The sequence below is a fragment of the Diprion similis genome, chromosome 8 (assembly GCF_021155765.1).
Source record: "Diprion similis isolate iyDipSimi1 chromosome 8, iyDipSimi1.1, whole genome shotgun sequence".
NCBI lineage: Eukaryota > Metazoa > Arthropoda > Insecta > Hymenoptera > Diprionidae > Diprion > Diprion similis.
Window position 1 is genome coordinate 20,639,872 of NC_060112.1, and position 477,600 is coordinate 21,117,471.

General features: G+C 39.8%; 25 protein-coding genes across 61 annotated transcripts; 16 read left to right on the forward strand and 9 right to left on the reverse strand.

Annotated features, from left to right (window-relative positions):
* Nucleotides 1-11,016: 11,016 nt before the first annotated feature.
* Nucleotides 11,017-38,800, forward strand: LOC124409382 (serine/threonine-protein kinase BRSK2). 3 transcript variants are annotated; one of them, XM_046886964.1, is made up of 13 exons: nucleotides 11,017-11,257; nucleotides 25,525-25,705; nucleotides 26,084-26,224; nucleotides 28,550-28,700; nucleotides 29,808-30,023; nucleotides 30,110-30,309; nucleotides 30,577-30,807; nucleotides 31,376-31,665; nucleotides 34,594-34,745; nucleotides 34,826-34,978; nucleotides 36,170-36,344; nucleotides 37,371-37,600; nucleotides 38,003-38,800. In XM_046886964.1, the coding sequence occupies exons 1-13, from the start codon at nucleotides 11,158-11,160 to the stop codon at nucleotides 38,225-38,227; spliced, it is 2,445 nt and encodes an 814-aa protein (XP_046742920.1). In that variant the 5' UTR covers nucleotides 11,017-11,157; the 3' UTR covers nucleotides 38,228-38,800. The 3 variants fall into 3 exon arrangements, with proteins under 3 accessions (XP_046742920.1, XP_046742922.1, XP_046742921.1); XM_046886966.1 differs by having other exon boundaries at nucleotides 37,371-37,582; XM_046886965.1 differs by having other exon boundaries at nucleotides 31,379-31,665.
* Nucleotides 38,801-43,128: 4,328 nt separating this feature from the next.
* Nucleotides 43,129-44,614, forward strand: LOC124410107 (apoptosis regulatory protein Siva-like). Of its 2 annotated transcripts, none has more exons than XM_046888269.1 (4): nucleotides 43,129-43,412; nucleotides 43,752-43,918; nucleotides 43,994-44,145; nucleotides 44,377-44,614. In XM_046888269.1, the coding sequence occupies exons 1-4, from the start codon at nucleotides 43,295-43,297 to the stop codon at nucleotides 44,420-44,422; spliced, it is 483 nt and encodes a 160-aa protein (XP_046744225.1). In that variant the 5' UTR covers nucleotides 43,129-43,294; the 3' UTR covers nucleotides 44,423-44,614. The 2 variants fall into 2 exon arrangements, with proteins under 2 accessions (XP_046744225.1, XP_046744224.1); XM_046888268.1 differs by having other exon boundaries at nucleotides 43,187-43,412; nucleotides 43,725-43,918; nucleotides 44,377-44,610.
* Nucleotides 44,615-46,790: 2,176 nt separating this feature from the next.
* Nucleotides 46,791-50,003, forward strand: LOC124410106 (putative uncharacterized protein DDB_G0282133). The gene is given in 3 exon segments (XM_046888267.1): nucleotides 46,791-49,824; nucleotides 49,911-49,945; nucleotides 49,947-50,003. Coding segments are annotated over 3 exon segments (2,895 nt in total). The 5' UTR covers nucleotides 46,791-47,021.
* A 2,922-nt stretch (nucleotides 50,004-52,925) lies between these two features.
* On the reverse strand, nucleotides 52,926-73,115 carry LOC124410105 (copper-transporting ATPase 1). 10 transcript variants are annotated; one of them, XM_046888260.1, is made up of 15 exons: nucleotides 72,968-73,115; nucleotides 71,605-71,677; nucleotides 70,740-70,791; nucleotides 59,298-59,704; nucleotides 58,767-59,059; nucleotides 58,446-58,667; nucleotides 58,028-58,257; nucleotides 57,742-57,931; nucleotides 57,381-57,614; nucleotides 56,428-57,298; nucleotides 55,734-56,320; nucleotides 55,423-55,626; nucleotides 55,083-55,303; nucleotides 54,745-54,909; nucleotides 52,926-53,282 (listed from the first exon to the last, which is right to left on the reverse strand). In XM_046888260.1, the coding sequence occupies exons 2-15, from the start codon at nucleotides 71,669-71,671 to the stop codon at nucleotides 53,153-53,155; spliced, it is 3,873 nt and encodes a 1,290-aa protein (XP_046744216.1). In that variant the 5' UTR covers nucleotides 71,672-71,677; nucleotides 72,968-73,115; the 3' UTR covers nucleotides 52,926-53,152. The 10 variants fall into 10 exon arrangements, 9 of the variants coding, with proteins under 9 accessions (XP_046744216.1, XP_046744215.1, XP_046744214.1 ...); XM_046888259.1 differs by having other exon boundaries at nucleotides 70,740-70,794; XM_046888258.1 differs by lacking the exons at nucleotides 70,740-70,791; nucleotides 71,605-71,677; nucleotides 72,968-73,115 and adding an exon at nucleotides 65,007-65,308 and having other exon boundaries at nucleotides 52,926-53,027; nucleotides 53,148-53,282.
* Nucleotides 73,116-73,902: 787 nt separating this feature from the next.
* LOC124409020 (GDP-Man:Man(3)GlcNAc(2)-PP-Dol alpha-1,2-mannosyltransferase) lies at nucleotides 73,903-76,598 on the forward strand. The gene is made up of 8 exons (XM_046886406.1): nucleotides 73,903-74,129; nucleotides 74,286-74,516; nucleotides 74,648-74,880; nucleotides 75,017-75,234; nucleotides 75,318-75,602; nucleotides 75,679-75,938; nucleotides 76,119-76,253; nucleotides 76,405-76,598. The coding sequence occupies exons 1-8, from the start codon at nucleotides 74,107-74,109 to the stop codon at nucleotides 76,490-76,492; spliced, it is 1,473 nt and encodes a 490-aa protein (XP_046742362.1). The 5' UTR covers nucleotides 73,903-74,106; the 3' UTR covers nucleotides 76,493-76,598.
* A 48-nt stretch (nucleotides 76,599-76,646) lies between these two features.
* LOC124409021 (RNA 3'-terminal phosphate cyclase) lies at nucleotides 76,647-79,611 on the reverse strand. 2 transcript variants are annotated; one of them, XM_046886407.1, is made up of 7 exons: nucleotides 79,224-79,611; nucleotides 78,787-78,904; nucleotides 78,339-78,660; nucleotides 77,899-78,040; nucleotides 77,605-77,744; nucleotides 77,214-77,361; nucleotides 76,647-77,143 (listed from the first exon to the last, which is right to left on the reverse strand). In XM_046886407.1, the coding sequence occupies exons 1-7, from the start codon at nucleotides 79,284-79,286 to the stop codon at nucleotides 76,913-76,915; spliced, it is 1,164 nt and encodes a 387-aa protein (XP_046742363.1). In that variant the 5' UTR covers nucleotides 79,287-79,611; the 3' UTR covers nucleotides 76,647-76,912. The 2 variants fall into 2 exon arrangements, with proteins under 2 accessions (XP_046742363.1, XP_046742364.1); XM_046886408.1 differs by having other exon boundaries at nucleotides 79,220-79,611.
* A 28,857-nt stretch (nucleotides 79,612-108,468) lies between these two features.
* On the forward strand, nucleotides 108,469-125,673 carry LOC124408751. The gene is made up of 4 exons (XM_046885911.1): nucleotides 108,469-109,436; nucleotides 113,048-113,266; nucleotides 114,505-114,800; nucleotides 125,346-125,673. Exons 1-4 carry the CDS (start codon nucleotides 108,653-108,655, stop codon nucleotides 125,586-125,588), a joined length of 1,542 nt encoding a protein of 513 aa, XP_046741867.1. The 5' UTR covers nucleotides 108,469-108,652; the 3' UTR covers nucleotides 125,589-125,673.
* Nucleotides 125,674-127,148: 1,475 nt separating this feature from the next.
* Nucleotides 127,149-134,278, reverse strand: LOC124408744. 2 transcript variants are annotated; one of them, XM_046885898.1, is made up of 5 exons: nucleotides 134,242-134,278; nucleotides 129,202-129,282; nucleotides 128,307-128,434; nucleotides 127,815-127,976; nucleotides 127,149-127,482 (listed from the first exon to the last, which is right to left on the reverse strand). In XM_046885898.1, exons 1-5 carry the CDS (start codon nucleotides 134,249-134,251, stop codon nucleotides 127,258-127,260), a joined length of 606 nt encoding a protein of 201 aa, XP_046741854.1. In that variant the 5' UTR covers nucleotides 134,252-134,278; the 3' UTR covers nucleotides 127,149-127,257. The 2 variants fall into 2 exon arrangements, with proteins under 2 accessions (XP_046741854.1, XP_046741853.1); XM_046885897.1 differs by lacking the exon at nucleotides 134,242-134,278 and adding an exon at nucleotides 129,789-130,274.
* LOC124408742 (synaptotagmin-1-like) lies at nucleotides 131,942-138,583 on the forward strand. 6 transcript variants are annotated; one of them, XM_046885893.1, is made up of 10 exons: nucleotides 131,942-131,967; nucleotides 134,965-135,109; nucleotides 135,861-135,971; nucleotides 136,134-136,225; nucleotides 136,539-136,670; nucleotides 136,755-136,952; nucleotides 137,213-137,365; nucleotides 137,764-137,884; nucleotides 137,998-138,170; nucleotides 138,339-138,583. In XM_046885893.1, exons 2-10 carry the CDS (start codon nucleotides 134,968-134,970, stop codon nucleotides 138,537-138,539), a joined length of 1,323 nt encoding a protein of 440 aa, XP_046741849.1. In that variant the 5' UTR covers nucleotides 131,942-131,967; nucleotides 134,965-134,967; the 3' UTR covers nucleotides 138,540-138,583. The 6 variants fall into 6 exon arrangements, with proteins under 6 accessions (XP_046741849.1, XP_046741852.1, XP_046741850.1 ...); XM_046885894.1 differs by lacking the exon at nucleotides 131,942-131,967 and adding an exon at nucleotides 133,023-133,539 and having other exon boundaries at nucleotides 136,563-136,670; XM_046885891.1 differs by lacking the exon at nucleotides 131,942-131,967 and adding an exon at nucleotides 133,025-133,539.
* Nucleotides 138,584-139,638: 1,055 nt separating this feature from the next.
* On the forward strand, nucleotides 139,639-223,298 carry LOC124409957 (mitogen-activated protein kinase-binding protein 1). 9 transcript variants are annotated; one of them, XM_046887957.1, is made up of 27 exons: nucleotides 139,639-139,818; nucleotides 157,080-157,117; nucleotides 173,124-173,315; nucleotides 198,644-198,735; nucleotides 206,746-206,968; nucleotides 208,858-209,073; nucleotides 209,170-209,352; nucleotides 209,470-209,630; nucleotides 209,724-210,060; nucleotides 210,161-210,327; nucleotides 210,435-210,762; nucleotides 210,861-211,071; nucleotides 211,183-211,432; nucleotides 211,523-211,988; nucleotides 212,268-212,336; nucleotides 212,667-212,780; nucleotides 213,137-213,312; nucleotides 213,414-213,704; nucleotides 213,826-213,976; nucleotides 214,188-214,287; nucleotides 217,525-217,659; nucleotides 217,917-218,062; nucleotides 218,256-218,463; nucleotides 218,551-218,677; nucleotides 218,785-218,975; nucleotides 219,221-219,315; nucleotides 220,246-220,355. In XM_046887957.1, the coding sequence occupies exons 3-26, from the start codon at nucleotides 173,232-173,234 to the stop codon at nucleotides 219,277-219,279; spliced, it is 4,485 nt and encodes a 1,494-aa protein (XP_046743913.1). In that variant the 5' UTR covers nucleotides 139,639-139,818; nucleotides 157,080-157,117; nucleotides 173,124-173,231; the 3' UTR covers nucleotides 219,280-219,315; nucleotides 220,246-220,355. The 9 variants fall into 9 exon arrangements, with proteins under 9 accessions (XP_046743913.1, XP_046743910.1, XP_046743909.1 ...); XM_046887949.1 differs by having other exon boundaries at nucleotides 139,640-139,818; nucleotides 219,221-219,241; nucleotides 220,246-223,298; XM_046887954.1 differs by lacking the exon at nucleotides 217,525-217,659 and having other exon boundaries at nucleotides 219,221-219,241; nucleotides 220,246-223,298.
* A 494-nt stretch (nucleotides 223,299-223,792) lies between these two features.
* LOC124408854 (exosome complex component RRP42) lies at nucleotides 223,793-225,705 on the forward strand. Of its 2 annotated transcripts, none has more exons than XM_046886103.1 (7): nucleotides 223,793-223,993; nucleotides 224,183-224,379; nucleotides 224,452-224,617; nucleotides 224,735-224,929; nucleotides 225,254-225,409; nucleotides 225,491-225,644; nucleotides 225,677-225,705. In XM_046886103.1, exons 1-6 carry the CDS (start codon nucleotides 223,937-223,939, stop codon nucleotides 225,593-225,595), a joined length of 876 nt encoding a protein of 291 aa, XP_046742059.1. In that variant the 5' UTR covers nucleotides 223,793-223,936; the 3' UTR covers nucleotides 225,596-225,644; nucleotides 225,677-225,705. The 2 variants fall into 2 exon arrangements, with proteins under 2 accessions (XP_046742059.1, XP_046742060.1); XM_046886104.1 differs by having other exon boundaries at nucleotides 223,965-224,081.
* LOC124408853 (GON-4-like protein) lies at nucleotides 225,692-231,922 on the reverse strand. The gene is made up of 9 exons (XM_046886102.1): nucleotides 231,565-231,922; nucleotides 230,998-231,464; nucleotides 228,406-230,833; nucleotides 228,143-228,290; nucleotides 227,403-228,024; nucleotides 227,093-227,321; nucleotides 226,383-226,986; nucleotides 226,090-226,310; nucleotides 225,692-226,007 (listed from the first exon to the last, which is right to left on the reverse strand). The coding sequence occupies exons 2-9, from the start codon at nucleotides 231,432-231,434 to the stop codon at nucleotides 225,957-225,959; spliced, it is 4,740 nt and encodes a 1,579-aa protein (XP_046742058.1). The 5' UTR covers nucleotides 231,435-231,464; nucleotides 231,565-231,922; the 3' UTR covers nucleotides 225,692-225,956.
* Nucleotides 231,923-250,622: 18,700 nt separating this feature from the next.
* On the reverse strand, nucleotides 250,623-304,875 carry LOC124409312 (transcription factor SUM-1). 2 transcript variants are annotated; one of them, XM_046886852.1, is made up of 5 exons: nucleotides 304,128-304,874; nucleotides 298,567-298,840; nucleotides 297,967-298,137; nucleotides 279,389-279,467; nucleotides 250,623-252,000 (listed from the first exon to the last, which is right to left on the reverse strand). In XM_046886852.1, the coding sequence occupies exons 1-5, from the start codon at nucleotides 304,367-304,369 to the stop codon at nucleotides 251,870-251,872; spliced, it is 897 nt and encodes a 298-aa protein (XP_046742808.1). In that variant the 5' UTR covers nucleotides 304,370-304,874; the 3' UTR covers nucleotides 250,623-251,869. The 2 variants fall into 2 exon arrangements, with proteins under 2 accessions (XP_046742808.1, XP_046742809.1); XM_046886853.1 differs by lacking the exon at nucleotides 250,623-252,000 and adding an exon at nucleotides 279,062-279,258 and having other exon boundaries at nucleotides 304,128-304,875.
* Nucleotides 304,876-311,766: 6,891 nt separating this feature from the next.
* LOC124409439 (43 kDa receptor-associated protein of the synapse homolog) lies at nucleotides 311,767-351,213 on the forward strand. The gene is made up of 10 exons (XM_046887042.1): nucleotides 311,767-312,077; nucleotides 328,107-328,317; nucleotides 338,242-338,393; nucleotides 347,363-347,509; nucleotides 348,046-348,205; nucleotides 349,291-349,491; nucleotides 349,602-349,700; nucleotides 349,929-350,120; nucleotides 350,609-350,808; nucleotides 350,889-351,213. Exons 1-10 carry the CDS (start codon nucleotides 312,040-312,042, stop codon nucleotides 351,085-351,087), a joined length of 1,599 nt encoding a protein of 532 aa, XP_046742998.1. The 5' UTR covers nucleotides 311,767-312,039; the 3' UTR covers nucleotides 351,088-351,213.
* A 3,936-nt stretch (nucleotides 351,214-355,149) lies between these two features.
* Nucleotides 355,150-359,873, forward strand: LOC124409956 (protein PAT1 homolog 1). Its single transcript, XM_046887948.1, has 9 exons — nucleotides 355,150-355,303; nucleotides 356,054-356,251; nucleotides 356,493-357,084; nucleotides 357,296-357,399; nucleotides 357,659-358,170; nucleotides 358,275-358,488; nucleotides 358,561-358,776; nucleotides 358,879-359,142; nucleotides 359,231-359,873. Exons 1-9 carry the CDS (start codon nucleotides 355,265-355,267, stop codon nucleotides 359,486-359,488), a joined length of 2,397 nt encoding a protein of 798 aa, XP_046743904.1. The 5' UTR covers nucleotides 355,150-355,264; the 3' UTR covers nucleotides 359,489-359,873.
* Nucleotides 359,874-363,990: 4,117 nt separating this feature from the next.
* LOC124409955 (protein diaphanous) lies at nucleotides 363,991-405,304 on the forward strand. Of its 6 annotated transcripts, none has more exons than XM_046887946.1 (17): nucleotides 363,991-364,356; nucleotides 365,200-365,298; nucleotides 395,806-395,988; nucleotides 396,086-396,384; nucleotides 396,645-396,665; nucleotides 396,942-397,251; nucleotides 397,343-397,689; nucleotides 397,803-398,091; nucleotides 398,196-398,543; nucleotides 398,646-398,788; nucleotides 398,906-399,173; nucleotides 399,294-399,533; nucleotides 399,631-399,885; nucleotides 400,077-400,241; nucleotides 400,333-400,576; nucleotides 404,640-404,706; nucleotides 405,033-405,304. In XM_046887946.1, exons 2-17 carry the CDS (start codon nucleotides 365,263-365,265, stop codon nucleotides 405,052-405,054), a joined length of 3,237 nt encoding a protein of 1,078 aa, XP_046743902.1. In that variant the 5' UTR covers nucleotides 363,991-364,356; nucleotides 365,200-365,262; the 3' UTR covers nucleotides 405,055-405,304. The 6 variants fall into 6 exon arrangements, with proteins under 6 accessions (XP_046743902.1, XP_046743899.1, XP_046743897.1 ...); XM_046887941.1 differs by lacking the exons at nucleotides 363,991-364,356; nucleotides 365,200-365,298 and adding exons at nucleotides 388,332-388,371; nucleotides 389,187-389,277; XM_046887943.1 differs by lacking the exons at nucleotides 363,991-364,356; nucleotides 365,200-365,298 and adding an exon at nucleotides 375,335-375,636.
* Nucleotides 405,305-407,281: 1,977 nt separating this feature from the next.
* On the forward strand, nucleotides 407,282-412,766 carry LOC124409470 (polyadenylate-binding protein-interacting protein 1). Its single transcript, XM_046887084.1, has 9 exons — nucleotides 407,282-408,120; nucleotides 408,325-408,443; nucleotides 408,840-409,094; nucleotides 409,225-409,434; nucleotides 409,494-409,606; nucleotides 409,690-409,921; nucleotides 409,989-410,225; nucleotides 410,370-410,479; nucleotides 410,614-412,766. Exons 1-9 carry the CDS (start codon nucleotides 407,976-407,978, stop codon nucleotides 410,753-410,755), a joined length of 1,563 nt encoding a protein of 520 aa, XP_046743040.1. The 5' UTR covers nucleotides 407,282-407,975; the 3' UTR covers nucleotides 410,756-412,766.
* Nucleotides 410,623-417,528, forward strand: LOC124409471 (MYG1 exonuclease). Of its 2 annotated transcripts, none has more exons than XM_046887086.1 (7): nucleotides 410,623-410,738; nucleotides 415,090-415,257; nucleotides 415,385-415,480; nucleotides 415,771-416,007; nucleotides 416,080-416,281; nucleotides 416,443-416,615; nucleotides 416,883-417,528. In XM_046887086.1, the coding sequence occupies exons 2-7, from the start codon at nucleotides 415,142-415,144 to the stop codon at nucleotides 417,082-417,084; spliced, it is 1,026 nt and encodes a 341-aa protein (XP_046743042.1). In that variant the 5' UTR covers nucleotides 410,623-410,738; nucleotides 415,090-415,141; the 3' UTR covers nucleotides 417,085-417,528. The 2 variants fall into 2 exon arrangements, with proteins under 2 accessions (XP_046743042.1, XP_046743041.1); XM_046887085.1 differs by lacking the exon at nucleotides 410,623-410,738 and adding an exon at nucleotides 414,883-414,950.
* Nucleotides 417,468-426,352, reverse strand: LOC124409124. The gene is made up of 15 exons (XM_046886544.1): nucleotides 426,274-426,352; nucleotides 425,004-425,700; nucleotides 424,328-424,436; nucleotides 423,899-424,041; nucleotides 423,725-423,830; nucleotides 422,924-423,149; nucleotides 422,703-422,856; nucleotides 422,182-422,292; nucleotides 420,586-420,638; nucleotides 420,296-420,386; nucleotides 420,100-420,186; nucleotides 419,860-419,932; nucleotides 419,552-419,657; nucleotides 419,423-419,473; nucleotides 417,468-418,539 (listed from the first exon to the last, which is right to left on the reverse strand). The coding sequence occupies exons 1-15, from the start codon at nucleotides 426,283-426,285 to the stop codon at nucleotides 417,901-417,903; spliced, it is 2,658 nt and encodes an 885-aa protein (XP_046742500.1). The 5' UTR covers nucleotides 426,286-426,352; the 3' UTR covers nucleotides 417,468-417,900.
* Nucleotides 426,353-427,434: 1,082 nt separating this feature from the next.
* Nucleotides 427,435-431,302, forward strand: LOC124409125. The gene is made up of 10 exons (XM_046886545.1): nucleotides 427,435-427,573; nucleotides 427,767-428,225; nucleotides 428,327-428,457; nucleotides 428,704-428,862; nucleotides 428,990-429,093; nucleotides 429,177-429,206; nucleotides 429,290-429,363; nucleotides 429,529-429,798; nucleotides 430,250-430,626; nucleotides 430,710-431,302. Exons 1-10 carry the CDS (start codon nucleotides 427,562-427,564, stop codon nucleotides 430,912-430,914), a joined length of 1,821 nt encoding a protein of 606 aa, XP_046742501.1. The 5' UTR covers nucleotides 427,435-427,561; the 3' UTR covers nucleotides 430,915-431,302.
* Nucleotides 431,303-432,672: 1,370 nt separating this feature from the next.
* On the reverse strand, nucleotides 432,673-444,664 carry LOC124409126. The gene is made up of 12 exons (XM_046886546.1): nucleotides 444,482-444,664; nucleotides 442,440-443,040; nucleotides 441,540-441,887; nucleotides 440,434-440,494; nucleotides 440,211-440,236; nucleotides 439,156-439,297; nucleotides 438,892-438,999; nucleotides 437,736-437,831; nucleotides 437,031-437,084; nucleotides 436,432-436,558; nucleotides 435,272-435,622; nucleotides 432,673-433,844 (listed from the first exon to the last, which is right to left on the reverse strand). The coding sequence occupies exons 1-12, from the start codon at nucleotides 444,647-444,649 to the stop codon at nucleotides 433,470-433,472; spliced, it is 2,457 nt and encodes an 818-aa protein (XP_046742502.1). The 5' UTR covers nucleotides 444,650-444,664; the 3' UTR covers nucleotides 432,673-433,469.
* A 5,046-nt stretch (nucleotides 444,665-449,710) lies between these two features.
* On the reverse strand, nucleotides 449,711-450,909 carry LOC124409473 (cuticle protein 18.7-like). Of its 2 annotated transcripts, XM_046887089.1 has the most exons (3): nucleotides 450,753-450,909; nucleotides 450,126-450,491; nucleotides 449,711-449,990 (listed from the first exon to the last, which is right to left on the reverse strand). In XM_046887089.1, exons 1-3 carry the CDS (start codon nucleotides 450,762-450,764, stop codon nucleotides 449,823-449,825), a joined length of 546 nt encoding a protein of 181 aa, XP_046743045.1. In that variant the 5' UTR covers nucleotides 450,765-450,909; the 3' UTR covers nucleotides 449,711-449,822. The 2 variants fall into 2 exon arrangements, with proteins under 2 accessions (XP_046743045.1, XP_046743044.1); XM_046887088.1 differs by having other exon boundaries at nucleotides 449,711-450,491.
* A 2,926-nt stretch (nucleotides 450,910-453,835) lies between these two features.
* On the reverse strand, nucleotides 453,836-455,133 carry LOC124409472 (cuticle protein 18.7-like). Its single transcript, XM_046887087.1, has 2 exons — nucleotides 454,898-455,133; nucleotides 453,836-454,436 (listed from the first exon to the last, which is right to left on the reverse strand). The coding sequence occupies exons 1-2, from the start codon at nucleotides 455,099-455,101 to the stop codon at nucleotides 453,912-453,914; spliced, it is 729 nt and encodes a 242-aa protein (XP_046743043.1). The 5' UTR covers nucleotides 455,102-455,133; the 3' UTR covers nucleotides 453,836-453,911.
* A 1,125-nt stretch (nucleotides 455,134-456,258) lies between these two features.
* LOC124409476 (cuticle protein 18.7-like) lies at nucleotides 456,259-456,825 on the forward strand. Its single transcript, XM_046887092.1, has one exon. The coding sequence runs from the start codon at nucleotides 456,260-456,262 to the stop codon at nucleotides 456,794-456,796; it is 537 nt and encodes a 178-aa protein (XP_046743048.1). The 5' UTR covers nucleotide 456,259; the 3' UTR covers nucleotides 456,797-456,825.
* Nucleotides 456,826-457,908: 1,083 nt separating this feature from the next.
* On the forward strand, nucleotides 457,909-465,399 carry LOC124409127. The gene is made up of 25 exons (XM_046886547.1): nucleotides 457,909-458,128; nucleotides 458,851-459,006; nucleotides 459,126-459,319; nucleotides 459,431-459,439; nucleotides 459,534-459,648; nucleotides 459,780-460,106; nucleotides 460,405-460,539; nucleotides 460,617-460,751; nucleotides 460,975-461,084; nucleotides 461,217-461,373; nucleotides 461,460-461,686; nucleotides 461,765-462,000; nucleotides 462,103-462,295; nucleotides 462,476-462,563; nucleotides 462,694-462,770; nucleotides 462,858-462,992; nucleotides 463,062-463,208; nucleotides 463,284-463,481; nucleotides 463,556-463,752; nucleotides 463,809-463,915; nucleotides 464,019-464,233; nucleotides 464,315-464,449; nucleotides 464,550-464,704; nucleotides 464,876-465,009; nucleotides 465,313-465,399. Exons 1-25 carry the CDS (start codon nucleotides 457,909-457,911, stop codon nucleotides 465,387-465,389), a joined length of 3,879 nt encoding a protein of 1,292 aa, XP_046742503.1. The 3' UTR covers nucleotides 465,390-465,399.
* The last annotated feature ends 12,201 nt before the right edge of the window (nucleotides 465,400-477,600 follow it).

Genomic DNA, 477,600 nt, shown 5'->3' on the forward strand with positions numbered 1-477,600 from the left:
TGATGGGGCATGAATAGATATTTCCGTTTACATATACACGGACGGAGTGTAAATGCCCAACTTTGTTTATGTACATACATGTGCGCATTGTGCGAAGGTACAATGTTGGTCTGTACGAAGTCGAGGCTCGGGCATATATTCCCTAGTCGGCCCTCCGCCATTCAATAAATCGAGATTTCCGTAGAAAGCTCGGCTCGATAGTGTGAATTGAAATGTCTGCAGTGCACTTATGCAATGAGCGAACCTACACGTATAGATAGTACATTCGTGCAAATGTTTATGAACCGTAAAGCCAATGACCCTTAAGGATCCACCCGGCGTAGAGTCGGGAGTGAATATTAACCCAAGAATATTAAGAAAAAAAGCGACTAAAAACGATGAAGATAGAAACTTGTGAAGTCAAACTTTAACAGATTATTGCAAACGTTTTTGCTCTCGTAAAATTACGTTTATATGAAATAAGTGATTTTTAAGAGTTTCTCGCAATTTTTTAAATACCGAAAGGCTGAGATTGTTTTTTTTTTTTTTTGTCACCATGAACTTTTGTCTTTGAATTGATTTTCAGTCGTCTTTTTCGCATAATTTCGACCTCAGGGATTCAAAAAACGTACTGAAAATATCCTGGGATTAACCGCGGAGAAAATTCGACAAGATTTCTCAGTTTTCCGGCTGTATTTTTTTGAATGAGCTTGGAATTTACATTCCGTTGCATTTACTTCACCGTAGGACATAATTAATTACATCGTAACGATAATTTCTTCAAAAACAATACACGAAAAATCATTTCTCGTGTATCATAAATCGAGTATTTTTCTGAGTATCTATCGAAGAAATCTATCCGATTTGAATTCCGAGAAAAGTGTGTAACTGCGAAATCTATAAATTAGAGAAAGTTCATCTCTTGCGGGGAGAAATATACAACAAAGGCAGTTGTTGCGTTATAAAAAGCGTATTACAAATCTTTTCTCTGGAATTATACAATCCGTTACGTTTCTAGATCAAAGAAATTATCAGACATTTTCAGACATTTCAGGGAGCTTTCTCTCAGAAATTTTAGATCGTTTTTCGCTGAACATACGGCGGGTATCGTATACAAATCTAGATCAAGTATTTTGAGCGTGGTGCTCTCCGAAGAAACCATTCAACGTTGCAAATACCTACCTTATTTTTGGTTTTCACACCGATGAATTATACTCGATTTTGAGCGAAAGGCACGCGAGTGTCGAGGATGATTTGTGTTCCGGCTGTTTCGACGGAGGAAAATATCGCAAAACTCCCAGTTTGCAAGTACCGCAAAAAGATGCGCACCTGCCGGGCTTGGTTTTTTGCTTGGTAGTCCATTCGCAATTTCGCACGTTCGTTGGAAACGCCGGGAATTTCGGGTCGCTTAAACCCGGCAACGGCTCGGATTCGCAAATTGCTGCACGTGTGTACGTGGAACTTTTCGCCCGCACACGCACCCTCAAAGCCGGGGTTTCACGGGGCGGCGAAAGCCGGAGCTCAGTGTTTGCATGCGGTTTCTGTTATTTGTTCGAACTATCCAATCGCCCCGGGCGTCCCACGTTCTCCCCTAACATATTTCCACCCCTTGTACGCATGCCGACGACTTGCGGAGCTTTCGCTCACCGCTCGAAATCACCCGTGGATTTTCATTGGTCTAATTTTTAACCAAAACTGTGGCGAGGGTTGCGATTCAAGGGCGCACACGTATGTATGTATGAGTACAACAAGACGGGTGAACAAGTGGGTGAATTTTGGAAATTTATACCCGGAGGGAACGGATTATTTGAGTCAAGCGATACGTGTTTGATTCAGTTAAATTTTCTTAGACCAACGTAAGTATTTTATTGAGTTGAGTAAATATATTGTGTTCGCCGCATTGAGTTGAATCAAACGAATATCACTTGACTCAAATAATCCTTTCCCTTGATGTAGCTCGACAAGCAGTTATTAGATTCGATGGGGTTTATTGTATTCAAAAGTAATAGTATGTAAGTCTGTTTCATTGACTTTTTTTCTACGAGGACTAATTAATAGAAAGATTTTTTATTCACAAGAACATCATTCGTTCTGCTCGCTAACACGTTTGACGATGCCTATGATATATCGAAAGCGGACCAACCAATTTACTTAGAATTTCGTGAGAGGATTCTTGGTTAGTTTAAATCCACATTCCCAGGAACGAGATTTTCTCCCCCAACAAAGTGGCGATCGTTTGAAATTGAAATTTGATTCTTTGTAAAAAATTTGAAACTTCTTTAATTCAATAATCGTACAAACCTATGATAATTGCAAAAATAGAATAATGGCAAGGCGACTATATTGTCCAAGACTACGGCCTCCAACCTCTAAGCAAATTGTCTGATTGTTTCACCGGTTTTGAAGTAACGTTGGATGTAATTTGCCAAAATGTATCCATTTTCTAGGCCATCTACTCATATATGTAAATTCCCTTAAGCTTCATCTGCGTTTGCGTTTCGTCAATTTTGCAAAGTCGTATTTTTCGCAGTCCAATCATCGCCGCACGAATCTCGAGAGAGATTCTAAACGTCTTCATCAGGGAAAACCAAGGTGAGCAACGCGGACGAACAATACCTGCTGGAATTAATAAGCGGCAATCAAGTCAAGGGAGAACAATTCGTTGAAATGGCAGGCTCATCTCCTTCTTACTACAGGATCATCCCTCTTCAACTTAGAATTCCCTTCCTTCCTCTCTAAAGGCTCTGCCCTAGTTCCAAATTCTTGCAGGATTCAAGGGCGCGGTTTTCGACATCAACACTGCAACGGACTGTCATGGCAAAGACTTTTTTGCCAAACAACGTTCACGAGATTTCAGTCTTTTTCAATCAACCCTTTGCACAGTCACGCGACCATTCGAGGTATCGAGGTTGTGTTCTCATCCGATACCTGCTGATACAGTTGTTTTGTCCCACTTTTTTTTCAATTCTATCCACAGACTTGCTCCGTTTTCAGATCCATTCGACCGTTTTCCGGATATTGAAACGGGCTTCATCCTGATTGTCATTACATATATCCTCGGTCCAGTTGATCGGTATTTCCCTCTAGGTTGCGGCTTTCGAGGTCCAACCCTGAACCTTCGATTTTGACCGGCTGTTTTTTTCTCCTATAAATAAAAGATTGCGAAAAAAGTTTATCTTCTTAGTTTTTCTCGTTCTTTCTTACCTTTGTTTTTCCTTCAGGGGATTCTACTGTTCTTTCTGTGTACCGGAAAACCACCACCGAATCCTGAGCTTCTTAGAAATCTGCCTAAGAAGTAAGAATCGAGGTCTCGCGGCATTAGAAAGTCGCCGCGCCGTTTCGACTAGGGATGAATAATTTACTCTCTTGCAAGTTCTCGCGGTGGAGCTAGTTTAACTCGTCAAAGGGGGGACAAAGTCTGGTTTCGGTACCCGCCCGACGTCAAACTCTTGCATTATTACAGATCGGAGACGAAAAAAATTGCCACCCTTTTTTTATACACCCCCTATATGTACGGGCGTCCGCACCCTTTATACGGTTATTCGTTTCTTAGTTTTATTTCCGTTGAAATTCGGGGCTTTCAAATCTTCTTTCGTGTTATATAGGATCTCGTTTTAATCACACATTGAACTAGACTGTCTCTGGCCACAGCCCTTGCACCTTTGTTACGCCATTTTTGTTTTTTTTTATCCATTTTTTATTTTTTTTTATTTTGCGCACGCTACTTCCTTCACAATGGCTCTTGACCGTGCTCCTCTCCAATGAGAGCACCTTCCTCGATGGGGTGGAAGGCTGCAGAGCAGGGGGGCAGCTATATCGTAGGAATCGCATCGTCCTTCCCTCCTTTCGACGAAAGGACTCTTTGAGCTCCTCCCGGGGCAGGAAAACTTATTTCTCCCGTAGCTTTTCCACCGCGTCTGACTTCCTGCAACTCGCGGCTTTCCATATCCGCCTCACCCCCCGACCTTCGCTCGGCTTCTTATATTTCTTTGGCCCCCGTTCGTTTTATTCGCATCTTGTCATTTCACTTGGCTAACTTTGTTATACAATTAATTTAATGAATTCTCAACGCGAATAGCACACGCCTGCATATATACCGTATCAGCGAACCCTCGCTCAAACTTTCGGGCGAATATATCGTCGAGATTAAATTACGAGAAGGTGGAAAATCGGGCCCGTTGAGGAAAAGGGAAACCGGGAGATGCCGGAAGGTTCCAGGCCGCTGAATTTCCAAGATCGAGCCAGGCGAGCTGGTAACAATTCCGAAAACGATTCGTGAGGTTCCTTTGCATTTCTATGTTGCCAAAAGTCCCGACCAACGAACGAGTCAAACGCCCCCCCCCCCCCCCCCCCTCAACCGAACACCTCGTCGACCTTATTCATGCGACCTCTGACATTCTTCCCCGGTTGAATTCTTGAACGATACGAGAAGGCGAACGATTCTCACGTTTTCACTTGTCGTTCCTTGAGTAATTCGATTCCAATACTCGTGCGACACGAGCAGCTCGTCTTTCACGGTGTCTAAATTTTTTGTTTGTTGTCTTACAAGAAAACATTCAAGATAGAGGAGTTCGACATTTTTATTCACTACGGTGTCTGTCAAGCACGGAACATCGTTTTTCTCAAACGAGTTAAAGTTTAAACGCGGAGAAATATGAGGACCACCTATTTGCTCGTGGAGAAAAAAAAGGCTCGATATTATAGTTCATAGCGTTATTTGATAGACATTTTTGCGCAAGCTTGCGTTTCAGTTTAGCTCAATTTTACTTTCTCAATTCGCAATAACTGCGATGAATTTCCAAGATCTTGGTGGTCACCGTGGAATCTGTCTCCCAGGCCGGAAGAGGAATGACCTACGTATTCGGGACGCGAATTTATCTCGAGTGACGTTTCCATGGGTATACATACCACATACAGCCTTTTGACTGACCAAGCACGTATATGCTTGCCTCAACGCCAGAGACTCTATCAAGTTAAGTTAAAATGATCAAATCATTTATCAGAATAATTTTCAACGATACGTGATGACCATACGTATGATAATTATTATCCAATTTCTCAAAAAACTTCACCTTAAAACCTATCTCTGATCAAGTTGAATATTATTTAGAGTCAAAGAGGGTAAAATCAACTTCTAACGACTTCACTTTGAGTTAGACGCGAGAATCCCATGAACAGAAGAAGGAGAAAAAACTGTTCCTAAGATCAATGATTAAGAGCCAGATAATCAGATTATCCCGAATTAGTACACCGAATGATGATGAAGTCAAGCTTTCTCGTTCAAGCCGCCCTCGAGGGACGGGACGTGAAGGCAAAAATAATGACTACGTATGAGGACCTTGATAGCATGCACACAGAAGGACGTAGGTGTGCTAGGATATTTGCATAGCTGCCTCCTTACGCCTCGGCAAGGTGAGGGTGTATATTCAAGCGGAGCACACAGAGGCTGTAAGAAGCCTCCCTAAGGAGCCGTCTTTTGTCGGACGCTTCTTGTGTTCCTTTCGCCCCCGTATATCGATCCCTTATTCCCTGCTTCTTCCTCGGCTCTACTATAAGCTCGTGCCCGACAATCCCCTCCTTCTTCAGCCGACTGCCGTTTGGCTCGAGTCTCTCCCTCCCTCGGCATTGCATCCGCGACCCAACAACGGGTGTTCCCAATGTAGCGTCCCAGAAATGACGGTGGAAATTGAAAAATGATAGAAGGAATTGGCAGGTCCGAAATGTTTGAGAATATTTGTACCGATCATGACTGATATTGCGACGTCACGGGAGGTCAGGAATCAAGTTAGGCCAAGTTGGGCTTCATGCACGGATTTTAGAGTCGAGGTTGACTCAACGGCGAGTAAATAGTTAATTATTATTAATGGTCAATTATTTTAGAAGTCTGAAGTCTTCGTTGAGTGGTAAGTGGAACCAGAGGCTTGTTTTATCGGGATTTTCACTTCCACGCTTCGTGCTCTTCCGGTGTTTTTCATAAGCCCCGAAAAGGCTTATCCGGGGACTGTACGTAGCAGCGGAGAACAAAGTTTCAAGATATAATAATAAGAAAAAGTCAGTCCGACCGGGGCAAGCTTTAATAATAACAGTTCGAAACTCAGTTTCTCCATAAGCTTCGAAAACGCGATGATATCGAGTCGACGGACCTGCAGGGTCGCAGGATTTCGCAATATTGAATCGCGTTTACACCTAGGGCTCAACTTTATTTCGCTCCCTAACTGATAGGTGAGAAGTCTATATATATATATGTATATATATTATATATATATATATATATCCAGCGAAACGTTGCTTTGTGAACCGCTGCTAGAAGAACCGTTTAAAACTTTTAGCTCGAGGCGAAATTAAAAGACGCCCAACGCGAACAGTTTCAGACTGTTACAGAGAGTTCCTCTCATCGCGGGACAGAATCTCGAGAAGCTTTACAGGGTTTAAAAGTTGAATGAATCTGCTCGCAAGACTCTCCGCTTTAAGTCGTCCTAGCCTGTTTCAGGGAGGCTGAGATCCGATCTTTCTCAACTCTGTAATTACCGATGTTACCAATGGAGATGACCACGTTGAAGACGAAAATTAGTCCTCGGTTACTTCTGTCGCGATGATAATTCACCGGGAAATCGACTGACTGGTTTCCGTCCGCACGCACGCACAAGCGTACAGTCTTTTTAAACTCATCATTGTGCCAGTCGTCAGCGTGTAATGTACACACATACGGCGAAGGTGCACTTTATGGCATTAATAATGAAATGCGCTGAATACTAAATGGTTAAGTCACATCTCAGCCCCTCTGACGCTCCAGGGTTCACTCGGATTCCATCCTGAATAATACATGGACACCCTGCCATGCACCGCTGCACCCCTTCCCAACAGTCATGATCGAAAGTGACTTACTCTGTTACCGACAGAGTAAGTCACTGTCCGATTTCACGGATCCATGGCGGTGCAAGTTTCCTTGCCAATTACTTATTTGAATTTTCCTCGTTCGCTGTGCGGTTGACTTAAAATTGACGAGAATATCGCCGGAGGATCAACGTTCCTTTTACGGCATGAGAGAATTACCAGAATACTGTATCTAACGATGGTATAATCGTGGAAAAAGGATACTTTATCTGCTTTAACGAAAGGGGGGGTCGTGAGTGAAACGTTCCAACGATTCGTGAAACTCGAAGCGGTTCGGAAGGAAGAAGCGAAAACGCGTCAAGTTCCAAATTCAACACTTGGACGACATCGCGATGCGTGTATAACAAAAAGGTATTTCGAAGGTATTACAACTAGCTACAGAGAAGGCTGGAGAGTAATCGTACCCCGCTTCCGGCGATTCTTGCCCATCTCTCTTCAGGCTCCTTGTATTTTCGTAAAACGTTACGATGTCGTCGTCAGTTGGTCGTCACGGGAAAAACGGCTGTTGGAAAAGGTAACGGTTTACCGTCGGGAATTTTTCAACGAAAAATTTTTCCTCGAAATTCTCTCGTTAAAGTTTAAGCACTTCGGTTTCTCCAATGGTCTCACCCTCCTTTCTAACCACACTTGCTCTCAATTGCCGAAAAAAATCGTCCAGTTTTTTGTCTCTGAGGACAATTCTCTTTTTCAAAACATGCTTCATTCGAGTCCAAGCGAAGTTGACGACGAGAATGGTTTCATGGCTGTGGAAATGTGATAGATTCTCCTTAAAGGAGAACTCTCGCAAGTCGAGTCTGCGGCACGGAGGTCCAATCTAATCTTTCGGCTTTTTTACCTCCCCGTTTTTCAACCTCTGATGATGGATAAATGGAGTTTGGATGAAGACCCAACTTGTAAAATTTGCTTTATATTTCTTACCTAAAAACAGTTACAAAATAAATTCAGGTGATGTCAAATGTACCTGAGTATAAAGAAAGGTACATACTTTTACCCAGGCACCAGCTATTTTGGAGAGTCGACGCTGAACCTCGCAAACCGTAATGGTTTCCCTAATAAGACACTGTTGTGAGGCTGACATGATTTCTCCCCTGTGTGGTGTTCTTGTTTACCTATTTGTCAGCAGGTTCTCGTCGCGGGGAAGAGACGAGCAGCTAAGATGTATAGAAACAGTTTCAGAAGCGGATTGCAAACAGCCCGAGGATCAGTTATAAGTCGAGATATGATCACTGGTACAAATGAGTACACGGATACATGAGTACGTCAGATATGCGCGTACAATATTGGACTGATTGTGAAGCAAAACTATTTCCTCAGGAACTGGTTCACACAGCCTGAGTAACGACTTGAGCATATTCTATTCCCGACCGGAAAACCTCTCGCAAGTTAATTGCCAATTACCGATACCTTGCCCGGGGGATGGAAAGTGTGTCAAACGTCAAAGGTACGTCGGGCGCAATCTCCCGACGATTCATCATCGCGTCTCAAGCAGCTTTATCATAGAGCGATAGGCGTTCTGTTGACACATTCGCGACAAAGACCATCCTCGTCTACTTTCTTATGCAGAAACGTCCTCAAACTTCCACCCTGGGTATATATAAACCTTCACATGTCAGATGCAGGCGACGGTAGATTGACGCAGTAACCTTTGACCCCCAGCTGGGTCGGGAAAAAGCGTAATCTCTGCACAAGCTGCTGAATATGATATGAGAAGAAAATCGACGAGATCGCGTCAAGAGTGTGTGAAAGACCTGAAACCAGCTGCAGTAGTTAGGAACTCTCGGTTTTTTCAATTGTTGACGTTTTTGTTTTGCAATATTACGACACTTAATACCCGACCTGTGATTCTTGGCGACACTGTAGAGGCACGATTCGAGTATCCTCGCTTCGGCGAGAGGGCTGAAATGTGCAGGGAGTATATTTTTTTTCCATCATTTCTTTGAGCGTTCTTTGAGTGCAACGTAATGCAGGGAGCGACGGGGGTTGTTTTGAAACCATCGTAAATAATGGTTTTATACACGACGAGACGCAAGCTTTTCTCTCTCTCGCTCTCTCTCTCTGTCATAGATATTCACCTCAGACTACGCGGATTCTGCATGGGTTTCCATGAAACTTTTTGCAATCAAATGTAAATTGAACATATTTATTTGTGAAATTTTTTTTATTCCGAAAAAAAGTAGGTCTTCTCAGGTGGTAAACCGTATTTGTATTTCTATTACAAAGTGATTCCGACAGATCTTATTCAATTACTTTTGGGATCAACGTATTCCGACATCTCGACGTTACCTATATCGTCTGCCGCCCTGGACTACCTGTATTTCTCTTCCTCTGGGGGTTGAGGGAAGACTCGAGGAAGCTCGCGATGATTAGGAGCGATTAATAGAAGGTACCTGCAGACCCAGGCGCGCCCTCATCAATAGCTGAATGACCGAACCCGGAGAACATCGGAGATTACACGATAAGAAGGAAATATTGAAGCTATTTTCGATCTCATGAATAATCATTCGGATTGCCTGAGGTTTTCTTTTTCTTTCTCTTTCGATTTTATTTTTCCTTTCTTTTGTAGAAGATGAGAAATCTTCAATTAACGTCCGCTTCGTATTCCCTGACCTCCTTGCCCCTGGGGGATGACTTGAAAAAGGGCTGAATCTTTTATGTTTCTGCAGGTTTTATAAATATTGAGAGAATTTCATTAGGAATCAATTGCGGTAAACGCGGGACAAAACGGACTTGTTTTGTTATGCAAAAAGCTGTTTTAATTCGACTTTGGGTGCTATTGCACTTTATACAGTTGAACCGAAAACTTGAAAAAGCCTTCATTCCTCGTCTCCGATGTAATATTTAGCTGGCATTTGTGCTGAAGAGAAGAAATTACTGATTTCAAGGCGAGAATTATGACGTTGTTGAATCCTCATGGTTATACGTGATAAGTTTCTAAAACATTCCTGAACAGAATTCTGAAAGCATGGTCTCTACATAAAACGAGACGAAAAAGTATTTACCCGTTGAACGATTAAAGCCTTAAAAAAATGGAAAATGAAAAATGAAAAACCTAATTATTCAAACACCCAGAATCATGACGTGCGTATTATCTTTATACAAAAAAGATTGAAACAAAACTCTCGAATGGGATGAAAATCGTAGAGTTTCACTCGGAATTGGCGGATTTTTTGGCAGAACAATTCGTGCCGCGTGCAGTTTCGCGACGCTTAGCACGGAGTCGAACCCTGACGGGGGTTCCGGGGTTTTACCCACCGGACTCGGCGCGCCGCCACCCTCGACACCAAGACACCCTAAGGGCCCGCAGGGGGGTTGATACTGCGAGGGGTTGTTGCGTGCGCACCCCGACGGCCACATAATCGAACGGGGAGCGCCGCTGGCCGTGTCAGCTCCGCTTCGAGTCGCGAGTGCCTCGACGGAAACGCGAACGTGAAATATTCGTCTCGAGGAGCATGCAGGATAAAACATACGGCAAATAAATTGGTGTGAATAAAAAAAATAATGATAATTAATCCCGCGCCCCGCGACTAGAGGGTGCCGACAACCCCAACCCGGCCACGTCAGAGATGATTCCGTTTTATTTCGCTAATGTTGTTCCAAGTTATTGTTTTACAATGGCGTCGGAGCGTGGAGATCGCGGCTCGAGTGTCTCTGATCAACGAGGTGTGCATGTAGTGCTGTTTAGTGCCCTCGGAAATTAATGCAGCAGACGAGGTTGCATCCTGGTGTGGCGGGTTGAATTCGCGACCGATTAGCTAAGCCTGCACGGACTGTCCCAGTGCCGGGATTTTTTGGTGCTAATTTCCCGGGGGAAATTTCAGTCACTGTACGCCAGGTACTCGTTACGCGGTTTTTCGTTTTTATTTACATTTTTTCAACACACCGTTCACACGCGCAGGTGAAAAATCAAGTCCTATAGAGCCTGCAATATGAAAATAAAGAAAAGACACTCCATGAAGAAGAAGGATAGATTAAAATTGGCGAAAAATGAATTGTGACTCGGGCGCGAATCTTCGCTCCAACAGAAACCGACTTTCGACCTACGTGACATCCGAAGTCCGTTATTACTACCAGTGTAACAAATCAAGGCAGTAAATTTCGCGAAAGTGATAAATTTACTTTGACAAATTACAAAATCTGAAAAGAAGAGGAAAAAAGGGACGAAGCAGAAGCGGAAAAGTAGTTGAAGGCGACGGGAAACGTGTCCGAGCGATGGAAGTGAGGAAAGAATACTGAGTTACACCGAGTCGTGGTTTCGATTTGTGGTTTAGCAGTGCTGCATCCGACATGCAGGGCAAGGAGAGTCCTGTTGGGCCCAACACCCAGGAGGCCCAGCAGTACGTTGGGCCTTACCGCCTGGAAAAAACGCTGGGAAAGGGACAGACGGGTTGGTATATTTCAGCGCGATAAAAATCGTATCAAACGGTTCGTCAAAACCGAGTTGAGCCAGTTTTTCTTTCCAAATGTCCTCTCTATTTGAAGCTAAGGATCTCGGAACGCCCTTTCGAAATTTCACCGTAACTAGGACCTTTCAAATCGGACTAGAGACCGATTTGGCGGGGTTAGTAAGTAATTGGCTTCGTCAAGGTCGCTCGACCGGCGAACACCGTTCAATTACCACTGAGTGACCCTGCGGCGACGCCAGTAGAAACGGTCCGACTCGGATCCGGCGTTTGTGCCGCCCCCGATTTTCCCAAAAGTTTTTCTTATCTTCGCTGACAGCGTTTCGAACAAGTTCTGGCCATTAGAAACGCCAATGAAAATAGAATAGAACTACTTAGACAGCTGCGTCAGCAAAAAGTCTGGTTTATGAGGTTGATGCTCGGTCTCTGAACTCAGATTTTTTACCAATTCAAGAGTCTTTCTGTATTTTCCTCGTTTTTTAAGAAGAGTGATGAGTCCTTTGGTTTTGCCATATTTGTGTATAATTTCTGGGCTTGAAAATATTGCCGTAAAGATTTTCGCCTATGTAATAAGTGAAAACACATACGTAGGTATATAAACATATAATAAATATAATATATTATATAAGCGGTAAATCATTCTCTTTGTAAAATTTTTTGCTTTCCACCACACCGAGGGTGCTTGCAAACGCGACGCGGTGGAGTTGAAGACTGAATAACTTATCACTGATGAGTAGAAAAAAGAAAACGATATTTCACAGTAGCGGGCGTTAAAGATTCATCTCGATTCACGCTTTACAACGGTTCCAAAGAATAGAAGATTGATTGAGTTCGCGTCGAAGAAACTTACCAGAATTGACCTTGGGATCTCAGAAAGATGATCGAAGAAAAAATGTGAGAAAAACGGAAATACGACTGTTCACGCATTTACTCGTATGCCCGTATAAATTCACCTGTCCATAATTTTTATTTAGATTAGATGATTTCCACTCATTTTCAGCAGCGTATATAAGAGTTTCAAGTAGTTAATCTCGATTAAAACGCCCTGTTTATAAATTACTTAATTTTTCGAGGGCGTGCTGCAATTTCCGGGCGGGAGAACAAACGACCTTCAAATTTCGCCCTCTCTGAGTACCTACCGCCAAGGTGTTCCCTAACACGAGGTGTTAGGATTATAATTGTGAAAAATGTCTCTTACTCTTCGCCTTCGCCATCAACAATAATCACAGGTCGACGACAAAAAAAAAAGTAACAATTCTCTGAGCGTATATTTAAATGAATTAATTTTAATTCTATCCATCGAAATAATAACCGCAATCTTTATTTATTACTTACAAAAGTTTGCTTTTGTCTTCTTTACGTTGATAAATAAGTCCAGAAGTTTTTTCTTGATAGTATAAGCAGCAGGTAGCAGCACGTCGAAATAAACAGCAAACTTTATCAGGTCAAAGTTTTTATTTTTTTTTTACTACACAAGTGAAATAAATCAAAATTTCACATCTATATCCCAGACTCGAAATTCGTGTTGACCGATGTAATTGTTCAAACAGTAATTTACTCGACATGATATGAAGCGCATATTCAGAATGTAGAGGAGTCTCAACTATGCAAGCACGACCATTTTCCACTTGATGGATCGAAAGAATGCAGAGCTCATGATTTAAATCATTCCTCGTAAATTCTCACCGATAAATAGGACCGGAATTTCCACCATGTAGTACCACCACAAAGAATTAATCACATTAAGGACGACGAAGCCGAGCCGTGCAAAATGGATGGTCTATAGATAATATATTTTCAAGAAATTCCACTACACCCACTTAATTTTATGCCCTATCATACCATCCAGGACGATTCGCGTTGTTCGATATAACAATCATGTCACTCGGCGTCTTGTTACGTTTATTGGACCGCGAAGACGCGGCCATAAAGCACGCCGAGAGTCCAAAAAGGAAAAAGAACTCCTCTCCGTCTTAGCGAGTGAAACAAGTCCATCGTGAAAAGTGGTACGAGACTCGTCAATTCCATCGGTCCAAGCTGCCACGGCAGCCGGAACACTCTGCAAACTCCATAAAACTCTTCCCGTCGAAAGAGCGTCAACTCGGTCATGGGATAAAGACGTCAAGTTCCTTGGTATTAAATGGGGGAGGTTACTATCAGTGTTCGGTAGAAATTTATTGGAGTACTTGTTTCGGGTTTGGTAACCTCAGTTCCAGTTGTGGCCACATTCATTAGATATAATATAAACACTAATTTTTAAACAACAGATTGTGGTCAGTGTTGAAAACTCGTGCTCAAAACTCGCTCGGAGACGTACAAGTGATCGAAGAGATTAACTGCAGTTGGATTATTAAATACAGCGTTTTACGAAGGTGGCCAGAAACGGTGCCATAGCCACAAATGTTGCATGCACCCTTCAACTATTTCGCGTATCCTGCGCATCCGGACGCTCGTATTACACAGGAAATCGGACCATTAAACTGAACCGGCTTTAGCAACGGGTGGAAATGGCAAATCTCGGCTTGAGATGGGCACGTTAAGGGATGCGAACGAAACTCCGTATATGGCCGGGCGCAAATTGGCCTTTTAAACTGCCACTCGCTTGGAATAGATCGCGAAACCTTCTGGCCACGAAAAATAGTTCCTGCCGAATTAGAGTCCTGGAGGAACGACAACCATGAGTGGTTTCAGAGTATGAACACGTGTAACGGTGCGACGTTTGAAATCGGTGAATTTCCTGGTAAGATTTGACGATTTTCAATGTCACCTCAAGCCCCGAACACCGACTGCCATTAAAGTATGAAAATAATTGAACATCCCGAGGTACGTGAGGCGAAGGGAAACATAGTCGAGGGTTTGAAACTTGGAGAGATGAGGGAAGATAAAGCAAGTAAAAACAAATTACCTTCGGGGAAGAAACACGAGTTGTGCCTTTGAGGCCATGTTTGAGACGGATATCTTGAGGGCAAACGGGGATGCTTGTCAAGGGTGTAACAGATGTCGGCATTCCGGGCTGCTGGATCGACGCAGCTGTGGAAAAGTGGATGAAGGATGAAGTTGCCCCTTTTCCGGAGAATACGCGACAGTACAATTCCTGCGTACCCCTGGAAGTGCGCGATGTTTTCCAATTCCAGACTCCGATCATACAGGTCACTCTGAATCCGAATCCACGTTTCACGAATCACAGCAGTTGTTGGTGCGACGTCACGCGTGATGCGGGTTTAAAATGGATCAGCCAGTGGAAATACGCGTTTTCCTAGGGTTTCGTACGCCTCTTCAATTTCTCGAACAGTGGCCCACGCTCTTCGGGTAATACGCGCGATACCGATGCTAATGCCTTTCGATACGGACGACTTACCGATTAACCCTTCGTCCTTACTTCGCGTACGACACCCTGTACGTGAGTTGCCGAAGCCCCGCGATGTTCTCTTCCGCCTCTGATCAACTTGCTCTCACCCTGTACAACCGCTTGTCAGCATTGTATTTTTGCAGTGCAGTTACTGCTGCAGAACTGGCAGAAGTTATCCGTGTTACAGAACTGTGTCAATCTCAGGATTTACGCAATATCGAGCCTGATCCACTCAGCCGTACAAACGAATTTGTGACCCGCGATCGGTGTGTAAAGTTTGAAAATTCGTTTCCCAACTTGGAGGAGGAGGACTGGAGTTTGTCGTTCGAGCACTTGGCTCTAGCCTGTGACTGTAAAATCACTGAAAGTGCTAGATTTACGAGATTAGTTTGGCAATAATTTTTTTTAGATCTACTGCATGAGAAATTGAGGACGAAGAAACCACAGTTCTTCTCGCCAACTGGTTACTTTCAACAAAGGACGAAACACGCAGTGTTCCGTTTATTGTACATAAGTATTTCTAATTATTCCGTAATTAAAGGGTAATCCAGGCTCCTCTGAGCGCCCATTGGTAATTCAATTTGTGATTTATTAATTTTTTTCACCAGGGTATATTCTTTGAAACTTGTTAGTCGATTAGCGTAAATTGCAGCTATAACTTGCAAGGCTATTCACCTCGATGTGAGAATCACGCCAAGTACCCATTACGTCGAATATACTTCGTTAATTTTACCTCTGCAAACTCGATAGCATCAGCTGTTTAAACATGTATACGAGAGGTCCATTTAAACTCGACCAACACCTGATGCCCACCGCGTGAAATCTCCGGTAAAGGAAAGAGAGAGAGAGAGAGAGAGAGAGAGAGAGGAATTCCACTCTCGTAAGAAGAAATAAAAATCTGCGTGCGTTTTAACGTTGAGATATTGGTCAGGGTTAGGTGTTATATAGCCGCCTTGGCATCAATGCGGAAATGACAATGATGCCAGGAAAATAGGATATCGCCTGCGGCAGCAGTTGTATTTTTATTACTATATGAACACACGAAAGTTGTCTGCTACATAGCCAACCTGCGTCACCACGGTTGGAACGATTCATCAACATTTCGCGAAATTTGAAAACGCCGCAATGTCGCCTCGCGAGACAGACGCAGAGTAATGGATACGCTGGTCCTTTTCCCAGCCTTTACCAACCCTCGTATCCTTTCATTTTAAACCCCGTTGTGACGTTAAAACAGGTATCAGATTAAAGATTTCTCATACAAATCCGCAGGTATTCGTGATGTGCAAAAACGATATAATCAGCCGTTTGCAAGTCAGACATTCAGACATCTATGGTGATTCGAACACGCGTTTGAAAATTTGCCAGAGAGCGCTTGTCTTTTTCTTACCTTATATTCTAGAAATTTTTTTCAAAAAATCTATGATTAATTTTGGATTCGGATTTTTCTGGTCAATAATATAGAATTCGAATCATCTTCTGGAAAATTTTGATTACAAATTATTATGAAATCACGTCTGTAGAGATAGTGGCGTAGAAAATGTGTTTTTTGTTGTTTGACGTGAATTTTGAAGGTCCAATTGTCCTGAATACAAGATTCAAAAAGATTATTAAAACATGTGAGTATGGCTATGGTACAAACTACAATCAAGTCGATATTGCAAAAATTCCCAAATTTGCATAACCTTAAACTTGAACCATCATTTCACGTCTTTTTGGCTACATTATTGTTCCTTAAATAATTTCTAACGAACCAAATGAAATGACTGTAGTTCGGGCCATAGCCGAACTCATGTATTTTAATAATCTTTTTTAATTTACTCTTTAGGAAAACTAAAATCGTAAAAATCACATTTTTTATGCTATACATCTACAGACACCATTTTCTAATATTGTGCAATAATAATTTTTCGAAAAATAGTTCAAATTCTGTATGATTGATATGAAAAAAAAACCGGTACCACAAAATTCCTTATAGATTTTTAGCAAAAAATTCTAGAAAATGAGGTAAAAAGACAAGCGCCTGCACAAGAACCTACTCTCAAACGAATCAAAAGAAATGAAAATAAAATAACGTCTCAAGGAATTTTTTCGGGAAGAAAAGCTCTCGAATTTTGGAGATTATCGTGGATATCCCGGAATCCCGACGCATCCGGGTATATTAAACCGCGTTTTTGTCATCCCCTGCTATTCACATCGTCAGGAATGTCTACTTCCCGATTCGTATTCCCGGCTTATTCGCCGGGCAGGCAGAGACAGGAAATCAATGGACAGCCTCGGAGAAACGCCATGATTCTGGCCCGCAGGAGTTCGTCGTCGTTGTGTTTGCCTGTTTATATTAAACTGCGCTAATTTCGCTCGCGGGTATAACGTCACGGAATTGAACGCGTGGCGTTAAATCGCCAGGATCTCGCACTTTCGGTCTACTAGCAGAAACAGGACTAATCAGGAATAATTTCTCCGAAAATCGATGAACCCAATTTCAAACCGATGATCTAGTTCACCTCTGCAGGGATCGTATACACCTACATCTATGCCTAGATATTACGTCCGTGTAGGTATGTGTGTGTACATTCCGGCTGTGTTTACCGAAGGACGTTTTTCCCCGCGGGAATTCAGGTCAGGAACGTGGGTATGCCTATATTTCGATTCTCCACATGTCCGTATATTCACCCCAGATCCATCGTATACATCCACAGCCATTCGTAATCGGACATTCTACCGGAGAGGTGAAATTAATGAACAGAGTAGAAAACGAGTTCCTTAATTCATTCTTCAATTATATCCAATCTGCGTACTTACATATTCCGATATTATCCCACAACTTTTCCTTAATTGTAATGATTTTACAAAATAATCCTCTGGATCCAAGGAATTGATTTTTTCAAATTTCAACTGTACCATAGTCGAAAAAGGTCGAACGTTAAACCGTCAATTGATCGATTAAACTACATTCTTGGGCTCGAAATTGTAATCGTTGACAAAAAATATCCTTTTCAAATTTCACTATAATTTCACAAATAGAATCATAGATACAGATCTTCGATCTTTTGTGCAGGTGAAAAAATCATTCACCATACCAAGAGAAGAATAGTAATTTGTCAAAATATTTTTTAAGACGTTCGGATGATATTTGCTTGCATTTGATGTTTATTGGCATATGTAAAATATTCACGTAGGAATATGATGCACCTACATGTCGCATCTGTTGGTACGAGTGAGAAATCGATGGAGGAGAAACGCGTTCATCCCGTCAATTCGAATATCGGAGTGGAATATTCGCGACTGCGAATGGCAAATGATGTAGGAAGGCATTTGGCCTTACAGGAAAAGCGGAAGGTGGTCTCGGCACTCGATATCCCTTTCGCATACGTCACGGCGTTGCACTTGCACTACCTCAAATCGCGGTGGATGCTGGCGAATTTCGAGAATCAGAGGCTAAAACCGCGACGATTTCAACGAGGCCAATCACTTTACCCGGACGAATTTCGGGCCCGGTTAATCTTTTTTCTTAACGTAGACTGCACGGAATTATGGGAAATCCGCCTCGTTCACGGTCTGAATTACCCGCGTATACGCTTCGAGCGGATTCGCCGCTCGGAGAATATTCTAGAGGTAAAATTGCAGCGAGCCTGCAATCCACTGTAAAGCTTCTCTCCCAGTTTATACCTCATACTCTGAAAATTCCATGAATTTCCGCTCTATGATCGAGGCTCTCCATCGAACCGAGCAAAGTCTGCCAAGTCGACACTAAGATTAGAGTCTGAGTGTGGCCTGGCACTGCGATATAATTTTTCTCTGCAAACTGCCGCGTTCCTAATATCGTGGGTCTTGAACGTGCAGCAGAAAGCGTCTTGAATCATTGCATCTGACATTTTGAATGCTTTTTTTATATGAATCAATGGGCGATTGAATTCAAAGCGAAAATGAAAAATGGGTGAATGTTTATAGTCGCCGGTTCTTCGCAACATTATTATAGGAATGGGTGAGGCAAAGTGGGCCCCTTAAGAAAATAATGCCTGAAATCAGAATAAAATGTTTAGTTTTTATTATTTAGCTTTCTCGAGAAAAAGTAATCATAAATTCAAGTTGAGAAAATTATTTGACTTTGACGATTTGAGATTAAAGCACAATTTGAAACGTTTCGCGTTTATTTAATAAAAATTTGAGGGGGTCCAAATTTTTTCCCCAATTTTTTTGAGACATCAAGAATTTTAAGGTGCCCACTTTGACCCCAGGGGCCCACTTTGCCCCACCCTTTCCTATGCATAATGCAGAACGGACGTAATTTTCAGTCTCGGTGTCGAAGACATCGCATGGTTCAACCCGCTACGTTCAAGAGTTGCGAATTTGCCGCGTGATGCAAATATATTTATGAAATTCCTTCCCCCTCATTTTTGCGTCCTCGCTTCGTTTCGCGCTGCTCTGGAGCCACCCGCCCTTCGCTTAGGTGTAGGCGTACATCGTCGACCTGTTAGGTACCGTCGGTCGTTAGAGTAACGACATCGCTTTCAAATATCCTTGAGATCTCGAGTTTCACTGGCGATACACGTCCCTCAAATTTTTCTCATTCTCTTCACCCCCAGCCGTCACTCCTGACGGGGAGATAGAATGTAATTTTCGGAATAAAAATGAAGGTTGGATCGTTCTCACATCTCTTTGACACTCGCCTTTTCGACTCTCTCGTTAAACCACAGAGGCACTTGCCCTCGTTGCTATGTCATGCATAACGAGTAGTTCCTTACACAAAAGAAGACATGAGATATGACATGATTCTAAGGAGAGGAGTAAACAAAGTACAGCGATTTCGATACGGTTGCGAAAAGTTGAGATAAAAATAAAAACGTCTCAAACAGTTTTCCTTTCGTTTTTCTAACTTCCAATCCAGACAGTCTAGGGCCGATTAAACTTCAAACGCACCCCCAGAATGTGGGGCGCCTCCCCATTTTTACGCATGGATATTAGGTCCTACGTTTTCATTGTCTGGCTTGTACGTCGCTGAAGGTAACCGGAGGAGGGTTTTAAGCGGATGAAGACGATGCCAACGGCGACGCGGACGTCGCCTATCTTAGACTTCAGAGGTCGTCTTAAGCCAATTTCCCCGAGCCAATGAGCTTACCTTTGCTTCGAACTATTTTTTCTCGTTCCCTCCATTTTCCTCATCGCGATTCTTCCCGCCACCCGCTTGTTCCGCGCTTAGCGCCCGACTCGCCTCTTACAAACTTCGTAATTTCTCGTCATTAATTCCGTCAGCGAAGGCGAAGGCAAGGACGAGACGCCTGCAAGGTCCTTCGTGACGTAACTGCGAATCTCGAGCGAAATACCCTTTTTATTTTTATTTTTTTTTACATTCTTTTCGCACCATCCTGAATAATGCCCGTCCTATTCTTCTTCTCAAATCCCTTTATATCGTTTCAAATTATTCCGTCTTCCACCGACTTCTTCCAGGCGAAAAAAGAAAAAATCATCTCCGCTACCTAAGTGCAAGCTCTTATTATACTCATCGCGAACGCTAAGCCTGAAATATCGTTGCAGAGATCGAAATTACGCCCGTGCCACTTTTTCTTTGCATTACTACATTACGTCTTCAGACTTGATTAAGGGCATTCAGCGCCAATTTCGCCCCCATTATACCTACCTATGTAGGTAGTACGTATGCGAGTATATCAAGAGAGCCGAGTGGAAATAAAATCTAGTCTTAATCCGCTGGAAAATCTGCATTTTAATCTGAACCTGGAGGAGAAAAAAAGTCGATGCAGGTTTAGAATCGGTGTGAATTTCGCGTAACAATTTCGAATTCCACATTCATCAACGTACCCGTTCTACCACTCACCTAACTTGGTAGGAACACCAAAGTCTGTAACTTGAGTTCTGCAGAACGGAATTCCCTACCCAGTAAACAAGAACGGCCAACTCCCAGTTGCATATCTTCTTGCGTAATATCATTTGGAATTGTTTTGCTAGAGTAAACGTGCTACTAAATAATACGTGCCTACCAAGCTCGGCGAATTTGCATCAGTGAACAAATCTATCTACAACTTGAACAGGCAGGTAAATATGTATATACCGACTCAAGTATTGTGCGTGCAAAAGGCGACGGGTGAAGAGGTATTTCCTGATTCAACCGGAAAGACAAACTAATCCCATGCAAGAAGAGTTTGCAACGGCTGATAAAATATTCCAAGATTAAAACATGCCACGGAATTAAAACAAAGTCTCAGAGACCAAGTTGAGTTTCTCCGTCAAGTTGCTTTTGCATTATTATTATTATACTTGTATAATAAATAAGGAAATTACAACTTAAAGCACGATTCAACCGGATGTCTAATTACGAAAACGATACTATGAAAATGGATAGAGAAACGACAACGGCAGTTATTTAAGCCTGTATTTTTTCCTTGCGGAAAACGCGCGGCGTGAAACTCGCCGTTAAATCTGTGCGAGTCGAAGTTTAGGGGATCGATCGACGCTACATATTTTCCACCGCGGGCGTATATGTATAGATATATATTGCTTCACTGGCAAACCTTATAAGAACTGAGAATAACAAATACACCGTCAGGTATGAAAATTCATCAGACGTTCGCTGGAACATTCTGAATAGTAATTTTTTTTCTTTTAAATACTGTTTTAACCGTCAATCTGGGTGACAAATTTGATCAGGTATAAGATTTTTAGGCCTCTCTTTGCAATAAGAAGAATTTATCGATTTATTAGCATTTAGATTTTCAAGCTTGGAAGTATAATCTCCGTGTTTTTCATCTTTGGAAAAAATCGTGACGTAAGTTACGTCGTATTGGCTTTAACCCTTTGAGTTACACATTAATGCGCTGAGTCAACCTTAATAAGAAGATACTATTCTGTGGTTTTTAGGCTCACTGATTAAGAATCTGAGATCAAATTTAAAAACTTCAATGTCACGGACGAAAGTTTCAAATTCGATCGAATACGATGAAAAAATTCTATGCGAGGGTTTCCGGGGTCGCTGATTACGATTCTGAAATCAGATCTTGAAAATTCAAAATTGCGAGTCTAATATGGTGGACGAAAATTTCAAATTTCATTAAATACAGTCGAAAAAACGTCACAAAAAGCTCTATCCAAGGTTTTTTCCGATCAATTTCTTTCTAACAATAACAATTCACATTATATCGCAATAATTAATTTCAAGTATTGAAAACCAATCAACATACTATCGGAAATATGCAAAAAACCGCAAAGAAATATGTTTAAAAGTTCTCCAAATATAAAAAAAAAACTTTATTATAAAATATCTAGTAAAAATACTTACCACCATGACTAATTTAAGGGTATCGAATATGCTTAGGTATATAGATCCATAATTTTCTAACCGGCATGGCCGACTACCTCGGATAAATCGAATTCGTAACGCAGCGGGATAATTCAGATGGAATTGATACGTCGATACACGTATAGCTGCGCTCTAGAGGATGCTGCGACAGAGTCTGACCGGGCACTCGACTGTATTCACTGCAGCGAGTGGCGTCAAACAGTTCCAACCAACCGACCACCGCTGGAGTGCAATGTCTATTATACCGAATGTCTATTATACCGGATCTCCCGAGGTTTGTTACCTACGACGCGTGTCTAATCTAATTCAAATCGGAGGCTCTGTGGTCCATCGCTTCTGTTTGTGCAGGGTCGCCCAGATTTCGATCGACGAATTGTGCGGTGAAAATTAATCCTCGCCGATAGGTTAATTCGATTTTCGGAGTAAATCCCCCGTCGGTTTATCGACTTTTGAGGCGAATTTTGAACCGGATTGAACAGCCTTCATGGAGTTGAGAATGATTAATAATGTAGGGGAGGGTGGGGCAAAATGGGCCCGTTAAACAAATAATGCCTAAAATGAGATTGAAATGTTTAGAGTAATTATGATTTGCTAATAATTCATATTTGATAAAAAGTTCAGGTGGTTAATTTTATTCCTTGTTATTTAAGAATTTTTAGGTGCTCACTTTCCCCCACCCTCCCCTATTCTGGACACAAATATAGGGGTTATAAAAATAAAGAACGGAATAAGATGTCTCCAGTTTATTTTATAGTCATGTCCTCTAATGACATTCTAGAAAATCGGTTTCGCCGAAAAATTGGGCCACAAATTTTGTAAGAAAAGTATGAAAATGAATTTTTTTTTCATGGAATCTGTAAATACAGAATATCTACGAGAAGAAGTCTATCTTTACAGGTAAAAATCAGGCCCGCCGAAAAGGTTTGAAATATAATTCAACACAGTTCAAACCACTTCGTATTACATAAAAATAAAGAGTAATTTTTCTCTCAAAGTCCGATAGGGTTACGGGACTAATATTTTACAGATCGTCAAATCTTATCGCTCAAAATAAACCTAGCCGGACAACTAAAATTTCTCATGCCAAATTACTGTATAGGCAAGAATTGAAGAGAAGAATTTAAAAAGGCTGTAAATGCCGCTTGAGAGGAAAAGAGATAATAATAAAAAAAATAATTTCTAACACAATATTGTCCTTGGAAAATATTTACTTTCCGAAGAATTTTTTTCCTCGAACGGCACGTAGCTGTAGGCAGTCTTTTTTAATTCTCCTTTTAAATCGGTGGGCAGCGCGAGACGCAGAATTCATTCCTGCAGGACGTTGGAGAATTTCAGGAGCTCTTCGTGATCGGGCATATTAAACGGGGGTGATTCTATAATGAATTCCTAAACGTCAGAGGCATCGGTTTCTCGGCAGGATGTCTGCCTGGCAGCCGGGGAATGATTTACTCTCGGTATAGGGTCGGCATAATGTGATCGATCAGCGAGGCTCTGTCCCCGGCTGATAAACTCGGCCACCCTTCCCCGAAATGGCGGGCTAATAGAACTCTCGTTAATTTCAATTAATCTGCAGAAATGCAGTCGGTGCTTCTGGCACCCGCGTCATCGCCGTCCGTCTGTCCGTCCATCCTGGCGACTGCAGGGAACGAATCTATGTACCTACGTTCCAGTTCGCCGTCGAGCGACGACGGGGAAATCAATATCCCTCCTCTACGTACTCCTACGTGTTACCGAGATATTCGAAAACCCGTCTGCATGCATCTCGGCGATTGAGAAGCTGGAATTCGTCTGCTTTGTAGGTCGGGTTTAAGTTAAAACTTTTTTCCGAGCAGATATGCCTACGTAATGTAGCGGTGATCAAAAAATTTAGCTTTTACAATTTTATTACGATCGCACACCGAACGGTTACTTTTACCACATTTTTTGACTAGTCCAACGATATCACTGTTCAGCAAGAAAATCCTTCTTCAAACAAAAATATGATAGAAATGAAGGTATTAAAGTGCCGAATCTGGATCAGTTTTCTATTTTATGCAGTCATGGAGATTTTTTTTTTTTTTTTTTTTTTTAAGAAAATGATAACTCTTAAGGCAATTCGAGCTCGAGGGCTTTATCATTTATAACTTCAGGAAGATTTTCAAAAACATTTCATTAAAATTAATGACAAAATGACGGCATAAGGCATATAAGTAGCAAACGATATGTGCCATGCGGCCATTTTGTTTTTAATTTCGATGAAAAAAATTCTAAAATGTGCTTGAAACTATAAATAATAAAGCCTTCAATCTAAAATTGATCCAAGTCTTTTCGTTTTCTTAAAAAAAAAAAAAAAAAAACTCCTGGTACATACTTTTTCTTACTCTATTTTGATTCAGGACCATCAAACTACGATAATTATACATAATAATAAGAAAGAGAAGAAAAAAGTTTTTTTTTTTTTCATAACAGTGTATTTTGTGGTAACTATTATAAGACATAAAAAAATATCTCACCGTTCTTAACGGAAATTTAACATTTTCGAAAATCCAATTAGCGTACGTTGAACGCATTTTGATAGTACAAATTATACTTGCTTTCGTTCAATTTCTCAAATTTTTAATTTTTTTTTTTTGAGAAATTATTCAATTTTCATACGCGATCAACGAAAGTTTGAAGCCCGTTTTTCATGCTCAGGTGGCGGCACTGTTAATACTTAATGGAATCCCCCATAGGCATAACAGCTAGATACATATACACTCAGGCTTGAAATAGTAATCGAATAAACGCGGTGGCAGCAGAGCAGAGCAGAGCAGAGCATCGGTAATCGGCTGGTCCTCCCTTCCCTCCGGTAATTAACGAATTATAAGGTTTGGCGGTTGGCTAATCGTCCCAGACGCGACGTCACAAGCCTGCAGGACTCCTTTCTCGGTACATAATGGCCGTTTTTCTTTCAACCCTCATTCTTCAGCGCGCGATTCCCGGGCGCCGAATTGATTCTGGTGTAAACGGAGGAAAAGTAAGAAGGGTGTAGAGAAAAAATGGGACGGAAGGAAAGGATCACGCGGTTCCCGAGGCAAGAAACAAAGACGTTCGTCTGCATATTTTACCTGCGCACTGATCGTTCGCGCTGCTTCGATTTTTCACTCAATGCATCACGCGCAAATTCCGCTGGGAAAAACTGTGCGAGTTATGGGGGATCCGATGATAGAATCGTAAAAAGGAAAATGTAGAAGCTTGCTCCGATTCCCCGCGAACTATTCTTTCGGGCCGTCCAATAAACCACGTAAGACTATTTTTCACCCTGTTAGACGCGAGTATATTGGCTCGAGGAACGAGGGCGGAGGCCGTTCACCTTCAAAGCTGCAATTTATTGCCGGAAAAGTTCAAACAAGCGTTTTAGCCTCTCGGTAAGAGTGCGATCAGCTCTTGTCTGAAAATCCGGAATTATTTGGAGTGGTTAAATTTGTTGTGCGAATGTTTCTCCTTGTGGTGAAAATTTTCATCCAAACAACGAGCGAGTTAAACGAGTGGTTTCGAGTGTATATATCTTATGCCCATTCATTTCATCGTCCGAGTTGAACGGGGACGGTTTTTATCGCACGTTGATGTTCCAGGTCTGGTGAAACTCGCGGTTCATTGCGTCCTCGGCAAGAAGGTGGCCATCAAGATCATCAACCGTGAAAAACTCTCGGAGACGGTCCTGATGAAGGTGGAACGAGAAATCGCCATTATGAAGCTGATCGATCATCCCCACGTTTTAGGGCTCTCCGACGTCTACGAGAACAAGAAGTATTTGTAAGTGTCGAAAAGTTCGCCGTTCAGGCAGCCCTTCTGTGGCGGCGGGCTTTTTCGTGATTAAAAATCCCTTGAACCCGCGGTGATCCCTTCGCTTATTACCCTGCGAACCTCTCGAGCCCTTATCCCTCTCCGACAGAGAGTGAAAAGGAATGATCGGCAAAAAATTGATCGGTGATAAAGCCTTTTCCTTTGCTCGAAACATGCTGTTTGGATCACTTTTTATCGACGTTCAACAACCATGTAGAAAAAGAATCATAAGAGAGCTTGAGACGGATAGAAGCCAGATTTGTTTACCCACAGCTCTGGTCGTTACGTAATAAAAGTCTGCTGCACGTACGAAGCACCCATTCATTCATTTCTTATCCGCACCTGCAGGTATCTCGTTCTCGAGCACGTCTCGGGGGGCGAGCTTTTCGACTACCTCGTCAAGAAGGGAAGGCTGACGCCGAAGGAGGGAAGGAGATTTTTTCGACAAATCATTTCCGCCCTAGATTTCTGCCACAGTCATAGTATATGGTAAGTCGGACTTCTCAATTTCCTTAACTCTCTCCTTAATTCTCTCCATCTTTGTTTATGCCAAATATCCGAGGGTTACGGATCCGGATCACACCGATTGGCTTCTGAAGTGATCCTTGCCAAAATAAAGAGTTTGTTCCGTCATTTTTAAAGCTCTGAGTTCAAATCTTTGACGCTACTGCCGCTAATTATCCCCGAGGATCGATGAGCCCGTTTTTTATCTCGCCTATAGCGCCTGGTGCAAAGTTGCAAAAAGTGCATCCCCTACGTGACGCGATATTTGGTGTATAGATTCAATCGCTCCCTCGAAACTTTAAGGAGTAGGAAAGAAACACGTGCCTTGACCCGCTTCTCAAAGTTACATAGTTTCAAAAAATTAAGATAATTGCGTTAGAACGGTATACCGTTGGCGAACTAGGCTTCATCAGGAGTGGGCAAATAAGACTGAATCAATAGATCGTAAATGGCAAAGTGTGCGAGGAATTGTGCCGAGCCCAACTCCGCCAGCTCCGGATAGATACAGGATAAATGGGTTAAGGTCCGCTCTGCCATTCGCCGTCGTCACTCTTCTGACCGAGACGGTAAAACAATAGCGAGGCGATAAGGGGTGCAAGAAAGAGTGAGAGGGTGCGGGGGCAGGTGGCCAAGGCCTAGTTGGCAAACGGATCGAGAGGATTGGATAAATACGGAAGTAGATTCGATTTGCCAGACGAAATAACCTTTCCAGAGATGCTCTTCTTCTTCCTCCTCTGCATCGGCTATCGACGATACTGCAGCTGCGCCGACCATTCCTTATTTTTCAATTCCAATCTGCAGCCAGAGATTACTTTCATCCAACTGACGGGAGCAAGATAAAACCGTTTAAGAAATGTACAGTGAAACAAACATTCGTAACTAAGTGGTAAAGATGATTCTGATCATTCAATAATTTGAGAAAAGGTTTTAAGATTAGAACGTTCTAAGTGGTGGAAATGATTCGAATGTTTTTCAGTTTGTTTTAATTGTTGGCCATATGTCGAGAAAATTATTTGAAAGATATTCAAGAAATTTCACATTATAGTACAGTTAAAACGCACAAAAATCGATTTTCATTCACACTGTAGTCAACTTTGGTGAAAGAAAAGTTCAGTTAATTCCTGGTGATCTCTGTGAACAATATGAAGCAAAAAACATTAGAATTGGATCAAAAAGACTAGAGTTTTAAGCATTTTGATCGTTTCGGCCATGAAATCTTTTCTCAAATTGTCGATATGTCAATATCTAGTGCGATTCAAAATTCCTCAAATTCGTTCTTAACACATAATAGAAATGCTGTTTCATTCCTGTTTACAATTATTGGCGAAAATAACTTTGTTAAAAATTTTTCAAACTGTGTTTTGTCATTTTCCTACTCTTGACTAACTTAAATTGTCTTCGTGACTTCGTCGGCACATGTAGTATCCCCAGAACCGCATTCACGATTATGGTACAGTTATGGCGTACAACGACTTATACGCGACGACGTATCGATTGGCGCTGATTGCCTCGTTGCGAAAGTGAACCGCAGGGTATCCAAGGCTAGGAAATTGATTTTTGCCAACTTTCAGTGAAGCCTTGGTTCATGTTGCCCGAGATATTCGATATCCGGAAAAATAAACAAATTACAGTGTGAATTGTACAAGGGAAGGCTTGTTTTCTCAAAAAACACTTATGGCGTGAGGTGACCGCGGCTATTCTCAAACCACTCAAACGTATACACGGCCGGTAGTGGATATCAATGCGAGATGGCGTGTTATGATATATATATAAGAGGGATTTTCTATGTGCAGCCATCATACACCTGTTTTCACTGGAGATTCTCCCTCTGGGAAATCAGCCTCCGTTTGTTTGATTTTATCCTTTGAAACTCAGTCTCACGATGCGAGGATGATTTTTACGCGATATTCAAGCACCTCGACATTTTCTGTGCATTTATATTCCTCGTTCGCTTTGAATGAATAACATTTATTCGTAACCATCGAGCGTTTAATATTTCCGTAAATCGAGCGTGGAAATTTTCCAGATACATTAAATCCAACATTCATATCCCCAACACCCCACGAGGGCAGAGTGGAATTGATAATGACATTGGCCGTACTTGAGTTACGGATATTGCACAGGGTTGATCAATACGTTTCACCCTTTTGAAATCTTGCGAGGCCTCGCATCGTGATTAAAGCTCTGTCAGCGGCCACATTTAATCCCTTTTTTCGAACCATTTTAATTAACTTGACTGCAACGCGAGTCTGTATAAAAAATGAAAAGCAATTGTTAAATAATTCTTCTCCTTTTCTCTGCTCCTCGCAGTCATAGAGATTTAAAGCCTGAGAACCTACTTCTGGACGAAAAGAATAACATAAAAATAGCGGATTTTGGAATGGCATCGCTTCAGCCGGCGGGTTCGTTACTGGAAACGAGCTGTGGATCGCCGCACTACGCTTGTCCCGAAGTAATTAGGGTAAGTCATACGATTAGCCGCATGCCTTTCGATGTGTAACTAATTCACGATCAGCCAAGAAGCCGGGAGCCGTGAACTGGATTAACATCATTCCTGATCGAAGGGTTGTCTATTAATCGATGAGGGTTGAAAGCCCTCCTGTTACATACATATATACACAATTCCAACCAGAATTAAAAACGAACGTTTGCAGACCGCCGCTCCAATCAACCTATTTATCGTTCATCTATTTATAACCCAATAATTTATTCCACCATTACCCAATTCGTGCGGTTTTAACGAACACTTAATCGACGACGATGACGTCTTTCCGTAATTGTGAGGGTAATCGAAAAAACTAATCCACTTCAAGTCCTGACTGTTGTTCCTTCGTTTCATGTCGTACGTTCTTGAAGTAATCCTCGAAAAAATCATCGAAGGTCAATTTCTGATGAATAGAGGTAGACAGAGCTTGTAAAGGTCTGCGGCACTTTAACGACCCAATGAAATATAACGTCAGGTTTAATATTAATGCCGAGAATACGTTACTAATTGCAAAATATGGCGATGCCTGAGCAAATCGAGAGGTTCGCGTCCTTGGGTAGCAGCGCTAAGAGTTAAAATAAGCAATTTCGGAAACAATCTCTACAATCCTACAGTATAGCTGTATCCAGGTCTTCGTATCATCGACGGGTGGTGGTAGAATCTCTAATGAAATTTCTCAACAGGAAATTGTTGCCAGTGTAAGGGTGCTGAGCTAAATCATATCGGTAACAGAGATATAGGTGTATATGTATATGTATGTATATATATATATATATGTTATGTATTATCCGACGTTCCCTCGCGTAACGCGTTTACGGCAAATTTATGGCTGCAACACTCTTGAAACCTCGTAAATTCTCTAACACAGTTACCGTTTGTATAGTTTCTAGCAGCTGCAGCGTTAAAAGACTTTAGGGACCAGGAACACGGATTGTGACGTGCGATTATTAAGCTTTTCAGTTGCAATTGACACTAATTCGCAATCCAAAAGCGCTTGCACGGCTGAAGATTTGACAAATTGACTATCCAAGTCGATGAATGACCGGCCGAGTATATAAATATATTTTGCACAAACACCCTCAGGGAGAAAAATACGACGGAAGAAAGGCCGACGTCTGGTCGTGCGGAGTCATTCTGTACGCCCTTTTAATCGGCGCCCTGCCTTTCGACGACGACAACCTGAGGCAACTCCTGGAGAAGGTGAAACGCGGAGTGTTTCACATACCGCATTTTGTCCCGCCCGACTGCCAGAACCTTCTGCGTGGAATGCTAGAAGTCAACCCCGATAAGAGACTGACTGTGAGTTTCCTGGTCGTTTTATTCACGCTTCGTTCTCACCCCGTCGCGACGATCGCCAGAAATGTACTCGAATGCCTCGTTTTTAGCTCGCCGAAATAAACAGGCACATATGGGTGACGGCCGCAGGGAAGGGCGAACTTGAGTTGGAGCTTTCCATGATGGATGTTGTTCAAACTCACGTCATTCCGTCCGTGGATGCGATAGATCCAGACGTCCTTCAGGCGATCGCGAGCCTTGGCTGCTTTAAGGAGAGAGATAAATTGATACAGGAACTGCTTAGCCCCAAGTGAGTTCTCCCCATGATCGTAAAGAACACTGCGTAAGATTTTCAAAGAATAATGTATATATATCTGTACAAACGGAATTCCGCATTCGTGAAAATTAATGCTATAATCAATGCTGGATTCAAAGGCTGCCAGCCATTAGTTATTTATACGCAAACTCAAACTCGCAGCCGGGGAAAATCTCCTCGTTAATCAACTGGCTCTGGCCATTTTTTAACATTGATGTCCAGCTGAAGTCCAACTTTGGTTCACCGGCGTTCATTTTATAGCCACAACACGGAGAAGGTTATATACTTTTTACTACTTGAACGAAAGCGGAGAAGACCGGCGTGTGAGGACGAGCTCGAGGTGATAAGGAGTGGAATGAGAAGCTCGACCGGACAATTGGAAGCTGATCCACCGAGGAAACGAGTAGACACTTGTAGAGTTAATGGCAGCACGGCTCTGAACTTAGGGCAAATCAGTCACGGGTCACCATTGACGCCGAGAAGACAAACCAGGTAAGAATTACCCGATGAAAAATGCTTGCGTTTTTTATACCTAACTCCATGTTATTTCCGTGACCACGTAAAAGACACATCTCCGGATGAGAAAATTGTAAAATAATTACCGATTTCGGTTATACCTAGTGTATTAAATAAAAGAAAATCCAACGTCTGCATATTTATCGCAACACTCGAAACGGTGGCGTATTTTTCATCTCCGCACTGACTGATCCTGCGAAATTTGCATGGTATGATTTACTTCTCAGTTTAATCGATCGCCTCCAAGTCCAGAGTATGAAGAATTTAACGCGTTATTGTAATTAATCGTAACTTGAAACGCGAGACTCGGGTGAGCGATAAGCTCTCTCTACATGGTCGTTATATTTCCACGCGCCTCCCCTTTTCACCTTGAAGTTCATACTTGTTGTAGGTATACTCAAGTACGCAATTACTTCAAATCGTTACGGAACGGCAGTGCAACGCAGCAGCTCTACTGCGGAGCTGCCGAGCTTTGTTCCACTGCACGAACCCCCCGAAGCAACGTCACACATGTTTTCTTTCCACTTTTCCTCCCTTGTTCCAGCGGGAGTGCGAGACACCATGCGCGGCGTTCTCCAAGCACTGGTTCGCACTCGTATGCCTCTCATTCTCACGCTTCGACGCCGGGTGGTTCGCCACTTCACGTACCAACGGTTGCCGGTTTCCTCAGTCCTCACAGAGCGGTGCCGAGTTCTCATCTTGCCCAAAGTGGCAGTCCTTACAGGTTATCCGTCGTCGGTGCATCAAGCGGAAACAGCAGCCAGACCCAGGTGATGCCACCTCCTATTCCACCGCCGGCCAGCGTTGGGATTGAGCTGAACGAGGTCCAACCTGGTAAGCACCACGTCCGGTTCGTCGATCTACTTGTGGAGGATAGAGGTAAGGAGGACTATCTCCGTGCATAGAAAGTGTCCATAAAATGGAGTGAATTAAGGTGGCCTTGTTGTAGCAAAAGATCCATATTTAAAAGAAGACGCCATTCTGGTAACTTGTTGAATTTGTCGCTCTTTGGTGGACACTTTTTCAGTTAAAAACCCATATGAGATACTTCTCCTTACCTTTACCCTCTATAGTTTTACTTTAGGTGATAATTCCTTGGGAGTGGGAAGCCTGTTTTTGCGTTTCATATTCCGAATGTCTGGTACAGAAGCTGCGATACCATTGAAGCCACCATTCTTTACAAACTATATGTATACCTTCTCTGACAGACGAATACGAGTAATTGGTATCTGCACTCGACAAGCATCGGGCAGATAAAATTAGGCAAACCTTTGAGGGGTGAATTAAAATAGCAGTTCATTGTGGTTGGGGTTTCAATAAACAAAGCACGTTTAAACAACACCGTTTGGATTAGCACTTGGGTCGATGCACCTGTTCGTTCTATCGTAAGCCGTGAATTCCAATTAATTTCCAAATTTATATTATATTCCCCGTGACCGCAATATGCCGCCACAGTATGGATGCCATGCAAACATGCAGGCTGGCCGAATAGAAGCGCGTCGATTAATATTACGTGTAAATAAATTCACACGGTGTACAGGCACGATGAAATCTAGCGCAAACTCAGTACGTATCAATCATACCGCAGGGATAGAAGGTATCTATCTGGCGTGTCTATCGAACGAGAAAAGCAGCTGAGCTCGCTGAGCCTCGAATTCGAGGTGATCGTCGTCGTAACGTGTCGTTATATAATGCATTTAATTAAGATAGTGATCTCCAGTTTCTGTGTACATTCAAAACACACACAGTCGAGCTACTTGATACGGATAACAAAGTACAACGCATCAGCGCAAGGCGGAACGTGCACTAGACAGCGGACCCCATGGATCAACTATACTCATTGCGGGGTTAACTTCCCCCATCGTTCACCGTCGTCGTATCCGATTACACTAAGTGTTTCAACGTTTGCCAATGGACTGAGTTGCTCAGCTGCTATTAATACGGGCACTTGCGCCTTTCCCCCGCCTTTCAGTTTTCTCATTTCTTCGCCATTGTGCTCCGCCTCTGCTTCTACGTTTTTCACTTTCCATATCGTATAATCTATACGACGCACTTCTACCTGCCCCTCGCCCCAGGTTCTCGTTTTAATGGTAAAGAACACGAGCCAGTGAAACGCAGCGCGAGTAGAACCTCCTTGTCACGCCAACCGCAGTTTAGCTGCAGACTTCAGTGCTTGTACACGCTTGAGTTTTGCTTCAGTACCCATTTAGTATCTGTGTGTGTGTGTGTGTGTGTGTGTGTGTGTGTATGCAGGCATACATTCAACTTCGCCAGAGGTGAAAATTGTGGGTTCGGTACCGATGGAGAAAAACTTGAATATATCCACACCGATTAGTTTTTGCCAAATTAGCGGGATTTTTTTGTAAGCTTAGCAAAATTAGGGCTTAGCTTAATTGAGTTTCAAGCCTGTTGCTCAACTCGTATGTATACATCGTATGTCAAGGAGTTTTACTCTACGGGAATGTCGGAAGTCTTTCCAACTTGGAAAGCATTCTTCGTTATTTTTACTGCACCGACTTTTTCACCAGAAAAAGTACCGAACCTCACCGCGACATACCCAAGTACGAGATGTTTTAAAAAACCGCAGAATGGTGTCTTTCTTGCCAGCTCTGCATGCGGTGACTATGCATCTGCAGCAACTGTGTCACGGTGAACAATGCTCTTAAAATGAGCGTGGCATCAGCCCATCCATTCACAACGGACGGTTGATATTCTGAGTTGTCATCTTGTCAAAATCCAGACCAGCTTTCTCGTGCATTCGAGGAAAATATCTTTTTCTTTCGTTTCTATTTCGTAAATGGAGAACCCCGATTCATTTCGTCACGAAGCTGAAACGTCTTTCGTATAGATTTACTTGTGTACGACGACTGAGCACTGTGATATCTGTATCACGAGCATGTTCACAACGCAGTGATCGATACTCCGTAAAATAGACGTTAGACACTTGCGTTGAAGTGAATTCACAGGCGAAATATTTGGACAATTTGTCCGATCCAAAGGTATAAGGTGTAAAACTTGACGACAAGTTGCTACTTGTGCCGAGGTCCGCGAGACTGGCCCATAACGACTTTATAGTCCACTCCACATTTCTTTCTTCTCCACCTTCTCCTCTCCTGCAAGTAACCACATCTTCCCTTGGATCCTAGTGCACGTGGCATTCGAAACGAGCCACAACTATTCGCCCTGAGATCGTAAAACAGTCGATAAGCTTTGCTTCATCGTGTCCAGAGATCGAATTCCCACTATAAGATCGTTCTTGCAGCCTGCAGGTGTTGCCGTGGCATGTTTACAACGAGCGCTGGTAATGAATACGTGACTTGGTACTAGACCCCAGTGTAAACGTGTACGTTACTCATTACTCACTGGACGTTCAATGTGCTTGACCCAGATGCTTGATCGTTCTACAACTCGCCGACGTTTCACTGTCCGGTCGGCCAGCAATTTCGCCCTGCAGGACCGAACCCACCAGAGGATGACCCTTGCAGGATCGACATCGCGGCACAAACATGTTATATTATGCAGTAACCAGACATCCGTTGTTGAATGGCCAACTCAGCTCTCGACACTGTGGAGTACTCCAGTTACTCACCCCGGTTACAATGTCTAATGAGAAGCTCAACTCTGCTTGTGCAGTTTTTGCATTTCCTTAGAGACGTCTGAGGATGATCCTTTTTCTCGTGGTCGAATTTCCTGCTTGCTGTGCGAGCGGTTCGCCTGATTCTACGTAATGTTTCAATTCGTTTCTTCTCATTTCATGCGCAGTTCTTCCTGTCGGTATGACGCCGCCAGGATCTCCTCACACCGGTGCAGGATCTGGGTCTCATCACTGGAGGTCACGACTCACTACACTTAAAAACTCCTTCCTTGGCAGCCCGAGGTTTCATCGGCGTAAATTGCTCACCAGTTCCGAAGAGGTAATGCTCGCCACGACCATTGTTCAAAGCTTATTTATTCTACGAGATAATAATTAAATAATTTGTACCGATTATCCTAGGTGCAACTAACACCGGACTCGTCACCTGAACTGACGAAGAAATCATGGTTCGGCAGTCTAATGGCGACCGAAAAAGATGAAACCATCACGATCCTGGTTAAGGAAAAACCCCTGGCTAGCATCAAGGCGGATTTGATACACGCGTTTCTCTCGGTAAGTTGACTGTTTATTTCTTGTCACATGACGCAGTGAAAATAATTAACTCATATCTCACCGTTCGATTTTCGCGCCTGCTCTTTTCAATTACTCATAAGTGAAATGAGGGTGAAATGGTTAATACTTGAATCGAATTCACGATAGTATTATTATTATTATTGTTGTTGTTAATAATAATAATATGACTCGTCAATAACTGATACATAATTAAACTGGTAAACGCGGTGAAAAGGCTTAACTACAGCCGACTACAGATATATACTATAGTTATATGTATATACTCCTTGATTTTCTAGCATTTCCAATTTCCGTTAACACAGCCCGTTATCGGAAAAGTCGAGATTCTATTTCATGCAGGTCTGGAATTATTTCTGTGCTTCACTTCCCGCGGAGATTTTAAAAAGCAGGGTTACAATCGAATAATTTCTTGGTTGAATTTTCCAGAAGCGTTTTCCTGTCTCAGTAAAACGTCCGCGTAAGAATTACCCAAATGACCGGAATACTCGTCTGCGTGTCAATTGCGAAACGAATGGACTGTAACTAAATTTAAATGGCTTTCACTTCTACATGAATAATTCATTATCTAGGAAAGAAACGGTCGCTGAAAATAACACTGGAGGAATACCTCTGGGATTCAGGAGCGCTCTGTAAGCTGCGTTGAACTTCGATTCACTCGTATAGAACTATTGTCGGATAGTTTTAAAATCGATGTAAAACGACGAAAAAGTCGAACGAATCGAGAGCGAGTGGATGTATGAATAGTGTCAAATAAATTAAGCATAACGAGAAAGTCCTTTTTATTTTTATCTATACTACGGAGTGATAAACAATTTATGTGATAGATGCGACGAACTGCAATGAAAACCAGTTAACCAATTCGATTTTTTTATACACTACTATAGCGTACAATCTTGATTTTCATATTTTTTTACGATATTCTCGCGACACACCATATATTCAATAATCGTCAAGTATGTGAAATAGGGGGAAAATTTTCTGACAAATCTATTAGCGTAATTTATTTTTCAGAATTATACTCACATTGCGAGAAAATGTAAATTTTTTATAAAAACTTAATTTCTGAAACGTGTCCAAAACATCCCGAAATCGTCCAAGAAGTGTTTGGAGTGAATATTTTCACTTTAAAGTCAACGGATTAACAGAAATTATTCACTTCCATGTCCTCAGATAGCGGAATTGTCCCACAGCGTAAGTTCGCCAATGTCATTCAGGGTGGAATACAAAAGGGGAAGCACCGCGCCAGCCATGTTCCAGCGGCAGGTGCGGTTTCAAGTCGACATAAGTGCTATTTCAAAACAGCCAAGTGAAAATCTTTTCGCCGTCACCTTTACGCTACTCAGTGGTAAGCCTTACTCTAATATACCAGAAAAAAAAAATAAAGAATAATTCGTATCGGTGTAACCGTGTATAGAAAATTATGAAAGAAAAGAAATTATGTGTATTATTATGATTACGTCCTGAACTCGAAAACTCGTAATGATCCAAGATCCCTGAAATTGTAAAACAGGCTCTTGTCTTGTCCCCATGTGCCAGGGAATTGTGTAAGCTCAACGAGTATCGGTGGAACTTCGTGTTATAACTCTGCAAGTACATATACATTATTTATTACATATATATGTAAACAGTCTTAGCTACGTTTGCATAATACATTGCATATCCGTGTGTTAGAATTCGCATTAGATTAAAGATTTCGACGACTCCTTTATGCAGACTTATAATGGCATTATCGTTCGCTCGTATTTTTCGTGTATAAAATTGAGCTTTTGGTTGCGGGTGGAACAAGTTTAGAGGAAGCCAGGAAGCAGGGGGTACGAAAGGCTGTTTGGCATTCGCCGTTCCTCGACTTTGGCTTTCTTCCAAGCGCAACTAGATCGATTTTACGTTTATACGCGCATAGCGCTCTCATATTTTTAGAACCAAAAATTTCACCCTCGGTTAAATTACGGTCAATGCACCCTGGCGTTCGTTCTGCGTGTGAACCTCGCCGGATGTTCAATCCCGACAATATTACTTTCAAACAAATTTTTTCAAGTCGTTCGCAGATCTTCGTGAGAAAAATAATTTTGTGCAAAAAATGCAGAGAATGCTATGAAAGAAAAATATTGCGGATCTCTTCGTGGCCATAAAAATTGTCGAACCTATTTTATCTCGAGTAGGTCAAACGCTCAAACAAGGTTGAGACTCCAAGCGACAATTTTCCTCTCTGGCAATCAGTTCAGGTACATACATTAGAACCACGTCTAGTTAAGGAATCATTGTACCGAGGAGTTTGACAATCAGTTCTTCCGTTTTGGAGTCAGAATAAATTGAGCGTTGTCCTGCACCCCGGGTGACCTGAAAATTGAAGAGATATTCGTGTGATTAACAGGTAACATACGGAGATTCCGGAGGGTTTGCGAGCACATACAATCCCAAATCTGCGGACGAGGAATCGGGCTGGGAATTGGTGGTCAGAGCAGAGCAGGTCCACCGAGTCCGAGAACGTCGCGGAAATTCACTCAGGAAATGAGCGAAAGTTCGAGCTGCGGAAGTGATACCAGTGAAAGATTGTCCCTGAGCCCTCATCCAGCTACCAGACAGGTAGTGTGTTTCAGCAAGGTAACACGTCATCCATCATCATCACCGGCGTCCTTGGGTCCATTAACGATAACTTTGAGAGAGCAAAAGATATGAACAACGAGAGAAAATTATAAATATTTCGCCAAATTTACGGAAAAAACAAATGATAAAAAATTCTTAAATCTTAATGAAAAAACCACAAAGTCCCTTTCGCGTACGTAAAACGAGGTAAATTCTGCGCCGTGTTGGGTTGGGGGGAAAAAGGGAATCGCCTTGATTTCGTTAATCGAGTTTTTTCTCACTCATCATCATCGACGAGCTGTTTCCGTCATCGTATTTTGTAACGGAGACCGCGACAGCTCTGAAAATTTATCAGTAAAATTGAATTCCTGTGAGATGTCGGGTGTGTGGAATTTAAAGATGAATTTCTGACTGATTTAGATCGATTCAGACATCGAATCGGACACGTCGGTGTTCGACGTGAAATTGCCAACGCGTGAAAACGGTCGGAGAAGCTCTACATCGACGAACAACAACAACGCGTTACCGGGGGAAGTGACAACTTCTCCTGGAAGTCCACCAAAGGCGGTAAGGAGTACCTCGGAGAGTCAGAACGCGGCGGAGAAAAAATGTGTGACTACGATGAGTGGTAGCAACATAGCGTGATACTACCAGAACTTCCAATTCCGGTTCGACCTTAGATCCAGTCTTAGAAATCTGTGGAACAGCAGACAGCGATTTTGGTGAAGGCGAAACGGCGACAGAAGGGTCATCGGGAACCAGAAACCAGAGGAAAGGGGCGATCAGGATGCTCGAGATGCGTTAGAAAAAGTCTAAGAAACTTTCAAACTCGTGACTAGGTGCCTGTTGTAAACGATGTATAGGTATATCCAATTCGGCAATTATTAATAGCTTACAATTAATGTATGTATGTACACGTAGTGTATAAAAGTCAGGCACTGTTCGACAATTGTTTCTTTGAATGAATACATTTTACTGTCTCACTACCTCTCACTCGACATATCAATGCATGTGCAGTGTAGGTACGATAAGGGGTACAAAACTGCACGAAACCGACGACGCGATCGAGTAGATCTTTGTTGCGCGTTATGCGCATTGAGGATCAGCAGAGATGCATTTATTTGATGATGATAGTTACTAACGGTGCTTTGCCGGATGTGTTATATTTGAGGAAAGGAAACGGCATCCTTGTGAAATTTTCTTGTCAAATCTGTGAAACAAACACCAAATACATAGGTATAATAATGAACAACGCTTTTTTCGAAGGAATAGAAAAAAGTAGAGAGAAAGAAACCACCTGTACTATGATCGATATTGGCGGGACACCTCGTCTAACGACTCGACGTGCGTGCATCGATCGATAGAGATTACATTCGATAAAATTATATGAAAAAACACACACGAGAGGATGAAAAATATGAGAAAATAATAAAACATGTAAAAACGAAAACTTTACTGCCAACATAGATGCGAGTGTTTATCCGCAGCGTGTTTTTAAAAATTGTATAGATGATCTAAAGGGTCGTATTATACTTTTAGGATAGTTATTGCAAATGATAGCTAATAGTTCGTTTCGTTTATTTTGTGCGGTTACTTCAAGCTCAACCTAATACGAAAAACAACCGTGAATGAAATTTACACGCACCTGTAATAAAAACGGTAAATTAACAAACGATTAAAACGATTCACGCGGCGAAAGCAGGTTGATTAAAAAATGGTAAGGACTGATCTCAATTGGTATACATATAATGCAACTAACATGATGCGCAGCTGGTGTATGAAATGAGTCAAAGTAAGCGTTTTTGTGCAATAGTCAAACTTTTTTTCGTTCTCCCCTCGCCAATCGTTAGAAAATGGAAAAAAAAAAAATTATTAAAAATTGAACAGAAACGATACAAATATACGTTCAATATACGGCTTTTCTCATCCGGCTTTGCATAAGCGTTGTGCAAAAAATACAGTCATTATTACTAATCACCAATTAGTATTTATATAATTACTATAAATACATAAGTAGTATTTATATACTTAAGATATATTTTCTCAATAAACATATCTTATAAAAAAAAAATAATTAATTAATTAATTAATTAATTGATAAATTAATTAATCAAAACAAAGAAGTGAATGCGAAAAGAGAAAGGAAAATTAACCCCGTTTCATATAATATAGGTGTAAAAATAAACAATAAAATCAACCGTCGTGATAATTTGTAAAAAAAATTTATGTCGCCGATGAAATCGCGGATAATAGTTCAGAAGATTTTATTCCCAGAAAATCAAAGTGAAGACACTTCAAGTATAAAATGGTCGAAAGCCAAGCGACATAGTATATCCTATATAAATAACTTCTTCCTGAATTTCTTCTGCACAATCACTCGTCCGCGATAATTCATAGGTTAGCGTGTATGTACGACAGAATGCAGCAAAAAGCAAAAAATATCGAAACAATCTCATTGCAAGATTATATTTGATAGCATTTCGTTTTATCGCTCAGGTTAGAATGCATATAGACGGCGTCTCGTTCCTATATAATAAAAACCAAAAATAAAACGAAATTTAAAATTATCATTAACAGTATAAAAGCTAAATCAGTTTTAGCGATCACGGAAAAGTGTAGCACCGCGTTCAATTGTAATTGTCAAAAGAGTAGAAAAAAGAGAGAAAAAAAAAAAAAAAAAACGATGGCAATGAAATTATCAGTTTCCGCAGACCTAATTTTCTCGCGATTGCACTTGCGATACAATTTTTTTCGATTCTAATTTTTCACTAATAGATATATTTACGGATTCGACAAACGGCTCCTACACAATAAACGTGCGGCACTTTTCCCGTATGAAAATAATCGTATATAGACTAAACTAATAACCGTAATTTAACAATAATCGTGTAAGATTATGTATAAATAACAAGTTGTGCTGAAGTATCTCGGGTTTTGCAATTACACGTTCACTAATGTACTACTGATCGTGAATGAAGGAAGCGAAACAAGATTATGTAAAGGATCGAATAAGTAGTTGAGAAATAAATGAATCGGAATTAGCGTGACGGTCGCGTATGGTATATGTATACATATATATATATATACATGACAACATAATAACAATTCATGAGACTAGGCATAAGCTTGCGGCTATCTACTTATGCTAGCGAATAATTATAAAAATACATTGTATAAGTATAATAAGTATATAATAATAATAATAATATTAATAACAATAATAATAATAATAAAGCAAATTACCGGCCATGTTAAACTAGGATTTTATATCAAGCAAAAGAAAAAAAAAACCTAAGGTATGAGGAGTAAACATTTCCAAAATTTTAAGATCGATTTAATTTTGTCTGATAAGTAGGTATCTATTTATATTTCAGAGCGTAGCTATACATATTTATATTATCGTCCTCATAAGGTCTAGTCGTATGTTTGATATTATACATGATGCATATTTGAAAAAATATTTATTTATGATATTAGTAACGTGATTCGATTTTTGTTTTTTTTGTTGTTGTTATTTATTATTGTCGTTCAATTATCGATCTATCTTTACCTTGCAATCTCTATACAACGCCATTCGTAGTTGTTGAACAAATTTTTTTCGCCCAACTTTTTGTGTTGCAAAGGTTCGTGACTTTATCGCGCGTATAATGTGTATTTTATAATTTGAAATTGATTTATTATCTGGATATATCATTGAGGCATTAAGCTATAGGTAGTAGACAATTTTTATACAATTCTTAAACAATTTTACAACAATTTGTTCAGCGCGCGTTCTTGTTGACGTTTTGTTATTGGCGATTAATATTTCACAAATATTATATAGCCATTGTCTATATATAATATAAAGAATCTGGTAACATATACGTGATAAATTTTCGAGGAAAAAAGGATATGTTAGTTATTGTGAAAGATCTCTTGTATCGCTTGATGTTTAAATAATTTATTATTGTGCTTCTAATATATTTATTAATTGATTGATAATAATTAAATTACTCTGCGCGTATATATGTATACACACACCTTATATACATTATATTATACAAATATAAACGTTCGGATCGAGATAAAATATTCAACAATGTAATATAAATTTGTTTAGATGATATTTTATCTTAATCCTCGCGGCGAGTCTCACGGTAATTTTAATTATATAAACATGTAATGATAGGTAGTCAAGATTTTGTAAGCGTGTTTTGTGAACTATTACGTTGGTCGTTATATAGGTAAATAAATTAGGTACACCATATGATTATTCAATTATTATTGACGAAGAAAAAGAAATACTTATACGTTTCCTTTCCACTAGGTCTGATGTTTACGTCGCGTTATTTCGTTTCACACGATACGTACACAAATAAGTTGCAAAGTAGAATAAAAATCATAAATAATTACACTAACAGTACATGAAAGTCGGATTAATTTCCTTCGCCCCAATAACCTGTAATGTATAATTTTTTCACTCAACAAGAGTTCAAGCAGGCAAATTAACCGAATTCGAATTGTTTGGATTTATGAGCCTTGGCAGCAAACTAATATTACTCATTAATTCAACCAATTTATCCGAAGAATTCTTCATGCAACCCTAATAAATGATACCTACATTCTCCATTATTTTCTGTAATTATAGTTTTAGTGTAACTGATGCGAGAATTAGTTAGTTAATTCTTGCATATTGTTATCGCATTTGTGCTGCTGTTACAAAAATTTTGTGATACAAGCTTGAGCTTTGTACCATACTAACCGCTGCTAAATTTTCTCGTAGGTACGTTCTACGATGTTGTTTTCGAAATTAAGGTAATATCTATCAAGCGACGTTACGGTTTCGCGCTCCGTCCCTCTGGCAAGCCGATAAGCAGAAAATTTAACATTCTCGAGGAAACGTTTATCCACAAGTACAGAGCTTTCTACTCGATTATCGGCAACGGCGCATGAAAATCTTGTAATCTTTTAGAGACTGCTTACATAGAAAAAAAAATAAAATAAATAATAAAAACGATTGCGGACGAAATGAAATTGAGAGTGTTGAATATACATAATAGAGTAATCCTCTCAACTGCGGGTAGTTTTGTATTGATTTCATATCTATAAGGCCATAACATTTTTTATCGTTTCACAATAAGTTGTTATTAACGTTCAATTTATGTGTCGAAGTGAGGGTCGATATGCAGTGAACAGTTAATGCATCGCGAATTCAAAATTCACGACCACCGATAACCTCTAGGTAGTGAATATTAATAATTAATATATATATATACATTATATATACGTATACATAAATAGTATACATATGTATGTATATGTATATTCTCAGTTTTCATGAAAACAGTTACAGGTGTAAGGGATTAAAACTGTAACATATTTGTTGATGGCCAATATCAAATATGTATAAAAAATAATGATATTAATAATAATAATAATAATAATAATGCGACATTAATAATTAAAAAATCTGTCTATTGATTAATTACAACCGATCTTATTTATCGTTAGCAGAATTTTTTCTAGCGTTAACGTCTTCGCGACAAATTTTGAGTTTGAAAATTCGATTATCGATAGTCAAGAGCGCCACAACTATCGATATACTGCATTTCGAGATTTAAATAGCGATCGAATCGCTCGTTCGAATTTCGAACATTTCTCAATGATTTTTCAATTGTAGGCTGACGCGATTGACTTTTACGTGTGAAAATAGGAATAAGTTTGAAAGGAAAAATGCCAAAAAGGATGTGTGAATTCGACGACGATTTAGCCCCGCAGTCGAAAGTTCACGTAGGGCAAAGGGAAGTCGACAATGGAGTGCAAAGAGAAACTCAGATGAAACAAGTCTATGGTAAGGAGGTTATGTTCGTCATTTGTTTATACTCAACCTTAACGACCAACAGATGCGGTTTTTCGTTCAACTTGAGTACGTTAGAGACACAAGAACGTGGGTTCACGGCTCTCCAAATGTTGATGAAAAGTTAACTAGCACTGTGATAAAGTCTACGGATCATTGCTGTCTCATTGTTCAGTTAAAATCTGCTTTATTTTTTTCACAGTCAAGGCCCAAGAACAAATCAATTTTTAATCGTTACACCGTTTGGATTAATTTTTTTCCACATTTAGTGGCTAGTCACGTTTTTCTAAATTTGTTTCTTTTTAGACCGAACTTTGGGTTTGTTAATGACAGGAGCCAAGGAATTATCGCAGAAAATGAATAAATCTATCGACTTGGACCTGACAGATCCTGTCCCATCATCAATTGTGCCAGAAGCTAAACCAACCCCGCAGCAAAACTTTAAACAGATGTTTCTCAACAATAAATTACAACTAGAGTCTAAGGGCGAATGTGTAAAGGTATGTAACAGAATAAAGAGAGGAAGCTTAAATCGAAAAGTGGAATAACGAGTCATTAATGTTTCTTTTTTGCAGACCGTCCCAATCGGCCTCTGTGGCTGCTGTCGAGTCATCGATGATTACGGATCGCACAACTGTTACTACTGCGAAAAAGTGTTATGCTCCTCTTGTCTAGCCCAGTGCGTGAAATGCTTGGAAAGCTTTTGTCACAATTGCTCAATAATTGCGTACGTGTTTGTTTTTTTGTGAATACATATTTTGATTTTTATGTAACCATGAAAGTAACAGAAGTAATTGTAATCAAATTCAACATGGATAACTCCAGTTGTATTTTGAAAATATTTATTTCATTATTCTTACATATAGATAAGTGTCATTTGCATATTTCCTCACTAGTTTCATCAAATTAGTGAATCCAAAGTTTCACACATACCTACATTCGCTGGCTTTCTTTCCAGATATGACACCCGAGAGTACAACATCTGCTTGAGCTGCTATCAATGATCCAGCATCATAAAGCTTGTGAAAAAATGCACTTATTTGAAATTCTTGTCAGTGTTAATTCTAATTATTTATGATGAATTATTGTTTTGTACGTATTTTAATGGTTTTGTATATTTGTACATAAAGTTTGAATGACGTTTTTAATAAGTGTAAACCACTATTCAACAAAATGTTATCATGTTAAATATAATGTGCTCAATTTTTTATCAACTATGTTGTACTTGGGAATTCTCCTCCCTTCTCACGGCGATAAATAATTGTACAATTGTAAGCAGGCTAGTTGAAAATAAAACTGAAAAAGTTATAAAGAAATAAAAGTATTCGGCCTTTAATGAAAATCGCGCGGCTCGATCGAAAATTCGGAAACGTTAATTACGAATACCTTGAAACATATACCATTGGAGGTAGCTACCCATTCCGTCAATCGCGAAAACTGCAGCCGAAGTGATAAGAGAGAGATATAAATATTTGAGTTACTCCGTCTCACTCATTCAATCAAGAGTAGAGCGAGAAAGATTATAACTGCCATGTAACTCTCTCTCTCACTCTTCCGCTACACTTTCTGTAGACGTGAATCTACCTCCAGTAGTATATGCTTTAAGCAAATACAGATAAGCTTTATATTCGTGATACTGATGGATTCGAAGGTTTGTTTTGTAGAATTACTGATTGCTTTTATTTTTCGTGTGACCGCTTGATCGATATTATGAAAACATGTCTTTCCGCCAACTCCGTATGATCAACTGATAATAATATCGATCAACAGAATCTGCACGATCCACTTATAGATATTAATATTAATTTGAATTTTCTTAACTTGCATCGACATCGAGCAATAGTGAGGTTTGGTATCTACTTTCAATCGCCTACGCTAGTTTGTTTGTAATTTTGAATCGTGTGATGAAAAACAGTATTTACGTTCGATACAAACTGTGTCCTACATATTCAACGATTCGGAGGTAAATGACAACGCCACGATGCGGAACTATCTCTAGAAGGCGATATTGTTCAATAGAAATCGGACATAATTAACATATCAAATGGCCAAGGGTGAATAACTCGAATGATGGCGACGGGATTGGGAACTAGTTCACAAATCCAGCGATATTTCCTGAGATATTTCAAAATATCCTCTCGCAATTCCGAGCGCTTCCCGAATGCCGCATTGTCCATGAACGCGGAAGTAATATCGCCGATATTTTTCTGCTTTCTGCCGCACGCTTCAGAACGAATGATTAATACATCTAGGGACATGAAACATTTTTGACGAGTCCCTAGCTTAGAGCATTGCCTCATAAGTTAGCATCACGGACTTATTAAAATCTGTTCGAAAATCGTCGCCATCTACTTTTCGACTTGTCTTATAAAGTTGGCGCAAAGTCATCGCAATGAGAAGTTCGGAAGTAAGTGGGATCAATTCTTTCTTATCCTTATATTTTTTTACATCGGTCAAATATGTACCAACTAAATATATTAAGATTATTATGAAAAGTATTCTTTCCAGATTAAATCGACGCGATCATCAAAATCATCGAAAAGAATTCTGGGCGATGCAAAGCCGACCATGACAGACAGACTTGATATGAAACTGAAAACTACTTCGAAAGTTCAGAAGATCGCATTGCAGAAAGTTCTGGCAGTAAAGAAAATCGAGTCAGCTCCTTGGAATGGAAAACGCGTTTTGCCAAGAGCGAGCAGAGGTACAGTCGCAGCAAGTGTTACTAGATCCAATTTGTTGAAATCAAGTATACTTTCATCTGTTGGAAATAAAATCAAGACGAGGAGAAGAACGATAAATCATGGTCTTGCGATGAAAAATGTTCCAAAAGTATCGATTCAGAATTCCGATCAAGCGACGACACTTCAACATAGTATTGAAGAAGGAAAAGGAATAATTATTAAGGCTGATGAAACCATTTCAGAAACTTTGATTAAAAGCGAACAAATTTTCAATGATAATTCTGAAGATAAAGAAAACACACAAGATCCAATTGAACTGCCACACGAAATTAAGGGAGAATTTAGTACGGTGTCTGAAGTTATGAGGAATGTGGTAATTCCAGGGAAAAGTTATCACAGAAAAAGACGTTGCAAACCATACAAAAATGAGCATCTTGAAACGTGTCAGTCACAGGCTATGACATCGCCGCAAAGTGAAAGCGAATTAAATTTTTTTCCCCAAGGTCCACAGACTGAAAAACACACCGAAGCTAAACAAGATGAAGCATTAGAAAAAGAATTAACTAGCAAAAACTGCACGATAATATGTACACCAGATATCATCATAGATCGTTGCTTGGATAATGAAGTTGCTGAGGAGACTGAACAACCTGTCCCTACTTTCATTGATGAAAAAATTGGAGATAAATTTGATACTATTAAAGATCAACGTGCAGCTGATTTTCCTCAAGATGGTCCATCTCCGAAAAATGATGTGTGGCAAAAAAATTTTACTGAATTTAAATGTTTGAATAACTTAAAAGATGACGCTAGCGGTCTGAAATCGGAGACCCAATGCCATGTAGTACAAAAAAAGGGTGAGCAAGAAGCTAGTAAAGGATGTCTTCAGAGGAGATTAACACACATCAGTACACAAACAATGCCTGTTTACACAAGTAAAATAGCTGTAGCAAAAAATGAGCATCGACAAAAAAAACAGGGTACAGAAATTATATCTGCGTCATGGAAAGGATGTGAAGATGATAATTTGGGCGATAAAAATTCCAAAAATACTGATACAAAAGAACAAAGTCCCGTACCGGTAACACAGGTAACACCAAATTTGCCCAGTAACACTTCTCCTGTTAATGAAAAGGATAAAATTGCACCACCTCCCCGTAAGTACTTCATTACAGTAAATAGTGACTCCGATGAAACTTTGAGTAATATTGAATCAGTTCCCAATAGTCCAGGGCAAGACAATTGGCAAATTTCAGCTCAAAGGTATTCCAGTTTAACTAATAACCATCAAAAGAATAATCATCCTCAAAGCAAATCACCTAAAAGAGATAGAAGCCCGGTGGCTTGTGAAATTTCTAGATGCATGAATATTGAGAACACAAAGGGTGATCAAAATACTGAATCGGAATCTGGCAGCATCATTAAACGCCAGAGACTAATGATCGGTGGTACCTTAATTTGTAGTGACGAAAAAACAAAACTTCAACCTCAGTATCACACGGAAGCCTCCTCAACTGAAAACCCTTCTGTACTAGCTAAAGGCAGTGAAAAAAATACAGGAGATATTACGCATCACAACATTCTTAAGAGTCCAGAAGAGGTGTCATGGCTCAGACATTACGAAAGACCACGTGCAACTTATCTGAACTCAGACAAGAATATTAGCAAGTTTGAAAATAACGGCAAGGAAAATTTACAAAAAAATGAAATCTTATCCTGTGCACCCAAGAAAAACGATGAGACAATTAAGAAGCCTATCAATGTAACAATCGCAAGCGATCCAGCCCAGCCTAATTCTCATGCTGCAGGATACTTGTTGGGAGGTCGACATGACAAACGACCAAAACCAGTTACCCAGAAGCTTGGCAAACGGGGCAGGCCTCGAAAACAGGATTACCAAAAGTCTGGTCCAAATTCAGAAATGAAAAAAAAACCGCAGGGAAAAACTTCCGATACTCGATTTACTTCTGAACAGACATCAGCAGCTACTGGTGGTGAACCAGGAGTGAACAACAGCACAAGTAGACCATCTGGCAATGGATTAACGCTAAATGGTCATGCTCTGAGTTTATGGGAATTGCAGACTCTATTTTTTAAATTCTTGCAACATGGGCATTTTAGAGTTGATCCGGAGCAACCGCTGATTTTTACCTTCAATAATGATGACAATAAAAGTTTTGCTGCAGGAATGCAATGTTACGATCCCAAAGGGTATCACACACAACCTGGTAACACAGATATGACTAATAATTGTGATAGTAAAAAAAATCCACATTCACAACGACGTTTCTCAACTAACAATGATGATAGCAGACATCATTCGATGCATAATGCTTGGCCAAATGACACAAGCCATTGGAATTGTAATAGTGAACTCCCTATTTATACGAATCCAATATCGAATTACATGCAACCTCAACACTCTTCACCTTCGCATTACCACCAAAACATATACAATAACAATGCAAACTTAATGGGAAACAACATTAACAGTGACCGTGGATATATGAATTCCAATAGCCCGATGAATGATGCTTCGAATTTTTCAGCAACTACCAGCAACACTAACATTAATTTTAACCAGAATATTCAACGTCGATATGAGAACTCAGTAAATAGCAGAGAGATTGATTTGTCAATGACAAATAAAAATGCAATGCCAAATAACTCCATGAACCCGGTGCCTAATATCTCTGCAAATAATCTGAGTCCCAGTTGGAGATCCGATAACACCAATGGAGTTATAACAAATGCAAACTCAATGAACTGTTTGAATGAGTTTAGCCAGACACTAGAAGGTAGCACAAGCGTGAACAATTTCATACACAGTCAAAATTCGCCGATCAGTGTATCAGATTCTTGGATAAATAGGACAAATAATGCATTCAATATTAATAGATATTCAACATTTCCTCCATGGCAAGGATCATTTCCAATGTACAGCTCATGCTTGAATAATGCTGACCCTTATTACAAGAATATGTTCAATCCATGCAACACTCTAATGGCACTTGATCTCCCAAATTATCCTTACCAATATACTATGGAGAATAATTCAAATCAATGGATGCAAAATATTACTCCAGGTGATACTGGCATTTCTGCATTCAATGCTCCAGGTTCGCAATATCCTCGTACGAACTATGGTTTTTCGGAAGAACATCCGATGAATCAAGGAATAAACTTGTCACTGTCAAGTGAAGCCGCAGTTAACACCATAGTTCCTGAAACGAGTTTTATAGATCCTGATGAGGCCAACTCAGGAATGGAATACAGAAGTGCATTGAAGCGTAACAGTGTGGAATCTAAGAAAAATGCGTATCAAAAAGTTGTGTCAGGTGTTAATAACGAGATGCAAACAAATGCCAGAAGCTATTCCGATCCTATTTGTGTGCCGTATTCAAAAGGATACAAAAACGATATACAAACTCGTGACATTGATGATATTGATGTAATAAATGTTGTCGATGATGACATTGATATCTTGGAAGAACAAAATCTACCTCATATCCAGGATTATGTCAACCGAACACTGGATAGTTTTGAAGGCTGCTTTAATCATGCTTACAAAGCCAGCAATTCTTCGAACTTTAGAACTGTCACAGACCTATCGAATAATACAGAAACAGAATTGACCAAGTTACGACAAGAGTTGGCTGATTTTACCAAGCAATATTCTGAAAATCAGACAAGTTCTGAATCATCAATTCTACATGATGACGGTGAGTATTAATGTGGCATTGTTACTTTTGTGCAAAAACTAATTTTTCAACAGTTTACATTCAAAAAATTAATTTTCTCATTTCAGTTTATAATTACATGATGACGCAAAACCTGGATGTCGATAGAAACTCAACGTGACTCAACTAAGACAAGTACAAAAAATAGTTATAGCCATTAGTTATTTTCATATTTTTCTATTAAGAACAACTTTTTAAAATTGTTCTATCATATGTTCAATCATCGTATGCTAATCGTACCTTCGTGACACAGAAAAAGCCTGTGGGTTTTATGGTTTATGTTAAGAGTCGTTAAAGTGTCTGAAAAGCTTGAGCACATATCAATTTTCCTCGTTTCAACATGCAGTGAATATTTTGATATCCGATTGGGTAATTGTTTTATTATACAGATATTGCTTTGTATATTTTATCGTACCATGTAATGATGAAATTGTGCACTCAAATGCGATGTACATTAAATGCAGTAATAATGTTATCAAACGGAAGCCCGTCGGACGAATCTTGATAATATTCATTGAGTATTCAATGTACACACAAATGAAGCACAATAATCTCATGAATTATAAAGTGATTAGTTAGGAATAATAATCAGCCACTAATTGGAAAATTTGCTAAGCTGTTCAATTATTCTTCTGTTAATTTAAAAATTAATGTCGATGTTACCCAGTTGGATTTTGTGAACTTTAATTTTGGTCTGAATTACGTAAATTCAGAAACAGTAAAATGTTGATAGTATTATTACTATTATGGTTAAAATTTTGCGATTCGAATAAAGTGTTAATTTAGAATCACGCATAATTTAAAGACACGGTTCCTACTTTTAATTTAATTTTGTATTTAGACCAGATGTTACTCAACTCGTTGGAAATATGTATGTGTAGTGTTCGTAATTAATTATTATTTTTTAAGTATGCGGCATCTAGTAGCCAAAGAATATTTATCATATGCAAAAATTTTATTCAATAGAGAAGAAAGCTAATATTTATTCTGTTATAATAAAAAATACTTTCAAAAATGTTTGAGAAATAGTCGACTATTATGTACAACAAAAATTAAAGATGTCAATGTACTTGCTTTCAAATGTTATTCAAATTTGAACCATTTTATATCGTGTTATATTCAGAAAGCTCATCATTACACCAATGCTCAGCTCGATAAAAATTTAAAAAAAGTTTTATCATTTTTTGTTATAATTCTATATTTGTTTAAATATTTTTATATAATATATACTGATATTTTTTTCTTAGTATTAACAATCTTAATATTCGTTTTTATGTTCGTTGTTTGTTACCATTAGATATTAAATGTACTGCTACACTTGAGTAAAATATACGTATTTTGCATTGTTAAATTTTTGTATCGCTTATACATTAAAAAAATAAAGTTTAACACAAAGTTGAATCTATAACAACTTCACATTTATGACATCATCTACCTCTGTCAACTGACCATGGAAGGTAGACATTTTTTTAGACATTGATTCAGTTGCAGCTACAGAATTCGTCTTTTATAATAAAACATATCATCCTGGATGTGACATTTCATATTAAAAAATTGAGTAGTGGACACGCGTTTGGGATTAAACAATGACTAAAAATATTTCTTTTTATTTTCAATAAAAAATTATATGTTTATAAAATATTTGGAAGTACAGATACTGTAATAACTTAAAAATAGCCAATGGTCAACGTTGAATATAAACAAACAGGAAATCTATTATCAGTAATCTGTGAATCTATATATTTCGGATTCCGCGCTGGTACAGTAACTAAAAAGTACAACGATGTTAAACAATGAAGATAAAAATACCTTAAAACAGTTTTATTGTCACAGGTCAATGATTGACGCTAAAGTTTTGGCAAGTGACAAGACAAAATTTTAAATTTCATCCAGTAATCTATGAGATGAGCTTTACCTACAAAATAATGAAGTGGTAAATAGCCAAAAAAAAGTGTAATTGATTATCTACAGTTATAAGCATGACTTGGAAAGTTTTTTAATTGATGCTTAATTTGGTCAGGGCACTTAATACTAGACCAAGTCACTGACGGGGGGTTTCTGGTGATACGAGTCAGAACTATAATATAATTCAATAATAATAATAATGTATATGAACTATGAAAAATTACGCGGATTATTTTGATGACGCGAATGATTAGAACATAAAATTTTTACAGTTTGTCATAATAGATGTATAATAGATACTTTTTCATGGACAGTTTTTTATAGTATTGAATAGTTCATTGTAAGAAATCATTAAAATTTAGCATTATTGTAATACTTGGTAATGCTTTAAATTTAAAAACTTTAAAATTTTTGGCAGTCAAGATAGAATCAGTCGCGAAATAATAGAAAAATTTGTACCAAAAAGTAATTCACTTAAAGACAGTTGTCAATGAAGTAAGAAAACTGCTATGCTGCTTTATGCCAAAAATATCCTATTCAATTTTACAGTATTTCTCTGATAATTCATGTGCGTAATTTTTTACTATTGATAAAATAATATCCCGACTAAATTATGGCAGTCAATATTTATACAAAATATCTCAATATTTACATAATTACAAAAGATCGTATATGCTAAATGTAGTCTTGCTACAAGATAACATGCTATAATGCAGTGTAAAACACGCCTTACTCCATTCTGCACATCTACATCTATTTATAGTTAGAATCAAACCATATGTGCATATTTTGCACATTGTGTCACTAAGCTTTTGTTACGGTACATAGGCGTGATTGTGGCCACGCACCTTATTTCAACCAATCATTATGAGTCAGGATATCTATGTTGTTTTAAAATCGTTACTGTTTATCACAAAAAGAAAATCAATTAAGTACTAAGTAAAATGTTTTTGTCAAGTGAACAAAGTTAGCAAAACTGGTCTTACAATATTTTTGTAATTACACTTTAAGTGCGCTCCCCAAGAAATATGGTTCACACAAAAATTCTTATCCATACTTAATTCGCACTGGGTCTCTCATTTCCAGCTATCTATAGGGATTGCATGTATTTCGTCACAATTTGTTTCTAGCTAGTTATAGTCATGAACTTATCCAATTATTCAAGCGTTCAAGTTTTAACATTACTTAGAATGAGTCCGAATGGTAGTAATAACTAGACATACCATGATCACATATAGCTTCTGCTTTTATCAGCTGACGATCAGATCATTGATATAAGGCTATAAAAAGTTGTAAATGTTATTTCTTGCATGAAAAATTGTATATCTGTTCAACTTGAGAATAAATATTGAATAAAATTATGGTCACGTTAGCACGAGCTTTACAGCAACAACATTTACCTCGTTTATAATGGAGTCATTTCTGTAGCATTTTTTCTATCTTTCTTACTCCCAGTAAAACTTATGGCGAGATCAGCATCTTCGTTGTCATCCCCGAGAAGTCTACCTTCTGCATTTTTTGTTCTTCCAAACAACCTGTAGAACAAGATATTAGATTTTTAATGTGAGTATTAATGGTGTTAAATGTATTATTAGTAATAAAATATTTGTAATTCTATATCACATTGTCACTAGTTCATGGTTTGTTATACGTTTATTTATTATCTTCAGAAAACTCCTTATCAGTACGAGTTGAATAAAAACCGTGCATCCAACAATATTATCTAATGGCGTAATTTATTTTAGGGTAAAAATCAGTGTGCAAGGGTTAAAGGTCAACCTTGGGATGATGATTTATTTACAAATGGAGATAAGAGGAAAAAAAAAAAACAAATAAAACAGTGAAAACGTCACACTAAGTCCAATAGAAATAGCGTCATTCATTGCGACACAATTTAGTTGGCTATTAACCACTTTCGGATTTTTTTGTTCTGTTGGAAGTAACGAGTCATTGTGGCTTATGCGACAGGAGACCAGACTAAATCATGATTTGATTCGTAAACGAGTTCTAAATTCTATTTCAAATTCATATCAAATCAAAAATCTTATACAATTCACTTTCGACATAAACATGAAAAGTCACGGCAGATTTTCGGTGATTGAAAACAAAATGAAATCATGAGAAATACCACAAATTATAGAACTAGTGATAAAAACGGACGTGACAAAATTATTTGATCGAATCCTGAATGTACTGTCGGAAAGAAATTCCACGATTTTATGTAAGTGTAAACACAAAACTACAAATCAAACGTATTAACCAAACAGTATTGCAGATGATTTTTATTAACAATAAGAATAAAAATTTTAGTTTACACACGTCTCTTTCGGTCTAATAACCGTATGAAACATATACAAGAGGCTCCAACAACAGCGAAATTCTTGTTATATCAATATTTCAATCATTTAACTGGAACAGTATTAGGTATTCACGACAAACCTATTCTAGAAATTAAACTTACAAAACTCTTAAATATGTAGCTCAATCTCCGAATCAGGAAGCTTTCCCAGCCTACATAATAACTCATATTAATATATGTACATATTTGCAACATTTTCATATACAAAACATTACAAGATAAAAAAAATTAAAATAATAAACAATCGATAAAAAAAAATCCATAGTAGAATCCAAGAGAACTGCTCTTCATGACCTAAAATTTGCTTGAAGACTAGCTATAGATTAACATAATATATAATTGAATAGAATGGTTCACCGTTTCTATGTTTATTATACCTCTAATAAAAAAAAATAATAGTAATCACAAGTCGAAAAGAAATCTAACATCAGTCGATGCTTCAGCTACATAGTGTTACCTAAGTAATTTAATTAAAAATACGTGATGGATGGCAGTGAAATATAGGAACCTATAGTGCATAGCTTCCCAAACTTGAATGCTTTTATTCTTCAAGAAGTAGGTAAGACGTTTGAGGCTATACGTTTTGGTGGTTTGCATTTTCTGGGAAAATCGGAACTGAATGGCTCAATTGAGCATACCTTGATAACGTGGAAGATGATCTCAGTAATGCGGGTATTGTTTCGTCATCTCCACCACGATGTATAGATATTGTGTCCAGGTCCATACTTCTTGCAGCAAAGTAAGCTTGCATTGCCGAAATGTATTCCGGCGTTTCCAATTCTGTTCTCGTTGGCTTACGATATCTGAATAATGATAGGCACAAAGCTATAAGTAACACGTTTGAAAAAAAGTATCCGATTCTCTTGACTTACTGCTGGCTAGCTCAATATTACTTTCGACATATTCCTATTGAGGTGAGCTCGATGACTAATATATGCTGATTCTGGTGTTTGAGATATGTTTTTCAATTACTTACAATTTTAGCATAAGTGAGCTTCCAACAACGGATACCGAACTGAGAGCCATAGCTGCTGAAGCCATCCAAGGTTGGAGAGTAAATCCTAGAGGACTGAACATTCCAGCCGCAATTGGAATGCCCAACAAATTATATATACTAGCAAACAAAAAGTTTAATCGTATTCTGCGAACTGTTTTTCGTGAGAGATCCAGGCAAGCAATAACGTCGAGTAAATCATTCTGTAACATATTTCATTTACTTAAATATCCATTTCCAAGTTGCAGTCAAGCATTACTGTGAAATAAATAATGACTCAATTATCTTTTAAACATGTTCTAGCTAACAAAATAAAACTTACTCTCATCAACACAACATCAGCTGCCTCTACGGCAACATCAGTTCCAGATGCGATCGCAATACCAACATCTGATTGAGCGAGAGCTGGACTATCGTTTACACCATCCCCAACCATTGCTACTCTCAGCCCTTGTTCTTGCAATCGTTGAATTTTTGCCACTTTGTGTGACGGTAATACTTCTGCAAAAACTCTACTGATACCGACCTAAAAAAGTGTTATTCACGGTTCCGTTAGTAAATTTTGGGGTATGATGGTATTGAGTGGAGCATGAACCACATGGCTACCATAATTTGATTATAAAATTTTATTACCTGCCTAGCGATAGATGCGGCAGTTTTTCTGTTATCACCAGTCAACAGAATGACTTCGAGACCCATTTTTTTTAGGGTATAGACTGTTAAATGTGCTTCTGACTTCACAGTATCAGCCACGCTGATCATAGAAACTAAGGTTCCATTTATAGCTGCTAAAACAGCAGTATGACCTAAGTCTTCTTCGTCGGACATTCTCAAGTCAACATCTGTTGGTACATTAATTACATTCCTTTTCATCCATTCTCTATTTCCTATCACAACTTCATACACATCGTTAGAATCAGTTTGATCTCCGTGAGTATCTGGACTCAATAATAATTGTAAATCCAAGTTCTGTCTCTCCTGAACGGATCCAGCTGATAGCACAATATCCACAGGTACACCGTTCAGATTAAATGTCCCAGTAGTTGCGTTTCTGGCTTGGTTTGTATAATTAACAACCTTCTCTGATTTTACGGCGTGTGACATCATGACAGAAAGATGAGACACTTTACACTTCAGACCACATCCAGGGACTGCTTGAAAATTTGAACATTGCCCATTCACTTCCGTTCCAATTGTCTGTTTCACGTACCTTTCAATAGCTGGATCATACAAGTATAGACAATTAGAGAAAAAGACTTGTAAATCAGTAAACATTACGTCACTCTTTAGCTTTCACAAAACTACAAGTTTTGTACATTAAATTTACCTGACGCAATTGGATGTTCACTGTTGACTTCCGCAGTTCCAACTAAAGAGAGGAGTTTCGCGATGGAGCAAACTTTGTCATCAACAAACAGGCCAATTCTAGTTACGACAGGTACACCGTGTGTGACAGTTCCGGTCTTATCAAATACAATGCACTTAACTTTGTGTGCATTTTCAAGTGGCTCTGCTCCTTTGATCAAAATACCATTCAATGCTCCAACTCCAGTGCCAACCATTACGGCAGTTGGGGTGGCCAGTCCCAATGCACAAGGGCACGCAATGGCAAGCACTGATAAGGCGCACCGAAATGCGTACTGGAAAATTAGTTCCTCTCTGTTCCCGCCATTTTTCTTTATGTAGTCATCATCAGGTATTGGCAATTTGCTTCTGTCAACGTAGCCAACAACCGTCCAAGCAATCAAAGTTATTGTTGAGACAGCAATAACGAAAGGTACAAAATATCCGGCTATTTTATCAGCTAATTGTTGGATAGGTGCCTTGCTTGTTTGGGCTTCTTCAACCAAACGGACAATCTGTGCTAAAGTCGTATGCTCTCCAGTGTGAGTGGCCGTAATTATTAGTGGCCCATTTTGATTGATTGACCCTCCAATAACAGAAGATCCAGTCTTTTTTGGCACTGGCATGCTTTCACCAGTTATTAAACTTTCATCGCATGTCGAATGACCTGAGATGACTTTACCGTCAACTGGGACTTTGGCACCTTGAACTACCTTTAGTGTATCCCCACGTTGCACTAAATCAATGCTTATCAAACGCTCTGAAAGTATTTCATTATTGGTTCCTAATGTGACGAGGGTTGCTTCTGTTGCTTTCAAAGATAATAACTTGGACAGGGCTTCAGACGTCTTTCCCTAAAAATTCAAAACTCATTATTTTCTTTCATACTTTTAAACTACTTTTAAACTCAAACATGCGAAATTTTAAAAGTAATACCTTAGCAACATGCTCCAACCATCTTCCTAAACTAATGAACACTAACAACATTGGCGGGGTGTCAAAGAAAGTTTGCGGACTAGTTTGCTGCTGCATTGCTATCGCCGCAGTTAGAACGGCAACTGAGTAAACATACGATATGGTTGTGGTCATTGAGATGAGAACATCCATGTTAGTGGAGCCATGTCTGAGCGCCCTATAGGCTTGGACGTAGAAATGCCAGCCACCAAAAAACTGTAAAAGTGATTGTATTATGCATGGTGGTCAATTATTCAAGATGCTCCCAAAGGTGTAGAAGAAAAATATTATTCTTAGTGTATTAAACAAAGTAATCGAAGATTATGATGTAGTTATGTAGTACCTGGACGGGAGTTGAGAAGACAAATAGAATCAGATTTTCCCATGAAAGACCAGGTATTATGCAACACATATCGTGGTGAGTTTTCTCACCTAAAGACATAACTAACATGAAGTACGTCATTGCTATCATGCATGGCACACCAAATATCAGAGATATCAAAAATGCAACACGCCATTTCTGAATCTCTTCCCTGAAACAGAAAAGTTGATAGATTCATGAATTGCATTAAGATCATTTGTGTGAATAAGGGTGCAGGATATGTGAGAAAACGAATATGAGAACCTACTTGTGGTCCAGATAGCCTCTATTTTCTTTATCTTTATTGCTAAATAAACTAGCAGTGAAACCTAATTTGTTGATACTTTCGACAATGTCTCTAACACCAGTTTGCTCTGGATCATATTTGAATTTTCCACGCTGAGTTGTGAGAGCAACCGCTGCAGAGTTTACACCAGGTAACTTCTTTACAGAAGACTCTATTTTATTCACACATGAGGCACAGGTCATTCCTGCAATCTGAGAAATTTGTGAAATAACAATCGTATCATTCACATGTAATAATAAACCAGGCTTATTTCCTCAATTTATTTAGCAAACGTAAAATCATTAATTGACATTTGAATTTTCGATTTTCCATTTGATATTTTCTTATTAAACAAAGTACCCTGATTCACTAGGATTGTACCTAAATATGAGTTTTGTACCTTCAGCTCAACTTCTCCTTCTCCAGAACCAGGTTCATTGATCAAAGATGTTGGAAAGCCAAGATCCGAGATACTGGAAGCAATATCAGCTGGTGCTATTTTCTCTGGATCATATTTGACCTCAGCTTTTGCAGCTAATAGGGCGACTAAGATACTGTCTACCCCATATAATTTTTTACAATGTTTTTCAATAGCAGCAACACAAGACGCGCACGTCATTCCCTGTCACATGGAAGTAAATAATTACTCGATTAGATGTTTTCGGTAATCAGGTGAATTTTAAAGAAGCTAAATGAATAAAAATGAGACTCATGTAAGTACCTTGATGTGCAAAAAACATTTGGATAAGTGTACAGCGTCAATTACAATGTCACCTCCGCCGTTCAATTGCACAATTACATCTCCGTTTTTCAAGTTATTATTAGTTCCAGTGTCCGCATGAGGTTTCTTCAACCGTCCATTAACTTCCTTAACGAATGCATCAAACCCCATCTCTTCAATATAAGTTGCTATTTGATCAGCAGTTATATCACCACTGCTGAAGGATACTTTTGCCTCTTTCGCGTCTAGGCTGACATCGATTTCTTTCACTCCTACCTTTTCTGAGATTACACCTACATACAGACAGTTGAATTTATGGCTAAATTAAGTGAACAATCATTAAAAATGTATAGTAGTTACAAGACATTTTCATATGAATATAGTGCGGAGCAGTTTTAGAATATTTAGAACTATGGATAGATTTGAGGAGGGGCCAGATCAGTTGCTTGAAAGCTCAATCTTTGTTTGTTTCTTATTTTATTCTTATCTCACTAAGAACAATACATTGGAGAGTTTTCAGATGAAACTTACTTGTTATACTTTTAACGCAAGACCCACAAGTCATCCCGTCAATGTGTATACTGCACGTACTTATTGCAGGTTTTAAAACATCATCACTTGCAGTATCGTTTGTTAGTAAAGGTAGAGATGCGCCAAAGCCCATATCTTCAATTGCGTCTGCTAATTCTTGTGCCGAAGTTTTAAGATTTTTGTATTCAATATAACCGGCCTTCTCTTCTAGGACTACTCTAATATTTACAACGTCATTTCGGGCACCAATAGTTCCTTCAATATTTCTAACACAACTCTGACAGCTCATCCCTTCAATAATAATTTTGATTTTAGACGTGCTCGGTGTACAGTTATTAGCATCTGGTATCCGAGGGACCCGCACCATTTGCGTTGTGTTTTCAAAATCAGCATCATCTTCCACATCCCTGCAAACAAATGTAACAAGAAAATTTTTAATATTCCTCTCACTCTCATAAACTTTTCACTGGTTTTTCTATTATATAAAAGAAAATTGTAGATGAGTCATTATTCACATACGAAAAAGTGCAAAAGATCAGTTTTCGAAACGTGATCATGAGATATTTTTACTTTTTTGTACCTCATATTTTACGGTAGGGAATTTCCTGACAATCATTGAGACGTCACAGCCAATTATTGCATATATTAAGTTCATTGTGATAGAAACTTATATAAATTGGACGACCCATAGCAAAATGGTAAAAATATGATGCAAAAGAGATAAACTTCATAGAATCAAAAATTAATAACACGATGGGCTTTTACCACGTACGCTTTCGCATTTGGCTTATTGATTGATACAGTTATCCCTCATTGAACTAAACGCGAACAACTTTTAGCTCTTTTGTAAATAGTGAACGATTGCGAGCAACTGTCTTACGCTTACCACACAATATCTGAGATACCATAAGCTGAGGTCAATAATGGATTTTTATCATCACTCATGGTTAATGCAGTCAACTCTGTGTACTAATTTAGCAAAGACGTCCAACGCACTGATAAGTTGATCAAGATGGAACTTCAAGTAGTTTAAAAATATGAAATTAAATTAAATGTCTTGTTTGATATTTTTCTTTTCTCTAACATAAATTTGCTGCACTTATGGTGCGATTGATAAGTCACCTTTCATTATCTGTATTGTATTTGTATATGTTAGCTCATTGTGTCTACACAAGTATCACAAGTTCTGTTTTTTAGCAAATGATATACAGTCTGAGCTTATCTAATTGTAGAATGAAAATTATGTCGACTCCAGTCATCATCAACAGAAATCAATAGAATAGCCACGAAGCGATTATGCACTGTGTTTGAAACTGATACGAAAGTTGTACGATAATCATCTCATGCATAAACTGTAAAACAAAGGCTGTGGAATATCTGTGATCCTGTCAAGTTACACCTACTAGCCAATATTATTAGATTCTTTCAACAATATTTAAGAAAGAAATGATGACGTGAATAATTACTATTACGTTGCAGGAAATTGTATTCAATATTTGTTAGAGGAACTTAAGAGTTTATTGAACAATGATAAAAGCAACAGTATCTATAAGCGCAAACAGTATTTGATGATTTTTAGTTCACGTCGTGAGCCACTACAACTCATCGTTAGTTCATAAAGTATTCATGACTCCTTCTCCTTCCCTACTACTGAGGTATAAATTGCACACGGCACTGATATCTTACAAGATAAGTGTAGATGTGATGAAATGTAGTACAGATGAAAAAAAAAGTATGAAAAAAGTAAAATTGCTTCCGCAGAGTGTTGCCAGAGTCTTGAGATTTGTGTATCATAAAACGAGGCAAAGCACAACGAGATAAGCTACTTTTTTACAACAAACATTATCAGCTTCAACCGCTGCAGGGTCAAAGATTATAAGTCTTGAAACTATTGGTTGATTCATTCCTATAGCTTTAACATTCCTTTTTCACTTGAAAAATGTCAAATCCTGATTGAAATTCACTCAAAGTATTTGTTTGTTCCTTTGCTTCGTTTCCAATTTTCTTCACACCTTTATCTCTTTCACTGCCACGAGCTCATGCAGGATACATTAATTGCAGGCATATGGGTGCAATGAACACACTTCAATTTTAACAAGAAAAATTCTCCAAAAGTTTAACGGATAGTAATGAATTCGAAAGAAAGTTTTTTTGCACGTAATTTCTTTGAATTTTTTATTTACATCGGTGAATTAAAAATGCGTTTTCTATGAAAATATTAATTTTTCATATTACATTGATTGAGAAAAGTGTTCAGCAGTTGAAGAAACTCTGTTTATCTCAACTAGAAAGTATACACATATGTAAATTAAAATGGATCGTTTCGCTAGAAGTACGGCAATTTTTGTTTTTAGTCATTATTGCTCTGGCAATTTGATCATAAAATTCCAGGTTTTTCAAGTGATTGCAACTCATTATTAGACAACTTGTGATTCAGTGAAAATAAATTCCACGATTAATAACTATGAAACGATTTCTGTATTTCAAATAGTGCACAACAATAGAACGACGTCATTAATATGTCACGGAATTTTGATAAATTGGCTCGATAAAATTATTCTGTTTTGAATTACCTATTGGATTAAGAAATAAACGGTGCGATAAAGATTGTTGTGGTAGCATGATATTGATTGTGTTACATAAATTAGTTTAGTGATTTCACAGTAATATTTTTGTACGTACGTGACGCGAATTAAATAAAAAAAATTACAACAAGATTAAGTTTGAAAAAGGCTAGGGAATTCCAGTGGTTCCCAACGTTTTTTGTACGTGAATTTGTCTTTGCCGATGTTATAGACATGGGTAAAGTAAAGAATATATAGAAATAAACAAATGCAAGTCGGCGTTTAATTATTTAAACAAGAGTTATCATAACTTAAATAAGTGATGACGGACAAGGTGAAGGTGAAAAAAATATGTTTTGTACCTGACTGCATTTGAAATAATCAAGAAATGCCAATGAAACGTTTTATTTACTATCTCAAGATGCGAGCGCACCAAACAAATGGACAGAAGCTGCTAGACGTCCAGGTGTAAAAACAGTTATCAATAAAAATTCCACGAGTATTTCTCGTTGCTAAATTAATTTCTGTTTTCCAATTTCATCAAATTTTTTCACTTCTTATACGAAATCTTTATAACAAGTACAGCAAATCAAGCAAGGCAAGATTAGAGAACTCAATCATGAGTTTCGTTAAAACTGCTATGCAACAATAATTTCTCCTCTCACTTGAACAGCTATCAATATTCTCAATACTATCTTCGCGTCGATGTTACTATTGTTATTATTATTATTATTTTTGTTTTTGTTTTTGGTTGCATACAAAAATAAGTTTTATGTATGCAGTTGTATGGAGAAGAAACCTGGACACTTGAGACGTTACACAAAGTTGTCGGTTATTACTTGTTGTTACATCTGGCAATACTCTGTCAAGAAGGTATATCTGTTATTCATAACTAGGCCAACGCACTCTTACACATGAGAGCCAAAGCGACGGCGATTTGAAGTTTCGGACAAACGTCTACTTGTACTTTGCCTGAGCTCAGTTAATCTATTTAGACGCAAGTGGAAATGCAAAGTTGAGCGTGTCTGTTAGATGGATTATTGTGCAAGACTTTAAGCCTTGGAGTGTTAAAAAATGAATAACTTGTGCAATTTTGAGAGCCCAAACCTACTTCGTCCAATCCGTCGCAGTTGCAAAAACAAGTTGATCATCTACAATGTATTTTGCATCAACATCGCTTCGGTTTCTTGGTGTATCAATTGTAAGTTAGATCGACTTTTTACCACCCGTTGTGTACAGTTTACAAATTTAAAACGATATTGCATGTATAAAATCCGCTAAGCGAAGGTATTCCTAGGGTAATTATTTCACGAGAAAAAAAACAGTAGTACTTTAGTAAAAGAGAACATTTATTAGTAAGTATAACGTGCTTTTTCAAGTAGTAACAACAATGAAATAAGACCGTGTGTGCAGTAATGGATTATCCAGTGGCATTGAGTGCACACATATAGTACGAAACGCGCGTAACAGTATAATAACTAACAAAAATATTTGGAATTCTCAAAGCTGCAGGTATTAACATGTGTTCAAATACCGAAGTATTGTTTGAAACGAGTGTAGACAAGTATACAATTAAAATGCTTGCGATAAACAATACTTTTCACGCACAAGTAGCTGTCATCGGGTTGTGTAATCTGAATTGACAGTAATATATCGGGCATTCCGTGTCAATTCGACCAGTTCCTTGTCCTCACTTTTTTGTTTGTAATGAAACTTTTTTTTGGGTACAGCAGGACCTTCAAGAAATTATAAAAAGCGCTGTAATTCTAAGATCTTGAAAAAATATCAAAAATGCTACATTCCATTCTAGTCGTTTTAGCTAGTGACCCATGACGGCGAAGATCTCTTCTTAAGTATTCAGGCACCAAGAACATTTTTTACTAATCGAATTATGTGAAGTTACTAGTTTTTTGACTTTTTAAAACAGTTGAAAAGTCGATGAACTTGTTGTTGACATAGAATGTCCCGTATATTTTCTCATTTGATCTGATTAGGAATACACGGAGTTTGTCTACCACTACTATTCGCTGATAGATCATATAAGATGTCCTTAAATTTCTTTCACCTTTTCTGTCACTGTCATAAATGAAATTTATTGTTTATAGAGTAAATAGCGTACATATTTATGTACTATACAGGGCTGCATGACTAGGTACTGATTATGGATGATCAAAATTAAAATTCCGAATCTCCGATCACGACGATAGCACAATGTTAATCTAAATACTCTAAAACCCGATCAGTAGAAAGGATTAAGTGAAATATGATACATTTAAATAATATGATACGTCTGTGCAGCGAGCGAAGTCCTATTTTTTTTACGGCTATCGTAACGTGCTGTCACGTCGCATTAGAAAGTTATGCGGAACTTAAGTCGGTGGACTTGTTCGCAATAGAAGAAAAGAAAAACAGAAAAAAAAACATGATCGGTACCTTATCCAAGGCTTCTCAATAATTTTAACCATTCCATGATACGTATTTCTCGCGAGATAATGAGTTTATCGAAAACGTGACTTTCGAATAGACACCTCGTGCGATGCGTTAATGCGTAGGTATAAATTTGCGGATAGCATATAGATTAGCGCGTCAAAGTGAAGCCGTAAATTATTCCTCGGTCACCATTCGTGCGCAATAATCATATTTAAGTTATTAACGTTACGGTAAAGATAAATGTAGAGAAAAACTCGGTTTTTCACGATTTGAAAACTGTTTGAAATTCAGTAAATCGTAACAAAACAAAACATACTCATATTCTGCTATCTGAGTTCCTTAAAAATCATTCTCAAAATAAGAATATAGTCACGTTTTCTCAAAGTTTCTTTACGATAACGTTACTAACTTCAACCTCGTGCCCAATAAAAAATATTGCCAGTCGATGGATAGAAATCGATTTTCAAATCACGCATAACATGTTGGTGAAAAAAAGGGAAAATTTGTCCTCTCCTCGCTTTCTTCACACCGACAGTAATATCCATAATTCAATATTTTTACATACAAGATGCAAGTCGGTACAATCGCTTCAGTAAACACGGTATGCCTTCGCTATAATTACGCATAGTGCATAATAAACGGGAAGTTAGCATTGTAACAATGCACTTGCAACACGTGTACTTTTATATCTATACAACACGATGTAAATACTGACCCAAGGAGTCTCATATTTTCGCAATCTCGCTGATATTCGCAGGTTTTATTGTCGGCTTTGCTGGATGTCTTGGTTGACGCGATATCCGTTAAGTTCTGGTAAACCAGTTTAGCGCCATGCACCAGAGGCCCAGTAAACTTCGTCATTTCGACACGCTTTCACGGAACTTGTTGTTTCACTTTGTCAAAGTCTCGATTGATTTCATTCTGCAGTAGAAGATCGGAATAGTTGGCAACAACTATTTCCCAACCGCATATGGATTGATTTTTCTAACCGAATAAAATTTCACCGGAATATTTTCACAGTACGCTTAAAGAACAATGCAGGATCCATTATATTCCAAGAAAACAATCACAACTCTATTGTTGATCAATTGTTTAGGTCAGGAGAGATGAACGCAGGTTTGTTCGATCGAGAACTTGTCAAGCATTTAATTCGACGCATTGTGTTTTAGCATAACTACATCTCGCTTAGCTAAAAACAACCATTTTACACCACACGCACAAATTTGAGTAATTTATTACAGCTAGTTCAAGGTGAGATGAACCGAGGATAGAAAGCAAAGAGTCTTGGTCAATTCGAGATCAAGACTATGCCTGGAATGAAATTATGGTTTAAGGAACGGCCGGTTGACGGTGGTTAATAGCATGGGAAAGGGAAAAATAAAAATACCTTGAAAGAGCTAGAGTAGGAGAAAGAAAGAGAGAGGATAAAGATAGTGGGGATAATGGTGGATATCTGCCAGCAGGATAGTGTGATTTGGCGTTGGTAGACGGAGAGGAAATTAGAGCGACGACGACTCTGCGAGTATGCATAAGATTTCCTTTGTTGCTTATCGCGTTGCAAAACACTTGCAGTAATTGTTTCTAATCAATGATTTGGTTTATTAAACGCAGCGATAACGTACCTCTGACTTCTTTACAACGCAGCTCTTATGATTCATTGGAAATTTTTTATTTCGTCTCGAGGATTTACTTTTACACACATGTTTACGTGTAACACGTATTCTCAGAGGAAAAGTGGTTATTTCGTCAATCACTCGATTGCTTTGGCCTGCGTGATGAGGTTCTCTCAGCTTACCTGAAAACACCGATACAACTCGCCGTCTGTAGTTTTTTTTTTCTTTCTTTCTTTTTTTTCCTTGTCAACTGTCGGATCGAAAAACCACAAAGTCTTTACACATTCGCTTCTATTAGCATGAATTAAACTACGTATTTACCGCAAACCGATGAGTTTCATTACTGTGATATTCTAAATGCATATAACAACGTCTCTCTAGCTGCAGATGGTCTAGAGCTAAGAGTAAAATAAATTTGTGTTGTTGTATTATGCATACCTAATGTATAAACGAGACTGAAGCTAGCAGTGAGAATTAGCAGGAATCGTTCTAATGTTCATTCGAATAAGGTAGTGAAGTCCGAAAATAAAAAATTTCGTGAAATACCTTAAATCCTCAATGCTTTTATATTTGTTTGTTTAACTTGAGCTGCCATCTTCAGCTTTATATGTATAAGATACTTACGATAATCAAAGATGCTTACGATAACGTCTGGCAAGATTATTCGTCTACATATGAAAGAGTACCGTCGTATCGCTGCATCAAATTTCTTTTTCTAACAACGGCAATTAGGAGGGTGATAAGATCGAACAATTATCAAATCGACTTTGCCAATTAAGTGTGAATACACGTACAATACACATTTCACACAATTAAATGACTTGTTTGCCGCTTATATTGCCACCTGTGGCAATGACACGAATAATTAACTCAACCTTTACTTAATTTTTTCCATTGACATCGTGTTCTTTTGAAAAAATATCAATGGAAACGCTCCATTTTGTGCGTTATATTTACTCCACGTGTCTGAACAACCGTAGCGTTGCTCTAAATCGCGAGGAAAATTAAAGGGGGACAGACGTATGTAGGTACGTGTCCCAGATTCTAATAGGTGTTAGTAGTCATGGTTTGTGAAATTAACTGCACCTTATAGTGCAGCGAGTATATCGTGGAATGTATACCGATTCGACTTCGTTATAGCAGCAGGTGAAGGAAGATGAAATATGTGCTCATGCAGACAAATATTTGATTCGTTGATCTTCAGTTTCGTCAAACCGGTTTTAAAATCATAATTTTAAACCTGTTATACGTCATCGGTATTTCAATAAATACAAAACGGTTCAAACACATTATACATACAAAAAAATATATATATTATAGGCGAATGGTTTTGTAAATAAAACAAATTTACGTCTTGTATTATTCTGAGTATAATAGATAAAGCATGATTTTGTGTGCTTTTCGAAAAACTGAAAAATCTGTTTTTACTTCTATATGTTTAAACTATATATCTACTGCAGTGTTACATGGTTGTATTTCTTATACGCAAACATATAGGATATGTCTCAAATAAATTCTACAGGACAAAAATTTATTTCGATGGAAAACTCGTGCGATTAAAATATCGGCTGCATTTCGAGACTAAAATGATTCTCGCGATCATTGTAAAATATGGTTGTATGGAAACCTGATGGTTATCTTTCAATTTACAAAGATTTACGCCGCGGAGAAACCAGCAACTGCTTAGCGATTTACAGTATTACGCAAGAGCAATTAATCAGGAATTCTGCTTAGTAGTTGTAGCCGACATTATCGTACAATCTCCTTAAAATACAGTTTAATACGTATTTTATAATTATCGCGAGCATTTCTTCTACACATAGTATACGCGTGTGCATCGTTTTTTCCCTCATTGTCAGAAACAGCTGTTTAAGCAATAAAGAAGAAACAGATATATGTAAACCCAGACACAGTGGTATGTTTTTACATAGTATAACGTATACGGAGATTATTTACGTCAAAACACTGCATAATAAAAGCGTAATAAAATTTTTTAACAATTATCGCCGGAGACTTTTGCCCAAATTACAGTCCTTGAAAAGTATGATGTCTGTAATAACTGAATGCATTTTTCAGGATATATTCCAGTGTAGGCATATAACTGGTTCTTGTTATTAAAACCCTCATTAAATTAACTCAGACATATGCAAATATTATGCAATTTTACGACAACGATATTGGATTGTTTCCAGCGAGTGACTCGCAGGCCGGAAGCAAAGCTCGGAGAATCGGAAGCCTCAACTTTTTTTTCAACGTACAAGCGCCATTGTGATATCAGGACAAAACAAAAACATCCTTTCATTCATGCGAATGAAAGTTTATCGGAGTAACGACTCATTGACTGGTAGTAAGAAAGACAATTGCCCATAAGGGTATTTTATTTCACTTATTTCATCATATAATACCTACGTATGTTGTATATATTTATGTTATTTCATTTTTTTTTTCTCTTGTAAATTTACTTACCACAGACTGTCGTCTTTCAGCTGGTGATACCGAAAACCATGCGCAATGCTCTTCATTTTAGATTAGTTATAAAATAATACTAATTTACTTAGAGGAGGATTAGATATTAGAAACGCGCACAGCTAGTCAGTCACTCACTGTTGTTCAATTCACATACAGCCACGGTCATAGTTTAGCTTTTTTGTTTCACACGGCCCATATGTTTAAACTATGATTATACAGTGTATATATCGCGTTCGTCATTTACGATTAAAGGTACATAAATACGTTTAAACACGACCGAGAAAATCGTTAAGTCGCGTTGAAAATTAACACCTGAAACAACACTTGAATATTACGTTTGTAAAATAAAAAAGCTTGCTTATTTTCCCAAAAGGCGATGTGGACGATAATTCGACGATGGGTTCTCTCACTGTCGCACGAATCGAAAGAAAGATCACATTAGAAAAAGATTAAAAACAGATTCTTCCTATTATTATGTTTTTTCCTTTTCAACATTAACCGATATTTATAATTTTCGAATTTCCATTGCGGTTAGCTGATATAGATGCGTTCGGTATAATACCCATTCGGTGACTGATAAGGCAGATCCGACGACTGTCGCGGTTGTCCACACAGTACTCGAGGTGTATCCACACCTTGTCGGCGCGACTTATCTGTTGTTACTACCGGCGAAGAATAAACCGAATGTTGCACCAGGAAGAGTGAGGGAGCACTGAGCGCGGTGTTTGCGTCGTGAAATTATCGCTAATCCGCAGATGTTTTCCACACTCCGATTGACCGTCTAATCCGACAATAAGTGATAACTGAAGCTATTGAAATGCGAATTCCAAATTAGTGGGATGTTGGAAGAGAAAAGTGATGAAAATTCAAATTACTTCACCGTGAGAAAGGTTGGACGAGAATTTAAGTGCATGGGAGGTACTTCGGAACCGTCAAAAATAGATAACGATTAAACGCTCAATCTCCGATAGAGCCGAGTGCAATCGTCACAACAATTCCAACTCTGGTATTTTACGAGACGTTTCACGCCTGCAAGTCGGAGTCGTGTGCAATGTCAATATAAGAAAACACGCCGGACTGTGAGAACGGATTGTAATCTATGACATGAAATCTTACACGTGCGGACCGATAGTTACGTTACCCGATGTGCTCGACGTAGGCGTCGATCGAATGGGAATCGCATGGTGAAATATTGAGGATAATTTTAAGGAGGCTTCTGTTTCCGGCCAAAACTAAATTGGGAAGAAGCTACAGGTTTCACTGTGTTTGCGTACCACGTGCGCCCGGAAGTTTATGATTTTAACTCCACACTCATATAAGTGAGTAAGTAAGAAATTACAAAATGTACGTACGTACGTCCAAGTGTCGCGGTTGAAATAATCGTTGCCAAAAAAAATCGGCATGCCATGCATTTAGCGAAATTGAGTAGCACGAACGGATGCACTACCTAAAAAAAAATGTCTTCTCAACTTTAGAAGAGGCAGTTATACAAGCGAGTTGAAGAAACCGCTCTCAATCGCTTACAATAGCGTTCACAGATCCTGATGTTGATTCACGTGGAAAGTTAATTTACGCAGACAGTTTTTCCCTCGATCTTAGACCGTATTCGAAAAAAAACGCGCTATCTGAATTTTCATTACGGTAAAGGTTCGACACGATATTTTAATATTTATCAAGCACTTCGTTAGTTGGCGGGGCGATACGTCGACGGTGAAACGAAAGATTTGAACGAACATTATTTTACTAGTAGTTTTCATAATTTTTTCACGAACGTTCTCACGTAACGACTAGCGAATAATATCTAGACGATATGTGACGTCTTGTAACGCGTTAGAAAGCACGTAGATCCCGCAGACACCGTATATTGTACACCGTATCACTGTAAACACAGCTGTATGAACGCGATCGAAAAGTTATGAAAATATGGGTGTTTGTTATAAATGCGTATGAACTGTTACCACTTGTTGATTACCTTGATTACCAACCGGAGGTAATCGACACTTCTTTGTTTTATATCAACTTTCAATATTAAGATCTCGTTAACTGTTTCCGGTAAGGATATTAACAGCCTCGATCTTAACGGTGAATGGATCAGAACTGGATTGCTCACGATACTTCGAATAACGTCGAACCATACCGCGAGTAGTTTTTAGGAGATTTTTTTTCACACGTAACTCGTGGGCATTAGAGAAAGGGAAATCTCGGTCCATGGTCAGGGATTGTTCCGTTGGTCGGGACCTAATTTTCTATCAGGTATTGAAACGTTATACTAATCCAGTTCACGTTTTCACGTTATATAAAGTCGGGTCGGTTAATTCTCAATTAGGAAGTAAATTTTGATTGAGTGAAAAGTTATAATAACTTACCCAGTCCTCGATACGTTGGTTTTCATTTGTTGGACCTGAGGTTGACTGGTTTCTTCTGAAACAGACGAGATCCAGGGATGATGCATGTATCCGGACTGCTACTGAGTGATTAACGATTGCAATGAGCGCGATACGAATCAGCACGAGAGTTAACAAAGGCTTCTCTCTCGTGGTGGTATTCTGATAGAAGATTAGCGACATCAACCACCTCACAAATATGAACTACTTTCGGGAAAAAAAAGAGAAAATGAGTAGGAGAAGATTACCGATAAACCAACGCGTTACGCTGCCCGATAAGGTATAACCATTGATTCTATTGTACGGAAGGTTGCGTTGAACGGGATACTTTGTTAGATCCTCTGTTTTCCGACGACGTTAATCATGACGCAGTTTGTCGAGAATGGTAACGCCGGATGAGTAATTCCCGCAACTCATATGCGACTTGTTTAATTGCTGGGAAAAATAGATTTGTACCAAATTTCAACGTCCATCGCAATTTTTTTAATTCTACTTCAATTTCATTTGCAGGATAACAGGTGAATATACATTCGATACTCAATCTCGTATAGCACAGCCAAAAAAAAAAACTTGTTTTTAGAGAAAGCCTGCTTGTCGCGAGTTATGTGAATTAAACTTTTGTTGGTAAAAAATACTTGGGTGTCTTTATTACAATGTGTACCGAACTTCAAGGAGCATTTCGAAAATCTCCTGATGGATCAAAGTACGCGGTTAGAACCGAAATTTCGATGGCGGATCTTGTAGTTACACCTACCTTTCAGTACGGTAGGTAAATCGAATAATAAAACGTTGCATATTGAGACGGATAATATTAATACAGATCTGACTTGATTTCACAATCACATACCTAGCTCATGATCGTTCTTGGCAACTGATGTTTTTTCTTCTCTACTGCCATTGATTTGCCACTCCATCTTCGCCTGAAATGAAGCACTGTGTAAATATGCGCATTCAACCTGCAACAACGTTTATTGAAGAAGGGAACTATATTCTATGTGGATACAAATATTTCATCGAGGGGAATGATCGGGTGCATCAGCTCTAGCGTTGTTATCAGCAATGAGATACTGTTCTAATTGAAGAGAACACAAACAAAAATGAGAAATCAATATTTTAATTACAATTATTATGATTTATACTGACGCGGGTTTTAAAACATTGGATTTTTGCGAAAACGTCATAATTCGAGTTACATGGATAGTAATCGTCTAATAAAGTTTTCATCAGAATATCTGGAATTATACACTTTTTGTTAATCGGACGAGTGAAGCGTGCAGTTAAATTTCCGATTAAATTACACTCAAGTGCAGATTTATCATAAATGTGAAGTGCCGATTCATGAAATCCGTTAAAAAAAACATCAAGAGGCTATGAAAGTGGTATTGAATATGCGGCCGTTTAAAAATTAGCGCCAAATTAGCCGCGCAATCGGTCGCATTGACGTCATATAGCTGCAGCCAATCGAGACGGTTTTTAGGAATGCATATAACGATAACGTTAGTTGTTCGAGAAAGAATGATAACGCTTCTAAACGGCATTTTGGAACTTTCTGTTGATCTTTAAACGATTGATAATTATCCGACCGTGGTAAGATAGCGTTTAAAGTAAGAAATTGCAATCAACTTATAAAAATACAATGTAATCAATATGGTAGCGATAGCGTCCCGATCCATTGTCTGAAGCTTAGTCAGGTAATAAGTCGACGTCTCTTATCTCAGTTATACAATAACTGAGATTTGAAAAATGCTATAAGCAATTTAATATATCCCGGCACAGAGCATAAACGCAAGTGCAACGCGATTATAGCTTCTAAAAAATAAAATTGTCCCGACATGCGGAAGCAATGACCGTGTTATAGTGGAAAACAATCAAAACATCACGATTAGCTCAGTTTGCCCAAACATAATTCGAGTATAACCTTAAATCGTTGCGAATGATCCCCGACGTTATTTATCACGCAAAATCTGTCCACCAACGAAACTCAGAAGGAAGACGAGTCTAACCTCCGCCTCATGGTGTTATTATTCGCACATAAATCTACATATTATGAATAAAAGTAAATCATATCTTGCAGGAAAACTGAAGGGTTACGCAGGCTGTCAGAAGGCTACATGAACCGTGATGCGTGGGACGGGTTAAAGGAAACACCTTCGCGTTGAAACTGGAGTTTTGATAAAAAGCAGCTCTGCCAGTAAAACTGTGATACTTACTTCTAATTAAATAACCTCGTGCATTTCCTCCGCAATGATATGAATAACCGTCATAAATAGCTATTGCTGTGTTCAAAGTAAGCACAAAACACACATTCACGAGACAGCTGATTCGCACTGATCGATTAACTGTTTCGACTTCAAATCGACTGGCCAGTCTCGATTCGAAAATAAATATACAGTGTTACCAGGTTAGGCGATTATCTCTAGATCTAGTAGTATTTTACATTGGTCAGGGGAGGAACCGGGGTAAAAAAGTTTATATGATGAAAGCAGATGAAAGGAATACTGTGGGATTATTCTCATAATCTTACTGATGTTCGTCATTGGATGCCCGTTATTTTAGGGTTTATATGGACACTATTTTCGTTATCTTGAGTTTTGTATATTTAGGCTATCTTGCTCACTCGCCTGTTTTCGTTATTTTGAGTTTGGTATTTGCACTTATACTTTCCATTATATTTCCGTACGATACTTTTATTGTAGCGCTGCAATATCTCAAATCAAGTATAGAGATCGATCAGTGTGTTGGATGTTAGATATATCGAAACAGTGTGTGGTAAACAGCCACGAAGGAAAGATAAATACAAATAGTTATTGCTTGCACGACAACCTGAACGTGTATGGTGTAAATCAGCTCGGTTATCGGGGGAGTAATTTTTTTTACGAGCATACATGTCACCTGCCACAAATCTGCTGCAAGCTTCTTTACGTCCGCACTTGACGTCATTTCCATTTAACTATAATTGTTGTGACGTCACGAGCGGGGTATCACGTGGCTTTGCTACTGCCCTATCCTCTTTGCAAATAGCAACACTATATTCGATTCGTTTGGGTGTCGTTCTGAATTAGCTAATTGTTTTAGAACACATTGACGAATAGATATTGCGTATAATGTGAGACTTGTGAGACGATGAATCGTATAAGTTGTTTGTGCGATGAATTATCATTGTTACACGTGTTCTGATCCAGCAAAAAATTTTACGCATGGATACACACAGTTGACGTTTGTGTTTGAGGTTAGGTTGCCGGCGCTAGTTCACCCTATGAAAGACCGACACCGAGATCCACGACGCATGCAACACGTCGACAAACTATATAGACTGAGAAAAAATAGTTAGATATCGTTCACAATAGAAATGATGGGGCTTCTCTGCATAACGTAAGTCAGCTGCTGTGTGTTATTATTTGTTTCAACCGTAACACGTTACCAATTAACTCTGCAGCTTTATGAAAACATTTTTAAATATTCCTTATATCCATTTTTCGACATATCTTAGATGGTTAGATTTTGTACTCAATTTATACTTCGTTACAGATCCTCGATAATATCAACACTGAAAGTGTTGCTGTTCATTGGCGTTGCAACACTTACGAGCAGCCTCATTGTTTTACCAATTTTAATAATTTACGCCAGAAGACACTTTGCCAAAAAGCGAGCAGGAAGACTGAGAAAAGAAACCGTTGTTGGATTTTTTCACCCGTATTGCAATGCTGGCGGTGGAGGTGAACGAGTCTTATGGGCTGCCATCAAGTCTATTCAAACAAAGTAAAGATTATTATTTACCGAACATTGTTGCTGACAGTTTTTGCAGACAGCTTTTAAATTGTATATTTCAGGATTTACATCTGCATCTGAGGAACCAGAAAGTTTTCTTAGAGCATTTTTGTCATTTTCAGATATCCCAATGTACACATAGCTGTATACACTGGTGACCTGGATGCCGAAGCAGAGCAGATTGTGAAAAAGGCTGAGAAGGGATTCAACATTCAGTTGAAGCCAGGAATCGAATTTATATACTTACACAAGAGAAAATGGGTAGAAGCTTCTCCATATCCTTACTTCACGTTGCTAGGACAAAGTCTTGGGTCAGTCTGGTTGGGTCTTGAAGCATTGAACAGCTTACAGCCAGGTGTGAAAAATTCTGAAATTATCTCTCTATCTATTGTATGACTCACTAATAAGCTAAAAATTATATTAGGACGGAAGGAATAATCAAGAAAGATTCATTAATTCCTAGAGATATTTTCAAATTTACATTATTTCAGACATTTACATGGACACGATGGGATATGCATTCACATATCCCTTGTTCAAGTATATCGGTGGCTGCCAAGTTGGATGTTACACGCATTATCCTACAATCTCTACAGACATGTTGAAACATGTCTATCGCAGGGTCGTATCTCACAATAACAGACGTATCATAGCAAGAAATCCGTTTTTATCAGCTGCTAAAATAGCGTATTATAAATTATTTGCTGCTGTAAGTCCCGAAGTTATATTTACTATGCGGATGCGGTGAATGACTCCGATTTTCTTCAACAAGGTTCTATTATTCTTCCACAGATATATGGGTTAGCAGGTGGATGCGCCGAAACTGTAATGGTGAATTCTACGTGGACAGAAGAGCACATTAATGCAATATGGAATTGTCCTTTCAAGACTCACAGGGTCTATCCTCCTTGTGATGTCGAGCATTTGACGAAACTACCTTTACTTACCATGGAAGAGAAGAATGGGATAATCAAAATTGTGTCTGTGGGTCAGTTTAGGCCTGAAAAAGATCATCCCTTACAATTGAGAGCCTTGTATGAACTCAGGTCTATCGTCAGTGAAGAATTATGGGAAAGGGTAATATCGGTCAGCAGTAAAAGTAAATGGTGTCAAATTAACGCACCTCCGAGACATGAACATTGTTCCTTTATAGATTCGTTTGGTATTCATTGGATCATGTCGCAATTCTGACGACGAGGCCAGAGTGAAAGACATGCAAGATTTAGCAAAGCATCTGGCACTAGATGAAAACGTGGAATTCAAATTGAATGTTCCATATTCTGAGTTAGTGAGAGAGCTACAAGAAGGCACAATTGGAATCCATGCCATGTGGAATGAACACTTTGGTATCGGAGTAGTTGAGTGTATGGCTGCTGGACTAATCATGGTCGCTCATGCTTCTGGAGGCCCCAAGTTTGTATTATGTCATACTACTTTCCTCATTCTGAGCTTCATTACAATAGTGGCTAAGTGAATGTTGAAATTGTGTTAATTTTTTTGCCATCTTAAGTTCTTAATGTTAATTAAAGTTTTACACCAATGACAAGTCTTTACAGTTTTGATTTATGAAAATTGCTGTATTTTTCATTACAGAGCTGATATAATAGAAACCCAGCGAGGAAGCCAAACTGGTTTCTTAGCGGAGAACGAGAAAGAGTACGCTAAAGTAATGGCCTATATTATGAGCATGCACGCAAAGGACAGGGATCAAATTAGAACTGCAGCAAGGTAAAAGAATTTTATCTGAGTGCAATCAAGGATTGGCTTGTACAAGATAAATTGATTTTTCATTTACTAGATTGAATTGACGAAAAAATGTATTATATAAATTTATATAAGCTTACTATTGTACCAGTAACTAACTACGATTTCATTTCAGAGCATCTGTCAATCGATTCTCAGGAGAAAATTTTGAGAAAGAATTTTTGCGAGCAGTGGAACCTTTTTTCCGATCAAAACAAGAGTAAATACTGGTGCACTTATTTTTTCTGAGATGAAATATCGATTAAAATTCATTACCCTATTTATAACTCTACTGTACATAGTCAAATAAAGTATGCAGTGAATTTTACAAATGGGCGCAAAAAAAATTATTGGGTAGAGTTTAGAAGCAAGAACTTTATTCGTTCATTATCGAGTTTATTTAATTCAACGTGTAAAAATAGGTAAATGCAAAATGACTAGGCGGCCTTCATCCAGTCGCGTCAATTTTAAAAAATTATTCTATTGTACTTATCAGCTACCTATTTTCTTTATCTCTTCAACTGTAGCTATTTGAATACAACAGTTTTACATTCAAAGTCTGTTATAGACTACTAGCCTAAATCCTGATCCAAATAGATTTGTGAATGTGTGTACGATTTGAATTAATGATCGATGATCAACGATTAAGAGGCATTTGATGAGTCGTCATTAGTCAATCCAAGTCCTACACACTCCAATGTACACGATGGAGAATCTTCCTCCTTGTTATGTTCTTTCGAGAACTGAAAGCGAAGTCCTCGGTCACCAAGCATCAATTCGGCAACTTGAATAGCCGTTTGAGTATGGCATGTCAGTTCTCTGGCTCCTGTTCTAACTTTAGATCTTCCAGAGGCCAGTGCCATCAGAATAATCATCTGGTGACAATGGTTATATTATACCCATGTGTATAACAATGGCATAATCTTATTTCGATTGGATCCTTACCTGATCTTGTGTATGCTCATCAACGCAAGCACCTTCCCTAACAGGAACAAGAATTTCACTAGCAGCAGTTATACCTGCTGGAGCTTGGGTTGAAGGGCCGAGACCAGAGCCTCCAAATATGCACTCAGTGTTTGTCCGACAGACTATACTAAAAGTTCATAATAAATTTCAGTCAATTGTGTCTTTTTAAATTCCATGCATTTTCGGCTATCAATAGTGTTGAACTATTTGGCATAATGTAATACAATATGTAGCCATTTAGTGAAAATTGAGTAAAGTGCATAAAACGGTTATAAAACTTCATTAATTCATGATATATAATTTCGTAGTAAAGGTAACCAACGATTTCACGCGAAATAATTTTATATACTTCTTGAGAAATGTAACTTACTTAATACCGGAGCCGTTTCCCACTGCCATAGTCCTATCTTCTCTGTAAGTTTCGATGTTAATAGGTGGAACTGGTATTTTGGAGTCGTCTAATTTTTCAGTTATTGTTTTTTTAGCATCAGAAGCCATACGGTTTGCTTCCTGCACATAAATGATTGGAAGTAGCAGTTGGATGAAATTTGAGTGACCAAATTTCCTTCTTTAGCATATCAGAATGATAAGTGAAGTATTGTACTCAATTCGCTTTTTATAATACTAGCTACTTCTGGCTATAAAATACTATGGTAATACCCACGTTAATATTAACAGTTCCAGCAACATAAGCCCACCCAGAAATACTGACTGGCTGACCAGGTTCCAACAGCATCACAGCATTCAATTTTTCCACAGGCTGTATTCTCAGGTGAACTTCTCCACCACCCTTTGGGAAGTATCCCCTTCAGTCATTAAAAAACTTTCAATCTGTTACTATTTATGTGCATTGTACAAAGTCATGGAGAATTATGAGCGATGGAAGCAAGTTACTGGTTGAGAACTATCTTTGCAAAGTTTCTTTAAAGTTCATTTCTGTGTTGCAGATAAAATCGTTATTACTTTTTCCGATTTCTAAGAAATATTTTTCGCATAATGACATCGGTTTTTCTTACAATTAAGGATTGATGTGCATCAATCGATATATGTAATCTGTAGCTTAGCATTCACATCTATTCCACAAAAACTGCTATTGCTAAATACCTTTTGACTACTGTGAAATCGAAATCAGCTCCAAATTTGTTGAGCAATGGACGGAAGACCTCGGTGAGATATTCTATGGATGGACCCATGGGAACATTGGTCCCACCTTTTAGGATCAATGTAATAGGAGTCGATCCAGGAACAAACAAGGCACATGGAAGGGCCACTTGAGCTAACAGAGTAATGCAGCCTGCAGTATGGATGTCGGCATACAATTCTCTTCTGCAATTGTGAAGAGACTCGGGCCAGAATTCCAATCGAGTTGAGCCAATGTATGTCCCAGTCACTCGCGCATTACACATCTGTTTCACTAGCTCCACTCCTGTGAAAATTAACCACGATATACCTTTCAGCTGATATTTGAGATGATGCAGATGATCATTGGTTACAATTAGGAATAGAAGTAAGAGTGCAAAAGGCATAATGAAAGAAAATTGAATGGATTCACCTTTTAGATGTTGTGCCGAAAGTCCAGGCTTAGGACGGCCAGCTCGAATATTGATTATTTCCACCGGTATTCTGTACAGAGCACTTAGACTCAATGCTATCCTCAGAACTTGACCTCCCTGTGAATAAAGCGACTTGCTTATTAATACTAGAGAAATTACATAATAGGGAAAAAATGACAGATCCATCGGACAATTTTTTTTCGATCAACTGAATTGATACATATGGATTTTTTCATCGATCATCTGCAAACGATTTCCTGAGTCATGTGGACAGTGAGGAACGATAGAAAAAATAATAAGACACGAATAGGTGTGAACGAGAAGATCATCTTTATTGAAAATTGTTGATTTGATTGATTATTAAATTGTGGAGAGATTGCGTACGCTTATAAGCTATAAATAATAGACGAACGAAAATAGATCGAAACATACTTACACCCTCTCCTAGACTACCGTCAATTTTTAATAGAGATGCCATCGCACCATGCGTTTTATTCATTATAATTAAAACGATCAGCGAAATGAAACTTTTGACGTTCAAGAGCCCAAATTATGCTCGGCCTGATTTAAATCGGTCGTGAACTCAGTAAACTACGTCAACTGATTGTCAAACACCGGTTGTCATTTAAAAATGAATGATTGATTTGCGGGATCGGGCGAAGCTCTTTAAATGCGATTCACAATGAACTTTCCTGGAAATACAAAGCTGAGAATGGTCGCCACGCAGAGTTCCGTTTTAGTTCAGCCAATCATATCGTACAATTTTTCTGAGAATTCGCTACGCCAAGTCCCGTAGGTCAGGGTTTGTGAATGAAAAAATGAACTACGCGTAGTATTAGAATCGCCTTAATGAGCGCAAGAAGGCCGAAAGTGCCATCTAGCATCGCTGCAGTTAACTAAATTCTTCCGATGCTTGCTCTCTAGATAAATGCTACCGACAGTTGGTAATAGAAGACGTTCCAAGACAATTGTCTCCTAAATCTAAGGGATTCTTTTGTTTTATTGTTTGCAGTTATGCAATAACAGGATTTATTTCGGTGTGTTTAAAATTTCGTTTTTTTTTACAATTCTCCGTGAAATGTTTATAAAGTGGGTGATGACCGTTGCGACTCTGCGATGATCTCGATCAATGCTAAGAAAGGTATAAGGACTATTTAAACCGAAAAATCATTGGACGGATCTTGGTGACGTTTACGCGTCATCTTTACTCACACTAATCATCGACTTAATTATACCAGTTTGAATGTACCGGTCGTCGATTGATCATGCACGATAATTGCTATCCTCAGAGACCAGCCGACTCAAGTCAACGCTTGGTAAGAGCACGATTGATAAATGCCCGGGGTTTGCCCGCGCTGCCTTCGCGAGGTCTACTTCGCCGAGGAAAAATTGGCCCTTGGAAAAGTCTGGCACACCTTTTGCTTCTCGTGCCGTTAGTATCGCAATAACCATTTTAAGATTTACCCGCATAAATAGAATTCTTGAAAACATCATTGATCGTGGAATTTGAACCAGAGGACATAATTCCTGGCTTCACTAACAATAACTGCATTTTAGTTCCTTACCAAAGTCATGTAAAACTGGTCAACAAAATTTGGTAACAGAAGGTTGTAACTAATTTTGAAATACCTATCTGCCCCTGTTATAAAACTATATTTATTTTGGTTCGATCAGGTCTAATTTTTTTTTTGTTACAGCTACTACCAGTGAAATTGAATGTTCATTTACCATTTTGATTCAGGGTGTTGGGTTATTATCATTAAATCAAAAATTATTATGATTAAATCGTATACGGATCTAAGATATTCTAATATCAATTCTATTTTACTAATCCTTGTTCCTAACATAATCAGTTGAAGGTTTTCATGTTACACACAAAAAGTGAGTTTTTGTTGACCAGTGTAATCGATTAGCGCATTTCTAATCCTTGTAAATCTCTTTGTGGCGCAGGTAACTGCCGCAAGTTGTTGGACAGTTGCACAGTGGCAACACATCGTGGAGACCTCTTCTGCAGGAATTGTTGCACTCGGCTCTTCGCCCCGTCTGTACAGCCCCCGTTGCAGCCGCCGACGCTTGACCTGGCCGTTGAGCACCGGGACCCTCCAGTTCCTTCAGGGCGATTCCCAGCCTCGGCCTGCGACTCTAATTCCGACTGCTACTGCTGTTGCTGCTGTCCTGAGGATTGCTCGATCGGCGAGATCCATTCGGACGTCAAAAAAGCAGGGCTCGACAAGCATCGTCTACGAGCTGGCGGCGGTGAGGAGGAAGAACCCGAAGAGTTCAGGCTCAGTGAAGAAGCACGACGGTGTTCGGATAGCGAATGCTCACATCTTGGAATCGTCAGCTCTATAACCACCTTGTGCAACGCGCCTTCGAGCCCTGCTGCCGTTACGACTTGGTACAATCGGCAACATTCTGCATCCCAGAGGTAGATATAAGGGTCGTTTCATACAAGAATCCACAGCGATCGCTGTGTTCGCGATGTTTACGAATTTGTTTTGCAAAACAACTTCTATTGGGGAGTTACCGTGTTGAAAAAATTTTCATTAATTTTTTAACTAGGGTGTCGACAAGGGAACTGAAGAGGTCTTGAATGTTGAGGCATTTTTTTCACATAATTTTCCTTGTACACTGAATAGTGTTGTTACTTAATCTATCGACCGTTTTCAGTACATTTGGCGGGCAGACTTGTGCCAAGAAGTGTTTGGGTCGTTCATTCAGTACCCCGAGTTCCGTTACACCGGTGACAAATTTTCGAACCAATAACAGCGATTCCTTGAACAGTAATAGCAACCGCGTCAGCGTAGGACGGAAGTGTCCGGCTGTCAGGAGACCCGGAAGTGCTTGTCGTTCTTCCGTTCCGCAACACCATAACCAGCCACAGCTGCATCCACAGAAATCAGTGCAGCAGCAACAACAGTTACCGCAGGAATCGCAGGAACCGCAGCAGCAGCCGCAAGAGCGACATTCTAAATTGCATCGGCAGCAATCACAGGATCAACAACTATTCCTAGATCAGCAGCATCAAGTCCCTCCGCGACAGCAGCACCAGCATCACGTGCAACAGGAATCGTATCAAGAGCAATTGAAAGAAAAAATTAAGAGCAGCGGTGTAATCGGCAATAAAACCAACAGTTGTCGTCAAACATCGTTGAATGTTTTAAAAAAAAGGTAAATTAAACTCATCTATTTTGTAGCTATAGTTAGAAACTGCAGAAGAACTGTCGTGAAGAATTTTCAGGGGATTCAATATGAGCTGCAGAAACCTGTTTCCAAGGGAAAAATGTTAACAATATTTATCTAACACGCGTCTTTCTCTTTAGGATATCACAGTCGTTTTTTGACCGCGTACCCGAAACAAATTGTTAAAATTGGTAATTGTAAAAATGATTAATTGGTAATTGAGTTCCTGTTATCAGCATTGGTTTTCTATATAATGTATGTATGGGGACTGTATTAGCGTGTATATAGTAACGAAAAGACCATGGGCGCTCGTAAATACCTTGAAGAATGAAAGTAGGTCGTAACTTAGGTGCTTCCAGTCATTCCGGAAGGTATATCGCAACGATCGGACCCCGTCGATCACCCGTAGCCAAAATCGACTCGAGTGAAACCGACGCAATCGGTGCCAATATTAATTCACGCAGGGAAAAACCGGCGGCGTCATCGCCGCCCCCCACCACCACCTACTACCATCACCAACAATATCCAAAGAGAAGAGTATCCTTTTGTAGCGACGTACCGGAGGAGGCAAACACAAACACCACATCCGAATCAGACTGCCGTATGAAGATGCCAAATGACAGCTTGGGCAACAACTACTATAACAGGAACGTTGCCTGCGGTAACAGCACGGCCGGAAGTCCATCGAACAACTGCACCACCACCGGCAGTTATCAGAGCTGCAATGGAACCCCGTACGAAACCTGTTACGAGATGGACGATTCAAATACCGCGGGGAACGCGGGCGGGGGCGGGAGCTCGAGGTACGCCTGTTCCTCGGAAATGATCGAGGACGGGGATCCGCGACCGGAAATCTTCAATCTCGACGAAGAATCCAGACTACGCGGAGGGTGCGGAGGATGCGGTGGCGGAGGCAGCGGCAGTGGTCGCAGCGGGGGCTGCGGGTGTGGAGGTAGCAGTTGCAGGGGAAGCGGGGGTTGCACGGCCCCCCAAAGTCCGGGGCCTTGTCCCCCGCGAGACGAGTGTCGAGAGCCTTCGACTCCCTGCGGAGGCCGCACCTCGTGCTGCGCTCCTCTTGGTTGTCCGACACCTTGCAGAAGGCCTGCTTACTCCTGCTGTCCCCCGTGCACCACCGAGCCCCAGGGGTGCGGGGGCGGCGGATGCTGCGGCAGCGGATGTCGCGGCGGATGCGGAAAGCCGGGTCGTCTCTGCATGCCCCTCAGGCCTTGCACCGCTCCGCTGTGTCAGCCCCAGGTCTGCCGGCCTCGAGGATCGCCCTGCATGCCACCCCGCTGCTGCCCCCCAACGCCCCCCTGTTGCAAGCCTCCAGGGGCGACTTCTCGGCCCAGCTGTGGCGTCGGCGGAGGCGCGTCCTGCTGCCGGTAAGAAAAAGGCGCCTCGTTCCCGTGCTTTAAATGTGATCTGGTCTCTGTGCGCAGGTCAAAGAGTCCCCGACGGGGATGCTGCTCGACTTCGCAAGATGACGCTGGTTGCGGAAGCTGCGGACCCAAACTTCCACCCGGGTGTGAATGCCTCGGCGGCGGACTCGACTGTCAGCGATGCGGACGCAAGGTGTATCAAGCTGAAATGCAGGTATGAACAAGTTAGCTATACTTTGATATCGTTGAGAAAAATGTCCGAAGAACGGTATTGGATTGACAAAATGGTTCATAATCAATGCAGATATAGATACCGTGCGTGAGATTAATGCTAGCGCAAAATCGATCGTGTTTGTCCCGATCGACAGGAATTTCTGTTTCCCTGTTTTCGCAAATGATGAAAAAATAGCGAAATAGGAATAGTACTGCGTTCTTTGAATTTCTCTACCAAATTAATATAACCATGTACAAAATTCAAAGGCCAGTCATATAATTTTGATTTAGCTCTGTAATTCCCGACAAAAAATGATCCACAAAGGTCGAAAATTCAAATTCTTTATTTGCATGGGTTCTAGATCGCCTCTGGAGTCCCTTATCACAACATTTGCTTCAGTTGTTTTTGCTGTCGTAAGCCACTGGAGCCCCTGACGTATCAAGAGAACTGCGGGGAAATTTATTGCAAACGTGAGTTCATTTCAACATTGCAAATTTTCGAGGTGTACAGTCGCTCATTCTCATAGTGCCATTAACTTGATTATGGAGAAAACATTCTAAAGAAAAAGCAATCATCTACTACTACTTGTATATTCATTATTTGTTTGGGAAATCTAGCAGCAGTATTAAAAAAAATGTTAAGTTCGAGGAGATGATTCGTATCATAAACTGATAAAAACACCGAAATTAGATCGTAATTCGTAAACCGTGAGGATACATCCAAAACATCTTTAGCAACCACAAATTAAATGTTCACTTTGTACCTTAGAATGCTATGTTCGGAATTTCGGGCCACAAGGATACGGGTATGGTGCAGGTGCCGGAGTTTTGCAGACACCTTTGTAATCAGAACTGTTCCATCGCTTGATAGAGGAAACGACGTTAGTTTTTGAAAACGTGGTGGAAGACGGATTTACCAGATAGTAATTTTCCTTAACGTCAACACGTTTTTTCCTGCATGCCATTTTTAACCATCCATATATTGTATATTCACTTGTACATTGTATGCTGCAATTTTTACTACGTATAGAGTACATACAACACAAAACGGAACTGAAGTGCTGGTTCGTTTCATTTATTTCATACTTACGGTCAAAGTATGCCTACGAATTTTTCCACGTAACGGAAAGGAAACTAAAAATTTTGTTAAGTATTTAGTAAATATGGCGATAGAAATGCTTTGTCGATTGAAATAAACCTCGTTTCATTCAATAACCCAAATCGTTGATCTGTTCACTTTTTTGTCGAATCAAATAGCATTTCTATCGCTATATTCGATAAATCCTCTTTTGACCTGTGTCCGTGTCTGTGTGTCTTGGTTTCAAAATGTCTAAATTCTTCGTTTCCGGAAATTTTGAATGATATATTCAGATAATTATTTCAAAATTCATAAAATCAACTTGTTCTCAAAACCGATGCAAATAGATCTTTACACATGCAGTTAATCACGTCATTTGAAATAATTATTTCGATGCGTGTACTTTTCAGACCAATTTCGCAGAGATAACGGAGCGATTGAATCGAGGGAAAGAATTTCGCTAGCACCCGTATAACATACATAGAGGTATAGGTATATACCGACCAATAATACGTATATACGTATTGTGTATATACGACGATAAGCCTATTGTCGGATTCAGCGTCGCTTGCGCTTCTGTAGGCGCCTCTCGAGTAATGATTTCCATTCTGGCACAAGAGAGACTCCCGATGCTCGTTCGAAGACGGATGACACGTGTGTGCTCCCGTAGATACCTTCGCGAATATCGTATACACGTATGTCGCCTCCGTATATATGAATGTGGTGCATGTAGGCAGGCCACGAAGAGAGGTAAGAGCAAGAAGCCGAACAGAACGAGCTGCCTGGGAGGAAAAGAGACGGCGAATGCGTGGTTGGCTGGTCGCTTTATTGAGTCTTTCTCCTCCGGGTCGGGTGGCAGAACGTGGAGACGAAGAACGCGGCGGAATCGCGGGGAAAGCGCGCCACCCAGGGGTGGAGGAGGGCGGGGGAGGGGGAGGGTGAGGGTGAGGGGGCGTTTATATAGCTTTCAAGCGCAGAAGCTTAATCTAATTTCAAATATAAATCTGTTCTCTTCCGGCTCCCTCTTTTCGTCTTCGTCTTCTCTTTCCCAGCCTCCATTGTTGCCTCGACAATCCTGCGGCGGTGAATCCGTTCCCTGTTTCAACCTCGAATAATCTTGAAAAGTTTGATCCGTTTTTCGGAAAAATTATACTCACGGGATTCCAAAATAGCAGAAGATAAGTAAAAATTTGTTAAATTTCATTCAGGCAGCTAATATTGTTGCCAATTCTCGGGCTTAAGGACGCAACTTTGGCGAGGGGAACTGCCAATCCTCGCACTCGAACGGTATAATGGATGTACGAAGGCTGCAGGCACCTGCGGAACTTTTAAACGGTAGGTCGATGAAAAGCAATTATTTTTGTAAATTTGCACGTTACGTTGGCTGTCGTTGGCCCGTCCCTCTGAGCGACAGCAGAGCCCCAAGGCTCTATTTTTCAATCCCAACTCTGACCCGGACCCCCGACTCAATTCCGCCTGCCGACGCTCATCCGCCGCCAGACCGCCGCCACACCCGGTGCCCGTCACCGTCGTTTCTGCCCCTATCGTTTTCTGCCTTATCATTAATTCAGCCGCTTCGTTCAATCCGATGGAAATAACGAAGACGAGTTGGTAAGATGCGGAATGAGAAATTTCCCCTCGATAATCGAAAGCTAATGCCGTGTTAATTAGGGTGTCGATATTATTCCAGTATCGTACGGATTTACAACCGTATACTGATTTCGGATAACCACATTAATTACGTGACGATGGATTAGAGAATCCATTACGTTTGATGCAACGGAGTGATTGCACCCGATGCAAAATAGAAATCTTGTTTTTTCTCCTTTTTATTATTATTTCTAATTATAATGTAGATTTGATTCTGTTGAATCGAAACATAGTAATAAAAAATATGCGCCACGTATACTTTTCATGTGATATATATATATATATATATATATAAATATATATATATTTTTTTTTAATGTATTATATACGTGACAGCAAAAAAATGGAAAGTGGATATAGAATCGGCACATTTAAATCTTCAAATCTATAATATTTTTTCTTAAATCAGGCTTGTGATATTGTATGTAACTAGTTTCGTAACCGGAGGATGAAACTGTTTGCAAACTGAAGAGTTGAAGGGTTGTAAATTACGAAACCGCCCTGAACTCGCCGAGTAAATTTAATTACAACTTATTATTCGCACGAACCGCGTAGATATTATTATTGTTCGATCAAACTCCGGCGAGCTTCTGTACAGAAATTTCGTCCGTACACCCATATAGTCGCATAAGTTTAACCAGGTTGAATTTTCTTTTCAAACAGATTGGAAGGGTCGGTTGTGCGGCGCTCAGAGCCGCACAGATACAAGCGGTACAAAACGCCGGACCCAAAACACCCCTGAATTCTGTCACAACATGACTACAGGTACAAGCCCCGGGTGACCCAGAAAAGGAGTGCATAGTGTAAGGCACGATATTAATGGCAGCAATGAATTACTCATTCGTAAACTAGTGCAGCTAACGGCCAGCAGTCGTTGTGAATTGCCGTTTGAATAGAAATTCGGCAATGCAGCGCGTTCTTTGAAGACCCCGACGACGGGAGGTTTCAAAGTTGGATAAATCGGTGGTGAAAATTACGCTAGTAGAGTGCAATAGTACAAGTTTATGAGAAAACCGAACCATCAAACTTAGAAAATTACTGCGGCTAGCTTTTCTCTCAGAAACTGTAACGCGATACGTACCTACGCTAGTGAATATCGAATGGCACGGGGTCTCTTAGCCCCGTGCAAAATTTAAATTTCAGACAATAGAAAATTATCCATATTTATCGGCCATTGAGCTGCCCTCCGTGTCTAACTAATTGTAAGCCCGTATACCGACTCCTGCAATGGCTGATGGCGGTTGGAAGACACCACGGCGAATCGCTCACTGCACCGTCGGGGGATCATCCCCGAGTTCATTTGGTATTCCGAACCCAGCGAAGGGGTTTATTGTTTGAAACCGTGCATAATGCCCTCCGCCCTCCGCCCTACTAACGAGCCGTGTCGAATCGATAAGTATTTAATGTAATTAATTAAGTTCGTCGCTAGCTTTAGCGAGGGCTTAGACACATGTGGTTTGTTCGCCTCTTGGTGCATTGGAAAAAATTTCAACCGATACAGTTACTAGAAAATTGTAATGAAATAAATAGTGATGCTCTTGTCGTTTAAACATTGTCAGAATTACTAAAAAATGTGGCACGAATGCAGGTTATTTACAATTAGTATAATCAAAGTCGTCGATACTTTATTCTCTTGTTATTGTAACGTTAAATAAGACCTTGACGTCAATTTATTTAATGATAAAAAAAAAGAATTGTAATACACGCTATATTTTCTATAGTTAGAGCTACGAAACTAATTTTTATATTCAATATACAAAGCTGTCGGCGATCACCAAATTGATCAAGTATTTTTTCTCCGGAAACCAGTAGCATTGCAATACTCAAAACGTCATTTCGGAAACAGATCTGGATAAGTGTTATTGCGAGGACAGTATAAGTGCGGTGCATATGCGAAATACGTCGTGTAATTTGCATCGTATATAAATCGCGTTTTCGGTCGAGCGGGCAACGCAAACACGCGCTCATTCCGAGCTATACGTATGTTCACTATATTCCCGTATAGATTTGCTAGTCGGGTGTATCTCTTCGTCTGCTTTCTCTCGCTTCGTTTGATCGCGCGCATATTGTTGCCCACATGCATGGATAATTTATTACTCGATAAATAAATCAGGCATCGTCTGCAGTCGGGATCTACAGGATCGCTTCCTTCCTCCCTCCCTCCCTCCGATCGCCGCCATTTTTTGCCTGCTGCACTTGCGGCAAGAAAGGGTAACGCTTTTACTGTTCAACTGCACTTTTCCATTTCGTTGCGCACACGTATGCCTATTTAATTCAGCCCCATTATCCTGTTCAGGCGACAAGAAGGCGCGAGGATTCCCGTTATTTATGGAGGTACATCATGGATTCCAGTCGACGATGTGCAGACAAGGGTTCGTAACTTTCGGTCTTCTTCACCCCGGGAAACGAGGCAACTGTTGTCATCCTTAGAGTCGAGATTTTTGGGACAAACCTTTGTCATGTTTTGACTGGTTGTAAAAGAAATCTTAATTCAAGACATTCTTTCAATCTCAGCTTCGCAAGTTGTAGAAATATATAAATTTCTATCCGTAATCATTGATATTATAAAATGAACAAAGTTCTGGTTATATGATGTTCGGAGAAGCTGAAATAAGGAAGGATCGACAGCTTAATTAATTCCCAGACTACATTATTAATTGAATCGGGTTATATAACGGTTAGAATTATAATATGTTACCATTGTACACATCAAAGTTGAGTTCAAAGCTTCTTGCGGCCCTTAGCTTTACCTCCCTCTCTCTCTCTCTCTCTCTCTCTCTCTTGTTCTCTTGTTAGAATCCAAAAGCTGTATCGATTCAGTATCGGATACACAGGTAGAGGTATAATCTTATTACAGTGAATCGTAGCGAAGTCAGGCCGTGCAATAATTGGCATCTGTTGTGGTAATTCCGGTGGGCAATGGGAAATGGAATAGTGTCCGATTATTCGATATAGGATCGCGGCGATCGATGTCGTATAGAATAGAAATAAATTTATGAGAGTGTATAAAAAACAGCCAATTTACGAGCACTCGGCGACCTGATACAGCTTCCACCTTCCACCAATATAATGCGTATATTGTATCACACCACGTGTATACCAATGTCAATGCGCTGTGTGGGCTTGGAATAACCTCAACGCCACGTTACTATATTTTATATTATTTCCCGATAGCATGTTTACGAGATCGAATGAATGGATTCGTGCTTTATGGCCTCGGCACGCGGGATCGGAGCCTCGCTAGGTATACCAGCTTTGTGCGTGGCTACTATTTGGGTATTTATTGCAGGATATGGGCTAGTCGGAAAAAACTTGGGGCGACCGGAGCGAAGAGAGAAAAAAAATTGCCAACAGATACAGTCGGGAACTTAAATTTCAAAACTACGTTAAATAAAAGAAACCGAAAAACTCTGGAAGCCTGGAAATTAACCTTGCAGATAAAATTCTTAGCTTCTAACTTTACCGACACTCGTGCGTGTCGTTTTGTTGATAAATTGAAACTCGTTGATTCCTCTTGATACCGATTCGCGCGCAAATTTATCTTTTGCATTCTTAATATTGCCAGAAACATGCATAGTTTTGTGCAAAAGTATGCGCTCAGGGAACTTGCTCTTTTTACATAGGCGAATGCACGCGTGATGCAGGGACCGTAAAGGGTTGCGAAAAAGGGAGTTAGAGAGAACAGAAAAGAAAGAATGGAGTGAAAAAAAGAGAGATAAAATGAAATGAGAACGGTGTCATATGCGCCTGCTTGCATGATAAATGTAGCGATTTAAAATCGAAATTTTTCTTTCGTGTTCACGAACCCCGACGTTTGACTAATGGTTTCGTATTAACTATTGGAGCATAGAATAGCTCGCGTTGAAATTTTGAAAAATACATTTGTCCCGACACCGGATTAATACTTCACCGATCTATCCATCTATCTATCTATCTATCTATTCTATGGTCACGCACCTTCATGCCCTCGGGCCTACTCTTTTCCCCCATTAACCCCTCAGGTTTAAAGCCATAATGATCCAGCATGCCGATCTACCTTTTTCAACCGCGATGTTTCTTTACCATCGACTAAAATCGGTTAAAAAATTATTGTTTATCCGAAAGCATGCAATTTTTGTTGATCAGAGGTATCACGTAACGCGAACGCAGGTGATTCGCATCTTCCGTACTAATTCAGCTTCACAGCTGATGGCCTTTGTGAGACTCTCGTATGCTTGCAGAGAAATGAGAAAAGAGTTTAGAAAGAGGTGAAAAAAGAAGAACTCTAAGCAGAGAAATGGGGGCAGCTTTGAGACCACCCAAACGAAACAAACTAGTTGACACCTCGTCCCATTTGGATCCATTTGGGCCTACCGGGGCCCACTGGTAACCTCCTCCCCATAGGGTCTATTGTCATGGCGGGCTGGCTTGTCCATAGACTGTGCTTTACCGAGCGTAAAATATACCCATTCTTAGACCCTTAATAGGCGGCCTGCTCTCTCCGTTACTCTCGTGATCCTGCACGCGATGCGAATACCTCTTTCGAACGATCCTAGAAACACGAGAGCCTGAAGGATTGCGCGAATATCACATCTCGACCACCACTACAGCCTAGCTTCCTTCCAATCCCTTTGAGGATCGAGAAAACGATACAAGCTTACGAATCTTTTCCTGCTGCACTCATTGTGTCTCAGAGGGTGCAATATAGTGTATGAAGATCACTGTCATTTGCCAGAGACGCACTCAAGAGGAATGACGAGAAGGTTGTTGGAATAAATCGTATAGTTTGTATAAATTTCGGATCTGTACTATAGTTTGTTACTTTTGAAGGTGTCTTTTGTTCGTCTCGAAGCTTTTAAGATTTTATTGAATGGACCACACGGTCTGATTGTAGGAAAGGTAGAACCGTCTGAAAAGTCTCTACCGATAATGAACACGAATACGCTGAAATAAAAATCAATCTAATTTTTTTTGTACAGACAAGTTTTGTTCTCACTGTTGGTTTCTAGGGTATCTAATCTGCAAAGCGGCGTTATTGAAGCTGTGTCGATTTTTTTACTGTTAACGATCGACTAATCTAGTAATAAGAGAAGGAGAGAGAATTAGCGAGGACTCGGACAAACCTACACGACGGCATGGCAATGTGTGGTGAAGGGCAGCACCTGGAACGAAGAGAAGGATGTACATCATACAGTATCTGGTCGTGGAGGTTTAAAATCCCGGAGCGTGTCGAATAAGTCGGATTCTAACGGGAGCCGAGAAGTCAACAGTAGGTGCAGTGTGCATTTAGGAGTATTATAACGAGGGCAGCAGCAGCGAGCGCATATCTCACCTGTGACACGCGTCTATCTGTAAGGGTGTCATCCCCGCAGAGTTTAAACAAAGGTAAAACGCCCTAACCCTCGCTTTTTGGGGAGGGATTCGCGCCTGAAATTATTAAATTAAAGGACAATGGTGATGCGTGACAAGCGGCGTTTAAACGAATTTAATAACATTTCACGGAGGATTTTCACCGTTCTCCCTTTCTTTCTTTCTATTATCTTTTTTTAATAATGCAATAATACTGTGAAATGAAAGAAAATGTCGGAAGAGATTATCATTCGGCACGCGGCTCCACGCGACCCGCGTTTGCACGCGTCTCTTCCGTCACCCTCGTTATACGCTGCAAGATGGCGCGAATCAAAAGTCTCCATTTCCTCCTACTCTCCTCTTAATATCGACGATTAAATATATTATAAGTCGCGGATCGTTCATTCGCGAGCAATCTCATCGCTAGCCCTCTTATATGTCTCTTATTTCATTCAATTGCTATGCACATCGCTGCACTAGTAGTAACGAACGTACTTTCTCATCCTATGCAATATAGATCCTAGATAATCCACTTGAATAATTAGTGTCATACTGATAAAATCTCTCGAATTACACAGGTCTGCAACGAATTTATCCTTCAAGAAAAAATATTATAGATATGAACATCATAATGTGCCGAATCTCTATCCACTTTTCATTTTTTTGCTGTCACGTATATATTACGAGACATGATTTTTTTTTTTTTTTTTACTCTTCAAATTTCCGAATTTGTTGTGTTTTGTTTTTGCATTTACACTATACTTCATATCTTGTACTTAATATCTGTACATACAAAACCAGTTCGAACTGACAAAAAGAGAAAGAAGAATACGATGATGATGATGATGATGATGATCGGACTGTAGACTCGTCTTTGACGACGATTTTGGTTATGGCAGACAGGAAAAAAGTACACCCAGTGAAAATGTGTTCGCAATTCGGAAGAAAGGAAGAAAAACAATGAGAATGAACACACAATATCGCGTTGTGCACGCGGCGCAGTGATTGAAGGCATGGGTAATCGTTTTCACGCCTGAAAATTGAACAAAGTTTTCATCGTTCGTACGGCCGCAACGGAGTATCAATTAATTCGTACAATTTAGTTAACGCTCGATTTGCAGTGGCAAAAAATGGAAATAATAGATATAAGAGTAATATCACTTTTACTTTCTCGTTAAAATGTTCAGACTATAATAAATTCAACGATGATGACAAAATAAACTTGTTTTTCCGATGATGAAACAGCAATTTGAGCAAGTTTCAAAGTCCATTGCCATCGATGTAACGACTTGAGGGTCGTTTATTCCCGAGCGGCAAGGAATAGAACGCGAATGGAGTTCGACTCCGCTTTTTCGTTTGTAAGAAGAACCAGGATAGATAATTCTTAAATACACTTGGAACTTTGTTGATTATACACGTATGTATGGTGTCTAAATGTAAAGACCAAGTGTGTCGTACTGGAGATGGTTTAGAAATGTTGCGAATGAAAGCAGAGTGCAGGGTCAGGGTTCTGGGAATGAGAGGTGAGGATCAGGTGTGAATAGGATGTGCGAAGGATTGCATAGTCTGACGAAATGGAGAGGCTTTTACGTACCTACAAGGGATAAAAGTCGAAGTATCAAGTAATAGGACAATTTTTGTTTATTGAACGATTCTCGTCTGGAAATTCTGTTCTTACGATCAACATATCTATGAAATACTGGGCAAAGATTAGGAACATAATTACGAGCGGCACTTAGAATACAAAATGGTCCCCCATGGATCCTTCCAGTGTATAGCAAAAACTCAGGGTTGATGAATATAACGATCGCTAATGGATCGAGAGTTCAGACTGCATTATCTGCAACTCTTTTAGCACCCTGCAAAAACTGCAGCGACCGATCGGCACTGCTGGTGTGGATAAGTCGTCAATCATGGGTACAAACAGGCGACTAATTGTTGGGTTTGAGAGTGAGCGTCATTTTCTATTATTGCCTTTGGAGAGACGCGCCCCTGCCTCGATCAAGCCCTGCGAACAGCACCCGGATCACATTGGATTCAACGCGATCGGAACCACGCTGTGAAGTCGCAGTGACTCGCCGATTTTAAGATCGTTTGTTATTTCTCACCGACGTCACTGCGGATGTGGACGCCGGATCTCCGAGCCTTTGCAATGTACGTGCATGCCTTTTTGGCCTGGGAACGTAATAGTAGGACGATGTCATCGTAGAGGCACGTGTGATAGGTTCGACACGGTGACGGAAAATTGGTGAAATCTGGTATCGTTAGCAGCGTCGCGCTTCAAGATAAATGAATAAATTTAACGAGGGTTCATTCATCCTTTCTCTGGTTAAGTATTCATTCCTCCTAGGATGTCTCGCGTGATGCTTTGAAATTTGCTCAATTCAAAATCAGATGAGTCGATAATTCTAGTCGGAGGATCTCTCGGTTTTTAAGTCAATGAACGCAGTAAAATTCCATATCGGAAACCAGACGATCCGAATAACGTCTTTGACCGATTAATCAGAACCATTTCGAAACCCGAGGCACCGATTGCCCCGAAAACCGGTGGCACGTGAAAAGAAAAAAGCAAGCGTCTTCGGTAATCCGGAGGAGGAACTGCGTCATTCCCATAAAATTGGCAAATAATTCCATTATCTTGTCGACAATAAGACGAGGGGTGGTTGCTTCGCGATGTTACAATGCCGACGCTGTCAGGAAAACCAGGCGCAAAGCAAAGGTGCAGGGATTCGACCGCTGACGCAAGTCGGTCGGGATGGTCGATCACGCATCCTAGTTACCATAATCCATCATCGCCGCCACGGTATAGACTCCAATCCCCGGTAACTCACCCGGGGTCAGGAATGATCCGTCATCGACTCCGAGTCCTCAGAGCCGATCAGGGCTGCGTCCGGCCTCGTTTACGGTCGCAACACAATGGCGTAAAGAAACTCGGCGACGCAAGGATTCCGTGAAAATGAACATTTAATGGCGCCTTACGCCGTTGCGGTATGCAAAAGAATTCGTGGCCTCGATCTGCACGTCGCAGAAAAAGAGAGAGAGAAAGAGAGAGAGAGAGAGTCCATTCACCGAGCATCGTTTGCTGCAAATAGTTTTCTGTTGCGTGCCGGTATTTTGGCGCAACGTTGCACGCTGCTAATGACACCGATTCGTTCCACGACCCAGGCCCGTCGAAAAGCCGAGGAAATCCGTTGAAAATTGGCTCCAGGCGTTTCCGATTTGACATCCTGACGATCCTCGATCTCCGACGATGATCGTTTGCACTCCGGAAAACATCGACGATGACGCTAACCCTGCACCCGGTTTTCGAATCGCAAACGCACGTTGCGCTCTTTTCACGTCGAAAATCAGGGGATGCGTAAATGTTTTTTTCTTTTTCTTTTTAACTTCAGGGGTTCGCACGCAACGCGCGTGGTTTGCCTTGTGCATAATTTCAAAAGCACTATTCGCCGCGAACTTGTCACGTGCGCATACAGACCACCAACTATTCGTTGCACCCATCGAAATCGGTGACGTAGGTAAATAATATGTGTCCCGAAAAAAGTAACCCTTTTGTGATATGCAAACGCGGCTTGTATGCAAAGACAATATTTTGAATGCCTAACGAAGGTCTGACTGTCACGTCGACCGGCCGAACCACCTCGGAAAAGTCAAACACGGGGTCAGGCATGGATTCAAATCAGTTATTGAAAATAAGTAACAAGCAAAATGAAAATTCTTTTATGCTACCGCTGGGCATTGTTGTTTTAAACCAATCCGCAGCATCGTTGTGACCAGAATTTTTACCCGATGTAACAGCTGGTTTCATTCGTTTTATTCGAAGTTACCTGGAACTGCCAGATAATTGCGGAGGGTCGAATCAGACTTTGAGGCTCTTATAGGAAAATACGATAAAACGTTAAAACAGCATCGAATTTCAGTCGAGTTAGGAAAATCTGACGATTCAGTGACAGCTACTATAGAAAAAAAGTGAAGAAAAAAGTATCCCCGTACCGTATCCCAATGGATTATTTGCACAGATTAGCCCCTATAAGTGTGGTTTAATCCTGTTAAAATGTTTACCCACAACAAAGCTTGAGGCACTTTTGGATCGGCAGAATGTAGACGCCGATGTTAGTTTATGTTTGCTCAGCTTGGTCAAACATCGGAGCGTGCCTTTTGGTGGGCCTTGGCATGGCCAAGTGACGCCCGAGGCCCTAAACGCGATTCAAAACTGAATGAATTCTGTTTACTTTGCGCGGTAGAAATACCACGTAAATACCCTTTTATGGGCTTCATGAATTCACGGTTTTGCGGTTGAATTTTATTTGGCTCCATGGAAAGAAGATGATTTCACCAACTTTCTAAACGTTGGGTGGCGCAAGTGTTGGTCCAACCATTACTCTATATAGCAATTATTGCAACTGACGGTGTCTTTGCCATTTCGTAACACGACACGACGATCCAGCTTTCCTTGAACAATGCAGCCACATCCTCAAACATAGCCGACCTTTTCTAACGGAGCACTTTGCCGAAACATATAAGTCGACACAGTGTCCATAATTGCACGTTCTTTGCGGATACTGTGTCCTCTGGATATAGGATTACTCTGTATTATACTGAGCACACAAAGGACGCCGTTCTATCGTTCCAACGTCGAAATTGTACCGAAGGAGGATTCGCAGTGTCTCAGGAAAAGGAAAAGCAATCTGAGGCTTATGGAATTCTGAAAATTAACGATAACGTATATGTATACCTACAGCAGGGAAAGTCTGGGAAACTCGGATGAATCGGGACGCAAAAGTGAGTGAGAAAAACACGGGCGTCGAGTATTACATCTGTAATGAGAATGACAAGTAATGTGTCATAATAAAATTCTCGATTGGATGTCAGGAGGAAGTGAAAGAAGGAAGGGCCAAAGCAGCAGCCTGCCACTGCACGTATTATACTGTTCCACAGTTCTATTATTTCATATTATTGTCGCGAGTATAAAGCGATGACTGATGACCTGAGCCGCTTGACAAAAGACTCCCAGACGTTAATAGCCGTACGATATTCCATTGGAAAGTGGCGGGGGGTGGGGGGGTCGTCGAAAAAAGAGATCCAAGTGGGCGGTATAATTCCGTCGTTTCTGAAATTGCGTTAAAAAAAAGACCATACCGCACCTTTTTCTGGGGTGAAATCCCGGGTTTTCGCTCATTTTTCCCTGCCGGTTTACTCTTCTTTTTACTCAACGCGTCGTTGTATTTTTCTTTTTTTCTTTTTTTATCCCGAAATGGGGTAAACCCCGGCGGCACGGCAATGCGTCGTCAATTTCATTGTTCGAGAACGGTGTATACAAGTCAGTCGTTATTGAGACCGGTGCCCACCGTCCTTGGCAGCCTCCCGAGTTCACGTCTTTAGTCATTTCTCATTTTCTCACATCGAATGTTTCCGGAGAACCCTTGCCAAACTTTCTTACACACATAATACTCCATTCGTATAATCATTTCCTGAGACACGACCGAGGTAGACAAAGAAAGATGTTTTCTTTCGTCTCCATCGGGGCACGTCTTGTCCAAAGCAGAAAATGATTAATCGTCAAATTGTCTCCAAGAAACGGTTGCGAACAATATTCGCAAAGGAGTATCTACTTATCAAGACACCGATCCAGATCCACGCGTCTCTACTGACGCTATGTGACATAATAACTAAGTGGTAACTAACGCCTTCCCCCGAGGCGGGGATTTTTCGTCTAATTGTAAGTCGCACTCGGTGACGGGGATGAATTTCGCTTCTCTCTCGCACCCTCAAGCAGCAGAGGATCACAGAGGATTGCTTGTGTTAGCGCACCCATTCTTGACACACGTATCCACGCCTGTATCCTACATACACACTGCAGTAATAACAACCAGCGGGGAGTTACACCTAGTAGGTACTTTGGCGAGGGGTGACGAGCCGAAGCGGCAGCGGCAAAAGGGGGGGAGAAATTCAACGCCTGGCGTCGACATCACCAATTAGTCACCAACGCTTAAAAACAGCAGGGTGCCAAGTTCGTACTGCAACGGAGAGCTCTAGAGCATTTTATTGCAACACCCCGCCTTGTCTTGCCTTGCGTCGTCGCTTTGCCTTGGCTTGGCTGATCACTGTGGTCGAGATAACTCGTAATCAGGTACTTCTAATTTAGGTCCCGACAATCTGCGGTAGGAACGACTTATGTGGAAGTCAGGAGGAGGTCAGGGTATGGATCATCAATTTTTGTCTATCCTATCACCCAAGAGAGTATAATAAGGATGTTGCATCTCTTCTTCTCTTCGCAGGACAGGTTTTGGGGATCGAGGGCTGCAGGGGACCTCGAAGATTGTATTTTGGGCCTTACAGATCGTTGTTGAGAGTCTTTCAGCGTACGTCGAGTCGAAGAGAGGAGTTTACACAGAGCCGCGTGCCGGATGAGACTTTTGCGAAACGTGAGCACGCTTGCAGGTATTCGAACAACCCTTCCTTCGATGTTTTCGAAAAGGCTTAGGCCTCCTGCTGCTCCTTTGGGACCCCGGGATCAACGAATAAATAAATTATACCTGCCTACGGTACTACTTTTCCCGTAGTATTTCTTTTTTTATTTTTCTCTTACGATTAGTCAACCACTAATCACTCGTCCAACTCCGAGGCGAGGGGTTCGGATCAGTGGAATCGCTTTATGGAGTTGCGACTCACTCTCAAGGCGCTCGAACGAAGTAATGAAACAGTTTCACGGCTGATTACGTATCTGGCTCAGTGACCGAATGATGATGAATACCGGAAATTTGTCAGTGAATTTTTTTTCACCCACTAGAATAGTTAGGAATGAACCTGAATCCTAGCAGCCGTTACTCTAATTTATGGAAATCGTAGAGCTTTTCTGATGCAGGGAGTTACGCGTCTGCCTGGTTAAACAAAATTCTGCAACAGTGATCATGAGGATCAGGCTTGCCTGAAGTGGAGGGTTGAGCAATGTTGAAAATGAATACCTACTAGGTGTGATCCCTGGATGGATGGTTGGTTGGTAGGTACGCGGGGAGCGCGCGTTTTGAAAGTGAGAAGAACAGATGGAGGGTAGAATCATGGAGCAATTATATGGGTATTTTGAAATTAATTATATCCGAGTAAAAAGGATTCTTTTGTATCAGAATAATATTTCTATCAGATACACTCGATTAAGCAATTAAGGCTGCAGCTCGGCGCCCGAGCCGCTTTGCTTGGTAATAAATAGCCTTTGTATAATTCTGTAATTAAAACCAGTACCGACCGCCTTACAACGCGTGTATATCTATAGGTATAGAGAGAAATGCCTGCCTGCCAGCCTGCCTACCTTCCTCTTCCTACCCCTTATTCAAGAGCGCGTGACGTAGCGAGGTGGCCAAACACGCGTATTTGCATACCTGTTCGTCGCAGGTAAAGGAGAAGTACCCAGCAGTCCGATGTGGCACTCCGGAGATGAAGGGGTAATGTTGGAAAACCTGAATTAATACAAGCGCCGAGAGACAAGATCGCTAATGTTCCGAAAAGTTTTTAGTGCCAGGGTATAAAGCGTTGAATAATTCCGGCATTGTAACTTCTGAGTGTATAATTGCCACGCGGTGGCAACTCCGAAGCCTCCGAGGAACTAGGGTAGATCGTAAATTGAGTGCTTTGAGAAATCCTTAGGACCGAATTTGGCCCGACCCATCGCAATCTGAATAACTTTAATAACGGCCACAGTCACAGTCGCGAGTATCATCGTTACACTTCACCTATCTACATGTGCGTTTGCGGGTATTTAAAAAAGTCGAGTACATCTTTTTCACCTTTTTTTTACCAAAAACTTAGGAAGGCTTAGGATTTAATGCCTGGAAATTTTTATCTCCGTGAAAAATGCTCGATTCGCTTTTGTCCGATTTAAAGATGAAAAAAATTACAGCCTCTTCGATTCTCCATCGCTTTGTGAATAAGAAAGTTCGTTCGACTAGTTGAAAAGAGGCATTATCGGCCTTGAATGTGATTTGATTTTTTTATTTCTCATTTTTTTTCTTCTCATTGAAAACCCCCCTCAAAAATACTTCCAAGTTATAAATTTATCGAGAAACTTAAGAAAGAAATGATTGTTTATAGATTGGACGATTCATATATTTCACATCTCGTGGTCAGGACCGTTGAGAAAATCCATCGAAACTACCTTAGTATTGGTATAGAAAACAAGTGTTTTCCTCAGTAGAATCTCTCGCAGAAGTCGAATCCAGTACTTTTGGAAAAGTTCTGAGTAATGGGATTTCCTTAGAGTCCTAGTATTAGCGTTAGCTGTGTTACCGTTCATTCGAATCAGAGTCCCAATGCTGTTCACCGAGTTTTCGTCAATCGTGGTCTATGGATTCGTACACGCAAACTCTCACGCCACGGGCGAACGGTCACGCGGCTTACATGCCTGCGTCAAAGAGATTGCGGGGAATTACAATCGAGCCACTCGAAGACTACAAGAAGATAAATAATAGGGTAGACGTAGGTCGAACGCGCTGCGTGCGCGGCCCTTGAACGTTCGTCGAACGACACGCGACCGCCCTCGTAAAGGTAGCGTGGCAATGACACGGGGCACGCGTGTTCCTGACTGTCCCTGGTTCCTCTTGCGATATCCCAAAGCTCAACTCGGCATTCAAACCGGCCGAATCCCGATGCCATCAATCACCAAAAACTTGCCGATGTGTGTTTGCTCTTGTGCTCGAAGCTCAGAAGTCTTCGGAGAGGATGTGAAAGACGTCGAAGCCTTTCAGGCTTACAGAAGAAGCGAATCGGTTTTGAATTTATGAATTTTGAAATGATGAAAAGCGGGTTCGAAATGAATTAATTTATCTGAACCCAGGCACCCAGGGATCGAGTTTCGTACGTACTTCGCAAACCATTTATCCGGAGTTATATGGAACTAAATTGAACGGGAAACAAAACTGTAGCCCCATAATTTCGGCTTCAACTCAGGGTTGATCGCATGTTACATCCACGGATTCGTTCAACCCTTTTTGGGCATGTATCAAAACCAGGCGGGTCTGGTAGAACCCGAGTTTTCGTTTTGTTGCCAACAACAGGGGGGGGGGGGGGGGGGGGCAATTTGGTGGTGCACAATTACAGGAAAAAGTAGGTATTCCGTTAATTGACGAGTCCAGAACAGATTTGGCTCGGTTTAACCGTCGACGTTGCGATGAAGTTTTTCGTCAGCCTTGGGCGACGGCTCTGTTAACAACTGCAGAGTTGCAGGAAAGAGGCGTCGACTAGCAACTCTGCATTTTCCCGCTGAAAAAGGGAGGGAGAGAGAGAGAAAAAAATAATAATAACAGCTGAACTCGTCTTCCAAGTCTCGTGGGCTGAATTGGACAAATAATTAAAGCAGAATTAGGCATCGGAAATCGAAGCCTCGGAGACGCGCAGGACACCATCGGCTACGGGATCACGTAGACATAATACGGCGTAAGTCGTCGGTTCGTAGGTCGAACCTCTTTCAACTTATCGCAGTATCAACGTCAGACGCAGGCTGTACCGAAGGCTCGAGCCGTTCTGGCTTCGCTCCTCTCATCCCTTGCACTGCGGCTCACCCTGAGCTCCCGCCCCTTGTGTACTCGGGGCGGCACGCTCTGGAAAATCGCAAGGCGACTAGCCGTTCGATCGCCAGCCTCAGGGCTTTGCTGCAGGTAACGTTCCCTGGTCATGGGAGTACGTATGTTTAAATTAAATCGACCTACGATGGTTGAAAGGCTGCCGAGATACTCAAAGATTGCACTTCAGATTGGAGCCCGAATCATTGTGGGTTGGATTATGTAAAGAGAAAGCTATAAGATATATATTTATATAGATATGTACAGACAAATATCTAGCTTGAAAATATTCTGTCTTAAATTTACGAATGCAGCAATTTACAATTACCTAGTGAAAATGTGAGATTTTGGTGAACGCAACTCGAGGAAAATTATTCCTGACTTACTCCTGAGGAACGAAGGATTATGAACGATCGGATCGGGGTGTTTCCCTCGGTTGACCCTCGATCCGAGCCAACGAAACACGGAGTGTTGAAAACAGAAGCTGCCACCGCGGTGCCCCGATGAAGCGGCCACGTGGCCGGCGCCGTTCATGGCTTACGAACTGTTGAACCGCGTAATTTCCAAGCCCCGCGGCTTTGGCGAATTAATAAATTAGGCAAATTAACTACGTGGGGAGGATGGGTGTACGGCCTCTTTCTTCCTTCGTGCAACTGACAAAGAAGACTGAAAGCTGTCTCGGAGGCGACCAGCCGGAAACCGATGCTGCCTCGGGAATATTGGCACTAATTTCACACACGGGATGATTGCAATATTGCGAGAATCGAGTTTCGAGTTCCGACGAATTTATCGCGAGATGCGGTGCTAAATGGAAAACGCGGAAGAGGCAGAAAGGAAAGAATTCACCGATGTGGATATACCACGTCGAAATAAATAACTTATGGGATCCATAAATCTCTTTGCTCGTATTAACTTTGGCGCAAGTCTGTTGTTCCAAGATGGCTGCAGAGATCCCCGCTGCATGCTTGTCGAATCCGCGAAACTTTCTTCCCGACATTCTTGTTACCTACCTAAGCGAAACTTTTTCGAGATAACGTGATCAATGCGATTTCTCTTCGCTCAGAAAAACGTGCGTGTACAAATTCCCGCATTTACACTCGCACGTTATAACTCAATGTATTATACACAGGGTGGGCGATTCGGAAGCGAACACACTCAGCTGTCGTTCCAGTGAAAAAGAAATTGGCAACTTGCAATAGCGCCGAGAGTAGGTACGTTGAAAACAGAAAATACAGAATTGAAACAGATTTTTTCATCATTTTCAAAATGTTACCCAGTTAATTTGCGACCAGCAGATCTGATTTACGTGCTTTTTCAAAAAACGATCACTGAGTATATGTTTAATCTGGGGTATATAGCCATAGTCGTACGCATACGAGAGAGAGAGAGAGAAAGAGAGAGGACTGAGATTTGGTGGGCCCCCACGACTCGACTTGCGATTATTCAATTCATCGGCCTGTCAAAAACACCAGTGCACCCTGGGCACCCTGGGCACCCCGGCATCACTCTCTCTCTCTCCCTCTCTCCCGCTCGTTCTTCCGTTTGCGAGTCCACTCCCGCCTCGGGCTCGGCTTTTAGCCCCCTCGTTCCCCCTCAACCACCACCATCACTACCACCACCACCACCACCACCACCTTCTCTTTCTCTCTCTCACCTTCTCGCCGAGCTTTTATCCCTGGTCGCCCTCCCCGACCCGCAGAACGATTAGGAGCGATACGCAGCGATAACTGCCCCCAATCCTAGAGCAGACCTTCGGCCCCATGAACGTTGGTACACCCCAGACCACAAGCGGACTCTTGAATTGATTTTTCATCGTCCGTTTTATTTTCACGTTGATCGCGACTGGTATGAAGATTTTAATTAGTCCCGATTGTCGTTTCTGGTTTTTTTCCCTTCCCCTCCCTCTCTCTCGCTCTCTCTCTCTCTCTCTTGGAATTAGAAGGCAAATTAGCACACTGTTAAAAATCGCCTCAATCTATAGAGACGACATTGCAGACGAGATTATAACGGACGAAGTTGTTGTCCTCCGGGGCGTTCGCCGAGCCCACTTGTTAGCTACTGTTTATTAATCCTACGGGATGCGAGCGAGTGATCGAAGGGAGGAACGGGTGCCCGGGCAATCCGGTACCCATTCCGATTCCCCTCGGAAGCCGGCAAACCTCACTCGAGAAACGAGTGGACTCAAGATTATGCCGCTCGTTGCCGCGGATCGCGCAAACCGCAAACAGGGGATATTCCATTGTGAACCAAATCAGCGAGGGACTTTCGACATCAACTACGACGCTATATTCACACCAAAGGTAGAAGGTTTTACCATTTTCAAGCATTGCGACACTCTTTTTGCAATTCGTGGGCTGCTCACTCCGTTATTAATGATAGCAATTTCTATTTATCTGTAACGAAAAACGAGGATCTTAAAAAAGTGTTGATTTTTTTCTCCACTTTGCAATCCTTGCCTAACTCCGAATTCTGCCGAATCACTTTTATACATCAATTTGAAAAGATAGACAGTTCTAAGTTATACAAAACACACGATTTAATACCTCTGCCCACCTGATGACAAAAAGTGTCAAAAATCGAACTTTCAAATACATATAACGTAACATTCATAGCTATATTCAGTTCTCATAGTAAATTCCTTTTTCACAAGCCATAATTGATCAGGGAAAATAGTTTCAAAAACGATTCATCCTGTCAACGCTTCCAGAACTTCTCGTATAAATAATTGTCATCTCCTGTCATACGAGGAGCCTGCAAACGATGATTTCTGAAAATCCAGTCAAATTCGCCACTTTTTCAACATCCTCCTTTCGCCATACCGCAGGATATCGACAATGAATTACCGAGGGCCAGAGGGAATCGGGTCGAATATCGGTGTCGGGATGCGGCGTGGGCCTTGGAGGAGGCGGGGGCAGCGGGGTGTGGACGCAGAGACAGATTTGAGCCAGGGGGCGCGTGACGTGATATTAATTAACACGAACCCTTCGCCGCGCCGCACGTCTCTCTCTGGGTCGAGCCGAAGCGCGTTATCGCGAACTTTGTCGCACCGGTGCGTCGGCCGCGAAGTGCGGGTCCGAGGGTCGCCAAGTGTCACACAAGGCGCACCCTGCGGCACCGAAGTGCGCGAAAGGTCCGCCGCCATCGCCATCTGCACCACCACCAGCACCACCAACACCAACACCACCAACACCAACACCATCGCCATCGCCACCACGGGAGGCAATCACCGCAGGTACGCTGAGTTACGAACCCGGGGGTTAATTGTGTCCGGCAATATTTATGCTTTCATTAAATTCAGTGAAACTTGAGGATTGGAGAAAGGGTGAAATTCATTTCTATACTATTATATATACATATATATATATATATATTATACTACGGTGCGATGATCCAATCAACTCGGTGGTGACAGTGGGTCGTGGCTGACGGGTTGTCGTCTGCTCCGTCTACTGCAGCGTCGCCATGACGACCGAGACGTCGACGAATCACCCGTTTCGGTATCACAAACAGGAGGACTATTGCAGTTCCAATTTTTCTCCAAGATATTGGATTTCTTCGAGCGTCTTTCTTGCCCGCCCTTGTTATTGTCGTCTTGTTCTTCTACTCCCTCGCCTCTATCCTACCCTCTTTCACATCCTCTATATACGTGTGTACTACACACTTTACGCTTCTGGTCCCCAAACAAAGCAATCTTCGCCGTCGACGAGCAGTAACGCCAACGTGTGACTTCGAGGCGTCGATTCACACCAACGAGCACCCATACGCTACTTCACTCGACCAGACCAAACTCGACGACTTACTCGATACGTCTTTATTATACAACTGAATGCGGAGCTGCGACTAGACTACAAAATTTAATCACGATTTTGCTCCGCGAAATTACTTTTGCTCGTATTTTTTGTGGTTTGAGGTCAAGCAATTCTAAGACAGAGGTTCGAAACCTCTGACTTGAGTCGGTCAAGTTTTGTTTAATCGATACAATAAAATCCATGAATATCAACTGAAAAAGCAGGATTTTTTATAATTTTACAATAATTTCATCATTCCGTCGTTCTTTTAGTGACAGAAATCTTTTAGCAGCCTACTTTGTTCGTGAATAAATTCTCGACCAAATCTCTAATTGTGAGATTAATTTCTTTCGTATACAATTGTTCTAGACGAAAAACCTTTGTAAGTAATAGTTATTAATGAACTTGCATTTCGTTGAAAAACTTAATTCTTAAAGTTATTGAAAATTGATGACAATCAACTTTGTAGAGAATCAATTGACAAGCAAATTATTTCTCATCCATTGGAACTCTGACCAACAATACGACATGGGCATTCAAAAAGTGGTCTATTCTAACTATTCTTCCATACCAAGTAAAGATTATTTCGATGAAATTCAAGTCAATCACACTAAGTTTCATTCTGTTAATCACACAATCTGGTATCTTTTTCTCAAAAGGATTGGTCCTCGAAAGATTTCACGGCGCAATTGATGCAGAATCGCCAGGAAGCTGTTGTCGGGTAGCTTCCGAAAAAATCGTCTACCCAAACTCTTTCCGCGGGGGTGTATTCTTCTGCTTCGAAGATATTTCAAGTTTATCGCTTCGTGCCGCCCGCGTTGAGTATTATATTCAGTACAGTAATAATTTAGCTACCCTTAAATAAAACTGCTGTCAAATTAGAGGGACCGTGAATCACCGGCATATATACGTGTAATAATATATTCCGTAAGAATATAAGTGAGGAGCAAAACGTATAATACGTATAATGCTCTGGAGCAGCGGCGGGGACGGTAATAATATTATACTGATAGGGGGCAGTTATAAACACATGACGCTTCAGCCTTATGTATACCTCTTACACACGCACGCACACACACACACACATTGGCAAGCCTTCACATTTGCACTCATATACCGCAAGCACGGGGAGCTCATATTCTTCGAATGCGTTGAATGCGTCGAATCGAGCGTGAAATCAACTTTATTAGTTATTCCTATACCTATAATGCCGCATCAAATACGTATATAATATCGCGCAATTGAATATCATGAATTATGGTTTATTATTGGTTATAGATCGTATCGTTTAGCGCAGATTCGCTCGGATATAACATCATTTCACCGCGTCGATCGTGAGGATCGTCTATTCGCCTAATTCCGAAGGTGCTTGCAATGAAATGAAATCGGTTATTATTATTTCCCCCATTTTGTCGTTCAGAGTTCAGATCAGGGGTTGTATATAGATTATCGCTTATTTGTCGTTTGATCGATCGATGCGGATAAATCGAAGCGAGAGATTTTCGAATCCTCTCCATGTATATGACGTGTAATAAGCGGGGGTGGGTAACTAATTCGAATAAAAATTATTAGATCCTCATCTGAATTTTCCACCCCCCTTGGAGTTTCTCTCGTTAAAAGAATGAATAATTATCCCTCTCTGGTAAAATGAATCGTTTTCGTTTTCCCTTCCCTTCCCTTCGCTTCCCATCGCCTCGCGCTTTTTCCGCCCCCTCCTCACCGCCCCCCACCTGATCCGCGTAGCGATCCCTCATCCCTCTTCAATCTGCCATCGAGAAGCGCGGCTTATATAAGCCAACGGAACCAACTTCAGCCCGCCAGTTCACCCGCCCGCTCTTATAATAATTCCCGATTCCCGCCCGATGTTCATTTCATTATTTTTTTTCCCTCGCCGAGAGGGTGATAAGTCGTGACGTCGACGAGGTAGATATAATTCCGAAGAGGGTGTGGCTCTAGTCCCCACCTCGCTCTCAGGGGTGGCCCTTGGTGCATTTCGATTGGTCCGTCGTTCAGGGTTGCTAGGGAGGCTTCGGGACACTACCGCCGGTAAGAAAAACGCGAAATAACCCCTAATAGACGCGATTTCTCCTAAACAAACTACCCCCTTTGCTTACCTCGCTCCGTTCCTCGGATGCTGCCTCCGTATATGCGTCTTGTTCCAATACATTCGCCGGTAACACTGTAATAATTACGGAATTGGAATATTATTACCATCGCTATTGTGCTGAAAACGGTCGCAGCTTACCGCGTTACTCGGTAATTATAGCCATTCCGTGTAGTTGGGGCGATTAAGCTTGTCGATTCTTCATCCCGAATACACGAACAAGCTTTGTTGGGAATCAATTTCGACGAAGAGCAAAAAAAAAAAAAAAAATGTATACAATTATTTCTAAGATCGCCTCTGTATAGTAAAAAGTTTTCGGGAAGCCCATGCTCGAAATCGTTTATATTTCCGATTTACATTTTTTCGCCGGTATATATATTATATGTATATATTCATACGTCCGGGTAACTCGCTCCAAAGAATAATTTCAAAGCTTCAAGTGGTAAAAGTTTTCCAGTTATACGGAGTTTCCACGGACTTATATACGATGAAATTTTATAATGCAGAAAAATGAATTTTCCCTCAAACTCATCGCGCAGTCAACGATCAACGATTTTTCTCAGCGCTGAAACTCTGTAGCTTATATACTCTTTACTAAACCTCTACGATCATCGAGTAAAGGATAATGAGTATGAAATTCGGCCTTATTGCTAGAGTATAACGAAATGCTTAAACGCAATTACTAGATAAGGCCTCAAAGTAGGTATACGATTAGCTCTTTTTCTCCACTATAGTCTGCAATGCATTTCCTCTCCATAAAATAAACGCCCCTCTTTCCCCGGCAATGCGAGTAGGTATACAAGAAAATCTCCCGGCATAAAACGCCCGGTACAGAGGACAGGGGTAGATAATAAACTTGATAAGGGTGTAGAGCACCCCTCGCCCCACTCGTCCTCGGCCGCGCGTCGCGCGTTCGCCCCACCGCAGCACCCCTGGAGGGGGGGCGTGGCCTAGGGTCGATCTCGTCTCGGGATTGGCCAGACGACGGGAGCTTTCGTCAAATAAAATCCAATCGGTGAGTGAAGGAATCCGAATCTCGAGGCTTTTTCCGTGCCTCTCCCTTTAAGGGGGTGTGCAGGACCGTTTGATGGGAGTATGATTTTATTACGGCATTACCAACCAAGCCAAACCCCGAATCGGCCGGCTTATAGTCTGTATTATCTCACCTTGGGGTGGGAGGCTGCGAACGGTCCTGAGGGTGGGGCGCGGAGGGGGTTGCATCCTGGCTTTTGTGGGTTTCGTTCGGGGTTTCTCACCGCTCACGTTGCGGGCCCCCCATGCTTATGTCAGTCAGCATTCCGCCGTCGAGTCCCGATCGTTGCACGTACCTCTGATCCTTTTCTGGTACCGCTCCTGTCGTCCTGGAGCAAGTGTGCAGTGGTTGCATTACGTGGTGCGTTCTGCGTGTGTTCCATGGATGCATGAATCGTGAACGAGGAGTTGTGCGTGCTGCGAGTATAATTGTAAAGTGTCATTGGCAGCTGAGACGAGAGCGCGAATTTCGAACATGAGCCTCGGTACCGAGTGGAGTGAGTGAAACCAGCGCGAGATTCTCGTGACCTGCAGGAGTCTCGCCAGATTTTTGTATGTGATGTTCCCCTCGTCGGCAGCGATGCTGAAGAACTTGCAACAGAGCGCCATGACCACGTCGCCGTTTCTCATGGAGAACCTGCTGCAGAGCAAAGGACCCGGCGGTGACTTTGCCAGTCTCACCCTGAACCTGGCGAGCTACGTCGCTCGGCAACGGGAGAGAATGGAGTCCGAGAGCATAAGGGTCGAGCGTGAGCAGCAGGACCTCGAGAGGATCCACGGACGGAGTGCGGAGAGATCAAACTTCGGGGATTTCGATCGCTGCAGGATGGACAGAGTGGCCAGCGAGCGGGTTCAGGGTCTCAAGGACCTGCGGACTGACAGATCCCAGGACCTCGACCAGGAGAGGAGGTCCAGCTCGGTAATGGACACCGACAACGAGCACGGAGCCGACGGCGGTATAGACAGGCTTAACAACGTGATGGAAAGACTCGCCGAGAGGATTGAGAACCGATCCAACTCGGCAATGGACTATCACTCGATGGAGGAGGACAGGGTCTCGGGTGACGCTGAGACTGGATCTCAGGAACGTGACAGACTCTCGATACAAATGGACAGGGGATTTGATGTCGGTAGAAGCGTCATGAGAACATCGGACGAGATGAGGATGCACATCGAACGCGAAGGCGATAGGATTGACAGGATCAGTGAAGAAACTTGTACCTGTGGAGATGATCGCTGCACTGGAACCGGGTGCAGGAGGATTCAGGAGAAGGAGAAACCTCAGCTGAAATTCAGCGTCAACGCTATCCTCGGCGGTAATCACGATCGGCGGCCCAATCCTGGTAAACAAATGCTTAAATACCTTCACAAATTGTTATTCAAGTACTTTATGGTGTTCCAGACTAAGTCTTGAGGCTTCCAAATAATGTAACCTACCTGAATTAAAATAATGACAGTTTTGAAGTAAATCCTCACGAGTTTACCTGAATCCGTCAGCATTTGATATATCGTAAACCAGGATATCTCGGAGTTGTTGAAATCAGCAAAGAATTTTCAAGTACAGTCAGGAAACCTTTCAGGATAACTTATTGTTGGCAAAACGAGTATTGGCAGTATCATCTTGCTGCACTTGTGATCCATGATGTCTTCGCTGTCGAGTGGAATAAGCTTGCGTTCGATATTTCGTTGCAAGATTATAACTTGTAAATGGATGTAGTTTGGGGTGAGATGAAGTTGGAACGAGAGATAGTTGATCGCGCGTGTCCACCTATATTTAGAGTCGACACAAAGAGGACCAGGGCACAAATCACTGTCGAGAACAGACTTCTGTCGCCGAGCCCTAAATCTCATCCGCACACCCTCAAGACGAATCGCCTCGTGCGTACGGTAAAAGGGGGACATCCTCTCGGGTAGAATTCGCGTCAGTTGGTGCGCCACTTATACCGTCAACCCCGTATTAAGCCCTTACAACGGGCCTCCGTGATACCGGACAAGTGGCATATTGGCGATGACTTGTGCATACAAAATTCGTCGTCCAACAAAAATTTCATTGGCCGTGATTCTTTTCTTCTTAATGAATATCGTTGAACGATTTTATAGCGTGGAAAAATGTCGCGGAAAAATTTTCAAGTTTCATGAAAAGCCCCGGGCATTTTAAGCCGGAAATAATTGTCGATTGTCGAGCCCTGGCAAGCGTGGAGTGGGTCTTGTATCGGGGTGTTTGAATGTCTGCTGGGGCGTATATGCATATATTTGTCCATCCACCCACAGTATCGGCATGTGGAAATAGGCACGCGTTGAATTTAACATTGGCGGATTGTTGACGAGCTGAACTCCATCGCTGCATGGACGGGCTTTATGCATTTGTCGGCTGGCAAATGCATCGATGCCATGGTGTCACGTGCATGTGTTGCCCTTTCCACCGAAACCCGGCTCGCTTGTACGTCACGTTGAAATGTTGCGAAAATAATATTGTAACGAAAAAGTGATTCGTAATACGTGTATATAATATGTATATATTCTATAGTCGAGTTATAAATTGCCTTGGGCTCCCAGGATTGTTATGATGGAAAACGCTAATATACCATTTCATCGACTACAGTATCAAATGTGCACCTCGTTTCCAACTGCCTTTTTCTACTCGGTCTTTTTTTTACGCTCCGACGTCACAGGGACTAAAAAGTACCGTGAATGCAGAACTTTACCGTTTGTTGTTCTGTTTTGTTTTTCTCTTTCATTTTTTTTTTCTGGAACTCGGTCTTTTGGTAGTTAACTCGAATCCCGTTTAGCCAATTGCAAGAGATATTCCAAGGTCACAGAGACTCTATGCAACGCGAGAAAACCTTCGGAGGAAAATTCAACTAGGGATGATGAGGAGGACCACCTCAAGGGATTCTTGCGCGATCCGAACAGACCCTGGTACCTCGTACTCCATTGAAAATGAAACCTGCAACGGTATCTAGTTAATAAAGCATTCAAGCCCTAATCCGAAAGAAAAACCACGAGCGCTAAGCTGGCCCAAAAAAGGCTACAACTGTAACAACACAAGCCGGCAGACGGTGGATCTGAATGTAAGGGCGAAACCTTCGGCCGAGGGGGTTATAAGAATAATTCCTATTCAATGTTTCCGCTCGAACCTAAACCGCTATTAGTCCGAGCTAGCCGAAGCCGCGTTCTCATTGGTCGGGAATGAAAACAACGATTAAAGGCGATGAGTATTTTATGGGGTCTTCCGGCACAATGGCAGAGCGTGTATAGCCCATTGTCGGGTATTGTCTGCTCGACGCAAAGCAAACCCTCGACTAAGCCCCATTATTTTATTATTTTCAAACACGTCACTTTTTCCCCGGACCACTGGGCGTGGCGGATGAGATAAAAAATATTAAAAATAGTCTTTGGGCCAACCCCCTGCGCGTTATTGTCACGGGGGGCTAAGGCAGCCGCAGCCATGCGAATATATATTTCACAGGAAGGCTCTTTAGCCTCCTGTTTATACCCACGTACCGCGGCCCATGTGTACCGTATTTTTTCGACTTCGGACAGTTTGTCACCCCAAACGCGAGATCAACTACCTACCCTTTATGGTTTATCGTTCGTCGTACCCCGCATGCAGTCGCGAAAAAGTTCAACCACCGGAGGCGGCGATCTGCGCTTTGAAGCCCGGCCAGTAAATCAATTTCGACTTTACAGATGGTGTATAATTTATTATTACGACGTTACCGAGACGCTACGTAAGCCGTGGAAACCTTCTTCTTCAGCAACAGTTGACGCCGGTATTAAAATCCGGCAATAAAACGACCGGATACTAAAATCCTCAAATAACAATCTTCCGTATATTGGATCATTTAGGCTCACTATCTTGATAGCGACGTCTTGTTTCCTTTACGATGATATTTGAACCTCGTGGTGAATTATTACCCTCTGGAAAGCACACTCGGGCCTTTGATTACAGCTCTTATACTTGACGGTGATTAAATCAAACTATAACGATAGCGCAAAGTGACGCTAATCCATTCTCTCTATCTCGCTCCATAACAATAGATTATTCCGAAACTATTATTGGATTCCATTTCTCATACATACTGTAAAATAGCCGATTCCTGTATATCAATCGTCAAGTTCTACAGTGTTCGAGACACCACCGAGGTCAAGTATGACATGTTCATGAACAATCTGAATCACTGTGCAATTATTGGGTATTTCTATCTTCAAAGTGAGATTTTATGGACAGTGGTTTCATCGAAAGATCTGTCTTTTGATATCACGACAAGAGTCTATCAACGGACTTTCTGGATCGTCGAGTTCTTTATCAAATAAATTGTAGTAAGCCGTACGTCCGTGTAAAAATACATGTGTTTTCTACTTGGGTTGAGGTATGTGGAAAACCATGTGGATCTACGTGTTTGGTACATAAACATTACACAGGTCGTCGTTTACTTTTGGGAAGGTGTCGAGGTGAACACTTGAGCGTCGGCGGCTGCCTGGAGCTGTGAAAAGGGTCTCGACCAGACGGGGGTGTCAGCTTGAATTATGCGATGCGTGGAGTGGAGTAGGGGGTGAACACAGAGGTGAACTTGCGTTTTGCTGGAAGCTGGAAGGATTTTTGGAAGCAGCGGTTGATTAACGCCACAGTTCGAAATGCCGGTTACGTTTGCTGTCGTAAAATTCTGCAGCACTCGTTGCAAGTCTCAGTGAAGCAAATATTACTTCCTGCACCGCTTCGGTGAATAAAACGGGCATTTCGATAACATTTTACAACAGCCCGCACAAAGGGCCGTCAGATATCGCGATGCGAAAATCATTTTACAAAGCGGATGTCAGTCTCAGCGTCTGCAGAAGCGGATAAATCGAAAAATTTTCCTCGGCACAGAGAACGAATGCCGTTGCTCTCGGTCTTTGACCCTGCAAATGGCCGGGATGCAAACGTTGGTGAACGCTGAATTTCTTATTTCAGATACCTTCCAAGGTCTGCCGCCTGGAGCCATTCCAGCTTTCCTTCACAATCTCCAGAATTCAGCGGGTTACAATATCGCCAAGCCGATAGCCAGGCCCGCAGCTTATCATCCCCATCATACGGCTCACCCTGGCCATCATCCCGGCCAACATCAGCTGCCACCGAACGCCCATCACACCCTCCATCAGCTGCTGGCTTGCAGAGGACCTTACCTCACCGGTGAGTCCTTTTATCAACTCGAATTTATCCATCAACTGACAATTTATCGTTACAGAATGACTTCGCGGCTCTCTGTTGCCGAAATTCTTTTTTGCAGTATCACTGCATGTATAGTATTTACTCTTCCGTTCATCTCAGAGTTTCTGTGAGATTAGTGCTTCCATTTTTCGCAAGTAAGAGGAAAAAAATGCATTAATAAAGACCAAACCGATAACACTATAATTGCTCATAATCATTCTCTAGCTCATTTTATGATCCTGCAGGCTCCTACTGATGCGTGAAGCACCTCGAATTGATATAATATATTTGCAAAGTGTTTGAATCGCTTGCCAAATTTGCCGAACGTGTATAAAGTAGTCTTGAATTCCGTAGAGATCACTTAGAGGAATTGTTATCTATTTTCTACATCATCTTATCGTCTTCACAGACCCTGAAACGATAAACTGGCAAACATTGGCGACATTTGTAACTATCGTGAATCGAACATTGCTGAAATCGACGGACAAAAATGATCAATTCGTTAATGTACCAATAAATTAAATTAAATCATGAGGAAAACTCTTCGCTATTCAAGCTTTCATGATATATGGTGGCGTGACTATGAGAAACGAACGGGAATGCAGCTCGTTAGTTTCGGTAAAACAAAAATAAAATAAATAAATAAATAAAAAGTTTTATTATGCCTATATATTTTAATGGAGTAAACAGTGTAGGCAAATAGTAGAACCGATCGATCTTACGCTTGGTCAGTCAGTTGCACCAATTAACTGCTCAGTTGAATGTGATAAAAGAGTTTGAAATTTCCAATTGAAATTGAAATGGCAGGCAAACGGATAGCGCTGGGAACTTTCGGTACCTGCAACGTGACTGTGTGCATTCACATGACGGGTATACACGCACCTATCGCATTTCGCGTTGCAATACCCATAACCGACATAGGTTGAACCACCGGCTCGTCGTGCGTGTCGGACATGAAGTGCATGTGAAGTGCACCGCTGTTCCTATACGGTACGTGCACTGCCAAATGCGATATTCACGCATGCAACAAGTGCGTGCTGATATCATCGCTCGTCCAGATATCTATCATTTGGTCCCGCTTGTGATCCGTATAATTTGCGCATAAAGTCGTGTACTTTGTGTATAATACCTTCAAACTTCTGTCTGAGGTACATAGATTTGTAAACGTTTGACAGTCACTGCGAATTTTTCTAATCCTTCTACGACTTTGGCTGTTTCAGTAGCGACCCCGGGAGCTGGAGGACATCACCCTGGAGCTCCGGGTGGGGGTGGAGCTTTTCCAGGAGCGATTCAAGGCAGCCTTGGGGGTCTGGCCAGCATGGGTCTGGGGGGCCTGGCAGGAGGTTTTCCGTGGGCAAGTAGCGCGCGGGGAAAACCTCGTCGAGGAATGATGCGACGAGCGGTGTTTTCGGACCTGCAGCGACGAGGACTGGAGAAGAGGTTCCAGCTTCAGAAGTACATCAGCAAACCGGACCGCAAGAAACTGGCGGAGAAGCTCGGCCTGAAGGATTCGCAGGTGAGTAATCCCGGAGGATAATCGTCTGCAGCCAGGAGTATGAGTATCACTGGAGTCCTCGATTAGCTGGAACGTGTAACGGAGCACTTTGGCGTATACCTGCGAGGCTTAATGACCTTATTAGGGCACTAATTGTCGGGTTAACGAAGCGCTAGTTCACCCGGTAAACTCCACTCAACTCCATTCACCGGATTGATGGAGACTAATGCTCCCGGCTCCAGTCTTTCACTCAGGAAAGCCCCACACGAGCCAGTATCGTCCATTGATGTAGGTAGACAGACCTCCCCAGCTCCCAGTGTACGCTCCTCCATGTACCAACTCCATCGCCACTGTACTAGCTGGCTTCACATACCTAGAGGCACATAACACCAGTTGGAATTAATCGGGGTACGCTTTACTTCATTTATAGTTCCACCATTCCGATTAGTACCTACCTACCTGCACCGCCAACGCTACCCTCTTTTGACCATGGGAACTCTAATGGAACTCGCGATACCGGCAATGCTCACTGATTGACTTTCATTTCATTTCAACGGCTTAGTTTCTAGAATTACATTGTATGCATATTGTAATTCTGATCTTGAATTTTACTACTTGGTCTGATTGAGCTCTAAATCTGAAGCTGTGTGCCGATTGATGTCTAGATTGGTATTGAAAATCGTGAATCGTTCAGAAATTATCTTTCAGTCTCAATACTCAGACGCTTCCAAGCGCCACATTTCTTTTTTTTTTCTGTTATACACATTTTCAAATACGAGTATTCTCATCAACTTCAGAGAATCGTTAACAAAGTTACATTCTGGTCAGAATAAAGACAAAAAAAAAAAAAAAACGACAACAAAAGTGTTTAGCACTGTATCGCTACTCAACTAAACACTCTGATTCAAAGTTTTTTACATACGCATATCGTGTGTGAATTTCTTAAACTTGCGAAAGAAAAAATAGTCCCCTTTGGAATACGGTTTTCTAAATGTTAAAAAAAATAGACTAACGATTAGCGACATGAGCAAAGTAAAATTGACGTCACGTATTGTTAAGCATACTAAATTTTTTTTCTCATCGAGAATAGATGACATTTGACAATTTGATAATTTCGGGCATAATTGTTGATAAAAATTGTACGAAATTTGTGGAAAATCCTCAACGACGGAATGACTGTTTAAAAAATGGAAAAACTTCCTTGAAAAACCGGCTTATTCTCTGTGGGGCGAGAATCATCTGATCAAACATCTCGGCTCGGAGCTCGAGTAGTTTCGTAGCTCTGTGATATCGGGGGAACGAGGAACGGGAGGGTGCGAACGAGAGAGATCCGGTGCTCGAGAGGGACGGCGATAGATTCTCATGTATAATTCACACCTCGAGCGCCATGCCTTGGCCGCCATTGGTCGCGGTGTACTCTACGGGCATAGCGTGACGGCTTTTACGAGAAACACAAGCTTATTCCGATGGCTGCGAGCGTCTTTCCCGTTTTGCGAAACCCTCAGCGTCGCCATCCGCCTTGACAAAATTGATACCGTTGCTCTCTTGCCTGCACACACGTGTTATAAGGCTGATGCGCTCAAAAGTCATGGGGATTTGGGAAGGGGAAGTGGAAACGAATCCGCTCTTCATGCAGTCGTCAATTTTTTTCACATAATTGAAAATTTGTGACGATCGATTACCGCAAGGTAAATACGAGAAAAGCCGAGAGAGAGAGAGGGAGAGAGAGAGAGAGAGAGAGAGAGAGAGCTTGGCTTACAAGTAAGGTGAGTGTTCCAGTTATTGACCTTTTTCTGTTCGATCCTTAGTTCTAAGATTGCCAAAAAAGAAATTTGTTACCTGAAACCCTCTAGTAATAGGTTTTATTCATCGAGAGACTCGCAATTTTTGCCGTCAATTTAGAATTTTTTAAAATAAAAGGGTCAATAATTGGGGTCTACATGTGTCGATAAAGGGTAAAATTATATCTTATATACTTTTCAAATTTCCGATCTACGAATATTCTAAAACATTTGATTTAATTTATCACCCGTCCCGAGAAACGGACAATGAAAATGATGAACGTAATTCTAATGATTATTATATGACAACAACAACAACAACAATAATTGTTATAATAATAATAACAATAATAAATACCTTGGTAGTTTCTACCCTGCGGGCGATGCAAGGTGGCGCTCGTCTCGACTTTACGGTTTATGGGTAGAAAGGGGTTTCCACCGAGAGATGCGGCATGGGGTTGAGAAGGGGGGTAAGTAAAGTAATTAGTGACGGTGGGTGGACCCATCCTTATTACTCGGGTACACCTTCCCTCGTATCATCTTGCCGCATCACTTTCTGCTTTGCCCTCGTAAACCGGGAACGGGGATTTATTATTAAGGTATACCAACTTCCCCAACCCTCTTATAATATAGATATAGATATATATCTACTATAGCGTATCTATGGAGGTATTTTTTAGAGTGCAAAAAGCGCCAGGCTTTTCATTCACCGTTCGATTGCAGACGACGGGTGGTATTTTTTATTTCCATGATTCGCCAACTTCTCGGTGGAATATTTTCTTTCTCACCACCACAAACGGCCTTGATTCAATTGCAGAATTAATCGAATCGCGTTGTGTGATCCTCGAGATATCGGTTGAAAACGAGGCGGGTGTTTAAGAAGGCGAATCGCCAAATTTAATTGGAGAGTCTCGAGGCCTCTGGAAAGCGAATGAAAAATTATAAAGCCTCAGGGCTCGTTATCTTTTTAATAATCCGAGACGACAGCCGCCCGCAGCCACCCTTCGCTTCGCTGAATCTTCACGGGGAAATGGCAGGTTGTCAAGATCACGCCGGTGTCTTAATTTTTTAATCCGAACCTCCCGCCCAGACAAACTAGCCCCGTAAGCTTGGGCGTCTCAAGTGGGCCTGCCTTTCTTCCGTAATCCGCATCCGAAATTGAGCCTTTCAAAAGTCCTGACAAGACTGTATAAGAGTGAACGCTGCGAGGTTAGTCCTTCTGCACCAGGCGCTGCTCACCCTTGGTAGCGTCATTGCTTTAATTAATTTTTCAGAAGAAAAGTTTAGTCCGTTAGTGTATCTCTTTTCGAATATCTTCCAACCCTCGTCCTTTTGAGCTCGAGTCTAATTTTTTCTGAGCCTGGATCCGTCTCGCAAGAATTCTTGAGGCTTAAGCTTCCGCGTCGCTATCTCGAGAGCAATCATTACTGCTCCTTATTTTTTTTTTTTTTTTCTGCTTTCCAATTTTTTTCCTTCTTCTTTTCACTTGTCTTTCGTTTTTTCATTCTTGACTTAGAACCTCGCAGGACACTTCAGCAGAGATCCCACGGATTAGGAAAGGGGTCCTGCGGTATAATAATAGATCCGCGGTGTGTCGCTGACAACCCACTTAAGGGACAAAAGTACAAGGTTAATAGAAAGTTCCGCCATTTAAATCTTCCCAAGCGTTTCTCATTTGCTCAGATATCCCCGCCCTTCTCTCCTCTTTGCGATCGAGATCAGCTCGGATGATACACCAAATTTCTCTATACTACTCGTATTTCCCCTGATTTTTCCATCCAGCCTCGTTCCTTGTTCCCTTTTCGCATTGCCAACACGGTATCGGGTTGCACTTGACAACAACGATCTCTCGACAAGGGTCCGAGGCCCATCGAAGGGGGTGAGCATCGAATCTGTTTGTATCCAAACACGGATCGCAGGCTCCCAGGATCTGGAATCTGACGGATCGCCCATTAGGTTGGCTTTCAGAGAGATATCGAGTTTCCCGAATTCCATCGGTCAACTCAATTTGTTCCCATTAGTCGGCGCGACTTCCGTTCACCCCCGGGATGCTTGTCTTCCGCAGGGTGCTCGATTACTGTTACATATATATATATATCATTTTCCGGAAAAAGTAAAATCTTGTTAATCGCGTCCCCGCCGGATAATTACCTTCAGCAATGTATCGCAGCTCAAGAGGACGCGGAAAGAGATCATCAATGTGAACAAAATGGCGTCGTCCTGCGGCGGGAAGCAATGACTAGGAAATTTTAAAGGCCAGGATGTCGATCGCCATCCCTTCGGCTGGCATTAAAAGCAAAGGATGCGTCTCGCCGGGAATAACATGAATTTAACGGCGTGCAATATCTTCCAAGTTAAGCCTCGACCGTTCATGCATTATGGATTTAACTTTGAGACGGCGAGCTCTCGGAGGCGTCGGCTAAGAAACCATGAATATACAATACCTCCTTATATACATACGCCTACATCGTACACCACCATCGTCACACGTATATATAATAGCTTTCCTCCTTTATGGATGAACTTTAATAATTCCCTACAAGACGTATTAATCTTTTATACTGTATCGTCCCACCGCTGCCACCGGGACAGATGTTACCACCGGGACCATTAGGCCGCCTTTACCCATCGGTCCACATATTGTCGGGTCAACCTGGGGCAAGAATATTATGGAAACACTTCTGCACCGAGGAATTTCTGACCCCGCGAATTCGGAACCTGGTGAATATAAAACTGTTGATAAAAAATGACTATAAACACTAGGACGCTACAGAGTGTGAATTCCTCCTACTTTTGAAAGGTGAAAAAAACTCGTGTCGAGAGTCAATTATTTATATCGCAAAGAAATTATCGGGGAACGTGAAATCAGAGAGAGCAGATGAAAAGGGAATCGCGAGGAGGGGGGAGGGGGGAGGGGATAATAATCGCGAAGCGTACTTTTCGGGAATTGTATCAGGAGTTATCAGTCGGCACCGCGTCGGCATCATCCGAAGTCGGTTTTCCGGGATGAAAATGTCGATACCTTCTTCCGCTCTTTCATCCGTTTCACCGTCGACGTATAAGGTATATATTATATCCGCCCTGCCAACGGATGGCGACGGACGTGTGTGTTTTTCCGGGTTCGGGGAACGCACGGGAACGCCATTCGCATGCACGTACACCTACGCACCTACACACCATGTACAGGCACGTGGACGGGTCCGCGTGGGTATAATAATAAATATGGAGAGAGCCCTTTCCCGTATTAACATGTGAATTCCGAATTCCTTCCATACATCAAACACCCCCGCCACTCCCCATCACACGCACGCGTCGGGATGCCGGGGTTTTTACGTTCGATCCCTCCCCTCCAACCCTCCTCCCCCTCCTCCCCTCCCTCCTTCACTCCATCCCTTTTCCTCCCGCGCCCTTGGGGCCACCATTCCTAACCCGCGGCTTCTCCACCCCCGGCAACTTCCGCCGAGGGGTAGTTCTGAGGCCGACGTCATAATCGATCGTCTTTTATTAAACTGCGCCAGATGGCGCCACCGCCGACGCAGAGGGAGAAAGAGAGAGAACGGGAGCCTGCAGGGGGGTTAAACGGAGCCTGCAAGAGCGGGAATATCGCGGGGCGAGGGCTGAGGACTGAGGGCCGGGCTGTAGCCAATCGTTTAACGATTACCCGCTCACTCACTCTATAAGGCATTCCAGGTGTTATTATGATTATTACTATACCTAATCCCCTCCTCCTACCTCCCTTCTCATATCCGAGGTATATATGGCGCGGTATTTAGGGCTAACAACCGCCCACGATCCTTACTCGTTTTTCCAAAATCACCTTTTTTTATCGCCGAAGTCCTGATGAGTGGAACTCGTAACAGGCCACGCTGCTGCTACTTTTCGATCATGAAAATTTTATCCTTACTCATCGAAACGTAATAACTGCTACTTTAGTGTGTATCTACATGTATTAGAAGGATGCCTTTGCATTCTTCGCGTGTTTGTTTGTTCTTTTTTTTCTTAATGATTTTTCAAGTCTCACAGTATCACTGAGACATTTTTTTCTAGCTTACAATTTCTGGTGGTTATGAAGGTACATGTGTACCTATTTGCGGTGCGGTGAGAACACTGATTTGAATTCATTTTCAAGAATACTGAAACCCCGATAAGCAATTTTTACATAGCACTCTTCGTTAACAATTCATCCTCTTGAGAAATAAAGATTTCTACTTTTATTTCATCGATTTTCTATAACCACAACATTATTCGTTACATCGATCCAACCGATCTTTCACGAATGAAAAAATCAAGCACATTGATCTCCGTGGAAATTAATAATATTGCTGTAATGTAAGCACAGAGCAAGGCGGCTTCCCTCTTCTCGGCAATCACTCGTCGGGCGCAGCTTTGATACAGATTCTGACAGGCTCTGACACTCGACGTTAATCAAGAAACGCTGCGGACCCCGGATCGGATTAAGCAGCTTACCCTTATTCCATAAATTGCGACGTGGGCCGTATACCCGAACATCTAGTCCTCAGGCCTTATTGCTGTTTGTCGTTTATCTGCTTGCCACCCTCCCCCCTCCTAATCCTCCTTTTCCTCCTCCTTTCAGCGCAGGCTGCTGCCCTGGCCGACTAGTTCGGGCGTTGACTACTGCCCTTCAGCTCGACGCTCTTTCATTCTGACCACTTCGCTTTTGGGGGGTAAAAAATGACGAAAAATATGTACGATGGATCAAATTTACCGCTAGAGTTCAAACGTTTCTTTTACGTGATGCTTAGATGCCAGTTGTGTGAGATTGCTCAAATACAGACGAAATGATAATCACTTATTTTTTGAGAGAAATTATTCCAAATCTGTTATTTGACTTTTTAATGTGCAGAAAAAAATTATCTCTCCATTTTCTAAATAGCAAAGAACTCGTTTGCTTTCGAGAGAACCATTTATTTATTTATTTTATTTATTTATTGTATTTATTTATTTTTTCTTTTCTTGTAGAACATATGTCCTGCACTCTAAAAGATTGAATCGATTATTATTGTTCGATCTTGATATTTTCTTTTAAAAGCGGCAAGCAAAATATAAAATCCGAGAGTTGAGTGTACAGAAATTCTCTTTACCAAATCTTTGAAAATTAAGACTAATTGCGCTGGTACGGTACGAGGGATATTTTTTCCATTGATACTAAAAGAACGGCAAGTACTATAAAATGAAGAAAACTTATCAACCAATTGAATCAAGTACTTGAATTTGACATTCGATAACCACGAAATTATCTGAAAAAAGGACAAAAAAAATACCGTCTCCACGTATAGGGGTGGTTATTAACACTACGTTATGAATAAAAAAATGTCAAGTATCCTGTTAAAAATTTCCTTTTTATTTATTTATTTATTCACAAGTACCGATATCTTCTCACATATACGAGTGTAATTATCACGGAAACGAAGGTCCGGGCTTCTTTGACTAATTCGCAACTATCGAGAAGGCCCCGTAGACCGAGGTTCGAAATTTGGGCAATTATGCGGAAGTTCGGACCTCGGTGAATTTGCGGCGACGACGGCGGGGCGCGCAGGCACTTATCCATCGGGGAAGACGGATCAGGCAGATGCTGCGTCGGACGGGCGCAGCAACAATTCCGATTCAACCTGACCGAGGAGGTTGATTCGGGTCGCGGGTCCCGCGGGTTCCGCGGGGTGGTTTTGTTACTTTTGCCACTCGGCTCGCCTCGGCTCGCCTCCCTTACTCCCGGCATTCTGCCGCCTTCCTCCTGCGACTCCCTGCCTGCTGCTGACGGGACAATCAATCACTGCCGTCCCAGCAGACACAAAAAGAACCGAAGGAACTGGAAATAAGGTCCCGTTCACACGGAACACCGCATATATACACCACTTATCGCCATCTCGTACAGAATTCTGCCACATCTATGTATACGTATACATATACGCCAATTTTTATTACGCGGATATATGGCCGCCGCAGGAATCGTCAGGAAAGCTTTATTTTTATCTGGAACAAATATTCCGCTTCCAGTAGCTACGATACGCGTGGAGACGATTTGGACTTGAATTTGCTTCTTCTTACTTTGCTTATGTACGTTGTATAAATCAGGAATAGTTCTTCTTGTTTCTTTGAAAATTGAGACAGCAGAAATTATTTGCGGTTATAGCGAAAAAAAGAAACAGAAGTTCGTGGTTAAGATGAATTAATTAATGCTACTAATAGATCCGAGCAAAACTTATTTTGTATTTTTCATTACAATTAATCAGCGCTGGTTTCCATAAGTAAATTTCTATGAAAAATTATTCAATTTTCGCAATGGTATAAACGATTTACTCAACTTTTACCGTCTAAATAAACCTTAATGATCCAGCGATAGAGGAGTTCAAGTACAAAGTATAATTGAAATTGACAAACTTTATTCGCCGAGCCGAAAACTGGGTTCATTATCGTAGGCTCAAATGGAAAAAATTACGAACCTTCTGTATTTTTGAGAAATAAAATAAACCCGAACACAAAATCGAACCGAAATCTTAAAACATGACTGGCTTCGTCCAAAACTAGTGATGTTAAAGCGCTGTATCTACACATTCGATTAAACTGCAACGCAACAAAAGTCTTCTAAACAACGCCTTGATGAGTTATGAAAAAATCCGTATTCCATCGAAAGGACCGTAGGGCTATGGCCATGCACGTGTTGTCCGAGACCGCAGGTGGTGTCTGGTGTGAACAACCAATTACCTGAGGCGTCGTGCGGTGTGAACCCGGCGTAAAGAGAGGGTCCTGCAGGGCAGGGTGTCGTAGCTATTACATGTGCTAAATACAGACTGGCCGATGTCAACCGCACGCGTATACGTGCAGCCTGGAGACACATGGACACACGTATACACGTACAATACGCGTAACGTCGGCAGGGATGAAAATTTGGAAAACGGTTTAGGTTAAGCGATTCGCGAGCGAGACGGTGATGGAGAAATTTATTTGGAGGGCGATGGCTTAAGGATGAACGAGTCCTGCCGGGTGGATCTAAAGTCAGGAGAAAAGTCGAGAAATTAATTAAAACATCTTCTTCGGTGGGCCAGTGGTATAGTGAAAAGGAATTAAACGGTACTTCTGTAACTGTGTAAGAGAAGCGAATTCGAGAAAATAGCAATCGAATGACTCAAGATAACCGTAAGATTTTAACAATTTTAGATAAGGTTGTATTGATAAGATTATTAGAATTATTAAACTCTGGCGGTTTTTATACAATTCGAATGATTTTTAGATCGTTTTGCATCATTATGATAAGATTTACAGAAATTCACCGAGAAATTTCACTTACCTTATAGTCTGGTTTGAAAGTGAAAATTTAATTATTCACGAATATCTGTTTTGCGATACTTATACACACATATCTATTTTTTTCCACTTTGGAGACAACTATATCTAAATATTGTTTCTTTCACTTAAACTTCGGAGTTCTCTATAGTTCTCCGTGGATTAAAATGAGCCTAGAGATATTAGAATTGGATAAAAAACGAGCAGAGTTTAATCGTTTTGAACGTTTTGATTGTACAGTTTTTTCTCAAATCGTCGGTATCTAAGTTCGCGTTATTCGAATTTTCTCAGCTTCCGCATTTCCGTCACATATATATGTATACCATACTACGGATGTTGTTTCATTCGTGCATTTCGCACCTTATCCCTAGCGCAAATAACAATCTAAAATTTTTGAAACCGTTTTTTTTCTTCTCCTATTTTTGTTTCGGACGATGTGTTCCATTCATCTTCAACCGTGCTGAAGTTCCATCGAGCTTACTTGTTCATACCGCATGCAGGAGCGCTTTTTCTCTTGTGCAGGTAAAGCTACATATCCATAGAGAGAAGAGGGTGGCGCACACGTTGCGTGCATCTGACGTTTGCCCGTTCACTGGGCTTCTCGTAACGCGTATATACGCGTGCATGGTCTTTAGCGTTTGAAATAAGGGTGCAGCTCGGTCGAGGCGTGCGTATCCACCCACCGATTAGAGAGAGAGAGAAAGAGAATGAGAGAGAGAGAAACGGAAAAATGAGGCAGGAGGGTGGAATAGACATCTAATTGGATACGAGGGCGGCCTGCGTGGGGAAACATACGCTTACTCAAATCACGTCTCTGGGGACCGTTTAACTCCGTTTAGCATCCACTCCATTCCACAAGAGATTTCATCGCCCACGGAAATCCCGTTCGTGCGTCGGGGGGGGGGGGGGGGAGGATTGGGACCAACTCGATTCGCACTTAAGAGTTAACTTCGGTCCAATTTCTTTTTTTATACCTTTCTGAATTTTTTCTACCAAAGTTGAGAGCTATAGAGCAGCTGGAGCTTGATTCAAGCTTCAATTTCATACAGTCGGATTTTTTATCCTATCAACAATGAGGGATGTAAAATAATTCATCGCTCATACAGCGTGGAAATAGTTACACTAAGCTTTAAAAATATACTGGGATGGGAGAAAGTAAACAGAAATGGACAAGGTCGGTTATACCGACCAGCCGCCAATGACCCAAAATTTAAGTTTCAAGTTTGAGAAGAAAGTTTTTCGCCACAGTTGGTTTGTTGTTCTGAACGATCTTGTGGTTGTCCTTTTCCTTCTTTTCGCAGTTCATTTTTTACCTTTAGAATAAAATGTCTAAGGTCGAACCTCGGCTCAAAATACGATTGACTTTTACTCCAAGATTCTTTACTCTCGATCCGCAAACTCGCCGAAGTCGAGCCATTTGCAATCTCCGAAAAAAATTCGAAAAGTCTGTAAGAACTCATGAACGACGCCACGTTTATTTCAGGTGAAAATATGGTTCCAAAATCGTCGCATGAAGTGGAGGAACAGCAAGGAGCGAGAGTTGCTGGCCGCCGGAGGTTCGCGAGAACAAACTTTGCCGAACAAGAACAACCCCAATCCGGACTTGAGCGATGCTGATGGAGACAGACCGAGACTTGATCTGAGCGATGCGAGTCCTTTGACCAGTCCGCAAAGGCCGGACGAGCAGACTGACAACGAGGACGAGGAGGAAATCAATGTCACGTGATAAAATGCGCAAGTTTTATCACCTCGAAGGGGTTGCGAAAGAATCGGTTGAAATTTCCTTGTTGCAGGAGGAAGTTCCGCGAAACTTCGTTGCGCAATATTCCCTGGCTAAGGACTAACAGTCCTGTTACGATACGATAAATTTTTTTTATTGTGCTGTTGAGATTTTAGCTGATCGTCAAGCGTGCTTGACGTAATGTGCAGAGTTCCATTGGATATTTCTGCACCGTGATGAAATCCTGGACAAATGTTGGACATCAATTTCTATGAATCGGTTTTGAATCCGTTCTAATTACTTGCATTTATCGAATATCCTTTTCGTATGAATTTTTGCCAGTGTTTTTCGCAATTTCAAGTGCTCCTCCTGATTTTTGTGAAATCGTACTAAATTTGTTGTTCCTGAAAAGTATGCTTGTACTCAATCAAGTGCGACGTCGTTGCTCTGATCCGACGTGCAGGATCGATTTTGAATAATCTATTACAAACAACAAAGTAAAGTATTCCTATATTCAAATTTCTCAAGAAAATGTATTATATTGTAATTAGCACTGACTGTATCTTGAAAAAATATCTTCTAAATTAAATTATTATAGGATGGTACGCGAGCGATGTGCGGTTGAAATTGTACATCGCACAAAAGCGGCCGAGATTAAATTATATTGTAAGAATAAATCAACAACCAAATGTAACTATATTACTCGTGATATAATATTATGATAACTCCATGTAATATAACGAAATAAAACTATATCTACTAAATCATCACTCATAGGTTTTAATTTACAAGCAAGATTTGTGGCACCTGATATACATATAACTGGACGTCGATCTCGTCTCCTTAAAAATAATTCATCAACATTTACAAAACGTTATTGAAATTTGATTTCGTATAGCACAAATTTGCTCGCAACACATACGAGGCATCTTTTTTCTACTTGGGGTAGTTTTCCGTTCATGGTAACAATTCGCATCGACCCTGGGTGAGTTACCGACGGATTTCATTTACCGTGAATAATCTTTTACCCTCTCAAAAGTCGATAAAACGCACTGATGCTACCCTACAGTTGGCAATGAATGCAGACTACAGACTACTTTCGATCATTAAGTTGGAACGGACGCTATCCCCCGGAATTACGGAAAACGAAACTTTTATTAGTTTTGATTTGAGGGAATTTCAAATTCTCTCTTACATAAGATTCACTGGCTTTTCAGTCCAGTGACTCTGCTTCTAAACTTCAATTAATCGCTCAAGGATTTGTTTTTCAGAGAATGACTGGGATTAAGTCTGTCAATCACCCGGAGGATAACACCTGGATAATCATGATTAACGAGAAAGTAACGAAAGGTGAATCGAACGAAAGTTCCCCGACTTGATCGCTGGATTGGCTTCGATGCCGCGAGACACTTTTTTGATCTTGCAAAATATTAACGCAGCTTCATATCAAAAGGAAAACGCACGAGATGCTGGCAAGATTGTTTGATCTTGGAAAGCAGGTAACTTGTTCCGAAAACACTTTACAAAATACATTGAGTTACTAAATATATTACAAATACCTACTTTCGACGATATTTTACAACTGGGTTTTCGAATAAATATTATAGTACAAAAATGGTAAGAACTAGGTTAAATTAAATCATTACAAACTACATTTCTACAGGTATTCACAGGGTCAAGCATTTTGAGCAATTGGTTGGGCCTTGTAGAGCTTCTGCAGCTCTTTCATTTTGTCGTTAACGTTCGTCGTTTCGGAATTTCGAAATTCCCTCGTGGGTATTCTGTTCGCTGCAATAATAGGCAAGAGTTCCTCGATCGGAACCCTTTCCGAGGGTGGATCCTCACCCGGTGGTTCGATCATCCCCTTGCTCCACTTCGTCAGCCATTCGCCGCCTCCAGACTGCAAGTAAGAATCGACCAAATTTGGCAACTTGTCAAACCCTTTCAAATCCATCAGTTTGCAGAATGTAAATATGCACTTCAATTCGAGTAGATGAGACAGTATCTTCGGCACGTTTCGTACCATGATTGAAGAAAACTGCCGAACTGCAGATTCCCTTTCACTTTTATGTACTTACATTTGCGTCATCCAATATACTCGCGATATTCATACAAGCAATTATTCAGGATTCTTGAAGTACCGTCTCCCGGTTTGGTCATATTTAACTCAATTAAAATGTTACAAAATTAAATTAGGTTCTTAACTATTCTGTTTCAAATTCCATTATTTACCATAGCATCGCTCTGGCTCTTCTTCGTCTGCAGTTTCTTGAATTGTTCTTGCAGCCTGACGCGTTCTTCGACCTCCTTCTGGATTCTGAGCTGATTCTGATACTTGGCAATGGACTGGGCCCAAGGCCCCATTTCACCATTTATGGCCGCATTGAGGGTCGCCTGTAACGTAAGATCAGAGGTTAGTAAGTAATTTGCATAGATAATTTCGACCACGAGTCTAGGATAATTTTTATGATAATAGTAAGGGGATCCTTCGGTGGAAAGTGTGGTGGAAACATGACAAAAGTGGCCGATGCATGTCTCAATCGACCTTCCTTCATACGCGGGTATATATAAGTCGTAAAATAGAAGGCTTGCACAATAATCCGGCTTTGCCGTAAGAAAACATAAACGCAATTCAATTTACACAGTGCGGTCGTGGCCGCTTTACGTCATTCCTCGACCAGTTAGTTTTAGAAAAACTAATATTTATAATCGGCCTTGACTTGCCTGGCGCCGCCTCTTCGAGTCCGAGGTACCGATCTTCTCCGTTTCTTGCTGAGGACCGAGTTCCACTAGAACTTGGAAATCAGCGTGCTCTCCGAGCCTGAAGCCAACTCCAAGCCGAGAGTCGGTTCCTAGACGATAGTAAAAAAGAAATCCATTAGATTCTGTCGCAAGCACATTCCTTGCCTGACATGCTCATTCATTATTCATTAATTCTGAATTAATAATTAATCAAAAGAATGGCTTGCCGTTTAATGTTCAATCCTTACTCGCTGCTACAAGTAAATTGGCATCCTAATGTTCATTTGGAAAATAGTTAACAGGTAATAAGATAAAAATTCAGTGAGCAGGCCAGAATATATTCGGTAAATGACGAGAAATTTTCGTTTCACAAGAAATTAAGGGGTCAAGTATTTTATGGACTGTGTGTACGTGCGTGTGTACACAGAAAAAAATTAACTCGTTACATCAAAATTCACCGTCCATTGTGCAATCATTCCGCGTGACTCTGGAGTCTGTATAACTACGATGCAGTACCGCACGTATTGGATATAAATCATATAGAAACGCTCAGATATGGTCAACGTATACATTAGCCAAGCACTCTGTGGCTTTCAGCGTGAGTAGTTTGCGTGTTTTGCACTCTAATTGTAGGTACTATTGTTTTAAATAGCTCTACGCACTTTGACGGTATGGAAGAGCTGGGTATGTGGTTGAATCCCAGTGTCTCATAAAGTAGTTACGTTTATATGAATGGGGTGAAAGTGCTTTGAAAAATTGCTTCTTTAATTGAACAGCGTTAAACAGGCATAATTTCATTTCTAATGCAGCTCAGCACTGGAGACGTCGTATTCCAGGTTATTTTTCAATTTAGGATAATAGTTGAGTGGATGCTCACCTTTTTTTATCGGCGGGATATTAGAGTAGATGAGAGATAATATCGTGGGCAGTTCTTCCGGAATGATAAGGCTGGTCACGCCTTAAACAAATTTGCAATCCATTAAAAGAAGCCCCTTGAGATTTTACGTCGTGTAAGAAATTGGATCAAGTTCATCCCTCGAGGATTTTGTAATATCCTGCAGTTTACTAATTGAACATCCGTTGATTTTCTATTAAACGCGACGCAACGCAAACAAATTATGACGATAAAATTCGACACACGAATAAAAATCGAGTCCAACAAAATTTCTTCCTATTTTACAGCGAGTTGGAGAACGATTTCTCGGTTTAGAGTAAACGGTCACACGGCTTATTCGTGTGTCATAGATTTGTCGTCACTGGGTTAGTGAGGCAGTAAAATTAACGGAACAAGAATTCTTCACTTCTCTCTCTCGCTCTCTGCATAAGATCGCAGCCACAATATCTAACACGAAGCAGGACACTATAAATTAATCACTTTCTTCTATCGCTAATTTCGCTAGTGAGTACAGCTCAAGACTTGGCGAAATTAAAAGGAGAAATCGGTTCGCACCGGGTGTAACTTACATCGGTAAAATAACAGCAGGAGTACACTGTACTGCGTCACTGTGGTCCGCATGTTTGTCTTCCGGGTACCAGAAAGGTGGAAAAACGTAAAGGGGGAAGAAAAACGGAGCAACAAACAACCCTGTCTTCAGGTTCCACAATAATGCATCTTCGTCGATTCTGCGTTCACGCCAACTGCCCGAACTCTGAGAAAATTTGTGTTTCGATGATCACTCAAGTCAAGAGGAAATCGAGAATTCAAAGTAAGTCCTGACTTCCAGTAGCGCGATTTTCTCAGCCCAACTTCCGACGGCTTGCCGGTTCTGGATGCACTGCTGCCACTGGAGGATCGAACTTTTGGTGCTGGGCATAAAGAACTCCGTGCCGAAGTCCCCGCGAAGTGAAAGGAGTCGCCTCACCCGGGGACCGGCGGAGGCTCGAGGGGCTCCAGGGTATCGAGGTCACCCGGAGAAGAGTGACTCTCTCCGATCCCCTTCCACCTGCACGTCGGAATGCCCGGCTGCTACCAGGTACACACAAACACGTGATCGTCGGTTACAACCAGACCTGGACTCGGGTGTACGGAGCTATGTTCCTGGGCTACCACACGGCCTACGTACGGCACTGGTACACGCTAATCGCTTCAATGAAAATAAAAGTGGGCTTTCGATGGCCGTCGAGCGACCTTGCGCCACTAATCTTTGCACATCTGAACCGTTTTTCGAATTGATTGCGTGCAGCTATCGATAGAAGAACCGTGAGTAGGCATGGCTTATTACACTTATTCGAGGTTTTCAGATTTTGTCGGAATAGCCAAGCCCAAAATCATCAGATAAACGCTATATCTACGGAATATCGGATGTTCTTTGAAAGTTGAGGAATCTACAGCAGAAGATCACCTCGACAAATTTTCCTTGCAAAGGGTGACGCTAATTATTGAAATTAGGTTTGTATTAAGGTTTCAGATCGAGAATTGAATGTCGTTCTCATTTTAATTGAGAATCACTTACTGATTGGGTAAATATTCGTCATTAATGTCTTGTTTATTTTTGTTTATAGTTTCTGCCGAAATCAGTCATTCTTTTTACAATTTCTCTTCTTGATATGTATTGAAATTTTTATTTATTTTTGAGTCTTACTCAATGTTGGGTAGCGCCTGTGACACATTCATGTGTAACAATGATATAAGAATGATGTATTAAGTGGCCAATGCGATACCAGCTTGAAAATTGTTTTTACAACAGCTGCAAGTTATTTTGTTCCGCCTGTTATACTTCCTTATTTTTTTACACCGGACGCTAATCCGTAGTAAACCAGTACCTGAAGTGAAATTGAAAGTCAAGCTCAAATTGCTTAGTAAATCAGAGGAGAAGTCTATTTGAATGAGAGAAATCTCGTTGAATTTACCATTTAGGATGGCTTGTGGCTTATGGATACGAGAGCTGTGTCCAGCCTGCAATTTGTCATGGCATAAGTGACCGATTCGCTGTAAGAAAGAGCATTAAACGTGATAAAATTCTCGGAGAAAACCTCGAGTCAAGTAGGTGAGATAATTATCCACCTGGGATAAAACGCGTTGCGGTAATCATCTCAAGAAATTTTGGGTGTTACATGAGAATTCGTTGAGTTATGTGAAACGCAGAGGTCGTGCCAAGCTTTGAACAAGAATTGTGACACAAGCCTCGATGCCAGTTTCCCAACACCTAAAAATTGTGGGGATGAATTATCTCCGAGGTGACAAAAGTTGGTAAAATTTATGAAAATTATATTAATAAATCAGGACAAATTGCTTAGCTGCATCGCTTCACCTGCTCGTTTTCCAATCCAATAAAATAAAGAAAGGAGTGATGCGACGTCGTAATTGATACTCTTGCTGGTACCAGGAGTCAAGCTTGTTTTCTAATAACAGTTATTCCATTCAGTCAACCATCGTATATTGTATTTCTTTTTAACTATGGTTGTATTGAAATGACGGAAACAATCATCAGGGCACAGTATACAGTAATTTTCGAACTTTCTTTGCCACGAACTAGGAAGCGAGTTTTTACCTTATTCAAGGCACAACGTTATTGAACTTTTATCCTGAGAAATTCGAAACCAAGCATCGATCCTCAGTTAAAATCGGCGAAAGGGTTCGAGGACAGTTCCACATGCTGATGATTCCAGTGATATAGCTGAAACGAAAAAACATGGAACGACCGTAGGTGTATCATTATTTTTCGTCACTTGAGGAGCCTGCAATAGATGATGTTGAAGCGGCGTAATAAAATGTTTTGAAATTGAGTTTGAAACGTGAGAATTAAACGGATGATACAAAGAGACTTGCAACTAGTCTCGAGCCTGAAACAATAGCGAATTCGTACAACCCAAATATTATGTCGCGATTGCAATGTGAGACTGGAGTAAAAACATTTCAGTGCAGTCTATGTTGAGCAAAATTAACAAGCTGGTACAACGTCGACTTAAAAATGCATAAATCACGCACCACCGTCGCCGCTTCAAGGTTCTCTCAATCCCCCCTTTTATACTTGTCAGGTCCAAAGGTTCTCGGCTTGTACGGATTAGGTAAGAGACTATGCGAGCAGGATTCGTTATTCTTAAGAGTGGAATTACACTTTATGTTTCCAGTATAGTCTCACCCTGGATATTTTCCGCAACTCGTCAAACTCTGTACCTTCGATAGCGTACGAACGATCGCTGTTATTTCAGCTGGCAAACTGGCTCGACAGCTGCGTTTATCAGAGCGAAATGAACAGAGCACACTTACCAATCTCCAAAAATGACCTACCCAATCAGCTCAACCACTTCATCGTGTTACACGGAGGTGAATAAACTAGTAGATATGAAAAGAGAAATACTAAATTAGAAATATGGAGTTTAACGCGTCTGGTTTGGTGGCATTGAAAATTAACGACGACGGTGAATTAACTTTTAACGAGTCTTAGGTAAAACGATACACGTGGTGGTTATTTGAGGAAGTGGAAACATGAAATCGACATCTTATCCTCGGCTCGTGCATATCCAGGTATTATGAAAATCTGCAAACAACGCGTTGATCGCTGGGGGGTACTTATCGATGTCAGGCGGATGCGACGATCCTCGGCACCTGTAACTGTGCTTAGAAAACAAATAGGGATACGCACACGCGTATTCCGAGTGACAAACGTGCAGTCTCAAGCCCACACATGGTACCCACCGACGAGGCTACGTGGCCGACTGCATGTGGGTAAGGCGCGATTGTTTTAGCATATCGAGCCAAGCCAGCAAAGAGTCGAACGAGTGTATTATCAGCGATAACGCGTGGTTTCACGTGCGAGTGTGTACAATACGAGCCCGCATGTGTCTGCGACGAGTGTGTGGAGGAGAGCCAAGCACTGGTAGGTAGGCCAGAAGCCAGAGCGAGCTCCATGGTAGTCGGAGAGATATAAGAAACGGGCCGAGGTGTAACCTGCGAATAAAGAAACTATCGCGATTGTGAGCTACGCCCAGATGGGAGGAATTGTCCCTCGACTATTGTGGGGCCGAGAGTGACTTGGTGATCGAGTGCTCGTCAGGAAGCGGGGGAGTCGGTGCTTAGACTCCGCTGTTGGACAGTAATTAGCCGGGGCCGTTGAGGTGCTGGTGACAAGAAACACCGACTACGCGTCAAAGTGGCGGACGCCTTGTGTAGTCTTGCTTCCAACAAAATTCTACGATAGTCTCTCATGTCGCCGAGTGTATCCGTATTACAGTCGAGTCAGTGAGTTCTCCATCCGAGGACATGATGTGTTTGGTAAGAAAAGTTAAGGTAGTTGCCAAGAAGATTATTTAGTAACGTCTTTTAAAACTTCAATTCTTTTACTTCACTTTACAATCTTGCATGTGCCTTAATGTCAGGCTGCCAAAGCGAAAGGATATCTTAGTGTCATTTTATCCTCGTTGGGCTCACTGCAACCACATCCAGGATGCTCGTCATCTGGTTTTCCCCGATAATTTTTTATCGTTATTGCACTAGCAAGACAAGCTCGATCTTCGTCGGAATGACGTTAGCTGATAGGCACAGTTGCGCCCGGTTGCACTCACTTCAATGATCTAATTTGCGTTGGAGTCGTAATCCCTGATCGGTGGTGAAAATTTTTCATTTCAACCAGCGTGTTTTTCATTTCCTTAATAATTACACGATCTCGGCACACGTGTAAGAACCTTCGCGTCACATGATCGGACAAGTGTTCAAACAGCCTAAGCTCGTACAGCTATTCCCGCGCACGTGAGACAATAAGTTCAACACATATCGAGATGACGAGAAGATATAACGAGCAAACAGTATAAAGCGGCAAAACTATCCAACTTTGCGTCGTGACTTGATGAAGCTGCCCGAAAACGAAAGCTCTTTGTGCAAATATCGCTTTAGCACTTGACATACGTACGTCGTTCGCAATATTATTCACGAGCACCGTGTAGGTATACCAGTAACGAGACATTACGACGTTCATACCTTTGTGCATACTTGGCCGAAGTAACTTGATTGCCCAAGTGAATACCACGGTCTGCGGAATTCGATCGTATAGCAGCAGCTCCGGTCAAGTTTACAACTTATATAGCTGGTCACGTCCGGGGAAGCCATATTTGTTTACAAACAATATTCACGCCGATGATGCTGCGATTAGTTTGACCTTGCGAGAAGAGGCTCCTTGAACGTACGTAAGGCGCAAATCGTATACGCTAGAGTGTGTATACAAGAGATTATTATTCCATTGTCAGTCCATGCACAAGGTGCGCAAGTCTGCACTGCGAGTCGAGTCGCAAATAGATTGGCTGTTTATTTTTTTCTCTACTCCTCCTTCTTCTTCTTCTTCTTCTTCTGTGTGTTTGCCACCGTTAATTTTCACCTTTTATTTCCTTATTTGCAAGACTGTATAGATAACAGGTAATTACGCTTGTCATCCTACTGGATGTGCGTGGTATTCGTCGTGTAGACAGTTAATTAGTCTGAAACTCGAAATTGGCAATACTGCAGTCTTCGCTTCGTTCCTCGCAAAGTGTAATTTATGCAAATGCAGTGTCGATTACACGTATGCACTGTTCAACCTGATCCCGATCAGCAGACTGACAGTTCTTTCTGTTCCTCTCCTCCTCCTCCTCCTCCTCCTCCTTCGCCTCCTCCTGAAACACTCGACGTCATCTTTAAAATCGTCACACGTTAATTCTGAAATTCCAGTGAATGGTGGACGCAGAGTTTCTGGGCCCGTGGGGCCGGTTCGTGCTGATTGGGGCTGGTGCAGCGGCGGTTTTGGTCTTCCTTCTAATCATCGCCTGCTTCCTTACGCCCGGATGTATCGGCTACGAGTGCGTACGTAAGCGGCGTAAGTCAAGAATGCTTTCTCTCCATTAAATGTAATAAATATCGTATGATCGCCAGATTTTATATTCCATTAATATTCAATCCGCTCAAGGCTTTCCGTTCTTCGTTACTTGGAACTCGATTAACAACGTGTAACAATGATCGGACGTTTTATTTCGAGGCGGATTGCTCCGCGTTACGATTGTCGCGTGCGTTTATAGAACGGTGTTAATAAAGATAACAGCGTGGCGACTAAACGCAGGCAAGGTGTCCTAAGTCGGTCAATTTACGACTGGGAACCAAGGACAAATTGCCGCAGGTATAGACAAGTTTCTATACGCAAATCATTCGGTGGAGAAATTGTTTTCTTGATTAATGTCATTATAATACCGACTGATATTCTTGATCCATTCTTGCGAGTCGCCAACGAGAACTCAGTAATGGTTTCCGGGAGAATTATTTCAAAAGTTGTACAAAGATTAGCCAAATCTCAAAAATTAACGTCAACGGCACGCGCGTGACTTTTAGTCGGTCAGTCTGAAAGAGAATGGCTGCAGGCTTGAGCAACGTTGATGAAAAAAATCTGCCGGATGATTCGAGCACACCGTACCGTATGCGGCATTTAAAAAAGTCACGAGTATAGTCTCTCAGAGCGAGCGGTTAAAACGTCACGGAGACGAGGTCTAAGGTGGTTATTTTTACGTTAGTAAACCGAGGTGGAGATAAGGTTCACGGATAAAAAGAGCGAAGCGTTAAACAAACATTTGTCTTAGGAAAACACGAGACGAATACCCCGTTGAGGTGCAACAGACCCCCGAACGAAAACGTCAAGCTCGCCGACGTAAGCTACAGGTCCTGGAGGCTCGGAAGTTTATACGACAATGGTAACAACCCTGCAGACTCCTCTCACTCCCTCACGTCGCTTTTTCTTCTCCTTGGCGTCTGTTGAAGCCTCATTAAAAATCCATCAGTCGTTTACCAGATATTTTGGCCTATTAGAGAGGTGCCAGCGACCGATTAACTTACATCCTAATTGTCTTCTCCAGGAAGCATTTGCGAAAACGTCGAGTCCCAGGGAAGGGATTCTCCGAATTCAATCAACGGTACCTTCGAGAGCATCGAGACCGCTTCCACTTTGGTAATTACCTTCCATTGTTCTTTTACATTCGGTAATACCGTAATTTACACGACTCGATTTGCGAATCCAATCGGCTAATGCGATTTCACGCCGGAACTGACCGTCGATAATCGGGTCTGGGTGTAAGTCAAAATTTAAATATGGACCTTGCCACGGTGCGAGGGTAAAAAATCTGAGTGATTTTACTGCACTTGGCGGTAAAATATTCAGACTATTCTCCATTTTGATCATTTTGAATTTCGACCAATAATTCCTGCAAATAAGAAGGAGAATCATTCGTTGATTTACGTAATCGGCGGAGCTAAATTTTCAGAGTTTGATCAACGTCGAAAAGCAGCCGAAGGATGACCCGCTCAAGGATTTTCCAACGGAGTTGACAATGAGCTTGCAATACTTGCCGGCAACTGCGGAAAACGTAACGGGGAAGCTTGTCATCGGCATTGAGGTGATCTTGAGCAGCTTGAAAAGCGTCACCTTAACCCTGAACCATCGACTCATGAGTACGTCAAACCAACCGGTTTCTTTTCAGGCGATGTCGAACTTACCTCAGAAGCAATACAACTGCACTCTGGAGCCGTACGTGGCTGTGAACATTGTAAAGCAGTCGTGGAACAACCGGAATCCGGAAAAACTGCACAGCTTTAGGACGAGGGGTGTTCGGCACACGGCCAGCCCAATTTACAGAGAAACTTTCGTCGTCGCGGATGTCAAGCCCCAAGAAGTCAAGGCACGTGAATCCCTGAACCCCGTCATTATCACACATTATTATCCGTCTCCCTGCACCCGGGGGACTTCAGTCTTGGCAACTTCATCCGCCAATTTTCACTTGGCAGTCCAACACTCGTTTCCACAGCGATTTTCTTCTTCGAAGTGATTCGCGCACCTAGCAAAAAGCTTTCCACCATTTTCAGCCCCGCTAACAATGACGTATAATTGTTCGGAACAACTCGACACGCTTGGTTTGATTTTTCATTCTTATGTTTCCAGGAATGGGCTGTTGACGTCACGGCATACGATCACGACAGGTACGCCAATCACACGGAGTTATGCACGCTCAGGGTTCCGTTGAAAGAAGTTAAGAAGTTATTGACCAGCCCGGAAATTCATTTGCTTAATTACAAAATGAAGCGGTCTAGCAAGGTGTGTGCAACAACCTCGTTGGATTCGTCGGTCCTTGACCACCGAACAGACCCGTTAAAGCGATGTATATGTTGTCCTCGTTCGATCCTCGTCCTCAAATTTTATTTTGAGGTCTGACTGTGTTCTAGTTCAACGGTCGAACAGGTTCGCAACGAGGGATTTTTTTCAACTCATTCTCATTAATTTCGTCTCGCTTATTACTACGGACAAAAATTAAATCAATGATAAATAAATACGAGAGTAGAAAAGTTTCAATGGTTGATATATAATTATTGCAATCAGCAGGTGGTTCGGTGGTCGAAAATACGTCGCAGATGCCGACAATATTTCACGACGTTTCCAGTTTTACGCCTGTGTGTAATACTGTATAATCGTTTGATCGTAGAACGTTCTTTTAGGAATTTGGTAATATCTTACTGGGAATAAGTTACCTGCCAACTGCGCAGAGATTAACGATTAACGTTGCGAGGCTCGCTAACGTTAAATTCGCACCAACCGTACCGACATTAAACGATTTCAGTGAGTCTCAGGCTTCAAATTTCACAGTATAAACGCCATTTAATTCTGTCTAATGATAAATTCTGGGAACAATTCAAGCACGCAAAAGTTCAATTGACCCTCTTGCATTTCAGATCCGTACGTAAGGATATTAATGCTTAATGGAAAGACGGGGCGGAAGATAAAAAAGAAGAAGACGAAATACTTGCGAGCAGATGCTCAGCCCGAATTCAATGAAACGTTAACGTTCGACTTGACCTTTGCTCAGCTCGAAACCATTCAATTTCTCGTTGCTGTTTGGAGCAAGGTGATGTATCGTGTTCTAAATACACGCGTGAAATATAAAAAATTCAGCCAACAAAATGGCTGAATATAATATACATATAGATTTATACGAGAAATTTGGCGATTATTTGTAGGATTGAATATATGATGTGTACAAAATGCTTTTATATTTTCATTCTATTTATTCCAGAATATAATCGCAGAGGAAAACAGTATCGAGCAGCACAGTGACAGCGAAGAATCTATAAATTCCTGTAAAAAATCCAAAGACATTTGCATAGGAAAAGTAGCGATAGGAAAAGGAGCGAGAGGAGCAACCGAGAAGGCTCACTGGTTTTCTGTATTACAAAATCCAAGAAAAATCGTCACGGTTTGGCACACGCTCAAGTAGAATGTATAATCTGTAAATAATGATAAAATAAATTAGAAAAATGGGATTCTGAAAGACTTTTTCTCGCTTGCGTTGATATGTGAAACGCAAGAATATCTTCGAAAAGGTTTGATTGAATAATCGATCCATCAAAGTCCGAATACAAGTCGTAAGATCCAGAAAGATAAGATCTGCCAGTTTTAATTCATCTGTAAACAAACTTGCCTGAGTCATTTCACTCGAACCGTTTCTCAATTTATTCTTGGTTGTTTCTTGCAAAGAGGATCTTGCATGGGAGCTGCACAGTTAAAATGATCGGATTTTGAAGGGTAAACAAAAAAACATATTTTCTCTCATTTTTTTTCAACATAATGAAAGAATTCATTCATTCAGACTTCAAGCATATGAATAAATAATATTTGAACAATACTTTATTAAATTTGCAGCCACAAATTTTGTAAATTGTGAAATCAAAAAACCAAATATATCTGTTAGAAGGTAAGTATAGCTTATGATTGAACGAAGGTTTGAAAAAAAAATTGCATTTTGAATTTTTGGTAAAGTTGTAGGCGAAACACTACGATTTTTGGTAAAATCCAGACCATGTATTGCCTTGTAAAATAATTCGTTATCAAAGAAAAAATAAAATCCTCCATTCAACCACTATAGCTATACTCATCTACTAGCAGAAAATATTTGGTTTATTCATTTCAGATAAAGCTATCACGAGCTATCCTGTTCACCGTGAGGATACTTGTTTCGCCGAAAACCAGTTCTCAACGACTGGATTATCAAAATTTTATGTTTAAAATTTATTAAAATATTCTTTTTTTACATACTCAAGGTTTGAGTAAAACAATTATTTGACTGCATAAAAAAAAATCAGACAAAATATGTAGTTTTCTTCCCTTCGAAACCCCTGTAATCTCTTAAAAACCTTCGACTTCTCGCGCCCGGCAGTTTCGGTAGTTTGAACCACCGGCGGGAATCGCCATTTTGGTTTGACGGTTGCTCGCGTCGCCGGCAGAGGGAACGCGGATCGCGGAACGATTGGGAAGCGTATCGGGCAGGCAGGCAGGCAGAGGCAGGCAGCAGACAGGCGACCGCCTTCAGTCTGTTTTGTGACTTGTGAGTGCGCGGCTTTGTGTGGAATCGTGTTATGTTTTGTGTTTTTTCTTTTGCGTCATCATCGCCGCACGTATAGTTTCACCCCCCTCCATCAAACCGTAGGTGATAATTGGTGTGAGTTTTAACCCGTCGTCCTGTGAAAGACGGGATTTGATCTAACCGTCACTCGAACGTGAGTAGCGCAAAATTTCCCTAAACGTTAATTTTTCGTCCATTGTGTATTTTGCCATTTCACCCGCGATGCGGGCCGCTCAACGGATCGTCGCGACATGAAAATGAGCCGTAAACCACGGCGGATGATCGGTCGGATCTCAAACCGTTTACACTCTGCGATTGTTGCGCGTGTTCCACCAGCCGCTTGCCACTTGTTTCCTTATTGTCTCGCCTTCGAGTTCGCTTCGAGCCAACTGCCGTTCCCGCTGCAGCAACTGTTTTCGAACGGCGAGTGTTCGCTTATCTTTTCTTTCCACCGAAACGGCGATATCGCCGATTTCGAACCGCCGGATTTACCCGATTTTCGCCGCCGTCGTAGTCCGGCTATAACCTAACTCAACCCTAACCTCATTGCGCGAACAAATGCAACCTGCGTATTGTGTGTGCATCTGTTTAGGCATAGACAGTGGACAGATAAGAGAGCGCGATCGCGTAATCGTAAGCTATGATAAATCAACTGACGAAATCAGCGTCTGCTGTTGAAGCTGTTTTGTAGGTAGACGAAATTCGGCGAAGCCACGCTCGCAATCAGTCCAACCTTCTCCTACCTACTCGATGTTTTTTCGAGCTCGGCGACAGAGAGGAAAGTAAAAAAACACACGCTCGGCGACTACCTGCTTCGCTCCTTCCCTCGCGTCTAGCTTCTAGCAGGTTTTCGGCTGCCGATCCGCTCGCTCCGTCGTTCCGCGCTTCTTCTTTAAAGACCGACACATATTTTGGGTTTTTACTCGCGCGTGTAGTACGACTTATGTACCTACAACCGATCGTCAGTGGATACCGTTTCATTGTCAGAATAAAGATGAAGTTAGTAACGTTACAAGAACGATGCAGGTTTAGGAAAAATCGCGTTACCTTGCACGTTTAGGATTATCTGAAATTTAGTAAATCATGATAAAAAAAAAAAAAAAAACATACTCATATACCTATTTCGAAAAGTTAACTCCTAGAAAGTCATTCAGAAATTAGACATTGATGATTTTTTACGTTAACGTTACTAACTTGGGCCTCTGTGCTTGATTTGAATTAACGGAAACAAAACACTAGCTATTTCTTCCCTTATCTATCCAAGGGTGGATTCAAAGCCCCGAACGGTGTGTGTATCGACAAAACAACACCACTTGGGTACCTGGGGCGAGATTATTGTCGGTGATGACGCGTTTTTCGACGCGATAAAAAGCGCCTCATTGTTTGGAAACGCGAATTTATACGAGACTGAAGTTAGTAACGTTGATGTATCGAAACGTTAATACAAACGTTACTATTTCGCGCCTTCAGATTACCCAAAGAAGTTGAATTTACAAAATCTAAGTTTCAAGTACGTAATCCGAAAGTCGCTAAATAATAAGTTTTTCCAAAGATTCGTACAAAGTACAATAACGCTGCAAACTTTAGTCTTATTAATTTATCTCTGTTCTGAAAAAACGTACACGTTAAAACGCTTCGATTCGTCGTTTGGTCTTTGCGTTAACTTCATTCTATCGCTGATAAACTCTTGGAAAAATACGATGGTGCTGACTCGGTAGTGAAGTCACTGAACAACTGTTCGATACGTAGATACGAGCGTAGATATAATAACCGATCTTGAAGGATATCTACTTCTTACGCGACGACGACTGCCACTGATTTATGCTAATTGCCCATCCTGCTCGCTCACGAGTGGCAGCAATTATTTTCCGCCATTGTGTCGATGGCTGTTCTTTTCTTGGATATTTCTTTTTATTGACTATTTCATTCTCATTTTACCGGCAGACGAAAGCGAGGACGAAAGGCATGATTGATAGTTCTGCACGGAGTGTGACATAACACCACCTTACGTAATCGATAATCTGTAATCGTAGGGATAATTTAGTTTTCACAAATCGGGGAAACTAAAGTCGCTCTGAAGATTTTTATGATTTCTATTTTTCTTTCACTTTGGGAGTTGAGAACTTTGATTGTATAATTATGAAAAAAAGAAAAAGAGCAAAATAACGATGTGAACCAAAGGATTTAATATATTCTCTGCCTAATGAAAAATTTATTTACCGTCAGACTTGTTGGTCGTGACGTTACCTCAACTTCCCAAGCAAACTGTACATTGAAGTACTTTTTTTCCCCTCATTAAACCTGTCCAAAAGTGAACAAATTATCACGATACAAGTAGTAGTAGTAGGTTGTTGTTTTTTGTTTTTTATACGTTTGTATTTAAATATGATTTATTTTGTCAATTTAATTAACATAGAAGAGGATCGAGCTGTGAAATGTAACGTAATTTGAATTTATATAAAACGCAACCTCGTATTCTGTTGTGAAAAATATTTAAAAACTCCATAAAAAAAAAAAACCGAGTCAGCAGATTCTAAAAGAAAACGAAAAATAGGAAACAAAGAATTTCTAGAACCTCACTCAGCGAATGCAATTCATGTTTTTGGTTTTCTATTCGGAACGCACGTTTCGAGATAAAGTTTCTGCAACACTCTCTTAGGAGAAAAAAAGTACATGTGAAAAATGTTGCCAGGCAGAGGCACGTAAACTGTACGTGTATAATACTTGCGGTATATTTGACGATCGAAACAAACGCTCTTAAGGATATCGCAAAAAACGTCGGGCTGCTGCTGCATGCAAGGATCGCGTGCACACGAATCCACCCGCGCAGGTACTTTATGCCCCGAAAACATGTCTCGATCGATTTCCGATAAGGGAATTCGGTCCCATCGCCGAATGTCTGCTGTGGCATTATTAATAGTTTGTTACATTTATTATATTCTCACGATAGAACGAAGGAGAGCCTGAATTTTATGACAATAAATTGAAAATTATACTGGAATATTTTACAAAATTATGCGTGACGCACATGAGTGGATAATTAGACTGACCGACTGCGGTTGAGTAAACTTGTGCATTCGGTGATAAGAAGAATCCGGTTCAATGAATATAGAATAATAAGTTTTCTGTGCGCGATGCATATAGTCATCATCGTGCACTGCGATAGATGGGCGAAAGTCACGTTGAAATAAAAGTAACGCCATTTGTTTATACTCGTGTTTCCTGATTATTTATCGTTGAGGGTAAAATCTGTCGCAGAAGAATTTTCAACGAGACGAAGAAGACTTATTTAGTCGATAAATAACTAGGGTATGTTCTAAACCCTTATCGATAATTGATTTTTTTTTTAATGTAATCGGTGTGGAATTTTAATCGACAAATAGTTATACGTTATTGAAACGTATACTTAGGGTCTAAACACCAGTTATTATGTAACTTTTGAGCAATCTAATTAACGAATTGAATCGGTTTTCACTTTCGTTTTACATATTTTCATTCTCAACATGAAAACTAGCCGATGATGGAAAAAAGTCTGAAAGCTGGGTGCATGCGGTGGCAATAAGACGTGGATATTTATTAGGCCAACAAACGGGTGCCAGTTTCTGAGGCCTCACAGATGAAACTGTTACAGCGATATACCTTATATATAAACTTATATGCATGTATGCATGTATATATATATATGCGGCGAGGACTGAAGACGGCGATAGTTTCGACGCTCACTTAATAGCTAATCGGGCCACTACAAACCTACTCGCGTGTCTCTCTTCTCTCCTCTCCTTTTCTCTTCTCTTCTCTTCTCTCTTCGCCCTCGTCCAAAACCCCTAGATGACACGACCGAGACGCTCTGCGCCACTATGCGAGTCCATTGCTAAAAAATACCTAGCGTGACAGAGATACCCAACGGTCGTTGAAATAAAAATAGCGTTGCCACGTTGAATATAAATAAGAGAGAGAGAAATAAGGCCCTCTCTTAAAATACACGCTGCTTCTCTTCTATTTTCTTTTCTTTTCTTTTCTTTTCTTTTCTTTTCTTTGAGATGCGATGCAACGCGATATGCAGCGTCTCTCTTACTGTGTCTATATTCACCCGGATTGTGACACATTTCGTAAAATTCTCTGTCTATTGTCTCCCACCATTCTTTCACCGACCATTTATGGTACAAGTGTAAATTAATTTTTAATCCGTTCCATGAAGATCCTTATTAAATTCAATATAAATTTCTGTCGATTAGTTTCTACGGTAATAATAAAATGATGTTATAAAAGTTATGAGTATAATTTTGTATAATTTTTCGGATTAAGCACACTTTTTTGTATGTATATACATCGTATTCGATTTTATATGTTAAGAATTTTCTGCCATGATTATTTTCAATAATTTCATTATCCATTATCAATTTATATATCAGTCATTAAATTGCAGATTTTTTTTAATTCTGGTAATTATCATTTCCAACTTTGTTGTTTCGTAAAAGTTTTATTTCTTTACTTCAAGTTTCGCCAGCCAAATAATTCGGAATTGGACGCTTTTGGAACTTCTCAAGTTCCATTATGCAATTTATTCAGATTTTCTCTTAATTAAACCTTGGCTAAATTAGACTGTGAAACCGTAATTCGTAGGGGCTGCTAGACCTTCTAGGACGGTGATTAGGAAATAGAAACGACGTAGAGCGGCGACGAGCTCGCCGTTATTATAACCGTGTAATCCTAGCTCAACCCTCGAGTGGATCATCTTGTCGCTGAGAGATGGTATCATCAGCTAGCTCGTAAGTGAAACCGCTGCTTGCTGTATCGCGGATCGTAGTTATTAACGTTTGATCTACTTTCTTGCCAAAATTCCTACAAAGTGTGTTTAACTTTCGGCAAGTCGTCGTCGCTGGGCTTGGTTAATCGCTTTTTAACTGTTGCTAATCGTTTCTTGTGTAGCAGAAATATCGGTAAGTCGTGATTTATTATGCGCTTACTGCGCCGGAAAGTCCGGAAACCGTTGTGCCACGAAACAGATTGTCTCGGCAATTATAGAAAAGGCTCGAATTATCACCTAATCCGATTATCCCAAAAGGAGGACGAAAGCGTCGAGGAAATTCATTCGTGAAATTTAATGAACGTAAAATCTTAAAGGTATGTACTAAATTAGATCAGACATCAATATTGCATCGTTCTTGTACTTTTAGTTTTTTATATTGCATTTGAATCGGTTTAAATGGAATGACAGCGAAGAAAAAGAAGATAAAGAAGAAGAAGAGGAAGTGATAATTTCGTGGTCATGATTTTGTTATCGCTGTCTTCAGACTGCGGTAATGATTTAAGCGGAAAAGAGGTTTCACCTCCTGCGGGCGTTGGTTTTTTTTTTTTTTTTTTTTTTTTTTTGGTCAGATCTTTTTTTGAACTTTGCTTCTTTTCATTCCGAACAAGAAACTGAACCATCGCTCATCAACGAGGTATTACGAGTTGCGTTGCGTTGGTAATGAGACGATGATGTTTTACACCTATAATGTAGCTGCTGGAGGGAGTCGAGAGGGAATCGAGTTGCAAACGACTAAGAAGAGGTTAGACGAGATGGAATGGTAGAGGTGGTGGAGGTGAGGATGGAGATGGATACCACGGGCAACTTCTACGCGTCTCGTCTTACGCAATTGCGTCACATTTTCTTCTCTCTCGCGGAGTTCGTGCCGCTTATTCTCAAAAAGTGCTCTCTAGGAATTCAATTCGATTTATTGTTAGAAGTAGGTTGAGGTATCACATCGTAACTGAGAAAGAAGCCGAGTATATGTATATATACAAATATAGATATTATGACTATACGTGAGAAATTTATGGAAAAACTCTGCAGCAAGATTCTCTCTCGGTTGAAAAGAGAGAGTAATAAATTTACGTAGGTATGTAACAGAATTTTGGAAAAAATATCACCGTTTTTTTTTTCTAACTTTGAAACCATTTTGAAGCAACGCTGTTATTCTGGATGGTTTTTTTTAAATGTCCGTCGACGTTTCGGTGAAAATTGAAAAACTGTGAAGTCACCATGAAGAATTATTCAGATGTCGTTTTTACATTCAAGTTGGACAAATTTCAACCAACTGATGAACAAACATTCATATTCCGCTATTATCTCTCTGTATGTACATTTATAATTATTTGCAATACGATGTATATATATATATATCTAATTATCCAGGGTTTACTACCATATGGATCATACATACAACCAACTCATTTGAATGTTGAGAGGAGAATAGAGTCGTGGTATTGGTTATACCTTATACCTGGATAATGGCCGCTTATAGGTGACTTGACTCGTCTACCACGATGGTGTTTCGGTTCCTTTCGAGGTAATAATCTACACACGAAAAGGATCCCTCGAGCACACGTGTGTACGGTACGGTACGGTACGGTATGCATGAATAAACTGTACGATGTCGAGCTCCGCAGGAGCAAAGGATGGATGGATGAGGAGAAAAGCTTAGGGCGATGCGTGCATACCTTCTTCGGCATCCCGCATCAGGTATTCCCACATGCCTCATCATGCCTGGAGCAGGTTCATTCAGTAAAGAAGTCACAAAAGGTTGTTGCAGCAGGCCTGAGGTACCTACTTCTTACCTGACGAGACTCTCCTCGTCGGCGGGCACCTGCCTAGTCGTCGTTTAGTTCTTCCACTCTCTCTCTCATCATGTCGGTATTTTCGAACGGTCCAATCGTCGTGTCCCTTCCAATGAGGAGAATATACGCTGATAATAATATATTGTATGTATACCTACGACTCTTTATATCGTCTGTTTTTCTCAACAAACCTCGGGAAAGAGTCTGACAATGAGGATGGAGGATTCGACGTTATGTGGGTGAAGGTAGTAACGTTATCAGTAAACGATGCGTGGTTGGGAAAAACATCGTGTTACCTTTGCACCTTTGGGAATGTCTGAAGTTTACTTAACCATGACAAACAAAATATATATATTAGAGTGTGTCAAAAAATTTTTTTTTTTATTTCTTCTTGGAAACAGGCTTGAAAGTTTTATTTAGATGTATGAAGTCTCCAGTTAAAATTTGGAATTTTAATATTAATATTAAGGGGTGGCGCATCGCGCTTTTCGATTTTCCATAAGAATAACATGGCAAAAATGGTTCTTGCTCCTTGCGATTTTTATAACTAGATAACGACGCGTTGTAAAGAAAATTCATAAACATGTTTTTGTAGGAAACTGAACGTTCTACAAAAAAGGTCTCTTGTCATTTTACGATAAATCTACTCCTTCAAAAGTTATTTGAGGTCCTTTGCTGATGTTTGACCTCAAATAACTTTTGAAGGAGTAGATTTATCGTAAAATTACAAGAGACCTTTTTTGTAGAACGTTCAATTTCCTACAAAAACATGTTTATGAATTTTCTGTACAACGCGTCGTTATCTAGTTATAAAAATCGCAAGGAGCAAGAACCATTTTTGCTACGTTATTCTTATGGAAAGTAGAAAATTGCAATGAGGCACATCTAAATATCAATATTAAAATCTGAAATTTTTATGGTATTTCTTTTTCGTCATCTTGAACAATATTTTCAGTATACCATTAAAAAAAAAAATAGTCAATTTTTTTGATACAGTCTAATATATATATATATATATATATATATATATATATATATTAGACTGTATCAAAAAAATTGACTATTAAATTGACATATATATATATTAGACTGTATCAAAAAAATTGACTATTTTTTTTTTTTAATGGTATACTGAAAATATTGTTCAAGATGACGAAAAAGAAATACCATAAAAATTTCAGATTAATATATATATATATAATACTTATATTTTGCAAAACCAACTTCTCGAAAGTTGTTATAATACAAAATTATACACAGTAATGATTTTCTTCTGATGTATCGTTACGACTAACGTTAATAATTTCATCCAAATTCGATATTTTCACATTTTTTGAGACAAGAAGTTAACCAGCTTAATGTCTAAGTCGAGATTGCTTAGCTAAATTTCATGCATTTCACTTTATCATGAATTTAGGTCGATAGTTTCAAGATTGAATTCTCGTGTTTTATATCCTGCGGCATTAAATTTCTTGTATCAACAACGCAAATTTTGACTAAATATCTGATGCTAATTTGTTGTAAGAGAAAAAAAAGGAGAAGAACGCAAAAGGCAAACAAAACAACAAGTTTTTTGCGGTTTCATATATCGGCGGTATATGTATATCCTAGATGACATTGTCCAGGTAACAGGACTAACTAATTCAAGCCTGCCTGCTCGCGTGCAAACCAAGGCTGCTACGTCTCGCTGTAAACAATGAAATCACATGGAATATGTGTAATACTTACTTTTGTGACGACAATGTAATTGCGCTCTGCTCTGTGCCTGCTTAAAGAAGTACTTCCGCCTTAACCTTCTTTCATTCAACGATCAGCTTGTATTACTTCCGCCTGCGGTCCGACCTTCGAAAGACAGAAAGAACGCGCAGCAAGGTGATTTTATTTTTTCTTTTTTCTTCTTTTTTATCCTTCGTTGCAGAATTTTACACCAAGTTGAAAGTTTCCCTCGAAGTTCAAAGAAGAAGTAAACTTGTCGAAATTCATATTTCGTTGAGATTTATCGTATCTGTTTGAATACGCGCGATTTTTGTGTGTAATCGGAAATTTAAGGACAAAATTTCTCATCTTCACAATTTAATCGCCGCATCTGGAGATTAATTAACTACACGTAACATTTAACCAGTTTTTATTATACGTTTGTATTGAAATTACGTCTTGCCACGTGAGATGATCAATTTTATCATCCTATCCATACGCAAGCATTTTACAGATGTGCTTGTAATCATTACATCGAAATATTTTTATTTTATCAAGATAAGAAGATACGTACTTTAAGTAGGTATACCAAGTTCTTTAATCTTACGATGCGGACGTTATCTGTCCAGAAATGATCCGAGTTTTCGCTATCGTTGAAAACTCGTGCTAAAACTTGCCAAAATTTGAAACACGCGCTCGATCTTCTTTTTTTTTTCTGTTGTATAATATATACGTGTGTATAGCTGTATACAATCCATATAAGCAATCATCGTATTATATATACCATATATAGACGCGATATTCTCAAGACCAAATAGGCACGTATAACATTATATGCTCGCGGTGTAATTATTACGTCCGTACACAAATACCGCGATTTTTAAACTCCTCAAGTGTAGGGACATACGTGTGTCTAGATTATCCACACACTCTTTAACTCTTGCTAAACAAGACGGATAGACAGATATTATGTACGTAATAGTGTGTGCGCGTGTGTGCGTGTAAAGGTGAACTGCGATCTTTGTGCAGTTTCTTCTTTCTCTTTTTCTATAATTCATTTTTTTTTTAATTTCTTTTTTCTATTCTCAGATTTTTATTACTCCATATGTGACTCTCGCGTGTTCCTATACATATATGTATCTTTATGTACATATATATATGTATATATATATACACACGCATGTATTTGTAAAACATATGAGTAGTATTACGTTATATTTATACAACTTATATCGAGAATCAGGGTCATGTCAATATTCTACCTTGCCTATACCACGTACACTTATTTTTATACCTTATGCTGCATCGGACCACGATATTCTTGTCTCTGTTGCTGTTGCTGAATGCTTTAAGTGTGGTAGTAGTGGTTTCTTTTTTTTACGCCAATATTTGACGTTTGAGTAAACGATATTGTTTATTTTATTCTTCTTTACTTGCCTTCGTTTTTTTCTCCCTCCCTGCTCTGCACGAGTGCTGCTGCTGCTGCTGCTGCTGCTCTTATGCTGCAGTATCTCAGGCTTAAGAAATCGCCTTCTTCCAGCCGTACGTCGATTGAATTTTAAACTTGGTCTTCTCCTTCGTATACTGTGGTGTTTAAACGTTATCTGTACTCACGTAAACTACGCACAGTATTTTTTTCTATATATATATATATATATATATATATTTTTTCTTTTCGTTCTCCGTTTACTTGACATTCGAAAATAGGTAACTTTATTCTCGCAGAGATTAATCGTCACGTCGCATTCGTTGATATAATACTTATGTGGTTTCCAAATTCGGTAAACAAACTTTCTTAATATTCACGCGTTTGCGCTTTATTCTTTCTATAGCTGTCTGCTGTATACATACTTGGTTTCGTCTGATTATTTTACTGCGGATTCTCTGTTTGCGGTTACCTAAGCATTACGCAATATGCCCGACTGATTCTGTAGTATAATATGTACGAGTACATGTATATCTACGAATACCTTCGCCAACTCGACTAGGCTTCGGGGTCCTCGTGTGTGATTCGTATTTATTTGTTTGTTATTTTTTTTTTTTTTTTTGCTTCTTGCTTTTTTAAATCCTGTTTTAGAAAGCAGATTAAAAATTGCGATTCACTCATTTGGAACCGATGAATGGCAGTACCGTGACGGATCGGCGCGTCGCGTCTTCTTTTTGCTAACAATACGCCAATTTTTCTGCAACGATATCGCGTATAGAATTGATTAATTAATTATTCAAACAACGTGAGAATGGAATAATATCAATTATACTTATCAACGGTTGAAAGATGTGCGAAGAAGGAAACATAAAATACAATGCGGCTCCAAATAAAGAACAAGTATATTGACATCGAGTGTATTAAGCGATGACGATTGCGGATTAAATACGTGCGTCACTGTTTTGATAAGATTTCATTTAGACTGTTTCTAATTCGTTGTTATTTTAACACAAAAATGAATTATTGGGTTTAGGAAGCGATAGAATAGAAAAATTAATAATCAACAATAAATATACAAAATTAATGATGTTTAGAAATTTTGATTTATTTAAAAGTAGTTAAATAAACTGGAGAAAAAAAAAAATTAAAAAAATAATCTCCACTTCCTGATTTGGCCTCAAATGATCGCTTTTGATAGATGAATTTTTTAGATCCTTCTTTTAAAACTTTCAAAAATGTCATTCTCGTTTGATCTTTGAAAATTTCTAAAAATATAACGGCCAGAAAGAAAAATCTGGAATAATTCACGAGTGCTATTCAGAGTTAAGACGAACGTTTAAAAATTATCAACGTCGTTCAAAATGGTGAGGGAAAATCATTTGTTGAATTGGCACAGAATACTTTGTACATATAGATTCTTCCCTCATAGATATAAATGCGTGTATTTGTGTTTGTGTGTATGTGAGGCAAGAATAGAGTGCGGAAGTAATTGCTAAGGTTCAAGGTATAATAATAGATTTTTTTGTCGAGTTGGTAAAACGCGGCGGAAGGCACGGCGCGGATGCAAAAATCTGCATGCGGATGCATCGATGCGTCTAATAACATGCAAATATTTTTCTGATTAATGAATATTCAAAATTATGCATTCCTTATTTTTCTTATACCTATATATTGTATATACAATCGACAGGCGTTAAGTGGACTGTGAAATGAGAAACCGTTTCTTCTTGATCGTGTATCTATATAAAGGAGAGAAAATTATCTAGCTATAATGAATTATAACTAATTGGTTTTTCACAATATCGTTTTAGAAATTTTGTACTTCGTTCCGGTTTACAAAACCGATATAATCGGTTACAAATTTTGTACTTCGTTGCTCGAACTGTGAAAATCCAGGGCAAATACACGAATGCTTGTTATTATATATATGATCTACTTAATGCAGTGTGTGGTTCGAGGGGGGCGAGGATGATGTCGATGAGAGTTTTTGAAGTACGTCTCTCTACTCACGATTATTATATTATGCTGCAGTGTGTGCTTGAGACGCGAGTAGATGTATAAGTGGCTTTTTAAATATTCTTAATAAGATTCTCGCCTCTTCGAAACGCGCTTCTTCGTTCGTTCTCAACGACTCTAAGAGACTAATGGAGTAAAATGCGTGAAAGCAAAAAACGTCGAGACCTTGTTTTTTATGTTTGATTTTGAATGTTTCGGTAGGAAAAGTTGAGGCTCAATGTGCATTTTCAAATATTATGTCTGCATGCAAGTGCCGTGAAAGTGTTGAGAAATAATTTTGATCGGGTTTCAAAGTTTTTCCACCTGTTTAAATAAGCTTTTTATAAATCTCGATAAATTGAATTTTCATTGAAAGTCGCACGTGTATCTGAATTCTTGAAATTGATAAACGCGCGAGTTATTCGTCGTCGCATAATTTTATAATATGGATCATTCCGAGACGAAATTTTAATCGTCATTTGGACATCGAGAAAATCACGAGCTTTTCTATGCTACGAAAAAACACGCGTAAGTTTCAATTACGACGTTTAAGATTCTAAACCAGAATAAAACTTTCGAGTCTTTTTTTATTAATTTAACCCTCGGAAATCTCAGTTGCGGTATTTCAGGCTTACTTAGACCTCAATTAATCCTTGAGGGTTTTCGATTCTTGAGTTTCACGGATTATCGACATTCTGTTAAGTGCGACTGACGATTGGATGTGAGCATCTCGAAATTAAATTTTGATCTATAATTTTTTCGACAACTTCGAGGATACATTGAATCAGATTGAGCTGTGAGGATCTAGAAGGTGTAAATAAGGAATAAATTCCATTCTACGAAGGGACAGAGGGTCGAAGGTTAAAAGAATTTATAAAATTTCGACTCTGAATTGAGGAAAAAAAAAATATATTCGATTATAATAGTTCTAACTGTATTAAGTCTATTCAAGATCCGGTAAAACAGATTAAATTCATGTTGAAAATTTCAAATTTGATCAAATCGGGTCAAAAAACTATATGCAGGGGTTTATAATATATAACATAATGAATTTTCGTAATCGGCGATCCTGATAAACTCTGGACATAGTTTTTTCACCGGATTCGATGAAATTTGAAATTTTCGCTCGCCATATTAGATCCAAAATCTAAACTTTTCAAAATCCGTATTCAGATTCGTAATTAGCGACCCCAAAAATTTATAATTTATATATAAAACATGTATATGCGTAGATCGAGGATTAACTTTCTCGGTGATGAATTATCCCTTCAATTTTCAATCAATTTGTTTCTAACAATAACAACAACTTACATTATATCGCAATAATTACTCTCGATTACTAAAAACCTGTTAGTACACTATCAGAAAAACCCCCCCCAAAAAAAAAAAAAGCAAAGAAACGCGTTGAAAAGTTCTCTAACAATAAATGTGCAAAAAATGGATGTAAAATAGGTGCTGAAAGGGTTAACCAACACCCTATCATCCCACGTGACGATTTCAATTCTTCGTTTCGAATTCCGAGAGGATTTCACCGGGAATCTGCAGTGCAGCGCCAGTCCTATAGTCGGTTCGCGATAAAGCTGGACGAGCTTGCAGCCGGAGTAGCGACAGAGTGGTAGTTGCCATGCCTACGTGTCTCGCACCCCTCGGACCGAACACGTTCGATATTCCTTGCACCGCATCAAACTGCCAGTGTTATTATTATCGGCGTGGTGGTGGTGCTCCTGGCGGTGCTCTTGGATCTCTCCGGGATCGGCATGGCCTTCCCTTTCTCTTCCTGCTTGCCAACCGACGGAGGGTATTAAGAAATCATTTCGCACCCTCCCCCCTCCCCCTCGCCGCAACTACTTCTATAAAAAATAAATATATATCGTCGTTAACGTATCCTTCGGACGTATAAACGCGTCGTAAATAACATTTACGAATTCTATATAATGCATGTAACACTTTCTCCCCTTCGCCCTAAGATTCCCGAATTCTTTATAATTTTTTTTATTCCAATAATAATCATTTCGCATTAAAACCGTTATCCAGAGATGTTATGCACACGTATAATGATACATTTTTTCTTTAGGAATATTGCGGGAAAAAATGTGGAAGATATTTCGTTGAGCGTTTGGTTGTTGTATTGATATTGTAAGCACCGAAATTAATTATTTTCTCTTTATATTTTCGTGTTTAACGTAATGTTATTAAAATTGAAAATCAATATCGTAAATTTCGGTGCTTCGTTTAACCATTCGAAAAAATTGGTATACCTAATCTATACTCGCACATGTCGGTGTAAACGATTTGGTTTATTTTGTTCGTCACTGCAAAATTAATCGAAGCAACAAATGGTGCATTTCTATTTATAAATTGGAGTAAAAAACTATATAAGCTATACACACTGCACAAAGAGGCGCGCCTAGTTCGTGCAATGATGTACTTGTCATACCTATACTTACAATCGCAGATTACTCTGCAGGTTGCATGTATATATATCTATATGTAGCATACCTATATACATATACCTATGCCACATTTGCGAGGCTGAACATCTTGCAGGTCATGGGTCTCAATCATACTTAAATTCATCATTTTCAATGTCCTCGTGTACAATGTCTATCTATCTATATATATATTATATACATATATAGATTTATATAAGGCATTCCACACCAAACCGATCTACGAATGATTCTCATCTCATCGGTGATTTTTTTTATTTTTAAATATGGTGTAGTCTGTAGAGCGTATATATAATTATATACGAAAAAATCATCTTTTAGCGATTTTTTGATTTTTTTGGGCCACAGGTTTCAATTTCACTGCTCTCAAAAACACGAAAACCCAATTTTCGAATGAACAATGGCTCTAAATTTTTGTTTTGAATTTCCTGTTAAAAAACAAACATTTTGAGACTCAGATGGAGGCTGAAGAAGTATTTGTAAAGTGGGAAAAATCGAATTACACATTTTAAGAAATTCTAATTTGTATTTTGTACGTTTTTTTTTCTCACTTTCCAATTACTTCTTTCGCTTCTAATGAAAACGCTCGCCTACTTATATTTTGGTCTGAAAATTTTCGTTTTTTGTAAAAATTTTTAAAGCCAATCGATTGGGACTATTATTACTCGAAAATTGTGTTTTCGTGTTTTTCGGAGCAGTAAAAATAAAAACCCGTATACTCCAAATAATCTAAAACTCAGCGAAAGATGATTTTTCTTGTACACTACACACAGCATACTTAAGAATAAATAAAATTCTCGATGGTCAGGGTCAGACGTCAGTCAGTTTCGGGTGGAATGCCTCATATACGTATACAGTCTTTGCGACGATCAAGGTTGTAATGCAGTACGTATATACTCGTATCCTCACTGCAATGACGAAGATCTCGGACATTGTTTAGTTAAATCGGTTTATATTTTTTCAGTAGCATCCAATGTCATCGTCATCATCTTTACCCTTCATATGTTTTGAAATATTAAATTTAAATAATCTCAACTTTCAAAATGAACGATGAGAAGACAAATCTTTCAAAGTTTGTGAATTAATTTTCTTTGGTCCTCCGCTCCTCTAAATCTTTGCTGTTTTTATCGAATCTTCTTCCTCAACTTTAATGGACTTTTTATATTTATACTATACAAAATAGAAAATCAATTCCTGTTTGAAAAATATATAATTTATCAGGACGACGTTGTCGAAAATCGTATCCCCTGTAAGTAAGTATTGCGAAATAGACAAACGCACGTCACCACGTGGTTTCGTTATTGCAACAACCATAAGCCTCACTCGCTAATTGATGAGCTAACGTCATTTCGAGTTCGCACATCGTTCTCCATGGTTTATATCAGCTTCCGGCGAGGGAAATGAACCAAGTGATTCAATATGACGGACATATCGGTGCCTCCTGTAATCAATCCACTCCATACCACACGTGATTTGCTTATTTTCACACGAATTTGTCGCTTCGGAAGGAATAATTATTCATTAACGATTATCGATTTTTCGTATTACCTTTATTTTTATCGCGGCAATTAATTACTTATTCCGTTTCACATTCGGGTTGGAAAAAAAAAAGAAAAAAAAATGTCTATCTTCTTAATCTCCTTTCTTCAATATATCGTATCGATTGGAATTCATCTTCGTCTGCAGATCGTTATCTGCTTCGGATAAGTCGAGGAGACGTGCTGCGGTGTATGCCGATGCAGAGAAATGGCACAAGTATAGGACAGGTAAATCGTACAAGTATAGAATCGGACAGTAATGTAGCTAACTAAACTTACTACAATTAGTTAGCTGCTAAACGGAGCTTGGCAGAGATATTTCGCTTCGTGCAAGTTATTTTCAGGCGCTTCGCGAATATCTAGCAGCCAAGAGGGCAAGTGTTAGTCGTTGAGCGTCCAGCTTTGCCGACTTGTCACTTTTCTCTCTCTCTCTCTCTCTCTCTCCTCTCGTCCGAGTCTATAGGTGGTATACCTACATAACTTGTAATTGTAAATAAAATTCCGAAGCTCGATACTCGATGCGGGAACTCAGCAGAACTTCGTGTCAGAATACATGGCTTGAAAATCATCCAAGGAAAAACAAAACCTGCAATTTGTTTCTCTATAATTTTTAAACTCAACTTTTTATTCTATACAAAAAATATTACAACGATATACGTATATGACTGATGCAGTGAATTGAATTGAAAAATTTTTGGTGAAATTGTCGTGAATAAATAATAATTTGTTTATTACACATCTCGTACTCTCAAAGCTTTTTATTCGCACCCCGTTTTTTCTTACAGTTTAACCGTTACTTATAATACACAGATAACTTACTGTTAGACAAGTGCTGGGCTATATATACAGTATACGTACATATATATATATATATATATATAAACTCTAATTATACACGAAACTTAAACAACGCTGAAATCCCACAGAGAGTTAGTTACAATATATCATTCGGTAGTGATCACGTGAGTTTCGGAAAACAGGTATATATATACAAAGCCTTGTTATACCCCGATGTATGGCATTATTGTAACGAAACTTCGTCGATTCTCAATAAAACCGGCATAATACAGGGTTATACTCTTAATTAATCAGTAATATACAGTATTATACTCATCCGTCCGAAATCCTGTTGGATAAATGAAGACGATATCGAACGAATCGCCCGCCTGCTGGATATCGTTGTTGTTGTCGTTCCTCCCGTTTCTAAGATTACATCTGCATATTTTCTTAACGTCGAGCTTGACTTGCGAGCTGGATGCGTATAACGAGACTTCGGATAGACACGCGTACATACATACATGCAACAGCAGCAAAAGCAGCAGCATCGGCTCGTTGTTTACGCCGGTTACAAATATACACGGTGAATACAGATTAGTCTTATAGTAGCTAACCCTTCTCTGCTGCCGGATGGATATCTGCCTTTTATCAACGCCCTCGCCTATCCGTTTATCTTCATATGTTTGATATACATACGGAATATAACAAGTCTCTTCGAAACTCGACGAGGAAATCACCTGTTGTGCAAAATCATCCTCGGTTTACTTACGTTTAGAAGTATCTCCGCTGTTACCCCCCCCCCCCCCCCCCCCCCCTCACCTCACCTCCATCATCTTATATGTGTTTTACTATTTTAGTTTAACAATTTTTAAGTCAAATTTATAATCAGAGAGTGCAAATTTTCATTATTTCGTTTTGTTTTTTTTTATTACAGATTGCGCCGGACGCAGTACCAGCAACACACAGACTGAGGTGAGTCTTGCTTCTGGTCTGAATTACATTATTCAAGGTTCGTACGCGTAAGGGAAACCTGGAAAACCTGGAAAACTCAGGGTATTTCGTATTTCTTAGGAGCTACACCAAACCTTCGTTCGTTTTTTTTTTTTTTTTTTCTTACCGAAATTCGCAGGTTATTGTTTGTAAATTGATAGTCAGGCGGTAAAATAGTTACTAAGTAATATTAAAGGTATTAGTATTAATATGCGGAAAAAAAATGTCGTTATTCAGTCTCAGATTTCTTGATAAGTTATTGAAAAAATCTTACTATCAGGCTGGAATACGTGTAAAAGTGAGGAATTTTCAGATTCCTAAAAATGTAGGAACCCTGCTATTGCATTGATAAAATTAAAAGAAAAAAACAAAAACAAAATTGAAGTCTAATTCTCAAATCCCTATAGGCAAAGATTATACATATATATATATATATATATATATATATATACAGTAATTGTCTGAACTTAAAAACAATGGTAATAAATAATTGCAACGATCTGGAGGATCTTTTTCTATACGGATTTGAAGAAGTCCTGCGGGACCAGCGGTGCATGGCATATATGCACGCGGAATAAGGAAGAAGCAAGGAAGCAAGGAAGCAAGGAAGCAAGGAAGTTTAGGGACTTGACTGGGATAGACGGATGCAGGAAGAGGAAAGATGGATGAGGGATGGAGAACGAAGGTATAAAATGGGATGAGGATCCCCGCCTGCCTGCAACCAGCCCGGCGGTGCTGCTGGTCGATAATCCACAGGTTTAGATTCTGCTGCAGTCGTCCTGCCGCCGCCAATCCTCTCTCGGTCTTTTCCCCCTTCCACTTTATCCACCCTGCAGGCTGGAAATCCTTGCGGTGCGGTGGTTCAAATTTGCTCGGATGCACCGACAAACCCTCGGCTATCATCCTTCCACGAAATTGGCACCGGCAATCAGAAACACCTTAGCTGTGTTCACCTCGTACCTGCTTTAAAATCTCGACGCGAATTCTCTACCGTCGGATGATTCGCTAACCATGTCGTTTTACTCTCGTGATTTTGTTGCGATCTTCACCAACGCAAAAGAATTGCAACTGTTTCTTCAAAACTGATTCAGAGATGGAATTTTCATATAATTTGTAGTTTTATCTTCTTTCAATGATTCGTTATTATAATTAATTAATAACACTTGTAGAGAATTATATAACAATTCAATTAAACAATCTAAGGCGGTTGAAAGAGTAGATTGAATACTGAAAACTGCAGGAAATGAGTGAATTGTCAGGTTTTTTCGTAAAACATACTTTGGTTAATACAGAGTTTACTCTAAAAATAGTGAAAAACACTGTGTGCATAGTAAAATCTGTTGCATTTATAGTAAATAATATAATCGGACATCGGTATCTTCTTTTTTTCACCAAACACCTTCACGCGTCCATCTTTTTTTCTATAGTTCTTAGTAAAATCTGTTCTTTCTCTTCTATCTGTATAGTTGTGGTCTATAATCCTCAATTTTTTCGTCCAACGATATTTCGAAGATGAGTGAATGAATTTTTACGATCTTTGACTGAATGGAAACAGTTTTTTTTTTTAGCTTGGAAATGACTAGAATTTTATAAAAATCGGTCGAGTCATTCCTGAATTATATTGGAAATTAAAGATCTATCGATTCTAAAGGACTAGTCGATTTTTTTCTGCTGCATCTTTCATTCTTCTTCCTCATCATAGACGACTTCTAAGGGTGGCGCAGAAAGATGACGCGCCAATTTTTGCCGCGTGCGGCTTAATTGGCTCCGTCGGTCTTCTTTCTCGGCTGAAAGAACTCTCGATGCAATAAGGGAAAGTCAACATGACGTCACTGCACCCGAGCTCTACACCGAAAGACTGTTATCCGAGTAGCCTACCCAAAGCAAACACGTTTCAAAGATATTAGATATCGTGTATATATGTATACCCTAGGCGGAGAAAAAGACTCCATTCAACCGGAGACAAGCTGCAGGTGCTCATCTTGTTTTTTCTTTTTTTTTTTTTTGTCTTCTTTTCCTTATACAAGTTTAGGGAAATCCGAGCTCGTAATGCGTGTTATACTTTATTCGAAGATGACGAAGGTGCACGGTTAAAATGTACGCCTCTTTTTTTACTGCGTTAAGAACCGAGGTTAACCACACTTTTTACATTCTACAACAATTAGGTTTTATATTTTTATTAGCCCAGGAGGTTGTTACTACGTTTGTCATAAAAAATAACAAAATGAAATTGAATGACCTCAGCGCCTTTTCTCTTTCGTTCTTTTTCCATTAAACATCATTTTGAAGTTAGTAACGTTATTATATAACGATTCATTCATGTGGATGCAAGACCGTTACTTTGTGATTTTCATAAAACAAAATATAATCATATTTTGAAATCTTTGTTTCTTCAAAGTCATTGTAAAAGTAAATAGTCGTTTTTCCCTAAACTTTCGTTACGATAACGTTACCAACTTCAATATCGTCGTTTAAAAATGTTCACACTTATCTTAAGGGGGTGCCCTGGTCGATTTCGACTTATTTTAAACGAAAAAGAGGGTTAACAGCCTCATTCTATACACAATTCTGAACAAAAAGACTATAATAAATTTTTATTCGATGCTAGAATAAAGAAATTGCACTAAATTCGTAGTTTTCGTGCCATTTCTTTACTTCTGCATAAAATAAAAATGTGTTAAAGTTTTTTTTTTTTATTCAGAATTGTATATCGAATGCGGCTGTTGAGCCTTTTTTGCGTTCACAACACGTGAACTTCGATTTCCGAAGATATGTACGACAACGTTAATTAACAATCGACCAGGATACCGTCTTAATTCGTATAACTGAGTCCTTCGCTACGTTGGAATCCGTATGCTTCGTATGGACGAGAGTAAGACGTGATGATAAGGAATAATATACCATACACGTTGTTCGCTCCTTATTCTTGGCTCGAACATCTTTTCAGCCGCAAGTCGACGTATTTGTCTCATGGGCAACTCGTCGCTTGGCTGCCTGCCGATATATCACTCTTGTATCTCGAACACGTACCTTAATAATAATGCACAAAACATTATACCTGCGTGTCTTGTACCATCTACTACGAAACTACGTTCAATACCTAGCTCTGTGGTGGTGGTTTTTTTTTTTTTTTTGTAATTTTTTTTTTTTTAATTTTTATTATCTTATTCTAGCGCTGACCAGAAGTTTTGAATACCTACTCGTGCACAGTCTTGTGTCTTGTCTTACGGAATTGACGATGACTCGAATTTATTGTCGAATGGCTGACAAACACAGTTTCAATTTAAATACCCTTCTTGGATTCTGAATCGTTTTCTTCAAGCATTCACGGTGTACAGATATTATTATCGATACTGTACTTCGTCGTGTTATTGTTACTGTTAGGTATATACTCACGTTATGCATGAAATAAGGAAGATAGAAAAAAAAATTTTGTCAAGTAAACCTGCGGCAGACTTCTTTTCATCTTCTCTTCATCGTTTCGTACATTGAAAGCAGCAACCCGCGCCAAGCTGCAGACTCATATGCTTCTCTTTGTTTCTCGCCTTTTCTCAGCCTTGCAAGCTGCCGGTATTATAGCCTATAGGTACGTGGTTTACAGATCGTGTGGATATTTTATATACCTACGTCTTGTATTCGAGATGACCGTTTAAAGTAAACTGAGAACGTACGCAAGTTTTTCGCGATTTTTAGCGCCCTCGAATTCGCCTTAAAAGTATTTGAATATAATAATAATAATAACAACACATCAGCGAGGAAAGTTTCTCATTAATGTACTTTTCTTCTATTCGTAGGTATAACAGCTCCTTTTTAGAACGTAATCATACCGACAATTTATTATTTCACCGCACTCGGTATTGTATAATAATCACGCAGGCAAACGTCTTTACAAGATTCCATTAATAATTATAAATCTTCGTAATATTAGCAGAGCCATTATAGAATAAAAAACTGACACGCGGTTCAGGTGATCGTTAGGTACCGTATCAAAAATTTTGCTGCAGCTCGACTACTTTCGAAAAGGATAAAAACAAAAAAACAACACTTGGTGTTATACGTAGATACGTTGCTCGGCTCTAATCTGACGCAACGGTAGAAGAGCACTTTCAGAAATTGATTAACTAAAGATCATTTGATAAATCACTGATCAGACAATGCAAAAATTGGATGCTTTTTAAGTGCTGGTTGATAATTACCGATCAGTTGTTTGTACGACATTTATTCTTATACTTCGATTCTTGGTCTCCCGTTTCGTCTTGTTCTTTTTTTTTCCCCTCCGTTGCAAACTTTATATTTTATACCCGCGAATGAATTCAGAGGATTTCTCGAGTTTTCTTGAGAAACATTTAGTTCTAGTATTTTACCAAATTGGTTAACATTTTTTGAAACGTCAAAGAGGTTGAAGCAAGACAGGAATGTACCTACGCGATTGAAGTTTTTTTCATGAAAAAAACTCATTCAATTTTCAATATGGTAATCAATTAATATTATCCTGAATGTGTCACCATTAATTCTTGAAAGCATAAACCGATTTTGACACACTTTTGTTACGTATAGACGATCTTTCAACGTAGATTAGATTGAATTGTGACACAAATCTTGTCGTCGATCGGTAGGTATAGACAATTGTTGCGAAATATATTGCCGAGCAATCGCCAAGAATAGTTTACGTATACCTATATGTATAGTTAGTTACTGTCGCTTTTGCGTCTCGGCAAAAATTTGAAAGTTCTCCAGTGCAAATGTTTGACTATGAAAGACAAATCGACTTTCGTAAGAGACGTTATATAGTGATTAATATATCATTATTATCATCTATATTGGTAAAATAAGAAATCTCGTGTTATATTATATTAAGACTCGATTGAGTTTAATATTGAAATGAGATTTCAGTAACCACTAAAGCAAAAAAAAAAAAAAAATCATACATGCAGAGGAAGAATTATTACTTTTGTGTTCTTCTTCTTCAGCCTGCGTCGTTGAATGTAAATTTATTTATACCGGCTGAACCATAACGTTCACTTTTTTGATCTGAATAGTCTTCATCTTTACTTTTTTCCCTCATCGGTGGGGATAAAAATTAGCACTTTTCTTTCACGTTCACAGTAAATATGAGATCGCATTTCCCACAAATCAATTCTTATTTTTTCGGTTTTCTCCCTTTCACTTTCATTTTAACCTACATCTATCCGTATTATCATAAACTTTGAATAATATTCTAGTTTTCAGACTCATATACCACGATTACACATGAAAGGGAAACACTTTTAAGTCAATAATTTGGCCAGAGTTGAGTCGGGGATAAAGTTCTGCATTTAATACAGGATTAAAAGGTGATTATTCCCTGGGGGAATAAACTTCAACTTTATTCTCTTGTCATACAATTTACTGATCTACAAATACTAGACGTATATTTATAAGGTCGAAAAGAAGAAAAATTCTCACGCCTTCCCATTTAAAAGTCTATTGTAATTAAATACGATAATGAGACGAATGAGAGCAAAATGTATTCGAATCAGGACGCGGCATTGTTGAATCGGGAGCAGCAGCAGCAGCAATTCTCTAAACACCGTCGTCTTGTAACTGACGAATCCCAGTTTTCGCAATACACACACTAACAATGAGACTTTTTTATGTACATACAATGCAGATTTTTTCCGCTAATCGCATCCTTGGACATCATAATATCACGTAGTGGCGATAGGATATCTAAACGTGTTGTTCATTCTGCGGTTGCTGTTTGCAACACGAATAAGAAGAGGCGTCTGTATATTTTATGTATAATCGTGACCCAAATAGCGATAGAATTTCTCTTATCCATGACCAGAGCCGACAGATGAGAAGTCGATTAATTGTAACGGGCTCTCGGGTCTTCCTACATGATGCAGGCATCACGCGGTCAAGGATCTGCTGCTTTGCAGGAAAGGAGAGGAAGTCACCCACCAGCTGACGCCCTTGACCGATTCGACCGGCCTTAATATATAATCGAGTTTCGACGAGGCGAGGCTGCTGCCGATGATCTCCCGGAAATACTTACGGGGACTTACTTACTTATATATATATATATATATATATACTTACATACTCGGAGTATAAGAGAGAAATGAGCTATCCACCCTTAATAATTCGGATCGACGACAAACTTTATCCAACTCCATCACCTTTCGCTGCTGCCACTCGGTTGCTTTATGGCAGAATGAAATTACGACACCGTTTAAATAATTCTTTGGTGCGTAATGTGCGTAGTGTATTTATTGTACGGTGGAAAGAACAGGAAAAGATTCTGATACCATCACCCTGTATGGATGTCGAGAAGAAGGAAGGGAGTACGCGCATAAATAAACCTGAAAAGAATTTACACCTGCGATTGATCGTTTGATTTTCAATTATTATCATAGATTTTTTTTTCTTTGTTAGTACAGGATTGTAATACGAGAATTTTTTATTCGATGAATCAGAAAATGTATTATGTTATTACTTTTTTTCTAATAATCAATAATGTCAAATTGTGATAATTTAATAGAGAAACATCTATTTGTTGTCATAAATATTGCATTGTCCGATAAATATGCAAACGAGAAAATAATCACGCGATGGTGGTGTGGAAAGCAAAAAGTATTCGCCACACGTGGTGCAGGATTTTAATTCCGTTTTGTAATTTATGCCAGACTATTGGTATGTACCTATTTATACCTATAATATACGTGCGGAGGATAACGTGACGCACGCTTTTCTGTATTTATTGTCACTTCTGTGTACGTTTGAATTACCTTTACACGACGCATGCAGTAGAATCGAATGACGAATCACTGCAGCACTGTGCACACAGCAACAGCAACAACAGCAGCAGCAGCAGTTCTCTGCTGGTCGTTAGTTTCGAGGTGATATCAGGGAATTAAGTTGAAAAAATATTGGATCAACCTCTAATGCAGCTGCACTGATCCTGATGCTACTGCGTGAGAAGTTTATTGTCACGTAGTAGAAATTAATCACTGCTTACGTAGCCCCAGCATGACAAAGAAAGAGAAGGAAGAGAACCATCTTGATATGTACAAACTGCTTTTTAGTCCGTATAACGAGAATCACGAGAATCATCACCGTCTTCCTCGCTTATTTATTGGGCGGCGTCTAATCCCCACGGTGCACGGTCTTTGAAACCTGAATTAAAAATCCAGAATTACTCGCTCTCCGTGGCTTTGTCTTGGACTGTTTTAAGTCGAAATCGACTACGACGCACCCCCTTAACGCTACTGAGACCTGAAAATATGATGGACAATTGGAAAGCCGGGAATTTTGATGATCATTGGAAACATAAACGAATTCACTTATCCAGTGTTGTTATATGCAGCTGTGAACTGTTCAGACGAGTTGGCACTGTGGTCACAACGTTGGTGCGAAGAACATGTTACTCAAGGCGATGGTTTATAGGTACATACATACTCACGGCTTTTCTGCAGCTCGAGTAAGGGCAACGACTTCTTTTTCAAACCAACCATACAAACGCGAAAGTTCTGACAGGGTGGAATTAGTCACCAAGGCATACCTACACGTAGGTATACTATATACTTGGGTTCGAAAATCTCGCAGTTCTCTTTGCCAAGTGGTTTTTGTTTCACACTCGAGGTGGGAAAAAGTGGGGATGTAGAGAGACCGATTGCATGGGTGCAGAGAAGGAATTAATTAAGGAGTGCAAGAGTAAATCGAGCAAGCATTACATTCGACGTTAGCAAATTAACGTAACGTTTGATCAACGCTCTTATAGATTTATTTATGAGTCTAATGTTGACGAAATAAGTACACATTTTCTGAAACGGTTAATGATTCGACGAGTTTCTACGGACGGATGGATATTAATGACGTCAAGTCTCGAAACGTTAGTGTGGCGATGCATCGTTGTACCTTCTACAGTATAATGAAAAACCTTTTTTTCGCAACTTTTGGATAGCATAAAATCAAAACAATAGAACATATACCTATACTCATATTTTTCAAACTCAACTTACTTCAAAGTCATTCCAAATGTTGTTCCATGATTAGAAAATCGTTTCAATGGTTCCGTCACGTCAACGTTAACAATCTCAGCATCGTGACCGCGCTGGCGTTGCATTTTCAACGATAATACAGTGTCAACGTAACTTCGGAGAAGACGTATAGTACCTATAGCCTTGCGACTATCATATTCAACGATACGCGGAGTGCTACGCGAAAATGGGATGTCAAGTCACGACACTCGTCAGCAGTATACAACAGACAGCATCGGCGTCAGCACTGCACCACCAAACATGCTCGTGGTTAGTTTCCTTTTACAGTAAGTCAGTCTCGTCTTCTTCGGTCGTTCGTCTGGTACAGCGATCTTCTCTTCTTTAGCCTTTCCCTTTTTATTCCTTTTCATCCTCCTCCTCCTCCTCATCCTCCTCCGTCGCCGCTTAAGCACACACGCATTTCAGTCTGGTCCAGTCTCTCGTCGATCGTTTGGAGTACCAGTCACGTATCGAAGACGGGGTCGAGCACCTTGTACCTGAGGGTTTCTCTCTGCGGTGCGCAATGCGATCTGTGGACGCACAATGCGCCGACGTTGCGTTGGCAGACCGGAGTCAGGACCTCAAGCCTTGGCAGTGACAATGTCACGATCGAACAACTCGGCACGCCTGAAGCATAAATGCATTTGTTGAGACTCCATGATGGGTGCCCGGATTCCGTGCTTAATGTTGATTCCAGTTTTTGGAATTCGTTGCAAATGATATCACAGAGGACCAAACACAGCACACGCAAGTCGAAAGACGAGAAGAACATGAATGTATATGTTCATGCACGACACGTTTAATTTTTAAACCATAATTGTCTAGAGACCCTGGTAGAGGCAGGAAAATTAAACATAAATATGCAACCAATGAGGGCAATAACACGTTTGAAGGGGAAAGCCCAAAATTCATCGAAGACTCAAATTCGAGGGGGTAACTACTCGAAAATATCGAGTCTCAAGCATTTCATATTTCACAAGTATTTCATGGTATTTCATAGAATTTTACACGCATTTCATAGCATTTCACAGTATTCCATACCATTTCAAAAGCATTTCATTGTATTTCATAGTCGACTGTCCCAAAGATTTCACGAGTAGTTACTCCCTCGCTAAAATTAGAGTATCCTGAAATCTTGAAATCCCATGGTCACACTGAATGCAAACGAACAGACCCTCGGGAATGATGATCGAGAGGGGGAATTACTGGGTGAATTAACTTGTCGGTATCGTTTGCAAATTCATTAAATTTACGAGTTAATTAAACTCCTGGGATTAACACACGTGTATCGAGCTTAATTCATATCGAATTGGATCGGATTTCAGAATAAATACAATTTCTTTTTTCTTTTCATATCCGAAATTACAACCCGCAGTTGTATTGTTCACCTTCATTTCAATTCCAAGCAGACTTCTTGTTCCTCCTCCTCTTTTTATCACTCACTCGAGTGTATCTAATACCAAATAATGCGTTCGTTTTTCAGGCCATGAACGGAGTAAACGAGCATTCAAATATACATTGTCCATCTGTTATAAGAGTATATTATACACTCGATTTATAAGGCGAAGAAGTTGTTGGCGAACTGGGAATGTAGACATGTACTTACATACCTCTCTACTCACATTGTCCAAGAGACTGGCGCTATTATATTCACTAGGCTAGGTCACCGACTCTCTCACGCTCTCTTTGCCAAAGTATACTATGACTGAAACGGATGCCATGGATCGAGGGAAAAGGTCTGAAGTTGCTAGCGGGTCGAAGGATATCACCGATTGGTTACCACTTGAATTTTCAATTTCTCAGCCGTCATATTTTACTTTCCTCCTTTTCTACCATGATCCTCCTGGCACGTGCGGAAAATCGTTATCAAATCTTCGCCAACAACCCAAAGCAAATTGTGCAAATCATTGACCAAGATGGACGATCGTTTATACCATCCATGAAACCTTCTTACTGTCGTTTTAATATTTACAAAACGTATTTCCGCGTGCTGTAAGATGTGTGATATCGATACCGCATGCGTCAGTTTTCTTCTTATCAGATTACCAATGATAAAAGAAAGATTTGCCCGATTTGAAGAGCAGTAAAGGTGTAAAAATTGTTGCACGGTATTATGAGTGTAGTTAAACGAAGAATGCCTTCAAACCTGACCTTGCTCGAGGCCGGCTCACGTCTCTTATCGGAGAGGAAAAATTTGATCTATACGATGGACGGACGGAAGAACGGATATATGGATGATCGATCGATCAATCGTTATTATCATTTATATCCAGCTACGGAATGACGACGCTTTCAGCAAAAACTTTATTGGCTGAAACTATCTTCGAGAAAGAAACGTAAATTTGAAGGAAAGCCATTCGACGACCTCGTTGACTTCGGATTTACGAGATCGTTCACTTCCTCTTCGCTTCTGTAAGCTGCTGGCCGGGTGTAGTAAAATTCGCGAAGAATCACTTGGTATATACTATGTATGTATCAATTCTTCGCCAAACTTTACTCGCAACTGTTATCTCGTGTGTAAGTTCAGAGCCGTGGCGCCGTTTTTATTATTATTATTATTGGACAGTCTGTAATCCATCTCGATCCATACACACTACTCGTAAGATAAAAGAATCCTTCAATTTTCATGCCTTCGAATCTTTACGGTTTAGATAAATTTAGATCTTTGGAATATTTATAATATATACGAATTTAATTCTGATCCCATTTTCATCTCATTTTTAAAATGGCAAGGGACACTGCACAACGTTCAATATTTTACACAAAGTAGTAAAAATAAATGAGAAATTTTCTTAAATATTTTTACACGTGTACATGACTGAAAATATCAAAGTAGACGTGTTTTTCTTTTTTTTTTTTAATTCCTGAAAGATTTAACTTCAAAAATCGTTTCCACTTTCTTAAATATTTTATATGCAATGAAAATGTATTTGAATTATATTTTTTTTTTCCAACGAGAGGGTGCTTGTGATTAAAAATTCGAGAATACAATTCGAGAACGCATGTTTCTATCGCGTAATGGAAAGAGGTACGAAAAATTGTAGGATTTTCACAACTGCATATGAAAATTTAAACCAAATCGAAACTTTGACTCTAAACAACTGACCGAAAATCAACTGATCGTTCTATACGTCTAATTTAATTTGTGCAGATTACACAACGCTGCATGAGGTATTTTATGTACGGACTATATGACTCTCTCAAAATAGATAGAAAATTGTCATCGCTTGAAAGACGCGCGCAAGCAGCGAATCTGCACGGATGGCCGCGCCTTTCCGTATCTATAGTCTATACTATATATATATATATATCTATATACATATGACATGTGCCAAACGTTCATCTCGAGGATGTATCTATAACTGGGCCATATACGTGAAATATAGGGACATACCTATGTATAATGTAATACGTCTTACATACATCGCTGGATGTGAGTTACGAAGAGAATGGCGTTACGCAATACGCGTTTATCGCGTTTCAACTACCGTATCTCTATACATTGGGAGGAAGAATGATGAGATGCACAAGGATGCGGAGCTATTATTTGATCTGCTGAGTCGGATAAGTGCTGCAGCCATTTCGATGATCAAGAACGAACTCTCCGAATAGATTATTGCTGCTCGGTGATGCCCCATTTCGCAATAGGAACACCGTTGCGTTCTGCACGGAAAGAAAAATATTTTAGATCTCTTATACACTGTTATAAAATTTACGCTTTCGATAAAAGTCCACACCGATTAGTGTAAAATTAAATATTAGTGGTGTAAATTGGTACATTCTTCACACACCAAGTGCTTTTAAAATCAACACTAAAATGCTGCGGACTTCTATAAAATATTTTCAGTTAAATATTTATATTTACAACATATAGCTACATCTATAAAAATTTCTTTTTTCGAAAATTTTGGAAATATATGTTTATTTCTCTTATTCCCGTGCAGGTGAAATTTTTATCCGCGTCTTTTGTGACGCTCTTGCGGCACATTACATCCTGGACGAAAGAAAAAGGGGCAAGAAATAATTTCACTCAAGACAGACACACGAAGGAACTTATTGCTTGTACTTTCATGCTAACGATAAGCGACACGAAACTCCAGTGGGCGAACAGGATATATTAATATAAATTCCTTACAAGATTCTTCGCGATTGTTCGGGACTGCTGAAATGCTGCTCGCCGATTTCACTTTCGGAAAAGTTATTCGCGCGAATGCGAATATATGATTTATCGTAAATCCTTGTTCGGTTAGAGAGAAAAAACCAATATTATTATACATTTCGTTGCAACTTTTTATTCAAACTCTGCTTCATCGGCGTTGTAGCATATATATAAATTTTTTTTTTTTTTTTTTTTGGAACTTCAATCCTTTGAATTGATGAAAGAACGTTTTTTGTTCATATAAATTTGAGACGTTCGAATTCGGCTTTTCGGGAGCTGTCGATTTCCTTACACACGCTGACTTATCGGTGTAATATTGTTGATCGATAAGAATCACCTTTCGAAGGTGATTTCCGCGTGCCTGTCGGTGTGGATAATCACTAATTTCTTCTACGGTTAATGCACGTCAAAATGGCTGCACAAAATTCTGATAATAAAATATAGCCGAGCTTATCTTCCGTTGGAGATAAGACGATAACCGAATTGATTGTTGTATTGAATTCAAATGATTTTGATACAATATCTCAAGTTTTTCACATTTGTAGGAAATGTATAAAAAAAATTTCAATTTCCAACCGAATGACGTGCTGTGAATTGCTAAATCGATGGGCTTCTTTGCACTCTTTGGAAATTCGCAATTCTCTCGGGTATGATTAGATTGCGGGATCGTGTTTCTATAATAGTTGGATATTTTTTACCTCCCACACATTTGGCGAATAAGGAGAAGAAGAAGAAGAAGAAGAAAAATCGCCGCGGTTATTTCGCCCGGATTTATTTTGTTAAACTACAGAGCTTGCCTTCATTTCACCGTACGAACTGCAGAGCTTTTATTTTTAGACACTAGCATCCAGCAATTCGTGGCTTTGAATTTCATCCCGCTCGTAATACGCGGAATTCGAAGTACCTACCGTACAAAGTAATGTCGTCCGACGGTATGTACGTACACAAATAACGCGTGAATTTAACACAGCTCTTAAGCCAACTAGATCCATCTCATGGAGGATCCTCGAATAGAAAAAGAATTCACCCCGTGTCGATGTGGAAAAATTCACGTGACGGCAGTTTGATGTCTACGTTATACACGCTTCACGTTCTCGACGTTATTTCCTGTGATACATGAATTTTTGTAGAAAGGAAACCAAGGAAAAGAAAAAAAGAAAAAACACGGTTTTGCAACGGGAGATTGATCTTGAAAATCTTGAAAATTATACGCATAATCCGATATCTTTGCGGAATCCTTCGATACCGCCAAAATATTCCAACAGAATTTCTCCAGGCTCGTGTTTTTTTTTTTTTACCATATGACTTGTCGCAGGAGAAATGGGAATTATTGATATTCAGGCGTTTTAAGAACATATGAAGCTAAAATTAGCAGCCAGAGTTGGCCAGCCAAATGTGGTCAAGTTTTTGGAAATAGAAAAATGCAATTTAGTCTTATCCTCATAATTATATGAACGTATTCGGGGTTCAAGGTATTTCACAAGATTTTGATTTTCGGACTTCTAAGGATTTTAATACCTTATTCCAATGAAGATTAGAACGTTTGGCTGCTAATTCTCGTTGCCAGCTTTAGCCTCGTTAAGGATAAGGAAGAAAAAGTATATTTCTTTTGCTGGACTTAAAGCATGATATGTACGCATTTTGAAGATTATAAGAATTTTTTAAAAACACGATGACACGTTGCCTGAATTCTTTAATTTTTCAAAAAGTTCTTACCTACCTTATTTTGCAAAACTACTATCTACGGTCATGCATTGGTTATTTATTACACTCTATGGGTTATACCGTTGATTCTTGATCATGTTTTTTTTTTTTTTTATTTAGTTATTCTTCTTTTCTTTTTTTGTGCCAACTTTGAGTTGTTTCAACGCGGAGAGGAAGCTCATACTTGTGGCATTAATTTTTATTTTACATTTGATAGTTGTAACGCTTTCGACGATGTTTGTTTGCAGATGAAAAATTACTTGTAAAAAAATCTTAAACAAATAGTCTACCGAAAACTGTCGATTTTTGATAATTCTTTGCAATTCCAAAGGTGTATATGAATTTTTGTATTTGTTTTTTTTTACGTTTTAATTTTTCGGTGATTCCGAATCATCGTACCTTATGTATTCTGATGCTTGAACTTCGCAGAGTGAAAGAAGAAAGGGGAAAAATAAACGTCGAGAGAATCACAGCGTGAAAGAAATTTTTACATTCGAACGTTTACCAAGTGCGAATCAAATTTCGTTGATCAAGATTGAGGATCTAGATTATAATCACCTGATAGTTTATTATTGTACACTAGGCTGTTTGAGATAAAAATAATTTACGATTTTCCATTCATTTTTTTTTCACATATTTTTTAATTTACGAAGAAACGTGTTGTAATCATATTCTCCTAAATAAAAAGTTTATATTAAATTAATACTATTTTGTGCGATAGAATCAATAATGAAAAAGTCGTTAGGTACAAAACTGTACTCAACTGGAGACTTAACATTAGACTGACGTAAGGAAAAATCAAACAAAAAAAAAAAAACATTTATATATATTCGCATTTAAGAAAATTTATAATAGTGAAAAATCAACTGAACGCGATCTTCCACGTTACGTAGAACGCTTATCTTTTTACAGTACCTTTCTTTTAACCTATAAATAAACTTTCTAGGGGTTACCCTGGTGGAAGAACGCAAATTACTTTTTTTTTACGAAACACATTGTCTTACACCCACCCATCTAACTAATTGAAAAAGTCGAGCAAGCGAATTACCGCGATTCACTGCAACTACGGCGATGTGCTAAACGACAAAATCGCGTCACGCACGGGCCAATAATAATATCGTCTCGTATCGATTTCGCACGCCGCGTGGTTGCAAGGCACGTCTGACAATGAATTCGAGAAGCCTTACGAACAACCGTGGTGGGTACGTTTTACGAAACGAATCTCAAACACTGATTGTGAGATTCGCGGTTCTTCAAAATCCAGTTATTCATCTTCTCCGCTATTAGCATGACCGTTTCGCAAGGTTGGGTCTCGAGGGATTTTCATTCTAGATCGCCTCACTACGCGGATCAACCCTGCATTTCACAGATCCTGTTTGTGTAAAAATTTTGCGGCTATTTTCCTCAGTTTGCCAAAATTTTCTCATACATTTTTACGATGATTAGCACTTGCGATTATTCAAAGTTGGAAGTGGGTCTTAAAATTACGCGGTTAAAGCACCTCGGCACGTTTCGCATAAATTTTATCATATGTTCCACCTCACCTTGTTATGCCCGCGTGTACTTTGCTCTTCAGTTTCATTATGACTATAAAGTCGCGTGGATTTTGCTGCCGAAATCGGTTTTTACCTTGACAAAAATTAAAAACGCATCGCACGCGCGGACATGAATTTAATTAGTATTACATGGTACTTGTAGTACGCATTTTGTGCTTGACATTGAGTACAACGCACAAAACGTCACGAGGTATAATAACAATTAAAGTGTATACGGTTCAGATTTCTTTTTCTATTTTTCAGTCCGATTTATAGGCGCCAAAAATATCGTCGGTTTAAAAAATTTGTTTATTCTTTTTGCCGCGAAATCATTGTCTATATTGATACCGGAAGATAAGTTGAATGAAACTGATTGTGAGTTTTGGAAAGCTCAAAAATTCATCGATCATTACTAGTTTTTTCATTTTTATGTCAGCTGTGTTTTCTTTTTTTTTTTTTTTTTTTTCTTTTTTTCTTTTCACGTAAAATATACGCTTTGCCGCGTTTCACGAAGACAATCATCGATCAAATTATGTATATATATATATCGAGGTTTCGAATTGTTTCAGAAAATGATGTGAAGGACGCTGAGGCACTCCTGCCAGAGGATGAAACCCTGACGAGAAATAATTCGCTCTGATCCGCTCTCCTAACCCCGTAGACGAGGATCGTTCACCATGATGGAACCTCCGCCCACCAGCAAAGTCCTACGTACTCCGAGCCTGAAAAGGGGTCAGGAGAATGTCAGGATTCAAGATCGGGTGAGTCTGTGTCATTAATTACGGCAATTCCAAGCGGCTGAGGAATTACCATCGAAGATTTTCTGCGAATCGTCAAAATCACTAATTCGAGATAAAAACTGCGCTAAATTTTGATCATTCAGTTGCAAAGTTTCGACAAAATTTAACAACACGTAAAACAACTAAGCATAAATTTTTTTACTCCCGATCCAATTCGATAGGTGAAATCGAGCAACTAATTTGAATTTTTCCTTTTTCGAGCAAAATTCTTGTTGTTGTTCTTCTTCTTCTTCTTCTTCAAACTCAACGCTGTGGATTAATTCGAAATACCGAACCTACAGCGGCTGATCGAATTGAATTTTTCTCACGAAGCCTAAAAGCCGTTTTAGACGTTGATCGAATCAACCGAACCGTCCAATGTCGTTATTATACTCAGAATTCAGTCGACGACGCACGTTACGCAGAAATGCCAATACTCCGCATAATTCCTCGTTGACTCAGTACAGGAAATTGGAATCTCCGCCTTTTAGGAATAAGTAACTTCAGATTTAAACAAACGTGTCTGACGACTTTGCGAGGAAAATTTCACCTCTCATCTATAACGGTTAAAAATCAGTACGAATCCATTCGGTCGTTTAAAAAACTGCCGACGTTTTTACGATTTAAGGTAATTTAACTTTTTCGTTCCTGTAATTGCGCCCCCCCCCCCCCCCCGCCCTTCCCCGTTGTTGGAAAATGACTTGACATCGTAGAAGGAAAACGTGCAGAAAAAAGAGAAAATGATACAGCTAAAGCGGTTCGAAAACACGAAAAAATACGTCAATATATCGTGGCAGCTAGGCTTTAAGGCATTTAAAAATAATCTAACCGCATGCGAGAAAATTGAATGGAGAAAAGATAAGATTTATTTGAACGTAGTATACAATACATTCGTAACTAGGTATCCAGATTATCTCTACGTATGTATATAGAACGATGTGTGAAAACGCTTTGAGATAAGTTTCGAGTTCACGTTTCTCGAGTGAAACTATATTCGTTGGTAAGATAGATGAAATTCGAGTTAGAGTTCTCGGTGTCGATAAGTTGGTTACTATTCGAGACGGTAGTAGGAAATAGAGAACTCTGCACGAACGAGCGAGTCAGTCGATGATTACTGGCCGGGATTTGTTTCGTAGGTATGCCGATCACTGAAGATCCGCGTAACTCGGTCACGCGTGGTAGATCAGTGATCACCGCGCGATCTATGCCTAGATTTTTGTCCCTAGATCTCGCGTCTCGCGGTAAAGTCAATTTCTACATCTTTATAATTATACTATTTTTTTTTTTTTTCTCTCAAATCCACGAAGTAGAAAGGTGAATATTTTATCATCAATACTAGTTTATTTGTCCCTTTTGTTAGATTTTTGAAAAAAAAAACAAATAAATAATAGGAGTTCCAACTCTGCTTGAAGAAAGAAATTAAAAATAAAAACAGCAACAGAATTTTTATTTCGTAATTTGAACGTGTAAGAAACTTAACATGGCGATTGCGATTATTATAGCGTTAATTATTAACGTGCTGCGTGTTTGAAAAGACACAGTATTTGTAGGCATACTCTCGGTGCTTTCTTCTTGTTATAATAATTGCGATAATTTGTTTATTTCGAGTTCAAACATGAGTTTCAGTAGCGCAGAAAGCAGCGATCATCAGAGCAAAGCGTCGTTATAAAGAGACATTTTGCCTAGCTGTAGAAGAAATGAGAGGAAAAAAATGTAATAAAATATCGCAAATGACATTGCATTGCGTGCAGTGTTAATCGAGAGAATTTAAAATAGAAACTTCGTATTGAATTTTGCATAATCGAGGATAATGCCTTTCATTGATCATAGATAAAAATAAGATATACGACGAATATATCAATCTTATCGTCGTTTCAACTTGTCACTATACGAATTGTATATATAAGATCGATTTTATTGTCGTCATCGTTATAATCGTCCTCGATGGCTTGGGTTTGGTCTTTAAATCGGCTTGAAGCCGATGTTTGCAAACATCCGATTTCGCTATTGACACATCACACATCATCTGGAGACGCATGACGTCGGTAGAGTTGTTTTCTGCGCTAGTCTTCGCGATACTACAGGTCGTGCTGTGCGGTTCTACACAATCTACATCGTCATCATATCGTCATCGGCCAACATTGTGGCGTGAACATTATTTTTATTATTATATAAAAACTGGTTTCACCGCCATATGCATAATTTCATCTCGTGTTGGTACATTTCATAATAAAGAAACGGATATATACATATATAATAAAATACTTCAGTCCTCGCGTCTAGCTTTATTCTTATATGCTGTTGAACCTTATATGGCCATCTGTATGATAATATGTCTATCCGTATCCAAAATCTCGTCTGTATTTACGTAAGAGAGATGGATGAACGAAGATATATATATATATATTAGACTGTATCAAAAAAATTGACTATTTTTTTTTTTTTGAAAAATATACTGAAAATATTGTTCAGGATAACGAAAGAAGGCGCCTGTTAAAATGGGAGCTCTTAATTTATTAAGAATTAAGAGCTCCCATTTTAACAGGCGCCCTTTTTCGGTATCCTGAACAATATTTTCAGTATATTTAAAAAAAACAAATCAATTTTTTTTTTTGGATGTATATATTATATATACAAAGTTTTCGGAATATTTAACATCCGCCAATAAGACGATGCTGTAGCTGAATATTGCGTTTCGTCATTAACTAGAATTATTGCCGAAATTCTTATTGTGTGCAAATTAGCGCGTGGGCAGCGCATCGTATAGTTGTGCGAAGTGTCGTATTATAGGTATAGAAATTTATACGGTATATTGGTATAACTATAACCGGCACTTATTATTATCACACTTATATATCTGACATTAAATTTCTCTCACATCTGCAACGTCCTTTTGCACTGACAATGACAATGACAATGACAATTAGAGATAACGGAGTGTGACCTGACTGTCAAGCACTTTGCAGTCGTAAAGTCCGGACATTTATCTTTTCTTTTTTTTCTCATTTTCAAATGCTGCACTTCGTCTCAATCATCATTCCCGAGTCGCGACAGAAGATTTTGCAATTTTAATCAGAAATTATGGGTACAGAACCGTATTATGCAGGCAAATTTAACGAGTCATATAATTTTCATGGTCACATGGATCTTCTGGACGCTTAGATTCGGTTAAAAAAATAGTAAAAAAAATGTAGGAATATTATTGATTTTTATGATCCTGCTTCATTTTTTATGTTACATTCACGTTATATTGTTATTACAATTTGTTATATTACAACGGATACAAATGTGCATTTTTTTTTTTTTTTTTTGCAAATTTGATGAATTATACGTGAAAGTTGGTGATATCGAAATAAAATTATTATTATTATATCGATGTATAAATATTTTTTTTCATTTTACGAATGTCAAAACGGAATTTTTGAATTTACGATACGCTCGACATCTCGCGTAACAACCCAATACATATATAAATTTTCAGCGTGGTTCTTATTGGATTGAATTTGCAAACGATCACATCTATCGGTGTCTCTATTCATAAATCTATTCGTTTATCCTTGGCGGAATGATCAATGACGAAAGTGTGTATTAAGCGTATTATAATATTACAACGCCTTCTCTTTTTACATTCTTATATTATATATATTATACACATATGTATATAAAGTGCATGTATATATATATATATATATATATATATATATATATTTATAATCACAAGTTGCCAGTTTTTGTTATTTTTTCGTTACAGGTTAATTTGCATATACATATAGCGTGTAAAAACACACAACGGGTGTGATAATATGTATAATATTTGCGTACGCAAGAATTTATTTTATTATTTTGCAAACACCTCACGGCCAACAAATGTCAAACGAATATTCGAACAACTTGTTATAATTTGCCTATTTTTGCATGCCGCAGCAGGCGGACATTTTCTACAATAAATAAAAGAGCGAGGAAGATAGATGTGGAGGGGGAAAAAAAAAACAAAAAACTTATTCTTCCGGCACGATCTGCGGCAAGATGAACAATGGGATTTTTATTCCCTCCTCTTTGGACGGAAGAACTGATCGTTGTTATACTTCTTTGATATCCTTTTTTAGCGCGCAGGTCGCGGCAACGGTACATTCATATCAATTGTTGTTGGTTGTTGCGGTTTATTCCGACACCTCGTTATTCATTCGTGTAGGTATAACTATGATAATAAAAGATAGGAAACGAAGCTTGAGGAGGTCGGTTGGTTGGCCAGAAGTCAGTCGATCATTTTTATTAATCTTATTACGAGATGACCGGATATCGCGTATTTATCAAATCAGAAATCTTTTTTTTTCATAATATGACAAGTATAAAACACCCGACTTAACTATATATGTACAGAAACTTTGGTATCGATGCTTTATTTACAATCGTCTTGAAATTGTTTATAAAAATCTAACAGATTTGTGCGAGTTCATGATTAACAAATAATGTTAGACTAAAGATCGAGATAAATGGAGAAAGTAGATTCTTATTCGTGAGGTGTTTATCAAATTTATGCAAGCTTTGCTTATCGCCATATATGTTTCCACTTCGTATATATGTATACATACTTTTGTAGGAAATTTTTTAGAAGAGAAATCCGTCCGGTTTTTTATTTCTCTAAAACTGTCCAACGTCCGGTTGGTTGTAAGGTCTAATGCAGTTTCCTCGTTTACGCATCACCTATACGGAGATAATTATATTCTTCTTCGTTTTTTTTTTTTCTCTTTTTTCTTCTTTTTACCGACTTCACACTGCATTGCGCTCATCTTCTCCTACAAGCATCGCGTATAATGTACCTACATATGTACTATACATGCCTGTGAATATCACAGGAATTTTTTTATTTACCTGAAAATCACATTAAAACGATTGCATTGGTCGTGTATAAATTAACGTTCCATATATGTATACGCAGACCAGAGATGAATCTTCTCAACTCCTGGGAAAATGTTTTTTGAGCATTGAAAAAACGGCGCTATTCTCTACAATGTACAAATTTAATGTCTACCGATTCATACCAACGTGGTCTTAATTGAAAAAAAGAATTCAAGTTTCTTATAAAGATTGGAATTTCTTAGAGAAGATTTTTGTTTTTATTTAAAGAAATTAAGCCGCCGTAGAATAAAACAACTGAATGATTCAAAGAATGAAATTTTGTTAATTGCTTGATAACGGTTTATCGTTGTTTCTTACTCAAATTTCTCAACACACCTGAGATCTTGTGGCTTACGAATGTGCGAATTTTACAAGTCTCGATTTTGCAAGTGAGCGATTATCGCGTAATGAATAAAGGGAAAATGCATCGAGTCTCGACTATCCAACCTCCTCAAATTGATCGTTAAAAAATACGAGGCATATTATATATATATATATATATATATATATATATATACTCGTCAGCTGCCTCGCCTGCCAACGAACCGAGGGTTGACGAACCTCCCTCCCTCCCTCCCTCCCTATCTACCTTCGTCTCCTCGTTTTTACCTTTTAGTAAATTACATTAGCGGCTAGTAGTTACACAGCTGCAGAATATGTACGCCGGCCGCACCTTGTTTAATAATTATCCTGCAGCCCCTGTCGCCGCACCCCTTCTCTCCTTATTCTACCGGCGCGGCGTGCTAATCTGTGGAAAGTCTGGGAAACACCCCGAAAAACACCGGCCCTTATTGCTCAGGACACGTTATAAGTCCCTTGTATGTTAATTATGATAATAAAGATAATTTAAAACCTATTTAAGACGTACGATTTTGTTTATTTTATATTGTTTTCTTCGTTAACTTGATTTTTAATATTATTTCTAATTTTTTCTTGCCTACGTTGTGTACGTTAATTATTTGGTGTAACTTTTCGAAATCTTTTGATAAATTTGGTAGGAAAAAAATAAAATTTCACAGCAGCTTGATTTTTTTTCTGTATTTTTTTTACCCGCGCGTTAAAATAAATGTTAAAATAGATAAATAAAATTAATACACGTTATGCATCTGTTTGGAGTGAACTTGAACTCGAAGTGAGAAAAAAATTATATCGACACGTCCTACTGACCCCCTAAATACTTGACTCCTGAAGAAATGTAAGAGTATTATACCAACCTTAATGCGGTGTATAATAATAATGGTTTATAAGTAAGAAGTCATCGCGCGATTTTTCCTTCGCTTTGTACAATTAATTGAATGACGAATAATATATATAACATAGAGGTGAATATAATTATGATATAATCTGACATGATTGAATTATGTTGCTTATATTATTAGATACATCAAAGAATGTTATTATCATTTTTATTATTATTACATGTGAATAGATCGTTAGGAAATAAATTTGTACGCTAGAAATGTAGGATAATAATTATGAGTATTAAATTCGTTACGTATTGTAATAGCTAGTCAGGTTTGAAACGCGCAGCGGATAAATGAATATGATAAACGTATGATTTTCGGAAAACCATTACTAAGTACTTGTTCATACAGAGTCTGGTTATATATGCGTGCCTGTGTCGGTCATTCCTATAAGTATATACCTACATTTATTATTATATTCTCGCAAGAAAACTACTTTTACAATTACGACTACTGCGTAAATATATATATTTTATATATATATATAACCGTTATGATGGACGTCTCAGCTGCGATCCTGACTTTTATATGATTATACGGTTTAAAAGGGGTGCAGCAGCAGAACAGTAAAAACCGCTGGGTAATAAAACTGCAGTGCAAATTCCCCTGGAGGTGGGAAGGAGAAAAATTTAGATGTAAAAAACATCACTTCGATACTCGCCCTTGAGACTCGACCTTTAAGAATAACACATAAAATATAAAATGCACGTCAAACGTTGAAATATATAACGTTACATGACTTTTTGTACGTTATAAAAATGAATTTTATATACTCTCACTCCGTGAATGTGACAAATTTTATTTCTTTTGTTTCGAAAAATTGCGGCGGATAAATATTTGAAAAAAAAAAAAAAAAAAAAATGTATTACAAGAATATTTGCAGTTACGTTAGAAATATTTTAACAATTCGATTCCCAAAATCCGACATTTTTATCGATTACAATTTACATTGCAAAGTTAAATTACACAAACTTTGAACGTTTCATATGAAACTCTTGCAAATTTCATTCAGTTTTCATTGTAACAAGTGAAATTTTCGATTATTAAGTATACAAATTTCATACGAAACGAGGAACTGTTTGAGTAAAATTTGTGTAAATTTTACTTGTTTCGTATAATAAGCTTCCTCAAAACGAGATATATTCGATAATTTTTCAACGGTACGTACGGATTGTGGGGACTTTTTTTTTTGTTTTGTTTTTTTTTTTTTCATTGTGTTTTTAATTACTGTCACGCCTTTGATTCATAGATTAAAAAGTACACACGCGTATCAGCAAAATACGAACCAGATGGAGATGAAAAGAAATAAGAAGAGGGCGTTATTCGCGGTTTTAATATACAGGAGATGAGAATCATCTGGCATGGTGGGGGTGACGAGGAGGGGAGGAAAAGCTTCGAACTGCGCCGGGTGTTCAGTCTGGAGTCGGCCGGCCGAAGCGACTATTGCCTTGTCTAGCCGCCTCAGCTAGCCGTCGATGTGATGTTGTAACCTTTGAAACCGTTTTTGTAAATATCGAAATCGAAAAGCTGCTCGAAACCGCGAACGAAGACGAAAACAATTGTTTATTATTATTATTATTATTATTATTATTGCTGGTGAGCCAGTTTCTGACGATTTACAGTGCGGGGGTCACGAACGAATTCGTTTCTAATTTAAAAAAAAACCAAATACGAGAAATAAGCGAAATTGTTTGATCTCGTAAGTTTTGAACTAATTGTTGGAAAAAAAAAAAAGAAAGAAAGTAATAACTTATGTATGGACGATTTTTTATACCGATTCTTGGGTAGTAAAATAAAACTGTGAAAAATGTGAATTTCCATATTTAATAATAGAAATAATTACGGTAACCATGATTTGAATTGAAATATTTAAATAAATATGATCGATTGCCGATCGGGTATTGAAATAACCGCGAATCGCGGTTTAATATTATACTATATATATACAATACGTATAGCGTGCGGCGTGCAATACTAGCTGTTGAAAAGTCGCCTAACTGCAGTTAAACCTGTATAATTTGCATGGTAAAAGATTACAGGGAAACGGTACACGTACCTAAGCAAAGTGAATTTCCTTTACTTTTACAAGGTCTACGTTATTCGAGGAGTAGAATGGATGGATGGATGGATGGAATTGTTGCGGTTTAACGGTCAAACACTGTATATATATATATACATTTTTGTATACATATATTATACATATATACATACATCATACATATTTATATTCCTATTGCTTATTTCATAATATATCCATCATATGTTACGATGAATTTTAATGAAATTCTACGTGGACGAAGTTATATAGTTTAAGCATATCAAGGAATGTACTGTATAAATACAGTCGTTTTTACACCTGGTATTAACGTATCGAATATACGGTAATCGATTATTTATATAATATCTCGAGGTGGGATAATCACGCGAAAGATGAAGACGTAGTTAATATTTCCAGGTGCGATTCCGTACGAGTTTTTTTTTTTTTTTTTGTTTCTGTTAATTATTCTCTGTTAGGTTTTAATTATTTTCATAAATAAATTCGCAGATCCTGCCACACGTGCACCGATAATAATTATTCCCTTGTAACGTCTCTGGGGGAAGAAAAAAAAAAAAACAAGAAAAAAAATAAGTAAAACTGAAGGAAGAAAGAACTTGAAACGACAAAAATTTTTCTGATATAAAAAAAAAAAAAAAAAAAGGAAAGATTGAAAAAAACGAAACACCTCTAATGTCGAATAATTTTTATCTGTAATTGAAAATCACCGTACATCTCGCGCACGTTTTCAACTGCTGTGTTATATTATTAGACTGACTTTTTGATAATTAAAATTCAAAAGACACGACTGGTGAAATGACACTCGGTGTTATTCGTGTAACCGTTTGGGACATGACGTCAGTATGAACAGTACGAGCTACCCAAGAAATCGCCCGGAGTTAAGGAGATTATCATTTTATCTAGTTATACGTACGTTATTCGACAAATTATTCAATCATTATTATACTTACGTAAGTTTGAAAATAAATTGAAAACAAATAAATAAAAATGAAAATTATTCACATTATTCCATTATTAGCATCGAAGTGAGAATTTTTCATTTATTTTCGTTGGGCTTATAATATTTGCAAATTGTTGATTAAAAATGAGATGCAAAGGAAGGCGGAAGCTGAATTAGATTCGTGCACGTGGCAGGAGGATTTCGGAATTAATCATATATAGGTACGGAGACTGCAGCCGCAAATATTCACATGTACGCAAACCGCGAACGCGAATTATTCGCACCTAGGTTTTTGCACCGCGACCTCAAATACCAGCGACTAGTGAACTCCGTATAAGGTTCTCGTCTACATCCGAAGACAGATTTTACACTTTTCTAACAGACGAATGAGAGATGCCGCCGACCGCAGGTATTTGCCACGTAACTCGGAGATGAAATTGCCAACGATAATTATAATTTCGTAACTTTGATTCAACTATCGAGTTTTTTTTTTTTTTTTTTTACTTACGCGTTCTGTGAAATACCGGTTTAGCAAAAAGAAAAAAAAATTGTACTCAATTTTCTCCCTCCGATCGGTTACACGATTCTAACTATTTCTTAGTTGCCTGATATATATATATATATATTGTATAATATATATGTGGTTTTTCTAAATCAAGCTAAATATTTATACCTAACACATGTTGTTGGGTATATTTAAAAAAAAAACTTATTATATCGCAGAATCGATAAAAAGAAAAATAAACAAACGACGACACGATGCAGTGGGAATTAAAGGACATTTGGTGAAGGAATGAAACTAATCTTGAGTTGTATTTCCTTTAAAAAACAAAAAAAAAAACAAAAAACGTGATAATACCGTGCGTGTCAAACCGAAGAAAGGAGGAAACAGGATTAACACATCACGTGTAAGAAGCTAGTGAAAATGGCTTTGATTGCTCCAAGGAACAGCTCGCCGATTATTCGGGACAAGGAGAACGTTCCTGCTTATGACGTAAGATGAGATTTAATTTTTTTTCATTCTTTAATCATTCTTTTTACAATCAGTATATTTGATACTAATTATAGTACGCAGAGTTGTAATAATAATATAGGCACGATACGTTATCGACACTTCGATTATACGGTGCAGAGGGATTTGAATTGGAAAGGACTAATCGTAAGTGTATACAATAACGACAATAACTTATAAACCGGCAGCTACTATTCGTGTCGAAACGATCGGAGTCCGAGCCTCTCGATGATAACAAGCTTATGTGTCAGAGTTGTATTTATTTACGCGATTATCGCACAGAGTATGCTGCAAAAACTTCACGTGCGAAATACATTCGCATTCACGCCCATTCCTGTATTCATCGCTCGCACAGGTATCGTCGTCACTCCAGTCTTTACAGTCTTTACAGTCTTTACTCGTCCTTCCGCGTTCCTTACTTCCAACTGCTCTGTGTGGCTCAAAATTTGAATGAATTTTTTATATTCCTCTTTCACTCACGGAGCGAGAGCGTGAAAAACTATGCTCGGTGCATTTTCATTTAATTTTATACCTACCTTTCGTACTATGCAGGAAGAGTCAGGATCTAGACATAGATGTAGATATAGATCTATATCTAGATCTAGATCTAGATCCAGAGGTAGTGAAACGACGATTCTGTTTTCATTTGCGACCTTTTCGTTTCGGCAGTAATAATTTAGAGTGCAGGCTATAAAATGTTCGAATTGTAGAAAATGTATCGGCTGTAGCAGCAGGAGCATTTTCACGTATACCGTTTGCAAGTCCCATGCATATATCGGCGTGGTGGAGAAAAATTTTAGTCGAAATATCCTCGGAGAGAATTTTTTTTACAATAGTCTAACGTTCTCACTGTGTATTAAAAGTTTTTTTTTTTTGTTATTTTATTTTCTTTCATTGTTACGGCAAACTATTAATGTACAGAAATCACACATTGGATGAACGTGTAAAAATTTTATACCGTTTTTCCGTTTGACTTGTATAAACGAATTCGAAGATAGAAAATTTTATTACGTATAATAATCAAGTAGTTTGAAAACTTCTCATTTCACAAGGATTGAATGAAAAAAAAAAAGGATTAAATCAGTCATTTTTTGCAGTATCTAAACGATACGTAAAATTGAGGAAATAATAATTGAATGACGCACGGTTTTGTTTTAACGACTATTTTTCACCGTCCTTGATTATTTATTGTTTTTTTATTACCGCGTTGTATGTATGTACACATCTAAAAGACGAGATACACGTACAAATATGCGAGTCGGAGATCTCTTGTACATATTATACGCAGTTGTGTCAACTACTATAATAATATCTTGTTTGACCAGATATATATATATATATCTATATATTAAGATTATAATTACCATACGAGCCGGCGGAAGAAAACTGGAATATAATTAGTGTAGGTACACCTAGCTGTAGTAGATGTATGTAAGGACGTATGGACATAACGCCTGGCCTAGTTGCATAAAATATTTACAAACCATATAACGATAAGGAAAAGTGTATGATGTGCGTAGAAGTAGTGAATTTTATCTTTAAATAATCTCTACGCCGCGTTTATTTTCTATTTTTTTTTTTTTATATCTTTCATTTTTTTCATTTTTTTAACCGTGTGGGTGAAAAAACAACCTATATTATAACGAAGACGAATCTTTTTTTTCATACGATTCGAGAGTAACTTGTGTTCCGTTTTTACCTTCACTTCCTTGATTTCCTTCCTCTTATAATAATCTTTTGCAAATCTTGTCGAAGTTTATCACCTCTTATCCATCCTTCGAGTACGTGTCACCGCTTCCATTTTCTTACGCAATTGTCGTCGTTTTGCTACGTGCGGCGTAAATACGCCTTAGTAGATTGTACGTATCTTTATCGCTCACGATTAACCCACTACCTATTCAACCTTCTGTCCGTCCGTTATTCCGATATTTTTTGAAACTTGGTTTTGTTTGCTAAACACTCGTGAGTTGTGTAAGAATGAAAAGAATAACAAAAAAAAAAAAGAAAAAAAAAACACAATACGTATATTACAAAAAAAAAATCAATATAGGTATATATATTTGAGAAAGTTAATCAATTTCGGAGACAATTTTTAACCATTTATTATTTCACGATATGTTGAATTGAAGTTAAAGAAAAAGCGAAACGATTATTCTTCGGTATTACGTATAAATTCTTTTATATATTTATGTAGGTATATACTTAAAGTTGATTAATAAAATTCAAAATTATCATTTCACATGTCGAAATTATAACTTTTGCGAACGAAGTCTGACGTGCACCGTATTGCATAGCTTATATTTATTTCTTCACACGACGATGAGTGCGACATCCGAATTTTTCTTTCCTTGTTTTTCATATTGTAGGTAGGGTAGGCATGACAGCATTTTACGCATTATCCGCTGCGTTGTAAATTGACGTTTACGATTTTTCCTTCTTTCGCAATGCATCCAACAGATGTTCGCAATGCGTAACTATTATAAGACTAGATACCTACGGTGTACATACTCACCTGTTATACGCTTGCATACGTCGCATAACTCGATAATCGTCGTTGGCGTACCGCGTTATGTTGTTTTCTGCACAAGGCAGCACCTCTTGCGTGTGTTTTTTTTTTTTTTTTTTTCTATTCTTTAATAAAATTAAAAAGGATACAATCTTATGTACCCAACGAATTTTTCACGGTTTTTGCCTGAATAAATTCTCCCGTTTTCTTCGTTAATGCATCGTACACCGTGGAATTTCGTTACCGTTTAAGCTGCAGACTCGATAATTTCTTTACAATACGTTTATCATATCTGTCTTTTGACAATAACGCATAGACGGAGAGGGAATCTTGACGCAAATGAGATTAGGATGCCGTCTAAGGTCTTTTCGCGATGCGGGTTGAACCCTAAGACGATTACAGCTCGCTAAGTGTCTCTTGTTACTCGATGCATACCGTCAAGACTAGTTACGTCCACGTTATTTGTTTTACTTATACTTATATCCGTTATCCGAGTTTCTCGTCTCGAGAATATACCTATATATATATATATATATATATATATATATATGCAAAAGATTCCTTCGATACGTCTATGCGATATATTACAATCGGTTACGATTGTAACGCCGTAAAATTGATACACTTTTGAAATGTATTAAAATAATATTTTATAATTAATATTATTTATTGACAAAAAAAATTATATATATATATATTTATCGTGGTATTAAAAATTCTGATCGTTACGGTAATTTTATACGATAAGACATCGTTTTTTTCTTTTTTTTTTTTGTGTAGAACACGAAGGATGTGTGAAATGTGAGAAAGCCGAGAGGAGGACAGGAATTTGTGCAGGAACTAGAATATCCGGATTTTTTGGAAATTTTCTCACGGTCGCAGAGTGCCGTCTTTTACCCGTTGCAAATTGAAACTATTATGTAAAAAGTCGCATTACTACGTATAATTTTTAGTTATTTGTAGTAATTTTCGCATTGTAATATATATATATATATATATATATATATAGGTAAGTGGAAATATTCTTCTTTCCCAAAAAATGAAGATCGCCGTTATAGATATGAAACAAAATATGATTCATCGTTTCGGTGTAAAAAACGCGCGTATATACATATAATAATATATAAGGTACTAAATGTTTTTTAATTTTTCTCTGAACGAACGAACAAGTTCTTGGTCTTTTTGTTCTTTCGTTGTTGTTGCTTTTTTTTTTTTTTTTTTTACAACGTAAAAGAATGTACAATATTGACACGCACTCGTTTCTTCCCGCGGGCAAATGAATTAGAATCTATCATGCCGCAACCTGCAGCCGAGTAATTAGCGGTTGAAAGAGGGTCGTGCTAAATGCAGCTAAGGATTCGTTTAATTAGGAAGCGAACTCGGCTATTCTAAAGAGCTTTGAATTGCATAGATACCTAAACTAAAATTACATCGTGTATGTAACTACGTCTAGAATAAGAATAGAACCGTTTATACCTACAAGTAGTGTAGAGGTAATCGTTTTCTGTCGTGACTCGATACGATATTTTAAGTTGAAACGAGAAGGTTTGGTCGATTTCCATAGAAACGACCTTTCAGATTCAACCATCCTTATCTCAAGTTCGCAATTTGTAAATAGTTATTTAAATAGCTCTGCTACATGCAGCATGCTGCATATTGTTGCAGGAATCATGAATTATTCTCTCTCACAGTCGTACTTAGTCGGCGAGTGTTACATGCCCACGCGGTTTTAAACTCCCCATGAATATAGGTTTCTTCTCTGATTATGCCTACTTACTTTGGTTATACGAGCACGTGTGCCTATATCATGTCCCACATATTACGCACGTTCTTCTTTCGGTCGTCGTTGAGTAGGCTTTATGGTGTTGCAACTTTTGTGTACACACCGGTACCGCATATATATACATACATACATACATACATACACGGTGTATCACATGCGTGAAACTTTTGCTTGCAGCGAAGATTTGAACATGTGGGCTGAATTGTTATTAAGTGATTTTTTTTCTTCTCATTTTTCTTCTTTCTTTTCGTTTTACGAATTAAATGTCGAATTAAATTTTTCCACAAATCGTACGATAATTTTTCGTTATATTCTATGGTTGTTTTTTTTTTTTTTTTTTTTTTTTCTTCTTGCTATTGCATCGATGTATACGGTAGGTGTGTGTGCAAATAAATTTATCAATCTCGACGAATGATGTATTATGTATAATATTGATATGAATTGCACAAATAATGCGCGGATGTGATATTAATAAAGATTCCAGGGTATGATAAGTTTCCTGTCGATACGTTTTATTATAATAATATATAGGTATGTCGCATATCTTGCCAAACGCCCTCGTATTTATTTTAACACCACGAAACGACGATCGAAAGTCGCGTAGGTGTTTTACTCGGAGAATTTGCTTTACCTATAATAATCTTTGGCCGTCAACTCTCTCATACGAACGGTTCATACATATTTAGTCTCTGATGCAGGCGAAAACAATTCGTACAGCCCCGATGATTATACGTATACGCATCATTATACGAAGAGTGGGTATACATATATATATATATATATTAAGTCTATATTAAAAATTTTATAATGTTTCCGTTTTTTCTTGAATACCCTTAAATATGACGAAAAAAAAATAATACTCTTACCAGTTATAAAAATTTGAATAAATTTTATCCAGCGTTTGAACTTGACGGGGAAAAAAGTAAAGGGAGGAAAGAAAAAAAAAATTTACAACGTAATGGTAATAGTGTGTATATATATATATATGTCGATGTGGTGGTGGAAAAAATTTTTGTAACTATAACGAAAAAACAATGTCTCGTCTAATTAACGCGGGTGATAATGATCGGGATAATTACGAGTATCGAGGATAAACAGATGCACGGATATCTGTGTACGTACATATATTGTATGCAATATATATATTCTCACATGTGATACAACGTCGAGGTATTGTAAAGCAGGTACCTGCCTATATTCGACATTTTGCGTTGTGCATAATATATATATATATATATATATATATATATATATATATATATCATCGTCCCATTCTTCCGCGGATGAACGATCTTCGCAAAAAGCCGGAGAGCGAAAACTGGTTACGCAAGACGCCGCGATATGTATGTACTTAGGTACGCACAACACAGAGACCTTGTCACTACCGGCTGCGTATTACGTCATTATACTGTTATTGCACGATGTCCTACACGTGTGTCCCTCTCTGTGTGTAAGTAACCATATGTCGCACTGATCCTCAGGTTATACCTGCAAGTATGCTATATACCTACGCAACAAGTATTTGGCACACGTGGTGGATTCGCTGGCGGATGATAATTGTCATTCATATGTTACGCGTTAAAATCACCGAACTGTTACAATTTTATAGTATATTATATATGTATGTATCCTTACAGTACCTACAGCGTTCAGAATTAATCATTTTTTTTCATCTAACTTGTTGTTAAAAACGAATAAGGAAGATGTGAGGAAAAATTCTTTTCAATAGAATAGAAAATTTTCAGCGTACCGATTTCAAGAGTTTCTTCCGCATATTATACACTTTCATCGCAGGAGATTGAAATTTATTTTTCAGGAAACATACTACGGTAATCTAAATCTTTTTTAGTCGTTTCAAAAATCAAAACAAAATTTCACTTTAGTCCTCCCTTAATGCATTGGAATTTTTTTGTTATTCAATTTTCTCTAATATCCTTTAACTGTTGTTTTCTGTTCTTTGTCGAAATATCAACACATACAGTGTTGTTCGATAAAATTCAACTTTCTATCGATTAAATTTTACTTAAATTTTCAACCTTGTTTCACAATTTTCATTAGCTTCGATAGTTCATGCGTTGTATAATCTTATACGCTTAAATTTGTGTTTTATAATCGACGCCTGCGGCGATATTTTCTCCCATTTTGTTCGTCAAACATACGCAGGTTCGTTATATACGTATAAGGTATTCCGCGCCAACTCGGCAAATGATTTTCCCACACCATGCTTTTTTTTTTTTGTTTTTTTTTTCGTGTTTGTTTAATCATTTTTTATACGACTGGCCTAACTCTAAATAGCACTACTGACAATGAGTGTATTTCAGATTTTTTTCTCCAACGCATTATGCACCCGATCAACGGCTACCGCGGATAATCGTTATTTAACTTCCATTATTTAACGATTATCGAACTGTCCATGTAGAACTTCGATATACAAAATATATAACCGAGCTCGTATTCCAAATATTTATGCCTATTATAAATAAAAGACGTAAAAATCCGTAAATTCACACGGACGACATTTCAAATAATAAAAAAAGGCAGAAGAATGGAATGCACAAGTTCTGCCTCGAATTCATTGATCACAATTATTTGTCTATTATTTATATACACAGTGGTCGATGATCAACGCAACGCTAATGTTATTCGCTTTTTAATTAGGATCTATAATCGAAGTCGTCGACCGTTGATTGTTTCGACTAAAATGATAAAAAAAAGTGCACTGTGGTTTTTCTGAAGAACCTTCTCCTCGTTACAGATTATATTAATTAATACACGATACGAAATTCTTTTGTCGTGGAAACATGGAGATGGAATTTCTTCTCACGATCATTGCACGCAATCGTAAATTTGAGTGTGTGTGGGTGTTTATTTTTATTTATTTATTTTTTTTTTTCTTTTCTCAAACTCGACTTGACGAAATCGCTGACGAATTTTAAAGCCGTTAAATTCGATGAATGAATGAAAGTGCAGGATTCTGCGTATAATATACATTCATATATTCATACATTTATACATATATATATATATATGTATGTATGTATGTATATTATATGTAACTTGCGGCGCAGAATATAAACGTCAGACTTGTTTATGGTGTATGGAAGATTCTCATTCTCAGCATCATATTATGCGAGGATCGAATAGCACAGCTATAAAATCTCACGGATGGACAAGAGTGAGGCAAGGACGACCGGGTGGCGCATCATCGCTAAAAATTTGCTTTATACACAACCGGTTTCGCATCGATCACGTTATCTTCGTTCTTTCTTCAATGCTGATAATATCCTTATACCTGTTATAGGCGAGATACGCTCGTTTATATAGACGTTGCCCATCGTGATTCTGCATATCTCGGGATCTCATGATATGCGTGCACGCATCGCGATATCCTCCCGATTCTAGAGATATTTTGTCGCGTATCGAACAGATATATCTCAATTATCATACCGATGAAATTTTTTTATTTCTTGTGTATGTATAGTTGGAAGAAATTTTTTAGCTTTAGTGAGGTATCGTTAAAACAATGCTTTAAATATTGGTGAAATTATGAAAATATTTTATACCAAGCTGTATATACGGTTGGGGATATTTTCTGGTTGATACGCAGTGTGTAAAAAAATTTTTTTCTTTAATTAAAAATTGATTTTTCAGTCCAATGCAGACTATGATTAAAAATAATAGCAACACTTGATAGATTTTCTGGACTAAAAAGCTACGGAAATGATTTTCATTTTATGCCTCGGAATTGTATAGTCCGATTATGGTATACTATTTAAATAATAAAGAACTATCTATGATGGAAGTATTAACGACAAATAAAAATTTATCTAGGTTCAAACGTATTGCTGTAAATTTTGTAATTGCGATTTGTAATTTCTCAAGAAATTTAAAAGAAAAATCAAGTTCAATACGCGAAATGCATCGCGCCAAAATGGACAAACGAAATGATTCACGATATAAACAATGTTATTCCCATATTCTGCGACATCTTTTTATTTATTTTTTTATTTTTTTGCATTCGTTTCTTTCCATTACACGCCGCCCTCCGTTGCTGCTGCAGCCATTCGATTTTGCGCAAGAGTTTTGCGTGGGTTTCGCAAATTGCATGTTTCTCATACCGATTATTCCCTCATTGCTCTCGTATGATATCTCCACCTTGCACAGCGAGACAGCTGACGCACATTCTTCACGTGTCACAAAGGCACCGCGAATCATGATTTTCGCTTGCAATAACAGCTGGTGGATTATTTTTCATATACGCTATATTGCAATTTATTCAAGTTTCTTATGATGATTGTATATATGTAATACATTTTATACATAGATATGTATATAAGAGTACCGAAAGCTTTAGCTGCAGTAAATAATAAAGAAGATAACCGTTGAACAATTCATTTTATTTGTTTTGAAAATTTGGAAATTGGAAAAAGATATCATATTTTTACGTGTTAATGAAAAGACAAAATTATTTTTTTAGTTCATTTTTTTTTTTTCTATTTTCTACTCGAAATTTAGAAGAAAACATTTTTTTTTCTTCTTAAATTAAATTAATTTTACAAATGAAAAGCGTTTTAGATCCCATTGGACTGCATTTTTATTCTTTCTTTGCTGCATATAAATTAGATGGGCATTATATATGAAACAAATATAGTCTGTGTAACGTTGTAAAGTGATAAGAGCACTCTGAAATACACTTTTCTGTCGCAATTATCTAGTTTTTTTTTTTTTTCATTTTCTTCCTGACCAAATAAACTGAAGTTAGTATTTCGAGTCTGCAGATTGTAGATGCATTATGCAATTATAGAAAAGGAAACTGGCGGAGAAACCGCGTACTTACGTACGGAACGTAATATCCGAGGAAATAAAATACGTTTGAGCTTTTCGGTACCGTAATACTGGTGCTCTGCATGCAATTTTGGCAGTAAAACCTATACATGTACGAATTTAATGTATATATTTGTGTATGAAACGAAGTTAAACTTATTTCTGCACGCACGTTCCGAGTGAGTTAAGGTATAACGCAACGCGCTGGTTCTAGCAATTGAGATAATTCACATCTTCAACTAGCGCATTTCATACCAATAATAATGTAAAGGAATATTCTTTTCAATTCAACCCTTCGTTTTTCTAGGGAATTTAAGAGACGAAGCAAGTTTTCACTATCTTGCAGCAAGGTAGATACAAATGTAAGAAAAAAACTGCTGTTATTCCGCTATTCGTTATTCGATAATTTATATCCTGCAGCCTTCCACTTACAGTCTATCATGCGTGTATAGAATTGCGTTTATAATCGTCATTCAACCTGTCGCAATTGCACAGATCTGATTGAGCGTTCGTTTCCTTCGACATTTATCTGTATATATATCTGTGTAACTATATTATACAATTAATATGCAAAAATGGCAGTAAGTTTAATTTTAAAGAAAATAATCGTCGCGTAGTGGAGAGTGAAATTTAGTATGCAATTATTTGTTTTTATTTTTATAATCCTTATTCATCTATTATAGAGAAATATTTGTCGTTGTAATTATTTCGATTCAGTGAAGAAAATTGTCGCATCTATATAACGTAGAGATATATTATCATGTAATAAATTGTCTATAGATTACGAAACTTGCAGATATTAATCGTTGCTGAATTGACCCTCGTGTAAAAATATCCTCGAGTCGTTTAACATACATATCACTATACGTAGGTACATCACATAAGCCTTACAAGTTACGTATGTATTATAGATTGTCAATTAATCCGGATACCTTATGTATTAAATGGGTTGGCGGTAATTACACGGCAATTTAACGAAACTACGACACTGCAGCAGCTACAAACCTCGACGAGTAAATATCTGTGACAGTATTTGATGCCTCTCATCAATTTCCACGGCTAATTCACCGAGATAATTATACCGGTAATCGACCATCTGCACGTATCTCTAACATGGATGTTGAATCTGTAATAGAATTGATTATTATTATTGTTGCTGCTATTTTATCCCCCAAATACCTACTAGTGAAACAGGTCGGAATTAGTCGCGACAATTATCTCAATTTGCCTAGCAAATAATCTTATCTTTCATTTTTAACTTTCCGTTTCTCTGTTTTCGGAGGAAAAAGAAAGTTGTTGTAATCATCCCCGAAAATTTAAAATTGAGGTCTAGAGATTCATCTCTGACCATTTGCGGATGGACGTCTGTATGTATGTATGTATTTGATCAATTTTTTTTGTCCTACGATATACCGAGAACGAGTTACAAGTTTCAATGATTTTAGGGCTCAATCGACGCGGCTTTTCCAAATTTAGAACCGATTGGAATTTGGCTTTGATCGGTTTAATACTCTTTCAATTATTTAAGTAATAAAATTCCAAATCACTCAAAAAATTGGAACTTATTATTCATTATAGTTCTTCGTCTATAAGCATAAGTGTTTTCCATTTCGTGAGAAAGAGAGAGCTTTTTATATATATATATATATATATATATATATATATATATAGCTTTTGACGATGTAATTAAGGGCTTCCGAGAGATCAGATATTAATCGTTCATGTCGCGGTGCAGCGATACTCGCTATTCCCGAACGATGCCGCTAATTAAAGAGCAGGATGCATATAATACACGCACGCGACGCGATGATCAGTGGTTATTCAAAATAGGCTAAACAAGTGAAATAAATTTATTACCAGGATACTGCGGTAACGTATAAAATCGCTGCGAACCGCCGCTGCGCTTGTTTAAACACATCGAACATCACGTGGTGGTTTTATGCAAGTCAAAATCTCTTTTTCGCGTCAATAAATCAATCTTTCCCTCTAATTTCTTCTATCGAAATATTGAATTTTCATTGACGCGAAATTCTTATTATCGTAGGAATTAAAAAAACAAAAAAAAAAAAAACAAAAAATGTGCAAAGTCCAAGTATAGAAAATTGTAAATATTGAAAATCGAAATACAGAAAGACGAAATACCGAAAAATCGAAACATAGTACGGCAAAATCGAGAATCTGTATACGATTTTATATTATCGAGAAGAAATCTGACCCTTCTAAACTTTGGCATTCTATCTTGCAACTTTTCTATTCTTTTACTGCCCCATATTTTGGCTTTCAACATTTTGAAATTCTATAAATTAAGTTTTCCCTTTAAAAATTCGATATTGTGGTCCTGTGATTTTTTATTTCTACCCCCCCCCCCCCCCCCCCCACGCACACACACACATACAAACTTCCGCGGATCGCAATTCCTTCGCACTTCTTCAAGTCCAGCATCTACACCTATACGCGTGCAAATATATCCGGCTTGTGATTTCTACTTAGAGGCTAAACATCTGCGCGAAATTTAATGTCCTCCGTAATATAACGACAATCACGCTTCGAAGACGGCAAGTAATAATAAATTTGCGAGAAAGCTGACTGTCGTTTTGTGGCCATAGGTTATCGACTGGCAGGCAGTAGGTGCAATTTGCACAAATTTCACTCCGTGCAAGCTGCTTGTTTTGCATCCTATCCTAACTGAGTATCTATTTTTATTTGTAGCCCTCGGGTGGGAAACGTCTCCGCATGAATTACAACCGCTTTTGCACGTACATATATTCTGTCGATAAAACATACCTGATGCATGCAATTATTTATAATGGATAACGGATTTTGACGGTAAACACAAAGCTAAATCTTCTTTTTATTACTTGATGTTGTATTTTTTGTGACAGATTCACCGAATAGTGGTTTGTTTGTTTGTTTGTTTGTTTGTTTGTTTGTTTGTTTGTTTGTTTTTTTTTTTTTTTTTTTTTTTTAGGCGTTTTTTTATTGTATAAGAACAATATTGTACGGTGTAACTTGTAACTTGTATATCATGATCAATATTCGTCAAGCTGCAGGAAAGCGTTTTCTGATTTTTATTACCTACATCAATAATAAATCATTCTCGCCAGTGAGAATTGAGAAAAACAAATTGCAAGTAACTTGATTGGTAAAAATGTGCCATGAAATTACTCAAACTATTCATGAAACTTCTGATTCTCAAATGATAGAACGATTAGAATTACTTTTTTCTGAATTCGACTATTTCTCATGTAATCACATTCGATCGATCTTCGTTTCTAAATTTTCTCCTCGTTGACCGAACACCGTTCATCCGATTTCCGCCGTTAAATCCGTTACAATTTAATTTCTTTCTTCCTTCTTTTTTTCTATCTTATTTCTCAAGCGAACGGGGATCGATCGATCGATCGACAAATCGCCTCGAAACTATCAATGAGCGTACAATTCGCCCACGTAATTCTATCGGTAGCAGCTGCAGGCTGATCGTGAAATCCATGCACACTTCCTGTCGCGTATGCATAATTAGGTATATGAAAACCCCAAGGGCCGAGGTCCACGATAAGGACTCACTCCTCTCGTCGATGTCCTCCTTCTTTTTAAACTGCAAATCGAATTGCCACGTGAGTATACGAGGCATGGTGCATAATGTAATATATTGGCCAGCGTGAACGGCTCTCGGCTCTCGATGCTTGATTGATTGACATCCTATGACATCCTTTCTAGGGGACATCAGGTTTTTACTACGAAACTTTACCCACGCATGTAATATCTCTCAGATCCATGGAGCTGTAAGTCTGTCGGACCAGAAGAGATGTCTTGTGATTTCGAATCCTTTTTATATTATTATTTTATTATTTTATATGTTATATATATATATATATATACTTGCAATTTTCTGCATGAAATAAACGAGAATGAATTTTAATGTGTTCGAAGCCAGTAATGTTACTGTTACGGCGCGTGTTGAGAAAAAAATCGTTACTACGCAGCGTTAGAATTCAATTGCAAAGTTCTTGAAAGTTATTCGATAATTGGAATATTACGAATTTTTATCTGATGTTTCGCGATGTTAACGTAACTTACTTTAAGATCGTGAATTTTGACCGTCATGAATTTGTGGGAGATCGTTTTTATAACGCATCTCGCATTTTAGATCACTTGGGGAACAATGGGGGAGGATACCTACTTCTGGATGTGACGTCAGAATGGTAATATTCATTTCAATTGTTATACGCGTGTGTAGCGTAATAACGTTGGTATATTTATAAACTTCGCTAGCTCTGTTACGGCACAGGAAATGCGCGAATAATTGCTGCACGTCGATCGCGTCCGCGCGGTAGGAAATCGTTTCATTTACATGTTTTGTGATCCATCGAATTATAGATCGCGATTATTTTTATTTATTTATGTAATTGAATAATCTAATCGATCAGTTGAATTGAAATTTGGCAAATAACAATTTTATATCGCCAAATTCAAATTTTTCTATTTATTTATTTACCTCTATGCTTGACGATCCGTGATTGCCGGGAAAATTAGAACCTAAAGATTTAGCGTATATCGAAAATACGATCAGAAATCTTGATCATACCGCGTGTTGACTTCCTGTTATTTTTATAATCGCCGTGTGTGGGATTTAAACATACGATGCAGAATGATTCCTGTCGTAGGTATGTATGTACATACATACATACATCAAAGTCTTGTGATATAACGCGATGTGTTTTTTTTTTGTTCACAGTACGTAACTTGTATGTACAAACAGCGTGAAGTGACGAACGATGTTATAAATCAAATGAAATTTTAATTCGAATTAATAATACCGGCATATATCGCGTCACGAATTTATACGTCAATTAGCGATTGAACTGATTTCCAGACATCCAGTGGTAAATAAATCCATTTTCAAATCGTCACAATGCACAGTTGCAGGCCACATCGAAACACATAATATCGTCAAACGATTTAATTTTATCCCGATTCAAAACCTGTGTGTGCATATGGTTATGTATATCTATATCATTTAACACGTATGTACCTACGCGCAATGTGTGAAGCGTCGTAATATCACGCGCTTCGAATCGTATCAGTTACACACGTTATAAGAACAATCGAGAAAATTACTGCCGGAATGACGTGAGGGGGGGATTTGATTCATGGAAGACGTAGGAGGCGGTGCCCCGTATATGTTATACCGATTACATATACGTTTATATGTATAAAATTATACCTACATTACCACGTTGTTCTATCTTTTAGCTGCGTTGCACGCATGATTACGATTTACGAGTAAAACACAATGTCACGCTGCCGAGAGGAGAGAAAAGGAAAGGTGAACCGCGTTTTATAAATGAACCATGACTTAGAAAATATGGACGAAACATATATGCGTGCATTACCTATCCGTCTCTATGATACTGCTTAACGACGTCGAGGATTAGTGAATGCAGTGACTGGACAACGAGAGAGAAAGAGAGAAAGAAAGGAACAGAAACGGCAGGTAGTGAAAGAGAAACAGTCCCAGTCCGTCGTGGACTTTTATGGTGACGTTGTCCGCGCACCAAGTAGTAGTAGGTACCTAGGTATGCTGCTTTTGCTCTTACTGTTCCAGCTGCTGCGTAGTTTCTATGCAAATTCCTCTAGTCATCGGGCTGCATGCCGCCAAATCGCATAAGGAGAGACTTGTATGTGTGTGGCCGTATCATTTTTTTTTTTTTTTTTTTATACTTTTCTCTTCTGTTCTATTCTATTCTATGATCACAATGTCTAGGGTTTGCATCGCGCAGCTGCAGCTGCGGAAACTACTGTAAGAATAACGGTGAAGAATAAATGGCAGGAAAAAATTTCTAGCCAACATTTGCTTAGATAACTAACTTGTGGTTGATGAAAAGATCGATCTCTTGATCATTTTTCAATCTGATTTTTCACGACGTCGTTTGAAATCGGAACGTTAATATGAAAACGGAAGATTCCTCGTTTCGTATTATTGTTATAACGATATGTATAAGGTTCGAAAACAAGTTTGTTAAGTATTTCCATTTGTCTGTTTCAGATAAAATTAGAACGTGTCCTGGGCGTGACTGTGTCGAGCAACGCAGCGTTGGACTGCGACCAGACGAACGGACTCGTTGCGTATCCGGCTGGGTAAGTTTTCGGATAAACGATTAGGTGGATAATTAAACACTGAATTCTAACCACGGCCGAAGTGCTCGATGCTTTAATTTGACAATTACGCGTCCAGATTTTATCAATTATTAGAATTTCCCTTCCTTCTTTCCTTCCTTCCTTCCTTCCGAGTATCTTAGGCCTGGATTCTTCTCACCTGAGAAGATGTTTGAATCACTAACTAAGCGAGCCTCGCCAGTCTCAATTTTCATCATATGTATATATATACATATATTATACATATATTATACATATATTATACCCACGCGGTCAAAAGAATAGCGAAAGTACCAGAGTCTGCAAGGTGGCAAGGTGGAGAGAAAGAGAGAGGGTATTGTTGTTCAACGCTGTGAATAATGATCATAATAAGCGAAATGAAACTCATGCCCGGCCTCTTCCTTAATTTAACCTTAGAACGCGAAGTATAAGCCCACGCCAGCGAGATGAAGGCCTCTGAAAGAGGTTTCAGTCAAGTCCCTTTACAAAGTCAATACGATAAAATTAAACCCGTGCAAGTTTTTCTTCTTTCATTTTCTTTTTTTGAAATTAAACACATTCAAGAAATTCAATCAGTATTGACTATGTGATAAACGGAGTTTGTTTTAATGAGCTAACTAACTTCGATAATTATTTACGGGTTGAAGAAAACTTTGTATATATAAAAAAAAAAAAAAAAAAAAAAATTAAAAAAGTAGGTATTTGACCAAGATAAAAATGCTGAGACGAGAGACGGAGAAAGAGAAATAGAGAGGATTTTATCTCATGATTGGCTATACAAAATTAGACCATAAATAATTGGACAATCCTGTATGACGTCGTGGTTTTATCTCGGCGTCATCTTTATCCCGAGTAGCATTTGGGCTGGAATCTTTTTCTGAATCTTGCGAATCCCGGTTAGACTGTTACTTCATTCCTTGGTGTGCGGTGTTTTATGCTCGGTCAGCTAGAATCGAAGTTACTATGCGTGAACTACTCGGTGCTATTGCTGCTACTGCTGCTGCTGCTGCTGCTGCTGCTTTAGCTTCAGATGTATATAATAATGAAAGTAGGATATCGCGTGCTCTCCTCTTGCCCACGTGCCAACAACGCTACGCTCTTGTTCCTGAATACCTTTGCAACTTATTGTTAGGTTACACGACGTGGACTCAGTGTTGTACGGACGTAATTCATCGAGTCTTATGTCATTGGCCTTCTTTTCGCTTGTGTACTCTCAGAGCAATATTCTATTATCCACGTAACGCGTCAGAAAGAATCATCCGCGGTAATGGAAGGAAAAAAAAGGTTTATTACCTTTTCTTAATTAGGTACCGCATTTAACAAAATCGTGGCAAAATTTTTCTTTTATTGTTAAACATACTCGTCTCAAGAATTAGTACGTGGAAATACGTAATTTGAATGAAAATTTTTGTTTTTATTTTTAATAATAATTTATGAGGTCGTGGTACGTAATGTGGACGAATTTAGAGAAAACAGACTCGAGCGACCGGATGATTAAGTCGTTATTAAAAAATTGTCCACCACCGCACCTTTAAAATCGCGTATTCGGTTTTCACAAGCTCGTCGCGGCTGAGTAAGAGTGAGTACCGATCTCGTAATAATTATCCTCCATTCGAAAACCGACACCCACAGATAGTATATCGGTTCTCCAGGGACAAACCTGTCCTTCCCATGTTTGTTTGCTAAGAGCAAATTATTGTCTTAAGCCGAGCAGGTGTGACCACCTATGAACGATTTACATATACATATACATGTACACATAAAAATGTAATAATTGATATGCAAAGCAATCTTCACGCCAGTCAGTCTTTGTGTTTCTGTTCGTTGGAATAGTGACTTTTACGATTACGTACACTTGGTAGTGAGAACGAAATCCTGCATCATAAAACGCAGGTGCAGCGGCAAACATTCGTAGTCGATGAATTTTTTTATACCTCGCGTAATTTCGTTTGTTTTTTTTTTTTTTTTTTTTTTGCACTCCCGTCCATTTATAGTGTAAAGGTAAAAGTTTTTGATCTATTAATGCCAGAGTATAAGGGGAATATTTTTTTACACTTAACAATTGTAGCACAGTCAGCAATGAATCGTTCCGAGTCTCATTGTCAACTACTCTCTGTCCATTCATCTGTGATGCGATAAATGATATCGGTTGAGAAAGTCACGCTTTTCTCGGATTGTTGAAGTGTAGAAAAACTTTATGATTGGTACTCGAAGTTCGATCTCAACCAAATTACAGTCATTAACGAGACGCTGAATTTTGAAACGTCACGAACGTCTAGCGGATGATAATTCTATTGCCTAATCGATCTGCGCCTAGTGCCGGAAGTGGATAACTGAATTCCTATTCTTCAAGAAAAATCCCTTTTTCCCTGCATTTGTCGAAGTGAAATAATTTTGTTTCCATATTCTTGATCGTGGAAAGCGGGCATTGGTATATATGGCTTACAGAACGGATTGGTATTTGAAGAAAGTTATTCAACTGCTTGCGATACGGAGGTTTGATATTGAATTAACGAGGTATTGTTTGCCCGGACTTCGTGGGGAAGAACTTTCTTCATCCCATTACATCCGGTCCCTGAAGTACTTATCACAATACGACTGTGTATGAATATCGTTACGCATTCGGCATCGAGTCTGTATGAATATTTCCATCGATTATCGATTCACAAGGCTTTTCGAAGGTCGTTTCCACAGAGGATCTATCAAGCGTATAGTATAGATCTTGTTACTACTCATCGTCAGTCTCTGCTTACCTGCATAATTATCTAACAATGAAAGTTCACGGCTCGAATTATGAAGAGTAGATACGGTTTATACCTGCATATCTTATATATGGGAAATGCAATCTTCATTCTTGGCATGAGTACCTGTCGGTATACCTGATGCTATGCTTATCCTGCGGGATGTGAAAGAAAAATCACAGCACAAAGACCTTGTCTGCGATATAACTTGTGTACAAACGCATAACTTCCAATGTCGTGCGTGGGTAGTCGTCGAGTAGGTACATATGTGCCAGTGCTATTAGCCGTCTATATCGCATAGTCTTCGATTTTAACATATGTATATTAAACCCACGCGAATATTTCTCCCACTTGCGTACGTCGGGCTGAGAGCGAATTTGGCACAATTTTCTTAACCGTTAAGGTTTGAAAACAGCTTGTTCTGTATAAGATGGTTGTTTCGAATTTTAGAAACTGTGTAAAATGATATCAGTTCAATTAGATTGACGACAATTTCTCTCGTTGAAGAACGCCGGTACATGGTTCGAAAGGAAAGGAGAAAAAACAAAAAAAAAAAAAAAACTAACTATACAGAACATCTGATCGTCGAGAAGACGTCGTTACATATATGGAAAACTGGAATTTGAAAGTATATAACATGGAATATATCCGTAAGAGGAAAAAGTTCTTTTCCAGGATTTATCGCATCTGCATCAATACCGCGAGAAACACTTTGGTATCAAAAAAAAAAAGTGCTGCTGCATTCGTTCGGAAAGAGTTAATCAAACACTCTGTACACGATCATGAAGCACTCCTGGCACCTTTACCTGTAACTACCTTATTATACCGTAACTATACGTAAAAGTGCACGCGAATACATACTTTCTAACGGCTGATTTCATTCAAAGACGTGAGAAATGTCCGTATATACCTTACCATGGATACAACTTACAGCCATCAACGAGATGCAGCATGCCAGGTTGACCCGAGGTTACCGGGTCGTCAGTTTTTCTCCTACCGTTTAATGTTCAATCTCGATCTCTGCATTTGACCAAATACCATCTCGCGACACGAAGCTTGAAGTAAAAAAAAGATGACGAGAAAAAAGCGAAGGCTTTTGAACTTCGTCTCGTAATATAAGAAGCAATAAATACTTCCTGGGATTTATCGATAACTTCGCTTCCTTTAAGCTATACCTGTGTATTGGCAATGAATTGGCAATTATCATTCGCCGTTGACCCAGTAACCTTTTGCCGTTGGCGTCTCTATGCTTTTCCGTAGTAGGTACCAAACACGATACGAACAGTACAGTAGGTTCGTGTTTTTTAAGGACACTAACACAGACGACGCCTTCATAGATATGGAAACGTACAGGTCCTGCCTGCTGGGTACCGGAATGGCCTATATAGATACGCCGTCGTACACGAGCTCTCTCTCTCTCTCTCTCTCTCTGTGCTCGATTTTCTTTCCTTGTCTCTGGGTTATATTTACGAGCTTTGTAGGTTGGAAGATAGCTACTTACACACACACATACATTGTACGAGTTACTCTCGTAGACGACGAAATCCACGTCGAAAGGTACGCACACATACCTTTACTATCCACCCATGCTGCACACGAGAGCTTCTCGAGCTGGTTTTAGTGCACCACCAGGTCGGTAGGGCTACACAACTTCTCTGTGAAAATCTTTTCTTCTTTTTTCTCCTCTGCTGTGTTCTATCTTTTCTTTTTCCTCTTCCTCTTCCTCTTTCTCTTCCTCCTCTTCAGGTTCGCAAATTCCGGCGCAAAGTCTCGCCACCGCTGGACGATGAGAAGAGGCACTCGAAGACCGTGGAAAGAGGGGCTTTAAGCCACTCTCACATCGAAAGTATCATGCAATACCTACATTCCACGGTCTATTGAGATGAAACTTGCAGGCATTGCGGTCTTTGCTTGGGTGTCGTTCCTTTCTAGCCTTTGGTGTGAAAATAACTTCACACCAGTGTAGGCGACTAGCTAGTCTTACTCGATATCTTATTCCTCCTCTTCTTCTTCTTCTTCTTCTTCTTCTTCTGCCTCTATTGTCGCTCGAGTTTGGTGTGAGAATTTGCAAAGTCCTAAATCAGCATCTTTGCCGGTATTACGTATAGATAGACTCTTCTTGGAGACTTCGACTGACAATGAAACGAGTTTGTGCCGGAAGCGATATCGACGTTTAAACGACTTATTCCTTCACCCAGATATTCAGGGGTTCATTTTTTTCTCGGATAGACCGAAATTATCTTCAGGTGTAAGGTGTTCGGAAATGTTTTCAATCATTTGACGGTTTCCAATCGTTCCTTCTTTCTTTCTTTCTTTCTTTCTTTCTTTCTTTCTTTCTTTCTTTCTTTCTTTCTTTCTTTCTTTCTTTCTTTCTTCCTTTCTTTCCGCACATCCAGCCATCCACGTGCGTCAGGTCTTTGAACCGAACTCAGTCTGTCAAGACACTTCAGACTCTGAAGCTTCTGTTTTTGGTCGCTGAAAGTGAAGTAACCGGAAGTAGGACTGTCATGCTTATATGGACGCTCAGTTGGAGCTGTGAATCGTTATGTAATAATGCATTTGTTAACGAACACTCTTTAATGTAAATTAAATTGCGATCGCCGAATTTATTCAGCTTCCTCTCAATATGGATTCAATTATTAGCCGTTTTTAATTTCTGAAAAGTATAAGCTTTTTTCGTACGCCTTACGATAAGAAAATATATTTTCATCCTCAACTGGAGAGATTTATTGAAAACTTTTTAATTGCTGTATAATTAAAGTCTCGTTGTTTATGAATATTCTTCAGCCGATCATTATTGATAAATAATTAATAGTTAAAACTCGAATACACCGAAGTGGTTCGTTAATTTTTGCTATACGTGACATATATCTGCCGTATGGTTACAGATCGAAAGTAATCTTGCTTCGGGGCTGCAAAAATGATTTTCGTTCGACCAATCGACTCCGATTCGGCACACAAAAGAACTCAATCGGAATGATAAATTTCGAACTTTCTTAACCCGCTGAAGTGTATTAGTATAATTCTGGTATGGTCTGGATACAGTTGGTTCAAAATAAAATTAAAACGAACAGAAGACGGAATGAAGTCGTCACATGTTGACAGAAAGTTTGTAATACACGACTATCGAATCTGCGTTAAACATACTTCAACTTACGCGTAAGGTCTTGTGGTAAAAGTGTACAGACAATTTCGCCTGGCTTTTTCTTTGAATAAAAATTGTAATTTAAATATAATTGACTCGAAGAAATTGGGTCGGTATATAGTTTGAAGTAAAAGTTGAACCTCATCGTCGATTCTTACGGACGTGATGCGCTATATTTGCTATTCGCGTATATATCTAAACTTTGCATTCACCGTTCATTTAACTCACTAGACTTTTCGCGATGTGCAAGTATTAGAGTATATAGCGCTCTATATATAAGTATAGCCTATATAATACCATTTGTTCCAATAACAATAATCCTTTTATCAAGCGGTTGATTTTATCTTCGTTATCAATGCACGTTTCGCACTTCGAAACTCGGGAAAAATTTTTTGAACCGATTCGCAACACGTCGTATTGGACATATAAAATACTTGTTAATTTCGCATGATTACTCTACGTTGAACGATTGATTTCCAGATGCTAAATCCTCCAGATTCTCGTTTGCGGAATTGGCCAGTTTAGCCTGACGTGATTCTATTATGACTATATCCATGATGAAATAGATCCTGATGTAGTAATTTTATGGCACAATAAAAATCCACGGTGCACGTGATCACACGTGCGATGAAAATACTTTCGCAAATGTATCCAGTATAATATAATCTACAACTATACGTCACACTTACAATAAGTACAATTATAGTCATCGGCTATTCGTATATAATATGTGTCCGAGTTGCGTTCGGAATGCAGCGGTTTCGAATGCCGATCGATTTTAATCGAACTAGGTTCACAGACTTGGCTGTAGAGTATGAATATACGCAAATGATTTCCGCTTTTCAATATTTATCGGGAGTGAATAATTTGATAAAAATTTTCAGAATATCTCTGGGCTTTCATTCTCTCGTTGAGAAATCTACATTTACCAGAACTTGATGACTTTTTAACAAACCGCGATCTATAATACATCATAGTTTCTTTCCTTTTTTCTTTTCATTTGTATTTCGGCTGAAAAACTTTGAATCATTGATAAAAGCTATTTGGGATTATAGCGGCAATTGGTTCTCGATTGAATCGAGATCAGTAAGATCCGAACTATTGACCAGGGTCTTTTCTACGATAAGTTCGTGATATCCGTCGGCTTGTGTTTCTCTCCTCCTCTGTCTGTGATCGAGAATCATGGCCGGTGTCCCGTGACTGGTATAAGAGGCCAGGTAGGTACTTGTTGGCCTGAGAGAAAGCAGCGTGAACCAAACCAAGCAGAAAGGAATGAAATTACTGTTGAAATGCCGCCGGCTGATCAAGGCAGTATAGCTGGATCCTCGTTTCTCGTGAACTTGAACTTCCCGTCGATCCCGTCGGCTCGTCAACCCGCAGTGCTCATTCCCCGGGTCCTTGGACCCCGTTCCCAGACTCTCTTTGACGGATATCGGCACGCCGTGTCGAGGAATGCCCACCCGGACTATATATACCTGCAGAGGCCGGCTTATTCTGACCCAGAATGTCAAACTGGCCGTTACAGGGCGACGTACCCTCGATTCAATCGTTGGAAAAGCTTTCGTTGAAACTTGACGTAAATACGGATATTCTAACGAGTGATTATTAAATATTATAGGCAAATGGTGTGACGTTGCCGCGATAAAATTAGACGAGGCTGAAGTCGCTCACGTTAACGTAACGAAACGTCAGGGGAAAAAATCATTATTGCGTAATTTTATAACGATTTTGAAGGAATTGGCAATTCAAAATATAAGAGTTGGTTCTCTTTATCATGATTTACTAAATTTTAGATATTCCTGAAGTCAAAGTATAAAGTTACCAACTTCATTCTCACAAAAATAGAGAAGGTACGATAAATCGACCAAATAGCGTGTCTTTAGATTAATTTCTGACTAGATCAGACGAGTTGGATTTTGTTCGATTTCGATCTGACTTTACCTGCATAATAAATCGCCTGTAAAAATGTCGCTAAGAACCGTTACAGGCACTTTGTATTTGATGTATTGTTATATATTTAAATCGGGGACATAGAGAACCCTGCAGCAATCACGAATCCGAAGTACAATTGTATATTCTAATATAATTTTGTGTTGATTGTTCCAGATGCACGGTGGTGTTGTTCAATCCGCGAAAAAACAGTCAGACACACGTGCTCAATGCGTGCCGAAAGACCGTTACGTCACTGGCTCTATCCGGGGATGGAAAACTTCTGGCTACCGGCGAATGCGGCCACGTGCCGAATGTCCGTGTTTGGGATGTCGCCGATCCTCACAATGCCGTTCAGATCGCAGAATTTCCCGGACACAAGTACGGCATCAATTGCGTGGTAAGTTGATACACTGTTTCGACGAGCCAGTATATTCAATCTTGGTGAAACTTATTGTACGGATCTCAAACAGAGATCCATGCATGAGTATGAATACTAACGCGAATGTTGAGCGACTGGATTCCCATGCTTCGTGTATGATTTTCTTATACATATACAATCGAGATGTATACTAGCTACAGGTACTTGTAAGTTTAGAGAAATATTGCGACAAATCTTCGACACTAGATCCGCATACCCAGTTTAAATGAATTTTTGCGGTGCAATAAATTGTTGAAGCTTTTTTCTTGGGTCAGCCGCTGAAAATTGTCAGCCCATTGAATCGAATGGTGATGCAAATCATCGAGCTCCGTACACTTTGCAGCTCCTAACAAGCGGTGACTTTAACGCGCGAGTAGGAAATAACTAACCCTGCCCATGTGTGCCTGTTGGAAAAAACTTGCATGCAGCATCAGCAGCAGCATCAGCAGTAGTAATTTAACGGCCGATCCGGGGCTCTATATTTGAGTCTCTCTTTACGCCTGATATGTGTTTACTCCACTTATGCATGCACCATCTCGGGTATATATGTATATGTATATAATACCTATAAGTATAACTCGTATAACTCCGTGTCGTCCGTCTCATGCTAATTAGCGATAACCGATCGACGGCTCGGTGGCAAGTATATAAGCTGCATGCAGGTACTTGACTGACACAACAGGCGGAAGAGGAATACGCAGTTTGAAATATTTATAAGCAGCTGCAGCAAGCAAGAAATAGTCGATGGATCTCGATGCATAATTGCTTACCTGTTTGTTTTCTTGAGTATTTTTATGATCCTTTTTTTTTTGATTCTACACAGCGAACTGTGTCGACCATTTAACACACACACACACACACACACACACACGTTACGAATGCGTTAATTAATACTTTTGTACCTGTTTGTAAGTGCATTTCTTACATAGGTTATATATATATGGGGCCGGGCAATATTATATACCTTATACCTAGTATGTGCCGTAAGACATGGGCGCGCCACTGCGGCCGTTCCTGTACAGAAATTGCTTAATATGCCCACCCATAGGATCGCTTGTAACGGTGTTTCGCGTAGCTACACGATCTCGAGTTGTTTTTTTTTTTTTTTTTTTTTTTTTTTTTAATTATTTCCACCTCTTACTTGCTTGCTTCGTATGTCCAGTGTATATGTCATGCGGTATACAACATTTGGGAATTTTTTCACGTCCCGCGGGAACCGTAAATACACATTTTGTCACGTGGAGACCTCAAGCAAGACAAAATAAACTATTAGAAACACTCGGGGTCTCAACGTGATAGTTAAAAGCGAATGTTACGTTCAATACTGCGCAATTGCTATACTGTTCGCTGACCCTTGACTTGTTTTTTGACAAGCTGTTATGAAGTAAGTAAGTAAGTAAGTAGTAAGTGAGTAAGTAAGTACGAAAGTAGCCGCTTCTTAAAGGTGAATCGGTCGGCTGTCCAAATCAACAGTTGCTAAAGAGAAAAATCTGCCTAAAAAATCTATACAGCAATGCCATTTGCGCCAATGTTAGTGAATACAATTTGCGAAACAACATCCCTATATTCTCCCTATATCTGAGCAAATTCGAATGACACAAGCTAAGATATCAACTATCTGAGAAAAAGGTTTACAATTAAAATGTTCGAAATGATTAAACTATGATGTTTTATCCCATTTTTTTTTCTCTATTCCTAACTCTTGATTCAGACGGGACGCATGGTCCATTCATCTTTAAATTGCCGCTACTCTGTGATTCGAACACCAACTTTGGGCACTCGAATAACCCCTACCGAACCAAAATATCGCGAACCAGTTTTCTGTTCTATAAAGCGACCGCTAATTCGATGAATCTGCACCTTTCCAGGCGTTTTCACCCGGGAACAAATACGTTGTCTCGGTCGGTTCCCAGCACGACATGATCGTCAACGTCTGGGATTGGAAGAATAACGTGAAAGTGGCCTCTAATAAAGTCTCGAGTAAAGTGAAGGCTGTATCCTTTGCTGAAAATGGCAACTACTTTGTCACCGTTGGAAACAGACACGTCAAGTTCTGGTACTTGGAATACTCGCGCAGTGCCAAGGTAAGACTTTTCATCCCATCCTGCAGTCTTTGCAGATTCTAATTATTATTCATAGAGTGTACCGAATGATAAAGAAATTCGTACTTTTTATTTCAGTACAAAGAGCCTGTACCCTTGATGGGTAGATCGGCTATTCTCGGTGAGCAAAGGAACAATGATTTTGTCGACGTTGCCTGTGGACGGGGCGAAATGGCTGACTCGACTTACGCCATTACAAAGACTGGACTCCTCTGTGAATTTAATAATCGAAGGCTTTTAGATAAATGGGTTGAGTTAAGGGTGAGTTTCGAGACGTTGCAGTCTTGTGCTTCGTTTCAATAAATGCATTAACTGGTTTACCCTTAGAAAACTCTGTGACCCCGTAATCGGATTTATGTGACCCTCTATTTTTCACAGACAATCAGTGCAAATTGCATGGCTGTTGGTGCCGAGTATATTTTCATTGGCTGCGCCGAGGGTATAGTGAGGTGTTTCAGTCCCGTCTCGTTGGAATTCGTTACGACTTTACCCAGAACCCATTACCTCGGTGTTGATGTTGCCCAAGGGTTGACGATCAGGTAAGAAATTAATTTCTGAGAGAAAGCGCCGATAATGTATCTTCTTCCGTATTTCGTAGTTCATAAATCAACGATCCTTCAACTTCTTTCTAGTCACATGTCTCAGCATCCAGCCAGCGCCAAATATCCGGACACGATTGCCCTGGCTTTCGACGAGTGCCACCATAAATTGACTTGCGTCTATAATGATCACAGTATTTACGTTTGGGATGTGAGAGACATAAGGAGGGTCGGAAAATCTCACTCGTTTCTTTATCATTCGGCGTGTATATGGGGCGTGGAAATGTATCCTACGGGATCCGATTCTGTCACTGCCATGCCGCCCGGGAGCTTTGTTACTTGTTCGAGTGACGACACTATTCGCGTATGGAACCTAGAAAAGGATTTACTACCCGATGACACTATGTACAGGAGGAATATCTACAGCAACGTAAGCGAAGAATTTGCCAAACTAATGAAATCTTTTGAAAGTAACTATGAGAATTCCAGATTTTGAATCGAATAATTCAAACGTCATCTTTTCTTCTCAGGAACTACTGAAGGTGTTGTACATCGATCCGGAATTGACGTATTTAAAGGATCTAGACTTGGCTGCAGCGGGATCTGCAGAAAAAAGTGACGCGTCTTACGACGGACGGAATGGGGTCAGATCAATTCGGATCAGTCCCGACGGTAGACACCTTGCATCTGGTGATAGGTCAGCGGAATTTTTTGAAAACTTTTACGTCTCATTAAGCGATCTCAAAGTTGCCATAAAACCTTCGTAGTCATCCTGGCTAATTGCCATTTTATTTTATTGTCCAGGTCTGGTAATATTCGAATTCACGAGGTGTCTACTCTAGAAGAAATATGCCGTGTCGAAGCCCACGACGCGGAGGTGCTTTGTCTTGAGTATTCTAGGTACTCGAAGTTTTCTAAAGAAGATACTCCTAAGCTGTTAGCCAGTGCGTCTAGAGACCGACTGATTCACGTGTTCAGCGTGGATCACGGTTACAATTTTGTACAAACTCTTGACGATCACAGCTCGTCCATAACGGCCGTCCGATTCTTCAATCAAACGAATCAAACCAACCAGATACAGATGGTCTCATGCGGTGCAGACAAAAGCATAATCTTCAGACAGCTTCAAGGGGTGAGAGAATCTGTAATAGTTTTACTAGCTATCAAAAAACATCCATATGGCACATTCAACCAATTTTTATTCGTGTTCTCCATTATTTCTCGTTTCAGACGCCCGGCGGGACGCCACAGTTTGCTAGAGGCCATAATGCAGCTGGAAAAACAACGTTGTACGATATGGAAGTGGATTCAAGTCAGAAGCACGTTTTAACAGCTTGCCAGGACAGAAATATTCGAGTTTACAATGTAGCCACTGCCAAACATAGTAAAACATTCAAGGGATCCGCTGGAGAAGATGGATCTCTCATTAAAGTTGTCTTGGGTACGGATTCTCCTTTGATAAACCATTTTCCCGAAATGACATGCCTTGGTCAAGACTCGCACAACCTTTTGTTTGTACATCCTAATTGTTTAATTAAAATTTTACTTCTAGATGCCTCAGGGATATATGTTGCTACTTCCTGCACGGATAAAACACTATGTGTGTACGACTACTATAGCGGAGAATGCATGGCAACGATGCTGGGCCATTCGGAGCTGGTTACAGGTCTGCGGTTCAGCCCCGATTGTCGACATTTAGTGTCGGCAAGCGGAGATGGCTGTGTTTTTGTGTGGAAAGTTCCCCACGACATGGTTGTCACCATGCAAGCCCGACTCGCTCAGCAGGCAATGCGAGCAGGAAAGTGAGTGGACGAGTGCCTGACACATAACACTTTTACAAGGGAATCGAACAAACAGAGTTATAATAATTTCTTGACAATAAATTTTTTTAGGAGGCCACAACTAGTCAATGGAGGTGGCATTGCTCTTCATCTGGACAACGAAACGTTTGGTGCTCCGCCACCAGAATTTCTTGACCCAAATGCAAATCCTACTCCACAAGGAACTGGAATCGACTATCGATTCAGTGTTGGACAATTACCTCTATGGGCTAAAAAACAAATAACCACTGCTGCTACAACAGAAGAACCGCCTGCACTTGGCGGTGGGGTCAGGACGCTTGGCGTTGATCTGCCAAAAGGGCGATGGGCACAGAGAGTTCAACAAAGTGATGGCATCACTGTCAAGTCAGTTTACGATAGTGATCCAGTCATTCCATTCCCATCTCCCCGTGTTGGTGGCGGAGTAGACTCTGACGGTGGAGGAGGCGGAGGTGGCTCTAAAGACAGCTCCATTGATAGTGGTACCGAAACTAAATGTAGCAGCGATTATAGACGAGATACCATGATCATCAAAAGGGTAGGTGTTTCATTATTAAACTTTGCTCTAGATCCTAGAAAGCATGTAAACAATCCATTATTATCATATGCTGAAGTTCAAATTTGTTCACCAACAGCTTTTAAATGACAATAAATGATCGACAATAGTTAATAGCATTACTATGCATTGACGATGTAACAAACCTGTTTCGCTTAGGAATTCTGTGCAACTGAAAGTTATGCAATTTATACACGATTCTTTCATATATTTTGCAACTGCAACGCAAATTTTATAACAATCATTTAACAATATTTTTAGGACGACGAAGAAAATGAATTTCAGCCATGTCCAGATAGTTACAGAGAATTGACTGATGATTCAAAACAGGTACTAACTTGTCATAATAACATAATAAATCATAAACTGCAATAGTTCACTCATATTCAAACGCATGCAAAATAATTGAAGTTGCTTATACAATCACGATATAACTTGCGTGTGTGTTGTCCTTTTTGTTTTTAGCATCACACTTTTATGCTTTGCCATACAATGTCACACTTAAACTGGTAATATTGAATTTGGCGATTTTATTTTCTAGACAATTTTACAATACACTTGTGTTATATTTTCATTCAGCCTTGACTTTATCAGCAATCCATTTGTTTTGATACTAGCGGCTTGGTTTACAACTACAATTATTTTCAATGAATCGCATAGGTGATGGGAGGTAACGTGACCATAACTAGAGGTAGCAATTTGACGGAGTTGACTCGACATTCAAGAAGCCGCCATCATACGGATGACAGCAGCCTTGGAAGTTTCAAGTTCGAGGTATATGACGTTTAGCTGTTGTCTCGAGGAAGCTAAAGTACAAGTTCCTTTGGGTGTACAAAAGATTATACTTCAGTTTCTACTTTCATTTGCTGAAGGTTTCTTTTTTATAGCACAGCTTTGCTTTGCATCATTTTAAAAAAATTTTCTTTCCAATACAACATAAGGTTTCATTTACACTTATTTAGAATAAGCACACAATTTAAAAACAAATTTTCTCACCATAAAATTTAATCTAAACATATCTTGATATAAAGCCATGATCTAGCTATACTTGACCAAATGCAATCAATCAATAACTTGTTGACAAAATGCCTTAACAAAGCTCCTTTGTTTTTCTTCTTGACCTTATACAGGACCATGAGAGTACCGAACATGATGGGGATGTCGAAGACTACTCAGAGGGAGAGAATGGTACGACTGGTTCTGAAAAGTCTCACCACCATCATCCACTCATGTATTACCCACCCACCGAAGATATTGTCTCGAATCAATTCACTGTTAACGCCATGGACGTTGAAGAACTCAGAAAGTTAGTTTATTACTTGGATGTATTCCAATTACTTTGCTTGTTTGGTATTTCAAGTTGCATATCAATGATATGCTTAAATCTAATCATTCGAACTTATAAAGATCTCAGAGGCGGTTGAAAAAACCAAGAAATGGAGAGACTGTACGAACTAACGAGCTCACAGCATCTGGTAGTCAGGATGACTCAGACTCGGAAGGCGGAGCATCGACGCCAAGTGCAGAGCGCAATCCTCTATCTATGCTCTCAGAAGTGAGCTCCGAGAGTTTTGACCAATTGGCCAATCAAAGTCACCGTGAGAAATATCTAAAGAGTGCATTTGAATCCCTGAGCGGTGCTGAAGAACCAACAAACACGTTGAAGACGACTAGTATAAGTTCAAAATTTCATGGAAGGTAACGTATACTTTGTTACTTGCCAATGTACATACTAATGTTTAAACGAAAAAATGTAATTTGCTTCATATAGTTTCACGATACAGACGTGAATTATAGTGATATATTTTGCATTCTGCAGGACCAATTCCACTGGCGAAAGTGGGGCAAGCAGGGTAAGAAACGTGGCTGTGATAAATGCAGCAAAACATACGAGAGGTGATACAGATGCAACTAAGAAGCGAGAGGAACTACAGAGGAGAATAGAAGAAACTAGAAGAAAATTACAAAGTGTGAGTGAATCTTTATTCTGAAGAGTTCAGGTGAAAAACAAAGAGTCGCAGGTATGGTCTAAACGCTCTGCACGTGCTGATCATGTACAGATAACAACCATTGAAATCAGTTTTACATAATCACCTGGTAGGATAAGATTGCAGGCCATTTCGTAAATCATTTACGGTTGAGTTTTTTGGCAGTAATTTAATACAAATGTTTGTTGAACAGGTTGGATATCGGTCATCTTTGAAATCAAGTCAGAGTATTTCCGATCTCAGTAGTCACATTCCCGCAGAGAAGCATCACCGACAAAGCCGATTGAACACAGGTAATAGAAGCGGACAAACAATTCAAAATGCAAGATTAACTAATACTAACAAGCCTCCACCAAACCCTAAACCCAAATTTAACTCTAATCAACTAGTTAACAAAATTCCTCTTGGGGGAAATGTTTTTACAAAGTCTGAAATGCCACGTGAAAAAATATTGCCTAAAAGCCAGACCACTGCTTGTATAAGTGAAAAAATAAAACCTAAAGCTAATCCCAAGCGCCCAATGACGTTAAGCTTAAAGAAAACTGAAAAGTATAAGCTGTCTTTGAACAAGGCCAATCAATCATTGCCAGAATCGCCGGTCTGCGAGGAACTAAAGATTCTTAAGGAACGTTGCAGAAAAAATGCAAATCGATTCGCTCGATTTGCTGCTAAGAGAAAATCCTGTAGCTATTTTATTGGACTAAATGACAACGAAACGGAGCTAGAAAATATAACTAAATCGTTTGAGAGCTTACCAGCTATGAATGAATACGTCGAACATAAATCCGTTGAAGTACCGGGTAACGATGACGACGGAAACGGTAGTTTTAGTGATGATTCTTTGGAAGGGGATTTCAAAAATCCCCCTCGAAGATGTGTCAGTGATTATTTATTATACAAATATCCGGAACTTTCGGAGAATCAGAGCTATGCAAATTACGAAAATCTACGTAGAAGGATACTCACCCAATCGCAAGAGAGCATTTTGTCTGATGTATCAGTAGAATCCTTCTCTAAAGGCAGCGCCGAAATTCTAGATTACAATTTCGAACATGAAAGACACTCGAGTGCCAGTTTTTTCCTTTCACGACGTAAGATGCAGGCATGCAGAAGTCAGGAGAGTATTCTGACGGACGAATCTGATTATCAGATGTTTCCACTGAGGGAAAATGCTGATCACAGAAGTACAGAAAGTGTTCTAACTGACGATTCAGACTCCATGGTGAAATCTGCACCATTAGAAATGCTTTTCGACTCGCACTACAAACGAAAAAGACAAAATTCGGAAACTTACAATGGGCATTCCAGCAACGCGACTGAATCCAGTGCTCGAAATAATGCTCAGAAAAGCTCTGATCTACCAAGCCAACTTCGAGCAGTATTTAGATCGAAGTCACTACAAGACACGAGATTAAATGCTGTAAAATTGGTGAATAATTACCTCGAAAATGAAGAAACCCATCGTAAAACATCAATCTTTTATAGCTTTAATTTGGATGACAATAATAGTAAATCTGATAATGTAGATGATACTTGCGATATAAATTCAAAAGGTAAAAGTAATTCTGCGACAGCACAAGGTGAGCCGAAATCCATGCTGGTATTAAACGACTTTGTTGCTCACAAACCACCAAAACCCAAACGAAATTCCGCAAGAACTCAAAGTATGCGAAACAGGGCAAGGCCAGCTTGGAACAAATATAACATGGATACATCGCAGTCCCAGTATTCTGAATGCTTGAAAAATTATTCTTGTAGTGATACTTGTGAAAGTACCGAACTTATAAAGACTTCAGAGTCTTGTGCTGCGCAAAATGTTCAAAGTTCATTGAAAGAAGTCAATGATGTAGAAAGCAATAAAAAGAAAAACCGATCCGAAGATAACTTGAAAAAATTTGAAAACTTTGTTCAGAATTCACATCTCTCACCACGATCTTGTGATATTCAAATGGAAAAAAATAAGTATCTTAGTTTACCCATGAAGCAAGTAAAACGAAATTCTTATTTTGGAAGCGAATCCGGTTACGAATCAAAGTCCAGCTGCGAAAACCAAAATTATAGGAACCCTGAGAGTATGAATCATACCACTGACAGCGAATCGCAAAACTATGAAGACTCTTTAGGGCAAGAATCAGTCAATGAGGTCCAACAGAACAAACATTTTGAGACCCAAATTCCAACTAAAGACACACCCGAACGCTATGATTCTCTAGAACCAAACTTGGATCCACCCCATAAATCTCAAGTCGCAGAAATTGCGCCGACTGTTTTGAACCCACAAGATGAAAGTAAACACCTCCGAATTGAAGACAAAAATGTGGATATTAGAATAAGTCGGGCGATTGCAGGAACTGTCAAGTTACTCTCAAAAGAATTTGAAAATTTAGTACGAAGGGAGACATACTTTGCCCAAAATAAGGATTTCAAGCAAGTACGTCACCAAGATTCGAATGAAAACTTTGCCAAGCTAGAAGCTGAACGGGACACTAAGTGTTGGATGCTTAAACGTGAAGCTCGTGGTCAGTCAGGGGAAGACAGTGATTGCGCTGATGTATCTGCAATGGATAAGTCGATTTTTGAAAGTGGATCATCGACGTCAACATCTAGCTGTACAAACTCCCCAAAACGGCTCTGGCCCCCTGCATCCCACTGCCAAAGTCATGCAAAGTGGACAAAGAAATTGCCAACTATCAACCAAGCGATACTTCCTTCAAAACAGCATTACACAGGTACCTCAGAGTATTGGAAAAAGTGTCTGAGACCAAGTTTTAATTTATTTACCATCTAGTCATTTTACAATTTCTGTTCAAATGAGTAAAAGTTGTTTGAATTGTGCTCATTGGTCTCCAACATTCTTTCCGTGTTATACTCTTGGCAGGTGCCTCGCATTTATGTGTATTGTGCAAGAAAAATCAGTTTATTATTCATAGATGTTGCTATTGATCTCTTTATTTATTTTAGTATTACAGCGATAATAGTTGTCAAGTGGTAGCTAAAGAATCCTGGCTTTTGACAATGAATTATTTTGAGTTGTTTGGTTCTAAAGGAGACAGCAATTACTTTTCAGTTTGAATGTCGCATTGAAACTTTTTTAAACAGGGACATTTTACACAATTTCATAAGCTTAAAAAGTGTTTATTATTTTCGCATGCAGCGCAGTTGATGGCATGTTCTTTCATCAGCACCCTATTCACAATCTCCGTTTTACCTCGCTTGATTTCCTAATCCACGTCCTTTTTATCACTTCCAATGAATTATTTATAACTGATTTAAAAGTGGATATTTTTCATTTTGAATCTTTCATTATATACTCGCAGACATTGAGAGCATTCAATTTACACTGTTATACACTCCTTTAATCTAAAGTGTATCAGTAACTGTTTACGTATATTTTTATGTATGATTTTGATTCGTTTCTAAATTTGCTTGGGATCACATAAAGCTGATCAAAGAAATCAATTATTATCAAATTTCGATGTATGCATTATGTGGAAGGTAGATTAGTGCATGTGTGTGTGTGTTGTCAACAGTTGGCACTAGTGGGGGGCGGCTGTCCTCAAAAATTATTGACAGCGAGGAAGAGGGAGGTGGTATGCGACGTGCCTGCTCACTTAGCGACCTCTCCGTCAGTCCACCAAACCGGTTACTGCATGGTCCGATAAAAGGTATTCCAATGTCACCCACGATACCAACCCTTGTCAAAGAGAAATAAATTAAAATATTTCTTATATTTCAAACACTATTCTAGCTATGACTTGTGCTTAACGTGTAACAAATGTAATACTCACTGCACACGCATTTTCACACTATTTTCGTTATCTCAAATAATGTGTAGACTTTATTTCAAAATTACACATCGATAAGCAGTAGTACTTTGTACAGTTCTCCTTGGGCAATTTTTCTTATAAGTAATGACTCATAGTTTCAGGAAAGCTTAGCACCAAAAACGGAAGTAGCTCTTCTAGGGGGAACGGTAGCGGGGGCAATGGAGGTCAGTCAAGACATACCGCAGGGAAAGGCTATGCTAATCACATGACACGCAGCAGCAGCGTAGGTGTATTGAATCAGGTAAGTGAAACTCTTCTTCACTGATCGGTGTAATTTCTTCAGAAAATGGTTTTGTTCCACAAGAGGTCATATAAAAAGTGATGACTTCACTAGCGTATCTGAATGTACTGATACTTGAGTTCTTAATTTGCATAAGAATTTTAGAACGCTCAACTGAAATAGAAAGTATTACTTTCATTACATTCTCTTCCAGCAAAGTGACTCCGAGTCAGACGTGGGTATTTCTAGTGGTGGAAGAGGTTGGAGCAATCAAAACAGTGGAAGCAGAATAAGTGGCTTGATGAGGCCAACGATAAGCTCGCAAAATAAAGCAAACCATCAAATGAAATCCACTTCCTCGTCGGGAAATGGTCTTCCCTCGGTGCTACGGAGGCGTGGTATGCAGGGAGCTTATTCCAGTGGTAAGTAAAAACTTGAAAATACCCAGTGAATCGAACTCAACCCATGCATGATGCGGATTTTTAACTCTGCTTGCTTGTTTTGCCTAGTGAATCTAAGTCAAGTAGGAAATCATGAAGACTCAAGTTCAGAGGACACTTCTTCGAATGGGAATTCAGGAAAACCAGCTCTACCACCACGGCCTAGAAGTATCAGTATCGATCACTCCTCAGCTAGGTAAGCTAAATTTGATTTACATTGGATTTAGGTTGTATTCATTCGTAATATACCACATAGCAAATTAACGTGATTTTACCTCTGAAATTTCTATCTTACACCTCAAGCATACCAACTGCGATGGTCAGAAGATCAGGATCGGCTGCAACGATGACCAATGGCAGGGGGGGAGCAAATGGGCCAGCTGGACAAGGGGGAGGCAGGTTGGCAACTGCAAACCGAAACCAACTTGAACCAAGTCCTCAAGAACTTCCAGTCAAAGACACTGATCATGCGATCGATATCGCCAGTGCCGAACGTAAGTTGTCAACATTTTTATGGAACATCTCCATGTTGATTTCGCATCTCTGGATAATAAATTTATCCTTTTTGATTCGGATAATATTATTATGCAAGAGACTTCAGCTCAATTTGTTAGTTAATATTTTGCAAATAATTAAGCGTATCTCTTACTACATTTAATTGATATACTGGACACTAATTCAAGGTTTCAATTGTATCTTAACTAACATAATTTTTAATACGAGCCTTTTATTCCCACAGTAGTCATGGATAACAGTTTAGGTAAACTAACGCCGCCTATTGAGAATGCCGTGCTGTGAAATTAATAAGCATTTCATTCAATAAATAATAAATTTGTAAGTGATCATGCTATGGTTGACAGTTTCATTCTCAAGCACTAGTCAATCAGAAAGCAGACTAGAACCTAGATGATTGTGCTGATTGCTGTACATAAACGCTGAATGTACTAATATGATTCAAATTGAAATTTGTTTTTTTTTACTCAGGACTTATTTTTTTCACTCTTGCATATAGTATCAAAGAAGTGCAACAATATTTGTGCAGATCGTCAACATTTTTTATTTGTAACGAACAAAAGGCTTATTTTTGTTATCAGAACTTCTTGTTAGCACAAGACTTGTGAATATTGGTAATTTTTATTTGCTAAATTGAAATATTGATCACAGCTATTTGTACAGCTTCAGTGTTTCACAATATCACGGTAGTACGAATCATACTAATTACAATCACTTGTAAGGTTTTTACATGTGTAAAATATTACATATGAGTAATTTTTTAAATTTACATTAGGCCACTATTTTCTTTCAGCTATGAATTTCGTTTTCAACTGTACAATAATTTAATCAGATATCTAGAAAACATGTACATTGACCATAATATACGATTAACATTTGAATTTTGATTCAGATAAAGTCTAGAATCATTAATTGAAATAGCATGATCTCATACGGATTTTAGACAATAATAATTAACATGCATGCAAGCCTGCACATTACCTTTTATCGTTCACACAAAAAATAGTCCATAGAAATTCTAATTTACATATGTACATAAAGTCATCCGTGATGTCTAAGAATGTGTAATTAATTTACATGCGAATTGTAACTGTAACATTGACACGTCCCATAGATTGATTTCCACTCCGACTGGATTCGCAAAACATTTCTGAATGACGAGATCTCAACACACAAATTTACTCCACCAAATTTGTCCGATAAGAAATATTTTGATCTGACAATAAATCTTTACATGTTTTTCACACGCAGTGTCGACTCAGTTGTGCAATACGATAGCAGATGAGTTGACAAGAACAGCCGACAATGTGGTACAGCTCTACAAACGCCTGACTCTCGATAACTCGGGCGACCCATCAGCTACGGCTCTCGATAGAGATACGATGTTGCGTGGTTTGGAATCGTCAGTTAACGAGGCCATGCACACTTTGAGGCTAGTGGCAGCTAGTGCTGCGAACCACAATGAAGATGGAGGACATGCGAATGAAGCTACAGCCAAGTTCCAAGAACTTGTCGCTGGACAGGATCAAGGCAAAGTTGTGAACATGATGCAACAGTACTCTGAGTTGCTTTTAAACCTGATGCAACAGAGAATGGGTGGACCCCAGACAAACCACACGTAAATTTCGTCCGTGAGGTAAATAATCTGTCACGAACGTTGAAACAATAAATTTCATGAGTGATTTCTTCAGTACCGAGCCATTCCGCGTAGTTTTCCAATGAGTATGAATCATGCTCCCTTCTTGACCAGCAACTAGAATGTATCTGGATTGCAAGTTGATGAAAAAATGTCGGTCGAATAAGATGTATTGAACTTAACATAAAATCGCATCTTAATTTTGTAAAACCTACGCTGTCTGATGAACTTTTTGTTCTCGTTACAATCAAAACAAAAATTTTTTTAAATTGCATCCACGTTAATAGAAAATATCTGAAAATGATTATGGACTTGAACTGTCAGCAATAGTTGAAATTTCAGTCTACGTTCAGTAGGCTGGCAGAAATGTTCATATCGAAAAGATATTTGAAAAAAATACTATTTGAATGAAATGCATGATCAATTATCTAAATAAAACAGATGTGAAATTGAATTTGCATAAAAGTATGGATACGAAAAACTATGGACAAGTATAATATTGTCCACGTTGATGAATGAAAAAAAAAAATTTCTTGAGATGCAATTGATTTTTTCTTAATTGCACAATATATCGGAATACGTGTATATCGACCTTAATGTTTCGAATTGAGGCCATAGGCCATGAAATGCCAATTATTAAAGACTCGTAGATTATGCTATCACCCAGAAAATTAATTATTTAAATATCATACAATATTGTAAGCTTATCAAACGGGGTTTCAACCATTAATCAAGAGGCTTAAGTCCAAAAGTTATTGCTTTCCGAATGGTCGCAGTAAAATTGTGCACCTACACCATGGAACATAATTTCCTTAGCTCTTTTATCAGGTATATATAACATCGTTATTTTCAATAAATACAACACGCCAGTAAACACAAATAATTCAGATCTAATTGCATATTAAATAAACCATTAGTGTGCCGAGTCTGTGATTATTTGTTTTCCTGTGCAGATATTTTAATTCCAATCATGACCATTGGGATGCTTGGAATTGACATTATCACCTTACTAATTCTTATTATGTAATCACTAAAATATTTTTTGTAATATACTTGCTTGCGGTAACTTGTAGTTTTAACAAGGTATGGAGATGTCTCATCCGAGGATAAGTAACATATGCGTTCAAGTCATTTAGGACTTTAACATTCATACATGAACTTTTATATCTAGTCTTACGTTAGTTTTATGAAATTTTACATGAGAACCTTACAAGTACCCAATTGATCAGGAACTAATATATGATGCAAAATGCGAATTATTTGCACAGGCTTACAAATAATCTTAGTATGCAATAGTGTATTTTTATCATAGGAGTGGATATATTCAAATATTTTTCCACAAATGTACATGTAAATTTTAGAAAATGAGGTGAATTTTTGCAAATCCCTAGTTGAGTAAAGTTATGTTTCAATTTTAACCATTGTGCTCAATTAACGAATAATAATATACAAGCGATTTTGATTGAAAGAGGAATTGTGTGTACTTCAGGATGGAATTGAAACATTGAAAAATGTGTATTATTAATATTATTGATAATTTTTGCTACCCTAGTTCTATTTTTTCATACACTATTCCTTCTTTATTTATTGTAAAGTCGCTCATATAGTGTGACAAATAAAACCGTGCCATTTAGATTAGAATTAGATTCGATTTTCATACACAAATACAATGTTTATCCCATTTCAATTTGACTTCAACTTGGTTCTACATATCTCTGCGATAACGTGCGGAAAGATTTTTGTAATCAAACTTTCACGCTGTATCAGCAGATATCCCGATTTGTTGAACCACGTTTCACCTCAACCGAACCATAAATACATGTTTAATTCTTAAGAACCGTAGTGACTTAGTGTCATGCGTCTTGCTATATATAATAAGTCTTGCTCCTGTTTCATCTCTCCGTTCTAGAAAACAATTTTGTACTGTTTTTCGGATCTTGAAACGTTAAGCCCTCGTCAAGTGTTTGTATTATTTTCAAAATGTGCTTCGTAATGTAAATATTTTTTTCATCATTTCGTCACAATAATTACCTGCTATGCCAACCTACTATATTGCTATTTTTCATAATGTACCGATTTTTAGAAGTGGTTGAGATGTCAAAATGCAAGAACTTCTTACATATTTCAGTATTAAAACTTTCTCTTAATAATACACATTTACCTTCGGACGATTTGGTTGCTAGTTTTATTGAAGCAATTATGACCATGCATCGTTATAGTCAAAGAATTATGTTACCAGGGAAATCGTATTCAAAAACCTTATTTGTCGAATCTCATTGAAAAAACATTAAGCATTTACCTATTCGAAGGCAATGATTATCATTCCGAAATAATGGTACTGTACTGATAATTAATAATCACATTGATAACTATTTGAAGAAAAAAAAAACCTGAAAATTGAAACAGCTTCGGAGAATTTGAATTATAGCTTTGTACATTGTTATGAATGTTGTATTAAGCTTTAGTATTACATATTGATATTCGTCTTTTTATTTGTACATATTTATTTGCGCTATTTCGGACTAAGACATTTGACTTCATAACATATATACATATAAACCCGCAGGTGTAACGTTTATTGTGTACGAACGTGTAACTTTTATTAGTGTACCGTTTTGTATATTATGTTAATAATTAATATATGTATAATAGTTAAGTTTCAGTTTAATGCATCTGTAATACTTTTCACACGAATTCACTCCTTATTTATTACATCCTATCTACTTATCAATATTTTCGTATACTGCTTAGTTAACATCGTCGTCAGCCAGATTAAAAGTAGGTCTCAAACTATGTATGAACATATCAAAAAATATGCAGAATTTTACAGCTATTATAACCAACCGAATGAAATAATTACCTTCAATCTTCGGATCACTCATATCCAGTAAACATTGTTATATAGCTAGTGACCTCCTTGGTCAGCGATTAAACCATAATTGATTAAACGACGTGCGAAAATTGAAACTTTGAATTGTCACGTGATCTTTGTGCCATTTTAGTACATACCTATATGATTGAAATGCATTAACATCGATTAATCGAAGCTGATAAACATCGGACGAGAATGATCGGAAAAAAGAATCGACGATTTCGATTGATCGATATATATATATATACCTCCCCCCCCCGCGCCCCTAATTCTAAAATCTGTTAGCGCTGTTGACAACGTGCTTTGGCGGCCTCGCATATTTTTAGGTTATATGCTGCCACAGCTTCTATTGAAAGACACTTCAGCAGGCTTTTTTAATACAGAATTAATCAGCGACCGCATATGTCTCATCCCGAGTAACTGTCCCAGTTAGGATGGCGAATACATTGTTGAGCTTAGCAGAAAAAACATTTATACTACACGGAGTGGATGTGAGTTGAATCTTTCTACTTGTACTGTTGAAATTATTGTTGCTGCGATCGTCATTCTCTATTCGAATGATGCCTTTCCTTTCAATTTGTACATGATGGAACATTACTCGGATTCAAAGAATAACGACGCTTTTAGTCACACTTTTGAATTCTGATGGGAAAACCTTAAATCTCGCATATGATTCCTAGGATAACTACCGAACTGATGGCAGAAACAGATCTGAATATCGCCCAATGGAAGTGGAGACAAAAGTCTTACCTCATACCAGTGGTTCAGCTCGTTTACGCTTAGCAAATACTGATATTCTAGTCGGTGTTAAAGCCGAGGTTGACACACCCTATCCCGACAACCCTAATGAAGGAAAATTGGAATTCTTTGTTGACTGGTCCGTAATCAGACAAAAACTGTTCATCATCCAGATTTGAATTACTTACACCGATTGTATTCTGATTTCCAGTTCTGCCAATGCTACACCGGCATTCGAAGGCAAAGGTGGTGACAATTTAGGTACGGAAATAAGCAATACTCTAACGTTAGCTTACCAGTCATCTCATGTTCTTGATTTGACAACATTGTGCATTTTACCTCAGCAAAAGTGCTGGAAATTATATGTTGATGTTTTAGTGAGTATCCAAAGTTCTATCATTATTCTTACATTACTTGACAATTAAATTAGTCTTCATTAGTCCTAATTTTTCAGTTGAATAAACAAATATTTAAAATAATCTTACATTCTACAGATTCTTCAATGTGATGGCAATTTATTTGATGCTGTAGCATTAGCGGTTAAGGCTGCATTGTACAGTGCACAAATACCCAAAGTTACAACTGCAACACTCGACGGCGGTAAAGCTGACATTCAATTATCAGACGATCCATTCGATTGTGTCAAGCTGGATGTTATTAGTTTTCCTGTTCTGGTTACCCTATGCAAAGTAAGTTGCAAGTAATCGTATGCAATACATGATATAAATAGATTTACAATGATCAAATTTTGCTTTCCTGTTGTAAGATTGTGCCTCAGGAATTTTGGACCAGGAACTAAGCATAGTGCTTCGACTTTCAAATATATCTATTAAGAGCATTGCTTATTAAAGAACTCCTAAAGTGACTTGTGAGTTCTGATAGTTTCACGAATTCCATGAAATGGTTTATGTATTCTTTCCAAGCTTGAATTTCGTAGTAGTATATTTTTTTTTCTTTCAATTGTGGAAATATATGGTAATCTCATAGCTAGTCGGAATTTTGTTTTGATACAGATAGGAGAAAATTGTGTAGTTGATCCAACTTCTGAGGAGGAAGAGTGCAGTGCAGCAAGTATAGTTGTCGCTGTAATGCCTAATGGTCGTATAACATCTGTAGTAAAGACGGGGTATGGCAGTCTTCAACCCTCGACGTTGATTAAAACATTAGAGGTATAAGAGATTTCAAATAAATGTTTATTCGCTTTTACCGGGATCATTTGTGCGTGTGTTTCGAATGATTTTATTTTTCAGCTCGCGAAAGACATTGGAATTAGGTTGAATGCAGGAATTATGAATGCATTGAAGGAGGAAGACGATTTGGGTTCACGGAGAGAAATTTTTGGATTTCTTAAATAAAATAACATTCTCGAGAATTTTTTGATATTTTTTATGAACATAAATTATATTTACATTAAATTACTATGTCGCAGGTGCACTTTTTAAATCAGTAAACAAGAAAATAAAAATTCAAAATAACTTCGCCTAATACCCAACCTTCCGATAAGCGTACAGTTCTAATCACGTCTCGTGAATTTTATAATAGACACTGATGAGAATATAAGGATGCTGTTAATATAATATAAAACATTCTGGTTAGCAAGTTGAGCCACACCATTTAGAAATCTTGATCACCTGATAAATGGGTATTTACATAGCTGTAATACTGGTATATTTGATTTTCTTTCAACTTTTCATAAAGTTCATGTGGCTTTTTGAATCAGGCCATTTTTTCTAACAATGAAAGTAGAATCTCGAACCGTTCTTTGACCTGTGCAAAAAGTTTGATATATCACAAATTTTAGTTTAACAGAAAGGAAAAATTCTGGAGAATAATTTGCTCATGTACTTACCTGTTGAACGGTTCGATCTCCTAGAGTCTCACTGATTGTTAAAAAAGTGTTTTCTGAATATTCCTTCTTGATACACTCCAGTAAAATTGCATCTTCTTGTCTTGTCCATGGCCTAATATCGACAGTGTTCCGGACTCCATGTCCAGGATCACTGCCTGAATCGCTTGAAACTTCCATTTTCTCAAGCCTCACATTTTCCTCAGTCTCATATTCGTTTGTACCTTTTTAAATTACGTAGGTATTTTCATTATAACAGAACACTGGCGGGACATAGGAGAAATGTAGATACTTACTCAATTTACTTTCTTCTTCAATATCATGGTCCTTGCCATAATCCGGTATTGAATTTTCGTCTTGGCTAGTATCATCAGTCTGTGACTGTGTTGCATTATCCGTATTATCTAAATCCAGGATTTTACTTGATTTGACTGTGTTCTTATACGCGACTTTGGTTCGTTTCGATCTTGAAATATCCTGAGCTTCTCTTTTTTCTGCCCTTTCTTCCCTCTTACTTTTAATTGGTGACATAGATTCTTTTTTCTCAGTTGGATTATCGTTACTACTAAGTTTTGAGCTGATTTCGATATTTTTAGGAGATTTCTTTTGCTCTCTAGATTTCATTGATATTTTGTTCATTCGCTTTGACTTAAGTGATGACTTCTCCATTTCTTCACTGTCTTTAATTGGAGAGTTTTTGTTTACTTTTGCATCGGCTTGATCGGGAGAATTTTTCGATGATTTTCGCCGTCGTTTCGGTGTTGCTGGCACAAATTTTTCAGTAGTTTTCAATGACAATCGTGTGATATGTTCTTGTTTTTCATCATCTCCTCCGGGAAATGTTATTTTGGCTGGCCTTAAACCTTCTGTTGTTTGAAGATATATCCTTCCATTTAGAAACTGTTGGCAATCATTAAAGTAAACATCACATGGAGAATTTAACGTGATTTAAACGGGTTGAATGTGAAAATTAGATTTAAAAAAAAAATGGGTGTATTGTACTCACTCTGGTGCCGCAAGATACGCAATGTTCGCTCCTACTCTTCAGATTATGACCGTCTAGATTGTGGCACTCGCATTTGCAGTTATCACCTCCGTAAGGATCTTCATGTGAGCTGGAGACGGGAATTTCAATATTTTCGTAAAGTTCAGGTGCATCTTCTGCATAAGTTTTTGTTTTATCATGAGGGCCGGGGGGACAGATCAGGTTTTCGAACATATGCTGCGCAAATAAGCTAAAAAATATACACAAATTACATAAGGAATGCACTTACAGAATACTCTAGTTTCAATATTGAAAATAGTGTCGCAATTACCTTTCGGGAGGCTTTCCATTTGGTAGCACTTGTAAAAACGTATCCATGACAAACGGATGCCCTTTTAGAAGGTTTTCCATAACGTCGTTGACGGTTTCTAAACTGACATCGGTGTCTGCGGCCAATTGAGTTATGGCTTGCATAACTTTTGAGAGCTTTGATGGCTGTTTTGCAAAATAAATTTGTGCTATGTCTACAAAATCGTTCATTTTTTGTAGCATTGTATGTTCAACTGATTTGCCAATCATAGCAGCCTGATGAGGTTTTAAAAATAGTAGAAAATCCGAATTCAATTCTGGATAATCTACCAACTTTTCACAAATGTTTTTGTAAAGATCTATCGTAAGCAAATCCTTGGAAACTTGACTCGTCGAATTGGAATCGACACTTTCAATGATACATTGAGAATTCGATGGTTGTTCATCGCCTAATGGAGCATCAATGGAGCACAAGGATCTTTCGTCTCTTGTTTGTTCGGAATGGCAGGAACCCTCATTTTCCGATTGGTTCAATGTATCGATCCGCTCGTTATAGTCTAGAAATAACTTTATTATAGCTTTGAAGACTTCCGAACTTGGATCTAACGCTTTGTGCAACTTGTGGAGAAATGAAACAGCAAACTCTGAAAAGTGTAAAAAATATCAGATCTATTACTGTTGTATTTCTGAAAACATGTTGGTTATAATAGTTAAAAAAAACTCTCGAAATTCTACAATGGCATAAATAATTTAAAAACTCACTTGTGGCTCTCTCTTCTTGACTCAAATCATTTTCAGCCTCTACTAATCGCTTGATGTTTTCCAACTCTCGAGCCTGTTTGGCTCTTTTTTGATCTTTTTTTATAGTCGTACTAGCTAGCATCAGTTCTGCTATTTCATCTTCGTTGTCCTGTTGAATATGAAAAAAAAAATTTCTAATAATACCATTCACTACCTCAACATCATTAAATACTGTGTTTCTGTTTTCACATATTGTTGAAAGTATTTATGCATGGTTTCCTCACCCCATTATTCAAAGTTGACGGTTCTTCTGAATTCTTAGGACAACCTTTTTTCCCTCGTGGTTTGACACCTGCTGTGCTTGGAGCAGGACTTTTATTTCCTAAAATTTGAGCCATCATTTTCATATTTTGAGCACTTCGAATTTTGGCAAGTCGCGGAGTTGTTGTTCGCAGTTGTGGTTTATCTGTAGTTGCCGGTACGTTTGCTTGTTCTTTGGTGTCTTCTAATTGATTAATAGAATCACTGGATAGCGCCTGTAAATTTGGGGACATTTTTCCTTTCACAGTTAAGTCTTCAGATTCGTGAATTTTTTCCACTTCTTTCAAAGTATCTATATCTAAATTCGACTCCAAATTTAGGCCGATTTCAGTCGATATATTCTCAGACTGTTTGCAGGTATTTAAATTCGTATTTGTGCAAATATTTTCTGCCTGACAAACAGATTCGACACTCATTTCGAGTCCAATATCTTTCACAGTTTCGCTTACTTGACTATGGACAGAGCTTGAGGGACTATCAAATAATTCGATATTTGGCAATTCTTGACTCCCAGGATTTATACACCATTTTTTCAGGTTCTCATCTGGAGTTTTAAGACTGTCTTCCGATTTATCTCCATCTCCAGTGTTTTTAACTGGAGTATGTAGAGATGGCATAGTGGGTAGCATGTTTACTGTAGGGTTTAATAAATTGTGGTTCATCCTGGGCTTCAAGGGAATTGATTCAGCCTTAGAATTACAGTTAGTATCGAGTTCTGGCGGCTTCAACAGATCTTTGTATATCCTTTGCAACCTGATTTGGGTCTGTTCGTTACTTGGGTTTTTAACATCAGCGGACATTTTTTGCCACTGTACAGGCAGCCTGTTGAATGGTTGTTCTTGAGGTGCTTTAAGGTCGTCTTTGGTCAGTGGAAGAATGCAATGTATTACAGTCGGGACTTTTTCAGTCTTGTACCATTCCTGAATTGGATTTTTTGTCTGACTTGTACGGCATCTGTTGATGTGTTTGAAAAGGGTAGATGGGTCTTTATTCGGAACAAGGTACTGGCTGATTAATTGGGCTGTGTCGAACAGCTTCATTTTTTCGTTTTTAAATTTCGTTTGCTTTAGACTTACAAACGGAATGAATTGCTTAAGTCCCAAAACGATCAGTTGGTCCTCAGACTTTAAATATGTGTTCGTTTTAACCTGCTTTGGACAATGTCCAAACGGAATCTCAGGCAAAAGTTGCGGGTAAATCAGGGCCTTGCCTTTTAAAAGTAGTCTTTTTATTGCCGGATAATACCTAGGGATATACCTCATCTTTTGCTTCAAACGGGTTTTTCCGATATCGATTTCTTGGTTTAAAAACTCAATATAGTTTTGTCGCGATTTTGGATCCTTGAATTGTCTTTCCAATTCAGAAACCAACTCTAAAGCGTCCGGCAGATTAATAGCATTGAATGCAGAATTCTTGCCATTACTCAAATATCGCAAGCTGTTCAGATTTTCCTTGCACATTTTCGCTTGGCTGTGTAAATCAGGGTGCATATAAGTTAGGGCAAAATGCTGTGTCATGAGCTGAATATGTTGACAAAGTTGAACATGTAACAAGACTCGTTGCTCGGTACTTACCAATTTGGGTAAGTTTGATTCGGCAAGAACAGGGAGCAGCTCTATGACTGATCCGTTGATAGATGTATTTTCAATGGTGGAGTTCATAGTATCGGAAGACTTTTTCTTTTTCGTTACATCTTGATTTTCTTTTGAGAACATGTCAGCAAACTCAAACAATTCCGCGACGAGATTGTTCAACTCTTTTCGAGTAACTTTGACCGCCTTGTCCATTCGCAGTTCTTCCTTATCAAGCAAATCACTTTCCTCATCTTCTAATATGTTGTATTCTGGATCAGCCTCTGGGTCATCTTCACCAATAATTTCCTGAGCTAATGGTTGCGTGAATTCCTTTAAAAAGTTATTCCAATCCTCATCAACATCCAAGTCCCAGTCATACATATCGGTCGTTATATCGGGGGGCACAAAAGCCTGTTCAATCTGTTCCAACGGTGTCTCACTCAGACATAATTTCGAACGTGTTCTTTGTCCGATGTTTTCACTCTCGCTTATTGCGGGTGGCGGAGCTTCTGGAACTTTGAAAACTCCAGCTTCATCATATCGAATGTCAACAATTTTCAGCTGCGGCTCTTCAATCACAGGCTGTTGATCAGCAGGCGTAGCTGGAGTCGCAGGCTGCGAGTCAACATCACTTGAAACAGAATTTCCTTCCGTTTCCCTTTCATCGTCGCTCGGCTCATCTTGCCCAGGGTGGTATTCCTCATCGGACGAATCTTCAGGGAGCTCCTCCTCTATAAGAACTTGTACTTCGGAGCCCTTCAGCTTCTTGATCGGTGTTATCGGCCAAGGAATGTCAGGCTGAGACATAGCCAACTCTCTAACAAAAACGGATAAAATAGATATTAGAGCCTTGGTTTGTCTTATTTGTAGTAAAATATTTTTCTATAGTGGATAATTTAAAAAAAACAACAACCTTTGTTTTCAGTAATTTTATCAGAAGACCTGTAATAAATTTGATAACAGTGAATGAATGCACATTACTTTGCTTTGGCTCTAGTAAGTTTTGGCTCGAATATCAGATCATCTTCTAAGTTGTAGGCCCTCCGTTTGACCATTGCCATAACGTGTTCGTTGGTAATAACATGTTTCAATATGTTCTTAACATTTTTCGCTGTTAAATTTGTTCGAGCTGCTTTGGCGTCTAGCTGCCGTTCGATCTCTTCTTCCATCTTGTTGAAAACGGATATGTCCTTATCCATATCTCTTTTACGTTTTCGCTCGTTTTGTGTTTCATAATTGTCAATCTCCGACACGTCTATTTCCAATTCCCCATCAGAATCAGAATAAAAATCTTCGTTGAAATTCTCCAGATCTAGGTTGAATGAGAATGACACGTTGTTCTGACTCGCTGAGCCATAATGAAACGAACTCGAATTTTCTACTGTATCTTTGGCATTTTTCTCTGCACTGCTGTCCATGCTGAAGGTTTTGCTAATTCGAATTTACAACTAGAATCAATGAAAGTATTTATCACAATTTGGGAAACAAAGAAAGAGAAAACAAAGTCAAATAAAAAGCTTAACAGTGTTTGAATAGTTATAAACTAACCTCAAAACTATTCGACGTTACTGTCAGATCGATCAAATGAAATCTCGGAATAACAATTCAACAAGATTTTTTAGACTTTACAATGTAAAGCTTCTTCATTTTTATGATTTTCGAGGATCCATTTCGTCGAGAGATACTTGGAAGTCACATAATTCTTGTACATGCAAAGACACAGTTTCGGTTTGAACGTCTAATCAACGTTAGTCATGTGCTTCATTGTTGGTATATTTGGTGCGATGATTGTTACGAGTAAATATAATTGTACACAAGCGTTAAACATGCTTTAACATGAAACATAAATATTGAACAGTGATGATTATTGATTGCTCGACAATAGGATTGAACGGCACATCGCAAAGCGCGCCATAATTATCGGAAATATCTACAGTCATAAACTATGATAATTTTTGTAGATAAGAAACTTGATACGTAGTACTTAGTCACTAGTTGAATAATTTGACGTTAGTTCTACTTTTCGTAAATAGATGACGTAACTGCCTGGTTTCAAAGCTGGTGAGCATTTTTATTTCTCGCAGTTTATCTTAGGTTTTCCGTACAGTACGTCAAGATTGGATTTTTCTGTATATTGTTTTATGCAGCCATCTTTCGTTCTACATTTTTCTATATGGGATCTGTGCAAATGTTATGGAAAATTTTTATTCTCTCTGAAATTACATTTTCCATATTTTTTTTGGAAAAGTCTTAATTTTCGTAAGTACTGACAAATAAGATTTTCAAAGCCTCAAAGATGCAAATTTTGTAAAAGCATTCAAAAAGAAAAACTGCGTCATTGCAAAAAAAATTTTGATTTATAAAAAATTTCTCAAAATAATTTTGCCATTTTTATCTCCACGGAGTTTCAATTTCTGCGACAATATTTTACGCGAACCTGAGCGAAAAAAATTTACAGCTATAATAATAAAACATCAAATACGAATGGAAATAAAAATGAGAATCATCGAAGTGAAAATATTCTAGAAATGACTCGTATAATAAAATTGCTCTTTGTTTTTCTTTTTTCTTCTTATCTCTCATCTCTATCCTTTGCCAGAAAGCAACACTACTAATTCCAATCGTGTAATACAAGCTAAATTACAACTATTAGGAGAACTAACAATAAGTGAGCAAGCAAGTAAAACGAGCCCAGAGACGAATCACTTCGATAATAAGTAATGACACCTTATAGTTAGCCTTCCGAGGATCATTTTCTCTTGAGAGGGAGAGAGAAAGAGAGAGAGAGAGAGAGAGAGAGAGGGGCTTTACTGTTTGCGCCTAGCAACGAGGGTGAAACTTCCCCCTTGTTATTAATGATTCACTACGCGACATTAAACCATTCCGTATTCATGAACACGTTACACATATTGTACGTCTCTGGTCTTGACGTGAGATGTTTGCTCGTGTTAACGAAGTTTGGTAAACCGCATTTATTCTTCTACGATGAACGCATCGTTTTAGTTAAAACTAACGTTTTATTCATCTGCAATCTATTATTATTGGATTTTTATACCCGACTAAACTTCAATTTTCCAGTGTAGCTCCACTGAAAAGAAAGTGCGAGATCCATCGAAGTTTCTGAGTTACGGTATAATCATATAAAAGGAGGAATTCGGTATACAGGCAGAAGCTTTTACCTTTAAAGAATTTCCTATGGTTCCATCGATCGCGGTGCCTCATGTACAAGGTTTTAAATAATTTATTCGCCCTTCCGCGAAATTATTCGGTATACGTAATTCGAGGAACAGGGTCTTTCATCGTTTGAGCTTTCATCTCGTGAAAGTACTTACATACCCGTACTGAAGTGGTTGCATAAACACGATATTGAATTTAAATACAATCATTGTATAAGAATTGTAATAATTTATTTGTAGGACGTATATAACGCTAGAAGGTTGTTTTTTACTTGAACTTGTTCCAAATCGTTTCCTTTGCCAATGAACAAGAAGCAAGCAGTAGAAATATTACTGTACACCAATTCACGAGGTTGAACTTTAAATATATGTCTTACCAATTACAGTACACATCTTGAATTTTAACGCAAAAATTTCGCAGCACCTGGCAGGATTTTCGAGCAATTTTTCACTACCGCAACTTAATCTCTGTCCCTTTTCATCCTTCTCGAGCTGTCGTTCAGGGTCCTCTTTCACGGAAAAAGGAAGTAGAATAAAAAAGAGAGGAAAAAAACGTAAAGAAGATACGAGGCGTACGAGAACATCATGTTGGTATACAGAAGCGTTTTGTACCGATCCATCCAGCTTCCGAAGGTACAGCTTCTCAAAGCTCAAACGAATTTTAATACTCCTTCAAAATTCTTTGCTCGCGCAATGCTGAGCCAAGGCGAGCCTTAAACTTAGGAACTCCCATGTCTCAACGTATCCACTAAGTGCTTCTATATTTTTTCATTTACGACGGTCTTTCCCTCTCCCTGTAACACAAGGTACAAACACACTTTTGTAAGTTATTTTCTTTGTCACCGAAGCAGGTTTTTTCTTCTTTCGGTGGGCAATTCAACATTTCCATTAATCATTGATCATAATAATCAATATCGGTACGTAAGCTGAATCGCTATCTCTTTCTATATAAACTCGTTAAAAACACTGTGCCGGGATATTCCAGCATCCTCCGATCCGTATATCGCATCTTACAAGTCGGTTCTAAACAGCTTGAATTTCCATTTATCACTCGTTGCAAGAGCAGGAGATCTCATTACTTCTGCGCGTTCTCGGTGCTCAATCTTTTAGCGAATTGCAATCGCTTCTTAGTCGGATCTTTAATACCCGACTATTAAAAGGTTCTCTAAACTTTTTACCCCGTCGCGAATCGGCAATCAATTTACTCGCCGCGCGTATATAATTTGCAACGAACTGAAAGAATCGGCGAATCCGTTCTTCTAATTGCATTTGATACCGCGTATTTTTTTTTTTTTTTTTTTCTACTCACTTTGGAACTTTTATCAGCCGATATCAACGTCGATTTCCAGTCCTGCCTGCAGTAGTGGAGAGAATCGTCTGCAGGTATCAGAAGTTTCTTGACCGAAGCTGACCTTTTCGCGTTATAAGTGGGTGCAGTTTATCCTGAAGCATGTATGTACCTAACGTTGGGTGGTCGAGGAACAAAGATGGTGCGATCTTGCAGCCTGACAAGCCGTGTATAATAAAAGCAAATTAAGATCCGAGACAGTTGTTAATGAGGGATGGGAGGGGCGGGAGCCAAGAGAGGTGAACTAAGACGGAGTTTCGCCCGTCCCGGTCTCGACTAATCCTTGGTACGTGATCTCGAGAATCCTCTAGGATTAACAGGATAAATGCCTACAACCTTGGACTCCACACGAAATATCTCTGGGGAGTCGAGCTCCCTTACGTGTTATAGACAAAATTTTTGCTCCATTAATAACAGTTGCGGTGGATGCTCGCGGCCTTTTCGCTGCGGAAAACCGAGGGGGTGGATCCCACGCGACGCACCCGAGGGATCGGCGATAATTAAGGTCATGTGTATGCCGGCTTTTAACGATCTCTTAAAAACCAATTAACAACGCCGCGCTGCCGTGAAGAGCTGAGAATTTCGCTAAATTATTTTTGGATCTCGAGGAGGTGGTTAGCCAGGAATCTATACGCTTTATTAATTTTATTGTATCGTGAGGTAGTCGAAGACCTGTTTAGAATACAAAAATATAAAATGCCGGAATTAAGAGTAAAGGTTCATATAGGTATCGATGCTTTGTTTTAAATAGCTTGTAAGTTATTTAAAATCTAGTAGATTCTTTCGATTTCATTCTACGATTGCATATTCTATTCAGAAGACGATTTTCTGCAAATTTGCTTTGATACTTTTTTTTTATCTGTCTCAGTCGATTTTTAAAAAACCGTCTTCTCAACTGAATGTCCCATTGTAGAGTGAAATCGAACGATGTACTCGATTTTCAACGATTTTGGAGTGATTTGAAACATCCATATATATATATATATATTTACGTAAATATAAACTTTTGCTTCTAATTCGAGTATGTTTATTTTCTAAATTTTAAAGGAATCTTCGTAACTCACGAATATAAAAATTTGATAAATACTTAATGTAAATTTATCTCGTGATATAATGTATAAAAAATATCGGGTTTGGTCAACCAACCTCCTAAGAAACTTGATTCATGCGAATTGTTAGGATGCTCGTGCTGTCGTTTCAACGCGAAAACAAACAACTCTGACTGCTACCCACGATTCAGTTATGTAATATCATAATAGTTGGCAGTTCATGTGTACGTACGTAGCACATGGACGCCTGTTAAACGTAGGGGTTGGTTAACCAGATTTTCCAGTTTGTCGTCGAAATTCGCGCGCGAATTGTTCACGCAAATTTGCGCGAGCTAGATACACGCAGGTATACAACCGGCTTGTTATTAATCACGCATCGTTGATCGTTCTCCATACTAATTAGTGAGTCTTGCGAATATCTGGCATTCTCTATACCGCCTACAACTGATTTTATAAGGGTAGTTAATAAATATTAAACATCTATTGAAAATTCCAAAAACTTTCCTTAACCAGCAATTGTAATGTATCACAACATATTCGCTGTAATTTCCAAGCTTTCTACCAAACCTCGTTTACTGGTTTTTCATTTTTATGTAAGTTTTTTTTCCAGTTATACAGTTTAATTAAAATATTTATTACGGTAAAAATAAAATTCCTGTTTTCTACTACGGTTTGAAATCATTTACGAGTATAAAATTCTCATCAAAATTGTATAATTTAACTTGTTCGTTTCGAAATGTTGGTAAGAAATATAACACGATGATGCTGTTTTAGTTTTTTGGTTTAATATTTCCTTCGAAGAGATTGAAAAAAATTGTTCTAATAATGAAATAAAATTAGATCAAAGTTATGTATAAATATTATAATATGGATTTTTGAGATGAAGTGAAAGTACAATTTTTTTCTCGCTCTTATAATAACGAAAATTGTGAAATCGAAGGTCACGTTTCTCGATTCTGTAAATCGGACGAGTAAAAATTCCTGAAAAAAATTACAGATAACGTGAACCTTGCATCTGATTAACGGATCATTTCGTTTCTGTCGACAGAAATAAATGAGGCAAAGTTCTATCACGTGGTTTCGTTTAACCCCTTGTCCGTTCCAACGATCTGTCAAAACTAAGAGACGTGGGTCGGGTTACTCAGCTTGACGTGTCATCTTCAACGGTGTTCAAATCGTTGAAATACTTCACCACCGCAGCGGCAACTTGGGTAGCAGAAGCGTATCTCCCCAAAGAAATATGAAAACATTAGTGGAAGCGGAGTAGCGAAAGAGATTATCCGAACTAGTTTCTCGGTCTTAAACTCGCGTCCGAGTTCTTTCTATTTTGTCCAAAATCGTACGAGTGAATTTCTTTGATGGTTTTTTTTTTTTTTTTTTTTTCTTTTGCGAAGTTTCAGCAGTTCGAATTACGCCGTTTTTTTCACTTTTACAAGTCCTCATCTAAAGCATACAACATTCTGTTAATGGGTACAAAGGAGGGGAAAAATGGCAACGAGTTTTCATTAATCCAAGGAGACGAGCGGCGGAATTTAGTGCAGATTATTTATTTATAGAGGCACGAGTAACCGAACAAACCAAGGGAGGGGGGGGGGAGGGGGAGGACCATGTTACTATAATGAAGAGAAAAGTTTTGGGATCAGGATGCAGCGCGTGGGCGGTCTTGATCGCCTTTCAAAGGCCAGCAGAAGTTCTTCACAGCTTGCGCCGTAGCCTTTGAGCCGAGAAATTCAGTGGCTGCAAGCTCTTCCGCGGAGCTTGATCACTCGCCCTTCTTGTACTGTTAGGCGTACAACACAATATCTGTCTCTCGGACTCGCCCACTCACTCAAAGTCGGGGGTTTTGACAGTTCAGCATCTCCTAAAATATTCACAGTCTGCAGTCATGGATCTATTCTCGCCACTTGGTGCCGTATATTTTTGGCTAATGTTGGCTAACCCCCGTAAAACGGCGCTGCTGGGTTGCTCCGTCTTTTTATTTGTTTAAATTGAAGTTTTTCCGTCAAATTCGCACGGGGTATTACATGTTGTTCATATAACTGTACCTATGTACACTAGGGTGTCCCTTATTTAGGGTGTTGACGAATTTTTCCCGTCGCATCCCCCAAATCAACTTCAAATAATTAGAAAATGATTAAATTATTTTTTTCAGATTTTTACCTCAAGTCTAAGATTGGCCGCTTTGTGGTCGAAGTTTCTCATGGAAATAATATGGGAAAAGCTTTTCTTCTCAGTATATATTTTATTGTAAAAGTAATAATTAAAAAAAAAAAAATTGTAACTGTGAGGTTTTAATCGGCAGTAGTGCTATTGTCTGGAAAAAAATTCACATAATCATACCACGCAATCTCGACGAATTGCACACCCTCGAAATCCGACCTTTTCTGGCATTTAGAGGAAGTGAAATTCGTCTAGATTTGCTGATATCGTGATGTGAATTTTTTTTTACAGATAGTAGTACGAATGCCCACTAAAACGTCGCGGTTATAGATTTTTTTAAATGTTATTACTCTTGCAACAAAATATATACCAAGGAAACAAGTTTTTCCTATGTTATTCCCATAAGAAACTTTGATCACAAAGCGGACTATCCCAGAGTTGAGGTAGAAATCTGAAAAAATTAAGCAATTGTTTTCGAATTATTTGAAGTTGATTTAGAGGGGGTGGGGTGGCAAAAATTCGACAACACCCTAAATAAGGGACACCATAATGTAATTGTATCTTTTTGATAATATATTCATTCGTGTGCAAGATATTGTCCGGCTCTTGAAACTTTTCAAGCCAGTAATATAAAACTCGTTGCAAAGTGTGTAGATGTATATATACATGACGTTGTTTTTTTTCTTTACGTGTATAAGATATTATAAGTAACGAAATTTGAATTTCTTCCAACCACCGTCGCCTCCTACAGTTTGGCATTTAATATGTACGCAAAGCGCCGTATTTCACAAACGAGACGCCGCGTTTATAAGTCTGAAAAGTTTTCTTTTTCCTCCTCCTTTTACTTTTCTTTCCCTTTTTCCTCGATCACAAGCGAGTGGGAAAATCTCATCCCTTTAAAAACCGCTAATTAAGCCCCGTCGGAGGAACTGAGTTAGCCCAGTTCTCACGTTCAGATTCCTGAGCAACCGTTTGCCGTTAATTAAAAACATGTCCGCTGCATCGAGCCGAAGTTGCATCGCATTTCTTTCCGAAGATGATAGAAAAATTCAGTAAACGTTGGATAATAGTAATGCCAACTATTTTATTTTGAAGAAACTAGCGCATTACGATTACCACGGTACTACCTGTACGTGTAACCTTATGTTATAGAAACTTTTTGAAAAGTCACGTACTTGTGTAATCCCCTAGTCAAAACCAAATCCAATAATCCAGCATAGAATGCGTGAGGGTGCTATAGTCGAGTAATACGCGTAGTATGAAAGATAAAAATACAGCCCTTTCAGATGCAGCTGAAACCCTGAAATCAGTCACATCAGTAATCGTAGATATCCCAGCAGATAATGGTTACCAAATCGTTTCAATTTATGCCAGAGTGCACATGTTTGAAATCTGGATTTCTCTCGTTTCATGCTTCTTCCCAGCTCCTGACTTTAGGAAAAAAATTACAGGGGTAAACTTGGATGTATCCCCTAGTTATAAGAAAAAATGCGAGCTTTGAAAAATGATTAGATGTAACAACAATAATTGAGTAAATAAAGGAGCGTCAGGCAGTAGGTGAGAAACTCGTCACTTGGATCCTCGTATCCATTTAAATTGGTGGCAGTCGTGTTTCCCTCTATTTATAGATATGTACGCCTACCGCATGGTGTTTTGTCCTTTTTTTCTCCCGACAAGCTCAAAACGTAGTTTTTTTTCCAAGCGCCGTGTTTTTTCAACTTCTTTCCTTTATTTTTCGGTAATGCAAACCTGCTCCTCAAATTCCGCTCGAATTACTGTTATTATGAGTTAGGAGGGTTTGCCTTTTCACTTCTCTTTCTCTTTCTCACTCCCACGCCATTCCGTCTCTACGTTTCACTTCTTGTGTTCTGTTTTTTGATATTTTTTTTCCCTTCTCTTTCGAGCGGGGGTGAAATTTTCTGTCTTGCAGACCGGCGTTAGATAAGGTTTCAAAACGATAAAACTTATTGCCACGCGCATAACTAACTGTAGGTACAGTGCGAGCTCCAATTACAGATGATATACCTACGCGATGAACATGCCCACATGCGCCAAGGACCCTTCATGTTTTTGGCAAAAGGACACCTACTTCTTTTTTCACGCCGTTATATGGTTTCAAGCCCAAAAACCTTGCTGGTGGCATTTTAGAACATGATATCACGGCGCCTCGTCCGTCAGAGAAAACCGACTGACCCTCCCATATGTTGTCCCATAATTCTGGAATTTTTTTCCAGATTTATGCAATCAATTTGTTGGTTGGTCCAAAATTTGAATAAAATTAAAAAACATTTCTTTAATGGTATATTTGTGTATGACTTGAGATTTTCTCTTTTTACTTTAGAGAAAAGCTTCATGATTTTTGAGGAATCCAGCGGCAACTTAGAGCCTTTATTTTTCTCTTACCCGATGGTAAACCTAAACCATCGACATTAATGACGCCGTGGTCTCCATCGGCTAATGGCAGCACCCCCCACGATTCAGAAGTCAACACTCACCGTCAGTGTCGAACGAAACCACATCTGCTTGCCCCCCGTCGAGGCTGTTTCTGACCCTTCCGACCCCGACAGGGTCTCGATTTGCCGCCCGAGAACGAAGGGGACCCTTCTTAAGTAACTGATGTTGCTTAAGTAACAAGTCGCCCGCCACCCATCGCGTCGGTAATCCTTTATTGCGCCACAAATCAACCTCTCCACAAAATAATCCCACCACGGATTTATGCACCTTCTGCAATGCTTTACCTACTGAACTCGTGCTTTCCTTAACGAGATTTGTGAGTAACGGATAATCAATGATTCTGTGAAAAGATGCAGGTACGATAATGGATCATGAGTGTGAACGTGTCAAAATTAGTAATCATGAACCAGAGGATCAGTCACTGAACCTCTCTTTGACTGTATTGACACGTTTTCGTTTCGGTTCAATTTAATTCACCTCTCGAAAGACGTATAACGGATGCGACTTGTCGACGTCAAGTTTTTCGATCACATATAGAGAGCGAAGTGTTTTTGAAGAAGGTGAAGCACTCTCAGAGGATGAGAGTGGAAATCCATTTCTTAGTTCTTTCCAGGGTATTATTTTCCCCCGTTGAACTTTCGCCCCGGATCCATTTGTTCCAAAACTCCGTTTCACGGTTCAATCGCATCGATTTCCTACCTCGTATAAAACCGAGTCAAAACCAGCCACCGCGATGGAGAAATCGATTAAATGCAAATCGGCCCGACCGGGAACAAGACGAAGCGGTGCCTCTTATTGGACTGTTCTCCGAACCTGCAGCCCATGGCTTCTATCTCGCTGCATCTTAATCTGTTGACTCTGTATCCCCAAGCCATCCACTTCTAAAAACGACACCCTATACGTTACCTGTCACCCAGAGTTAGAATTGCAATCACAATCGTTTTTTCACTAACGGTCAGTGTCAATGTTGACGGAGAAAAATTTTATTTGGTATAGTGACTAGAAAATTTCGCTAACACGAAGGCTTCGATACAACAACGGTTTAAATATTGTTGGAATTACAAGGAAATGTGGTACAAGTAACTATTTTGTATAATTGTAATTGTTGACGCTATACGTATTGATTATTTTCCAACTTTAAATCTATTAAATTTATTTAGATTATGCACATACATAAAATATTCGCGATAGTTACAAAAATACGAAGATTAAAAATAAAAAAAAAAAATAAAAAATAAAAAAAAAACTAAATTTTCAGGTCACAGGTACAAAACTCATTTTCATTTGTTACCCAGAAGCAGGTTTTTTGGTTATGCTAAAATATGAAAATAAGTCAAGATTGTGTGTATACCTGATATAACCATAACTACAGATTTATCTCACTCTGTTCAAACTTTTTTAAAAGTGCAAAGAAGTTTTATACCTAATTTAAAACCAATCAAAGATACGTCGAAAACGGGTTTTCCCTCCAACGAAAGTTCTCGATCACTGTACGTTCGGACTTTTCTTTTGGTAATAACAAGTCGCATTGTTTGCCAGGATTTTTGTATTCCAACCGATGCTGAATTTCTGACAGGACGCACATTTCCAATTTCAATTTTGTACTCACCCCGAGTGAATCCCCCCCCCCCCCCCCCCCTCTCGATCCTTCTATCTTTCTTTCTCTACGTCTCTCGGCTATATCTGTTCTTGAATTGTATGTGCTCAGCGATCTTGAAAGTCCGTACCTACAGGGTGCCGTCACATATATATAAACGCATGCTGCAGCGATTCCGATGCAGGCCAGAGTTTATTCCTTTCAATGGCCACTCGAGTCCCCTGACGTTTATTCGACCGCGATTTAAAGCTCTGTAGATTTAAAGACGAGCGAACGGTTCTCTTAATCATTGCATCGGGGGGGGAGGAGTCGGGTAAACACGTGACCCATGCCGTTCAACTTGCCATGGTAATCGGTGCCCATCATGGATTATAACCAAATTGCGTTCCAGATTTAACCCGGTTAATTATACCGTCTCGCCGAGGCATTATAATGTCCGAAAGCTCAGAGGCTGATGTTGGGGCTAATTATAGATGAGCGGCCAAAATTGCGAACGCGGAATCTACGCCGAGCGAAATTTCATCGAGCCCCCCCCCCCCAAGGAAGAAATTGTTCGTCGGTTATTTTTTGCCAAATAAATCAGTGGATTTTTTTACTCTCTAACGCTGTTTAACGATTTGACTGATTTTCGAACTTGAAAAGAAAATCTATTCTTCGACGACTTGTCACTGCAGCAGTCTCTAAATAGGGGCGGGGTTGAAGTTCCGAAAGCGCTTAATTCAGAATTACTTGGTGGCGAAAGTTAAGGTAAAGAAATCAAATTCTTACGAAATAACAAAGTTTTGAATGGTCGAAAAAACGATAGCTTAAAGTTCCGAAATGCAAGATTCTCAAAATTGAAATTATGATAGAGCAAAGTTTCGAAAAGTAAAGTTCCGTAGAGCAAAATACCGAAAATAAAGATTCGATGACGTAAATTTCTTAGAGTTCAAATATACTCATGCAGCGTAGTTTACTCATCGAGTGGGTCCAAAGAGCCAGAAAACCTGAAAATCAGAATGACCAAAATTTCGAACGTAAAAATATGGAAAATCCGAAACAAAGAAAGATTGATGTGGTGAAATTTGACCACGCCAGAAATTGACAGAACTGAAAATCTTCGATCATTCGGAATTTCGATGTTTCAGGTTTTTGAGTTTTCTCATTTTCTTCGAACTTTCGAAACTTTGAACTCGCGTTTCGGACCATTCGAAACCTTGATGTCTCATGAAACTTTTATTTCTTTACTTTAAATTTCGCAATCAAAAAAACCGGAATTTGGCGCTTTTAAAACTTTTCAAATTCGGAATTTCAACCTCGCCCCCTTCTAAATCTCATTTCTTTTCCGTCGAAGTCATTGAAGTATGGATGCAGTAATGACGTGAAGCTTGTTTACACTGGATTGTAAATCCAAATACGAAAGGCCTGAGGCTTTGCTTACGCAACTTGAAGTGTACCGAATTTGTATTTGCCAAACATTCAAATATCGATCCATCGAATCGTCACCTTTCACTCCCGTCAATTTACCCTCGTACACACCTACGACTTGATCTACACGGCGCGAATAAACCTTCCCGACCAATCGTGGCCCAGTTTTTTACCTCATTTCATTCTTCTTTAATCCTATTCTTCGTCCGCCACGTGGCACGGATCTTCTTTTGCGTATTTTGGAGAGAATTTAACGCGGCCAACTTGAGTACGAAACATTGCTGCGATTCCAGTTTTCTTGTTGCTCGCAAAGCAGCGGAACTGCAGGGCTTGGAATTCCCGTTTCCGGCCCGAATGTTCCGGGGCTTGGAGGAACCTGTAAATATCCAAAGTTCATCCACGGTAGTCGTGTGTTTTGGTAAATAAGCCGTTAAACGGAAAGGGGTGCGGAGGGGCAAGTGTCCTGAGTTAAAGGTTTCCGACTTTCTAACCCGTCTAATGCGTCTATATACAAAAAATACGCACCTGTCGTTATAAGAGCCGTAATTTATCTCCCGCGTGACACGTGCTCTTTTCCTAAAAAAAAAAAAGAAAAAAAGTTCACTCTGTGCATACCGCGTTAAAACCGCGATTGTGCCGCCATGTTTAATTATTTTTTCGCCATGAAACTTGAGCTGAAACATCATCGATTCGATTAATTCTAAGTAGATATTTGTCAGGCCGATTCATGTTTATATATGAAAATAATACTGCTTACCAAGCTATCGTTGCAACTTAATTCATTGTTTGCTCTCGAAATTTTTTAATACCCAGGAAAGATTAAAATCCTTCAAAGATCTGGGCTTGTGATGGCGGAACTCTGAGTTCAAGATAAAAGAGACAAAAGGAGGGTGAAGGATCTCTTTTGAAGATACCATTTCGTGGCCATTTCTTCCCGCAAGCAAGTCGATCGCTGTAGAAGAGAAAGACATCCGCAAGGAGAAAATTTTTCACGGTAAGATTCAAGTTTTTCTGTAAAGTTTATGTCTTACGCAAGTTTTTTGGTACACCTACCCCATTCAAGATGCTTGTACCTTTGTTACGAGCTTTGTTACGTTTCGAATCCGAATTTCGAATCGATAAACCGAGAGGATGTAAAGATAAATCGAGAAACTCATTTGATTGAAATCCGAAATCGTTTCAAAATTCGCGTTTTCAGTTATAGAATATTCCCTGATTTTTTAAAAGAAAAATCGGCAATGTGTTACCGTAGATAAAAAGGAATTTTCAACTTTTTTATTGCAAAAAATTTTCAGTTTCAACAGTAAAAATTTTTTATTCATGTTCATCGGTGTAAAAATTGAAGGGTGCAACTTTATTGTGATGTTAAGAGTTTTTACGAGAAAACGTAAAGATTCAAAACCAAAACTTGGAGATTATGAAAAGGAGACTTTCAAAAGAATCGCAGCTCCTTATTACAATTAATACTACAGACCAAAAAATCGAAATCGAAAGGAACGAGGGTAAAACGTTGATCGAAGTGTCGTCGAATGCCTTTTATGTACAAAGCTTTCGCGGGTTGATGAACAATGAACAGCTCGAAGAAGTTTGGTGTTCGGGATCAAGGAGGGTGAGAAACCTCTTAATTAGCTGTCTTTGTACCTGCAGTCTGGAATTGTACAGACGATGCGGTAAAAACGATTCCTTTGTTTCGGGGCAGATTTTCGCTCTTCTAAAAACCAAGGGATGAAAGAAGAGCGAGTTTAAAACCGTGAAACTGTGCAAGCAAGGATAAAGGAGACGAAAGGTAAACCTCGCCAATTTATTTTCAGTATAACCTGACCTCCTTCTCCTTTTTGCACTATTTTATCACTCCAGGTCGTAAAAGAATTTCGCAAGATGGCGGCTCTCTCCCTCTGCTCCATGGTTCCCAAGAGGAATCGCTAACGGATCGCTAAGGCTCCGGCTATTCCTTGTTTCGTAATCATCTCGTCAAATTGAGTACCGCAATAAACTTTCCTTCTCTACGTCATCAATTTTTACCGAATCTTGATCCCGACGCCAGTTTATCCCCTTTAGCTATACATTATACAAGCCCACCTAACGTGACAATAAATGGGTAGGATCAGGATCATGATATCGTATATTGACCATCACCGAGTTTTTTCTCAATTTTATGTATGCTCGATGAAAGTATCTGCTTTTTTCTTGGATCAGATTAGCTAGACACCTACTATGGCGTTTAGGCGTAGTTCAGATGTTTATTAACTATTAAATGCTCTATGGTTGCATCCACATTGGCGGAATGTCCTCCGAGCTCACAGGATTCGTGTGAAAATGTGAAAGCGTTCGAGGGTCTGGTTCTACCCTCCACCCCATCGTTTTTTCACGATGGGTCAAATTAATTTTCTACGAGTTTCCAGGCCTGTCGGTTTCTGGAACAAGGTGCTTATCGTGTGTGCGAGGAGGTGCACACAAGTTTACAATTCGCCTTTGGTGTCGCCCGACAAAGGAAAGACAACAACGTGCGAAGCCCCGAAGCCAGGAGCCTGGCTCTTGATGGTGGGGGTTGGGGGTGGTTGTCGTCCCCAGGGGCCTTCCAAAATTCTAAATTTGCCGATAACAAGGGCTGACGAATGGGCGCAGATGCGTTCGTCGAGACTTTAAGAGGCGAACGGTGTTTTGAAAACGTGCCGAAATTGTGCTAAAACGAAAATACCAATAAACCATGCGTTTGGGGTGCGGGGTACAAGGGCTACCGCGCCCGGCTTTGGGGGCAGTCTGTTTTTCTTCGGGGACAAACTCGAGGTTTTAGGGACTCTTCCAAGCCAACATAAATCCATCGGAATATCAGCTGCCTCCGGTGATGCAGGCGCTGGCTGCAGGCATCCTATTTTACTCTATATAGGTATGTATCTATTACAGCTTTACGGACTTCTTCAAATTGGATTTTTCGTCAAATTAACGCGCTGGGCTTACTTTTTCTTTTCTTTTCCTCGTCTGTGGATGAACGCAATTTTCCAGTCTCAAGTGAATGTGTTCAGTGATGGGCACTGATCTCTTATAGATCAGTGGTGATGGTGATAGGTGATCGAGTTTTTGTCGATTGTTTTTATAGAGTAAAAGATACATCATATACGAATACAGACAAATTTCGGTGTTACCTCGTTTTATTACTAATTTAGCGTATATTAGTGATCAACGAATATTCGCATTCGCATTCGCAAAAATCATGCGAATATTTTCCAAATGTAACTGTCACAAATACTTCACATTTTTCTGTATAAAACTTGTGAAAAACAGTATCAAATAAGACAAAAAACACTAGTTTGACAATGAACTCCTGTTATATTAGGTTTTCTTCGTGTTTAAATTACACTCCAACCTTGAAATTAATTTTTGTCTGTTATCAATGTGTCGTTAAATAATCGGCTTAGTTCAGCTCGGTAATTTCCTAAATAAAATGCAATCGGCGTTAATATAACTGAAATTTCGTCGTTCGTTTCATTAGCGAAAAGGTCGCGATGAACAAACCATTCTTGCAAAGAGTGAAGTGCCACTTAGGCAAACTGTTTCGGTAGTCAGTATGGAACACAGCGTACGGTTGTGTATAGATGTGTAGGTGAAGGACTACCGGAAGTACCAGTTTTGGCCAAAGTGGTGCAACGGCATTGGGAAAAGTGAGAGGAGAATCCTCTCGTTGTAGACGGGCATCGCTATCCTAGTACCAACCTTGATACCAAATTTTTTTTTTTTTTCTTTAGCCATCGTTGCTAAATTATTTCGAGTCCGTTAAGGGCCGGACACACGATAAGAGCCGGAAAAGGCTCAAGCTCCTTCTTCGTCGAGAGAAAGGGAATTAATTTTCCTACCCTTTTTTGAAGTGGAAAGAGGTTTACCTCCACCCTTCTTCTTCAATATTAAAAATTGAGAAAGAAAAAAGTACCTGCAATGTTTCGTTGTAACTGCCACACGTAACTTCTAGCTGTGTGTTTAAATTTGTAGCTACGATTTAGCCAAATCGAATCTCCGGAATGAAATGAATCGAAAGTATTTGGCAGCCTTAATCCTTCGTGTGTAAATCGAATAACCGAAATCGGATTTTGGACCGCGTTTAAATCAGACACATTCCAAGATCGGAACCTGGTAAAAAGAAAAAAAGAAGAGAAAATAAAAGAAAAAAGCAATGTGGTTCGAAAAGCGGAGGTGCTGGTATTTCTCGGTGTTGCCTTTCACGGGAGCGAAGCATCGATCTCGTATTTCAGAAAGCAAAGCATGCTAAACCGATTGCCTTCGATCGCGACGTCCATACTTCCTGGATCACACCGCTTGTGCAGAAACGCTTAAAACATACTAACACGCTTTACGGCTCTGGGGAAAAAATTTTCGGCTCGAATATCCGGGAGCCCGGAGACCTTCACGCCTCTTTGTTAATCCTGCGTGTTCTGTTTTTCATCCCGAACTAACGCTCGTCCATTATTGTTCACATCCCGGGTCCAAACACTCGACAGCAGGGTGTCTGTCTTCATCTTGTAACGCTGTAGGCATTTACTGAAAGGAACTATCCATTGACGATATCATTATGTTAAAGGTTCTTAAGACTGTGTCTGTCATTGATTCTTCGAAAATTGAGGCAGATTTTTCCAGAGATTAAAAATGTTTTCCATATAAAAAATAAACTCATTTGTGCAATCCAAGTACGCCAGCTTTGAGAGAACTTAAATGGCTGGGATATAGGCATGCGGCAACTCTGCAGAGGAACTTAACAGCTTCCTGCCAGGTTTTCCGGGCCTCTCGTAAGTAACGCTAGTTTATAAAACGACCCCAAATATTTCTGTCTGACGTGCGCGTGCCAACGGAGGGAAAAAGAGGGAGGAAAATATTTCTTATTTATATCCCCAGTGCTCGTGCGAAGCCCCCGTAACACCTTAACTACGTGTATTTGTCGGCTGCGAGTGCTGGAGGTGAAAAAAATTCTCTAACCAATCGTTCCGCACGTGACTTTTCTCGGTGCAGGGCTCAGCCTTCTTATCCCACTCATGTTGAAGCTGGTTAGACGAAAATCGGCATTTTTTCTTAATTTTAGTCAGGAATGATCGTACCTTGAGGTTTTATGGAATAGTTGTATTCGTAAGATAAGAAAACTTTTTGAAAAAATGTCTAAATAATGGGATTATAAGCAATTTCACATTATTGCACCGATATCGATTATAATCAACAACTGGTAATATTGAGTTGTCGACTGAAACAAAAAACTTGTTTAGTGACTTTTGTGACAAACAAATATGTTTGATTTTTTACTATTTCGAAGCGATTTGAAAGGAAGCATCAGTATTTAAAGCTTTCTTTTCGATTCCATTATTTTTTATTTATGTATTTTCAAAAAGACCTGAGTAGCTCACAAATACAATAATTTGATAAAACCTGAACGTACTACTATCTCGAAACAGAATTGACGGAAGAATTGATTTCTGGCCAACCTCAACAACCACAAAATCTTGAAGAAAAGAAATTTGTTCGAAACGTCATCGTACCTTGGATTCTTAATTTCTTTTCGCCAAGTTCAGACGAGAATCTCTAAATCCCGGGATGCTTATGGACGATGAAAAGACTGCGACGTCCTTGCCCTACAGGCAATAACGAGTTTCCATTTTGATTCCTAAAGCCAAAATAGTGTATCGCACTCGATGATGAATATAACAATCTCACATCGCCAAAATAACGCGATTTCAGTAATGGCCACACGTTACTTGGGAGCTAATCGTGATTCCTCTAGCCGAGAGAAAAGGGTCCAAATAAAATTGAAGACGGCTACTTTGAACTCGGGGTGACAAGCGCTGAGATGATTAGGATTGTCGAGACGGTTGTAAGCGCGGAATATATCATTAACAACGTTCCGTCAGTGAAGAAGCGTACGGATGGACTGCATAAATACCTCCGGCGGTTAACCATCTGGTTAATTACACTGTGACTGATGACTTTTTACTAATGATTCTCACGGCGCAAAGTCGACGGTGGCAGCAGCAACGATGACCCCCATGATTCCCTCGCACTTTGACGTATGGGAATTTAATGAAGCCTTCGGTAGGGTTCGGTTACTTTTTCCCGGTTTCACAAGCTTCTCGGGAATTCTATATACCAGCTCAAACCACTGCGAGAAGCTTAGGAATTGCTTGAATTCCTCGACGCAACGAAATTCATCATCGCTGGGAAGCCGCGCGGTGATCCTTGGCTTGAAATTATTTCGGAAGACGGGCGTTTCGAAGGGTTCATGTAAGAGGAGAATACCAACTTCAAAAATTCCTCCGAAGAGCAGACTTTGAGATCTTAATTTCTTCCGTCGATCAAAGCTCTGCAAAGTACAGCAATGCAAGCTGGTATCACCTGCTGCGTTCGTCTTCCTTACATTCTCACAGGACTTTCGTAAAAATGCGAAAAGCTCGTGTAAACGTTTCATTGGGTGTACTAAAATCGGGTTAATGAGAAGGCAATGAAACGGGTCAAAGTACCATGATACCTACACTTACCTCGAAAGCCGGCGCTTCATTCCAAAGGCGCGAAGTATACTCAAGGGAGTTTAATTCCAGTCGACTAGTCTCTTTAGCAGCAAGATCACGTAATAGTCGAACGTCGGTTCTAGCATAGTGATAGATGGTTAAATGCGATGGAGGTAAAAGTGCAGCGTCGTAACTCGAGGAATCAGATGAGCCGAAGATTATGTCAGACTTAAAACTCTCCGGCTTTTAATCCTGTAGATCAGATTAAAGGGCGACTTTATCACCGGTTGAAATTATTCAGATATCACCGAGGTCAATCAGGAATTACGGTTGTAACAAAGTTAGTCGATATTGTAGACGAATAACTGCAAAATAACCAAAAGTAGGTATATTAAGAACGTAACTTTTTCAACGTCAAAAAGTTTAATGCCTGCAACCCGTGAGAGGGTCACTCTCAAAAAATTTTAAGGTTACTATTATTATATAGCGAGGAGGAAAGTATCCTGCGAAGAGGGCTTAACTTGGTTCAGGATCCTTAATATTTTCTCATGAACGCCCCCCCCCCTTATTGTTTCTTCCGCGCAGCGTCGCCTCTAAATTATTGCATTACCGAATGATGGAAAGCGCGTTACTTATTAAACGGCCTCTTCGAAGGGATATGGTTAGGTTGATGAAAACGAAGGTCTGATCGATTCCGTTATTCATTCCTACGATCGTATCTTCATGAAGGAAAGATTTTTGAACAGAGGAGAAATTTGATGAATTATTTTTTTATGCGCATAAATTGGTATTTCGCAATTAATATTCTTTATTACTTTGGCATTTTATTTACATATACGTATATAATTAGGTATGTGTTGTATACCATGTACGATTGCATTGCTTGAGCAAAATAGTATTTATAATACAATATATTTTTCAAAAATAAAATTACACATATATACTGTTTTACAATTGTAAGTCGTATTATTATTATTATTATTATATATTTGTTAGTGAGTACGTAGTTGAGGCATTTTTTTTTTTTGTTTTTTGTTTTTTTGTTTTTCTTAATAGAAATATAACCAATCGTCGCCTCGTATTGCAGCTAAAAATTGGTTCTTAGGCACTTAATTGAGATTTTGATGTCGTTAATTCGACGAGTTTCGCTACGTCATTGACAGGCAATTGAAGAGGCTTAGAAAATTAAACGAGAATCGAGAGTACGTTTCACGTGTCGTATCAAATGTGCCGAATCTAAGAAAGTCTGTGTACTTCGGTAATTTAATTAATAGAAAATCTCTACGAGGCTTTGAATTTTCGTAAATTCGACAGTCACGATAACATGTATTTCGAATAATTCAAAAGTTAAACTGACCCTTCAGACCGTGACTTGAATGTCACAAATACACACACGTGAACAGTTTTCGCAACGTTGCAGACGTGGGTTCAAAGTGTGTTTCCAATTTTTTATTCCTAAGCCCCATTATACTCGTACATATAATGTCTACGATTTTCAGCTCGTCGATTTGCTTTGATCAATCAATCGTCGAAGCCGTCGTGTATAGTCCGTTCTGATTATTTTTGTAACGACTTTCTCTTACATGCCGGTGCCAGTGTTCGGGATTTAAATGTTTTCGTCGAGCTCGATTGTTGAACGTTTAATTTACACAGTTGTACAACACTCGGATATCTTTGGTCAAGTTATATGCAATAGTGGATATAAACGTATCCCTAAACATTTATACCGTTTGCTTACTCATATATACGATTAATCAGGTTCCGCGATCATTATTCGATCATTCGCAGCCTGATTTAGAGACTTTGATTTTGATTAAACTAGTCGGCTGGAATTTTATTGCTGCATGGTGCATATATATATATATATATTGACGCGGCAATTGATGCAGGAATACGCGAGTCTCATTCAATTTGAAACTCCATTTTACTGGGGACTATCGTGCGTAATTAAAATTCAAACTTGGTTAATTAATTGCAGCAATAAACTCTAAATTGATGAAAAAATATTTCTCTAACAATTGTTATACTCGAGCAGTTGTATAAGTGAAATCTGAATTTCAAACAATTGGCGGATCCGGGATCCTCGCCTCCAAAACACACGCTTTCTCTCTCTCTCTCTCTCTCTCTCTCTCGCTCTCTCCCATTCTCTCCCGCTCTTGCATTCGGGTTAATAAAGGATGTAGCTTCTAATTATGAATCGGGTGATGATTTTCGAGCGGCGAAGACGGCGCGCCGCTGATGCTCTGCACGATCATGCTCAGGCAGTCAAGACTGCTGCCAGCATTTTGGGTGGGAGTATTTTCCGTCTGTTCATATCCTGAAACATAAAAAGCGGAAAATTACGAACGTCACAGGATTTACTGAGTAAACAATGCACAAGACTTACGTAAATTATGCATGCAATGCAGAAGACCGAACGCCGCGTGGGCGAGGGTAAAAACTTTCCACTTTTATTAACTGTCGCCAGGGACGTCGTGACGCGCAGAATTTTTAAATTTAGAACCACGTCGCTTAAGAGTGAATAAAAATAATAACAATGTATGCAAAGACGCTGTGGGAGATGTTTAAAAAATTCAGGGAACTCGGAAATTATGAAAATTCAAAAGCTTTACGAATATACCTACTAGCGAGAGAGAGAGAGAGAGAGAGAGAGAGAGAGAAAAAAACAAATCTAAATCCCTTCGGGCAAAATCGCAAAGCTTTTTTGCTCCCAATGATGAAATTTAGTGTCGTTTCTTCTTCCACTGAATGTACATATGTGGCTGTATTTACGCTCCGTTAAATTCAGCCCCAATAATATGAATATGAACTCCAGATCTACGTTCGATTGAAAATTCGCGTTGCGCTTGTTATACGGGCATTCGATTCGTGCAAGCTCCGTTCCCGTGGGAATATCTACCCTGCCATGCATGTTTTTTTATCGTGATCGAAACACTTCGGTGAACATCGCGAACAGCACGACGTTGAATCGCTTGTAAATAAATTTCGGAAAAAAGAAAGTTCGTTTCAATCTCTGCAGCACTCGATCTTCGAGATCGATAAATTTGACACACTCTCATGTCAAATTAAGCCGTTGACCGATCCTCGCTACGAAGAATTTTATTCCGAATTAAATCGATGAAACTCGACGAAGCGTAATCTCGCAGATTGATCCGTCTTATTGGAGAATCGAAGCTTGTTATCGCGAACGCAATTTCGTTAGCTCGGATCTGACAGGGTCAGGGTTGAAACTGATTAATTCTATTAGCTCTCCGTGGCTTGTCGCGTCGACCCTTTTGGCACCCTGAAGAAAAGGGACGAGGCCATTACGGGGTAGTTAGAAAATCTCTCGCGGTCTGATTGAGCCACGATTGGTCAGGAAGAAACCGACGGGTAGAAGAAAATCCCTAGATTCGACGGTAATTAAACTTATACCATACATAAAGCATACTTTTTTGAGTAGGTAACTGCAGTTACCGGGATTATGGCGACGTCATTATTTAGTTTTTTTTTTGAGTCTCGTGTGACAAAATGTTAGTTTTTGATGTTTTAAGAGCCCACTCGAAAGGACGGCTCAAAAAAAAAAATTTTAAGAGGTCGCTCCAATTTTTTAAAAATGTCAAAAATCGTCAAAAAATTAAATTAAAAAAATTATATTTTCAGTATTTTGTTTGACTTTTAATTCATGTCGTAGTGTATTCTTATCCATTCTTTCTTACTAAATTAAAGAAAAATAATTATGAAATTTTAGGATGAATATTAAAAGGTCGTTCGAAAAGATCTAAGGAAATGCAACAAAAAATTGAAAAAAAATTATGAGCGACCTTTCAAAATTCAAATTTTGCACTGAAACTTTCGGAAACTTATTTTTTTTTGTCTATAAAATTATACCGTAACGAGAAAAAAAATTAAAAAAATTAAAAAATCGATTTCAGATGATTTCTCAGGTTTTAAAAAATGTGGAGCGACCTCTTAAAATTTTTTTTGAACTCACCTTTGGAATGGGCTCTTAAAACATCAAAAACTAACATTTCGTCACACGAGACTAAAAAGAAAAAAACATAGTCGGTTTTTTTGCGCCACCCTAATATATATGTTGAAGTTACGTTTGCGAATGTTTCTCGAACTTGTCAAATTGTCACCACAACCCTTGCAGAATTTTGGCTAGCAAAAAGCGCTGTAATCTGTATACAATTATCACCGTATTTTTAAATGCAAACAGATTGATTTTCTTCTCGCACATGAGAAAAACGGCGCAATCTTGTTGTATTTTTTCGAAATTTGATCCTGCGTTGTTTTGATTGGTTTTTAAAGTTCCTGAATGAAAAGTGGTTTGAACCAATTCCATAAGGTAAAAAGTTTTTGGCTTCCAAAAATCGAGAAATTCCGATCACCTTTGACCGATTTTGAAAAACGTTAGAAGCAGTTACGGCAAAAAATGATTGCTTGAAATAATTCCAAGTCACAGCCGCAGAGAAAGGGGGAAATTTTTTCTCTTCCTGAATCAGCCCGTTGGATTTTCGTTCAACGGTGTTTTTTGAGTCTCCGGTTTCCCGACACGCCCGTTCGATACGAAATCCCTTATGAATTTTTCCAGACATCCTCGAAGGCCGGGATTGAGTCGGCCGAAAGGCCTCGAGGGTCGGGGATGACAGACGGACGACAAGGGTGTGGGCCAATTTGCATGGCCCAGCCGTTCTCGTTTGCATTGATCCCCTCACGTAATGGGAAACATTGCTTTTGTGTTATGCATACGGGACGGAGAAATTTACTTACTCGAGTCTCCCTGCGACCTGTCGACGTTTTCCGACCTAAAACTAGACGCTCACGCGGCTCAAACTTCCTTTTTTCAATCCTGATATCATTTTAACTTCGTAGAGTTTGCACCCTGGATGTTCGCAAACTAAAACACCTGGTATCAACGCCTGAGCGCTTAACTAACAGAGCATAAACTGAACTTCTGCGTGTGTAACGAGCGCTTCAGAAAAATCAACTCCAGTTTCAACCTGATTCAGGATAAACGAAACTCTACTTAATGGGGTTAATTTTCTTTCACAACTTGATCGCAAATTTTTTTTCTTCGTCAGCTGAACGCGCACGAGACGCCAATTAGCCGGCCTGCAACGAAATTCCTTCGTGCGCGGAGTAAAAACCTAATTTTCGATCCAACCACACGTGGAAAGAGAGAGAGAGAAAACTACTGATTAAATTCAACAATTCGGAAAATTGGCAAGACACGAGCAAGTCTGAATATATAACTACTTTGCTAACAAAATTACTCCACGCGAGCTATTGTGCAGAGGACATGAAGGGAGGGAAGGGGATGGTTGGGAATAAAAGCTCGGTCCAGAGAGTGGATTTTAGCTGGTGCTTTTCATTCGAAGCGTGAGATGCAGGATAGTTGCTCCTGCAAATAGGTGGCGGAAAAAAAAGCTGGCTTGCGGTGGAATACCATGCAGAGTGGAAAAAATCGCGCAGGCGCAAAAGGAAAGCCGCGAATTAATACTCGAGGCGGGAAATTGCGCTTGTCCAGTCCGAAACGCGATAAGCTGCCAAGAATAACGATCTTCGCGCTTTGAGGATTTGCGCTACGCTTTGCCAGCCCTCGTCTGCTCCCTGGCACGAAGACCGCGGTATCCTTGGCGTCAGAAAAAATTTGGACAAAAAATCAGCATGAAATGCTGAGAAAGTTCAAACCCTTTCCCCGTTCGTCTTGCTTCACGTTTAACCCACCCCTCGCACCGCCTCCCTTTACCAACGATGTCTCAAGAGATTAAGGCTACTTTTCGACCTCGCCGATAAATTCGTCTCGATGGTTTCTCATCCCTCTCGCTTGGATCCCGCAGCTTTTGTAATATATCACCTTTTTTGTTTGCTCTCGTGGACTCCCGAGTTTTAGCTCCAATTTTTTGGAAATTTGGAAAGTTTGAAGAAAAATTCGCCTCGAGTTAAGATCCATGCAGAACTTTATAGGATCCGCTTTATTATTTGAAATCTTATGAGGCATTGAATTTACACGCGTGGTGGCTGATCTTTTTGAATCTGTTATTTCGCGTCTTATAATCTTAGGAATAATTCCTAATCCTGATCAAGATTCTTCTAGATCTGAATGTTTCATATCATTTCATCGCTGTCGAGCATTTTGCCAGGTTGTGATTTTGGAAGACAAAAAATTATAAGATATCAGTTTTGAGAAACTTTTTAACCTTCATGTTTTCTCCATTAAGAGTCAAGAGAAAAACGCGGAAAATGACATACTAAATTCTGTTAAGGATCGCCTCACGGTCGTAAAAATTCTCCAATTGTCCAAAAGTTTCGGTACGACAACAGTTTTAAAACCGAAAACGGAGGTAGATTAAAAAGATATTATACATACGTTATGATAATTTTTTTAACCCACAATTCAACCCAAAACAGTCGAATAATTAAGTAGGAATTCATCAAGCTAAAAATGTTAAACTGAATTAAATTGAACCCAATTCACGATGCCAAGAAAAATGTTGTTTTTCTCGTTTTAAATGAAATTGGATTCGAACTTCAATCAATATGACTATTAATTATATCATTCACTTTCAGTTAATTCCGAGTCTATATATATATGTATATACTGATTTTCGGAGCTTGTTTGACGTAAAACTTTTCTCTCACGCCAAGCAAAATGACAGCTATACAAAGTGCGTGCGAGGTAAATAAATTTTACTTCCAAGTGAATTCTAACAACCGAGAATTCATCCCGCAAAAATCACTCATAAATGAGTGTGTACGTGTACCTTAAAAAATTGAGAAACGGGCATGCGGTTAGCTTTTGACGTCAAAACTAGTTGTGCCTTTTCATCGAGTCGATTATCATCGGCGAGCTTTTCGTCCTCCAATTTTGTAGGGGCTTGATTTTGAAGGAAGGATGGAAGGTGGAGTCGAGGGAGATAGATGGAGTAATTGATACCGACTGGAGGGTGTTGCTCCTCGCGTTTTCTATTAGCGGTGTTAAAGAGCGACGACACGCACCGTCAACTTGGCCTTTGAGAGCGTTTAGGCCGCACGCGGTGTCCCGGGAACATTTCTCGCTCACTTCTGGACGGGTGTTGATAGCGTTTAACGTTGATCGATCGTTGTGCACCCAAGAAACGTGGCGGAAGCTGACCTACCTCGACAACGGAACTCGAGGGAGAGACTCGCGGGACAGGATAAAGATATACCTCCACGGATCTCCGAGTGCCTAATAATATTGAACGAAGAGAAATGTGCCAACAGATGCCAGCCTTTACGGAGCTGGGAGGCAGGTGGGTTTGGTGTATAATGCAGTCGACGTTGAACACGTGGGATGAAAATGTTCCCGAGGCGAACTCGCTACTTTTTGACTGATGGCTGCCGCGTAATTATACCTGAGCTACGAAACTTCTCAACTCCATGATCATGCGCTATTTTAGTAGCTCGCGGCGACGTTTCAGATGTCAAAACTACCCTTAGTTACTCCGAGCGAGTCTCGATGCGATTCCAATGGCGACGCCACCACTTTTGTAAATGCGAGGAAATCCTTACAATTGAAATTATACCATTTGTAAAAAATTTATGCGAGGAACGATTCGTTTGTTAATAGCTAGTCGTAGTTGACTGACTGACCTCGTTTCGTCAGTATAATTACGGTTGCAGGGTTGTTGATCCTGGAGATAACCAGGAACAAATATCGTTCAACATAAAAATGGGAGTATTAAGCATCGAGTTAACGTTACACAAAAATATAAAACCAGCTACTCGATACGTGCAGTGATGAGAAAGAGGAAACTATAACGTGAAAACTTTTACGACTTGTGATTCGTGACGGGTTTGGTTTTTTACAATAGCATGAATAAGTTTTATAGCGGTTGCAGCGAATCACCGCGACGCCGGACGTCGAGCTTTCGTGTCCTCGAACTTATTCGAGAGTTTTTCAATTCGGGGGTTGAAGTCGATTTTTGTTGGAGCAACAAAATCTTTCGACCCTTCGTGCTGACAATATACCGGGGGAAACTGAAACCATAAGATGGTGTTTCTTCTGAGTATATATACGTATGTATTTTCCCATTTCTATCACTTTCCTCTCATTGATAGGAAAATCTTGAACTCGTGAACCGAGAAATCGAAGTAATACAAATATTACAAAATGCTGAGATATTGTTTTGGTCCTTTCTGTCTCCAGAGCAGCGCACAAAATTTGAGAGAATTCCTTAACGCGCAGGAAGAGCTTTCTCTGGCTCGTTTTGGCTGACGTATCTTTCGGAATGAAGAAACTGAGCGTGTCGTTTAGTTTTTGGGTTCCTATAATAGAGACGACGAGCTCCAATCGGCTGGGATCAGCTCGGTTCACCTCTGAGCTGAGCGTGTTTAAAAAAGTTCGCATTAGCACAGTGAATTTACGATTATATTCGCTACCGTGAGATAGGGACGGTGTGTCACCGGGTATATAAATAGTGAATACACGCATATCTCAGTCTGTTTATACGCATATCTCTAGGGTGGAAGAAAAAACCTCTAAGAACACTCGCCATGCTATAAAGTCACGGTGAAATCCATTAAAAATAAGAAGGACAATAATAAATAAGCTTCAATGGTTCGGGGAGATAAACTAGATGCAGGGGAGAAGATATAATACTTATTTATTCGGTTATTGCGAAAGGCGAAGGTGTTTCCGAAATATACGGCATATTCCCTTCTCGGTTAACCTACATTTCCTCAAATTCTTCTTCGGATATTCCCAGACAAAATAAAGCTTACATCTCACCGGTAGGATCGTCTGTACCTCGAATTCGTGTATTTCCGATTGAGAAGCGAGAGTCTGACTTTTCGTCATCTGTGAAATTTTGTACCGATTCTTGAAAAATGACTTAATATTCTGATCGACGTTGACTGGATTGCTCGATAAACATCTGCCGCTTTACGTACCTTTTCACGTATCTTCTATTCCATATAACCAGAAATTCGAACAAGAGCTAATAAAATGCAAATGAAAATCGTTCGCTCTCGACTATCCGTGGAAAGCAAATACGAAGGATGGTAAAAAAAAAAAAAAAGAAAAAAAAAGAAAAAAGAGGCCGAAGAAAATTCAAAGGAAATGAAAACTGGTAGAGAAATCCTATGCAATCTGAAATACCCTCAACCTCATATCCAAGAAAGATATGATGAATTGGAAAGTAAACGCCGCAACGTCCCAAGCTCAGATCTAGTATTTTGAGGTGAAAAGTTTTTAGGGACGGTAAAAAAATGCCAGCTTCATTGTGAGTATCGCGAGAAACGTGAACGAGGAAAGGCGGCAAGCCGTGTTACAATGTGAAAAAGAACCTTTCAACACTTTCGAGTCTGAGCTCCGGTCCGAACTCTGTGTCCCATCGGAGGTCTAAAAATTCTTTGCGAAGGTTGTTGACCTTATCTCATATTCTCACCACTCGCTCGCTTCACAGCTCGGCTACCTTAACTCATCCCCTTCAAACGTAGGATCATTGATCCCACCGCGTTGATACGGATGTTCCGGCCAGGATTTAATAAAAGAATGACATAAGGATGGTCTTTTTCAGAGTTCACAGAACGGGGCGAGGAACGCAAGACCGCAATGAGATAACTCCAATGAGAAGAAGGGAGGTTGACCGAAGCCAGCTCTTTGATGTGCGCATTAAACTACTTTAGATCGAGATTCGAATACCACGTTGAAAAGGAATCGATGGATATTAGCCACGGGACCTAGGACGTGGTCCTTTCGCAGATCACGTATAACGGGAAGCTCGTTACCCTTACTTCGCGGAAAGCTTCCACTTGAGCTGCGCAAGCCTAGAACTGTCATCATTTCTGTCGCGCGGCCTTTGAAGAGGCAAAAGCTACTTACAGAGAGCCTGTACCTTGACTCAAAGGAATCTTGTAATAAAGCATTTCGTGGAGAACAGTTGCGAGGGGTGGCCCGGTTCTTTGAGGCGAAATCACGCGATGTCAGGACCTCAGAGAATTCGGGGAGCCCACCGAGCACCTCCTTTACATGCCCATGCAGCGTGTGTTGTCCTTGGCAAATCCATAACGCGTTCGAATTCAGCTGCGCAACGCTAATCAAATATCAATTTCACCATTTCGACAGCCGTCTTCGGTTACAGTTTCAACCCCATTTCCATTCTCATTGACGTTTCACTGAATCCACGCAGAACGTTACTTCATCGCTTCGATAATTGCGCAGAGTGGACTTTGGGAGCGGAGAAACTTTCGTGGAACTTCATGTCCATCCACTCTGACCATGCATCGTCATCCTTTTTCACCTCCTTTCCATGAGACTCATGCTTCTTAAATAGGACTCGGCTGGAATGGTCGAAGGTTATTATCGTTATTCGAGTGACGTAATAACCATGAGTAAGTTAATGGGAGTTGAAGAGGTCGTCTGATGTCTCCAGGACTCCTGAGGTTGCACCAGCATTTGTGCACTGTATTACAGCCTTCTTTCGGTGGTCTCCATGCGACGTTCCGGTTCTGAGCGAGTGTTGATCTAGACTAGGAAGTGGCTTGATGACGTCGTGTACAGGAAACGATGTTCATTAATATCAGAACGACCTCCTCCTTTGTAACTCTATGCATATATACATAGTATACGACGACAGCTGGAACTCGACCTCGTTGTAATGTCGGTGTCTGGCTGAACTGCACTGTGAACTATGAACTTGTGCGATGAAAGACTTATAAATATTCCCAGAAAAGTTTTAACGCGAATCAGAGCGGAGCTAATTGCAGAATTATACCAAGATGAGAATGCTGTCTCGTTAGTTGGGTGAAAAAATGTCGCGAGAATCGTGGCGTGTCGAGGCAAAAGGTAGACAGTTCGACGTTGAAAGTTGCGCTATGAAAACTGTGAGGACTCGAAATATCGAAACGAATGGCTCGACACAGAGTCGAGTCTTATTTCGCACCTGTCACGTAGGTCGAGATGGAAAAGGAGGATGGAAAGAGTGCAGCAATGCAGGTCTGAATGAAATTCGGGCGGTACACAAGGCTCGTCGGAAATAGCCAGTCGAGTTTTGGGATGAGGCAATGGAGAATGTATATTTGAAAACGGAAGTCTATCTTTAAATATAGGGTGTGCCGGCACACTTCGATTCACAACACTTGCTTGAATTATGACCTGTTTTACCTACGCGCATTATGAATCATATAAGATGTGTTCGGTGGGATATCGTGTTGCGAGACGAAGGCGTGATAACTCATTCTCACATTAAACGCCTATTTCACGCCGTAATTCGAACACCCGTTATAACGCAGGCGACGTCGTCCCTTCGTACTAGGCCTGTCAGATCTATGCACGATCGTTTTTCGATCTTGAGAAAAAAAATTTCTGGCTTAAAGTAGCCAAAAAAAGAACCGCGTATTACAGCTATGCTTAAAAAAAAAAAAAAAATGTGGACGTGCGTTAATCCAGATTTCTCAACGCACGTCGGGAGAAAAAATTTGTTAACACGGAAGTCGTTGTTGATTTCGATCCGCAAGACGAAAAACCGTCATCATTGAGGAATCGGTGAACCTTTTATTCTTTCCACAATTAGACGCGACGTTGTAATATGCTAAACTCGAGAAAGCCAGGAAAATTGAACCCCGACTCTCCTCGACGAGGTTCTCTTATATTGAATCCTCGGCGTTCCTGGCGTGAAATCAAATATCGAAGCGGTAACCCGAGAGATAAGAAGCCGGGAAGAAAAGCGCGGAGTCGTCGAAACGAACCTGCTGATTTGTTTGATTAAAAATCAGACCCCGGAATCAAATCATTGGCGTCTAATTACTATTCTCGGATATCCAGTAAACGCGTAAAAAGAAAATTCGAACCCAATCCTCCTGGCTATCCGGACACCTCGTACACACGTACATATGTAGGTACGAACCTACTCACTTCGTGATCCGGCGGGATTTATTTACCCACACCTTTCCACGCGTGAGCCGATAGTCGTTAAGCCGATGGCTGCAAGCGCCTCTTAAATACTGGACAAACTAACAAACCGATTTCCCGAGTGTATAAACTCCGTTTAGCCCGGTTAATTGCAGAGCAGTTCTATTTTTCGATGTTACTTCTGGTGTTTTCCTAGACTGTATCAATCAGCCGATATACCGGTTCTGACGATGAGAGAGAAAAAGGAAAAAGAAAAATAAGAAAAGAGGGGGGCGAGGAAGAATGGCGTCGAGAGACGTTCGAATAAATTTCCGCCACTTTTTGAGGAAAACTTTGGATATAATGGTACGAAAATAGACCGTCAACGGGATTCGGGGCAGTTAAGGATACGGGGTACATCTCGTGGCGTCGGTAGAGCTAAACGATTTACAATTTCCACTCGGAAAAAATATCGCCTCATTGTTTGCTTAGGGCGTCTATACAAACTAACCGTCGCCCAGGCCATGGGGTGCGCTACAAACAATCCTCTCCACCCTCGCTCCTCCCCCATCCAACGGTAGCTCCGCCGTTTTATAGCTCGCTGTTCCCCGTGTGACCACAACCGTAACTTTCCTGCACAGAGTATTCTGTGTCTGTGATCCTCTCACGGGTTAGAATGTGTGTTCTACCTAATATTGTGCTGCTTTAGGGGTGTGTCGAGTATACAGTCTGAACGAAAATTTTCCAAACAAAAGCGAGGGAGAATTATGAAGCAAGGATTGTTTAACAAAGTCAACTTCGTTGAACTCGGTGGACATTTTCGTGTTTACTAATCTACTAATTATAATTAAGAAATCCCGATCGATGAGAATTTTTAAGTCATTTTACTATCGATTGTATCACGAAAGAATATCTCATAGCCCGAGTTTTACACCTAATTTTAATAATCGTTTGGTTGATTCAATAGAGAATCGATTCACAAAGGAAATTCAAGTCAATTGGATTCATGAAAATTGGATAAAGGAAACGATCTTGGTATCGAAAAATCAGTGTATATAACAATTTTATTTCTCCAACGCCATTTGTGCAACGACTTTTGTTTTTTTTCCAATTCTTTTCCTGCGTTTCAGGAAAAATTCTTTCGACTTTTACGCCGACTCTCGAGTTTCTTTTCTTATTATTTTGCCTGGTTGATACTTTTCCAAACATTTATTCTACTTCCAGCATAGACTAGCCAGACACGGTGAAACGTCGTCTAATCCAATCGCAAAACCGCCACCTTTGCTTGCAAAGATCTCTCAACGATCGCCCAGCGAATTTGATCAAGTCTGGTAGATTTTTTTTTCTCCGCAGGAAGAAGTTTTTCCCTTTCTACGTCATTCGATGATCATGGCGGTTTTCGGGCTGCCTACGTGAAGTTGTGTTAGACGGTACAAGCTTCGGCTGCTAAAGGCTAAGCTCAGCGCGATTAGGCGGGCTCAACCTAGCACTGGAGAGCGTATTAAAGGAATCGAGTAGAAGATGATCCAGACCCCACGTAAATAGGTATAATATATCGAGAGGGAATGTTTTCGTTGAGTATAAGTTCATTCCTTGGTCTCGAACAGCTGCTGAGAATGTAGGCGATAATAGTTACGGATATGTATAACGGTGTTAGAAAAAAAAAGTTTGAAAAAACAAAAAAAACAGAACGAGAAGGATCACTGAATGTAAAAACAAACTATCAATGACGGTTAATTAATCCTGGCGCCACGATATAATGACGCGGCTGAGAGATTTCCGAGTCTCAATGTTTAGACGAAATCAAAAAATCGGTGATTTTAATTGAAAGATAGTAAACACGGATCATGGACACTCGCTCACCAGCAGCAGCAGCAGCGCGACTCGATCTGGTGACTTTTCGATTATTTTTTCAGACCTATATATTGATTGATTGCCCGGGTTCCTGCATCCGGGGGTGGCGTCGAGGGGGGATACGGAGGGAATAAAAATTGACGAGAAAATCGAGCCTCTCGACTCTCGTTTGGAATTATACAACGCGACGTCGATCAGAGTCTCGGCAGATTGATTTATGGAAGTGTATGTGTATAAGGTGCGTCGGCTGCTCACGTGATCATCGAGTCGGGGCGTCGCGACGTCAATTATTCCACATCGCAGATCCTGCGAATTTCGATAAAAGACATCCTGGCTCTGTAATCGCTGGATAATGGAGCCGACCCCCTGGGCTAAGTCAGTCGCTCTCTACCTACTCCTTCGGAGGACTCCGAGGAGAAGGAGGACTCGCAGACAATTCGGATTAAGTCTTAGGCGGAGCGGAGCAGCCGGCAGGCAATTACATCCTGCGAGAACAGCCCGCGGAACCCGAACCACTCAGGATTTCTCCGTTCCGTCGGGAGTCTTCGGCTCCTGGAGCAATGCCTTATATATACGCGGTCTCGGGACTGCGAGATGGGATCCTCCGCTTCGCTGTGTACATAATTAGCGCACCCGAGTTCCACCCCCGAACGTACAGATAATGTCGACAAATTTATGCACGGCGCTATCTATGCGCGTTTATACAGGCCTTCCTGCTAAGCCACAAAGACAGCCAAACTTCTCGGTCATCATTTTGCAGAATTCCTGGATGCTCTGGGGTTGACGGCTGAATGCCGGGACTTTGCGTTGGATGGATTTGACGAATTAGCAAGTTCAGCACTGTGCAATAAAATATACATCGCAATGAAAAGAATCTCAATTATTGAGGTAGCTGTCTAGTTACGAGAGAATATGGTACGTAGAAGTACGTTTTGGTAGGTGGAAAAGAATTATGGACTGTTTAGAAACCCGAAATTTCGATTTTTGGAACCTGTAGAGCGTGCGTAAAGTGTCTCATTTCCAACCAGTGCGGTGAAATGAATTTGGCGCATGCGCGCAACTCAAGTGCCGATTTTACACACCAGGGCTTTCTTTTGCGCAAACGCAATTTCGAATGACTCGATTTTCCGCACTGTGTCGTTGAGCGTAAGTCGCCTGTAACCCCAATTTTACACGCTATCGTGGCATATTTGTTGCTCTTCAAATCAAATTTCATGCTATTCTTATACCGCGCCACTAGACTGTAAAAATTAAAGATCATAATTTCGCAGGAAAGAATTATACGTTGTGTAAAATTTATCGACAACTCTTATCATGTTACAGAGACTCGTAACTGGACGAAAACGAGTTTCATGAAGCGTGTAGGTAAATTCATATTTCCGGTGACTTTGCTGAAGCCGATGCACGACAATGGATGCTTCTAATAAAGTAACGGAAAGCAGAAAGCAGCATGCTTAGATAGTAAAAGCATACACGAATTAGAAATCCGGACGTAAAATACACGAGCAAACAATAACTCTAAGTTATTCTGCTTTGAAATAATTCAACGATTTAACTTCGTGTAAACTTTATTGTTGGTAAGAATGTAAATTCCCTGGATCTCGAAACTGGTGAAAGTGGCGCGGATTATTGCCTCGTTAAGAACAATTGGGGTGTTTATTGACGCGATTACGGATATATCAAGATGCCTCGAAATAAGAACAACCACTGTAGAATTGCTTCTAGCGCCAGCTACCCTCTTGTTTAATTGGAAACTAGGGTAATTCAAATTGATATCTGACAGTATGTCACTTCTATGACTATTAAGTCTACCAATTCTGTCGACAACGTGTGATCCATTTAAAAATTTTAAGTTTACAAGAGAGGTACAGACTTAGTTTCATTTAAAATTCAGTCTACGATTTATTGAATTCCTATTCCTATTGACTAAGCGACGTTAATTTCTTGCTTTTTCGTAAGCAGTAGGTGAAAATGGCAACAGAATAAAATGTAAAACCTACATAATTATATAAAAACGATTTAACATCATTGTGGTTCAGTCTTACAATTCTCACTTATAACTTGTACAGATTATCTCGATTTACAAATGATCTTGAATTTCCGTCTTTCCACTATTCCTTAAAGTAAGTAAAAATAGACTGAAAAATTTTCTGTCTGTCGTTTAAGTCATAAAGTTAAGTAGATTGAGTTGCAATAACCTTGGTTGGACAGGTTTCCAAATCAGTCCCTTGTACGTCGCTCGTGCGTTTAATCCCTCGACTAGGTATGAAACTATAACAATTCAGTGTAACTAGTAACGTGTAACTTGGTTCAGCGATATTAGATGTGTAGAATTGCACCCTGTTTTCCAAAGTTCGAAAGCCATGATGCTCGTAATCCCGCCGCAGGTGTGCCGCGTATCGGATAAACACGAAGGTGCTCCGGGTTCCGCAGAGTGTATGCGTGTCAGGGTGATCTCCGAACGCGGAATACGACAAGTTAATTGCGCTCGTGACTTCAAACGTTCCGGGCCAATTTGCGAGCTCCTTGAGCTCCGTTTTCGTCGTCCTCGGCTTGACGTCGCCACTCCGAGTACAACGACATGTTGATTTCTCCTCATTAAGCCAAAACCGAGAAAGAGAAGGGCAGACGCATTAGGGAACCAGGACTCGTCTTTTCCTAGTCTATAAGTACCCCTGCACTCTCCGGAGTGAGTAGGTATGCTGTATGCACACGCAAAGTAAGCAGCAGCCGCGTATTTTCTCAGTCGGAGTTTCCAGGCTGCCTTGAAGAGCTTCGTTCCCCTTTTTCTCTCTCTCTCTCTCTCTCTGTTACTATATCCATCTGAACCTCCCGGGTTATCCCGTGTAATCAACCAAACTCTCTCGTCGAAGAGATGCTTGATGTAAAAAGGCTCAAACGACCGGCCCCAAAATTGGATTACTCCAGATGCAGGATTTACTGTTTAAAGAGACCTTCGACGGTTCGTGGGGCTTTCATTGACAATACATCATGGGAACCAGTTTCACGTGAGGCAAGGGTTAACTTCTCTGTATGAATAGTACCAGGCGCAATTAAGTGGTTTGTAAAACTGGTGGAAAAACAATTTTTTACTGAAACCAGTTTAGGATATTTCACATTGGAATAAAATTGTCAGATCGAAGGTAATTTTGTACTCGATACAGAGGAATTACTGATTTCCCGTAAGTAACATCGATGTCGGGGGAAAATGCGAGGGGATGCGATAAAGCGTTTATTTAACGAGAAGATTCGATCGGAATCGGGGAACCGCGATGTGTGCGTGAGTATTTATAAATGAAATTTAGTCATTCGGTGAGAGCCTCGGCATACAGCGTATGCCTGTTATCTCGAGGACTTGATTCCACGGATGGGAAAATACGAGAACGAGAATACGTGCCGAATCATGCGCGAACTAACTCCTCTGAATATACACATTGGTGTACGCATTATTCGTTAATCCGATGATCTCCTTGCTGATACACGGCCGCGAAAGTTTGGACATGTACCCACATTTTATGTATAAACATACACCGCCATTTTAATGTCCGATGAAAAGTTTCGTTATTCTGAAATCGAGAGGTATAATAATTAATCTTCCGTTGAGCTTGCAGGCTGGAGTCAGATAAGACGACTTCGAGGCCATCGCCGGGAGTTGTGACTGAAGGAAAAGAAAAATGAAAAACAGAGGAAAAGGATGAAAGGATGAAAGGAAAAATGAAAGAACTGCACTTAGCGTTTGAAGCCTCGCAAAATTTCAACCGTGGATATATATTCTCACGTACATACGTGCATGTTTTTATGTACATATTACACATGTATACGTAAGCTCGCACCTCGAAAGTGCCATAAATTGTTACGCCACATTGGTTTGACGCATCGCTATACAAGCAGCAGAAGTTGTAGCTGTGACGCCATATACACGCGACTTAAGCACAACGGAAGCCACGCCAAAATATACACACTTTGCCGAATTTGAGTATTTAAAAATAAAGACACACCGCGGCGCGAGACTTTGTCCAACACGCGTTAGCGGCGCCTGGATGAACAGTGGAGTGAAAATCGTTTGCAAATTCGTGGGTCAATGCGGCGAGACGCGTATTTTGCAAGTTTAACGGACTCCGAGTGAAATGTTAGCGAAATTTTGTACTTGTACTCTTACTGTCTTTAAATGCATTGCGGGAAAGAAATTATTAACAGATTTCTCTCCGTCCCTGTTTGTTCCGATTGTTGATCGAATAAAGTGTCGTCCCAACAGTACGCGTATAAATCTTTTGTACCGAGAAATTGTAGTCCGCGTTCAAAGAGTTGTTGACAAAGTAACTTTGCACGCCGTTCAGGGTAGAGGAAAACAAATTAGGTAGCGAGTAACAATAAAGTATGTAATATAGCAAGTGCTCGACTATAAGTGGGGTAGAAATGACGTCGAAGAAAATTGTCGTACGTACGTACCTACTTGTTTTTAGCGGATGCCTGACTTTCAAAGCTCGGGAGCTTTTACAGCGAGTTCTGGCGAGGCTGCTCGGAACTTTTTTTTTGTTTAGCTGGTAAAAAGCCTTGTTACAATACTTGTATGAGCTTCTCGGATCGAGAGTAAAGTAGGTACTCTTACCTCCGCCTCCATGAATGTTTGTACACGTGCATACGTGCACACGGATAGCTGCACATGATGCAATTCGTCGTCCCCGAGAGGGTCTCCTGCATTTTTTAAAACTAAGTAAAAGCCGTCTGCGAGCTTCGGATGCTCGTTGCACATTCGGTAATACCGTAATGCTCAAGAGCCTGAGCAATTGCTGGATTAAAAATGAATAATTCACTCGGCTGATGCTCCAGCGGCATAAATTTTCCTCTGGAGTAAATTGCCCGTACATCTTTCAAAACTTTCTCTTTCTCGCGTAGCTGCAACCGCTGAAATTTTGCGCATCGTTTCAATTCCGGTCTTCCGTATCTCGGATCGAGTGTCTACCGTGAAATCAGAAATCGCGAATTACCGGTGAATCAAGCATTTCATCCCCTCCACCCGTCACAATTTTGCATCCTGATTAATTGGTTCCAGTTCTTGAATCACCGTGGAAGTCGCGAGAAAATAATCCGACAAATCTGACTCTTAACAAGTCCGAGAGATTTTCTCGTCCTCGGTTGATGCTTTCCGCGATTTCCCTACCTCCTGGGTAACGGTACGGAGGCCATTTTGAAATAACTCGTGGGAAATGAGCCGGATCGAGCAGGCATTAATTAAAATAATCAGGGTTTGCACTAGCCGTGTTCCACGGTTGAACAAATTACTTGGCACCACCGCGCCTCCGCCCTGCAACTGATATATCGTCATCCCTGTACGTTAATACTACACGATGCGGTGTATAACTCACTCACACTTCTACCATGCAAAATTGCGAAACGAGAAAAACTGGGCCTGCAGCATCACTTGTACCCCCCGTTCTCCTCAAGGGCCAGGTCCAAAGGCCATCATCTCAGCTTTCCTTTTGCCGTTCCATTTTCTCTCGTCGGACGAAGGTGACGAAGAGTCGTCGTCGGTTCTTTGGTAGCAAATTTTTCCTAGTAATACACAACGTCGAGGTTCCGCTTCACGGAGGTAAAAACGCGCTGCCCGCAGGAGGAACTATTTTGTTCGACCCTACGTGCGACAAGCCTGACGTCGTGTATTTCGGACGGTTACGACTTCCTCCCGTCTCTATCCGGGCTGCGTCGTCGGTCGGCCCTGCACAACGGATTAGAGTGATAAATATCAGCCCTCAGCCTCTGCAGCCAGCCAACGAACGTCGAAGAGGCCGAAAAAATCATCTTGACGAGCGTCGAGTTGCGTCATAGCAAATATTGATCGTATAACTCGCGATTTAATCAAGCCGTGCCAAAATCTTACGCCGGATGCTGCGGGCGAGGATGAGTCGTCATGTCATCGGGGCTTGGAAGTGTGCAAGTATATCTACGATATGCATTCACGTTTCTCTCTCTCTCTCTCTCTGTATCTCTAGCTACGCATATTCAGGCATATAGCGTTTGTTTCCACTCTTGTAATACAGAGAGTGACTGTCCTTCTCGACTGAATTATGTTCCACGCTTGCCGATGCCCAGGTATTCATTAACGCTAATTAATCCGAAGTTATATTAATAGGGCATACTCGTGTATACTCCGCGAGTACACGCGCCGTTGCCTATCGTCCATCTCTAGACTCAACTCCACTCACCGGATCTCCGACTTGCTCCTTTTGCCCTCGGATCTTCGAGCTTTCTCTCTCTATATATACCCGATGCACTCGGCCATGTGTACGAGGACACTTTCCTTCAAAAGCTAATGAAATTAAACTTCCTCTATAGAAGAAATGAAATTTTATACCTTTATCCCCAGCGGCAACAGGCTACCTTAGCTATTAAAACCATCTAGTTAATATATAATCCTGTAATTTCGAGTCTCGTATTACTGAGCGATGTGCCGTCGCAGTTTCGGTTCCGTAAGAATTTTTTTTCCTCTTTTTCTTCCATCAAAGTGAAAAGTTCAATTTTTCGCTCCCCGACGGAATTTATGCACCGAGATAGATGCCACTGGGCGACACGCGTCATTCCCAGAGAGGTATAGTACCTATAGATACCCCCTCGCTACACGTTATAGGCATACATACGTATGTATGTATGCATGCCTACTGCTAGTCTGTTGTGTCTCTTGCTCGCCATACCCAGATACCCAGATACTATAAATATCACTCGAAGAATGTTTGCTTTTATTCTGATCCTGAGATTCCACGTCGCTAAACTGTCGTCCGATATGCTACTCCACGCTCCTGCTTATATCTGACTTATACCCGTGCAGACCGGAAAACGACAAGTAGTGTAGGCCCACGTGTTGTACCGGTCGAAAGCTTCGGAGGGCTTTACTCGGTCGGTTAGAAATTAATTGAACTTCAGATCGAGCAGCGTTTTCCGATCAAGCTTTACCGACACGCTCATTTATTGGAGCTTGAAAACTCATCGTGCTCGGGCTTTTCATTCGCAATATTTCACAGTTATATCAAGACGATTCTGTTTTTGATAACTTTAGCCGTTGTGAAAATAAACGCTCTTGTCAGTGGAGGGAGTTTTTTCAAAGACACAGTACCTGCCGTTCGTTCTTCCGCAAAATTAGAGTCACCCTCAAACGCGATTCAATGTGAAGCGAAAGAGTAGTCGACCACCCTCAGAACTTTGAATCGATTGCACCGAAACGTCGTTCAAAAATTTCTGCATTTACGATACTGCGAAAGTGTAGTATAACGAACAGTTAATATCGTCCGTAGCTTTTGGCTTTCTAGTCGAGATGGTGCGCAATTAGGAAAGAGAATCGCGACCGTAGAAATGCATCCGTGCTTGCACATGGAAGAAAGAAAACGAAGTAGGTAAAGAACAGTGGAAAAATATGACGAGAGGATTGCAAACATTGCGTAAATGCTAGTTAGTGTTGGATTTGGCTGAGTCCCATGAGTTATACGAGGATCTCTGGCATAAGATGCGACGTTTCTACCCTCAAAGCTCCGCGGTACTCATCGTCGTTCTCGTATTCCGTACATTGAACGCTAAAAGCGGACTAAGTAGCAGTGCAATTTGCATCTCGTAACACCGAGGAGCCCTCTTTCTCAGTTAAACCAGAGAAACGTGCCTCAGAACGGTGGCATTAAGGGTCTCGATATCTGGGGTTGGAAAATCGGGCGAACCTCTTCCGTCGCAAACGAGGCTTGTTTTGGAACTGGTCCATCGTCTTTTCGCCTATTGGTTTTGCGAAGATGAAACATGCGCCGTTGCACGTGCAATCTGCAGCCGCTTCATCGTCACTCGACAAGCCCGCCGTTTTACCCTTCGCTCGATTTTTGGCAGTTGCCGTCTTCGTTTTTCCGCGTCTAATTTATTCTCGTGTAATATTCGCGATGGTAATAAGAGATAATGAAAAGTTTGTGCCAAATCTACCTGCATGCTTACTGCTCGAACCGTCTGCCAGGAAAAGCTCTGAAAGCTCCAAGGATTCACTGGCGAGTTTCGCGGTTCTCGAGGCTTTCTTCCAGACAATTTTCTACTCGCAAGGCGATATTCGTCAAATTCAATTTGCTCCCGTGCAATGATTTCAAGTGCAGTCTGCGCGCGGAATCCGCACCCGGCTTTCGATCGATTCGATTCCAATTGCGGTTACAACGCTGTCTTCCACCCTTCTCAAGTGAAATTCCACCTTCCAGTAGTGACGAATCGAACCACCTTCCGATGCAATTCGACATGACGACGAGCCCTGTGAGTCCGATTCTAACTACCTGCTAGTGGAGAGATGGCTACTATTTCAGGAATATAGGCCAATTAATTCAGCCGCAATTTGAGCGCGACCGAAAAACGAAACCTTTCCAAATACGACACGGAAATAGAACCTCCACGCCTCGTCAGGCTGCTAGGCTTCAGTCAAATTTCGACAATTAAGGGAGTGCCTCGGTCGATTTCGACGCTGACGTATGTAGCTCCAAATATCGTCATCCAGGACCTGGATATCAGGTATATCGCAAACGCAACAAGGACTCAACAGCCTCATTTACACGTAATTCTGGACAAAAACACTCCGATAAATTTCCATTTCATTATTTTTGCATCGAGTGAAAATGTATTGAAATATTTTTGTTTAAAATTGTGTATAAAATGGGACTGTTTATAGTTTGAGATACGTGGCCTTCGATATTTGGAGCTATATACGTCAACGTCGAAATCGACTAGAGCACCCCCTTAAGGCGGTTGATCCTCTAACGGCAGAAATAGCGAGGCTTGTTGCGGGTGGTTGAGAATTCATCCCCAGATCCGCGTGAGACAAAAGAACTAAATTCCGTGGAAAATTGTCGCGATTCTGAGATTTTGGTGATCTTTTATCAGCGATTATTAGGCTGCAATCAGTTGTTGCGACTCGCTGACTTCCGCAATAAAATCAATCAGTAAAATGGATGACCTCTTCTGTTGCAGGTAAAAAAAGTACTTGAGGACTTGTAAATGTAAATTTTGCCTCGGTGGAAATATTTTTTGATGAAAATAAGATCGCGCTGTGTGGCGGGAAAATTAATCACTCACTCAGAAATACTTCCACCTTGCGAAATCCGGTTGTTATTTATTGTGCTTGTATAATTTCATTTCTTGACTCCCACACGCGTGTCTTTGGATCTAGTACATGCGCTAGTATGTTGTATGAGTCACGTGTCTTTGCCTTTAGATCTTTAATTTTCAGACGCGGTAAAAATTTGCACATTATGTTTATTTTTATTTCCCGTATCTTATCGGCGAAAATTGAAACAAATAGAAAAACATGAGGAAATGTCACTCTGCAAATGTCAACTCATTCGAACCGACACGAATGTTCGTTAATTCTGTCCTATCCAATAAAAGACAGAATCAAAGGCCCGTCTTTCGACATTTCCTGACACGTTTCACCTGATCATCGCTGATTGAAAACTTTTGAAAAAACCGACACCGTGTAGACAATTTTTGTCATCTTTCTCCTCGCTAATACCGCGCGAGTAGTGTCGTAAAATCGTCACCCAGTTGAGTAAATAATTTATCACTAGCCGAGAGTAATAATTATACGACATGCAAATCTCAGCACCACCCCTCGGTATATCTATCAGTTGAGAACCGCAAGTCTGCAGAATATGGTTGAGATAAATTCGCCGAGTGGCTCGTTGGCGCTGTTTTACGCCGACAGAATACACGGGTTAGGATCCTTCTCGTTGCAAGACGCTATACTGCACTTGGTTTTCGGTAATGCAGCGTGAAATTGTTGCTCCAAAATTGAAACGCCAAATTTGATTCGTAAAAGCTGGTTTTCCTTACTTTTTTTTCCTCGGTTCATGCAGCCTAATGCGAATAAATTATCGCGGTATTCGTCGGCGGTAATTATCAATTAGCCGTTTTTAAAATTCGCCAGGGAGTGAATATATATATATACATATATATATATATATATATATTATACGAGGAAGGGAGGAGAAAAAAAACGATGCTGTTCAAGTAAGCCGCGTTTTATGAAGGGCAATATATTGAGAGGAAAATTGCGTAAAAATTATCCACCTCGGTGATGATACATAGGCGGCTGTAATCCCTTATAATACACGTGGCATTGCTCCGCGGAGTGAAACATCGCCTTTTCATCCCCTCCGGATGAATTCGATTTCTCAGAGATTTTTTTACTCGTACAAATTGGTACACGAGCACAGCACGCGTCATTGTCGGACCAATTAGACGACAAGAAATTGATCGCTCTCACAATCGCCGGAGACAATCGAGACCAATTTGAAAAACAAGTTGTGTCATATGATTTTTCGGCCATTTTTAGACTTCGTCTAATAAAGCATATATTCACGAGTACATGTATATAAGAAAGTAAAATGCTTGCGACGACGTCGCTTAATTATTTTTTATCCTCTGATTTTATATTACACGTTTATCGGTTCAGCGAGAAATTTAACCATCTCATTTTTTCCCCACGTTTTTGTTAGTTTCTTTTTAATTTTTTTTTTCTTCATTTTTCAATCGTCGTTTGAATTCCAATTACTTTGTGTACGTTTGCATTTTTTTTATTTTACTTTGGAGACAGTTCTCTGGCTAACTCTCGTCGTTTGATCGCTGTCTTGGATGATTGCCACTTTAATAAAATCGACGTGATTTTGTTGAGCTACATGATTTACGACAACCTTCGCTCCGTGCTACTATATAATTTCATAAGAACTGTGTGTAGGTTAAAATCGATCCAGAATTTTTATCACATTTTTCCATCGCTCAGTAAAAGAGTTGGCAATTTTCTAAAAGTCAAGAGATCGCTGCTGAAGCCACGTATTTTCACTTAACTGTAATTCTGCGAGCGTTTTTTCTCACGCATTTTTTTTTCCTGGCCACGTGCCATTATTTCATAGCTCTTAGAAGGCCGCTGCACCTGACATTCAAACCTCGACGCTGTAACTCGGGCTCTGTTTACATTGCGAAATAACATTTGTTCACGGTATGCAAAAATTGCGACTCAAAAGCGTGACGTTTCGCCGTAGAGGGGTGAAAAAGAATGCCGATTCTATCCAATCTGCGGTAGCGTACGTAACAGACAGCACCGACAGCCCGTCGTTCGTAACCGTCTGCCAATGAAAACTGGCGACACATGTCACTCCGACTTTTTTTTCACCTCTAGATCTACGAAATTGCCGACCCGCCAAGTAGTAAAAACCACCCCTGATAGTAATCATCTTAAAAGCCGTGCGATTCGGGTCCATTGCAATCGTGCTTGCGTTCAATAATTAGGGTTAGTGATGTTTATGGTAAATATAAATTACACGATCGAATCGATTAATTTTTACATTACTTTTATTACTTTCAAGATTATTTTTATTATTTTCATTTTTATTTTGAATAATCGAGAGTCATTCCCAAGAGTCACGTGACTAACTCTTGGTCGTGCAGCAACCAAGTACCTGCATCTGGAATATATTTGGAAAGAGAACGAAGCAGCGATGCGTGTTATAGCCGAAGTCAAGTGTCAGTCAGGCGTGTGGCTGGCTCCCTCATTAATATCGATCTGGATTCTGCGGTCTCTGGTCTCCAGCATCGGGATGAGGCGGACATTAATCTGCTTAAAAATACCCGCGAGCGCGAGAGATGCTGCCGGGTAACCGAATAGCCGTTGTCTCTCTCTTTCGTGCTTGCAGCAACTCGCAGTGCGAGTATGCCACGTGTATTCTCTTCTTCCGTGTTTGCGGTTGGAAGGTAGCTTTCCCGTGAGCTTTGATTGTTTGGAATTCAAGCCCGAGTAGGGGAGCTTAAAATTTAAAAACCCTCTTTCTCTCAGCCGAGCTTTTCCTCTCCTGCACTTTCCCGAAGCTTGTAACACGCCGTCTGTCTCCTCCTCACCTACGCCGTGTTGACTTGACGAGATACAACCTCGAAAGTTATGCCAGTCACGGTTCGCGTAGGCAGGGACTAATTACCCCCAAGAAAGTTACTCGCTCTCCTGTTCTTGGATTGCCGGACACATCGTGGCGACCGACTTGGCGGATACCGTCGCCGTTGTGTGTCGCTGTTTACTCTGTACACACGGAGAGAAGCCGGGCGATGATTGAAAAGTTTGTTCCTTTCTTTTCCGGCTCCATTTTCTCTCTCTCTTTCTCTTTGAATTCTCATTTTCTCATCTCCTTTCCGGACGGACGCACGAGCTGCAAGCTCGCGGGTATTTGAGTCCGAGGATGAACCCTCGTCCCTTCGAACGATTATGCCTTCAAGTTGGATAGGCAGACCCACTCGCTGGACAATCGAAAACACCCCTAGAATCCTCCGACCAAACATCAGCCATTTCCGCGAGACTTAACCTCGGTTTGTACAAGCAGATTAATCTGTAAACTGCTGATGGTTGTATTTGACTGTTACGGAAATCCGTTATGCGGACTTTCTTTGGAAGGAAGAAAAGGAATGAGAATGCGTATATTTTTTTTTCTTTCTTTCTTATCGAGTTTTGTGTAAATTACAAAAGTTTCGAAAAATTCACAGTAGATGTGTTTACTCTTTGAAAATCAAATCCTTGCGAAGTCACTTTACGGCAGCCAATTGGTTTTACTGAAAATTGGATCTATTTTCTGCTGATCCACGTTCTGTCAATGGATTATCTAATCGGGTATGTAAAATGTGTTTTTTATGTCTAAATACAAAATACAAATATATCAAGAATCAACTTTTCGAAACCTGTTTCCGCAATCTTTAAATGAACGAACTTCGCTTCAACTGTTGTCTTGGGTTAAAGTCGAGAGGTTTTTCGACGTTATTCTGAACGACTCATAATCAAACACGTAAATTCCGAAACTCTTAAAGCTTCGAATTACCCGGATGGCTGAGTACTCTCTGGGTTTTGGCGAATTTCCTCCACATAAAGCCTGCGATGTATCGTAATTCATTGTTCGTTTCTCTGATGCTATATTATACCTACAGAGAACTTTATAGTTTCCATCGCGTGCCTATCGCTGCGAGTATATCGAATTAACGAAGCGCTCGGTTAACGGTCGTTTGAAGAAATAATTGTTTCGCTGCACCAGAAATTTTTATCAATCGTCTACCTCCATGCGCTTGTAATATGCGCTATCAAACACTGTGTGCTTGCAGTAATCCAACAGCAAATTACATCCAAGCTCTTTTCTCGGAATCTGTTTCGTCTCTTATCTGTTATAAACGAAGGTCGAATGTCCATCGATGTAAGTAACCATGATCAAGTAAAAAAATGCTCACGCATAAGAATTTGCGGTCTCTCAATGACTGCAAAAAAGGTCAGCGACCCGGAGAATTTAGTCGGCTGCAAGAGCTTTGTAAGAAGAGTGTGCAGCTGGTTGTAGATCCCGGTTTTCGCAGATGTCGTTGGGTTTTTCACGGCCAGCCAACAGACATGAACGAATTGGTTTTTGCAGTCGTTTACGGTGTGAGCGCAAGCCGCTCGTCGTCGAGTGTTTTGCGCATACGTGATACCGCATCCATTGACAAAACTTGCAATCGAGAAACTTACCAAAAAAGATATTCATTCATGATATTCGGCGAGAAAGATTCAACCCGCTGGATCTAGAATTGAAGGAATTTTTTTTCTCTGTTTACTTTTAGTTTTGGGCAACGTTTTCCGACAAGAATGATGAAAAATAATCGATTTTTGATTAAATCGATTATTTTTCAAACTCGATTAAACGATCGACTCGACTATTTTCACTCAAAATCGGTTTTTGCTTTGTATATGATTCCAGTATCAATTATTATCGCTGTCTTACTGACTGAGTACCTATTTGATATGATTCACCTGAAATTGAAAAATATTTCCAATGAAGCTATAGATCATCAACAAAATTTGTCGCTATTAAGACTGCATATTGAAATTTACGAAATTTTAGTTTCATATGCACTGTTTCAAAAAAAAAAAAATACGAAACAATCGATGAATCGATTAATTTTTACCTATTCAATCGAGTCGTGTTCGATTATTTTTTTCGACTCAATCGATCGCTGCATCGATTATTTTGAGCTTATCGTTAGTGGCCATCGTTATTCCGAGACACGAGGGATAAACTGATGACCATATTTTCTCACAACGCTTAATTTGCATCTTGTGAGGTTTTGCACGCTAATTGGCAGATAATTTCACTTTGGAAACTTGAAGATGGTTAGCCTTGTTACCCGTTCTTGCAAAGCTTGCGGGTTCCGAGAGGGTTGATGTGGGAAGACAGCGGACCGGACATTGTTTCTTCACCATTATCCTGTTGCAGACATTATTTCTCACTCAATATTTCACGAGTCTACGCGATTCTATAAACTGCTACCAATGCGCTGGTTCAATTAATATATTTATGCCTGGAATTTTTTGTGAAACTCATTACTCAGCGCCGACAGATAGGCAACCAAAGCTACGCTTGATATTTGTACTGCAATTTCAAAACATATGTCCCTAATATCTGATCTACGAAGTCCGGGTCAGCTGCTAAGTCAGATCGTTTCAGAAATAACAGTAGCCTAATTGCTACGATAAAACTCATAATAATCCGGATCATCATAGTTTCAAATTCGTTGATTTCATTTTGTTATTATTTTTTTCTCTTGACAAGACGTATGTTCAAATTAAATTCAACTAGATTAAATTCAGCTATAGATTCAAAACATTTCTTTCATACTTTTGGCATAATTTCATACTCTCAATTTTGTTTATACATAAGTACAGACAGATTTTTAATGGCAAATTAAGCCGCTAATTCTCTGCATCTTGTGACCATTATTTTTATTATTATTATTGTTATTATTAACATTTTTTTTTTTTCTACCGAGCATAATTGAGCATGCGATTTGTGAACCTGATCGTTCGTATATAGAACAGTGTAAAAAGTGCGGTTGAAAGAACAAACGAGAAACTGTGAAAAGAAGAGGAAACGGAGACAAAAAATTGTCGAGCCGCACCTTATACTTAGGCCAAAAGCGAGATTGGCTCTCATGGTCGCGTTGAAATCTGGGCCCGTAGACGTGATTATTGGTTCAGTTTGATCCGTTGCCCCTGTCTCCGGAGGGTTGAAAAAAAAGGATCGTCAGGGCGTGGTGGAACTCATTAGCCATCGGTGGATTACCCCCCCCCCCCCCCACCCCCTCTGGGCCCCTTTCACTCTCTCTTTCTCTCTTTCTCTCTCTCTCTCTCTCCTTAGAGAAAGTAAGTCAGGCGTTATACACCGTCACCCGGGGTAGAAGAGAGACGGAGAAGAGAGCCGACTGTGAAGGGGTCATCAATATTCGTCAGAGAGTGGTGGACGGATGACGCGAGAAAGCAGGAGAGGCGTGATTCCGCATAACCGAAGCTTTTCCAAGCTCCCAATTCGAGAGATAACCCTTTTCTCGCTGCCGCAACCGGCTCACGTTTCTCTTCGACGTTCCTGCCCCAGTTTTTGGTCAATTTTTTCAGTAGTCCCCCCCCCCCCCCCCCCCCCACCTTTCGGATCTGCGTGGTTTTGATTGATGCTCCTTCGATGCATTGAAATTTCCTTCGATGGATCATTTCTTACCGAGCAACGTGAAAATCGTTAAACTTTACGGTGAGGATGGTTTTTAGTTCAGACACGTTACATTGTGTAGCTACGAATAACACAGACTTCAGTGCTAAAGGAAAGAGTGGAAAATTATCTATATCTGAGTGGTGATTTTTGGCAGTTTGAAAGCGTACTTCATAATATTGAGAGAGAGAGGGACGTTACGCTTAAAGGCGCTGAGGAAACTTGTCGGTAAACAAGATTAAAACTTGAGAAATGCCCAATTAAGGGCCGTTAAACAGACGCTCGGTTGTGATTCTCTTGGATTATGACCAGGCGTAACATCCGGATGTATCTGCCATCAGTTTTCCAAGGAATCACCTGTTCGTGGTTAAAATAATATCATTTTCGTTCGCGTATCTGAGTAAGCGGGAAAAGGAACGACTTTGTTTCAAATATGGCGTGTTTCAACGAGGTGAAATTGTGAATTCATTACTTACCATTGATTGGCTGAAACCTCGCTAAGGGATCTGAGAACTGGTGCAGCCTGTCGGTAACGTACTGGGGTGATTCTCCGTTCTGTAAAAGGAAAACACGAAGTGGAATAAATATTAATATCCCTCTTCGCCGCGTGGCTTGCTGGGTATAACCGAATGGCGAGAAGAAGGCAAAGTAACGATCATTTATCGTGGAAGGTATTCAACGTCCAACGTTTCGCAATCATCTAGACAATTGAACGAATGAAGCAGGGGTGGGTGCGTCAAGGGAGAACGTTTTCAGCCGGAAAGGTGAATCCAGCTGTGCGCAGCGCGGCGCGGCGGGGGTTAAAAAGACGAAATAAGTTTGGATTAAATGAGAGAGGGTGTAGGGGAGGAGGAGAGAAGAGGGGGTGGAAATTTCAGAAAATATTTCTCAATCCTGCCAAGATACACATCGGCCTTGGCTTTCTCTCTCTCTCTCTCTCTCTCTCTCTTACAATCACTCCGTCCGAGGGAGAGAATGATGGGTTAATTCCCGGGAAGGCAGGCGAAACTTTACGAGGACTCCCGCGTGTCCACGACTTTCGACTACTTTCACCCCCGCGGTGACAAAGTAACGATTTTCCACTATGACTCGGCCGACAGCTTCCCGAATTCTCTTCAACAGTACTTTAACGCTTTAACGCCCTACTCGCGCAGCCTTTAAGTCAACTCGTAAGGCTCCGGATCGTAAAGTGTAACAGAGTTTACCCCTCTTATACCATCGACACATTTTCGTTACGGCTAGAGATTCCCTGTGACGGCCTGTCCCTACTCACTCTGGCTGATGGTAACGCGTCTCTTCTCCTCTCGTCTCGTCTCGTCTATAGATCCCAGGCCTCCAGGGTCCTGCATATACACCGAGGCTGCCTTCCAAGAGAGAGAGAGCGGCTACACGAGTCTTCCGCCGCATCACGGACACTCTATTTAACGTCACTCCAACTGTACGATCGTTAAACCACTGTGGGGTTTAGCCTAAGTGGTGTATATCGGCATTAAACCACTCGAGTAGCGCAGTTCTCTTTTTTCATCTTTACCGTAGTCAACGTTCTCACCGTCAAGTACGAGTATGTGTAAGATCCGACCGAAATTGATCTATGGACGTCCATTTACTTGGGCTGAGAATTATCTCAGAGTAATTCGAGTGCACAAGCTTGATCAAAAATCCTTCGAGGACACTTGAAGCCATTTGATTTGTTCTCAATGAAGCTTAAGCGCCACGTGTGGTCTGCCGGTGAATGCATGTGTGCAGTGCTCCGTTAAAAAAAAAACATATGCTTCACCGCATCTTTCTTTCTTCTCTACCGTTTCCGATCACCGTTCGATTATCGTTTCAACAGCTTTTTCAAGTGGACACGAAGATCGGGGTCATCGTCGAAACGTGATGACCGAGTTTGAGGGTGAGGAAAGCGGCGAATAAAGTTTGGATCCCCCTGATTGAAACCATTCAGTGCGGAGAAGATGTTCAATTTTCGCTTAGGTACGAGGGTTCTTAGAGACAGGTTGTGTACAGAGAAGCGGGGAAGAAAGCAGCTGGAAGGAAAATCGGGGACGCGGTAAAGTGGAAAAGTGAGAAAGTACACTTTGGACGTAATTTTCAGCAGACGTTGGTCCCAGGGGTCTTGGATCTCGGATATCGAACTCGGTGAAGCCGGGCGAAGAACACACGTCGGCATCTATAATATTATAAGTCGGAAACGCGGAAGGAATTTTCTCCGAGAAGTACGCAAATTCCGCAGAATCTTTGCCAAGTTGCCAGGGTGTTTTCCCTTGCACGGAAAGAATCGGGCATTTTTCAACACCGACTGAAAGGCTCCGCAGTCTCGATTGCTCCAGGATGAATGGATCTGGTCGATCCGTGGGTCAGAGGGAAACCAAGGGAACCGTCCGTCCGTCCATCCATCCATCCGATTCCCTGGAAACCGATGAAATTCAAAACTCTATCGTCGATCAGGATCCTCCTCGGATCCGTCATCTCACCCCTCGTTTTTCTCAACCCTGATTTGATCGATGCACACTTTTACCGCGGATTTCCAGCCGCTTTCAATCTTTACGCGTCACTTAGTTAGTCTCGGCGTCGTCGCGTTTCGAAAGGTTTTCGAGAATGGTGAAAATAAGAAGGAATCCAGGCTAGCTGGCACTGGTTTCACGTTGTTGTTTTTTTTTTCTTTTTCTTTCCTTTTTTCTTTTTCTTGTTTTTATTTTACAGATAATTTCTTTCCCGCCAAGCAGAGCCTGCATGCCTTATTGTAAAGTGTTTTGACACTAAACTTGTGACGTGGATATCCTCCGCAGTCGGTCGCGGCCGGGGTTCTGCAGGCGGGTAAGATGGTTCGGGCTGGAAAAATGTCGCCGTTGAATAAAAACGCGGATACAAGCGTCAAAACATCGTAAAAGAGAGTCTCGTCACGCTGGAGTTGTCGGAATTCATAGTGGCAATTAAACATATTTTTATACTAGAAGCCATACCGTGCAGCCGCAGCCTGCAGACTGCAGGCGAGCCGACGATGAGAAGAGAATTCTTGCTCCTGTGAATTCCGTACGAATATCACGGCTTTTCAGTCATCTTCAAAGAGGCTTTTACACTGCTAATATTTCCTCCATAATTCTTGAGTTAACAAATTAATTGGAACAACGGACCACCGTGACGTCAGATGTGCACCACACTTCGCCTGCTGCAGCTTCCTCGATGCCGCCACGATTTTTTTAACTCCTAGCATTTTCACACGACGGATGTCGCTGTGCCCGGTCGTAACTCCAAATCCACATTCTTTTCATCCTGAAGCGGATTTCGGGCCGCGGGACGAGCTGGAAACGATCGGGACTCCGTCAACGCTTCGCCATGTCCCCTTTTCTCGGACTCGGCGATGAATCCCTTTCGTCTCGCTCGGATATCTACATCGACCCGCTTTTTCACGGTGTACGACAATATAATATAACACGAAAATATCTGATCCGACGCCTGATTTCTCGTTTTTTCCTTTCCTTTTTGTTTTTTTTTTTTTTGTTTACCATACACTCCGCTCGCCTCGGACAGAAATTCTCACGGACCTTTAACTCAGACTTCTTAATTTCTTTTTGACATTTTTGTTTTTACCATTTCAACATCCTATTCCTTATTATACCCGAACATTTCAATCGTCTGAAGCATTTTTCTGTGCTACCGTTTTACCGCTCAATTGCTCTATCGAGAAGAAAATTCAGACGTAGAATTACAGCTGAAGCTTGGGAGACGGTTGAAATGTGAAAATTTCTGTACTAAAAACGCGTCGCTGTCGAATGAAATTTTCTGATTACGTGTTATGGTAATTGATAAGTACGTAGTCGTTACAAGTTACAATAATGACTTGAAGGTGTAGTTTGAACTTTTTGCAGACTCTATTCCGGTCACTAGATTTCAAAGTTTAAAAAAATTCTCCATTTCTATATAGAATTGTTGATGAAAATTGGCAGAAATAATCGTGCGTAAGTTTATCCTGACGTTTGACGTCCTCCCGAATTTTCCATTAGAACATTATTCTTTAAGTCTGAATTCGATAATCGAGATGGCATAGAAAACAAGTTCGAATTTATACGACAATATGTTTCGAAAACTATATTAGCTGAATGAATTTTGGCGCGAAGGTTATTCGAGCGTTTCGTTAAATGCAATTTGAAAATTTCCAACCTCTTGACTCGAAAGTGGTTTCATCAGGCCCGAATTGGGTCTCGGCTTGGCTGTAAGACGAAGTGAGACATTTTGGGGGGGCGTTGATCGGTCGAGACGGTGGTTAATATTCCTCGGAGGTCACGACTGATCCTTTTTTGTAAATTGTGTCGTATAATGCATCGGCATTAGGTACAGGTTACACTATAGACGAGTGACTAGACGTTGCTTTTATTTGGCAGGCATGACGCGCCAGCCCGAAGGAACACGAACATCGCATAAGGCTGCAGGTCTTAGCTCCGGGACGCGAATAGAATGAGTAATCAGTACAGAGACTCGGTTGTCTCTGTCTCCTCAGCTCTGCTCTTCCACCGTTTTCGGTAGCTCTTAATTCCTCGGGTAAATTACGCACTTGCGGCCGTTCCGCCGGCGACCGCGTTTAGGCACTAAACCTCGTCCGAGTTGGCATTTTCCCGCAAAACCACGGAGTTTGTGGCCGTCGTTGTACGGATGCTGCGTATAAATTTGGGCTTTTCATTAAAAGAAAAAGAAAAAAAAAAAAAACGAAAAACTTGTTTATCACCTTTCCTCGACTCTTTATTTTCATCTCAGGTTTTCTGTTCCTTTTTTTTTTTTTTTGTTTTTTGATTCTTTCTTCAATTCATTTTGTGAATTCGAGAAATTAGTGCCGTCACCGCGTCACGAGTGCTGACAATGACAAAGGGAAGAAAAAATAGCAGTGGAAATTGTGGGGAAAGCGATTCTCTTCCGAGCTTTCGGATATCTCGTCCAACAGCTTTCGTTAAGTTATTTCGAAGATTGCTAAAAGGGGGCTAAAGTTACACCCATTAACTCTGGCGCCATCAACCGAAACGTAAAATTACACCTTTTCTCAGGCTCTTTATATATACATGTATATAGATTTACATGTAATGCCGCCTGCAGACGAAAGCTTTATATCGACGCTCGTCGCCCCTCGGCGGACAAATGGATGCGTTTAAAATTCACCGTATAATATTCTTTCCATTTTTATTACATTTCTTCCTACTCTCTTTCACTCCCTGTCTCTCTCACCCACTTTCTACACTGCAGAAATACGAAACACACCCGCATCACGAGTTTTGCTAACCTTGATCAACTCAGCACCCTGCACTTGATATTCTACTTAATCTTTCCATTTAATGCCGCACAATTGCAATTGCGGTCGTAAAAATCGTCTTGAAAATGTCTCCGCGGAAACCACGCTCAGCTTGAATTACATACTTTAGGTATATATATGTATATATAATTTCTACCATGGATATAAAAGTCGTTATATGTATGTGTAAACTATATATTTTAATATATAGTCTTCAATTAAATCGTGAACGCGTCTCAGAAACGACTTTACGAGTCAACCGAGCATCTGTACTTTATTTCAAATCGCTTGGTCGTTACATTATTATATAATTTTTTTCCTCCTATTTTCTTTTCACTCCAATTCCTCGCTTTTCATTCGGTTGGCGTTATTTTTTTTTAATTTTTTTTTTTTTTTTTTTTTTCATCTTTCAGCTTATTTTTTCTCATTTACTCGTTATTTTTATCCGTTGATTTTCTTTCTTCTTTCTTTCTTTCTTTTTTTTTTTTATTATACCTTCCATTACGTTTTTGCTCTTTATATTTCTTACGATGGGAAATACTTGGAGTTTTAATACTTGAATGTGTATAACAGATACTTATTTAATACTGAATACACATATTGTTATCATATCTACATTTGCATAGACTTGACCGGAGAGCTTTGCATGGTTTCGTACACTAATTGAATTTCTTCAATCATTTTTATTTCATTTTGCGAACTTCGTATTACAGGCGGGTCCTTCGTAAATATGTGTGTACATATATGTATATGTATATGGCGGGCACATAACTGGTATAACATGTAATATTTCCAACGATTTACGAGGAGCAAGGCAATATCAGCCCGCGTAATCCTGAGCGACGAAATTGACGTCCCGTTCGCTGGATCCCAAACGAGCAAGAAAAAGAAAAAAGAGAAAAAGAAAAACTGATTCCATAAAGAAAACGGGGGGGATTTCAGAAAACGGAAATCTCACTGCAGCACGAAACTTCGTCCCTGAATTCTCTTCTCTTTCAGCCTTAATTGCGTCCTTAATTCGCGCCTATTTTTATACACATCGATCAAATTCGAGGCCAAAAATTCTGCGGAAAATAGGTTTCTTTCAATAGCTATTCAGCAATCTTTGAGATGGGAGAAGCGCGCGTGGATTATCAGCGACTCCTGGGAATTTTAGCTCGGAGGGTACGGATTATAATCGATATTTACGCGAAAGAGTGGGACGTACGCCTTGAAATTTGCCTCAGCTTTTCTTTTCCCGGCTCGATCTCATCGGCTCGTGGCAAACATCATAAACTCTGAAGGATATACAGATCTCGAATGTCCCATCATCTCCGAAATATATATATATATATATATATATATATCGCTGGGGTAGCCGGAAAAATAAAATAGTGGATAAATTTTATAAAGTCGCAAATTATTCTTGCTCGGAATTCACATTATTTTACGGAGCGTGTCAATTTTCTTTCTTGTTTTTTCATACTCCGACCTATTTGCTGGCTCTGAAATATTTCCAATGGCGAAATGTGGGGGGAGGGAAAAATAAAAAATAAAAAAATTAAAAAATACAACGACGATTGCAAAACTGCGACTTACGCGAATGAATAGTTTAATTTAATTAAAATGGTATCTTCTCAGTTTTTACGTGAAAAAAAAATGCTGAAATCCGTGAATTGCGACTGTATAAGCTACCGCATGAATGGCAGAGTAAAACAATATTTCGTGCCAAGAATAAATCGTATCGATCATCCGATTCTAATTAATCATCCACCGACCGCGTGAAATGCAGAATTTTTCGCATATATGCAGAACTTAGAAGGAAGCCAAATGCAGGAATTTCACCAATGGCACATTACGAAGAGTCTCGGAGCGGTGTGGTTGTGAGGGGATGGCCGTATCTAGACGACCCGAAATGCTCTTCGTGTCCAATTAGTGAACCTTAAACAACGCCGCTTGATATATTATATCGCTCCAGAATATCGCGTGATTAATAAATCCATGCGAGTGGGATTCAGTTCCGACCAAACACCCGACTGTACAGAAATAGGCAGTGAAATAATAACGACAATAATAACAGTAATGAAAACAAAATGAGGTAATAAGAAACGAAGTGAATAAATAAATTCTGAAAGAAGAAACAAAACAACATTTCAAGAAAAAATAAAATAAATAAGCAAAAAAAACTAGGGACAGATCAGACGCCCACGAAATGGAAAAATCGCGGGTGATCAAAGAGAGCTTGATGTAGTAGGTGTTCGGCCGCCATTCGTGCAGCTTGAAAGTTCGTCCTAACCGGCTCTAATCTTTCGACGTGGCTAAGGAGTCGATTCGGAAGCAACGTTTGTCGGTACTTGTTGTCCTCACGACGTTTTTTAGAAAATGGTGCATCGAATTTTGTTGTTGTTATTTTATTTATATATATATATATATATTTTTTTTTTTTTTGGGAGAAGGTAGTTTGTTCGAAACTCTGCATCGCAATTTATACACTTTGTTATCTTCGCAGTTTTGCAGCTCGATAAATTCTCGAATCGTAGTCCGGTCGTGTGGAGAATAAAAATTCCAGGAGGGTAAATGGAGGGAAAAAGCGAGGGAGGAGAAGAAGGAGAAGAAAAAAATAAATTGAAAAATGAAAAAAGCTACGGAGGGTTTCGCCCGGGTTTAGTCAGGCCTGAAATATATTGCCGTTGCGGTCATCGCTTATCAACAAGCTTTATTTTATTGCCGGGATTTATCGCACAAGCTTCAACCTGCAGCACTCGGCTCGTTCGAGCTTTCCGCCACTGATCGCTTAGCGTCTAAATTCGATCAACCCGAAAACAGATTTCTCTATTTCCCGTCATCCGACGTGTCCAGGTATCCAATAACGGATCAACGGATCGACGATGTCTGATTTAATAGCTTTTCAAACTGCACGCGTCATAATTTTCGCGCTTAAGCAGCTGCCAGCCACCGCGTATAGCTGAGTGAGCGTGAAATGAGAAAAATTGGTTTGAGAAATCGAATTCGAAAAACGAGAAAAGGGTTCGAAGCTCTGAAAAGCGGCGTAAATTGGGCTGCAAGAAAAGATCAAGCCGACGAGGTTCCGCCTCCAAATTAGAATTTTGTCTCTTTAGTTGTCGGGTTCGGAATGTTGATCGGTGTCGCGTCCTCTGATCCGCTTCTTCATTCCCAACCACCCTTCCCCCCTCGGAAATAGTTTTCGACCCCTCGCTTCCCTCCCACCAACGTTTCATCTTCTCCTTTCTCTCTTTCTTCGGTTATTCGTTTATTTATGTATACATGCATGCACACGTATACGTGCATACTTATATACCCAAGATGCGAAGATGCTGTGAGAACTATTCTCAGCTGGTCGCGACTCTGACTTCTCTTCACTGGGACTCGGTCTACTCCGCCAACCCTGCAGGTTGACAACGTCAGCGATAACCATGTGAATTGCAATTCGATTCGCAATCCATTATGGTCAATCACTGGCTGACTTATTTCGGTTATCAATTTTACTTCGCGCTGATCGGTTGCTCGATTCGCAGCTTTAAGGATTTCATCGTCTATGCGAAAACGATATATGAGGAAAAGAAAGATTCTATTTGGTTCAATTTTTACTGAGAAATATGAAATGTTTCCATTATACTTTGAAAGATTTGATTTTCTCTCGATTTTGGAAAAAGAAGTTTTCTCGTGGCTGTGAAAGAAGAGGTTTCGAAAAACTAATTTTGATGTATTTTTTTCAGAAAACAGTTAACCTGTGTTTCTATTACACAAAAATTTTCTCACAAATATTTACTGCAATTGTAATCTTGTATATCTATATTGTATAATGTTCGAATAAATTCATCAATCTTTTTCCAAAGATCAGTTGAACAAAATGACCAAATCTCAATTCTACAAATAGATAATGATAAAAATGTAGAAAAACTCTTTTACGGTGTTAGAAAACGTGTTTTATTTAAATATCTTTTTTTTTTAACTAAACATTCTTACGTTAAATCTTCCGATGTACGAAGGAGTGAGTAGAGAAAATATACACATACAGACACATTGCACACATGTACGTTTCTAATGAATTTGCACCGAATCTCTCTTTTCTCTATCTCCTTCTCGGTCTCTCTCGGTTAGAGTGTGAGAGCGTTAACTTATTACGCGGGAAAATCAGAGGGGTTAATACTATTAATATCCGCGGTACAAGTAATCAGCGAGCTTTTAATGTGAGGCGGTACAACTTTACGATAATGCAAGTGGAATGGAGTGGCTTTAAATAAGCACAATGTTTGCATTCGTATATACACTTGCCGAAAATATATAACTGGGTATATAGGATATATAGGCGAGGTTGGTTCGAGTAGGGTTAAAGCTGCAGGGGTTAGTCTTTTTGATCCTCTCGGTGCAACTAGGCTGCACTAGTATACATATATGTATACCCGATGGAACCGTGAAATACACGCTACTCCGTGTCAGTTCATCCCCGGTGCACTGAAGTGTCTCGACCTCCGTTCGTGCCAAGAAATATTCTCATTCTTTTGCTTTCTTTTATCTCGTCACATTTCATTTTTATTTTATTTTATCCTTTCATTATTTCCTCTTTCTCTTAACTTTTATTTTTCTTTCTTTCTTTATACTTTTCCTTTTCTTTTCTTTCACAAGAAAGACGAACTGCTCTCATATACTCAAACGCTTCTGCAGACGCCGAGTAAATGAAATTTAATTTATGTTTAATGCAATAACGAAATAACGATATATATATATATGTATATATACACGTGAGATTTCTTTTTATTATTATTAAAAATTTGCCTCCTTTGGTAATATCCATTTTCTTTTTCCCGCCCATCTTCCTCCTCTCTTTCTTCCAGTTCTGCATGCAGGTATTTGTATGTAATAAAAACGTCAAGTCCGTACCTCACATCGTTCTTGCTTCCTGATTTTTATTTTTTTTTATTTTGTTATTTTGCGCAACCTGTAGCACATACTTCCGTACTTTCATCAGAACGCGGTATTATTGTTTAAACAATTTTATTTCTTTGTTTAATAATACTTGGCTTCTTGAAAATTTCTGCTATATTATACTTATAATTATACAACAACGTCTTTGTGATGTATTATATCATAGATTTTCCTCTCATATGAATTTTACCCATCAAGTATATTATTACATTCTATACAGCGAGACATTTGCAGGTATATCTACCTAAATAATTCTCCCCGAGTTTGACAGTGACACGATAAATCTTTACGGTTGGCTCCCGTAGAGATCGTTAAACAAGAAAAAGAATTCAAGAAGAAGAAGAAGTGGAAGTGGCGATAAAAAGAAGAAATAAAACTTGAAAAAAAAAACTATCCAGAGAAAATACATCAAAAAACGAGCCGAAATTTCGTTAGAATGAAACAAGTCAAACGCGCTTCCAACTCTATAATACGATATACCGAAAGATGTGCGGTATTTCGTAATTAAATCGCGGTTATAGACTACCTACCAACGAAACTCTTGAAAATTTTTCAAAGATTTTTTTCTGCTTGTATTTTTCGTTTATACATTGGTACCTAGACTAGAGGCAAAGATTTCATTTTCGTTTTCAATCGAATCCCATAATTCGTTGGTGCTGGGTTCTGTCTTATAATAGATAAATGACGCGCAAAATGGATGCGCGAGATAATCGTCGCGAAAGATCCACAGGAATTCTTCTAGAATCGCACCCTAATTTATTGGCCCTTTTCTACCTCCTTTACCTCCACTATTCGTCGGTGCCACACAACTTTGGGATTATATTTAGCAAAGAAACATCGTGCAGACGGAATGAGAGGAGAGAAGGAGAATCTCGCCCTCGCCTTTGCGGAAAATATATTTCATTGTGTAATCCCTTCCTCGAGGAAGAATCCTATTTGCTGTAACATCGTCGTCTCTCCCTCTCTCTCTCTCTCTTTCTTGCTTCGTCCATGCGCGAATATATGGAAAGCGTTGACAAAATCCCGGGGTGAAAAAGATTCTTTTCTTTTCTTTTATTTTTTTCTCTCTTCTACTCAGTGAAAGTGTAAAACGGGGGGAGAAAGAGGAAGATGATATAAGGGAACTTTCAATCTCGCGCCTTGGGACGACATGACAGCCTCGCTTATGTTTGAAGGAAAAATTCGATACAAGTTTTTTTTTCTTTTCATCGAGATTTCCAAAATACACGGCTTCGAATCGTAAAAATATTGTCTGAGTCATCCACTACCCTTAAATTATTTGTCTCACTGGCGCATAATTCCAACTGCGCTTGCGTTGTACAAGGAAACCCTTTTTTATTATTTCCTTATTTTCCTTATTTAAATTATTTCCCATTCCTTCGCATCTTTATACATTTTTCACTGTTCGTGAGAAAATAATTATTGACCTGCTTTCAGGTCTGTAATATTATAAACATATTTTCTTTAATAATGTAAAATTATTTTGGAGATGAAGTAGAGAAAATTCAAACTCGTAACCCTCGCGTGGCAAAAATTAGTTTATGTCTGTTCCTACTTTGGAATTGGCAAAATGGTGAAATCCCCGCGGCTGCAGATGGTTTGTCGTTCTAATTATTCTCGCGTGCCGTTGATTGAATGTTTTTGATTGAAGTTTACCGGCTGCAGCAGGAACGGAATTTCCAATTTTTCATCAGTTTATTCTACTTGTTAACTCCACTGAATTTCCGACGGAGCAATCAACGTTTGGCGGGAGAAAGACAGCCGCAAAAACACAGAGATAGAGAGGGAGAGAGAAAGAGAATGAATGTGACGAATGGATCGAATGACAGCGGAACAAACTGCTCCACAATTCGCGTAACGAGCTAGTTACATGTATAACTGACAACCTGTCCCAATCCATCATTTTTGTAACTGTGGAATCACGGTTTCAATTTTATGCGAGATGCAATTTCGTGTGTATATGCTGTTGTGCTAATTCACCGAGAAGAATTTAATTTGTTAGAGCTACATATTTCAGCCCTTATACGTAGTCAACGCAACTATAAACTTCTCTCTCTGTAAAGTAGAAATAAAGAAAAATTTTCAAATTCGCCGAGTCGATCTACCGCGCATCTTCAAAGGCGGGAAATTTGAAATGTGCGGAGGTTAGATTGCGCAGAAGTAGTACTTGAAAGACGCGGGAACTTTTAAACGAGTGGATATAGAATGTCAAGAATAATTTTGCGCGTTCGCAGTAGATAAATTTTTTGAATTGGATAAATTTTGGCTGTCTAAAAGCTCCGTAGCCTGTCTACCGTGTGAAGTTGATTTTGGTGAATCTCATCATGATCGTGAATTGAATCGAGAAGAAACGCACTCGACACGCATTTTCGACTATGGCTATAATAAAAATTGTAGTTAGTGAAATAAGAACACTTCCTAGCTGTTCATAAATACGTTTTCTTCTTTCTACTCAAGACGGCCAAGCCTACAAAGCTCGATTCTGGTGTGGTTGTACTCCGAGTGGGTCGAGGGTGGTAATGACGAGGTTCGTTTACGGTAGTCTGGGTTTTCGAGCTTATGTTTGTTAATGACTATCGTGCGTTGACAGAGGCCCAACACCCTGGTCTCCTGATACTGACTCGCATGAAGAAGTAGGTCCGACGAAGGCTAGACGTATGGAATATTCAACGAGCCGGTTAATTATTAAAATTGACTTAGAGAGCGAGGGATGCTCGATCTTATTGGCAGTCCGCTCGTCTCTGCATATGTTAATGTATACTATTCACACCCAGCTTCTGTTTCGCCGGCAAATATTATACATGGATTATATAGTATATACTATATGTATATATCTGTATACCATGTACACCCCATAAATTATTCCAGCACTCCGGCATAGAATAGCTCGGAATATCACCCGATTCCGGAGAATCGCGGTTGAGCCGTAATAGGGAAGCAATATGAGAACGCGAATCGCGGTTGGTGAGAAAAAACGCGATGGCAAGATTCGACGCGTAAATTTACGCGATTCGCGATTTTACACCCCGCGATTTCGTCGCGTATCGCACGGAAGTATCAGTTTATCGCTTCCTGCATCCCTGCAGTATCAAATGAAAATATCGACATCGTCACGAGCGGTATTAAAATTTATATGATCGTTTTTTTCGATATCCAGCTTCATCGATTTTGATCTGTATAATTGGTGGGGGCGCAATAATTTTCAACACTTCAGCGTTCCGGATGCAAAAATTAACCGAAAATACGAGATCCTCTTGCAATGATCAATAAATCGAAAATAGAGCTGCGCGGGTTATGTTGCAGAATTTTTTTAAATGCGTATCTTGTGTAATTTTACTTAACGAATGTACCCGAAATTCGTCTGGAAAAGAATATCAGATGCCGTAAAGATGTGTAGTTGGAATTAAGAAAGTCAAGCTTCTCAGTTCATCGGGTCCATAATATCGAAACCATTCTCTATCCCAGCGATATCGATGAAAGAAAAAATGAGATTTGATCGTGAGATGAAACAGTCATGATTCCAAGAAAGAAGGATAGAAAGATGAAATAAGATGCTGCAGGCTGCCCTGATTTATCATTCTGCGTATGAATATTTCAGCGGCGTTAAGACGTATCGGTAAAATCGATAGTCCGACAGTAGCTTGGCGGTGTGACGGGCGAGTGAAAATGAATAATAGATAATCGCGAATGAAGGGGCAAGGCGTCGCGGAAAGGTGGATCCGCCGATTATGGTGTCCGGCGATTACGTAACGTCGATGCTGCGTGAATGTGGATTAAAATCTGAAGAGTTCGTCGACGACGTCCGCGGAAAGTGCAAGTTAGGAGAAAAAGTCATCGTCGTGCGTAGTTATTGAAGCGGTTCTTGCGACGGTCCGGGGTGGAAAAAACTGGTAATATATACTTAATGCTGCCAAGGGGGCAAAAACATTGGCGTCCGTCGCTCGAGCCGGTCGAGTGTGGTCCACGTGGCCAACACGTGTGTCGCGGCGTGGAAAAAAGAGAGAGAAAGGAAGAGAGTGAGAGAGAGAGAGAGATGGCTTGTAAGAAAAAAGGAGGAATTATAAAGCCCGCTATGGCGAAAAAATCAAAAGAAATGAAAAGCTGCAGCCTGCATCTATGTGCATGTGTATAGGGGTTGACACGAGGTCGTTACGTAAATGGATAATATTATAGATAAGGCGTTACGTTTCTTCTTCTTCTTTTCTTCTTCTTTTTCTTCTTATTATTATTATTATATTACTTCATCTCACAGATCAGTCCTAGACGTGCGCATATGTGGCACGAGGAATGCACGCCGTGCTTTTCCTCACACAAGTTCGACCTTCTTCAGATCCTCGCCCTCGTTGAGCACCAGCACCAGCATCAGCCCCTTTTTATCCTATTAATTGCGTTTAACGGTTAACGGGCCGCGCGTCTGTCGAAGGAGAGACCAAGGTTCGAGAAATAAAGGGACGGAATGACGAGAAAAAAAATAATGAATTTAAAAGAAAAAACAAAAAAAAAAAACGTACAGACGACCCACCGAATCTCTGAAAGCGCTACCGGCTAATGCCTAAGTACAAAACGAATCGTAATTGCAGCTGGCTCATGTCACTTGCTACAGACTTAAATTACTTTCTTATCTAATTACAACTCTGTAATTTGATATTCTTAACCCTTTCAGACACTAACTAATATCTATGTATATATATATATTCGTTACGAAGCGTGCTGTTCTGTTTCTTTACTCCGTTTTTTAAGCGTAAAAACGTCTCGGAGGAAAAAGTACTGAACGTGCATTGCGATCAAATATTCACAAATGCTGTATACTTCGTACCCGTATTTTGAAGAGCAATAACGATCGTCTGGAAAAAGGAGTTAAAAGGTAAAAAAAGAAGAAGAAGAAAAAAAAAACAAAAACAACAACGAGACTACAGCATCGTTCTCGAACAACTATCTTATCTCGACAAAAAATCATAGACAATTTTTTTCATATTTAAAACGTCACACCGCAGTCTACCGAGCACAAATATTGAAAGTAAAAATAAACAACAAGTGCAGGTGTACGTATCATAAGACAACTGGAAGCACTTTTTCCCCACGTTTATCAGCGAGGAAGCAATCCGGTGGATTGCTTCTTCCATTGCAAGTCTAAGACTTAATTAATGCAGAAGAACGGAAGCGAGCTGTACAGCTGAGTATATCTTGGACATTAATTTCACGCTTTTACCGCAAGCGAAGAGGAACTGATGTAATGTTTAACCGTAATGAATGAATTGCGGTGAATTGCGGGGGCTTGCTGCGGATATTATATATGCAACGCACGGTTCTCGGTCTAATTACACGACGGAGATTTTCTAGTGATGAAAAAAAAACAAATTCCGAGCTTGCAGATCCTGTCGATTGAATGTAAAATTCGATGCGTTACGATAATCAGGAGGAGCTTTCTATCCACCCCTCAATTTGCCGCAAAGCAAACGGAAATTGGAAAGCTTTTTACCAGTATGACGAGTGTAGACTCTACATGATTCGAAGTCAAACGAAGCAGAGAAAAAGCCAGAGGATTGCGTTTACCTAACCTCCTTTGAAATTTTAAAGCTTATACGCGTTACATTCTAGGCTGCTGAGCGAGAGGAGAGAGGAGAGAGGAGAATTGGTGGGAAACGAGAACGAGGTGGAGCGGGAAAATTGAAATGAAACAGCGGTGCGCATATCACGCAACGATTGGGTTCGCAGCCTCCTTTCATCCCCTTTTGCCTCTCAGTTTTTTATTTATTTCCGCCGATCGGCGGATTCCAATTACCGGCAGTTGCCGATCGTCGGTCCATCATCTCCCTGACAAACCGACCGCAGGTAAAACAGATCGTGCGAATTTCAGGGTAAAACAGTCTCGAATCGAAATCCATAAATCTATGAGACACTGACCATGCTCTATGTTTAGAGTAAGAACAAAGACAAGGATTTTAAGACCCAGAAAAATGAGCCTTCGGGTTAGATCAGCATGCAGACAAGCGAGTGGCTAACAGTGTTCGTGGAAGAGCGAAGCTGCGGAGTCTGCATTCGAACAATAAATTTAGCGAGTATTCGAAAGTTCGGTCTTCTGGCTTCGCTGCTGCGCCTCGTAGACAAAGCCGGTGCTTCTATTTCCGGCGTATAGAAACAATGCCGTTGCAGTTCCCGCGGGACCCGCGCCACCGAACTGTTGGAAACTGAGTCGGTTTCAGGTAGTGTGTGTGTGTGTGTGTATGTTGAAAATACAATGTTAGAAATCTCATGGACGATTCCACCGTGCAACGAGAGAGATAGGTCAGGTCTCCGCTAGTTACTTCTGCCTCACTTCACGTCGGCTTCGTTACTTACCGAAACGCTGTACGTAAGTACGACCGAAGTCGAGATAAGTTACTCCAAGAGTTCGTTCCTGGCTTTACAAGTTTAAACGGTGCACGAATCGAACTTTTGGAATTCGCACTGTACTTGCCGGCCGTTTTCCATCCCCTACACTGATTGTAAGAGAAATTTTTAACGCGCTTCCTACACAGTCTTCACCTATTTTCATTTTTTTACTGGCATAGAAAAATTTGTTGTTACAGTTTATTTACAAGATTAAAATGAGTCCTGTAGCATCTACTACGATTTAGTATTCTCGTATATAATTGGGTCGGTTTTTGATACTTTTTTGTAACTATTGCGACGCCGTGAACGATACCGATTTTACTAGAATCGGACAAAAGTCACGTTTTTTGAATAGCACTCCACAATTCCTTAATTTCTCCACTTTTCACAGTTTCGTTCGTCTTCGATCCAAAAGGGGAAGAATGAAAACGTTTTCACCGTCAATTTCCAGTTCTAGTTAACCGCGGTCCGGTTTTATTAAGCTCGAGGGAAACGACCGGATTCGAATCGCATTGTCGGGTCTCTTTCCGGTAGGCTTTGAACGGCTTGACAAGCATCTATAACCATCGTTTAATTTCCGGTTCACCGTACAAGGATCGGATGGAATTTTCTTTGCAACACAGCAGTTTTGAAAATTCTTAACGACTGTTTTGCGGCATTGGCGAAGAGTTCAAAGTTAAGGATTACAGAGTCTGAAGATCTGTAAAAACCTGACAAAAAAGCACGCTTTATAAGACTTGGCAAAGTAATTTCCCTTCGACCTAAGCTCGCGTCTTCGCCACTTCGACCGTTTGAAGTGAGCCTAGCGGTCCGACGGAGGTTGCGAACATGAATCTGATCCTAAACTGTATCATCTGGCGGCTAAACAGAGTTGAAACTTAGCACTTCCGGTCGGGTGGGTCCTCGGGGTGGTTGATCCTCACCCGCGAACCGTACAACGATCCTTGTCCGCTCCTGTTTTCCCATGTATCGAGTGAGTACGGCTACAGTCGAATTAACGAAGCAGGTATCCACGTATCGAAGTATCCAAGTATCCAAGTATCCAAGTATCGAAAGCCAATAATGTCACGGCTGTAGAGAGACGCCGTCGTTGAGAGCAGATATCGAGTTGCACGGTAAATAAAACCACCTATTCACCCCCCTCATCATCCGCCAGCCTGCCGCCCCCGTCAAATAGACGTTTACACTTTCCCCTGCCGGAAAATTGACTCAGCATTTTTTCCCGCCAAGGGGTAGCAAGTGAATTACTTCGTACATACATCGCAGCGATATAGGTGGAGACACGATTTTTTTCCTCCTTTGAAAACTCGCCAATACCATTTATTCATTTCCTTAGGAAATTTCGGTTTTAAGAATGAAGGATATCGACCATAGTTGATACAGTGATTATGCGTATCTACATTTTTTCGGAGCATCTAACTCTCCGAAGAAAATTCTGATCGTAAATCGAGTGGTGAAAAGTTTTGAATCGACTCCAGAATTTTCAATTACTCAAAAATTTTTCCTCTGCAGAGTGAATTTGCGGTTATACTTTGCGCTTCGATGCGGCTCGCAACGTTTGTCGCGGGATATTTCTATCTCCGGAAATAATATTACAGTTCGCTTCCTCTCTATATCGATATCGCGACAAGTCAATTTCTGATTCCCTGACTCACATATGTATTATGTAGAAGGTATATGTACTACATACAGAGGTCTGAGATTTGTCTCGTCGAGTTACGGGAGATGCAAGGCACAGAGAGTTGTGCGAAAAATCGATCGCGTAACCGACTTCATTTTAATCACATTAACGCACTTTACGTGTTGCTAATTTCTCTCTTCAACTTCCCCGATCGGGAGAAGCTAACGAGCGAACAAAAACACGTGTATCATTGCACGGGCGAAAACTTTTTCAATCTAACAAATTATTTATCACTCATCCAATATCCCTAATTAACAATTCGCTTCCAACTTCGTCCTGGTCATATAAGTAAAAGTTTTATACAATCGGTGGACTAATTGTTCGATAGCAAAATAGAAAATAAAAGATTCGACTAATTTTAATCAGGCCTCGTGTCATTTTCAAACGATAACGATTTCTTTGACGAGGATTTTGTTACACGATCTCGCATATCGGGAGTCTGCTGCACCGTAACATTCGACTTTGAACAATCAAATATCGACGAGAGGTAGGTACACGTGTGAAGTATATGGTATATTCTCGTCCTTTGACAGACCCTGAGTCGAGTATGATACATTAAAGAAATCACAGTTCAAAGGACTAATCAACGTCGGTGTAATAAAACTGGGGAGGGTGAGTTTTTTAAAGTATTTCCCGCGGCGGGTTATTCAGACACCCTCAGCTTCTTCCAAGACGTCTTTTCCATTCAAAGCGACCGAGGAGTTTCATCGCTTCTCTTCTCCTCCGCGCCCTCCCTTGTCAGGGTGAGAGATAAACCCTCGAACAACAATGCGTGAAAATAAGAAGATGAAACCCACCATGTTCTCGACGGAAGGATGATCCTGGGATCCGGGAGTGATGCTGCCTTGAAGAAGGGCTTCGAGGCTCTCGATGTACTCGATGGCGTTTCTGAGGATCTCGACCTTCGGCAGACGCTGGTTCGGGTTGTTGCTCGTCCGTCGTTTCAAAGCCTCGAAAGCTTCGTTCACCTGGAATTGAATAGCGAGGAAAACGTGACGACGGACTCGAGAGTTATTGCAGTCTGTATGAATTGCGGTAACTTTTCGCAAAATTATCCAGCCACACGTATATCCGAGTATTCATGTATACTTTCGGCGCCTGCCAGGAAAGTAGAGCCAGAGAACAGCGGCGTGACGGCTCGTGTCAAGTTTGATTTAATTCTTCAAAATTCCCCGACAATATTTTCGAGCCAAAACTTGCCTCTTATCTTACTCGTATCTCGGCCAACTTCCGTCTGCCAATTTATACGAGCCAAATAACCGGCAGAATTTGTTTAACTTCCTGCGCCAGCCTTCGCGCCACGTCTCGCCAATTAATTTCTCCGAAAGCATGAGTTATAGATTCGTAAGAATAAAGAAAGAAAAAGAAAAAGGAAACAAGGAAAGGCGGAAACAAACCTTCCGCAGACGTCTTCGCTCCCGCAGCGTCGCCGCTTTCCTTCGGTCAACCGTCACCGTCTTCTTCTTGCACGCCTTGCACGCCCACAAGAGACACCTTCGCGGTCCGTGAGGACTTCCGGTGTCCAGGACGTGGGGGTGCGGCACATGCTCGACGGCTTCGCCGTCCCCCGCCTCCTCGCCGTCAGCCGATGGCGACTCCAAATCCGCGGACGCATCCGCAGATATTACCGAGGAAGCGTCGTCGGAGTCTGGGGTGTATCGAGATTGCGATCTGCGGGCAAGGATGAAAGAGTGTCAAAATTGCAGAGATGGAAGAAAATTATTAAACCTTCTTATTGTAATAACTGTTGAATCCTGATTTACAGTTTAACCCTTTCAGTCTGCGCGGGATGCTCAGCGTTTCACCTTAAAAATTTCGATGTCTTAGGCTTGTCACAGTTTGTTTAGAACTTGGAATGATCTTTGTTACTTCGTATGACTATCAAAATAAGGAAAAATTTAATTTTCTTCGAAAATCATCGGATTTTGATAGATTTTTCGATCTGACATCCGCCATAATGGATTTGGAAATCATCAAAATCCGACTTCAGATGTGTGATCAGCGAATGTGTGACTGTAAGGGTTAACAAGTTCCTGGCAGTATTGTATCAACTATTGAAAGTAGAAAAGTGATCGTTTTGGTGAATTTGTAGAAAATAGTTTTCAAAACCATGTACGGTTAAAAAACTTGATTTTATTGTTTAAAAATAACGTGAAACCAAACCCTTCGTCGATAAAGTCGCTGTCTCTAATTCAATTGGACTAGCGTGAATCCTCTCCTGTGTTCAGAACTAAAGCGATAATAACCATGTTTGCACCGAAACGAGGGAGTGAATTCTAGATCATTTAACCGATAATAAACTGTCCAACCGTCTTAATATCCACGAAGCACACAAGTTTGTTTGTTTCAATGAAATTGTTGACGCGTCTCAAATGTTGCAATAAATGGTTCGGAGCAAGCGGTTTGTTTTGCATTTTGAGTAAACAGATGCGATTCGCGTAGTTTCTGCCATTGCAGATTTATGCTGTAGTCTGCATAACTTTATATCATAAGTTAGAGAAACTCTAAGCTCGTATTTTGAGGATTGTTCCATTTTGTTTCTAGAACTCATTTGCTATTAATTATTACAGGTATAGACGAGGCAATGAAATTCTCCATGACTTAACACATTATTCGGTCGAATAAATTTCTCATTCCTGCTCTCGCTCTTCGCTTAGAAATGGAGGAGTTTGTTTCGACTTTTTATGAACGTCGCAGCGTTGAAGGAAATAACGTTTTTCAAGCTCCCTCGTACTTTCAGAAGAAAGAAATAAAATTGCCGACGACTTCCGAACCGGAAAAGCTCGCGCAAATTAAAAGAACATCACCGAACCTGGCTCGCGAAATTCTTCTATTCTTTGAACATCTCTCCGTTCGTCGTTTTTTAGATTCATCAAACGGCAAATAACGTTAAATTGCATTTTCGCTCGTCTGTATAAGCAATTTACTCATACATGTGTGTGGCTTGTAGAATTTTTTATTTCTACGAAAGACATTTCGCCGATAATTTTCTTCTAGGTCCCAAATTTGGGCATGTTTATTGATAGACGAACACCGTAATATTCGTGGTGAAAAATACCAGAATCGTGAAAGCTCGTACGAGCTCGACGAAAAACACGAATTGCCGATCGGTAGACGACAGCATGAGTTTCCGGTTTTCGAAAAGGGGGGAAGCCAAGAATTACCGCGATAATTGAGCCGACGAAAGTTGGATGGGACATGAGTAATTATCGGGGTAAATTGAGGAGCGTTTAAATCAATCGCCGATAGGCTTTGCCGACTATTTTACCCTCGACATGTCGGAGCTTTTTCTGCGTCGCGGTTGCAGATGAGCTGTAAATTTCATTGATCGTGATTTACATTTGGTGTATTAGTTGTCAGGTTGGTACAGCAGCCAACAACTTTTCTATAGAAATATATCCGTGCCGTAGTCGTAATACGCGTTACGTTATCCAACGCGAGTGACGTACGATCTGTTGAAAATTCTAATAACGTCCGCACGATATATTATTTTCATATCCCATACATTTTAACCCCCTTTCTCTCTCCCCCTTCTGGAAAGGATAATATGGAAAATTTCATACGCATGCGAATTGCGCTGAACGGAGTGAAAAGAAAAATATTTACCCTTTCGTGCAATCGTTCGTTAGCTCAACAAAATACCTTCTATTTGATAAATTGGAAAATATATATTTTTCACCCTCGTTCAAGTGCCGACAACCCGGACCAATCATTTTTCTAATTGGTCAAATTGAATGTCTCGCTTCGTTCAACGGACGAGGGAAAAAATTATTTCCGCAGTTTGATGAAAAAATTAAAAATTCTCGTTTCCTGCTTGTGTCTGTATATATGAATGAAATCTCTTTTTACGAAAAATACCTGCCAATCGATTGTACAGTTTTCAAAACTGAACTCTCTGCAATAGAATGATTCATTAGATGGAATAAATCCAAAATCAATTCAAACGCCGAGGAATTTTATAGTCGTGGTTTCCACAGAGTCCTTATCTATCACCATTTTTACCACAATCGAAAAAATACATTCCCGATTATATTATGAAAATGAATTTTGAAACTGTGACCAAAAATCTTGTACATGCTATTATTCCTTTTTATTAGGTATCACTCCCTGTAAATTTTTTTTTTCTTTACAACAATTGCGAGAATTTCATGTTTATCAAAAAGCAAATGTAACAAACTGAAAGAACAGATTCAATATCTTAAGCAGAAAATATAGTATCGACAGCTATAGTCACACAAAACAGACACGTTCATCACACTTGAGTGATGTAAGCCTAAAAAAATTTGCTATTATATCCAAACCGTTGCCATAACGACACGCATTTTACAAAAATATTCTACTATCTAAAAAACAAGAACTTCTCCAACTCTACAGATACCTAAATTCTTTTTCCCTCCATGAGTTTTAAAATCGACTCATTTTCCCTGATTCCTACCAACGAGCATTGCAGTAAACGTAGAAGAGACGGATTTCTCTGTCACCCCGACGATGTCGTCGACGATGATTGTTTTTCGGAGTTTTCTTACTCGCCTCGAAGTCAACGACGGGAAAAACGCGAGCAAATTTTGGCGTTCGCGGGTTGCATCGAAAAAACGAAAAATATGAAAATAGAAAATAAAAAAAAAATAAAAAAAAAAAAAAAAAAAACAAACACCGTTGCAGGTAAAGTGTGAACTGTTTCTAGAGCAGTAAAGACATCGTCGAGCATTGCCGGAGCGAATTTTCGCCCCTGTATTCCCCGGGCGTTGCGGTGCGGCTGTAAATGTGTCAGCCTCTTACCCGGCAGCGAAACGATGCGGAACGGTATAGAAGGTACGTTTCTGTAGCGGCTTAACCCTGGATTCGTTGGAAATGTGTGGAAAAGAGAAGATATTGAAACGCTGATCGCGTCGTAATGATATGTATATACTGCGCGGTTAAATTACTCGACGATTAATATTTGTCGATCGATATTACGTATTGGCTTATTTTTTTACCCTCGTGATTAGTGCTTTGCTAGAATTGCTAGAATCAGTGTTTTCCTTATTATAATATTAAGCTTGTTCAATTTTTTTTAGGTATACAGACATCGCAGTCCATCCTTTAACCGAGTTACAAAATATCTGGTATCAGTTATCGAAGGCTGTAAGTTATTAAATGATATCTATTGTTGTTTCGGGTAATTAAACCAAGTTTGTATACAAAATTTCTCGCAACTTCTGGAACGTGCAAGTTGAAACTTTTCTGAAACACATCAGCCTAGTTCAATTGTCAAGTTAAAAAAGCTTTTGTTATCGCACGATACGTCGTCACTCGGAAACCCTCCTGTATTTCGGAACCCTTTGAATACACGTTACTTTGTATTTTGTATAGCAAATTGGCTGATTGTAAAGCACAGGAGAATCGCGTATGAAATCATTGAATCTCGTAAAGTTGATTTTCCGTATATTGCAAGGGGTAACTGGAATATTACAAAAACGGGGCTGGAATAATAATGTACAAATATAAATTTGAGGAAACTTGCTTCGGCAGAAGCGGAAGATCTTTGGGTAGATTAGAATCCGAGAGATAACGAGACCCGGTCCGATATTAAACTCGCGGTTCTAACGAGTAAATTATAACTTTTTCTCATACCCGGCATTATCCTCTCTCGCGTATATGAATTTGAACCGGAAAATTTGCACACGCGTATATGAAACAGTTAAAAGCCTGCGTACGAATTTTGTTCTACATCTGATAACGAATTTACCAACTTCGGTTAAAATTGTGCTAAGAAAGAAGTAAATAAAAAAAAAAAAAAACCAATCGCTGATATGTTCGACCAATTTCCCTTCCGGAGAGTTAATTTTACGTTTTACACAGTCTTTATCGTTAACGCGATAAATATTCTCGATCAAAAAATGAAGAGGAAAAAAAACAAACATTAAAAGTGCAGGACAGAATGATTAGTTAATTATAGATCGATACAACGGTAATAATCGACGGTCGACGGAAGGTAAGAAAAAATATTTACCACTTGCGAAATCAACGACTAGGTAATTAAAATCCTTCCTAATGACTGATTTGTTTTTTTTCTGGTCATCTTGCCTTGAATTTTTTCCGATTGCATAATTTTCAGGGCGTGTATATATAACTTGATAGGCTAGATCAGCGGTTGCTCGTGTTTCCTGCTTGTCTGCGCGCAATGCACATACAATGTACAGTATGTATATTGTGTATATATGTCGATATGGGGACACGACGTGGCCGAGGAGGCTCACTGCGAAGCAGCCTAGTTATTCAATAGTTGTCGATAGTTACGCCTGGAAGCACGCGCCTTGTGTATGCATGCGATACCATGCATCATGGCTTTGCCGCAGCCGCACGTTCTCAGAGTTCTGAATAGCCGCGGAACTTCGCCAATTCTGAATCGGCCTGACCAACTTTTTTTTTATTTATTTACTTGTTTATTTTTTGTTTGTTTGTTTTTTTTTTCATTTACGGAGATACGAGGTATACATCGAGGGCAGGTAAACTTTCAATATATTTCATTATTATAAGTTGGAATATTATACCAAGATATTTATTCAATTGTACTTTCGACTTCGAGGGATTTCATTAAAAGTTTTCAGGAGAGGAATGCTCAATCATTCAACTCTAGTTGACAACTTGACGTTTATTGACTGTTGCTAATATGAATACGATTCGCGAGTTCAGAATAAACGTGAGTATCAACGGCTGTTGGAATCACGTTCGCATTTTTGTCGATAATATCTATATAGGTACATAAAATGTGCTTGGATCATAGATCGCGTTCACGGAAAAAGTTGACGACACGGTGCAACCGGAAAGTCAATGATCAAACTAGATCATCGTACGGGAAATACACATTCACAAAAATAACTTTACTTTTGGAAGTTGAATGAAGTGGCGTGAAGAAGGCCCATTTTTTTTACAAATCAAAGGCGGATTTGTGCGTATTACATGCATTAACAAGTACCGTAAAGGATCTCGATGATAGCAACGTCCAGAACCGTTGCTTTCAGCCGAAGCCAAGCTCCCATCGGCGCTTGTGGCTCTCGGATGATCGTCTCGATCGTTCGAGTATCGTTGCAGGTACTCGGCGTCGGACGTTGTCGCGTAGAAGTGATGATGATGTCGATGATGGTGATAACTTTCGTAGGAGGACCTGGTCCCCGCCTCGTAAGGATACTGACCGACGTCTGTCATCAAGGTCATCATCTCGAGGGCGCTAAAATTCGAAATTCTATCGCCGTTTGCTTTTCTTTCCCGCTTCTAAAAAGTCCCGCGAAGTCTCTGTCACTCGAACATTTCCCAAGCTTATTGGACTACGGGCACGTTGTTCAGCAGCAACAACAACAACACGTTAACACACACGCACGATTATTATAGGTACTTTAGACACTTGTGGTGAACTTCGTTTCTTGGCTTCTAAAAGGATCGCGATATTCGGAAACATCGGGTTAACCGTTCCTAAACTACACTGCTTTACTGTATTTTCACTTTCACCGAAACCGAAGGCGAAACCGCTTCGCGGCGCATTGTAGATCCGCGTTTTATCATCGGCGAGGAAAATGATCGGGATTAGTATTGGACGGAAGTATTTAATATATACGACACGTTACGCGAGGCAGTCGCGATTCTTCAACCGCGGCCTGCGATGTCAACGGACCGACTCGGGGCTCCGAAGGGTTCTCAAGATCTGAAATCCTTGAGGTCGAGCATCGGAGTGAGGAGCTCGCAGGCATCCTCTGCAGGCAATGTCTCCGCAAGCCACATGGGTTTTCTCCGTGTGGTTTGAATGTGTGTCGGCGGCGGGCGACAAGCCAGTGTGTAGATATTTATGCCGTTTCATGTGTGCTACGCCTGGCCGTATACGAGTCACCACACCCCAACCGACTATTTTTAAGTGTCCCGACCAATCAGGGGTCAGGAAAATTGGTTTAGACCATCCCGCCCCGCCCATCGCTGTCATAGATGCATGAGTTTGGCAGAATTGCCAGTGAAGGTGTGGTTTCGACAGTAATTAGCAGCCACGTTGCTAAGTAGCAGCAGATAGTCCAGCATTACCGAAATCCGTAACCTCGACGATGCTTTTCCTCCACGTCGAAGCACGCGGCGAGCTTTCATCAAGGGCTTGTAAACGCGGCTATCATCGCGTTCGGATCGGGACTTGGAATCGTAATTCCGTCACGTTTTCCCTCGTCCAATGCGGCCTGCGCTAATCGTCCAGAATGCAAATTCTTCCAACGTCGCCTTGGCGGTATTCCGCACACTTGTCCACGTCCAGCATGACCGGGAAATTGACGCAGGTAAAGGAGTGCCCCGATTTATTCTGCCGACCAGGAAACGTGCTATTTCCATACCTTAGTTGCTCTACTATGTCACTCTGCACTCATCAATTATCATCGCTGCAGTTTCAACGCAACGAACTGCGCCGGTTTGCAAAGTCTAGATCCTCTCGGTATTCCGGACACTTGGCTGTCCTACGGATCGTTGAGAAATCGTTGAGTGTCTAACTAATTTACTTGGCTTCCGAATCCAGGCTTCACGCGTCTCTGAAAAGCGACGAAGTTACGACCTGGAACATTTCACAAACCAGAAATCATCAGCAGACCAGATTTATCGAGGCAGTTGAAAGTCCGCAATAACAAGTCTTCGATTTCTTTCTTTGTATTCAATTGTACTTCCCAAAAATGACGTCTCAATTATCCACATCGATCGGGTCTCGCCGAATTCGCTGGAATCGCTTCACCGACCACAAAGTTAACTAACAACAACCAGGACCCTTGGATGTGAAAAATAGAGAAAAGGACATCCGCCGATCTCCTCGTCATCATATCAGCGCAATCATCAGGATCCTTTGTCTTCGCTCTGCAAGTAAAATCCGATGCATATTTTAAACGAAATGGGACGATATAACGCTTCGATCTCTGTAAGAAAAAAGTTCGCTGTCACCATTGAAAAGCTCTTTGGCCCGCACGCGTCGTCTTAAGCTTTATACGCGATTTGTATCTGAATCAATGACGCGTGGTATCGAAGGAAATCACCCTCATTCAAAACCACCCTTCTGCCGCGTCAGCAGAGCCACCTAACACGAGGTAGCTATTCGGTTTTTCCTGGTAGGATGGACATTTTTCCTGCTTATTTTCCCCCCTTTTTTCCGCCCGAGACCGATCCTTGCTCCTGTTTTTGGCCCATTTTTTATACTCTCAGTTTCCACCTGTGGCCAGACCTTTGACTTGTACAGGTAAGGATTTTTCGAGCTCACCGCCAGCCTTTCCGACCTACTTAAACTCTCAGTTGACGTACCTGAAAAGTGGGCTATTACACTCGTCGGGCTAAATAAGCGCCCTGGCCCTTTGAAACAGGTTCGCTTCGTGGAAATTCGTGTGTGACCAGGTCGCCTTCCGGGTTATTTGGGTTATCAGGTCACCCGCCTGCACCCCGAGCCAGCGATGAGTAGCCCGAATAAATTTCCCCGACCCGAAGCGAGCGAGCGAGCGAACTTGTCCATAATTTTCTTTGACAAGCTGAGAGATGCGGTAGAAATGAGGCGTGAGTTTCACCAGAGTTGCAGTGTATTTTTGTTTCCAACGTAATACTCTCGCCGCCGTTGCCATTCGCTTCGTCATCAACTTTTCTTCATTTTTTTTCTTTTCCTCCTAATCCAAACAGCTCGCAACGAACCTCTGCGAAATGGCTGACTTGAGAACTCACCGGGGAAGTTAAATTCCTACCCCTCGAATAAGGAGTGCTCGAGTTAAACGAGAAAATGAGGAATGAACTAAAAACGATATTCGACCGATGTACGCTCTGATTAAGGTCAAAGGCCACGCGGTGAGGTCGCGGTGAAAATTGCCGGTGTTACTCATCGAGGGTTGTGAAAAATTCTGCTCACCATATTTTTATACGCAATACTTTACCCGAAGAATTGATATTATTCCTTTCTTTTTCCGTCCTTGAAATAATTGTAATCGTTTCTCGCGATTGCAACTTCAAAATTCGAGGGATGGAAGCGAGCAGCTTTTCGACCCAGATCACACCAATTGCCGTTTAAAGCTTGAAGAATTAATTACTACCCCTGAACGTGCTGCTGCAGAGCTTATCAGGTTGAATATCCAGATCGCGACGGGGAAGATGTTGAAAGAAAAAGTGAAGGGCTCGCGAGGAGAATAACAAAATGAGAAAATCGATTATAAGGTGGCTCTCGAGGGTGCCTCCGTTTACGCAAGAGAAACAACTTCCGGTTTCCGTTCCAACCCAACTTCCGACTTTCCCAAAATCCTTGTCCTTGTGCGCGGATAAGGGGGACTGACGTAAAAATTGAAATCGCAGGTGATCCGGGAAGGAATATTCGACGAGAAAATATTCCCCCCGTGTAATTCGAAGAAAAAAGATTTTTAATATTGGGTAATCCACGGTGTACAGAGTCGGCAAAATTGCGTGTCTCGAATAATGTTTTCGCATCATGTATCCCATCAAGCGCAGAGATTTCAAGAGTAGTGATTATACCGTGCCGAAAATCCACCTGTGATGTGGTAAAAACACCTGACAAACCCGGGTTGAATTTGACGCGGGTTAAGGGTGGTGGTGACCCTTTCGTACTTGACTTTCAACCCTGAACAGCAGTTATTGTTACCTCTAAGGTTCGCAAACAGGGAACGATTGTACGGCTGAAAGATACTGATGTCGTCTTCCTTTCAAGCTTTGTTTTATTTTGTTTTTTTTTTGTGAACATGAATTGAAGATATGTGAAAAATTTGATGAAATTAAGGAAATTGTACTGAATTTATCGAATCGTGGTACGTATTTAATCTATAATTCACAGAATCTACGTAGTTCAAATATAAATCATTCTAATTCCGGCACCGGAAACTAGGAATCATAGTTAAAATCGTCCAACGGTATCGATGTTACCCTCTAAAAAGTGGTGCAAAATGTAATTACGCATGAAATGAGTGGACAGTGAAAGAACCGCGGAGGATTTTCTCAAAACTTCAAAAATCAGAATAAAAATAAAACACCAGTCATCTTTCAGCCATATTAAAATCGCTGGTTGTTCGCGAATTTCGCCGTATCAAGAGATAACATAGCTGCTGCAGTAAGTTTGAAGTTAATTTAAAAACCATGCAAGCAAGGGTGACGATCCCCTTCAAAATAGCAAAGTGTCTTGATTTTTTCTTCTAATTCCTCGTCAGCATGACACAAAACAGCAAACCTAGGAAAAAATGGGTTTGTTTATTTGTCGTCCATCCACCAAACTCAAGCAAAGAACATGCGGCCGTTACAGGGGATGAACGGGGGAGAAGCTCGTGGCTCTCGGCTAAGGGTTTAATTTTTCACGACGCTCGGTGGCGGCGTCGGTGGTGGATACCCGCCACCCCCGCCCCTCTGCAACTGGCCGCGACGGCCAAACTTGAGGACTATATACCACCCCGTGGCCGAAGGGGTGTGCGCGGCGTATCCTCGTTGCGCCCTGGCGGCTCCGTCGTTCGGCTCCGCTGGTCCTCGGCAGCCCTCGCCAGCCACCCCCGCACCGATGACTGGGTCGCTCGGGACCAGAGAGAGACGAAAAACGGGTCACTCGCTCTCCGACCTCGGGGTGGCTGCCGGGATACATCTGCCAGCCCGGAGCCTCACCCACTTCACGGGGTCCGGGACCAGGACCAGGACCCCGCGACGAATCGGGGGTCGCAAGATGCATGTACCGAGGTCCTTTGATCTCGGGACTTTACTTCACCTTCCCTTGGGCGCTCTGCTACCTCAAATGTGCGTTGCGCTTCCGTTTCGCAGTTCTATCCATCGTTCAACGTTGCGTTCCGGATGTTGGATCGGAAGATCCTCATCATATCGAGGGTAGATATAAGATTTGAATGGGCTTTTTATGTAAACAGAGGTATAGTGACGCAGGAAATGTTTCGGAAACGGTTCCACAATTATTTATGTGTATAGATTGATAAGTGAAATGTGAGATGCTGATCGAATTCATTCGAGTGAAATTGGTCCTTTTCTTTACTGAAAGTCTATTAATGTACCTTTAAACAACGCGTTGGCGATGGATATGCAAAACGGAAATGGTCCTGAGAGCTTTAGAGCGTAGGTACTCCTTTCATCTGGGAAGGTGGCTTTTTTCATCCTCGTTCGGAAAGTCGATCGGTCTTCGTTGCAGGCTGTTGTTTCTGTACAGTTTTATCAGAATTAACGAGCTCCCCTCGACAGGCACCTGGGCGAGACAAGTTTTCAAGGCAAAATGCGAGACTTGACTTAAACAGATCACCCATCTCCTCAAGTTCCATGGTATAGTTGAAGGAGTCGCGTCGTTAAAACGTGTTCAAAGACCAATGCGTTCGAGTGCGTTTAATCCCTCGTCGTAAAAGCTCCACATCGAAAGACGAAAAATCGATCAAGACATTTGCATTCAATCCTGTTCGAGTTTATCAACGTGGCTTGCAGAAGCCGTCTCAAGTTCAGCGAAGTTCTTCCCGCAACCATAGCCGCAAACACTCAAACAGTCACTGCAGAGTTACTGCTCTAGTCATTAATGGGAAGATTGCAGATTGAGGAAGAGAGAAATTTACGAGCATAGAGTTGGAGGAAGTTGGAGTAAAAGTGCGACAAGAATCTACGAGCTTCTGACTTTATAAAAATTGCACAACTCCGTGTGTCCGTTGATCAAATGATCCTCAGCTTTTCAACTTTCACGACGTTTCCACCCTCGATAATAATCTCTGAGAAACATCAGTCCCTCGCTTCTGCGTTGTTTGTGAGGAATTCCGGGGTGATTTCACCCTGACCATGCACTCTCCATTGAGCACAGTACATAGGTGTGTACCTTACCTGCCTACCCACCATGATTAAAACAAGTGTTCAATACAAGTCAGAGGGTATACGTATACCTAGTTGGCGAGATGTAAGCGAGCAAGGCTACGGCAGCGGAGGAGAAGTGCGAGGATGGAATAGCGCGAGGCGGCGAAGGGGATGAAAAAGGGGGGTGGAGGGTGGCGGGTCGTGTGTTGCGGGCTGCTGCGGCTCGGGCGCGACAGTTCGGCTCCAACCACGGCCGGCAGAGCTTCGCCGCAGCCTCGTTGTTCGCCAGGGCCTGACCGTCGTCTATCGTCGAACCTCTAACCTTCCCTGGACCCGGGGCCGGAGTGTCGACGTCCGAACTTTGTAATATACTTTGTATAAAGCAGGCGCCGATTTGGAGGGTTTCAATCTGCTCGGAGATCGTGTGAACCGCCTTTAATCCGCGACCGCAAGGATCTCTCGCTCATCCAATTCGAAGGATTAAACTGTAACGGGTGAACCGCTTAGTGTTTCGACTATTGAACTGCGGCGAAGTTTCGTTTTTAGTATTTATAAAAAGTGTTGATCGATCTCGAGCGACCTTGCAATAAATACACTGCATGCTCAAAGAGATGGGGTTCTAGAATAAAACCACCCTGCAAACCACCGTTGACTGTACCTTTTTTTACACCGACTATACCGTTAGAGCTTTCTCTTATCTGCGAAACAACTTCGTGCTTCTGACTCTGAAAGTGCCCTTGTGGGAACGACAGGATTCAAGAGGAAGATCCTGTTCAAACCGCGATGTATATACGTAATTGTGGAAACCACCCACAGGATTGAAAGTGCTAATAAGCGTGTCACTTTTGGAATTCGTTATACTTTTTCCCCAAAAGTCAGACTACTTTCACTGAAACAATTTTCACCCATCGAAAGGATATTACATACAGTGTGCAAGGATAAAACGTGAACCGTAATGTGATTGGAGGATGGGTGACTGTCGCTCTTGAAATACTTATTTATCCTCCTGTAAGCTCTTCTCGCATCTCAAGTCTTCATCTTCATTCCGATTTTTCTCAGTCTACCTCGCGTTCTCTTTCACTCGGGATTTTTTTTTTTTTTACAACACTGCCTGATTCACGGGGAGGAATTAACCGGTCGGGTAGACAAGCTCCAAACAATTTACTTTCCTGGTCGAGAAATTTTTCGGGACATTGCTCGGTACGGTCTTCTCCTGGGCTCCGAAGCGTAACAAACAACTGCCCCAACCCTCTCTAATCAGCGGAGCAAAGGTCGAGCGATTAAACTCATTTCCGATAATTGCTACTGCCCTGAAGTTTATGCAAACTCTGGTCTAATGACAGATCTGTCGAATTATCGTGGGTTTGAACTTGGAACTTAAGCTCGCTAACAACCTCGGTGTCATTTTCGGCTGTCATTCAGCCACGGATATCCACGTGTGGCTGATAAACGTACGGAAAACGAGACGAGGCCGTCAGTCTTGTACTTTCATATACAGCAGAAAGCAGCGAACAATAGATACAGCAGAGAACAATACGGTACAAAATTCCTGGCTCAGAGTATTGCGCAAAAGCAAAAATCTTCTCTCCGGAGCTGCGCTAAATTTTCCAGATGAAGATCAACTGAATGGACAAGCAACAGCAGTGGAACGGTCAGTTAAGTTGTAGCTGCGTCAGTAATCGCGGCAAAACGGAACACTTGGCGAGCTTGGATTCCATAGAATCCGGAACCTTCAAGGCTTGAAGAGTTGTTCCGTGGAAGTCAGAAAAACCCGGAAGAACCACCGATTTGGATCCATTATAGATGTCAAGAGAGCCGAATCCTCGCGATCCCGGTGAGTCTTCGCCGATCGTTTAATCGGCGAGTGCCTGCAACGAGGAAGCGAAGTTTCCGCCGCTTCCTGGTCCTCGCGATCGAGAAGCACCGCGAGAGCGTGACTTCGCCGAGGTGTTATGTATTGCCTGAGTGCGGCCTGCAGGTGCGGTGCTGGGGATAATGGCGGTGGAGAAAGATGAGACTGGCAGTGGGGGTCCTCAGAGAGGGAAGAAGAGGAAAGGGACGGGGGCGAGAGAGGCACCGCCATGTCATGGGAGTCCATCGCATCCAGGGAGTACCTCAGGTGAGCCAGACGACCCCGACACTCGTTTTCTCCAAATCCACCCCAAAGTGCGGCGATCTTATCCACGAGGGAAGGAGAAAATGATGATGGTAGAAAATTGTCGCTTTTTAAAGGGAACCGATGAGAAATCTTCTGATGCTTTGGTCATGTTGTGACTTATGATTGGTAGTTGGAACATTACTGCTGTCAAGTCGGAGAGATGCCTGAAAGGAAATTCGTTGCATATTACTTTTCGCGAAAATTTGCAGAACAAGTTGCGGAGGTACTAATCATTCAGGGAATTAAGGTAATCCGTTTGGACGCGTGCGGTGTTTTAAATTGTTAATTATCACTGCGGAACAGCTTCCAAAATCGTGGAAAAGCCGGATGATCAAGGCCGGCGTAATTAGACTTGTCGAGAGGTTCGATTCGGGGAACCTACAGTAGGTGAACGGCGAATTGCGCCATTTCACTGGCTGAATAGTGCACAATCCTGATCGCGTGTCGCTGCTGTTGCACGTCGAGTTTCAGTGTCAGTGCAATCAGACGAAGGTTGAAAATTATTGGAGATTTTTCTCTTCCCTAACGGTGAACAACGCGTTAATAACAAAACGTTGAATTCATTGCCAAGAGCCGGTGGTAGAGAAGAGAAAAACGTATTGTTGCAGCGAATCGTAAGAGAAAGAGAAAGAAAAAAGTAGAAAGACCGCGACTTTCTCTCGAGCTTAGGCAGCGCGTGATCCGAAATTGCGACATCGGCAAAATCTCGAATCCACACGCAGGTGAAGCGAAAGAACGCGGTGCTTTAAACAGCGCACCTAATCCAGCTGCGTGGACATTTCGTCCTGAATATAGGGATGTGGTAGGAATAAATGCATATTAAATGAGATCCTGCAAGTGCCTGGTGGGAAAATAAACGCGCTTCCTCCCATTTCATGAAGTAACTTTATGATTCTCGATTTTTACCACATCAACCCCTCGAGTCTCCCTTCTTAATTGCCACGTGACGTTTTCACAAATTACATGCTTACGTAGGTACATACAGTTGATTTTTGATCCGTCGTTGCATCCTCGAGTTTTTCACCCCTTTCTCGAAGTTCGCGGGTGGTAAGCCGTAATTAGAAGGGTGGCTCGCCCCTCTCGAGCAGTGACTGTCCTCCGTCAGTTTATTGTGGCCTCCCGCGAACGCTTCTTTGTGTGGTCGCGCGGTCTCCGGAGCTCTATTTAATCTGGATTTACTACGACGAGGAATCTCTCCTCCTCTCGCTCTCTCTCGCTTGGATTTGGGTCACCGTTCCGCCACGTTATTCGCTTCGTTATTAATTATTCTAACCCCCACCCTGAACGCGTCAACCTTTGACCCCCGGGTTTCCATTTTAATTGTCCAGCGGGACGCACGAATAATTTACTTTCGACAACAAATAACTAATTTTTTATACTCAAATCCAAAACGATTCCAATCGAAAAAACACGATTCGTGACTCGGCAGATCAGGGGATGAAGAATAAGCAAATAGACGAGTCGCTCAGCGCTCGCAGCATGTTTCTGCATATTTATCAAACTCCGCTACCGATTTCACCGCCACATCCTAGCCTGTATTGACTGCAGCCCGCATATCTCTATAGATTTATGTGCCACATACAGCGGTCACGTCGACGTATGTACTCCGAAGTACACGTGTACCATGGCCACACAATATACTTGTTCCAAGGTCTGATATGGCTGGCAGAGACGAGCGCCAACTTCGGAGGCCCAAACGCCACCGACGCCATATACCTTTGATTTATCCGCAACTCTCTCTCTCTCTCTCTCTCTCTCTCCTCTGTATGTACTTCCTGCCTCCCTGACATAACCCTGTTTATGTCGATCAGTACCTTATATATACGCGCGTTGAACACAGAAACGTGATACTGGGTCAGATTTGCCGCAGACAGTTGGAAGCTGAACATGAATCACCTGAAAGAATTGGTTTCTCATCTTTCATCACCTCCGGTGATGTAAGAGAGATATTGGTTTATGGGCCGAAGATCACTTTTTCTAATTTCAACGAATCTTGGAGCCTCTTTGAACCTCTAAATTCCGTAAAACAGATTTTTAGAGAAATTTCGAGCTCTCCGACAAACTACCGCGATGATTTCGAAAAAATCTGGAATTTACGGGAATTTAACAGCAACTAATGGGCATGAGAAATTACAATGTCCCGTTTAATTCGAACTTTCGTGTCTAACGGAAACAAATGGATTTTCAATTTTTCACCTTCAAACCGATACGTTTTTCTCTGCAATACTTTTTTTGAATGAACGATTACGTTCTTACGTTTTTATTTTGAAAAAATTTTATCAAGTCTTTTCTTCAGAATTGTTTTTTCCAAATTTTCTTTCGAAATAATTTTTCATTCAGCTGCCAAGTCCCGTCAGTTTAACATTTTTCGTCTACCCGTTTTCGAGATCGTTGCGAAAGTTTTTCGTACAGGTCACCGACAGACTACTTCCTTTCTATGCTGATAAAAAGTGTCGCGAAAATAAAAAATTTTTTCCGGCTTGTTGAAATTGTTGGAATAAAAATATGGTAAACTTGGAAATGATTCAACAGTGAAATCACAGTTTGTAAGAGTATATATCCTGACTGAAAAGTCACATATGATAAGGATTGAAAAGAATGTGGAAAACTATCAGTTATTAATTTTTTTTTTTTTTTTTACCACAGTTTACACGCAATGATAAGTTTCTGATACAAAATTATTTTCGCACATCTCTCGTCCAGCTACTCCTGCTATGCTATGCTGCTGCTGATTGTGAGAGGGGAAAGAAGTTATCTCTCACAACATTTCAATCGCGATAGAAATATTTTCCGAGCGAGTAAAACGATACTCTACAGAAGAACGAAGAGAGAGAAAGAGAGAGAAAGAGATAGGAATAGAGATAAAAAAAAATCACATCCGTTACAACATTTATCCCGTGTAGATTTCAGCACCACTTGAACATTATCGATCAATTTTCGAAAGGTCTGTGTGCTGAATCCTGATCCCATGACGAAAATAGTTCATATCGATAACGTGTGATACGTACGACGATCGGATGAATAATCCGGCACGTGGTAATTCGATATAAAGGAATTATACCGAAGGGGCTGTTCCAGCAGGAAACCCAGCTGGTTATTACGAATTGGCGAAACGATATTAAATCGGTATGAGAAAATGGAATGAAAATTCTGGATCCAGAACGGAGATCGCGGGTCGTAGTTATAAAACAGGTGCAGATAGCCGGGTGGTTATTATTATTTTAGGGGAAGAGAGAGTCTCGTCGACGAAGACGGTCCGCAGATTGGAAACAGCGAAAAGTCGGCTTTACCGGCGGATGAGTTTAATCGTTTTTTAATTCGATTCCGCAGAGCAACGCGGCGGATAGCCGGAATTGAAAGGATGCTTCGGAGGATCGAGAGTGATTAATGAAATTACACCGATGCAATGACGCACGCCAATGGTCCAATTTCGGATGGACAGGGATCCGGTTGCCAAACGAGATATCATAATTCCTCGGCGAAGCTTTAGCCTGCGACGACGAAGATTGGCTGCAAGACGCGTTACACTTACTTACCTCCGCGTTAATTTTTATACATAAGTATATAAGTCAGTGTAATATTATATTCTGTATATATAATATAAGCCTTGAACTCGCGGGCGTAATTGCAAAAAGTAATTTCGCCTGGATCGAGGGAGTGTGTCTTTAAACGCGCCCCGCGAAACGCCGGCTCACTTCATCCCCTCCGCATTACCCACCCTTAACCCCCTCGTTGCGGTTTAATGAGAACACTTTTACGCATAAATTGTACCTATATTCTTACTCGCGCCAAGGGATCTTCGGACGCTCAACACTTGTCGCGTATTTTTATATTTCGATGGTTTTATATAGGTATTAGGTTTTTCCGTCTTTCTTCTTCTTCTGTCTCTATACTTGTCTGTTATTAGGACCGACAGCGTTTGTTCAGTTTTAACACCCCTGTGATCGATGGCCAAGTTTGTCATTTTCAATGTCGCGTTTAATCATTTATACTAATAATTTTCGATCAAATAAAAGGCGGGCTAAAACGTGTTGTAACTCTCTCTCTCGAGAGAGAGAGAGAAAGGAAGAGAGTTACTGAGATAATAATAAGGTTCATTGAGCGGAATGAGGAAATCAAACATGCGAAAAGAAATTAGCAAAGAAAATGCTTTTATTCACGATACTTGTTAACAGATTCAAATTTAAAACAAGACTGTTGTTATAATAATATTGGTTGACGCAGGAACATTATTCGTCTTCTAATCTATGACGAGGGGAGAAGAGGTAAAAAAGGGTGGTTTCACCCTTTGTAATAATATGTTTTTTTGTTTCTATACATTCATGGATTTCAACTGTATAACAATGTGTGAAACATTCCAAAAAAACCATTCTTTAAAATATTTTTTCTTGCTTCCAACATCGCAAATTTTCAGATGTCCACCGACTTGTAAGCGGAGAACTATTCGTATACAGCTGCGTAGATTTCTCTCTTCAATGGAAAGCTGAAAAGAAAGAGAAGAGAATAACAATTCCGCACGCCAAATATTTGGCGAATTTTCATTCCGAAGGGTGCGAGGGGAAGAGCGTGAAGCGAGAAGAATCTTTAAGCTTATAATATACCTATAAAGTTATAGACACACCTGGATCTTGGCTGACGTGCCAAAGTTTGATTTTCGAAACTGTTTGCTCGTGATTTAGGGCTCACTGTTTGCAGTATGCAGTGTATGTACAGTGTATACATGCCTCTACATGTGTTCATATATACCTGCAGTGTATGCATTGTACGTATGTGTATGTATATGAATGTACCTGACGTTGAAGATTCAAGGGATCGCTGGAGAGATAAAGTGTGAAGTTTGTATACGGCCTCGAAACCGCGCCTCGTCGCGTCGTCGTCAGGGTGGATGCAGCCTGGCTTTACCGCAATGCGACCGACTGCGGATTGTTCACGCGAAATTAACCACAGATTCAAGGCTCGGGTCCAACGTGTTAGCCTTGAATTTGCGAACTGACGCCAAGAAGAACTCGCGTCGAAATCAAAGAAACAGAAAAAAAAGTATAAAAAAAAAAAAAGAAAAAGAAATAAAAAATGAAAAAAAGGACGTTGAATGACGTCGAATATTCACAGCTTGGGAAAAGTGAAAAGGCATAAAAGGAATAGTACATACATAGTCAAAGGCAATCGCGTTATAATTTTAATTTGCGAAATGTGGAATAATAAAATGAAAATTGAACGTGACGTGGATGGGTTATTAGAATTTATCACCTTGTAGAACTAATCTGATAAAAAAAAATTTATCTCCCATAGAAAGTTAGCTGTTTGAATATTGCTATATATTATTTGATCTCTTCTTTTGTTCGTTTTCAGGTGCGAAATCCACTTACGAGCTGCACACGTATGCTGTAAAAATATTGCGTGAGGAAAAACACTTTGGTGTATAATACACGATACTGTAGGTGCGTCACGTATGAGAAAAAGTTTCACCTTGCGTTAAATCCCTGCATTGTGATCCAGAATTTATCTTTCCTATTACGGTGAAATTTAGAGCACTAATTTTTTTTTACCACGCAATTCGAGTCAGAGTACAGATCTGCTGATCTCGACTCCACTGGCGTGTTTATCTTGACCTCGAGATCCTTACGGCGTGTATGTATATATACCCGCATAAATCCCCGGAGTCCTTCGGGGTGGAGCTGGCATTTCCGTGACATTGCGTCTTCGTGTCAGACGACAGATCAGCAAATACTTGCACGCCAGTTTCGGACGTTTTTCTGAAAAAAAAATATCTCATCTCAAGAGAAGAGCTCGCAGGAAAGTGGATCCTTTTTTTCCTTTTGATTGCGCAGATCAAGCCTCAAGTATTTTGCCCACGGGAAGGAAGGAAGGATGTGAATATAAAAAAAAATTAGAACAGCGATTCTGGTTCACAATTTTCACGAGAAAAGACAATTATGGCTTGAAATGTGTCATAAAAATTATAATTTGATAATCAGCAAATCACGAATCACGATTCTTGAAAGAGGGAAAAGAGGGTAACGAATCGGGGCTTGCCACCGTGGATTTCCGAGCCCATGAGTGCAGGTCGGAAGCGATTAATGGGAAAATCTGGGGGTCCAGACACGATGCTTTCCGTGAGCGAAACAAGAGGGGATTAGTGTAGTCGCAGGATTCATTTTGATCGAAAAACTCGGAGAGGAGCTAAGCTGAGCTAATTTCAAGGGGCGCTGGCTGAGTGGCTTGAAAAATGCTGGAACCCGGGACGCGCAAAGAACGAGCTCGCTTTTTCACCAAGCCGATAAGTTACTCCGCGCCTTTTTTCGCGACAAGACATCGCGTCGATTTTTCGCCCTGTATCAGACCGAATAACTGTGGGCCATTTTCTTTCACAGTAAACCCGCGATCAAGTCTTTAGATTAGGTATCCAGGGCAGGTTCGTTCGGCTGAAATGGCGACGGTGGAAAAAGTTTTCACGATCATGTGTACGTTATAAATTTATATATATGAAAATCGTGGGGGAAAAACGTTTTCGTAGTTATATCATGTATTATACAATATACCTTATACCTGACGGAAGTGTGACGGCCGTAATAACGGAGCAAAAAAGCGACGATAATGCACGCAGCGGGTATGATTTCACACAATAAGGGGTACACCTGTGTATATATATATATATATATATATATATATATATATATATATATATATATATATATATATATATATATATATCGAGCTGTGCATGTGCGTGTATGTATAATGCATAAGCGTTCTCTCTCAGTTATACACCACCGAGCGCTTGTTAATCGGATGAAAAAAATGTAGGAGGGGTGACATTTAGCCGGCGCGTTGATATGCTGAATATATTTTCTCCGGCATTTTTTATTTGCTTGTTTATTTATTTATTTATTTATTTATGCATGTATTCCAGCGTCCGCAAGAGATTTCATCTTGCCAGGAAGCCACGGACTGTTCCCTGGAATCTCGACAACAAATTCAGATTTTTAATGCGGTAGAAGAGTTCAAAATAACGGTAAGGATAACTGGACACTTCGTTCGAAAATTTGCGAAATCACTATGTTTCATTCTCGGCGATAGATTCAGTTTTTTTTTTAATTTGGTGGAGTTGCAAAAATGAGTTTGATTTTATCGGTGAAAATCTCATGTAAAAAAGTCACTCGAGATATTTCGCGCGAACATATTTTTCGCGGTTCCGGTAGATACAAAATTGAGAAAACTGTATAAGTAGGTATAGGTAGTAAAGGCTCCTCGTCGGAGTTCCGCAACTCCCGTATAACATCGTTTATTTGTAAAGTTTGTTACAGAGCCTAGCTCATCTCTCAGAGTTACGAGATCCGGGGGAACGGTGCGGAGTGGTTTTAGACAGCGTTGCTGCCCCGGCTGAATTCCAAGGAGCACAGGCGCGGGATCGATCCTTTTAATTAGCCGGATTTCGCGGAGATTTTTCATCTCTAGGCAGTTTGCGTCGCGGAAAAACGCGCGGATATATCAGCAGATGCAGAGCCACGTGGTAGGCCGAGAATTAGCTCCGAGAAGAAGAAACCCGGAGTGACAACGTCCCGCGTGCAGGGTATAAAAACGCCCCGAAAGAGAAAGTGACGTGAGTGGTTTTCTCCCTTGGAATACGGAAGCGCTGTCCCGAAACCTCCGGGGACGAGGAAAAGGCCTACAAAGGCATTGAAATTTCAAAACCGTAGGATGGTTCGAGGCGACAAGGTATATCTACTCGGAAAGTTTGCCCAATTCTCGTGGGTTCCGCTGCACAAGAAGCCTCCGGAATTACGCTCGTACTGCCAGGCCGCAGGCGGAGAAACCGAGGACCGGAAGGATCGATTCTGCCTCGTGCGGGCCAATTTTCAGCCGGGTGAAAGATATTTTTTAAACGTTTGCAAAAAGGGGAGAGAAATTGCTTGCGGATCGCTCGCCATGCGACTTCGGGTCTTAAAGTGCCTAAGTTGGCTGCATTGCGTTGCGGGGAGTCTGAAAGGGATTCTAAGTGGCGCAGCGACTGCGAGAAAGGGAAAAAAAAGAGGAAAATGACCGTCGTGGAAAATGCTTGCGATGATCGATAACTGATCGTGTGGATGACGGCTGCGCTCCGATGCGATTCGAGGATTGATTGGCTGAGTAACGATGCCCACTTTGCTAAAAATAATCGATTTATAGGGTCCAAAAAAATAGTCGAACATGACTCGGCAAAAATTAATGGATTTATCAACTATTTCGTATTTAAAAAAAACGGTTCATTTGACACAAAAATTCTCTGAAATTCTCCATTACGCATTTCATTTTGATAATTTACAGTTTCATTAAAAATATTTTTCACTCATTATATCAAATAACGATAATAATTGATACTTTAGCCACATAACTTGATTGATATTGGGAGTGAAATCCAAAAACCGATTGTGAGAAAAAATGATTGATTTAATCGAGAGTCGCTTTGCTCGTTTTTACGGCTGACGGGCAGGCGGAATTACGACCTCCGAGAGCCAGACTCTGCACATGATCCTGCAGGAATAAACGTCGTCCTCGTCCTCGTTCTGCATACCGGCGCGTATAACTCGAGCCCCACCTTTATCTTTGAAAGGAATGTTTTACCCGAACCAGGGCACGTCCGACCCTTTTTCGCCCCATCGATAATGTATAGGCGAGTTGCGTTTGATCCCCTCGCGTCGGGGATCCTCGGCCCTCGGGTGAAGGAAGACACCATATCTCAACCGCCTTCCAGCTCCAGACGACCTTCAATATGCCTTATACCCCGAGAAAATTGCCCACGCAAACCTTGAGGGCAACCCCTATTTTCGGGTAGCTCCGTCTCGCCGTTTTGCAAGTTAACACTTTTGACCACTTTTCAGCCTTGCAAAAATTTCAATCAATTTCACAAAAATCCGCAGGAACGAGGCGATTCTTCGAAGGAAAGCGTACGCGAATAGCAAAATTTTGTCACAGATTCTGTCGGATTTGGATCCTAATATTTTGTGACTGCAGTTTTTGACTTCCCAAAGTGCCAATTAGTCGGAAAAAACGACTGCAAATCTGCTCTAATACAGAAAGTTTTTTGCTCCAAAAATGAGAGAAGAAAAAATGAAAAATAAAAAAAAATATCAATAATAAAAAAGTGGTTAGCCCCTTTTGGTTTTTTTCCAAAGTTTTTACCTATTTTGAAAATCACGAGAGAGTTTTGATCACCGATGACTTCAGTTGTACTGATTTTACTGACTAAGTGGCCGTAGACCGTACTAATAACTTCACATTTCACTTCTCTTATAAGACAGACATATATTGTTTTATATTATTATTATCATTAGTATATTGTTTATATTTGATATTATATATATTATATTCTTATTTTCGACACCTGGACAGAGAGTATTTTACCATTTCAACAAAATGTTCTTGAAATTTAAAATTTAACGTATTATTCGATTCCAGCGACTGATCAGTGACTCTAATGATTCGATAAATTCTAATATTACACTTCGTCCACTGATTAGATTTAGCAAACTGTACGAATCAATGTATATATTTAATCTACATGCACAGAAGTAGTTTCATTACCGTGACAATATTGCCAAATAAGTCTTATTTCACCAGTTTATACCAAATCAATATCAATATTTTCATAAAATCAAATTTTATTTTGCAATCCAAGAGAAATTATTTATGATCATAATTTTCAAATCCGTACAATGAAACTTACCTGATAAATTGTACCTCTTGTAGAATAATTTTTCTTACAAACTACTTTTACCAATTAATTTTGTTAAAAAAAAAGCACATAGTTATCTCTTTGAATAAGATTCCAAGTTCAGCAGACAAGTGAACTATTATACGCATAGCGAACTTTTTTTTTATTTATCTACAACAAGTTTTTGCCCTCAGGATTCAAGACTCGTAAAGCATGAGCCTCGATTCGATAGAGGGTTGATCGTGGGTCAGAACCTCGGACATTCTCACCATTCGAACTGTTTGTACATAACGAGATTCTCAACTTCGCAACTCTCGAGTTCCTTAACCCAATTTCGTTTATTCCAGCCGTGAATATATTATCCCCGAATCAGAATCTCGCGGCCTCTCATCGATTCCTCTTACGTTACGTATGTAAAAAAGATCCTCCCGTTTACCTATTCAGGACCTCAACGTCATCCTGTCCATTCGGACCGTTTTAGAAGTGTTAGCAGCATTGGTTGACGTCCACCTCTGACCCTTCATTCCTCTCTTTAACTTCCACTTTCCAAGGAAAAGGAGAGACAATTCCACGGAGCCAATACGCGAATGTGACCAGCTTACGGAGGCTGCGCAGGACCAGCAGAATTTCGAGATTCTGAACTGCCAGTGGTGGCAGGAAAAACCCGCATCGCAAGAAGTAGCGGATGGGTAAAGTGCGTAACTTTTTTGGCGGCCCCCCCCCCCCCTCCAACCCCCCTCACTATTCTTTGCCATCTCAATTTTTCGCCCTGCGCATAGAGATGCTAAAATGTTTTTTGTTTTTTATCCTTCCCCGTTATTCCAGGAGAACAGAGGCAAAATATACGTATAAGAAAGCTGCACGTGAGTTGAGAAAATTCGAGAAAAGTCAAAGTAAATTCTAGACGCCGAGGCGAACGTCGAGACGCTTTAAACTCTGAGAAATATATTAAGCAACTTGGTGTACAGGGTGGTACCTTTTTTTTAATCGCTCCAGGCGAATATCTCGGAAACTAGAAGAGACACGAGAAAAAGTTTGATACAAAATCTCGAGGGTTTCGAGGGGGAAGGATTATGATTTGTGAATTGCGCAAATTTCTAGATTTTTTTTAAGTACTTTGTGATTTTGGATTTTGGGAACACGTGTTTCGACTTCAACCAGCCGATAGTGGATTGGAAAACAAATGCAAAAACTTGAAAGATAATATTTAATTTTAGAAAATTTATAAGATTTTGCAAACATTTTTGTAATTTTCAAAAAGTAAATGATCGGCCATTTTTGCTGAGACAAGGCAATAATTCCCAAAGTTCCATTACTTTTTTGCACTTAAGGAACTATGGAAGGTACTTGATTTGAAAATTTTGAAAAATCCAGATGAATGAATGACATTTTGTGTCAACGGAAAATGTCTATTATACACATTCCGACTTGTAAAATATTACGTAATAACGAATCCCCCCCCCCCCCCCCCCTCCTCCCTTCCCCCGAGATAAGGTCATGTATAGATTTTTCAAACCCTCCCTTCCCGTCGGGACCCTTATGTAATTAATGAATGGCCCCTAAATGAACGCATCTCGGCATTATCCCCCCCCCCCCCCCTTGGAACCACTTAAGTTTTGCATTAAAGTTAAAAAAGAGCACTCTGTATATACCTGCAGTGAAATTCGCCTCGCGAATCTCTCGAGTGTGCAATTCAACACTGGGGAAGAATTTCTATCACGGCTCGTGTATACATGCGGTGTCAGATTTACCTACCCGGTAGGATATGTGAAATTCTTGCGCATTTTCGCCGCGTCAACTACTCTTATTGTTAAGGAGTGCGGAATAACTTCGTTTATCCGTTATCACAGCGCCGACGATTCTATCTTGAATAACTACGAGATGAGTGATGTGTAAGGATCCTTGAAATTTGAATAGAAGGAAAAACCGAGGAGAAGGGAGAAAACGAATATGAAAAATGGCTGTGCGTCTGATGATGAAGAAGAATCAGCGGTTGGGAAACATCGAAACATATTTTGCTACACCAGGGCACCAGGAGCATTATAAATCGTCCTGAAACGATATTGATAGTGAGCCATAAATGTCACGGCAAAAATATTAGTAACGCATGGTGCTTTTTCGGTATATACTCTCGCGCATTTGCGCAGCCAGGATTTTCTACATTCGTAAGGAATGTAGCATATGGTTAAATTTCTAGATTTGGAAATATAACGTAGAGCGATGCTTTTGGTAAAATAACATATTCAACGTCGGACAATTTTTTATTCACACCAAATTACAGTTTGCAGAAGTCCAAGCACTCTAAGAATGACCAAGAATAATCGATTTGCGATTAAATCGATTATTTTTCTACCTAATCGATTTTCGTTTTTCACTCCCGTGAACGACGCAATACAATATTAATTTATGGGATTAAAGTATCAATTATTATCGTTGTTTTACTTACCGAGTATCTATTTGTTATAATAAGTGAAATACGAATCAACATTTTGACCTGAAATTGAAAAAAATTTTAACGAAGCTATAAATTGTCAAAAAACTTTTCCGCTATTAAGACTGCATACAGAAATTTACAAAATTTTGATTTCACATGAACCGTTTAAAGAAAAATACGAAGTGATCGATTACTCGATTAATTTCACCGATTCCTTCGAATCGTGTTCGATTATTTTTTTCAACTCGATTAATCGATGCATCGAATGGCTGAATTCACTCTTGATTTTTCCACCGTTTTCACGAATCGACAGAGACTTCGTCGTTCATTCGCATCAAGACGCGAAACTGTTGGCTCGTGGTTCCGCAGTATGGCTTTTCCTTGGAGCCATAAATTCCTTGAGGTCACGAAGTTCATTGCGGCATGGTTCTGGGTCAGTGGGCCAAACTCAAACCGCGCTGAGAAAACGCTGGGAAAACGAGAGCGAGAAACAGCGAAAGAGGAAAGGGGGAAGGATCTCCGCCTGAAATAAATGGCCCCTCAGTGCGGGGTGCCCCGAATTGCGTGCCGGCCCTGGACTGGGACGCTCCGTGGTTTCTGCTTCAGGATCCCCGAAGGACATCGCTTGGGAGTTCCACCGAATCGTCTACATCTCGGATGTATAACCATCAACGATTCCGCGGCGCCAGTCTGGCGGAAATTTCCCTCTCGTATTCCCTTAAAAATATACCGAAAAGACATTTTCGAGTTATTCCGAGAATATTGGAGGACCAACCAGAGCATTGAAACGGAATTAAATTGTTTTGTCACGACCAACAAGAGGGCAATATTTTACTTTCCCCTTCTTTTTTCGTAAAAAAAAAAAATTCGAAATCTGATTCTATGGATGAAAAAGTTTTATATATATTTTACACGATTGCAAAGCAGATAATTCGACGCTTTAAAGTAATCGGGTATCATTTTTTCTGCTCCTAGCAACGCTTGCGATAGTCACAAAATGAGTGAAAATTCAATCTCACGAATTATTCGCAATTATCGTTTTCAACGGTAAAATATAAAAACATGCGAAGAATAAAAGTTTGATTATTTAGTACGAAATAAAGAAAAAAAAAAAGATACAACCAAAAAAAAAAACTACATTGTCAAAACTGTAAATTAACAGGAAAATTTTAAAGACCGTGAATCGCACGAGTCCGGAATAAAATGTCTTTCAAATCTTTCGCATGGCAGCGTTTATTCACATGCAGAAATAATAATTGTGTAGTAGAGAAAAAAATTTCACCTCAGGCAAAACTGCAAGCTCTAAAGACTCTCACTCAAGCGTTATATGCGTTACGTACGGTATACGCTATTGCCTGACTGATCACTGGCACGTGTTTGAAGAGTACCGAGTGTGTACGGCATGTAGAAAAATTCCTGGCTTTCGGTATAACCACCAACCACCGGATCGATGATGGCCTGGCTATTCAGTTTTCCATGTTATTGGAATCGCCGAGGCTTCACTGCATTTGACATCCGTCTACCTCGTGAATCGGATTTTTGTTTTCGTTGTTGCTGCTCCGGGGTGAAAAGTCTTTACGTTTGTTTTTCGTTTTTATTATTTCTTTTAACTTTTTGCTGTTTTTTTTTTTTTTACTTTGGTTTGGATTGGATCGGTTATTTTATCGCTTACGATTCTAATATACGCATATGGGGTGTTTCACGCCAACTCGACCAGTCTTAAACACCGACTATCTCAAAATCATTTCACATTTTTTTTTAACATTCTACTCGGAAAAAAACCTGACCTGAATTTTTTTCAAATTTTTTTTCGTCCAACCGTTTATTTTTTATAAATATTTGAAGTCGATTGCGAATGCCCATTTTTAGACATTTGAAAAAATTCTCAAAAATCCGGTGAACGACACGAAATAACCCCCGTTAAGGAAAACGTTCGCCGAATTTTTTTCCTATTTTTTTATATCCCCTGATTCGGAATTTTGAAATTTTTAAACTCAAAATTATCTTTACTGGCTAGAGTAGCGCGTCATCAAATTGGTGAAACCGAAGATTTACAAGTAAACTGACCCTTGTTGTACGCTTACGATTTGTTCCTGTGTTGATTTTGGGTTTAAAAATATCAAAATTCTGAATTAAGTGATAAAAAAAAAAATAGAAAAAAAATTCGGCCCACATTTTCCTTAACGGAGGGTGTTTTGTGTCATTGAATGGATTTGTGAGAATTTTTTCAGATTTTTAAAAATGAGCATTCGCAATCGACTTCAAATATTTATAAAAAATAAACAGTTTAATAAAAAAAATTGAAAAAAATTCAGGTCGCGTTTTTTACCAAGTAGAATGTTAGAAAAAAACATGAAATGATTTTGAGATGGTCGGGAGTTAACACTGGTCGAGTTGGCGTGGAATAACCCGTATGTGTGTACATACCTCTGCCTCCTGAAAACCAAGACGATAAATCCGAAAACCCGGGGGGCGACGATCAGTCTTCTGCAAGGTACTTCGCAGACGCGTAAAAAGTACAATGTATAGTCTTTACACGGTCTGATCCTGGTGCACTTAAAAAACTAATCTACGAACTGTGTGTAACGTCGAGGTCGTGGATTTATGGAGAATAATAACAGATGATTGTTGATCTTTGAAGAGAATTAATCTTTATTTCAAGTATAAATTAATTGGAGTAAAGCTGTTTTGCGTTTTTTGCAAAAGGCTTTGCAAAAACTTGCTCAACCTGAATTATTAAATGGTCAATTTAGAGCTGGCTTAAAATAGCGGCAATTCCTGTATTCTAAGTCGAGTCCAGTTGGAAACAGGGTTTAACAATGCGTGCAGAAGGGGAGGAAAAAAAGAGGATGAAAGTTATCTCGAGAACGTCCGAAGGCTTTTATCTGAGCTTATCCACCCGGTTGTACCGAAACAATTCTGACAAGAGGATCCTTCCTGTCCCTTCCGAAATCCTTGTATAGCGAAACTTTTCCTTCTATTTCTTTTTTCTTTCTTCTTTTTTTATTTTCTCCCTCTTTCGCGGTTTCTGCATCACAAGCAACATTCTTTTACACACATTCACTGGCCCGTAATTTCCATTCTTTCGGTCTGCAATCATGTGAGGGAAGAAAATTGAAGCCGAGCAAAATTTTTGCTAACGATGCGAAATTTCATCGGCACAACGAAAGCAGCGCAAACGTTGATCGGTTTATACGCTATTCAGCCGAAGGACCTTCTTCCGTTTGGGGCGGGGTTGAAGTTACGAAGTTGAAAAGTTGCGAAAACGCCAGATTCCGAATTATTTGGTGGAGAAACTTGAAATAAAGAAATTATACTTTTACGAAATAACAAAGTTTCAAATGCTGAGAAAGCCGACGGTTCAACGTTCCGAAATCTAAGATTCCGAAAATTTAAAATTACGATAGAGCAAAGTTCCGAAAAGTGAAATTCCGATGGAGCAGAATTACGAAAAATAAAATTTTTATGGAGTAAAATTTCAAAAATTAAAATATACTCACTGAAAAATCAGACGAACCGAAAATCAGAATTACCATAGGATTCCGAAAATAAAAACATGAAAAATCCAAAATAAAGAAAGTACAAAGTGCTGAAATTTCACCAAGTCGGATATTCAGAAAACTGGAAATCTTCGATCATTCGGAATTTTTATGTTTTGGTTTTAAAAATCTCCTCATTTTCGCGTTTTCGGAGTTTTGATTTTTAGAAGTTTTCCTCTTTTCGGAATATGGCGGAACTTCGGAAGTTTTAAATTCAGGATCTGAACTCCGCTTCTTCCTATTCGACGATTATCTAATCCAAGACGACGTCGAGGCGCAGTGACGCAATTAACGATGAAGTTTTAATCCATTTTACCCTTTCACAGCGGTTCGGTAAGCCATCAGCTGTCGGCCACGGCGCTCCTCGGAAGTCCGGATGGCTCGCGGCACCCTCTTGACGTGTACGAATTTGCCGAGGAGGATTATCGTCATCACAACGGAAGCGGCCGCGGTCACCATCAAAATGGAAGAATCGGCCTCTGGGAATGTCTCGTCGGATGCAGGCATCGGCTGGATCAGCAATTGGCCAGGCGACGAGTGAGTAAAATCTTCAAACCGCTGCTAAACTCCGATAATGCACAAATTCGCACGTTCAAATCTGGCCAAATTTTCCCTGACGTCAGTTTCACCGGGTATTATCAAGGAAACTCACAATCAATATTCGGAATTGCAAAATTGCTGTAAATAATTTGTTTATTTCTTTCCTTTAATGTAAGATAACTGACAACAGCTTTTATGCAGTATTTCGTTTTCACCTACAAGAATAATGTGAGAAGTAATAAAATATATTCATTCGAAAATAAGTGGTAATTATTTCGACCACAGAATCAAATTTTATGCTTATTGAAAAATTATTATACTCTCAGTAGCAAGTAAAAAAAAACAAAACAAAAATATTTCACTATAAACTTGACCCGGATTTTTGTTCAACACACTGTATAAATCTACGTGAAAATTGAAAATGTCCATAATTTTTTTTGCTCAACAAACGATAACGAAAACTGAGTATAGGTACATATTTTTTATTTTGATCATTCAGAATTTTCTCTGTAAGTGTAGATTTCTATTGATGATACGGACCGCGTTTAATCGCCTTCAGCGATGAATACAGGAAGTGGGAAATTATAGGTTCGATGGCAGGCAATTGGGAAACACGTCATCCGGTTGGACCGAGGGTGAATCGCTCCTACCGTCCGAAGCGAGATTTCAGTTCCCTGCTTCCGTTTTCTCCGTTTGATTGGTCTCCGAGAGCGCTCTCGGCCCTCTGAATGAGACCTGAAATGGAATCGCTCGCTATCTTTGATCCTAATTCCGGAAGATCTCGCTCGTAATCTTCGAATGCGTACAATGACGTCAAAAGATTCATATATAGCCGCCTAATCCCGTCTTTGATAATTAACGGGGGCTAATTAGAGGCCGTAATCGACGTGCCGAACGCGTATTCCTTACATCCTGCGTAAGGATGTCTATAGGTAATTATCGCAAGGACGAGGTCCCAATCTAGTCGTTAACTGATCGAAAAATTGAATCCTCTCTCTCTCTCTGTTTCTGTAAATTTTCATTACAGTTAAGCAACGACCGAATGAATATTTTTTGCGGTTAACCGTTGAGGCCGCGTGTTTTCATATTCGACGTCTATTATCGCGAGAAAATTTGACGAATATGATGGTAAGCCGCTGAGTTTGCGGTTACCCGAAGCTCGCACCGAAAACTCTGCCGTTTTTTCTTTTTTCTTTTTTTTTTTTTTTTTTTTTTTTTTTTTTTGCAGAAACGATGAACAGCCGCAGGATCCGCGAGCGGAAAATGCAGGAACACATTTCGCCAGCACTGTACGTTCGCCTGAGGTTGTTTATACGAGACAGGAATTTTTCCTCTCTTGTACATGTAACTTGTTACGTGTTTATACTAGGGTGGCCCTTAATATTGGTGGAAAAAAAAAATTTCGCTTACCCCTTAAAATGACTCGAAATACTAAAAAATGATTTTGAAACGTGGAATCCGTTCTTAATTTTAATATTAACCCGTGCCCGGAAGGCCCTTTCAAGGAGTTAAAATTATTTTTAAGTTAAGTAACTTTTAATGTTCAATTAGCTAAAAAAAAATAGTTAAAAACAAAAGTAAATCTTTTGTTACGTCAATAAGAAACCTTTCAAAATTTATTGCAATTAATTTACAACATTCAATATAAATTGTTTTTATTAGATAAAATGATAGATTATTTGATTAGAATTTAAGAAGCAGAAATAAAGAATGTTTTAAGGAAAATTTTCAATGTGAAAAATGGCGAAACTTCTACAATAATTAGCTGGAAATTAATGTAATATCTTCGAACATAATTATTATCAATATAGCGTTGTGGTTTTTTGACCCGATCATGTCAAAAAAGCAATGCTGTCGAAATACGGATAACGGCATTGATTTTCGTAGGAAAAACTAGGTGGAAATTATTTTTTTCAAATTTTTTACCTTGATAATCACTCCTAATTGATTTTAACTCCTGGAATGGGCCTTTGGGACACAGGTTAATATTAAAATTAAGATAAAATTTCACGTTTAAAAATCATTTTTTAGTATTTCGAGTCAATTTAAGGGGTGGGAGAATTTGTTTTTTTTTTTTCGCCAATATCAAGGGCCGCTCTAAAATATACACATAATTTTAAATTGTAAATGGACGCAGGAGAGGATTTAACCGGATACGGCAGACGAGTGATGTAATTATAAATATATGTATCGTGACAGAAATGTACGGGACGGAATGAAAGCGGCTAAGAGGGGAAAGCGGAAAATTGAAAGATATTAGGAAGGTGCTTGCGGGGTGGGAGCTCATCTTCCACGAGTCATATAATCAAAGCGTCACTCTTGAATAACCTGAGGCGAAGGAGAAGGCTGGCAGGAGAATTTGAAAAAATAATTTGTCAAGACTATTTATAATACCTACTTAATTCTTATCTCTCTTATTCCCTCGAGAATTTTCCCTCGCTTAATTGACGATTCTGTAGTCCGCTGCCTTACTTCTTCAGCTTTTGCATCCCCCAATAAGGGTGAGTCAATCTGATACAATAATTAGCTGAATTCCTGTAGTATAAACTGTGATATTATAATCTAACGGGGAGCAATAGTTACTAGATAAAAATGAAAATTTCTCCAAGGATTTTTCCATTTAGATTATTGTAGAAATTAAGATAAATAAGATTCGAATGCTGCTCAATCTACGTCAGGTTCGCTCGAACGAAGGCTATTCTACCATTCTCGAACTTCCGGATCCTCTGCCCCTATTTCTGGGTGAAAAGTTAATTACCGCAAGGTATTTCGCTCCTCGGATCATCCCTTCATCCCTCGTCCTATCAGCACTCGTCTAGCTGGTTGAATGGCTCGAACGGCTCGGCCATTTTTCCCTCTTTCTTTCACGAGACCATCCGCAGTTTCCCGTTTATCTACTTTTTCTATGTTTCTACGAGTTTCCTGCCTGCTGACCGGTGAACTTGGTCTTCAACGCAGTGCGGGGAAAGGCGATCGCGAATAATGGCCACCCTGGAACCATGGAAATACACGTGTCACACTTTGCGTCGCGTCTGTCCGGCTCAGGTTCGCCCCGTTAACGACGTCGACGTTATATCGAGCATGAAAGTCGCGCAATGTGCTGGCTAAATCGTTTCCATAACGATTTTCTTCAGAAAATATGACACAAGACATATGACGATAAAGACGAGGAAAGCATCTTTGTAAAAGAATTTATTCTCCTTTCAATCCCGTTTCATTTGTAGATGAACCGATTTTTGTTTTCCACTTGCCCCTGCTGCTGCGTACAAGAACTCTCGAATGATTTCCCTCGAAGCTCAAGAGAAGCGTAAGTGAGCGAAGTAGTCTTATAATGTTCGCGGGGTTCTTTTCAGCGTACCCTGTGCACCCTCGACACGTGACACGAAATGGGCGAGACAAAGTCGAGAAAGAGAAAGAAAGAGAGGAATAGAAAAGAAAGGAGCCGAGACGAGTGGGATGGAAACACTTTGGGCTCTCCGACAAAAGAGGATCCCCTTTTTAATTCGTCTGGTAAATGTCCGGAGCGGAGAATCGTCGTCATACTTATTTCGGGAGTTCTAATTCCCGTGCCTGTTAAGCCTCGACTTTTCCTCGACCGAAACCTTACACACGTGTTACAAGGTGTATACCTATACATATGTGTGTGTGTCTTATAACCTGGAATACATGGCTGGTTATTCTTAGAACTTTCTTTCGAAAATTTCTCTAACGCTTCTAGTATCGCCACACGTCAATCACGTTTGGATGAAAATCGATGAAATCACTCTGGCCGTATCAAACGTTCTTCGATTCTTTGATCAAGAGAATTATTTGAAACGTACTGTAAACCCCGAGAGGATTCGGCAGGGAGCTTTGATGCTATCCGTCAGTCAGGCTGCTGGGCTGATTCCACTTTACCAATTTACGTTGAGTATACCTTCTGTCCGGAGAGTGTTTTGAATAGAACAATGTTTCATGTTTTCGTATACTGAACCCGATGCAAGCGATATTCGATTCCTTAATTCTAGGATTTTAGACAATTTTTCCTGGCTCAAGTCGACCAAATATTCAAACAAATTAAAAATTTATAAGTATTACGAATAGAATTCATTCACCGTGTATAAAGATCGAAACACCATTTACAAACCGGAAACGGCGAGATCATCTTAACAATTTCCGTGCACCACGTGTTTGCCAGATACATGCGGATCTTAATTCGTGTCGAGTCGTTTGTCTGGAATTCGGGGAAATAATTTTATCGCATGCAAATGTGCCGGAGAAAAGAAGTTACAAAGAAGAATTCATAGAAGCTATAATTTTGCAAAAAAAAAAAAAAAACAATTGCTCAATTAATTTATGATTAACGAGTGACTCGCCGGTAATAATTCGATAACCAGATACAACTTCAGATTAGTGGAAATATCTGCGTACCGCGAGTTTGAAATTTGCGAAAAACAAGTTATCTGACATTGTAAAAATAACATCGAAACAAAACGAGTGATTTAGAGGCCGAATTTAGGCGGAGAATGTCTCCGACGTGATACATGCAGAGTAGGTAGGTATATATATATATATATATATATATATATATATAAGTATAATAAGCGGTTGGGACAGACACGAGGCGATACAGATATATAGGGTGTACGTATGCATATATGAAGTTCTTGTTGACCGTAGGCAGTGAAATGTTAAGATCGTCGAGGGTGTGTAAACGTGTAGCCACGACAGGTCTATAAAAAGATTTTTAACATTTCGTCGCCTAGGTGTAGAAAGATTCGAGAGGAGCTTTTCATCGCGGTGAGAAATGCCGCGGGTTAGGATCCCTCGATTTCTTACACACATACGTATCCTGAAAGGATACGCGACCAAGAGTTTGAGGTGAAAAAAGCAAAGTAAGAATAGAATCAAAGAAATCGGGAAAATAAAGGAAAGACGGACAAGGATTTCCGGACATGACGTGGGCGAGTCCTTTTCAAGTCCGGCGTGTTTCGGCTTCGCTTGAAGTCTTGCAAGGATTCCGCCATCAGGATTTCGGCGTTTGCAAAATTGATATCCTTCCGCAAGGGCTCGGGATCACACTTTAAAACGTTGCATTTTCTTTTCCTCCGACTTCCTGTTCTCTACCTGCACCTATATAAGTCGTTGTCATTATTATTATTATTATTATCATTCTTTTTCCGGTCCCTAAATCAGGAGAAGCTTTTTTTTCTTTTCAACCTACCCTCCTTTCGAAGGAGAGCAAATAAAAAAAAAAAGAACGAAAAACAAAATAAATAAAAATTTCTACCCCTGAGAATCTGATCGTGAAATTTATTCGAGTTCTCAACTTTTACAATTCTTCTCTTCTCGCAAACTCCCATCGATACCGGCACCCGGATATTTTCTACTGGTGGTGAACTCGATTTAGTGGAATATCATTCCTCTAGGCTAAAATTCAACGGCCGAATCATCACGCGGTTGTGGTTGTTCGTTTTTTTCTTTTTTCGTTGGTTTTCTTTTAGTCGAATTACGAGCCCCAAAAGCGCCCGATATTAGCCGACCATATTGCACGAGTACGGAATTCGCGTGGAAAATCGAAATTTGTTGACCCAAAAAATAATTTATAATCCCTCATCAACCCGATTGGTGGCGTACCGCTGTGTCGTTATCCCCGTAGCCCAACAGTTGACGAACCAAACGAGCTGGCTGGAGTGAAATCCGAGTAATCAATTCACCCGGCTGTATTACCCTATCGAATGCTCGTTCTCGTCCAGCGATAAGCCATTAGAAATTAATTCCCATTCATTTATTGGCTGTAACGTTGAAGCTTCGGTATTATTTCGTCTACCCTACCGATTTTATCTTCTTAATCCTATTTTTCTTATCTCGCCTTTTCATCCCCTTCAATTCACCCTGACACTCGTGCATATATTCGTTCGACTCTATGAGTGGGTTATCCCGAGTAATGTTTCAAATACGAATCAGCAGCTATATTTTGAGGGTGTAATTAATCACGCGATCCTCTGGAGACCGGAACAGACTCTCGATTTCTACCCTCCTCGACGTCCGACGCCTCCTGCATTAGCGGCAAGGGCAGCATCCCCATCGTCGAACGGCGGCTAATCAATCTTCTTATTTCTCGACGCGCTTATGAAAGACGTGGTTTATGAAAAGGCGGTGCTTCACTGGCTCGTGGAAACAAGGTTTGAAATCTGAGCAGGCGTAGAGAAAAGACGATTGTTCGGCCCTGAGTATCCTCGCATCAAAGCCAAATTGGAAAGTCTAAGGAGTGTGAATAAGGAGCTTCGCAAGCTCCCGGCAGCCATTGGAACATCCTTGCGACATTGTGATCGCAGTGTGTGTATAGATCCATGTCGATCAAAGCTTAATTCGCATAAAGCGCCTCTAACTTCCAGACGCGTCAACGGCTTACGAACAAAAGTTTACGAAAAAAGTTAAAGAGGATCGAAGTTGTCAATGACCATTGGAAGATCACCTTTTCATTGTGTAGATTATCCTCTCTGCATTTGTGTTTGCGAGAAGAGGGATTGGAAAATTGAATTGGTCACAGCGCATCGAGAGGAATAATCCTCTTTGGTGAGGATGAGTGAAGTCGAGACAAGCTTGAAACTCGGGTTTTTTTTCTCCCCATAAAACCAAAACAACCTCTTTTCCTAGATTTTCAAAAGCACTTTGCGGTCATTCTTATACTGATCGATCGTCTTTGCAAAACAAGGAGAAGCTAAACCTTGACAGTGAACAGTACTTTTCCAACATCCCGAAACTGCGTTCCAATGTCGACAATCTAGGTTCCGGAGTTGCCGGCTTCTGCCGGAAGTTGAGACGGAAGAGGCTCGGCTGGAACGGGAACGGAGGAAATGACGTCAGGAGTCGTTTCCCAGTTCTGCAAAGCCAAAGGGTTTGGCTTTGCCCGAGGCACACCTTCCCCCCCAGGAAAGAGAGTTTTTCTCAGAAATCCACGATGGGTCGATGGATTTTTGGTTCATCCTTCGCAGCTTCACTTCCTCACGTAAAGACGAATCTATAACGTCTCGTCCACAAGGTTGTCACCAAATTTTTTGAATAACAAATAAATATTACTCCATGATTATCTCCGACGTAGATCATCATTCAATCCAATAATCATGGTCACAAAATCCAAGTCAATCTTCGCGGCTTGGATCGGCTTCACGTACGATCCAGAAGCTTTCTAATTCGTGTTTTTCTTCAGGTAAGATGCAGGTGTTACATAAATTGGAAAATATTGTAACGTCAGCCGCGAGTTTTCAGTCTCGATCTGCGAATGTAGCTCATCTTGATTCTCAGAATTGATTTTCGCTTAACTTATCTCCCGGCAAGCATCCCCCGAGAAAGTTCTCACTTAGGACCGAATCTCTCCCATCCGCGGATAGATAAGGTTCTCCTTGGTTGCTTCATCGATAGATAAAGTCGCGCAGCGTCTTGGTGGTGCAATTTGATGCTTCACCAGGCATCCAGCAGCTCGGTGTTGATGTTTTCGCTGAGTCGATTCTATCCCCGAATCGTGCCAAAGACGTTTTCCTCTATCTTCGGAGAATCTTCAGGCTGTGTTGCAAATTTGGAAAAAGATCCGACGCGTTGTGCGAATCCTTTTAGCCATAATCATAAACCAAATGTCCATTTTTCCTCCAAGACAAGTGTTGCTAGCTTTGAAAATTGGAAACTTATACGTCGTTCTTGCCAGATTTTTTTCACATTTTAAAATAACTTCTGAAGAGTTGAATTTACTGATCACTTTCTCTCTGTCTCTCTCTCTCTCTCTCCGAAAGTGAAGCATGATTTTGGTATGGAAATTCGCGGACTCGGTTTGATCCTGCTCGAGTCATAATCATCCCTCTGAGCGGTGGATTACATAGAATCCTTTTTGGAGATGTTCTTCGTTACACGTTCAAATCATCGTATCTCGTTAGGATCGGCCCGCCAAATTCACGTACAATAGAAGCAGAAGCTTCCTTTCGGATTACCTTACCTTTTTCCCAAAGCACAAAAGAGAGATGTTGCGGCTGAGGCGGCTGGCGGTCCGTTATTACACCGGGATCAGAAACCCGATCGCGGTTCTCGTGATTTCCGTGGGTTGTATTTATTATTTGAGCAGCGTGTATAGCGGTGGAAAAACTCCGGGCGAATCTACGAGCAAAGTCTTCTTAGATGGAAAAGAACTAACGCAAACAATAATAATGATGAATAAACGAAGCCCCGGGATAATCATGCTCTGCGTGAACCTGCGAAGGGATTTAGGGGTTGTTTTGATTATGGCCATCCCTCCTGGTTATGGGCTGATCTTAATTTTCACGGGTGGATCGTAAACACAGAGTTGATTTCATCAACTTCTCTTGTTTTTGGTGTTTTTACTTGTAATTTTATATTTTATTTCTTTATTTTATCGTTTTTACTTCATTATTAAGTTCTTTATTTTTTCTTTTCTCTCCGTAAAGTCCGTTTACGAATTCACCAAATCCAATTTCCTTAGCTTTTTTACCGCATGATTTTTCCGACGAAACGGAAGTATGGAAAATACGTAATATATTATACTTAATGTTTGAAATATGATACTCGTATAACGGGAAAAAGGATGATACTTCAAGTGTCTAAACTAAATAAGTTTACCATCCACCAGGTATAACGAATGAACGAGTTATCGCTCTTGCAATGCCGTCGAAACGACCGTCGCGCTATTCTTTTGATCTCAGATCTCATCGCTGCGTTCGCAAGGTTTCCCAGGTATGTATAACGGAAAGAGATATATATATATATATATATATTACAACTTCCATCGTTTCGATGCTCGGATCTAATGTCCCGTTATGTTCATCGTGAATATTCAGTTTTGTTTCGTATAATAACCGAAAAAGATACGCAGATGCATGGAGAACTTTGAAGATAATAATACTGAGCAAGAGAAATTCGTTACAAAACTTGGCACGGAAGTGGAAAAGTTTGAAATGGAAATTGAAAAAGTATCGTTTCAAACCCAGGGGTATATAAAATCCGCGATCGATATAAGAAGAGAATTTCGGGTCAGGAAAGGTGCGTTGAAGCGGTCGAAGAAAACGGGATGAAAATGGGTGAAAAAATTGTGGAAATAAATGAAAGACCCGCGCGTGGAAGCTTTCGACCTACGCCGAAAATCCTGCAGATCCTCGAGAACCGGAGTGAGGTCGAGACTCGAGGTCATAAAAGCCGAGAGTCTCGCGGCTCGCGGTGAACGTTAACGAGTGTCCAATGGGAATGAATGGGAAGTTTCAAGGAGAGCCGAATGCCGGACGCGTACGAAACGAGAATAACCTTCCGCCAACAGAGAAAGGTCCGAGACAAAGTCCTCGGACGATTTTCCGGCTGATTGATCGACTTTCCGAGCAGCATGTTCTTCGGCAGCGACTTCCCTGTTTTATTTATACTACACCCCGGTCTCAATTTGCACCGTGCGAAGTTCAGGGTTGAATCGATACCGAGTCTCGACCCGCCCGCCGCTCCTCTGACTTCCTCTTCTTCCTGTCGCCCAGCCAGGAGATAAGCGCCAGGTGTTCCGGGAATTCCAGGACACCTCACGGCAATCCGAGGTCCGTATGCCAACCCCTTTGAACCGATTTTGAGAAGCCTGATTGATTTTAGGGAGGGGGGGGGGGGGTCAGATGCTGCCGATCAGATCTTGCTTCGCCTTGAACTCCAAAATGTTCCAAACTCCAACTCCAACTCCAAATGTATTTCCGTTGAATGAACGCGCGTCATAGTTTCAAAGGTCTTATTTGACGTCAGCTTCTATAGGCGTCATGCTGTGCTGACGACGAAGCTTGCAAGCTGCTCGTTGGCTTATTTATCGCATGTACGTGGTCCCCTGTGAACTCTGACCTCGCAAAATCCCTACCGGTGAACTCTGCATCGAGTATCACATGGCTCAATATTGTTCGTTTTCAATTGCAGGTTGAACAAGGGTTGAAACTGTACAGAGCCCACAAACAACAGGCTGCTGTACGGAAGTGGAGCGGCGCTCTTAAGAACATTCGACAACGCGACGACAAGTTCACTCTACTAGGATATTTGTATCAGGCCTACATGGACTGGGGTAAATACAGGTAATAATTCATGCTTCGATTAATACGCGACTGAGGGTGAGAGGGAAAAAGTTCGGTGCCATAAATTTCGCGTCAATTTTAAAAACACCCTCAAAGCTACTCGGTCCAGTTGATCATGGTGGTTTTACTGTAAAAAAAAAAAAAAAAAAAAAACAAAGAATCGTTTACACGCCAGCTATTTCAAAAACGGTTATCATTTTATCTCGCGTGTCGGAATTTCTCGAGTCCGGAATCAATCTGTTCTCATATTGCCCGGTAACGGATGATCAAAGGATGAACTAACGAGTCGTTCGTACGAGCAACGAACGAATGAGATTATGGGTTCGATATTAGAATTTGGAAATTGTGTATATTTTCAGCCTCCCCTGAAACGTGCGTTGAGTGCTGTGCTCATCCGGTAAAATGGAGGCACAACGAACAGCTAAACAACCCCTCATTGTAGATCGAATTTTGAATACGTTATAACGCCGATTTACCTCTACACTTCGCTGCTCGTAATTACGAACGCTCATTACGAGCATTTGGGACAACGTTGCGAGCTCGTAACGACAGTCAAATTATCACCGTGTTGAAAACGACCCGCAATTAGTTCCATTCATTTTTTCTCGCTATCCAGTTCGAGGAAAAAAAGTAGCTACTTAACTGGTTTTTCATCCCTACGCGATTTTGTGGAAGACTTAAAAACGGCAGAGCGAAAGAGGATTAAAGATTTTTCTCTCTTTACTTTCGCAAGAATTTCACACGTTAGACTTTTACCGCAACTAATTTTTGCGATACTGACGCAAAAATTATTTTTAGCCCATGACGTAAGTTCGTGACTTCAGACTTAATTCGCTCAATCGCGGAGTTGAATTAGGAACGGATTTGCCTATGTGTCTGTGTATTTATGTACGTCATTTGCGCACGACGTGTAATCAGGCCCAACTCAGCGTGAACTTGAAGTTTACTTCTGCGTGCAAATGTTTCCTTTGAAGCATACCACTGGAGAAGGTCAGGGTGGTGAAATCTGCAGTAACACGAAGTTTAATTATATTCACATACTAATCTTCCCTTCGATATCGCGTTACTAAGCGTGACTGGTAAAAATTAAAAAAATCCAGGTTTTCAATAACGCGTTTCACTCGCTGACCGCCATTCGCAAACTTTTTATCACCGATATAACTCCCAAGAGTCGTTTGAAAGAGTCATTACCATTTGTCGCAGCTTGTCCACCGTAGTCAGCACGGTCACATCTGTAATGTACAAGCTCCTAGAATCCATACAACGCATGACGCATGACGCAGTATAACGCAATTTCCCCACATGATCGTAGATTTTATTAACCTCGGTTGATACCCATATTAAAGAGAGTCCTTTGAATAGCTCAAAATTATACGGTCATGCAGATTTACAATATCGGTGAAGTATTTGGACATCAAAAACTTGTTTTGTGTTTCGGCAGAAGTTTGAATATCCTATAATACGTATGAATATTCAGATATCCGGAGAAAAATCTATTCAAAATAATCCTCAAGGATTCTAATTAGCTCAACAGTCACTTCTTTTTCAAATGCACCCTCACAAGGTACATTGATTCGAATCTAATGCACCGCTCCGGTCTTTGATCGTTGAAAAAGCGTCCCACGATTAATCAGCCTGATGGTTTCACTCTCGTCGAGAGTTTCTGATAGGTACTTGAGCTCCATGAAAGGTAGGAAAAGAATGTTTTCACTGGCTGCTCTGCGTTATATGGATTCCAGAGTCGGAGGCGTGCATTCAGACTCTCTTAATTTCGATTCAAATGATTACCCGTATTTCCAAAAGGTTTTAAAAACGCTGTTAAACAACGGATCCCGAGGGTGATTCGAGACTCCGTATTACAATACGCGTCACCACCAGACTGAGTTACATTAAAAATAAAAAAAATGTGTAAAAAATGGCGGCTCAATCGAGTTCTGCAGGAGTCGAGTACGCTCGGTGCATTGGCCTCTGCCGAGTCGAGTCGAGAGAGTCGAGCGAAGCGTATCCAAGAGGAGTTAAACATTTCAATTACCCCGAGTGAAGAGCAGGTCCATTGTTTCCACGGAGGGTGTGTATGTATAAGGTTACACCTACACGTTATAGATCGGGAAGTTGCGACCTCCACCCATCGCCGAACTCCATTAGCACGAAATACGCGAACCGGGATTCGCGCGCTCTGCATCGACCACCAGGTTCGGATCCTTTCAATATCGCGCCGAGATTTTCATCTCCTCGGCATTTATTCACAGTCAATTTGTTCGCGGAAAACGACCCTTGTACAACCCTCGTCACACGCCCATCCGTTTCTCGTTTTTCTCTCTTTCTCTCTCTCTATCTCTCTTTTCTCTTTCTTTTACCCGCGATGTTGACCAGAATTTCACTCAATGCCCAGACACTATTCTTCACCTTGTGAAGAATTTCACCGGTCCAACGACGCGTTCACCGGATGATTGTGCGATGATGGAACAAACCAGAATTCCTTGACCATCCTGTGGTTATCCGGGTTGCAGAGCTTTGGGACACGATGTCGATTGCACCCCTTATATGTCCCAGTGAGAAATACCGTGTATCTACTCATGGCTATGTTTTGGGCTATGGCTATGCCTTATGGAGACCACACACATGTCGTCGAATACGTGCAACGCGATGGACGTTTCTGCCGGTTCGCGATACAAGAACCGAAACATTCCGAGCATTCGAAGATTTGCAATATGGTATATACCTCATGGTCATACGTCTCAATCGGCCAGGAACGCGCCCCTTTGGTACCTGATGTACGACTTTCAGGATAAATTCATCCCGATTCACCCCACCGTACACCCTCGATATCCCGATCATTTTTCATTACATGATAGCCTCTTAGGTGTGTTGAATTATTACACCAAGTACGATGCCTCAATTTTATTCTGGAATTTGGGAGAAGATTCTTCCCACGCTGTGCACCGTTATTACACCTATACGTATACTGTATATCTTCCACTCAGCTCGTTTTTCGCAAACTCGCGAAACTTGAATTTCCTTATTAAAGTGCCTCGACCGTGAATCACCTTCTCATAATTCATTGTTCAATGGGTATACACAGTCGATTTCCCCGCTGGGGTTATTATTTCGCAATGACAGAGCGCATAGCTTAATTATTGTTCAATATTTCAAAATCTGTAAGGAAGCTGCATGGTTTCAACTCAACCTTGTAACTCTTATTAATATATCTATTGCAAAACTGGAAATTGAAATTTCGGAAATATTTTTCAACACTATTAGAAGCTTTCAAAATTTTAACCCCGTAACAAACTGACTAACAATAAATGACTTTATTGCACCAAACTACCAATAATGAGCGATCTGAAATGGATCTTGGGATGCTTGAACCTCGCTTTACAAATTGAATAAATTCGTATTTCCCGGCATTTTGTTTATAGTGCAGGTGCACCCTGCTGCGCTTGCATGACTGATCGAATGTAGCAATTTTGAAAAGCTGAAAGCAGCGTTGGGTAACGTAAGAATACGGTCCAAGGTAAAGAGGCTGTCTCAAGATGTATATATATATATATATACGTATGAAGGTAAGTAAGTGAGGGGAGGAAAAATATGTCTTTCTTATATGGACGGCGCAAAGTCTGCTAGTTGAAATATGTACCCATCTTCTCAATATGTGCTCGAATGTACCTAAAGTAAGCTACAAGGATATTCCCACATTTGTACATGATACCTTATACATGTAGCAACGTTATTTCCACCGTAAATCTGTAGGTATCACGGAGGATGTAGTGAAATCCCCTCACCTGATGCAACATTTTTAAAGCCAATTCGAATTTATATATTCCTACAATATCTGTTGCATATATGTACGTATGTATATGCGTATATATATGTATCAGAATTTGTGACGTTCGTTTATAGGTACAGGAATAAAAATTCGAATCGACCATTCAGTCGAGCCTTTCCAGGATATCTCAGTCTCCTTTTATTCTGTTTTTTTTTTTTAACCCTTTTTCAGCGACATTGGATTGTTCTTCTACTCTAAATTCCTCAGGTAAAAATACTGGGCCGTTTACAAATTCCAATTCCTTGCCCTGTCACGCCTGATAAGGAATAAAAGATCGTCGGGACGAGGCTGTACAATTATTGTAAAAGAGTGCCGGAATGAAATCGCAAAGCAATAAGAAATGCAAAGTTACAGCCGAAAATAACAATAAGGATCTAATTCATTGGGCCACTTCCTCCACTCACATATTTCCCACGCGTTCATTTCATTGATCGGAATAACTGATTATATGATTTCTGTCTAGCAATTACTGTTCTTGATTATTAATTCGGAAGAACAAAACGCACGATTCACTTATTTAATACTCAAACTTTTCTAGTATTATGCTAGGAACAAGCGATGTGATTGACGTTGGGGTTAATGCGGTTAGGCACACGGCACGACTTCGAACAACCGTCGAAAGTCCTGTGAATAATTTAATCTGAGGACAGTAATAGGGTTGTTGATTCGATGGCGATCACTCGGGGACTGCGTGTTCACTCGCTGGATTGTTTGCCGGAAGTTAGTCAAACCAGCTCCTCAAACCCTGAGCAAGACAAAGAGATGACTTCATTAAAACAATCACCATCAAGTCCACTCCGCTGGCTCCTGAAATTATTTTTACTCCAGTAAGTACAGTTGACTACGAGTTGGGCTACCCAGCTACCGTTTGGAAAATAGTTTTTTCTCAGAAGAAATATAAGCTCATTGGAGTTGACCTCTCTCACTATGAACAAATGGGACCAGGAAGCACGACGGGTGAAAACGACCCCTGGAATGAATCGGAGTGCTTTCAGCCTTGAAAACGATGGATTTTAAAGTAGCAGGACACAAATGGATGTCGCTGGTTTATGGGAAACATCGGAATATATCGCGGGGTAACGTTATGGGGGAAGTTTAGCGATAAGAAGACCTGCAGCCCCGAGTCGTTTAGGGTCAAGTTACAAATACAAAGGGTGGACCGATTTATGAGAGTTTATAAAAAAATGGCGTATATGGTCGTCGGTGTATAGAGTGCGTCCCAAGAGAGGTGGTTGCCGGAGGTGGGTAAAACCATGAGGAGCCTTCGGCTGTGCTTCGAGTTCTTCTTGTTCCCAACGGTAAAAGACAAAGCTCGACTGGTACTTGACCACTTGGCTGCGGGACTGCGACGGAAGGTTTTCAGAATAGCTGCCAGCTAGTTTTAGACGAGGACCCTCCTCTTCGAGCCGAGGGCAGGAGGGAAAAGCGTTGCGGACTTAAACAAAGAGATTGTTGCTCGGAGATAGCGTTTATTAGACTTGGTGCACAACGCGCACAACCCGACTCTCCGACACCTCGAGGGTTGTGCCTCGGCCACATCATGCCACTGCCATGCTGCGCAGCCTTTCATCTCGGTTTGTTGAGTATAATTGCTTGGTTCGCCGCAGAGGGTGGATCAGACCAGCCTTTAATGTTGCACGGTTAGTCCGGTTGTTACAACTCGAAATTTCGAGCGGCCTTGACTATCCAGGAACCAAATTACGAACCGCGTATAAATCGAAGACCAGATGAGACGAGGTCCATTTTTTTTTTTTTTTCGTTGAGGCTCCAATCCAATCGAGCTCAAATTACCGGAGCAATCAATTTCCCGGAGCTAGCTGGTACACACTCGTAACATATATCGCCCGGCGTGGCTAAGTTCAAGATACCACCGAATTACTTTTTTTTTTTTATTATTCATTTTATTCCCCTTCTCTTCCAGATCTTTGGCAAACATTCGGATTCGATCTCGGTTCGGTCAATATTTCACCGCGAATCGAAGGAATCAAATTCTTATCTCGTACAACCGATCGGATTAACTTTCGCGGATGTAATAGAGAACGACCTCTATAATCGCACCCCGGAATCGTTGCGATTGATTGAACCGGATGTGGTTACGCAACGGAGCTCGGATCGCGTTTCAGGCGTGTAAATACGTCCTTTGAAAGTGGATTGAACGAGCGGAAGTATTGAAATTTTGCATCCAAGTTCTCGATTGCTACACACAACGGCATTCGCCACGTGCTGCTAGCTAACAGCTGTGGCTGCTGCTTGGTGTAATCAAACTTGTTACAACTATCAAGAACATTGCTCCACAACTGCCGTTCTCTCAACTAATAACGTTTCCTTTGGATTTACGATCGGCTTGGGTTATATTATACCTTGTACCCCATAACCGTCCGGTGCCAATTACCTCTCGTTGGAAATTATTGCGGGGTGTATATACTCGCGAGTAATAATGGATGCCGAGTTTTGATGAGAATCTCTTCACTTAATTTAATGAGTTCGATCCAATTCTGTTTAGGTTTAACCCTCCGAACACTTGTCCTTTATCTCTTTTGTCTGTAAACCAAGTGTTCTAGGCTTTCAAGAAATGGGAAAAAATTCAAGGTTTCTTATCAAAGTGTCAACTACATTATCCAAATGTTGGCAGACTCGAGAGTTTGAAAGTATATTTTTCACAAAAATTGATATTCAAAAAACGAGTGTGCCTTAAAAGATCCAGTGTTGACACGAAGTATAACAATATTCAAAAAATAAATATTTAATGATATTAAACTGGAGAAAAAGCAGTCCCCCTGAGTTGTCTTGAAAATGAGTATCTTAGTCTCTAAAAGCAAGGATGAAACATTATCCACCACGAATTCCTCAAGTTTCTCTTATAAATCATTTTGCTTTGACGTATAATCCGCGCGCTGCTAAATATAATCCTCTTCGCGGGTCCCCGGATGAGTTTTATCTCCTTCTGCGGTCTTGTCCGAGTTTAAAAGTCAGGGGGCAAAAAGCTACGGATATTCTTCACGTTTTTTACTTAACCCGTGTGCGTGACACCTGGTCTCGATTTAATGGGACACTGTCTCGAATATATCGGATGTATAATAGGCGAGGTCGTCATGTCGCGGCGATGAGCGATGATAACGTACAGCCAGCGTATCGTGATCGGCTAAAATCACGCCGCGTGACAAGGGCAGGAATTTGACCAACCACCCTCGTGTACGCTTACCTTTTGTGCGAACGTTACACCCCTGTATCTGAAAATCAAGTTGTGCGGTAACGGTATCATCCTCGCGCTCGTGATCCGCAAGCGGTTTTTGCTACCCTCGGGAAAAATTCGTCATTTATCATCCTGCTGCTGACATAACGTTTTTTGCCATTTTTCTGCACGCTTCATCGCGCCTATACATATACTGTGGTTTTGTACAATATCTAACATTGATTGTTATACACATATGCGAAATATATGGGTTCGAGTTCTTGATTTGTCGAAATATCGACCCATTTTTTTGACTCGGCGCTGATTTATGCGTACGAATACGAGGGCCTGAGGATTTCGACTTTCAATTAACTGAAATTTGTCTAAAATTTTGGCAGGATCATAACTTCGATTACAAATTTTTGAATTCTTTTGATAGTTGCCTTCGATTCGATGGAGTATACAAGTAAAATTATCTAATCTCTTTTTTTCCTTTCTTCTTACCAGTGTCCCCTAAGCGAAATAAGAAACTTGCGAAAGCGGGACTTTTGTACAGTATAATTTCTCGATTCACTCAGTTAATTAACTTTATCTCGAGTCACGACGAACGGTTCATTTTTTGCCGCTTGCCTAGCTTTCGATCTTCCCTTACATACTTGCCTCCAAGGACGACGCATCGCAAAGTTAATGGCTAGTCAGTTTTTGCGGTTTTAATGGCAATTTTAAGTTTCAAATTTACTTCGTACTGCCTCGAGGTTGACGCATTACGGTTCAGATCGTCGTCACGGGGACGAGTCTAAGCAACTGTAAGGTACATACATACAAGCCTTGCAATTTTTTTGCAAGCTCTGGATTTATGCTGCTTATCCACAGTCGTGGAAGCGGGAAAGCAGAAGCAGGAAAATCCCGCAGTTACATTTATTTCAAGACAGATAAGGTGCAAAAAAGCTTCCAGCTACGCTACCCTCGTTATCTCATGAAATATTTTGGCATTCATCTCTTGATAAAGCAGTGAACGAGCGGAAGAAATCGATGAATAAAGCTCTGATGTCCGATATGACGATAAATGGGGCTGCAGTCTCTCCCCCCCCCCTCTCTCTCTCTCTCTCTCTCTCTCTCTCTCTCGGTATTTCGGGACGGGTGGACGAGTGACGCGAGGTAGTGATGTTGTTCCAGCGAGGAAATAGCAGAAGAGGGTGTGAGAACTCCACTTAACCTATTGATCCTTTGAGAGGCAGCCATTGGTCGAAGAGGGGTAATGGAAGGGGTAAACAGCCCGTTCCCGTACCCTGCGTCGAGTCCCCCCCTCCGAATTATTCCATGCAACGGAACATTTCACCCCAAAGGCAGAACCAAGGGTGAGAAAAACGGTGGCACATAATATCTGATTTCTGTTATAACTTCTTGGAACCACCGAAAACGTACCTCGTCAATTTTCGCCGTTAGTTCGAGGGTACCTTGAGCAATAAATGATTCAGAGTTGGAGAATAAATCGGAGGGACTTAGGGATCGAGTTCCTTTCAGTTTTCGGAAAGCACTTGATTCCGGATTTCTCGTGTTGCTGCTGGCGTTAGGTATTTATATGATTGCTCTGTACTTCGTCGGAGGAATTTTCTCTCCTTCTCTTTCTCGTTCTCCCTCGCACCGCAAATCAGTTCATGGTGGTTACAGGGTGCAATAACGTGTACTGATTTACTCTAGAAAGGGGAGATTTGTAGAGAATTATTCGAAGGCTGGCACCGGTTCAAATTTAAAGTATGCCAAAAATATTTGCATAGCCAGAAACTCCCCCTCGTTCCTTATACATTCTCCTAAGTCTAATTCCCTGGAGTTTAAGCTCCTGGTTTACTCGATGAAACATCGCTGCATACACATGAATGCACACCAAACTCTCCCGATTCATTTTATCCTCCAACCTTGGACTTCAAAGGCTAGTAGCACTCACAGGATCACAATTTTTTTCTGTTTCAGAGAGAGTATCGACTTCGCTCACAAACAGTTATGCATTTCTGAAGAACTTGACTCGCCCAACATGAGGGCTGAAGCCTATCTCAATCTAGCCAGAGCTCACGAAAGGTTGGGAGCATTGGACAGAGCTCTCGCCTACGCAAGACACAGGTTCGCATTTCTGAAACTGCGCTGAGAAATCAATTCTATCATTATTTTTTCTTTTCATTACACCTCCTGTAAGTCTGCTCGAATAGCCGATGTGATTTGAACGTGATAAATCGAGTGCCAACAGATTTGGAAACGCGTATTTAGACTCAGCATTCCCCCTTGTGGAAATTAGTCGCGCGTTTCCGTTGAGCCAGCTCGGTAATCCTGGGCTCATCAATTGCCCGCGCGTCATGTCAGTTTGTCCGAAGATTATTTCTGAACACGAGTCTGACTCGGTAACGATTTCTCATAAGGAGAACTACCGGAAACGGTGATATAAACTTGAGTATAATATCTGGGTCGCAGCTTAAAGCCTAATACTTGCGGGGCGACGACGGTAGGCCCGAATTTATAGTATTTTATCAAACATTTTATGAGCTCAATCTGAATAATAACTTCCTCGAGTTCGGACGTGCGTATCTAAGGTGAGAATCACCGACGCTCTTCCGTTCGAAAAACCGGGAAACGATTCACGTAGAATGTTAATTTCCTTTCAGTCTGTTACACGAATGCGATCAGTGTGCGACCGCTGGTCTGGTACATCTGACCGTGGCCAGGGTCCATTTGGAATTGGCTGGATTTTGCAAAGCTCTTGAGGCCTTCCAAAGAGCTCACAAAATTGCTCAATCTATCCAAGACCCGTCGTTGGAGCTGCAGGTAACGTTTTGCCTCGTTTTACGCTTAAATGCACGTCCTTGGTGTCTGTATAAGTTATAAGTTACATGATTTGCTGGAGAGAAAAGAATCACTTCGCCAGATAAATTTCGTTCGATATCCACTCTATCGCCCCTGGCCTTTGGCCCGGGGATTTGGCCAAGAAACTTTGCCGAGTTGAGAAGCTGATTGCAACGCGGCGAATGATAAATGTATCGCCCAAAACACCCCGTCCAATCGACCAACGCTTTCCACCCTTGGGTATTTTTCGCCCGGCTTTAGCCTAACGGGTTTTTAATATTTTTCACCCCGTCCCACGGCAGCGATGTTTTCACCCCGCAGATGCACTAACTTCGGATTTATCGGAATTTCAAACTTTTTGCCGAGCTTGCAGAAGCGAGAGAGAGACTTCCGTAGATCTTGCGGTGCAACGTTCTTTCGCTATCTTCTTCCAATTCGATTCAATTAACCCCTTGGTTCACCCTTTCTTTTTGCAGCTTTTTATTTATTAAACTACTTTCTTGCTAAAAAATGGCGAGTTTTTTCGTTCCAATTGGTCACTAGTATATTTCTAAGACTAATAAAATTTGCAAATTTATCTATTTATTTATTGCAATACTAGCTCATATAAACAAATGATCGAAATTTCTGCTTTTCCATGAAAAAAAACATTTTCTACTATAATCTACCTCGAAAATCCGAATACCAATTTTCACACTAACTCAATAGACATAAAAAAAAATTAACAAAATTCTTCAAAGATTTTTCTTTTTGTTGTTTCTGTTTGTCCGCTATATTGGACCTGTCATTTTGAATTTTCGAATTTTGATCTCAGATTCCGAATCGATGACCCCAAAAACCACGTAACATAAAGTTTTAATCAAAATCAAATAATTTTTTGAACTCACGTCCGCCATATTAGACCGGCCATGTTGAATCTTGAAATTACGAGCTCAGATTCGTAATCAGCGACCCCAAAAGCCCGCGTAAATTCAAAATTTCACGTGAAATGCATCTGAGGAATGTGTCTATCGAATTTTCGTATATCTCTGTGCGTGGTTACAAAACCGTTGTTACATTTTCCGCAGGTGTACGTGGGGCTTTCAGAACTTTTCAGCAGACTTCAAGACGCCGACAAGAGCGCTAGATACGCGGCAAAGGCGTACGATTTATCACGGAGCTTACAGCTGGGAGATTTGAATTCTAGACATCACAGAGCGGCCCTTTTGCAAATGGCTGCTGCTCTGCGAAAGCAGGGAGAACTCGGCGACGCTCACGATTATTGCTCGGTGAGTTTTCCGCCGTGTCGGCGGTTTTCCCTAGTCCGCAGCATTCACCCTCTGCCTAAATTATGCATCTGTCTGTCGTTTCTAAAAACACCCACTACAATTGAATCCAGGAAGCCACGAGACTCTCCGTCGTATCCGGGGACCAGGCGAGCTACGCCCGCAGCATACGGATAATGGGAGATATTTACAGAAAAAAGTCTGACATAAACGTAAGTGAAAGGTGCGGAAGCACCCGAAGCCGGTGAGTGATCGTCGCCTTATCGCACCTCTAGGTTCATGCAGTTTCGCACAATTAGACGTAGCGAAAAATAGAGCCAAGCTTGTTTCACTCGCGTTTTGTCGACTCCTAATCGGTAGTTAGCATTCGGTTGCAAGGCCGTTTTAACTGCATGGTGGTAGAGCGATATCGGCGTGAAACGAAGTTGGACGTCTTGCAGAAGGCCTTTCGACAGTACGAAAGCGCAATGGGCTCTGCTGCCAGCACTGGCGATCGTCTTTGCCAAATGGAGGCGATGGACGGGGCCGCAAGATGCCTCGAAGCTCTCCGACTGCAGCATAAAATTTGCAATTGTCGTCCCCTCGAGTTCAACACGAGGCTGTTGGAAGTGGCTGGCTCGGTTGGCGCGAAGGTTTGAATTTATACCCACGTCTTCCCCCCTTCTTTCATCAAATATTACACCGGTCAATACTAATTTTGAGTCTGGGTCCTAGGTGTCAATTTTGATTTCTTCTACGTAACTGATAAATGAATAGTTTTGGTTATTATTCGATGTATAAAATCGAAATTTATTTATCTCACTAGAAACTAAAAAAAAAATTCTCTTTTTTGTCTACCCGTGTTATCTTTCTAAGGAGGAATGTATCGCACCGTTTGATCAGTTTAATTATCTACATAATAAGAAGGCTGTTTCACAAGCACCTAAACGCGATTACAGATTCCTTAAAGTATTAACACCGTTTTATAAAAAATGGATTAATATACAATTCTACCAAAGTCCCCGTTTTCAGAAATACCTTGTTAACCAACTGTCGATCCATCAACTCCATTGCCTACCCTGTGTTGATTCAGCCATCGAATCTGACCGGCGATAATCTTTGACTCTCTCTTCCGGTTTAGCTACTCGTGAGAACGGTCAGGTCAAGACTGTCGCGAATTTACGGTTCACTCGGTGACGAGGAGCAGAGAGGTCATCACGAGCGGTTGGCCGCAGCTATGGAAGAAGACCTGGAGCTACGATGCGGAGGATGCAGCGAGCCCTTCGGCCTGGAGGCGGATTCTCTGGAGGCTTTGCCCTGCTCGCACATCCTGCACGCGAGGTGGGTCAATCAGCATCCTTCGTCCAGATCGATGCGGCAAACTTTTGACGAGATAGACTAACTTTTTCCCCACACTGCAGGTGCGCCTACGACATACTGAAGAAGCGGGACAAGAAGAAGAAGAGACTCTGCCCGGACTGCCACAAATCCGTCAGCTCTCGGCTCTACCTCCACTGCGAAGACCCCCATGGACTGAACCACAGTTCGCTAAGTCTGGCCTCGCTCAGAGCCAGCAGTTTGGCCACTTTGGAAGATTGTCACGCGACCAGCAGCGTCTGACCTGATCACACCGGATCCTCCCGACGCAGTTAACGATTCGATTGAATTCAATCGCCTCGACAAGAAAAACTGTTTTCTGAGATTCGTCAGAGACTCACCTGCGTTTCTTTCCAGTTAAAAGGGACGATCGAACGTCTACTTACTTCCCTCGTGGCGGAAAAATCAGCCGATCTAGAGACAGCAACGAAGTGAATGAATGAAAATTTATGACATCTTCGACGGTGACAAAATTACGGAAAATTTGTCATTGCTGCAAGTAAATAAAGTTTAGTATTCGGAACATGATTTCTGCACGTCTTCTCGTTGTCGGTTGACAATACGTGGCCTTCATAGTGCCAACCTGCAAAATGGAAAGTCGGGACGGAAACGTACAGGGAGGAATTTAACCTCGTTACAAAATTAATCCAGAAATGAATATGGTCTTGCTGTTTCTACTTCAATTACTGCGCAGTACTGGCTTGGGGTTGGTTCGGGTCGTCGACTAAATCATTGAGTAAATCAGAACACGAGTTTCCTGCAATGTGGTCCAACGTTTCCCAAACCATGGAATTGCGAGAGTCCTCGAATGAACGAACCCAACTAACTTTGTTACATGTATGAATCACGAAGCTCGCCACCCCCTAAACTCATATTACACCCTCTAACTTATGCGCATTACTGTACGTTTCAGGGTCTAGGGCGATTTATACAGAAGCAAGAAAACCCGATTCAAGTTCAAGTGTATTATTAATAGGCTTGAACTTTTGTTACGGGATTGAACAGGTCTTGAGTTTGTAAATTTTGAACCGGAAATGAATTAATTAATACTGTTTACTCAGCTGACGAATGAAATAAGGGAGCGCGCAAATTTGGATTTTCAATAGAGAATTCGTCCACTCATATTTGCGTTAAAGCTGGTTGAAGATATTCTTAGCAAGAAAGTTCGTATGTTTTCAAATAATATTTAATTGAGATTCCGCAGAAAAGCTTCGATTTTCTTCACCTCACCCTCGGTTCATTCGGATGAAAAAAAAACATGTTGCCAAAAAATATTGAAACACGAATGTATTATCAATAATATAAATATGCTCCTCCTAATAGGCGATTAAAATTTAAGTAATAAGAGTATGATGTGCTGTTGAATTCAGCGACGCGCATGTCATGTATAATATACATATAGGTATAGTAGATACTTATTGCGCAATATAATAAAATAGTAATATAATGAAACATATTTATTTTTTAATTTAAAGTCGCAATATCAGAATGCTGTTAAATAATTATATAAAATATCTATAAATATATATTATACACATATAAACTTAGTATATGTGTATTACAGTTACTTAATTGTTTAAAAGACATTATTATTGTTTCAATTATTATTTTTATTATGATTACAATAATATAGCAATATATGACTACGTTCATAGAAAAAGAAAAGACAACCTAATAATCCTAATGAAACTAAATAAATGAATATATAAATAAATAAATAAATAAATAAATAAATAATCATAACCGTTTAACCTCACAGTACAGGGGTAAAAGCGTAGAAAAGTTCTAAAAGAGCTCATATACGTACACGTATAATTCACGATATAAGACATATTTTCTAACTAATAAAAATCTACGTGCCCGTGACGCTACAAAGCTATTCACCTCTAACTCGATCACGCTCCACGTAGTAAATCACTGCACGCGAGACTGTAAAACTCGATTGATAATACTGATTGAAGCAGTAGGAAAGCTCTGATGTAAACAAGAAACAAAGAGTTATGGAAAAACTTGAAAGTATCAGTTCAAAATACTGCTTTACAATTTCGAATATCCCATCCCCACTCTGGACACATACTGCTTCAAAGATGAAAGAATTATTAAGAAAAAAAAAAAACAATAATTTCAATTGTACAGCACATACAATGTTGTTACAATCAACGGATTCTGATCAATCGCGAACTAATAGCTACAATATCTACATAAATAATTATCTGTGAACTAATTTAGATATATTATATTATTACTCTGCAAAATAGCGAGTTTTTCGGGGAACAAAACGACGGGCGTATTTCCTCTTGACTTAAGTATACATATAGGTATATCATATAATGCCGAAACGATATACTAAATTAATGGAATAATACTTAATACCCGTAAATGTTGACGATATAGTGATATTACGTATTGAATCGGTATACGAAGCGAGGCGAATTAGATGTAATTCATCGTTGAATATTATAGGTAGGAGGAGTCGAAATACTTATTCCGAATAATTTTAGAGCCAGATAGAACTCTGTAACCAAATTAGGGTTGGAATGAAAATAGCTTATAATGAGTTCAACAAAAAACATTAGAAAACGAATCACTTTCGGTTGAAAGATGACAAAGTTACATTGAAGTAACACCCTTTGCCAGTGTGCAGGCGCGTGGCAAGAATTTCAATTCCTCTGATTATATTGAGCATCACGCCAACACCATTCACCTGACAATTTGACGATTTTTTTTTTTTTATTTCAGTAATTATTCATTGAAAGAGAAATCAAATATTCGCAAATAAAAATTATTTCAAAAATTTAATTATGTTCTAACGCATAGTTTGAAGAAAAAATAATATGCGGAGTCATATCTAAAGTATCGTATGAATTCAAAACCAAAAAGAGAAAGGAAAAACAAACAAATGCTATACACAAATGAACAGCCTTTCCCAATCATGGCCGGACAATTGTTCTCGTAAAATCCTTTATTTCATCGCAGAAGTAAGAATTGACTCCTCGGTTGTATTTCCGCATACTCTTTGTATCGTCGATGTTCTCATGTATTGTTCACATTATTAAATCTTCTCTTTTATCGTTTACCAAAAACAAGTTTTTGTACTTTTATACACAAAGTTAATTTGAAATATTGGGAAGGCTGATTTGAAGCTTAGATTTCGGATTGTTCAATTATATGAATTCAACAAATAAGTATAAACTGTCTGTATCTATAAATATAGGTATGTGATTTATTATCACGGCAATGTATGCACAATCAGTCAAGAATACAATGAATCACACTCGCACGTATATAGTCTGTATGATGTATGTACATTGTACAAGCACAATACCATGTTGACTCAAAAGAAATTTAAATGAAATGTTGATAGTACTTTCAAAACAAAAGTATAAAAATTATATCACATATAACATTTACAACGTTAATCTAAGCACATCGTACTAAATTGAACTGACGAGTTTTATCGTTGTTCTTGTTTTAGGCCGAACAAGTGTAGATAAATTATACCTCGATTAAGAACTAATAAAAGTGGTTATTATAATGATGATAATAAAGGAGGATATCGTTTTGAAAAGTTAAAGCATATTTCTTATGAACCATCGCCAATGGTAGTTAAAATTTTTTATTTTCTGTATTGCGGCAATATCGTTATCCTACAAATGGATAATGATAATTTCAGCAAAAGCTCGAGATGAAAAAAAGGTTCAATTCATTGACTTAATCGACGTTGATTCGGAAATTTCAACTGTCATCACCAGGTAAAGCTCATATTATTACAGTCGGAGGCTGTAGTAACAAATCAGTTCTTCTCAAGTTTATTCTTCAGTATTTTTGAGTAATAAATAAATTATGCAATCGTAAATCCAAACAAATACAAGTGAAAAGAATCGTATACATTAGAATTAAATCTTAAAAAAAAAAGTTTCATTCCACTTTTGAAAATCTGAAATTTTTGAAAATCAGAACTCTCGAATACCTTTGGATCCATTCAGAACCGAATTCTGGCCTCATACGGATTACAGCGCTAACGCGTGGTAGAAATCGAAACTACTGGAGAGGGCAATAGATAGACATAATATGTATAATTTTGAGGTAGTATTCGATCTTCTTTTTTATCCACGTATGTATGTATGTATGTATAGGGCCGTGACATTCGAATATCGTATTTCAAATTTCGCATTATTATCTGTTTAGCGTGGCTAAGAATAAATGGCACCTATTGGATAACAGGTTAAAACGCTGGTTGAAAACGCGGCTTGAGGGACGGCAGCTATGACCGATTGCAATGCGTTGCGGTCTCTGACGGGGAATACCGAAAGCCTGTCGGGAAGTCCGTGGTTAGTCGTAACCGCCATGACAGCTGATGTCTTTTCCAGCGCTTGACGTTTAGTCGGATCATGACATTTTGCGAATTTAATTTTGACAAATGGCAGACTCTTTTTTCGGATTTGACACATCTCTCGCTGTAAGTTGTACTTGGCTATATTATTTCTCGTTAAATTTGCCCGGAATTTTCCTACGATTGGAAAAGTATCGCCGATGCTAAACCCTTCATTTTTTCGCGTTTCGGCCGCGTCGCGGTACAGCATGGATCGAAAACTTGTTATTTTTAAAGCATATAGCGCGGCTAATGCGTTTCACGATATTTCACGTCGGCGTTTCACAATCTCTCATCTTTCCGATGCTCGCGTATACAGAAATTACGTTAAACCTTTACGCTTCACGATCCGAGATGCAAACAACTTTTTCACGGATGTGAACTCTGATACGGCCACGAATGTACTATACATAACCTAAGTCTTTCATTACCCTTGCCCCGGAAAGGTCAATAACATTGAATGTCGCTAACCGTGAAAATTTCATCAAATCTCGCAATATTTTTCTAAGAATTTCAACGGCTTCCAAAATCAACAGCCAGCCGCAAATTAGAGGTTATGTTTCTCTAATTTCGCACATACAACAGTTTCAAAATTAATTCGTCAACTCAATAAGTTGTCTTTGTTTGCGCTTCAATACTCGGATCTCTTTTTTTCGTTGAGGATTTATCTCTTGAAACACAGAGTTCCAATTGTCCAAAATGCCGAGTAATAAATATCTAAGTTATTATCAAAACATAACATATGAGATATTACTGGCATCTTTAAATTATTGCATATGTTCTCTACTGGATTGATGAATGTTTGTCATTTGTTGTATGATTCCTAAAATTTAACAGGGTGATGGCTTAGAAGATGGATTAGATGGACCATTGGAAGATGAAGAAGTTATTGGTGAAGAAGATGAGTATGATGCATTAAACGATGAAACATTTGGAGCTGATGCAACAGGTGGAGATTGGGAGCAAGATCATGAGAAGTTGGCACAAATCACCGAGTCGTGTAGGCAACAACCGCCAAGCTTACCTCTGCACAAGGTTTGTAACTGCTTGACTTGCACAGGTAGTCAGCAAAATTAAACATTTTTCAAAAGCAGCCTACTTTTCGACTGCAATAATTGATTTCAATCTTGTATGATACATAAATTTGTTATTTAGTCCTGATTTGAAGCACGAAAATTTACATTATATCATTTTACATTGAAATTACTGGATAGTCCAATTATTAAATTCAAGATTAATGCAATTAAAGCACAAAATTTAATTCTTTTATTTTTAGAATGGTATTGATATAGATATCGAAGATAGCTTGTCACACTTGGTACTAGATGATAGAGATGGAACAACGCCACGACCAGGTGTCTGGGACAGCCCAACCAGCCTGCCTTTACCCAGAATTCAACAGCGTCCTTCTATTTCATCTACCCTTAAAAATGTCTGTACCGTTGAGGAGTTGGAACGAGGTCTCATCGCTAGTAGACCGCCTCCAGGTCTCGGTAAACCTCTACCTCCTCCGCCGCATCTACAGCAGCACCATCAACAACAGCAGCAGCAGCAGCAGCAGCAACACCAACAACAACAACAACAGCAGCAGCAACAACAACAACAACTTCACCATCAACAGCAGCAACAACAACACCAACAGCAGCAGCAACAACAACAACAACAACAACACCAACAACACCCACAGCAACATTCATCGGGTGGACCATTCTTGTTCGATTCCGTACCATTAGGTGAACTTCAAATGAAAGGCCTTCCACCTCCTCGTTTTCCTCCGGGATTAGGCCTCCCAGGTCCTCGTGTCGTCTTACCACCTCAAGTGAGACCGCCACCGCCTCAGTTTATGCAGCACCATAGACTGCTTCCCAGTGAGTAAAACCATCTATATATTTTTAAGTATTATATTATATTAGTTATATAGTATTATATTAGTAAAAAATATTTGTATGTGAACCTTGAATGTCCACGAATCGTGCCTCTGGAAAGTTAGAGAGTTTTATATTAATTTGAAATTGCGATACGGGAGTAACGTCTTTTGTTCTTCTAATGAATAATGACTTTTTACCATTTTTTTTTTAGATCAACAAGGTAACATGCTAAGGTACCCTATGCCTCCTCATTTGATGATGCCACCAGGAGCTCAAAGGCAGCCACCACCACCTTCTTTTCGTAACAATTATCCTGTAAGTTATTCATAACATGAAAGATTACAGGGTTGTAACGAATCTGTAACACTTGGCAAAGTCAGGAACTTTTGAGTTCAGTAGAGTTTTTTTTCTCCATATTGAATCTGAAAATAATATCGAAATATTGGAAAATTATTCATGTAAAAATTTGTAGCGATGTTGGAGTAACGGAAAATTTCTCATTGTAACAATTAGTTCGTGAGTAGTCGAAATGATGTAACAGCTGGCATTGAAGTGGTGTTTGTTTTACTTTTAGCAACCACCTTATCCAGGACTACCTCCACCTCAGTTACTGCGTCCTGAACAAACGATGATGCCGCCATTTGCTAACAATCAAATGAACCATCATCAACAGCACTCGCCCCATTCAGGAAATCAGCGGACAGTTCAGAACAACCGACCGTTCCATTCCAATGACCAGCCATCTGGTCATCAGCCATCTACTCACCAGCCATTTTTCAAGAACAACCAATACCCTCATTATAATCAGAATCGAAATAATCAACGGTATCATCAGCAGCACCACTATCAAGGAATGAATGGATCGAGTGGGCCGATGGGTGACTATGATGAGTACGCTGGCCTCATGAGTAATCGTGAGAAACAATGGCTGATCAACATCCAGCTGTTGCAACTGAACACCAACCAGCCATATGTCGAAGATTATTATTACACTGTATTCTGCGACAGGCAAAACAAACTGAACGAAAATCAGGAACACAAGGACAGAAGGCATCATAACAACAATGGCCACCACAGAGATTCCAGGTAGATATACTGGAAATTTTTTCGACATGCCAGCCCAGCAAAGCTCATAAATTCGATAATAATATTTCATGCTCTAAAGGTCAATAATTTGTATATCACAACAGGGATAGAGATCAGCAACAGCATATACTGACTAAGGTAGTTTACACACCCATGCAGTTTGAAAATTCACTTGGTAAGCTTCAATGTGGTAGTGTCACCGCTCCTCGCAAGATAATTGACATGGACGTAGTTCCAAACAATGATCCTCAGCAAGCACCGCATTCGCAACAAAAAGATTCGAAAAAAACACGTCAACTTCTACTAGAAATCGAAAGAGTAAGTTTCAAATGTTTAAAATTATTCAACATCATGTTTCAATTAGTTATTCTCTTTGTTCTTTTTTTCCAGTTATATACATTGCAGCTAAAGCTCGAAGACCTGACTAATCCTTTAGCTCTATTAGCAGCTGCTGAACAGCAACACCAACAACAGCAGGAAGGAGAAGCAGAAAAGAAACCAATCAAAGAGACAAAAGTTGAACTGATTGGCAAACTGATAGCTTCGTTTCTACAGATATTGCGAAATGATAAATTAGCCGCTTTGCTCAGTATTCGCAAAGGAAAGGTCAGTATTTACATGAAGGGTCTGGTTTAACACTTTGGAGCAACAAAGTTTGTACATCGATTGACAAAATGCTCCTTTACTTGATGGGAAAATCAATTGCAGATGTTGTTACTTCGACTGCTACCACACATGAGTGTAACTGAGTACAGCTCTCAGCTAGGCGATCTGTGGACTGGATTGCTTCGCGGATTGGTAGTTATAGGACGCAGAGATTCTCACTTACTGACAAACTTTTATCCTGAATTTCGAAGGTGGTTACATACTATAACTGATTTCGGCTCTGTTCTACGCCTAGCAAAGGCATTGGCTGAGTCAGCTTCTCTACCACTAAAAAACAACAGCCTAGCATTTGCGTTAACAAATAAGGTATGTACCACTTTTCACTCGTAATTGATTGTCTGATTGTTACGTGCTTACAGTATTTTTCACTTAATTTGGTTTATCCTCATTGCAGTTTGGAGTATCGGTTATAGCCTCGGTGTTAGAACATGCTGAAACTCTATCTCCAATTGAGGATGCGTTGTCTGATGATTGGTCAACTTTTGTTATGACACTCGTGGAGACGATCGGAGTCACACCTCCAAGTGTCGCACCATGTGAACCGATTGCGGCTAATACTCTTAATCAACATTTAAACAGGATTCAATCATTAAAAATTGAAAGGTATGCGCCATTGGAACTACTGTTGACCGATGCAAACCCTTCACGATAGTCTCAATTTTAAAATATGTAATTTGACAAGATTTTTTTCTCGTTCTTATTTTTTTTTGTTCTCGTTTTCCCCGTACTCCTTTTTAAAACTGAAATGGGAAATGTTGAAGTGTCTGTGTTTTTCGTTACCTCTGAGTGATCTTAGCGAATACATAGGTAATACTGGATATCATAAACGGTGTGAAGTACAGTGAAATGCATTCTACACCTAGTTTCTTGAGATGCTGTTGAAAAAAAAACTATTCTCTTTGTAAAAGATATCGAAACACAGAGAGTTGTGTATAGCTGTTGATAGAATTTCTTTATTGCTGTTCAATCTATATTACTTTTTTATGACAAAGTAGCAAAATTTGCTAGTTACTCTTTATCAGAGATACATATTTATATATATGTCTCTAAATATATATGTATATTTAGAAGAAGAACAGTGAGAAAATAATGATAATTATCCACACTGTTTGTACTGATATCCGGTAGTCTGGCTGAAAATTTCGAACAAATATTTTAAAATCGATACACCTTCGTCTTTGCTTTCAACAATATGCAATTATGTATTGATGAACTAAAAATCACACAATTGAATGAGAGTTTTGATATAATGGAAAAAGTATATTTGTTCCCTCTCACGTTTTTAATTTAGGTAGCATAAGTCACAAGACGCTTAATGGCTTTTATTTTCATAATATAATTTTTTTTTCTAGTAATACTTTATTACACTGATAGATTGTACAAAACGAGTTGTATTGGGACAACCATTTCAATCTCTATTTCAAATAGGGGCATCAAAGACAAAAAAGGTCTCTCAAAAGATCTAAGATAATGTTTGACTGAAATAAGAATAGTTATCGTTGAAATATTAACACTACGAGTAGAATTAATAATTTTCAGTCTGTGATTTATGCTATATAATCTCGATATCTGTTAGAAAACGGGTTGGGTTGATCATTCATCAATTCGCAATTTTAACTACCCATATTATAATTTCTTAAAATGTGGGGGAATTAATGTCAGTAATAAATATTGAACTGTGAAGATTGTTCTATTCATACAGAGTGGCAAAACAAGCAGGGTGAGATACGAATATTATTTTCATGTTACTTTTATTAACTATTATTATCATCATATACATACATTAGGTATTTGCAATACAATACAATATATTCATTTGTGTCTATAATAATTGAAAAGAGTTCAGTAATATTTTGCCGAATCACTTCAATTATTATATTAATCAATTTAACATCCACCATCAAATAGAGATTTCTACACAGTGAAAAAAATTCCAATCAAGGAAACATCATTTATGTTTAGATATATTCAATAAGACATAAGTTTTGCTGATTCATGGAGGAAAAAAAAACTTGCTCGCTGCGTCGGGTCGTGAAATGTATTTACTGAAGATTTGTTTAAATAATCTTACTTAGGAATCACTTGATCATATTTCTATCCATTAAAGATTCGAATAAAATTCGATAAAATTTATATTTTCACCATCCGATACAGCGGTAGGTCCACATGTACATTAATTGCAAATAGTACACTATTACTTGTTACTATTAATTATAATAATATTATGATTATTATTATTATTATATATTATATATGTGTAGCTTGTACATAGCATGAAACTGATAAACGAACAATTCCTATGTTTTGTAATTAGTCGTGACTTTTTTTTTTCACCAACAAGTTGAGGAATACTCTTTCGTGAAATAACAACAAAGATACAATAATCTTATTAAAGCAAAAAAAAAAAGGAAAAATGGAAAAAAAAGAAAAAGTTTTCTCTTATTTTGTAAAACTTCGTTAATAACTGTATTGTTTAGTCATTGATTAGCCGATGTTGAGTTAGAGTGTCAGAAATATTAAAAATGATGTGTATGTGAAAATGTATAGGTAGATCAACGTCTTACAATTTACCATCAATTGACTTTTAAAACTAAACTAAATTGTAATTATGTAATCACTTGTAATTGCGGATTTATGAGTAAGTAAAGGGTACTTACGCGTTCGCAGATTTGATTCAACAGGTGTTGGTGATAAACTGTCAAAACTAAGTTTCATACGTGCGTGCGAGTCCGTAAAGACTACTCAACTACCTGAGATTATCCGGTGAATTGAAATCAAATTATTTTTCCCCATTTACGTATCCCTGGTAATTGGGACGTTGAAAATAGACATGATTTGAATATCGTACTCTGGCAAATGAATTTTACTCAATACCCCTTTAACATATGTGTCCGTAAAATTATCTTACAGGGTAATTCAAAGGCTTCATTTTGTAATGTGAATTAAAATAATGATTCTCTGTGCAGCATACCCTATTATTATTTTTAGTACAATTGACATCTAAGTAAGGCAGAGCCTTTGAATTATGCCTTGCGATATATCCTAATTATTCATTCAAACTCACATGAATATATTGTTCAAGTTTGAGCGTATAATAAGAGCACCCGTGAAAGAATTATGACAGAAAAAGTAAAGCAGAATACAAAAGTAAAAAAAAAAAAACAAAAAAAAAAACAACTGAAAAAATTAACAAAAAAGCATAAAATATAAGTCCCAAAGAAGTAAGGAACGCTTTTATTTCTTATCATTCGTGCAATCTGTAGACAAATGCATTTACTGCCAACTCAATGAATGAAATTTTTTATTTATTCCGCATTAGATTATATATGAGGCGTTCCGCAGATTGCGCGGAATTTCATTACATACGCATCTGTACAAGAAAAAATGAAAATGTGTAATATCGCAGTACAAGTCCAAATTAGCCCTATCAGTTACGCTATATTCTTCTTACAATGTAACTGGGTGATGAGACATTGTGCGATTTATTAATGAAAAAAATAAAACTACTTACACTTTAAATTACTTTAGTACTATTATTAATATTATTATTAATATTATTATCATCATGATTATTATTATTAGTTAGTGTGCATTTTGCATCATTGTTTAAGTTATGGTTCAAGCATTCTGATGATGTAACTATTATCACATGTTACACTTGGTAACTTGCATTGTGAAGTAGTAGCTTTAAAGGTGAATTTAAACTGCAAAAGCTTTGCAAATTTACTGCTCGCAAGTTAATATTATCCATGCCTTGACTCGTCCTATTTATTAATATGTTTCGAAAATAGGGAGTTTTTGGCAAGATTTAAGGCGAGATTAGAATTAAACAAATGTCAGAAAAAGTAATACTTGTTGAATAAAAAAAATTTTTTTTAAAGAAGTGGATAAAATGTTAGAATTTGAAGAAAAAAGTTGTGGGATGGATACATATTTGTTCGTATATTTTGTCTCATACTTTGAAGAATGAAAAATTAAAAAAAAAAATTTTAAATGTATGCACGATTAAAGAAAAGAAACCCAAAAAAAGCGTAAAATTAAGTTTTAGAGGAAGAAAGATTATCTTCAATTCTCTATCCTCAGCAATTAAAAATATGTTCAATATAATTAAACTATCTACTATACGTATAACAAAGCCGAACGGAAGTGAATACTTGTTTTAATAACTTGTACCGCAGTTACTGTTAAAAAAAAAAGAATGAACGAAAAAAACATGTTCAAATTACATAACATGGAGTTTACTTTAATCTTAACGAAATTAGAGATATATTTTTATAGAAATGCTATGTTTATTGGGTTAAAAATCAATTAAGAGTAATAATTGCCCTAAGATTTGAAATAATTTAACGAATTACTTTCGAAGTTGAAAAGATAAAAGAAATAACAATAAGAAGAATAATAAAAAAATTTTTAGATTTAATAGCTACGATAAGTAATTTGTACGTTTGGTACAGGAACATTGAGGAAAAAAAAATATATTATAATAATAAATGATTGTAAATTTTTGATGCTACCGAAAGAAATAACTCTTGACTGTTGCATATGTACAGATATTTCATCTAATTTCAATTTAAAGTCGTAAATAAATGTTTTGCATCCTAAAAGTGAACCTTTGTAATATCTCGCAGTTTTAAACATTTTTCGCGCTTCTCGTACGCATATACGTACAGATACCATTCAAATACAAGATCTGTATTATTGTGATAATTTGGTAATGATATACGTTCGATAAATTGATATCCTAAACAAATTGTAAATTATGCAAATTTAAATTTTAGTTGTATTCCAAGCACGTTCCATGTCATTATATTGATAGCAACATTGATATCGTTTTACGCTATTATAACGTTACATCAATTGTTCGCATTCATTATTATTGTCATTCCGTCTCAAATTCAAATCTGCCGCCGATTGAATAGATAGACAGCTGCGCGATTCGAAATAATGACTTTATGTGAATGGTTCGTGTTCCAGCAACGAGGTGGAGTGAAAATCGCGGAATAGGGATTGGACGAATCTAGTCGTAGGAATTGCGAGTATAGAAAAAGCGAGGTTCGTTATTTCGAGGACCCGGAAGTTGTCTGCCGTCTGAACATCGTTGTGGTTGTGCGAAATTCCGAGAATTCGAATCGTAACTCTCTATAAACTCGACGAAACAAAGGATCATCGGTGACCTGTTTGAAGCGCGGTGTGAAGTTGTCTAGATATTCCTCGTCAGCAATCGTATATCGCAAAACAGCGTAAATCCGTCTTCCGGTATCAGATTAGCGCCGTTGCCCGATCGCGTTGTCGGTGGTTGTGTTCAAGTCGTGCTGTGTTATTCAACGAAAATCTACGTCATGTGTTGTTGTTGAATCGCCCGACTTTTGTGCGGAGTGAACTTGGCGCGTTCAGCTGAGAATTTGTTCTGTGAAGAAGATAGTGTGACACGCACGTGTGCCTAGCATTTTTACCGAATATCCGTCATCGCCGTCACTTGTCGTGTATATAAGCAGCTCGGCATTGTTGTCAGCGAGCGAGGTAGGTAACCGTTGAAAATTGAAATTACCCAACACCAACGTCGTCTGTCAAAATTAACTTTCAAATTTCAAACATGCTCCCCCCTCCTTCTAAGCCTTGCAAACATTCGAATCGACGTCTATTCGTCTATCGTCGAAGCCAACGCGACATGCCGAATAATCGTCCTTCTCGCGATCTTTGAACGCTTGTGAATTTGCAAAACGTCATCATCCTGGTTCGAAACCGCGTCTTCCGATGCCCGGCGTTGTTTGGTTATGTTAGGTTAGTTCCCAACCCCCCATTTACGCAATTCTCACTCGCTCGCTGATCGGGTGAATGTTACCAAATTACTCCTTCTAGACTAAATGTAGAATATAGTGGATATTTTCATCCCCCCCCCCCCCCCCCTTCGATCCCAGCAAGTGCTACACGTTACTTTCAACGTACCACCTGTTGGAATTCTCTAAATTTAGAATATCAACCGTTTTACTCACACGAATACTAGGCTTCTATCTGTGACTGATTACCTGCATATTTGCATTCGATCACCACCATTTTCCTTCATATCTTTAATTGTATGAAACATTTTCACCAAGTTTCGATAGTAAACAAACAAAAACTAGCGATTAACGTACCCATAAAAAATTTTTAAAACTGCTATGTATTCTATTCCCAAAACACATGATCAAATGTTATCGCAATTAATTCATTATTTTTAATCACATTCGACGTATGAGTTATACTTTAAGTCAAGTCTGGTTGGGTCGGTTGTTCCGAATGCTTAGGTTGGCAATTATAATTAGTCCGGATCTAAACGAGTGTATCTCTTAAATTTTTTTATTCAAATGTTGAATCAAATTTAAGGAGGTTGGGGGACAACGGAGCAGAGAAATGTATCAGCAAGGATAGCGGCTCAAACCCTGAACAATGACGAGCCGAAAGGATAAAACAGCGAGCGGATTTGTGAGTATTCAATTTTTCTTCTTGACTTTTACTCATTATACAGACACTTTTCATTTCTCTGTCACACCTTTGGTTAATCGCTCCGAGTATCAGCTCTGTATTATTGCACATTATTTGTGATCCATTATCTTGCTTGACGAGTAAGGAATGTATCGAAAATTCTTTTGGTGTTTAATTATCATAGCGTAACATAAATTTTTCAACAGCGCAAGTAATACAAAGTTGTTCCAATTTTGTTTGATGTGCCGAGCACAGAGATTCCTATCCAATGTAATTGCAATAATTATTTTTAACAAAGATAATTAAAAGAATACGATTAATAAAGATCATGATGTCAAATCAGTATAATAAGAGAAGATAAGATAAGAATGGATGTATTCTGTATTCAAGTTGCTGCGACGAATCGCATCTTCTTTCTCAATCCTCTTAAATCTTGTTAAGAAATATTTCGCGTCTTCGTCGAGTCTGTCTGTCTAACTATGCGAAGAATTGAAATAAGAACGGAAAGTAGTAAATACGAATAATAATACAGAAAAGCCAGATAATTATTACCGAGATAATTACTTTCACACGAGTAATTAACACAAGGTCCAAGATTGGTTTAAATAAGTGTATATAACGTACATAACGCAGTAAGATATATATATATAATGAAAAATATGCCGCACGTTGAATATTATTACATATTATTACATCATGACGTCACCGCCGTCCCAATTATCACATATTACACATACAATACGGGCCAGCGACAAAAATGGTATGGTCGAAAAAGATTACCTCAACGATAGATGTAAAGAACTGTTAGATTTTATTTATTTTGAATGCCGCACACGACCTGAATTTAAAACGTGATGTATTTTTATTGCATTATCTACCAATACAGGTACGTTAATGTGTGAACGCCACGCAGCGTGTCTTTATTTGATGTATCTACGAGCTCCGCGGATTATCAATCGATCGATAAATCAGCAATAGTAAGAACACATTGTATATCTTATACGGTACAAGCACGTATATTGATATGTCTAACGGTATTAATTTAGCACGGATATTGCGAATATGTTGATAAATAAAAAGCAATTCGTACATGTGAATGATTTTCAAAAAAGAATCCTTGAATTTGGACGATAAGAAGGAAATCTGGGCACTTGTTTGATGTTTTATAAATTGAGTTGGGTAAACGGTGCTGGACTTTACTTAACGTAGTGTAGAACCGCACAATTAGTCATGCCACGTGATTAATTGGGTGACGTTTATGTCCATATATATATATATATATATATATGTATACCACCGCGATCGCATCATACGTACAATGTTTATCCTTGCATGTTGTGTTGTGTCGATAACGAGGTGTATAGGTACTTCCTGATGAATGAACATTGTTCGATTTTAATATAGTCGGCATGAATAAAAAATCATTGTGCACGTCAGAGAGGTTGACCCATGACGTATAATTTTTTACGTAATATAGTACTTAATCGATTATAAAACGAAAGAGATTATCGATGTTTGAATCTGATTTGCAGAGACAAACTAGAGATTTGATAATCTCAGATTAATTTCCCGGCTTCGTTGGTTGAAAATTTCTGTCGTTGCTGATCATCGAGAAGTTCAGTTTCGTTGAATCTTGTATTTTTCGTCAATTTAATATCTATATATGTATATGCTTCGTCCAGCAGCTGCAATCGCGTTGTTACATATCTCCACGAAGCACGGACAGGAAGTTCGTAGATTTTTAACGCAGAAACCGGAACAGGAAAGACAGGCCAGCAGAGAAATGCCTACTCAAATCGAGTATTCATTCGCAATTAGATACGCTAGCTTGATAATCATAGAAAAAGACTACAAGAGAAAACAAGTGTGTAGAGATGAGAGAGAAAAATAAAAAAAAAACAACGCCGCCTTCTGCAATGATAATATAACAATAAGCAGCCCCACTTTGTAACAGAAAATGCGAAACAGTGCGTGAATTTGAATAGGCAGTTAACTGAAATGCCGCGACTATAACAATGTGGTAAAAATGATTGCAGATCGGCGAACATACCCGTTAACCCTGCTCATTTATTATAATTCGGTACAAGATCTCGACTCGTCATTTTAATAACAACCTGCAGGGTGTCCAGTATTCATGGAAATTATGGAAACAGGGAATTTCATATCGTATCTGGAATATACTAATTTTCATTCTAAGTTCATAAAAATTTAGCCATTTGGTGAAAGAAAACAAATTTTTCTTCCACCTTTCAGGCAATGGTCATGAACCAAGCCCTGATTTCTTAAAAATTGTACGTGCTAGTGAATTCTTACAAATTCGTCTCACAATGAGCTGTGCTCTAGTCAAATATAAAATATTCTTGTTCGTAAGACGGTTGTATTTTTCATTTATTGTTTACACGACAAAAAACTGGATAAATAATGATTCTTGTCTGGAAAACCTGGAATTCTCAGGGAATTACGTTTTCATAAATAACTTAATACCCTACCGAATACAATACCGAATTCAAGACAAGACGAATCAATTGCAAGCTGTTCGACGTCTGCGAAGGCAGGCATCGGATGTGTCCATAATTTATACTCTCATATTCTCCCTGTAATCCAAACAAACGGATACAAATATGCTGCACCCTGGTCACCTGAGTATTCTAGCACACTTTACTTACCAACTCTCTCCGTTTGGAAAGAACAAACAGTTTTCCCGTGTGGAAAAGGTCGGTCGAAAAGAATTTGCGTCTGCCATGCACGACACGTGTTCTTCAAGTATCATGGTGTACGCTCATAATCATTGTGGTGAGAGATTTTTCAAGGTCTGAATTTATCCTCAAAGACCTGTACGTATAATTAATATTAAAAAGAAGAAGAAAAAATGCCACAAAGCTTGTTTCGGAGTATTGACATTTTTTAAACAATGCAATGTATGTGAATATTCCTGTGTGAGAGAGTCGTGAACATCTTCGTATTTGATTTGCGAGTTGAACTTCTACAAACTGACGAATTGACTTTTTTCCTTTCCTTTCGATCAGATATTGTCGATTAAATGAAATAGGTAAAACCGAACGCGGTTCACGAAAACCGACTAACCTTGACTAACAGCATTATGCCTACGCGGTCCAACTCGCTGCAGGATTCGAGTATATAAAGTTTAGTATGTAGGTGGGTCGTAGGTAAGTGAGGTAACATAACGGTTAGCTGGTCCAGAGTTGGAGATCTCCCGTCTCCCGGGGCTAGGCAAGGCTGGAAACCGGAAAGTTGTTCCTCCCATAAACTTCCTCGATCCTTATGCATCCTGGATAAATCTCTAATCTTGAATTGCATCTTTTACCTGCTCGAAAACTTCCCTAATTATAACCAATTCTCTCTATTTCTCTCTTGTCAGCTTTCGGTATTATACATATACCTGTAGGTCACTTAAAAAACCGGCAGTTGTTTTTCTTTATTGTTAGTCCTGATGAGTTATAAGTTTATAACGTTAATGTAGGTATTCAATTTTCGGAAAAATCATTATATCGAAATTACTTTTTTACTCCGTAATTCACTTTTTTTTTCTAATCAATGTCACATTATTTATTGCAATCATCTCCACCCGCAGTGATGATTTATTAAAAAATTATAAGCAGTTCTGAATCTTTGACAAAATATTTGACTGTTATTGTTACACAATAGAAAGAGGAAGTAAATGTGAATTTAAAAATAATAGCTGCCGAATGCTGTTCACTTTTAGTTAAATATTTACAACACCTATCAAGGATTGTACGCGCTTACAGGATACATAAATCGGTAATTTATGAACAAAGTTTGCTGAACGTTATTTCATACACTCTTTCGTTCGCATCGAGCCGTAATCAAGATTGCAGTGATATGTATGCGTGTGTTTTCGCTATAATAATACCTGCAATTAATTAGGAAAATATATTTTATGATAACATCGTATCGTCGTCACTTTATAGGTATCTTCTCACGTCGTCACGTATGCTCTATGTGGTATATTGCAGTGGATAATGCTTTTTTCGTATAATATACGCACCGAATTATTCGTTGGGGAAATGGAATGCAGGAATGCATAGCCGTGTTGTAAATCAATTACCGACACTGCAGTTATTACTGTATGTACACCCCTTCTTATCGAATCGATACATCTATCATGCTTACGAAATGATTACGAAATGATTTGAAGAAACTCGACGTTTAAATTTCTCACTTACGTTGAGTGACGAGGATGAAAAATTGGTTTTGGATTAGCTGTCTTACACGGAATTCAAATTTAAAACGTTCATGCGGTTTGGCTATTGAAATTTCAAAACTGCACTTATTTCTCACTATTTTTGATTTTAATCCCTTGCGTTCCGACTTTTTGCTTCAACCTCTTAATTTTTCTTTCTTTTTTAAAATTTATTCGACTTTTTTTTGTTCTCGATTAGATGTATGTTCGGTGCACTTTGCGACTTTATGCATAGACTGCATTAAAAAAACGGAAGCTAAGCCAATTGAAATGAGTTATTAATTTGCCAGTGTGGTTTCGTAATTGGTGTTAATTAATCCAGTAGGTATAAGCTGATTATAATTAATTAAAACAGTTTCGACTCGCGTACGCTTTAGTCAACTAAACACAATCTTCTTACTCGACTCTATCGCGGTCCTTGTAGACTTTTTCTTCTTAACGGAATGCAGCAGCAAAAAATTAGAAAAGATGTTATCTTGCGAGCGTGGAGATCACAGGAGACCAAAGGATTCACCGCCGCTGATCTCACATTTACACCGAACAACGAACCTCGTGACCTGCAAGTCGTCTGACCTTATTGCTTGTGTTAGTAGTACGATTGATTCTTAAGTCGACCCCTCGACTCCCGAGTTATCAAAGTCTCGAGATAATTGAAAATTCCTCATCTATATGATACACACGTGTGTATATATATATATATATATATATATATATATATATAGCTGCAGTGTGTTATAAGATGACGGCCGGAAAAAGAAACGACATTATATATATATGCAATATTACACGATTACAGTTGCAGCGCAATTGCATCATTGGATTTATTGTAGCAAATGTAACGAATACAAGTTTAGAAATAAAATCAGAATTTTAGATTAGCTGTGGAGTTGTGAAAAAATTCATGCATAACATTCCGTCACTGCAGATCAGCTTTGTGCGTTATTTTTTCATTCCCTTTTCTTTCGTTCTTTACTTTTTTTCAACTTTCATCTCTTGGACATCTTCACGTATGCCTGCATGCTGCTGGTTTCAGTCAAAAATAGATTCAGTTTATTTAAATACCCTGCTACTTCTTCGTCCCTCTGTGGGCGCGACAGTTTTTACTTGTATATTTTTTCGATTCACCCTGCAGTCGCGACGCCGCGACTAAACACTGAATACTGTACAAACGAATCCAAAATACCAAGACTTTGGAGAGTATCAGGACGTAGAGGAGCGGGGTTGAAATTCCGAATTTACTTCTCTAATTAGTCAACTTTTCGACCATTCGAAACTTGGTTGTTCCGTAAAATTTTCATTTCTTCACTTCATAATTCACCATACAATAATTTTGAATTACTTTTCAAATTCGGAACTTCAAACCCGCACTAATAAACGAAAAAGATGAAGAAAAACTTTGTAGAGGTTTACCATGTAACTTGCAGGAAGAAACGTTCATCGTTTTTATTTTATACACATTCAATCTCTCGATATCTCTATAATACACGAGTGCTTTTGTGTTACTAGTTCGATATGTGCCTATGCACACCTGATACTGTCCGCTGTAATAACACCGCTTATCAGTTCCTTATCCGTTACACCGTCTCAAAACCACCGACCTCCGGTTCGTCTCTATCTATGATGTAAAGACGTAATGCCTTTTTGACGCTTTTCGGTGCTCGATAATCAATGTGGTGCAGCAGTTCTCGCGTTTCATTCACTCGTCTTAACCGATTTTCTATTGCGGTACAGTTCCTTTTTTTTATTAACAAAATTGCCAGGCATTTCCTATGAGGTAAAAGTAATCGATTCTCTGATACTTATCTTGATCATCATTAAGCTTTGTGAGACAAAAGTGGAATTAATTATAAATTTAAAATTCACAATTTCATATTTAATTATATTTTTCTCACTTTTTAATTACTTCTTTCACCTCTAGCTTCTGAACAAAAATCTCGCCCACTTCCATTTTGGTCTCAAAATTTTCCTTTTACAACAAAGAATTCATGAGAAAAATTCAAAGCCGATCGGTTGAAGTTATTCAATCGAAAATTTGGGTTTTCGTGGTTTTGAGAGCGGTAAAAATCGAACTCGTGGCCCAGAAAATCTAAAACTCAGTAACAACAACAACAACAGCAACAATAATAATAATAATAATTACTGCCTTCACCCGCCATACCCAATAGGGCATGTCCCCAGAAGCCACTTTCTGATGGATCAGTAACCATCATTATGCGGCTGCAGTCGACTTAAGATGTCCAATAATTCAGTAAAAGATAATTTTCTTCATAAAATCCGCACCATACTTAAAACTAAATAAAATCAGTCAGATGTAGGTCGATTTGGGGTGGAATTCCTCGTATACAACCAAGTAACTTCGCCTCGCGTTGCCTCCTCATCATCATCACCTGTAGTATCAACCAGCATATCTCCCAACCACACACACACACACACACACACACACACACACACACACACACACACACATACACACTCGTCATGTAAGTGACGGGGCAGATGTTTACGCTGGGCTGCTTATCGGCTGTTATTTCGCAACAGTTGAGTATTGTCGTCGGGTAAGGTATAACATTTCTGTGGTCTATATAGGTACCTATCGTAGGTACACTTATACCCGCTTATATGTATATCCGATCTAGAGTGGAGTTAGTGAGTCGAGGCGACGACGCGTTTTCAATTTCATTGTCAGTCTTTATTGAACCCGCGTACACCTCGGACCTTCCTCGAAGATTATTCGGGCTGTAGTTACATATTTTCTTACTTGATATTCTACCTTTTAATCTGACATTTTGATAAGGTGAAAATTCCATCGATTGCTTATACGACTTCAGTATAAATCGTTATATATTTACACGGTATAGTCTCAAGGTTATTTATATATACATATTGTGATGATGTGGTGGTCAGGACTGGATCAGTGTATCAATAATAGAGGAATACATCGACCTTATAAATATACGTATAGATCAAACGGAAGTAAAATGTGAATTTCGAAGGAAATTGTCTCTCAAAATCGTCAGTTATTTACCTTTTACTATAATAAAAAGAAACTTCTTTCGTCAAACGGTTAGACGTACATTGTTGAAATCGAACGGCACAACAATTATATAATTCAGAGCATTGTGTGTACTCGTACGTATAGGAACAACATTTTGATGGGTCGAAATTCTGTAGAAATTGATAACGAATTAATATCACTAGTTTGTGTGAGGGACTACGTCGAGGACTATGTATAGTGTGTCATAGTGTTATCAGTAGTGGGTACAATAATACATACAGTCAGTCGTATCAAACTTGCCGGCTTATTCTGTCATCTCGTATCTATAGTCCAATTTTTCGTCGCACGGTTTTGTTGCACTACCTATAGAAGAAATGATTGTTTTGAATCAAAGTGTTTCCGGTGAAAATAAGTTTTCTCGACAAATACGTTTTCGAAAAATTTGAAATTTTTTGTTAATTATTATTCTTTGAGAGTCAAAAAGAAACTTTTTTACATTTCACGCAAAGTGGCTAAGTATGGCCGTTATTTCGGAGTTACGCTTCATTTTCAACGTCAAACTGCATGATTTTGGATAAAAACTGGATCGAAGAAAAGAAGTTACAACCAAATATTGAAATTTTTATCAATTTTAGAAAATTTTTATCATTTGTATTTAGACTAATTCACGAAAAAACAAACTTTTTTAAAATCTGGAATACCTACTACCGGAGGGTAGGTGGAAAAAATCTAAACAAAATTATAAAATTTATATCTGGTGCCGCAGAAGTAGGGAAAAAATTGGCGAACAAATTTCGGTCACGTTCGTTTCGACTTCCCCATATTAAGGTCCAGGCAATAGCGTTATGTCAGCAGCAGCAGCAGCAGCAGCAGCAGTAGTCCTGATTGCAATCAGTGTATCTCGTTACGCAGTTCGTTTCAAAACTCATCCTCAGCTGCTCCTCCCATCCGGATATGTCGTCATTTTGAATACGGTCCAGGTTCTCTGGGATACAATTACAGTACCCTCAATATGTGCGTTTGACGATTTGATTGAAAATTCGTCGTTTCGTCGTTGTTCGTTCGAAACGGCGAATACGAAAAATGGTATAAAATTATCGTTGTTTGGTGACGGTTCTTTCTCATTTTCTTTATTTTTTTTTATCTCGTGCAATTTTGAATCATTAACATTTCCGTTCATCAGATAAGAGTCTTGATTCCAAGAGGATCGGTTTACGGATAATACGAGTTATTTTTTATTGCTACTTATAAACGAATGAAAAAAACGCGATTCCTACTCGAGAATGAAATAATCAATGATCCGTTCCGCTAACCTTTCCAAAATTCATTCATTCTAGTAATACTTCGTCGGAGGTGATGTACGTATAGTTGTATAGAAATGTACCTACGATTCTAAATTCATCGAATCAATCGTTGTTTCTCAACCAGGATACAGTGTCTAACGAACCGTAGAAAATAAAAGTCTGATGAACTTGGAACGATTTGTTTTCGTGATTCTAAGTGCACCTAATATGTACGGGGTCTGATTCCTGAGGGGATAGAGGCCGTCCTCCTCCCTCCTTCCTCCTTCCTCCTTCCTTAGGCACAATCACCGCAGTATGCCTGTACTATACATATATACTCTTACACTTCGCCAGCATAGCGTGAAGGTCGTTAATTACACTATACGTGCTTTGTCGCCGGATGCTTTTTTATCCTCCTGCACTCACTTTTCGCCATCAGCGTAATTCGCACGCCGGAACACCGAGCTGACCTCAGCAGATCGTAGGTGACTCCGGTGTAGTTTTGCCAGGAACTTAGTCAAACATCACACGTCTGTTCATCTCGCACGCTGAGAATGTTGAACGTTGGACGTTGAACGTCACTGAAAGAACCTCGTCTAAAAGCCTGTCTGATGAGCACCCCGGTGGTGGCCTAGGTAAATAAATTAGACCCAACTTCAAATCCAACTCCAACTCCAACCGCACAACGGCCTGCACTTCGACTTCTCGTTCACGGAGTTTGTTCAGAGCTGTTTCGTAGTGTTCACCCTGTTCTGAGCCACGCCACGCCACGCCACGGCTTTCCCATTTCGTAAGTTTGTGCGCACCCGCCAGTCGGACACGAGCTATGTGCGCATGGAGATGCACGTGTCGTTATCGTTGTCCAGGTCGGCAGGTACGGTAGGTGAATAAAAGTGCAGTGAGTGGGCTGGGTGTCGTCTACACTTGTGCAGCAGTTTAACTGGCAGACTTCGTTTTGAGGGAACGTTTAGTGCTTTAGTATTATGGCTTTAGTGCAGCTGCAGTAGAGGCTTTTCTTGTTCTTTGGACTGTCGCGTCGTCGTCATCAAACGCAGGAAATGTGATCCGATTTTTGTAAGCCACACTCGCTGGACGACTGTGAGTAGCTCGAGCTCACCCTGTTACGACACCGTCCGAAGGACTTTGTGTCAGACTTTGACGATTTGTTGTTTTCCTTCTTCTTCTTATTCTTCTTTTTGATCTTTATCTTATTTTTTGTTATCGCTGTGGTATTGTGACACCGTTTGGTGATACTTGACGAAAGATAACGTTATGTAATTACAGTATACGTTAAATAACACGGAACGACGTTGCATCTGTCGAAATATTGTCTGAGGGTTGAATTGAACACTGATCAACGTTGATCGACTTCAGCTTCTCATCATTGGACTCAATTAATTAACAAGTATTGATGACGACGACGCGTTAAGCAGGTCGATTGAATTGTTCCACTTCTTAGATTCCGAACCTTGACAAGCAAAGGTGCAGTAATGTGTCGGAAACACCTGCGGGTGAAGGAGGAAGACAATTGCGGGGAATTGAGTATCATTTGAGATCTTCCTTTGTGCACCAGTCGGCGGTGTTTTTTATTTTCTTCACTTCTAAATTGAACATGGAAAATTAATGGATCTATATAAAGTGTGATACAAACAGTGGATAGTGAAGTGAAGACAAGTTTAACGGAGTTCTGTGCAAACTTAAAAACGAGCGCCTAGTGTTGATATTATAATAACAATAAACTTGTGCATTGTATCCCCGGAGAAAACTACCCTTAAAAAATGTCCGGGAGTATAAAAAGGAGGATGAGTTGGTACCAGAAAGCTGAATCTGGCATGAGGGTGAGTTCAAAGTTCAATTTTCACTCTTTCAACATCACGTTACGATAGATCATTCATATTATTCGATATATAATGACCATTTAGAGGAAAAAAAAATGACCCGCAGTTTATACTGAAGGTTATAATATCATATTGTATAAATTATAATTGGCATAGAAATACGTGTCCCTATTCAACGCGGTGTATAACATTAACCTATATATGCGACAACGAAGAACCGGACTGCAGGCACCTGTCGTTTTATATACGTATATATATATATATATATATATATACATATAAGTTACACGTTGCAGGGAATCGGAACACATGTCGTTTATTTCCTGTCACGAGTACTACGTCGTATCACCCGTATAATGTACACATACGTACGTGGACGCACAGTTGTTTTTTTTTTTATTCCACTCTAATGCTGGTGTTCTAAGCTTCACAGGATACGTAGTCACGTTTCTAAAACCGATGAAACGTACGCGTGGTACTTGTTTAATCTTGTGTATTACATACGTATGGGTTTTTCTATCAAGTTTTTTTGTAAATGTTATACGGTCAATCATGCCTCCACTTCACTGCATGTGAGAAGTTACACCCCATATCGAATTATAACGTTTGACCATCATCATATATGATTTTTTTTTTCAGTGTGATGTAGAGTGAACAAAAAGAACATCGCTCACAGAATCTTAGTTTTTTTGGACCATGGGTTTGACTTGACTGCTTTCACAAACACGGAAACTCAATTCTTGGATTCATAGTTCTAATCGATTAGCTTCAAATTTTTTGTCACACGAATTATTTGTTGATAAAGGAAAATTTTTTAAACTTAGATGGAAACGGGAAAAATTTTTCATTTAGAAGCTAGAGGCGAAACAAGTGATTGAAAAGCAAAGAAATACGAAGGAAATATAAATTTATTACGATTCAAATTCATATTCAATTCGATTTTTCTCACTTTTCAATTACTCGTCTCGTCTCTAGCTTCTAAACCAAACGCTTGCCCACTTCCATCTTGATTTGAAAATTTTCATTTCTTAACACAGAACTTATGAAAAAAATTTAAAGCCCATCGATTAGGGTTATCAGCTCGATAATTGGGTTTTTGGGAGCAGTAAAATCAATCACGTGGTCAAAAAAATCTTAAACTCTGTGAAAGACATTCTTTTTTTACACTGTACAGTGTACACCATACTTGAAAATAAATAAAATCGCCGAAGATGATAGACATAGGTTGATTTGGGGTAGAATGCCTCATATTCATGTCAGTAGTTGAACAGCGGATTTCCCTAATTTCTTTTCATTCTACCACAGTTCGTGAAGCTGTGGCGTCGACACACTTTTGACGATTGTTAATAGAAAAACGCGCGGCAACGTAATTATACAACGAACGAATTAATGATAATGAACGTCTTGAAAATGAAATTAGCCGTTTCACGGGAAAGTAGCGTCGTAACTTACATTAATGTTTTTTTAAACTGTTGATGAACCGATAATGTGCGTAATGACAACGTCTTAATACGTTAAATTAAATGGCGTTTCAGGTCATACTAGGTACTCTTAAGTTCTTTATATATTTCGTTGACAATCAGTGAAACATACATCTGCTGTCTACATGTATGTACCTACAGTAAAATCAAGAGGATAGTCTATTCTTCGATTTCCTCAATAACAGGAAAAAAACTCATATTACAGATTAAAACTGTTTATTTGCAGTCAGTACCGATAGAAAAATTGTACAGCGAAACGCAATTACACATTGTTCATCACATACTCGTGACTTTAATCTTCTTTCCGGGTATGCTCATTGTCAGATAGGATAACTGTCCCCCGATGATGATGGTGGTGCTGGTGGTGGTGAAATGAAAGTCCCTTTTTCTCTTTGCTACGCGTTACGGTGTTTAGCTGATGATAATGGTGTTTTCTCTTCTCTCCTACTCGCCCACTCGCCAGCAGTTCCGTCATGCGTATATGATAATGATGCACGACGATTCAAACGCACCGTGTTACCTCTACCTCCATCTCTCTTATTATTTTTCAATTGTTTCAGCTGTTACAACGTTGTATCTAAACACAATGTACTGAGTTTTGTAATACACACTTGGTTATATGTATATACAGTATACATTACCCGTACATCGGGTATATATGCGGAGGTTAACAGCCACGAGTCGCTTCGTCCACCTTGTTGTTCATCTGACTTGCTTAGCACCTATCCATCCATCCATCCATCCATACGTGCGTGTCGTCATCGTCGTACATCAATTTTCGTCAATTTTTTTTTTTTTTTTTTTTTTTTCATACCTTTGCCTTACCTGCAACCTCAATCTCAGTTATTTTTTGATGAAACTTCTATATCATAAATTGTTTTAAAAAAATATTAATATACGTAAAAGTGTATGGTATACGCATTTTATAATTAAGCGATGAAAGTATAATCAACTGGGAACACTGCCTGAGACAATGAGACGGGAAGACATTGGTTCGAGATTTTCAACCGATTTGTCATGTAGACGAAAACCGGTTTTTCACCTCTTCCAATAGTCTGTACGTGACATGGTATAGGTATACAACGTAAAAACTGTCGCGTTCCCCGCTGATGAGAACATTCTCTAATAATTCGGGCCTGACTCAAAGGCTCGCTTACTGTCCATGTCTCGTATCTCTATGGATACCTTAAATTCTGTATGTATGTGACATGTCTGTGCATACGAGCTGCTGCAGTATCCATACCACGTATTTGTGTACACTCGGGATTCTGTTGGACTATACAGAGGGATTTGAAAAAATTGAAACACATATTATACTCAATAAAAAAGCATCTTCAGAATCTTAACTATGGGGATCGTGTTATAGAGAAACCTAACATATAATAAGTATAGCTAAATTATACAAAATGTACTAATCGGTTTGTCTGATCAAAATTTTAAACTTGATGAATTCATTTTTTCTTTTTTTAACAGAGTTACATTTTCATGTTGCACCAGCTAAAATAATTACCATATATATATATATATATATTACCAATTACACATATAGATATTAGATATTGTTAATTTGATTTCTAAGCGGTTATATTAATTCGAAATATATTTCTGAAAATGAAGTTGTAACAGATATTTGAAAGCATTGCATCGCGTCAGACTTGTTGATCGTTGGTGAGGAAAAAAAAATTTTCTTTAGTTTTCTTGCTATTTCCCTGCTGAGATTTTCACACAGAATCAGAGATTTTCATTGTATTATTACACGTGTAGGTATAATGACTTATACCTATAATGACTGATGCGCCGGGTCCCCGACATATGGTCGCCACGTGCGTTTCTAACTTGTAGATAAAAATTTTAACAGACACCGCGTGGGCAGATGCATGTCTCTTTTCTTCCGAATATCACCACCAGAGCTGAGACTGCGTCTATAGTCTCGACGTTACGGTGTATCCGGTATATTATACGGTGGTATTATGTTGTCGAAAAACTTCCGGTAGCGAGATATTTTTCTCTACTTTTCTTTCTTTCTTTCTTTCTTTCTTTCTTTCTTTTTTTTTTTTTTTTTTTTTGAAAATTTTGCCTATTTTTATTATTTTCTGTTTACGAAGCATGTTACGACGTTTTAGACATTAAACATGCACGGAAACACGATGGAAAATAAATGAACTAATGAATGACAAAATTCTTGAACGAAATTCAATTTCTCAAGATTTTATCGCGTGATTAAATCAGGTGAAATAATGCAATAAAAAATGAAAAAATTAAAATCGAAGAGAAAATACGGAATAGTCGTGAAAAGTTTGATTTGTACAAAGTATAGAAACGAACAAAAATGTCTAATTAATCCGTAGGATATAAGAAACTGCAATAATTATTATTAGTCATTGTTGTAATATTCATCAGGGTATAAAATTTCTTTAAAATATTCATTTTTCAACTATTGATTCAATGACCAATTTGGCTAAACGATTCTGCGGTTATGCAGAAAATAATGAAACGATATTTCGACCGCGGAAGAATATATAACTATACATATAATAAGATGGATAAAATCACGTTTCTCTCGTACGATAAGAGCTTCTTCTTCAGTCCATCTACGGTATTGCCGAGAGTTATATTAATTGTAAATCGAATTGCAAGAAATGGGATCGTGACTTGAAGAATACGGTGAAAAACTGAAAAAAAATCTGATCTGCGGGATACCTACTTTGAGTGATGACTTGATGAGAAATCGGTGTGTTCTCGAGCTTCTTCGTATTAAGTCACATTATTATACTAACTACTATTCATAGTTATAAAGCACCTGTTCCACACTTATTTTTAACGCGATATTTATGTAATGTAGCCACACTTTTGTGTCAGCGTATAGATATATTATTTACGCTGCCAAGTTTTCTTTTCAGAAGATACTTACGGTCGTTTAGTAGTTCCCTTCGTGCAGCCTCAGACACTGTAATAACAAACAAAACAAGTGGCTGTGAAACCGTGAAACGACTCTGTCCGCGGATGTTCGGGATCACCTCATCTCCTCATCTGCCCGCGTGATCTCACTTTGGCCCGCATGACGCATTTCGTTGTGTGTTTGTGTGTGTGTGTGTGTGTGTTTGCTGCACAGCCTCTGTGTTACCTCGACTTTTCGCAATTCCCGCAAATTCGCGCTTTATTGAGAGTAAGTTATATATATATATATATGTATACATATACAAGATCAATCATGGTTTTACGTATACGTAGAGAACTCGTCATGCCCACTCAATGCTATTCGTAACAACAACAACAACAACAACAACAACAACATTTGTTATTTTACTCATGTGTATAAATAAAATGTAACCAGAAATTACAATCGAAATCGTACAACAAGAAGCGACCTACTCACTTATGTAGGCACCAAAGATTATGTGGGTGAGAAAAAATGAATAAATAAAATGATGGTGAACAGCAAAAAACTGCGATATTTTTTTTTTTTTTATTTTTAACCAACTTCTTCGTCATTATTACGAACCACTCGGATATTATTGCTTTATTTCTATTTGTTGCAGACATGTAATGAGGTTTATCGTTTTTATAAAAATACAAATTGAAACCGAATCGCGGTTTCTGCATCGTATTTTTTATTTTTTTATTTTTTTTCTTCTTTTTCTTTTATTCTCCGCGGCTTCTGCATCATGACCGGTAGATATCGATCTCGACGACCTTGGCCAGCTTCTAAGTTTCTCGCCGATGAAGTGCGTTGATACAAGATATATTGTTGAAAAGCTTGATCTTCTGTTTATTGCTATATCATACAAAAGCACACGCAATGCAACGGATCAGTTTGTTTCAAGTGTGATGTACAAAATATGAAAGAATATTAAAGAATAAGTGAAGGAGAGAAGAAGAAGGAAAAAATAATTGGAATCTTAAGGGACGATTGCAATTAGTAATATTATATGACCGATTAAAAATATATGAACTATCGCCTCGTGCTGTCCACAGAAATAAATTTTATCCCCCTTTTTTTTTTTGTTTCTTCCTTCACCATCATCTTCCGATATACGAAATGAGAGAAAGTATCATAGTAATTTGTTATACGAAGATAAAGATATTGAAAGATAAAAAAAAAAAAAAGTAAAAATTGAACGCGACGACAGTAAAAAGAGTTATGGACTATTCAGATAACGAGTTTTTTCTACATTTTTTTTTTATCACATACACCGACCATAAAATGGTCGAGGTAGCCTGTCGACAACATTGGTCATTATTTACAGACGTTTAAATGCATACATTATACGTAACAGTTACTGAATTCTAATCCATAAGCGCATAATTGTAACTGTCGAACATATAATAACATTCTTGACTCAAAATTTTTGCCAGAGACTACAGAAGGGGGGGAAAAAAAAGATTGATGGTATGTAATGAAATTGAAAGAAAAAAACCAAAAAAAAAAAAAAAATTGCTACAATACTTTAATAGCTAATAAAGAGAATATTTTGAAGAAGGAAATTTGCGTACCATCATTGGTTTATGGATGTGCGAAAAAGGCGTGGATCACGAGGTGACAGCTTCTCCTACTCTCGTCTCGCGCAGCAGATTCATTTCCATCATCGTGATTTATAATTTATGATTCGCAAGACTGTCTGGAAGTTTGCAGTTTAAAATAATCAACGAAACGTACTCAACCCGCGAAAAAGGCAAGAACTGAGAACGGTGACGTCACCCGAACAGCCTGACCTCATCGACCATTACTTTTCGACCCTGTATTATAATTCAGCATGAGGTCTTGGAACAACTCGAGTACTTTTAACTTATAACCTACTCGTGGTACACCTTATATATATAAATAAACCTCCGTAGAGTATATAATAAGACATTTGTGACGAGGTGGTTTATATATATATATATATATATATATATTATATGTATGTATGTATATATATTATTTTAAGGTCGTGTACCTTACGCACTCTTTCGTCAGTGGAGAAGGCCTCTCCTTGAGGTCTCTCCATATATTTACCTAATTTACGATGTGTGTTATACACACACACACACACATACACCTATACGCAGAGCACTTCAGGCTGTGTGAGACAAGATCAAATCCGGGGCATATATAGCCTCAATGTCACAATTCCGATTCCGCAGCGTTCGTTGTTAAACTGACAGTTAGTCAGGCTTGAATTATGGTCGCGGAACTCTTGTAGTTTTGCTCGATATGGTTTTTTTTTTTTTTTTTTTTTTTACCTTTTTTCCCTTGTAATTCGCGTTTGTACAACTAACGCAATTACAAGTATAGATATTCGTTACACTATACCAATGCATACATATATGAATTATCAAACCAATTACTGTTGAATATGTATATGTATATATATTTCGGTGTTTTGGAAAAAAATGATTTGCGATTTTTCGATAATGGCAACCCCAAAAAAGTTTGTGCAGGTTAAAAGAAGGATTCTGTACAAAATATCAGCGATATACGTGCGTTACGTGGAAAATCGTGCTCAGTTGATTTTTCATCTTTTTTATACTTTTCTGAATTTATATAAGGAACCTTGAATGAAAATGTTTTTTTATTTCTATTTCTCCAGTTGATGGTTGAGAAGTTTATCTGACAATTTCTTCATTATTAAATACAATCTATTAAACTATAGTTATAATTTAATATGAACTCTCAATTTAAGAGAACAAGATTCCCGGTCGATTATATGTATATTGTTGTGTTGTGGATCGTGATCTTCGGGTTGAATATAAATGTCAGGAAAGAAATAATAATTGAAGTATTTCGTGTTTCTTCGCAAGATCAACGGGAAAAAAAAAAAAAAAATTCAAAAAGTGAAAAATCAAATAAGCGCAATATTCTACATAACGTAGAACGCTAATCTTTTCACAGAATCTTTCTTTTAACCTAAACAAACTTTTTAGGGCGGCGTGTCACGCTGGAAAATATTTTATTATTTTTTTCAACACCCTAATATAATTATATATTTATATTCGCGAGTAGAGTGTCTCTCTGCAGCGCCGCCTCCTTCTGTCGTTTTCGAAAGGATAAGCCACGAGAGTTCGATAGGTCAGGGCAGTGTTTCGCGAATCCTTGGCGAAAGGAGCAAGTAAGGACATTGCGAATCGGTCTCAGGCCTTCTCGTCGTTTCTTGCATTCCGATACGCTGTCGTTTGTATTGTTGTCATTGACGGAAATTGCAGAATTGATTGTGCGTGTGAGAGTGCAGCATGAATGGACCGGTAACACACTTTGCTTGCGTTTCAGCTTGTGCTCGTATAACGAATCAAGGAACCTACTGTGACCAATCGAACCCAACGCGCTTGACCCGGTATTTTTTGCTCTACTTCTCTCCTATTATTATACTAGAAGGGGAATGAAAAAATTTTGTTGAATGAAAATCGAGAAGTTGTGACAATGAAACGGTCGTTCAAATATAAATTACTTTAAATAAATTGCGCACGCCGCGAGTCTCTCTGTAACTGTAATTTTATCAAACTAATCTTGCAACTGACATATATATATATATATATATATATATATATATATATATATATATATATATATATATATATATATATACATATATATATATATAGATATATCCAAGTGATCTGCCAGGCTGCACCAGTTTCTTGTAGTATACATCCACCGCCGTGCAGCCTCAGCAGTTTATTAGAATACTTGTTCCCATACGAGAAAGCCACTCCTGCATAGATGGAAAAGAAAATGTTTATTTCCAGACCAGAAATCGAATAATAAAGATGCAGGCCGCAGTGGGACAAGGACGATTTATAACTAACCACGCGTGAAGACATCGCGGATTTTAAACAGTGAATGAATTATTTTATTCGTCTATACAAATTTTATACACATGTGTAGTCACACACGTGCTTTACACACTTAGGTTTAATCGATCTGTACAAATACGTGTAAGTAACTGATAATTTTTAAAGAAAAATCTTATAATTTTATACGGAAATCGGCATTATGGAAAGAAATTTCTTTCGATAAAATTCATTTCGGTATAACGTTGATTCGATGATTGAATTCGTCGAGGTGAGCGGATGCAGGTACTGAGGTCTTAACCATGTCGGTGGCTAATCGCATTGAGCTCTCGTCGTTTTACACAATTGGCAAAAAGTGATCATTGCTCGAAAGACGTATGATAATATTATGTGTCGTTGAATCCAGTGATTGTGGTGAAAATCGATGCAACCTTGACACATGCACTAAAAATCTGCTGGGAACCGCTTTTCGTAAAAGAGAAAAAGTAATTCACACGTGATCGAAGTAAAGTTTGGAATTGTTTTTAACGATTGAAAAATCAAACTTACGCGCTGTACCGAATTATTTGCAAAAAGTTTATATTCCATGTAAAAATATTTTTAAACTATAGACAAAAAAATTCGCGCTACGAATGTGATGTGAGAACAAAAAAAAAAATTTATTTTGATCGACAATTTTATCTGTATAAATCACATACCCACTTTTCATCCTTTAGAATTTTCTCTGATTAGTACTTGTAACTGCCTCCATGATATCACTCTCGTCCCGACATAATGTTCGGTGCTTAAGTTTTATGAAGTGTTTATTTAAGATCGTTAATTCCGAACAATCATTTTACATCCTGGGATGTTCTACGGAGATAATGAAAAAAAAAAAAAAAAACAAACAAGATGATAAATTAGAATATACGTTACTCGAATTTATGAAGAATAAAAACGTGGTAATAACAAAGGAGTAATATACAGCGAACGAATGAAAAAAAAAGAATAGTTGTAGTATGGCTAATACGAGGTCAGGCGATATGGGAACATTCAGTAACGCATGCTCGTTCCCGATAAGAGGTTTCCGGAGAAAACCACGAGGGAGATTCAAGACCTCGACGAATGGTCACGGAGGCTGGCTGGCCCGCAACTCCTCTTCGCCCTGTTTATTTTCATTTCTTTAATTCTCTATTTCTCTATTTCTCTATTTCTCTATTTCTCTATTACCGTTACCGAGGGTCTCGACTACCCCCCATGACGCAACTGTGTAGATTGTGCGATCTAATATTGTTTTAAGCTGTGGTGCACGTGTTTTTCTCTTTCTCCGCTTCCGTCCTTGTCGTCAGTATCCTGTATATATATATATACTTGCTCATCGGAGAGGAATCGTGCAGATAATCAAGATAATCGGGAAAATAGCAGTGAATTATGATGGACCGTAGGGAAAAAGCTTACGTTTTTACAAATCACTTTCAAATCACAGCTATCCTACGTAAATTCAGTCAAATTAATTTTCCCAAATGGTGTTGTTCAATTTTTTAATATTTTTGTGAAACGAAGCAATGTTATGTGTTTTTTTATACATACAAATTTTACATATTCAAGGTACTCAACTTCTGGAACTTGCGGTCATAAAAGCTACCCAACGTTATTATCTAAGTTTCGTGTGAAAACGGAAAAGAAATATGAATTTTTTTGACGGGAAAAGTTGAGGAATTTCAATTGATTAAAATTGTCATCTATTTTTTTTTTTTTTTCTTATCTTTTACCAAACCAATCCTCTATCGACTAATTTGTTCCATATCCCGTCTCTTCTCTCTTTGTTGTTCGATGTCAAATAGCTTTGACGTCCAAAACTAATACACGTGTGCCCATTGGATGGACGGATGGATAGATGGATGTGGATGGACCGATCAATGCCTCGTGTGACGTCCGAGTCGTGTTTGCGGTAGTGAATCTTAATGGGGTACGGCGATGACTTAAGATCAGTCCGGATTTCTTAGAACAAGTCTGAAAACTGTCCAATGACTCGCTAGAGAAGACGAGGCATAATTCTTTTTGACAGTCCTGCAGTAGTCGTTGGAATAAAGATTGCAAAATGACGCCATTTTTAATGAAGAGCAAAAATAATTCACCTGCAGTATAAGTTTCGGATCATGATTTAACCCGTCATTAACATTGTGTTTGTCTGGAAGAAAAATGTCCAGATTGAATAAAGAGAATTAAGAGACAATTCTGTGATAATGAATATGAATTTTGAAATTTGACAAATTTTAAACGATACTTGCAGTATCATTTTGTATATCGGTATAGTTTTAACGACTGTCTATATTGTTCTGACCTTTTTTTTTTTTATCACATACTTTTGCCTCAAAATCAAGGGACAAAACCGAATGAGATAATATATATCTACTGCAATTCTCGTGTAGGAGATTGACTGAGAAAAATATTCTATCGAAATGTCAATGGAATTTTGAAAGTTAAAGTACATATTTGCAACAGCTTTGTGCGTACAGAGTGTATAATTAACTGGATGGTTTGCCATTGAGATTGAATTACCGCCGGATGAACTCGCGGGCTACTTTCCCAAATGGAGTAACTAATTAGCCTCAAAAGTTTCTCTCACTTTTGTAATAGCTTCGTCGCTGCAGTTGTTATTATACGTATATACCAAATTATATCTTACGTAATTAATTTTACAACGTTTAAGGATAGAGGAAAACAAACATCGTGTCTTATTGTAGTTTTCCTCAAAGCTTATACATATAACAGGGAAAACTGGGAAACGTCAGGGAATTTTGAAAATATGACGGGAATTTTGAGTCTATCGAAGAAACGAACGAACCCGTTTTTATACAAAGTGTTATCGATCTTAAGGAAGAAAAAACAACAAAATAAAAATTTCAGATTCTATAAGACGTCATATACGAATGTCGTAAAGTTAATCGAGAATTATTATTTCGTTTGAAATTTTCATATTTCATTCTTGCAACTCACGTCTGAGGAAACATGTGAGAATATCTGTTCAGGCATAAAAGTATGAGAAAAGTTATCGATTTGAAAACAAGTTTATTATTTCATGAGCTGAATGGATAATTTATTTGCGACGAGGGTATGTTTTTTAACTTTATTTGTCAATAAATGATGATGCAGTCGTATATATAATGGCTATTTGAAGAAAAAATAGTAATTCATATTAAAACGAACATATTACAAGTGTGTAAAAAAAAAATAAAAAATCTTTTCAGACATAGCGCACAGAAGCCAGAGAATATCGATGATTCATTTTTACAGTCGATCTTTGAATATGAAAAACATATTTCGTCTTACACCAACGGATTACAGGATCGATTTAAATAATCCCCGATTCACAAATTGCCTAAGATTATAAATTCCACGCTACCAACAACATCTCGACTATCTTCGTCCTCTTTCTTTTCTTCTTCTTTTTCATTTCGTCATTGTACAATAAATAAATCAGGGAGGGAGAGTGTATGTCATCGTTTTTTACTCACGAATTTCGATCTGCATATCATATAGCGGTTTATCGATCGTGCTGAATAAATTATTCCACACGTCTATTCGATGTCTATTATTTTATCGCACAAATCGACTCCAACGTACCCGCGATATGCGACCACCATTGCATAATACGGCGGGACTGCACATGTCGCGCAATTATATAGTACGCATCACAAATATATATATATATATATATATATGAATTGCTAATTGCGCTTCGGCTGCAGTAACAATTGCAACGGCGCAGACGTCGAACTGCAATTGCAGTTATGCGTCATTGTCTTGATACCAATCTCACTCTGCACTTCTATACCTGCCGCATTCTCCCTAGGCATTCGAAACTTCTATAAAGCACGCGACGTCAGCCTAGTCACTGCAAAAATAAAACTGCAGTTAAGTCGCTGTCGTGACTTTCCAGCAAAAATAATACAATTTATTTACTCCTCGTCATCGCCACTCACGGTTCCAAGTCCAAAATCTAATTTCTAAATAAAAATTGATCGCGTCACCTTATGTACATACATACTTTACATTGCTATTCGAGATTGTTGGTCAATAACAGGGAGGCAAAGGTTTCAGCCGAGCCTGCAACCTTTGACTCATCGTTCTCTCCGGCTCTCGGGACTTCCTCGATCGTCGTAACCGCGACTTAATACGCCTCCCACGTAGGGGTGGGTGCAGGCCGCTGTCAGACTTGTGGCTCTGGGGAATCTCGCCAGTCTTTCGCCTTTCATGCTGGGATACGGAACTGACCCGGCCTTATACCGCGACTTTAACGGAAAACGGACGCTCCGTTTCACGCTTCAGAAGTATTTCGGAATCGGTTTCCAGTTATCTATAACACGTTGTTCGCCTTGTGTTGCGGAACCTTTTTCTCTCCTTAGAACCGAAATTCAGTAAAAATAAAAGAGATAAAAAATTATTTATTTATATTACACTTACAGTGATAACGACTCGTTTGATCGTTCATAGAAGAGAAAAGGTATTAGTTTAGAAATTTGTGGTTAGAAATAATTGTGTCGTTTGAAATACAATTGAATAACCTTCGGTTCTGGATTATCTTTTTCAATGTAATTATTTTCTTTACGTACCTGACAAACATTATTGTATCCATACATAATTCATTCTGCACGGTAACCAAAAAAAAAAAAAAAAAAAAACGCAAAAAATACAAAAAACGAGGACTTTTGTATTCACAGAAAGAAAAAAATGTCCTCTTTATCAGTACAGGTTGTTACAATAACGAATATTTCGTCACGTGTTGCACGGTTCTTATACCCATGTTATAATTGGTTTATAACGGAAATGCATCGTTGCCACTTGTTGCTAAATGAAAATACTTGCTGATCTATGTAAAACATGTGTCTTTCGTTATTCATTAAATTCTTCCGGCAATAACACGTAACCCGCTGTTAAACCACTTGAAGAATTTCGTTCATACGGTTTTCGGTGAAAATGATTCATGATATATATATATATGTAGATTATTACCGCGATGCGTGATACAATTATTACAGCTATAGCTATATCCGGTTACTCTTTCTTTTCGGCGATAAGACTTTATGCGTCGGTGTAACGATTCCACTTTGCGATTTTCATTTTTATACTCAAGTCTTACGTCTAATTCGATTTTCCAATACGCTTGTGCGTAAGGATAATATAAACAGTAAAAAATCCAGTATCGAAAGTTCGTATTTTCCGCACGCTTTATTCGAGAGATTGAATAGATTTTGATAATTCGTTGTATACCTACTTGTTATTACTAGGTATAATATAATTGTTGTATTATATTGTTAGGTGAATGCAGAACGTTGGTTCGTTTTTGTGTTTCCCGAACGGAACTATGGAAGCCGATCAGTCGAAAACTAAAATGCCACAGTGGAATTATGTACGTTAATGTTATTATACTATGTGTGTTACTGCATACAATATCGCACCATCACCATCATTATCATGGAGAAAAAATTATCTTCAGCAGCTACAGTGTCGTAACAAAAAACGGCTGTATATTATTATAACCTAATTGGAGCGAGACGACGAGAAGCGTTCGTTGATCTAATAACGATTTAATTATAATATTAATAATAATAATAACAAGAAAAAGAAGAAGAAGAATTTTAACGAAAAAGCACAAATAACAAATCGAAATTGAGTGTGTGGTTTGTGAATTAATGTAACAATTTTTTCTTGTCAAGAAGAATAAACAAACAAATAATCGAAAGACATAAAAGAACTGTTTTTCAAGTTTGGCTATTAATATTTATTTATATACACAAAACGAAGCCTGTGCCGTTGGATTGTTGGTTACTAACAAACAGACGGAGACGCCATGATCACAGAATGGGTATGCTTATCACTTATCATGCTATAATAATGCTCTCTTCAATCGTTTCGTGGATAATATTTTTCTCTTAATTAGTTCTACCAATTAATCGGTATATTGCCAATTATAACTTCAATATCCAGACGTATCGGTCTAATTGATATATATTATTATTTGTTCTCACATCGATGTGTATTGTTTCCATTTCCGGATCCATCATAAAGTGCAATTTAGCAATTAGTTAGCCTCTGTCTTCTGCGCTTGTCACTTTAACGACTGACCAATCATGTAAATTGTCTATGTTACGTACGTACACCACCTAAAAATTATATTAAATATAGTGTTAAATTAATAATAATGAATATGCCATTTTTAAAATCACTTTTTTTTAAACGTTGAATCGATTCATTTTTTCGTATCTATTTTCAACTTTTCACATCACGTCCTGCACTGTTCTTCACTGCTTTGCTTTTTTACGCCTTTGAGAATTTCATTCGTGTCGTATCAAAATCACGCCTAATCGTCACGATGTGAAAATAAAGTACAAATCTATTCCCATACATTATACTCATAATGTTACATATATTTACGGTATACGAAGTCTAACAGAAAATTTTGAATAAGAAAACCGTAATATAGAGGGGATGTTTTGAACGGAACGGAAGTGGCAAAGTGCCATTATTATCATTACCGTTTCAGGGTACTTATCGCGTGGATTTTGTAAAGCTATTTGTCTAGCCGCGCCTAAGGATAGATTACAATTTTTGAAGGTATGAGGAACTTATATTTATACTCGAGTTGTAACACCCGGTGACTTATTTCTCCACGTTTAACGACACGTGATAGTGTTCGTTTTTATTTTTATTCTTTTACTTTCATTTCTTTAACACTCAATAATTATACTTATATACTTACAAGAAATTCCTAGCCACTGCAAACGACGTAAAATAATTATGTCGAACTTGGTTATCGGTTGTTTTTGAAATCGAAAAACCGAAACGGTCATTTTAATTACAAGAGAAAGGTGAAAACGCTGAGTTTCTAATTACAGCCACATTGTTGAAAATATGTATAAAATTTAATTGTTTTTCATTCACACTGAATGTACAGATTGTTGTTGATCTACCGTCTGTTTTGTCTAGCAGGAATTCTTATTCTATTATATTTATAGTCTTCACACAGGGGAACATCACTGTGTTTTTGATACACAATTCCTTGCTCGTTTTTCAGGATCTATATTTTTTTGTTGTTGAACTTACTATTGCAATTTCGTAGAATTTCTGCCTTTTCTTTATTTCTCTCTAAAATGAAATGGTTTTGGAATTTTCTTGTTCAGAATTGTGTATAACAGAATGAGACTGTTGAGCCCTTTTTCGTCGTTGTAATACGCGGACTTTGATATTTCAAGATACGAACGTCAACGTCGAAACCACCGCGGGGCGCACCCTTTTCAACATAGTTTGCGAAGAGCGCGTTTGATGTGAAAAGAAGAATGATATAAAGTCACAGCTTATAGAAGGACGTCGCGAATTGAAACGAGGTTTTCACGTTTAAAAACGGCTATGAAGTCATTTGCCGCTTGTCGCGTGTGTGTTGGACGATTTCTCACTCTGGCTATAGTGTACTCGTCATTTATATATACCTATACTCGTGCGTATTCAGCTACCATCTGCATGACGTCATCACGCATATATCCACACAAGTCGCTTATACACTGACATGTATATATATATATATATCCATGTATATAATACAATACTTGCAGCAGCTGTCTCGAGATGCAAGAGTGAATCGATCATATTTTGCGTATCTGGACTCATAATTAAAGCACAATGATAAGAATTTTCTGAAACGAAAGAACATTACACTAAAAAAAAAAAAAAATATATACGCGATCGCGTTTTTCGTAGGTCCTATAACTGCAGTCGAGAAGACACCTGCTAATAAATCTAAAACGCGCATTTACAGTCTGTATGACCAAGAGAGCTATAAATATGTATTTCGCAGATATGTGTGTAAGAGGTGTATTATTATAGATTTGTATATTGTGTAACTTTTAAAAATATATCCTACATCGCTGACGAGAATCCTTGTATAGGTGTAGAAACACACGTATTTAGAAGGTTGGATGGTGTTTGTTGTCAGTCATTCACCGTCGACGCGCTAACATGGAACACCAGCTGTTCACTTACAGATGCGAATTGACGCGCTGTTGTTCAAATGCAGGAGAGACCTCGACTACTGTTGAGGAGAATTTTTTATTTTTTTATTCAATCTATTTATCGTTAGTTTATATATAATTTTACTGCCTCGTAAGATTTGTCATCGGAGATTAAATATGCGTAGGGATTTTTAAACGATTTTCATTGCCTCACTCAACAACCTGCTGAAAACGTGTGTCAAAGATTTTCACACTCCCAGAATCCTCTTTAAAGAATCAGGCTGAAGTTTGTAACTTTATTGCAATTATGCATCTTTGTAGTATGAAAATGAGTAGATGAAATTTAGTAAACTGTTGATACAGCATCGTCAAATACAGATTTTGTAAATTTAACTTCTACAGGTATTCTAAAGGTGCAGACGTTACTAACTTGAAACTCAAAAATAGAGTTTTTGAACAGCGTGTATTGCAAAGAGTATGTCTAAATAAAAATTTCAAACTACCCACGTGACACTTTCGGTTTATTTCATTACAGTAGGTACTACGTGAATTGTCAAAATATCTTATCGTCGGTTTGTATCTTTCTAAATTGTTTCATTTTCCATCGTCATGACATGTACAATCTGTGTATATTTGCAAATTTTTATTGAAAGTAAGTAAATTATCAGATCCTTCTTCTGCTGGCTTTAATAGTTATTTTCAAAGTGGCTAATACATACTCAGACTGCAATTCGTGATGCATCGACGTGACATGATAATCCTTTCACGCGAACTGCAAATATATATATATATGCAGAAATGTATGCACGACGTGAGTGCAGACAAACAACAAAATGATGGCAATAGATTACCGATTTCATGAGTCTCTCGCAGACGCTGTTTCCCGTGGATTTATTTTGTTCCTTACACTTACTTCAGAGCTTCCGTGACAATATCAGTCACCAACAAGGTTAAACTGCATTTTGCAGTTCTGAACTCGATTCCCATCGATCGAAGGTCTCTCCTGCCATACTTGGACTCTGCTCTAATACGGTTTCAACGACTTGCAAATAGAGACCCAGATCACCGAGGCCCATAAAGGTCGCACTTACAATTAACCTTCTTTGCGAGTTAGTCACATAGTAAACGAAGCTATAATCAACAATCAACATCACACGCGGCTCTTTGGCGATTCCCCGAAAGATTGTTCATCCCCCAGGATCACCCGATGCTCTACAAATAAACTCGAACTCTTATTACAACCAGGAACGTTATTGCGCTTTGGGCTTATACCTGCTCACCTGATAAAGGTTCAGGTTGTATTGATTGGCTAACAACACGCGCTTATGGCCTGGTGCTCGAGGCGAAATGAAGAATTTGACCAACTTAACGCTCCTCTCTCTCTCTCTCTCTCTTTAGATTTTTTCTTTTTCTTCTCCGTTGCTGTTTCTTTCCTCTCATTTTCATTTCAACCGAACGTATAACATTTACGGCTCCGCGTAATGTATACCTATATATACGAATTGTGCCACTCGTTCCCTCAACGCAAGTAACGGTTACTTACGGGAATTACGACTTGGCCTCTTTAAAGGTCAGAACACGTTTCTTCAAAGTCTCATTCTGTCTTCTACGGATATCTATTTCCTATAATTGTAATACGCGATTGCAAGTGCATCAGGCATACTATATCCTTCTCTTTCCGGATTCTCGTGTCCTTTTTTTTTTTCTTTCTTTCTTTCTTTTTCAAAACACCTTAAGCACTTTTGTTAATTTCCATTCACGTCACCCACCGGTGTAGATTGATTGAAACATCGATGACGAGGTTCTGATCGTTGTTATGTGTCGTCTCTTGGTAATTAATCGTTCGTCCTACTTTTTCGTCACGAAATTTGTCACGCGATTTGATGGGACAGCGACGATTTGAAAAAAAACAAATGTTGTCACTCGCACGTATTCAATTATTCGAAACAGTTTATCACAGTGATTTTTGCTGCAGGAGAACACTAGAAAATTGAGCAAAAAAACTATTCTTGAGATTTGGTGTTGGGAGAAAAAAAAATAAATAAAACTAATGTCAAGAAAATCAAAATTCAAGTGACTTGTGATAATACTTCACCTCTTGCAGGCTTTTTATTAAATACTCGTATCATTGCGGACGTCGACATCCTCTTTCCTCCTCGCGTTCTTTCTCACCCCGTCATGTCAGTATCACGACCTTCGAGCAAACTTGACCCACTGCAATGCTGCGTTCCGCTTGTAGCCCGAGGTGTTAGCTTCTTTCCATCTTCTTTGCACGAGGGTCTGAGTTTAACTGTGCAAGTATCGAACTAACTTGCTCTGGCGATCCTTTCGACGGATGTACATACATGCAACATACATACATACATACATACATACATACATACATTCTGCAGCATCGCGGGTATTTGCTTTTATCGCTGATAACAAGGCTGTCGCCGTCTGTAAAAATTTCCTATTGTCTTCCGAATAAGTATAGAGTTATGCGTGATGGATGCTTGAAGAATGACTAATAATATGCCGTCGTTCCTGCCTATACTAGATACCTATAATGTCTGTATGCCACTTCCAACGCGCGTCCCATATATACGTAACACTATACAGCCGTAACAAGCCTCGGGCAAATTCTTTTCCGAATCGTTTCACCGCGCACGTTCAGTCTCCGGTCTGAACTGACAGTGTTTAAACCACGCTTATAACAACGTTGTAAATCCCGATCAATTGTGTCCCGGAACACCCCGAGCAACGGGCGCGTCTTGCCGATCTTACTCCACTATACTTATCGATGATGAGGGCTGGTTAAATGTCGCGAAATGAAGTGCACGCCGTGTTTAACGAATATATGGAATTTCCTCGAGGTGAAGTTGAAGTGTTTCTTCTTGTAACGTCTGGTCGATGTGATCAATTAATTAAACAAAGTTATCATCACTTGTGCATTTATATTGCACTGGCAAGCCAACGTGATTTTTTTTTTTTTTCTTTTTCTTTCGTTTTATTTTTTTCTAATTTTTCGCACTATCGGATATTGTAATGAATTTTTTTTATGATTTTACGACACGGCGTAAGAATTTTTGAAGAATTGTTTTTATAGACTTGTTCCTCGTCTTTGTCGCAAAGTCTCTTGTAGAACGTATCCGCATAGGTGCGATGTTGGAATGTTCGTTTTGTTTGCACTTGGATCGTGCATGTGGTATAAGGTACCAACCTACGTGCGTGTTTGCAATTAGTTTAACGACGTGTTTGATTGCGAAGTATGTACACCTTGTAACGATATAGAGAGCTATAGATAATGAAACAAATGGAGAATGGAATAAATTTACATCCAGCGTTACCTTATTGTTACTGCCACACGTATGGTTCTTTTCCTTTTCTTACATCACATCAAATTATACCGTAAATCATCGACTCGTAAACTGATTTTATATCGGTAGTCGCAGGGTGGAGAATCGTGGGATGGTGCTTATTTTGAAAATTTCGATAACACGAAGCCACTCTTATTTGCTTTTACCTCAGAATTATTGTTTTTTAAACCTACTACAGATCTTCTCGCAATTTCAAATCACGGTGGACAGAGTAATAGGATATTTATTGATAAGTGAACATTTTCCAGATAATCGTGGAATTTTCAAATCGCGATAAAAAATTTATTCGAATTATGCCAATTATTCAGCTGCCTCAATTTTTGCAACACAAGTTAGAACGAACTATTAAATCACTAACAAAATTACACTAAAATATCATCGCACGCCTTTGTGTGTTTGTCAAGTTGCTGAGTCACGAGGACTAACGAGACGGCGATAACAATTGCAGCAGGATGTTTTTGAAAATACAACTGATAATAGCTGAAATGATTTTATCATCCATCCCTGTTAAATCAGTTGTACAATAATTCTCTAAAGAAATTATTTTCTGACAATAATTTTCTTCTTTTTCAGCTGGACACGTTGTTCGGCCGCCCAAAAAAAACGGGTCGAGGGGGCGGGGTGGGGGGTGGTATGAGCCATAACACCATCCCCCGTCCCAACTCCGGCGATGATTTCAGTGAAATTGAACAGCAGGCATCCATCATAGAGCGGATGGACGAAGAAACTATGAATGACAAGTTTGAAGAGATGTTGGTAAGTGAGCTGCTACCGATGTTTGGCGTGTTTGGCTTAATTAACCGCATTTATTTTGCATAATTAAAAAAAAAAAAAAATGCAACCTGTATTTCAGAACGACATGAATCTTACGGAGGAGAAAAAAACACCCTTGAGACAGCAGCCGGATATGAATAAGAGGAAGATGTTGGTGATGCACTGTAAAGGCAGCATACAGGAGAGCAGATCAAAGTTCGACAAACCTGCGGACTACATACAGTACCTGGCCCAGCCCGAGTTGAGCGTAAATAAAATCTACAATTGTATAGAATCACTCAGGATCGCTTTAACCAATAACCCACTTAGCTGGGTTCAGGAATTTGGAACCAAGGGACTTAGACAGGTCCTTGCAACCCTCAACGAGTGTTATAGAAAGTAAGTTGACGTTTTATTAATCATCTAGCTGATCCTACATGAATTAACATACGTGTTGGTAGTTTTTAACGAATTAACGTTGTAGATAACAGAAATGATGTCACTTTTTAGGTTTTCGTAAAACATGCTCTCTAATTTGTGGATTTATCGTGTAATTGAATGGAATTAGTCTATTATGATTCCGAACAAAGTACTTAGTCTGTAAAGATTGTGAATGAACAGTCAATGAAAACCTCTAATTTAATCTTGTCTCGTTTCAGTGCTTTCATATGTTATGATAGGTAACTGAATAATATTTACGTTCTGAATATTTGTCTGATTCATTTGCAAAATGCTTCGTCTATTTTCATTTTCGCTTTAGTGAAATTCTAACAGCTTTTTATTGAGTATTAATGTAGTCTTGAAGATAGTGCGATTTTTTTTTCAATATATTTAGTAACTACTTGCCTGTTGTCTGTATTATTCAAATATCTTGAATGCATTATTTATGTTAGAAGTAATAAGCTGTATTATATGTATTCCTTAGGCTTGATACTAATCGTGTAACAATATTTCAGTGATAATCGATACGAAAGAATACAGTACGAATGTATTCGCTGCTTGAAAGCGATAATGAACAACACCGTTGGAATCAAGGAGATGCTTGCGCATCACGAAGCTTTAACAATAGTTGCTAGGTCTTTGGAACCAACAAAACCGGCTGTCATGTACGAGGCTGTCAAACTCCTTGGCGCAGTCTGCTTAATTTCCAGTGACAGTCACAAAAAAGTTTTGGACGCAATCACAATGAACGGGGAATTCAAAGGAAAGGAACGGTTTCTACCAATTGTTCAAGGATTGGTCAACAAAAAGAATGAAAATTTAAGGGTGTGTATAGAAAAAATTCTTGTCAAGTTTTTGCCTGATTTGTGGTTTTTCAATTGCATGTAAATGTTGGGTTCTATTTTAATTTCAACAGGTCGTCTGTCTACAATTAATAAACTCAATAATCTCATCAGCGGAAGACTTAGACTTCCGGTTACACCTGCGAAACGAAATAATGCGAGTTGGGCTGGCAGACTTGCTGATTCCACTCGAGAAAGACACGTCCGAGGATCTGGCAAATCATTTAAAGATCCTCAAGGAACACAAAGAGGAGGATTATGAAGAGTTTGTTCAAAGATTTGACAACGTTAGGCTTGAGTTAGACGATGTTAACGACTGCTTCGAAGTTGCCAAAAATATGGTAATGGACACACCTGCTGAACCATACTTCCTATCCATCCTTCAGCATCTACTTTTTATCAGGGACGATGCATTAGTTAGGTGAGCGATAACGACGAACTGGAGAAATCCTACCAAATTTTGTAACTGATCGAAAACTGCGCCGATCTCCAAAGTGGGAACGGAACACTGAAACTCTCTATCTCATTTTTCAGACCAGCGTACTACAAACTCATCGAAGAATGTGTGTCACAAATAGTGTTGCACCGGTCTGGATGCGATCCGGACTTTAGTGCCACCAAACGTTTCCAAATAGACGTGCAGCCGCTAATAGATACTTTGGTTGAAAAATCGCGAGCAGAAGAAGAGCATCGTTTGTTGGAAATGGGTCAGAAGCTTGAGGAGGCTATCGCCAGTAGACAGGAGGCGGAAGCAAAGCTTCAACATGCAGAAACTAAGATCAAGGAACTCGAACAGGGTGGAGCAAGACCCGGAGGTGGAGCTGTAAGTAAAGTAATCGTAGCTGTTTTGGTTAGAAAATTAGAGTAAAGTCTGAAATCATGGATGAAAATTTTCATTTCTTATGAAATATTTTTACCAATTTGCAGAAAGCCGGCGGTGGTCCACCTCCCCCTCCGATGCCAGGAATGGTCGGGCCGCCTCCGCCTCCAATGCCCGGTATGACTGGGCCTCCACCACCTCCGATGCCTGGCATGGGTGGACCACCTCCACCGCCAATGCCAGGTGCAGGCGGTGGCCCACCACCTCCGCCCATGCCTGGTATGGGGGGCCCAGCACCACCACCTCTCCCAGGTATGGGCCCTCCGCCTCCCCCCATGTTGGGAGGAATGGCACCAAAGCTACCCGCTGGAGCTGTTCAAGTCCTGCCACACGGATTGAAGCCGAAGAAGAAATGGGAAGTGGAAGGTCCTTTGAAGAGAGCGAATTGGAAAGCGGTGAGTATATTTTTTGTCGATTCAAGAAAGAAGTGCACTTTTTTAAAATTTATGGCCACTGCTCGATAGTTGCATTACGTTGAATGTTATTCTTTTTTTCAGATCTTACCTCAAAAATTATCAGAAAAATCGTTCTGGGTTAAAGTACAGGAAGAAAAGCTTGCCAGTCCAGATATTTTGAGTGGCTTGGCGCAGAGATTTGCTTCTAAACCGACTGGCAAGAAAGTTGACAATGTCATTGATAAGTAAGTGCTTGAATATCTTTTTGAAAATAGTTGTATACTTTGAGAATAGTATAAAAACGTTGTATACAATAGTAGAGCAATCTGAAATTCCTGAAACACGAATTGTTGTCATTCTAGGTCTGCACCAACAAAGAAGGTCAAAGATCTCAAAGTTCTTGACGGCAAATCTGCGCAAAACATTTCAATTCTTCTTGGTGGTACATTAAAGCACATGTCGTACGAAGAAGTGAAAATTTGTTTATTGAGATGCGAGGGTCCCGTTATTTCCGACAATGTATTACAAGGATTAATTCAGTATCTACCTCCACCCGATCAGCTCACTAAACTACAACAATTCAGAGACCAGTATGAAGACTTGACTGAGGCCGAACAATTCTGCGTTACTGTAAATAAACACACTTTATTTAATGGCTTTTCAATTTTTCTAACATACGGTCTACTTAAACGAAGCATTTATGTGGTTGGATACTTGTAAATTCATATTTTTTTATTCTATGCTTCACAGATATCAGATATCAAACGACTGTTACCAAGACTGAAATCACTCAGCTTCATGTTACACTATGAAGAATTAGTTCAGGACGTTAAACCCGATATAGTTGCGGGTACTGCTGCGTGTGAGGAGGTGAAAATCAGCAAAAAGTTTGCTAAAATACTTGAACTGATTCTTTTACTTGGTAATTACATGAATACTGGTTCCAAAAACGGTCAAGCATTTGGGTTCGAAATCAGCTTTCTTACTAAGGTTGGTGAAAAACATATTTTTCATACTATTATGTGGATGAATTTGATTTTGTTGTAGTCAATGCCATTATAAAATTTTGTTGCTTTTTTTTATCCAGTTAACGAGTACGAAGGATGTGGAAAACAAGCAAACTTTGCTACATTATCTTGTTGACACCATTGAAAGAAAGTTTCCAGATTGCGCAAACTTTTCAGACGAATTAGCCCATGTAGATAGAGCCAGTCGAGTTTCTTTGGAGAATGTCCAGCGTACTCTTCGCCAGATGGATGCTAGTCTGCGTAATCTGGAACAAGATTTGTCCAATGCTAGACTTCCGCAAAACGACAATGACCGATTTGGAGAAGTTATGACAGTATCCTTTTCACAAATCTTTAATTTAAAAAATTTAAAACCATCTTTCAACGTATTCATACTGTGAAAGTTGTAGATCGGAAGGCTAGTAAAAATTCAATTCTATTAAGCCAGATCGAATTACAGTTTCCATGATGACTGTGAATATATAATATGAACATTATTATATTTTTCCTAACCAATATCCTATAGCCATTTGCAAAAGAAGCACGAAAATCGTATGAAGTGATGCAGAACATGTTTAAAAATATGGATGGTCTTTACACCGATATTTCAGACTTCTTTGCCTTCGACAAGCAAAAATACACTATCGAGGAATTCTTTGGTGATATTAAAACCTTCAAAGATGCTTTCGAGGTAACATACACGTGATACTAATTTATTATCGGATCTAGACTTATCTATACGGATAACTTTATGAAATTTCTAACTTTATTTCTGTTCGCAGCAAGCACGAAAAGAAAATGCAAAAATGCGTGAAAGCGAAGAGAAACAACGGCGGGCACGGGAAGGAAGAGAAAAGGCAGAAGCAGAACGTGCGGCACGTGCTGAAAGAAAACGGGCTTTAGTGGACATGAACGCTCACGAAGCGCAAGAAGGCGTTATGGACAGTCTGATGGAAGCTCTGCAAACTGGAGCTGCGTTCAGTCGACCTGATCAACGTCGCAAACGACAAACTCGTGCTGCTGGTGGTAAGTTCACTCTGCTCAGGAACAGATCTACTGCCGCAAAAATCATGCGAATTCAATCGACTACTAAAAAGCAAATCTTGGATGGAAAAGTAGCAAATGCTGTAACACTCTCGCCAAAAAATAACATAGACAAGTTAGGAGATTTGAAGGATTTCAAGGGATTAGCAACTGCAATTTCATTTCTCGATGTATCCCCTAGTGACAGTAAATCATTCAACAGAATTATACCTGGCATTGTACCTTGTGCAGAAATTTTTCATACACCAGAAGAAAATCAGAGCCTCTATAAACATATACTGTTACATCAAGCTAGAATGACACCTAAGAAAAGTAAAAGTAGAGTTCAGAAGAGAACTATTGTAAAAGAAATCGGGAACGGGAATTTTTCGTCTCTAGAATTTAAGTCTCCAACGTTTGAACACGCTACAGATAATGATGCGTCACATAAATTGACAAAACAGCTCTATTCTGCTGAAACACCTGAAATTGATGGAGAGTATGTGAAAAAGTTACTCGAATCATCAGAATATTCCGATGTTCTATCTGCAGCTGCAAATGGTAAACTAGATGTTGGACAAAAATCCAGGTCCAATAGCTTGGACGAAATATCGTTCAAGAGTAGAGATTCGACCGTTTTCAGTGTTAAATCTGATTGTTCAGGTACTGGGACCATACCGAAATGCATAAATAATAATCTTTCGGCTGAAAATGGAAAGTATTCACATAAACATAGACTCATCTTTTGTTCTCTAATTGATGAGTTCAAAAACCAAACACCAGATAAGCTTTGCAGCCCTCTTAGAGCAAGCCCCTCTAGATGTACACCTGAACATAATAGAAAACTATCTCTTTACAAGCACAATTCATTCGCTAACGAACGTTCTTACCTGACAACGAAACCTAAACGAATTGTCGTTAGTAAACGGCACAAAAGAAACAGCATCGTACGACGTGCCGGTTATAATAAAAAGAAACTGCTACATAAATCAGATAATAAATACGCTGGCAGCCCACCTGATATGAACGCCTCAATGCCAGCAACAAGTGGCAATATGTTTTCGTCTCCGCCAATATCTTCCTTAGATACTACGTTTAAAATGTCAAATGAAATTTCAAGATCTACAGACGACCTCAAAGTGAGAACGAAAACGCACAGTACACCGTTACACGCTAGTTTAATGAGAACAAAGAATTTCGAGAATATTGCTGTCTTTCAGGACGAAAACCAGAACGACATTAGTTTGGGTGCCTCATCGAAACTTCAAAGTTTTGACTCTGTTCCTTCTTTGAGAGCTGAATTCACAAATTCAATAAACACACCAGACTCTTTCAAGGCAGATGAAATTAGCGGTATCACAGATTTGTCTAGAGGTAGTCCAATTAATAGAGCAAAATACCAAATTACAAAAATAGAGCCTGTGAGTGGCGCAAGTTTTGAGTTAATTGAAAATCATGAATTGCAGGAAGATTCCGATTATCACGAAACTATGCTTGCCGAATCAGAACTAAAAACGTCCGTGCATTCTGAAACTGATGCTAACTTTCTGTCTCCACATAAAAAAAAAACGACGGATTGTGAAGCTATCAGTTTTGGAAGTGGTAAGAAAGGATGGAATTTTTGGCCGAAAGTTGGAGATAATACAAAAGTTGTTGCAACGAAGTACAGCACGTTGAAAACAAGTGAATACGTCGAAAATATTGAATTCAATAACCAGAATCCAAATGCTGTAGGGGTAACACAGTTAGCCGACTTCGATGGTTCGTCATCAAAACAAAAAACGAATTTAGATGTTCCATGTACTGATGTGTCTATTCAGACTTGTGAAACTATAGCAAACTCAGATCTTTCTGTAAGTACGGGTTTTGCTAAGTGGAAAGATGAAAATCCAAAGTATTTGAGTATGAGTAGAAATCGCCAATGCGATTCATCAATTGCAGCTGGTGGATCAAGCCCAATTATCTCTGAAGAAATGCGTGAACTAGGGCGACAAAAAATGAATAAATATGCGAAGAAATTTATAACTTTGCAGAAAAATGCCAAACAATCGCAAGATTCACAGTCAAATGATGTATTTTCAAATAAAGATTTGCCAAGCCCTTTTCAAGGAGAGCGTAAAAATCAAAGCTTGTTGAAAGATATGTCAGATCCAGAAGTACAATTGAGGATGAAAAATGATGAGAGTTCCAATACTGATTTAGATAAAGTTGCTAGCCCATTGAAATCATTAGAAAGATACAATAGTTGGCGCGCAACGAGTATGTTTTAAAATTTTTAATTATTAAAACGGCTTTAACGTTATTAATTATCTTTTGAAAAATATTTTATGTATGAGTGTTGTTTCGTGTTTTATGATGAATTTTAATTGCTAATGAGATTGTGCTTGGCTGAAGAATGAGTTGGCTGTCTGAATCAAATGATAGGAAAATAGAAAAGTCTGTGAAAAAATTTATAGCAATTTAACTTGTGCCAATTACCCAGTGCCAAGAACTCGAATGAAACGAAATTGCCATTATAAAATAATGTAAAAATGACTCTTGGCAAATTCAAATAAGACAAGTCAAGATACTAACAATTTGAAAAAAGATTTTATCACCCAATTTTAATATCTAAAATATTTTTTTGACTGAGATCTTTAGACATAGCGTGGAAAATGTTATAAATAGTTATCTCCATATTAAAATGAATAAGTATAGATTTCTGAGCACGATACACGAAATTTTTATCAACAGTTACTTTTGCACATTGTCACATACGTACTATACTGTAATGTTACGTACTACAATGTTTGATTTCTCGAATATTTTTCAGACTATTTTTAGTGAGATGGTCACTGAGTAGAAGGAGCGCAAAAACATTAAAATTGGGTCAAAAACACTAGAGTTGATAATTCTCAACTTTCTAATTATAAAACGTTTTCTTAAATTGTTGATATTTTGTCTTGTTATTCGAATCTGCTTCGAATCATTACCATTACACAGTAGGGATGTTCTTTAATTCGTGTTTATTATTGTTCGTACAAATAATGTGGGAGATTAAAAAAAAAATGTTCTCTTTTATTAAATTTGATTTAGAGACGATAGCTAATTCATCCTTAAAAATGATGTGAATGTCTATTACAAATATACCGATGTATGTATCACGCTTTGTATGCACTTTTTGTGATTTTTTTTTTGTAATGATATGAATTTATGCCTGGTAAACTTTTGAAAGTGCACCTCAATAAAAGTACAAATTTTCAAAATAAATTGATTTAAATTTATAATTCCAATTGTTGCTTTGCTTACTGCATTTATATGTAAATCAAAAACATTGTAACCATGTCTTCAGACTATATGCCGTTAGAAATAGTATCCTAATTGGTGTAAGTTTTCAACTAATGAAAATAACCTGCCATACCGTTTAGGGTATATTCCCATGGATTAATAACCACCATTATGCATCAGAGGTTTTATTTCGAGCTATAAAACGTTTGGGTCCAAGCATGGTAGACTGTCTACAGTATTTGTGAAACATAGTGTTCAGATGAAAACTCCTACAATTCGACTGTCGGACCTATGAATTTCTGGTCTTCTACTACACAAGGCCAAAGAGGAAAATGTACTGTTCAAAGTTATTGTAAACAAGTAGCTTTGTACCGGTAAATTTTCAATCATATTGATATTGACATGGAAAAAAAATTGTAAAATACCAAGTGTTCTGATGTATGCATCAGCTTTTTTATTTATTGAATGCAAGTGCAACATTTTTTATTTCCATTTGGAATAACGTCGTGACGTTAAATATGTACTAAAATGTGAAACCAGTGGGCTCTGGAAATTTTGAAATCACTCCTATGCTCCAATGATAAGATAGTACACAATTTTAAAAGCAAAGGTTTGCCGCCACCTTTTTCTGACATTTTTTGCGTTCTCCTCAATCGGTAGTACAGTCATGCGAGAATTTTTTTCTATGTTTACATCAGTGTACCGAGGTGTTCCTTGGCCATTTGCTTATTCCTGTGCTACAGCTTTGTTAATATTAAATCATTATGAACAAATTATTTCACCTATCTTTTTATTACAGCGGAAAGAAGAGCACAACTAAATAGGAGCCGATCACGTACAGGATTATTAGGAAGAGAACTATCAACGTGAGTCAAATCAAGTAATATTTTTTTTTTTTTGTTTTTAAACACATTAACCCTAAAATTTAAGAGAATTATTATTTTTCGTAATTTTGATTATCGATGTGAATTGCGATAAAGTTTGCTAGCGTATGCTATGGATTTCTAGTATAAGTTACTTATTTATTCAAATGTAAACAAGCTGCATGTTCAAACCCATAATGCATTCACAAAGAAATGAATGTTCTCATCATCCTTCAACAAATTTGAGTAACCTAATTTGCATTAAAAAAATTTGTGCAGTTTGCAAAAGAGAATTCTAATAATATTGGATTTGTTTTTTTGTTTTTCAGGGAACTCTTGAGCTCAGCGTAGCATTGTGATGATGGCGTTGCGTATTCGCCATGATTTCGACATTACGATATATCTAAGGAGACTTTGTAATCTAGTTATAAATGCTAACCACGCTGGTCGAGTGGTTATAAAAGGATATCGAGAATCGCAAAGGAATCCACAGGGTCGACGAACCGTTGTGTAACCTTGTAAATTTTTTTATTAGCTATTAACCCACAAAAGTCTTCCTTGTGTCATTATGCGCACAATTGGATGTATTCAGTTAACATGTGAACAGAGAATCGTTCGAATATTCTTAATGGCTAGATGCTTTGTACATTTTATGTAGAGTAATTAATTAATGTGATAGGTTAACTGTATAGAGTAGGGCAGAAGGAGAATTGCTATGCGATAACAGTACTGAGCGTATGGTATCACAAATTAATCACACTTGCATGTACGTATATAGATACATGTATACATACATACTACATGTATACATAAATAATACATACATACGTATTAAATTATGAATAATTTTCAAGTGTATTTATGAAGCGAATTAGTAATTTTATTAATAGAAAAAATATGCGTGATAATGTAATATAGCAGAGTTTTATATATATATATATATATATATACATATATATATATATATATATATATATATATATATATTCGTTCTGTCTGTCTCATCAGTTTATTTGGCTTTCTTTCTTCTTCTCTATTCGTATGTTTTTGTAAGTTATAATGAAAAGTGTAAATAGTGAAATTTAGGGCCGTGATACAACCACAATCACGAAGCAATTGCTAGGTAGAAAAGTTAAACGTCAATTAATGTATTTCTACTGGTACTCGTTGGTATTTGAGAACGAAAAAATAATTTAAATATGCCCGTGTCTCTATTTCATAAATGAAAAGTGGATGGGGATTCGAGTTAATTGTTTAGTTTATTAATTGTCTATGAGTTTCAATGACTAGAAGAGATTATAATAAAGTGCAAAAAGACTATTATTTTTTTAGGCACGACTGTATAGATGACGCTAAGAATGCTTAATTATTACTTATTCCATAGATTAATTGAATAATTGATTCATTTTAGAATCGTGTATGATATTTACTGCCAGGTTTTAGTGCCTTCTGAAACGCAGCAATAATTGTGCCAAACTTTATTGGCAAGTTTTGCAACCTTTATCCAGATGATATTGTTGGTAATTAGAAACTTCTCATTTGAAGACACTTGCCAAATTGTTATGTACCATTTGAAAAACAAGCTTGCGTTTCACATGGGTCGTCTGTAATAAGAGTGTCTGATATTTGTATGTGTTGTGCCTAAAAACGCATTCTAAATATATGTAATAAGAAATTTATTTTTTCGAATCTCGAAATCCTCTGGAATCGAATACTTTTATATGGTTAAAAAAAAATGTCCATAAGAGTAAGTGAACGAGGGTACTGTAAAAATATTGTGAATACGTGATTTTATAATATCTGAAATCATAGATCATTATTAATAACAAAAATTTTGTGTCCCACCTCTTACCTTTTCTTATTATAGTTCCTGCCAAATCTGGTTACGCGTAAAATGCTTTGAGGTAATAGAATTTCGACGAGTATCGGCAATCGGCTTCAAGTTATCTGTATTTATTTATTTATTTTTTTTTCCAATTTTAAACTTCATCAGAAAAAATAATTTGCAAATATGTTTAATTTATCGTGTGTATTAATATTATTTATCGATAAAAATCGAGACAAGTAACAATAATAATTCTATTGCTTACTTCTATCTATTGTTATGATTACTCTGGAGTCTAGAATTTGAAAACAATTTGGCCTCGCTTGATGTTACTAAATTTTGACCATCCAGAAGGAACCGAACGAGAGTCTCCTACGATTAGTTAGATAAAGATGCAGATAAACCTAAAACAATAATAGGCATTTTTTATTTCGATGACTCATCCAAAGCGATAGACGCAAAAGTTGTAATACAAGTCGGCACTCAACTGAGTCGGTAAGTCGCAAAGACTAATCGTTTTTTGTTTTCATTTAATAATTCTTGAGATTGTTACAAATTGATTAGCGGCAACTGCTAACATGATATACAAAGATACCGAAACTCGTCAATTCAAGTCGATGAACGGAAATAAGCGACTTTCAATTTCCGACTGGTAAGAAAACAGCACGAGAGTTCACCGTTCGGATTGGTCAAGCAGATAGCTCGATCGCTAATCTGGCAATACGATTCGTGGTTCACGGTAGTTCATGGCATGGCATCCTTTGCCGTAGTGGGTTACAGGCAGCGATGGAATTTGCGTCTCGCGGATATCGAGTGAGAAATAATAAAAATACAAAGTACCTGACATTTGTATGAGCGAATCGAAAACTGTGTGAATTAATTTATTGCAACGCGGATTACGTCGGCAGTGAATAACCGGCGTATAAAACGATATACGGTAAATAAAAAGTAAATCATACAAATATAACCACATCACGCGTTCATACCGTTCATACGTAGCCCCAAGGTTGTAAAGGAACATGGCGGCGAATATCGCTCTATTTTTTAATAACAAATGAAGGCTGCGTCTGTCGTAATTATACAAGAAACCGTTATGGCGATTCAGTATTAAATTTTCCGGTACCTGTGTTCGACGTGTTATAAATTTACCATATTCTCATACGCTAAATCGACAGGTAAGCTCTGACCGCTGTTATAGGCATGTGTCGGTCCCGCGATTACTCTCAAATCTAACATCACAACTCAGCTCCGGCTGCCCGTCCCCGCGAGTTCAACGCATCCATATTTATAACCACGTGCGACGTGTTAATGAGGATAAATAGCCGTACATCGTCGGCTGACGTATACATACACCCGGTTAACAGCCCCGTTGCATATCCTTCGTTAATCTAAATACAAGCTCCGTTTCAACACTGTTACTCATTTCGAAGTAAATTATAACGATAAAATGGATCCTCTTGGTGGGGATCAACGAGTGATACCGCAATCTCGATCTACTCGTGGTCGAGGCCGTGGATGTTGGGCACCGACACAATCCCAGGAGACACGAGGACTGAGGAGACCACACGACGCCTCTGCCAGCGGAAACACAGGTGGCTGATCATGCGACTGAGTAACGAGTCACAGAAGTGCTTCTTTTATGTTTAACTCTATAGTCGATCGATCGATTCTTTGGATAGATCAGGATTGAGATTAGTATCTGCATGTCTTAAAAATTTGATTATCTATAGCTTGAAACAATTTTTCAAAAGCGGACCATGAGTTAATGTATTCACATCGCTTTTTGCACCATTCAGGTTCCATGGAAAACACTGGAACGAAGACAGACGGGGCCAAAGGCGACATCGTCAAAAACTCAACACTTTCTGTGGATGCCGCTGAATTCGTACCAAAAAGCTTTAGTCCAGCGCTACCGGTAAGAGGATGTTGAATGTCCATCGATATCTTGCTGATCACAAATACAAGGAATTTGTCGTAATTGAAAATTCAGAATTTTAACTGTGTCAGGATTACTTCAGAAAAATAAATACGATTAAGCTTCAACTCTCGACTTGCTTCAGTGTATCAGTAATCTTCATCACGGTGAAATCGCGAATAGCTTGATCTTTCATCATGCAAGTGTTGGAGAAACGTGAAATTTTTTCTCTGTCGTTACCACGATGTAGCATGGGGAAATAAAGTCGTGCTTCATGGTCTATTTTGTGCTAAAAAAAATAAGACATTATTTTTATCTCCGAACATCATCAATTCATACAAATTAATGAAGTAAGCGTCTTGTATAAGACTCATCTACATCAACTGTTGCTCTTAGAACCAGCAACAATCTGGACCAGTGATGCCTAGACATTCTGTTCAGAATCGTCTGAACAATGCAAGACACGGCCATCAGGGTGGACAGCAACAGGGCTTACATCAACAGTACGCACCTCAGCAAAATCGCTACATTCCACAACGAGAGCATCAGGTCTACATGGGTCCGCCACAGCACCAGCAGTATAATCAGTACTCAAATACTCAAGATTACGGGTATTATGACAGAGGCTCAGGGGATCACAGCAGACATCAGGTTGATATTGATTGCACTGTATATTAATCTTGACTGATTTTCAAATCGAATTATCATTCATTAGGTCGAAAGAACTATTGTTTTTATTTTTATTTTGCCTCAAATTCAATATTTTTTACCTGTGTCACAGGCTGAACAGAATGAGTTAGATGTGGAAGGTGATGGTGAAGATTGGGGAGGAATAAGAGGAATGATGGGGCAGCTAGAAGTTGCGATGCGGACACTCACTCTCAGCCCTGGTCGGTTCGACTCTTTGGTTGCATCTCTGGTTGACGCCATTACTCCATGTCTTACTAACACAGTACAGACGCAAGCAATAATCGGAGCTATACTCGGACAGGTGGGTTTTTTCCTTTGCAAGAACTCCACATTTCAATTAAAAACTTCAAATTCTTCTAGTCGATAAATGAAGGAAATTTCCGGTACAGCGGTGCACGTCTTTGCACATTTCTGGATAATGCTGCTTTAAGCGAACGTGCTCCATCCATTTTCAGGGACACTCTCGTTGCTAGGTGAGAATTGTTACGGATTTTGTATCGTTAGCTTTAGCTATTTCAAATTACAACCACTTTTTTTTTTACATGGCTTATGTCAGATGTCGCGAGGAGACAGAAAAGTCAATTGAATTTTGGATGCAGAGGAGTTTACCAGAAGATGAAGCAAAGGAAAAACTTTGCCATGGGTTAATACTTTTCTTGGCTGAACTAGTCACTCAAATGGAGTCAGAACCAGCATCTGTATTGGGAAAATTGTTAATTGAATTAATGTCTGCTGTTCTGCAGCGCCCTGCTCCAAACTCTGCTAAACACATCTGCCAGGCACTTAAGGTATGTGTTTGATGGCAGCACAAGAAATAACTACTGCAGTAATAATGTTCATACTTATTGTTGACAGTTGGCAGGTCAAACTCTAGAAAGAGACAGCGGCGGAGGGGCTGAAATGGAAAATGTAATGCGTAGGCTCACTGGACTTGTGAATGATGGGCAGGTCGATGTTCATGTCGGTCGAATGGTCAACAGCGTAGACGAACTCCGTCGGGGCAACTGGGGACGTCTTGTTTCAACACACGGACCTTACAACTCTACCGTCAATGATAGTCCTCAAACACCTGCAGATATAACGCAACAGCCAGTTAGTAACGTTTATAGTTGGTGTTGTTACTATTATTATTATTGTTGTTGTTATTATTATTACCATTATCTTTATCTTTCAACTTTCCAGATTTATTTTCCCCACATTAAATGCTTAATCAGATTTTTTTTCCCTTTTCAACAGTTAACAAATGAGCCAGTGTTTTACGGTCCTGATGGCAACGTTTTATCTCCAGAGGAGAGCAGATTCTTGCAAGATCTAACCGGGGACACGCCTGATATCGAGGAATTCGGGTGAGTTTCTTCATGGTACTTGTTCCATGTTCTGTTTTCTTTACGCTTATGTCTGTGTTGTATGCAAGCGGAAAAAAATTGGTTTCTATCTTAGAGCAGGCGCTCACCAAATGCTTACACATGTTCTTTTTTAGCGAGGGAGAGGATGACTGTGACGTTGATGGTATTTGGACTGAAGAAGGCGATGAGGGCGGGATGGACGATGACATTGCAGCAGCCTATGAACAGTTTTTAAAGCTTGCTCCAAATAAAAGCAATGGTAGGGCACGACGATAAGCATTTTACAATTTTCAAATCGCGACCGCTGGTACATTGAGCCACACAATACACGTATCGTCTTCAAATACCCTTTTATTAGCAACATTAATAAGTGAAAAATTTGTACATTTATCATTGTCAATATCAATCAAAATTGTGCAGCTTCTGATCTTCTCCGAACCGTGCTCGTTATTTATTTAATAGTACAGTTTTCCCAGCACAATATGGATACATGCATACATACATACATACATACATATATACGTATAGCATTGTATAATACAATTGGATACAATCGTGTATTCATAGCAGCTGTAGGTAACACATCAATAGAAAGACTTTTGAAAAATTGAGTCTCACGCATCATGAGTGAAAAGAACCGTCTTACGTTGTCCAATATACCATGTCTGATACATAATATGCGATATTTCATTTACTATATCGCGAATATATTGTCTCGAAGTAAGCGAAGCTGGAAGCGGTTTTCAATTGCCAATTATTAATCAATTTTTCAATTTGAATACCAGTTCGGCTTTGTTTGAGTCGAATCGATACATCGCTTGAGATGGACTCCATTAATTTAAGTTATTTGTGACTGTAATTGTATCTAGTGTAATATTGATAGCACCTTTTAACTCTTAACGATCAGATCCTCTAAAGATATATGATCGAAGAAAAATACATACGAGGCGTTCTTAGCCTCAACTGCTACTTACATCAGTCGAGATTGACCGTCTTTTCCCGATATTCAACAAATTGGGAACCTCGAAATGGTAATTTATATAAGTATGGTAAGGAATAGTATGATCATAGCATATTTTTTCGTACTATATTTGTTATTTATTGGCTGTAATATTAGGTACGGAATCGGAAGGGATTTTCTTACATTTTGTGCCTTTGCCAGGTGACGACGTGTGCTCATATACATATTCTTTTCTCGTTCCAAATGAAGTAATTTACAATCAAATGGTTGTGTTTTGTATTCTAAGTATTGCTCCAGTGTCTCGTCTTGTGCTTGCACTTGCTTGAAATTTTACGCTAGTTCATTTTTTTCTGATAATTCTAGGTTCTAAAATTTATGAATGTTTTTATTTTCACGTTTGCTTGCTTTGTAAAATTTTCACTAAAAGTATGCAATTGAAAAATCGCAAAATACAAATTACAGATAACGATTTGTTTCTATTTTGCAATGAACATTGCAAAAAATTTTTCTGGTTAATGAAGAAAAAAAAAAACATTTCATGGTACATTCTACGTGGAATCTATAGGTAAATACATGCCCTTTTGTTATATAGTTTTCCACTCCTTGAGTAGTGGAAAAAACCTAGGAAATTTATGGAAGTTTAGTTTTGGGGTTCAAGTGATCATCCGTGTATAGCAGTCCCAAAAAAATCCAAAGGCCCTAAAACTATTTCAAAATCCATGACACTTCATGATATGCCAACTTTATATAATCCTACTCATGCTCTGAATATTTCTTGCTCATTATTGTGGAAGAAGTTTAATCGCGTTGTCGTAGGTCGATCTTGCATTCATGTATTAATGCAGATAGAGAAACGCACTGTCAAATCTTACAACTGGAGTGTCAGATCTCCAGATCACGGATCCTGCTAAAAGTTTTAGAGGTATTTCTTAGGTCTAAAATATAAAGCTTTGATGCGTAATTCCATCTATTGGGCCTCTCTTCACTCCTCTAATTGATTAAATTAATAGTGCGATGAGTGAAATGCCTAATAAACGAGACCTGTTGTGTATTTTTGCCTTAAATATTAATTTTCATTGTCCTCTATTTTAGTTTTGATGATAGGTTCTTATAGATTCTAATGTAAACGGATAAATTATTATTTCAGAGTCGTAATGAAGTTTAAACTGCGAATTTCCAACAACCCTATTTATTCTAAATTGAGCAAAGGAAGACCCAATAGATGGAACTAAACATCAGAAGTTACATTTCTTGAACTAAAGAGACACCCCCAGAGTTTCAGCAAAATCCGTGATCTGCAGCTCTGATACTATCCTTGTTAGTTTGGCGAAAATGGTAGCAAAGCCTGCTATGTTTAGATCCAATGAGTGTTTTTTAATATATCTGTTTCAATAGAAGTTATATTAGAGAAATCACTCTTCAGTCCTAAGAAATTCCCAGGAGATATTATTATTCCCACTTGAAATATTTAGAAAAAAATATAATAGCTCCAATTTTTTAGACTTTCCAAACGTAAAAGCACATTATGGTGAAATCAGTACAATATTTTGTAATATCTAAAAATAGAACTCTAGCCTATTGGATTTAACATCGAGTTGTTCGAACAAAGCAGTGCACCATATAATTTATTTATTCAAAGTCTATTTTATTTTCTTTTACTAATTTATTTGAATTAAATGCAAGGTTGACAGGACGAGGATGTGACATACCGCGTATACCTATGCATGCCGTATACATTAGGGTGATTCATAAACAATTTACAATTCTCCACTGTGGCAGCCCCTTAAAACGATTGTTTAAATTCAAAGACAGATTTTGTAAAAAGATGAGCATTCTACGTTATATGGAAGATTGCACTCATTTGATTTTTCACTTGTTCTCACATTTTTTTTAAATATGTGAAGAAACACGTTGTGGCAATTCAATTAATTATTATTTCTTTCCTGACATTTATAATCAGACCAAAGATCATTAAACCAAGATCATATGGATCATGATCCATAGTACAATATACATCACGTACACCACAAAAAAATACAATTACAGTATTTCATAAATTTAAAAAATTTATAAAAGTGAAGAATCAACTGAACACGATTTTCAACGTAATGTAAAAAGTTCATCTTTTAAAAAAATATTTAACTTCAACAAACTTTTTAGGGGGTGGCATGGTGGAAAGTCGCAAATTATTTTTTTCTGAAACACCCTAGTATAAATGTAAAAATATACAGTGATATTTTTTATTTTCTGTCCCTTATGTAATGCTAAGATTTGCAAATAGAAGAGGCTTCATATTTAAAAATAGAACAGAATGTCACAATGCTGTACCAAGTAATCAGTGGGTGGCGTATATAGAGATAACCGCATAGTTTTTAAATTTACGGAAGTCACGACTGATTCTTCGGCATCGATTATATATAATATATAGTATATACTTATAGATATTATATATTATTGTAACTAGTGTCTTTTTATTTTTGTCTCACTGCATTTGATTCAATGATTAAATAAATTATAATGTAATTACTAATTGGAAATAATGGGTTTACGGCACGTGATAAGAGTTTTATTTATTTGAACAATATCATCGATGTTCCAATTACATAATAAGTCTTGCTAAATCTCTCCACGTAAATAATTTCAAAATGTCAGAGTAAATAACGAAAAATTTTCTTTGACGTGAAAATAATAAATATTTAGTAAATCAACCGAGTTTGATGGTACTGGACATTTTATAATGTCTAATACTATCATGCAACACTAAATGAAATACGTTCTTAAGCAATGGACATTTTAATTGTCATACTTCAACAGAAAAAAAAGTCAACAGCGATCCAGTTTCTGTTATGTGGCCATAAATGCGTTTATCTTACGTAGTTGAAGTATTCCGCAACCATAATTATACTTAACTAGGTATTAAGTGAAGGGTGCAAGAAATATTTGTTTTTTTGTGCAGTTAGCAATATATTTTTATTGTGTTTTGTAACTTTTATTTAAATTTCGCACGTATTGTTCGCACGAATTGTAATCGTGCGGCTTGTATATGCAGCTAACTGAGTTTCCTTATTAGTCACTATTAGACTAACTGGTGAAGATAATTTGTTTATTGATTGCAATTTGCAATGATCATTTCTGTTGGGCCATGCTATTCTCGACGAATCATCAAATACGCAAATAAAAATTGCAATTCATCACTCGGCGTGACATCGGTGCTGGCAGCTTCAATGCGACCTATGCGTTGACGGAAGTTGTGCCGTTGACGGAAGAGTCAACGCCCTTGAGTGAATTTTCGTGATCATTACGCGGTGGATAAGATAATTTGGGCCTGGGACCACCTGGGACCGTAAGAAGCCGTGTTAGCGATTCGGTAGCTTCTTTACCGGCGGGAGTCGTGGTTTCTATTACCGTCGATCGGCATCATCAAGTTCTGCCATTTTCTGAAATGCTGTCGCGCGTCGTTCGCTCACTATCACAACAGTATTCTTTTTCAAAAATCACAAGCAAAATTTGGTAAGTAGGAGTGTGATGAAGCTGAACGCTGTTTTCTTATCGAAAAACCCCAATGAAAATAAGTTTCCTCTAAACCAAGAGTGAAAAAGTTGCTAGGGTTCTTTCTCATTTGTCTTATATTTGAATACATGTTTTTTAGGTTATACCAACGTTCAACAACGTGGTTTGGTTCGAAAAAATTACTCTCTACTATGCCAGGGTCTGAAGTGACTATCGGAACACACGATGGGTGCTTCCACTGTGACGAAGCGCTCGCATGTTACATGCTCAAGCTGCTACCTCGATTCAAAAATGCGTCTATTGTTAGGTAAGTTAATCCTGTGTTCATGGTCTTTTCAGAAACGCTAAGCAGTCGCATTCATTCTAATCAAATCTGTCAAGAGTACAGAAGTTAGCAAGATAATATGCATGATGATAGTCTTTCAATATTTTAGGACCCGAGATCAAAAAATTTTGGACACTTGTGATATTGTTGTTGATGTAGGAGGCGTGTATGATCCATCTACACATCGCTATGATCATCATATGAGGTATGTTGAAAAAAATTGAATAACAGAAGTTTTGATTCATCAGGTTTAATTGGAAATTGATATTGTTCTATATACTCATGCAATTTTTAACCCCAAGTTGATTATGAGTAGCTCACCCAAGCTTTAGTAACTTTCAAAACTGATTGATCAAAACTTCGTATATGTATATGAAAAATTATTTATTTTATTATGCAATTATTACTTATTATGCAAGGTATACTATTTATAAGCTTTGTGATGATTAATTATACAACAATTGAATGGATTTCATTTCATATACATTTTTCTAGGGAATTCAAAGAAACTTTGAGTACTGTTATAAAAAATCGTGGTTACAAGAGTACTATTAAACTGAGTAGCGCTGGCTTAATCTATTGTCATTTTGGTGATGAAATTATCAAAACACTAGTACCTGAAGTAACAGATGACCATGACCGGTCTAGTATTTTCAAAAGAGTGTATGAGACATTCATGCAAGAAGTAGATGCCATTGATAATGGAGTGCCAATGTTTGATGGGGAACCTTTGTAAGTGGACATTATTTTCTATGTACATAATATGGAAAATTCATATTACTTTCTTATTATTCTATATGATAGGTATTCTATCAGTACGAATTTGAGTAAGCGAGTGGCACGGTTGAATCCACCTTGGAATGGTCCTGAGCTGGATGTTGACGGACAGTTTGAGAAAGCTGCAGCGCTTACTGGCGAAGAATTCACCTACTTCGTTCAATATGCAGCTAGAGTTTGGTGGCCTGCTAGATCAATTGTGAAAGATGCTATTCTCAGGAGATTTGAGGTGAGAAAGAATTTTCAAGTTAGAATACTTAATCTCAAAGCTCTTAGTTCACCTTTGATAGTTAACTATCATTTTTCGTTGCTTCGGATGTAGTATGCTCACTTTTTCTTGTCTTTCGACTGAACTGCAAAATTATAATGCATCTGCTTAACAATCAACAGATCCATCCAAGTGGAGAAATTATTGAATTATCTACTTCTCTACCTTGGAAGGAACATCTATACGAATTGGAAGAGGAGCTAGGTGTGAAAGAGTTAATCAAATACGCTATTTTTCAAAGCGGCAACTATAGAGTACAATGTGTACCTGTACAATCTACAAGCTTCGTTTGCAGGTTTGTAAAATATCAATTCACATCGATATCGTTTTTGATTTTGATATACAAGATCGAATCAATCTTATTTACGCTGCAAAATTCATCTTAGAAGCTAATTAATTTTGCATTAACACGTTCACGATTGAAACGATTTCGAATAAATTTTAATTTCGGTAAATATAAAATTTAGCTCAATTGTACTAAGGTTTGAAAACACACGTTGAAGATAATTCTTTAAACTTTCAATGCGTCGCAATATTTTTAACGTTTAATTACTTGTTACAGAATGTTCTTACCAGAAGCATGGGCAGGCATGAGGGACGAAAAATTATGTGATGTATCCGGAATTGCTGACTGTGTATTTGTACATAGTGTTCGATTTATTGGTGGCCATAAAACCAGAGCAGGTGCATTAGCAATGGCTGTTAAGGCTCTCGAAATAGGAAAATCGATCGAAAGCGGTCATGCAGAAACGAATCCGAAATGACGATATAAACTGAATACCGTTTCATCACTTATATGCAATTCGAACTCTAGCAAATCAAACTAAAAAATGGATAAATACACAGGTATTCCGAAAATTACCTATTTTGTACAAGTCCTACGAAAGATTTACAAGATGTTGGTACTGGTTGTAAAAAGTGTTTTGCTGCTGATGCGCAGTTCTTGATGTAATTTCAATGAAATTCAGCGTAGATTCTACGTTATTTTTATTGGATCGTTTTTGAAAACCTTGACAAATATTTTTTTATTAATTTAGTGGTTTTAGCCCAAATTACACAATCTAGAATTGAGGAGCCTTTGATTGCAGAGTTGTCCTAGCATTCCGAAGGGGGAGGGGGGTAAAGAACCGAGTGAACACTGGATTAGATGTTTTAAAACATATTGCTCTTTAATGATTATATGATTTTCAATAAAACATCGTTATACAGAATCAACAGTAATAATAGAAATGAGTTACATCAATTCCACATATCGTATGAAACGGAAGGTATCATTCGGTAAAATAGGCATAAGTATGTGTAAAAAAGACATCGTTCAGTCTGTATACCAAAAGCGTTGGGTGTATTGTTTTGTTTTTGTATGTAATTTTGCGGCTTTTGTTTGTTTTTTTTTTTTTTTTGTTGGTTTTTTGTTTTTGATAAAAAATAAGCTTTTCTATTTTAGCGGGCACGTCGGAAAAGCCCGATGCGTGTCACATTGTTTTCCAATATCCTATGTATAAAAAGGGGGTTGCCCAGAGGCAAGACGGTGGTCGGCGAGGTATGCAGTAAAAGATCAATTATCTTCATCCAGTTGTAATTTACCAGTAATGAGCACGGGAGTTGGCCTCGGCGTGAGCGGCGAAATGCGCTGCCTTGGCGTGAGCGACCTCGGGGGTGTCGACGACGCGGCCGTCGTGTCCGATGGGGGCGGCGTGTCCATGTCCGTATCCGTGTCCGTAGACAGCAGGGGCGGCGTAGGCGAGACCAACAGGGGCGGCCCATCCGTGGACTCCGTATCCGTGGCTGACGGTCTTGGCGGCTTCTTGAGCGTGAGCGGCGAGGTGGGCGGCCTTGGCGTGAGCTACCTCAGGGGTGTCGACGACGCGTCCGTCGTGACCGAGGGGAGCGCCGTGGGCGTAATGTCCTCCGTAGGCGAGGGCAGGGGCGGCCCAAGCACCGGCGAGGGGAGCGGCAGCGTATCCGTAAGCGTTTCCGTAGGCCGGGGCACCCCAGGCGTGAGCGACAGGGGCGGCCCATCCGTGGACTCCATGTCCGTATCCGGCGGTCTTGGCGGCTTCGTGAGCGTGGGCGGCGAGGTGGGCAGCCTTGGCGTGAGCTACCTCAGGGGTGTCGACTACGCGACCATCGTGACCCAGAGGGGCTCCCGCGTGGTAGCCGTAGGGCACGATTGCCGATGGGGAGGCGGCGGCCAGAGCGGCGAGAGCGGACAAGACGATCTGGAATCAGGTTGAGAGGGTCGCTTATATTTTTGTAGGTACAATTATTTATCTTGTCGGTAACTAGTTGTTCTTTGAATTGTCGAGTTTCTACACTGTTGCAAATTATTCGGAATTTACTATACGCTGTTATTTACTGTACAAAAGACTTGACAAATTACTAAATCAGCTTGCAAATTTACATGTTCAGTGTAGCGACATCAATATCTATCTATTTATCGTAAATTCACCATAAAATCGTTTGATTTTAGTACAGTTTATAGGAAAAATACAAAAAAGTAATTTGAATTTAATATACTGTGCAGTAAATTTATTGTATTTTTGAATTGCAGAAACAATGAACGTATGGAGAATTCACTGATTCGTAAACGAATAAAACTTCTAATATAGTGTAGGAAGTTTCATACAGAAATTTTTAGTTGTTTAACCGCGTTTCCGCAATCGTTCTCAATATAGAGAAAGAAATACGATACAAATAGGTTTTAATCGTGAAGATTGTTCTGAGTATCTCATATTCATACATTTTTTCGTATAGTCAGTACTAAAAATGTTTACAAATGAATCGTACATAATTTTCCATACAGTAGATTAAAAACCTCTTTTGCGTATAGACAAAATGAACGGTGCGACTTCGCCCATTTACAAATGATTTCGAAAAGATCAACGACTTTTCTCTGGCGTCATAGTTCAGAATATTGAAATCTCGTACAAAAAACAATCAAAGACGTGAAATCCAGAGAAATTTTGATGCGGTTTAGGTGCGGTTTGAAGTAATTCAATTTCGATTTCGTCGCATGAATTGCTCCAATGGGTGCAATAAAATAATGTAGTGTGAGAACTGATGTGTATAAGAAAGAATGAAGCAAGATCGAAAATTACTTACGAAGACCTTCATGTTTCTTAGGTTGAAGCGCTGCTGGTTATCCAGTACTCGCTAGTGATGTGGACTGTTGTGCCGTTCTGAGGTAACGAGCCCCTTTATATATCAATCCGAAACGTTTTGTCGGCCTACACCTGGAACCCCGCCCCGTTCTAATGTTACACATAATATTATGGCATTGACATTACATTGAGGGTCCTCGGGCCCCCGAACCCCTCGCTCTCGCCTCGGAGAGCCTCTAGGAATGCCCGATCTAAAGTCTAGATTCGAGTGTCGAGGTCAGGCACGTCGGAGACGTTGCCGCGGGCAGCAGGTCTCGTTGGGGGCCGAACTCCGAACAGGAGCCAAGTCCCCATTCACCTCAGCCCTTTCAATATTGCATTCTCATTTTACAATTACGCTTCCGCCTATAACTACGTTATATGTACGTACATACATACTTATGTACATACGCGCGATTCGAGAGATAGATGACGAGGTGCGAGTTCGGTATGTCTCTCAATTGTTCCTCGACTTATCAGGGACAGTGTTGCAATTTATTGAATCACGCATACTCGAGTTGCCTTGTTCTGCTAGAATTTTTGACGTCAGTATGCTGCTGCATGTCTACTAATCTCCCTGAAAATTGTCTAATGGTTTAATGTTGATATCCTGAATCAATGGATTCTAGGGTGACTGACGAAGCTGGAGATCTGGAAACCTCATAATGTAACTAAATTCACGATTCATGAATGTTCTTTTTGGATGGATGGTAGGATCGGCGTCACCTTGGAAAAAATTTGCACGTCGAGGGTTTTTCAATTTATACAATTTTTATCGTAGAATGTTTTGCAGAAGCAGATTGTGATGGCCATTTTGACTACTTATACTGTATACGGTTTGATATGTTGGCTGAATCTATTGTACCATTTATACTAAACGCGTGACGTTTATCTGCCCAGATAACAAAATTAACATCATCCAAATTCTGTCATTTATACGGTAATAATAGTTTAAAAGTATTGTTGGAAACAATCGGATCAATGTATTTCGTAGGTAAACAGATTTTGGACAGAGTTTCGTAAACTAGAAGGTAACAGTAAAGACCAAAATCGATTGAATTTATACAAATTTGTTTGCAGTGTCCAACAATAGCGTATGTTGAATTAATATCAACATTTACATACGTGTTTGGAAAAATGTGTTACACGCATGACCGCGGAACCCTCGACTCTGATGCCTATAATAAAGGTATTCGATTCAGCGTGCGGTTGAAAGTGTAATTTGAGAACATTAAGTGAATATCGATATCTTGGTCAGTTTTGGTAAATGAAGAAAAAAAAGTATCCGTTGAGCTGTTCCTTAGCTGTTTAAGCTTAGAAAATTAGCAAGAAACGTAGAACTATACCTAAGAAGTGAAACATGCTAATTTATTTTGAAATCAGATATCCCCATAATTACGATTTTCTATATAATGTTTCACTTAAGATTCTGAATTTTTTGAAAACAGTTTGAAGCTTGAAACAGTTTTCTGAAAAATGACACAAAACTATGAATAATTGGAAGTTTTGAAAGTTGTTTGAAAAAATTCAGAGAAAATAGTATCCCGGAGTCAAGATTTGAAGAGCCAAATTTAAATATTTTCTGAGAATTTATGACAAAGAAATTTTCTTCTGACTGAAAAAGGACCATCAAAGTCATTGTTGAATAAAATTGCCCTTGGATAAATTTTCCTAGATAGGTCGTCCTTACCTTATCTTGATTGCAATAAGTTCTTGCGGTCTTATTCCTTATACTTGTAAAAAATTAATGAATTCCTAAATATCAAATTACATGTCAAGGCTCACGGTATGCATATGAGAATTTACATGCAACGTCAATTTTTTTAAGTAGAAACAATAGACCGAAGCAAATGTCGATGGAAGGTGTCTCAATATTATAACCACCTAATTGATCAGCACGCCCCTCGCCATATGATGTTAAAGAGGAATTTCATTATATGGGCGGTTGCAGTTGCCTCATATCACAGATGACACGGTTACTTTTATTACGTCATGCTGCATGGTGCAGTGTTCAACAGTATGCACTATTACATTGCAATATTCTAATGATCCCTGCATATTATTCTATGACGTTTGAAAACGCATTGGGATTCTATTTGAAAATCGTAATATCTTGAAATAGAGTAGAATATATGAAAGAATTGAATACCATGTTCAGAATTCATCGAAATTAATTTGAAATTATTCTCAGTTTGTACAAATATCCTCAAATGTTGAGAATTACTTTCAATTTAAAAACGTCTCTTGAAAATTAAAGTACTGGAGTAGCAAGTTTCCATCAATTTCAAGACACATTTTCGCTCTTACTTTACATGTACCTTCACGATTTCGTACGGTGGTTTGAAATTTTACGTGTAAAAGTGGTTAAATTTACGTGCAAAAAAATATGTGGAATTCCTCGGTGCGATTGAACCGCATATATTGCAATATAGTGACACAATAGTCCCAAGAAAATCCATCTAAACAATTTCACTCTCCTCTCTCTCTCTCTCTCTCTCTCTTCTCTTCGGTCTTTAGTTGTTCGCGCCGCCCGGCCTATAGTAGGTTTTATGTAATCGAAATATAATTTCGGAAAAAAGAGATATTGGCGCAACGTTATTGTGCCCGTGCGTGCGTGCAGTCCGGCTCCATTCGGCGTATAAGCTTGTAAGTACGCAACGCAATCCTCCACGTACATTTGTTGCGAGAGGTTCAAGCCGATTACCATGTTACGTTACATACCTTTTATTGGATCTATACGGTGAAAACAGTGCCGTTCATCGAAGCGCCACGTGCTAATTACATCTAATCCAAGTTTTCTACGGGAATGTTTATTACTAGGAAATTCAATGCCTAATAAGTTGAATTAATTTGCAAAGTAAAATATAGTAGAGTGAATTTTTATAAGAAGAAGATGCATAGATTTAGTTATATATGAAAAACGGACTATACGAACAGACAAAATTTCGAAAATTTCTCTCCTTATACAGAGTTATTTTGTTTTTTTAGAACCCAAAATTGAAGAATTTTTGCACAACTATCGCTAATCGCTGATGATAAATAAATTGAAGTAAGTTTTCGCCAAAATTGTATAAAATTGGTATTCTCTTGGGTGAAAGATCCGATAGAAGTCGAAGAATCGAATTCTCTACAAGGAACCTGCTGCCGATCATTGGCCAATGTTACGATTCGTTAGTCTGGTTCAACGGTTATTAGGATCGCATTCCTTGCGAAAATATTTTTCATACGTAACTTTAGACTACATTCTTTTTGCATCGTTTGGGCGTGCTGCTTCCCCACTTGCCGATATCCCGATTGACGGTTTACTTTTACATCATTTGACCGCCAAGGCCGTCGAATGTTTCCGCATGACAGCAGCAACAGCAGCAGCCACTGTGCTGAATACACACGGCATACCTACAGCACCACGAAAATAACTTTTGTACCTTTGTAATTGTAGGGAAAGGCTCCTTGCATGATTTACTATCATTGTCACTCCGCCTCTCGTCGGCTTCTGTAATTTGCTCCTGATTGCCGATAGCACCTCCCCATAATGTGTGCATGTGTCGTTCCCGGGATCCGGGTGCCAGAGACCGAGGTCACCCGGCACATGCCAACTCCCGTGAAATCGAAGATTTTGTGCCAACACTCTCGGTTTTGCTAGGGATGCTGTGCAGGTATTCTCTTTATACGCGTCCTTGGCTGTCTTGCTGGAATATGAACAAAAGAATATCCCAGCTCACGTCGAGATCGCTGCTTATTTTTTGCTTATCACGGAGAATGTGTAGCGAAATTCATTCGCAATGGTTTCGCTTTTTTCCAATCAAACCTGGGAATGCTTGTTAAAAGCTTCCGTCCACGTTTTTGGCGTGTCTACGTGTGTATCGTATGTAACAGACCTGAAGAGAAAATGCTGTCTATCCAGCTGGATAATCAGTCATCTACTGCCTATTCTATGCCTATGCTAATCAGCTTAATCCATTCGTAAACTCACATCTTGACCGATTTAATTAGTCATTATACATACACTTTTTTCAATTTACGTGATTTATGCGACTTTGAATGTTTGTATAACGATTATATGGAAGTCGGGTGAACAACTTGTTGAAATTGGTTTCAAATTACTTTCAAGTATTTACCCATGTCAACTGGAAATAATGTGAATTTAAATCGTATATATATACACGCACTTTCTCAAAATTAGGAATTGGTCTTACAGTTCAGAATCTAATCATCTATAATCGTTATGGACCACTTGGTAGGATGATATCACAGGTGAACATACGCATTAGGGGAGTAAAGAATGGATGTTTCGTCCTTCACGATCCAACGCGGAAGAGGAAGAACGATGTCCTCGTAATTAATTCCATCAGGGCAATCGAAGGCATTCCCTATAAGTCGCTCGAAAACCGGGACCATTATTGGTTTTATTATCCGGCCAGAGAAAGAGCTTAATTACCGATTTGACAAAATGACGACGGTTTTCTTTGTGTCTTGCAGCGAGTGGTTGTTCGCATATCTGGTGGAATATACGTGCCCCATGTGTATACATGTCCATGTACACTAGGATATGATCCTTGAACTGCACTGAGGTATTTCAGGCTATTTTATTACGTCGTTATTTTAAATACAATGAGAATATGATCGTGTCATGTCCGCCTGCGCGTGATAGTGAGTTGAGTGAATAGTGCGCGGCACGCCTCGTGCGTATGTATAAATAAATTATAATAGTATGCACGATATCACGTAAAGTATAAGTTTGAAATTGCGCTACATTTTGTCAGACCAGAATGTGATAATGCCTTTGGCTGAGGGTTATTATTCCGAGGAGGTGTCTCTGTCTTTGAATAATAACTATTTATTTGTTATCCAGAGGAAATGGACGCACTCTATATGAATACTGTTTTGCATTGCGTTGATTGCTTGTTTCCCGGCACGGAATAAGTTCAATTGTGGGAATGAAATGGCTTCATTGATTGTAAATAACGGTTGCACGACTACTCGCAATTGCAAAATAGAGAACTTACATACGTTATATTTATATCATAATACCTGATTGTCTGTTTATGTTTTTATTTTTTCTAATACACGTTCTACCCAACTGAGTAAGTACAAAACGTTGCATTGCGTGTTACGCGGGCAAAGATTAAGTAATCGAACGGAGAAATCTGCGGGAAGGACTCACCTTCGTTCTTCGACAAGCTCTCAGAATTGAGCAAGGAGGCAGAAGGATAAAAGATTCGTCAGGATTTTCACAATTATTGCATGCAACAGAAAACTGCGTGGTGAAGCAACGCAGACAGGAGCAATAACTACCTACCGCCGTTCAAGATTGAAATGACCTGTGCAATTGGCAATGGGGTATACGCTTTACAGCCACGAGAGACAGTAATTAAACGAATAAAACAATCAAGGGTAGTTACATGTAAAATGTTAACAACAGTTTATTATCACGCTTAGAAACTAAGGAACACGTCACAACATTAAACAGGCTCAACGAGAAACGTGTAGCCTTGCAGGAGTCAGGATCACCCCTCGGCTCGGCACCGACCAATTACCAGATTACCACTTGTTGTAGGCAGCGGGTACCGGCGCGTAGCCGTGGTAGTAGCCATGTCCATGCGCGTCGCTGGCTGCAGCGTGAGCGGCCAAGTGAGCGGCCTTGGCGTGAGCAACTTCGGGGGTGTCAACGACTCTGCCGTCGTGAGCAAGGGGGGCGGGAGGTCCGTGATACGCGTGACCCGCGTGACCCGCACCAGCTGCGAAGCCGTGCTCTGCAGAGCCGCCGTAATAGCCTTCGCCCTCGTAGCCTCCGCTGTGGTGAGCGTTGGCCAGAGCCTCGGCGTGAGCGGCCAGGTGAGCGGCCTTCAAGTGAGCGACGTCGGGGGTGTCAATGACGCGACCCTTGTGGTCGAGGGGGGCGGGGGGACCGTGGTATCCGTGCCCAGCGTGAGCCGAGTGCTCACCGTAAGCGGCGGGGGTGGCGTAGCCGACTAGGTGACCGGAGTGACCGTAGTCGTCTTCGTCGGCCGGCGCGCCCCAGGACGCCTTGGCGGCGGCCTCAGCGTGAGCGGCGAGGTGAGCAGCCTTAGCGTGAGCGACCTCGGGTGTCTCGACGACCCGTCCATCGTGAGCGAGGGGTGCAGCAGGGCCGTGATAGCCGGCGTACCCTGCGCCGTGTCCGTCGTAGCTGAGGGCTGAATCGTAGCTAGAGTACCCGGGTCTGGCTGCGACCACGGCTGCGACGGCGGCGAGAGCAATCTGCGGGTGAGAACGTTTTTTAAGGGGTTTTATGGGTCGTTATGATCGCGGTTGGTTCCGCATGGCTGGCGTGACAGTGTAGGTAAATAAAGAAAATAATGACGATGTGTTGGGAAACAATTTGAATGCCGGGTAAACGGTGCTGTCGCGGTCGCTTTGTCTTCTGCGTGTCATTGTCTAAGGACGCCGTTTAATGGGACGGTCGATCGATCAACGTTTCTTTGTTCGCGTCGAAATTGAAATAACAAGGGTGTTGTATGTTTCTATATGTTACCTCGGCTAGAAACAAGTCTCATCTGTCAATTAATTGAGAAATTTGATCAATGGTGTATTGAGTTGAATTCTGCATCGTACACTGTATTGTGGATCATGTTGAAAAGGTTCGTTACTGTGGCGTACCTAATGGGAACAAATCTAACGAAACGCGGCACATGATTTTGCAAAATGAAGTGATTTTTGTTAAGTTTTCAAATATAATTGAGTTTTGGCGGTCCAGCAGGGAAATGGCTTCGTTAATTGATACAGTCCTCAACTGAATTCCGTATTGAGTAAGAATAAATGAATAACACTCACGAGCAACTTCATCTTTCCTGGTTTCTTGGAAACTTGTGGAACGTGTGTGATTTGGGGAGACAGTGTCGGGTCTTATATACAGATTGCAGTTGCCTTAATTACTCAATATTTGCTCCCACCTTTGGGCGCGAGTTTGTGGTCTATGTGACGTCGAGCTATGCTGCCCGTGCAGGTGACTGGATATTAAATTGGAATTTCACGGGGCAGCGTGAAAGCCCGTTTGTAAGGTATACCGTTGTTCATATCTGCGGAATGTATCCCAAAAAGTACAGCAAGGTTCTGGCCTCCCAGTCTCTGACCTGTCGTACCCCAAGTGTTTCAAAATACCCTACACGCTTTTACGCCACTCCTTGTAACCATGATCCTTGATCAACGCGGTTAATTTACGACTGCGTGCTAAACAAAAAGGGGAAATTGTTCCGAAACATTCCATTGGCTCATTTACGACTCACAATCAGTATTATATGTGCGAAATATTTCGGACACAAATTAGAGATCGAGCGCATTGATTCCTGATGAGATCCATGGTACAAATCGTTAAGTACGGCTTGATATGGGAATTATAATCGGTGAAATATGAAACCTTTAACTAAAAGCCAGCATTAAGACGGTAGTAATAGAGGTAATGAAACTCCGCGATGCCATTCATCTTTTTACCGCACAAGTTAATACCAACCTGTATGTAAAGACACTTGTTCCGATCGAATTTCCGTACCCATTATCCGACCGATTCATAATTGGAAGTAATCGATACTCGAAAGCCGTTGGTTGCCGGTCATCGATACGTTATTGTTCGCCTGTGTCGCGGTTTTTTCTAAAGGAACGTAGAGTTACCGATTCCAATTAGTGCAACAGCTTGTTTTATAGTTGTGTAATGGGGAACCTTCGCCTTGTCGCGAATACGGTCTGTACACGTTCTGTGTCAACAAGGCACGTATGGTATTCACGTAAGTAAACTGTTATGCAGGCTATTATTCGATTCAACTCTCACTCCCTTGCTCTCGCTGTCTTACTCTCACTCGATCTTTTTATCCCTTATCAACGTCTGTCTTTATCCTGTAAGCGAGACACCCCACCCAAACGATATAGCGGTTGTTACCAAATCTATAATAATACTCGCACGCTTAACAATGTGTTATACAAAATATCGATATATCAGTCGAACGTTACGTGAAACTTTGCGATTTACACGTGCGGAGCTCAAGTGACCGTGCTGTTTTAACTCGACGTATAAATAGCTACGAAACGCACCATTCCTCAGATCAAACAGTCCAGCAAACCAACAAACATGAAGTTCTTCGTGAGTAGAGCACACAACTCTTAATTTCACACCCTAAATTTTTTGCCACATAAAATGTCCGGTGAATACCATTGAATCGTGCAGATTCAGAGCCAACGTCAAATTTGCACAAATATGCTGCATGAACGATCATCACATCGAATCTCTCCAACATACGTCTACAGCGAGAACATATTGGTCTTCTAAATTTCAGATCGTCCTCTCCGCCGTCGCAGCCATCGCCCTGGGCCACCCGGGTTACCATTCCTCGTTGGCTTCTGGTGGTCACTATCTTTCCGGCCCAGCTGTTCACGGCTATCACGGACCAGCTGCACCCCTGGCTCACGATGGTCGAGTGATCGACACCCCCGAAGTGGCCCACGCAAAGGCTGCCCATTTTGCTGCCCATGCTGACGCCGCCGCTCAGGCCCATTACGCCGCTCCTCACGGTGGTTACGAACAGGGTCCTTCCAGCTACGGTGCTCACGAGTACGCCGCTCCCCTGGCCGCTTATCACGGACCCCCTGCCCCCCTTGGTCACGATGGACGCGTGGTCGACACGCCTGAGGTGGCTCACGCCAAAGCTGCTCACCTCGTCACCCTCGCCGAGGAGGCAGCCAATGCTGTCCACGCACCACAGTCCGGCTACTATGGCGCACCCCATCATTCATGGTAGACCAAACGACGAGTTGTCCGTTTGAATGAAGATGTCGCGGTTTGTTTTAAGGTTGCATTTATTGGAATAAATTATCAGTACGAAATTCCACGCTGTAGATCGAACCCAAACCTTCTACGACGATGGACTCGAATACTCTAGCAAACCATCAGCATCCTTCATTGCGTAATGATAAATATTATGTACCGTTCACCTTGCACTGTTTCTTGGAGAGAGAACCGGGTGCACGGTAACAGAGGATGTATTATTGAACACCGGCCAGAGTCTGGTGTAGGTAATCTAGATTGTACCTCGGTTATTATAAAACAAAGGTGCGCTTAGCCGTTATTATCCATTTCTCTTGCAGTCTACTCAGTATAGAATGTCTTAGATCAGCAACGTCATTTTCCGCATCAGGATCTGCAGTTATCGCGATTGAGCGTTGGCGTACGTCTCGCCCCGAAAGAAACCTATTTTTTTTTTCTTCGTTACAAAGACACATTTGCACGGATAATAAAGCCCACTACACAGGATCAACGGATACCTGCGACCTGATCAGTGAACCGAGGAAGATTGTGTCGGTGACACGTACCACGCTGTATCACCTCGAGAAATGTTGCATGTTTTACCGTGATCGGAATGCATATCGTTGCAGGTAGGTATTCGATTCTATTTCGATTCCGTGTGGATAAGACCGACAAATGTCACGGTTTGCAGCTTGGTATATCGATTTTAATTACCTACAAGTCATGCCACGACGGTTGTCGCAAACTGTAATCAAGGTCGATCACCTGCGGTCAATATTATCCGTGGTATGTGTCGTTTGATCGCCAAAAGGTATCCAGAAAATTCGTGCAAACCAACAACGCGGTAGACGTTCCTCGCTGTTAATTCCACGGTCCTTCATTGATCGCAATGCCTCTTTATATTCTTCCGATACTTCCTCAAGCTGAATCGTGATTAGAGCAGCCTTACAAGGTGTTGCCTTGCTACGGCAAGGTCAGTTCGATCGAGCCTTGGTTGCAGAAGTTTAATTGACGATTCAGTAATTATAACCAATGATAACGGGTTTACATACGCAGGTAACGCAGCCGTCTCATTCGTCAAAATTACTGCCATCCTTGCTCGTGGTGTTGTCACGCTGAAAACGCTTCCGGTGTGCTCACCTTGTCGTCGAGAATCCTACACGCAACTATTTTAGGACATCGTCAAAGCATCGATGATCACATTACGATTGACTATGAGAAAATTACCGATAAAGTAAACTTGCTGCGCTTCTCTTCATCCCTCGGTCTAAAACGCCCTGCGGAAATTCATGGAGAATAGTTGCTGCGCTGATGCAAGAGCAAGTGTCGATGTGGAAGTTAAAATGTCAATGTCAATTGGAACTCTGAAACCCACACATGGGCACACGGACGTGTCGTTCCTCGCACGGCATGGGCGTATAGGCGTGTATCCCAGTAACATACCTGCATTACTTACGCACACTTTGAATTCTGGCTCACACAGATTCGTCGAACAGGGCGTCTCCGTTAATGTTACGGAATTGAGCGGTCGCTGCCTCTGCTCTGGGTCGCTATTCTCTATGAGAGTAAGAAAGAGATCACTTTCTTGGGTGTGGTGTGGCTCCCAAGCAACGATGCAGGCTGTACGGGGAGGCATCGACTCTACCTATAAATTGAACGACCTGTTCCCATCAACGAACAAGTACTCCTCGTGTTCTACCAGACAAAGATCTCCTCTCAATCATTAGACGCTCCATCATGAATACTCTCGTAAGTATTTCGTAAGGCGTCTGTACAATTCTTCGATTCTCATCCCTCGAATTTAAAGAAGTCTCTCATTTCTCCGAGACGTAGCTACATGTTATTATTTTCTTTTTCTACCATTCGTTACTTGGCATTTTGACTCGTTGGAAGAATAACTCTTCATATTAAACTTGGAGTTGTTAGTCCTTTTCAAGTACCATATAAATCCCTTCATCTTTCGTTTATGAATTATCCTCTGTAACAATTGCTATTATCTGGATTCTCTGGTAAAAGAAAATCACCTACTTACACCCTTATTCCGTAAACCATCAAGATGATATTGAGACCTTGTTTCCAACAATGATAGATCGAAAACCGTATTTTCAGACTCTGGTGTCAGTTCTGGCGTCTCTTGCCTCGGTGGTGTTGGGGTCTCCGCAGTGGTACGGAGCACCTCACGCAGGCTACGCGGGTGCCGCGGTGCCAGCTCCACTTGGTCCGGATGGTCGAGTGGTGGACACACCGGAAGTAGCTCAGCTGAAGGCCGCCCACCTGAGCGCCTTGGCGGAAGCTAACGCTCGCGCTCCGAAGGGACTAATTGGAGGACCATCTGGGCCGTACGCAGGCCCAGACGGCGGCTACGCCGCGGCCAATTACGTCGCTCGTTACAAGTGATTACATTGCTATTACGTGAAATTACAGGAAGAGATATGCCACTCAGAGATATTCCTCACAGCGAAACTTGCCGTTTCAGCGGACCTCCGGCGCCTCTTGGATCTGACGGACGCGTCATAGACACGCCGGAAGTGCAGCAGGCCAAAGCCGTCCACTTCTCTCTCTACAACGCCCATGCCCAACGAGTTCCGGCTGGTCCAGCTGAGCCCGCAACCCCCGAGGCATGGAACGCGGGTAACGGAGTGTGGAATGGAGGCTGGAATGGAGCTCACGAACAGTACTAGGCACTCGGTACTTAACGATCACTCTCAAAACGTCAATCGCGTGTTTGTCACAATTGTTAGAAAAAATTCTGAACAAACTTCCATTATCTCTTTTGTTCTTGTTTGCTTTTTTTTCCTTTTTATAACCATTTACTCAGCGTGCACGTTACCATATATAACGATTAGTGGCAATCAAGCGATTGGCTCTCTTTCATGGATCTCTTCTTATACGCATATAAGTGTCGTCTTGATCATCTTTTGCGGAATCTGTCAACCCGCGCAGGATTTTCGAGGTGATCGATAAGTCTTACCAGAAAACGGATACATCGTTTGATACTTCTGTAAAAATACTCTATACCCATTCATTTTTTATCGTATTTTATCCATCAATTTATACTGTTTCTTTATATAATACATATATTATATATACATATATACGCAGTTATTGAAAAATGAAATATACAAAACGTATATATTACACTTCTGCATAATCATGCTAAAATTACTAACTAATATTCGCGCAGACTTTTCATTATGTTACCGCTCGTATATAGCCGTTTTTCATACTTGGAGTAGAAAGCTTTTCTCGCGCAAGTTACATCTTAATTTGAAGCCGGACCTGCATCCTATTTATAACTGTATAAAACCTGAATGCCTCAGTATCCATCACACTCGTGATAATTATGAATTCACGTCGAAGTAAACAATTAGCATGTATTTTACGACGTGACTTCGAGAAAGGCGTGTCTCGGAACTGATGCACAAGAGTTTATTATACCAGTCAGAAGAAACTGGTTCGCGTACCCGAAGCTTTCCGAGACCGTCTCGCGGTTCTTATAATATATATCTTCGTACAGCAAGGCCGCGTGCTGAAGTCGGAGGCTGATCGTAATACGCGATAATTGGATAGCTTGAGCATAAGACTGCAGCTTATTGCGACGAGGTGAGGGTCGGGCACTTAACGACCCCTTGCTGGAACTAGAATTTGCACCGGGAAACGGTCGCTCGACACTTTCATCCGATTTGCATATAAGTGCAGCATACCCGGTGTGCTCGGTGAAATTTCGCAACTGTCGCGTTGCCATTCTCAGAGAATACGCTCAGAGAATTATCGATTCATCCGAAAGTGGACTTGACGAATGATCCATTTATTACGAATAAACTCTGTTCGATGTGCAGAAAGATGCATTTGCATCCCAATTACCAAGATACATGAGCGCCGATGCAAATTATTAAATCAAATAATTTAACCTGGTTGGAGAATTTGTTTTGCAATAAAAAATCAGCTTTCTTCGTCTTTCTATTTCTGACGCAGAAACCAAAATCAAACTGTCGTCGCAACAAGTTACCTAATGAGATTACGGCTGATGATTAATTTTTTTTTGCAACCTATATGTATATAATTTCATGTCGTGATCTGCAGTCGATTGCATACGTGTACGATGACGTTTTTTACGACAGTTGCACTTTGGGAACGCCCGGATTTCTTATCTCTATAATTGACAGGTTGTTCGGCCACCTTAAGTGCCTCTGTGGAGCGCATAATATGCGCATATTACACGGTTATTATGTTCATACAAAAGCGCAAGTGTATTATGGAGTGGCCCATTGACAAGCGGGAGAGTAATATAGATCCTGAAAAGAAAGTGACATGAGATACCGATCGGGAATAGCGATGCACCGCGCTGTTTATTTCACGCCTTCCCGTTGCAGATTATGTTCGAAACGGATTATTATTAATAAATAAGGAAACAGGGGACAGGGCATCTGAACAGGATATGATAATATAGTAACATATTATAATTTATCAAAGGACAAACGTACGTACACGTAAATTATACAATTATTATATCTAAGTGTAGAAAAATTAGTGGCGAAGACATTTCGGCGGTAAGTCGTGATCGAGCCGCGCGCCGGAAAAAAGGGAACGATCGATATCCATGGTTGGAGGAAATAACGAAACGAGAACAAAAACCGTGATAAGAAAAGGACTGTAAAATACGAGCGATGAAGTCACGGTTCTCGATTTGATCATCAATTCGCTTTCATTGGACTGTACGTGTTTAAGTGATTTGGTGAAACCCGATTCTTCTCTTCCTTTTCATGAGAGGCCATATCAATGAGATTTTACCGTCGCGTACCTGAGTGAAGCGATCCGAGAAAAGATACAACAAATTAATGCGATGAGATTCGGTCGGACTGGATCGATAAAAACGCAATGAAAAAGCCAATTAAATATTTCCAATTATAGTCCAATGGAAAAGTAGTTATGCAATGGGAACATCAAGCTCAACTAACGTTTCTAATTTTGGAATGAATTTTTTTTCCATAATTTGTGAAATAGATGAAAAGTGTCGAGAAAAAAACCAGACGAGAATAGAATTTGGAAAATTCTTAATCGCTTGAACGACTGTTTAGTTACAACCAGGGACATCGGACCTTCGCACCGACCATGGCAGTGTCCTGGACGAATTCCAAGTTCGTTAGACTCTCCGTAGCTTCAAAAGTTGGCGAACAAGATGTTACGGAAAGTCCAACGCGAATCTTAAAACGAGAAAGAAACCCCGTTTTTAACGTCAGTAATAATAGTTCTCCTCGTAGGATGGTCCTTCCTTCAAAGAATGGTCATCGGACGGCCCTTCCGCCGCGGAATAACTCTGCTGGGCAGCCAGCGCTGCGGCCTTTGCGTAGGCTTGGAGGTGCGCAGCTTTGGCTTGAGCAACTTCCGGCGTGTCGATCACTCGCCCTTCGTGATCCAGAGGCGCCGGTGGTCCTTGGTATCCGACGGGGGCGGAATGCGTGTAGGAAACCCGGACCGGCGTTGCGTATCCCGCGTGTCCTTCCGTCGTCCTGCCTCTGTATCCACCCTCGTCTTCGTATCCGCCGTACTGGCTGACTATGGATGCTGCTCGAGCGTGGGCGGCCAGATGAGTGGCCCTCGCGTGGGCGACCTTTATACAGGAATTGAAGATACATGAGTTGTGCGAGTCTCTGGGTATTATTTATAGCGTTGGGTGGAACATGGATCTTTGTTTGTAGGAAGAATTTACCGAGCGTGAAATGTAAATTTATTTGAGGTTTTTCTGATAGATCCATGCGATTATATTTGTAATAATTCATTATGACGTGACGTTATAACGTGCAAGAGAAGAATTCCTTGCTAAAGGATTAGTATAGCTTCACGAGAGGACGGATTTGTTGTACCTATATTATGTAGTTTACTTTCACTATCGCTGAATGAAAGAGACAGACGAGAAAGTATGAGGTAACGAAATTGGATGTAACGGGAAAATGGTTTCTTGTATATTCATTCAGCTGCATCTATTACCCTTGAGTCTTGAAACCTTAGTAAGGTTGTCGACGGTAAAGATTGATTACCATAAATCTAGCGTGACCAGCTGTTTGCTTACTTCGCGCTCCGGCTAACTCGATCGATGATAATTCATTGCTACGATACCTGATCTAGAGGATATCTCGTGAATAATATTTTTGATTCAAGATTTTTGTATGTGTGAAGAAAAGTTGAGACGTTTTAACTTAGAAATGCTTTCCCAGATTGATCGGTTCGAAATTATGGAAAGATAAAAAAATTTCGTCATCAGAATCGTTTTCATTTCAGGAGTTTTCAACTCAAATCATCACAGTTAAATAAAACAAATCCTCGGAATAGAAGTGGAATATCTTAGCGCAAAAATAAATTGAGTAAAACGTGCTAATGGAGTAACCTCTGTTCCGGGTTATGATATCAGTGTTCAGTAGAGTGCAGAAAAATGACATTTTGACAAATCGGTTTCTAAAGTTCAAGTACAAGGCGAGCACGAGTCTGAACTAGCTGGTTCTAAGTTGCAACCCACGCGTTACTCTCAGACCTTCGCAATTCCTCATTCGATTCCTTATGTGATGCTTGATGTTGGCAAAAAAAATTTGAACAAACAATAACAACGATAACAAGCGGTTCTCAGATAATTGGTCGGGACAAAAAAGAGGCTCCAACAAATACAGAATTGACTCTTCAAAACCCAAACCCATTTAAGTCCAATGAAAAAGACTCTTTTTAATCGCTAAACATTTTTTTGCAATCTGTATAAGAAATATGTGATCAATAGCAGACTTGAAAAAAATCAGTGCGGTCCAAATTTTTCGTGTAAATTGTTTGAATAGTTTTCGAGGTTGACATTGGAGTGAATAAAAATCCTTCCTATCAAAATCGTTTGAAACGTAAACTCGATGTACATATATCTTTTGAATAAAACAAACTCCATCGGATTTGAATGGTTGATCGTCGAGGTATAAACCCCAAAAAATGAACCCACTTTTTCATACAAACCGTCAACTCGCATATTGACACACCCCTTTACCTCGTCTTTTTATTTCTCACCTCAGGTGTGTCAACGACGCGTCCATCATGGGCCAGAGGAGCTGGTGGTCCATGGTAGCTCTGAGAATGGGGTGCGGAGTACGCGGCAGCGGCCTCGTAGGCGTTGGGCTCCTCGTTATAGTCGTAAACGGGGCCTTGATCGTAGATCTGGTGTCGTCGAGAGGCCCTCGCAGCAGCGGCCGCGTGAGCAGCCAGATGGGCCGCCTTGGCCTGGGCCACCTCGGGGGTGTCGAGGACTCTTCCGTCGTGAGCCAAGGGTGCGAAGGGTCCCTGGTAGCCGTATCCGGAGGAAGGGACGACCTGGTATCCAGGGGTGGCTGCGACGAGGGAAGCGGCGATGGAGAAGATCGCCTGGAAGTACATAACAGTTTTATTTTTGGGCCTCACGCGTGGTTATTCTCTTCGGCGATGTGAAATGGGACGGTTTTCACACTCTTTTTACGATGCTTTTTTTTTTTTTTGCCTCTTTCTTTGGTTACGACTACCGTCGCGCACGTTTCGCTCCAGTCCAGATTTCCCTTCGCCATATTTCACGCGGTTTATACCGCCGACCGCAGATGCGAGGTGAAAACCTGCTCCGGTCTTTCTCAAAAGTTACGCTACGTGAGCTGCATAGTCGATTCTCGGAGAAGCTTCAACTCCCGGTTGTCGCGGTCGTGCTGATCGATCTGATCGATTTTCAAATTTTTGGATCGCGAAATTGAAGGAAGTTGGAAAAAATATTCAGCCTTACGCAATTGAGATAATTGTTCAAGAGCAAATAATTGTCGAAATCCTTAGTCATGTTATATTTTGATCTGGACTTAATGTTCTATAATCTAGAATTTAGCTCATCAAGAATAGATTATTTGATCTGAAAAATTAATTTTTGATCACAGGATCTACAGATGTTTTTTCTATAAAGCAATAAATACAATTTCTAACACGAGCACCGTCATGTTTCAATAATTTTAAACATTGCTATAAGTATTGGAAGCTTGTACGAACGATTTAATCGAACGTTGTTCTAATCAACGCGAGCTGATCTTGTTATTTATCTTCCTTATTATCTAATTTTTTGCGACGATATATGATTAGTGTTTTTAGTGTAAAAACGATTAATTCTTTCACCTGTATATCGCGCGGTGTTAATATACCATTTGTTATAACGCTGCACTTACAAGTAATTTCATCGCTGCGTTACTGAGACACCACAAAACGTGAAACCTTATAGGACTTGGATCGGATCGAAGTGCGCTGGGAACGAGAGAGCTGTCGCTTTTATAGCAACTCAAGTTGGCGTTACCACTACGACAACCGTATATCTCTATCGCCACGCCCAGAAAAATACTCTAATTACCTGGTAATCACCTAGCTTGCAATTGGTCGACCCTTTAACGTTCATCTTCAATTTTGGAAAAAAAAATTGCACAACCGTGTTACCGACTCAAAAAATACTTGCATCCCTGCGGTTGGCAAGTTCACGTGCAGAAATTATTCTCGAGTTACTTGATGCTATATCTTCATGCTAATTCGACTATCAAGGAACGCCTACGTTATTTTTTGCTCTGATTTATACGTCGCTCTAAGCAACGAAAATCGATTAATTTTTTATCCATCTTTTGGCGCCGAGGTTTTTATACACTTTGGTAAAGTTACAACGCAATAGTTACTCGTTTCGAACACGCAGAAAATTTTAAACGATTCAAACTGCAGGGACATTTTTCATGCAATTAAAAGTTGAAAAAGGCAATAGAATAATCTTTTTCCAATCTCGAACCCGATTCTAAAGTTGTTGCCGTTCAAAATAATTCGTATTCCCGAAAACCTGGAACTGGAATAATTCAAATATCTTTCTGTTTTAGCGGTCGGTTTTGCGGTTTTTATTTTTTCCTGTTCTTGCAGACTTTAGCTTTTGCGATATCCCTTAGAAGCCCAGATAATTTCGAATAAAATATGTCAGGGACATTATAGTGCAGCGTGTTAATAAATGGCACGATTTATACATGAGTCCTTTTGTCGCCAAGCCGCAAAATATTATACCTACTACGCATCTATAAGCAATAGTCATAGATCAGAGAAGTTGCTCAAGGTAGTCTTCTTTCCGTCTGATACCCACGTGAAGAAAATCCGCGAGAAAAGAACGACACTGCAACTCGTAGGAGGTGTTGCGTAAAACGTGTAAGAAATTGTGGGTTTCGAATCTGCACATCCTTTCAGATTATTCTTTTATCGAATAAGAATTGATAAATTCTCCGCTCTTATATTTTTACATTTACGTTAAACCAAATTCCACAAAGAAATTCTACTAACTTTTGCTTTTTTTATACGTATTAAAACTTGAACTTGTCATCTTTTCAATTTCGTAAAAACTGACTCTTATTCGTACTCGGAATTTTCTTTTTTATTAAAATGCATCGGCACGCTTTCCTCATAAACGCCGCGTATTTTTCTTTTCTAATTAATTATTCTTTGTAATATTCGCGTTGTTGTTGTTGCAACTTCACAAGCAAGGGGCAACGTTGCATTAGATTGCGAAAATTCACGCAGGTACGCTCCACATGTGGTCACGCACATGTGCCTGTAACACAGTTTCTACTCATTTTACAATTGTTATTTAATTATTATCGAATTCCTCTCGTTGATTGCAAGTCTCGTTGCTAATTATCAAGAAATTCGACGAACCCTCGAATAAGGGATGGATTCGTCAACTTCGACTTGGCGTCGATCTCGATCCTCGAATCCCTCGTCCACCTTCCTGGCAGACCACAGCAGCAGGTGTTATTGTTCTTGTGCGGTGTTCGTGGCCGCGGATGAGGCAAGGACGCGGTTCGGTTGTGGCATGCACCGTTATTACCATTTGGAATTGAAATGTGGCGAGGACGGCTCAGGTTCAACATGCGTGACGCGACTAACGTAAGGTGTTGGTGCGGTAATTTGCGTCATCAAAACACGCAGGTTCTTTCGCCCAAGGAGAAAAGAAAATCGAATTAGAAAATAACAGTTTGCTGCGACTGTAGCGGTTAATCGTGGTCCATTTTTCGACTAATCACTACGGTCTTGAGAACGAACATCGTTCGAAAAATTAGTGTCGAGTAAAATTGTCACGTTTTTCACAAAACAGAATTTAATAAGTAGCGTGAGAGAGTAACTCGTCGATAAACACTTGTTTTACCCTAGACAATTGGATTTGCAGATTTTTTAAACAGCGGAACTAAGCTGGACACAAAAAGTTCAATAATCAAATTGGGATTGCATATTTGCGTCATCATTTACAAATCGTAATATTTTTTAAATTTGCACGCGCATGATTAGCGACTGTAATTGACTGTCGAACCGCGATGATGCGGTTCTCCAGATCATTTCCTTGTTCGTACAAAGTTACAAAACTGCAGGTAAATCACGCTCTCCGTTTTCGAAATCGAATATCGTACATTTCCTTATTCCTCCAGTCTGAACGCGCATAACGTTATCTACTCATTTGACGTTTGTCAATTTTTCATTAAAATCCGACAGGTGTGACCGATCGTTGCTGCGAATCGCAAGCCTCTTACCTGCATCCATGCAAATTAGCCGAGGCCCAGATTTCGCCTATTTATTAATCCTCGCGTCCCGTTGTCGAGCATCTAACGTCGCAATACCTCTGATTTGAATAAAAATTTTTTCGACTGCGTCGGGCAACAAGCAATGGTTGCACAACGGGGTATAACGTTTGGGTCATGCCGACAACGGCGTTAACGAGTCTATATCTTACGGTGGTCGGGTGCCGAAATTAACGAGTTCACCGATCGGCCGATCATATATTTTACGTGACTCAAACATTACATCTGGCCAACTATCTAGTGCTTCGAATTACTTTTTTCGTTCTTTTATCCCCAGTCCTGCGAGTCGCCACCGCCTCTCACTCATGTCTAGGAGTTTCAGAAATCCATTGATCGCCGAAAACGACGATCACCTCCGCCAAAAATCTGGACCACGATAATCTTAAGCCAGTATTTGAAGAGGCGGACTTCGCCTGGACTTCAGTCGGCTGCCTTCCATCGTATCCTGTAAATTAATTCGCCAATATCTTGCAATTTCGACTCCAGGGTATTCATGCATTGCTCAAAAGTCTCGTGAGATTGTTTCTGCATCGCGGTTTCAGATCTTTCCGTCGACGAGGCTTGGCTCGCTGTACTTTTCGCGACCTTTCAAATGCAGATCGACTCCACTTCGTGGACTGACTAAGGGGTGTCCCGTTGAAATAGATCCACTCGAGCATGTCTCGAACCCTGTTTATGGTATTACGATAATTCCCTGACCACGCGTCATCGGGTTTCGAAGCGCAAACGCGGTGGTAACTCGATACTCATCAGCAATTGCTCGCCCGCGGATAATACAATGATTAATTACCGGCGGCTACCGTTAAGTAAGCCTAATTTCGTCTCGGACACTTTCTACAAACGGTTGAGAGTGATTTTATTGCGTTTTGTGTAAAACCATTTAAAGCCAAAGGTATAAGACTTTGTGGAAACGATTGATCACGCTGCGGAATAAAAGGGCTCGATGTTCCGTTCTCCGGCATTTCTTCTCACGTCGTCATCTCGATGACCTATTTCGTAAGATTAATTCTCTACAGCGAATTCACGTAAGATATATTAAACACAATCGCGATGTAAGGCATGTAGTGTTGCGACATATAAATTCCAAAGATTCGCGATACAGATCGGTAATTTGAGATTTTTGCTCCTAATTTCTTCTCCTTTTTATTTCTCGACGTTTTACGATGGCCTCGCGAGTGACCAGCTCCCTTGATTTAACACTGTTACGTCGGTCTTCTATCTAAGCCTACGAGGCAACAAAACTGGAGAGGAAAAAACTTTATGCGCTGCGAGTGGTGCCGCGAAAAAAAAGTCGACAAAACTTTCGTGTAATTTTATTATACTGCTATAGAGTTATGTGAACGGTAATTACGTCATACCTTCACAACCTCCAGTCGATGGATAGCTGCGGAAGTGGAAAAACGACAATTCCAACTACTTGTTCACGGGGTTCACGTGTAGCTAAAATCTTTACAACTCTGAGCAAAAATTCAACAAATATCAAGATTGTTTGTAACCCTGAAATTGAGGAGCGGAATTACAATAATGCAGCTGTTAGTTTGGCCGCATATACTCGGTTTTTAAAGTTCCTCCTCATTCTACGCTTCTGACGAATCACAGCCATTAGATCTCAGACGTGAGTAGCTGCAACGGGCCGCGATGTCTACATCGGGTGAAAACGCGTCGTTATCTCTATGATCTCTTGAGTTACACTTACCGCAATCCGCGACAAAATCAAATCGAGGCTAGCCTGTGGTCTATGAGTAATACCTGCTCACTTCTCAGACTACGTACCAGCCTTCGGTCAACCGTCTGCTATTATTTCTTCAATTTCATCAATTTCTATCAGGCTACAGGACTCGATAATATAACTGATGGATTTCACCGGAAATTATCCTTACCCGATTACTCCATCGTATAACCACTAGTGTGCAGTGTCGATTATTGCTCAATGAGGAATTCAAAAACACTTTGAAAGCAGAGGTTGATTTGAAAATTATACTCATAGACATTGAAGTTGTCTTCGGATCGAACTACGTTATATATGTATACATGCAACGTGAGTAGTCGTGTAATTACTCAATTTATATGTTGTGAAATTAATATCACGCGGATAAAATTATGCGTATAAGGTATTTTCATATTTTTTATTTTGCGTCAAACTTTTACGACAAATTTCAGCAACCCTCTAATGCAGAGAGTCAATTCGGAGCAAAGTGTCCGTTTCTAGAAACACAGGGTGATCCTGACTCTGGAGGGTCTGGTTTTCAGCACGATCAGGAATTCCTAGATTCATTTTTCAGCGCTCGATGATCGGACAAGTGTCAAGTGCTTGTAAACAGTTTTGGCAAAAGGACCGGGGTTATACTGAATAGCTGCCAATTAGTTTATTACTGCGAGGAAGAATTGAGACAATTGATCGTTGGTACCAGGCTGAATAAACGCACGGGATGATTACATCACGTTTTCATAAAGGAATAAAATTATCTAGCGGTTTGTTAAATACGGCTGCAGTACAATTGCGAAACAGTTCATGGATTAGAAAACGTGGGTGGTACGAATCTCGATTGTTACAATGGCAAATTTGTATATAAAACAATTTATTATTGGCCTAGCATTATTTACAGTACGTCGATTACTCGCGGGGCATTATATGCCGGTTCTTCACTCCCCGTCCTCTTCTTCTTCTTCCTCTTCTTTATCACTTTACCAGTGTGGTTGGTATCCCTGGGCCGGTTGGAAGGCCCTCTGTGGCTGCTGGTAGGCCTGCTGGGGCTGGTAAGAAGCTTGTTGGGGCTGGTACGAGGTCGCCGCAGCGTGAGCTGCCAGGTGAGCTGCTGTGGCCTGAGCCACTTCCGGTGTCTCGACGACGCGTCCGTCCCTGTCAGTCGGAGCTGGGGCGTCGTAACGGATCGGAGAAGAGGCTGCTGGAGCTGCGGCGTAGCCTCGGGCACCCTGAGAGTAGGATCCGGGTCCTGCGTAGGACCTCACGTTGGGGGCGGAGTTGTACTGGGGGGCTGCTGGGGCGCTGTACCTTTGGGGAGCGGCTGCGTATTCTGAAGAAGAAGGTAAGGTGGGATAATAAGAGGAAGAAGAGGATCATTGACTGAGTTTCTTTTAATTTAGCTCAATTGTTTCAGCTTGTCAGCTTCAAAGACATCTAGAGTATCGTGAAAAACTCGAGAGATTGATTGTGATTGATTGATCGAGAGATCGATCGAGAGATCGTGAGTTGGAGTGCCAAAATATGGATTAACCATCGGAGGTTTTAAGCACGATAATAAATCACCACTTTATATAGAGCAATTACGACCGAGATTAAAAACTGATTTATCTGGGACTGTGTTGATTGAGACCGTTTGTAGAAACCGGTTTCACCGCGTGGTTGCGTCAGTCTTTCGTTTCGCGGTTCTGAAATGTTACCCGCCGAGGCGTCAGTTGGTATATATTCGCGACTTTGGGATCCTCAAGCTAAGGGATAAACTCCCTACTGGGATTAAAGCTCCATCAAAATCAAGAATTCAAGATCGGGCTGCCGTCCTGTTCTTTCCAATACAAACAGAGCAAGTCGGACCTCAACGACTCTATCCTTTCCGCGCATTACTCACCCTGGCCATTGTAGTCCTCGGCTCCACCATATTTGTAGGCGCGTGCCTCGGCCTCGGCGAGCTGAGCCAGACGGGCAGATTTCAGGGCGGCAACCTCCGGGGTGTCGATCACGGTTCCATCCTCAGCGAGGGGCGCAGGGACGAAAGCGGCCTTGGTGGCCGGGGCGTTGTAGGCCTTGGGGGCCGAGTAAGTGGGGGCGTTGTACTGCTGGGGCGCAGAGTAGGCCTGGGGTGCGGGGGCGGCGTAGGAGGGTGCAGGACTCGCGTAGACGGGGGCAGGGCTGGCGTAAACTGGCCGGGAGTAGGGGGCGGGTGTCGGGCCAGCGGCGTAGGAACCGAGACCCTGGGGAGCGTAGCCACCCTGGCTGCCCTGGTGGGCCTTCTCCTCGGCGGCACGAGCCGCGGCCCTCGCGTACTCCGCGAAGTGAGCCGCTTTGGCCTGCGCCACCTCGGGGGTGTCGATCACGCTCCCATCTTCACCGACCGGTGCTGGTGGTGCGTACTGCACAGCTCCTGACGCAGGTCCGACACCGTGGCCTCCGTAGGCCGGTGATCCGGAGTATCCAGCGCTGCACGAGCAGGCCAGAGCCACGAGGATGATCTGCAAATGGACAATGGTCACATGGTTAGAACGCGCGATTCGTAATCTGCGCCAAATAAGTACGCTGTTTGGAGAAATCTGGGACCGATTGGCCTTGGTGTCGTGAGACCAAGGTGCTCTGGTTAACACCGCCAATGTTACAGCAACGCTTGGACCGTCTCGGGCATGACTAGGTCAAAATAACTGGGTCTTGTCGTGATCTGCAGGTTATTTATTACGGGCTGGAATGGTTAAGAGCTACGCTGTAGATGTCACAGGGTTTCAGCAAGCGCACCATGGTTCAGTCTAATATTGAACTCTGTAGGTTTCAAGGGTGTTGTGAGTGGGAAAGATGAGGTGTTTTGGGACCGTAGAACGCGGAAGCAGATCAAAGGGATGGTGAATTTTCCCAGCATGTGTATGTATGTGTCTGGACAAGTATAGATTTTTATTTGTGTCGTTGTTGATTTGGCGCGAATGGTTTTGACGTCTCAAGGCAACCAGGATGTCAGTGATTTCGTTGTCTAGTCACGACGTATCTGTGTCCGTAGATGGGAGAGTGGCGCCAAAGCAGTCACGGACTAACACTTGTCAACTGTCCGCTATACCTTGATCGATGATCGAGGAGAGATCGGACTGAATTGAAGTAGAGAGCGTTGCACCTGGATCAATCGGATCCTCGTTGTGCAACGATGGACTCACACTGGCGCCGTGACATTGTCGTTTGAAGTATAAGAAGTTGCAGAAGTGAATACAGGATTTTCTTCACGGAACACAGAATTTTACGACCCCATCAAATGGATCTCACGTATCGAATATCGGAAACGATAATATGAAGCGATAATTCGAATGGCTGGGGTTCAGTTCGACAAAACTGACCGCTTCAGCGAAGGCTTAAAAAATCTGAATACCTCGTTTAGTGCAGCACATATTGACGAAACGGCGCGTAAATAGGCAGACAGTGAAATTGCTTTGAATCCGTATCGAGTTTCGTAGTCAAACCGTATTACAGGTATCACCGATCCAAGTCTAACGATCTGGATAGGTCATTGGAGAACGGGGCTGTCGGTGAAATGAAATATCACGAGTGTGGAAGCACAGGAAAGAGAAAGACCATATGATCTTTCGGAATTGCAAGAGTAGATGCACTCCTGCAGCAAGGATCGCAAGTGCAAACTGTGCGATGCAGGAGCAAGAAATCGCTGGCGAAATACCAGAGTTTAAAATTAGCCCTCGCTCGAGAAACGAGAAAGAAGCTGACGCTGTTATCAGTTCACCTTGAAGCGAGGTAAAAAAGCTTGTCCAGCAACGACGAATCACGGTGACAGTTAAATCGGGGCGACGAAAGATGCGGGGGCAGGGAGGTTGCCCGGTTTAGTGATAAGTGGAGGGGGGTGTGGTGGTGACGCTGTGAGAGGCTGGTAACACCTTTCACTTTCCTTTGTTTCTTAAGGCGACTTACCAGACGGTTCATGGTGACGGGTAGGTACTTGGCGTGTACTGTACTTGGAATGGTACTGCAATCTGAATAGCGCTGCTGGCGACCAGTACTCGCTATCTCTCCTCTCGATTCCGTCTGTGTTCCTGGAGGACAGTGAGAGTTCCTTTTATACGAGGCCCCCTCCCGCATACATAGCGATCGGCAAATCGGTTCCCGATGGAAAAGGACCACGCCCGCACCCCAATGTTAACCCGGCTCTGCTTCTCTCGCTTCGATTCGCTTCGCCTCGGTTCGCCTCGACTTCAACGGCCCCAAGTACGACCTTGACATTTGCCCGACGACGAGGCGGTCGTTACTTCTGGCCTCTGACGCTGGACCTCGACGAAGCCCTGCGGCACCTTGCCTTATCTACCTCCATGTACGATGCATGCCACGTGTATGTATGTATGTAGGTAGGTATTTCAACCTGTACCTTGTAGTGGTCAATCGCGAATTATCCTGATATTCTAACGACCCAGGATCTGCATAAGGCATTCGACCACCGACGTCGAGGTAAGCCGGGAATGAAGCAATGCGATCCTTCGACTGCCTCGTATAAAGTTCAGGAGAGGCAGAGGAAACAAAGGCGATGAACAAAGGCAATGCATTGGAATCGAACCAGTTTCAACTTGTACGTGAGCCTCTTCGGTGGTTATATTCTGCAGGATGAAACAATCGCTCTGACAGTTTTTCGCGTGATCGGCGGGAAGTAAGACTTCCGCGTGTCATATCCACGTTTCTGTATGGCACGGATGCCTGTTTCTCGAAAATAAATTTAAAAAAAAATAAATAAAATAAAAAATAGTACAGATGCCGAACCAACGCGGTAGCGCAGGCGGATACTGCCTGTGACTGACAATATCGATTTGCAATCTGATTCGATCTCGGTATATATAGAATATACATTTTTACTCGTTGAAAAGCACGTTGTCTGTACGGCACGTTTGCTTATCCTTATCATATCGGCAATCGTTATAACAATTGGCCGGGTTTAATTGTGATTGGTGACCCGCGTTGAGTAGATCAAATTAAGTGCACTCACGTGTGTCTGTACGATATGTCCTTCGATGAAACGTAGTGGTTTGAAAATTTAGTCAAGCGAATTGGGTTGATGGTTGGGTACTTACCTACACTTTTATTATAGCACATTACGCTTTTTCTAATTAGATCGTTGGCATTCCGCAAGATGCCGTAAGTAATTTTGAATCTAGGTGAGTCGTGTTATGTCACACGCCACAGAGTTGGGAAAGATCATATTTTTCAGAGGTGTAAAGGTTTTGACCGTGTTGTAATTCGCACGACCTGAACTCATGTTTCCTCGTTTTATTAAGGAGCGCGATACGCATGCTGAAGCAACATTCTTGTTTCAATCTCATGTTCATTTCCTTTCTTTTCTTTTCTTTTTAAGCCTTTTTTTTCGTTTCCAACTCTTTGCAGAGTCGTGCCTCGTCGACGTTTTGCAACGGTTCTCTGCAACTTTCCAGGCTTCCAGGTACCTACTCGAAAATTTCTGAAAAATAGTGCAATACTTTTGCGGATATCATTTCAAGCCTCGAGTATGGCGTGTACTTCTGTATCACGCGAAGATCTCTGTTACAAGGAGAACCCGAAACTTGGGCGTCGTGGCGGTTGATACAGACTTGATCTACTTACATTATAGAGCGGTGAAGATGATTGCTTAAGCTGATTGGCCAAAGGTAGTATGGCAGTGACGGTTTGTCACAGGTACATAGTCACAGATCAGCGCAATTTCGTTGGTGAAAATTAACCACAACCGATTGAAACGGCTGCATGCATATCTCGTGAAACCCGAGAAGCCCGCGCGTTTGTACTACGCGGTTGGCTGATCTTTAGCAATTTAATCAGAGGCCTGTAAACAATTGTTTGTTATGCCGCATAGTGACGAATGGGTTCTGACGTGGTGAAAATGGTCCTGAATTCAATATCCCGACTGCTCAGATTAATTCTCTAAGGCATCCACGCCCACGTTTTACACCGGTCTTGGTTGTCGACTCGGTGTTGAACCATGCAGCTGTGTAGGACTTAAGGTTGAGGCCTTGAGGTACTTGCGCCGGTTAACAGAAAATCCAATTTCATCGTAGCTAGAAATTAAATTTCAAACCTGTATCCGCATTGCCAGACTGCTGCGATTGACGTACGAAGTATGCAAAGATCGGTAGTCAAACCGAATTTGTTATTTGTGTTTGAACTCTGAGTATGAATCAGGTGTCAGTATACTTCAGAGAAAAGTAAAAAAATCAGTGAAATTTATTCATTATTAAGTTACCGAATAGTCCGTATGCGTTGAGTTCTTCCAGTGGTATAATTAGAACTAAGAATCGGTAAGTTTTCACTGATTAAAATTTAGTGAGAAGTATGTGAAATTCACCGAACGACCGTTTCTTACAGGTTTAATGGTTTCGCCAACGAAGTCAGACGGTGGCAGGCAAGGTGGATATAAAAATGAATAATACAGCAAAACGCTATAAGAATGAACGCGCGATTACGTCCGGCACAAAATCGTTTCTACGTGAGTCAACTCCGATCGCGTAATGCGAACATTTTTCGTCCGTTGCAATGACAGGGAGTATATGTTTTCGTATTTCTAACGATATTCTCTGTAGGTACGCCTTGGCAGGTATAAACGCCAAAAACTCAGAAGATCACGACGTGTAACCGATCTTCAAGCATAAAGGAACCGTACGTCGTGGCAAAAAGCGCCGATCAAACTACTTATGTGATATTTAGAAATTCGAAGACTCTGCAAAGAAAGCGTGCACTAAGCTGTTTGTATGTTGACACGTGATTTCTTACCACCGAGAATTTTTCACGCGCTCCAGCTTCTCGTGGAGCACATTGATAACTCGATTGTGCAATGCATCGAAATGGTCCAGGAGTCACTCACCCATCGTCGCCGCCGGCATTCTCATACTCAGACCGAGCATCTGCAGCCAGGATTGGAGGCCAGTGACTGGCACCGGAGATAATCGAACCTCATCGAGGCACGATCATCTGAGATCCCCTTCCGGAGATGTTTTTTGATCCAATCTATACAAAAGAAGAGCGTTTTCTCTTCCTTTTGGGCCGAACTGTGGCAGTGTTTGGTTATTCGTGGAATGGAATGATCGGAATTGCGTCACTGAATGAACGTTGCCGGAGTCACGGTAAATTGATAAATATCATTATTTCCTACAAAACCTAATCATTCTGTGAGATATTGATGATGAATATGGATTGACAAGGTTACAGGTGCGATTTTGTTGGGTAAAATTTTGATCTATCGGCTCGGTCGCCCTTAGATCGGGAAACGATTTTATGTCTAATATAAACATTGAATCATTTCTGGTATAATCGGAATTATTATTCATTACCGGAACGGATGTGGATAAAATATTCATGTCTAATCAAGACCACTTTGCCTCAGCTGTTTTATTCAATTTGAAATTTATTATAACGTCGCTTTAAATATTAACTTATACTTACACTGAAAAAAAATAAAAAATAAAAACACTAATAGTTGTTTAGAAAATGGATAATTCCAAATCATTACGAACTATTTCAGCATGTCTTGACTTTCGAAGGTGGACTCTGATGTGGACACTTCGTGTTAGTATTAGATCAGTTTTTTTTCTCCGAACGTTTCTTGTCCTGCGTACGTTATATATATATATACGTTTCTCGTTTAATGCGGAATTTAGATTGAACTTACGTAATCGGAATTTATTCAGAAAATACGATCGGCATATTAGCAATACCTTGACGTAATAGAAAACAATTTTCCTAATCGCAATGACTCTGAATATGGCTCCAACGAATATACTCGTAAATACGCGCAACTGTACGCGAAGTGTTGAAATTGAAGAGAGTTAAAAACGGCTGTAAGGTGCCATTTTTTCATGCGAATTCAAGAAACAACTAACGATGCAGTGAATAAAAAATAGTTTTTCTCCGTTTCTTTAAATTCTTCGTTGCAGAAACTTGCAGCCTTTTTAAATTCTCCTCTTCACTTAGCGGAACATAAAAAGCTGCAAAAAAATAGTTGCAAAATTCGCGATCCTCACATTTGGAATTTTTTAGCTCTCGTATGAATTTGACAGTCGGCGAAATTCGAGAAATAATGCAGCTATTGTGTCCGACTGAATGGGAGTATATTTCACACTCAGGGTTACATGTATAACCCACATGTGATATACATACCCATACGTAACGCGTAACGCGTTAAGATTTTTATCTCCACTGGTGAACCACGTTACCGTTCCTGTACAATATAACTTACACACAGCAACAATTGATTAATGCAACACTGTCTGAACTATCGAACGGCATGCCTTTTGTTACGCGAAAAGAATAAGATAACATATATTTGCACATTCTGCACTGTAGGTACTTTCTGCAGTCGAGGACGATAAATAACGATAAGAGTGGGCGATGAGTGTTTCGTCATTCTTTTTTATAGTTCCATTTCTTGTACACGACACCTTGCATAAGTTGTATACCTCAATTTTAAACCGGCATTGATGTGTATGCGTGCAGCCAGGAATCGGAGATTAAAATCGATTGTTCGGCGCACACAATACCTAGGTCAGGAACCGACTTCTGCAGTTCGGTGCAATAAAGAGTAGCCTTCGTTTCGCAGAACAAGTCGTGTCATCATCCGTTTGCAGAAGCTGCAAATCACCCACAAACGAAATGACATAGGATTCGATTGTTCGCATGAGGATTGGAGGAGTCGAGTCTGATTCTCGAAGACGTCATTGTTGGATTCCATTGTGGACAAAATGAGTTTTCTGAAATTAGACGTGGCGTTGATTTCTGCACAGATTGGATTCAAATTTTCGAATTTAATGTAGGTCATTCAAGTTGAATTACTCAAAGAGCAGTGATATTCGTAATAACACTATATTCAATCAGAGCTCAGAAGGAATTACTTTTCAGTAAGAGTTCGACAACTTCTTTTTGAGGTGAGGTTTCAATTATCCTCTCAACTAGTTCTAATACACGTTCAGAAAAATGAAGTGATCATCCTCGAAGCACCTAAATTTTAGTTGTATACGCACCCAGTAGAAAGTTTGTCTACCATTCCTAAATTTTCATATAAATCAATGAAGTTTTCCACTCTCTTCGATATCTTTTTAGGTAACACGATGAGGTATAATACTCGTATATTATCCTTCAGTAGATATATGGGGTAAAGTGAAATAAAATGTCAGGTTTAATTTTCAAATGGTTTCAGGTGTGTATTTAAAAAAGGAACCGTATATACAGATAAGAAATCGGATCAGTCTGCCTAAGGTTACTCCCTCGGTGTGACGGGGTTGAAATTTTACCAAGCGTGAGCTTGAGCGGCGGCGGCAGCGTGAGCGGCAAGGTGGGCAGCCTTGGCCTGAGCGACCTCAGGGGTCTCTACGACGCGTCCGTCGTGTCCGAGGGGGGCGGCGTATCCGTATCCGTGTCCATAGGCAGCAGGGGCGGCAGCGTAGCCATAGTGGCCAGCGGCGGCGGCGGCAGCCTTAGCGTGTTCGGCGAGGTGGGCAGCCTTGGCCTGAGCGACCTCAGGGGTCTCTACGACGCGTCCATCGTGTCCGAGGGGTGCGGCGGCGGCGTATCCGTATCCGGTGTAAGCAGCGGGGGCGGGGGCGGCGGCGGCGGAAGCGGCCCTGGCGTATTCGGCGAAGTGCGCAGCCTTGGCATGGGCGACTTCGGGGGTGTCGACAACGCGACCATCAGCGGCCAGAGGGGCGGCGGCATGTCCGTATCCGTATCCGGAGTAGGCGGCGGGGGCAGGTCCGTAGGCATGGCCAGGGGCGGCAGCGGCGGCGGCGGCCTTAGCGTACTCAGCAAAGTGCACGGCCTTGGCGTGCGCCACCTCGGGGGTGTCGACGACGCGTCCGTCAGCTGCCAGCGGCGCCGCGACGCCGTAGTAGCCGCCGTAAGCCAACGGCAGTCCTAGGTTACCGGCCTGAGCCACGGCGAAGAGGAAAGAGAAGACGATCTGGAAAGAGAAGAAGAGGTGAGTTGTGGTGATGAAATAATCAGGTACACCGAAGCATGTCCGAAAGCTTTTCTGGTCACTGATAAAATCAAATGGACCACTTTAGTCGTGTACACTTAATGAATCTAAGTACTATTCCAAGACACTGTTCAAGCTGTTGTACAAGCTATCTTCGAGTATAGAAGAGTTCAACTTCTAGTTAACGATTTTCCGCACTGATCCTCCGCCGCAAAAGTGACTAATTTAACTCGCCACACTCACCAGGGGGTTCATGTTGATAGTTTTGAGTTAGCGCTGCTGGATATCCAGTACTCGCTAGTTGCGGTTGCGTTGTGCTGATCTGAGAGCCTGGATGATCTTTTATAGCGGTGTCTATCCTGCTGATTGAGTCCCCACCGACAGCAACAACGCTCAAAGGTTTGGGTACTTGCTGATATTTGACATTGACATTTCCGCGGTGGGAAGCTCTTTATGGAGCTCTCAATATCGCAATTCCAGATCACATTTACTCGGAGACACATTCCACAGCTTAGGCGAAACAGACCAAGGTCTCGCACAGGTCTCGTTGCCACGCGTTTGTTCAAACGGGTTCGATAGACCGATCTAGTCCCAACGACCTTCGCGTTGCACCAAATACCCGGTACCAATCTCACCTTCCAATCACGCCTCTGGGTACTTCGAACCCCCGCGAGGCACTTTGAACCTGAATTCACGAGGGACTGGGCTTCTCGACACTTTCTCACTTGGTCGACATGGTTCGTCATCGTTGAAGCTACGGTGTTGTGGAAAAATTTCTGCACGAGTATAACTATTAGCGAGTTAGAATTTACGAGGCATTGGTCATTTGCCAGAGGATACAGTCTAGGTGCAAGATTTGATTGATTCAAATTCAGGTTGAGAGAAAAAAATATAGATTATAATAATGGCAATAAGAAAAAATGTAGAGCGTATACTGGCTAGTTTATTATTCATTACTTATACACACGTACATGCATAAATCGCGATATTAATGCAAATCGCATGTTTATAAAATGTGATTTTAATCTGGTACCCAAAGCTAATAAACTCTTCATGAATATTTATGAATGAGAACCATGTTTGATTTGTTGCAGGTCTGAGTACTCGGCTGCATTTATGCGTGCGATATCCTATTATTCGCGGGTGCATGGTAATAATTTCTGCAGGATTATCTCCAAATATGTAAAGTAAGAGCTCTTAAGAGAGAGTTGATGCGGGGCAACGACAGAAATGATATGTCTGTTGGAGCCAAGCTCGTCTCTTTACTTTTCGTCTGGTAAAAAGTGATTTCGACCGGATTTCTCGAATTACAAATTCGACAAATCAGTTACCATTATCTCCTCGACATTCCTGTGATCATTTTTTTCAATCCAGTTGATTTTTCAAGCTGATTATCAAAGCCGTTTATCTTTCTGGTGGGGATACTCGCGCTAGATTAATAAAACAGCCGTCTAAGCCACGACTAATTACTTTAATTTTTTAAAGTTAGCCTGGGACAAGGTAGACTCGATTCGTATGCTAAGTTACTGTGTAAAATGTTCTGCTAAACTTCTAGTCTCTCGTCAAATTTTGTCAGTTGATAAGTTCAAAGGTATCACAGCGCACAAGTTGAACAAATACCAATTGATTCTGCGAAGTCTACATGCACATGTATGTACAGTGGCCCAAAAAAGTTTATGCCAGACTTGAGGTCATCTGCTATTTTCAAATTCAGCTTTCACCCATCAAATATTACCTGCAAAAAGCCTTGGACGTTATAAGAACTTTTTTGTCGTTGCGCACTTATTTAGTTGCAATTGGAGCTTCAAACACATAATGTGTTATATGCTATGAGCAATCGTAATGATTATTATTCTCAGGTCCCCAATTCTTTACGGCTGCGAAATGTTTCTCGTTCTAATAGACAAAATGTAGATCAACGAACAGTCAGGCAAAGGAACCAAAAGGTTCAACATCGTGTTTCAACCAAAATTGAATTGGGCGTTGCTGATTGATACTTATTACTTATCAACGTTCTATAAACTATGACTGGGACATACTTGATTTGATGCTTCATCTAGTCAAATTCATAATCTTAAATAGTACAGGAACTCAAAAATATTTATTGTAGTTTGCAAATCGAATAAATATAAATAACGTTTACAGATTTATTACTGCAGATAAAACGACGAAGCATTCTTTTCAGTACATATTGTAATTGGCCAATTAGTCTTTCAATACCATTCATAGAAAGGCCCCACTCGGTACGTGACGTAGTAGCATCAACTACCTTGCTAAAAATGATTGATGCATCGATTAATTGGGTCCAAAAAATAATCGTACACGACTCGATTGAATCAGTAAAAATTAATCGATAATCGATCATTTCGTATTTTTCTGGAACTACGCATTTGAAACAAAAATTCGTAAATTTCAGTATGTAGTCTTAATAGCGGAAAAAGTTTTGATAATTTATAGTTTCATTAAAAATGTTCTTCAAATTCAGGTAAAAATATTCATTTATCCTTCACGTATTATATCAAATAGATACTCAGTAAGTAATACAATGATAATAATTAATACTTTAATCACATAAATTGATATTGTATTGCATCGTTCATGGGAGTAAAAAACAAAAGCCGATTATGAGGAAATATAATCAGGTCGGTCGATTAATGGAGTTTGAAAAATAATTGATTATACTCGTTGAATCGGGGAAAAAATCGATTTAATCGAAAATGGATTATTTTTGGTCGTTCTTATGACGTAGAGCTTCGGGAACTAGAGGGGAGAAAATTTTTGAACGTATGTACGTATGCATGGCTTGAATCGAATTATACAATTAGAGTATCTCGTCTGAGGATTCTAAAAATAATATCCTTATACCAATTCATACTTTGTCGACATATTCTTTTATAATATCAAGTTGGAGTCTGTAATTCCACAGAAGTGATAACTGTGCAGCGACTATGCAATTGCCGAAGCTTTTCTTGCGAGCGCAGATGAAGATGTGCTCACAGATTGTTTGCAACATTGTCGAAAGCGTCATTTTTAAATCTAGGAAGTAGAAGTGTGATAAATAAATCGTTTGGTTATTAAAATCTTATGACGCAATCGGAAAAAAACTTGCAAATATAAACTAAGTATTTAGCCGCACCAGAAGCGACTTGTAGTCGACGAAATCGTGGTTGAATATTATATCACAGCAAAATATGTACTTGGAAACTCCACAATCATCCGGATGAACTTTTATTCTTATCAGCAGGAAAACTGAACCGCAGTTCCGATAAGGTTTATAATCTGAAAAGACAGATACCAGTTGTACATCAAATAAAATACACAATTTCATAATTTTTTTGCATTTATTGCATTGCGAAGATCAGGGAGTAGGTTTTGGGGTCCAGGACGAGTAACCGCGCTAGTTTACAAGACGTATTTGGGGTATGCGAGGGCGGGGGCGGCGGGGTAAACGCCGTAGGCAGACACAACGGCGGGGGCGGCGAAGTTCTTGGCGGCCTCGTTGACCAGGGTGACCTTCTCGTTTATGTGGGCAGCGGTGTGTGCGGCCTTGGCGACGGCGACTTCCGGGGTGTCAACGACGCGTCCGTCGGGTCCGACGGGGGCGCCGGGAACGACGTGAGCGTATCCGACGGGAGCGGCGTACACGGCGGGAAGAACCGCGGGTGCCAAGTAGGTGGAAGGGACGACGGGATCAGCGACGGCGACGACGTCGGCCGACCTGACGGCCTCGTTCGCCAGGGTGACCTTCTCGTTTATGTGGGCAGCGGTGTGCGCGGCCTTGGCGACGGCGACCTCGGGGGTGTCGACGACGCGTCCGTCGGGTCCGATGGGGGCGCCGGGAACGACGTGAGCGTAGGCGAGGGGAACTCCTCCGTGGAAAACACCGGGTTTGGCCAGAGCGACGGCGGCGAGGGCGGAAAAGACGATCTGGAAAATATAAGAGTCAAGTAGAATTAACGGGAAATTCCTCAGTAGAAATCCCGCGTTTGTAACCAGTTTCCATGTATGCTTTGGTTCGGAAATACAAGTTTACGTAACTTGAAGAGAGAAATCTGAAATCCATTTCATTATATTCTTTTTTTTTTTTTTCAAAGCCAAAGAAAAATGTAATTCATTCGCAATACGTATCTTCGGTTTAAACTCTGAAATAGAACTGTGTACAATGAAATGGGTTGATACAGCAACATGATTCATTTGATTAGTAACATTTGAAAACTTTTATGCCTCTGTCTTTTTTCTAAGATGGCTACTAGACCAGAATGATGATTCCACCCTTAATAATAATACAATGGATAATTTAAGTTCAAAACTAATTTTTCTTGAAGAAATTTTGGAATCGTGATGTGTTCAGACGCTTGTCATAATTCACATTGCAATTATGTACTTACGAAGACCTTCATGGTGATTTGTAGGAGATCTTGCTTAGCGCTGCTGAGATCAGTACTCGCAAAAGCAAATGATTGTGGCGTGCAGTATCGATGCAACTCGGTCTTTATATAGGAGGAGTGCAGATCAGGATTGCGTGGAGCTCTCATATGTGCGCGCAAAACCACGCCCAATAAACCTGTCATTTCGATACCTGACATTGACATTTAAACTAAACGGTCAAACCAGAACACTTTTTGACAATATGGTGTGCCAAAATAATTCCACTCTGTACCTGTATGAGAAAACAAAAGAAAAAAAAATCCAGGGTACAATAATAACACAGACTAAACTCGATAGCCTTTATTACATGTATAAATAATGATGAAACTTGATGACGATGTTCGGTATTGTACATTACGTGGAGTTCTAATAATAGGGTGACAGAAAATTTGTTCGATATTTTATTAACCACAAAATAGCGGTCAGTCTAAATACCCAGAAAGAAATTGTAACTTAATAGAATAAGAATGAAGCAGGATACAAAAATCCTAGGGTATTGTGTGGCGTCAGAATGACACGAGTAAATAGAAATCGAAACAACTTCTGAATGCATGACTTTGACGGTTAAATGAAATACTACGGTTCTCATTGTGATTGGAGAAACAGTTTTTGTAGTATTTCGGTCGCGAATGACGAGCGCTTCTCTATTCCTGTATCTGAATATAAAAACGTCAGTAAGTTTGTATACTATTAAGTAACTTTCTGCGGTTGATTGCGAATGTAAATTGAACGACGGCTTCTATAAGTGGAGCAATGATGACTCTGCTTCAAATCATATAAATTCTGCATCGAAGCACAAGTTGCATAGGTAGGCAACTTTATGGTCTTCGGTGATCATTGCGGTAACCGCGAAAGTAGGCATGGCTAGTCGGATTGAAATCCTTCGTGGATCGATATTTTTGCATCGAGATGTAAGGCACACCTCGGGATATGCAACGCAATGCACAAGATACGTGCAGCACCCGAGGAGACAGGCGGATCAATCGTCCCGGTGGCCACCACCAGCCTAGTGCTCATTTTACAGCACGTTCACCTTGCCCAGAACTGTCACGAAAATAATACTTTACAATTCTTGAACCGGTGCTACAGCTATGATTTGAATATCGGTAGGCATGGGGCTGTTTTAAATTTCTTTCTCTGGCCTTTTTTTTTTATTGCAGATGCAGAATGATACAACTGGTGGAAGACGGATATGGAGAACTATCCGGTTCTGTCAGCTGCATATAAAAGGACCAACCTCTGATAGTCACTACACAATCATCCCGAGTCTTCCAGCGAGTACTCAGCCAGACAGTAGCGCAGGAAGTTAGCCAGATACCAAAATGAAGGTCCTCATACTCGTTTCCGTCCTCGCCACCGTCGCTCTGGCCAAACCCGGCGTTTTCCACGGAGGAGTTCCCGTCGCCTACGGTTACGTCGTTCCCGGCGCCCCCGTCGGACCCGACGGACGCGTCGTCGACACCCCCGAGGTCGCCGTCGCCAAGGCCGCGCACACCGCTGCCCACATAAACGAGAAGGTCACCCTGGCGAACGAGGCCGTCAAGTCGGCCGACGTCGTCGCCGTCGCTGATCCCGCCGTCCCTTCCACCTACTTGGCACCCGCGGTTCTTCCCACCGTGTACGCCGCTCCCGTCGGATACGCTCACGTCGTTCCCGGCGCCCCCGTCGGACCCGACGGACGCGTCGTTGACACCCCGGAAGTCGCCGTCGCCAAGGCCGCGCACACCGTCGCCCACATAAACCAGAAGGTCACCCTGGTCAACGAGGCTGCCAAGAACTTCGCCGCCCCCGCCGTCGTCTCCGCTTTCGGCGTTTACCCCGCAGCCCCCGCCCTGGCGTATTCCAGATACGTATTGTGAACTAGCGCGTCGACTCGTTTTGCACCCCAACACCTGAAACCCAAAATAATAAATGAACGACAATGAAAGAAATGTCTATTTGATACATTTATAACACTGCAGCCCGGCTTTTCAGGACAATTTTGTCAGACTGCCGAGTAGTTTTCCTGCTCATAAGAAACATACGTTTGCGAGACTATGTGTATATATACGTATACGTCTTTATCTTCATTCTCGACTCCTGCGGTTACCCTGCGCTAATAATGGGAAAAATATCACTTTTTCATTATCGCGATACGTGAACCTTTATACAATAGATCAGTAACATCACATGGATAGACATGCAACGACAATTTCTGGTACCGCATTCATTGCTGGGCGAAATTTCGAACTGTAGTACTTTGTCCCTTTGTATACGAGACAAACGGTGACTTTCCTTCATACAGGTATAAGCTTATCAGCAATCTTAAACAGGCTGAAGCGTAAATTTTTATTTCGGAATCACATGACTTACAGCACATTTGCACTTGGCTGCTCTCATATCTGAATCGCTATATATACGAAGTTTTCTAAACCGGAGAGCTTACACCGCTGATTAAAAGTTGGACATAACAGTAATTACGGTTCATTTGGTGAAGTTACATAGTCTTACGCCATGCATTCATGAAATGCAGATCATTCGTCGTTTCGAAACGGCTTCGGAATCGTCTGCAAAAGTGTGTCTCTGGGTGATTCATATGACACCGCACTTAAGGAAGGAAAACCAAGAATGGAGATAACGGCGGATGAAATGGTCGAACGTTTTTTTATTATTATACACAAAGCAAGTCGCCTTACAATTAGACAGTAGAGATAAAAGTTTCGTTCGACGAAGTGTCCAGCGCGGTTTCCTGCTTTCGGCTTTTGCGTTGAGTAACCTCGGCACTCACTTCCAGTCTTCGGTGACAGCGTTTTTTACTTCCATCTTTGAAGTGGTCTCAGTAGCGGAGGATTGTTCGAGTCTGGTGTCGATGGAAAGTGAAGTGAAACGTTCATACAGTGGAAAAATATATATTTCCTTGCATTCAATGCTTTGATCACTTTCCGACGAGTGGCTTCTGCAGTTTTCAAAGAAAAATATTCCGTTTAAGAAGATGATCATCTCCTGCAGGTTGTGTTCGGCATTGATTGCACTCTGTTTCACATCGCTGGTGGTGGTGGACAGTCTAGCAGAGCTCGTCGTGGTACGCGCTCCTAACGAATATCACAACGGATTGTTCAAGGTCACTTGCATCTCTGAATATGACGATAGATCTTTGTCTTGGATCAAGGAATCAGGCATTCTTCAATATTTTGATTACAAAGTCGATGAGGGTAAGTTTTTCTGGCAAAAATATTTTCGTACTAAACTCTGTAAAACTTTTCTACTAAACTTTTTATACATTTTCAGACATTCTCAGAAATATTTAAGTAGATGAACAGAAGTCCACGAAGTTTGACGAAAAGATAGAATATTTCGCAAAATTTTTACGCGGAAGGTCCGCAAAATATTGTTTCAGTTTCTTTGCACTTCTCAGTACACATTTCTCAGAATAGCTCTGAATATCTCTGAATTTTGTTAAACAATCTCCAAACATTCTAAACTTTACTGAAGCAAATTCGTACTACAATACTGCGATTCTTTGCCACTTTCTGCAATTTCCTGCGAATGTTCTTCCTCATCAATAACATTATCTATGTCTATTATGTGGTCATAGTTATTGTATATTAGTGCAAGTCCTGTTAAGCCTTTTATTCGTTATTGCTATTTTTTCTTATAGTTAAAATAAGTTAAATGCTTATTTCTTATAATGAACTTATGAGAGAGTAATGCTAGCATTCAAGCTATTTGAATGAAAAATCGATTATTATGGAAGCTTAAAAAAACTGTTTGGGGGTTTCCCCCCTGGTCCCGCGCCTGCTACAATAATTGATATAAATTTTCGAGAGTTAGTCACAAAAATATTTTCACTAGCGTTATAGCTACGAAAAAAGTTCATTTCCTTACAAAACGCGTATCAGCGTCGAATAATTGGTCGAATATCGGCCATTCTCAGAATTCCAGCCGAATCGAACGTATTGCACGGAAGGGTCCGACGACATCATCGCCGATCAAACCCGCTGTCTTTACATATGGAATGCAGCACCGAAGTGGAAACTTACAAGTTCTGTAGGCGAATTAATGAAATCTACGTTCGACAACACTTGCACAGGTAATCGCATGGGAGAAGTATATGTACATCGTTATTCGGACATTTTTGTTATTTACTGATTTTCATTAATTTTGTGAGAATCGGCTTTAATTTGTCATTTTGTACGCTTGCAAGTTCAGGTAGCATGGAGCAAACGACAGAGTTGCTGGAGGTGCCACTTGCCTCAGCACGGGTTTGGGGTAAGCCGCGTAATATCAAGTTGGAGATGAACAAAAATAGGCTTAATTGCTCGGAAAAAGGAACCCTCAATACACCGATTGATTCAGTGCAGAATAAACCTGGGAAAGAGATGTGCCAGAAGTCAATCATCGAAGTATGTATATGTATAAAGAAATCCATGAGCATGCGAAAATGGAAGAAGCGTACATATATGACACGTAAAAGTAGACAAAATTTGTTACGACATAATTAACAAAAATTTTAGAATTTGAACGTATAAAACTCACGGCACAAATTGCATACGATTAGAAAAAATGTGTAAGGTAAGACGTAAGGTAAGCGCTAACTTTAAACAACCATCATATCAGGCTCGGCAGTTGATAGACAAATATTCCGTAGATTCTAGGCTCTTACCAAGGCATATGGAACTCATGCTATTCGATCACTTCGAATGGCTTATCCACAGACGCATTAAATTTCACCGTAGATTCCGATGCTATAGAAATTCTACCATTCAAAGGAGACGTGCTGCTTCACAATTGTGAGTGATAATTAGTGGAAATGTGAGAATTTAGTCGATTTTTGTCGGTATAAACTCAAAATTTTTGTTCCAGACACTTATTTTCTATCAACCGAGAATAACGTATCGATTGAGAAAAAATTCGATAACCCTGATCATACTCTTTGTTTGTATTTTCTGGTGAACCTTTGCTCTAATTGTTCATTACAAATCAAGTTCTTCGACGACAAGAATATTCTGAAGCACCACTTTATCGGACCGTTTAAGGATAGCAAAGCACTGTCCTGGCGATGGGAAATACTGAATGTGACTTTGGATTCGATCTCAAAAAGTCCAATTACCGTCGTAATGACGACCCAAATGAACGGGACGGGCGAAGGCCGATGGGCAACTCGTTTTTTCAGAACTTGTCAGTCGAGAGGTGAGTCTGATAAACGTTTGATATAACGATGAACATCAGTACAGTCCTCGACTTCTGCTTATCCGTTTTTTTTTAGCCACTGCAAGAAAAGATTCACGCATGCATACTGGAGACTACATCCAGCAGACAAATCTTAGCTGCAGAAAATTTTCATACGGCAACGGCACATACGTCAAACTAGCGGGCAAACCAATTACAAATATTACATTAGGCAGTGAGTGCACAGTCCGACGAAGATTTTTATTGAGGTACCACAATAATATCAGTTGACATGAAAAATAATCACGGTTTTTGCCAGGCTTGGCACAGTGCCTTCGAGGAAATGGACCATTCTGCATATTCGACCGCACTCACTCATGCAATGGGACAATTATCTGCAATCCAAGCGGCTGCACCTGTCCTGCAGGATGCAAAGGTGCCAACTGCACTGAAGGTGAATGAAATAATTCTCAGTCTCGTCAAGGGTTACAGCTGAAGTTGAATGGTATTACACTGATGTCATGTTTGTAGAATGCACGGAGGGATATTATGGATACAATTGCCAGAATACTTGTGATCAGTGCGACCAAAGAAAATGCAGTAAAATAAGTGGGCTGTGCTTCTCTGGATGTAAACAACACTACGTGGGACGATACTGCGAGACACGTAGATTTTCACATTTTCATGTTGTCTAACGTTAAGTAAAAATAATTGGATAGACAAGGTTTCTCGTCGATGAAACTCAAATCAGAATCATCTGGTGACCGAACATTGCAAAGAGTAGCAATATCTTTGAATCTGCTCGTTGCATCTATACATTAATGTTAAAGTACTAGCCCGAACTCATGTTTCCTTGTTCAACGGCTCATTTTTCTCTTTCACATTTTAGGACTGGAACACCCATATATTGAAGAGTCAACTATTCTAACCGCGGTGAAATTGAATTTTTTTACGAGCCTCAAAGATGTAGACGATCGTAACTTTTCTGTCCAAATAAAGGTATCTACTACCTATTCTACTTATAGTATTTTTTTCATTGAAAATGGAGGATGCCTCTTGAATTGAACCGAATCCTCAAAAAGACGAAGTTGTATACAGAAGATTGGTCACCGTAATGCTGGATATTTTCAGAACCATTACGAAAGCTGGAGGCCAATTCACATGGATCCAAATTTCTCTGGTGAAATAGAACTGTGTATCAAAAATCTCGAACCGAAAGTACGATACGAAGTCCGGGTCACACTAAATAAGACAGAGAGTCCCGCAAAGAACTTCAACATACCGATCAGTAAGTTTGCTGCGGAATCTATCTAATTATGAACTTGGTCGTAGTGACTTAAGGTAACTGGTTCAACTTTTTTGATACACTGACAGATTCGTGTAATGGGAACGAAGCCACGTCGTGCGATACGAATTTTGCCAAGAAGCTGTCGATTGAACGTGACGAAAATTCCATCAAACTGACGTTTCCTTCAATCAGAAATGGGACGAAGAGCTACATAGTCTTATTGAGCAATCATTCAACTGTGTCCAGCTCGATATTCCCTGTATGGACGGAAGTGATCAAAACAAGTGAGGACTGCAGGAAAGATGCTTGCATGGTGAGTTAAAAAATTACTTAGATTCACTTATTAAATATGGAGTACAGCCTTTCAATCTTTATCAATTTCCGCACACAGTACGATTTTCAACAACACGAGAACTCGGATTCCATCATCATAGGCCTTAATGATGCCTGTTTAGTGCGTCCTGATGCTACTTATTTGGTTCGGGTATTTTTTCGGGACTCGTTAAGTACAGTCTGCGCATGTGGGAAGACCATGGTTGAGAAATTCCAATCGGTGTACATGTTGGTTATCATTCCACTCGTAATTGCGGGGATGATCACTGCGGCGGTGCTTTACGTGTTATACAGGTATGTCTATCGTTTGTGCAAGATTCAAGAAACTGCAACCAATTCATGTTATGATATCTTCGAGGGATGAAGGGAGGTAACGATTATGAAAAAAAATTTCAGGAAATTTTATTCGGACCTCTTAACCGACCATACGTCAGTCTCCATGTCTCAACTTGTGAATGAACCATTTTCGACCCACAACAAATCTGACGATTCATCCTTCGGCGATACTGCATACCCGGAAAGACTCAAAAAGTTTGAATATGACGTAAGAAGAGCCGCGGAGGACGGAAAACTTCAGCTGCAATATAACGTAAATAAATATTTACTCTTTGAATTATTATTTGTTCGTCCAACTCCTTTGGTCATTTTAATTAGCTTGTGGTTCTCCACAACTGGAAATAAACCATATAGCACATTAAATCTGCCAACGTTGTCTCCTCTTTCAGTCAGTAAGCGGTTAACATTATCTGATATTTCCATTCTTTTTCAGCTTCTACCGAAAGGTCTGAGACATCCTTGCGAGTATGGGAGGTTGCCGCAGAATAAGGGAAAGAATAGATACAGGAAATTGATAGCGTGTACGTATGATATTTGAAGTATTGTCCCTCGAAGATTTTCACCAACAATCGGAGATACCGAAAACTATACCACAATCATCAGTATATTCATGCTTCACAGTGTAAATACTATGCAATTTATCGTTTTCAGATGACAAGACCCGAGTTATGTTGGCAGCAGATCACGGTAGTTGTCACTCCATCTACATCAACGCTAACTACATTCCGGTGAGACCACGAAGATCGATCAACGGATGATCGCTCCGTTGTGACCGTAAGTAGAATGCCCGCAACTAATCATCCCATTTCTTTTAGGGATACGCAAAACAAAATGCATACATCGCGACGCAGGCGCCGACAACGGAAACGATGGATGACTTCTGGAAAATGATTTGGCAGGAAGAGGTTCACGTCATATGCATGCTGGTGGACCTGATGGAGAATGGAAAGGTATGAGTACGACTAAAATAAGTACGACGCGATATCACGAGACTCATTGTCAGATATCCGATTCTGCAGAAAATGTGCGAGCAGTATTGGCCCGATGTCGGGGGTGTGATGGAATACGGTGAAATTGTCGTCTCGAACCTTACCCAAGACGTGTTCGCCGATTACACCTACCGAACCTTCAACGTTACGAAGCATCGCGAAACGGAAATGCGTAAGGTGGGTCTGGGCGAGACTATGTAGAGTCGATTAGCGATCGCAGTTTCATCCTGGCTTGATTTTGCTTCATTGCAGATTGAGCATCTCCAGTACACGACTTGGCCGGAACAAGGAGTTCCCACTTATTCACATTCCGTAATCGAGTATCTAAGGAAGATGTTATCAGTCCCCCTGAGACAGGGACCGATAGTTGTTCACTGCAGCTCCGGCACAGGGCGAACTGGAACTATTATTCTATCCGACATCGTCCTCCGGAACTTAGCCGCTGAAGGGGTGAGTAGACTTCGTTGGCTTCGGATAGCGATGAGATTAGGAGTGGCTCAATTGTGATCGCACTACCTTTCCAGACGGTGGACGTCTTTGCTCAAGCCAAAATTATGTACGACGCTCGTGCCAACATGTTGGAGAGCTTTTCGCAGTACGTGATGGCGCATTTGGTTCCCATTCAGTGCTTGCTTCTACTACCTACAGCCGTTTGGTGCCGTGATATTACACCGGAAAAGATTAACGAAATGAAAAAGGAGATACCAGCACTCATGATACGGTGAGGGAGGGAAATTCGTTTATTACTATTTCAATTACATTTAAGTTTTGTTGCAGACTCAAGGAATGCGCGTGGATGGATAAAGCCATGCGACCCTTGGAACCGCTGAGACCTCCACTTCCTGAGAATTTGAAAAAAAATCGATTTCCCAAATTGACACCAGGTTAGACGATGAGTAAGGTCGTCAAGGCGACTGTTTACGAACTTTAAAAATTTTATCCGTCTTATAAACTCAGTATTTTTGTCAAAAATTATCTGTTTTGCAGTTGGCCCGTCTTTGGTGACGCTGCAGAAGTGTCCGTTAAATGACAACACTAGCGATTACATCAGTGCAGTCAGCATCGACGGAGTCAAGACAAAAAAACAATACATAGCTTCCCAGCTGCCACTGCCGACAACGCGTAGCGACTTGTGGATGTTGATTGTCGAGAACAACATTGAACTTATCGTAATACTGCAACGTCCCAATCCGAAAGACGAAGTAAGTACCAAAGTAGGAAATTTTCTCGACACGCGAATATCCATGTACATACTTATAAATAATAAACCATACTGTCTTCAGTCATGCTGTAACGTCATACCCGAAAGAACGAGTGTGATTATCCCGTTGCCTTACGTCAAGGTAGAAAACACATCAAGCTTGGCAACCGAAGGCTGTTTTACGGTGGACGACCTGCTGCTGACCGATAATTCGGGGGTGAGAATATTTGTATTGCTATAATAAAAACCGTCAATCAACTGTGTTTTTACTTCTATACGTGAGGAATCACTGTTACGAGGCCTTAACTCTTTTACAGCATCCAGCAACGACGAAGAAAATTACCGTCCTGACCTGCAATGACTGGAGTACTGAAGCAGGTGCGAGTCCACCTCCACCTAAGGCGTTGGTAGACCTTTGGCAAACTTCGGAAAGGATTGTGCGTCCAGAAGGACCCACGCTCGTTCTTTGCTAGTGAGTTGATTTTTTTGAGAAGTGTATGTTCAAATGTTCAATTTCGACGCTAACGCCCAATCAGCTTAATATTAACGGGTTATAAATTTTATCCAAGACTAAAAGAAAGATTCTTCAAATAAAGATTGTTGTTGCTGTCGTTGTTGCTTCAGTTCATTAATTTTATTTCAGCGATGGTCTCACGGGTTGTGGCCTGTACCTGGCAATGAGTTTTATGCTCGAAAGGATGAAAGTTGAACAGGATTGCGACGTCATTTTGGCTGTTCACGCAGTGCGGCGATCAAGAAAAAAGTTCGTAACGGCGCCTGTGAGTTGAAATTGAAATTCATATTTGCAAGAACTGATTAATTATTAGGCATGCCTCATCTAAAAGTTTATGAAATACTCGCTGGCTATTGAAATTCCTCGTATCACTTAGAGAAATATATTTGAATGATGCACAAGGATAATGTTGTGTCAAAAAAAAAAATAAAAAAATACAGACCTAGTAACTGTGTGCAGATATACTGCGTTCATTCTGCATTGAAGAAGGATGCGAATATCTCGAGGAACAGTGTAAAAACTAAGAAAAGATTGACATTAATAAGGACTTTGTTTCTAATTGTTTTAGCGGCAGTTCGAGTACCTCTACGACGCCGCTCTGGAATTTAACGAGAGCTTCAAGATTTACGATAATTTATCATAACTAGATGGACCTTAAGGACAAATATGACTCGTTGAGGGATTATACGGCTTATCTCAACCACTGATATTTTGTGATCAGTGATTTTTTAACTGTAGGGTAATAAATAATAACACGGGTTTGCGATAAAAATTATTTCGAATATTTTTACATGATACATATAGAGTCAGGTATGCTGATTCAGAATATAAGCTCCCTCTTTACGTATACGTCATAATTCTTTTCAATTCGTATATTCACATACATGTAGATATTTATTTTTAGAATAACTATCTTGAAATGAATAATTAAATATTTTCGTCAATTATGACGGAGTAATCTAGAAAATTCACGTCTACTTTGTAAGTATAGTTTATTCTATGATATACCCACTGCACATACGCATAGTATCCATATAGCTATCGTTTGCTAAGCCAAAACAGTTATTGTAGAACTTTTCAAGCCGTCTGCGCATACTTTTGAGAGTGATGGACGTACACATGGGAGACGATGGTCGTGTATTTTTTCTTTCATTTCGATTAAATAATTCAAACTTTAGATAGAGATAGTTTTATTTCACTTATCCTGTAGTTTCTACTTATTTTCTATTTAAGAACTGTGTTATCTGAATATGCTGGATGTAACGTGGTATATAATACATGAATGTCGTTTTATATCAATGTCATAAATATAATAAAGAGAAGATGAGTATTAAATGACAATGAACATTGATATTTTGAGCGGGTACGCATGATGATGTAGAGTTTCCTTGCCGTTATGTAAAGAAAATTTTTTTTCACACCAATCAATTAACAGGGTCCATTATTAGCTGAGTAAGACAAGAAAAGCTTGGAAGTGGCAGCCCGTTTGAGACAAAATGCTTATCGTTTATTGCGGGAGGCACAATCGTACAGTGCTAGTTTGTTTGAATATAGTAATCGTGAATCACTAATGTGGCTTAGTTTTATTTTTCTGCATCAAGTGTTCACGTTGACTTGATAGTTCGAATCAAATTGTTCCATGATCGCTCGTAACGCTTTCATAATACATGGATGTCAAGATTTCTGAAGACCAGAAGTAGGATGAGGTAAAAGAACGTATTATTAGCACATCTTCGGGGTCGAAACAGTATCCTGTGCGAACTTTATAAAAATCGGCTGGGTGGTGTGACTGTAATTTTGGTTACAAGAGGGTCACAGACATCCACTCTTGAAAACGCTGCATAACGCGTTTCAGGTGTTGACACGGGCTTCCTACGTGGTTTGAGAGATTCTGCTTGATCCGACAATTTTTGCGGTGGCAAATGTATAAGGCATTCCATTTTGAACTATCATGCCTGAACAGCAACAACTTGTACACTGAAGGGGAAAACAATTATGCAATACGATTTCTTCGTTGCCAGTCTCATGGGTGTTTGATGAACTCCAATGAGCTGCCATCGTCGATTCTCGGATAAATGGATGAATGATAGTATGGTCATGACTTGATTATCTCGTTTAACGGGAGGTAAAATTTAAAATTATTTCGGTGGACGAGGGCCGGCACCGTTTTGTCATACAACAAATCATGAAAACCTGCTCCCACTGTCAATTCAACCAAACCGGTACCCGAAGAGGAATCCGGAGTACGGTGATAGTGCCAAATGACGAAACAATATAAGGATTCTCCATTTATCGAGGATATATTAGATACGCAATATCGTATCAAGAGTACCTGACGATGGAAAATAAAGATTAAATTCTTCCTTTTTTACATGAAAACTTGTGATCCTTTCATTACAGCAATTTGTTACTTTGCACATTCGAATTATTTCATGAGATTACGTGGACATAGTGCACGACGAAATCGATTCAACTATTTTTCAAAATCAGCCAAATTTCGACTGAAAAAATCCAAAGGGGTTAGCGAGCGTTAAAGAGTCCAAAACTTGTTATCCTAGAATCGTTTTGCAGGACTCTTTTTCCACTATTTCGACCCTCGAAAATGCAAAAAAGACGTCAGAATCAGCGTAAGACCACAAGCGGGGAAATTGCAGACGAAATTTTTCATTTTTCGGTCGTAACTCTCGATCCGTTGCTCGCAGCGTGTTGGGACTGCGCGCAATCGATTCCTCGCGCAAAATTACGTAGTGATAGTGCGAGAGAGGATCAAATCAACCAATTCTCATAATCAGCCAAATTTCGACTGAAAAAATCCAAAGGGTTTAGCCTTGCTTTTTTGCGATTTTCAGAGCCCAAAAACTTTTTATCTCAGAATCGTTTTGCAGGACTCTTTTTCCACTATTTCGACCCTCAGGAATGCGACAAAGACGTCAGAATCAGCGTAAGACCAGAAGCAGGGAAATTGCAGACAAAATTTTTCATTTTTCGGCCGTAACTCTCGATCCGTTGCTCGCAGCCTATTGGGACTGCGCGCAATCGATTCCTCGCGCAAAATTACGTAGAAATAGTGCAAAAAAGAATCAAATCATTTATTTCTCAAAATCAGCCAAATTTCAACTAAAAAAATCCAAAGGGGTTAGCCTTGCTTTTTTGCGATTTTCAGAGCCCAAAAACTTTTCATCTCAGAATCGTTTTGCAGGACTCTTTTTCCACTATTTCGACCCTCAGGAATGCAACAAAGACGTCAGAATCAGCGTAAGATCACAAGCAGGGAAATTGCAGACGAAATTTTTCATTTTTCGGCAGTAACTCTCGATCCGTTGCTCGCAGCGTGTTGGGACTGCGCGCAATCGATTCCTCGCGGAAAATTACGTAGGAATAGTGCAAAAAAGAATCGAATCAACCATTTCTCAAAATCAGCCAAATTTCGGTGAAAAAATCCAAAGGGGTTAGCCTTGCTTTTTTGCGATTTTCAGAGCCCAAAAACTTTTTATCTCAGAATCGTTTTGCAGGACTCTTTTTCCACTATTTCGACCCTCAGGAATGCAACAAAAACGTCAAAATCAGCGTAAGACCAGAAGCAGGGAAATTGCAGACGAAATTTTTCATTTTTCGGCCGTAACTCTCGATCCGTTGCTCGCAGCGTGTTGGGACTGCGCGCAATCGATTCCTCGCGCAAAATTACGTAGGAATAGTGCAAAAAAGAATCGAATCAACCATTTCTCAAAATCAGCCAAATTTCGACTGAAAAAATCCAAAGGGGTTAGCCTTGCTTTTTTGCGATTTTCAGAGCCCAAAAACTTTTTATCTCAGAATCGTTTTGCAGGACTCTTTTTCCACTATTTCGACCCTCAGGAATGCAACAAAGACGTCAGAATCAGCGTAAGACCAGAAGCAGGGAAATTGCAGACGAAATTTTTCATTTTTCGGCCGTAACTCTCGATCCGTTGCTCGCAGCGTGTTGGGACTGCGCGCAATCGATTCCTCGCGGAAATTACGTAGGAATAGTGCAAAAAAGAATCGAATCAACCATTTCTCAAAATCAGCCAAATTTCGGTGAAAAAATCCAAAGGGGTTAGCCTTGCTTTTTTGCGATTTTCAGAGCCCAAAAACTTTTTATCTCAGAATCGTTTTGCAGGACTCTTTTTCCATTATTTCGACCCTCAGGAATGCAACAAAAACGTCAAAATCAGCGTAAGACCAGAAGCAGGGAAATTGCAGACGAAATTTTTCATTTTTCGGCCGTAACTCTCGATCCGTTGCTCGCAGCGTGTTGGGACTGCGCGCAATCGATTCCTCGCGCAAAATTACGTAGGAATAGTGCAAAAAAGAATCGAATCAACCATTTCTCAAAATCAGCCAAATTTCGGTGAAAAAATCCAAAGGGGTTAGCCTTGCTTTTTTGCGATTTTCAGAGCCCAAAAACTTTTTATCTCAGAATCGTTTTGCAGGACTCTTTTTCCACTATTTCGACCCTCAGGAATGCAACAAAGACGTCAGAATCAGCGTAAGATCACAAGCAGGGAAATTGCAGACGAAATTTTTCATTTTTCGGCCGTAACTCTCGATCCGTTGCTCGCAGCGTGTTGGGACTGCGCGCAATCGATTCCTCGCGCAAAATTACGTAGGAATAGTGCAAAAAAGAATCGAATCAACCATTTCTCAAAATCAGCCAAATTTCGACTGAAAAAATCCAAAGGGGTTAGCCTTGCTTTTTTGCGATTTTGAGAGCCCAAAAACTTTTCATCTCAGAATCGTTTTGCAGGACTCTTTTTCCACTATTTCGACCCTCAGGAATGCAACAAAGACGTCAGAATCAGCGTAAGATCACAAGCAGGGAAATTGCAGACGAAATTTTTCATTTTTCGGCCGTAACTCTCGATCCGTTGCTCGCAGCGTGTTGGGACTGCGCGCAATCGATTCCTCGCGCAAAATTACGTAGGAATAGTGCAAAAAAGAATCGAATCAACCATTTCTCAAAATCAGCCAAATTTCGACTGAAAAAATCCAAAGGGGTTAGCCTTGCTTTTTTGCGATTTTCAGAGCCCAAAAACTTTTCATCTCAGAATCGTTTTGCAGGACTCTTTTTTCACTATTTCGACCCTCAGGAATGCAACAAAGACGTCAGAATCAGCGTAAGATCACAAGCAGGGAAATTGCAGACGAAATTTTTCATTTTTCGGCCGTAACTCTCGATCCGTTGCTCGCAGCGTGTTGGGACTGCGCGCAATCGATTCCTCGCGGAAAATGACGTAGGAATAGTGCAAAAAAGAATCGAATCAACCATTTCTCAAAATCAGCCAAATTTCGGTGAAAAAATCCAAATGGGTTAGCCTTGCTTTTTCGCGATTTTCAGAGCCCAAAAACTTTTTATCTCAGAATCGTTTTGCAGGACTCTTTTTCCACTATTTCGACCCTCAGGAATGCAACAAAAACGTCAAAATCAGCGTAAGACCAGAAGCAGGGAAATTGCAGACGAAATTTTTCATTTTTCGGCCGTAACTCTCGATCCGTTGCTCGCAGCCTATTGGGACTGCGCGCAATCGATTCCTCGCGCAAAATTACGTAGAAATAGTGCAAAAAAGAATCGAATCATTTATTTCTCAAAATCAGCCAAATTTCAACTAAAAAAATCCAAAGGGGTTAGCCTTGCTTTTTTGCGATTTTCAGAGCCCAAAAACTTTTCATCTCAGAATCGTTTTGCAGGACTCTTTTTCCACTATTTCGACCCTCAGGAATGCAACAAAGACGTCAGAATCAGCGTAAGATCACAAGCAGGGAAATTGCAGACGAAATTTTTCATTTTTCGGCCGTAACTCTCGATCCGTTGCTCGCAGCGTGTTGGGACTGCGCGCAATCGATTCCTCGCGCAAAATTACGTAGGAATAGTGCAAAAAAGAATCGAATCAACCATTTCTCAAAATCAGCCAAATTTCGACTGAAAAAATCCAAAGGGGTTAGCCTTGCTTTTTTGCGATTTTCAGAGCCCAAAAACTTTTCATCTCAGAATCGTTTTGCAGGACTCTTTTTTCACTATTTCGACCCTCAGGAATGCAACAAAGACGTCAGAATCAGCGTAAGATCACAAGCAGGGAAATTGCAGACGAAATTTTTCATTTTTCGGCCGTAACTCTCGATCCGTTGCTCGCAGCGTGTTGGGACTGCGCGCAATCGATTCCTCGCGGAAAATGACGTAGGAATAGTGCAAAAAAGAATCGAATCAACCATTTCTCAAAATCAGCCAAATTTCGGTGAAAAAATCCAAAGGGGTTAGCCTTGCTTTTTCGCGATTTTCAGAGCCCAAAAACTTTTTATCTCAGAATCGTTTTGCAGGACTCTTTTTCCACTATTTCGACCCTCAGGAATGCAACAAAAACGTCAAAATCAGCGTAAGACCAGAAGCAGGGAAATTGCAGACGAAATTTTTCATTTTTCGGCCGTAACTCTCGATCCGTTGCTCGCAGCCTATTGGGACTGCGCGCAATCGATTCCTCGCGCAAAATTACGTAGAAATAGTGCAAAAAAGAATCGAATCATTTATTTCTCAAAATCAGCCAAATTTCAACTAAAAAAATCCAAAGGGGTTAGCCTTGCTTTTTTGCGATTTTCAGAGCCCAAAAACTTTTCATCTCAGAATCGTTTTGCAGGACTCTTTTTCCACTATTTCGACCCTCAGGAATGCAACAAAGACGTCAGAATCAGCGTAAGATCACAAGCAGGGAAATTGCAGACGAAATTTTTCATTTTTCGGCCGTAACTCTCGATCCGTTGCTCGCAGCGTGTTGGGACTGCGCGCAATCGATTCCTCGCGCAAAATTACGTTGGAATAGTGCAAAAAAGAATCGAATCAACCATTTCTCAAAATCAGCCAAATTTCGACTGAAAAAATCCAAAGGGGTTAGCCTTGCTTTTTTGCGATTTTCAGAGCCCAAAAACTTTTCATCTCAGAATCGTTTTGCAGGACTCTTTTTCCACTATTTCGACCCTCAGGAATGCAACAAAGACGTCAGAATCAGCGTCAGATCACAAGCCGGGAAATTGCAGACGAAATTTTTCATTTTTCGGCAGCAACTCTCGATCCGTTGCTCGCAGCGTGTTGGGACTGCGCGCAATCGATTCCTCGCGGAAAATGACGTAGGAATAGTGCAAAAAAGAATCGAATCAACCATTTCTCAAAATCAGCCAAATTTCGGTGAAAAAATCCAAAGGGGTTAGCCTTGCTTTTTCGCGATTTTCAGAGCCCAAAAACTTTTTATCTCAGAATCGTTTTGCAGGACTCTTTTTCCACTAATTCGACCCTCAGGAATGCAACAAAAACGTCGAAATCAGCGTAAGACCAGAAGCAGGGAAATTGCAGACGAAATTTTTCATTTTTCGGCCGTAACTCACGATCCGTTGCTCGCAGCGTGTTGGGACTGCGCGCAATCGATTCCTCGCGCAAAATTACGTAGAAATAGTGCAAAAAAGAATCAAATCATTTATTTCTCAAAATCAGCCAAATTTCAACTAAAAAAATCCAAAGGGGTTAGCCTTGCTTTTTTGCGATTTTCAGAGCCCAAAAACTTTTCATCTCAGAATCGTTTTTCAGGACTCTTTTTCCACTATTTCGACCCTCAGGAATGCAACAAAGACGTCAGAATCAGCGTAAGATCACAAGCAGGGAAATTGCAGACGAAATTTTTCATTTTTCGGCAGTAACTCTCGATCCGTTGCTCGCAGCGTGTTGGGACTGCGCGCAATCGATTCCTCGCGGAAAATTACGTAGGAATAGTGCAAAAAAGAATCGAATCAACCATTTCTCAAAATCAGCCAAATTTCGGTGAAAAAATCCAAAGGGGTTAGCCTTGCTTTTTTGCGATTTTCAGAGCCCAAAAACTTTTTATCTCAGAATCGTTTTGCAGGACTCTTTTTCCACTATTTCGACCCTCAGGAATGCAACAAAAACGTCAAAATCAGCGTAAGACCAGAAGCAGGGAAATTGCAGACGAAATTTTTCATTTTTCGGCCGTAACTCTCGATCCGTTGCTCGCAGCGTGTTGGGACTGCGCGCAATCGATTCCTCGCGCAAAATTACGTAGGAATAGTGCAAAAAAGAATCGAATCAACCATTTCTCAAAATCAGCCAAATTTCGGTAAAAAAATCCAAAGGGGTTAGCCTTGCTTTTTCGCGATTTTCAGAGCCCAAAAACTTTTTATCTCAGAATCGTTTTGCAGGACTCTTTTTCCACTATTTCGACCCTCAGGAATGCAACAAAAACGTCAAAATCAGCGTAAGACCAGAAGCAGGGAAATTGCAGACGAAATTTTTCATTTTTCGGCCGTAACTCTCGATCCGTTGCTCGCAGCCTATTGGGACTGCGCGCAATCGATTCCTCGCGCAAAATTACGTAGAAATAGTGCAAAAAAGAATCGAATCATTTATTTCTCAAAATCAGCCAAATTTCAACTAAAAAAATCCAAAGGGGTTAGCCTTGCTTTTTTGCGATTTTCAGAGCCCAAAAACTTTTCATCTCAGAATCGTTTTGCAGGACTCTTTTTCCACTATTTCGACCCTCAGGAATGCAACAAAGACGTCAGAATCAGCGTAAGATCACAAGCAGGGAAATTGCAGACGAAATTTTTCATTTTTCGGCCGTAACTCTCGATCCGTTGCTCGCAGCGTGTTGGGACTGCGCGCAATCGATTCCTCGCGCAAAATTACGTAGGAATAGTGCAAAAAAGAATCAAATCATTTATTTCTCAAAATCAGCCAAATTTCAACTAAAAAAATCCAAAGGGGTTAGCCTTGCTTTTTTGCGATTTTCAGAGCCCAAAAACTTTTCATCTCAGAATCGTTTTTCAGGACTCTTTTTCCACTATTTCGACCCTCAGGAATGCAACAAAGACGTCAGAATCAGCGTAAGATCACAAGCAGGGAAATTGCAGACGAAATTTTTCATTTTTCGGCAGTAACTCTCGATCCGTTGCTCGCAGCGTGTTGGGACTGCGCGCAATCGATTCCTCGCGGAAAATTACGTAGGAATAGTGCAAAAAAGAATCGAATCAACCATTTCTCAAAATCAGCCAAATTTCGGTGAAAAAATCCAAAGGGGTTAGCCTTGCTTTTTTGCGATTTTCAGAGCCCAAAAACTTTTTATCTCAGAATCGTTTTGCAGGACTCTTTTTCCACTATTTCGACCCTCAGGAATGCAACAAAAACGTCAAAATCAGCGTAAGACCAGAAGCAGGGAAATTGCAGACGAAATTTTTCATTTTTCGGCCGTAACTCTCGATCCGTTGCTCGCAGCGTGTTGGGACTGCGCGCAATCGATTCCTCGCGCAAAATTACGTAGGAATAGTGCAAAAAAGAATCGAATCAACCATTTCTCAAAATCAGCCAAATTTCGACTGAAAAAATCCAAAGGGGTTAGCCTTGCTTTTTTGCGATTTTGAGAGCCCAAAAACTTTTCATCTCAGAATCGTTTTGCAGGACTCTTTTTCCACTATTTCGACCCTCAGGAATGCAACAAAGACGTCAGAATCAGCGTAAGATCACAAGCAGGGAAATTGCAGACGAAATTTTTCATTTTTCGGCCGTAACTCTCGATCCGTTGCTCGCAGCGTGTTGGGACTGCGCGCAATCGATTCCTCGCGCAAAATTACGTAGGAATAGTGCAAAAAAGAATCGAATCAACCATTTCTCAAAATCAGCCAAATTTCGACTGAAAAAATCCAAAGGGGTTAGCCTTGCTTTTTTGCGATTTTCAGAGCCCAAAAACTTTTCATCTCAGAATCGTTTTGCAGGACTCTTTTTTCACTATTTCGACCCTCAGGAATGCAACAAAGACGTCAGAATCAGCGTAAGATCACAAGCAGGGAAATTGCAGACGAAATTTTTCATTTTTCGGCCGTAACTCTCGATCCGTTGCTCGCAGCGTGTTGGGACTGCGCGCAATCGATTCCTCGCGGAAAATGACGTAGGAATAGTGCAAAAAAGAATCGAATCAACCATTTCTCAAAATCAGCCAAATTTCGGTGAAAAAATCCAAATGGGTTAGCCTTGCTTTTTCGCGATTTTCAGAGCCCAAAAACTTTTTATCTCAGAATCGTTTTGCAGGACTCTTTTTCCACTATTTCGACCCTCAGGAATGCAACAAAAACGTCAAAATCAGCGTAAGACCAGAAGCAGGGAAATTGCAGACGAAATTTTTCATTTTTCGGCCGTAACTCTCGATCCGTTGCTCGCAGCCTATTGGGACTGCGCGCAATCGATTCCTCGCGCAAAATTACGTAGAAATAGTGCAAAAAAGAATCGAATCATTTATTTCTCAAAATCAGCCAAATTTCAACTAAAAAAATCCAAAGGGGTTAGCCTTGCTTTTTTGCGATTTTCAGAGCCCAAAAACTTTTCATCTCAGAATCGTTTTGCAGGACTCTTTTTCCACTATTTCGACCCTCAGGAATGCAACAAAGACGTCAGAATCAGCGTAAGATCACAAGCAGGGAAATTGCAGACGAAATTTTTCATTTTTCGGCCGTAACTCTCGATCCGTTGCTCGCAGCGTGTTGGGACTGCGCGCAATCGATTCCTCGCGCAAAATTACGTAGGAATAGTGCAAAAAAGAATCGAATCAACCATTTCTCAAAATCAGCCAAATTTCGACTGAAAAAATCCAAAGGGGTTAGCCTTGCTTTTTTGCGATTTTCAGAGCCCAAAAACTTTTCATCTCAGAATCGTTTTGCAGGACTCTTTTTTCACTATTTCGACCCTCAGGAATGCAACAAAGACGTCAGAATCAGCGTAAGATCAGGAGCAGGGAAATTGCAGACGAAATTTTTCATTTTTCGGCCGTAACTCTCGATCCGTTGCTCGCAGCGTGTTGGGACTGCGCGCAATCAATTCCTCGCGGAAAATGACGTAGGAATAGTGCAAAAAAGAATCGAATCAACCATTTCTCAAAATCAGCCAAATTTCGGTGAAAAAATCCAAATGGGTTAGCCTTGCTTTTTCGCGATTTTCAGAGCCCAAAAACTTTTTATCTCAGAATCGTTTTGCAGGACTCTTTTTCCACTATTTCGACCCTCAGGAATGCAACAAAAACGTCAAAATCAGCGTAAGACCAGAAGCAGGGAAATTGCAGACGAAATTTTTCATTTTTCGGCCGTAACTCTCGATCCGTTGCTCGCAGCCTATTGGGACTGCGCGCAATCGATTCCTCGCGCAAAATTACGTAGAAATAGTGCAAAAAAGAATCGAATCATTTATTTCTCAAAATCAGCCAAATTTCAACTAAAAAAATCCAAAGGGGTTAGCCTTGCTTTTTTGCGATTTTCAGAGCCCAAAAACTTTTCATCTCAGAATCGTTTTGCAGGACTCTTTTTCCACTATTTCGACCCTCAGGAATGCAACAAAGACGTCAGAATCAGCGTAAGATCACAAGCAGGGAAATTGCAGACGAAATTTTTCATTTTTCGGCCGTAACTCTCGATCCGTTGCTCGCAGCGTGTTGGGACTGCGCGCAATCGATTCCTCGCGCAAAATTACGTAGGAATAGTGCAAAAAAGAATCGAATCAACCATTTCTCAAAATCAGCCAAATTTCGACTGAAAAAATCCAAAGGGGTTAGCCTTGCTTTTTTGCGATTTTCAGAGCCCAAAAACTTTTCATCTCAGAATCGTTTTGCAGGACTCTTTTTCCACTATTTCGACCCTCAGGAATGCAACAAAGACGTCAGAATCAGCGTCAGATCACAAGCCGGGAAATTGCAGACGAAATTTTTCATTTTTCGGCAGCAACTCTCGATCCGTTGCTCGCAGCGTGTTGGGACTGCGCGCAATCGATTCCTCGCGGAAAATGACGTAGGAATAGTGCAAAAAAGAATCGAATCAACCATTTCTCAAAATCAGCCAAATTTCGGTGAAAAAATCCAAAGGGGTTAGCCTTGCTTTTTTGCGATTTTCAGAGCCCAAAAACTTTTCATCTCAGAATCGTTTTGCAGGACTCTTTTTTCACTATTTCGACCCTCAGGAATGCAACAAAGACGTCAGAATCAGCGTAAGATCAGGAGCAGGGAAATTGCAGACGAAATTTTTCATTTTTCGGCCGTAACTCTCGATCCGTTGCTCGCAGCGTGTTGGGACTGCGCGCAATCAATTCCTCGCGGAAAATGACGTAGGAATAGTGCAAAAAAGAATCGAATCAACCATTTCTCAAAATCAGCCAAATTTCGGTGAAAAAATCCAAATGGGTTAGCCTTGCTTTTTCGCGATTTTCAGAGCCCAAAAACTTTTTATCTCAGAATCGTTTTGCAGGACTCTTTTTCCACTATTTCGACCCTCAGGAATGCAACAAAAACGTCAAAATCAGCGTAAGACCAGAAGCAGGGAAATTGCAGACGAAATTTTTCATTTTTCGGCCGTAACTCTCGATCCGTTGCTCGCAGCGTGTTGGGACTGCGCGCAATCGATTCCTCGCGCAAAATTACGTAGGAATAGTGCAAAAAAGAATCAAATCATTTATTTCTCAAAATCAGCCAAATTTCAACTAAAAAAATCCAAAGGGGTTAGCCTTGCTTTTTTGCGATTTTCAGAGCCCAAAAACTTTTCATCTCAGAATCGTTTTTCAGGACTCTTTTTCCACTATTTCGACCCTCAGGAATGCAACAAAGACGTCAGAATCAGCGTAAGATCACAAGCAGGGAAATTGCAGACGAAATTTTTCATTTTTCGGCAGTAACTCTCGATCCGTTGCTCGCAGCGTGTTGGGACTGCGCGCAATCGATTCCTCGCGGAAAATTACGTAGGAATAGTGCAAAAAAGAATCGAATCAACCATTTCTCAAAATCAGCCAAATTTCGGTGAAAAAATCCAAAGGG

Bases quoted from the DNA above. Each gene is read 5' to 3' on its own strand.
- LOC124409312 (XM_046886852.1), bottom strand. From the start codon at position 304,369: ATGATGACCTTGATGACAGACGTCGGTCAGTATCCTTACGAGGCGGGG. The intron at 298,138-298,566 runs GTTTGTTTCCGC...ATTCAATTCCAG, and splicing joins AGCGAAGACGTCTGCGGAAG to GTGAACGAAGCTTTCGAGGC. The intron at 279,468-297,966 runs GTGGGTTTCATC...TTCCTTTTACAG, and splicing joins ATCCTTCCGTCGAGAACATG to AACGGAGAATCACCCCAGTA.
- LOC124409957 (XM_046887949.1), top strand. From the start codon at position 173,232: ATGATGGAACCTCCGCCCACCAGCAAAGTCCTACGTACTCCGAGCCTG. The intron at 213,705-213,825 runs GTAACGTATACT...TGCATTCTGCAG, and splicing joins AGTTCAAAATTTCATGGAAG to GACCAATTCCACTGGCGAAA. The intron at 218,678-218,784 runs GTAAGCTAAATT...TTACACCTCAAG, and splicing joins ATCGATCACTCCTCAGCTAG to CATACCAACTGCGATGGTCA.
- LOC124409470 (XM_046887084.1), top strand. From the start codon at position 407,976: ATGGATCCTCTTGGTGGGGATCAACGAGTGATACCGCAATCTCGATCT. The intron at 409,435-409,493 runs GTGGGTTTTTTC...AAATTCTTCTAG, and splicing joins TCGGAGCTATACTCGGACAG to TCGATAAATGAAGGAAATTT. The intron at 410,480-410,613 runs GTGAGTTTCTTC...GTTCTTTTTTAG, and splicing joins CCTGATATCGAGGAATTCGG to CGAGGGAGAGGATGACTGTG.
- LOC124408854 (XM_046886103.1), top strand. From the start codon at position 223,937: ATGGCGAATACATTGTTGAGCTTAGCAGAAAAAACATTTATACTACAC. The intron at 223,994-224,182 runs GTGAGTTGAATC...TATGATTCCTAG, and splicing joins TTATACTACACGGAGTGGAT to GATAACTACCGAACTGATGG. The intron at 224,380-224,451 runs GTCCGTAATCAG...TCTGATTTCCAG, and splicing joins TTGGAATTCTTTGTTGACTG to TTCTGCCAATGCTACACCGG.
- LOC124409021 (XM_046886407.1), bottom strand. From the start codon at position 79,286: ATGAATAAAACGCATGGTGCGATGGCATCTCTATTAAAAATTGACGGT. The intron at 78,661-78,786 runs GTGAATCCATTC...TAATTTTCACAG, and splicing joins TTCGGCACAACATCTAAAAG to GAGTGGAGCTAGTGAAACAG. The intron at 77,362-77,604 runs GTAAGTTACATT...ATGAACTTTTAG, and splicing joins GGAAACGGCTCCGGTATTAA to TATAGTCTGTCGGACAAACA.
- LOC124410105 (XM_046888258.1), bottom strand. From the start codon at position 65,152: ATGACGAAGTTTACTGGGCCTCTGGTGCATGGCGCTAAACTGGTTTAC. The intron at 58,258-58,445 runs GTACAAAACTCA...CAAATTTCTCAG, and splicing joins AAGGAGAAGTTGAGCTGAAG to ATTGCAGGAATGACCTGTGC. The intron at 57,299-57,380 runs GTATTACTTTTA...TTGAATTTTTAG, and splicing joins GGTTGGAGCATGTTGCTAAG to GGAAAGACGTCTGAAGCCCT.
- LOC124409020 (XM_046886406.1), top strand. From the start codon at position 74,107: ATGATGGGGCTTCTCTGCATAAC. The intron at 74,130-74,285 runs GTAAGTCAGCTG...ACTTCGTTACAG, and splicing joins ATGGGGCTTCTCTGCATAAC to ATCCTCGATAATATCAACAC. The intron at 76,254-76,404 runs GTAAAAGAATTT...ATTTCATTTCAG, and splicing joins CAAATTAGAACTGCAGCAAG to AGCATCTGTCAATCGATTCT.
- LOC124409125 (XM_046886545.1), top strand. The intron at 428,226-428,326 runs TAGACCAAACGA...TCCACGCTGTAG, and splicing joins GCGCACCCCATCATTCATGG to ATCGAACCCAAACCTTCTAC. The intron at 429,207-429,289 runs GTCAGTTCGATC...TTACATACGCAG, and splicing joins TGTTGCCTTGCTACGGCAAG to GTAACGCAGCCGTCTCATTC.
- LOC124409126 (XM_046886546.1), bottom strand. From the start codon at position 444,649: ATGCGGGAGGGGGCCTCGTATAAAAGGAACTCTCACTGTCCTCCAGGA. The intron at 440,495-441,539 runs AAAGTGATAAAG...CACCCGATGTAG, and splicing joins GGGATACCAACCACACTGGT to ACATCGCGGCCCGTTGCAGC. The intron at 436,559-437,030 runs GTTCGAGATTGG...CGGTTGTCGTAG, and splicing joins GGCAACAACTTTAGAATCGG to TGGTAACGCCAACTTGAGTT.
- LOC124410107 (XM_046888268.1), top strand. From the start codon at position 43,295: ATGCCAAAAAGGATGTGTGAATTCGACGACGATTTAGCCCCGCAGTCG. The intron at 43,413-43,724 runs GTAAGGAGGTTA...GTTTCTTTTTAG, and splicing joins TCAGATGAAACAAGTCTATG to ACCGAACTTTGGGTTTGTTA. The intron at 43,919-43,993 runs GTATGTAACAGA...TCTTTTTTGCAG, and splicing joins CTAAGGGCGAATGTGTAAAG to ACCGTCCCAATCGGCCTCTG.
- LOC124409382 (XM_046886964.1), top strand. From the start codon at position 11,158: ATGCAGGGCAAGGAGAGTCCTGTTGGGCCCAACACCCAGGAGGCCCAG. The intron at 34,979-36,169 runs GTAAGTTGACTG...CCATGTCCTCAG, and splicing joins TGATACACGCGTTTCTCTCG to ATAGCGGAATTGTCCCACAG. The intron at 36,345-37,370 runs GTAAGCCTTACT...TGTGATTAACAG, and splicing joins CACCTTTACGCTACTCAGTG to GTAACATACGGAGATTCCGG.
- LOC124409956 (XM_046887948.1), top strand. From the start codon at position 355,265: ATGGCAGACTCTTTTTTCGGATTTGACACATCTCTCGCT. The intron at 357,400-357,658 runs GTAAGTTATTCA...TTTTACTTTTAG, and splicing joins CTTTTCGTAACAATTATCCT to CAACCACCTTATCCAGGACT. The intron at 358,171-358,274 runs GTAGATATACTG...ATATCACAACAG, and splicing joins GGCCACCACAGAGATTCCAG to GGATAGAGATCAGCAACAGC.
- LOC124409439 (XM_046887042.1), top strand. From the start codon at position 312,040: ATGTCATGGGAGTCCATCGCATCCAGGGAGTACCTCAG. The intron at 338,394-347,362 runs GTAATAATTCAT...TTTCTGTTTCAG, and splicing joins ATGGACTGGGGTAAATACAG to AGAGAGTATCGACTTCGCTC. The intron at 350,121-350,608 runs GTTTGAATTTAT...CTTCCGGTTTAG, and splicing joins CTGGCTCGGTTGGCGCGAAG to CTACTCGTGAGAACGGTCAG.
- LOC124409124 (XM_046886544.1), bottom strand. The intron at 424,437-425,003 runs AATCTGGTAATT...AATTGCGAGTAG, and splicing joins CGCTGCCTACAACAAGTGGT to TCGTGCAACCGTTATTTACA. The intron at 422,293-422,702 runs GTAGTCTAAAGT...TCAACTTATTAG, and splicing joins CCAAACGATGCAAAAAGAAT to GCATTGAATTTCCTAGTAAT.
- LOC124409955 (XM_046887941.1), top strand. From the start codon at position 389,191: ATGCAGAACGTTGGTTCGTTTTTGTGTTTCCCGAACGGAACTATGGAA. The intron at 389,278-395,805 runs GTACGTTAATGT...CTTCTTTTTCAG, and splicing joins AAATGCCACAGTGGAATTAT to CTGGACACGTTGTTCGGCCG. The intron at 397,690-397,802 runs GTGAGCGATAAC...CTCATTTTTCAG, and splicing joins AGGGACGATGCATTAGTTAG to ACCAGCGTACTACAAACTCA.
- LOC124408751 (XM_046885911.1), top strand. From the start codon at position 108,653: ATGTTCCCCTCGTCGGCAGCGATGCTGAAGAACTTGCAACAGAGCGCC. The intron at 109,437-113,047 runs GTAAACAAATGC...TTCTTATTTCAG, and splicing joins CGATCGGCGGCCCAATCCTG to ATACCTTCCAAGGTCTGCCG. The intron at 113,267-114,504 runs GTGAGTCCTTTT...TGGCTGTTTCAG, and splicing joins CAGAGGACCTTACCTCACCG to TAGCGACCCCGGGAGCTGGA.
- LOC124408853 (XM_046886102.1), bottom strand. From the start codon at position 231,434: ATGGACAGCAGTGCAGAGAAAAATGCCAAAGATACAGTAGAAAATTCG. The intron at 228,025-228,142 runs GTGAGTTTTTAA...TACACTTTTCAG, and splicing joins TCAAGAAGAGAGAGCCACAA to AGTTTGCTGTTTCATTTCTC. The intron at 227,322-227,402 runs GTAATTGCGACA...TATATTTTTTAG, and splicing joins AATGGAAAGCCTCCCGAAAG to CTTATTTGCGCAGCATATGT.
- LOC124409471 (XM_046887085.1), top strand. From the start codon at position 414,883: ATGCTGTCGCGCGTCGTTCGCTCACTATCACAACAGTATTCTTTTTCA. The intron at 415,258-415,384 runs GTAAGTTAATCC...TCAATATTTTAG, and splicing joins AAAAATGCGTCTATTGTTAG to GACCCGAGATCAAAAAATTT. The intron at 416,008-416,079 runs GTAAGTGGACAT...TCTATATGATAG, and splicing joins ATGTTTGATGGGGAACCTTT to GTATTCTATCAGTACGAATT.
- LOC124409127 (XM_046886547.1), top strand. From the start codon at position 457,909: ATGATCATCTCCTGCAGGTTGTGTTCGGCATTGATTGCACTCTGTTTC. The intron at 459,649-459,779 runs GTAGATTCCGAT...TTTTTGTTCCAG, and splicing joins CAGACGCATTAAATTTCACC to ACACTTATTTTCTATCAACC. The intron at 464,450-464,549 runs GTGAGAATATTT...ACTCTTTTACAG, and splicing joins TGCTGACCGATAATTCGGGG to CATCCAGCAACGACGAAGAA.
- LOC124408742 (XM_046885893.1), top strand. From the start codon at position 134,968: ATGGTGGACGCAGAGTTTCTGGGCCCGTGGGGCCGGTTCGTGCTGATT. The intron at 135,972-136,133 runs GTAACAACCCTG...TGTCTTCTCCAG, and splicing joins CGGAAGTTTATACGACAATG to GAAGCATTTGCGAAAACGTC. The intron at 136,671-136,754 runs GTGATCTTGAGC...GTTTCTTTTCAG, and splicing joins AGCTTGTCATCGGCATTGAG to GCGATGTCGAACTTACCTCA.
- LOC124409472 (XM_046887087.1), bottom strand. From the start codon at position 455,101: ATGTCAATGTCAGGTATCGAAATGACAGGTTTATTGGGCGTGGTTTTG. The intron at 454,437-454,897 runs GTAAGTACATAA...TATATTTTCCAG, and splicing joins AAATCACCATGAAGGTCTTC to ATCGTCTTTTCCGCCCTCGC.
- LOC124408744 (XM_046885897.1), bottom strand. From the start codon at position 129,840: ATGCGGACCACAGTGACGCAGTACAGTGTACTCCTGCTGTTATTTTAC. The intron at 128,435-129,201 runs GTGAGCATCCAC...ACTATCGTCTAG, and splicing joins TATCCCGCCGATAAAAAAAG to GAACCGACTCTCGGCTTGGA. The intron at 127,483-127,814 runs GTAAATAATGGA...TCTTACTTGCAG, and splicing joins AGAGCCAGAGCGATGCTATG to TCTGGAGGCGGCGAATGGCT.
- LOC124409476 (XM_046887092.1), top strand. From the start codon at position 456,260: ATGAAGGTCCTCATACTCGTTTCCGTCCTCGCCACCGTCGCTCTGGCC.